This window comes from Misgurnus anguillicaudatus, chromosome 21 (assembly GCF_027580225.2).
Source record: "Misgurnus anguillicaudatus chromosome 21, ASM2758022v2, whole genome shotgun sequence".
In the NCBI taxonomy this organism is placed as follows: Eukaryota; Metazoa; Chordata; class Actinopteri; order Cypriniformes; family Cobitidae; genus Misgurnus; species Misgurnus anguillicaudatus.
This window is the reverse complement of record NC_073357.2, coordinates 30,177,933-30,754,648: the sequence shown is the minus strand read 5'-3', so window position 1 is coordinate 30,754,648 and position 576,716 is coordinate 30,177,933. Positions and strand designations below refer to the sequence as shown.

General features: G+C 38.6%; 11 protein-coding genes and 6 long non-coding RNA genes across 29 annotated transcripts in view; 13 read left to right on the top strand and 4 right to left on the bottom strand.

Annotated features, from left to right (window-relative positions):
- The window catches only part of slc7a6 (solute carrier family 7 member 6), a 13,265-nt gene extending 6,842 nt beyond the window's left edge, over positions 1-6,423 (top strand). The window contains exons 7-10 of the mRNA XM_073858874.1: positions 4,183-4,279; positions 4,613-4,767; positions 5,058-5,236; positions 5,314-6,423. Coding sequence (XP_073714975.1) covers positions 4,183-4,279; positions 4,613-4,767; positions 5,058-5,236; positions 5,314-5,381 — 499 coding nt within the window. The 3' untranslated portion in view covers positions 5,382-6,423. The remainder of the gene's footprint in view (positions 1-4,182; positions 4,280-4,612; positions 4,768-5,057; positions 5,237-5,313) is intronic.
- A 28-nt stretch (positions 6,424-6,451) lies between these two features.
- On the bottom strand, positions 6,452-17,893 carry slc7a6os (solute carrier family 7 member 6 opposite strand). Its single transcript, XM_055201967.2, has 5 exons — positions 17,552-17,893; positions 13,827-14,138; positions 13,265-13,471; positions 13,038-13,170; positions 6,452-6,926 (listed from the first exon to the last, which is right to left on the bottom strand). The coding sequence occupies exons 1-5, from the start codon at positions 17,747-17,749 to the stop codon at positions 6,805-6,807; spliced, it is 972 nt and encodes a 323-aa protein (XP_055057942.1). The 5' UTR covers positions 17,750-17,893; the 3' UTR covers positions 6,452-6,804.
- Positions 17,894-19,045: 1,152 nt separating this feature from the next.
- scube2 (signal peptide, CUB domain, EGF-like 2) lies at positions 19,046-44,738 on the top strand. 4 transcript variants are annotated; one of them, XM_055201942.2, is made up of 23 exons: positions 19,046-19,362; positions 19,766-19,888; positions 20,044-20,169; positions 20,315-20,449; positions 23,286-23,408; positions 23,513-23,629; positions 24,811-24,900; positions 25,458-25,574; positions 27,623-27,745; positions 28,124-28,240; positions 28,330-28,452; positions 28,761-28,877; positions 28,968-29,057; positions 30,796-30,900; positions 33,506-33,667; positions 33,883-34,089; positions 39,023-39,193; positions 41,090-41,257; positions 42,567-42,728; positions 42,915-43,112; positions 43,296-43,448; positions 43,540-43,619; positions 43,810-44,738. In XM_055201942.2, the coding sequence occupies exons 1-23, from the start codon at positions 19,275-19,277 to the stop codon at positions 43,954-43,956; spliced, it is 3,042 nt and encodes a 1,013-aa protein (XP_055057917.1). In that variant the 5' UTR covers positions 19,046-19,274; the 3' UTR covers positions 43,957-44,738. The 4 variants fall into 4 exon arrangements, with proteins under 4 accessions (XP_055057917.1, XP_055057909.1, XP_055057905.1 ...); XM_055201934.2 differs by having other exon boundaries at positions 23,283-23,408; positions 33,886-34,089; XM_055201930.2 differs by having other exon boundaries at positions 19,047-19,362; positions 23,283-23,408.
- A 620-nt stretch (positions 44,739-45,358) lies between these two features.
- On the top strand, positions 45,359-50,579 carry tmem9b (TMEM9 domain family, member B). The gene is made up of 5 exons (XM_055201918.2): positions 45,359-45,682; positions 46,025-46,116; positions 46,208-46,316; positions 49,302-49,436; positions 49,589-50,579. Exons 1-5 carry the CDS (start codon positions 45,587-45,589, stop codon positions 49,742-49,744), a joined length of 588 nt encoding a protein of 195 aa, XP_055057893.1. The 5' UTR covers positions 45,359-45,586; the 3' UTR covers positions 49,745-50,579.
- Positions 50,580-50,721: 142 nt separating this feature from the next.
- dennd2b (DENN domain containing 2B) lies at positions 50,722-119,175 on the top strand. The gene is made up of 20 exons (XM_055201878.2): positions 50,722-51,064; positions 72,552-72,647; positions 76,083-77,330; positions 82,016-82,170; positions 89,816-89,955; positions 90,152-90,367; positions 93,618-93,714; positions 93,811-93,855; positions 95,350-95,534; positions 97,695-97,804; positions 98,280-98,349; positions 100,791-100,868; positions 101,338-101,478; positions 103,213-103,361; positions 114,256-114,433; positions 115,301-115,342; positions 115,542-115,653; positions 118,011-118,253; positions 118,520-118,606; positions 118,703-119,175. Exons 2-20 carry the CDS (start codon positions 72,574-72,576, stop codon positions 118,729-118,731), a joined length of 3,399 nt encoding a protein of 1,132 aa, XP_055057853.2. The 5' UTR covers positions 50,722-51,064; positions 72,552-72,573; the 3' UTR covers positions 118,732-119,175.
- Positions 72,670-74,272, top strand: LOC141352854 (uncharacterized). Its single transcript, XR_012359930.1, has 2 exons — positions 72,670-73,374; positions 73,536-74,272. It is a non-coding gene; the product is annotated as an uncharacterized lncRNA (long non-coding RNA).
- Positions 119,176-120,289: 1,114 nt separating the features above from the next.
- Positions 120,290-146,511, top strand: trim66 (tripartite motif containing 66). Of its 4 annotated transcripts, XM_055201838.2 has the most exons (19): positions 120,291-120,703; positions 123,570-123,717; positions 123,827-124,131; positions 124,500-124,680; positions 127,236-127,365; positions 127,603-127,719; positions 127,987-128,101; positions 128,325-128,471; positions 129,739-129,856; positions 131,811-132,412; positions 136,191-136,382; positions 137,459-137,564; positions 137,650-137,725; positions 137,872-138,046; positions 141,526-142,196; positions 142,277-142,397; positions 142,563-142,637; positions 144,040-144,192; positions 145,743-146,511. In XM_055201838.2, exons 3-19 carry the CDS (start codon positions 124,123-124,125, stop codon positions 145,992-145,994), a joined length of 3,240 nt encoding a protein of 1,079 aa, XP_055057813.2. In that variant the 5' UTR covers positions 120,291-120,703; positions 123,570-123,717; positions 123,827-124,122; the 3' UTR covers positions 145,995-146,511. The 4 variants fall into 4 exon arrangements, with proteins under 4 accessions (XP_055057821.2, XP_055057813.2, XP_055057803.2 ...); XM_055201846.2 differs by lacking the exon at positions 123,570-123,717 and having other exon boundaries at positions 120,290-120,703; positions 137,462-137,564; XM_055201828.2 differs by lacking the exon at positions 123,570-123,717.
- Positions 146,512-154,743: 8,232 nt separating this feature from the next.
- rerglb (RERG/RAS-like b) lies at positions 154,744-162,935 on the top strand. Its single transcript, XM_055201815.2, has 5 exons — positions 154,744-154,938; positions 155,880-155,936; positions 158,684-158,757; positions 159,283-159,431; positions 161,806-162,935. The coding sequence occupies exons 1-5, from the start codon at positions 154,887-154,889 to the stop codon at positions 162,083-162,085; spliced, it is 612 nt and encodes a 203-aa protein (XP_055057790.1). The 5' UTR covers positions 154,744-154,886; the 3' UTR covers positions 162,086-162,935.
- A 2,313-nt stretch (positions 162,936-165,248) lies between these two features.
- Positions 165,249-192,811, top strand: stk33 (serine/threonine kinase 33). 3 transcript variants are annotated; one of them, XM_073858873.1, is made up of 13 exons: positions 165,249-165,404; positions 169,623-169,744; positions 176,001-176,108; positions 179,698-179,811; positions 179,927-180,031; positions 180,194-180,332; positions 183,461-183,546; positions 184,967-185,054; positions 188,070-188,145; positions 188,329-188,441; positions 190,537-190,622; positions 190,739-190,972; positions 191,320-191,476. In XM_073858873.1, the coding sequence occupies exons 2-13, from the start codon at positions 169,736-169,738 to the stop codon at positions 191,419-191,421; spliced, it is 1,260 nt and encodes a 419-aa protein (XP_073714974.1). In that variant the 5' UTR covers positions 165,249-165,404; positions 169,623-169,735; the 3' UTR covers positions 191,422-191,476. The 3 variants fall into 3 exon arrangements, with proteins under 3 accessions (XP_073714974.1, XP_073714973.1, XP_055057779.2); XM_073858872.1 differs by lacking the exon at positions 165,249-165,404 and adding an exon at positions 165,459-165,604; XM_055201804.2 differs by lacking the exons at positions 165,249-165,404; positions 169,623-169,744 and adding an exon at positions 191,670-192,811 and having other exon boundaries at positions 175,992-176,108; positions 191,320-191,399.
- An 89,191-nt stretch (positions 192,812-282,002) lies between these two features.
- Positions 282,003-282,941, top strand: LOC129442018 (uncharacterized). Its single transcript, XR_008643752.2, has 2 exons — positions 282,003-282,557; positions 282,631-282,941. It is a non-coding gene; the product is annotated as an uncharacterized lncRNA (long non-coding RNA).
- Positions 282,549-438,697, bottom strand: LOC129442012 (uncharacterized). 2 transcript variants are annotated; one of them, XR_012359928.1, is made up of 6 exons: positions 438,547-438,697; positions 383,241-383,328; positions 322,964-323,272; positions 322,800-322,879; positions 284,284-284,483; positions 282,549-282,877 (listed from the first exon to the last, which is right to left on the bottom strand). It is a non-coding gene; the product is annotated as an uncharacterized lncRNA (long non-coding RNA). The 2 variants fall into 2 exon arrangements; XR_012359929.1 differs by lacking the exon at positions 383,241-383,328 and having other exon boundaries at positions 438,547-438,695.
- On the top strand, positions 318,264-319,399 carry LOC141352852 (uncharacterized). Its single transcript, XR_012359927.1, has 2 exons — positions 318,264-318,628; positions 319,223-319,399. It is a non-coding gene; the product is annotated as an uncharacterized lncRNA (long non-coding RNA).
- Positions 318,630-320,322, bottom strand: LOC141352851 (uncharacterized). The gene is made up of 2 exons (XR_012359926.1): positions 319,679-320,322; positions 318,630-319,530 (listed from the first exon to the last, which is right to left on the bottom strand). It is a non-coding gene; the product is annotated as an uncharacterized lncRNA (long non-coding RNA).
- On the top strand, positions 358,445-360,658 carry LOC129448065 (uncharacterized). The gene is made up of 8 exons (XR_012360235.1): positions 358,445-358,578; positions 358,751-358,835; positions 358,954-358,992; positions 359,173-359,263; positions 359,380-359,415; positions 359,600-359,688; positions 359,827-359,950; positions 360,078-360,658. It is a non-coding gene; the product is annotated as an uncharacterized lncRNA (long non-coding RNA).
- lmo1 (LIM domain only 1) lies at positions 378,873-413,267 on the top strand. The gene is made up of 4 exons (XM_055201772.2): positions 378,873-379,499; positions 400,046-400,259; positions 409,743-409,868; positions 412,690-413,267. Exons 1-4 carry the CDS (start codon positions 379,478-379,480, stop codon positions 412,793-412,795), a joined length of 468 nt encoding a protein of 155 aa, XP_055057747.1. The 5' UTR covers positions 378,873-379,477; the 3' UTR covers positions 412,796-413,267.
- Positions 438,698-449,887: 11,190 nt separating the features above from the next.
- On the top strand, positions 449,888-454,994 carry ric3a (RIC3 acetylcholine receptor chaperone a). Its single transcript, XM_055201762.2, has 6 exons — positions 449,888-450,121; positions 450,817-451,010; positions 451,658-451,736; positions 452,372-452,450; positions 452,815-452,957; positions 454,030-454,994. The coding sequence occupies exons 1-6, from the start codon at positions 450,004-450,006 to the stop codon at positions 454,794-454,796; spliced, it is 1,380 nt and encodes a 459-aa protein (XP_055057737.2). The 5' UTR covers positions 449,888-450,003; the 3' UTR covers positions 454,797-454,994.
- A 4,752-nt stretch (positions 454,995-459,746) lies between these two features.
- Positions 459,747-573,094, bottom strand: tub (TUB bipartite transcription factor). 4 transcript variants are annotated; one of them, XM_055201733.2, is made up of 12 exons: positions 572,892-573,092; positions 499,786-499,837; positions 489,958-490,120; positions 486,643-486,777; positions 475,751-475,927; positions 475,172-475,305; positions 471,055-471,246; positions 466,617-466,729; positions 464,120-464,234; positions 463,761-463,859; positions 463,384-463,555; positions 459,747-460,559 (listed from the first exon to the last, which is right to left on the bottom strand). In XM_055201733.2, exons 1-12 carry the CDS (start codon positions 572,951-572,953, stop codon positions 460,426-460,428), a joined length of 1,548 nt encoding a protein of 515 aa, XP_055057708.2. In that variant the 5' UTR covers positions 572,954-573,092; the 3' UTR covers positions 459,747-460,425. The 4 variants fall into 4 exon arrangements, with proteins under 4 accessions (XP_055057708.2, XP_055057714.2, XP_055057713.2 ...); XM_055201736.2 differs by lacking the exon at positions 572,892-573,092 and adding an exon at positions 519,270-519,717 and having other exon boundaries at positions 459,748-460,559; XM_055201739.2 differs by lacking the exon at positions 475,751-475,927 and having other exon boundaries at positions 572,892-573,094.
- Between the last annotated feature and the right edge of the window lie 3,622 nt (positions 573,095-576,716).

The window sequence follows — 576,716 nt, the reverse complement described above, 5'->3', positions numbered from 1 at the left end:
CTTTGCTCTTTAAGTTTGTTCTAAATGACTGCTGTTAACCTTCTAAAGTAGGAATAAAGCTTCGTTCAGCTCTTGTGGTTTTTATGGGGAGCTACTCATTTGCCGAAACCATCTGGAGCAGCTTTAATGACTCCTGATGGGGGAGTCTGTTACTATTTCACACGCGGAATAATCAGATTCTTGGGAGTGTTGGGAAAAATATACGCAGTACATATAAGAATTCAGATTATTCAGATTATTTTTGGTTTCATAGATTGTGATAGGTTTAATTTTGAAGAAAAAGTATTTGATGAACATTTAAAGGAAAATATTTTCAATATTTTACTATGTTCTTACCTCAACTTAGACAAATGAATACATACCTGTCTGTTTTTCAATGCGTGGACTTAATCTTTGTACAGCGTGTTGTGAACGGGTTAGCATTTAGCCTAGCCCCATTCATTCCTTAGGATCCAAACAGGGATGAATTTAGAAGCCATCAAACACTTCCATGTTTTTCCTATTTAAAGACTTTTACATGAGTAGTTACACGAGTAAGTATGGTGGCACAAAATAAAAGGGGCCAATTTTTTTAAGCAGATAAAAAATGAGAACTATATTGTATGGTGGAAAAGCACTTAGTTTGCAGCACTTCGACCTTGGCGTGCACCGTGCAGTAACATCATCATAACTGACTACTCCCCCTCTCGCTCAAACTTCCTTCAGATAAGAATTCAGATTATTCAGATTATTTTTGGTTTTATAAATTGTGATAGGTTTAATTTTGTTTACCATGTAATGTACAGTGAGGGCAGGAAACACAGAATGGAGAGAGGTGAACAGGACAGGCAAAGGGACGAACTGAGACTCAAACTCGGGTCGCCGAAAGCACGTCTGCGCTCCAGCGGCTCCGACCTGTTTAGCAAAATCCATGCAACCATATTTTTTCGTCTAGATGAAATGGGTTCAAAAGATAGTTTGCTTGTTTTTTTGACATGGACATCAAACATTACACATTAAATTCCAAATCAAATTGTTCTTTTGAAACATTAAGCTGTTAAAAAAATAGCAGTCAATATTTTTTTCTGTAAACACTTAAAAATGAAGAATTTAACTTCACTTTGAACTATTGAATTATTAATATTAGTTGCATAACCATTGTTGTTGATAACTGCTGCACATCTGTATCTAATCTTCTGGCACCTAGAAACTTCTGGGTATTTCAGCCCATGATCCACAGTTCCTTTTCGATTTTTAGGTTTTGCTTCAGAAACTGCATTTTTAATGTCACCCCACAAGATTTCAATGGGGTAAAGATCAGGAGATTGAGATTAAATAGATTAAAATCACTTCAAGTATTCTGATATATTTAAATTGATCCATGTTCCCTTGTATTTGATAAATTGGCCCAACACGGTAATATGAAAAACATCCCAATACCATTATTTTTGCACCGCCATGTCTTTACAGTGTAATGTGGCTTGAATTCACGTACACAGGGGTCGCCTGACGTTCTGTGGATAACCAATAGACCCCAAAAGAACAATTTTACTCTTATCAGGCCACAAAAAACTACACTATTTTTCTTTGGGACAGTTGGTGTGATGTTTTTTTCAACAATGGTGCTTTACGAGGGCTTCTTGCAAGCAGCTATAGGCTTCAATCAGGTGTCTTTTGACTGTCACGGTACTTGCAGATCATTTTAGATCATCTTTGACCTTTCTAAAGGTGATGAAATGCTGAATCTTTGCATTCCTGACTACTCCTCAATCTATATTAACCGTAGTTGTGGCTTGTTTTCTTCCATGTGCTTTGGTTTTTTTGTTGCCATTTTAAAGCATTTGAGATCATTTTTGCTGAGCATCCTAAACTTTGCTGCATTTCTTCATTCTTTTTCCACTCTCAAATCAACTTTTTTTAATCAAATTGCGTTGTTCCTCTGAGTAATATTTGGAATGCCCCATTTTACACAGAATAAAGCAGCGGATATATTTTATAACAATGGATGAATCATTTGCTTCCCCTCTTTCTTAATAAAGGACAAAATGGACCTGTTTTTTCACAGAATGGACGAATTTTCTAATTAAACTTCACTGCTATTGTTTTGATTACGCCACTTTCAATAAACGAGTCTATACCTCAGAACAAGTAGTGTGGATATCATTACCAATTGGTGTATTTTTTTCTATTACACTACTGCATCTGTAAGTAAATTTGTCCAATGCAGAAATATTACACTGCCAAAAATGACTTGATGATAGTATTTAGGGGTCAAGCCCTGAAGGGGCGAAGACCCCTATTGTATCCGTTAGTTTTCTTTTTAATAATTATCATTCTTCTTCCTCCACCATTGGGGTCTATGGCAGCCCATAGAACCGTACGTAGGAAAGTTATGAAATTTGGCACACTGATAGAGGACAGTCGAAAGAATTTTCACAGCAAATTTGGTGTCTCTATCTCAAACCCGCTAGCGCCACCAACAGTCCAAATTTGCACTTACTTTTGCTTATAACTTCTGATCCGTAAGTCCTAGAAATGAAATTCAAGACGATTCGATCCTTTGACGTCATTTTCCGTCATGAAAATTTTTCCGTCATTTTGAATTATTCGTAAAACCTACTTTTGCGAACTCGTCCTAGAGCTTTTGCCTGATTGTTAAGAAAATCGGTATGTAGCATCTACAGACCATCGAGGCAAAAAGTTATGGAATTCATGTTGATTCGCCAATCTGTTTTCGTAAACCGCGTCAACAAATTTTACGTAGAGCGTTAAAAAACGGATTTGAGGCTGTATCTTCGCCAAACTTAAGCCTATTGACACGACACTTGGTACTTGTGATGCCAGTCACGAACTGAGAGTGCACGCCCAGTTTCATCGCAGCGCCACCTAGTGGTAAGACAAATGTTTTATACACTTATAACTTTGGCTGTGATCAACGTATTTTCATGGGACTTGTTTCCTTGGAATCTTGAATAGTTGCAGAGTCCAACGATACCAAACATGCCAGAATTCGCCTTACGGTTAACCCTGCGCAGCAAAATAGCGTTTAAAAAACACGTGCGAATATCTCCGTGAGCGTTATTCCGATCGACTCGAAAACACCATAGGAGGAACATTACATTACCTTCTGAACAAAAAGTTCTATTGGCATTATATAAAATTTTCCATCAGAAATGGCCGAAAATTAAAAAAAACTAAAAATTACCTTTTAAATTTTGTGTTTTTTACACATAAATGGTTATCACTCTGCAACAAAGAACATTCTGAGGCCACACAAAAAAAATGTATGCTTGCACCACTAGATGGCCTTATAATTGAACAAAACCTTTGATATCAAGCCAGCCCTATGGTCATACAACTGTTTAAACTAAACTAAAGTGTATTGTCATAAAACTAGCTAGATGTAACACAATCATGACCTGATGTTGCATGCACAATTTTGTCATTGCGCCATCTACTGGTTTTGGCTTGACCCCGGTATTGCTGCTTGCAGCTATATTTTTATCTTGTTTTCAGTGGAAATATCTAAAAGTTCTTAAATCGGGATGTATTTTCTTGATGAGCAAAATGACCTAAGAAAATAAGTTTTTAGAAAAAAAATATACAATTTAAGTAATTTTAGCTTAAAACATGCAAAAATTTCTGCCAGTGGGGTGAGAAAATTTAGCTTGAATTAAGTGTTTAAGAAAAAAGAAATCTTATTTTTTTCCTCATCCCATCGGCAGATATTTTTTCCTTGTTTTAAGCACAAATTCACTTAAATTGACATATTTTTTAGGTAATTTTACTCATCAAGAAAAAGCATCTTAATTTAAAAATGTTTAGATATTTCTACTGAAAACATTTTTTGCAGTGTTCTACTACTAATAACAGGGTTAACAGGTTATGGATGTTGCACTTCTATTTTTTGAATAGCACTGTATGTTTGGTTTTCGGCCACTGTTTATGTCCTATAATAAATGCATTTCCATTCATCATTTTGAATGAGTAGGTAGTGTGCATTATGTTTCTGACCTATTAATCAACTGAACTAAATAACAAATAGTATTTTAGGTGTATACAGCTTTTTGTCATAGGATCTTGATATTTTGTATCTGTTTGAAGATTTTTGTATACTTATGCATTTGGCCTTGCTCTTCAGTGCTTGTGGTTAATCCAGGATTGAGAAATATTAAACTAAACCGTTAATATCTGTTGCGGTAGGTTATTCTTCGTGGGAGCTCGAGAAGGTCATCTGCCTGATGCGTTGTCCATGATTCACATGGAGAGATTCACACCGGTTCCCGCACTCCTCTTTAATGTAAGTACATTTTAGTGTCCAAACAGTTAACTCCCAAATGCATCTCAACATTCTTTCATTATCAGAGGGACATCCTGACCATCTATACAAAAAGCACCTATTGTGCTTTGCAAAGCAACTTACTTATACTGTTTAAAAGGTTTAGTCAACTTGACTAAAATGTTTGTGTTTTTAAAACCTTTAGATCTGTATATATATACACAGGTTAATACCTCATTTGTGTATACTAAATCATCACAGAATTGCCTTGTTTTTTTTACACCCTAGTATATTTGGGTTTCCTGTCTCCATCTAGTGGACTAAGTAACTCGGGTTGTGTTTTTGTATTTGCAGTGTGCCATGGCTCTTTTGTACCTGACAGTGGAGGATGTGTTCCAGTTAATAAACTATTACAGCTTTAGTTACTGGTTTTTTGTTGGCCTGTCCATTGCCGGGCAGATCTACCTTCGCTGGAAAGAGCCAGACAGACATCGACCACTGAAGTTGAGGCAAACAGTAGAGATGGTATACAACTGAGTATTGCCTGATCGATGGCCTTGATTATAAACAATATTAATGTTTACATTTTAATGAAATTATTAATAATAACATGCAAATGCATATGGCTTGTCCTAGAAAGCACTAGAAATAACTTCTGAAATGTAAATGGAGTAATTCTCTTATTAAACATGTTCTTTAGATCCTCTTATTTTGAAGATGACCTCAGTTTTGTTTTGCTATTTTATGTAACATTTGTGTTTTTCTTCTCCCATTTTCTCTATGCATTTGAGCAGTTGAGTCTGGTGTATCCTATTATCTTCTGCATGTGCGTTGTGTTCCTGGTGGCTGTGCCTCTTTATTCTGACACACTCAACTCCCTTATCGGGATTGCCATTGCCCTCTCTGGGGTGCCCGTTTACTTCTTGGGTGTTTATCTTCCAGAGTCTAAGCGCCCACCCATCATCACTAAACTACTGCGTAAGTGCCACAGCTTTTAGCATTGATGTGTTTACTTCATTGACTCGCAGACTAAATGACTTTGTTTCTTCACACAGGTGCCATTACCCGCTTCACCCAGTTCACCTGCTTTTGTGTGCTCACTGAAATGGACACGAGTGAATAAATCACATTTAATTTATTGATCAGATACTCACACACCACCACTTTAATGACTTGAGGGGAGAAGAAACCAAGATCTGGAGATAAGGGACACATATCTTCTACACTATTTAGGTGTGTTGGATTTCGCTTTTCGTTATAATTAAAGGTCTCTGTTGAGGCTATGGTGGCAGGAATACTGCATCATGAACCACACGGCATGAAAAATGGTCCAGCTAAAGACTTCTGGTTCAGACTGGCATCAGAGCACACAAATGATGCAGTATTGATTCATAAAAGAAGCGGTTTTGAACAGGATTCAATGGTTGGGAATATGGACGAGAGCTCATTAAGTATTTGTCTTTTTTTAAACAAACATGGTTTTGTTTAGAATTAAGTGTTTAAGATATACTTTCATTTTTAAAGACATTTTGATATTTTTATTAGCCTCTTTATGGTTTCACACCCACAACCATTTCCTTAATGTTTTTTTTTGTCTTTGCATGAGGCCAAGGTCAATTTTGCCACATGCCTTAAATGGGTTTTAAAGGGAAGGTGATTTTATTCACTTGAACATTCAAACCTGCTGCTATGCAGACCTTGGCTTATATACGTTGCTGCTGTTGTATGTTTAAAAAAATCACTTGATCACTTTGAGAGGATAGATGAGTTTATCAGATGTGCTGGAAACATTTGTAGACTGTATATGGTTTAAGTACATTTGGTCCTCTTACTGTCTGCATTCGTTTCCTTTTATCCATTTTTGCATTAAAAAAATAAGTTTGTCAGAAGTGAGCAAAGGTTTGTCTGAAATGCCCTGAGAAGAGCTGCAAAAACGGTGCGATCCATGGATTGGAAAATACTTAAATGGCAGTCAAACTTGCAATAAACATCATTTGTTGATATTCCAGCAGAACTCAGGATGCCGGTCCAGACATTATCTGAACTATTTTACCTTTAAATTCCTACAATACACTGCACAGGACTTTTAAACTATTTTTGTTAATTGCTTTTAATGTATGTTATTTATTGTAAAGAATATCAATAAAACCATTTACTGCACAAAATAGCTGTTTTTATAAACAATTCAAGACATTCTGTTTAATTGAAGCATTTATTTTTTATACACATCTACATATTTACAGGTATTTTTTGTATTTCACCCCTTGGATATGGGGAACGTATAAACACTACACACACAACTGACAACACAATGCACCCCACACTTACACGAACTCAAAATATCACACCATTTTCTCTCCATACCATCTTCACATCAAACAACCGCATATAGTAAATCACTCGCCTCTTGAACGCGCAATTCAAAGCAACCCACACAAATATAGGTACATGGGCTACCACATACATTCACTTGACAAAAGAACATACAGCTTCACTTCACACGTCAGTAAAAATGGCCTCTCATGCTCATAACCATACAGAGGCTCTCAGTCAGAATCACGCTCTCGTTCCTCGTCTTCATCACTGTTGTTCTCCAACTCCTCCGTCATGTCCTGCTTATAGCGCTCCCAGCTCCGCCTGCTGTAGGAGTGCTCTTCGCTCCAGAAACCTGGAAAAAAAATGCATTTTATCAGCAAATGAAAATTTTAATGGGCAAGTAATAGGGATGCACCGATAGGATTTTTTTTGGGCAGATATCGATACCGATTTAAACAGACAACTTCTGGCCGATACCGATATTAAACACTTGTATACAATACTATACAGTTGGTCTGTTAGCTAGTTTATTTACTGCATCAAATAATTTTTACTGAACATGGATTGGATCTAATTAACATTCAACTGACCAACATAATAAGAGAGGCACAAATTAAGCTAAAACAAATAAGACAGCATGACAACCTTCAAAGGTGGTTTGAGCTATTCAGCATTTATTTTACTAACAACATTAACTAATTTTTTACATATAATGGATTTCTTTATGCAGTTAATTAATAAACAATCAGTATCAGCCTCTCTCGTGCTATTGCTGATGGTTTCAAATTCATCAAAAATCGGCCGATACATCGGTGCATCACTAGTAAGTAATATGGTTTATTAACATTAGAAATCTCAGGAAGGACCAGGTATTTTTAACATTCACACAGCACTATGGTTCCAGAAAATGTCTGTCAAATTTGCAGAAAGCCTTTTGTGTGAACACAAACACGTTCCATAAATGTTGTGAGACCGCTCCCTTAAAGACCAATGCTGCGTCCCAAACTGCCTACTTCCATACTATACAGTAGGCAAAGAGTACGAGAAGTAGTGCCTTTTGCCGACAATATGAATGGAAGTATGTGGTTTGGGACGCAGCGCAAGTAACATTGCCGTAACATTTACAGAAAGCATTCTGTGTGAACAAATGTCAGAAACAATGTCGTAAGGGGCATGCTGTAGTAGGGCTAGGCGATCAATCAATCAACTTTTATTTCTATAGCACATTTTGCCAACAAGAACAGTCTCCAAAGTGCTGTACAGTAGCAACAATAGACAATAGAAAGGCACACAAGTACAAAATCACAATCATTTAAAATAAATAAAAAAAAATAAAATAATAAAAGACACAGGACCACATAACTCACGCAGTGTTAAAAGCCAAGGAATAAAAGTGGGTCTTAAGACGAGACTTAAAACATTCCACTGTGGGGGCCGCACGGACCAGAGGAGGCAGAGCGTTCCACAGTCTGGGGCCAACTACAGAGAAGGCCCGGTCCCCCCTGGATTTGAGTCTGGACTTAGGAACCACGAGCAGGAACTGGCCATTTGACCTCAGTGAACGCGCCGGTGTATAAATTTGGATCAGGTCAGTGATGTATTGAGGGGCCAGTCCACTCAACGCTTTAAAAACAAACAATAAAATCTTAAAATCGATTCGGAATCGAACAGGAAGCCAGTGCAATGAGGCGAGGATGGGGGTGATGTGTTCGCGCTTTTTAGTTCCTGTTAAAAGTCTAGACGCAAAGTTCTGGACTAACTGCAGGCGCGAAAGTGCATTTTGGGATATTCCAGTATAAAGTGAATTGCAGTAGTCCAGACGTGAAGAAATAAAAGCATGCATGACTAGCTCAAAATGTTTCAACGTTAAAAAATATTTAATTTTAGATAAAAGCCGAAGATGGAAAAAACATGATTTAACGACTTTGTTAATTTGTTTATCCAGTTTAAAATCACCGTCTATAGTGACGCCAAGGTTGGTGGCTATGGGATGCACGTGATTATTGAGGGGGCCCAAATCAACCAGAGTCCTAATGGGACCAAACATTATCTCAGTCTTTCCCTCATTTAGAATTAAAGAATTCTGAGCTAATCAAGCCTTGACGTTACTTAAGCACTCAAGTAGGGGTGTCAGTGGAGCCTGATCATTTTTAGTCAATGGCAGGTATATTTGGCAATCGTCTGCATAAAAATGATAAGAGATACCATGTCTTTTAAAAATCACACTGAGAGGGAGAAGATATAAGGCAAAAAGAATGGGCCCAAGTATTGATCCCTGGGGGACTCCACAATTTAAAGGAGCAGTGGACGAAGTGGAGTCTAACAGTAAAACATCTCCCAGACAGGTACGACCTGAACCACTCTAGCGCTGTTCCCCTGACACCCACACAATTTTCCAAACGAGATAAAAGTATTGTGTGGTCAACTGTATCAAAAGCAGCCGTCAGGTCTAAAAGTACTAAAACAGCAGAATCACCCGTATCAGTTATTAAAAATAAATCATTAAAAACCTTTAAAAGTGCAGACTCAGTGCTATGGAAGGTTCTGTAACCTGACTGGAAAGTGTCAAAAATGCTATTTGCATCTAAAAAAGGCTGCAACTGTGCAAATACACTCTTCTCTAAAATCTCGATAATTTTACCGATACAATTTTCCGATAAAACTATAACGACAATTCGATAAGTGACCAATAATGTTTACGCACTGTGCGTAATGTTGCGCAAGCACTTCCGGATGCGGCACGCACACTTGGTTTACAATCACAGTGTCAGACTTGAAGGAGTGGAGTAGGATGAGGCAAGTTATTCATTTATTAGTGGAGCCCTACGATTTCTGCGATGCGGATAACGCGAACGGAATCACAGAATCCAAATGCACGGAAACATTTTCCTATTGTGTAATATTGGACACACAAACAGGGTTTGTCAAAGCCCGCAACACAGCAAACAAAACGGGTAATGTATACTATACTTTCTTTCAGCGTCCGCCTAGCGCACGCAAACGTCCGCACCGCTTTAAAAGTATATTTACAGGACATTAACAAATTCGGGAAACTGAGGAAAAACAGATGTATGAGTGTGCACTCCCACGGCAACGTGACATCCATTTATCAGCGTGTATAGCTCGTATAACACACGCGTGATCACTGAACTAAGTTTTCTTTTTTGTTTAAGTGAACATAAACAGCTAGATGTTTCTCAGTATGTTGAAACTTAAAGCAGTCTGTCTTGGGTCTTAAAGTGACAGTAGCCTGATGCTTTCTGTGTAAGAAATATATTTACATTTAAAACAGATGCCCGAACATTAAAACAAGATTTTAGAATTTGTATGTGTCATGTTCTGAATAAAAAGTAGTTTAAAACCATTATTAGCTGTCTGGTTTTTACAATTTTATTCAGGAGCAAAAAAAAAACTGCCTTTAAATTTGACAGGAATAAAGATTTGTTATTTATCATGATAATTATCGATATCGACTGATATGGACAACATTTTCTTGATCATTTTTTTTTTGGCCATATCACCCAGCCCTAAGCTGTAGTGAGGACACGCTTGTCAGCACAACAATAAGTTATCATTTAGCTCTTTGACACTGGAAAATTAAATGAAGATTAAGGATCACAACCAGAAATGTTTGCAAACTGGACTGAAACACAGATCCAGGAGTTTCTTACTGTCTGCGCTGAAGCTGAGATCATAACCAGCATAACTTGTAATTAGTGATGCACCGATGTATCGGCCGCCGATATTTATCGGCCGATTTTTGATGAATTTGAAACCATCTGCATATCGGCAATAGCACGAGAAAGGCTGATACCGATTGTTTATTAATTACCTCTATAAAGAAATCCATTATTTGTAAAAAATGAGTTAATGTTGTTAATAAAATAAATGCTGAATAGTAAAAACCACCTTTGAAGTTTGTCATGCTGTCTTATTATATTTGTTTTAGTTTAATTTGTGCCCCTCTTATTATGTTGGTCAGTTGAATGTTAATTAGATCCAATCCATGTTCAGTAAAAATTATTTGATGCAGAAATAAACTAGCTAATAGATCAACTGTATAGTATTGTATACAAGTGTTTAATATCGATATCGGCATTGGGCAGAAGATGTCTGTTTAAATTGGTATCGCTCCAAAAAAAATCGGTGCATCCCTACTTGTAATCCAATCATAAACGAAAATACACACGTGTGGTTTCACGAGAGAGAAATCACGGATAAGCAAACTTTAGACAGTGCGGAAAAACCTACCAAGTGCAGGACTTTAAAGGGACACTGCACTTTTTTGAAAATATGCTCATTTTTCAGCTCCCCCAGAGTTAAACATTTGATTTTAAACGTTTTGGAATCCATTCAGTTTATCTCCGGGTCTGGTGGTACCACTTTTAGCATAATCTATTAAATCTGATTAGACCATTAGCATCGCGCTCAAAAATAAAAAATAGTTTCGATATTTTTCCTAATTAAAACTTGACTCTTCTGTAGTTACATTGTGTACTAAGACAGAAAATTTAAAGTTGCGATTTTCTAGGCAGATAGTGCTAGGACTATACTCTCATTCTGGTGCAACAATCAAGGACCTTGCCGCTGCAACACGGCTGCAGGAGGCGCAACGATATTACGCAGTGCCCAAAAATAGTCCCCAGCTATTGAAAGTAACTAATGGGACTATTTTTAGGCAGTGCGTAATATCACTTCGCCTGCTGCAGCCATGTTACAGCAGCAAAGTCCTTGATTATTACACCAGAATGAGAGCACAGTTCCTTGACATCTATGCCAAAATAAATCGCAACTTCTAATTTTCTGTTGGTCCTAGTACATGATGTAACTACAGAAGAGTCAAGTTTTAAATAAGAAAAATATTAAAAGTCTTTTTCCCTATTTTTTAGCATGATGCTAATGTAGGGTGACCACCTGCTAATAAGCCCAAGGGGGGACAAGGGGTGTGTTTCTGAGGGACAATGTGGGACACTTCCTGGCCCAGCGGTGCACCCAACCCACTGGCCGACTTATTGATAGTGGTTTACCCATTTTTAGCACATACCACCTTACACAATGCACAAAAAATATTTTCTAGAAAAAAAATTCTTATTTTTACTGAAAACAAGACAAAAAATACTATCTAAAAATTCTTAAATTAAGATGCTTTTTCTTGATGAGCAAAACGACCCAAGAAAATAAGTCTAGTTTTTAGAACAAAAATATCAAATTTAAGTGATTTTGTGCACAAAACAAGCAAAAAAAACGATTTTTTCCTTTTCATGCACAAAATCACTTAAATGTGATGTTTTTGGTCTAAAAACTAGACTTATTTTCTTGGGTCGTTTTGCTCCTTAAGAAAAAGCATCTTAAATTTAAGAATTTAGATATTTTTACTGAAAACAAGACAAAAATACTAAGATTTTTTTCTTGAAAATCATTTTTTGCAGTGTATATGGCATATTAATAATGCCCTATTCCCCAAACATGTGTAATTGCTTATGTATGCTCATGAATAGGGCAACCAATGTGTATTTTTTTAAAATAAAGATTCATAATATTTTGAACATTCAATGAATTGACAGATGCACTTCCATTTACGATTTTCTTTGGCTATTTAATTTATTTTTCATTACAATTTATTCACTTTAAATAAATTATAACATAAAATTATAGAATTAACAGGAATTGAAGTTGCTCAACAACACAGAAACAGTTAAAAAAAGTCTTAACTCGGTTAAGGTTCACGGAACGAGAAGGGGGAGGAAGGATGGTGAACTTGCATGTTAGTAAAGGCAGGCGCAGGAAAAAAACTATTCAGTGTTCTGGAGACACCTTTAGGACTTTCAGCCACAAATATTTATTTTTCCAGTCTTTCTTGTACGCACAACTTCTCTTTTTAATTGATGATGGCGGTGCAGAGTCAGTCTCTTTCTCCATTTTTCGAATTGGAAAGTGCGCATCTAAAAGGTATGCACATGCGTGGCTGCGTGCGGACTGCGCTGTCATGACAACAACGAAAAGTTGACAACAACCAAGTCAGCAGTTCAACTGAGGGGCAACAGTAGCGTGCGAGTAGCGAGTGGCAAGCCAGCCTGAACTGTCTAGTAATGTTCGTTTGGCTGCCTGGGGCTCGAGGATATAGAGCGACCAACTTTTTTTTTTGAGCACGCGTTGATTATGTGTGACACAGTCTCAATTTGCGGGACGCATGAATTGGGCTTCAAATGCTGTGCGCACGCGCTACACGGGATGGGTGGTGACCATATGCTAATGGTCTAATCAGATTCAATAGGTTATGCTAAACTATGCTAAAAGTGGTACCGCCAGACCCAGAGATCAGCTTAATGGATTCCAAACGGCAAGAATCAAATCTTTAACTCTAGGGGAGCTGGAAAATGAGCATAGTTTCAAAAAAAAGTGGAGTGTCCCTTTAAATACATCATGTGTTTGAATGCATGCAACGATTCCAGAAAATCATCACCTCCATAACGCTCCTCAGCATCACTGTCACCCTCACTGCTCTCATCTGGGTAATCGTTTCTCCAGTTGCTTTCAGCATTCTCATCATCTTCATCCTCATACACCTCTTCCTCCCATGCCACTACATCAGGTACCTACACAGGAATGAAAATCACCCAATCAAACCACTTGTTGCACAAATCTACAAAAAAGACCACTATCAATGTGTGTTAGAGACTTTCTACTCACCAGCTCCCCCTCTTGTGTGTAGGGTCTGACAGACAGAATGTCTTGTATCCAGCCTGGTGTGGTTGTCTCCTGGTAGTACAAGTCATACACATAATCATCTTCTTTCTCTCGATGTTCGGTACCGAGCCGGTCTCCCGAAACACTTAGTTTCTCACGAATCATCTTCACAGAGTTACACAGGATTGTCTCTGGATCAGACACAACATTCTGGGGAAAGAAACATGAACAGTTAATGTGGGAAGTCGTTTAATTAGTTTATCATTCACAGTATATCATCTTTGTTAAACATTTCATATTATGTTTATAAGTTGCTATTCATACAGAATTATTAGGAGCCACCTAACTTATATATGGTGGTATATTATGACCATGGTTATTTGTGCTCCATACATGCAGATTGCAAAAAATAGTAAATGCATAATTTGCTACGCGTAAATGCATAGTTGCATTTCTTATTAATACATTGACTGTATAGTATACTCATAATAAGATAAAAAAATACATATGAAGGTATAATTTATAAAAACCTTCTTTCTGATCATCACATCTTATATAGCTTTACCTTGCCAGGCATCTTCACGTCATCATCCTCATGCAAAATATCAAACACTTGAACTTCTCCTAAAGGCAAGCCATCATGGTTCTCTGTTTGGCTGTCATCCTTCTCTTCTCCTCTGACAGGAGCAGGCTCTGCCGGCAGTCCTGCCCGTTGGCTGGAGAGGATCCGGTACCGTTCCTCTCGCCTGGTGCTCCATTTGACACTGCGCAGATCACCGATGATCCTTTGAGCGCTTCCCTGTGATGGACGCAATGCATGATGGGCCAGACGTGGGCGTGCCAGAGCCTCACGAACATGCGTTTGTACTGGAGCATCCTGTAATTGGCACATATATATATGAGATATGGCAGATTACAATGAAAGACGTGTTGTGACACAATCAACTTGACAGGGATAATGTTATTGTATCATAAATAAACTGTAAAGCATTACGACCTACCAAACTTTTTCAAAATGAGGCACACTTATCAATCTTTTTATTTATTTTTAACAATAATCTGGGCATCTCAAAGACCACTGCCGACATTTTCAGATTGTAATTCCAAACTTCTGCATCTGACACTTTTACTAGCAATGCTGACATCGCGGGCACGCGCGTCGAATTTCTGGGTTGAAGAATCTGTTTCAGCCCATGCAGTACTTTTAAATGTGTGTCATGCAATATCCACTTCTCGCTGCAAGGTTGTAGTATGTTTTTACTAAATTCGACAATAAATAGGTCAAGTCCGACCACTGGAAGCGTTTAATATTTTTAACTTTCAACTCGGAGGTGTTTTTAGTTCACAGCCACTGTTTAAAGGACAAGTTCGGTATATTACACTTAAAGCCCTGTTTTCAGATTGTTTATGATGAAATAGAACGGTTTTGACTGAAATTTGGACATATGATGCTGGCCCGAGAATTTTCGGGGGTTTGTTGTATCAGCTCCCACCTCTTCAGTGGCTGTATAGGTGCACTGGAACAATCCTTCCTAAAATGCATTAAACTTTCGTTTATAATGACGTGAAACTCAGCGAGTGGTCAGGGGTGTTCACTGATATGCTCACACAAAAATCACTGCAAAAGACGCATTCCAACAGGTTTTATCATAGTTTTTGCCAACTCCATTGACTTGTATTAGATGTGCTGTGAGCTACGGTATTACTCCGTGCCGGGAACGTTGTTTCTATTCTTGCAATTGGCAAAGGTGGATTATCGCCACCAACTGGGCTGGAGTTTCTATTATTCAAGCTCTCAACGGAAGAATGTACGTGTGTGAGGCGTTTGGAAAAATAGGTCCACAAGTTTACAACAAATGCTAAAACACCTGTTGGAACGCATCTTTTGCAGTGATTTTTGTGTGAGAATATCAGTGAACACTAGGGCTGTGTATCGCCAACAATTTCCCGATACGATACGTATCCCGATCCAAGGGCCCCGATACGATGCGCATCACGATACAAGATTTTGAATTACATTTTTGTTCAGAAGTAAGTAACATTATTACTATTATTGTTTAATGTACATTGAATAAGCAGTCTTGTCTTTTTGCCATTCATTTATTAGCTTTTGGGGTAACTCATAGAAACTCTTAAAATCTCAGAGTTAATACTTCACTTATGTTTTTTTAAAACAGTTTTACAAACAAAAGTGTCTTACTCTAGGCATTATATTTGTCTCTCATTTCATTATTCTATATCTATGAATATATGTGTAAACATGTAGTCAGACTTAATATTATTTAATAGAAATCAGATTATTACTGTGACAGCTATAGTTTGAAGTATCTCTGTATCTCTTCTCTAGATGTACACTTTTCACATGCAAATCTTTGTCGTGTTTCTTCTCTAATGCGTTAGTACTGTTTTATAAGAGAGCGACTAATAAGTATAGGCTGCGCTTTCATACTGAACTCATTGATTTTAAATACGCGTGAGAGAGAGAGAGAGAGAGAGAGAGAGAGAGAGGGAGAGGGAGAGGGAGAGGGAGAGAGAGAACGCGCCTCGCAGGCACGTGCGCCAGCGAGACAGACACGTAAAGTGAAAGGTACCCCGCTACCTTTAACTCTACGTACTCCGCGGGACACATGCGTCCTTTCCATATGGATCACGCATCAGCAGCGATTGGTCACGTTACTTTAAAAAGTGCATCCGAATCGATACGGAAGATACTGTATCGATGCGCGCATAGTCAGGCATCCATGACGATGTATCGTCGTATCGATATTTTGAACACAGCACTAGTGAACACCCCTGACCACTCGGTGAGTTTCACGTCTTTGTAAACGAAAGTTTAATGCATTTTAGGAAGGATTGTTCCAGTGCACCTATAGAGCCATTGTAGAGATGGGAGGTGATACAATAAACACCCGAAAACTCTCGGGCCAGCATCACATGTCCAAACCTCAGTCAAAACCGTTCCATTTCATCACAAACAGGGCTTTAAGTGTAAAATACCGAACTTGTCCTTTAAACATTTGTGTCGCTTTCAACCGGGCGGTGTGCTTCCACTAAGCTCTGGTCTCTAATGAAAGGTAGATGGACCAATATAAATATATTTTATCTTGGTCCTGAAACTTTGTACTCGTCTATGGAGGAGAGGGTATTTAAATACATCGCGGAAATTTGGTAGTCACGTATCTATTAATAGACTACAGTGAACGTTCTGTTAGAACATCAACTGCAGGTATCGTTCTAAAAACCATGGTTACCATGGGTCTGACGCCCATTCCAACTAAAACAGTAAATGTTTATAATTAACTTTGAAAGTACTAACAAAATTCTACCTTCTGTTAAAATTTCATGTAAATCTGATCAAATGAGAAAGTTACAAGTAAAAACATGTGAATAAGCAGCATTTCGGTCACACACATTCCATAGACATCCATATAAAGACCATTTCAAAAGATGTAAACAACACTGGTCCAGAAGCACTTCCTGTATCAGTTTTTTAACACTAGATAAACGTTGGGATAAAATAAACCAACAGAACATATAAACCTGAATTAACTGAAGTTAAACAAACATCTTAAAAGGTAATGATATATGTCAAATAAAAAAATACTGTCACAAACTGTAACAGGAAGCGTTTCTGGACCAGTGTTGTTTACATCATTTGAAATGGTCTATAACTTTTCCTCCGATTTCTAACATTAAAAAAAAATATCATAACTGTCTCAATACTCAACAGATTTTTACAATCCTGGTATCTTTGTAAATGGGAATGTCTAGTCATGTGATACATTTTGAGTTTTGGGTTTTTTGAAAATTTTGCCATCATACCTACTTTTATTAATAGTAGTCATTTGATGTCTTTATACAGTACAGTGATAATGATACATTAGGTATGATTCATCATTACGCAGTATAATCCTATAGTCCACATAAACACATCACTACAGTACATAAACTACAACACCCCAAGGAAACGATTAAAACACTTAAAAGATGCACATGCTCTATGGTACTATTTAGGCCTAGATTTTAATATTTAATGATTTTATCCATCTTCTTCAAGTAAACCTACATGTATGTAGATTTATACTGGGGTGTGGCCATGAATACATCTTTGTTAACTATTAATGTAATCAAGATTAATCGTGCCAGTGTACAGAAAAACTACATTTTCACACACTGTTGTCTTATATTTTGACGGCCACGTTGACTGCACTCACTAGCTGACGTCATTAGCCATTATCAGTCATCAACGCATACCGAAAACAATACAAAAACACTACAGCACATCGTTACCTGCGATGCCACAGTGGCCACCAGTTTAAACACAGAGTTCTCTATCTTCGGCTCCTGCGGTTCTGGTTCGCTCTCGTCGCTGGGCTGAGCCGCCACGGCGGCCTCCGGACGGATCCGCTTACAGGCCAGCAGCAGCGCGTCCGCCGGATCAGTGCCTCTTTTTCTCTTCACCCGTAAGATAGTCGTGCTTGGGTCCATTTTGCCAGAGAAACGACTGCTGTGTCGCCAGAGAGCGATTTCGGATAATAAACAAACAAATGCCGCAGCTAACCAATGACAACAACAACCTGCGTTGTCGCCTTTCTTCCTTTTGACTCGTTTTTTTCTCCTTTGGCGGTTTTCTATTCGATGGCGATGAAATGGAGAAGCAGTGGCGCCGCCCTTGTGGTGTGGAGTTTATTACAGCAAAAGGGCACCCACACGCGCGCACATACAAGTATAACTTTTTTCTCAACTGGGCAAAGATTAATCGCGATTATCTCATACAAAATAAAAGGGTTTTTTGTGAATAATATATGCTGTGTGTAATTATTATGTATATATAAATACACACTCATTCATGTATGTATTAAAGAAACATTTACATGTGTATATATATTTTTATTTATATTTGTATATATTCTATTTTTACATACATTTAAAAAATGATATATAAATAAAAAAAATCTGAAATTAATATATGTATGTGTGTGTGTGGTTAATAATTTTTTTCTGCATTAACATACAATTACAATAAGGCAAACATATATTGTTGTGTGGTTTATAATAATTACACACAGTACACAGACATATTATATTATGCAAAAAAAAAAAAACTTTTATTTTTATGTATGCGATTAAGCTTTAAATACATTTAAATGCCACAAAACATGAGGCAATTTAAAACAATTCCACACTTGTGTACATAACTTGGCTACAATCAACCTATTATTTAATAAACGACAATCTCTGTTTTGCATAAAGACACTAAATTTAAAAATCTGCTAAAAGAGGTAGGCATTAAGAGGTAAATTTAAAAATGTGTCAAAGAGGTAGGCATTGCTTTTTTATTATCCAAGTATTTATAGTTGCAGTCTGGCGCTATAGCCCCATGTTGTTGCAATTAACCACCTGCAGAGGTCGCGGTTTAATTGGGTTTAATTAAAGGTTGACGAAAAGAGGCCACCTGAAATCCCTCAGTCGGCTCCTGTTTTAAACATTATTTATATTATGGACGATTAAAAACCCACACGAATACGTAATAGCTGTACAATTTTTATGAACTAAACATATTATGTTATAAAATATGAAACAGGTATCACGCAATTAGTTTTAAAGAATTAAAAGCTATCACATAAAGGATTATGTTTTGACTAATATTACATATGCCACTATTTGCTAGTTTCATTTTATCGACATTAAAATCGTTTGTGTCCGAAGTACATGGGCTCTTGGAGATCAATAAAAGGAGTGGGTGTGAATGCGCCCACACCCCCATCCCCCGAAACACACACACACACACACAAACACACACACCAAATCATGGAGAGAGACAGAAAAGACTCTTTTCACACACACGGGCGCGCGTGCGCGCGCTCCCTCTCTTTCACACATCTTGCGTTGAAGCGCTCGCTCAGAAGCGCTGTTAAATCGACTGACAAACTGCGGATGAAAATGAGTGGGTCACTCGTGTTGGAGTAAACGCGTGTTTTCAAGCTCGACTCGAAACTCTGGACTGATCACCATGGGAGCTGTTTGGACTGCACGACTTCTCTGTTTGTTTTTGCTCTTGTTAAATACTCGCCAAAGTGCCGCACTTCCACACAACACTGGTAAGAGGCTCCACTTTGTTACAGCCGATGCTCTACACACGCAATTTCAAATCGCAGGTTTTTGCGGCTTGTTTACCTTTCCTTAGCCTACTTCATTTCTTTACATTTTCTTCACAGCTACTAAACCAGACATGGAATAAAAATCACTGAATGTGTGCCTTGTATACTGTAACTTAAATTGTATCATGTATTTTATCTTCTTTGATGTTGATTAAAACACTATACGTTCCCAACACGTATTACTATTATCAGTTACAGTATTCATAACAATTAGATACTGAATGTATTTACTAACAATTACACATCTTGTACTTCATTAGTAATATTACATTGTAATTTAAGCACCAGTGTTAAATGATAATATTTACTCTTATTTTCCTGCTTCTTTATTTAAAATGCCCAGATTCAGATCAGTGCGCAGAGGGAAGCGATGCCTGTCACATTGACGCTATTTGTCAAAACACAGCAACTTCATACAAGTGCACATGTAAAACAGGCTTTAAAGGGGACGGAAAACACTGTGAAGGTAACAGCTTCCTTGCACAAACTTTACAAACACTAAATCTGAAAGAACTTTTCTCTTATGTTCGTTTTTGTTTAATTCTGGAAGGGCGATGCTGTAAACATATAATGCAGAAGTTATAAACATTCATCAGCCTTGATTTCTTTTCCCTTCTCTAGACATTGACGAATGTGATTTGGAATACAATGGTGGCTGTGTACACGAATGTAACAACATACCTGGAAATTATCGTTGCACTTGCCTCGATGGCTTTCATTTGGCACATGATGGCCACAACTGTCTTGGTAAGAAACTCACGAGGAAGTCATTGTGCGAGGGGTAAAAGTTAATGATCACACGAGAGAAGCTATTTCTAACTCTAGTCCAGTGCATGCTACAAGTACTTTAAAACGTAATGTCACGGTCGCTGCTTTGACATTCTTTGTCTTGATGTAGATGAATGCGTTCTCAACAATGGTGGCTGTCAGCATATATGTGTCAACACCATGGGAAGCTATGAGTGCCGCTGCAAGGAGGGCTTTTTCCTGAGTGACAATCAGCACACATGCATCCATCGCTCTGTGGGTGAGCAGCTACCTGTCTTTATCATACCTATGCCTTAATCTACCATGATTTCCCAGTGTATGTATCTGGTTTCTACATACAGTTTATAGTTTAGCATGTGCATGCATATGAAAATCTCAGTCGCGATGGGTTTGGAACCTGGAGTGTGTACTTGCAGAAGTGTCAGGCAACCTAATTTATAAATGTTCTCACATGAGATGGTGATTGACAGCACAATGGAGAATGGCAGCATTTAAGTTGGGTTTCCCTCTACTGGGTTTTATCTTTAGCAGTTCAGTTCCAAAGGGCCCATGCTGTGGGAAAGAGAGCCCCATGTTCAGAGGAACAAAACAAGTTAATAACTGCAACACTCAGGGCTTTGTGGTCTGTGTCATAGATGAGAATAAAAAACCTTTTTATGTGTCTGTAGCTTCTCAGCCGCGAGTATTGTTTTCCCCTCGGTAAATTGAGCTAAGGTTTGCAAAGCTTTCCACCCCATTTGGTTTCTCTGAGTAAACTTGCTAAATCCTATCAGCACATCCACTGAGCCGCAGGGTGAATGGCAGGAAACCAGCCCTCTACACTGACCCAGAGACACGCTATTGATGTCAGGTCAGGCTGCGTGGCATTAAATGGCATTGAATTTGAAAGGAATTGTAACAACAGGCGTTTGGGGATTCCAACTTAGGTTTGTTTGTTTTCTTCCTCTCTTTACACCGGCTTTGATTTCATCATACCGGCTTCCTGTTAAATGTAGATTTTTAACTATTATTGTTTGTTTTCAAAACTCTCCAAAACCAAGCACCAAAGTACTTATCTGACGGCATGTGCTTGTACACTCCATCAAGATCTCTTAGATCTGGTCAATCTCAATTGCTTGCAACCCTAGATCTAAACTTAAGAATAAGGTTGATTGTGCCTTCGCCATGGTTGGACCTAGCATTTTGTTGTGCAGCACTTTGGTTAACTTTAGTTCCTTTTAAACGAGCTTTATAAATACATATTGATTGAATGATTAAAAGATTAAACTGTTGGTGTAATGATTTAGTTATTAAGTGTATTTAAAAAAAGTCCATATACTTACCACAGAAAAATGGAGAGCTGTTTTTGTATTAAATTCAACTGTGAACTTTGTGAGATCATGTTGGTTTCTTGGGTGCATGTAAATAATAATATTCCACATTGATTTAACAGGCTGCCTACAGTTTCAGTTAGTCTTGGCTCTTGATTTTTTGACTCATAGGATCTGCCTCCGATTTTGACATTATTTAACACTAACAGTAAGGTACTGCCTCTTGTTCACACCAAATAACATACATTTATACTGTATTGAGAAGATCTTTGTCATCCTGCATTATATTGTCAAAAAATGCTTAATATATAAAATAGTGTCAGAGGAAGAAAATTTCATTTCGTGCTGCAACCCATTCTCATTCATTTTTGAAAATCGTGCAATACATACGCCAAAGTCCAATTTTGCGCACATATAATACGCCACTCCTTCTCGTTCACTAAATACCACACATCTTTTCTTGTATTGTTTCTCAATGTTTTTCTATTTTTAAACCATTGTTGCTTGGGTAAGGATGTCATTTAAAGGGGACATTTCACAAGACTTTTTTATTTAAGATGCCAAATAAATTTTTGGTGTCCCCAGAGTACGTAATATGTGAAGTTCTAGCTCAAAATATTATATAGATAATTTATTATAGCATGTTAAAATTGCCACTTTGTAAGTGTGAGCAAAAATGTACAGTTTTTAGGTGTGTCCCTTTAAATGCAAATGAGCTGATCTCTGCACTAAATGGCAGTGCCGTGGTTGGATAGTGCAGGTTAAGGGGTGGTATTTTCCCCTTCTGACATCACAAGGGGAGCCAAATTTAAATGACCTATTTTTTCACATGCTTGCAGATAATGGTTCACCATAACTAAGGCCCTGTTTACACGTATAGTATATATGGTTATTTTGAAAAACTGAGACATTTCCCTTCGTTTGCACCCTTCGTTTAGAGCAAACGGAGAACTCGCCTCTTAATCCGATTCTTTCGAAAAACTCTGACCAGAGTGGAGATTTGGAAAATCTTCGGTTAAGCGGTTGCATGTAAACTGAGACAAAAGAATGTGTAGCCAGCCAACGTCACAATATGTGCCAGAGTTCGCACCTATGCCAAAAGTGCAACCTTGTTCAAAAGAGGAACAGGAAGTGATTTGTTGCTGTTTTCGGGATTGCTTTACGTGGGCTTGAGCTTCTCTTGACGGCATATATATACACGGGTACGTGTCAATGAACACTTTTCTGAAAACTGACATGTGTGCATAAAGTTATTTTCGAAACCGGAGAGGTTGAAATGTCTATGATGTTTATGAAAATAGCCGCCCACGTGTAAACGTAGTCTAAATTACTAGGTTGATCTTTTCACATTTTCTAGGTTGATACAAGCACCGGGGACCCAATTATAGAACTTAAACAAAAAGTCAGATTTTCGTTATGTGTCCCCTTTAATGTACAGGTTTCTCAGTTTTTATACCATGGTCGCTTGGAGTTGGGGTTAAAATTGGGGTTTAGGTTAGGATGTAATTTTATATAACAGAAAGTTGTTCTAACCCTTAGCAACAATGGTAAAAAAGACAGAAACCAATAATTTAAATGACAAAAAAAAAGATGCGTGGTATTAAGCGAACGGAAATGACTGGCGTATCCTATGCACCCAAAATTGGACTTTGGCGTATATATTGGACAACTTTTCAAAAAGTGTGCTATTTATACTCAATTCATGAGAATGGCCTGCGTAATCACATCCGCTTATGTTCTCTGGATTGTATCAGGTTGTCTGACTATATCTCTTCCTCACAGAAGGCCTGAGCTGCATGAATAAAGAACACGGCTGTGCTCATATCTGTAAAGAAACACCCAGAGGTGGCGTCGCCTGCGAGTGCCGGCCAGGCTTTGAACTGGCCAAAAACCAGCGCGGCTGCATCCGTACGTGTGAATCACATTTCTGACCCGCCGTTAAGGTTAGGGATATACTTCAGGACGCCTCGCTGGAGCTTTAGATGTGATGCTGTTTATGTTCTGTTGTATAGTGACCTGTAACCATGGCAACGGGGGCTGCCAGCACATCTGTGAGGACACAGAGCGCGGGCCTATCTGCAGGTGTCACGGCAGGTACGCGCTGCACGCTGATGGCAGAACCTGTGTAGGTAAGGCTACTTTACTAGTTTTCATGTTTCTGTCTTGTTGTTTCGGCACCTGGTTGCAATTCTGGGGCTAATGTTTGAAGTTGCAATATCCTGGCAAGTAATAGGGGCTACTTGAAGCTCATCTACAGTATATTTTATTCGCATATGTGCAAAGGCGATGATAGAGATCTCTCACTTAGACACAAACGCGCACATACACACACACAGTTTATCAGATACTGAGAAAGAACAGCTGGAGCCTGCAGGCTGTTTGTGTGAGGTCTGCGTTTATCACTTTCTCTCTATTCTGTGTGCATGCATTGCCTATTATCATTTTACTTCAGCTTTTCTAGATTGTCCTAAAGTTTAGAATGTGAAGATCTGTGTTTATTATAATAAGCACTACATCATCACAGTGATTAAGAGCTGGGCAGAAGGTCTTTCTGCATGGGATAGGTGATTTTTGGTTTATGAAAAGGTGAACTTATAAATGTGGTTAGATCAGACTAGATGATTGTGTGATGCCATCGGGTAAAACACTGCAGCACTATGTGATAAACAGTCTAAATGTTCCCTCATCGTTTTAAATGTGAAAGGAAAAATCAGTGCTCCGAAGGCAAATGTGTTATTTTATGGCTGTTGCGTGTCTTTCACACAGCAATACAAAGCATATTTAGCAATACTGTAATTAAACATGTAAGTGTAGATTGGTGGATTTTGTAGTTATTACAGAGAAAAAAAAAAACTGATCTATTGAGATCCTTTAAAGTGCATTAAATGCATGTAACCCTGTCTGTGAAATCCAGGCTTGTAACGTAATTATGAGATAAGGAGCATCAAAGTATGATAAATGTGATATTGATCATTGAAGTCAATATTAAAGATATCAAGGTTATATTTTAACAAAATGCCCTTTACATGGTTTTTGTAGAAAACAGTAAATCACTTTAGCTGGGTTTTCACAGGCAAGGTCACCTATATATAATTTTGTTGAATTATACCATACATGGTTACAACAAAATGACACACTGTGCCTTTCTTTCATACCTGAATTTTAATATAACTTATTATAAGTAACTTAAAATAATAGCTTGTGACTTGTTAAAATAGATTTCAACGTAATATACAACCTAAAGCATATTTCTTAGAATATGTATGATGAAGGTGGATGTTTTTCACATGCTGTTTTCTGTCTCTTTCAGAAAGGGACGAAACAGCACCCACCACCCCTGACCACAATGCCACAGCCCTGGCCGAGGTCGACAAACGAGTCAAGCGTCGACTGCTCATGGGTAAAACTCTACCACAAACAATTCATACATGATCCAAGTCTGCATAAAAGTATGCAAATCAATAGGTATTCAGTTGTGAAATAGAGTTAGATAAGTCGGTGCTTGTAAGGAAAACCAAGAAACGTTGTTTAAGCCTATAGCGCGTATATTTAGCGTACTAAAACTTGGCCTGGCTGGGCATTCCACAGTCTTTTTAGGTAAACTGTGAAATAACTGAGAACCCACAATTCACCACCCCTTGATTTGTCATATGTAAAATATGCTCTGGTGATGAAGTGGTAGATTTCACATGTGTTTCTGTCATGCAGAAGTTGTTCGGAGTGTTGTGTTTGTCTGTGTCAGCTTATATTTACATTATGCACTGCATATGGCCTCTCTGTCTTTGGACTTGTGTGGAATTTGAGCACTATTGTATAATATATAGACTTTAGCAAAGATTATTAATAATGCGATTTAAAGTTTGTGAAGAAAAAGCATCAGGCTGTAAATCATACATTTGTGACAGTGTATTTCTCTCTTTAACTTGATGCATCTGTGTGCTTCATGTGTTTTTTCAGAGACGTGTGCGGTGAATAACGGAGGCTGTGACAGCACCTGTAAGGACACATCTACAGGTGTTCGCTGCAGCTGTCCTGTAGGATTCACTCTTCAGCCTGATGGCAAGTCGTGCAAAGGTAAGAATCAACATTTTCACATTAAATTTCCATTACACACAGTTTTCTTTACACTTTAGCAAAAAATAATGTTCCATGAGGTTATCATGATGTTTATAATTACACATTAATTCATTTATTATTATATTTGAAATTATCTAGAAATGCAGAGTGCAACATGGGCCATTGATACGAAGTATTGTCTATTTTATACGCATACGCTGGGGTCCGTGTACAGTGTGCGTGTCTCAATTTTCATCATCAAAGGAGTGCGTACGTACAGTACACTCACCGCCAGATTTTTAAACCTTTGCGAGTATGTAGTATGTAGGCCATGAGAGGTATTGCAATTTGTCGCAATGCACGTTCGTCAAACGTCAGCGCACGTGTATGAGTCAAATGAACTATGCTTTACAAGGCTTGGCATTTGTCTCAAAAACAAACTATATTCAGGGCTTTAGGAGGCATCAACATAAGAAGTGCCACCATAAAATAAAGCTTAAAGTGCCAATAAAGATTTTTTTAAATATAAAATATTATTTATTTATAAGGACATTAACAGCATTGAGTCAAGTGTTTACAGTGTTGGCGGTTGATGTAAAGTTCTGAAGGTCATTTCAGTGAGAAAGAACAGAGATTTTGTGCCTCTTTGTGTATGTATCACAAGAAATCTTTCACTTACTCACTGCAAGACCTCTGGAATCAACATAAATTTGCAAAAGGGAATATAAATATTACCAGTGGCTGTTCTACACTATGACATACTGGGCCCTATCATACACCCGGCGCAATGCAGCACAAAGCACAACGCAAGTGTTTTTTGCTAGTTTCATCCCGGCGCAGTTGTCATTTTCAAGTTCAGCACCACGTAGTTTAAATAGCAAATACGTTTGCGCCCATTTGTGCTCCCATGGGCGTGCTGGTCCGAAAATGAGGTGTGTTCAGGCGCATTGTTGGCGCGTTGCTATTTTGAGGCAAGTAAAAGTGACTACGCCATTGACCAACTGGTCCAAAAGATATTGTTTTTGTTATTTAAAGAGTGTTAGTAATATGCGCCTATAGAGGACAGCAGCACACAAACATTTTTAAATATGAAAAAATGAAAGGATTAAAACGTAAAATATTATTATGGACATAAATGAGGTCCGATTACAAGATGTTAGAAGGCGTAAAGAGCTGCTTTACCTGTAGCCTGGTAAGTAATTGAATGTTTTGCTTTTGTTTAAAAAAAAATGCTACCCCATGGATTTATTGTATATGAAGACTTTGTACCTGTGGATATGATGAGAGATGAGGACTTTTTTAAGTTATGCTTTTCAAAACACTCACGGTGCTGTCCGAGTGCTGAATCGTTTCGAGTCCCTCTGCTGTCATTTAAACACGAGTGGGAGAAAGGACAGGTTTAAATTGTCACAAACTAATATTAGGTCACAGTTCGCTGTTTGTTTTGTTAGTAAACATCCTCAACGGTGTTTTGTATATGTATATGTAAGAGCTTTCTCTGATATTTTCAACTTTCACACGCTTGTCAAATGAGACAGACGCATTTTATTAATGAAAGCCTAAAGATTGCCCTGTAGACTGTGTGTATGCGCTAGACGTTAGAAACAACGTAAAACATTGTGCTTGGTACATCACATTCGATAAATAGGTGGAGAGTAGGCGGTCTTTTGTGGCTGCTCGAACACATTCGACCACACCTACACCACAAAAGCGATTTGGTCGAATGTGTACTACTTCTAAATGTGGTAGAAAGTGGACGAGCTCAAAACTTTTGAACACCGTTTACGCCTGTCTTTAGCGTCGTCCACTTGTGATCCGACTGACGAAACGCATCTTAATACCAGGTGTAAACAGTCCCTTAGAGGACTTTGCTGAAGAAAAAATTATTTTATTTAATGGCTATGATTTCAATCTTTGACATGGCCTTACAATAATAAAGATATCAAGGTTATATTTTCACAAAATGTTCTTAACATGATTTTATGTAGAAAGCAGTAAATTACAAAATAAAAGACTTGGTAGGGTAACATATGTGCAGCATGATTTTGTTCTTCTTTGTCCCTTAGACATTGATGAGTGTGAAGTCCACAACGGTGGCTGTGACCACTACTGCAGAAACACCATCGGCAGCTTTGAGTGTAGCTGTCAAAAGGGCTTCAAGCTGCTGACGGACGAGCGTTCGTGCCAGGGTAGGACAATCTGTTCTTCTGCTACAGGTCCCACGCAACACAGAGACACAGCGAGGGGGTTGCTGTTTGTACCTGTGTGTTTGGAGCTAGACTATAAGAGATAAGACAAAGTGGGAGTCTCCACAAGAGTGCCAGTATCGACTTGCAAGATTCCTTTGAAGATCCTTAACAAAGACGATAAGAATTATGCTCAGCTTTAAAAATACATTTCGCTTGAGCACACAGACAACCCCCTCTTTTTGACACAGATCTTCAAACGTAATGCGCTCCATTAATAAAACGACTTCTTTCATATCGAATCTAGGACCACATAAATGAGCGTGTTTGATGTAGACACACTATAATCTGCCGCTAAGGTTCATTTTGGTTTGATTCCAGATATTGACGAGTGCTTTTTTGAGAGGACGTGTGACCACACTTGTGTAAACTCACCTGGTAGCTTCCAGTGTGTGTGCAACAAGGGCTACACTCTCTATGGCCTCGCCCATTGCGGAGGTATGGATACAAACACCTAGAAGAAGTGAAGTGATATCACACAAAAGCTGCTTGATAGAAATCGGTTTTGTTGCTTCCTCCAAACTTAGATATAAACGAATGCAGTTTGAACAATGGAGGCTGTGAGCATACTTGCGAGAACACCATGGGAAGCTTTCAGTGCCACTGTCATGCTGGGTACAAGCTGCACTGGAACAAGAAAGACTGTGTTGGTAAGATGAACACGAGTGAACGTGAAGGCTGGGCTGATGATGTCAGCTTGGTTCTTCACCCCTAGGAGTTAAAAAAACAGGAGATACTTTGATTTTCCTTGTCTTTCTAACTAGTTTCTACGCTACCAATCAGGCATCAAGTGGTGTATAACCTTAACCACTTGTATGTATATTGTGTGTTGATTTATACATTCTTCCTTACTTATAACTTTAACATCTGGCATGGTTGATATTTCTCTATAAATCAGTCCTTCCACCTCTGTCAGCATGTGTACTGTACCTTTAAGTATTGTGATTTCCAAATTCAGAAGCAGAGGACTCGGCCGCAGTGCCATCACCTGCCAGGCCCACCCTTAACTGCAGTAAGCAGGGGGGAGGTGAGCACTGCTTCCTGACCTGCCAGTCTCAGGTTCATATCAGCAGTGGTGAGTTCACGGCATAAAGATTTCCTTGGATTTGTGTTTTTGTATGTTCGGGCCTTTATGTGGAACCTTTTTGACACCTCAACCCTGTAGGAGCTGAGGATTCGTACACTGTGACCTGTGGCATGCCTCTGCCCTGTCTTGCTGGAGGACAAAACAAGGAGAATGGGTCATACTGCCCAGGTAAGTGCATGTTGATGCACTGTATGCTAGATTTAATTCCCACCGTTCCAAAGGTATCATCTAAACAGCAATAAACAAATGAAGGAAGCATGACTCTATTCACATGATGTGGTAATCATTTTCTAAAAAACAATTAGAATATTTAGGACATAAAGTAAAAAAAAATGTTACATTACCTGCATGGATCTGCCCTTCAAAGGTTCACCAGAAGTAGTACACCATGCGGGTACTTTAAAGGGATAGTTCACCTAAAAATGAAAATTCTGTCATCATTTACTCACTCTCATGTTGTTACAAACCTGAAAAAAAAATGTATTTGTTCTGATGAACACAAAGGAAGATATTTTGAGAAATATTTGTAACCAAACCGTTTGTGGACCCCATTTACTTCCATAGTATAATTTTTTCCTACTATGGAATTAAATAGGGTCCATGAATGGTTTGATTACAAACATTTCTTAAAGGAACACGCCCAGATTTTGGGAATTTAGCTTATTCACCGTATCCCCCATAGTTAGATAAGTTCATACATACCTTTCTCATCTCTGTGCGTGCTGTAACTCTGTCTGACGCAGCCCCTGCTAGCTTAGCTTAGCACAAAGTCTGGAAGTGAATGGCTCCAGCTAGCAAACTGCTCCCAAAAATTGACAAAATAACGCGAACATTTTCCTATTTATGTGTTATGATTTGTATAGTCACACCGTGTACAAATAACAAGGTTATATGAGACACAGACATCTTTAAACCGTATACACACAGGGAACTATATTCTCAGAAGACGAAGCACTGCTACTTGGGCGGAGTTCCCAGTATGTATACTGTTAAAAGATCGCTGTGTCTCTCATCACCTTGTTATTTGTAAACTGTGTGACTATACAAATCACACATAAATAGGAAAATGTTGGCGTTATTTTTGTCACTTACTGGGAGCAGCTTGCTAGCTGGAGCCATTTACTTCCAGACTTTGTGCTAAGCTAAGCTAGCGGGGGCTGCGTCAGACAGTGTTACAGCACGCACGGAGATGAGAAAGGTATGTATGGACTTATCTAACTCTGGGGGATACGGTGAATAAGCTAAATTCCCAAAATCTGGGCGTGTTCCTTTAAAATATCTTCCTTCGTGTTCATCAGAAGAAATAAATTTATGCAGGTTTGTAACACCATAAGAGTAAATTACAGAATTTTCATTTTTTGGTGAACTATCCCTTTAAGGATATGTGTTTTTCAACATACTACACTTTGAGACATACTAATTCTAGACAGTATGTGAATTGTAAATAAATGTAAATGTACCAGACCATTGCTATGCAAAATTAAGATGATCGTGGTGTTTTGTGGAGTGAGAGTAATAGTAGATGGTAGATGAATATGTTAGGAAAACGTGATTTTCACGTTTGAAATCACCTAAAGTCTCTGAAAGTCTATTTGAAATCACTTAAACAAACACGCCGCTACCCCAATAGACCATCTGGACCTTCTTTTGATAGACCCGCCCCACACATACGCAACCCAGGCAACGATGTCAAATAGTAGACATGCCTCTTACTGCTGATTGGCTACAAATGTGTTTTGGTACTCGGCCCAACTCCCTTTTCCAAAGGGTTTTTCAAAATCGTGCACCCCGCCTTTAAATGTTTCCATTTGATAGAATCATTTTGTTATGTGATGTAGATACTCAAAATGGCTTATCTGCATTTAAAAGTATACATGCCTGAATGTAAAGCATAATTTTTTTGCAGGTTCAGGAATCAAAACCATTGCCACCTTTAAATCTGGACAGGGGAAGTGCAATCTGAAACGCAGTCAGGAAAATCTTGCACAGAGCTTCAAAACTGCCCTGTCAGGTACTTCATATTTGTAAGAATAATATATTTTTACCTAACCTTATATATTATAGTATATAATATAACAATTGAAGAGCTCAGATGCAAAACCCTCTAAGTGTGTCTGATTTTTTCTCGTAAATGAAAATTGATTTTGTCAACAAAGCAGTATTTCTGAATGGCCTGAGACTGGGATTAAGCAGATTTGAAGTGAAAGTATTGAATAAATATATGATACATGCTGAGAGCATTTGGTTAAAGGGATAGTTCACCCAAAAATGAAAATTCTCTAATCATTTACTCACCCTCATGTTGTTACAAACCTGTATCAATGTCTTTGTTTTAATGAACACGAAGGAAGATATTTCAAGGAATGTTTGTAACCAAACTGTTTGTGAGCCACATTCACTTACATAGGAAAAAAGAATACTATGGAAGTGAATGGGGCTCGTACAGGTTTGTAACCAGTTAGACAATGATGACAGAATTTTTGGGTGAACTATCCCTTTAATATCACTATCTCATTTTTGACAGAGGTGGGGTTTTATGGGTTTTGCATCTGAACTCCTAAATGACATATTTTACAAACCTTAAAGGGATAGTTCACCCCAACCTAAACCACCATTGTCTTCAGATCACATTTGTAGATATTTTTGATGAAAACCAGGAGGCTTCTGTCTGTCCCATTGACTTCAGTTAGTTTCAAAATTATTTTCCCAGAAATATAGTAATATTATGAAGCGACAAGAACACTTTGTGTGCAAAGAAAACAAAACAAACGATTTTATTCATCAATTTGTTTTCTCCAAGTCATTTAGTGTGTGTTCACGAGCAGACTACGACGCATGGTGTTGACGCCACTCGCTGACGTAGTTGCCAATGTTTTTTGTTTTTTATTTAAGTCATTATTGCAAACATTGTAAACAACACTTAAACAGCCTGTATAAATGCGCAAATACTTGCAAGTGTATTTTGTGTTTGTACGCTGGCAACTATGTCAGCAGGTGACATCAGCAGCATGCGCAGTAGTCTGCTCGTGAACGCGCACTGAACAACCAAGCAGGAGAGCAAATTGTTGAATAAAATAGTTCATTTTGATTTTTTTAGGCACAAAAGTGTTCTCGTCGCTTCATAACATTATTATTGAACAACTGATGGAACATGGACCTGTTTCTGCGTATCCTATGTTAATCTGGAGTGCCTATAGAGTAGTATTACATACTTCATATCTCCGAAGAGTCTTTAGTTTTATCAGATTTATAAAAGACAGATCAGCTTTAGCGATTCTTTCCGATAAAGTACAGAAGGAAATTCAGAAGGAGGAGTTACGAACTGCGGGAGGAGCGAGTCACGAGCCAAGCAACACTGTATACAACACTGGATAACTTATGGTTTACTACATGTTCGTGTCGTTTGTATAATATGCACTTACGCGCCTATTTCCAACATAACACAGAAGTCTTACCACATGCAACTCATGACCCGCGACTTTTCAACGAAATCCAGCGTTATACAAACACCCACACAAAACTTCACTGCTACCCCGGAAAAATAAACTATATCCATTGTTTCCATAATGCTGGCTTTCTTTTCCTTACATCTAAAAACACACTTCTTTCATGCCATTGTTGAGTTTTGATAAAAAAACAAAGCTGTCGCGTGAAGTGATGCCTGGGACTTCTAGCGTCCTCGGTTCTCGCTCCCCCGCTGATTGACGTGTGGGTGTGCTTTAAAATAATGGTCGTGCCCATAAAAATAATTATACGTATGGCTTACCCTGCTATGTCAGCTGGACCCTTATTCTGTAACACGTCCAACTGATTTTTTGACACTTTGCCTATGTTTAGCATGAGGAAACAACTCTTAAACAGTGTTAATAAGTCAGAATGCATAAATCAGTTGAACCCCCTTTAACCTCATCCCTCCCTTAAAACGACATCTCTTCACTTCCTATCATGAGGAATGGCGCAAGAGCGGCCCGATTAGCAATTAGCAACATGGCCTGACTTCCAACAACCCAATCACTTCTTGACGGATGAATTTAAGTCTCGCCCTACATTTTTTTTTCTCATTTCGAAAGCCGTTTCACTTGGATATACGTCATGATACGGAAAAAAAGACAATCGATATTTATGTTTAATGGTGACTTTAACTGAACTTTAGACATAGAAAAACTGACACAAGTCTGGCCAGAAACATAAAAGTTTGTTGCGTCCTGTCAAGGCCACGTAACAGACTTCTACTCTGAAATAACTTTAAAAACGTATTTTAAACAGAACTCGATAAACTGAGTCATATAGTGATTGGGGTCATTGTAATGTTGTGAATTAGGGGAAGTTCAAACCTTCAACGTTTTTCAAATGTCTTTCTAGTACTCACTGTCCAGCGGCGTTAAAAAGTGTTCAAATCAAATTAACCATGGCGTGCCTTTCAACAGAGCCCTACCCATACCATCAATCACGCTGAACTTTGGTCAGTCTCGGAAGCTAAAAAGGATCCCACATCCTTCAATGTCTAACTCTTGAAAAGAAACTAAACACATTTTATTTCCTCTTCAAGTCCAAAGAGTCTCAGTGTCATTCATTTTGAAATCCATTAAAATCTCTTTTAATATCTGTTCACTCAGATAAAAGAGCCACAGAGAATGTCCAGTTCAGCTTTGTTAGCCTGCACTGTGCCTCTTCAAGCAGACAGCTGCGCAGTCGCCACGGACGGAAGGCCGGTGAGGAGGAAGGCTCGTCCATTACTGCCCAGTTCGAGTTGGACGTGAACCTGGAGGAGGTAACAGGTTGGTTTCGCTGCGTTGCATGTGTATGCCTCTAACCGCACGCTTGCATCTCACCCCTTCCACGCTTTTGCTGCCACTACTAAAACAAGACAGCAGGTGAAAGTATCTCCTGATTTAAGTGGGTTCCACTAGAAATGTGAGCATGCAATCGAGTATCACTGTGAGCGTGGGTTATGTTGTAGTGAATTAGATGTGCTTTCTATTGTTTCCATCAGCAGAGGGGTGCGACCTGGCATGCGTTCGACGGCGCTCAGAAAAGCGACTTAGGAAAACTATCCGCACTCTTCGCAAGTCCATCAACCGGGAGCAGTTCCACCTGCACTTCGCTGGATCAGAGTACGAGCTGTCCAAGAAACTTGTCCGAACAGCTGACCCACCCGAGTACTGCGGCACGGGACAGGTTCTGCTCGACAAAAAATGTGGTGAGTGGACGTAAATATGTACTGAATATTTTAAGGACAGTGATGCTTACCTGTTGAAAATGCTTTTTGGTAACATGCTGTTCCATATGGATAACATAAATTGCATTGCCAAATGTCATTATCCCTTATTTATGTTGGTCAGGCTCCAATTCAGTGATTACGTCTTGTTGGAACGAATCTGTTATATCCAACTCAGTATTGCAACACTCAACTCAATGTTTAGACTGTTAAAGTGAAAAGTGGATTTGGCATCAATGCGCGCCAGATGACTGACCTATAAGGTGTTAAACAGTATATCATGAATGGTGAGAGAGAGCTTAAAAATGGGATATTTAAGGCTGAAATTGGCTACGCTGTGAAGTTGTGACGACATACTTGAGATCAGCTTGGTATATCTTACTCAGTCTCTAGAATAAACAACTCAGTGTCTTTGTCTGGGGGACTCATTGTCTTTAACATTATCTCATTGCCTTCATTGTCTTTAACATAAGGCACCAGAAACCTTTCAAATATGTCTTTTTAGGGTGACAGTGCTGCAAAGATTGTTTGTCCTCTTTTATGGTGGGAAAGTCCATTATCTATTGAAGGCTCAGTATCATCTGTATTGGATACAAAGCAAAGCTTTTTGGTAATAGGCTCTTAGGGTTTCCTCTGGTCTCTCAAGAGGTTTATTTGTTAATGCATTTACAACCCTAGGAAAGTGTTATTGCCCAGGAGACTTATGATCTGTTATGTTTTGTGTCAATGTATGCAATAATTGAAGAAATATAGATGGCATAGCTTATTGATAATTAGGAAATTCATGAAAATTGCTGTTAGCAGGGTTCCCATGGGTCCTTGAAAGTTTGTTAGTCTGGGGAAAAAAATTCAAGGCCCTGGGAAGTTTTTGAAAATATAAATACATAGATACAGGTCATTGAAAGTGCTTAAATCTATTTTATGCAGGAAGTTTTCTGGAAAAAAATCCATATTATTCCCTGTGTAGTGTAGGATAATATCATAAAAATTCTAGACTTTAAAAGCACACATGCTAAACTGTTCGCTTTAAATGCTTATATCTTCTGTATGCGAATGTTGATTCATATCAAAATGCTTTTTTGTATAGTCTCGGGTTACGTATGTAACTGTTGTTCCCTGAGAAGGGAATGAGATGCTGCGTCTCCCTTGCCATACTTCCTGCGTCCCTGTAATGCCGTCTTTGGTAATATTTCAGATAACTATATACTTCCTGGCTCCCGCATCACCCTGTCTTTGCCATTAAGCGTCACCGATGGTTTGTTCGGCAGTTTGACTATTTTGATATCGATGCTGACCCGAAATATTGTGCTGCCCAACTTTGAGCTACTAATATAAACAATATTTGAAGAGTTTGGTTCCAAAACGCGATAAACGCCATTTTTGAAAAAAATGAGTTACTGCCAAAATCAGCATTATATCAGGTCAGTAGTTAAAAGTAAATACTTAATTTTACGCAAAATCCAATATCCGCCGTGTTATTCTGTCATCTTTTCTCCCTTTTTTCCCAAAATGCGATAAACGCCACTCCCCCTTTTTTACAGAACACAATGAATCCCACAGCGCACCATTCACGCAATGTAAACAAACATGGCGGCGCGCTGAGTACACGGAGTCCTAGTTTTCCTCATCTACTTTGTACTTTGTGATCAACAAACAAAACAAAATAATACTTTAATTGCATCGCTAAACCTGTGATGGTTTTCTGTGATGGGAAAGAAACGTAAGCCATCAACATCTAGTAATTTCCCTGAGAGGCACTCGGGAGACGGGTGCTTGTTCTCCCGACAGCATCAAGCTTCTCATGCTAACACATTGACCCCAGAGGATCTTGTGAAAAACTTTCCATAATTTTACTCAAAGTCAACGAAAATCGAGCAGGACCAAAAGCATTTTACAGATGATCGCTGTGAAAGACGTTAAGCGAAGACGTCAAGTAACCGCAATGACAGGGTTCTTAATATGACAAAGTAAGTGTTTTGATTAATGCCATTAATGTTTATATTTTTAATTAGTGTGTACAACTAGTCAACTAAATGAATATAACATGGCAAAGATGAATGCACATTTATATAGGCTATTGATTCAATATTTATAGCATTTTGAATAAAAACTTGTCATGGATTTATTGCATTTTGTGGAAAAAATAATCAGTTTTTATAATAAATCTTTGAAAATCAAATTATGGATTTGAATTTTTTATGTTTTTATAACCTAAAGATGCTGTGTGAAAGTTTGTAACAGAAAATAGTTGTTTTCATCTTGTCACTTTCTTGGTATAGAAAACACGTTTTTACCAAAATTTGTCAAAATGGATTTATTGCGTTTTGGAACCAAAATCTTCATTTGTGCAAAGGTGTACTATTTAAAAGGTTGCCACCCCAACGACAGCTAGGGAGTATTTTTTTCTGAGAGTGTATCTTTGCACATTTGAGTACGGTTTGTGACATTGTCTAAATTTTTTCTTAAATGGGACATATCATGATAATCTGACTTTTTCCATGTTTTAGTGCTATAATTGGGTCCCCAGTGCTTCTATCAACCTAGAAAATGTGATAGAGATCAACCCAGTAACTTAGTTTTGATAAACCACTCTCTGCAAGCATGTGGAAAAAATAGGTCATTGAAATTTGGCTCCCCTTGTGATGTCAGAAGGGGATAATACCTCCCCTTAATCTGCACTATCCAACCACAGCACAGCACAACCAATGACACATTTTTTTCTCACACCTACAAAGTGGCAATTTTAACATGCTATAATAAATTATCTATATGGTATTTTTAAGATAACATTTCACATATGTACTCTGGGGACCCCAAATATTTATTTGGCATCTTAAAAAAGTCTTGTAAAATGTCCTCTTTAAGAAGAAAGAAGTGCAGTGGTTAACTGTCTCTTGCTGTCTATTTGTTCTTTTAACATTGTGGTGTTTTGAGTGTTTGATCCATTTAAACTGAAGTAGGTTAATTCTCCATTGGAGATTGAATATGGAGGGAAGTTAGAAAATTAGTGACCATTGACCAGCTCCCTCCTTATTGTTTTGCAAATCGCACGTCCCACAAGTACAACTCAAAGCAGTAAAGCTTTTTTTACCTTGTTTTACAGACCCAAGCTTTAAAGACACGTTTAAAAGCAATGCCAAGATACGTTGCATATGCTTGCCAATATGTAATTAATTGAATCCACACTGAATGTAGCATTGTAAGTTTTCACAAGACAAGCTACAGGCATCACTAAAGCAGGCGTACAATTAAGGTACACAGACGCGCAGTGTCCGCGTGCCAGCTAAAACCGAGCCTCGACTCGGGGCTCAAAAAGAAGTATATATATTTTTCCCCGGTCTGGCCTCCCCCACTGGCTCACTTCACTTAGTGCGATTTAGCCTTTTCAGTTTGCCTACTCCATTGTAAATCCCAGTGGGGCTCGTTCAAGCCACTGGAGTAAGTGGGAAAAATATCCACTTCAACACCTTTTCGCAGCTTCATGTGGACACGCGGCTTTCTTTTTAACCCTTTATGTGTCCCCAGATCCTTCGGATTATCACAAATCATTTCTATCAAATTAACGCTAATGGGATGTACAGTACACTTACTGTAAAAATTTGACATTTAGACAAAAACTGAATCCACATGAACACGCAGTCCATGTGTAGCATATTTATAGACGGAAAGACGCGTTGAGTTTATCCTCCGGAGTGCCGTTTGCACTCTTGTCCATAAACGTGCTAAGTTATTGTTTGGTTGTTTGTTTTTGTAGGGGAATGTTTTAGAGGGATGTTTATTTAAGCAAGCAGTTTAAGTGCCAAATTCCTCCTTAGGCAGGACCACTCTGCGTGACCCCAGCCAGCGAGCGGCTCGAGAGAATTGACTTCAGCGACACCATGGGAATCAATTAGCATCAGCTGTTTGGGCCCCTGCCTGATAGGCGCAAGGAGCGATTGGACCCCAGTGAATGGGGGGATTCACAATCCTGACCCCTTTTATTGGGTTCAGCTCCTTACCACTGTGATACCATAGTGTTTGCCTATGTCATCAAATAGGCAAAAGCCGGGGGACTTGAATAGAGGTGAAAGGTCCTTTAAACCTCTTTGGGGCCATCAATTCGAGGTTTCAAAAGAATCGTCGTTTTGCATTTGAAAGGCTTCAAGCTTTTTCTCTCTCTCCATCTCTCACTCTTTCCTCTCCTCTCTCTCTCTCTCTCGCTCTCTCGCTCTGTCAAAGAAAAGCCGCCCAGGACAATGTGACCGTGGCTCCTCATGGTCATTCAGGATTAACAAAAGAAGGGGAAAAAATGAACTGCTCTTGAGAGAATTACATTTTCTTCTTCTCTTGGAAAATCAGGCAATTTGCTGAGGCGCACATAATTGTCATGCTGTTAAGCCTTTGTGGAATTAGCCATTATTACCATAAACTGGAGTAAGAGCTTCGCCTAAATTCACCCGAACGCTGTTTGCACAGAGAGAGTGAGATGAAAGTAAAGTTTCTAAATTACCACGCTTGCTTGGTTAAAGGACCCGACAGTTTCGGCGCGTAGCTTTTTTTAGACAAAAGCGCATGTATGTGAGTGCAAAACACCTTTGAAATCATCACTATAAATCAGAGCGGTTTATAAAGTAAACATTAAAAGACCAAGCGTTCCACTCCCTTTAATCAGACTTCATAGGTTTATGTGAGGTAAGAGGCAAATAACCCTTTGAGCGTGTTCAGTATCTGCTTCAGTGAGGTGAGGGTGCTTATAATGAGATTGTGTATGCTTGTGCGGGCTGTTTGATGTGGGAGACCAGGCAGCTGTGCAAAGCCCCAGCTCTCGTATTTGTTTGAATTTTGTCATAGCAGCATCAGGTGGATTTTCAGCGCCCCTTTAGCAGCTTTGTGCAGGGCCAAGTCTGACCCAATTTCTTCTTTTTCTCTGTGCTAGTGAAATGCAGCGTTGGCACGTATTATGACGGAGAACAGGGGAGGTGCTTTCTGTGCCCCCCCGGGACATACCAAGATGAAGAGGGACAGGTGTCGTGCGATGTGTGCCCGGGACCCGAAGGCAGGGGATTCCCGAGAACCGCAGGAGCACGAAACGTCTCCGAATGTGGAGGTCAGAAGTTCACAGAGAGACAAACACGTCCGAGACATTTACATTACATTTACATTTATGCATTTGGCAGACGCTTTTATTCAATGCGTTACAAGGTATACAAAGTATTTTATTTGTTTTTGTGTTTTCTGGGTCCAAACCCTGTTGTTTCGGCACAAAAGGTGATTTTATTTTTAGGAATATCATGGTTGTTCTTTCACATTATTAAAGTTATCAAAGTTTGCCCTTTGAAGTGACCTTTAAAGGGACATTCCACTTTTTTTTTTTAATTTTCCAGCTCCCCTATAGTCAAACATTTGATTCTTACCGTTTTGGAATCCATTCAGCTGATCTCCGGGTCTGGCGCTACCACTTTTAGCATAGCTTAGCATAATCCATTGAATCTGATTAGACCATTAGCATTGTGCTAAAAAATAACCAAAGAGTTTCAATATTTTCCTATTTAAAACTTGACTCCTATGTAGTTACATCGTGTACTACAAGTCCAACTTTAAAATTAAAAGTTACGATTTTCTAGTTTAGGACTATACTCTCATTCTGGCGTAATAATCAGTGACTTTTCTGATGTAACATGGCTGCACAGGCGTAGTGATATTACGCACTGCCCGAAAATAGTCCCCTGCCATTGAAAGTAACCAAGGGGAAGGGCGTAATATCACTACGCCTGCTGCAGCCATGTTACATCAGCAAAGTCACTGATTATTACGCCAATTTGAGAGTATAGTTCCTAGCCATATCTGCCTAGAAAATCGCAGCTTTTAATTTTCTGTCAGTCTTAGTACACGATGTAACTACAGAAGAGTCAAGTTTTAAATAGGAAAAATTTAAAAACTCTTTGGTTATTTTTAGCGTGATATGGTCTAATCAGATTCAATAAATTGTGCTAAGCTATGCTAAAAGTGGTACCGCCAGACCCGGAGATCAGCTGAATGGATTCCAAAACGGTAAAAATCAAATGTTTACCGTTATGGAGCTGGAAAATCCCTTTAAATTGAAATGAAGCACTTTTTAGACAGAGTATGCCTGGTTTGACATAGTTTGCGTCAGTTTGGTTACGAGACCCAAAAACCAATAACATTTAATTGTCACAAATAGTCCTGCATGTCCAATGGGACTGTATTTCATATACGACTAAAATTTCACTTTACAATAAGTATCATGTGGCTTTATAGTGAATTGCAGTTCAAAAGAGCTCTTTTATAATACGTTTTACGGTTTTATTTCCACACAATTTCATTATGTGAAACGTTGTGGCCAGGACATTCCTTAAAAATTAATCTTTTGTGTTGCATGGTTGGTCATACAGGTTTGGATAGGCAAACCTGTAAGGGTAAGTAACTGATGACAGAATTTTTATTTTTTTGGTGAACTGTTCTTTAAAGGTCTTGACAAGAGATAGGATGAATCACATCCTGTTTTTTTGTTTATCCAGTCGGCAGGAAGCATACCTGTATTGATAAAATCTCCCAGGCACTTGGCTTGTTAGGCTTGACTTGCGTTTGTGTGATTGTGAGAGTGTTTTTGTGTATGATGGGAGTGGTCATTTCATGCAGTCCTTCAAATCCTCAATGTCGGATCCATTCACACCAACAATGAATTCCAGGTCTTGTGTTTAGAGAAAAAAGGCACCACCATGTTGCCGCTCTGCAAACACTGTTATCAAAGGCACCTTGCCACAAGGCACAGATGCTGTCTTTTGCTTTATGCTGACAGACACAACAGAAGGGGCTATTAGGGCCGGTCTCAGTGGCAGCCAATTGATTGTGGGCTGAGGGAAAGCCTGTACTTTCTTAGATAATGAACTTGCATGACATCACAGCAGTTTGCTTTCTTTGGAGGGAAGTAAAGTACTGTTAGAAGTCAACTGGTTTTGTTTAAAAGTTTTTTCTATCCTAGGTCAGTGCCGTCCTGGTCAGTTCTCCAATGATGGTTTTGTGCCTTGTCGGGCCTGCCCACAAGGTACCTATCAGCCTGAAGTTGGCCGCACTTCCTGTTTCACATGTGGAGGAAGCCTTACGACCAAATATGATGGTGCTGTGTCATTCCAAAACTGTGAGACTAAAGGTGAGAAAAAAACTTCTAGAATAAAAATATATTGTAAAAAAATGCAGCATGAAGTTAAACCAACTTGGTTTTGCAAGTTAATTCAACCTACTATTTTAAGTTTTGCCTTAGTTGACATCAGTTGACATAACAAATAGGTTGAAATTGTTTAACTTAAAGGCACACTTCACATTTTTTTGAAAATATGCTAGTTTTTCCTGCTCCCCTAGAGGTAAACATTTGATTTTTACCGTTTTGGAATCCATTCAGCTGATCTCCGGGTCTGGCGCTACCACTTTTAGCATAGCTTAGCATAATCCATTGAATCTGATTAGACCATTAGCATCGCTCTCAAAAATAAATGATATTACCCAGTGCCCAAAAATAGTCCTCTGCTATTGAAAGTTACCAAGGGGACTATTTTCAGGCACTGCGTAATATATATATATATATATATTATTTTTTTATTAATGGCGCTGCGTTATATCATTGCGCCTCCTGCAACCATGTTACAGCAGCAAAGTTCTTGTTACACCAGAATGAGAGTATAGTTCATAGCCATATATGTCTACAAAATCGCAACTTTTAATTTTCCGTCGATCTTAGTACACGATGTAACTACAGAAGAGTCAAGTTTTAAATAGGAAAAATATTGAAACTCTTTGGTTATTTTTGAGTGCGATGCCAATGGTCCAATCAGACTCAACGGATCATGGTAAGCTATACCAAAAGTGGCACCGCCAGACCTGGAGATAAGCTGAATGGATTCCAAAATGGTAAAAATCAAATGTTTAACTCTAGGTAGCTGGAAAAGGAGCCTATTTTCAAAAAATATTAAAGAGTGTCTCTTTAAATTAAAGTAACATTATGATTTGATATAATTTTTACTGTATATAAACATCCTTAAATCTAGATACTTACATGAAGCACAATTGTGTAAAGTAAAAATCATATATTAAATACTAAATAGTAAAAATCTATATATTTAAAAAGAAGTATTAGTGAAGTTTCATTTTTTTTCTTTTTTAAGTATACATATAACTAAAGAAAAAAGCAATTTGCCAATTTAATACCAAGTATTATATTTATTTTTAAACACCACATTTATATATTTTTTAATTCAAGTAACTTTTCATTTATGTAATTCAAGTGAAGTTTAATTAATGTATATTTTTTGTGAATGTTTATTCTTAATAAGAAGACAAAATCATGATTTTGTGGTTTAAAACTTGAGTAAAGCTATGGAGATCATATGAGTTGTGTAGAAAGAGTTATATAATATACATAATATATAACATTATTTAATATAGTTAGCATGTTTTCCCTAAAGTCCAGTGCTCTCCAGGACATTACTACAACACTAGCACCCATCGCTGTATCCGTTGTCCTGTTGGAACCTATCAGATGGAGTTTGGCCAAAACTATTGCATTGCCTGCCCTGGAAGCACTACCACTGATTTTGATGGATCAACGAACATTATGCAGTGCAAAAGTAAGCAAAGCATCAGATTTCTGTGAACGAGAAAAAGTTAATGTTTAAGTATTTTAACTTCAATAAGTAAGTTAAACAGATTTGTAACTTTGAGTAGCCACCACCTCATAAATATTTATCCTGTGAGTCAGTATACAAAAAATTTTTTTTATTTGTTTCTAATCTTTAAATAACTCCACTTTTCAGACAGACACTGTGGAGGAGAGCTTGGAGAATTCACCGGCTATATTGAATCTCCCAACTATCCCGGCAACTACCCAGCCAACATCGAGTGCACCTGGACGATCACCCCTCCTCCCAAGCGCAGAATCCTGGTTGTTGTACCTGAGATCTACCTTCCCATTGAGGATGAGTGTGGAGACTATTTGGTCATGCGAAAAAGCTGTGAGTTTTCCAAAGCTTTGCTGTGTTTTGGTGTGAATCTGTTAGCTCCTGAATGACCAGTTGGGTGATAGTGAATACACGTGTGAGGAAATGGGGGAGGAGTCACATGATGGGCTCATTAGGAATCTCCTTTATCTCCTGGTGCTCGAATAAGCAACTGAAAAGACTTTACTGTTCCCACAGCTCTGCCCAATTCAGTGACGACCTACGAGACATGCCAGACTTACGAACGGCCTATCGCCTTCACCTCCCGTTCCAAGAAACTATGGATTCAGTTCCGCTCCAATGAAGGAAACAGTGGGAAAGGCTTCCAAGTGCCTTATGTTACATATGATGGTAAGAGCTGAACTGTTAATGCTTCATTACCATGGATTGTATGTGTGAAAGGCATTTTATGTAAACTGTGTTATATGTTGGTTTCTTTTAGAGGACTACCAGGAGCTCATTGAAGACATTGTTAGAGATGGAAGATTATATGCTTCGGAGAATCATCAAGAAATTCTTAAGGTATAAAGTTAGTATGTATTTTAAAGCATCTATATGTATAACTTTTATATTGTTTTAAACCGGTTAAGGGACGGTTAGTTGTGTGCAGGTCCTGGTAGTGAAAATGGGACTGTAGTGCCACCATGTGGAAGAATATACACTGTGCTGGTTCATTGTAATTTGGTTAACATCCACTGAATTATCTTCACAGGACAAGAAGCTTATGAAGGCTCTATTTGATGTCCTTGCCCATCCACAAAATTTCTTCAACTACACTGCACAGGAGTCTAGAGAAATGTTCCCCAAATCGTTTATCAGATTCCTGCGCTCCAAAGTTTTACGATTTCTACGGCCCTAAATTTTGAGAAATAAACATTTGGTGGTCCACTCAAATTTTTAATGACTAATCTGGAACAAATGTCCCTTCTTGGCTATCTGCATACTCTGCGGGGATCAGGACTCTCTCTTGGACTTAATGAGATAAAAACTCATGAGAGATGAGAAATTCTTCAGAGAATCTTTCTCCAGAGGAAAACGAACTATTCGTGTATCGGGGAAAAAAAGGAAGAAAAGGTCCTGCCTCTTTCATTTTTTTTATAGCCCTGGGGCTACTATGTTGCCCAGATATGTTACATACTGCCTGAAAAATGGTTAAAAACAAAAATATAAAGCGTTTAAAAAGAGCTTGGTACATATTGTAGGTTGTAATCAACTGTTTTTTAAAATAATATGTTGGCCTTATTTTTGATACTTTAGAGCACTACTAAGAATGTAGTGAAAGTTAAAGCAGTTAAAGTCTTTTTGTGAGTCTGAATATGTTGTACATTATGTAAAAATAGCTCTCGCATATGCTCTCATGATACTGTATTGTATTCTTTTTTTGCATTGTAGCCTTTTTCATGCCTCTTTGTATTCTTCAGTTGTCCTTAGTAAGAAACTTTAGGTGTACAAAATATTTTCTAGAAATTATGATCACTTGGTTTATCAGTAATAATAACAACGATATCTAACTTTGATTCATTTTTCACACAAAAACTCGCCAAAGCTGAATCTTAGACTGCCAATTGATGACATGCAGAGTAAATTAAATGTTTATATTTTTATGTTTATACATCTAACATGTAAATAAACAAATACACTCAAAATGATTTCGTTGTGTCAATCAAGTTATACACAGGATTGTCATAAAATTACATACATGCTTTGCAATAATGCTTACAGTGATGACAGAGCCAATAGCTTTGCGTCGCAAGAACCGACGTCAAAGTACCGCGAGAGGGATTTGTAAAATCATACGGATGAGTCTGTTGACGCCTAGCTCTCGCAGTACTGTGATGTCACGCGACTGTCGGATCTTACGACGCCACATGAAGTAGAACACACCTATTATTGCAAAACTTAATGTACAACTAAAAGTCAGATGTTACGCCTTCATTGAACTTTGAAATAGGGTAATGACATCACCGGAGTCATGCAGGTATAACACCTGACTGAATGGTTATTGGTGTATGGAATATTTGTTTTTAATAATGTTGGTGTTTATTTTTTATTATTAGAGAACATATAAATGGTGTTAGAGATTTTATGGAAAGATGTATACAACACAACGTAAAAATGTGTTCGACTTCATGCATCGTTGCGCAGACTGATTGGCGTATGTCGTAGGTATCGCGAGAGCTCATGCGGTTCTTTGACGTCATGTGCCTACCGATCTGCGCAAAGCCGTGTGAAGTTCTTTGGTGAAGTCGAACACACCTCTAATCGTACGGAAGATGGTTCCTACTCACGTGTTTCCAGAGGGAAGAGCAAATGCGGGGACCAGCTGCTGATGGTCAGCTGATGTGTCAGACAGACCCAGTCAAGTGCGAGTTGTTTTGTTAACGTTTACCTGGACAAAGGAAGTTGCATGCGCTAGTAAATTCATATTTACTCTTTCTGAGACAACTGTCTTCAGTAATTGACAACATTGGTTGGGCCGTAACTGAAAAATGGCTACACTGACTTCAGCAGGCGCTGTCAATCCGCTGTCTTCCTTGTTAGTTTGTTTGCTTCTGATATTATCAGGACATCTCTCAGAGGCTAAGGTGAATTTTGATATTTGTCATTATATTACGAGACACGACGAACTATGGTTATGTGAGATTCATATGTTGTTCTGAAGGTACAGTTTTGTTGCGTTAGCTAGCAATGCTAACTAGCCGTTAGCATCTTTTTGTTGTTCTGCGAAATAAAAATGATAAATAATAATTATATTATACAATAAACTGATAAATATTGTATACATTGTTGATTGGGTTAAATGAATAACTAAACTGCCAACAACATGGATAAATGTGCCAACGGTCTTGATTGTTTTCATGTCAATCATTGGCCTTAATATAATGTGTAAATATATAAGGTTGTGCATTTGTGATCACTTTTCCCAGAATTCAGAAGACATCAGGTGTAAATGTATCTGTCCGCCCTACAAAGATATTGATGGACAGATCTACAATCAAAACGTTTCTCTGAAGGACTGGTAAATGATTCATTAGGCTTTACATGTGTGTGCAGTCACTTATTGCTCTCATCATTACTCTATAACTCATCAAATCATTTCCTTTTTACAGTAATTGCCTTCATGTGGTGGAGCCGATGCCTGTTGATGGAAAGGATGTGGAGGCATATTGTTTACGCTGTGAATGCAAATATGAAGAAAGAAGCTCTGGAACTATCAAAGTGAGTGCAGTCTATAGATCCCTGTCATTTTTGCTTTATAGTTTACTTTAATGAAAGTAAATCATGTGTATACCATTAAGAATGTGTGACTATGTTATTAGTTCACTATGGGAATAGTTTAGGCAAAATTTGAAAATTCTGTCATGATTTACTCACACACATGTTCTTATAAACCTGTATGACTTTCTGTCATATTACAAAAAATTGAATTTTTAAAGAACACCCCTTTCACAAAGATGACACCTTAGCTATAGCATAGTTGCGGATACCCCAACACAGAATTGTTATGTAGATTGCAGTAATATCTGTTTTACATTGGCCTATCATCAGAGCTTTTGAAGTATAACACAAGGGGGTAGTTTGCGCTGCACTTCATGAGAAAGCAATTAAAGTAAAAACCTGAAATGGAATTAGAAATAAAAAATGACAGTGAGACATTTCACACAGTGTGAATGATGATTTGCAATAAAATGTAGTTGAAATAAATCTAAAAAGTGGGTCACTGGAAGAGACTGTCACAGTTAATCATTAAGAGAACAGATGTTGTTCCAGGCACCTTACTTTTTGGGTGCAGATAATGAATGTTGAAATGTGTAGTGATTCATTTGCCTAATTCAGTCAAGTTTTGAAGGGAGGCTGGTGCAGATGCATACATAATTATGCAGAAACATGTTGCTTAAAATGTTAATGCCTGGAACTTTTAAAACAGGTCAGGTGGAAATCCAGTTAAAGTAGAATGCTCAGCAAAATGTGGCACACCCATATTTACCCTGCCTCTTGTACAAAAGATAAAGGATAAGGTACAGCTAGAAAACTGAAATATTCATACAGTGACAGACCTTACTGACAGATGCACGTATATAATGACCAGAGGGGGAGAGTACTTAAATATTTTATTTACATTTTCCAAGCATCTGTGCTTTATCAGAGTGTTTGTACTGGGAAAAAATTACTTCACTACTACATTCTAAAGCATATAATCATACTGTGTATTCCTTTATATCACATATGAAAAATGATTTAATACCTAATTACATTCAAGTTGTGTGGTTTATTTGAGTAAAATTACAATACAATTAGGTAAAAGTAAGAAAGTACTAGATGTTTAATGTACTTAAATATTATTTAACACATTTTTGTTTAATGTAAAACAAAAACTGATATTTATGAAATGTAGTGAAGTAAAAAATGATCATAATATTTTTCGGAATGTATGTTTAAAAAAAAACGAATAAAATACGAATAGTTAAAAAATACTTTTAAGTAGAAAGTAAAATAAATAAGTAGAGGAGAGCAGGGCACAACCTAATGCTTTTTGGTTTTGGCTCAATCATTAAAAAAATTAGAGTTTGATTAATTGTATTTTTGCACAAGCAACACACACGTCTCTGCTACAAAAGACCATTTGAAGTTTGTTTCTATTACTTACCATTCTTGGACAATTACACCAAACATGACAGAAGGCAAACGTTACAACTTACCCCATAGGTGGGGTTAATTGTAACAGCTAAAAACTAAGGTGGCAGACAAATATTACAATACTATTTTGTTTATATACATGAAGTGGATATTGTTTATATATCTGTCTATAACAGACAGGTGTCTACACTATTCATCCCTCATCTAACCATAGTTCAATTATAAATTTTGCAAATTTTGTATTTGTTAAAAATTAAAGTATGTATGGACAGGTGTCGAAAATTAGCACATGTGCTATAATACTTTAAACAATGCATCTGGTTTGTCCAATGTTATTGCTATGTCTATATTTAAAAAAAAAAATGGATATACATGTCTAAATATGTGAGGAAAAGCAGCACAATTATGACAAACATTTTTTTTTATATGTGACCCAGTCTGTAAAAACCATACTAAAGTCTCAAAATCTAATTCTTAGATAATGAAAATCAAAGTCTGTTATAGCCATTATAAACAAAAATCTATTTTGTTACCATTTTTGATAAGACAGGCACATTTATTTTCTTGGCAGCCAGCAATCATTATTTTGTAGCTTATTTAAACAAGAATTATGCTAACGTTAGCTGTTTTCATATCGTTAGTGCTGAGGGGTTAGTTGTAACACAGCTTTACAACTAACCCCACTGGGTGAAAATAGTTTTTTATTTATAATTTGGTTTTGGTATCTTACACATCCAACTCAGAAACCAAATAAAAAACATGATGAAAAAATGTACTTACATGCCACCAAAACACTCTTTCATCAAAAACTATATAGAAAAACATAAATATGCGGGAGACCGTCTTTTGGCAGCGTGAAAACAATACGGAAAAAACTAATCACTCAACTCTGTGCAACAATGTAAACAGTCCGTCTTACAACTAACCCCGCATTCGTTTTTGCCCCGCGCACCCCTACTGTTCACCTCTGATTGTGACAGTGCCAAAATAGAATGGTGGGGAGGAAATTAAACTATCTGCTATTTAAGAGATTCCTCTGCATACTGAACGTATAGACTCCGCTACCATAGGGATGGCATTTGGAAGATACTCCATTAGACTTGATCTTCTTGTGGCATTGCAAGTGCAACACTGAGACAACAGTCATCATGTGCAGAATGTGTCAGCCTGAATGAGTTAATCTTTGGTTCATAGTAAATAGCCAGCCAGCCACATAATATTGCTAAGCAGCAGCGTGACCCTTGAGTCAATAAATAACTTCACTGTCTTGTGATCAGTCATTGTATAACCTCTCCTTGACTGGTGTTGGTGAAGGAAGAAATACATGCTAATTTAGAAAACAAGTTTTACATTTATGCATTTGACAGATGCTTGTATCCAGATTGACCTACAGTGCATTTTATGCTATGCATTTTTATCAGTACATACATTGAAAATGAACTTATGACCCTGGGTGCCATGCTCTTCCACTTCATCTAAAAAAATAAGATAAATTGAAATGTTGCTTACAAGAAAAAAAGTTATTCGATAAGCACTATTGTCCTAAAATTCTTTCTCTTTTTTCAGGTCACCATTATTATTTATTTGTCTATTCTGGGACTTTTACTCTTGTATATGGTCTATCTGACACTGTTGGAACCTATGTTGAAGAGAAGGCTGTTTGGCCATTCACAGCTTATTCAGAGTGATGATGATGTTGGAGTAAGTGAATGTTAACGTTGTCCTGTGACTTGTCCATCTTTTAATATAGATGTAAATGTAGCTAGATCAATTTAACATTCATAAATGTATGCAGACCAATTTAATATCTAATTTAAACAGAAGTGTAATAATATTAAACTTTATTGTTTCAGGACCAGCAGCCCTTCGCCAATGCCCACGATGTGCTTTCTCGCTCTCGTTCTCGTTCCAACATGCTAAACAAAGTGGAACATGCTCAGCAGCGCTGGATGAGGCAGGTCCAGGAACAGCGCAAGTCTGTCTTCGACCGCCATGTGGTGCTCAGCTAAAAGCACTTTAGTTTCGACTGTTTTATATGGGTTTTGGTACTGTGCTAAAGGCTGAGCATCTGCAGCACCCTGTGCCCATATCTAACATTGTTTGTGTGTATTTTGATGTGTCTACGTTTCATGTCTTGAACAAAGAGTGAGTGAAAACCTTGTTTTTTTAGATGTTTATCTCTAATGACTTGTGATTCAGTTGCTTCAATTTGCATTAACACCACTGTTATCAAATTTTAAAGTTATGCACTAAGATACAAGCCAAAAAAAGTTTACTCCTAATGCAGTCCAGTCACACTGAAATTGATGTGGGGATAGAAGTGCCAATTTCCTCATACAATTAGGTGATCATTTGTTCTAGAAATTTTGTATATAAATTTCAAAAATGTTATTAATTCAAAACATTAATTCACAGTCCTGTATTTAATTGTACAGTGTAAAAATCCCTCTCTACCACTTTTTTTCATATTCTTCTCTTTCTTACCTTATGGTTTACTGTCAGCTATTATATGTATATAATAATAGTAATCTGTGGATGTGTTAAGTCTCATTCCCCAGATGATGTGTTATTTGATGACTAACCAATTTAGTTTTTTCTAGCTTTCTGTAGATTCAGGTTCAACCTTGTCATTAAATGTAGATTTTGTCTTTATTTTATTTTTATTTTTTGCTTGCAGTATTTGACAAGGAAAACCTTTGAAGATGTCACAATTACAAATCCTTTGTTAATAAGTTGTATATATAATAATTTAAGTGTTCAGGTATCTCCCAAATTGTACATGATGACAGCTGTTTTGATCTCATTTACATTGCAGTTATGTTAAATACATTGACATGAAAATAAGTGGTTTGTTGTCTCGGTATATATACATGTTGTTGCTCTCCCAACACTGAATCTGGACGATAATGATCATTTTGGACCACAGGAGGCGCTGTTTTACACATTTTTTCGTTACGTTAAAAAAAACTTTCCCACCAAGAGTAAGTCAGCAGATGTTTTACTGGAATAATAACAATGCGTGACTGAATACACCTACAAGTGAAATTGAAAATGAGCACTTAAACAGGAAAAACTCAGTGGATTTTTTTTCTCTAACACTAAGTATGTGCCGTAATAACGTGAACGTTTTAAACAGGCCGTGGATATCACATTTCTCAAATAACGATACTCATCATTTCCTGCATTCCCTCCTCCTACTCCCATCCAAAACTACTGAAACAGACTGATCGCAGTCAGAGCGCACTCCACTTAACACTCACTAACACAAACTCACTGAATGGATATGTGAAGGTTACCTTGGCAACAGACACGTCAATCATTCAGATAAGGTATGCATTTCATTGTCTGACTCTCTTCTGTATGTTTGATGCTCCCGGACTGCTTTGAGTTTCTTGCACGCAAACTGATGGAATGCTATTCACAATTGTTTTCAAATACCTAAATAGAGTAGCTATTAAGAAAAGTGTAATGGAAAAAAATATGTAAACAATGCATAAATAATTAAAAGGTTGCTTGTGTCTGCATGTGATAAATGTAACAATTAAAGCTTCCAGACGTATAGGAGGGATGACATTTATGTAATACCGCACCTGCTGATAGTAGCAGTGTGAATTGCTTTCATTAGGATGTTATTTATCATGTATCATTATGGCAGCATGTACAGTACTGGATCAGCTCTGTGTTTCTGTGAATCAGAAACAAGGAGGCGCTCAAACCTTTTAAACACACTGTGAGTAAAACCATCTATGTAACTGTTACCACAGTTATCATTATCGCAATGTAAAAAAGTTAAAAGTCTGTAACATTAATTTAAAATGTAATCTGAAAGAAATAAGCTAAAATAAAATACAAATTGGGAATTCACTCTGTGTGTTGGTTATTGGGGGAATTATATTGTAAATAAAATTTAATTTTAGAATTAATTTGACGTTATGTTTATACAATCCATCTTATCTCGGTGGTAAATAATACCTACCATTGTCTGTCCCCCAGGGCCACACAGTGTGGGAAATGATTAAGGTTTTGAGATTGTGCTACAAACCACAACTCTCTCTCTCTCTCTCTCTCTCTCTCTCTCTCTCTCTCTCTCTCTCTCTCTCTTTCTCTCTCTCTCTCTCTCCAAGGCTATCCATTATTTCCCCATGGCTTATCATGACACCTCAACAAATATGTCCTAAATGCTAAATGTTTCTTTTTAAAGGGGCCATGGCACAAGACTTTTTTTAAGATGTCAAATAAATATTTGGTGTCCCCAGAGCACATATGTGAAGTTTTATTTCAAAATACCATATAAATAATTTATTATAGCATGTTAAAATTGCCACTTTGTAGGTGTGTGCAAAAATGTGTCGATTTGGGTGTGTCCTTTAAAATGCAAATGAGCTGATGAAATTCAAACACTGATCACAATGATGGTGGTTTGTTGCAATTAAAACTCAATTGTGCTTTTCTCTGCACTAAATGGCAGTGGTGTGGTTGGATAGTACAGATTAAGGGGTGGTATATTTAAATAAGAGCTCCTTATGACATCATAAGGAGAGCCAAATTTCAACAACCTATTTTTTCATGTCCTTGCAGAGAATGGTTTACCAAAACTAAGTTACTGGGTTGATCTTTTTCACATTTTCTAGGTTGATAGAAGCACTGGGGACCCAATCATAGCACTTAAAGGACAAGTTCGCTATTTTACACTTAAAGCCCTGTTTTCAGATTGTTTATGATGAAATAGAACAGTTTTGACTGAAATTTGGACATATAATGCTGGCCCGAGAATTTTCGGGTGTTTCTTGTATCACCTCCCACCTTTATAATGGGTTTATAGGTGCACAGGAACAATCCTTATTAAAATGCATTAAACTTTCGTTTGCAGGGATGTGGGGCTCGCCGAGTGGTCATGGGTGTTCACTGATATGCTCACACAAAAATTGTTGCAAAAGATGCTTTCCAACAGGTTTTATCGTAGTTTTTTGCCAACTCCATTGACTTGTATTAGATGTGCTGTGAGGTACGGTATTACTCCGCGCTGGGAACCCGTTTGTATTCTTGCAATTGGCAAAGGCGGATTATCGCCACCACCTGGGCTGGAGTGTCTATTATTCAAGCTCTCAGCGGAAGAAATACGGGTGTGAGGCGTTTGGAAAATAGGTCCACAAGTTTTTACAACAAATTGTAAAACACCTGTTGGAAAGCATCTTTTGCAGCGATTTTTGTGTGAGCATATCAGTGAACACCCCTGACCACTTGGTGAGATTCACGTCTTTGTAAACAAAAGTTTAATGCATTTTAGGAAGGATTGTTCCAGTGCACCTATACAGCCATTATAGGGGTGGGAGGTGAAACAACAAACACCCGAAAATTCTCGGGGCGGCAGCCGCATATGTCCAAATTTCAGTCAAAACTGTTCTATTTCATTATAAACAATCTGAAAACAGGGCTTTAAGTGTAAAATACTGAACTTGTCCTTTAAACACGGAAAAAAGTCAGATTTTCATGCCATGGCCCCTTTACACACTTGTTGTGGTGTCGCCATATATCCATCACTTATGACATATACGGGAATTTGATTTAATCTGGACATTTCTGGAAAGTTAAGTCACACTTAAAATACATATACATTTTAATGTAAAGGAGAGCAAACCATTCTATTCTGTTTCAGTTATGTTCATCTCCAAACATTTCTCAGAACTTAGGCTTTGATCTTGATGTTTGCGTTTACTTTAACCAACTGGTCCCAAGGTGATTTTTAGTAGCAGATGAAGTCTGTTTCCTCTTAATCTAAACAAAGAATTCCTCTAATTTTAGATGGAAAACATTTGTCTCACATTCTGAATGTTACCATCATCTGGGCATAACTTTACGATACAATGTTCTGCTTTTTATCTTCAGATGCCTAAACAGAATGATTGTGTCAAGAAAATTATGTGGTAAGGGTGTGGTGAACAAAAAGGATATTGTTGTATTTTTGAGACTTTGTGGCTTTTGCTTAGCGTGATTGATGGACTCTTTACGAATGTGTTCAAGAAATGGGAAACAATTTAACAACTTTGGTATAATGTTTCTGCTGTGCCTAAATGACTTTAACATGTGTAAATCGTACTATTAACTCGTAAATGATTTAGGTGTACTTGGTGAAATTAATAATGCCTATAGACTAAATAGTTACATTACTTTATCCTGACAACTAGGTATGTACCATGTATATTGTCCGCCCTTGCAGAATTAATTCACTAACAATAAATTAGTAACAGCTGCACGAAACTCGCTCTTAATCACCATTAGTATTACCTTAGGTTAAATACTTCGATTTGTACTGGCTGGAGTTAATTAATACACTATCAACATATAACAGGCCTAGCATGAATCATATCCTAATGTCTTTTTCCGTCCAACTTCAATTGTTTTTGAGGAAGGGAAAGCCTCTTGGGGCCTTACGACACCAGAGGAGGCTTCAGATGTGCCCCATGCATGCATTTCACCAACCAGTAACTTCCTCTGAGAAAAGAGCAAAGGAGCACTGAGACTTCCGTATTTGCAATCAGATGGATGATGGGATGCCCCAGGGGGATGCGTGTCCAGCGTGTAACCCAGTCACAACATGGGTGGAAGCCCATAATGTCCTAAACAGCCAAATACAGCTATGTGTTGAACCCTGGCACACATGCTGTATGGAATGTGTGGGGTTGTTCTTAGTCCTCTCTTTAATGTGGTGCTGATAGATGAAAACAAAGCCCCTGATGAGGACTGGACAAAGAAACCGAATCAATTTCGGGGTTCCCACCGCTGGGTCGTGTTATGCTGACCATACTGAGAATGCATTATGTTTTGATTAGGTCAAAACTCAGCTGCATACTTTGGTGTCGTGATGGCTGTAACAGGCATCCTCCAGCATGAGAGATGTTTAGTCTGGGCCTCTGGTGTTCTTGACATGGGCTGCTGCTGCTACTTAAGATCAGGAATCAAGGTTAAAAATAGCGTGAGCTTGCATTAACTGAAGAGCGCAACATGATGTGCTGTTATTTGACCTTAGGAAAGATATATCAAGTCACAGCTATTTGCTCATCCGTCTACTTCAATATGATTTTGTGGTGGAAACAGTAGAGTTGGGTTCAGTAGGTTTATGTATTGTCCATACTGTTATGCTGCTAATCCTGTGTGTATTATAGTATTTCGCTCTCAGTATAACACCTGGAGTGAGTTAATGTTCTGAGAAAGCAATGAAGTGATGATCTGTGCCATAACAATCCCTGAGCTATTATATCAGTATTTAATACATGTTTGAGGAAAAAACTCCCATGTAATGTAACAACACCAGAAACCACAAAGCTACTAAGCTATTGCAGCAATTTGTAAGGGTTTCAGGGTAAGATTTAACGTGTTGCCGTCATACAACATTTGTTGATCACAGTGTCTTCTCAAGCAGGCTGCTTGCATTTGCAAATGTTTCAATTTATTGCTTTTAAAGTATTCTAACGTATTTTCAGCAAATGGTGCTGTAATGTGATATTACTTTATTACATATCGTAGCCAACAGTTTTGCTTTTAAATAATATTTTAGATAACATTTTTAGGTTTTAGGCAATCAAATGTTTCCTCCATTTAAGAGTTCGTCTGTAATGATAAAAAATCTGAACTATCACTTTTTAAGATGTCAAATAAATCCTTGGTGTCCCCAGAGTACGTATGTGAAGTTTTAGCTCAAAATATCATATAGATAATTTATTATAGCAAGTTAAAATTGCCACTTTGTGTGTGTGTCCTTTTAAATGCAAATAGATTAATGGGCGGTATTATCCCCTTCTGACATCACAAGGGGAGCCACATTTCAGTGACCTACTTTTTCACATACTTGCAGAGAATGGTTTACCAAAACTAAGTTACTGAGTTGATTTTTTTTCACATTTTCTAGGTTTATACAAGCACTTGGGACCCAATTATAGCACCTAAACATGAAAAAAGTCAGATTTTCATGATATGTCCCCTTTAAAGCTATAAAAACATCCATTAGTAGGATATGTGTTGTTGGTAACCTCTCTGTACTGAATCAGAATGTGTGTATACTTACAGGCAAGTAGGAGGATCCTGTTTAGCCTTCACTCCAATCTCATCCCTAAGTCTCAAAGGTTCTTTGTTTGTTCACGTACATGTATTTGCTCACCACAGTTTAGACAGCTGTTTGCAATGTGTTTTGCTTTTTAAATGCATATGGATAATGGTAAATTGCAGATGACTCAATGTGGCAGGCTGAGATATCTCTAGATTGTGAATAGGAAATATTATCGCATTTATGCATTTGGCAGGGAGTTTTATATAAAGAGACTCACAGTGCATTTAAGCTTTACATATCTGTATTGGTATGTTTGTGTATGTGTGGGAATCAAAGCAATGACATTTGCCTTGCTAACACAATTCTCTAAACTGAGCTTTATTATTTCACCCCTTAAATAATGTATTCTCCACCCAAACCAATTCAGACTTAATGAGTGTTTATATAAAGATTTTGATACACAATACGTCTGTTAAAGGACAAGTTCAGTATTTGACACTTAAAGCTCTGTTTTCAGATTGTTTATGATGAAATAGAACAATTTTGACTGAAATTTGGACATATGATGCTGGCCCGAGAATTTTCGGGTGTTTGTTCTATCACCTCCCACCTCTACAATGGGTGTATAGGTGCACGGGAACAATCCTTCCTAAAATGCATTAAACTTTCGTTTACAAAGACGTGAAACCCACCGAGCGGTCAGGGGTGTTCACTGATATGCCCACACAAAAATCGCTGCAAAAGATGCTTTCCAACAGGTGTTTTAGCATTCGTTGTAAACTTGTGGACCTATTTTTCCAAACGCCTCACACCCGTATATTCTTCCGCTGAGAGCTTGAATAATAAACACTCCAGCCCAGTTGGTGGCGATAATCCACCTTTGCCAATTGCAAGAATACAAACAACGTTCCCGGCACAGAGTAATACTGTACCTCACAGCACATCTAATACAAGTCAATGGAGTTGGACAAAAACTAAGATAAAACCTGTTGGAAAGCATCTTTTGCAGGGATTTTTGTGCGAGCATATCAGTGAACACCCCCGACCACTCTGTGAGGTTTACGTCTTTGTAAACGAAAGTTTAATGCATTTTAGGAAGGATTGTTCCAGTGCACCTATACAGCCATTGTAGACGTGGGAGGAAACAACAAACACCCGAAAATTCTCGGGCCAATATGTTCAAATTTCAGTCAAAACCGTTTTATTTCATCATAAACAATCCGAAAACAGGGCTTTAAGTGTAAAATACCAAACTTGTCCTTTAAGTTAGCTCTAAATTGGCAATCTATAAAAATGTAGACTCCATTAAAGAGATGGTTCACCCAAAAATAATAAGTCTTCTATTCAGAATGTCATTTAAAACTTGCATGAACACACATTGAATATACAATTATAAACAGGTATTTAAAAAAGTCAGGAAAAAAGGTCATACATCATACAACATGAGGGTAGTAAATGATGACAGAATTTACATTTTTGGGTGAACTATCCCTTTAAGGCATAAAGCCACACGAAAGCAAGATCCTTGAAAAAAATACACGGGTCACTATAAAAAAAAGTTTCTCCATGTTCAGATAAGGAACCTGCTTTGTTTGGGTTAGGATTAAGTCATCTTTAAATGTAGTTTTCTGTGAAATGTAATGGGAATGCGCACAGAGTTCAGATCATGTGGCAGTCATTCACAAGAGCGCGCTTGCTTTCGTGTGGGAGCGTCAGAACGTGGAGAGGCGAGTGGGGGGCAAAACAATCCGTGTCCATGGAAACTAGCTCAGCCTTCGCCCAGGCACTTCTCAAGCAGGGAGGGATTTATCCCGCTTGAAGGAACATGCCTGGAAGTTTAGGGAAAAGTTCCAGGTATTACCGGCAAATCGATGAGACTTACCACCGCTGTGTGTGTGTTTGTGAGAAACTGAACAAAATGGCACGGATAGCGGCATGTTTCGTTGAGGTAAACACTTTTATCTTCATTCTAACGGAACGTTTTACAATATATGAAAATGAGCACAGTCAATTGCAAACAAAGGCTGTGTGTCAAAACCCAGTGAGCTGCCTGCTTTGTAGCTACTTACACGGCATTTTAAGTATCATATGCGTAAAGATAATGTTGCGCGTGACGCCACGAAAGTGACAGAAAACACGACACCCCAAAATGTGATTAGGCAGCCCACTATGTTTTGAGACCCACCCGAAGTAAATAAATACATTTGTTATAGGATATAGACTTTTATAAGTTTTATGAGACTTATTTAAAAGTGTTACAGTTGTTTTTACATACTAAGGAAACCCTTGTTTACTTATCAGCCCTCCTTATTATAGGAATGTCCATAGGAAGTGTTTACTCAAACATCAAATAAGGTTACTTAAAAAAATGAACGAAATATTTTTTTTGGGAATAGTGTGGTGCCTCAAGTTCAAGTCGAATTGGCATATTTCAGTGATATGGAGAAAACTATACTTGGCTTCTTGGTTTAATATCTTAACGTTTGCACTTAATGAGAGCTTAATGTCATAAGAGACAGGTTCTTCCTTAATAGTACTTTTCAGTTGACTTATTTCTTTCCAGTACACTATACAGAGCGCACCCACAGGCATGTACACATGCAGGTTACTTGATCACTGCTGGCGTATGGACTGCCTCTGCTTTCGGCTTTAGCTGCTACTGCAGCTGCAAGCCTTTTTTCCTGAACCTTCTGAACAGACTGTCTTTTGTGTTTCTGGAACAATGACCCTTCCTTCTCATTGGTCTGGATTGTCAGCTTAATCATGGGAGCCACTCTGTTCTCTGTCCAGTGCTTGCGCAATATGGATTGGGGTGGGATGTCACCAACTCGGAACAAAACAGATAGCCGTGGTTTCATAAATAACATTGGTGTAGCTTTAGTTAGACTGTAGCTCTGCATTCAGCTTTGGATGTGATTTTGTGTACGCACTGTGCCAGCTGAATAAACAGTGATGCGAGGACCCTTGATCCTCTCTGCATTTCTTGTCTCACAGTATTGCTGTACACGCAGCTATTTCTTTTCAGTTTCTTTTCAGAGATAAACCTATTTCCTTACACACTTGCACTATTTTGATTTTACGTGCTTTAGTAGTTGAATGGATGACCTACAGACTGAACCATTGAATACTTCAAAGCATAATGTGTTTTGGCTTAATACTATACTACAGTACTATACAATACTGCCACCCATTCTCTAACAAATGATTTCCTTACAATATCAATCCAGTCTTTGGTGGTGGACTCACAAAAAGCAACTTATCTTCAGTAGTTGTGTGTGTCATTGGTATTAGTCAGAAACAGCACCTGTTGTCAATCTGTTATGCAATTGCATTAGATTTGAGTCAGAGTTATTCATATGGGTTAGGAGGTTGCTTTTGTCTTATCGTTGTGTAACGTCCTCCTCCAAATCTCTTAAGATTTCAGTAAACTACCCAACACAATAGAATGCGATAAATATGCTTAATGCTTGAACAAACGTCAGTTGCCGGTTCAGTTTGACAGGTTGTTTACCAGGAAGAGATTGTCTAAAAATAAAAATTCTTATTATAAATCCATATTTTTTACTCTTATGCCAATCCAAACCTGTCTGCTGTTCATTTTTCTGTGGAGTGCAAATGTAGATTTGCTGAAGAATATGTATACTATACAGTCCTTTTAGCTGACTGTCATTCTCAAGAAAGGACAAAAAAGAAACACTATTGACTATTCAGATCTTATTGTATTGTCAGCAAGATTGAGCACTCCTATTACTAAGGGACAATACAACACTCAATGTGGCTGCTCTGGTGATGGAAGTCCCGCTCTCCAGTTAAAAGACCAATCATAAATCGTTAAAGACTGACGATTCATTGTGGGAAGGCTTATATACAGAGTGGCATGAGGCGTTTGCCAAATTTGAGCTTAAAAAACAAAAGCTATACAGTTGTTGTCAGATTAAATTATTGGTAATTAAAGTGTGATTCTAGCACATGATTTTAGAGGGATCTTTCCCCGTTCAAGTAGATATGAAGAGTTTCGTTGCAAAACGAGATAAATCAATTTTTTAAAATTTTTGTCAAAACATGTTTATTATTATGTTATCATGTTATTATTTTGTTATATGGTGCTACTTAGCTGTATTTTTTAAGTTATGAAGGTTTAAATCAAAACAAACCAACTGCAGTTGAATTTAAATTAATTGGAATGCACAACCAAAAAACGAGATTTCTGAACAATTAAAAAAACGGTGGTTATCTCGTTTTGCAACGAAACTCTTCATATATACCGAGCCCCTAAGGTGACATTTGATTAAAAAAAAATCTAAAGTTTAGTTTCATGTGCTCACGCGAAACTTTCATGTGCTCACGCGAAACCTTCATGTGCAGATTTTTTTTTAGTTTAGTTTCACGTGCGCACGCGGTAGTTTCACGTGCGCACGCGGTAGTGTCATGTGCGCACGCGGTAGTTTCAGACTGACGATTCATTGTGGGAGGGCTTATATACAGAGTGGCGTGAGGCGTTTGCCAAATTTGAGCTTTAGAAACAAAAGCTATACAGTTGTTGTCAGGTTAAATTATTGGTCATTTAATTGTGATTCTAGCACATGATTTTAAAGATATCTTTCCCCATTCAAGTAGATATACCGAGCCGCTAAGGTCACGCAAAACTTTCATGTACTCACGGAAACTTTAATGTGCTCACGCGAAACTTTCATGTGCTCACGCGAAACTTTCATGTGCTCACGCGAAACTTTCTTGTGCTCACGCGAAACTTTCATGTGCTCACTCAAAATCTTCATGTGCACATTTTTTTTTTAAAGTTTAGTTTCACGTGCGCATGCGGTAGTATCACGTGCGCACACGGTAGGTTCACGTGCACACACGAAACTAAACTTTATTTAATTTTTGCTCCATTTTCCCTTTGGGGCTTCGTAGATATATGACTTTTGGTCTTGCATGAATAAAATAATAACTGCAAACATGGCCGTCTAGTGGTGCGACTTAAAGCGGTTTAGCTTATATCTCTGTTTTTCATTCATATATTATAGCTTCAGAACTATTGAAAAAAAACTTTATAGTTCAAAAGATGTTTTTTGTATGACAGTTTCATTATGAATCTTTTAAAAACCCTCTAAGTAGAGCATGAAAATGGAATGACATCAAAGTGAATCATAAAATCTTTTGAATGAGCTATTCTTTTAAAGTCGCAATAAAATTGAAATGAAAAACTATATATATATATTTTAATTTTGTGGTATTATTAACAAATGACTTATCTGTGAGCTTCATTATTTTTAAAAAATTTGTGTGTGCTCATAATCTTTAATCAAAAACGCGAATTTCCTCCCCTTCTCAAAACGATCTCTCTTTACTTCCAGTCATATGGTATGGCAGGTGGGCGGGGTCCGGGAGTAGATTGCAGCGATTAGCAATTAGCAACACGACCCAACTTCAAACGATCCAATCAGATCTCGATGGAAAAATTCAAATCAAGCCCTACCTTATTTCATTTCAGAAGCTGCTTCATTTGGATATACGTCACCACGGGGAAAATAAGGCAATCGCTACTTCCGTTTCATGGCGACTTTAAGATAATGTTTATTCCAAGTGAAATCAAGGATTTGTATTCATTTTGGGTCAGTGAGCCATCCTTAGTCATTAATGAAGAATCATTACCTTACAAACAGGATAAGGTAATCACAGTTCGCAAACTATTTGAAGAAATCCAACATCTAAGGAAAACTATGGAAACTAGTGCTGTGGCTTACAGCTGAGCAATAAAATAAAATGTGATCCATTTGACTTTTTAGATTCTCACGTCATCGTAAGCAGCATTCCACAATTTCCTCAATGTGCGAATTTTCCCTGTGCTAGCGAAGAAAAGAACCGTAAACAGCTGAAAGAGAAGACAGAGAATGAAAAAGGCTTAAAAAATTGGTTCCATCTGGCCTGTCCAGTCAGCACTATGGGAGCAAGGAATCGTGGGTATTGTGGGGAGTGTGCAGCTGCTGGGAGCTTTGACAGGCCAAGTTCCACAGTTCATGAAAGGCTCAGAAGGAAAGATATTTAGGCAGCTCGACAGGGTACAACAATCCCTCCAACCCACCCACAGCCCCCAACCCAGAGACAAACTCTGTGTCATTATTCAAAGACTTTTGGATTGAAACCAAGTCTAAAGGAAACAAAAGACATTCCCTTTGTATGCTCCGTGTTGGATGGATAAGCTTCTTCCCTTTATTATCAGACTTTTCAGGGAGATTTTAATTAGCAGCACCAGGGGGATTCGTCCAGGTGGGACAGTGTTTAAAAAACTTCTCATAATACTAGAGACACATTGATCATCTTTTTTTTTGGCCCAATCTAAACACAGCGTACTCGGATGATAACAGCAGCATAAACGTGCCATATGCAGTATATAAATCTCTGCGAGAGACCTGATGAAGACCATATGATGGAGCGAGCTAAGAGCCCGGAATGGGGTTCCTTTCTCCTGTGGTATTTATGCTGTAATCCAATCCCCATTCTCACACAGTCATGTCTGATTTGGTAATAACAACACAGATTTTACAGGGTACAAGAAGGAAGAGAAATTGTCTTTAGTTCAAAACGGTCTCTAGTGAATCCATAAGCCATTTCATTGCCTCATAGGGGTTATGAAGTTTAGCAGAAACTGAATATGCACAGTGGTTTGTGTTCTGCTGCTGTACCTCTTGTTTTAAAGAGATTTTAGAAGATTAGCCACTGATGAGCAGTTTATGAATCATTCTGCCGAAGAAGTGTTGGGGAAATTAGATAAATTCTCTTATACTTGGTAATGTGGGATTCAGAAGCTCTGGTCACAATGAAGTGCAAGAGTCAAATGTGCAAAATGTTGCTAGACTACCCCTCATTTACAATACTAGGATGGCACAGTGAACTCCGTGGATAGCACTGTTGCATCACAGCAAGAAGGTACCCGCTTGAGCTTTAGCTGTGTTTGGAGGACTTTCTGTGGATTTTCCATGTTAGAGTTTCTCTGTGTTTGGGTGGGTTTCTCTGGTTTCCTCCCACAGTCCAGAGGCATGCAGGTTGGGTAAATTAGAGATGCCAACTTCTGTAGATCAACTTGTGTGAAGATTAACCTGTGTTGAAGATTAACCTGTTCTCACTAAATAAAGCGGTAGATGCGGGAATGGCAAAAACCGATATGGCAAATACATATAAGCAAAAACAGTTAAATCCTGAGAATTGTCTAACTTGCACAGTTGCACAGTTTTTTTTAACTCAAAGAGCACCTATCGTCCGATTCACGATTTTACATTTCTTTTGGTGTGTATTAGTACATGTTAACGATATGCAAAAGGTACAAACCCCAAAGTAATTTCCAACATAAATCTCTTTTCTTGGACTACAACAAACACACGGATTGTCGGCAACAGTTTACTTCCTGGGATTGGTGATGTAGAAAAGACCGACATTATCATAATTCCCCCCACTTCAGATTCAGCCTGTAAATGAACTCCTGTTGGCATTGCATTGTGAGCGAATCATTCAAATATGGTAAGGAGCCTCACATTTCTGGCTGACATCAGAGGTATTCAGGCCAATCACAACGTACAGATAAGCTGGCCAATCAGGGACACAGCGCTTTTCAGATCGATGATTTTTTTTCAAAATCAGAGTGTTTGAGGAAGGCAGGGAAATCTGGAGCTACAAAAATGTACGGTATCCGGAAAATAATGTGATTTTTGAACTATAAACCACACAAACACATTGTATTGTACCAAATACACAAAATAACAGTGTTTTTTAGCAATAAAATAGGTGCTCTTTATCTTTGTAAGCTTTTTCCCATATAAATCAGTTGCAAAATCAGCAAATGTTCTAACCTAATTCTTGTGGCATTCATGCATGAGTAGCAAAACAATCTGTCAGCTCTGTTGTGATTTGGATATGCGTTAAATAAATCCCTCCCTGAATTAAAAGAATTCCCCTTGTTCAGAAAGTCCAAAGCATGGAATGTGAGGTTTGATGGACAAGGCAAATATTAGTGCATTCCTTTTAATGGAGAACCGCTCCGCTAGCCAGTTGACCTGTCGTCACTGACAAGGCCACGGCCCTGTGGTCTCATCTTGAACCCAGAACATTCTTCACTGTGTCATTCACCCGAAGAAGCTGGTCAGATAAAGTTTGTTTGAACCAACGATAAAGGAGCTTACTTTTTAACTAATCTCTGTTCAAGGACACTGAACAAAGATGTTCTCTCTTCTCTGTTATGTAAATATGAAGTAGTTTTGGATAGATGAGATTAGTTGGAGCTGTTCAAGGAAATCTTTTAGAAATCATTGACATATCGGGTGGAGCTTGGATGACAACCTTTCAAATGTTGGTGTATAACGTGCACACCAAAGTGTTTACGCCAGTGGCCGGTGTATGTTTGCAATTGTTTTCAATGGAAGCTCAGCGCATTTCCAAAAAGCCAGCAGTTGGCGAGTTTTGCCCTGGCACTCAGCGTTTTTTCAGAGTTGAAAAATGTTCAATTTTGGGTGAACGCTCAGCTCATCAATGTCACTTTTACTCAGCCGTCCAATCACAGTGGAGGAGGGGCTGGACAAATATCACAATAATCAACCAGCGCATCATTCAATGACTGATAAACAAAGCAAAAGTATTATAGCAACCAAAGCGCTCAGCTGAAAAAGCTGTTAAGTGTCACAGTCAGTGTCCGCCTGCTAATGCTGAGTTTACACCAACCGCGGTTCAGGCGTCTACCACGCCTAGTTTGCCGCTTGAACACTTTGAATGCATTCGCGCGTGTAGAGCGGAGTAGACGCGCGGAAAAAGCAAGCATTTGACGCGCGTCAGAGGCAAAATCCGCTTTTTGTGGGAGGGGCAAGTGCTATGTGGTTGTCTGTTTGCAAGATGACTGATGTTGATTGTGCATTTATCAAGAGAGTTACCAGTTTGTATTTGGTAACCTTACTATAGGGGGAAAATAAACGGCGCGGGTCAATAAACGTCACGGTTGGTGTAAACGCAGCATAAGAGTTCATCAGTCGTTGAACAATGCGGCGGTTGGTTGTTGTGATATTTGTCCCACCCCTTCTCCACTGTGATTGGACGGCCGAGTGGAAAGTGACATTGACGAGCTGAGCGTTTCATGCCGGTGCTCCGCCATTGGAAACAATTGAGCGCATACACCGGCGTAAACGCTTTGGTGTGCATGCTACCCTACTCAGTGATACTTGGCTGGGGAAACTATCGTGGAAGCTTTATTGTACAGTAGCTTGTCCTACTGATAATATATAAGTAGCTTTGGAAAAAATAGTCTGCCAAATGCAAAAATATAAATGTAAGCTTGTTGTTTTCCACTGAAGGGAGTGAGACAATCCTCATTGTCAGAATCTATTACCCACATCATAATGAGAAAATCCTAGATGATTTCAGGGCTTTCTTTGCATTTCTTCTTCCAGGTTTAATCACAAAGCATTTATTGATTTTTAATAACTCCTGAACCTCTTCTTACATTCAGTTCAGCATGATTATTGAGGTATTCTTTATTTGGCATTTTTTCCCAGAGAAATGGGTGCAGCTCTTGCTTTTCCTGTTGTAGATCAATATCTGAGTGAAAGAGTTGATTGTGCCATACTGCTAGGAGTCACTGTGGATATGAGAGGGTCACATGGACACTGGCCACATTAAATTAAATGTGGAAATTTGTGTAATGAATAATAAAGATGAATTTTTAATAATGCCCTTGAGTAGAAGAGCTTAAACGAATATGACTGCCATTTTCCCTGTGAAAGCAATATATGGTAAAGGTAAATTATACCCATGTCATGAGTTTATGGATTCAGTAATTACATTTTAATGTTTTTGTGATACATTGTTGGAAGTCATCCATGCAAAGCTCACTGTTGTGGAACAGCGTCTTAAATAAGCAGACTGTCAATCACATTTAGTAAATCTAAATGTCCTTCCAAATGATATATGCAGGTTATACCAGTTAACTGTACATTTGTAAGTCATAACTTGTTCTTAATATGAAGCAAGCCGTGTGATATTTGGGTAGGGTGATATTGCGATATTTCACTTTTCCTGTTGCGGTATGAGAATCATTTGGATGACTTCACTAGATGATGTCAGTACCTTTGTTTCAGAGGAATTAACTTTGCTTTTTTTGCAATTTGTGGGAAATAGTTGTGTGATGGTATTACATACCTCTTGTCAAGGGACCTAATCATGTTATTTGGAACCCTTATTAATTGGTACCATCAGTAGTGAACTGTGACTCTTGTAACACCCCCTCCAGACAACAGTCCATGTACCAAAACCAATCAGTGTGTTATGTAAGAGATAATGTATAGGCAGCTGGTTGTTATCACAAAGACAAGCCCAGACAGTGTGATCAGTCTTGTATCACACTGAAGGGGCTTAGGTAAGGAGTAATTGACGACGGGCAGTTGAATTATTTGAAAATAATGCCCATCAAGGTGGTAATGTGGCATGACGCGAAGCGTAGGGTGTGCATTATTTTCAAATAATTAAAAGGAATTATAACGCTTATACCCGGTTACCACATACAATTGCTAAAACATTGCTCTGTTGGTTATTTTAAGACATTTGACAGGTTAGGTGTGCGTTTTACGGAAAAATAATCAACACTCATGGAAAATTTCTTAACCAATCTGAATAAAGCAAAAGCATGCAACAACCCCGTCATATAGTTCATGATAACAACCGGCTGTCTGCCCTGCACATTATCCTCCATATTACATTATTACCTTATAAGTAAGCTAAGGGACATTAAAAAAATTATTAGAAATATTTTATTAGCTAATTTTTAACAAATGCAGACCTTCAAAGGTGTTCAACGCTATTTTGTTTAATCATTTGTAATTATAATGTCATATATGTTATTTAAAGACATGTTTATATAAAATTTTTAGTGTAGGGGTGAACGGGGCACAAACTAATGCGGGGTTAATTGTAACGGAGCTACTTTACATATTTATACAAGGCTGAGCAATCTGTGCTTTTGGTCTTTTTCTCTTACTATCAGAAGATGATCTCATGTATATTAGTGAAAAGTTTTGATGTGTTTTGGTTAAGATGTTGAACAAAAAGTGTTTTGGAGGCATAAAAGTACATTTCTTTATCTTATGTTTTTTTCGATTTCTGAGTTGGGTGTGTAAGTCACCAAATCCAACCTTATATTATTTTAATCACTGTCTTGTTACCTAAAACATAACACCATTTTGAAACATGTCAGCAACTTCTAGTAACTGATAGCTGGGATTGAAAAAATGTTTACACAGTGGGGTTAGTTGTCACACAGCGTTACAACTAAGCCTCCAGTATACAATGATAATGAAATGAAAACAATGTAAATACTATTCATTAAAGGAATATTCCATTTTCTTAAAAGAAAAATCCAGATAATTTACTCACCACCATGTCATCCAAAATGTTGATGTCTTTCTTTGTTCAGTCGAGAAGAAATTATGTTTTTTGAGGAAAACATTGCAGGATTTTTCTCATTTTAATGGACTTTAATAGAACCCAACATTTAATACTTAACTCAACACTTAACAGTTTTTTTCAACGGAGTTTCAAAGGACTATAAACGATCCCAAATGAGGCATTAGGGTCTTATCTAGCAAAACTATTGTCATTTTTGACAAGAAAAAAGTATATCCACTTTTGGACTACAACTTCTCGTCTAGATCCGGTCCAGCGCGACCTAACGTAAATGCGTAGTGACGTAGGGAGGTCACATGTTACATATATAAAACGCAAATTTGCGGACCATTGTAAACAATAAACTGACACAAAGACATTGATTAGTATCATTCGACATACAACAATGTAGGAACGGTCCTCTTTCAACACATTTGTAAACACTGGAGCGGAGTTTCGCGTTCGACCTCTTGACGTGACGACGTATTGCGTGGGGTCACGCTGGCGCATCACGACCGGATCTAGACAAGAAGTTGTGCTTTAAAGGTGGATATTTTTTATTTTTCTTGTCAAAAATGACAATCGTTTCGCTAGATAAGACCCTTATGCCTCGTTTGGGATCGTTTATAGTCCTTTGAAACTCTGTTGAAAAAAACTGTTAAGTGTTGAGTTAAGTATTAAATGTTGGGCTCTATTAAAGTCCATTAAAATGAGAAAAATCCTGCAATGTTTTCCTCAAAAAAACATAATTTCTTCTCGACTGAACAAAGAAAGACATCAACATTTTGTAAGACATGGTGGTGAGTAAATTATCTGGATTTTTCTTTTAAGAAAATGGAATATTCCTTCAAGATGAAAACTGTTTATACAAAATCAGGGGAAGTGACTCAAAATTATAATTTTTCGTCTTAATTGTGCTGCCCTTTCAAAAAAATATTTATATTCATTGATGCTTAATACAAGGATGGTTAGATAAAGGATCATGGATGGATATATATCCACACATTCATCTATTATAGGCAGATATATAAACAATATCCACCTTTAGTATATAGACGGAATTATATTGATTTATTTGTGCTTAAACCTAAATTTCTAGCATGTGTTACAACAAACCCTCTGTTACAATTAACCCCACCTATGGGGTAAGTTGTAACGTTTGCACTCCTGTCGCTTTCGGTGTAATTGTACAATAACGGTAGGTCCCATAAACAAACTTAAAGTGTTCATTTGTAGCAGAGATGTGTGTGTTGATTGTGTAAAAAAATGCTAAATCTCACTTTAATATTTTTTAAATGATAGAGCCAAAGTCAAAAAGCGTTAGGTTGTGCCCCGGTTACCGTGTGTTGTTGGTTTTGAGCGGTTGTTATCTGGGTTTGTTTCTCTTTGCTGTTTGAAACTGTACTTACATAAAGTCTTTTTTTTCAAAAGAAATGCGACTTTGCAATGTTGATGCTCAAGGGATATATTGTGCAACCTTATTTTTAACTTTAGCTTTGGTTTATAGATTCGGTCATGGTCAATTTGCCCTTGTAGTCTTGATGATAGTGATGCTTATAGACTAATACATTTCCATGTTCATGTTTCGTGTCCAGTGGACTTTATTTTTACAGCTGTTCACCTTTCAACAGCTCTGGCTAAAAAAAGTTCAGTTTGTGCCTCTCATGTCATAGAAAAAAGAAAATATTTACGTTTTATGCAGTCTTGTTTAGCCACAGTTTTATCTTTTTTTTGCAGCTAAATTTTTTCCCCTAATGATAACAACAATAATTTGGACATTTTCAGCTCGAAATATTTAGTTAATTTCTGCATACAAGCTCTTTTGTTTGCTTTTACCGAAAACAAAGCATTATAAGACAGAAATAGATCAATAACTAGAACAAGGACCTCTAAACATATTCATCTCTTTAGAGCTGTTGTGTTCTTTACAACGAAAGACAACATTGATGAATTCATTATGATCTAAAAATAAACCATAAGTTTAGAAGATAACAACTGTTACAAGGCCTTGGAGTTAGATTGGAAATGAAGATGCATGTTCTTTGCAGTCTTTTGAAACAGGAAATGGCTGACAGAAGGAATGCTGTCTCTTTCCTCATCTGTCTCTGTTGGGCTTTCAGCTCTGCTGCTGGTTGGTTGAGTACTGCATACAAAAACTTCCTGTAAACAAGCCCCCAGTGCACCCAGCCCTTCTCTGTCCTTAAAATCGAAGTGCTTATCAACTCACGACTAAATGAGTGAACGCATACCAAGATGGGAGGTTTTCCTTCTGAATGTGGATAACACGTTTTTAATACTTGTTCTGCCTGATGAAGGAGGAAGTTGCAAGTGCTTTGCACATGGTTCTGTGGTTATGAAGCTTGGCTGATTAAGATGTGTTGAAGCCAGTGTGGTGGTGTGAAGAGCTTGTGCTTGCGGTTAAGAGACGACCTTTGAGATCATCGTCATATTATGAGATTTAGACAATAAAGAGTAAAGTTTAGTTAAGACTTATAGTTAAACTGTGGATAAATTAAGGGAGTTGCTGTGAAAAAATAATCTGTTAAATGTAATTTATTACTCATCAAAGATTTTCAAGCCTTGTTAAGGCTTTAGACCGACAAAATGTAAGCAGTCATCTCTTTCTCAACAACCAACCTGAGCACATCTGTGCTCAAAACTCCCAAACCACAACTCCCTGACCAAGCTTGTAAAACTAATATCTGCCATTAAACAGGGGCTTTTTAAGTCCTCAGGTGCAAACGTGGGAAAAAGCAATCACTATTTAATGAACCAAGACTAGCTTAGCCGTGTTAATCTTGGCTATTCTATTTTAACAGACATTAATACAAACACACCCTCCAAACATTGCTTCTTGGACTAAAAACATTTGGCATGGCTCTCTGATTCTAAAAACAGATTTTTCAAATCCTTTGCTACATTGAAAGGCAATGTAAACCTGCTCTGTAATGTACGGTCTTGGTGCTGCCATTCTTTCGATTTAAGGATTGTAAAAAACTATTTTATAATAATGTGACTATTGTTTGTGGTGCTTGGCACACAGTTATACATAATAACTTTTAATACATACGGCATAATTATATGTAATTATTATTATTGTTTCAAGTAGGATTAAGGATTTGACTAAACTTTGGAGTATAATTTGTCATACAGTTTGCACAGTTTGTCCTGATAGCTTCCATCGTGTAGCTTTTTGAGGAGCGGTGTACTTTTACTTTGTCTTTTTCTAAGCAGTCAGATGTAGGAATTTCAGCTGGAGAATGATAAAGCCGTTCCAATAGATTTACATGAAACGAGGGATTAAAGTAAAATAGATATTTGGGGTTGGGAATGTTTCCCAATAATGATTTTCTGTACCTGATTGGAATATTATTCATTATTTTATTAATTATGTTTTATTTGTCAATTTATTGTAATGTTTTATAGCTTCATGTAAGAGGAGGGAGAGGATTGTGCTGAGTGCTGACTGAACAGGTGCCAGTGCTGCTGGGTGGGAGTTATTTAAGTGTAGGATTTAACTTATGTCACGGTTTATGTGAAAATAAACTGTGAGACCACCGATTTAATCATGGTCGGTGAGTATTGGCTGGTTTGGATTGTATTTTCCAACAACTCTGGCATAAGCAATCGACCACTTAAATGGACAAAAATCAACCATCACAACTATAACAAACACGTAGCAACACCGAAAAACTTGAAACATCTAAATTCTAGCCAGAGTAACAACTTGGCAAACACAATGTTATATTGGGATCTAGAATATACAAAACAGGCATTGTGGCAGGGACTTGCATGGGTTTAGCTACATTTTCTTCTGAAAATGAATGTCATCTGTTTCAAGCTGAGTGTATTTTTATATATTTTTTCTCTAAATGGGAACTGGAATATATTTTCCTTTTTTGTCTTACTGTATGTATATTCATTGCTACTGTAAGATTTACCTATCAATTAATTAATGTAATTAATCTTATTTATTTTATAGTCTGAATTACCACTAATGAAGCATAGTTTTTTTTATTTTTAATATTTTTTACATTGTATGTATGTATGCGTGTACGTATGTGTTTATAGTCCTGCCATTTATTGTGGACAGTAAAGTAAGAATTTCATTGCTCAGGGAAACCTGCTTCCCTAACTGGGTATATGACAATAAACGCTTTGAATTTTTGAATTGTCAAGGGATAGTTCACCCAAAAATGAAAAATTCTGTCATCATTTTGTAACTCTCAAACCTGTATAGATTTTCTTTGTTCTTTGATAAACACGAAGGAAGATATTTTGAGGAATGTTTGTAAACAAACCGATAGGAGGCCCTATTGACTTCCATAGTATTCTTTTTCCTACTATGGAAGTCAATGGGGATTTTGATCGGTTTGGTTACAAACATTATATGTTTTAGGGATGCACAATAATTTGCATGCGATATTATGTGCATCTCGTCAGTAAAGCCAGTTCCTTGATTAGTAGTAAATCGCCATCACCTGCTATTCAGATGGAGCAGCATTTACTACCTAAAGCCGTGGTACACTGACAAGCTGGGCCATATCGGATAAATATCGCAGGCGATACATCCGCGGTAATTAATGGAAAATTGCCCTCATTGTCAGTGGACTACTTTGTGTAGTAAATGCCGCTCCACCTGAAAGCAGCTGATGGCAATTTACTACTAATCAAGGAACCGGCTTTACTGACGAGATGCGCAATGACATCACATGCAAATTATCATGCATCCCTAATATGTTTGTTGTTTTAATTTTTAATTAAATATATATTTTCATCTATGGTAAAATCGCACACCAAAGCTCCAAATGTGTTAAAATGTATTTCATTAAAAGACTTTGTATGGCTTGTGATGTTTCAAGCTCACAGGCTCTTCATAAGAAAATATAACACTAGTGTGCCACCATCTATACCACTTGATCAAAAGATCACATGACATACTACAGCTACAATAATGATAATAATAATTCTAATTGAAATTAAAACTAATAAACCAAAAAGATGATGTACAAAAAATATGAAGTCATATGAAAATATAAAAAAAAACAAAAGTCTTATTTAAAATATACAATTTAAGAAAATTTTAAATAAATATTACCTGCAAGCAATAAATGCAAATAGAGAAAGCAAAACCTTTTAAAGAATAAATTAAATAAAAGGACGAATATCAAAATCTTTATTTAATCCTCTGAGTTTTTTTTTCTTTCGGTCGAGCACCCCTTTGAGTTTGATGTGCGTGCTTATTTTTGGCATCTACATTACTGTACCTTGTCTTGTTTACAGCGTTATACATTTGCATTTACCGGTATATTAATATCATTACACTTTCTTAACAAAGCAACATTTTTTAACAGGCGAGGGAGCTGTTAGAAGGAGATGACTGCCAACAAGAGCTCCAAAGCTACACAGAGAACAGAAGGGTCTAAAGGCCCTCAGGAAAACGTAGACAGGTGAGAACCATGACACTATCAGTCAAATAGTGTGATTGTTTAGGTATAATAATTACACAGAATGCATTTACCACTAGTGTAAGTTGCTTGTAGCCCTTGCGAAATTAAGGTAAATGGAAGTACAATACAACACTTATCATTCTACAATGCAGTGCTTAACAGCAAGAATAAACCAGTTTAAGTCTTGCATTTTGCGCGGTTTGCTCTTAAAGGGTCTATATAAATGAAAAATAGGCATTATTTTAGTAGTCCGATCAGTTTTGTTTCAAGAGTAGCCTGTATTTTGTATCATATTCATTTTCTTATGCAGGAGTTTGACAGCTTTGCTCCATTGTGTTATATTTTGTATGATGTAAATCATCTGAATCAGTGGTTTTCAAATGGTGCCTGGAGGCCTCAAATAGTCTTTGTTCTATTTGTGGCCAGGTTTCATTCTGTGAAGTTTTCCGGTAAGTATCTGATAGTTATTGGATGAGGAACAAGTGAAGAAAAACATTCCTTCAAGAGTGAGAGGAGCTGCTTTCGGTATTACCTACTGTATGCACACTCTCATGTCAGAGATATTTACAAAAGGAAACTGTGATTTGTGTGAATAAGAAAATGATGGCATAGTGGCTGCTAGACACTTACGAGCATTTCTTCCTAGACATGGACATTAGGGCTTCAGCTGTAAATCAAAGCCAAAGGAGAATGCTGAGAAGGCAGATTTATGTCAGAAGGAGTTGTGGTAGGTAGGCCTTACACTAAGATTTAGCTTTTTATAGCAAAGATAATGGTTAAGAAAATAACTCAATCACAGATGAAATATTCACATTTTTGTGGAGGAGGAACCCACTGACTCTGGGCTTGATATGTTGCTTTTTGATGTGTGTTCCTGGAACCTCATAGCTTCGCCATCCTGGCACGGCTTTCAAACAGGAAATGGCCTGTGGTTGACATTGCTCTCAAGACCCAGGAAGATCCAGACTCACACTGGCTTCCACTTGGTCCATGTGTGGCCAGACCAGCTGGCTTCCCCGGAGTTGTTTTTACTGGCCCTGTCCGGGCTCTTAGAGAACCTCCTTAGACCACAGACACAGACTCATAGTGGACTTGGTGAAGGAAATCTGAAGCTAATGTCTTACTTGTGTCAAGAATGTTGCATGAGCCTAATACTGCAGTTATAGAAAACAATAATTTATGTCTTGTGGACAGGTGGTTTAGATATTTTTAGACATGCAATGTTGTTCATAGGTTACATATAAATGTTTATATGGGAAATGTGCAGACTGTTCTATGAAGTAAAATCTGCTTAACACTGAATATATTAGCCAGACTCAAGCAGGTGATTCTCACGAAATCCAGATTTAGAAGGTGTCCAGCATCAGATTTTTTTTTAAAAAGCCCTTGAAGCCAATTTTTTTTGCACGTATAAGATTAAGGTCTACACTTACTGCTATTATTTGTAGAGGATTTAAAAAATATTTCCTCTAGAATTATTTAAATTCTTTAGATTATCATTATCAAAAATTATCATTACCGCAACATGATATTACATTAAATATATGCATTTACAAACTCATGTTTCGGTAATGAGAACTAAAAAGTTGTCTAGGTACTATGACAAACAAAATTTCAACTTTTAGTGTCACAGTCAATTATGTCTCTTCCAACATTTAAAAAAAAAAAGGCTTAAACATTGAGGGCTTAAACAATGATTGAAAATTGCTGCGGAGGATCATTTTTCTTGGACATTTATATTCCTTATTATTGTCTCTACATCTATCACCAAATACCACATGTTTCTTTACTGTAAATGTTTATAGTATAATATGCACTGAAGCTTTTTATTTTTTAGATTTTTTTAAATTATAAATATCTCCATGTCAAAGAACCCAAATCCAGTTATGGACACGTTGCGGTAATGAAAATTTTCCCCTTAAATGTGGAAAAATCAACAAAATTGGTTTGTATGATGTCGTTTGAAATCATGTGCAAAATAGTACGTGAAGAGATGTTTTTAACTGTATCTTATTTTGATACTCTTACTTTGCATTTACTTTTTCTATCAAAATGTTTCATGACACCTCATAAGTCTAATTTCGCGAGATTCACCCAAGCATGACATTTTTCAATGTTTAATTTAATGATAGAAGGACTTCAGTTTTTTTAGGAGGACATAATGTACTCAGTTTAATTACGTTAGTTCTGTCCTTGTCTGTACACCATTTTGTGACATTGTGACTGATCTGTCATGATGGAAGAGTTGCCACAATTATGGAAACCAGAATGCAATTGTAGTTAATTGTAAAGCGAGAAAAATACAGCTCATCTTTAGATATTTAAAAGCAAAATATTAACTTAAAGGGGTTAAAATGAATTTGCATTTCAGTTTGTAGATATAGAGCATAGTTGCCTATAAGTGTGTGTGCTTTAAATAAAAGATATCAACACTGGTGACCTTTAAAGCACAAAGTAAAGATTGTCTAAGTACAGACAACCACTGTGATGTGTCTGTAACTTGATGATATGTTTTGTGAATGTATCACACAAGGAGGTTGATTGTACAATCCTTCCAAAGCCAGATCTGCAAGGCTTTAGATGGCGTGGCGTTTCTCTACCATTTTTCAGGGCGTTATGATGAGGTTTTAGTTGATCTGTCCCAACCTGCACCATGGATCATTCTCTTGGCCTCCTCCCAGCTTGCATTTGTTATTCTAACCACTGCTGTGACATCAGATCTGCCTGCCTCAGTTTCACTGAGGTGTGGGCCAAGATGACTTGTAGTTCCTGGAAGCTCGTAAGCAGCGTTAGATTTTGAGGTGGATGAGAAAGTGTTTGTACGTCTGAAGAGACTGAAATGAGGTCAGCAGAGTCTTTAATCTTATTGCTCAGCAGTGAGCAGCGGCTGTTTGCAGAGTGAACAATGGGCCTGGGAATGATGAGGAGACAGAAGTTGACATATAGACAAAGAGAAACTGTTGCTACATACAGCTAAGAAAAATATAACGCTAAAGGTTGATGATTGAGTTGGTAAGTTCTTTTATTCTTCATTCATTACTTCTAATAGTTTCACAGGCTTTTGATTGGGAGGTCTATGTAAATGTTCCCCAGACTGTACTGTATCTCGACTATGCTTCTGTGTTTACGTTGGCTTGATGTTAGGGGATTTAGCGCTTCCAACATGATGTCGGATTGTTATTTTATCCAACATCAGACGTAACCTAACTAACGTTACTTTTATGGAGAATCCATCTTTTATAGTTCTCACACTTGGATTCACATTGCATGTCATGTTGCTCTCAAATGTTCTGATACATTTTTAACAACCAGTTTGTCTCAGTATCTGCTCGTTTAGTTTAAGAGAGAAGTATTTCTTTCTCAGGGCAACACAATTGTGCCAAGCATACATTTTGTATAGTTTTCATCACCCTCTGCTGGTTGCTCTTGTTTCAGGTGTCAATCTGTGTCTCCACCTCCGATTCTTTCTACTGCAGAGCAGCCAAGTTCCTCTCACCTCAGTGGCAGTGAGGACGCAAGTGAAAGGTTGGCAAAAGCTGACTCTAAACTCTGGAGCCAAAGGAACTGGAGCTGTAAGACTGCCAGTCTGAGAAGTGGTTCCTCACTCTCCACTGACTTTGAATGTCAAAGCAGGCTCACCAAATCTAAAAGCATTGGTTGTCTGGACAAGAGGCTCATAATCCATAAACCATCACGTATTGATAACCAGGAGCAGAAGGAGAACCAGCCACAACACGACCCCCCTGTGGGGGATGGACTGAATACTGGACCAATTAGCTGGAGTACCCTCTCCATAGGACCTGCCACCAACCTTGGGCACAAGCGCACACTTTCACTCAGCCGTACTGGGACCTCCACCTCATCCATCGCCATTCGCAGAAAGATCTTGGAATGGGAGGGTCGGAAAGCGGCTCTGCCTAGAATGAGCCTATGCTTGGAGAAGAGGCCTGGAGGCGGGAGTGAGGGTTGCCCAAGCCTGCTGTCTTCACCCTGCAGCGAGAAGACCTTTGACTTCAAAGGTGTGAGAAGAATGAGCACAGCATTTTCAGAGTGTTCCTACCCGGAAACTGAGGAAGATGAGCATGTATCCGATAGAGAAGCTCCTGTAAGATTCCAAAAGAGGCCTTCAAAGGCCGAGTCCTCTGGGATTTTTTTGCGTTCGCTTTCCGCACGCAAGGAGACCTCAGCTGTGCTCAGTAGGATACAAAAGATTGAACAAGTCTTAAAGGAAAGTCCCTCTCCATCACCACCAAAGTATCTTAGCAATTGTTACGGTCTTGACAAGTCCAGACAGAAGTCTTTCACTATTGGTGGGATTGAAGACTTAGACAGCACTTGTGGCAGCAAGCGGAGCAGCATCTGCTCCCTGGCCACTGAGCCTGAAACCTCTCCAGGCTCTAACAGACTTTCTAAGTTCAGGCAGAGGTTCAGCATCAGTTCTACGAGGTCTGAGAGCCCAGAGCTACCCTCTGTGCAGGACTCTTCTGGACCCACAGTGAACCCTTTGCCCAAACCCAAACGAACATTCGAGTATGACGCCAACCGAAACCACAAGGGCTCGTTGCCCAGCAATGGACTACCTCCCACCTCTGAATCTCCACCTCCACTTCCTTCAACCCCAGCACCTGCGATCATGAGAAATTCCAAGACGGATGAAAGCCTGCCTAAGAGGACTCAAGATAGGTGAGAAACATGATCCTTTTCAAATTATATGATTGACACGGCTGTCAATGCAGTCATATTTAGTCACTTATTTTATTGAAAGTAATTTACAACATTGAAATACAGTGTTTCTGGAGTACAGCTTTTTTCAAGTATTCAGTGGTGAAAACCCATGCTTTTTTAAGGGATCCCTGAACTTTAATGTCGCTTTTCCATTGCATAGTACCCCACGGTTTAGGTCGGATCAGGTCGGGTCAGCTCACCTCACTTTGGCTTAGTTAGCTTTTCCATTGAGTTTAGAAACACTTCGGAGTGGGAGGGATTGTAGGCGTGTCGTTGTATTTGCGCTGCCTACTGCTGTGACATCATACAACTGAGAGCGTTGTTGTACATTCCCATACATTCTTTTATTTCTCAGTCCGCCACAAAATTAAAATTGACCACCACAAATAGATGTTTGCACTTTATCACGTTTATCACTATCTCTGTCTCACATGACAGTTTCTGTACAAACACCTGTGGTGTCAGTCGACGCGCCCCCCCTAAGCATCATTTAAGTTGCTTTAAGCATATATCCGAACGTGTGTGTCGTGGATGTGCCGCCACAAACTGCAAGTCTGAAAATAAACGTATGGTGTTCCTGATTCTCAACTTGTGGAAGTCTTTCATCGCTAAAAGGGAGTTTGGAAATTTAAAGCAAAGCACAGATGACAACAGGTTTACTCTGGTAGTGATGATTCTCTCAGACCAGTCTGTGACCTACAGTGTTTTCATGTCACGTTTTGGTATCAGCTCAGGTCGCTTGGAAGCCCAACCGAGGTGGTACTAAAAAAAAGTATCGGGTACTACGTACTGCACCCAGTGGAAAGCCCCCAAAAGTAAGCTGACCCGACCCAAACCATGGGGTACTAAATGGTAAATAAAAGTTGCATCTTAATGGAAAAGCACCATAAGTTAATCTTTAAAGGGTTATTTACCTAAGAATAACATTCTGTCATTACTTTCACACCTTCAATTTGGTTCCATTCCTGTATCACATTTTTCATAGTATACAAAAGTTTTTCAGAAAGTTGACAAATCTATTTTCCATAAAATTATACATCCAATGAGATACTGTATAGGAAACATGAAGGGGGCATATTCAGTGATTACCGATTAAAGTTATATAGGTTAAAATGAAAGTGACGATATCACGTCATCAATGATATGACTTTTTGTGATCTGTGTTCTCCGTTATTGTAGTACATACTCCCTGTCTTTTCGTTTAATGAGCTCCCTTAAATAAATGAAAGACTAAAGTGATAGATTTGTGTTACAGAGAGCAAAAAACATCTGTGGCAAACTAACTGAGAGGCATTGAATTTGTGTACTTGCTCTCAGTCAGTTCCCCCACGAACAAGAGCTCATTTATTTTTCTTGGATAGTGAAGTATATAAAACTTGTCTGAGGAATGTTGAAAAGGATAATGACCACAGGCCAAGCATTTGTTTTGTTGATGTAGCACTGGACTTTGAATTATTGGCTTTTGTGTCTGACTACATATTCTCACACAGTCAATTGGCCTCTACGGTTTCACAGACTCTTATGTTACAAATCAAGTAAGCAAAATGAAATTTCCTGTCAGGCATTTGATTGCAAGCAGGGATCAAGATGGAGATGCTTGTTTTCTCTGGGTTTTATAAACTTACCATATTAGGTAAATTTGTCATCTTCATATCCAAAGCCTGTGTAGTGTGAACTGTTCCATTATTATACTCTGTTGTTATTTTTTGAACATCTATGTGTAGCAAAGTGTCATTTTTCTTTTTCCCTTCACATCGAAAAGAATTTAAACTGACATTGCGGAAAAGCCTGCAGGCTCTAATGAAACAAAGGGCAATGTTTCATCAATATTTAATATTTCAGATTTAGTTCCACGTCTGAAAATAGTATCAGCTATAGCTTTATCTCCATCATGAAACACTTTTTTGGACCATTTTTAGAAACCCCAACCTCAAAACAGTCTTACTGACTGTATCAATTTGTCACAGTGAGCTGGAACAATAGAGAAAATGAAATGTTTTGGAAGTTCAAAGAGTTTTGAGATTGCTTCATCTTCTCTCATTAAGTTTGATATAGGACTACTTCATCCTGCTGCTGCTTTGGTTTTTCACGAGGGCTCTCATTATGTTTATAGCTCGTATATATCCCTGAGCTGTAGGAATGATCTTTGGCACATGGATTGTTTAGCCCCGTTACTGGGTATGGAGAACTGCCAGGTTCTCATGATAGAGAACCTCATGGGCAGGAACGTTAACTGCTGTGCATCTGAGCTCATGTTTAACATTCCTGCGGCTGGTGCAAAGTCGACTGTTTGGAGACTGTATGCAGACAATGAGGTTGTGTCATGTCAGACCATTAATTTGAAGTTTTAACCTTTTAGAAACTTGGTAGATGTTCTTTAACCTTCTAAGACCTGGTGTGTCCACATACGTGGACAGTGTTGGTGAAAGTTACTTTTGAAAGTAATGCATTACAATATTAAGTTACTCCCCAAAAAAGTAACTAATTGCGTTAATTCGTTACTTCTCATGTAAAGTAATGCTTGTGTTACTTTTGCATTACTTTTTCTCACTTGGCTGAGGCTTGATCTCTTTTAGGCGTTGCAGGTGTTTTTTATGACAGAGAAGTTCTGCATTCAGAAACTGCATATTTCCGTCGCAAAAATGTCAAGCTCTGGCCTGTCTTTTCTGTTTCCGACTTAAACTGTTCCCACTCAGCCGTGACGCATAGAGTGCGTAATTCTATGTTAATTAGTAAGGAATAATTGACGACTGGCCGTTGAATTATAAAAAAATAATGCACACCCGCGGTGCTGGGTGTGCATCATTTTCTTATAATCCAACGGACCAGAGTCAATTATACACGGTTTCCACAAGCATCGCTCTGGTGCCTATTTTTAAGACATTTGACATGTTAGGTGTGCGGTTTACCGAAAAATAATCAACACCCATGGAACATTTCTCAGCCAATCAGAATAAAGCATTCAACAGGAACGTGGTATAAGTTCCGTTTAATTCAGTACATTATTTTTTAATCAAATTAATTAAACTTTTTAAAAAAGTAACTCAAATATTAATGTGTACTGTATTTATAAAGTAATGCGTTACTTTACTCGTTACTTTAGAAAAGCTATATTATTACGTAATGCAAGTTACTTGTACAGCCAATCAAATGCATTACGACCAACACTGTATGTGGACATCAAATTTTTTGTTGTGTGCACCATAATACTTAATTCTGTACACAAACATGGACACTTTTAAGTGTTGTTCACATTATAACGATAAAAAATTATAGTTTTGATAATCGTTTCATATTAAAGAGAATAGCGGAGTTCACACCACAACTATAACTAGGGATGCACCGATAGGATTTTTTTGGGCCGATACCGATTTAAACAGACAACTTCTGGCCGATACCGATGCCGATACCGATTTTAAACACTTTTTTTATTTTTATACAATACTATACAGTTGGTCTTTTAGCTAGTTTATTTCTGCATCAAATTATTTTACTGAACATGGATTGGATCTAATTAACATTCAACTGACCAACATAATAAGAGAGGCACAAATTAAGCTAAAACAAATATAATAAGACAGCATGACAACCTTAAAAGGTGGTTTTTGCTATTCAGCATAAATTTTATTAACAAACTTTAACTAATTTTTTTACATATAATGGATTTCTTTATGCAGTTAATAAACAATCGGTATCGGCTTTTCTCGTGCTATTGCCGATATGCCGATGGTTTCAAATTTATCAAAAATCGGCCGATAAATATCAGTGGCCGATATATCGGTGCATCACTAACTATAACCATAAAGATACAATGAACAATATCGTTGGGATCACTTTCTGAGCAATTTTTTCCCATAAACCATTGACAGCCAATCAAATCTATTTGAACTTCAAGTGCACTTGAAATTACAGAGGAGAAGTTCATTGCTGAGGTCCATAACATAAAATTACCTCACGTATCCAGCGCTGATGCAGTTAGTGTGAAATTCACTACGTAATGCTTTTTTCATCCCACACTGACTACGCCAAAAGGTAAGATATTAGATTACACAAACTGTAAATGCAACAAGCACAGCATATTTACATATTAAGTGACAACTGCAAAAGTTTTTATTTGTTAATGACATTAAAGGCAAGTGCTCTGCGCGAGTGCCACACGCATGAGCAAATTTGCATAAAGTTATCGTTATGATGTGGACGCTAATATATTTATCGTTATACTTAATGTTATCGTTTAATGTGAACGGCCCTTTACAGTGCTTCACGTTCAACGAAAAATATTTGGTTATTATATTTATTGGTTCTTCGTAACCCCAAATAGCTGGAAGAAATCTAAAATGCAAGCCAAACCAAAGCTTGGGTCTTAGGAGGTTACTGCAGTATCTACTATGTGACTTTTTTGGCAAACATGACTTAATGATTCATAAGATAAAGGTTGCCTTTTGTCAACTCTTTTAATTGCCATTTTCTCAAGAAACTGTTGAGTGATTGGACGTGTTTAAGGTCTGCATATGTGAAAGATGCTTTCATCTTCTCAGGTGGTCTAGCCTGATTGTCATCATCCAAATAAAAAGTTGTTAGCCTTAACTTTTTCGGCAACTAATCCAAAGCTGTGGTTTTTCGTTATCTCCGTCTGTTTCCAGAGAATCTTGTGAGTCAGAGGATGCGGTCAGCCTGCCGTCCTCGTACCCATCCTCACCAACAGAGAACGGCACAGCATCCACAGAGAACCACAGTCGGCCCAGCTCAAAAAGCACACTCGAGGAGAACGCCTATGAGGACATAGTGGGTAAGAATGGTTGGTGACAGTTTCTATTTATTTCTATTCGATTGTAGCCAAAAGCTAATAATGCACAAAAAAACAAATGTTTTGTATTCGATAGCATTTTAAATATAAATGGGGCGGTTTTCCGGACACGGCTTATCCTAGTCCCAGACTAAAAATGCATGTTTGAGCTGCCTTAATTTAAAAACACATTGTACTGACATATCTTAACATATATCAGTATCATTGTTTTGTCTCAAGATTCACACCAGTAATGTTTTTTGCAAGGTATGTTTGTAAAACTCCTTATGCCGAGTTCAGACTGCATGACTAGTCGGGTCACAGATGTTTTCACACTGCACGATTATCTGGGGTAGCGTTCAGTCGCTGCTGTTTCAGATTGCATGGTGAATTGATGACAGGGGTTTTCATACTGCATGACTTTACGGTATAGGAAGAATCGCCAACAACTTTGTCCCGGTCCGCAAACTACGTCTCACAGCGAAACGCACGCAAGAAGTGACGCGAAGGAAACAACGCGAGGTCAAGCATGCAAGACCAGAGTTCTTACGTGAGACTGGGATAGTGGGATTATTATTAAAAATGGTAGCTTGCAAGAAGCTAACCATACAAATTGCATGTGCGCTTATTTGTAGCAGAAAGAAGAAGAAATAAAGATTATGAAGGAGGAAATGTTTGAAGAGACTCATCCCCGAACTTCCAGCTGTCCTGTATGTCAGTGGTTCTCAAACTGGGGGCCACGAGATGGTGCCAGGGGGGCCCCAGTTTTATGACATTTTATAAAATACATGAATTTATCATGAATCCTGTTTAATTAAACCTAAAAAAGGCAATTAACCAACAGCACTACTTTGAATGATTTTATATGTTTTGTTTAATTAAAATGTTACATTTTAGAACAAATTTGTCATACATTTTCTTTGGGGGGGCCGCGAAGAAATGCACTGTACACAAGGAGGGCCGCACGCTGAAAAAGTTTAAAATATACATAGATAAATATAAGAGCATGAATAATTAATATAAGGGCGGCTTTTCAGACAGGATTTAGATTAGGACTAGACCTTAATTATATTAGGACAGTTAATGCTGAGTTCAGACTGCACAATTTAAGCCCTGATTTTGAGTCGCTGACATGTTTTAAAAAATCGCAGACAAATGCCCGAAATCACAGGCAAATCGATGCTCGTGTGACAATCACACAGTGTGAATTATCAAAGACGCGTTCTGAGAAAATCGCTGCTGAGTTGCCGACACCTGTGAGATATCTGGCATGCTAGATGAAAATAACATCGGCGATGACCTACATCCAATGAGAGAGAGCAACATACAGCAGTGCACTGTAAAAAATTGCAACATTTAATTCAAATCAACATTATTTAAGTTAAAGTAACATAAAAATATAAGTTAAACCATTTTAATTTGTTATGTCAACTTATCACAGGCCAAAACTTAAAATAGTAGATTGAATTGACTCGCAAAACTGAGTTATTTTAACTTCATGCTGCATTTGTTTTTACAATGTTGTGTAAATTGTATAATATTATGTTAACATAACTTAATATTACATAACCTCTTACACTTTCTGCCTGAATTTGACATACCCAAGTTTAAGTATACAGAATATTTTTGTGCTGGTCGTGTTTACATGGGAAAAGATTTGTGACCCTGCATTTGGAATCCAGGCTAAAGTCTCATAATCTAATTTTGAGAAAAGGAGCATGAAAGTTTGATTTCAATCATAGATTTTTACTTTAATTTTTGACATAACCTTATATGTCAAAAATATCAAGTTTAGATTTCCACAGAATGTTCTTTTATATCATGTAGGATAATTTTATGTAAAAAACAGTAAATCACTAAAAATAACTTCTGCTGGGATTTCACAGGCAGGGTTACATTTTATGTGCATTTTTCTCTGCCTAAACTTACACTAAATTTATTGGATTGTTACACCTGAAGCTATAGACAGACATTGCTCTGCTCAGACGTCCCCGTGCAAGAGTTTATGCCGCCTGCTGTTTTCACGAGCACTGGATTAATTCACTTTTAGTCTACTGAAGGTGATGAAGTACTGGCATGTGGTACTGGCTAATTTTATGTGCTAAATTCCTTCCTGGTAGGAAACAGCCTGTTCAGACCCTGAGGGGCTTGACATTGTTATAATGTTCTTAGGTCATGCACTGTGTCCACACTGTAAATCTCTGCGACTTGCTGTTGCTGATGAGGCAAAGGCATCAGATGCTGTAAAGAAGCCTGACTGAATTACTGCTTGTAAGGTTCTTTGCAGGTTCACTTCATAGCAGCTATATCGATATATCTGTTCTACATCGAAGATATGCAAACTCATGCCTTTGCTGAGTGTTGTTTTTGAGACGATGATGACCGGTGGGTTCAAGCGGTGCACAAGCCTGTAGCGGTTTGGAAGCGGGTGACTCTCAGCCTTTCACTCGACAAAGACTCCATTGTTTCTAAGAACACCTCGGGTGTGGGATCAAGCATTTTTATGAATGCTGATTAGTTCCAGACAAATATATGGGCCCCTGTGTGCCATCAGCAGTGCTTGGGACTGATGTAGCAGGATCTGAGAGAGTCATGTAAGAGCATTCAGAATAACCACGCTTTGGTTAGAAGACCAGATGATGTGGTTCCTCAGGCTGTTGTGGAAATGAAGGATAAGCCAAAGTATCAGTCGAAACCTCTTTGTTATGGAAATTCTTAAAAAAAGAGTAAAGAATAAAGACATTGTTTATTATGGCATGCATGCATATTCCAGCCTGAAACCATATCTCGGGTTCATTCTTGGGGCTTCGCATTGCATTTTGGCACAGTGCCAGTCTCGACCGGTGGCATTTATGACATATCCCCGTATGCATTGCACATTTGTTTAGCGATAATGGATCAGCCAAATATATCCAGATGGTAGGGTCATAATGCGTTTATCATGAGATAAATCATTTGTAGGAAACCTATACATGTCACGATGATATACAAGGTCTAAACGCAGCCATTTCCTTTCTTCCTAGACTCACAATTAGATTGTTATGTCCATCTTATATTTGGGTTTTATGGATTTTCTACCCTTTACACATCAAAAACCCATTTTGTTAGAGGAACATTCCACATCTCACACGACTGCATGCTGCTTTTGGGAAAATTGCAAACTGGCCATAAAACGGTTGTGTCTGCTGTATCGCTTTTATTGGAAATGCGATAGTCACATTGCGTACCGCTCACTGTGTCCTTTTCACTTTGTAAAAAAATAATCCCATCGTGTAAACAGCATGTGCGTGTTGTTTAGGTGTGCCCACTCTCTGCATTTGTGTGTTTTGTGGAGCCCCTGTAAGTAGAGAAGCTGATTAGTAACCTCCTGTATGTGATTGGTTAGAGAGGCGTACCATTTCTTCAGCATGCTGTCATTTTATTGCTTTCCTTGGGAGACTTACAGAGCATTCTGGGTAATTTCTGGCCTGTCATTGTGATGCTCAGCCTTAATGGCACCAGGGCAGATCACAGCAGTACACCTCATAAGGTCAGATAATTATTCTCTTGTGTTGTGGTTAACCCTTTGTGTGCTAAAAGCTTTTGTTTAGCTTTTCATTCGAATCCACTGTCTTCAAAGGAGCGGCAGTCATTATTATGATCATCAAGCTTACTTAGCAGCATTTTTTGACTATGCTGTCATGAGTTTTTGATGTGTCAATATGTACACATAACAAAAGTGTTGCACAATACGGATTTGTGCAAGAGGCGACAAGATGAAATGATCGTTTTCTCTTGTATAGCACCTGTTGTATATCTAGGGAAGTTAAAGAAAGACAAAGAAATCAACTCGATGTTATGCTAATATGTTTTATGTAAGCAAGAAACAACAAGAAAACTGAAGAAAATATGTGTTGCTCTTATGTTATCATTTATACTGGCAGCATTTATTTTGTTTTGTTTTGGGAAATGAGAAGAATACTTGAATTTAGGGATATATCTGATAAAAAATGATGCCATTTAGCAGATAGGCACACAGGTGGTTACTAAGTAGTTTAGTGATGTTCACCTGCACACAATTGTAGTCAAAACATAGTATGATGTAATGATTTAAGCCTATTGAACCTGTTAGGGGTTTTGTGTAAAGTAGATTAACCTTTTAGAATGGCATTTATTGTTAAACATATTAATCATTGTATTACATTTTAGCATTAACTGCCTAGTGTGATGTAATAAGTATTTGGGGCGGCTCAGTTGTTAACACTAAAAGGTCCCTGGTTCAAGCGCCGACTAGTTCAGGTGGCCTTTCTATGTGAAGTTTGCATGTTCTTGCTGGGTGCATCCCAATTCAGGGGCTGCAGCCTTTTAAGGCCGCGGACTTTGAAGGCAAGGCTCGATATTTGAAGGTGGCAGCCTCTAAAGGCCACAAAGCAAAATGAAATGAGACGGTCTAGCATACGGGGATAGTTTAATGATATTAATTCACATCACTAAAACATCATTTATAATTGTAAAACAGTCACAAGGACCTTTAATTTGCAAAATATACACTTTTATTTATCTTCAGTTTTGAATGTTTATTTTAAAATACCCAGACGTCATAGGCGCGCATTGCATCTTGGGATAGCCAAGGCTTGGTGCATCCCAATTCAGGGGCTGAAGGCAATGACGTCACTGGGCCGTGACAAAGGCTGTCCCAATTCGAAGGCTCCTTTACATACAAGCCTCCAAATGTGGCTCTTTTTCCCCCTGAAACTAAAGATCCATAGATGTATCCTTCACAACCTTGGCTTTCCCAAGATTCAATGCGTGCCCGTAATGTCTGACTCTTGGGTATTTTGAAATAGACATTAAAAACTGAAGTTAAATAAAAGTGTATATTATGCAAATTTAAGGTCCTTCTATTATTATAAATGATGTTTTTATGATGTGAATTAATATTATTGCTGCAGTATTGTGCGTGTTGCGGTTTGCTTTTGTATATTTTTAATGTTGGTGAATTTTACATACTGTTGGATAGTTTAATCTGCATCAATGTGTTATTTTTTCTAAAATAAAACAAAATAAAAATCTGCCTATTTCTAAAAGTCTGATAGGTCTCAGCTGTTGCGTCCCGCTGACAAGCGTAGTGGGAGGGAACAGCAAGTGACGCAAGTGACGCAACTCCCCCCGTAGGCTAGACCCTCTCATTTCAGTTCGCTTCTTTGCCTTCAAAGTAGGGATCGACCGATATGGATTTTTTAGTGCCAATACCGATTTTTGTTTCATCAGCCTTAGCCGATGACCGATACAGGCTGCCGATTTTCTTGAGCCGATATTTTCTGAGCCGATACTGCTTTTGCTCACTCAATTTACATTATAAAAATGACACGATGATGCCAAATGTTACAAGTGTCAATTTTAAAAAAGTAACATTTATTGAACTTAAAAAAACTGTATTTAACAAATAGTAAAAATAGGTGATGGTCCTAGTGAACCAGGAACTGCACTCTCCACAATACGCACAACCGGCGCAACGTCATAGAATATCTCTGAACAGGTTCACGCCCACTTTTGGGGGAAAACAAACCAGGCCTCCCACCGACTCCCACACAAAATAGCGGAACAAAGCAACGTTTGTACACAGCCGGCAGGCGTAAATAACTTAAGAAATCACTCAGATTAAACACGTTGAGTAATTATCTGTCCACTCTGCCTGCCATAGAGCACGAAAGATACATTAACACATTTAATTTGGTCAATATAAAAACATGTCTCTTTCATTCTCAGAGCGCCAAATTTGTGTAGCAACGCTCCCCATTGGCCAGAGGTGTCTTACTCGGACATTTACTCGTACCTCATCGAGTCAACAGGGAAGCCAGTGACTGATTTTACTTCGTATTTGAAAGTTACTTAGTATTTATATATTATGTCTTTATATTTAGAGTACTGAGTCCACTTTTCCGTCCAGCCATACAACTAACTAGCTTAGCGATCTTTACAGCAAATTTGACGCTGGGAGAATAAAGGGGACAGGTTTTTATATTGACCAAATTAAATGTGTTAATGTATCTTTCGCGCTCTATGGCAGGCAGGGTGGACAGATAATTACTCGAAATGTTTAATCTGATTGATTTTATAAGTTATTTACGCCTGCCGGCTGTGTACGAACATTGCTTTGTTCCGCTATTTTGTATGGAAGTCTAAGAGAAGTCTGGTTTGTTTCCCCCCAAAAAGGGGCAGTGACAAAATTTACAGTCAAGTTCCCGGATGTGCCGGTAGTCCGTATGACGAGGAACTATCAGCAAAGGATATTGATTTCTAGCACAAAAATATATATAGAGATGAGAAATAAAAACCCGCTTTATCCAGCTATGATCAGCTGTTAGGCCGAGTTTTCGATGTTGTCATGGAAAGGTTGGTTGTTTTTAGTCACATGACCTGCGATTGCTTGCTGTCTGTAAATAATGGCTGAAAAAAATCAGCAAACACAGCAGACACGTATCGACCGATACGATACACACAAAAATCGGCCGATATATCGGTCTATCACTACTTCAAAGTCTGCGGCCTTAAAAGGATCCAGACCCTGAATTGGGATGCACTCGCTGTGAGGGATACATACATGGATCCCCAGTTTCAGGGGGAAAAAGGCCAGTTGGAGGCCTGGATGTGAAGGAGCCCCCGAACCGGGACAGCCCCCGCCGCGGCCCAGCGACGTCACCCGCCCTCAAATAAGACCTTGGAAGGCTGTAGTCCCTGAATTGGGATGCACCCCTTGTGTCAGTTTGGGTTTCCTCCCACAGGCTAAAAACATGCAAGTTAGGTAAATTGAAGATACCAAATTGCCCCTCCCCCACCTGCGTATGGATTAACTTGTGTGGGTCAACTTGTATATGGATTAACTGGTTCTCGCCATGACTATAGCCATAGATGCTGGAATCGTGTGAAGAAAAAAGAAAGAAAGATGTAATAGGTATTTAGGTCATGGTATGAGCTCATGAGCTCAAGAAATTTAAACAGTCTTGCTTTTTTGACTTTCATGACCCATCAACTTCCTGGTAATTGCTCTTATAAGGAAAATATCATTTTATTGATATCCTCATTTCTGCAGTGATCCATTATTCGAAGTAAATCAAAAATAAATCACAATCACAGGTTAGATGCCCCTGATACTATGGTGATCCAGCACAATACTAAATGTAATATATTCAATAGGATGATAAATGTGATTTTAGATGCTTCTGGTTTCTGGTTAGTCTTCAGCGGTTTCAAATGCATGTAACAGTACTGAGGACTCATCTTGACTCCATTTTGAACTGTCTGCATATTCTTATCTTGACTCATCACTGGCCCTTATGTCTGGAGACAGATTGCTGTCCAAAGGCTCACGTCCAACAGAAACTGTTTTTGGAGACCATACACTTAAGTTTCAAGCAGGCTAGCAGTAAACCTCCATGAATAATCCTCTCCTAGGACTCAATAGCTGCCCCATCGGGTGCCTCCAGCTCCTTCTCATTATCATCTTTCACCCCCTTCCATGCCCTTGGCCCACCCTTTCCCTATCAGTGTGTCTCTGTCTCCCACTCACTCCTTAAGAAGACATGTTACCCTGCTACCTTTTAAGTCTGCTCCCATGCAGCTGGTGTTTGGTTGTAGTCTGAGTCGTGCTTTTTCTCCCCTGATCTTCTGCGAACCGAGAAAGAGAATCCATACGAGGATGTAGATCCAGTGAGGAGATGTCTGGCCCGAAATTCTCGCCTGTTACCCGAGAGGTCTAGGGACTCGCTCAACAGGATGTGGACCTCCCAGGACAGGAAGTCCATTACGCCTCCCCAGGTAGTTCTTTTAGCCCTGCAAGATAGCAGCTGCTTTTCAAAACGACATATTCATATTTATGTATCAGTCACCATATTGCTATGGAAAGTCTTTGCTTCACATTGAACTGTGTGTACAAATATTGAAATTATTGGGCATGTCTGCGCCTTGCACATGTGCGAAACAAATCATCTCTTATCAACTTTCCTCTCACCAGCTGCCTTCCAAACCGAGCAGTCAGTCTCTGCGGTTGGCAGGTCCTGCGGACAGGAAGAATCAGCGCCCATCCCGCCTGTGTAAGAGGCACAGCCATGATGACATGCTGCTGCTGCCCCAGCTGGGCATGGCTTCTTCCCCCTGTGGCCTATTAGATGACAGCCTTAGCACTACCACTGATACCTTGGCCTCCCACAGGCAAAAACGAGTCCCCAAGGTATGCTGGAACAAAACAGAGCTGAATGACTATATAGTAGTTGATCACTGTTGTTTAAAGAATATTTGTGTTAATGTCTTTTATTATCTTATGTTCATCATCATATATCATGGATTCACTAGCAAAAATGTAATTATTTGGATTTGAAGCTGCATTTGTAGCGTCTCCTCGGCACACAAATTTAAATGTTTGCCTCTGAAGATAACAAGTCAATAATAAACAATTATCTATTATATATTGTGATGACAATATTGGTAACGTTAAAGAAGTAGTTTACCCAAACATTTTAAAGGGATTGTTAACCTTAAAATTAAAATGTTGTCATCATTTACTCTCTCTCATGTATTTTTTAAATCTGTATGTTTTTTTTATTTTGATGAACACAAAATAAGATATTTTGATAAATGATGGTAAGCACACAGCTGCTGTAACCATTGTCTTCCATAGCAGTAAAACAAATATTATGAAAGTATTTTGATAAATGATGAAGCAGATAATTTTGATAAATGATGTAAGCACACAGTTAACGGTACCCATTGAATTCCATGGTATTTGTTTTTCCTACTATGGGTGTACTTACCATCATTTATTAAAATATCTTCATGCAGGTTTAGAACAACATGAGGATGAGACAGAATTCTGATTACAGAATTTTCATTTTTGGGTGAACTTTCCCATTAATTATGTCAAATAAAGTAGAAATGGCAAATAACTAACTTTTCACTGTTTTTCATGTTATTAAAATGAATGGGGACTGTTAAGCTCCAAAATGTTAATGTCAAAATCATCTTCTTAAAGGATTAGTTCATTTTCTTAAAAGAAAAATCCAGATAATTTACTCACCACCATGTCATCCAAAATGTTGATGTCTTTCTTTGTTCAGTCGAGAAGAATTTATGTTTTTTGAGGAAAACATTGCAGGATTTTTCTCATTTTAATGGACTTTAATAGAGCCCAAGATTTAATACTTAACTCAACACTAAACAGTTTTTTTTAGCTGAGTTTCAAAGGACTATAAACAATCCCAAACGATGCATAAGGGTCTTATCTAGCGAAACAATTGTCATTTTTGACAAGAAAAATAAAAAATATGTACTTTTAAACCACAACTTTTCGTCTAGGTCCGGTTCAGCGCGACCTAACGTAAATGCGTAGTGACGTAGGGAGGTCACGTGTTACATATATAAAACGCACATTTGTGGACCATCTTAAACAATAAACTACCACAAAGACATTAATTAATATCAGTTGACATACAACAATGTAGGAACAGTCCTCTTTCAAGACGCTTGTAAACACTGGGGCGGAGTTTCGCGTTCGTCCTCTGTGACCTTTTGACGTCATGACGTATTGAGTGGGGTCAGCTGGCGCATCACGACCGGATCTACATGACGAGAAGTGGTGCTTTAAAGGTGTATATTTGTTGTTTTTGTTGTCAAAAATTACAATCGTTTTGCTAGATAAGACCCTAATGCCTCGTTTGGGATTGTTTATAGTCCTTTGAAACTCTGTTGAAAAAAACTGTTAAGTGTTGAGTTAAGTATTAAATGTTGGGCTCTATTAAAGTCCATTAAAATTAGAAAAATCCTGCAATGTTTTCCTCAAAAAACATAATTTCTTCTGGACTGAACAAAGACAGACATCAACATTTTGGATGACATGGTGGTGAGTAAATTATCTGGATTTTTCTTTTAAGAAAATGGACTAATCCTTTAATTTAATAAATGTATTCCAGTTAACCTATGTGCTATAATCTTCTGAAGCCACAGTCAGTCTTCACAGAAACTCTGGTCTATTCTGAGTCTATTAAAAATTATTTGTTAACAATTTAATTAAAAAATAGCAATGAAAATAATTTTTGCTTTGACGTCGCAAAATATTGATGTTGAGAAATTTTTATGTAATACCAAAATGTCATACGTTAATGATGACAGAATATAAATTTTCGGGAACTGTTCCTTTAAGAGTTCACAGCTGGTTCTTGCAAACTAAGATAGCGTGCACACCAGTGGCGGCTGGTGACGGCTTATCCGAGGGGCGCAAATTCAAAATAAGTGTTCGGAGTGTCATGTGTGTGTTGCTCGTGTTTTCAAAATGTGTGTTTGTTTCGTCATGTGAACCATGAGCATCACATGTTTTGTCAAATAGGTGCCTGCTGCACATGCGTCAAAACCATTTATGATAAAAGAGACGCTCACGTTCACAAAATACACGCAAGATACTCCTTTAACAGTAAACTCTGATTATTCATTAGATTATGCGAGTATCTGGCAAACACAAGCGTGTCTTTTATCATAAACCCAGCAGACACTTATTTTGAAAAGACACATGATGCACATGAGTTCACTCGACGCGCGGAACACATATTTTGAAATTATGAACCACACACATGACAGGCTACATGTGGTTGTCAGAACTTCGCATCGAGCGCCAAAAAACACACACCAAAGCTTTTACTCTGGTGGCCATATGTTTTCAATTGCTTTCAATGGAAGCGCAGCGTTTTTCAAAAAAAATTCTGCATTGAAAGCCACGCTCTGCGGTTTTTCAGCGCTAAGCGCTGAGAGTTAAAAAATATTCAACTTTGGATGAAAAGCTCAGTTCGTCAATGTCAGCTCTAACACGGCTGTCCAATCACAGTGGAAGAGAGGCGGGACAAACATCACAACAACTAACCAGCGCATTGTACAAGGACTGATAATCAAAGCAGAAGTATCACAGCAACCAAAGCACTATGCTGAAGAAAGCTGGCAGTCGGCTGAAATGAAGCGGTCCGCCGGGCGTTTTTAAGCCGCGTAAAAAAGCTTTGGTGTGCACGGCCCCTAAGTGTAGCATAAAGCCTTCCAGCAACAACTTCTTTGCCCCTTAATGTTTTTGCTGTCTCCTCCTATCACACACAACAATTTAATGCCTATAACTGTTATGCCTGTTTGCTGCAGGGTTTGAAAGGGTAGCAGCGTAGAAGGGTAGAATGCATTTCTCAGGTTAACAGAACAGCCCTCAAAGACTGCCCTAAACGACTGAGAGATTTACTTTCAGTGTTTTCCCTTTTCCAGCCATTTCACAAGTTGCAGTAGAGTGGTCCCAATGGCTTTAAAGAGCTTTATAGCTCACTGATAGCTAAAATCAATACCTTTTCCATCTGGACACGGCAGAGCCTTAAAATGTGCAATTTGAAAATGTCCAGTCCGGGTTAAACCTACAAGTCATTATTATTGTCACTTATTTGATCTTTATCTTTTTCCAACAGGTGGTGCAAAGAATAAACTCTATCTACTGTACAAAAAGAGGCAAGAAGAGGCTAAAGAAGCTTTCACTTTCAAATATAGAAACCGCATCTCTAAGAGGTAACAGCTTTTACTGTACCAACCACCAGATTTTTGGTTCAACCATTTAAGTCAGTTGGACCTTTGACATCAAACAAACTTCTCTTCTGTTTGCAGATGAAAACAGTGAGAGCGAGAGCGACTCTGATGACAGGTTCAAAGGTGAGGGACCAGTACATATGGCTGAGTAACAGTCTTTGGGGGCAGAGTTGAGTGCTGTTCAAAGACTGTCCTCTGAGAAAACAGGCACACAAGACCTATGATTTGTTACAAGTAACTGTCGAGTCTAAGCAGTAAATGAGAATGAGTTGTGCACAACTATTACCAGGCTGCAGATATTCATGTTTTAAATGTACATCATATCATGCATGTTCAATTTACATGTATGCATTTGGCAGATAGAGTGTACGGTGTATTTAGACTACTAATTGAGGAGTTCAAATGCAAAACCGTCTTAAGTGCATCTGGCGTGTTTTCTTGTAAATAAACAGATTTTTTATACGTTTAGATTCAGTGATTTCACTTTAAAGCAACACTATGTAGTTTCCATGTAAAAATGACTTACAGCTCCCCCATGTGGTTGAAAAGCGCAACAGTGCCTGGTATCAGACACTCTTCTGCAGGCAGGGGGAGGGGCGGAGCTGTGTTTCCTACCTTCCACCGCCACTTTCAGAGTGTGCTTGTAGCAGCTAGGAGGCTGCTCGGGTTGCAGCAACAGTACAATTTGTCCAGTTAAAAGTTGTTCTATCACTGAAATAATTTTAGAGACATTTTTTAAAGGTAAAAAAACGACATAGCGTTGCTTTAATGGCAGTAAAATGTTATTAGTCAGTAATTGAATTGCATTATTTTCACACATGTCACTTTAGTCATTTCATTGTTATTTAACATATTTGTCTGTCTTTCGCTGCAAAAACCTCTAAGTGCATGTAAGCTTTTCTGACAAAACCTCCACTTATTTGGACAAAAGATAGTAAACAGTTGCAAAATCACTAAAGATGCAACTAGAAACACTGCAAATGGTGAAATTCAGAATGTAAAATTGAAGAAACTGAAGCAGTGGTTCTCAAACTTTTTCGGCACGTGGCCCCCCTTGTGTACGGTCCATATCTTCACGGGCCCCCCATAGAAAATGTATGACATAAAAAATTCTAAACCTTATAAATTTAATTAAACAAAACATATTCAATTATAAAACGTATTACTGTTGGTTAGTAGCTTTATTTTTCAGAGGTTTAATTACACAGAATTTACGATAAATTAATGTATTTTATAAAATGTCCTAAACTACCCCCCCCCCCCCCAGTTTGAGAACCACTGACTTATTGGACAAGTGCGCAAAGTCAACGTGGCGCTTAGTGGATTCTGCCAACAAAGTGGTATTTCTGAATGGCGTGAGGCTGGGATTAAGTGGATTTAAAGATAATTGATAAACACATAATACATCTCATTTTTGACAGAGGTGGCGTTTAGCGGCTTTTTCTGAGCTCCTAATTTATTTACTCAGAGTATACATTTGAGTATATGCATTGCCTGAGAACCGAACCCTTGACCTTGTGCTTGCACAATGCTGTATCATTGTGCTTGTGAGCTACCGAACAGATCATTAAGTCTCCTGCCGTGTATTGTCTAAAATATATTGTATTTCTAACGCAGCCCACACTCAAAGGCTACTGAAGCTGCAGTCAATGCTGTGCCGTGCACCCAGTTACAGGACGCTGGAGCTGCAGTTGATCGAGTGGCAGGAAAGGGAGCTCTTTGAGTACTTTGTGGTGGTCTCTTTGAAGAAGAAGCCCACCAAAAACTCTTATACTCCAGAAGTCACCTACCAGTTTCCAAAGGTGAATATCTTGAATGAAATCAGGGAAAATACAGTTTAATTCACATTTAAGGTTTCATCTGATGTCTGATGACACACTTTATCATTCGGCCTTCTATAAGGTCAGTGCTTTCAAACACAAAGATTACAACTTAATGTGTGACTTTTAATAATCCTGTTTTTCGAGTGTCTTCTATATAGGGGTGTAACGATTCATCGTGCAAATGCGCGTTTTCTCAATGAATGAATTTGAATGAATTACGGTGAAATCCCGGCACATCCGAACGCCAGAGGGCGCTCCCGTGCAGAAACTCCTTTTGTGCCACACAAGAAGTAGCATTACAAACGCTATTCCAGGAAATGTCTGCACATGAATATTTATACGCTGTTCTTCATATTTTTTCAGGTATTTTCATTATAATAAAGATTATTTTGAATGATTTTTTTTAACTAGTTTTACTTTTTTAATTTCACTTTATAAACGACTCCGACTCATAATGATTTTAGATTGATAAGGACTTCCAAATGGCGTAATACAGGCACAAGCTGTGCATGAAACGAAGAATCGCAGCCTTGCGATTCAGAATCGATTTCAGACAGGCATTTTTAATGAGGACCGCGATTGAATCGTGATTGAATCGTTACATCCCTACTTCTATATTAAGTGGCTTCAGATCCATCCTAATGTTTCATGATCTAAAGATTTGGAGTATCAATGTTTGATTTTACATTGCTTTGAATATTTAACCTGGACTTACCCATTCAATAATAAAGATATATATTAAAGGTTATAATTTTACAGAATGTTCTTTACATTATGTAGGATGATTTTGTGTAAAAAAAAACCTGTAAATCACCAAAAAGTGAGGTAACCCCCCCCACAAAACTAGTCTAAGCCTTGTTGGTAACATAGACAATTAAAGCAACACTAAAGAGTTTTTTTACCTTAAAATAAGGTTTCCAAAAAAGTTTCAGTCGTTCATCCACTCGAAACAGGGTGAACAGCACTTTCACATTCGCTTTGCAGCCCTCTATCGGCCAAAACCGCACTAAAGAAGTTTCCAACTGTCGGGCCGCAGTCCTGTAGTTCGAGTGAAAACTACAAAAACTTGCTTTACGGCAGACCTACAATCCAATCAGAGCCAGCTTTGCTGCAATAGGCTAAATTATGTACGACAGTGGTAATGGACAATTCCACTTCCAACCTGTAGGGGGAGCAAAGAGCAAAAACTCTTTAGTGTTGCTTTAATCGGTAGATTGAACACAAGTACTCTCTAGAAGTACATTTTTTTCATATAAATCATCCACATTCACAACTTTTCTAACATCATTGTTAAAGGCGGGGTGCATGATTTTTGAAAAACACTTTGGAAAAGGGAAACGGGCCGACTACCAAAGCACACTTGTAGCCAACCAGCAGTAAGCGGTGTGTCTATTAACCAACATCGTTGCCTGGGTTTTGCGTATGTGTGGGGCGGGTCTATCAAAAAAAGGTCCAGATTCTATTGGGGTAGGGGCGTGTTTGTTTAGGTGATTTCAATTGGCTTTCATAGATCATTCACCTCGCCTTTAAATGAGAAGAAAAGGACCATGAAGTTTATGGTGTGTTGGGAACATAGACAAACGCCTACATTTCAAGCTTTTTCCAGATGAAAATTCGTTTGTTTTCATAGTGGTGGTGCAGTTACCATCATAACTACGGGAAGATATTTCATAAGTTTCTCTTCTGATGCAATAAGGGCTCAGATTTATTTTTACGTTTACACAGTATTATTTATTTTTCAACAGAAATCAGGTCATGTGATTTTGGACCAGTGTCGTGTTTTGACCCAAACAGATTTAGATGCACTTAGAGCTGTTATTGTTTAGACATATTGACAGTAAGTGGCGTAAGCAGGAAACGGTTGCCATAGCGATCATGTTTAGTTAGAAAGATACTACTTTAATTAGCTTAGATCTGCTTCAGTGATTATGTCCCCTTGAGAGGCTGAAATATGTTGGCACGCTCCCAAACTGAGGGGCAGACTCTAGTGCTAAAATGGAACAGTTGGTGACACAGGGCGAGGGATTGACCTCATGTGGGGGGTATTTTGTACATAATTCACATAGTAATGAAGACCTAAAAGGAAAGATGTGCATATATAGTAGTTACTTACTGGTTCTTCTCATCTGACCCTCACAGTTAGAGAGACTCACCAAGCAGATGAGGGAGGCTGAGCAGAGACTCAAAGCTATCCCACAGTTCTGCTTTCCAGATGCCAAAGACTGGAGCCCGGTTTCTGAATTTAACAGGTAGAGCGGTTTCCTTGTCTGCCTGCATTATCAGTATCATGATTTTTAACATTTAAGGCCAGACTGGTTTAAAAGCACAAACACAGCATGTGTTTATGCTTTTCCCCTCCTTGGTGGAAGAAAATGTGTTGAAAAGTGGTTCGTTGAACCGGTATGTTCACCATTACACCCACATTGTTTGATTTGGATCATTTGGGAAACACAATCTCATAATCCATCATCTGTACTACTATAAGTATATACTACTAACACAAATATAAACTGTAAACTGATAAACGTTCATTAATTTCTGCAAGCTTTTTATTTTTGTGCATAAAGCCGGATCACAAAGTCTTCAAAGTCAAAATGTTGTCACGAGTTGTTACTCCTAAGGGCAAAGTCATCAAAAGCAATAGTTTTTAACACTTTATCTGCTTATCACCTGATCTACATGGTGGTTTGAGAACTAATGGTGTCTGTCTTTGATTTGCTGCAGCGAGACCTTCTCTTTCATGCTCACCGGAGAAGATGGCAGCAGACGCTTTGGGTATTGCAGGCGACTCCTGGTAAGTCTCGTTCGGTTCTCATAATAAGAACACTATGATTTGCTTCTAATGTTTTTGTTGGTGTAATCATATGTGTACTGTACTGTACATTGCGTCACACTGATGAGCATATGGAGTTTTAATGGTGATTGGTCAGCCACTAGAGTAAATGTTTGGTTTTTTTGTTTCGCTCAAAGAGAAGCAGTTTCTCGTAAACATTTCCCCTCCGGTTTAATGAGAGTTTCTCAGGAGAAGAGTGGAAACGCGAACCATCAAAAGTGTGTCATTGAAGCGTAAGCCTTGATCGCTTTGCGGTGAATTTCGTTTTGGATTGCGGTGATGAAGTGTATGTTTCGTGCAAGAAGGGCCGAAGTCTTTTATTTGTGATTGCGCAATTAAGAATTTGCAGCTTTCTTTTTGTTAGATGTATTGCATGTTTTGCATTGAAATGCATGTTACTAAAAGACTCTTAAAGCATTTCATACATTTGTTCAACGCTATAGAAGAGAATTGTGTAATTATGCATATTCAGAACTTGCTTTTCATATTCGCCTGTGTTGTTTAGTTTTCTGTTTGATTCATTGTTGATGGGTTTAAATTCTTTCTCAGCCTGCGTCTTTTTAAGTGTCTGAATGGCCCAGTTTAGAGTAATGTTGACTGTGTTCCACCATGCAGCGAGGAAGTCCAGGGGCTGGCATGAGGGCAGAATTCCTGAGGATTTGAATCCCGCTCAACATGCTTGAATTAATCACCCATTTGTAAAAAGTCAGCAGAGGAGAATTGCATACCTAATATGGACAAGAGGAATGGGGATTCTTTATGTCTGTATGTTTTCAGAGACACTAAACCTGGCCGGCCTGTCGATTGTTTAGTGGATTGTGTGTGACAACTCATTTATTTTGTGGAGCTGCACCTGTGCTGTGTTTACACTGGACATTCTGGATTCGTTTTAAAACGGTTTATTTTTAGATCGACACCATGTGCTATTGTGTATGTTTAACATTAGGATATGTCTAAGGAGATTTCTTCAATATACAATCGTTTATAAAATTAAGCATCGGTCGACAAGTTTAAAAGAGGTGATTCGTTAAATTATTTCACCCCCCCATTTTAAGGGCCCTATTTTAACGATCTAAGCGCATTGTCTAAAGCGCACAGTCTAAACGGGCGTGTCCAAACCCACTTTTGCTAATTCAAGGACGGGAAAAATGGTTTATGCGCCAAGCGCACATCCTAAAAGGGTTGTTCCTATTTTCGTAATGAGTAATAGGTGTGTTTTGGGCGTAACGTGCAATAAACCAATGAGAGTCTCAGCTCTGATCCCCTTTAAAAGCAAGTTGCGCCTGGCGGCATGTCTAATCCCTATTTAGAAAGCAGATTTTTTTTTGTATTGAAATTATTCTTATTTTAGGATTAAAACCTTTAAAAGCAGTTTTTTTCAGCAATTTTTTTTTATACATCATATACAATGAATCCATGGGGTAGCATTTAAAAAACATTTAAAAACCGATGCATTTGTTTAAAGGAAAGCATTTACTTACCAGGCTACAGGTGAAGCAGCTCTTTACGCTTTCTAACGTCTCATCATCGGTCCTCATTTATGTCAAAGATGCTCAATAATAATCTTTTACATTTGAATGCTTTAATTATTCATATTTAAAAGCTTTTTTGTGCTGCTGCTGCGCATCCATGTGTGTGATAAGCAAACCCGCGTTGTCGTCCCGTTTATAGGCGCATATTTCTAACGTGCTCATTAAATAACAAAAAACATATTGCGCCATTGACTTTAGACTTTAGACCAGGTTTTAGTTGGTCAATGGCGTAGTCTATTTTAGTTGCTTTAAAATAGCAACGCGCCAACAATGCGCCTGAACACACCTCATTTTCAGACCAGAACGCCCATGGGCGCAAAATTGGGCGCAAATGCATTTGCTATTTAAACACAGGCGCTAAACGTGAAAATGATTATTGTGCCGGGTTGAAACTAGCAAAAGACACTTGCGTCGCGCAATTGCGCCAGGTGTATGATAGGGCCCTAAAAAACCCTTCCATCCATTTAAACCGCATGAAGCTGTTGTTCGGTTTTTACATTTTCAAGCTACAATTTTTGCGAGTAACAACTGGTTAATATAGTTCTATGTTCTCTCTGTTTCTGTCTCCATTTGTATTGGTGCTAAGGCAACCATCAATAATCAAATATTCAAACTAATCCCTCAGAACATCCCAGCTACAACCCACAAATCCCCTGGAAAGCATCCACAACACAGTTCATGGCTGGAAACCGCCATATTTTCAGAAAATTTTAAAATCTGGTGTTTTCTCAGTTTCACATCTCATAGATTCAGTACCATACAGTGAATCTTGTAGAACTCTGTAGGATGTGTTAATGTTTTGTTATGTACCCCCCAGCAATGTCATGCGTGTGATTTAATTGCTTGTGTAATCTTTCTCCGCACCTGCAGCCAAGTGGGAAAGGGCCTCGCCTTCCTGAAGTGTATTGTGTCATCAGCCGGCTGGGCTGTTTCAACCTGTTTTCCAAGGTGAGCTCAGGCTTGCTCATACACACACACCTCCACCACGCAGCCACACTGTCTCTTTGGCTGTCAGACATGGCCACAGCTGGAGCATGGCTTGTGTTGGCATTGAGGAACATCCGCCTTAGTATAAACTCACTTTAATCCCTCTCTCTGTCTGCCCTGTTAAACATCTGCGCTTACTTCCTCCTTTTCCACCTTCCGCTCGTGTGAAAGTGAGGATAAAGTATGTAACCATAACTATCATAATATTTTATGGAAATCTACATTAAGAGCATGTTTTCAACACTTCTGCCAAATCTTGTAAACTTCATGCAGTAGACGAAAACCATGTCTTGGTAGTGACAGGTCGAAATTCCACCGACTTCCAGGCGCATATATGAAACAAAACAGAGCGTGTTATATTGATCTCTACCTGAATGATATAGCAGCCAGTAGCAGTGCCATGGTTCATTCATCATTCATTTCCTTGCAGATCCTGGATGAAGTGGAGAGGAGGAGAGGGGTGTCAGCTGCTTTGGTGTACCCTTTTATGAGGAGTGTGATGGAATCTCCTTTCCCAGCACCAGGCAAGACCATAAAAGTTAAAACCTTCCTGCCTGGAGCAGGAAATGAGGTTAGATTCTTCCTTCATACTGTATAAATACACTGCTCTGTTATCAGCTGTAAATTAGATTTATTCATCTGTCATCAATTCCTACAGACAACATAAAATCTACCTTCAGGTTACTTTTTATTTGACATGAATAAGCCAGAAAATATTAACCAATAATATTACAGCATTAGGCTGTGAGAGCATTCTAAGGGCTGTGTACACCTGGTACTAAGATGCGTTTTGGTCGTTCGGATTGCAGGTGGGTGTTCCTAACAGTTTTCCTGAATTCCTAAAACAAAAAACCCCAATCTGAACCAAATTCTTGGGGCCCTATTTTAACGATCTAAGCGCATTGTCTAAAGCACACAGCGCAACGTCTAAATGGGCGTGTCCGAATGCACTTTTGCTAATTTAACGACTGGAAAAATGGTTTGTGTCGAAAGGGGTTGGTCCTATTGTAATGGGAGTATTTTGGGCGTAACATGCAATAAACCAATGAGAGTCTCAGCTCTCATCCCCTTTAAAAGCCAGTTGCGCTGGCGCTATGTCTAATCCCTATTTAGGTGACGGACTTTGTAAACTGAAAAACTAAACGGAGGTAGAAGATCCCCAGTTTAAGATTAATGTTAAATAATTGTGTTGTTTTTCACTTGTATTGAAATTATTTTTTTTCATTAAAACCTTTAAAACCCGTTTTCTTTTAGTCATGGAAGTAAAAAAGCAGGCTTTTAATTGCTTTAAATGTATGGCTATCCAATATCATCAAAAAATAAGCGTCAGTTTTTTAAGCATTACTTAAAAATGTTTCTCATCTCACCATATCCACAGGTACAGTGTCATCATATACCATAAATCCGTGAGGTAGCATTTAAAAAAAAACATTTAAAAACAGATGCATTTGTTTAAAGCAAAGCATTTATTTACTTCCCAAAGTACTCCCAAAAGTGCTATTCCGCCATAAAATATAGTTCCTCTTTTAAATCCGCTTAGGAAAGTGCTACGTTTTATTTTGTACCACCAAACTTGCTCGTATAACTACTCGTCTTAAATAGGAAAAACGTTGATGTGTTTGGTCACTTCTAACTTTATCTCTAAATGGTACCATTGAATGAATGGGGCTAAGCTAAATGCTATCGAAGTGTCGCAGCGCGCTCCAGTGCTTACGTGCACGCACACAGATGATAGCGGGATGTATCAACAATTCTTAGTTAAGGTAATAACATAGTTTAATATTGAAAATGAGTAGACTATTTCTTTAAGCAAACCCGCGTTGTCGTCCCGTTTAGGCGCATATTACTAATGCGCTCTTTAAATAACAAAAAAACATATTTGCGCCATTGACTTTAGACTTTAGACCAGGTTTTTGTTGGTCAATTGCGTAGTCTATTTTAGTTGCCTCAAAATAGCAACGCGCCAACAATGCGCCTTAACACACCTCGTTTTCAGACCAGAACGCCCATGGACACAAAAGTGAGCGCAAATGCATTTGCTATTTAAACAACGCGGCGTTAAACGTGAAAATTATAATTGCGCAGGGTGGAAACAAGCAAAAGACACTTGCGTCGCGCATTGCGTCAGATTTTCATGATATGTCCCATTTAATATCGTAGTAGGGCTACATTTTTTTCTGTATCACTCGGAAATAAAGTGTTACAAAAGACAAATGTGTGAACAATCATGTCTTCAACACCTATCCTATTTTCACCACATTATTATTGCCCATTAGTTTAATACAGAGTGTTGTATTTTCCTCAGGTGATTGAATTAAGAAGACCCACAGACTCCAGACTAGAGCATGTGGACTTTGAAAGCCTGTTCTCCTGTCTAAGCGTACGACAGGTGGTACGTGTTTTTGCCTCGCTCTTGCTGGAACGCAGGGTCATCTTCGTGGCCGACAAGCTCAGGTAAGACACCTCGTGTGTTTGCTTGTTTATCCAGTCGTCAGTCAGCGTGTCTGAATGTTTCCCTGGCATCCCCCTTGTACTTTTGAGCAGATGAATTTGAACCGTGAAGCGCAAGCGGCATTTAATCTCGTATAACGCACTATTCATTCCCATGAGAAACTTTCTGCTTTTTCAGACCAAACATGGTCAAGCAGTCCTCCCAAACTGAGCTGTGTTTCTGAGACACGCTGACCACTGTGACAACAGCAGTCTGAGTGTGGGCTTACAGCAGATGTTCTCAATAACCTTTTCCTTCACTGATCTGCAATGTCACTTCCATTTTTCCATCTGCTCATTCCGAGCCCATAGAATAACATCTGCTCCAAATAAAAAAGATTTTTATCTTGTTGGGTCATATCTTTGTCCTAGTAATGGTGTTTTTGTTGTTGTAGTGTTTGGTTTTTAGACTTACTCTCTTTTTTGACAAAAGTTAAACTGAAGCTTAGCGGTCATCAAAGTATAGGAAAGCGGCCATCGGGATTCTGAATGGAATACCGTTCATATTATTGGTCTAAATGTTTCAGCCAACTATCTTAGCTTAGCGAGGCAGCAAATAGGCATTTTTCGAACCCAGTTCAGTTTAGTTTGTAAGTGCCCGACCGGCGCATCTGTTTAATAGCAGCCTTCCATTGTGGTTTTGGTCAACTGTGACCCGACGACTGCTCCGCTGCTAAATTAATCAGGGGAGGCATGTTTTGACCACACCCTCCCAACACTGGGCTAAACTCCCAGGAGTCCCTGCTGATCTAAATTCAGAAGTGGGTCAGGCCAAAGACAGTGCTTCATTACAGTAGATCCACTGGATGTTGTTTTGGAGCAGACGAGATAGGGTTTCGCGCCCCCCTCCGGACCTTCATGCTTGCTCACGGAAGCTTGTGGCCGGGCATTGGGGGTCATTAGGGAGTAGGTTATTTGTGAAAGCCTAATCTCCACAAATCATCAGGCAGTTTAAACAAACAGCAGCGGGGTATGTAGGGTGGGCAGTTACTGTGAAGAGAAGGAATGTGCTTCCTGTGTGAGTGACTGTGCGTGTATTCTTCTCTAATTGGTGACTTTGTTGTCACTGTGTCACAGATATTTGCAGTATCTATAATAATCAAAAGTTCAATAGTCACCTTTTTTAGCACAGCTCTGTTATTAGTACCTAGAGTGCTGACTGATTCGGTGCTATTAAAGGGGCCATGGCATGAAAATCTGACTTTTTCCATGTTTTAAGTGGTATGATTGGGTCCCCAGTGCTTCTATCAACCTAGAAAATGTGAAAAAGATCAACCCAGTAACTTAGTTTTGGTAAACCATTCTCTACAAGCACATGAAAAAATAGGTCGTTTAAATTTGGCTCTCCTTATGATGTCATAAAGAGCTCTTTTTATAATAATACCACCCCTTAATCTGCACTATCCAACCACCGCACTGCCATTTAGTGCAGAGAAAAGCACAATTGAGTTTTAATTGCAACAAACCACCATCATTGTGATCAGTGTTTGAATTTCATCAGCTCATTTGCATGTTAAAAGGACACACCCAAAACGGCACATTTTTGCACACACCTACAAAGTGGCAATTTTAACATGCTATAATAAATTGTCTATATAGTATTTTGAGCTAAAACTTCACATATGTGCTCTGGGGACACCAAAGATTTATTTGACATCTTAAAAAAGTCTTGTGCCATGGCCCCTTTAAAGGATATTGTGAATCATTTGTTTCTGGATTGTTAGAAAAAGTCAAAATATGTACCCCTATTGGAGCCGATGGGGTAGTGGGTAGTGCTCTGACATATGGACGCACTTTCTGCGTCCTTTTCCGATCCCATACCACTCTCTCCACCCTATACTACCATTCGGTACACGTATGTATACTTTGGATACCAGTATATACCTCTGAGGTACTAATATGAACTCTTTTGGTGCAAAGCTGTACTTTTTTAAAGCGTACACACAGACCCAATGACAGCTGGGGTACATCATTTTCTGCAAGTGTATTATTGTCCCTCCTTTATGTTTTAAATCTTTCTTTTATCATCTAGTTGTTCACAATCAGTGTTGGGGAAAGTTACTTTTAAAAGTAATGCATTACAATATTAAGTTACTTCCCAAAAAAGTAACTAATTGCGTTACTTAGTTACTTTTCATGGAAAGTAATGCTTATGTTACTTTTTTAAGTTACTTTTGCGTTATTTTTTCTTACTTGGCCGAGGCTTGATCTCTTTCAGGCCTTGCAGGTGTTTTTTATGATCGCAAAAATGTCAAGATCTGTCCTGCCAGCTCCGTGTCTGACTTAAACTGTTTCCGCTCATTCCCACTATGTTCAGTTTAATTCAGTACATTATTTTATTTTTAAATTGAATTAATTAAACTGAAAAGTAACATTACTTTTTTTAAAAATATTAATGTGTACATTAATAAAGTAATGCGTTACTTTACTTGTTTCTTCAGAAAAGTAATACTATTACGTAATGCGCATTACTTGTAATGCGTTACCCCCAACACTGTTCACAATTTGTAGGCCACAGGTTAATTTCTTATTTTTTTCAAGAATATTTGATTTAGAATAGCAATGCAAAGTTTTTTTCTTTGAATCAGCTGAACAAAAGTAGTACGTTTTCTTTTGTTACTTAAAGTACCCTTTTCAAAGCCTGTTCTTGCCAGTGGTTTTGAATAGACTTGCAGTATTGAACTCACACCCATTATCATAATAGATAAAGCTCTAGTTACAGCTAGAGCCCGACCGATATGCATTTTTTGGGGCCGATGCCGATACAGATATTAGAGAGTAAAAAAAGACCGATAACGATATATCGGCCGATATTCATTATGTGCATATTATAGTACAGTACACATATACTACAGTATATTATACTACTACAGTACTGTACATAGAATACACTATATACATTAACAGAATATACTATATATAAATACTTTTTTGCAATGATCACACCACAAATGTGGTGATCAAACACTTAAAATGATGTGACAAAGATATGTAATATAGGCAGGTGTGTTTTACAAGTTAACAATAAACTTTATTATCCAAAATGATTCTGATATAAGTGCACAAAACAGTAAATTTGACTTATTATAAATAACTTTAAAACACAAACAAAACAAAATACATATAACTTAAACCATTGTCAGTTTTAACGAGAATAATGTTATATTGGGCTTATTTTAAAAAATGGAAACTTATAAAGTCATTGTTATATTGGGCTTAGCTTTAGAGTAAGTTATAGACTTCACAAATTAATTAAAAACTTACCGTTAAGACGACAATGCTTGAATTACTGACAACATACTGATGTAGGCTAATGTTTAATGTACTGCACAACTTTTTTATAACACGAACCCACAGTGTTCTGCCGGGACTTTAAACTTTTATAAAACTAAAGCGTCTGCTCTCCGCCTCTTTTATTTAAGAAAGGGTGTAAAGTTGCGCGAGCTTATTTAATCAATTGCTTTGAAATGAGCGTGTAACAGCACAAGCAGCTGTACTCCCACAGACTGCGCGTCAGTTTAAGCGCGTCCTTTCTCCACCTCGCGTCATTTCTTCCGCTTGCGTTTGAAACAACTCGCAAGTGAACAAAAAAGACTGATTAAAACCACCAAATGTAAACAGGAATGTGTCTCTCTCGTCCGCTTATAATCCAATCGACCAAAGCGCGTCTTAATACCAGGTGTAAAATGTATTGAAGAAACCGCGTGACTGCCGCGCCCGCCACCTGAACTGAGAGACTGACTGAAGTGAAAGGGGTGGGGGATTGGCTGATGTCACTACAGTGAGTGACCTGAGTCGCCATTAGCAACCAATAGGGCGCACTCTGCTGGACAAACAAGTACTTACATCTTTCAAAAGCATTTTATGTGTTCTGTAAGGAACGTTCATATCGGCTTCATATCTGCGGCTTATACGCCGATACAGATATATCTGCGACATGCTCATATCGGCCGATAAAATCGGCAAAACGATAAATCGGTCGGGCTCTAGTTACAGCATAATATGCAGTAAAACAGAGTATTGACATTCCATGGGTTTGGCCCTGTTAAAAACAGGATAGGTGGATTGGCAGGATTTGATCCAGGCCTAGATGTTGCCCAGCAACGTAAGGTAGATAATCGGTAGCATTAGAATGAGGTAACAAACTCTCCTTTCGCCTACATACTGTAGCTGTTTTGGGAACGACCCCTGCAGTCTAATTCCAAACATCTTTGCCAACATTGTGTATGATGTATGCCTCTGTGGCTTGTAATGTATATCTGCTGCTTAGGATCTGACAGAAATAAAACTCACTCCATGTTAGGAAATGCTTTCCTTGAGATTTCACATGCTCTTGTTATTTAACCCTTTCCAAACTTTAGTGAAGCTTTAGATATCCCGTTTGTTGTTCCATGAGACTTTCTTGTATTTGTGAGCAGCAAACTTTTTTATTAGTTGTGTAATTGCACAGGGAACACATCTGATAGTCAATCAAGCTGCTGCTCGACTTCCCGGAGGAATTTAGCTTTGATTATTGATTAAATACATTCATCACCCAATCAGTTTAGTTGCATTAATAAATTGCTTTTAAGCACTTTGCTTTTTGATTGCTGCTAGATAAATTCCTGTATGATTACATTACAGTTATACTAGTCATTCAGTGAAAGGAAGGTATTACCTGGTTTTGATCTATTTTGGTCATGTCTAAAATGCTTCCCTTGTCTTGGATACAATGCGTGTGCAAATGTAGGTGTAGCTGCTGATGTCTGTTGTTGACACAAAGCTCAGAAAAGCAGGAGGAGAATAGAAGAATAGATAAGAAACAGGAAGTTCAAAAAACTGAACTGACAACAACTTTTTGTTTAAGTGAATCTGGCATAATGCACTAAATATACTCTGTATTCACTGGGCAAATGTTTTATGTCTTATTCAAATTCTTCTCTTTCATATTTCAAGCTTGTTAGTTGTGATTTTATAGCATAATAGTGGGAACAAACTACTTTAGCGTAAACTTTGCCATGTGCAGTGTGTGGAAAAACATGCAGAAGATAACTAACTTACTTTGAACAAGTCTCTTTGAACATTCTCATTGTTATTGACGCAACACTGCACATGAGAATGTATTCAATTCAGTTTGTAAAGTTAAATCAGACCATATGTCTTTTGGCTCCGAGCAGACTCCTGTATTTTCACCCTTGAGCTGCTTCTGTTGTAAATTATTCTTTTCAAACCATGAGTTATCTTAAAGAACCAAATCTTTCGATTCTTTTGAATCATTTTTTTCAGGGTGCCTCGCACAAACTCCAATAAACATTTAAAATATCCCAAAGTTGGCTGTGGGGTTTGGACTATTGGGAAACATAATAGTCATTGTCATTTAGTATGAACCAGCATTTTATAGAGCTACATCTACCATTGCTTTTTTGTTTTTTTGTAGAATCAGTAGGATTTAGGATCTTGTTTCTATTGTTGAAAAAAATGTGTAAAACGTAAAAAATATTTTTTGTGAGCATTTGTGTGTTGTGCAATTGTGAAACCTTTAAACAATCCACACAATCAAATCTTTCATTTGGTCCCTTAAATGGTCACGAAAACGTCACTGAACATGCTATTACTGAACCGTTATCATTAAAGGAATATTCAATTTTCTTAAAAGAAAAATCCAGATAATTTACTCACCACCATGTCATTCAAAATGTTGGTGTCTTTCTTTGTTCAGTCGTGAAGGAATTATGTTGTTTGAGGAAAACATTCCAGGATTTTTCTCATTTTAATGGACTTTAATGGACCTCAACACTTAACACTTAACTCAACACTTAACAGTTTTTTTAAATCAGAGTTTTAAAAGACTCTAAACGATCCCAAACGAGGCATAAGGGTCTTATAGCGAAACGATTGTCATTTTTGACAAAAAAAGCACTTTTAAACCACAACTTCTCGTCTATCTCCGGTCATGTGATGCCCCAGCGCAACGTCATCACGCCAAGAGGTCATGGATGACGTATTGAAATTACGACCCAGTGTTTACAAGTGTGGAAGAAGAGGAACCCTCCGACGTTGTTGTATGTAGAATGATACTAAATAATGTCTTTGTGTTATTGTTTAAAATGGTCCACAAATGTGCGTTTCATATATGTACCATGTGACCTTTCTACGTCACTATGCAATTACGTGAGGTCGCGCTGGCGCTTCACGGGACCGGAGATAGAAAAGAAGTTGTGGTTTAAAAGTGCATATTTTTTATTTTTCTTGCCAAAAATGACAATGGTTTCGCTAGATAAGACCCTTATGCCTCGTTTGAGATCATTTAAAGTCCTTTGAAACTCTGTTGAAAAAAACTGTTAAGTGTTAAGTGTTGGGTTCCATTAAAGTCCATTAAAATGAGAAAAATCCTGGAATGTTTTCCTCAAAAAACATAATTTGTCCTCAACTGAACAAAGAACGACATCAACATTTTGGATGACATGGTGGTGAGTAAATTATCTGGATTTTTTTAAAGAAAATGGACTTATCCTTTAAGACCCCTTTATACAAAATAGCTTCATACTAGTTCTGTCTGACCCAGTGGAGTGAGTCGCAGTAGCTAGCAGCAGTGTAATGTTGTTTGGTTTTTAGAGGATTCAGCAAGTGTAGAGGAGTGTTTGGACTGGTCTAATATAAAATGTTCTCCTTTTCCCAGGAGTTCATGCCTCTGAGGCCTTAGTTATGCTGACATTCCAGGTATCAGCTATCAGAATCTGCCTGTTTCGCCTATGGCTAGGTTTTTAAATCTATTTTTCTCTCATCCAGTGTGAACATGTCAGGATGCATGATGCAGACTCAGACACATAGAAACGCAGACATCTCCTGGAGTCTTTTAACTGCTGGCAATGAAATGTAATATTTTGATTTGATTACAAATGCAAGCGGCTAATTCTGCTAATTGCATTTGCTAAATGTGCACAAAAACAAGATTTTATAAGAATTTCCAAATCAAATTTGCTCAGCAAATGGTTTTGAGACCTGGCACAAGAGCTGGAGCTATTTCATTCTGTTAAAATAGATGAAATTACGTATTTTCTGACTATAAGTCACAGTTTTTTCATAGTTTGCCGGGTACTGGAAGTTAAAGTCAGGTACGACTTATATGTCAAAATTATTTCATATGAACCAAGAGAAACATTACCGTCTACAGCCGCGATTGTCCGCTCTGTGCTGCTCCTTTATTTATGTAATTCAATGGATTCAGTGATGTGGAATGACTTCGGGACCTTTTTGAACTTGATTTGGCTTATCGTGTTAATTTAGCCTATTCAGCCTCTCAGGTATGTTCTATATGCTATTGTTTATTATTGTGTAAATATGTTACTTTAACATGTACAGACATCTATTCAGCCTGCTGCTATGCTATTGTTTAGTTGAATATCTTGCCTTTCCAGATTAAATGTCTGTTCTTCGGCTTGGATTTTGTAAAATTATTTTCTAAATAAACGCGACGTATAGTCCAGTGCAACTTTATATATGTGTTTTCCTCTTCAAAACGCATTTTTGACTGATGTGACTTATACTCCGGAGGGATTTATAGTCCGGAAAATACGGTAGTATATTAGTAATTACAATAAAAGAAGGCAATTGCGCGGTCTCTGTTTGTTTAATGCCTGGCTAGTGGCTAAACTTAGGAACAAATACCTCGACGAAAATAACAAATGTTTTGTTTTCCTAACAACGAGGGGAGACGGCGATCATGGATCACCACTATGTGAAGAGAGGTTTTGGCAACCGATCTATACTGTAGTTAACATTGCATACATTATATAGTACACATTTTACCCAGTAAAGTTAGCTCAGTGTACTTTTTGATACACTTTAGGTATGATACATAAACTAAGGTAATCTACTTGTTGTTTATTTTAGAAACTACTCTAAAAAGACTTTTACTTTTTTATTGATTCTTTGGGGAGTTTACCTGAAGTTACGTTTGTTCCATGAAAGCCATTTCTTTATGTTGTTACTGTTGAAACCATCTATAAGAGCTACATTTATCTTTAGTTTACTGTTGGCATACCAAACTTTTTCATTGGTTTCAATGCTGAGCCTCTGTAATTCGTGCCTGGAGTCAGTGCAATTCTGACGGCTTATTTTCTCTGTCTCTGTATACAGTATGTGGGCCTGTGTGGTAGACAGGACAGATGGAGATGAAAGAGAGAGAGAAAGGAGGGTCAGCCACTATTAACAAACTGGGGACCGTGAGAAGGACAGTGTGCTGTTTGTGTGCTGAGCAATAGTTGTTAAATCTCATGGCTCTTGTAACATCACAGAGTAATTCAAGGCTCAGAAAAACATCCTCTGCAAATGTGTCGTTTAAGTAAGGAATTTTTGACGTTGGGCTGTTGAATTATTTGAAAATAATTCCTACCCATGTTGGTAATGTGGTATAACGCGAGTCAATTATTCCGCTTATACCACGGTTACCACAGACATTGCTCTGGTGGTTATTTTAAAGGGGACATTTCACAAGATTTTTTTTATATGTCAAATAAATCTTTGGTGTCCCAAGAGTGCGTCTGTGAAGTTTAAGCTTAAAATAACCCACAGATAATTTATTATAGCATGTTAAAATTGCCACTTTGTAGGTGTGAGCAAAAATGTACCGTTTTGGGTGTCCTTTAACATGCAAATGAGCTGATCCCCGCACTAAATGGCTTGGATAGTGCAGATCAAGGGGCGGTATCATCCTCTTCTGACATCACAAGGGGAGCCAAATTTTAATTACCTGTTTTTTCACATGCTTGCAGAGAATGGTTTACCAAAACTAAGTTACTGAGTTGTTATTTTTCACATTTTCTAGGTTGATAAAAGCACTGGGACACAATTATAGCAATGAAACATGGAAAAAGTCAGATTTTCATGATATGTCCCCTTTAAGACATTTGATCAGAAAAAGCATTCACAAGCCCCATGGAATAAATGAAAACACATGTGGCAGCTCCTCATTACATCATCATTTGCCTGAAGTGGTTTGAATACAAGCAATACAAAAACCTGACATGATGATTTTATTGTGGGAACATTTTTAACCTTTTGTGTCGGAATGTCATTATAGGAAATTTTTTGGCAATGTGAGGACAATTAGGGAAACACTGAACGATTTTCAAATCTTAACCAATTTTAAATCCATAATAACATAATTCTCGGAACCCACACACACAATTCGACCAGATAATGAGACCACACTCCTGATGACGTAGTAACGATTTCAAAGTGACGTAAGATCTCACAGAAACGTGAGATCAAACGTGACTTGAGAAACATTGTAAAAGCACTTATTATAAAAGTACCATTGCCATACCTGTACAAAATAATTGCAATGACACCACACACCTCAGTTTTTTTTTTTGACCAAAAAATGCTGTGGTAAAGCACTAATCGGTCCACGCCCTCCTTTCAAACGCAGAGGGTGCAAATCTGTCTTAAAATCTTCACGTGTGAGGCCAGCCTAAGGGAATGTTCATAATATACAGATTAAGGAAATACTTGGTGTTAAGTAAGGGATAATGTTCAGCCAGCTGGTTGGGATCCCGACAGGGTGATCAGGACCCTATCACAACTGACTGGCAGTGCATAATCCTGCTTATTACATGGCTACTTGCCATATATACGGACACAAAATATTGATTTAATATATGTTTTTAGCTTATATGTGAGAAAAGCAAACCTTTTGCGAGAAAAAAAAGTTTCATAGTGATTATAAGACAAAACACGCATTCAAGCTAATTCAAAGCTGAACATGCATTTGGTTTAAATAATGAATAAATCAAATCTCATTTATGTTAACAATTTGCATAATTATTTATATTGAATTTATTTGCAAATGTTAAACTGTACTTGTCAAGATTACTCACAGTAGCTGGATTAGGCTGTTATGCTTTAGTTAGTTGTTATCTTGGAATAACTAACCTTAGAATGTTGCGACTGTCCAATCAAAATCAAGCATTTCAGAAACAGAGCACCATGTACTAAATAGAAGGTCACAAATGTATTTTAAATTTCTGATTCAACTTACAGAAAACAGCAAAAGTTTGTCTGAAAATGGTAGGATTGGTCAGTTTTGTTTTAAGGCTATTAGTAATTGTTCAGTTCCTGTCAGTGTGTTTATGCACCTGAGGCTTAACCAATAGAAAGACTTGATTCATTTAGCATTTTTGTTTGGTGGCTCAGACATTACACACCTCACCAACTAAACCAAACATATTGTGTGGGATCTAGAGAGCATTAGTTTCATAACACTCCCATTCAGAAATGAAAATAATCATATCAGTGATCCTAGTACGTTCATTCTTCATATTGTGTCCTTCACAGTCCAAGCTATCATTATCTGCACAGGATTCAATGTATCCGATGCTCTGAATGCCACTGACATACCAGAAGATATCATTTAAATATCACTTCTGTGGCTATTTTACTTACTTTGCACTCCTATTCCTTTGTCCCCTCAGTAAAGCCAGAATAAACTGGAAATCCTGGGCTCAGTATACTTTTCCAGAGCTAAGTCTTTTAAATGGGGACATATCATGAAGATCTGACTTTTTCCATGTTTAAGTGCTACAATTCGGTCCCCAGTGCTTCTATCAACCTAGAGAATGTTAGGAAGATCAGCCCAGTAACTTAGTTTTAGTAAACCATTCTCTGCAAGCATGTAAAAAAATAGGTCATTGAAGTTTGGCTCCCCTTGTGGTGTCGGAGGGAGATGGTGCCGCCCCTTGGTCTGCACTGTCCAACCACGGCACTAAGATTTATTTGATCTTAAAAAAGTCTTGTGAAATGTCCCCTTTAAACAGGTGTGTGTTATACGGTGTGAAAGTGATGATTGACTCTGTTCTTTCTTTCTTTCTCTTTGCAGTACTCTTTCTAGCTGTGTTCACGCAGTGGTGGCTTTGCTCTACCCGTTCTCCTGGCAGCACACCTTCATCCCTGTGCTACCCACCTCCATGGTGGACATCGTCTGCTGTCCTACTCCGTTCCTAGTGGGTATTCTGTCCAGCTCGCTCCCCAAACTCAAGGAACTGCCTGTGGAGGAGGTATGGACATCAGCTATGCTTGCAAATCTCTCCCACATGTTGTCACAAACATTGCAACTCCCAGCTGGGCTGTTGTCACCTATCATGTTTGTTGTAATAGGACACTTTGTCAAGTGTGTACATGTGTGCTTGGCTGTGTACCAGCTTTAATGAGACTGGAATATCTGATTAACTGTCATCAGATCTGGGAAGGGAACTCAGTTTCATCGCCCCTGGATCTGTGCTAAAACTGTGTGTATATATAGTACTGTGTCAGAAAATACACACAGCCTTTGCGCAAATACATGCATATACTGTATCGCAAACAGATTTTGTCTTTAAAAAAGAAAATGTTATTCTATTCTGAACACTATTCTGTTTTCTCACAATGTTTTCCCAAATTGCTTAGTATATGTGAGAAGTGTATTAATAAGCCAACTTTTATGGATCCATAATGCGGTGTCAGCAACTAGCTCAGCGTTCCCATTCAGACTATTTTCTTTCTTTCTTCTTTATTTTGGTAAAGTGCTGCCCACAGGACACTGCCAGCTCGGTTCATCATTAGTCTTTGGCAGTTTGTACATTTTGCAGGAGTCACCGGCACTTTTTCCAAATTGCTCTTGAGATTTTTGTACTGGTCATAAAGGGTGACCCTCTGCGGTAAAAACATCTGGAGGCACACCAAGTTATGATGCTTGACATTTTTAACATTGGGTTTAATGGGTTGTCAGCCTCCATCTGTTGTGAATCAAATTCTGGACATGTTATGATGTGCACGGCTCCCACAACAACTGAATACAGAGTGATTAAACACTGAATGATGCTACTCAATGTTTAAAATGCTCAGTAAGGGAAAGTGGAAATATAATATTTCTATTTATGTTTCAGGCTTTGATGGTGGATTTAGGAGCGGATCGCTTCATCAGACAGGTTTGTCCATAAACACATCTCTCCACACAAAACCGATAAACTATCCCATGGCCACAGTGCCAGCTGCGATGTCTACACTTCGCAGCTGCATGCGTGTGGTCGCTACGATCTGAGAACAACCACAGAATGTTGAGTTACAACAAAAATGGCGAAACAAAAAATAAAAAGTCACACATTAATCTCAAAACTGTGTACACAGATGGATGACGAAGCCTCTCTGTTGCCACGCAAACTTCAGGCTGCGCTGGAACAAGCACTGGAACAGAGGAATGACATCATCAATCAAGACTCAGACAGCGAATCAGATGAAGGTAAAGTGAAATTAAAGTTATGCCAAATGTTGTATCATTACCATGATGTGAATGCTTGTATACACTCACCTAAAGGATTATTAGGAACACCTGTTCAATTTCTCATTAATGCAATTATCTAAACCAATCACATGGCAGTTGCTTCAATGCATTTAGAGGTCTGGTACTAGTCAAGACAATCTCCTGAACTCCAAACTGAATGTCGGAATGGGAAAGAAAGGTGATTTAAGCAATTTTGAGCGTGGCATGGTTGTTGGTGCCAGACAGGCCGGTCTGAGTATTTCACAATCTGCTCAGTTACTGGGATTTTCACGCACAACCATTTCTAGGGTTTACAAAGAATGGTGTGAAAAGGGAAAAACATCCAGTATGCGGCAGTCCTGTGGGCGAAAAATGCCTTGTTGATGCTAGAGGTTAGAGGAGAATGCGCTGACTGATTCAAGCTGATACAAGAGCAACTTGACTGAAATAACCACTCGTTACAACTGAGGTATGCAGCAAAGCATTTGTGAAGCCACAACACGCACAACCTTGAGGCGGATGGGATGCAACAGCAGAAGACCCCACCAGGTACCACTCATCTCCACTACAAATAGAAAAAAGAGGCTACAATTTTCACGAGCTCACCAAAATTGGACAGTTGAAGACTGGAAAAATGTTGCCTGGTCTGATGAGTCTCGATTTCTGTTGAGACATTCAGATGGTAGAGTCAGAATTTGGTGTGGGGGATGTTTTCTTGGCACACTTTAGGCCCCTTAGTGCCAATCGGGCATCGTTTAAATGCCACGGCCTACCTGGGCATTGTTTCTGACCATATCCATCCCTTTATGACCACCATGTACCCATCCTCTGATGGCTACTTCCAGCAGGATAATGCACCATGTCACAAAGCTCAAATCATTTCAAATTGGTTTCTTGAACATGACAATAAGTTCACTGTACTAAAATGGCCCCCACAGTCACCAGATCTCAACCCAATAGAGCATCTTTGGGATGTGGTGGAACGAGAGCTCCTTGCCCACAAATCTCCATCAACTGCAAGATGCTATCCTATCAATATGGGCAACATTTCTAAAGAATGCTTTCAGCACCTTGTTGAATCAATGCCATGTTGAATTAAGGCAGTTCTGAAGGCGAAAGGGAGTCAAACACAGTATTAGTATGGTGTTCCTAATAATCCTTTAGGTGAGTGTATGAGTAAAAAGGCTCCCTTTGTAACATTGGCTATGTTTACATACACAAAACTGTCAGTCCGACTGAATTTAATCCAATTGCGGGTTACATAAATACAGTTTACATGCACCCTAAACATTGCAATCTGATTAATATGTTTGTTTACATGTACATTCTTTATAAACCAATCCAAGTGTCTGCGCAGGCGCACATCCAGCGTTGCCAGATTTTTGTATTAAAACCATCCCAATGGACATTCAAAACTAGCATAAAAGCGATGACTATTCACAGCACAAATACCAATAACTAATCAATGAAATCCACAGGAAAAAATCAACTTGTCAAAACAGATTAAAAGTAGCCCAAATCTGAACTCAGCCAAAAAGCGTACAGCTTCTCTCGTCAAGTTCACACTTTATCTCTGGATGAATGTACAAAGTCAAAGTTGGAGGAAGTTGTTCTTAAGAAGTTTTCAGATATAGGCAAAGAAAACACATTTTTAAAGGCACAACGCTATTTTATTGCTTGATGTAATGTTATAAAAGTACACATGAACTCTGCAAAATGTATAGCGCGTGACCCCATTACCCTAATAATGCCTGTTGCCATTGCCTTGTAATTGCATGTTTCTGTGATGAGAATCATATCAGGCGTAAATAAGAAGTAAATATAAGACATACGTGAACTTAAGCACAATTTTTCTTTTCATGTGCACAACGTATTTTTGCCTTCGATTGAGAATATACTATGATGTACGTTTACATGCAACCAAATAATCTGTTTGTAATCGTATTGATGGCTTAATCGAATTGAAAAACCTTCATGTAAACACCTTAATCAATACAATTGAGGTTGATCAGATTTAAATTTTGATCGTACTGAAAAGGGTGTTGTATCTTCATCAGTAGAAAACTACATGTATGCATGTAAACGTTTGTAAACTTAAAAAGAACAATGGGATTTACTATTATGTGTTTCACAACATCTGACTTCTCTGTATTTCATTTCCTATTTACATAAAAAAAATTAACCACCATGAAAATAAACTAAATCAAACCTTATGCTGTGTAGATCTGTATTATGAAGTGTTTTATATTTTTCTCTTTATTCTTAATGGAAAAATAAATGGTCACAGTTTAGCTTGATTTACAATGAACCGATATCATTTTTCTCTCTCTTCACAGAGTCCACCACTAATCTAAACAGTGTGGTATCAGAGGCCTTCATTCGTTTCTTCCTGGAGACCATTGGACACTATTCCTTGTTTCTCACCCAGGGCGACAGAGGCGAACGCATCTTTCAACGCGCAGCCTTCCGCAAGTCTGTGGCTTCTAAGAGCATCCGACGATTTCTGGGTGTTTTCATGGAATCCCAGATGTTTGCTGGATTTATCCAGGATAAAGAGATGAGGAAATGCAGGGCCAAAGGTAAATTGTGCTTGACCTGTTAACTAAAAATGAGAAGCGACTTCCTGAACAGCTTCCCCCTAACCATGATATCCTATTAGGCTGAGGCCATTATGACTGTAATCTGAAACCCACACCCAGCATAATCATAAACTGTTTGTGTATGTCTTTTTGATGGGGGGCATCTCTTCTGTTTGAAGTCAGATCTTTACTGCCACCTTCTGGTCACCAGAAACAATGCTTTTGACAGGATGAGTTGTTTATTTCTGATTGTTTATCTCAAACAGGTCTGTTTGAGCAGAGAGTTGAACAGTATCTGGAAGAGCTGCCAGACACAGAGCAAAGTGGAGTCAACAAATTCCTGAAGGGTTTAGGTGAGTCCAACGCAGCAGTTGCATGTGTAAAATTATTTTAAAAATATATTTTTTTATGAAACATGTCTTGATATATCACTGTTTTATCTTTTTCAGGAAATAAACTAAAAAATGTTTTATCGTGAAACCAAATACTGTGGACATTTTCTACGATTCCTTCATCTGAAGACCTAACATGCCTAAGTCATGTTAGTTGACACGCCTTAACATGTTCATATTTTTTGTACATATTTATTAAAATTGTGCTTTTAATTTCACGTGTAGCTCTGTTGTTAGCTTTCCTGGTACCCTGTAAGTGACACTAGAGAAATAACAGGATGGTACTTGACAGTATAAATGGTTATGTTGCAATATAACTTCCACTTTAGAGATAACTGTATTGAGCTGGCTGAGATAGTATGAATGGAAACTTGAATGGAGAGGTGCATGTACAGTGGCTGTGTAGTATTTAACGCTAGAATTTCTCCATGAATTGTATTTTGTACATTTATTAACACATGAAGAGTATAATTACCTTATTTGCAGTGTTTTATAAAAAATTAAATAAACAATAAAGCATTTCTGTTAAATTTCTGTCTTATGATCAGCTTTGTTCAACAATCCCAATAAAAGCTGGTTGGTGTAGCTATCTGTTGAATATTAATGTCCTTTGGCCTTTTGGTGTTTAAAATAGCCACGATTCATACACTGGGAATTTTATAAACAAACTTGTATATGTGTATACATTATTAAACATGTCCTGAATATGTACTGCACAAGTATTAGTATTGTATAGTGTTGATGTGACCGTCGACAATAAAAAAGTACAAGGTTGGCCCCCTCAAAAATGATAATGTTTGTGTTGGCTGGTATTGGTTACTGTTTGTTTTAAGTGTGTATCGGCCTTCAGATATCACATAAGTGCTAGAAAATAATACACACATAATTTGAATATTTTCCTGTATTTTGAAGACAGAAATCTTTGGATAAGCAGTATATAATGAAAGCATTTTAATTGTATACTCTACTTTTGCCCCAAACACTTATAATAATATTATATTGAAGGGGACATATCATGAAAATCCGACTTTCCATGTTTAAATTCTATAATTGGGTCTCCAGTGCTTCTGTCAACCTAGAAAATGTGAAAAAATCAACCCGGTAACTTAGTTTTAATAAACCATTCTCTGCAAACATGTGAAAAATAGCTAATTGAAATTTGGCTCCCCTTGTGATGTCAGAAGGGTATAATACCGCCCATTAATCTGCACTAACCACCCACATCACTGCCATTTAGTACAGAGATCAGCTCATTTGCATTTTAAAGGACACACCCAAAATGGCAAATGTTTGTTCACACCTACAAATTGTCAAATTTAATATGCAATAATAAATTATCTATATGGCATTTTGAGCTTATACGTCACACACATACTCTTGGGACACCAAATATTTGTTTATCATTTTAAAAAGTTTTGTGAAATGTCCCCTTTAAGTGCAGTATTAATTTTTTTACATTTTGTTGATTATTATTATCAATATTCCATGTAATTTAAAATGAATCTGATTATAGTAGTACTGACAAATCAAATAACTGTAAAACAGAATATAAATGAGAGAAGCACGTTTTTCAAGTCTAGTTTTTCCATCACGTGTTATGAAAGAAAAGTGAAGCGAAGGCGACATCTGCTGGATTGGATGCTGATGATATTTAAAGGTGAAGAACTTTAGTGCGCAACGCGGGGCGCGCGTCACGACAAACACACGAGCTGGAGGACTGATAACGACATCGCTTCCCTTATAACTTTAATTACGTGCACGAATGTAATATTTTATGCATGTAGTAGATCTACTGAATACTGTAGATTGAAAGTTGTGCGTTTAGACTGTAGATGCATGCTCGATATTGCCTGTGACAGTTCCAGTAGGCAGTTGAGGTAAAAATCATAAGCGTATAAATGTGAATAACGTTACAGCTTTACGGGGTGGAAAGTCTTTTAACATTAAGGATATATAAGGACGTTTAGACAAGAAGGGCTGATGAAATCGCTATAGCCATCCTGCCGCCGAGGAGGAGGAGGAGGATTTTTGGATTTGTGCCTCTTCAAGAGAAGCAAGGTGCGGTTCAAACTGTGTATGCGTATATGCCTCAATGTCTCAATTTGTAATCGGCATTGTGATAATGTTAGGTATCGATCTGTATTGCGATATTCACCTCAGATGTTGCCACGTTATATGAGCGGTTTGCGTAGGATTTTGTGGAGTCCCATCCCATATGTGAGGTGTGCGATGATGATGCTCCCAAAAACGCAGATAGGTCTAACGTTAGTGCGCATTTTATGGATGTAAATACCATTTTATCAGGTCGGTATTTTAATTTAAACTTACTGTAAGTATTTCAGATAGGTAGGCATTGAATAGACTTCTAAGGTAAATAATAATACATAAATAAGACATCTTATAATAATAAAAAATCGAATCAAATCGTAAAATCGAATAATACAATAAATAGGTATTTATTAAAATAAAGCGATGAGCTAGATTTCATTGGGATCTCTACACAGTATGTGTAAGTTAGGATTCCTTGGCGTGTGAATATTTCTCCCTCAAGAGTTTTGAAATATAAAGGGAGGTAAGGTTTTCACCTTCAAATTATACGATTTAGAATAAAACATAAAGGTTAATTTGATATATATATATATATATATAATTTATATAATTTACTTTCACGCAAATACTTTCTAAAATGGCCACGCGGCAAATTTATTTGAATCCACGTGCATTTATATATGTCCAGCGAGACTGCTCTGTTTGCTCTGTGAAGCTGTGTCCTTATGGAAGCTTGTCTTAGTCACTTTAATGTTTATCTCTTCACAGCAATGTTCAACATAATGACTCTTATCACTGGATTTAGAGTAAATAGATTAGCACTGGATTTAAGTAAATGGCTTTATTCAATGTGCAATTCATTTTACCTTAATATTTCATTATTCCTCTGTAGAGGTCGACCGATATGGTTTTTTTTAATGCCCGATACCGATATTAAGAAAGCTGTATGGCCGATATAACACAAATGTTATCATAGTAAATAAGAGACAAACAGAAATTGGTAAAATTTAAAAACATTAGTTATTCATAACATTTATAAATTAAAATTTTTAAAGCACTTAAAACATATTTACAAGACATAATTAACGTGGATCTGACGTCTCAGTGTTTAAAGGGATAGTTCACTTTAAAATGAAAATTCTGTCATCATTTAGTTCCCCATGTTGTTTTAAACCTGTATGAATTTTTTTCAGATGAACAAAAATATATATATTTTGAGAAATTATGGTAAACACACAGCAGTAAGTGTCCATTGACTTCCATAGTAGGAAAAAATATTTTGGAAGTATTGTGATAAATGACTAAGAAAAATTTTGATAAATGATGGTAAGCACACAGTTGACGGTACCCATTAAATTCCATCATATTTTTTTATTCCTACTATGGAAGTATATGGTCACTTACTGCTGTGTAATAAGGGTGTTGAACTAGTGTGGTGTTTTGTTTGTGATACAACATAACGTCATGTTAAAAAGTGAATAATGACTGTTTATTTTACTGTCTGTCAGACTTTGGCTTTACATTGAGTGAAACTGAGTGTCTTTTTTAATAACAAAGATCAAATTTAGGTAATAGAGAAATTTACTGGCCTGTTGAAAAAAAGTTATCGGCCGATGTTGATAAAAAACAAAAACAAATATCGGCCGATATATCGGCATCTGCAATATTTTGTCATATCACTATTCCTCTGTAATTTTTAAAAGAAAATTACTTGTTTTGTGTATGGAAATGTAAATATATATATATATATAATTCTCTTATTATTACACCTGTGCCTATTTTGTGTTTCTATACAGAAGAAAACACCACACTTATGAAGTGTGTGTGCTTGAACAGCTTAGCAGTTTTTTTGTGTGTGCATGTTTTCACACTACATCATGTGAGAACAGTTTGCTTACTTGTAGCTTGTTTAATAGGAAGTGCATCATTGTGATTAACCACAATTGAATTCCTGTGTCTCAATAGACTAAAATGTCAAGTTGATTTACACAAATAAACTAATATAATCTCAGGGGCCCAACTGTAAGTTAATATTACTTATTAAAGTTAGTATTACTTATTAAAGATTGTCATTATTATAGATAAAATAAAATGAATAAATAAACATTGCATTTGCACATATATAATAATAATTGGCCAGTAGAAACATTCACTGGAGCACCAGTGATAAGGAGTTAATATTTCCTGTGAACAAATCTGCCAATCCCATGTCATGATCTCATAACCATGATCTTAATGGATGTTACTAAGGTGTTCTTCCAGGGGAGGAACCTCCTCTCAAGTTTCTATTAATGTACTTTCTCTGGAGATGCTTGTGCTTGCTCAGGCAGAAAGACGTTCGTGCTGAAGTCACTTAGTGGAGAAAAGGAGTCATCCCTGGCAGTGAGGAGAGAGATAGCATGAGCTTTCTGTTTTAAAAGCCGGGGTAAATGGATAGGCGTCAAAGGCAGTAGTGTGGGGATGCAGGCACGCCGGTCTGCCCAAAGAACAAGAGAAAGACTGGCTGCGAAGACTAATTGTGTTTTAAAGTGGGTCTGTGGGTACACAATAGGGAATCAGATGGTTTTAAGCTCCCCAGAGCGGCTCTAGAGGAAGAGAGAGTTGTCAGATTTGTAGGTCAGGCTGCAGGGGTTGTTGTCAGGCAGACTCACAGCGGTAGAGGTGCTTTCATTTGCATGATATGTGTCATATTTTAATTTGGGCAACATACGTTATCATTAGCGTTCATCCTTCCACTTCCTCAACCTGGCAAGCGAAGATTTCAAAGAACTCGTGCCTCCGTGTTCTTTTTAGACGGTGTGATAAGATCGTGATTGATTTCACACTTTACAGGGCATTGTGCAAGCGCATCTTTATTCCCATCTGACCTTTGCAGAAGGCTGACCCGGTTTCAGCGCGTTCGATCCGGAGGGACCTGTCCCTCGCTGATCTAAGGACGCGAGGAAGGAGGGCACGAAACGTGTCCCCTCATCCCCGATCCATCTCGCACCCTTTCGCTCCTCCGTGCGGTTCTCTTACACATTGTAGGTCATCCAGCACCTCTCCCCTTCCGTTTTTGGCTGCCGGGGATATTTTGTCCCAGAAAAAGAAAATAATTATCAGCCCTCCCTAACTCTCGATTATTATGAACAGGCTTATTTAAGAAGATGGATCATGGTGGCTCATGGTGGGATGCGTTTTGGATTCCTGTAGCGGCTGCAGGAAGTCGATCAGCTGGTCAAGGCTAAGGGCACACAAGGCAGCGAGCTCGGGAGTTTGCTCCGCTGGGGTTAAAGTGTGCAGTGTGCGCTACTTCCTGCCACAGGTAGAGCTGTCACAGTGAGCTGTGTCAGAGACTTGCTGTGTCCTTGCTTCACTGCTGCGAGAGCTGCTCGGCTGGATATCGCAATCTCGTGCGCACGCTGAGGAATTCGTATCCTGCCACCGCCATGGAGAAGGTAAGATAATCCTGTGCTGTTGTCAAATAATAGATAATGCTAAAGTTGTAAACGAGTCATTTTCGAGGTTGACAGTGAGGGATGCATCAAAACTGCAGGTTATTGTTTTGCAAACAATGCGTCTTGGAATATGAAAGTGACTATTTTTGGCATCCATTGAATGAGCAGCTTTGTTGTTCGAGTAAGTGCAGAATACAAAATGAATGCATCCGTTGCAGATAGAAATATTTTGATATGAAAGATGCTGCATCATACTCAGATCTGTTTGATCAGTTAATGTGGTAAGCTCGGATGGCACCCACTCAGCTGTGACTTACAGTCGTGTCAAGAGCTCGTATTGATCGCGAATGCGCCCGATTGTGTTTCAGTGTTGCTCCGACTGCACAGAGCCCAGGATGGCACAGAGCTTGTGCACCTTTTGCAACAAGTGGCTGTGTTTCCAATGCACAGACCTACATCAGCACGAGAGGACCTCGACTCAACCCTCTGACCTGCAGCAGCAGCATCAGCAGCAGCAGCAGAGAGACCCTCCGTCACCATCCGAAATAGGCAAGACTCTTTCTCTCTCTCTTTCTCCAATCTGTAATTACTTTCCTCTTTTAGCTTTGCTGTTTGCTTGCACGTTTCTGGACATTATCAGCTCTGCACCATATTTCTCTTACTTTGTTTTTTCATTTTCCTTGAACACAATGAATAATGCATTTTGTAATAAGCATGAATAATTATCCTCCGTGATGTAGTGTTGTATTTTTCATGTGACCTACTTTCTATTACTCTTCGAGCAGACGCGTTTCAAATTTGGCCGATCAGCCCAAACCCGCAGTACTGTAGTTTCTTTTCGTGCATTAGATGCTTCTGCAATATGGAACCCGCTAAACGTATGATAAGGACACCACAAATCCACACAGAAAACGAGAGAGCGAGTGATAAAAGTGACATAAAGAAAAGCAGAAAAAAGAGACAGAAGAGGTGATAAGAGAAAGAGAGAGAGATAGAGTGTGAGAGAAACAGAAGTGCGGGTGTGAAGCAGGATGTGGTCGGTCACCAGTTTGCATTGAGGCTGTGGGAGCTCTTGAGAGCTGGAGCCTGTGGTCTCATACTCTCTCTCTCTCTTTCTCTCTCTCTCTCTACCGTACACTGTCACAGCATCAGCCATCGCTTCTGATGGACGGACTGTGTATCTAGTGTGACAGATGTTATCAGTTGAGGTCCTTTATTTCTAAATGAGTTCTGCCTGAATTCTTTTTTCTCGTGCCTTTGCACAGAGACCGTTATAGTAAAATGATATTATGAAGAGTTTCTGTACGATGGACTGGAATCGAGAATGTTTGTTTGATTTATTTGTTTCTGCTATTGATCTCGGGGTTCGCATGGATGTCTTTTTTTTAGACAGACTGAGTCAGACTTCTGTGGTTGAGTTATTTTGGGTTTGTTTGTAATATTTGAAAGCGAATGAAATCAAATAAATTGCTCCCTAATTCCCGAGCAGGCTTTTTAAAGAAAAAAGATCATAGTGGCAAACAAAGGGATGCATTTTGGTTTGAAGCAGCTATGGGAAGCCAATTAGGAGCCACAATGCAATACAATGCATTGATTGTATCCAATTCATTTGAAAGGCATCGCAATGCCATGCATTTAAATACGGCATAGTTTAGATCCTGACAGGTTCAATGTGTCTGTGCAGGTGGATTTTACATTGAAAAACTAAGCATTCATTGTTGCATTCATGACTTTTAATTTACTGATCGAACAAAGATCTGATTTTCTTTTGCAGAAATATTTATATGCTTTTAACAGCAGGGTTCCCACGGGTCCTTAAAGGTGCAGTGTGTAATTTTTAGAAGTATCTCTTGACAGAAATGCAAAATAATATATACAACTATATTGTCAGGGGTGTATAAAGACCTTTCGTAATGAACCGTTATGTGTTTATTACCTTAGAATGAGACGTTTTTATCTACATACACGGGGGGTCCCCTTACATGGAAGCCGCCATTTTGTGCCGCCATGTTCATACAGAAGCCCTTAATGGACAAACTTTTTTACTAAGTTGTCTCCAAAGATGACATGTTTGTCCGGTGGTAGCTTTTCTATGTGTTTCAAAAGCGATAGATGAGCAGTGGACTTAGCTGTTGGTTGCAGTTCGCAACCTCACCACTAGATGCCACTAAAATTTACACACTGCACCTTTAAAGTCCTTGAAAGTTTGTGAAACTGGGGGAAATAAATAAGGAAGTTTTTGAAAATATACATACATAGATACAGGTCATTGAAAGTGCTTCTGGAAAAAGTGTAGGATAATATCATAAAAATTCTAGACTTTTTAAGCACACGTGCTAAACTGTTCGCTTTAAATGCTTCTGTATGCGAATGTTGATTCATACCAAAATGCTTTTTTGCATAGTGGTGTTCGACACATAAAAACGTCTCGGGTTACGTATGTAACTGTTGTTCCCTGAGAAGGGAACTAAACGCTGCGTCTCCCTTGTCATACTTTCTGCGTCCCTGTAACGCCGTCTTTGGCAATATTTCAGATAGCGATTTACTTCTTGGCTTTTACGTCACCCTTTCTTTGTTGTTAAGCCTCACCATTGGTTGAATTTGATATACACATTCAGAAGCACTTACCCCTGGAGGCGTCCCCAAAGTGTCACCACAGTGACGCAGTGCGAGTTCCCTCGAAAGAAAACTGTAACAATGTATCTTGAAAGGTAACAGGATGTAACTTTGCTCTCACTTGAAATGTTTCCCCACATTTAGTCCTTCAATTTTAGGGTATTGGACCTGGAAAGTCCTTGAAAGGTTCTTGAATTTAAAGTTAACTAAGGTGTGGGAACCTGGAACATGCTTGTGGTTTTCCACCCAAAATAAATTATGCCAAAATAGAAAGTGACTCACAAGTTACTCTGTATTGAGATATTTAAATCCTCATTAAACCTGTACATTCCTCACGCTTTCTTATATTAGCACACTTCTTTTTGTGTCAAATCCATTTGCGTCAATATTTTTTTTGATTCATGATTCTTGATTACAGATGATGTGGTTTTAATAGCCATCTGCTAATGAGCCTTATTTCCTCTCTTCTGTTTTGTTGCATGCTGTAGGAGCCGGTTGTTGCGGGCATGCTGTTGTCATGTGTCCTCTCCACAAACAGGAGCCTTTGGAGCTGCTCTGTGAAACGTGCGACCTCATGGCCTGCAGCATCTGTCACCTGTCCACCCACAAAGACCATCGGTATGCACGGAGGACACGCACCCACTGACACGCATGCCCGCGTTCACTAACATCTACACACTCTCTCGCAAACACTCGTACCCGCTGTGCTCAGACAGAACAGGTGGCCCAGTTATCAAATATCAACAAACATAGGCTGTCGGGCATGCCTAGGTGTCGAGCATGTTTTATTTCAACTTCTGCCAGAAGTCAAAGGTGTTTGGCTGGCTATACTATATGATTTTTTTTTTTCTTCAGGCTGGTGCACGTTGGAAAAGCTTTACAAGACCAGCGATGGCTCCTGCAGAACCTCATGGCACACGTGGAGGAGAAGAGGTCGGCCGTGGAGAGCACAGCCAAGCAGGTCCAGGGCAGGTACAGTACTGTAGGACTTCCTCATACATCCTCTCCTTTAAAACTATGCTAGTTAAGCCAAGGTTGTCCATTAGTCATCTGAAACGTGAACAGCTGGTATTTATATAGCAACAATCATAGTTTATGTGCCGCATAAAGAACCATTTTTTACAGATGTTTGAGCATCCAGATCCACAAACTATGTCATATCGGTATGTTTAAAATCCATTTGAAGACTCCATAATCCATAATCAACAAACGTCTTCATTTTTCCTTCCACTTGTCCAGGCTCCACGGTATAAAGATCACGCAGAGGAAGGCAGAGAACCAGATTAAAATGGCTAAGATGATTATGACGAACGAGCTTAACAAACGGGCCAACCTATTAATAGAACAACTGGAGGTAATTACTTTTTCTTCCTCCTTTCGTACTCTGTCTTTCTGTGCCGTGTTCATCTCCGAACGACCAGCTGATCGTGGATGTTCGGTTGATGGAGCATGCAGAACAGAATACGTCTGCGGACTGATTCGTGCAAAACACGCAGATAGTGCCAAGTCGAAACATATCCAGACAGATGGAGGAGAAGTGGTGAGATTTATGCTTTTATCATTGCCTTCCTGTGCAGAGTATCTCCAGCGATTTCAAGCAACGTCTGGAGGACCAGCTGCAGGGAGCCATAGAGCTGTGCAGTCAGCTGGAGCACGTGCAGAACTTCATTACCTGGGCCACAGCCCACCACAGGCGCAATCCACTGCTATTCAGCAAAGAGCTGGTAGGAGTTTTTGAAAGTGCACATGGGCTTATGAAAATGTTATATTACTTCTACACTATAGTTTTGGATCACTTACTCATTATTGACTAATGTTATATTTTAGCATCTTTAAAGGAAAACACCACTGTTTTTCAATATTTTACTATGTTCTTACCTCAACTTAGACTAATTAATAAATACCTGTCTTTTTTCAATGAGTGGACTTAATCTTTGTACAGCGTGTCGTGAATGCGTTAGCATTTAGCCTAGCCCCATTCATTTCTTAGGATCCAAACAGGGATTTATTTAGAAGCCACCAAACACTTCCATGCTTTCCCTATTTAAAGACTGTTACATGAGGAGTTACACAAGTAAGTATGGTGGCACAAAATAAAATGTGGCGATTTTTAAGCGGATAAAAAATGAGAACTATATTGTATGGTGGAAGAGCACTTAGTTTGCATCACTTCAACCTCTGGCGCAGTAACATCATCACACCTGACTACTCCACCTCTCGCTCAAACTTTCGTCAATATTACTGAACCCGAAGTGCTCATCCACCATACAATATAGTTCTCATTTTTATCGGCTTAAAAATCGCCACGTTTTATTTTGTGCCACCATACTTACTCATGTAACTACTCATGTAACAGTCTATAAATAGGGAAAACATGGAAGTGTTTGGTGGCTTCTAAATTCATCCCTGTTTGGATCCTAAAGAATGAATGGGGTTAGGCTAAATGCTAACACATTCAAGACATGCTGTACAAAGATTAAGTGCACGCATCGAATAAATATAGGTATGTATTAATTTGTCTAAATTGAGGTAAGAACATTAAAATATTGAAAAACTGTGGTGTTTTCCTTTAAAGTAGTCACCTAGCATTTACCTAGATGTACAAGTATATTTGCAGAAATGTATTCTTGGCAGCCACCCATTTATTTTGGGTTCTGATTGGGTGTTCCTCAAATTTTAGTCCAAGTAATCCACATTGTTGTTTTTTTGTGAGAGAAAATATATGTTGGCATAATTGCATTTTACCCCACTTTACTAATTCATAAATATGCATTCAAGCCTCAGAAAAGTCAACATTGGTGCTATAAGATTCTTAAACTGTAGTGTTCTCACCGGTTTTATGCTACTTATAGAAACCTTTATTTTATCTTCTCACCGTTTATACATAGAGAACAGTCATAAAAGAGTTTCGGTTTCACTCACAGAATTGTATGCAGTATTTATAACTCTGTGTCAGTAATCATGAGGTTTGATGTATCATTTATTTCTCAGATTGCTCTTCAGATGCAGCAGTTGTTGGAGCCATTGATGCTTTCAGACTCCTGGGCCCCTTTAAAAATTAAGTTCAACTGGGATGCCAGTTTCTGGACCAAGCAGATGTCCACCTTAGGTAAACGCATCTATTGAAAGATCATAGCTGATAGACAGTTTTGTTGAGCACTCAGTTTCCTTTAAGTGCTTACAAGGCAGTAGTGAATAGTGCTTCTGGTAAACTTTAGTTTTAGGCTTTTGGTTCTTTGTAGATGAAGTTTGGTTGCACTTTAAAATCAGCTAGAATAAATGAGTATGCAAATAAAATAAATTTATTAAATAAGAGTCCTCACAATTTAGCATGCATCACTCTTGGTTACATTCGGATTGAAGTCTTTAATTTTCTTAAATATAATTTAACATTTTAAAATGAAGGTTTGAAAATATATGTATACGTTATATAAAAGATAAAATAGACCTTTTGCGAGTCGACGTCACAGATACGTCACGCACGCAATGTGGTGACAGAAAAACAGTGGAAATAATGAGACACGAGTGAAACGAACAATAAAACTCACTAGAAAATGTCTTGTTGTGCTGTTGAGTGTCAGAATAGGAATGCCAAAATAGACGACCTTCATTTTTATAGTATACCGTCATCGAAGACACCTTTTGAAGATAAATGTAGGTGTTTATGGTTGCAATAAGCCCTCAACCGGACAGACTGAAGTGATGAAATCATCTGAAAATCTTTTAATAGTTTGAATAGAAAATAATTAGAGAAGATATCCGGTGTTCTGTCGAAGTCTGATCCCTCTATGTGTCTCCTATAGCGTTTTTATCACGTTACGTTTATAATTTATTTAGAGAGATAAAAGATTTGAATGAGTTCATAATATCAATAATATTACCATTTATTAAAGTTTTCATATTTTTTACGTTTTCTTTTACTTCTTTTTACCTTATATCTTAGCCTATGTCTTCTTCCTGTTTGTTTTAAATTATGGTGTTTACTAATAAATATATAAACATAGCACACACACACACACACACGATGTAAAGTGTTAATAATATATAAACAGGCCTATACAAATTAATTTGTATGTAAACATAATAGTTTTAGAACAAACACGTAGGCTATAAATATGGAAGAAATTGAAAACAGGACAATTATGAAATATTTAATAAATGATATTATACAGAATACATGATAGTATTGCTCTTATAAGTACTTCAGCGATTCATACTGTAAAAATTATTGATTTACCAATAAAGAACAATACATATACATTACATACATGCACACATATCAGTAGCCAAGCCATTTAAAATTTTAATTTATTTAAAAAGTAAATGTAACTTGGTGAAAACGTTATAAGAAACATTACACTTAAGACAAATATAGGGGAAACAGACTCCTTCAGAACACCGGATCCATAAAAATCACAGTTTAACACTAAAACACTTCACACCCCTATGCGGAGCTGTCACTTTCTGTCACCAGTTGGGCTCCGCCCACAAAAAATGTCATCTCTGTTTGCAAACACGCAAAAGGTCTATTGATCACACCCAAGTCTGAAATAATCTAAAAAAAAATGTTGAATTAAATTATATGTAGGATAAATGGGTACAGGCAGATGAACCAGTTTGGGGGAGGAATAAAAGGGAAACACCTTAAAATAAAATTGTATTTGTTTACATAGTTAGTTAATGCATTAGCATCACTATAAAAAAAACTTAAAAAAGTAGGTTACCTGGCTGCCTTTAAATCTTGAATTAATTCAACTTAAAATTATTAGTTATCTCAAAAATTGAGTAAAATATTGTGTCTAATATTTAATAGTTGAAATAACTCAAAATTTTAAGGCAGCCAGGTAACTTACTTTATTAAGTTGAACCACCATTTTTTTACATTTATTAATCTTACTTTGTATTAATTTTAGCATTCACTAATACATTTTAAAATCAAAGGTAATGTATCTTTTAATGCACAATGAACAAACATAAAAAAAGGTCATTTACTGACATCTGAAAAAAAATTGCAGTGTACAGTATTGGCTTGCAGATACAATAATACTTCAACTTTGCTGTAGGTCAGCTGGTTGTTGAGGGCGGAAGTCGTTCTTACACCGAGGTTGTCGGTCACCCCAGTATCTTGCGACCTCAGCCTGTACCTTGCATAGCCATGCCTCCTCTGTGCCACACGGTGCGTGAACCTGGCTGCGCCTACCAGACCTTTTGCCAGCCTCAACTCTGCTGCCTTCACTGCAGACCTACCCAGTCGGTTGCTTTGGACAAGTACCCCGTAACCCTGGACAAATACCCCGCCCAGTGTCCACAGGCCACCAGCCAGAGCTCCCCGCCATCACTCCGCGGCTGTTGGGAAGCTGATGCTTCTGTCCTTGTGAACCCAGGGCCTGACTCTGTCCAGCACGGAGCCAGCCGCCAACCTTCCGGATCCAACAGCGAGTCACTCCCTCCTAATTCGAATTCGACCATCATTGACGGGAGAATATCCGAACCAGACCGGATTTACGGCGGGAGAGGACAAACAGCTGCATCAGGAAGTGAGGCATCATCAAACAGTGATTTTCAGCAGGTCCAGGGTCAGGCTCAAGACCAGCCGACCACAGAATCCAGCGACCAAGCCATGGTTGAACTGCAGCCTATGTTTGCTTGTATAGATGACGGCAGGGTGAGTTTCAGTTTTGTGTTTATTCTTATTTTGCAAAGCAATACCTTTGCTCTCAGTGTACTGACCACAGCCCTCAGGCCTGTCTTTCATCAGTGTCGCAAAGGTTGCATATAAACCACACTCTTAACTGGTCTACACCGCAGGGCTTAGCAGATGCACAGACTATCAAACATTAGTGCAAATGTTTTGAGCCATGGGCCATCAGTATGTGTTTCTTACAGTATTTATATATTCAATTGGAATTCATATTAACAATTAAATGAAAAGTAAATTTTTTACAGTATGCACTATGTAGTTGCTTATGCTCATTCACCTTGATGTTTTGATGCAGTTCACTAAAACAGTGCTGCAGTGTATGGCAAATTATTTTTTGTAATACTTTGCTCGAGGTTATAAGTGAACTGTGTGTGTGGTGTGAACGAGTTTAATTTGAAAGGTTATAAACCTGTATAATTTTTATGTTCTGATGAACATGAAGGAAGCTATTTTAAAGGAAAACACCACTGTTTTTCAATATTTTACTATGTTCTTACCTCAACTTAGACGAATTAATACATACCCATCTTTTTCAATTCATGCACTTAATCTTGGTAAAGCGCGTCATGAATGTGTTAGCATTTAGCCTAGCCCCATTCATTCCTTAGGATCCAAACAGGGATGAATTTAGAAGCCATCAAACACTTCCATGTTTTTCCTATTTAAAGACTGTTACATGAGTAGTTACACAAGTAAGTATGATGGCACAAAATAAAAAAAAATTTTTTTTCGACCTCGGCGCGCAGTTACATCATTGCTCCTGACTACTCCGACTCTCGCTCAAACTTTCATCAACATTACTGCACCAGAGGTCGAAGTGCTGCAAACTAAGTGCTCTTCTGCCATACAATATAGTTCACATTTTTTATCCGCTTAAAAAAATCTCCACGTTTTATTTTGTGCCATCATACTTACTCGTGTAGCAATGCATACAGTCTTTAAATAGGGAAAACATGGAAGTGTTCAGGGTTTCCCGTAGAAAATTTGTTAGTTAAGGTGGTAGGGTTGAGCGGGTGGGAGGGGCCAAGGGCGTGGCAATCAAAGGGGCGGGGCATATGCATCATGATGAAAATTAAAATATTTTAATAAAATAAATAAATAAAATATTTATTTTTAAAACACTCAAATAAAACTCGATTTTGAAGAAACTATGACAAAAAATGAACACATACTAGATTAGTAATGAATTTAAATGTTTTTAGATACCTCTAATGGGAATAGCTGAAACTAAAGGGTTAATAAACACAAACTGAAGCAGATGTTGTAGAACGTCTGGCGTACGATAATAGATGGTGCAAAAATTGTAAAAACTGATTATTTCCCACTATTAATTACATTATCTTAAAGGAGTGTAACTGCAGCATGTAAATAATGCACATGCATAAAGTGAGCAAGAGCGCTCAACAATTATATCTAATCAACATGCACGTGAAACCATAGCAGGTTGCTCAAACAACAAAATCACCAGCTAACTTAAAATTAGAAGAACTGAAGAGTTTCGTTGCAAAACGAGATAAATCAATTTTTTAACATTTTTGTCAAAACATGTTTATTATTATGTTATCATGTTATTATTTTGTTTTATGGTGCTACTTAGCTGTATTTTTTAAGTTATGAAGGTTTAAATCAAAACAAACCAACTGCAGTTCAATTGATATTAATTGGAATGCACAACCAAAAAACGAGATTTCTGAACAATTAAAAAAAAACGGATTTATCTCATTTTGCAACGAAACTCTTCAACTATAGACTAATACAATAACAGGCTTAAATAAACCCAAAACATAAGTCCACTTACTGTACAGTTCTCACGGACACACGTTTTATCAACTGGCTATCCTCCAGATATGACGGACCACGTATTATCTCATTTCAGTCGTGTGGTGCGCGTGCACGCTCGCGGTGTGAAGCGTGTCTGCGCTATACTGCGAGATGTTTTATCAACTGGCTAGTTATCCTCCAGACAGTGACGGTCCGGACCACATCTTTCTCATTTCGGCCGTGTGGCGCGCGTCCCCGCATGCGGTGTGATGTGCGTACGCGCTATTCTCCGAGATGCACTTGACGGCCTTTTGTGCAGCAATTTTTGTTGTTGTTTTTTTTGGACGAGCTAGATAAGGCAGTAGGGTTTCCAAGCTTAGGCGGGCCGCCTTAGCTGGTGTTTGGTGGCTTCTAAATTCATTCTTGTTTGGATCCTAAGGAATGAATGGGGCTAGGCTAAATGCTAACACATTCACGATGCACTGTACAAAGATTAAGTGCAGGTAATTATTGTAAAAACATAGTAAAATATTAAAAAACGGTGGTGTTTTCCTTTAAGGAATTTTTCTAACCAAACCGATCAGAAGCCCTATTTACTTCTATAGTAGCAAAAATAATACTATGAGTGAATGGGGCTTCTGATTGATTACAAACATTACTCAAAAAATCTTCCTTTGTATTAATCACAACAGAGAAATGTATACAGGTTTGTAACAACATGAGAGTGAGTAAATGAAGCAGGCAATTTCACTTTTGGGTAAACTATCCCTTTAAGGTTTAGCGTGCTGCTTAGGTTCTGGTAAGTTAGACTAAGTGCATTTCAAGTGGACGAACAGGCCTCAAAACAGACTCCCGCCTCAATATTCATTTAGATAAAAAAAACGAATCTGTCTAGGCACTCACTATCTGTATTTTCTGTGGGTGTGATGCATTTCATCTTGAAAGCTGTTGACAGCACGTTTGCAGATTGTGAGACATAAGTGAGGACAACTGTAGCGTCAACTGAAAAACTATTAAGACCACACTGTACCACACACACAATATCTCACCCACACATGCACCCTCATCTACTTTACCTGCATACAGACTCGGCACAGAATTGGACGTGAACCAATAGAAGTTATATTTAGATCTCTTGATGTCAGTATTTTGATGCATTTTATTAGACAAACACCAGTCAGGTTTATGATGTGGTACTCCAGAGGCAAATTAGTGTAATATTTATTTTTTATGTATCATCTTCAGCCCATAACTGCAACATGATTAAACGAAAGGAAAAAAGTGCCTGGGTGCAGCCGCATATTTACTTAACCTAGTATTAATGAGAAGCTAGGGGAATTGAAAGAACTCGCACTTGGATTTTTCGTCTTGCTGTCGAGCCCACACGATTACCTCTCAAGTCTTGAGACCTCCTACCATCTCTTTGCACCCACACACGCACTTACGACACACACTCTCCACAGCTTGATTCATTCCACCCTCTCCTCGTGAGTGTCTATCAGGTGAGTGCTTTTAATCCGGAGATAATAACCAGCCAGATAAAGGGGTAAGAGAGACACAGAGAAGTTGGGGGAGGAGCTACGTCATCGTGACATTTGTCTTGTTAGTGAAGGGTGCAGTCGCTTGGGCTTTTCTTGAAACTTCTCGCATTACTGAAATCATGACAAGAGTAGATGAGAGTCACGGAGGGGAGGACGTCTAATCTCTAAAGTGTTAATGCTACTTATTCAAAGAAGTCTTTGGTGGCCCAGATTTACATGATAATTTATGCTGTAACTAAGTCGTATATTATCAAGAGAATTACTTTAGTGTTTTCTCTCACTGTGTGATAGATGCGGGCTTGTTATTGTTTTGCTCCGGACTGTGTAGAATTAACCAACCACAGTGTGTTGTTGTTCATTACCTCCTTGTCCTCTGTTGTCACAGTTGCTATGGTTCAAGTGTGGCGCATACACTAACATAACTTTCTTCTCTTCCGTAGAGATCATCGGCGTCTGAGATGTACGCACCGGCTCAAGGCCGGGGAGATGATAGCCGGAGCCGTTCCGGTTCAGAGACGAGGTCCAGGTCTCGGAGCAGCCCGGTAGGACCCGGAGGAGCTCCTAAGAGGCTCTCTAAAGATGCTCAAAGCCTGGCAACAGTGACTGGAGACCAGGGATGCGTAACACAGCAGGTACTGTGAACCTTCTGTATATGGTATGTGTGCTAAGAATAGCAAGAGATGTAATGTTGGGATTGTTTCAGAACTTAGTGTTGCGAAATGCTACGAAAAATATACTTTAGTACAAAAGCCTGTTTGGGCCGAATACACACAGTTATTTTTGTAATATTCAGCCCTGAAAATAAATAAGAAGTCTCTCTTATGAGGATATGATGTAACTTATTATTTGTCATACATTTAAAGGACAACACCACAGTTTTTCAATATTTTACTATGTTCTTACCTGAGCTTAGACGAATTAACACATACCTATCTTTATTTAATGCGTGCACTTAATCTTTGTACAGCGCGTCGTGAATGTGTTAGCATTTAGCCTAGCCCCATTCATTCCTTAGGATCCAAACAGGGATGAATTTAGAAGCCACCAAACACTTCCATGTTTTCCCTATTTAAAGACTGTTACATGAGTAGTTACACGAGTAAGTATGGTGGCACAAAATAAAACTTTTGTTTGGATCCTAAGGAATGAATGGGGCTTGAATGCTGACACATTTACGAGGTGCTGTGCAAGGTTTAAAAGTGCACGCATTGAAAAAACAGATGGGTATGTATTAATTCGTCTAAGTTGAGGTGATAACATAGTAAAATGTTGAAAAACTGTGGTGTTTACCTTTAAAGAGCTTTGGGGTCCATGCTTGATTTTGTCACTATAACCTAATCAATAAGATTCAAAATAGTTGATTAAAGATGCTTTTCAACCAATGCCACACAGCCCAAAACACCTTGATTTTAATGGGCTCTGCTCTATTACTTTCCTTTTAGGGAGAAACCTGATGATGTACATCAAAAGCGATAACTGTTGTCTTGGAAACAGATCATTTAACCTCTTTCTCTTTTGAGAACAAATTAGATGCAGCAGCCCACATAACTGATTGAATTCAGTTTAATAATTTAACTCACATTGACTGATATATTCTGCGTGCTGTTGTTGTAATATTACTGCATTATTTTGCATCATTGCACATTATTACCTCTCTGCATGTAATATATGATAACTTCGACCTTATAGTTTGATTTCTGTATCTTAGCAGGTATGTCCACGGCTCACAGAGACAGAGGATGATGCCGATATCATCCGAGGACCTCAGCGGAATGTTCGCCGTGGATCCTCTCTGACCACCAAGTCCGAGCCAGGTACTTAATTATTTTATAGTATATAGCATATATTATAATGCAATCTGTAGTGATATTTTCATTGATCTATTTTTTCTGTATTTAGAAAATGTATATGCATATGCCTACGAAAAGAAAACCAGAAAGAAAAGAAGAGTTTCGAGAGGAGATACAGACACAAGGTAGAATCTTTTGATTCACGTTAATGGAAAACTAACATGACAGCCAGTTTATTCACACACATTAAGATGAACAGATTTTACACTGTCTCAAAGAAAGAAAGAAGTGCATATTTTGTTTGTTTATTTACATCTTGTTACATGTACAGTGACAAAGAAGCATCTGACGGTTCCAAGGTTGCAGTTGTGTGCCTTGAGAGACTTAAGATCTTGGTGTCACGGCATCCACCACAGAGCCAACAAAACACAGACCTCCCATCTGAAACTTCTGAGTCTGGACTGAAACCTGAAAGAAGAGTGCCGGAAAGAGAAGCACCTTCTGAGGTAACTGCCTATCAAGATTGCTTATATAGGGGAGAGCAGGGCACAAAGTTAGATGAATCAGTTTTTTACACAATCAACATACACATCTCTGCTACAAATGAACACTTAAAGGCGGAGTCCACGATGTTTGAAAACCTAATGTTGATATTTGAAATCACCTAAACAAACACGCCCCTACCCCAATAGAATCTGGACCTTCTGTTGATAGACCCGCCCCACACATACCCAACCCGGCAAAGATGTCGGTTAGTAGACACGCTCCTTATTGCTGATTGGCTATAAGTGTGTTTTGGTAGTCGGCCCGTCTCCTTTTCCAAAGCGTTTTTCAAACATCGTGGACTCCGCTTTTAAAGGAAAACACCAGCGTTTTTCAATATTTTACTATGTTCTTACCTCTAGTGATGGTCGTTTTCGAAGCACTGCTTCATGAGACATTTACGAATCTTTTGTTTCGAATCAGTGGTTCGGAGCTTGCTTCAAACTGGCCGAAGTCACGTGATTTTAGCAAACGAGGCTTCATTACATCATAACTGTTTCGAAACGTTTCGAAAATCCGAGGGTTCACCACTAGGGGGAGTTGATCACAAGTAACCAGTGTCGAATATGTTTAGGTGAACTCGGGTCAGTTTTATTATGCAAGTTCATAAAACATTTATCCTTCTGACTAATAACACTACCATCTACTTTTTGTTTATAGACAGATTTAATGACAAAAATTTGCATAAATAAAAGGGTAGTTAGTTTTAATGATTTGTTTGCCCTGAATTAAACTAAAAACACATAATACACTTCTAATTATGTCTAAATTAAGTTAAATTATTTTTTTAAACATATTTTAATAAAAATCTTGCTATTGTGTCAAAAAAGATGTTTGGACATATCTGCTTTTACACTATTTTGACCAGCAGGGGTCGCCAGCGTGTGTGGTGTTTCGAATTGCTTCGAAAAACCGAATCAATTTGCGAAGCAATTGGTTCAATTGATTTGAAGTTTCGAAAAGCTTCGTTTTTCCCATAACTATTGACCTCAACTTAGATTAATTAATACATACCTATCTGTTTTCAATGCGTGCACTTTTTATCTTTTTACAGCGCTTTGTGAATGTGAATTTAGCCTAGCCCCATTCATTCCTATGGCTCCAAACAAAAGTTTTTAAATAGGGAAAACATGGAAGTGTTTGGTGGCTTCTAAATTCATCCCTGTTTGGAGCCATAGGAATGAATGAGGCTAGTAAAATATTCACGAGGCATAGTAAAATATAAAAAACGGTGGTGTTTTCCTTTAAAGTTTATTTATGGGACTTACCGTTATCGTATAATTACACTGAAAGTGACAGGAGTACAAACGTTACAACTTATCCCATAGGTGGGGTTAATTTTAACAAACAGAGGGTTTGTTGTAACAGCTGCTAGAAAATTTAGTTTAAACACAAACAAGTCAATAAAATTCTGTTTACTGAAGGTGGATATTGTTTATATATCTATCCGTCTATAATAGATAATATTCACACACTCATCCATCCATGATCCTTCATCTAACCATTTTTGTATTATGCATCAATGCATATAAAAAGATCACAATTAAAATCATAAAATCATTTATTTAATTAAAATCATAAAATTATTTATTCAATTAAATCAATTAAAATAATAATTGTCAGTTATTTCCCCTGATATTGTATTAACAATTATCATTTTAATTTATAGTATTTACATTGTTTTTATTTTATTATCATTGTATACCTGAGGCTTAGTTGTACAACTGTGTTACTAACCCCGCTGTGTTAAAATGTTTTCAGTCCCAGCTATCAGTTATTAGGAGTTTCTGAAATGTTTCAAAATGGTGTTATGTTTTAGGTAACAAGACAGTGATTAAAATAATATACTGTAAGGTTGGATTTGGACACTTAAGCTGGGTACACACCACAAGATAATCGGGCTGAATTTGGGCCAATTCTAGGTAAAGTCCTGAACGTTTTCGTTGTTGAACCAATTATTCACTGCAAAAAATGACTTTCTTACTTAGTATTTTTGTTTTGTTTTCAGTAGAAATATTAAAAAATTCTTAAATTAAGATGCTTTTTCTTGATGAGCAAGTAAATAAGTCTAGTTTTAAGACAAATAATGTGCAATTTGAGTGAAATTGTCCTTGAAAGAAGCTAGGTTATCTGCCAATGGGGTGAGAAAAAAAATTGTGAAATAAGATTAATTCAAGTAAAATTTTCTCACTCCATTGGCAGATGTTTTTGCTTGTTTTAAGCACAAATTCACTTAAATTGTATATTTATTGTCTAAAAACTAGTATTTTTTTTTAGGTCATTTTGCTCATCAAGAAGATACATCTTGATTTAAGAATTTTTAGATATTTCTACTGAAAGCAGGACAAGGATACTAAGTAAGAAAGTCATTTTTTGCAGTGTTTTATCAGATTATCCTGTGGTGCGCGGTGTGTAAAGAGCGTCTGAATCTGCTCTGAGGCACGTCGGGGTCGCTCCGATCGCAAATCGTAAATATTCAACATATTGATCAGAAATCTTGTTGTGTGGGGGAAACCCTGAGGACAAACGCACACACATGCTGTAGATTGTCACGTGAAACTAAGCGATACCCAATCAGAAAGCGAGCTGATGAAAGACAAACCATAACAACTACATGGCGCAGCAGGCACAGTCCAAAGTGAGATGGACATCAGAGATTAAAAAGCAGTCCATTGTATTAATGTCATTTCTTTATGCTGTTTTGACGCTAGCATGGCGAGATCTCCGCGAGATTTCCTGTGTTCTTAGCTGAGATTCGCCGCGTTGTTTGTGAAGTTGATCTGATGGTGCAGTCAGTGGTGTGCTGTCATGACCACATAGTGGCACTTCACACACTATAGAAATAAACATGTTAAATCTTCAATATTTTTTTTTGTCTGTGGTCTCTCACATTTTTAAAATCTGATAAGGTTTAAAAAATCTTTTGGTGTGGTCTTATCTTTACAACTAGCTTTAATTTACTTCCATGTCTCCGAAACGCTCTTAGTTCAATATCTTAATAAAAACACATCAAAACTTTTCACAAATTCACAGGAGACTTTTGACATTAACCTCCTAAGAGCTTTTGGCTTGCATTTTAGATTTATTCCAGCTATTTGGGGTTACAAAGAACCAATAAATATAATAAGCAAATATTTTTCTTTGAATATGAAGCAGTGTAAATCGTACACGTTTGTGTACAACAGGTTCCAGCTACATAGAATTAAGTATTATGGTGTAAACAACAAAAAATGTTTCCACGTATATAGACCCACCAGGTCTTAGGAGGTTAAGAGAAAAAAAACGAAAACACAGATTGCGCGGCCCTGTATAAATATGTAAAGTAGCTGCGTTACAATTAACCCCATGTTAGTTTCTGCCCCGCTCACCCCTACTCCTAAAAAACTACTATTTGAGTCTGTTCATGTCACTTTCCTTAATAATTATTATGATGTTTTTTAAGGGAACATTGAGTGAGGAGTCAGGTCAGACAGGGGACAGCTTGCTGCCCACAGAGCAGCCGTCATCAGAGCATTTGCATTACGGTGGATCATCCAGCCCCCCTGAGGTATCTCAGCCTGCTGTGCATGAATTAAGCAACACAAACCAAGAATCTGGGCTTCTAGGCATATCCAGCGATACCGTTCCTGCCCTGCAACCAGACACGGAAGAGATTCACTCTGATCATGATCCTCCATCTGAACCCAGATCAGTGCCAGCTTCTGATTTTCAAGCATACTCCACAGGAGAGCCTGAACTGGTCTCAGATGCAGATATTCCGGAATCGCAAGCAGAATCGGAATCGGATATGGCATCCGAGCAGCCTCCCGAATCCGTGCTCTCGACTTCCGAACAGGAATTCGAATCTGATCCGGATTCCACAGCTGAAGTGAGACTGAATCTCGAACCGGAGTCTGAATGGGAGGCGGAGCGGACCGTTCTCCCACCTGACACCAGCTCGGAGACGACATCAGATGCTGCCGTTGAACCCGAGGCCACTGTGGAGAGACCTGAGATAGAAAACGAGGACTTCTGTGCAGTCTGTCTCATTGGTGGAGACCTTCTGTGCTGTGACCGCTGCCCTAAAGTCTTTCACCTGTCGTGCCATGTGCCACCACTGCGGAGTTTCCCAACGTAAGCCATTCTCTATTTATCAGCCAAGTTTTTACTCACTGCTGCCTGAAACTAACCTTTATCATCTCGGACCTCTGCAGAGGCGACTGGATTTGTACCCTGTGCCGGGATGTGGAGCAGCCAGAGGTGGAAAATGAATGTGAGAATGTGCAGATGTCCACCGGCACGGTGCCATATGGACTGTCGGCGTGTGACCAGAGGGTAAGTGAAGGGGATGCTGTGCCTGTGACCTCAGAGATCTGGGAGTCAAAATCCAGAAAGCAAGTTCAAGCCCCAAGAGAAATCTGAATTATCTTCTTTCAACAGATGGGAACTACATGTGAAAATGTTTTTAATAGGATGATTTGTCTTGATGTTTGTTTACAGAAATGTGAGAAGTTGACACTGCTGATCCTCAGCAACATTCTTAGCGCTCCGTTTCATGAGCCTGTCAGCCCTCTGGTAATTTTACATTTTATATCTCAAGAATCTAGATTTGGAAATAAGCATGAAATGCATTTCTTTGTCGATTAAAATTGTGTTGCTTGAAATTTGCAACTTTATTTCTCAGAAGACTTGGAGTTTTAGCTTACGTGTCATATTAGGATCAGCTTTGTCTTAAGATGTTTCTTCAGATGTTTCCTTTGGAAAAAATGAGGCAAGACTTGGAAAGTCAGAGCTTATGTATCATTTTTAAGCTTTCGGTAACATTTGAGAACACTTTCTCAAAGAAATCTGAGAAACAGGAATCTAAAGCAAACTTCTAAAGCAGGGGTCTCCAATGTGGTACCACATCCAGATAATTTACTCAACACCATGTCATCCAAAATGTTAATGTCTTTCTTTGTTCAGTCGATAAGAAATCATGTTTTTTTGAGGAAAACATTCCAGGATTTTTCTCATTTTAATGGATTTAATTGACCCCAACACGTAACAGATTTAATGCAGTTTAAACATGCAGGTTCAATGGAGTTTCAAAGGACTCTAAACAATCCCAAACGATGCATAAGGGTCTTATCTAGCGAAACGATTGTCATTTTTGACAAGAAAAATAAAAAATATGCACTTTTAAACCACAACTTCTCGTCTATCTCTGGTAATACGTCATTACGTCAAGTGGTCATCATGGATGACGAATGCGAAACTACGCCCCAGTGTTTACAAGTGTGGAGAAAGAGGACCGTTCTGACGTTTTATATGTTGAATGATAATAATTTATGTATTTGTGTCAGTTTATTATTTAAAATTACGCGAGGTCGCGCTGGTGCGTCACAGGACCGGAGGAAGACGAGAAGTTGTGGTTTAAAAGTGCATATTTTTTATTTTTCTTGTTTTTTTATTTTTGACTCGTTTGAGATCGTTTAGAGTCCTTTGGAACTCCGTTGAAACTGCATTAAATCTGTTACGTGTTGGGGTCCATTAAAATGAGAAACATTCTGAAATGTTTTCCTCAAAAAACATAATTTATTCTCGACTGAACAAAGAAAGACATCAACATTTTGGATGACATGGTGTTGAGTAAATTATCTGGATTTTTTTAAGAAAATTGACTAATCCTTTATTAGTCTTAATTGTAATATTTATTTAATACATATTTTTTATTTTAGCTTGGCTTGGTTTACGCATGTTAACATTTTGAACAATACTAAAACATATAAACAAGTAAAATAAAATAAAATCAAATGAAAAGTAAAACAAAAAAAGTTTTTAGTAAACTATATCAAAAAGTAGCCCTCCAGATTGTTGCATGCATTGTGGTAGACCCCTGTTCTAAAGTAATCTCTTTTCTGTCTCAGAGATCACACTTTTGATTTTTTCTTCTTATTGATTGATCAAATATGTATATATTTTAATCTATTTTTAGGCTCGTCATTATTATCAGATCATCAAGAAGCCCATGGATTTGTCTGTCATCAAGAACAGACTCAACAGAAACAGCCACACACACTATCAATCTCCTCAGCAGTTTGTGTCTGACGTCCTGCTGATGTTCAAAAACTGTGCCAAGTTCAACTATGTGAGTGAAATGCATTATTTTGCCAATCCACGTCATTCTAGTTATTAGCTGTTAATAATTAATGTCATAGCTGATTTATAATCATGCCGCGTACTGATGTTCTGATTATGCATTGCTTTTTAATATCCTGTTTAATTTATCCTTAATTTAATTTTTAATAGATTAGCCTAAAAAAAAGCACGGCACTCATTTGTTCATTTATGAAATTCTAAATGGAGTTTGCTTTTTTAGGCTGTCAATCAAACAACTGAATATATAGTGCCTGCTTACCTCGCTCTTGTCTGTCAGCATCTCCTTATCACCCAAATCTCAACCTTTGTAACTAATATTTCATTGAATTCATCATTCAATCAACTATTTTCTATCAGTTATGTAGTAAAGTGTGTCATTCACAAGTCCCTCCTTTACAGACAGAAAACAAATCACTTTATTTTGATGCAATATGTCAACACTAGCTTGCAGAAGTCGGTTAGTTATTTGGTTGGGTTTTTAGTTCAATTTTGAGTCAAGTGGGAGGAAGACGGCTGTATTCAAAGAGCATTAAAGGGGACATTTCACAAGACTTTTTTAAATTGTCAAATAAATATTTGGTGTCTCCAGAGTACGTATGTAAGTTTAGCTAAAAATATAATTTATAAAACGTCCCGTTCTGGTTCTTCATTCTGATTGGTTGAAACGCGTTCTAAGCCGTGATAAAATACCCCGGTAACCCCACGGTTCAGATCGCATTACATAAGTATCACTGCGCCACTGTTGCTACATACTGATTTATGAAAATAAACACCACAGTCTTTAATCATATTTTCATTGTGTCTTTGCTGCGTCTGTGTTTCTTGGGAACTGCGCTCTGTTGCAGCCACACTTGATTCTGAGGAACTACTTTGTTTGGCGGAAGAGTAGTATTTGTACTAATACTAACTTATTAGTGTTTTATTTTATAAAATCCTGCTATGCATATGAAGTAACCGTTTTATAAAAGCAATAAGCCCCGCAAAGCAGTGCTGTTACAGTGCATTTTATAACAGCTAAGGGGGTTTTAGGCACTCTGCTTTGCGTCGTCTCTTACAACGCCGCTTAGCTGTTATAAAATGCACTGTAACAGCACTGCTTTGCGGGGCTTATTGCTTTAATAGATAATTTATTATAGCATGTTAAAATTGCCACTTTGTAGGTGTAAGCGAAAATGTGCCATTTTTGGGTGAGTCCCTTTAAATGCAAATGAGCTGATATCTGCACTAAATGGCAGTGCTGTGGTTGCATAGTGCAGATTAAGGGGCGGTATTATCCCCTTCTGACACCACAAGGGGAGCCAAATTTCAATTAGCTATTTTTTAACATGCTTCCAGAGAATGGTTTACCAAAACTAAGTCACTGGGTTGATCTTTTTCGCATTTTCTAGGTTGATAGGAGCACTGGGGACCCAATTATAACACTTAAACATGGAAAATGTCAGATTTTCATGATATGTCCCCTTTAATATACACAGTAATACATACAGTATAAGCGTGTTTTCTGTAGATAGATATTGACTGGGCTTGTTTTCTTTACAGGCGGACTCAGAGGTGGCTCAGGCCGGACACAGTCTGAAGTCATTCTTCCTTTCTAAACTAAGGGAGGTCTTCCCACATCTGAGGTGCCCTGTGCAGGAGGATGAGGAGGAAGAGGAGGAATCAGACAGTGAAGATTATGAGGACCTGGAGAGAGCTGCGGTGACCGGATTCCCCTGGCCGGAGAGAAAGGAGCAGAGCCACAGAAAGAGGAAGAGGAGGCACTCCCTCAACTGGAGGAGAAATCACTACTAGTTGTGCCTCGTATATATACATGTACAGTTAATGAAGTTAAATCCATCCTGCGTGACTTACAGTTTTTTTTAAGATTTAGGTATTTTTCTTTTTTAATGACTAAATCAATTCCTATCACATTATAACCAGTTCAGATTTATGTGTTTTGCTGTCGCTGTGGGTAGGTGTTCACTTTAAGCCTTTTCCTAAGGTCTTGCACAAGTACATGTGTATTACAATGCTTTCGCTTACATTAAATCATACATTTCGTTCGAAAGCTGACTGGTTGCTGTCAACTAGCAAATATAGACAGTCAATGTTAATTATTAATATTATATATTTGTTGAATATAGCTTCTGTTTCATCTTCTTATCTAAAAATCCTACGTATCTAGGGGTACTGTTGCCAGCTACTGTTTTACTGTGATGATTTTATTGACCTGTAGAGGGAGTACTTCACATAGCCTGATGCAGTGCTTCCCAGTCTTGGTCCTCGAGTACCCCCTCCCAAAATGTTTTAGATGTCTGCTTATTTAAAACACCTGATTCAACTCATCAGCCTCCCTTAAGAATGGTTAACATGTCTCCCTAACAAGCTGAAGAGTTAAATCAGGTGTGTTAAATAAAGAGACATTTTGGGAGGGGGTCTTGGGGACAGGAATTGGGGAACACTGGCCTGATGCAAAACATTAGTTCATATTGGACTTTAATAAGAAAGATGTAACCCATGACCCCTTACTAGAAGACAAGAATATCTAATTGTTTTTACCGAAATACTTTTGAATCACTTTTTTCTTCTTTTACGTGGTTCAATAACAGGTTTGATATGTCTTCTTAAAATTGATCTTTATTGCTAAAATTGCCATGCAGAACATGTTAAGTCCTTCTCTTATGATGTTTCATATCTTTAACTAAATTGTATTTAGTCATATATATACTGATGTAAATATGGAAAAGTTTTTTTCTTGTACATAAACTAGATCACTTTTTTTTCTTTTCTGATGGCTTTAAAACCCCCATAAAATTGTTAAAAAGCTGTTTTGCATATGTTTGTAATGTAAGAATTTTTGTGTATCGTTGTCTATAAATGCATTATCAATGCATTATTGCATGAGATCATCATGCAAGTAATTAATTTGCAAAATATCTTTAAACGCCTTGCCAGGCTCTTATTAAACACACGTTTGTACTCATATTAATATGATGTTAATGGTTTATTGACCTAATGATATTTTCTAACCGTAGCGCTAAATCTAGTAAATAGTCCCAGATTTTATCATCATTCAATCCGAAGGTAATTTTCAGATTAAAAGTAATTTCTGATGCTTATATGGCACAGCATGGAAAGTAAAAACTAGTCCTCATTTAAAAAACATGTTTTTTCTAATTTAATTATTTGGGCAAAAAAGAGAACTGATTAAACCATCATGTTAACTCTTAAAGCGTTATTTGCTTTTGACACATGAGAGGTACAGAACAGGAGTGTTGGTATTGGCCAAAGTGGCTGCGTAGCTTATTACTTGAACACGATTTTCCCTCTAGAGCTGAAATTCCTAAAGATTCCTGAGTCTGTATTGTGCGTGTGGACTTCTGACAGATTAATAAAGTCTGGCCATCCACCAGCACTGAGGCCATACGCCAAAATGAAGGCCCTGGATAATTTCATTACAAGTAAAAAACATTTGGTTGACATCTCAGCTGGCTGAGGTTTTTCCACTTTGTTTGATTTGTTAAAACAAACCCTTTGACTCTGTAAATGTCTTCTGAATTAAGGTAACAAGACGTAATTTTTCTTTGATTTTTGCAAGGGGAAGATGCTACAATCAAGACGGTTTGACATGAAACATCAGTTTGATTTATGACTTTTCATTACTTTCTTTAAAGATAGATCTCTCTGTCTTAATCCAATTTCTTATTATTTTGTTAAGTGATATCTTCACATAGCATCACATATACAAAATATTGTTTTAGATGTTCAAAAGCAAAAAACAGCTAATAAATGCGAAAATTGCACGTAAGCCAGTTAACAATGTGTACTGAACGCATGACGCAGCATAGCCTACTGTAATTTGTTCCTCACTGAAATCTCCCAGGCTTGTATATTGGATATTTTTCATCTATCACTTCAGTTAGAAAGATATTAGGTTTTGATGCTATCTAAAAGGGTGATCGTCTTTGAGATATCTCTTTCCTTGACAAATTGAGTTTCGCTGCTAAGGTACTGTACATCTGAACCCCAGCGGACACATCCTGGCTCATCTTAACTGACAGCTTCCTGATGACACTTAAATCAGATCAGTGCCTGGCCCGAGTCACAGAGAATTTACCCGAAACCTGCAGGATTACACCCCTGATTGCTTTCTTAAAGATGGGGGATAAGAGTAGAGCCCCCACAAGGCCGCACTAAACGCAGACATGATGCAATAACTCTGCTGCCAGCTTTTAAATCCATTTTCCCTCTTCTTCTCATGAGATACAGTTGGCCTCATTTTTACCCCCTTTAGCTTTGACTACTTATTTATAATGTCTCTTAAAAGGGGTCATATATTCTTGCATTTTAATGGACAATTTTGCCTATTCTCATGTAAGTACCTACCTACAGTATATAAAAAAAATTAAACAGGGGTCTGGAAAATAATTACTAAAGGCCGAACACTAAATAGAGTATCTTTATAATCTCTTTTATTGTTTGGTATGTTTAAGTTATACAAAATTTACAGAAATGTGCTCCGATTAGGCTCAGGCCCTTAAACTTTGCTCATTATAACTTGATTACTGCACACTTGGGTGGTACTCTCAAAGGTTCCTTTTTGTACCTTTATGGGTATATAAAACAGTGAACTTTTGACTAAGTACCTTTAAGAACCTTTTGTGTACCAGTTAAATGTTAGGGGTACAAAACGTTTAACTGTACCTTTAAAGGTACACATTAGGTCCTTAAAGGAGCATTTCACCCGTAGAAACATTAATCTTCATTGAAAGTGCCTCATATTTGTAGTCGAAATGTAACATACATTTTGAATTTGGTGCCTATTTGACAGAGAAAATGGGTGTTTGTAGTCTCACCCCCTCAACAAAGATACTGGACTTCCTGCTTTCAATGATGCAAAATGATGATTTTTACATCATTGAAAGAAGGAAGTGCAACACTGAAATCTGTATTTCTCCTGTCTCCGCGGAAACTGAGGAAATGATGCACGACCATTCAAAAACATGACTGGGGTTCTAACTATACAAAGCTTAAAGGATTAGTCCATTTTCTAAAAAACAATCCAGATAATTTACTCGCCACCATGTCATCCAAAAGGTTAATGTCTTTGTTCAGTCGAGAAGAAGTTATGTTTTTTGAGGGGAACATTGCAGGATTTTTCTCATTTTGGTGGACTTTAGTAGAGCTCAACACTTAACAGGTTTTTTCAACGGAGTTTCGGGGGACTGTGGGCGATCCCGGGCGAGGCGGGGGGGTCTTGTCTAGCGAAACGATTGTCATTTTTGACAAGAAAAATAAAAAATATGCACTTTTAAACCACAACTTCTCGTCCTGTGGTTCGCCAGCGCGACCTCACGTAAATGCGTAGTGACGTAGAGAGGTCACGTGTTACATATATGAAACGCACATTTGCGGACCATTTTAAACAATAAACTGACAACACAAAGACATTAATTAGTATCATTCCACATACAACAACGTAAGAACGGTCCTCTTTCACAACACTTGTAAACACTGGGGTGGAGTTTCGCGTTCGTCTTCTGTGACCTCTTGACATCATGACATATTGCGTGAGGTCACGCTGGCGTAACACAGGACCGGGGAAGACGAAAAGTTGTGGTTTAAAAGTGCTTTTTTTTTCTTGTCAAAAATGACAATCGTTTCGCTAGATAAGACCCTTATGCCTCGTTTGTGATCGTTTATAGTCCTTTGAAACTCCGTTAGAAAAAACTGTTAAGTGTTGTGTTAAGTATTAAGATTTGGGCTCTATTAAAGTCCAATAAAATCCTGCAATGTTTTCCTCAAAAAACATAATTTTTTCTCAACTGAACAAAGAAAGACATCAACATTTTGGATGACATGGTGGTGAGTAAATTATCTGGATTTTTCTTTAAAGAAAATTGACTATTCCTTTAATGCAAATGGGTGAAGTGTCCCTTTAAGGTACAGTAGTGTTCTGGCGCAGTGGCAAAAACTTTAATGGGATGCAACATCAACAAAACATTTTTAACCCTCATAAGCCCTGATTTTCTTGTATACGTTATAGTTCCACGGGGTAAAAATGACTCCAGAACTTAAAAGAGTGATTACAAAAAAATATATACATTTTTAATGATACAAATAATATAGCATTTTTTTGTTTACTTCCCATCTATACATTAATTTTGGGAGGTATGAAGTACTTTTATACCTGTTTACCACAAAATTCCTCAACTGCACCAGCTTACCTGTAAAATATAATTTTTTTATGAAAAAAATCACATAAATGTTGATCTAAATTTGATTTAAATTGTTTTTAGATATTGATCAAGACGTAATGTGTTGAATTCGGCCATCTGATGTTTAGAAAAAAACATAAAGAATTACAGTTTAGGAAATAAATCATTTCGACCAGCAGAGGCCCATATTCATTTCACTGGATGTCGCCAACTGCTCACATCACTACTTTAGTGATACATTTTGTGAATTTATGTTTATATAAACATTAGAAAGGACATTAAAAATAAATATTATTTCAAATAGTATTTTTTGTAGTTTTTGATGCATTTTGAAATGTTTGTTTTTACAAAATGGCACAGAAATTCGACTGAATGTAATGTGTGTGTGTGTGTGTGTGTGTGTGTGTGTGTGTGTGTGTGTGTGTGTGTGTGTGTGTGTGTGTGTGTGTGTGTGTGTGCACGCACCTGTGTGAGCATAAGAGCCAAATTCTATAAAAATGCTCTCAGTGGCAGTCATACCTTTGTGTGTGTGTGTGATTGAGCATGTCTTTTCTATATTGCATTTGTGCTCTGTACCAGGCCTACTTTTCTTTGTTGAAATTTTCAGATTTATTCTGAATCCATTGATTTTTTTTTGACAAATAAAAAGAAAAAAATATTTTTTGCATTTCCCATTCATTTTCATTTGGGGTCATTTTTACACCTATTCAGAATGACCGAATCAAGCCCAGTTTTTTATATGAATGACAGATAGTCCGGAAAGGTCACAAAATCTTATTCCACCGAGATGAAGGGAACCATGTTTTTTTTTTATTAAAGAAAAGTGGCTTGGCGAGTAAGATTGACTCCAGGGGACTTAAAATGAGACAAACGAACTTATGCCAAAAACATTACAGAATTACATTGCTTGTTATTGATGTTTAGGCTAAGTAACAATAAGGTCACTTCCTTTAGGATTATGTTATTAAAGAACTGGCTAATAACAAAATAACAATATAACATATTATGTCCAAAATGCATAACATCTTAACTAAAATATAAATGAAGAAAAATTGAAAGTTCACATGTTTAGAGTTGCATTAATCATATACACTAGCCATGGCACAAATGGCAACATTCAGCAAATTCAAAAGCATAAATTCATTTAAACTTGATTCCGTCTTTACACAATTGTGATACTGTGATATATTAACTAATATGACTACATCCAACAATAAAATGAGTTTCAAATTGTATCCAATATAAATAAATGCATATTTATAAATAGTTTTGTCCTATACAGTACAGTATAGCTCTAACGAATGCATGTGAAATTCCTTTCAGAAAAAAGATAACAGAAAATCTTGTGTGATCTGAGATGGAGCTTTGTAATGTCAAGTCTTTCCTGCCCTTCATCAGCCTTCAGGTCGGCTGGTTTTACATCTGCGTGCTGTTTAGCCAGTCTAGTTTCTTTGAAATGCAATAGTATGCAGTGATATATAGTGTTTAGATGAAAATCCACTTCATTCTTCTCTTTCACAAGCATGTTTTTCTTGTCTGTGATTGCATGTTGATAAGGTCTTTGTAAGTTTATGCTGAACTCCAGTAACTATATTCTATGTGCGTAAGCCTGACTGAATCCAGGATCTGTTTATAGCTTCAGTATACTTTAATGAAATTCCACTCTGTCCAAAGCAATATACTTAACAGTGAGACGGACTAAGCCTGATACGTGCCACATATTTTTTGGTGCCGGGTACATTTTGAGCTTTTGTACTGCTAAAGTGTCTGTGAGTCCTCAGCCAACAAAAATCAAATGAAACATAACAGAATAATAATAGGACACTGTAGAGAACTCAGCTGAAGAATGAAAAGAGCGAAGCAGAAAAAAGCCTCCCTGACCAGTGTAGCAGCCCATGAAATTGAAGTCCGGGTGGCTGAACGTCTTTCAATTTTTTGGAACTGTTCTGGAAAAGAAGGAAAATTGATTGCTGCTCTCTACTCTGTAAGGAATTGATCCCGGCAATCAAAATATGGCTGACATTCTTGGCCGAATCGTAGGCTGGCACTGCAAAAGCTGCTCTTGGGGCTAATATGTTCACCCTAATTACTGGGAGATACCCACAGCATCAAGTGCATTTGATGTTAGAAAGCTTTGCCAACCACTTCGGTATCCAAATGCACATACCTGACCAAAAATTAAATTTCAGTTAAAGAGCACCTATTGTCCGATTCATGTTTTTACATTTCCTTTGGTGTGTAAGTGTGTATTAGTACATGTTAACGATATTCAAAGTAGTGATGGGGACGAGACCGCCTATGCCGAGTCCGAGTCAAGACAGACTGTTTGAAGGGTCGAGACTGAGTCGAGTTTTCAAATACAGTCGAGACCGAGTCTTTGAGGAAGCAAGTCTGAGTCGAGACTGAGTCCTTTAGGAGTTGAGACCGAGTCGAGAACAAGACCATAAAAACATATCAGTTTTCATATTCATGATTTAATATCACCCAAGTTAATAATCAACAGTCGTACAGACTAAGCTAGATTGGGAATTATTTAGAGGAGAAGTCTTAACATCTTAATATAGACTATGCTTTTACAATCATTAAAAAATCCCTACCACATGCATCATCTTCTGCCTTTTTTTGAGAGATAAATAAACGGCTCTGATGGCAGTATCTTTGCATTGCATCATGGGATGTCATTTTCAAATAATGCCCGTCAACATTGCATTTTATTATTATTGTTATGTGGTTTTTTTATATGAACATAAAAAATGCGATGGTCTCGAGGACTCTGAAATTACGAGTCCTTCTCCTCTCACTGTGGTCTGAGACCGAGTCGAGACCGAGTCAAGACAGAGTCTTCGAAGGAACAAGTCCGAGATGAGTCTGAGAAAGCAGAAATCGGTCTCGATTCTGAGACCAGACTCAAGTACTACATCACTATTCAAAAGGTACAAACCCCAAAGTAAACATTGATGTGAGTTATGGTCTCTAACGTAAATCTCTTTTCTTGGACTACAACGAACACACAGATTGTAGGCAACAGTTTACTTGCTGGGATTGGTGATGTAGACAAGACCGACATTATCATAATTCCTCCCGCTTTGACTCACAGCCTCAACTCCTGTAAGAAACTGAATCTTTTAAACATAGTAAGGAGCCTCACATATTCTGCTGACGTCAGAGGTATTCAGGCCAATTACAATATACAGATTAGCTGACCAATCAAGGGACACAGAGCTTTTCAAATCCGTGCGTTTCAGGAAGAGAGTGAAATCTGGAGAAAATAATGTGTTTTTTTAACCATAAACCACGCAAACACATGAAAGCCAATTTGATAAAAATCCAATATTTAAGACAGCCAAAAACATTTTAAAGTAAGTTAAAATTTAGTTTTTTACAGTGTTTGTGTAAAGAATATCTAAGGTCCTTAAAGAGCACCTATTTCATTGCTAAAAACGAAGTTATTTTGTGTATTTGGTATAATACAACACTGAAAAGAATGATTCATTGAATTTAATCAATTTTTTAAGGTAAGTGGTTGCAATCAATTTATTTAAGCTACATTTAAACAAAAGTTTTATATTTTACTTTGCTTTACTAATCTTTTTTGTTTAAATGTAGCTTAAATAAATTGATTGCAACCACTTACCTTAAAAAAATTGATTAAATTCAATGAATCATTTTTTTCAATGTGGGGGGCAGTTTCTGAAATTGTATAAAACAAATTAATTTATCATAACTTCTGTGTAATTAAACCATTGTATCATTTAATATATGTTTTGTTTAATTCAAATTGTTAGTTTCAGATTGTTTTAAGAATTTTCTTTGGAGGGCCGCAACACGTGGGGGGGGGGTGCATGCCGAAAATGCTTCCTTTTTTTCTAATTTGATCAAATTGTGTAGATAAAATTTAAAATAGTAAGCTAAAATGACTTTTGACGTTTACACTGAAAAAAACGAGTCATTGAATTTAATAATTTTTTTTAAGGTAAGTGGTTGCAATCAATTTATTTAAGCTACATTTAAACAAAAAAGATTAGTAACGTAAAGTAAAATATAAAACTTTTGTTTAAATGTAGCTTAAATAAATTGATTGCAACCACTTACCTTAAAAAAATTGATTAAATTCATTGAATCATTTTTTTCAGCGCAAGACAATTTAAGGTATAGGTAAAAAGTCGAATCTAAAGCAAAGGTGGCAACATGGTTCACAAGATCACACAGCAGTTTGGTTTAATTCACTGTGGCAAAGTTCTGCACTTAGCCACGCAACTTTAACTATCAAAGGGAAATCCGTCTGTGTTCGGTGGAGAAATGACCTTATGGCAGCTCTGTGTAGTGGGAGGGGAGACAGAGGAGCATTGCGTCTGTGAGAGTAACAGAAAGAAAGTAAGAGACAGAAGAGATTGTGGCGCCACTTTGAGAGCTGTATAAATAGTAAAGAGTACTGCCCGGGACCGTACCCAAAGAAACAACAGGACGGGGGCTGCAATCCACAGCAATGAATGACATCAAACTGGCCCTGTTGGGCAGTGAGGGAGCAGGCAAATCTGGTGAGTTTCTTTATAGTCAACATACTGTTTATCTTACACATACTTGTAGCATGTAAATTTGACTTGTTTAGCAAATATGCGTACTTTAAACTAACTGAGTATTTTAGGCTTGATTCCAATTCTGTCACAGCAATGTGCCGGTCCTCGGTTGAGCTGGAAGTCATCCATGTTTGTACTGTTGCAGTGTGGCTGTACAATAAATAATGTGTGCGAGCTGTACATGACCAGTAAGGCATTATGCCTGCACTTTAAAAACCTTGTGAAAGTACTTTGGAACAGATCGCAGGGGTGAGGTCATCTTTATACAAATCATCCGAGGGGAAATTAAAATGGATGGTTGTAAGATGCAAATAATTGGTGAAATTGTTTAGAGATTATTTGTGTTCCACTCTGCAGAATAAGAACGTTCGGACCCTTCGGCGTGCATACATGTACTAATGCCTATTAAGTATTAGGGAAACAATGATTCCATATGTTCCTCTGAACAAAAACAGTGGAGGTAGTGAAGGGGGCCGGGGGGTCCGAGGGACCGGAAAGTAAACAGAGCAGAGCATCAAGCAATGTCTTGTTTCAGATTTGAAGGTTTGTGAGGAAAACACTTGAATCATGACTGCTTGATGGTTCTTAGGATGCAACTTTTGTGAGGCTGCCACAGTGTGTGTGTATTTTGAAGCCCCGACTTCAAAAACTAAATAAAGTAACATAGTTTCATGGCTGAAATATTTAATATAGACCAGGTAGTGTGCTCATAAAAAAGAAGAAAGCATATAACGTTTTTTTCTGTGCCAGATATGTACCAGCACTTACTGCCAAGTCTTTGATGAGGGGTTTGACCTCTTGCCCTATTTTCCTATTTCAAGCTTTATCCTGGTCATTTACTGTACATCACAGCACGGTCTCAATAACCCAAAACTCAATCATCTCCCCTCTTTTGTCCTCAGCGGTGCTGGTGAGATTCTTGACCAAACGATTCATAGGAGAATATGCCTCAAATTCCAGTAAGTAATCTCACGTGCATGTTTAAGAAGTTATGGTGCAGCCAGAATGTTGCGCATGTGATCGTAGGTTTTATCCATATCAGCATACAGTAATGGCCGACATAATATCAAATACAACTCAAAGCACAAAGCTGTATTGTTCCTACAGTTCATGAAGATAACTGAGAATAACCAAAAGGTAAACTTTTGATTTTTTTACAAAAAAAGAAATGAAGGCACACTGTAAAAACTTTTCTCAATTTAAGTTAAAACTTTAAGGTAAAAAACTTCAGCAACTCAGCAATGGCAAAAAAAATGACCTTTTTCAATCAACGTATTAAGTTTAATACCAGACAAACCTTTCTTTGTGGTTTTTTTTATTTTAAATGAAATTCTTACTTGCAAAAAGTCTTTAAATTTTTTACTCTTCTCTAAATGTTTATAAAACTGCACTGTAAAAAGTAAAAATTGAATCAACTTAAAAAATACTTCAATTGGTAACACATAAAATGTAAACATTTTCAATGTAAAAGTTTCACTAAAGTGAAATAAAATTTTTAGGTGTTACCAATTGAAGACATTTTTTTTAAAAGTTGATCCAACTTTTACTTTTTACAGTGCAGTTTTATAAAAATTTTGAGTAGAGAAAAAGTTTAAAGTCTTTTTGCAAGTAAGAATTTAATTTAAAGTGCACCTATTTCATTGCTAAAAACAATACTATTTTGTGTATTAGGTATAATACAATGTGTTCGTATAATTCATTATTTTCCACATACCGTACATTTTTGTAGCTCCAGATTTCACTCTCTTCCTGAAACTCACGGATTTGAAAAGCTCTGTGTCCCTGATTGGCCAGCTAACCTGTACGTTTTGATTGGTCTGAATACCTCTGACATCAGCAGGAAATGTGACGCTCCTTACCATGTTTGAAAGATTTGGATGCTAACAGGAGTTAACTTACAGACTGTGAGTCCAAGCGGGAGGAATTATGATAATGTCAGTCTTGTCTACATCACCAATCCCAGGAAGTAAGCTGTTGCCTACAATCTGTGTGTTTGTTGGAGTCCAAGAAAAGAGATTTACGTTAGATACGATAACTTGCGTCATCATTTACTTTGAGGTTTGTACCTTTTGCATATCGTTAGCATGTACTAATACACAGTGTTGGGGGTAACGCATTACAAGTATATTACTTTTCTAAAGTAACGAGTAAAGTAACATTACTTTTTAAATGTACACATTAATATTTGGGTAACAAAAGTAATGCAAATTTTTGTGATGAAAATATGCAATTTCTGAATGCAGAACTTCTCAGTCATAAAAACACCCGCAAGGCCTAAAAGAGATCAAGCCTCAGCCAAGTAAGAAAAAGTAACACAAAGGTAACTTAAAGGAATATTCCATTTTCTTGAAAGAGGGATCCGGATGTTTGCTCACCGCCGTGTCGTCCGGAATGTTGATGTCTTTCTTTGTTCGGTCGAGAGGAAGTTGTGATTTTTGAGGAAAACATTGCAGGATTTTTCTAATTTTAATGGACTTTAATAGAGCCCAACATTTAATACTTAACTCAACACTTAACAGTTTTTTTCAACGGAGTTTCAAAGGACTATAAACGATCCCAAACGAGGCATAAGGGTCTTATCTAGCAAAACGATTGTCATTTTTGACAAGAAAAATAAAAAATATCCACTTTTAAACCACAACTTCTCGTCTAGATCCGGTTGTGATGCGCCAGGTGATCCCACGCAATACGTTATGACGTCAAGAGGTCACAGAGGACGAACGCGAAACTCCGCCCCAGTGTTGAGAAAGAGGACCGTTCCGACATTGTTGTATGTCAACTGATACTAATGAATGTCTTTGTGTCAGTTTATTGTTTACAATGGTCCGCAAATGTGCGTTTTATATATGTAACACGTGACCTTCCTATGTCACTACGCATTTGCGTTAGGTTGCGCTGGACCGGACCTAGGGACCTTGTGGTTTAAAAGAGCATATTTTTTGTTTTTCTTGTCAGAAGTGAGGATCGTTTCGCTGGATGGGACCCTTGTCCTCGTTTGGGATCGTTTATGGTCCTTTGGAACTCCGTTGAAAGAAACTGTTATGTGTTGAGCCAAGTATCAAATGTTGGGCTCTATTAAAGTCCATTAAAATGAAAAAAATCCTGCAATGCTTTCCTCAAAAAACATAATTTCTTCTCGACTGAACAAAGAAAGACGTCAACATTCTGGATGACATGGTGGCGAGTAAACTATCTGGATTTTTCTTTTAAGAAAATGGAATATTCCTTTAAAGTAACGCAATTAGTTACTTTTTTGGGGAAGTAACTTAATATTGTTATGCATTACTTTTAAAAGTAACTTTTCCGAACACTGCTAATACACACTTTCACACCAAAGGAAATTAAAAACATGAATTGGACAATAGGTGCTCTTTAAAATAAAGAGAGAAACCATAAAGAAAAGTTTGTCTGGTATTAAACGTTTTACTTTGATTGTAAAATGTCTGTTTTTTGTGCAATTGCTGATCTGTTGAATGATTTCCCATTGTCTAATTTGTAAAAGTTTAACCCCTTTGCTTTGGCTTATGTGATCATGCCAAAAATTCCTGAAGCGCACAGTAATTGCACGGCCGATACAACTACATAATGTATCACATCAATTCCTGCTTTAATGCCCTTGAATTTTATATAAATGTCTAACAATCCCCTTTTATTTCAGCAGTCAGGTTTTTTATCACAGTATTTCATCCAGTGTTATTTATTGCAGACTCTTTATACCATAAAAGGCTCTCAATTGATGGAAGACAGTTAAACTTGGAAGTCTTTGATCCGTGCTCGCAGGTTTGTGTTTCTTCTTTCATACGGGACACTTTTATACAAGCACTGCCACAGGGCAACAGAGTCAGATATACCTGCTTCATATGGGAAGTGCATGTTGTGCCCCAGTGAGATTTATGTGTGCTGCCTTTGAAAACAGAGCCTCACGGCTTTTAGCCGCATCTGGGACCTTTTACTTCAGCAGTTGTTGTTTTACTTTAATTTCAAAAACTTGAGCTGTGAGATGAGCACCCTCGTATCCTGTACAAGGCAGTCAATATTGGCAGTCAGTCTTTGCGTTAAAACAAAGACTTCTGGTAGAGGACCGGTTGTTTGAAGTACATTAACAGCTTGCTTTGAGCTTTAGAGAATAACAGAGCTTTGTGCTATGTTCCCTTTGCTTTCTGATACTACGCTGACCCTTTGTAGGAGGGGGTCAAGATTAATTACTCTAGAACCCGGTTGCTCATTTGATGTCCGGCTTTCCAGCTGGTCAGTGAGCATGTTGTTTTTTTTACTGGAAAACACACTGTGTCCAACCCCTGGCAGAGTGGAGAAAGCAGATGTATCTTGGAGGAACCAGTAGACTGGGCTGATGGCTTTGTGGTGGTCTACAACATCAGCGACCGTACGTCCTTCCTAAATGCCAAAAACATCTTGGCGCAGATCAAAGAGAGTCGTCGGGAGACCTGTAAAGGGTGAGTCAGATTCTTCCCTGCAACCTTCTGACCTTTTCCTGATGCTGGCTGGAACAAAAGGATGGAGATTTAATAAATGAATGTGGACCATTTGCAGAATAGAGCGCAGGGGCTCCCTGCTAGACTGTGCACATCTGTAAAGGGCAAACTGGCTGATATTATAATTATTGTGCAGATGATTAGTACACACAAAGAGAAGTTCTGTCCATGATTATAAGATTTCAATGGTTTTAATATTTCAACAAGATGACTGGTCTTAGTATCTATTTCACTCTAGCAAATTTATTGAGGGATTTAAGTCTGGATGGTTTAAACTTTCAATGGTTATTTGTCATTTGAAATTCTTTTGAAACAATAGTAAGTGAGAGCGTGAGACTGGGCATCTGGATCTCATTAGATCTCTGAAACAAGGCAATGAGATCATTGATGAGAGGTCAGAATCCAGCATGTTCTTTAAAAATTGGCTTTGACACTTCACAAAAATGGCAACACGGTGTACTTAAAGCAAAGTTTCAGATTTGTCTTCCAACACAAGCTCTTTATAAATTCCAATCCTCAGTTTTAATATTAGAGGGGTTATTTTTGCTATGGTGTTATAGAAGAAAATGTACAATTTCTGGTGTTTACCATCTACTGTAGGGTTGCCAACTTTCTCACTTTGAAATACGGGACAAAAGATGGCCTGCCGCAGCAGTGTGGAAATGATTTTATGTATACAGTGTATTTAAGCCAATTGTCAAACCAAGTGAAGCAAATGCCACCAAGTGAAGTCGAACAAGGCTGTTGTATCAGTCACTGGTTAGATCAGCATAGCATTTAAAAAACGTGATGCAAGACATTCCAGACAAATAAATTTGGCATAAAATACGGGACATCCCAGCTAATACAGGACAGTTGGCCCTATTACCATCACCATACTCTAAATAAAGATTTGTTGGTTCAACCTAAAAAAAGTGTTTCTGCTTTCTTAAAATGGTGAAATAATTCTGCAATTTTTTTCACAAACTTTGTAAAAATGTTGAGTCAACTAATATTTTAAACTAAATTTATTCAAACTTTTAAGGCAGCATGAACACTTACTTTTTTAAGTTGAACCAACCAGTGGCAGTCAATGACTTCTTCCGTCTTCCGAGTGTCGCAAATTTTAAAAAAAAATTCGGAGTGTCGTGTGTGGCTTGTCATGTTAAAATACAGCGTGGAAAATAAGTATTTCACACAACAGCACTTTTATCAGTAAGGGGATTTCTAAGTGAGCTATTGACACAAAAATTCCACCAGTTGTGCCATCAAGCCAAATATTGAATTCATACAAAGAAATCAAAACATTTAAGTATACAACTTGAATCATAATAAATAAAGTGAAATGACACAGGGAATAAGTATTGAACACATAAAGAGAACAAGGTGCAAAATGGCACAGAAAGCCAGGAGATCACCTGAAATCTGTCAGTATTGAGAGAGAAACCCTGCCCCCTACTGCCCCCTATCAGTACTAATTGATATCAGCTGCTTTAGTCCTAATTGATGGCCTATAAAGGCTTTTCATTATATAAATATAAATAAAAAATATACCTAAATAACATTTTTCTTAAATTTATACATGTATGTGTAAATTTATATATATGTCTACACACACATATATTATGCAAACACAATTTTTTGTGTTTTATTTTTTATGTGTTTAATCGCGATTAATCTTTTGACAAGCCACACACATGGGCTAAATACATGTTTTGACGAGCTTCGCATCATCTGCCCTCAAAAAGATTTTTTTTACAGTGCATCGTTCCATATAGGATACTGTAAAAAATCTATTCAATGGTTCAGGCTCACTGTTATTGTACTGTAGCATTATTAGTGTGAAATAAGTATCATTATACCATGGGTCTGTTGAATGCTGTATTCTGATTGGTTGAGAAATGTTCCATGGGTATGCATTATTTTTTGACAACCGCACACCTATCTTTTCAAATGTCTTAAAAATAGGCCCCAGAGCAATATTTGTGGTAACCGTGATATAAGCAGAATAATTGACTCCAGTCCTTTGAATTATTTGAAAATAATGCACACCTGGGTACATCACTTCGCGCCCCCCAAAGAAAATTTGTGACATAAAACATTCCAAAACTTACAATTTGAATTAAACAAAATATATAAATGACACAATGTTGCGCTGTTGATAAGCAGCCTTATTTTTCTGAGGTTTATCTACACAGTATTTATAATAATTTAAACATTTTAGAAAATGACATAAAACTGGGGCATCCCTGGCACCATCTCACGGCACCCAGTTTGAGAACCACTGCCGTAGTACAGTTGATGGATTACTTCATACAGTCATGTTCTCATCATAAACATTTTTTGGTGTAAATAGGGAGGTCCCTGTCTGCCTGGTGGGTAACAAGCAAGACCTATGTCACAGCCGTCAAGTGAGTGAGGAGGAAGGCCGTTTCCTGGCCCACGAAAACAAATGCCTCTTCCAGGAGGTGTCAGCGGCTGAGAACTACCTGGAGATTGCCAACCTCTTCACGAAACTCATCCGCCATGTAATGGAACAGCTGAAGCACAGAGGCGACCGCAGGCGATACAGTGGCTCCAAGTCCATGGCCAAACTCATTAACAATGTTTTTGGCAAGAGGAGAAAGTCGGTTTGAGTGCAGAACAACATACAAGAAAGAGCCCAGAAATGAACTTGAGTCTGTCTCCATTTTATCAGTAATGGAGTTATGTCCTTGTTAAACCTACAAGTAATCTTCTAGGAACGGCCTTACAAACTGCATTTCAAATGGGCACTGATAAGACATCCCATGTAGAAGAGAACCTCATAACCTACAAAATATTATTAGTGAGGGTAAAGGGTTTGAAAGTTATATGCATGAGCTATAAATAGTGTTAGAGTTAACAAGACAAATAAATGCATGCGTTTATACAACCACATTGGGTTTAGTGTATTAGCGCAATAAAGTAGCTATCACAGTGCCTCATGACATATTTTGCACCATCATTCTTTGCATTTAATACTCATGAACTCTAAATAGGTTTTTATTTAGTCGAGAGATAAATCCTTATCTCATTATTTACACATACTGATGATATTTCTTGTATAATTGTCAGACAAGTAGAAGAGACAAAGCAATTTACCCTGAAATATATTGAATTTTTCTTTGTCACATGCAGATGTTTTGGTGATATTTTGAATAACATTGAGAATGATAGTGAATGCTTTCAAACACTTTCTTCAAAGGGTAACACGCATTCTTTCCCTCCCTGAAATTCCAAAGTTGTTTTAATGGCGTGAGACCGAGTTTGCATTAAGGAATGCACAACAAAGTCTGAGGGAATTTAATTTATCTAGATGCTGTGATGAGGTGTAAATTGGCAGTAAATTACTTTTCTAACAAAAGCCATGGCAAAGGACCTAAAACAAAACTCTTGCAATCCTTCTATGGCATTGTCATGCTTTACTTTTGTATTTAATTGCATTTAAAATGGACTGCAGGATTACTTAGATTTCTGTGTCAATTATTCAAAGAATGCAGGCTCCTCTTAAGCCAGTTAACAATAACAGACAAAACACAACCTACTGTATAAATCACATTGTTTAAAGGTCTTATTTCCGTACACCAAACACGATATCAAAAATATAGACTTTTGTTTTATATTCCTGTCTTCCATTGCTTGCCAAACAGATCCCATTTTACATTTGTTAAACTGGTCGCAATGTTCACAATGTTTCCACATTGTTTACACATATTGTTTACATACCAATATCTTTCATTTGATTGTGCACATAAGGCTGTGATACACAACAATATTTCAACATCAGAAAAATGGCACGCATGAAAAAATATTTGAGCTAGCTTTACTCCTAAGGCTAATTGGATGAGTTAAGATTGGCTTGAGGTGTGTTACCTTAGAAAGGATTAGACATTTTGGTTACCAAGATTGACTACCAAGAAGGAACTGTTCATGCGAGCCATGCCCTGAGAACAAGAAATGTCTAAGGACATTGACATTGTAGAAATGGAACAGACGGCAAGTGTTGGAGAGTTCATATATCCACAGATAGAAAGAAAACTGCAGTACTGGTGCTAATCTTCTTAAAAATGGGTGTCCTGCACACACTGTTTCAGCTATGAAGCATTTATGTTAAAGCAGGAGAATGTATTATTGCCTTTAATCACCAAAAGCTGAATAGATGCTGGTTGACTGTGTAAACTGTAACTAAAATGAGGTGCAAAGACAGCATACACTTGCAGAAACTAAGGGAAAATAATTTGTGCGGCATCTTTAAAAAGTACAAATTTGGACCTAAAGAGCATATACTGTATTAGAACTTCAAATGTACATACTATAGTAACTCAAGAGTACAGTTCATGTATACCTAAATTATATATATTATACCTTATATACCATATAGGCCTCCCTGCTGAAAAAAAAACAGCTAAAAACAGCAAAAAACATGGAATGCTGGGGCTGATGCTGGAAAGCTGATGACCATCAGCCAACCAGCACCAAACCAGCATGGGAATTATGCTGGTCTATGCTGGTGGTCACTAGCAAACCAGCACCAAATCACAATATATGCTGATCTTGCTGGTATGCTGTTTTTTCAACAAGGCTACCATCCCAGTGGCAGCGTTTGTTCCTTATTTTCTGATTGTACCTTAGGAAAGGTGGTGATTATGTAACAAATAACAGATATATTAACTGAGATTTCTGCAGGGAGGAACGGTAAAAATATTGCTATTTTTCCTAACGTAGTTTGTAGTAAATGCTGGATTTGCGGGAGCTGCCATTTTTAAAAACTCTGAAACTGTTTTTTTCAACATTATGTGTTGTTTGCAAAGTGTATATTTATCAAATTTTCAGTACATTTGCATGTTTCGTGTAGATAATGTGTAAATGGAAATTAACCAAGTAATTATTCCTTATTCGCTCATTAATGTCATAATAAAAAGAGGTAGACAACATGTCCAACTGTCAAATTAAAGGGATAGTTCACCCAAAAATTAAAATTCTGTCATCATTTTGTCATCCTCATGTTGTTCTAAATCTGTATGATTTTCTTTTCTCTGCTGAGCACAAAAGATATTTTTAAAAAATTATGGTAAGCACACAGCTCATAACTATTGACTTCCATAGTAGGAAAAACATATACAATGGAATTCAATGGTTACCGTTAACTGTGTGCTTACCATTATTTATTAAAATATTTTCTTCATCATTTATCACAGTAGTTTAGCTACTAACATAATAATAGTTTTTCTACAATGGAAGTCAATGGTTACAATAAGTGTGCTTACCATCATTTATCAAAATATCTTATTTTGTTTTCATCAGAAAAATAAATGCATACAGGTTTAGAACAACATGATGGTGAGTAAATGGTAACAGAATTTTAATTTTTCGGTGAACTATCCCTTTAAATTATCGTGATTCTAACATAATCACATAATCCACTAGATGGAGACAAATACCAGTTAAATTATTTACAAATCATACTAATAAGAAAGTATCAGAAAGCTAACCAAAAATAAAAATATATATAGCAAGAAACAGATTTTTTTGACTAATGAATACACGTGCGTTCACCATTAGCAATATACAGTACAGTAGCATAATATTCGCAAATGGCTAATAATTAATCCGATCTGTATAAATTGGTTTTGGGAGATGCCTTTATACAAAGTAACTTTAAGTGCCTTCAAGTTATACATTTTATCAGTATGTTTGCTTAAAGTAGGTCAGTAACTTTAGTGTAGTTGGCACTTTGGCTGCAGGTGTCTCGAGGCAGGAATGTCCCTCACACGATACCGTAGTGTCCAAACCCTCCCTCCCTCTTTCCATTCATCTCGAGGGAGGAAAGTTTGTGTTATACAGTATGTGAAATTTTCCTGCATTAAGAATTTCGATAAGCAGTAAGGGGTACAACAGAGGAAAACATCTTCGCAAACATAAGTCCACTGAAAGGTGAGTGTACGTTCATAAAACGCGCGTGCTGTTAATGTCTCGTGAGTGGTGAGCTTTAAAGAAGGAAACGAGCTGGCCAAGCGCTGGCTGTTACCATGGCAACGTGCACTGGCGCTGGAGTGTAATTTACATCTGAGTAATGTAGCTACATCTAAATACAATTTCCTGCTGAAAATAAAACGACGTGAAGGACTCATATTGTAAGTAGACTAATAAGTAGAGTTTATCTTTGTTAATTTAATGCTATTTTGTACCGCCCAACAAGTAAGGAGAATTTTACTTTGCTAGCTGCCCACAAGACGTAAGAAGAATTTCACTAACGTACATCAACACAAGAAATAACGTGAATTTCTCTGTTGATGGAAAATACGCAGTTGTCTGTTTTAAAATCTGTTGTTGTATTTATTTGAAGAAAATGAAGTAATCAAACGGTAGAACTTAATTTTAGTACACTCAGGATAGTTACCTAGCCACTTCATACCCAAGCCACAGTGTGTGTTTTGAAACATGAGGGAGTAATAAAACAGTTATTATTATGCAGGTTCTATGCCAGATAATTATATTTAGCTGGAACAGGTCATGGGGAGTTAATTGCTACTTGCACGAGATTTAAATAATTATTGGCTTTAAGCTAATGAAAATTGGTTGCCATTGCTGTGCCAGGTTTCTTCTTGTTGTCCTAAAAACGTTTTGTGCTGTAAGTCTATGTGTTTTAGACAGACATCAAGAAGGCATAAGTTATCTGAACTAAAGTTTAACTCAGTATGATTTTATTAGAAATGCACTGTTGCAAAATGTTACTGTACAATATAGCAAAACGTAAAATAAAAAGAAAGTCTAAGAAACAGAAAGGGCCAGACAAATTTCTGTTCATAACTTTTTCCTACTTACATGTAAAATATTAGCATTAAAAAGTAATTTCTTTCGCATGCTGCTTTCTGGAGATTAAACAGTAATTCATCCTACGCACTTCTGGTTTCACATTATGCCGTTAAACTGTTGCATAACCTAAAGAAAGTCTGTTTGATATGTACTTTTTGGCTTGGTGATTTTTTTTCATAATGGCAGGCGTAACCTGAGTGCCCAGTGGTAGACACTGCTTGAGTCTGTTGTGTAAGGGGAGACACGTCTTTCTCAGACGGATTTAGTTGCCGATTTTCCTCCCGAGCAATAAAACAGTGGACTGCTTTTTACATGATGTCCATTTCACTTTGGACTGCGCCCGCTGCGCGATGACTGCGGTTGTTATGGTTTTGTCTTTCATCAGCTTGCTTTCTGATTGAATATCGTTTTGTTTCACATGACAAACTACAGCGTGCATGTGCGTTTGTCCTCGAGGTTCCCCCCACACAGCAGGATAACTAATCATAAATATTAAACGTTGAATATTTCTGATAAGCAATCGGAGCGCCTCCGATGTGCTTCCGAGCAGATTCAGATGCTCTTAACACACCGCACACCACAGGAAAATCTGATAAGATTATCGGTTGAAACATGAAGACTTGTCGTAAGGGGGAAAATTGGCTCAAATTCAGCCTGATTTTCTGTTTGTGTGTGCCGGGCTTTACTTAAAAAAGTAAATCTACACTGTTTAGTCTAATTCAAGTTATCTAATAGATCTGCAAGTGATGCATACACAGTACGTCCTAGTACTGCGTGATATTGTTTTTTAAGACTTCCCCCATATAGGAGTATTCTACATACTGTATCACAGGGATCTCAATGAAGACCCTCTGTCTTTTCTGTGACCACTACAATTTAAAAAAATAAAGCTAAATAAAGAGAATAGAGTTGGAAAACTGATAATTTTTGAAGAAAAGGTTCAAAGCGAGTATAGGGTTTAAGAAGGATATCATTCTTTGGATGACTATCCTTTAAATGGCTTACTTCAAAGTCCCTTTAAGGCAAGCCATTTATACCATACTAACTCTTGGTTATATCTTGGTTATGCTCCTATGAATCTAGCTTCCTTAGCTCAGAGCTGCTTTAAAAATCTGTATTTTTTAGGCTGGCCCAGTTTATGGACATACAGTACTGTGCAAAAGTCTCAGGCCACCATGCCAGAATTAGATTTTGTTGTTTTTGCAATGTTATAGTAATTATATATAATTGTTTCTCAGTCTCTTTAATATAATACATCCAGAAAATACAGGAAATGTGTATGTAGTATTAAAAACTGTATAAAAATGTAAACTGATGTGTCAAGTTTTAAGGGTAAACGCCCCTTCCACTTGAGCAATAGGAGGAAATTGCAGGATCTCTTAAACCTAAATAAAATTAAATCCTAAATTAAATCCTTAAAAAAAATAGTGTTTTACTTTATTTAGCTCAAAAACGCGTTAGTGTTAGTGCCAAGAGAGGTCACACTAAACACTGACAAAAACATTTAGCCCTGAAAATAATTTTTATTTTTTTTATTTTTTGTACTTTCCTTTGTTTTGCCTAAAAATACACACAAGTAATGTTTTTAGTAAGGCATTTTGTTAAAACTAGTTATATATTTTTAATTATACTAAGACTGTATCGGCGGTTCCCGGACAGAGATTAGCTTTAGCCAGGACTAGGCCTTAGTTTAATTAGGAAATATAACTAGTTTTAACAAACATCCCTTACTAAAACATTACCTGTGTGCACTTTGAGGCAAAACAAAAGGCAATATATTTTAAGATATGTCAGTGCAATTTGTTTAGTTTGGCCAGGTCTTACATTTATTTTAGTCTAGAACTAGTTTAATCCCTGTCCGGGAATCCGCCCCTAAATGTTCTAAAATAAACAAAGCCTATAAAAAGGCAACTGGGTCTTTTAACTCTTTCTTCACCAGTGTTTTAAAAAAAAGTTACCAGCCAGCGCCAGCATTTTTTATGATTTTCACAAAAGTTAAATGCCTTTAATTTCATATACAATAAATCAAATGAAAGAACATACCCTTTGCTTTAAAAAAAAAAACTACCTTCATTTGAAGAGTTTCGTTGCAAAACGAGATAACTACCGGTTTTTTAATTGTTCAGAAATCTCGTTTTTTGGTTGTGCATTCCAATTAATTTCAATGCAACTGCAGTTGGTTTGTTTTGTTTTACCTTCATAACTTAAAAAATACAGCTAAGTAGCACCATAAAACAAAATAATAACATGATAACATAATAATAAACATGTTTTGACAAAAATGTGAAAAAATGGATTTATCTCGTTTTGCAACAAAACTCTTCATTTGTTCTCTTTTTATCACCTCTCAAATATGGGTAGGTTTCCTAAAAAATACAAAATTTTGAGCAATAAGCTGAGATAATAAAAATTTTCAGAGCGATCCTCAAAACATACACAGAGTACTTGGAATACTTCCAATTTTTATAAGTTGGGTAAGAATGCCACCTGGTGGATAATAGCGGTATTACGGATTGCCGGAAAAACTCGTCATTGGCAGAAAAGCGTTTTCTCTTAATTGACGAGTTAGCTTGTCAATGGCAGGGAACGAGTTAATTGACATGTAACTGTACGTCCACACCGCTGCAGACTTGAGCTTCCAAAGAAGCTCAGGCCGCTCGGACGCTTGTCAAAAAGTATGAGGAAGCTTGTTGACGCTTTGGCCCCTCTGAAATTTGTTTTCTCTGAACTAATGTTTGGTATGAAAGTTTACATCGTCTGTTTCTCCAGAATCAGCCAGCAAAGAACGTCTACGCTATATTCCGATTGGTTGCTGGCGTTTTGCCACTGAACCACGTCATTGCTCATTACTATAAAGTTGAGCTTCTTTCAACTTTTTGATTGACGCTCTGGTCCCTCAAAACGCCCAAAACGCCACGCCGATGGATTTGACGGTTTGGAAGCTCAAGTCTGCGGCAGTGTGAACGTACAGTAAGAATTCATAGACATAAAGTCTGCAATATATGCAAGCCAATAATCGGGATTCTCTCATTCACTTTTTTACAAATCTCATTTACATGATGACATTTAGCAGACGCTTTTATCGGTAAGTGACTTACAAAAGGCAACAATAATAGTAGTCAATCCATATTCTAGTACCTGTACAAAGTTTCAACATTTGTTAAAGACATACAGTACAGTACCTTCTCCTCATGATTGTACTGTCCCCGCTCGTAGCTGTGCTACACATTTGTTTTTTTGTATACAGGACAGTGATGCATGCCAACCATCAGCACACTTTCCACTATGCCATTGTATGAGTTCACTTGTGTGTGTTTGCATATTTCACTCCCTCAGGCTCTGAGGAAAAGATAGCTGTGGATAGCTGATTTCAGCATGGAGCGTTTGTTGTCCAGGTGAGCTCCTCAGAAATGTGCAGCCTGAAGTATCATCGTTAATGATTGCAACAGATGACTCATCTATGCAGTTTCAGGGTGTGGGTTGTCTTTTGTTTTCTAAAATTCACAATACTTTCCTCTAGTTGGTATTCACGGCTTGATTGTTCTTCAAACACCAGTGGAGAGGATACTCTCTCTGTATGTGAATTCATCATTATCACTGATTAACAGAAATTTGATGATGCTGCTCCACAGTGTAGCCATGCAGTGAATGGTTGAAAAACGAGTATAATTAGGGCTGAAGCGAAAGCCCTGTGGAATGCAGGTGTTAATTATTTTTATGGATGAGGCGATGTTTCCCAACTTGACCATCTGGGTACTGCCTGTTAAGAAAACCCAGAATGATTTACACGTAAACATACGTTTAAAGCATCCTAAGAGAATCCGTGAACTATTGAAAATGACTAATGCCAAACAAACTTGCAAGACTGGGAATCAGGAGACATTTCCTGCACCAGCTTGGTCATCATCATCCAACTGAATGCAGCATACACTGTAACACAGATGGTTATCTTAGCATTGTGTCTGGGGCCTACTCCTCTTAATATTTTACTTTCCCTTAATGAAATTGTCTACAACCTGGACACTAATCAAACATGACGCAAGTCCTAAGAGGTTACCTTCTCACTCACTGTACATACAGTATATACACTACAAATGAATATCTTGGTTCACAGTGGGGAAGTCACACAGACACAATAATGGTTATGGTTTCTTTCATTAGGTTTTCAAGACAACCCATGTTTTATATAAAGATCATTTATAGGTTTATAGATAGAGTCAGCTCACCTTCCGTATAGCACTTTCATAATAGTTAGATTATATCAAATGGCAGTCCATTACAGACCTACACTTCATGTTAAACAGGAAAACATTATGCCGTATGGTGAGGTGAAGCACTCAGGTAAATTATCATTATGAGGTTAAATGACTCCAATAGTGTAAGCAGTCTAGACATGCTAGGCACTCTATCACTTATGTAATGTAATTCCAAGCTTCATTAAGACTTTGACGTTTATCATTTTTCATCAAAGGCAGCTGTCAATGAATAATTAAGCTGCATATATAAAAAATCAAATCTTTATTAAGAGCAAAGCAGGGGCCTGCTGCTTCCTCTGAGGTTTCAGAGAAACTTTGTGTTTTATTGATTAGTCCATTTAAACAAACAATCAATACATTTTGTTAATAACAACCAGCACACATGCAATAAAACTATATTGTCTTTCTGCGTTATTGTTTAACAGTATCTTAATGTATTTTTTAATATACAGTACAGCTGCCTGGTATGGGACTTTATTGATAAGTCAAGTCCGTATGACCACAATTCAGATGGAAACATTAGAAATAGAGTAAAAAGAGAGAGAGAGTAGATTGGAGGAGGGAACTCTTTCCAGGCCCTGTATTATCTCTGTGTGTTCAGGCATCATACCAATGTCACATTTAATTGGGGCTCAAGCCAGAGACACAGCATCTCCTGTGCTCAGAGAAAACAATACACATTTTGTCCATAAACAATCAGTAAACAAGCACTAATGGGTTTTTACAGTTATGAAAATGAAAAATGCAAGAGGATCGATTGCTGACATTCAATCTGCTGTAATTACTTTACAGTGAGTGCTTCCAGAAAACCGAAGCTTGTGGTCGTGGATTGGTTTTTAGCTGGTGGCGTATTCTGTGAGGCAGATGAAATGTGTCTCTGGCTTACATGCTTGCCTGTTTGTGTTTGTTTGGCTAGTTTGTTGTTGTTTTTCCACTAATGTAATTGTAAGATTTAATTCTTTTGAAAATGTATGCAAAAGCTGAATTGTAAACAACACTTTCTTATGATGTCAAATAAATCTTTAGTGTCCCCAGAGTACATATGTGACGTTTTAGCTCAAAATACCTTACAGGTCATTTATTATAGCATGTTAAAATTGCCACTTTGTAGGTGTGTGCAAAAATGTGCTGTTTTGGGTGTGTCCTTTAACATGCAAATAAGCTGATCTCTGCACTAAATGGCAGTGCCGTGGTTGGATAGAGTGCAGATTAAGGGGCAGTATTATCCCCTTCTGACATCACCAGGGGAGCCAAATTTCAATGACCTGTTTTTTTTTCACATGCTTGTGATATGGTTTACCAAACTGGGTTGATTTTATTCACATTTTTTAGGTTGATAAAAGCACTGGGGACCCAATCATAGCACGTAAGTGTGGAAAAAGTAAAATTGTCATGGTACAGGGTTTCCCGCAGAAAATGTATTGGTTAAAGTGGTGCGGGTGGGCAGGGGCGTGGCAATCAAAGGGGCGGGGCGTACGTGTCATGATAAAAATGAAAATATTTTTATTAAAAACACTGAAATAAAACTTAATTTTGAAGTTGACAAAAAATGATCACATTCTAGATTATTAATGAATTAAATGTTTTTAACAGATACCTCTAATGGGAAAAGCTGCGTGATGAAGTAAAACTAAAGGGTTAATAAACACAAACTAAAGAACATCTGGCGAACTGTGATAGATAGCACGAAGATTGTAAACATTTATTATTTCCCACTATTAATTACATTATCTTAAAGGAGTGTAACTACTGTAGCATGTAAATGCACATAAATAACGTGACCAAGAGCGCTCAACAATTATATCTAATCAACAGGCAATGCAACCTAGCTAGCAGGTTGCTCAAACAACAAAATCACCAGCTAACTAACTTTGAATTATTATTTTTTTGGATAACCTAGTTAAGGTGGTAGGATTTCCCAGCTTAGGCGGGCCACCTGAACTGCAAAGTGCTATGGGAAACCCTATGGTATGTCCCCTTTAAGAAATGCCAAAAAAATAGATATTTGGTTTAGAAGATGGGGCATGTTTTTGTGATTTTTTTTAAACAAATATAAGGCAGCAGCCAAAAATGAATTATAAAATATTATATAAAAAGATGCAACTATGAGTATGTTGAGCATACTAAGCATAAAGTGCTGTTAGTATACTGTATTGTTCAACCCGGCATTATTTTAACGATCATAATATGTGTTTTTCTTGGTTCTGGCTCATTCAATTGTTAAAGGGATAGTGAATCCCCCAAAATTAAGATTCTGTCATCATTTACTCAAGTTGTACCAAACCTGTATAAATTTTTTTGTTTTGTTGAAGGCAAAGGAAGATATTTGTTATCAAGCAGGAAGCAAGAGCAACATCGACTTCCATAGTAGGAAATATAAATACAATCATTGCTCAAAATATCTTCCTTTTCAGCAGAACAAAGAAATGTATACAGATTTGGAAAACTACAGGATGAGGAAAGGGTGACAGAATTTACTTTGTGGGTTAGCATAAATGTAGTATAATTCTGTTGTACCTTTTTGTCAATGACCGTCAGTTTCTTCAGTTTACAAGCTCACGCTTTGCTGTCATCTTATCTACTTATCTACTGTCCCTCAAACCTAATCTCCAGAAGCCATTGGTTTAAAGGGACACTCCACTTTTTAAAAAAATATGCAAATTTTCCAGCTCCCCTAGAGTTAAACATATGATTTTTATCGTTTTGGAATCCATTCAGCCGATCTCCGGGTCTGGCGGTACCACTTTTAGCATAGCTTAGCATAATCCATTGAATCTGATTAGACCATTAGCATTGCGCTAAAAAAACCCAGAGTTTCAATATTTTTCCTATTTAAAACTGGATTCTTCTGCAGTAACATCGTGTACTAAGATACTCTCATTCGGGCATAAAAATCAAGGACTTTGCTGCCTTAACATGGCTGCAGCAGGCGCAATGATATTACGCAGCATCCGAAAATAGTCCCCTTAATTAGGGATGCACCGAAATTTCAGTCGCCGAAAATTTGAATGTCAACCGCGCCCCTCCCATCTGTGGGCTAGCGCTTGGGTTTCACTCACGGTGATCAGTCGTCTCCCACCCCTCCCCTTCGTGCTCAATAGTGCTGCAACGACGCGTTGACGTCATCGATTACGTCCACTACACGACGCGTCACGCTGTTTACATTAATCTCGCGTAATGGCGGCTTCTGCTCCTGGCAGTGTTATCCATACATTTATCTGTTTGTGTGCGCCACAAAATCAACAATGGTCGCAACATTTAAATTTTTATTTTCATTTAAAACGGCTTCATTTATTGTTGTGAGCATTCGGTGGTGCCTCTCTTGTGCACGCTCTCTCTCTCTCTCTCTCTCTCTCTCTCTCTCTGTGCGTGAAGCCCCTAGACAGCGCCTCTCATACGACACTGAGTGAAAGAATTAAAAGTTGGATGTGTTTTCCATGCGGATTCCTCTGTGTACTTGCATTTTCACGTAAACGTCAGATGTTACTGACAGAGAAGACGACTGATTCGAGTTTATCATGAAAGGTTACCAGTGTTTTCCCACACACACTGGTTCTCTATGTGCTTGTGCGCGAGCTCTCTCTCTCCTATGCCCGCACATGTCTTCTGTAGTAACTCTGTGTAATGGCAATTTTGTAATTTGCACCGAATTGTCTGCGATGTCTCGTTTATAAATCAATATTTTAGTAACTTAGTAGTTAAAGTAACAGCTGGTTGGATTAAACACAAGGTTATTGGGTCATGTTTAGTCACTATTTTAATAGTCTTTGGGGTGGTTTCCTGGACAGAGATTAGCTTAAGCCAGAACTAGACCTTAATTAGGAAATATAATTAGTTTAAACAAACATGCCTTACTAAAAACATTACTTGTGTGCATTTTGAGGACAAACTAAAGGCACTGATGTATTTAAAGATATGTCAGTGCAAGATGTTTTCAGTTTGGACAGCTGTTATATTTATTTTAGTCTAGGACTAGTCTAATCCCTGTCTGGGAAAACGCCACTATATGTCTGACAACAGAACAGATAATATGTGAAAATAGTATTCAGTTGTGTTAAAATGCTAATTTCAGACCTTATTAATGTACAACATTGTTCTTTTTTATAAATGTTTGCAATTTCTTTATTGTTTATTAGATTTTTCCCACCTTTTTGCTGATCCGAAAAATAATCTGATCTGTGCCTCAAAAACTGTAATGTGATCCGAACTGTGAGTTTTTTTTATTCGTCACACACCCCTAGTAAAGTTAGTACACAGTGATAGCCATAAATGCAATTGTACTAATTATTGGCATAATAATTTATTTCGGCGTTTCGGTTTCGGTTTTTCGGCGTTGGTTTCCTTTTTTCGGTTTCGGCCAAGAATTTTCATTTCGGTGCATCCCTACCCTTAATATCTGGGGACTTTTTTCAGGCACTACGTAATATCATAGTAGTGACAGTATCATGACCTGAACACCGAACACAACCCCACTATTCCCTAGGCCTGTTAATAAGGAAACCCTGATGTGCCACACTCTGATCTATATGACTCTTATCACGTAACTCTGATTGAGCTATTAGGGGGTTTGTTTAGCAGATAGATGGTCAGTAATAGGACATGCAGTGCTGTTATGAGAGGATCTGTCAGTGGGACTTGATAATTCCACAGAGAGTGGAGAGGTTAAAGACACTGCTTCCTTATTAATATTTAATCACTGTCTGTGTGGCGGATCCACTTCGCCGCTTCCACTTATCACACCGTAATTGCTTTACATTTAATTTGGCTCTGGAGAACGTTTTTAAGCTGAGTAAATTGTGCTTAATGTTAGTGTGGAGACTTTAGACATTTGGTTTCATTTAAAGTGAGTGAATTGGAGAGCGGCAGGTGAAGCCTAGCTAATTCAAGGTTAGAGATGAGAAGTAGTTTACTCAAATATGAAAATTCTCACATAATTATCATAATTCTCACATAATGATATATCACATAAATCATCCAGATGTTCATGATTATCTTTAGTTAAACACAAAATCATTTTTGGATTAAAATGGAGTCATGTTATCTTATGTGGGAGCCAACATACAGTGACAAAGCTCCAAAAGCATGCATCCATCATTTAAAGTAATCCAAATGCCTCTAATGGGACAATACTGTAAGTCTTCTGAAGCTATTTATATTTAGAGCTTATTTAGTGGCAGGTATGGAAACATACAGTTTAGTGCAGTTAGTGGTGCACATCGTAACATCAAATCTCAATGGTTCTTGTTTAAAACACACATAATGGTAACTAGTCCCCCATGAGAAGCAATAGGATGCATGTACTGTATGTAACGAGGGATACTTAGTCCTGTTTAGATGTATTATTATATAATATATGTTTTGAAAACTATGATCTTTTGGATTTTCATGTTTGAAATTGATGTTGTTTTATATATGAAAATTGCTTACATTAGATTTTTCTCAATCTTAGATGACTCATACAAATGTTCCTGGAGCAGAAAACATAATGGCTTCCCAGTGGACTCGTGCAAACAGTGCAGAGAAGGTGGTTCCCCACACCCGGATTGAGGATGAATCCTGCATACAGGTAGAATGCTTTTGCAGTACGCCATTACTGTTTCGAAACGTTTAAAAACTCTGATGGCTGTCACTAGCCGGTGTTGATCCCAAAGTGAACCCACAAACCAGTGTCTACTATGACAGGGGTCCTCAACATTTTGCAAGTTACAGCACACTAAGGTTTGTTTAAAAACATTCTGAGGACCACCTTTCTAAATATAATAGTATAAACGGAGAATAACAGAAAATAGAAAATGTACAAAGGCATCAAAAAACAAAGCATTACATTCCTTGCGTGTCATTATGAAGACGCTAAAGGTCTAGGAATGCCATTGCTTCCAATGTGAAACCAGCTCCCCTAGAGTTAAACATTTGATTCTTACTGTTTTGAAATCCATTCAGCTGATCTCTGGGTCTGGCGGTACCACTTTTAGCATAGCTTAGCACAATCCATTGAATCTGATTAGACTATTAGCATAGCGTTAAAAAATAACCAAAGATTTTCAATATTTTTCCTATTTAAAGCAACACTAAAGAGTTTTTTCTTACCTTAAAATAACTTTTCCAAAAAAGTTTCAGTTGTTCATCCACTCGAAACAGGGTGAATGGCACTTTCACATTCGCTTTGCAGCCCTCTATCAGCCAAAACTGCACTAAAGAAGTTTCCAACCATCGGGTTGCGGTCCTGTAGTTCGAGTGAAAACTACAAAAACTTGCTTTACGGCAGACCTATAATCCAATCAGAGCCAGCTATGCTGCAGTAGGCTAAATTCTTTACGACAGTGGTAATGGACAATTCCGCTTCTAACCTGTAGAAGAGCAAAAACTCTTTAGTGTTGCTTTAAAACTTGACTCTTCTGTAGTTAAATTGTGTACTAAGAAGACGGATGCTGCGTTTACACCAGTCGCGGTAGAGGCAGCAAGGGCGGGTGATTTACATGTTAATTCTATGCAAAGACACAATTAGGCATCCTGCGGCGCGGTACGTTTTTGAGCATTGTCGCGGGAAATGCGGGCTTTGAAAAATCTGAACTTCAGCGGATTTCCGTGCCGCGTTAACCAATCAGGACCTTGCTGTAGTAGTAACGTGATTACAGGAAGCAAGCGGAGTCTCAGCAGTCTCGCAGAAGCCCCTCCCATGACGCGAATTTCCGCGTAAATGTCTCGAATGACTAGAATTTCATGCGTGGCTTTAACGCGGGAATGAAGCAAGTAAACTCAAATGTTCAAGCATCCAACTACGTGCGAATAGTGTGTTTTTGCCGCCTCTACCGTGGCTGGTGTAAACGCAGCATGACAGAAAATTTAAAGTTGCGATTTTCTAGGCAGATATGGCTAAGAACTATACTCTCATTCTGGCGTAATAATCAAGGACTTTGCTGATGTAACATGGCTGGAGGGGGCGTAGTCATATTACGCACTGCCTAAAAATAGTCCCCTGCAATTGAAAGTAACCAAGGGGACTATTTTCAGCTGCTGCGTAATATACGCCTGCTGCAGCTAGGTTACATCAGCAAAGTCATTTAATTATTACACCAGTTTGAGAGTATAGTTCCTAGCCATATCTGCATAAAAAATCGCAACTTTTAATTTTCAGTCGGTCTTAAGGCCAATTTATACTTTTGCGTTAGGTGTGCGCTATAGGTACGCCGTAACATACGCATAGACGCGAACCCTGTCGCCGTAGCCTTCGCAGTACCAGACGTGCACCTCCTCAAAAATGTAACTACACGTCGAAACGACGCGGACCACAAGATCTGTGATTGGTCGGCGTGAATGCATTGTGTTTCCTCCTACGCATTTCGGGGGTGTAACTGCAGAGCAACACAAACGCAGAAGTATAAATGCTCATGACGGCGTTGCCTACGTGCGTAGCGTCTGGCGTACCCTACAGCGTAACCCCGACGCAAAAGTATAAATTGGCTTTTAGTACACGATGTAACTACAGAAGAGAATAACTCTTTGGTTATTTTTTGTGCGATGCGAATGACCTAATCAGATTCAATGGATTGTGCTAAGCTATGCTAAAAGTGCTAGCGCCAGACCCGGAGATCAGCTGAATGGATTCCAAAACGGTAAAAATCAAATGTTTAACTCTAGGGGAGCTGGGAAAGGAGTGTTTTGAGTGAGAATGTTTTTAAAAAAGTGGAATGTCCCTTTAAAAAGGACCTATTTAGTTGCCAAAAAACTGTTATTTTGTGTATTTGGTATAATACAATGTGTTTGGGTGGTTTATGGTCAAAAAACACATTATTTTCCACATACCGTCCATTTTTTACAGATAATGGGCTTATGCATGACTGAGCATTTTGATTCATATAAATTCTTAAGAACAATTTGATGGGAAAATAACAAGATTTGTTTATTGAAAAATAAATAAAAATTATTTGGCAGTAGAATACAACTGCCTACGCGGCCCACTGGTTGAGAATCACTGTACTATGGCGAGCAAGCCAAGGCCAGATGTTGTGGGTTATTGAGTTGGCGGAAATAGAGGACAATTTGGCATTTGAAGTTTATTGTAAATGAGTGAAAAAAGACCATGGTAGATTGTTTGGGAACTATATGAGAATTGAAAAACAATGCAATTTGATCAATACCTGACATACCACAACACTATTATTTGTAAAGTAATTTAAAAACATTACACTTTTGTGACGACACTTGTCTTAAGGGAGGTTTAGATTAATCCAGGACTAGGCCTTAGTTATGATATGAAGTATTTTTTTTATAAACAAACCTAACAAAAAACATTGTTGGTGTGCATCTTGAGATAAAACAATGACACTGATATATGCTAAGATATGTGAGTGCAAGATGTTTTTCAATTTAGCCAACTCAAACATGCATTTTAGTCCGGGACTAGGATAAGCCATGTCCGGAAAACCACCCCATTAAGTTTGCCTAAATCTTGTTGCTTTTACACTATTGACCAGCAGATGTCACCAGCACGTGTGATGAACGCTTCGAACCAGCAAATCATTTTGCGAAAAAAGCTTTAATTTCTCCCATGACTAGCTGGAATTTTGTCCGTATTAAAAATATCTGACTGGTTGATTGCTGAAAAGTTAATTTTGTCCCTTTTCCCAACGTATGGTTTCAGATCAGTGGCAAAAGATTAATTTTAGTTTACACTAGAGCCGAGGCCTTGTGCTCTGCCACCTGACCTCCCACCAATATGCTAGCGCCCTCATCAGGTCTGGAGGGAAATTACACCTCTTTATGCTGTTGATTGCCCTCCCCCTCTCTGGAGGTTTCTGACTGCTGTCTTTGCCAAATCCGCAGCAGGCAGTGCTCAGCCTTGCATGCGCAGAGATAATGATCAAGTTAATTAGACCTGAGATTGAATGAACTGCGGCAGCAACTTAATCATTTGTAACTTGATTAGAAATGCTATATTCCCCCAAACTCCAGAGACTGGGAAACTTGAAAATTAAGTTCCACTTTAAGGATTCAGGTCTCAACTTAATAGAGTATAGAGAAGCTGAAAAACAAACCCACCCTCATTCTGTCCCCATTAGTCAGAGTGAAAGCGTTGTTTACTGTCACTGTAGGAGAAGGAGGGGTTTGTAATGCTTCACCTCAAGTAATGCTGCTTTCTTTGCTCGAATCCTCAGAAAATCTATTCCTTTGGGAAGAAATTAGGTCAAGGCAACTTTGGCTTCGTCTGCGAAGCCACTCACATTGAGACACAGAAGAAGTGGGCAATTAAGAAGGTGAACAAAGAGAAAGTAAGTGTACGGTCATCATGTTTCACCTGTTGACAAAGCTGATGGATGGAGAGCCATTCTCGTGGTTGCCAAGGATGGGTTAAATGCTCTTACTCGATCCTTTGTATCCCTGCAGGCAGGCACTTCTGGTGTGAAACATCTGGAAAGGGAAGTTAGCATAATGAAACAAGTGAAACATGAACATATTATACATCTGGAGGAAGTGTTCGAGACACCAAAGGTAAGAATAATAACAGAAAACGGTGATTAGAATGGGGTTTAAAACATGGACGGAATTGTACTATTGTTGTGTAGTGTATATATTTTGGGGTTTTATGAAGTTTGACAACATTGACCACGGTATTGGTCTTTTTTTCTCTGCCTGTATGTGTGTTTTATACAGAGGATGTACCTTGTGACTGAACTTTGTGAAGAAGGTGATCTAAAACATCTCCTGCAAAAGAACAAGAGCTTCACGGAGGAGCAGACTAGACAAATCATCAAAAACATATCTGAAGCTATTGTTTATCTGCACAAAAAAGGTGAAGCACCCAGCACACTTTCCCGACATGCATTTGCAGATCTTCCTAATGAGCGTTTAACTCGGCGGTAAATGCCTTTAAAGTTATCTAAACTTGTTGATGCTTACCAAGGGGCAACCTTCCAATCTCTATCGTGAAGCCAACACAACAAGTTATTTTTTCGCTATTCATCGACTGACCGCTAGAGACTGGCTCTTCGTGACAACTGTGAGGGGGGTGAATTTTTTTGTAACTCTTCCTTTAAAGGCATGGTGCGTGATCTCTGAAAGCCAATGTTGACATTTGAAATCACCTAAACCAGTGGTTCTCAACTCCAGTCCTCGGGACCCACTGCTCTGCATACTGTGCATGTCTCCCTTATTTAACACACCTGATTCAGATCATCAGCTCGTTAGGATAGATTCCATGAACTGAACTGAGTGTGTCAGATATGAGAGACATCCAAAACGTGCAGAGCAGTGGGTCCCGAGGACTGGAGCCGAGAACCACTGACCTAAACAAACACGCCCCTACCCCAAAAGAATCTGAACCTTCATTTTATAGACCCGCCCCACACATGCAACCCAGGCAACGATGTCGGTTAGTAGACACGCACCTTTCTGCTGATTGGCTACAAGTTTGTTTTGGTAGTAGGCCCGACATCCTTTTTCCAAAGTGTTTTTCAAAAATCATGCACCCCACCTTTAAATTATTTTACGCCTTTAAGGTTTGCATAATTAAGGGTGTGACCATTTCAGTGACAGCTAAAGTGCTGCTGTGGTCACTACTGTGAGTAAGGTGGGCGGGGTTTTACCAGGCACCTCAGGTCCACCCACTCCTCGCCTCTTTGCCCATTTTCAGTTATCCGCGAATGTTGTGCTGCCAAGTGGATAAATACCCGAACCGGGACCCCACGGTACCCGACGGGGCGTGCTCAGATAGATATTTAGAAATTATGTTTGGGTTCGGGTCGGGCTCGGCGCAATAAGGCATTGAACATTTGAAATGTATAATATGTTGGTAGCCAATGAGCCTGTTTAAAGCCATAGTTCATCTTAAAAATGAAACACGCGCATTCACATCACCTTCTTATTCATCTAATGTTTAATAGCGGGTTGCGAAACAACTTCATATGTGCATACCGCCACCTACTGTATCGGGTGCACAGCATGAGGGCGTATATACACTAAACGGGGCTCCCGTTTCTCTGGGGATAGTGTTGTATTAGAGGTAAAAAATGATATAAATACTGTTCGGTTTCTCGCACAAACCGTTCGTTTCGTGTCTTAGGACATGGACGTGTCGTCACGAGCCGCAGGGTTTAATTTGGATTTGTCGGATTTTGTTACCATCCACTTCCATTATACAACTGACAGACTGAAACAGTTGGAGTTAAAAATCTACATTTGTGTTCTACTGAAGAAACAAAGTCACCTACATCTCGGATGGCCTGGGGGTAAGCTGATAAACATAAAAGTGTCATTTTAAGAAGAACTATCGCCATCCATCTTCATGTGTGCGGAATGCGATTTTTATCTGTCGGGCTCGAACATAAATATCTGAATGCCTGTCGGGTTACGGTCGGGTTCGGTTACTGCCCTGTCGGACGCAGGCTGGACTTGGACAGAAAAATGCGGCCCGATCCGCACTTAACTGCCAATATGGGGACGGCAGCCTCCGCCAACTTTAAAAATGCTCTTTACAAACCTACATGTAATGTCATAGACATCCGTATTTTCACATCCTTCATATTCATAAACACATCTTGACATGTTGAACACACTAAGGCCCTGTCCCAGATGGCACACTCCGGACTTGTGGACCTCCTCAGAGTCAACACATTGATGACATCATGTAGTGCAGACCTTAGGGACCCTTGACGCGTGTCGAAGAGGGCGCACCGGAGTTGTTTTTTGGGACAGACTCGAGCGTGATGCCGGAAAGTCCTCCCTTCCGTCATCTGATTGGTCTGATTGCTCTTTCGCAAGGACTTCTGGGTTGGTAAAGTGCACGAAGCCTGCAGCCGTGTAGGCTTTGCCGAAGATCGCATCAAGGGTGCAAAGAGGGCGCTGATGAGCACACTTCAGAGCGTAAAAATGACAGATGGGACACCCTACGGACTCGTAAACTAAGCAAGCACATGCAATTTAAGGCCACGAGACCGAAAGTCCACATGAAGTGCGCCATTTGGGACAGGGCCATAAATGTTGGCTAGTACAGGCATAAATCTATAATATTAAATAGACAGACCTAAAGTAAAATAGGCATTTACAACCTATCAAACCTATCAAATGCAGACCTATACTGCAGTTTGGTTTGATTATTTATTAATTGCCTTTACAGAAATACATGTCGTAATGTGAAAATTAATTGGACAAATTGCTCCCATTTTAGCTTAGTCATATGCAGTGGATTGCTTTGTTCCCAGCTATATCCAATAATCGCCCGGATGATTGCATCCACATTAAGCTCTTCTGCCATTGTGTCTGGCTTGTTTTAATAATGGGATAATAATGAACAACCGTCAAGACAAAATATCAGCTCATTTTAATCGAGTCTGAGGGGTTTATTTGAAGATGCTTTGCTTTTTTCGCTTTCACTCTCCTTCTTGTGAAATCTGCAGTTAGAGGTAATTTAGGACGTTGCTTGGCAATGAGACGCCATTACATGGGGCTAATGAGTCATTAACAACGAGCAAGGGAGGAATACTGATTAATAGGTGTGTTTTTCAACAGTCTCCGAGTGCTGCTGTGTCTCGCGTCTAGTGAAGCTAATGATGCCACTTGCAATGTGTATACAGGACTAGAGAGTGTTTTATGAGCATGTATGAGTATGTTGGCCTTACACACTGATTATAATTAGATTATTTCCACATTTCCGTTTAAGTAGAGGCAGTCTAATAAACGTGTGAAGCAATAATAAAGAAATGTGGAGGGTTAATATGCATTTTATTATTTATAAACTTAATTGCGTGATAATATTAATAACACGAAGTGACCTTTTGAGTTCTATTAGTCTTTGGTGTAAAAATATTTCATTACAATTGGTCATTAAAGCATAAATAAAAAATTTACATTGCTTATTTAGGATTTATGAGAAATACCCATCTCATCTTCCTCTCTCTCTCTCTCTCTCGCTTTCTTTCTCAGACATTGTTCACCGTGACCTCAAACTGGAAAACATTCTTGTCAAGAGTTGTCACCGAGGCAACGATAATGATGTGGTCAATATCAAGGTGAGAGAGATGGTAAAAACTTCTGCGCAGGCATGTGGTATGGCATTCAAACGCTGCAGGACCTCTGGATGGTCTCCTCTGTTGTTTAGTTCTCCCATCGTCTCTCTTCCCAAACCTTTTAACCGCTTTTTAAATACTGTCTCATTACACCAGACCTCCTGCTTAACTCCTTTCATATCACATTCTCAAAGAAAATGAATCACAAGTGGCTTTTCTGAGACAAATTACCAGCCGGGCCACAGCGTGGAGCAGAATCGAGCGTTGACGGGATCCGACTGAAGATGCTACCCGGAGCGTAGGGTTGAATCAGGGCAGCGCTGTGTTATAAATCAGTGTAGAGCGAGGCCCAAAGACAGCGCTGTCCTGGCACTGTATTAAAAGCTTTTATCTGGCAGAAGGTGGTCATCTCTTCTTGATATTAATCCTGCCTGCACTAATGAAACCGTATACACTTGCCGTATATATTATTCACGTGGCCCAGGAGCACGTAGTCTTTGTGTGATTGTGGGTGCTGGATGCACCTTAGAAGTCTGTTAGGAGATCTGGAGGTAAATTAGAGAAATACCGTGATAAAGTGAAGGATGTCTGCGATCTGTGGTGTCTGTGGCAAATTTTAGTATGATTGATAAAAAGAAAATATATATGAATTGAAAAAGTATATGAAGAGCTCAGATGAATTAGTCACTAAACGCCAAAATGAGATAATGATATTGACCGATATGAAAAAATCATAAGATCATGATAATGATCTCAGGACATCACATACATTCATGAATAATTTTGCACTAAATCCACTTATTTCCAGCCTCGAAAGCCATTCAGAATTTGTGACATTTGTAAAAAATAAGGCATTCGGTTACTAACTAATAAACTTTTCATTGCCATTAAAGTGAAATTACTCAACCTAAACATAAAAGCCTGATAAAAATGCTCACTTACAAGAAAACATGTCAGACGCACTTAAGATGGTTTTGCATCTGAACTCTTCATATATTAGACTACATTATAATGCTTGATAAAGTGCTTACCATTCATTGTATATCTACGAGAGGATAATAATGTTAAGAGAGAGAAAATGGATGGCATTTGTTATGTTGAAACATAACCATGCTAGCAAAACAAAGAAGGAACAGCAGGGCAAGTTAACAGTCAACAAAAAATGAATGTGACAATTAACTTTAAAAGGGTTGCAATATTTAGAGAAATAATATATATCTAATTATGAGTCTATTCAAGTAGTCTTATAACATTTTTTAATTCAAACTTTATCCAAAATTACATGATGATAACCCCCGTCTTCCACAAGATCAAAATCTAATTATAAAAATCACTAAGAGCAATGATTAAAGAAGATAACTCTTTAAGTATTGAATGTTTGTATTTCAGTAATGTTACAGACGCAACTTTTCTTTAAACTCAGGTCACAGATTTTGGACTCTCTGTGCAGAAGGGTGGCGTGGGCAGTGAGAACATGCTGCAGGCCGCCTGCGGGACGCCCATCTACATGGGTAATCCATATACACAGACACACTCACACAATCACATACATTTTACTGTGAATAATCCAAAAATATTGCCACCCTTGGTAAATATAGGCAAAAAACTGTTAAATTGAATCTACAGTGTTTCTCCGTTTGAGCTTTAATAAAAAATCACATTGAAGTAAAACAATTGAAGGTGAGGAGGGAAATTACATTATTGGATTGATCTTACATTATTTCTCCATCTAAAAATTTCTCCAGACCCTTAAAATGTTGGTGCTCTCTCATCTTCAGTTCACTCAAGTCATTTGTATCTGCATGGTTAATTTTCTGCATGTTTTCCTTTGTCTTTAGAGAGTTTAAATATGTCTGTGCATATATATAAGATCTGTAAAGTTGCAAATATTAAAATTTCAAACCCAAAGAGATCTTCTTTTAAATGTTAATTTTAAGCAGTGTAGAGTAGCGTGTGTTTTTTGTCGTTTCTACGATCACAAATGCAGACATGGTTTTATGTTTTAGTATCCTATACCGATCTTTTAAGCCTTGTATTGATAAAGTATTAAAGATGATATTATCTCCTGGCTTTCACTGATCTTTCAAACATGGTAAGGAGCGTCATGTTTCCGTTTACGCACTCGAGGAGTTCGGCCAATCACAACGCACTGGATAGCTGGCAAATCGACGCATTTTAGAAAGAAGGGACATAGAGGAGGTACAATAATGTATGGTATGTGAAAAATAATGCGTATTGCATTACACCAAATACACAGAGTAATGTGCTTTTTAGCAACTGAATATTGGCCCTTTAAACTGTGTCCCAAACAACTTGTAGTGATGGAGGTGTTGTTTTTCTTTATTTATTTTTAAAGCTTTCTGTCCCCATGAATTTCTGATTTCTGAAGTTCTCCATCTGTGATCCTCGGAGAGTCTTTGGCCATTCAAATTATTCTCCTTGCTGAGCATTAAGATGATATGAAACGACTTGCAACATCTCTAGTCGATTAAATCATCTTCATTATTTTTATGGCTTTAACTATTTCCTTAAAGGGCAAGTTCGGTATTTTAGCCCTGTTTTCAGATTGTTTATGATGAAATAAAACAGTTTTGACTGAAATTTGGACATATGATGCTGGCCCGAGAATTTTTTCGGTTTCTGTTGTATCACTGCAAAATCGCTGCAAAAGATATTTCCAACACGTGTTTTAGCATTCGTTGTAAACTTGTGGACCTATTTTTCCAAACACCCCACACCCGTACATTCTTCCGTTGAGAGCTTGAATAATAAACACTCCAGCCCAGTTGGTGGCAATAATCCACCTTTGCCAAGTGCAAGAATACAAACAAGGTTCCCGGTGCAGAGTAATACCGTACCTCACAGCACATCTAATACAAGTCAATGGAGTTGGACAAAAACTAAGATAAAACCTGTTGGAGAGCATCTTTTGCAGCGATTTTTGTGTGAGCATATCAGTGAACACCCCTGACCACTCGGTGAGTTTCACGTCTTTGTAAACGAAAGTTTAATGCATTTTAGGAAGGATTGTTCCAGTGCACCTATACAACCATTGTAGAGGTGGGAGGTGATACAACAAACACCCAAAAATTCTCGGGCCAACATCATATGTCCAAATTTCAGTCAAAACTGTTCTATTTCATCATAAACGATCTGAAAACAGGGCTTTAAGTGTAAAATACTGAATTTGTCTTTTAAAGCTTAACAGTCTTTTGCTGCACACCAGAAATATAATCTTTGGTTTTATGCACTGTGATGACTGATTAAAGGGACACTCCACTTTTGTTGAAAATATGCTCATTTTCCAGCGCCCCTAGAGTTATACATTTGATTTTTATCTGTTTGTAATCCAGTCAGCTAATCTCCGGGTCTGGCTGTACCACTTTTAGGATAGCTTAGAATAATTCATTGAATCTGATTAGACCATTACCATTGCCCTAAGAAATAACCAAAGAGTTTTCTTATTTTTCTTATTTAAAACTTGACTCTTCTGTAGTAAGGAGGATGAAAAAAATAAAAGTTGTGATTTTCTAGGCAGATATGGCTAGGAACTATACTCTCATTCTGGCGTAATAATCAGTGACTTTGCTGATGTAACATGGCTGCAGAAGGCGCAATGATTTTACTCAGTTACGGCAGCAAAGTCCTTGATTATTACACCAGAATGAGAGTATAGTTCTTATCCATATCTGCCTAGAAATTCACAACTTTTAATTTTTTGTCAGTCTTTGTACACAACGTAACTACAGAAGAGTCAAGTTTTAAATAGGAAAAATATTGAAACTCTTTGGTTATTTTTGAGCGCGATGCTAATGGGCTTGTCGGGTTCAATGGATTGTGCTGGGCTGTGCTGGAAGGGGTGGCGCCGGGCCCGGGGATCGGCTGAATGGATTCCAAAACGGTAAAAATCAGGTGTTTAACTCTAGGGGAGCTGGAAAATTGGCATATTTTCAACAAAAGTGGAGTGTCCCTTTAAGGGGACTTGGGGTTTGTGTTATTTCATATTTATTCTCCCGTGAAACAGGAAGCCATGACTGGACAACATTATGTTTTTTAGTCAATATGGTGTGCTAAATAGGAATATACTTCAGAGATTTGTTACTCATAAATATTTCTGGGGGTGTCTAATAATTGTGTCCAGTGTGTGTTTCATAATGTCATTTCCCCCCTCACTTTCAAATGTTTTACTTTTTTGTGATTTTGTTTTAATTAAAGCTTTAAAGAAGAAACATTGCATATTAATTTTCACAGCTTGCTTTGCTCATATTTACCAAGGGTGTCAATTTTTTTGGCCACCACTGTATGTCCCATTTATGTGATTAAATACGATGGGGGGTGTTAAAGTGAATGAAGAGCTGATTAAAATGAACAGTAGAGAGGAGATGACCTCATTTAAGTGATATCAGTGAAGCTGATAACATTTAAGAAGGAGGCTGAAAGCTGTCAGTGGCATCACGCTTTAGGTATCTAGCATTTCACAAGCCTCCCACATCTTTCATTATTGACACCTGCACTTGCCCTTCCAGCCCCTGAGGTGATTAATGCTCAACAATACAGCCAGCAGTGTGATGTGTGGAGCATCGGAGTCATCATGTACATGCTGTAAGAAGATCTCACCTCTTTTCATTCTCATACTTGCACACGCAAGGATTAACGTGCAATCAGACACTTAAAGCTCTTCTGTTTCCACTGACGCACACTTTGCACGGTTCACACACACACACACACACAAATAGCCGCTCTGTTGGTTGTCCACTGGTTAACAGTAGTGTTTCTTTTCGGCAGGCTGTGTGGAGAGCCTCCTTTTATAGCCAGCTCTGAGGAGAAACTTTCCGAGATGATTGTAAAGGGAGAGCTCACTTTCTCTAACCCTGTGTGGGGCACCATTAGTGATGCAGGTTAGAGTTGTCTCTGATATCTGTTTATATTTTCCTAAACCCCTGATGATAATGTCTAGACATCAAAAAAAATATCAGCCTATACATGTTTGAGGGAAATATACACTCACCTAAAGGATTATTAGGAACACCATACTAATACTGTGTTTGACTCCCTTTCGCCTTCAGAACTGCCTTAATTCTACACGGCATTATTTCAACAAGGTGCTGAAAGCATTCTTTAGAAATGTTGGTCCATGTTGATAGGATAGCATCTTGCAGTTGATGGAGATTTGTGGGATTCACATCCAGGGCACGAAGCTCCAGTTCCACCACATCCCAAAGATGCTCTATTGGGTTAAGATCTGGTGACTGTGGGGGGGCATTTTAGTACAGTAAACTCATTGTCATGTCCAAGAAACCAATTTGAAATGATCCGAGCTTTGTGACATGATGCATTATCCTGCTGGAAGTAGCCATCAGAGGATGGGGACATGGTGGTCATAAAGGGATGGACATGGTCAGAAATAATGCTTAGGTAGGTTGTGGCATTTAAACGATGCCCAATTAGCATTAAGAGGCCTAAAGTGTCCCAAGAAAACATCCCCCACACCATTACACCACCACCACAGTGCACAGTGGTAACAAGGCATGATGGATCCATGTTCTCATTCTGTTTACGGCAAATTCTGACTCTACCATCTGAATGTCTCAACAGAAATCGAGACTCATCAGACCAGGCAACATTTTTCCAGTCTTCAACTGTGCAATTTTGGTGAGCTTGTGCAAATTGTAGCCTTTTTTTCCTATTTGTAGTGGAGATGAGTGGTACCCTCTGGGGTCTTCTGCTGTTGTAGCCCATCCGCCCCGCAAGGTTGTGCGTGATGTGGCTTCACAAATGCCTTGCTGCATACTTCAGTTGTAACGAGTGGTTATTTCAGTCAAAGTTGCTCTTCTATCAGCTTAAATCAGTCGGCCCATTCTCCTCTGACCTCTAGCATCAACAAGGCATTTTCGCCCACAGGACTGCCGCATACTGGATGTTTTTCCCTTTTCACCCCATTCTTTGTAAACTCTAGAAATGGTTGTGCGTGAAAATCCCAGTAACTGAGCAGATTGTGAAATACTCCAATACACCAACAACCATGCCACACTCAAAATAGCTTAAATCACCTTTCTTTCCAATTCTGACATTCAGTTTGGAGTTCAGGAGATTGTCTTGACCAGGAACACACCCCTAAATGCATTGAAGCAACTGCCATGTGATTGGTTGATTAGATAATTGCATTAATGAGAAACAGGTGCTCCTAATAATCCTTTAGGTGAGTGTAAATACGCTATGGATGTGACAAAAAAGTTACTAGTTTTTGGGAGAAAGCATACTATGTAGGAATTGAAAAAATGCAGACCAGAGGCATATATATACTTCAGAGGCTATAAGGATATAATCAAGCACATGAAAAACAAAAACAAAAATGAGATATTTACACTTATTTATGGCAGCCATATTGGTATGTTGGGAAATGCAAGTGAATACTGTCACATTTAAAGGCTTCTTGTAGGCATGATGCATGCCTACAATACTGTACAAGCTCTTTAAAAGACCCAAATTAATTAAAAAAAGCAATCATTTATATTTACGATTAATTCATTAGGTTACCAATTAATTATTTTAATTAATTAATTACTTTCTTATAGTTGATATGTTAAAAACTTTTGAGAATTTGATGATCATCACTTTTTTTAGCTAAAGTGTCCATCGTGATATGTGGTTTATTACCTTCTTGTTCAGGGCAGAGGGCTCACTCCTGTCTGTTACGTCCTCCACGGGATTTGTTTGCACACATGAAAAAAAAAATATATATATATTTTTCATGTGTGCATTTTTGAAGAAACAACATTATGAAATTGAAATATCTCCGTTATGGGTGTAAGAATAAAATAAAATAAAAACTGCTTACCTAACTATGAAATATTGCTTAAAGATTTTTAAGAGACCTTGCATGGGTATTTACACCACCAAATATTGACATCTGAGATATCCAAGTAAACATTTTTTTCTAAGGCTGAAATTTGCATGGAACTGCCCATAACGTTTTTGTGTTCTGTCTCATAGCTAAAACTGTATTGCGGTGTTTGTTAAAAGTTGACCCGGCTCACCGCATCACAGCCAGAGAGCTGCTGGATAACCCTTGGATTTCGGTAAGAGGACTCAATCACTCTCTTCCCCTGCGAAAATTGAATTCTATACTGTAGAAACTTTAGAAAAAAATTCTCTTCAGTTTGGAGAATGACAAAAAATTGTCACTGTTTTAAAGGGGGATACGTCCACCACCACACGCACTAACGTGCTGGAATTGATGCGTATGTTTCGGGACTCACCAGAGGATGAAGAAAGTGTAGAGATTAGTCATAGACTGCACGGCCTTTCTGTTAAATCCACTCAGGAAGGAGGATCAGGGCCTAGAACCTCACAGGAGCTCATAGGTACCCAAACAAATCCCGTGGAGGACGTAACGGACAGGAGTGAGCCCTCTGCCCTGAACAAGAAGGTAAAAAAACCACATATCACGATGGACACTTTAGCTAAAAAAAGTGATGATCATCAAATACTCAAAAGTTTTTAACATATCAACTATAAGAAAGTAATTAATTAATTAATTAATTAAAATAATTAATTGTAACCTAATGAATTAATCGTAAATATCAATGATAGCTTTTTTAATTAATTTGGGTCTTTTAAAGAGCTTGTACAGTATTGTAGGCATGCATCATGCCTACAAGAAGCCTTTAAATGTGACAGTATTCACTTGCATTTCCCAACATACCAATATGGCTGCCATAAATAAGTGTAAATATCTCATTTTTGTTTTTCATGTGCTTGATTATATCCTTATAGCCTCTGAAGAAAAAAGTATCAGTGCCATCCTCTAAGAAGAGCACAACGCTCGCAAAGGCCTGCAGTTCTCCAAATGCAAAGTCATTCACCCAGTCTCATTAAAATTGAACACCTGCTGCTTTGCATTTGATTGCAAAATAAATATTTATCAAAGAAATATTTTGTCCTTTATAAAGTATGTGAAAATTCATGGTTGGAATTCTTGACAAGCAATCTGCATGCTCTTTAAACTGCCACTAGATGGTGCCAAGATAATCCTGCTCCAACAGCTGTCACACACCACATAGCACCGTCCAGCACAGTGCACTGTGTCGTGTTTTACGCTTTTGTGAGATGAATAAGCGTGTCTTATCTTCGCAGTCCCACACAGGTAACAAACCCCCTGCGCAGTCGAGCACAAAGAACTACACCAAGGCCTCCAACTCGGGCTCCTGCGTCAAACCATCATCGCCAGCGAATGCAGTAGCCGTAGCATCCAACTCAAGCAAGCACGAAAGTACGTCCCCACGCCCCTCCACCGCTTCTATCCCCTATTCAACCAATCCAGGCTTTGGCCTCCGGGCTCAAAAACGCAGCTAGACCTCATCAGAGACTGGTTGGATGGTCATATTGAGTGCCAAAGGTGAGGAATGCTTTTCCAGGGAACCACTGGGCTGTGTTGGGCCTGTAGGAGTGACTTTTAAGCCAGAATACAACAAATCAAAAGTAGAAAACTATACAAATCAGAACTTTAGCTTCTTTACTCATACGAAACTGTGACCGTGTTCTGACAGAAATTTTAAACAAATTCTTGAAGTATAAAATTGTTCTCACACATGAAAAAAGTCACTTTCATCATACAGAAAAATACATCATAAACATTCCCTAAAAATTTTCTTTTGTGTTATGCGGATAAAAGTAAAGTCATACAGGTTTAAAACAAATTATTTTTAAAGCCTTTTGGGTAAACAACTCAATTGTATATTGCTCTTCTTATGAATTGGACTTCTTTTGAGGATGATCTATTATTTTTTTATCAGTCTGCCCTCAGACTCGCAGAATTTAGCTGAAACGGAGGTGAAAGTAAACCGACATGCTGCTTTAGTTTAATGGATGTGGAACAGATGAACTCATCACTGTAAAAGCCCTGCATGGCATGATATCGATTTGCCTGCTCATGACATGTTAGGAAAGGCTCACAAGTCATCTTGAAGCACATTGAACTGCAAAAAGAGAATAAAAAGAAGTTTATATTTTTCTTTGAATGTATTGGTTGCAACAGGGTTTAATAGCTGTAGCTCTCCGTTTTGCAATGAAGCCAAATAGAAATCTCCAATCAAAACATCATATATCTAGCTCATTTAAATGAATGCTTATGCCACATCAGTACAGTACATCCAACAGCTATCCTGACCTCAGATGTTCCTTAAATGTGTATTTGTTGGTCTCTTTATCACCATACCGGTCATTTTTTGCCAAATAATAAGTACCTGTACTTGTACCTGTTCCTAGTTATTTTCGTTGTCTATTACAAATAAACCATCCAAATGATTTCACATTCAGTTGACTCATATTTATGTCACTGATATTTGTGACCCATTTAACTACGTAGAGACGTTCCTACAGGTGCAACACAAATAAATAAAAGTGAGATGACTTTAATGTTAGCTTTATGGTACAGTATGACTGTGAGCGCTGAGTGCTTGGACACCATGAAGAGAGCAGGATTGGGAGTCAAAGTGCAGGGTCTCTAATCTTGTTGAGAGCAGCAGGGGATACAGTGAGTACTGCACCACTCAAGCACTAGTCTCTCTAGTGAAGAGAAAATAATCCCCAAGATGGGTACAATATTAAAATAGTCAAGCAGAACTCGGAGACTATTGTAATCCTGCCATTTGCATCGAGGGAGTGTGAGTGCATGTGTGTACGTGGGAATTTTTTGATGAAGACTGAAGGCCGAAACCCTTTCAAAACACTTTACAGTGAGGTTGGATGTATTTGTTAACATTAGTAAATGCATTAGTTAACATGAACTAAAAATGAACAATACTTAATTTATTAATCATTGTTCATGTTATTTTCAGCCTTTACTTATATATTATTCAAATTTGTAAATTTAAAAGTTGTAACTGTAAATTAGTTAATGTAACACGAACTAAAATGACTGTATTAGCTTTAACATTAATAAAGATTAGTAAATACTGGAAAAACTAAAGTGATTGTTAGTTCGTGTTAGCTAATACTGTGTCTTAACTAGATCCAGCGCAATATGATTCCAGCGATGAGCAATTTGTTTGTCTATACTGAACGCGATAAAGGGTTGAAGCGCAATTACAAAACAAGGCCAATCAAAACAGTTTGATCTGTTTTTTGCTCTCTCGCACTGCAGCTGATGAGCACACACACATACAGAGACTCATCCTTTCGCTTTTTATTGCTTTCCTTGTGCAACTTGATGGATTTGATATATTTCTGCTTTTAAACATCTATAATCAATCTCTCCTAGTTCAAGTTTGATGATTATTATTAATTTATACTTTCATTTGAATGAGGTCTCTGTATAGGCGGAGCTGTCAGCCGCGACGTCGCTTTTAAAAAATAAATCTTCATCGCTGGTGGTTAGGACAAAACTCTGATTAACATGGAAAAGATATCCTTTATCGCATGTCGTGGCATCGCATTGCTTCTAGTTAGGACTGGGTCGTTTCTAGGCATAGGCAAACTAGGCAGTCGCCTATGGCGCCACCTTCTGCAGGGGACACCAAAGAGTGCATATACATTTTGACTGCTGTTTCACACACTTGAATGAGTAAAAAATTAGCACTGTAACAAAATTAAAGATAAACTGTAAATGCTGTGTATTTAACACAAAATGGACAGCAAAATTATTATTGATTAACTCTTTCCCCGCCAGCGTTTTTTAAAAAGTCAGCGCCATTTTGCCTTCCAGAAATTGTTCTTCTTTAAATATATAAACATTCAATATATCAAATGAAAGAACAGACCCTCTGCTTTCAAAAAGCAAAACAAAACTTTCAACCAAACTTCATTAGTTCTCTTTTATCGCCTCTCAAATATGGGTAGGTTTCTTTAAAAACACAAAATTTTGAGATAATTTCATTTTTGTGAAGGACATTTAATGAAATCAAATGCAGAGCGATCCTCAAAACTTACACAGACATACAGCTATTTGCCCTAGGGCGATACTTCTGGGTTTTATAAGTTGCGGAAAGCCAGAAATACTCGTCACTGGCAGATAAACTTTTTTTTTGTTAATTGAAGAGTTAACTCGTCAAAGGCGGGGAAAGAGTTAAACTATAGTAAAATTTGCTATGTTCTCATCATAATAACAATGGTATTTTCGTAGTAAAACTATGGTTATACAAATGGTAATTAATCGGCTAAAATCATGGTTACTACAAAAATAAAGCCACAATCTTAGAAAGGATGTGATAATTTTTTACACATCTTTGTGCATTAAGCTTTTTACATATTATGTGTAATTTTAACACATTATGTGTCATTTTGTGTTAAAATATGACACAAGTTTTGTTAAAAGTAACACAAAATGTGTTGTTTCAATAATAACACAGAGATGGGTGGATTCTGGGACAACGCATTTAGTGTCAACACTAGTATGAAATGAGAGTTGCGTCTACGCCAAATATATTTCGTTGATTGTGATGTTTACTTTAACACACTGTTAATATGATATGCACAAGAGCAGTCGTACAGTTTTTCCCAAAATATGAAATTGCAGGGTAAAGATAAATGTCAAAGGTTTAACTTTAGTACATTAATAATTGAGTGTTGATTTGTAATAAATAAAGCTTAATTCGTCTTGGCTCTTCAAATGTTTTTCAAAACCTGATGTGGCCCTTAAGTAAAAAATATTGTCCTACTCTTGGTCCAACAGGTAGCACAACCTGGGCACCCTATTAGTTTCCCTATAGCACCATGAGGCTGGAGTACTGTCATCTGATTTTTTATATGCCCTCGAATCAGAGAGCTTTCAAATCATTAATTACAGTACATTTTGGGGTGGTTTCCCAGACAGGGATTATCTTAAACCAGATTATCTTAAACCAGGCCTAGGCCTTAGTTTAATTAAGAAATATAACTAGTTTTAACAACCATGATTTACTTAAAACATTACTTGTGTGCATTTTGAAGCAAAACAAAGGGCACTGATGTATTTTCAGATATGTCAGTTCAAGTTGTTTTCAGTTTGGACAGCTCTTACATGTATTTTAGTCTAGGACTAGTCTAATCCCTGTCCAGGAAACTGCCCCGTAAAGTTTGCATTTTCAGCACTCAACACCACCATTAGATCAAACGGTTCAAAGGTCAATAAAAAAACTAGTTCAGTAAAAAACACACAAATATTTTTTTCTCTTATAAAACTTTAATAGACAATGAAATAATTTGTAATTTTAATAAATTCCAGTGTACCGTGGAAGGGACACTGCATTATTTGACAAAAAACTTCATGAAATACAACAACTCAAAAATTAAAAGCTAAACATGTCACATATCTTTGGAAAGCTGAAATTCTTGTGATTAGAATGATGGAAACCGTTTTAAGGTAAAATCAACACAGCAGGCACAGTTTGTGTCCTTTTAAGGCATTTCTTTAGCCTTTTTTAGGAATGCTAAGTTAACTGCTTTGCTAATTTATTGCATTTAAGATTTGAGAGTTACATGATCACATGATTTTTACATAATTGGTGTTTTTTTGTATGTGAAATTGCATGTATGATCTTGAATAAGAAGGGCTGCCAATAGAGGTTTCGCCTAGGGTTTTAAAATGGCTAGAAACTAGGAATGCACGATATATCGGCCGACATATCGTTATCGGCCGATAACTGCTTATTTTTAATATTATCGGTTATCGGTCTGATATCAAAATTAGGCCGATAAATGAAAGCCTGATGGATTATTTTGGTTTGTTGAACCACTTCACTTGCTCATTGCTGGCCATGTGGAGTTTTGATTGGTGCTTTCTGTGACATAGCACGAAGATGACACGTGTTGCAGGCTTAAGAAGAGTATGCGAGTCTAGCGCAAAGACAAGATGTCCGCGGTCTGGGAGTTTTTCATTGTAAATAATATGAATATTTATCGGCCTATATATATATATATATCGGTTATCGCCCCCCAAATATAAAGAGTTATCGGTTATCGGTATCGGCCAAAATTTCCATATCGATGCATCCCTACTAGAAATTACCTTGAGTAAGGCATTTACTGTTAACAAATAAAAACTTATTGTAAATTTTTCCTATTACATTTCATCTGTGCTCTTTTATTAAAAAAGTATGATAGATTGCATTTCTTCATTTCATCAATTTACAATATGCAGAATAGCAAAATCTATTTAATGTATAATAATTAGGTGTAAGATAGTACACGGATAACAAATTAAGCACAATAGAAGTTAATTATTAAGGTAATTACTAAGAAGTTAACATTAAATATTCAAGTATTATCACACAAACAAGAGTGGTACTGTAATGAATATCAAAGTAGCTGTGGTAATCCCAAACACTAAATACAACGAAACAACCTTGCTCCGAAACAAAAGTAGTAGAAACCGAAGAAAAAATGAAAAGTTGAATTTGATATAGTGAACACAAGCCATGTAATTAAAACTGTAAAATGTTTCAGTGCAGTTATACAAAATATCATACACTTATCAAAAATAGTTGCAATAGGATTGTACTTTGTTTAGTCTCAAGTCGAATAATTATGAGCTAAAAGAAAATGCTGAATGGATCTGAAACGCCAAACACTTGTCATGTTTAGAACGGACAACATAGCCTGCTCACAATAGCCCCATATTCGGTTTCCTGTACGTCTGGCCATTGTCACGTTTGATGGATTGAGCCATTAAATAATTATAGTGTATGACAGTGTTTATTACCCATACACAATGAATCACAACCACAACCTGATCTGAGAGATTGTACTACAACAAGACGAACTTGCAACTTCCACAGGTCCAACTGATCCATTGTTGGCCAAAAGGGCTTGGGAGATAGCGAAGATTTATTTGCTCTGAAAAAAATCTCACCCCCCCTTCAAAGCTGGGGAGTTAATTTGCATAAGTTCTGTTTGGAGAACCTCCTCTACAGCTAATGCCGTGTCAGTAGCAGGGATGGGATTTCAACATATGGCCCTCATTTTCTTGTGCCAGACTTTTAATTCATTATATCAGTGAGGGAGAGAGAAATCTTCAAATTGAATTGTGCTGGTGGAATGTGACCTGCAGTAAATTACAGGAGTGCATCTGTAGGCCTCGGGGAGAGAGTGAAAAAGAGAGGAGAAATTTAGTAGATTAAAAAAAAGGAGAGAAAAACTTGGTTGGAGAAATGAGCGGATGGGCCTGATATCTTCACATTCCTCTTTGCCGGCACATCCGCACTTTAGTCTGTTGTAAAATTGATTTTTTTAAGATCTCTATCCAGGCAAACTTTTCATCCGAAATGGGAGTGTGCGCGCGACAAGCAGGCTAGCATGGCGGCTGAAAAAGGGGCGTTTGTTTGGGACAAGCTGTGGAGACTCAGGAAATTAGAAAGGCGGCCAGTTGGAACAAGGTGTTTGCCTTCCTCCTCTGCAGTGGTGCAGCCTGACAGATGGGCACAGGGGAGGAGATAGAGGAGAGGAGGAATTAAAAATCGCTCGCCTCTTTTAGATCCCCGTGTTGGGGGCATGGAGTGATGCGGCCCGCTGCGCGACTCCAGGAGTTTGCAGGTGTGCAGGAGGCGCTAATGTCACTTGAGGGTGAGGAATAGAGAAGAAGGATTGTAAGTACCCCCCTCTGGTCTCCCACCCATGTCATCTCTCTCAATAACCTTAATGGAGCTCCTCCTAATTAATCAGCTCATCTGCAGAGACCCGATACCTGCGGTTGAGTCCCCCCCTCCTCGTAATGCGCAGCATCCTCACCGTGCTATCCGTGACATTGTGTAGTAATGAGCTAATGCGGCTACAATGTCACGCCAACGTTGCGGGGACGTTATCTGCGGGAGCTCATCTCACATGCTGATGTCCCCGATCCCCTTCAACGTGAATCCGAGCCGCTGTAGCGGGGCAGGTGCTGACATACAACAGTGGCGCATTTCTTACGCGGTAAATGCAAGCTCCAAACAGATGGCATTTTCTTCATCAATCTTTGTTGACACTATCCCTCTTTTCTCAGACTACTCTTATTCAGGATACTGTATTTGCAATTATAATGCATAAGCTCATTTGAATATCAAATTAATTAGCGAACACACTAGAGTAAATGCTTTTTTTATAAGTCCTTGTTAAAAGTGAAAAGTTCTCAACTACGGTCGGATGGCGTGTTAATTTACAGTGATATCTAATCCCACGTTGCCAGACATAAAAGGCATTACTATACATATTTTAATGGGGAGGTGGTTGTTTTCCAAGCAATTTTCTGCTACAGTACATTCTTAATTTATTCATATTTAATTTATTGGTCTCTGCATACCCACTCAGCAAAACTAATCAACAGCATGTAACATGCCTCCTAAAGATACAGCACTGTTTGGCAGGCTACATAAAGAGAGAGACCCTCATTTTTGAGAAACCCGTTCTGAACACCGAGGACAGTGCCGAGAAACACGCATGAACTCCCCCAAGGAGACTGTTTGATTCCCACAGACAACCTTTTGATAATTGAAAGAGAGTGAGAGAGAGAGAGAGAGAGGAAAAAGAAGTGAGAAATGTGGCCGGCCTTGAATCACCTGAAATATTTCAATTTTGCGGGTGCTGACCATCAGCCCCTGCTGCCAGAATGTCATCCACAGAGGACTGCTTGTCTCTCTCTCTCTCTCTCTCTCTCTCTCCACACAAACTCTTCTGCCCTTGAATCTGATTCTTTTTTCTCACTGGCTGCTTTGGCAATCATTTAACACAGTGTGACTTGAGTTCTTATCACCTGTGTGCACTGTATGCTCCAAATACATATCGACCCATTGACACAGTGCAAGAAGGGACTTTGGCAACCTTACACATGGAAATTATTTCAATTAATTACCATTTCCCCGGAGAAGGTAGAACGGTGAGAGGAAGAGGGAGTGAGACAAAAGGTCCGAACAACGGGAGCATGCTCTCGGCGTGATGCGCGCGACGTGTAATGAGCACTGTAAAGGTCGTGTGACGCATTTCTGTTGCAATGAATCAATTTATTTTCGAGCACTTAATTCTTGTTGTGCAGACGTTGTGTGGAGAGGGAGCGTTGACCAGAGTGGGGGTCAGTTTCAGCACAATAGCCGAGGGCACTCACAGGGTTACTGAAGAGGATGGAAAGCACCGCTCTAATGAAACCGAGTGGGCGAGATCTAGTAAGACCTTCTATCATAGGAAAATCACTACTCTTGCCCTTACAGTAATTGGGGTGTTTAATGGAGGCCTGGGATACATTTGGCCCTATTAAAAGGACTACTTCAGAGAAAAGCTCGGTGGAGAAGTGTCTTGAGAGACCATCCTTGTATCAAGCTGTATTTGAGTACGAGCCAGTAAAATGTTATGAGACAAAACAATTATGAAGATTTCTAACTGTAAAACTGTAAAGCTGTGAGCACACAGCGAGCGACTTTGTCGCTGTGTCACCCATCTTGTTCAATGAGGTCGTTAGAAGGCGATCCTAATTCTGGTTGTCCTAGTAACAGTTCTAAACATCAGAAAATCAAAGGACACACCCACTTCATTTCACACATGCATAGAGACAGAGCGCAGTTATGCTAATTTGAAAACCACGCCCACCTGGGGGAAACCAATCCAACCGTCTCCATTGACTTTGCATTGCGAGAGGCCGCCTCCTTGTCATTTCTGGCTTCTAACAAAAACCGGAATAATGCCTAAAAGCTGCTGTGTGACAAGGTGTACAGCTAACAAGCCAAAGAACACAGAAATAAGTTTTTATAAGCTTTCGAGCCGTAAAACCCAGCCTTCAAGGAGAAAAAAGTGGATTGCCGACTATGTTTCCCTCTAGTGGGCGCAGTTCTGCTAATAGTAGTATTACGAAAAGTTGCCTGTTTTCCACTTTTGTGTCTATAAACGCTATTTTTTTTGGGGTCGACAGCTTATAAAAACTTATTTCTGGGCTTTTTGGCTTGTTAGCTGTACATCCTGTCACACAGCAGCTTTTAGGCATTATTCTGTTTTTTTGTTATAAGCCAGAAATGACAAGGAGGCAGCATCTCGCAATACAAAGTCAATGGACGCATGGATTGTTTTCCCCCCGGTGTGCGTGGTTTTCAGGTTAAGATGCGTTGCGCTCTCTATGGATATACATAATGCACAGATGAACATTTGATCTAAAACCTTAGGTAACATGGATGTGCTATAGTATAAGATGACCATTGGACATTAACAGTAAGTCACAGTAAGGGGGTGTGTACACCAAAGCGTTTAAACGCGTCTGAAAACGCCAGCCCATCTGTGGGCTAAGCTTTTTGGTTGCTATGATACTTCTGTTTTGTTTATCAGTCGTTGTACGATGTACTGGTTGGTTGTTGTGGTATTTGTCCTTCACTGTGATTGGACTGCTGAGTGAAAAGTGGCATTGACGAGCTGAGCGGTTCACACAAAGTTGAACAACATAAAAGGCTTTCGTGGAACAAAATAACTTCCGGTAAACTTTGCAAAGAATCAATAACAAATAGGGGAGAGCAGGGGCGAAAAAAACATAATTTTAAAAGATAGTGTTGTAGACAGAGATATATTTTTAGTGTGGTCAATAACCCACAAGTGTTGTCGATCAATATCAATTTTGGTGGAATTTTGAACGAACGTAAAATTACGTATAATTTCACTTTGAACATAAGTAGCACACAAAAATTCTGTAGAAATTACAGTGTTACTTGCAGCTGGTTGCCGGTAACTTACTGTAGATTTAAATTTATGTTATTTACTGGCAAAAAAAATTTCAAAGTTAAATGAACATTAAACATTTACAAGTCCTTGTCTTTACAGAGTAAAACTAAAATAACAGCATCAAGCAAAACATTCTGGGAAACAAAATCTGAAGCAAAAAACAGAAAAAGGTTGATGATGATTTCTGGTTCCCAGAATGCTTTGCATGAGGCTTTTATTGTATAGTTTTATTCTGTAAAGATAAAGACTTTAATATTTAATATTTATTTAACTTTGAACAAACTCTTGCCATGAAATAAAATAAATTTAAATCTACAGTAAGTTACCGGCAACCAGCTGCAAGTAACACTGTAATTTCTAAAGAATTTTTTTTACAGTGCAAAAGTAACCAACAGAACAAGATAGATTTTTGTGTTACACTTGTTTTTAGTAAATATACATAACTATGACCTTGTTAATATGTAACTGCAAACATATTTTGTCAATTATCTTTGCAAAAAATATTTTAAGTTTATTAAAGTTTCAAAAGCAACCCGACAATACAAACTTGAATTTTGGAATAAAAAAATGTCAACAGTATGAACAGTATAAAAATGTAATTAAATCAAATTAGAGTAATATAAATTTTCAACATACTGCAACAGTATTAGCAGTGGGACAAAAGTAACTTTCATCCTGACAGGATCTCCTGAGATTTAAACCCAATTTACTTTTATTTAAAAAAAACTCAGAGAAGTCAAACTTCAGGATGTTTTAGAGCACTAAATCACCCGTAGATCGATTAGTTCTGTAACACATGAAACAAGAAACACAATGAGTCATAAGAAAAAATGAACGCTTTAGAAATGTACTTATCATGGTCTTAAACAGCTTTCTGACCTAGGCGCGAAACGATGACGAAATAACGCGATATTTGTCAGCTCTGTCAAGGGTTGGGTGCTAAAGATGCTGTCATAGTTTAGAATGCAAATGTATCAGGGCTTGGAGAAAATCGCTTTTGTTACTTTTGCCCCGGTTCTCCTTTAATTTATTTCTGATAACAAACAAAAGTGGATTACCTTAATTCAAATCAAAATCAAAAGCATTTTAAAAACTACACTGAGCTAACATTACTGTGTAAAGTATGTACTATATAATGTATACAATGTTAACTATGGATCAGCTGCCAAACCTCCCTTCACACTTTGTTCTTTGGTTTTTGTTCCAGAGTTCAGTTTAGCTTCTAGTCGGACCATTAAACAAACAGGAACCGGAAGTTAAGTTTCTCCCTACAAAGCATGTGCACGTCCGATGAAACCGTCTATACACGCCTTATAAGCTGTCACATAGCTTTAATTTCGATTGCCTAGAGAGCTGATCTGTAGAACAGACCCCACATTCACTGACAGACCCACTTTTCAATCATAAAATCAAAAAATGCACCTTATGATAGTAGGATTCCCACTGGAGGAGGTTTCATGATGAGCACTGCTGTTATGATCGTGATTGGATCTCACTTCAGGATTGTGGGTAGTAGTGTAGATCTTTACCTGTGTTTTCGCAATTAAAATTCTTTTTGGTTGTAAAGATCAAATAACAGTCTCACAGTTCTCACCCACCCTCGAGCTATTATTGCAGAAGTAATATGATTTATAATGTTATCTGTGAATAAATTAAAAATGTTCTTACAGTTCCACTGCGAACACCATTGTAGCGCAGTCACAGTGAATTGCATTAATAAGCGCACCTTTTTGAATATAGCCACTTAAACTAATTATACTGCACGGCGACAAAAGAAAAAAAATTAGCACTGTTTTCTGAGAATTTTATTTAATATTTAATCTGTATTAAAACAGGTTCATAGTTGGGTAACTCGTGTGCTATCACACCATTTAAAAGTCTGTTCGTTATGGCCGTGGACGGATTGTTCCAGTAAAAATGGAGGAATGTTTTGTGTTGATACTGTATTAGTTTGTTTAAGTAGATCTGTTGCTTACAGCTGAACTGTAAAGATTACATTGTTGGTAGGCCAAGAAATAACCAAAAATGACAAACAAATTACATAACTGGTATACGTTGTATGTTAGCAGGGTATAGCATACACTGTAAAAAATGTCTGTAGAAATTAGTATTACTTGCCAGTAAGTTATTGTAGATTTGCATTTATGTTACCCACTGGCAACAGTTTGTTCAAAGTTAAATGAACATTAATCATTAACAAGTCATTGTCTTTACAGACTAAAACTATAAAATAACAGCCTCATGCAAAGCATTCTGGGAACCAAAATCTGAAGGAAAAAAACATAAAAAGGTTGATGAGGATTTCTGGTTCTCACAATGCTTCGCTTGAGCTTTTATTTTAGTTTTCTTCTGTAATAAAGACAAAGACTTTTTCATGTTTAATGTTCATTTAACTTTAAACAAACGGTTGCCAGTAAATAACATAAATTTAAATCTAAAGTAAGTTACTGGCAAACAGCTGCATAGCATTTTTTTTATATTAGTATGCACTATTTAGGGTGCAAACCTTCGTTTAATGGAATGAAAGCGACATGGTGTCATGTTATATGTAGTTGTGAAAATGTAGTTACTTACAATTAGTCAAATGTCTAAAGTGAACTATCGAAATTAAGTGACATGAAACACATATTTTTGTGTCTGGGGGGATTAAGTACTATAAAAATAACTTGATACATTTATTTAGTTTAAATACATTTTCACTTTTTTTTTAATAATAAATACTTCTTTTTGTTTTGGCATCTCAAACTTGTAGGGATAGCTGTCCATACAGTTGAGCAGTTTATGGGTGTTTTTAGACCTAAGCCTTTGTTTTGGAACCTGGTGCGTTTTCTTTCTTGTTTCAGTTCATTAGGCATATGTGAACAGGGCAATATAAGTGTAAAAGCAATCCGACCCAAGGGATCAATGAACAGGCTATCTTATTGCTTTATTAACCATGAACATACCTGTTTGGTGACGAATTCTGGTAAGTACATCAACAAAGCGCACCTGTTCCTTATAAAATGTCTTCTAATTGCTCTTGATTCCTGCTCAAAATAATGAAGTAATATAATAAAAAAAGCTGCTGTTTGTCAATCCTGACAGAAAACTTTGAGCGGAATCACAGAAAATATACAGATGCACTCTGACCAATTAAAAGAGAGTTTACTTGCATGTGTCTTGTATTAACAAAGTGTGGTCCATTTGGAAATATTGCCTTGTGAATACGAACCAAACCAAGATGAAAATGCAACACTTTAGTGCCTTAAAACCTAATTTCGTAACAAAGCAATAGATCTAAATTGCTAAAAAAACACCCTAAGACAACTTAAAAAGGTGTTTATAAGTAGTTATTAGGATGTTAGGATCATTGAAAAACTTTTGTCCAACGATTTGGATGTTCTCAAATATCAAGGTAGTACAACCGCAATCATGGGCTTTTATTAAGAAGTATAAACAGTAAACATGATATCACATCATGCAATGAAACCCAGGTGGTCTTTATCGCTGAATAAAAACTTTGGAGATTTCTCTCAAATACTGAAAAATAGCCACTTTAATGTAATGGGTAGGCTGGTATACTTTCTGTGTCAGATGGTCAGTGTTGGGGAAAGTTACTTTTAAAGTTTAGTTACTTGCATGGAAAGTAATACTTACGTTACTTTTGCGTTTCTTTTTCTTATTTGTACAATTTTTTTTAAATCAAATTAATTAAACTAAAAAGTTTTTTAAAAAGTAACTCAAATATTAACTCTTTTGCCGCCAGCGGTTTTTAAAAAGTTGCCAGCCAGCGCCAGCGTTTTTCATGATTTTCACAAAAGTTTAATGCCTTTCAGAAAATGTTCTTCTTTAAATATATAACCATACAATATACCAAATGAAAGAACAGACCCTCTGCTTTCAAACAAAAAAAAATGTTTCATCCTATCTTGAGTAGTTCTTTTGTAATCAGCTTTTGAATATGGGTAGGTTTCTGCAAAAACACCAAATTTTGAGCAAAAAGCAGAGATAATTCCATTTTTGTGACAGACTTTTCATAGAGATCCCATTCAGAGCGATCTTTAAAACAGACACAGACATGCAGCCGCTTGGGCAATACTTCTGGGTTTAAAAAGTTGCGGCAAGCCGGAACTACTTGTCATTGGCAGGGAAGCGCTTTCTCTTGATTGACGAGATATCTCATCAATGGCGGCGAAAGAGTTAATGAGTACATTTATAAAGTAATGCGCTACTTTACTTGTTACTTCAGAAAAGTAAAATTATCAAGTAATGCACTTTACTTGTAATGGGTTACCCCCAACACTGCAGATGGTACAACCAATGTAAAACTAAAAAAATATGCTACTGTATCACATTTAAAAAGTATATTTATGAAGTTGATATCACAGGCAAAAGCTTAGACCAACATCCAAGTGGAAGTCAAATCTAAATTAATTGTAGAGGTCAGGTGGTGCAACCAGAAAGCCAAAGGGTACAACTGCTATGAATGCTCCTAAGAAATAAAAAACATTAGGCTAAAAAATGTTGTTCAATAAATAAAACAGTTTAAACACATTGTTTCTGACTCAAAAACATGCATTACATCCATTTTAAAAATAAAAAATATATGTTTTAGTAGCTTGTTTTGTCTTTGACCTAACTGCCACATTGGTCAAAGAATCATAAAAAGTTACTGAGTGCACCTTTAACATTGCAGTTAAATCACACAAACAGCCACTGTTAAGGGCTCATTATAGTTGTGTGTAGGTCCTAAGGCGTAGCCTCAACGCGTTGTTAAAATTTTGTCGAGGTGCGCGTCAGGTTACGCAGAGCTACGCACAGCCTACGCATAACCTACGGCGTAGAACCTACGCACAGCTATAAATTAAACGTTAAGACAGATGGTAAAAAAAATAAAATACATTATCTATTAATGTCAATGGATCTGTGCAAGGGAAAATATATTTGTTCTTTCATTGTTGTTTCTCCTCATTAGGGTAACACTCAAGAGCAATGTGCAGGCATCTTATAACAACTGACATGACCTCTCTTTAAAATAAGAAAGTTGAAGCAGTGAGAGTGTATTTGTATACATTGCATGATCTGTTACCAGGTTTCCCCAAATTAACTGATGCTGTTTGTGATCAGCTGCAGTATTGTAGGTTCTTTGTTGGTTTCGATTTTTTAAACACTCTAGAGTGAAATGTATCATAGTAAATTGTGAAGAAAAATGTCACGATTCAAGTGAGGAACATTGTAAATGTTTAGGTTTAATAAACAGAGATTATATTCCTTTGGCTGTTTTAAACTTCACAGAACAAAAGAAGTTGACATTTAAGGCTCCAGCGTTCTTTGAATAAAACTGAAGTTATAAGACCATACAGTATACTTATCATGATTTCCCTTAACACCCTCACAACAAATCCACCAGTTTGCACTACCACTAAACCAATCTTTTATCTCTTTATCTTCAAGTTGGGTGTGGGCAAGGCCAAACACAGGATTTTATAAATACAGAGGTCCAAATTTGTATTTTTTTAGGGCATGCACTCCAGGAAAAAATTATAATATCCCTGCTCTACAAATATGAATTTGAATACATCAGATAACCAAAGAATTAAATAACTAAAGATTTCAAACCATGTCAGAAGGCGTGTTTGTTATTAGGAATACATTGTAATAGTTATTTTACCATCCTGGGCACACCAGGCTGTGTCAGTAAAGTAAACATAGGATAACTGAATAGGATAATTTTAGTGATTTAACAGAAGGCTACCAAGAATAAGTTTATTAAATTAATTCACAATATGCACACACTCATTATACACATAATATTCTGAAATACAACATCAGTAATGCAGTTGAAGAACTAGAATTTTATAAATGGGGTGGCCCGGGGGTCCATAGCCCATGAAGAAAATGACATGTAATTATTAAAAAAAGCATAAATAAATCTATAATTCCTGATTACTTTACATAACCCCACGTTTGATAAATATTCCTCTTGCCCTCCATGCATTACTGCATGCATTATACTAGATGTAAGATGTAAACATAATGCAAGGCTGATTTTTTAACTTCACACATCTGCTTTACTGTCTGCTAATGAAGCAAAAGGCCTAAAGTTGCTCAGGAAATCTAAATTCTATGATAAACGTTAAAATTAATTGTCTAAAGCGCACGATCTAAATGGGCGTGTCCGAATCCACTTTTAATAATTTAATGACAGGAAAATGGTTTGTGCGCCGAGCGCACGGTCGAAAAGGGTTGTTCCTATTCTCCAAATGAGTAAGGGGTGTGTTTTGGGCGTATCGTGCAATAAACCAATGAGAGTCTTATCTCTCATCCCCTTTAAAAGCCAGTTGCGCTGGCGCTTTGTCCAATCCCTATTTAGATGACGGACTTTGTAAACTGAACATTTTTAAATTGTGTTGTTTTCATTGCTATTAAAATTGTTATTGTTTTAGATTAAAACCTTTTAAAAGACGTTTTCTTTTAGTCATGGAAGTAAAAATAGCAGGCTTTTAATTGCTGTAAATGTATGGATATCCAACATCATCAAAAAATAATTTAGAAGTATGTAAGAAAAGGTTTGTACTGTAAAAATACTTTATTTGTAACAAACAGGAGATAAAGAATTTGCAAATGTGCGGAGAGCCGTTTCAGCACATGGACAGCGCCATGTTTTTTTCTTAAAGCATTACTTAAAAAATGTTTCTCATCTCAGCATACCCACAGGTACAAAGCCATCATATACAATAAATCCGAGGGTAGCATTAAAAAAAACATTTAAAAATAGATGCAATATTTGCATTTGTTTAAAGCAAAACATTTAATTACTTACCAGGCTACAGGAGGTGAAGCAGCTCTTTACGCCTTCTAACGTCTCGTAATCGGTCCTCATTTATGTTCGCATTGTCATCCGGTATTACGAACGCGTTCATTAAATAACAAAAACAACATTGCGGCATTGACTTTAGACTTTAGACCAGGTTTTAGTTGGTCAATGGCGTAGTCTATTTTGGTTGCCTCAAAATAGCAACGCTCCAACAATGCGCCTGAACACACCTAATTTTTTAGATCAGAATGCCCATTGGTGCAAAAATGGGCGCAAATGCATTTGCTACAGTATTTAAACAATATGGCGCTAAACGTGAAAATGATAATTGCGCCGGTTCGAAACTAGCAAAAGACACTTGCATTGGACAAGGTGTATGATAAACTAAATATTGATATATCTCTTTTAAGAAGTTACAGAAGTTAGTCAGGACCAGTGAGGGATTTTCTCCTTTTTTGTTATTTAATTAACTTTAAAGTAACTTCAACAGGTACTGTTTATTAGGTTTTAAGACAAATGCAAACACAAATTTGACATTTGGATAAGACAGCTAATAAAATATGTTATGTGAATTTGTCCGTTTAAGCCAAACGATGAACATGGGCTAATTTAAACTCCCGGATGGACTACCGGTGGATGAGCATTGTAGGGAGTCGACTCTAAATAGCTGAAACGAGTCATTATATGGATTGAATCTCCTGCCTGACTTTATCCACGCCTACCGTAGCTTCACTATGCATTTCGGAAAAGAAAGGGTGAGCTGTGGTAAGCCATTGGTTGCAATTCACAGTCTCGCCACTAGATGCAGCTAAAAGTCACACATTGCACCTTTAAGTATGGTGCCTTATTCACATTACCCATCTAAATACACAGATGTCTGTAAGCAACAGAACACTGATGCTCACACTGGTAATACAGTGGAATAAAATGTAAAATAAAAAAGATGCAATTTGTAAATGTATAAAGCTTGTTACTCCAACCAAAGATTTGGGATGTTCAGGATGCCACATTTGACTTAAAAAGACTTCCAAGAACCCCACAGTGTTGACTTAAATGCTTTGCTACTTCTCATATTCTCAATCCACACTTACATTTTATAGTCCAGATTCAATCCTTAATGTAGGCCTTATGAATCCGTTTCCAGAAAGATTCCTCATTTCTTGGAATAGGACTAACACCTGGGATATGGAGCCTAACACTCGAGCCCCTTTGGACCCGATGAGATTGGACTCTCTCCTCATTGCATTATTACCCATTATCACTCGACCAGTTCTGTATAGGGTGACCGATAGAGAGATAACAGAGAAGACCGGAGCAGCAATAACGCATTATTAGCTTTTTCACAGCTACCTGGGTTGGATTTAGACTGGATATCCACAGGTACTCTGAGGGCAGCCCATTGTCACAACAGCTGCTTTTTTCACCATCGCTGTAACATCCACCACACAACAGGCTGAGTGTTTATTAAGAGAATGCATTACTTGGCTTTTAGTCTGTGATTCAGACCACTGTAGAGTTAAAAGTAGTTTTTGTGTGCGGTAGTGCGCATTAAGCATTCCCTTGACTGATGATAACACATACAAGCACTCGGATAAATGCACATTTATACACAATCCATGTTCCTGTACCGCAATCTATTATGAAAGCGTTTGTAATTAGCATTATTTACGTTCTATCACAACACACCCTAGGCCTTTTTGTATGCCGGTCGGAAATTTCTCAAGGGACGATGCCTTTGCTGCATGTCTCAACAACAGTGACATTTTGCTTGCGTGCATATTGTCCCTTTTCAATCTTTTTATGTAAAACACTTTTATGCCACTCACCTATGGATGGATGAACTTTGCAGGAATCGATGATATAGATAAATGATAGATCATTCCAGTCAACAAGACTGACATAAAAATGAATTCTTTGTATAGGTGCAGTCAACAACCGAATGTAATCATAAAGAGGAAAAGTGAGTTATTCCTAATCAATATCACAATTATGCTAATAGACTGCTTTGTAAAGGCTGGGGTTAAATGAGCACTTCTGAATTATAGCTTGAGTGGTATTTTTCAATTTCTATTACACAGTCCACTTCATAAAGCTGGAGGTCATTATAGAAGCACATGGTGGTTCTCTGTGGGATGAAAAACATGTAAAACAAACTAATGTTGCTATAATTACTAATTTGTTTAAACTTTTTAGTTGGTCATCTAACATGCTTAATGTGGTAACATTCGAATTAGTGTTTTTATTAAAGTCATAAATATTAATGTCTTAGTCAAATGTAATAATTTGCTCCTTAAAGGTGCAGTGTGTAATTTTTAGAAGGATCTCTTGACAGAAATGCTAAATAATATACAAAACTATATTATCAGGGGTGTATAAAGACCTTTCATAATCAACCGTTATGTGTTTATTACCTTAGAATGAGACCTTTTTATCGGGGGTCCCCTTACATGGAAGCCGCCATTTTGTGCCACCATTTTTCTACAGACGCCCTTAATGGACAAACGTTTTTTCTCCGTCAAATACATGTTTTTTCAATGGCGGCTACTATAGCTTATGCGTTTTAAAACGATGGTAAGCAGTAGACTGAGCCGTTGGTTTCAATTTGACACCTCACCACTGGATGCCGCTAAAATTTACACACTGCACCTTTAAGATAACAACTTTTTTATAGTCTACAACAGTGGTTCTCAAACTGGGGTCCGGGGTCCCCAGGGGGGCCACGAGATGGTGCCAGGGAGGCCCCAGTTTTATGACATTTTATAAAATACATTAATTTATCATGAATTCTGTGAAATTAAACTTAAAAAACATAAGGCAGCACTACTTTGTATAATTTTATGTTTTGTTTAATTAAAATGTGAAGTTTTAGAACTGTTTTTTTTGTCATACATTTTCTTTGGGGGGGGGCGCAAAGAAATGCACCGTACACAAAGGGGGCCGCACGCTGAAAAAGTTTGAGAACCACTGGTCTACAATACCAAAGGTAAAAGTGTAGGGGGGTACCTCTGCTTCACAGTATTCTTGGAGTTGAACTATATTGAAAAAGGATTGTCTGTAGGAGAATAAAATATTTCTCCCAAAGCTGTGGAGACAATGGCATTTGACTGTGTCCTCTGTTCAACCCTGTGATATTGGCAGGATTGCTGAAGATTTTAGTTAAGAACTGGAAACACTACGGCATAGCTGAGTGACACCAAATCAAATGTAATTCATGGTTCATTGTTCATACTACAGCTATGACACTCATGATGTAATGGTGGGATTAAAAGATGAACTGATAGGCCTTAAAATAGAGATCTCAACCAAAGAAAATGTCAACTATTTTAAGACTTATGCTGTTATAGTTTTATGATGTTTTTATGATAATCCTTATCATCATTCTTTAATCTTATGTTTTGGACAGGTCCACATATTGTGCATGCCTGTGGTTGTGCACATTTTAAACAAAAGAGAAATCAGGTTAGCAGCTTGATTTATCCTTAAAAAAAAACAAAAGGTCTCATTCACTAAGCATGCATACGCACGTGCGCAATAATCATGAACAATGAAAATGAACCCTATAATATATATCTGTGTTAATTATTTTATATATTTTTTCTTGTTCATGATTATTGCGTACATGTGGTCTAAGTTGTTCTTATGTTTTTGTATACATTTAAAATAAAATTTAGTATGAAAGTTTTTGTTGAATGATATTTAAGTTATAAAACGTCCGTACGCACATTTTACAAACAAATTTGTGCTTACGCATGCTTAGTGAATGAGATCCATTGCTTTGGTCTTATATAATCACTAGACACTTTTTACATATAAAACCCACTGGTCTGATCTGCAAGCAACTGCATTTCCTTTATAGTAGAAGAGAAGAGGAGACATTTAAATTTAGGCATTTAGTGGATGCTTTCATTCAAAGTTTCTTATAAAGAAATAGGTAAACGTTGAAGTAACTTGTCTTAAGAAGGCAATCATTTGAGAAGTGCTATACATAAGGAACAATTGATGACGGGTCATTGAAATATCTGAAAATAATGCACACCCAAGGTGGTAATGCATTCATTTCAAATAAATAAAGGAACGGTGTGATTTTTTTCCCTTAAACCGTTACCACAGACATTAAAGGATAAGTCAATTTTCTTAGAAAAAAAAATCCAGATAATTTACTCACCACCATGTCATCCAAAATGTTGATGTCTTTTTTTGTTCAGTCGAGAAGAAATTATGTTTTTTGAGGAAAACATTCCAGGATTTTTCTCATTTTAATGGACTTTAATGGACCCCAACACTTAACAGCTTTAATGTAGTTTAAAATTGCAGTTTCAACGGAGTTACAAAGGACTCTAAATGATCCCAAACGAGGCATAAGGGTCTTATCTAGCGAAACTTTTAAAAATATGCACTTTTAAACTTCAACTTCTCGTCTTCATCCGGTCCTGTGACGCGCCAGCGCAACCTCACGTAATTGCGTAATGACATAGAAAGGTCACGTGTCACATATATGAAACGCACATTTGCAGACCATTTTAAACAATAAACTGAAACAAAGACATTAATTAATATCATTCCACATACAACAGGAACGGTCCTCTTTCTCCACAATTGTAAACACTGGGGCGTAGTTTCGCATACGTCCTCCGTGACCTCTTGACGTGATGACATATTGCGTGAGGTCGCGCTGGCGCGTCACATGACCGGAGACAAGAAGTTGAGGTTTATTTTTTGTGCATATTTTTTATTATTTTTTGTCAAAAATGAAATCGTTTCGCTAGATAAGACCCTTATGCCTCGTTTGGGATCATTTAGAGTCCTTTGAAACTCTGTTGAAACAGCAATCTTAAACTGCATTAAAACTCTTACATGTTGGGGTCCATTAAAGTCCATTAAAATGAGAAAAATCCTGGAATGTTTTCCTCAAAAACATAATTTCTTCTCGACTGAACAAAGAAAGACGTCAACATTTTAGATGACATGGTGGTAAATTATCTGGATTTTTTTTAAGAAAATTGACTAATCCTTTAAGACATTGCTCTGGTGGTTATATTAAGACAATTGACGGGTTAGTTGTGCATTTATTAAAAAATAATGCATACCAATGGAACATTTCTCAACCAATCAGAATAAAGCATTCAACCCCGTGGTATAAAAAGTTATAACGTCTCAACAACTGCCAAGAGATTGACAACAAGAGACCATGGGCCTCATTTATAAAGTGTGCATATACACAGATTTGATCGTAGAGTGTGCATACGCAAAAATCCATGACAGCGTTAATATTTATTAAAAAACAGTCTTTGATGTTGAAAAGTGCTTCGCACCACATCAGGATCTAAACAGATGTGCGCACAATTTCAAAATCATTTGCGATTTATATGTTTTAAATTTAAGAGAAGAGAAGCATGCATGTGTTTTTTGTGCGTATCACACATACGCACTTTAAAGAAATTATCGTAAGATCAAAAAAGAATGGTTTCTTCACAGCAATTTATAAATGGGGCCACTGATCTATTAGAAGAAGGTACTTTTTTTTAAAGGCATGTTCCTCAGAGTTCACAAAAGAGGTGTTTTAGCTGTTTTTGAATATTCTGATAGAGATCTGAACTTGATCGCCGTTCCTCAAACCAGGAACAGTATAATCGAAACAGAAGAGAGGAGAGGTGAGATAAGAGAGAAGAAAGGCGAGCAGAATTAAATCAATCTATCGGTTAAAAAATGGTTCAGTGTTTGAAAGTTAAATGGTTTACTTATTGTAGCTCTGTGTACTCTTTCAAGCACACAGCAAACAAGATCATCACTCTCATCTCTTTTTGGGGACATTTAGGTTAAACTCTCTTAGGTTTTTTCCGGCGTTGCTCTTTTATTTACCAGTATCGGTTTGTACTGCCTTGATCCTGAGCTTCAACTTCAAAAAAGTGCAAATATTTTATATAAAAGACTCGCATGACATCAGTGTTCAAAAGCTGAACCCTATGAAAGAATATTGAATAAGGCTCCAGTGCTGGAGAGAATCTACATGCATTGCTTAGTATTTTTGTAAAATAATAATTCTCTGCTCTGTAGCACTCTTATTCAATCTATTACATTTTGAAATCTTACAAATCCTTACAAAATGGCAGCTTGCTAGCTTGAATCTGTGCCATGGGTCTGGGTGTAAGACCTGTAGCTGCATTGAGTTGCCTTCATTTTGAAGCGTGCAACATTTATGACAAAGCCAGTAGTAACAATTACAGATAAATTAATTATATAAACCCAAATCTGTGCATATACCTTTGGATTCTTTCTATCAAGCTACTCATTCTATACATTCAGGATTTATGTCATCCATACAGAGAGCCCTGGCTGTCTTTAGTAATGATGTGCAGATTTACAGTCAGGCATTGTATGAGGGCAGCTCTGCCCTGTCCATCTCTAACAGACCTCTGCTCGTAAGTCATTCTTTCAGGGCATTTTTTTCTATTTCACCCCTGTCTGAATTGCTTTTGTTGATTACATGTAATTGTGGCAAATCTGAGAGTCAAGGCCAGCTTCTTCTAATCAGCGCAGGCCAGATGAAAAGGGTCCATCCAGCCGCCCAACGTAGGGGGTCAGCTCAAATCAGATCACAGGGCTTTTCTTGCGTCTGGCAGCCGACACTTTCAAATGTTAATGGACGGGGCGAACAAAGCTGAAATGGGTCTGAAAACGCTAATTGTCCCTAATTCATGTAAATAGGTTTTTTGATGGAGGAATTAGGCATTTCAAAAACGAAATAGAGGACAATCAGGCCTTTCATTTGGTGAGGTGGCACAGGTGTAGTGGATTGAAATTCATCTTTCACCGAAGGCGAGCTCATTTGTCGCTTGGCCGTAACTACTGACTGTCGCGTTGATGGAGATAGAGAGAATAGACCGAGCGGAGTGCCGCAGCCATACCTGACATATGAGAGCGTATGACTGCATTGAAACATGGAGAATATTCGACATTCACTTTAGGTTTATAGGTGTATCACTAGGCTATGCACTGTCAATCTCATACACAAAGGCGCAATGCAAGTGAGAGCCATTGAGCTGAGAATTCAATTGGCACCTTTCCTCACATCTGCAATACAAACAAATCTCACAAGTAGGAAAAGTGAGATATATTACACAGAGTACGAAGGACTTTCATTTTCTCTATGCATGTACGTATTTTTATATTATTCACCACTAAGGCGTTTAAAGGGACACTTTTTTGAAAATATAAAATATGATTTTTACCGTTTTGGAATCCATTCAGCTTATCTTCGGGTCGGGTGGTACCACTTTTAGCATAGCTTAGCATAATCCATTGAATCTGATTAGACCATTAGCATCAAGCTAAAAAATAACCAAAGAGTTTCGATATTTTTCCTATTTAAAACTTGACTCTTCTGTAGTTACATCGTATACTAAGACCGACGGTTGTGATTTTCTAGGCAGATATGGCTAGGAACTATACTCTTATTCTGGCGTAATAATTAAGGACTTTGCTGCCGTAACATGGCTGTAGCAGGCGCAATGATATTACACAGCGGCTGAAAATAGCTGCTATTGAAAGTAACCAAAGGGACTATTTTTAGAGAACTGCGTAAAATCATTGCGCCTCCTGAGACGTGGTCTGGGAACCACATGCTCATTTTCTCGTATTTGAGGCATGGTTTAGGAATGCCCAGAGCCGTTTATTAGGCGCTACGAGTGTCTATCAAATGCGTCTGTACGTAGCTCATAGCCAATCATTTCAATTATACCAGATGACGTATGTAAAGCGACATCAATTCAAGCATCTATAACTTTTATCGAGTAAGTGTGCATACAGCTGAAAGCTAGCAACTAAACCGGTAGCTTTATATTGATATTGAAAAGCAACACAACTTAGTGGCACTGTGACAACCAAATACCACTTACCATTTATAAGTTAAATGGACTTCGTCGACGACGATGCCTAGCAGGTTGATCCTATAAAACTCTGTGGCTATCATGTCTTGCCGTATCCAAACATCATTTTTGGATATGAAATTGTTTAACGCCAAAAGTTGCTCTATTTTTAAATTAACTTGCGTTCAAAACTACTTAGAACACTATCTAAGGCTGCATCGAAAAGTAACTTCGCGTCTGGATAAACAAAACTGCTTCGGTGTGTCGCATAGACGTCGTCATTATCTTGCTGCCCCCTCCCCGTTCTGTGATTGGTTCCCTATTTCAGGGGGGAAATTGGTCCATGGTTTCCATGTTAGACTTGCAGCGTGAATAAATTTGAATGCAAGGCAGCATGGGGAACCCAGACTACCTCCTTATGCTAATCTATGCTAAAAGTGCTACCGCCAGACCCAGAGATCGGCTGAATAGATTCCAAAACGGTAAAAATCAAATGTTTAACTCTAGGGGAGCTGGAAAATGAGTAGGAGTGGAGTGCCCCTTTAAAGGAACTAAATCAGAAAGGTCAAAATCTCAGTCATGTGAAGAGAGAGTGGAAATGAAGTATGAAGTATGAAGTCTTTACATCTACGTACAGACAAGAATGTTTAATTGTCTGTCGCTGCTTTATAACCTCAAGCTTTTATTAGATAGGATTTCATTAAAAGATAGAGGTGTGAAAAAGTTGCTGTAACTATTATAAGAAAAACTACATTCATATACATAATCCTCATATACTGACACTACCTTCATTTTCCCAATGGATTGACATGTCACAAAACAGGAGAATGGGCTCAGTCTCTAACTTATTGCCACGATCAACTCAAATAGAGGCAGAGCGCAAGGTCATGTTACATAGTGTTATAACAAGGCCAGACAGAGCGTTTTGCTGCATTGGATTCGTGCTGTTAAGGGTATGAATCAAGAGTTCAATGCTCCTCTGTGTGCTGTCATAGACTTATTAGACAATATGAGGTAGATATTGAGGCTTTCAGACTATAAAAAGCCAAGGTCCAAGCGAGAGAGCAGGAGAGGCGGCTTGTTAATGAAAGAGCAAAGTAAACACCTTGTTTGAAAGGACAAATCAGATCACGAGATTTCAAACGCTACTCACCAGGAATGATAATAATGAAAAAGGTAGGACGGGCCTGTTTGGCTGCCTCAGAGAGAATGGCATCGTCTAAATAGAAAAAACGAATGTTTTTCTCTTGGATGGGAATCAAAGAGCAGTTCATTTTCGCGCTGACCTTCAGAGCTCCTGGCGAAAAGACAAGGGCGCCAACAGATCGAGAATTAATTGGTGCATTTAACATTTTGTGATTATAAGGACCCCGGATCAATACGCTATGCAAATAGCAGTATTGATGTGGATGAAGAAACCCTGTTAATTGTGTTTGGCGACCAAACAGGGCCCCAGTGCTTCTATTCCATTATGGAACAGCAGGCACGGACGACACGGCTCAAAGCGCTGATCACGTGACCCACTCAGTTGAAGATAAGTTTGATGGTCGTCTTTTTGCGTTTCAGTCTGAAAAGGCCTGACGCACCATGCAGTTGATGCAGCTGCTGTGATCTTGCCTTACAGCCCCTATCCCCATCTCAGGTCATGGCACATCACACAAATGGCCCTCATCAGTGCCTTTATTATTTGCTCCAGGGAAGGGCTGTGGGGGTTGTAACAGGAGATCACCAGCGTTGCTGGCCTGAGCCACGGGTTGCACGGCGGAATCGAAAAACACTCCTCGCAGACAGCCATTCTAATGAATTAGTTTCAGCTTTATTGCGATGGACTGGATTTTCCACTCCCTGTTATTGCAATGCGTCAAAGATGCACTTTCATTTCAGATAAGTAGCAGTAATCCTGTTTGCAGAGCTGGGGATAGATGAAGTTAAATATAATTTAAGTGGAAAAGGAAACGGCTGGAACAATGCAATTATTGAAAGTGAGATTAAAGCGATGCTATTATTATTATCATCATTATGATTGTAATTAGTAGTGCTTGCTTATTAGGTGGGCAAAGAGATGAGGCTGGAGAATTATAACAGCGGCTCTTTGTACAAAATACATGCATGTTTTTATATCGTACCGCCTTACTAAAGATCAGTTGTGTTGAGAATAAGGGTTTTCAATGCAGTCTGTACAAGCTGTTAACTGTTGCGGTTATTTTGCGTTATAGTATCTAATTAAACACTCATTCTTTTTAAAGTTTTTTTTTTACACTTTATTGAAATCCTGTAAATCATTTTTGCACACAATGCTATGGGCATAAAGTTAATTTAATACATTTCTCAACAGCAATTTTTGAAGGGGACACAAGTTATGCAGCCAAAATATTTAGTGACCCTTCGCTAAGCCTGAAAACCGCCACAGGCCAATCGTGGTTTAGCAACCCTAACTATAGGCGTGGGAGGTCTGTCAAGCTTTCGAGGGAGGAAAACATGGCGAAGCATTGTGTGCATGGATTGTTTAAATTTAAAGGCCTCATTCACAACTACAGTAAATGTTGACAGGATAAACAAAAACACCTATGTTTGCTTAATGTTAGCTAATGTTGGCTAACTCAGCACATATTGCTTCGACATAATGACAGTTCTTTGTTTATAATGAATATATTTGAACATACAATAAGATGATAAAAGGCAAGACGGATGCAGACTGACATACAGTACTTTAAAAAATATTTTAGCATTTTGTTAAAGGAATAGTCTACTCATTTTCAATATTAAAATATGTTATTACCTTAACTAAGAATTGTTGATACATCCCTCTATCATCTGTGTGCATGCACGTAAGCGCTGGAGCGCGCTGCGACGCTTCGATAGCATTTAGCTTAGCCCCATTCATTCAATGGTACCATTTAGAGATAAAGTTAGAAGTGACCAAACACATCAACGTTTTTCCTATTTAAGACGAGTAGTTATACGTGCAAGTTTGGTGGTACAAAATAAAACGTAGCGCTTTTCTAAGCGGATTTAAAAGAGGAGCTACATTTTATGGAGTAATAGCACTTTTGGGAGTACTTCGACTCGGCGCAGTAACACCCTCCCTCTCCCATTATGAGAGTGAGAAGGGGAGCGGACTTTTCAGGCAAACTTAAGTACTCCCAAAAGTGCTATTACGCCATAAAATATAGTTCCTCTTTTAAATCCGCTTAGAAAAGCGCTACGTTTTATTTTGTACCACCAAACTTGCTCGTATAACTACTCGTCTTAAATAGGAAAAACGTTGATGTGTTTGGTCACTTCTGGCTTTGTCTCTGGATGGTGCCATTGAATGAATGGGGCTAAGCTGAATGCTATCGAAGTGTCGCAGCGCGCTCCAGCACTTACGTGCACGCACACAGATGATAGAGGGATGTATCAACAATTCTTAGTTAAGGTAATAACATATTTTAATATTGAAAATGAGTAGATTATTCCTTTAATGGATGGCCTACCCCTGAGTAGGGAATGCGGGAATGTCTGACACCGGTGCATACATACTATAATGGACTTACCAGGTGCGAAAGCTTGACAGACGTAGCAATAGTAACAAAGAGGGCGGGCTTAGCAAAGGGTCAATTGTATGTGTACACAGAAGAAACATACTTTTGTTCTTAAAAAAAATTATTTATTGCAATGTTTTTGAAGTTGTTTACAATCAAGCCAACAAAATATAATAAAATTTGAACTCAACTTTATCACTGTTAGCTAGGTAATGTTATTATCGCTGATGTAGCGGACTCATGAAAAATCGTTTTATCATCATTTTCTTAACATGACTAATTTATTAATGACGTATTTGCACCATTATACATGCCCATGCCACGCTTTTTTTCGGTGTCAGTTTCATGTATTGTTTACTCAATGGTTTTTCCTATTTTTAAACAATTGTCGCTTCGGTTTAGGGTTAGATTTGCTTTTGCTGATGTCACTTTAAGTATTGGTTTACACAATTTTTTTCGTATGCTTTTTAAACCATTATCGCCTGATGTTAGGGTTAGAGTTGGGTTTGGGTAAGGATGTCATTTTATGTAACAGAAAGTTGCAAGAAAATGGTTTAAAAAGCATACGAAAAACAGTTGAATAACCAATACGTTAAACTGACACAGAAAAGAAATGTGTGGCATGGGCACGTTAAATGGTGGAAATACATGACAATGCCACGAAAAACTGAGCAAAATGATGTCTGACTATTTCACGTATAGATCAGGCTAAAAAAATACTTGTTGCACTAATGATATTTAATTAACTTAAAAACTTTCATGACTAGTTGCTATAAAGTTGAATTAGCTTAAGTTATTTCAACTTTATACGTCTCATTAGTCAAAAAAAGTTGAAATAACTTGTAAATTGTTAATTTACAAGTTACAAAGTAATACATTGTAATTTTAAGTTGATTAAACTTAAAAATTTGAGTTTAACAAGGAATTTTTACAGTGTTTGCACAGTGCACATGCAGCTACAGTTTTTAAGTTTGCAGGTTAAACTACATCAGGTAATATGTGGGATATCAACAATAGAAAACATAACTTATTAAACTATATAGTTGCAGCTGCCAAACCACATCTATTTCCACATGAAATCTCTGAAAAATAAGAAAAGGATGTTTTTGTGTTAGTGGCATTACACTAATTGACAATGTAAATTTCAATCAGTTCTGTCTGTTTCACTTTCCCTACTGTGGTATAAAACGCATCAACTTGATACAGTATGCTATTTTTATCTATACATTCTTCGTGCCTTCAAAGAAATCTACCATAACACGCCATGACAGAACACACTATAGTGCTAATTACATGGGATTAATTAGCGAGACTGTTCCGTAGTGTCAGTGATGTACGCTGCACTGATTCAACTCTTTCACCAACATGCTAAGTTGTTTTAGCATTCACCTGGAAATCTTTGAACACAACTCAATTCCCCTGTGACAGTGTGGCAGAGCAGCGATAAAAATGTGCAAATATTAATCCTGTGAGCCTTTGATGCTACCCAGGCTTTTAACAAAGCAGAATTATTAATATTAAAAGTTTAACAAAGTCCTATTAAATAATTGATAGGCCACCCAACTACATTCATTACAGGGGAGAATGAGAGCTCCTGTCAAAAGTAGTAGTGCAGGTAAAGCCTTACAAACAGGGGAAAGGACATGCTATTAGCCATTTGTTAGCATGCTAATTGCTCTTAATTCCCTTTGGTTCTGGGCCGTGCTCATTTAAAGCATTAGCTCTAATCCCCTCGCGATGGAGAAGGGACTGGATGTGAAGATGGAGCGAGTGGACAGGACTTGTATTGAAAAAGCCTGAGCCATGTTTGTCAGACCATTAACCACAATATGCCTTGTGCTATATTAGCAGTGAGGGTGATTTAAACTGGAGACAGCTACAGAAGACACTCTGGTCTTCAGACAGTGCCAGATGGTTGCTAAGGTCACGAACAGCATCCTACAGCAGGATGCAAGGTGAAATTGAACGCCGCGAAGCATTCTTAAGAATTAGCATAGTGCTGTTGTGACATTCTTTATGCAACTCGTATATATTTAAACAATGTTCTGTCAAGACAGCAGAAGTGAAGCTTAAAGTAAAGTACAGGTTTATTTACTAAAGGTTTTACGAAGTCTCAAAACAATGAACGGGTGAAGGATATGATTTTTTTTTATAAAATAACATTCAGAGCAGTAATGATGATGATGATGACAAAATTGTTGATAACATGCACACATTGCTGACACATCAATCAACACAAAAAGGACACGGATTCAAGCACGAGATACTGTTGTGTAGGCATATATACATCAAGGACGTGCACAAAGAATGATGAAAAGAAAACAACAGCCATAGAAAGAGAAGCAATATGAACCGAATGGCTTTTTTATCATCTCTTAAAAAAAGACTTTGTCAAAACTGAAGTGTCTAGTTAATAGGACTCCTGAAATTTAAATCTATTTTGAGCTAAAAGCGCAAGTCCGTGAATTGAGGGCATTAGAGGAAAGAAACTGAAAGGTGAATGTCATTTCTATAGGTGGTGAGACATGAAGAGAAGAGAATAGCCAATCTGTACTGTGTAATGGATATGTCAAGAGTTGCTAAATCATTGCTGTTCAGAGCAGAGAGACACGAAAGCCAAACACAATGTCATACTGGAGAAAGAGGAAGAAAACAAGCGAGGAACGAGTGAAGGAGAGACTGAAATGAGAAAACAATAGAAACTATTAAATCGTAATGTGAGCATGAAAAGCGAGAACAATGCCACAACAAACACAATGAAGTAAATGGTTTCTTTTCTTCGGTCCTATCACTAAATTGCGACTTTTCTGGCATCTGAATTGTGTGCATTATGGAAATTAAGCAACGGTACTTTGCTTAACAATAACACGTTGACTTTGAATCCTCTTACTTAACGTTTGATTGCTTCTTGACGGTGGCTTTAAATGAATTGTGCTGAGGAGTGATAAAGAGCTTATTGTTGGAAGTAAAGCCCAGAGCAATGAAGAAAAGCTACACATGGAGTGTCCAGACGATACAGGCTATTACGGTGAGGGAATGGTGTCCTTGACTGCCAGGATGGCTTAGAATTTTATTTCATCTTGTTTTGCTGGCTGCGGACTATGATGCGTGACTCGAGCAATGAGGAGAGAGGGCAGAGCTTTTTAAGATCTCGTTTCAGTATTACTGTGAAAGTGTGTGTGCGAGCGGCCATGTTTGCGTCTGTGCTCATGCTTATGTGCGCGCGCAGTTTAATGCATTAAAGCTGACAAATTTGAGCCTGCTAGGAGGGGACATGTCCTGATTTGTCTGAAAACCCATTCACACAGCACATTGATCCTAGAAAAGTGTCATAAAATTGCCAGCGGGCTCTCTGTGTGAACGCTAACACGTCCTGTAATTGGGATAATTCCTGTAAAGGGGACCTAGTAACATTGCTATAACATTTACGGAACGCTTGTATCATCGCAAGAAGAAGTTAGGGTTTAACTGAAGCTGAGATCGATCGCTACAGTACCATAATAGATCTGTACGTCATGCACTTGCTTATCATTAAATCAGAAGCAAAAATGCACGCAAAGGAGAATTACAAAAAAACGTCAATTTTATCTTAAAGATGCAATTTGTATAATCCACGCCACTAGGGGGCACACAATCAAAACAATAACAATGAAGTAGATTAATGACGCTTTGTAGCAGCGTGGAATGATGGGATTTGTTGTCTTTAACCAACCTGATCTCACAAGGGATAGTCACAGAATTTTTTGCTCATTTTTTCATGGCATTCTCACGAATCTCCGCATTTTTCCGTAGCCCTGCCACGGACTGTCTTTTTCCATGGCATTCTCACGGATTTGTTACTCAACTGTTTTGTCATTTCTTACGATTGTCGCTTCGGTTTAGGGTTAGATTTACATGAAATGACATCCTTACCCAAACCCAACTATAACCCCAACGCCAGGTGACAATTGTTTAAAGTTTAGAAAATATAAAAGAATAAAGCAGAAAAAATAGTATTAACCATTACTTAAAGTGACATACTAACACAAACACAAAAATCTAACCCTAAACCGAAGCGACAATGGTTTGAAAATAGGAAAAAGCAGTTGAGTAACCAATCCGTGAGAATGCCACGGAAAAATTAGCAAAAAATTACGTCACTATCCCACGAAACATTATGAGATCATGTTGCTTTAACTCAACCGCTGATGGCCATCAATCAGACGAAATGAGAAATCATGTTAACGGATGAGCTAAAGTAATCAAGTTTTATAACAGTGTTATAAATTACATTGTTTTATTTAATTATGTAAGGTTTCATGTAATGTTCAAAACGCAATTGTTAGTCATAGATGTTACAGTATTAGTCAAATTCGATAGTGTGTTTTAGTCTTGGGCGATATGCCCCATTTTGAGATCGTCAGCCTGTGAGATCGCGATACACGATAGTTTCGGGGGGCAGGGCAGGAGTTTACTCCTTTATTTATTTGTTCATTTTTGACTCATTTATGACAAGTCACTTGATTGATGGCCAAAAAGCTGATTTACTGTAAGGGCAACACTGTCATGACTGCAACCTTCTTAAAGCCCAGGCGCTCTAAAATTTCCTGCGTGCCAGGCAGCGGGAACAACACAGTCGCTGGTTTGAACCCTCTGCACGCTTAAGGCCGGGTATACCTTTTTTCCGCGTCCACGTCCGGCTCGCGCGCGCACACGTCCGTGCAGCTTTCCAAGTATACTCCCCGTGGCTACACACGGATGGCCGCGTTCGACACTACACGCAATACAAATGATTTCTTATTCAAATTATTAGTCTAACAGGCCATCAGGGCAGCACTGATTTGGCGACATTTACAGTACATTAAAACATTAGGATAGGTGAAGAAAAGTAAATGATCCACCATTGCAAACAGAGTTTAGTACAAACAACAAGACAACAAAGAACAGGAATCAAACATTATGGTAACAAACATGCTCCACAGCTTTCTGTTCTTGGAAGAAGTAAAAGTTAAAGAAAAACGATAGTGTGTGTGCAAATGCTGTCTATTTCCTTTGTATAATTGTTTATAGTGGAGTGTCCTGTCTAAATATTTTCACGCGTATGCGCTGTTGTACGCGGACTGTACGCGCAGTGTCCGCGTGGTTTCAAATTTTGGGCTAGACGTGGACGGTCCGCACGGCCGGCCGCAGACCCACCTGATGACGAAAATGATGTCATGCGGACGGCGCGCATACGCGGACGTCCCCAGTAAACTTTCGGCTTAACAACCTCTTTAGTGCAAGGAAATGTCAGAGCCGCACGTATTACAAGCTCATGTGCAAGGAAGAGTTTGAGTCATGCGCATTACAAGTTCAGGTGCTAGAAGGAGTCCATGCCGGGCGCATTCAGATACAAGCAAGAGTCCAAGAAGTGCGCATTAAGTCCAGGTGCGTGCAAGAAGGAATCCACGTGTGTTACAAGCTCTCTTGCGCAAAGTGATGCCCACAAACCCTCTCATGCGAGAAAAAGAACGCAATGCTCATGTTAATGTGAAACTATGATGTTAATAAGCCCGACAAGACACTATTTCCTCCGCATTTGTTCACAACACTCTCGTCATGTAGTTCTACGTCAGTAAAGGCGGAAACAAAGGGTAATGTGGATATTAATGTCATTGAAAGGCGACTGCACTGTCCCATGTCACTGTTTAGAATGGCAATTTTCTCATAATTTACAAGTATTTGAAAACATAGATATTGTTAGTAATCAGCTGGAAAAATATATAACACTGGACTAGTGGTTTTTGGATATTGAACTGCAAATCTTACAAATTGTACTTTTAATGGGATAGTTCACCCAAAAAATGAAAATTGTGTCATAATTTACTCACCCTCATTTATATTAATGATGATATTTTGATAAATAATGGTAAGCACACAGTTGACGGTACCCATTGACTTTCATAGTATTTGTTTTTTTCTACTATGAAAGTCAATGGTACTGTCAACTGTGTGTTGCTTCTTTTGTGTTCAACAGAATAAAGAAAAGGTTTAGAAGAACATGAAGGTGAGTAAATGATGACAGAATTTTCATTTTTGGGTGAACTTTCCCATTAAGATGCTGCCACAAAGTGCATGATTGCAAATACAATGGATGTCATGTTACATTTTGTGTCTTTACGGAATCTTTATGGGATGTGGGTGAAAATGATTGTCAGTGTGGATAAATTATAATATTAAATGATCTCTGGACAAATCAAGGAGACATTTTCTATGTATTTCCCATGTGAAAAGCGGTTAAGTAAGGCACGTTCCTGTTTCAACCTTTGTTTGTGGTGACACAATAATCCTTTTCAGAAAATTAGGCCGTAAAACAACTGCTCACTGTAATAATAACCTACTTCAGAAATTAGAGGTAATGATAGTAATGGTTTATAATCCCCTATCCCAGCCATAAGCCTAACATTAACGCAAAAGCTAACCCCGTAATCTGATTGGCTCTCAGAAATGATGTTCCAGGACCAACAAGTATGCTGACCCAGAAGCATGCGAAACACAACAAAATCAGGTTAACCGAGCACAGAGCTTTTCGAGTTGTTGTTTAAGCTGCTGTTTACTGAGGGAACTTGAGTTATAAGGGCACTCCAGTGAGATATCAACAATCTAGAACGAACTGACCTTTCTCAAATATGGCAGCCTTCATGCCAATTCCCAATGTTAGTTTGCTTGGCAGCTTAATTTTGGTCGGCACAGTTCATTTAGAGGTTATCTTTGCTTTTGGTCAGTGACATGACTCTATATACAATATTCACAATCAGACAAGCTCAGCTTAGGAAGTGAATACATTTTTTAACCATTCCTTCATCAGTGTTGAACCTGAGTGTGGAGAACACAGCTTGATCCATCAGTTTAAACGATTACGCTGCACTAAACAAAGGCTGCTAATTGGTCTTTAAGGAACAAAACTACCTTCAGCTAAGGCAAACAGAGAGACAGAACATTACATGGTACAGCCTTGCAGTACGACTCAGGCGCTTTATTAAGGGCAACTTTCCAATGAATTTAAAATGAGTGTGCATGAGAAAAGGAGTTAGACAGCTCCTCTGAATCACAGATGCCAAGAGCCATTACTTTATATATAAAGTATATGTCTAATAATTATCTCATGTCTCATACAGTTTACTGTGCCTCTCCACGCACTGCGAAAATAATGATGCCGCACTGTGGGCTTACATCTGCGATCAGAAAAGAGAGATTATCAGTTACAGGACAAGTTTGGTATTTTACACTTAAAGCCCTGTTTTCAGATTGTTTATGATGAAACAGAACGGTTTTGACCGAAACTCGGACACACGATGCTGGCCCGAGAATTTTTGGTTTCTGTTGTATCACCCCACCACCTCTATAATGGCTGTATAGGTGCACTGGAACAATCCTTCCTAAAATGCATTAAACTTTCATTTACAAAAACGTGAAACTCATCGAGCGGTCAGGTGCGCACTGATATGCTCACACAAAAATCGCTTTTTGCTTTCTAACAGGTGTTTTAGCATTTGTTGTAAACTTGTGGATGTATTTTTCCAAACGCCCCACACCCATACATTCTTCCGCTTAGAGCTTGAATAATAGACACTCCAGCCCAGTTGGTGGCGATAATCCACCTTTGCCAATCGCAAGAATACAAACAACGTTCCCAGCGCGGAGTAATACCGTACCTCACAGCACATCTAATACAAGTCAATGGAGTTGGACAAAAACTAAGATAAAACCTGTTGGAAAGCATCTTTTGCAGCCATTTTTGTGTGAGCATATCAGTGAACACCCCTGACCACTCGGTGAGTTTCACGTCTTTGTAAACGAAAGTTTAATGCATTTTAGGAAGGATTGTTTCAGTGCACCTATGCAGCCATTGTAGAGGTGGTGGGGTGATATAACAAACACCCGAAAATTCTCGGGCCAACATCATATGTCCAAATTTCAGTCAAAACCATTCTATTTCATCATAAACAATCTGAAAACAGGGCTTTAAGTGTAAAATACCAAACTTGTCCTTTAAGTTCAGGAGACTAAGATCACAAAAACACTGCCTGAGTCGTTTTTCTTGTTGGGTAGATGGCAAAGACCTCCACTGCCCATCACCATCTGTGTTTAACAGGTTTAGGGTTGTGACGGTTGGAGCATAGGTGTCATAGGCAAGGCCAGGGACAGTGGAGAAAAAAAACACAAACATTGCGAACAAATGGGATTTAATACACAAGAGGCACTGATGGCCTATTAATTCCGCATTGGCCTGCTTCCAGACCGAGACAGTCTTCCTCCTAATTCATGGCTAATTTCTATCAGAGGTATCAGGAGACCTTTTTTCTCCCTCTTTCTTCCCAGGCAGGATGCATCCGCATAACTTTAATGGATTCATTTGAGGGCTTGGGCACGGAGACATTGATTGGCCTGCCTCGAAGGGTCCAGCCGCTAGTCGCTTGACATAGGCAGCAAATGAAATGTGACCTCGAGTAAACAGGGCTGAGCCATCAGGCCCCTGCGTAATCCATTAGCACAAAACCTTTTCCAATCTCATTTAATTAATGAAGTGATTTGAAAAAAGGGCTGCAATTACCAATGCTCGCGAACGGGAAAGAGAGAATATAGTGGCGAAAAATATCAAACGAGGCGCACCACGTGCCCCGTAACTGTATGTACTTTAATCAAGCATTGAATGCATTGCTGATTGCCCTAAAGTACAGTAATCAAACTTTTCAGAAGTGGTCGTCATATCTGCTTTGTTCTTTTGGGTTACCAGATCCTCAGGGGTTGAACTACTGTATATATGGCTATTTGTTGTCATCACAGTTAATGAATTAAAATGTTTAGGAAGATCATTTTTTATGCTTTGCCCGTCTGAACCCACAATCTTGTGTAAACAAAGCAACAAATAGCTTTTAAAATGGCTTTGCATGTTGATATCAGTTAATAACAGCTGTTGGACCATCATAAAGAAAACAACCTTGAACAACATTCGATTCACCAACTTCCCCCTTTCTGTGTTTCCTCAATGTCAACAAAAACACAATCAAAACAGCTCTGCAGGTGCATGTGTTCCACCACTTATTCCTCCAAATTGCATTCATTTATTTGTTTTCAATTAATAATTTATGATGCAACACACAGAGTTATGCAAATGAACACTTTAATTTTAATGAGTTTTTAATGACCAAACTAAGAATTAGCAGCCGTTGTGATGTGCATGTAATTTGCTCTGAGTGGAATTGAAGCACTTCGTCGCATTTTAAAATTCCACCGATAACTGCGGGCAGAGCCGCAGCCTTGGTCTCGCGAAGAGAAAATACAGCGACAAGGCCATCAAACGTCTTTTCAGTGCATGACAAGTAGCGCTACATACAGTAACCCAATAAACAGGCCCCTCCTGTGAAATGACTTTGCATATAAGCGCTCCAGACAATGCTAAACTCAAGACCTCGGTGTTGTACACGTTGTAACGATTGCCATTGCTCAAAGGAAAAGAGCATGAGAGAAAGAGAGAAAGAAAAGGGTCTTGATGCTGTTGGACCCAAATGGCATTTGATAATGGGTTTTTTCAGCAAACCCAAAAGACATTGTTAAGATTTACATTTTCAAATATATGCTGACCTTTTTTTCCCTCCTCTCCTCAGTTGGCTTGTCATCAGGCTGTAATTGAATCGATATATTTCCTGATCAGGCCTGAGATTGAATAAGGTCACAGGAAGCCATGTGTGGACATTAAAAATCATTATTCTACTCAAATTGAGCAGAGATGGCATAGACCATTCAGGGTTCAAAATGAAATTCTATTAGAGTCTATTACACTTTTACAATTATAGAGACATTCCTATATTACATTGGGAAATGAAGTCATAATAAAAAGCCCAGGGGTGTATTACAAAGAAATGACCATACTATTTTTCTACTCTGAATCCTTATTAAATTGATGAAGAGAACTTGGTGACTTTCCGGTCACTGATAAGTGACCTTGTTCATGAAAAATAGAGTAGTCCATTTCAACAGCTACCTTCTTTTTTCTCGGCAGAGCCGAATGCTTTTACTCGGCGAGCCCTGAATTGACAAACTTCTTTTCAAATGCAAGAAGGATGTCGGCATTTATATTGATTCTCCTTACAGGCACAATTTAGTTCTATTATTCGCCGCCAGAAACAATTATGTCTTCAATTACGTTTAATTATACATTTAATTTCGGTAAAGAAATGCCGGAGCCATACGGCTTCGTGGACTTCTGTTAGTTGCTTAAAGGCTAATTGAATAGGAAAAGCCCATTCTGTATAATGGAGGACAATGAAGAAATCGTGTTAGAGTGGAAGAAAATTAAATAAAGTATGGAAACTGCCAAGTGCTAACTTTTTACTCTATAGCTATCAAAGCAAAGGCATTTAGATAAAATTCCATTTTAATTAGTTAGCTTATTGAAATTAATCGTACTTTATCAGTAATCAACTTATCAGCCGTGCTTGAATTAAGTCAAGAGAAAAGGCAAGAAAATGAGCCGAGTGAAAAGGATTCTGCAGTGCTACATGTTTGTACGAAAAGAAATAATTGGTTTCTCATGCCTTGCGTTGAATGTAAAGCAGAAGCGTATAACTGCTCGAAGCCTGCAAATAGCAGAAAAAGCGAACGCTCTCTCTCCACCTCCCTTGTTTTCACAGTGGTGCGCCACTGTAAGTAATGTTCTTCTGGTCAATTAGTCGTAATGGTCACAAAGTCTGCAGTGTTCTCACGCTCCTTAAACCCAATTAAATGATGGAGAACAGAGAAACACAAGCCACGTCAAATGACATGGCTCTACAGTACGACCATTATCGCCACTGCAAATTGGGCTTTCATCTTTCATCAGAAAACAAGCATATAGAGAAGGTTTCGGTAGTCAGCCATTCCGGGTTTAACTCGGGAGAAAGCGCGAGAAGCTAATGAAAGAAACATTTACACCTTCCTCCTCCACCCACCGCTTCTCGAGGTTTCTCGACTTTCTTTTTATCTGGGAGCATAAAAACCTCAGACTGGAACGTTTATGAAATACATAATGACAATCTGAATCAGTGGGTGGCTCCAATCTACAAGGATTAGTGGTTTTGATGTATTTCAATACGGGAAGGCGTACTTGTCGCCTTATTAAGAGCTTCTGAAGTCATCCCTGAAGAAATGAGGGGAGGGCTTGGTTCACTCTTCCATGGCTCTCACCAAGCAAATTAGGCCCTGCGATAATCTATTCAGGATGAAAAAAGACAAGGAGACACTCACACTGTCGAGTCTTTTTGGCAAAGAAGAGGTCATGTATCCTTACTTGTTTCCTACCTCGAGGGCCTTGACTATCGTGTCCTGTCACATTCACTTGCATTTATCAAACAGCACTTGCGCTATAGGAAGAATGTGCGGACTGTGATTTGCTTGCATCGTAACTTTTGTCATAATGTTAAATTTATAGGGGACAGAGAATGAAAAACCATTTTTACCTTGTCTTTGTTGAATAATGGTAGTCTACCCACATTCACAAACATACAAAAGTGCTAAACATGCTAAACATCTCAGTCTCATAGAAATTCCTCTTTTAGAAATGTCAGCTAGAAAATGGCCCAATCTGAAAAACGGATGCTTATGACATCACAGGCATCTAACTGCCCCTCCACTTTAAAATAATTGTCTACATTTTTTTGTGGTAGCAAAGTCAGCCAATCAGTAATGAGATTGCAAGTTAAGCCAGTAGGGGGAGCCAAATAGGTGCAAAACCACAAGTTTAAAATCTCCCACACTAATAGAGCTATATGAGAGAGGTTTTTAGGAAGCTTCTAGGGCATTACAGACCCAAACAAAAAATTTTTTGTCTACATGTCACATCACAGAACAAGGATAAATACTCCGTTCAATCATTCTATGTCACCTTTAATGAATTTAATGAGTGACCATTAGTTCTTTAGTGTTTTATAGAACAAATCTTTGTGGCCATATATTAACTGTGCGCTATTAGCATGCTATCTGGCAGGCTACATTTCTTGTCCATTTTCTCTAAAACTGATAACTGTCATGCAGACTTTTTCATTTATTTTATTACTTTTTGGTCCTGTACTGTGAGTCCAGACTGAATTACATTAAAACAAACTATTTCAGTCAGTTACTTTAAAATAGCACATCAACAATCTTTTCTCGACTTGTCTTCTCTTCTCCTTTTTTTTGAAGCGCATGCGTGAGACTAAAGTCACGTGACTGCAGTGATATGGATGACGTATGACGCAGCTGACGTGTTATCTGGTGCGCCCCAGCTGTTTTTTATGTTGTTGTTGTTTTTGTGCCAGGGCTTCGTATAGAGTCTGCGGGAGTCACGCTGTAAGTTTGAAAAAAAAACTTTGCAAACATGTCTGACGATAACGCGGCATCCGCGTCACTGTAGTCATGTGACTTTAGGCTCATGCATGCACTTCACAACAAATGCAGAAGAAAAGACAATGCTGAATAAAGTCGTAATTTTTGTTCTTTTTGGACCAAAATGTATTTTCGATGCTTCAACACATTCTAACTGACCCACTGATGTCACATGGACTACTTTGATGATGTTTTATTACCTTTCTGGACGTGGACAGTATACCATACGAAGGGTCAACAAGCTCTCGGACTAAATCTAAAACATTTTAAACTGTGTTCCGAAGATGAATGGAGGTCTTGCGGGTTTGGGGCGACATGAGGGTGAGTCATTAATGACGTTATTTTCATTTTTGGGCGAACGATCCCTTTAAGAGAGTATCTGGCAAATTGTTTTATCATAAACCCATTCAAAGTATCTGCAGCAGACACGTATTTTGACATGAAGCGTGATGCACATAGGTTAACATGACGTTCCAAACATATATTTTGACATGACGAGCCACACACATGACGGGCTGGAACGTGAGAAATAGTGAGTCAGAGAGAATACACTACACTGTCACTGGGATGATAACATTTAAAAAGGCCCTAATTTGTACCATTTAGTAAAAGCTATTTATTCATTTGGTATCTACCGTAGAGGTCTTCTCGGGTCTAAAGAAATGTACCCGACCCAAAATGACCCGAATCACGTTTTTTTTTTTAAGAAAGACACGACCCAAAACACGACACGAGAAAATTATACCCGAGTCTGACCCGAACCAGTGTCGTTTTTTACCAGAATTTAAACAGCAGCGACATGTGTGCAGTCTGGAGCCCTTCTCGCACCAGTCAGTATAAAACTCTGGTGGCCTCGCAACCAATTTGGTGCTGCTCCATTTATTTTCATTTGTTATCTGATGACCACACCAAGGTAACCACTAAAATGTACATTTAAAATTGATTATCAGCATGATGTCACAAGCACACTTGGACAACAGAGGTGTTGGTAAAGGACATCTACGCAACCACACAAGATAGTTTGGGTCGTCTCGGGTCCGTTCGGCAAAACACATTAATTTTAAATTACCTGAGATCCAATGCCACTAATATTATACCCGACCTGTGTCCGAGGCACACTTGAAACTTTTAGACCCAACCCGCTCGGGTTGGACCTCGGATTTTCGGTTCTAAGTGGACCCGTGAAGACCTGTACTGTACCTTTGAGGTACTAAATATACAAAATAATTCAGGGGATCTGTTGCCACTATTTAATTTAATGCATTGGTGCAAGTTAAAAATTCAAATTGATTGATTGAAAGATTTAAAGTTGCAAACGTTGTCCAGACATAATAATGTTGATAATTACATCAAGTTAATATTTTGTGTAACTTCAACTTAATTATCTGTGTTAGTTTGTTTAAAACATTATTTAAGTTGTAGTAACTCAATGCATTAAGCTTGATAACTTCAGGTTCCCAGCATGCTTTGCATGGGACTTGATAGTGAGAGTAAATGTAGAAATATGGTGTTATTTTATGCATTTCTAATCGAATCATTTTAGTAGTTTTGTGTAAACCAGTGTCCACGATTGAATCAAATTTAAAATGCAAAAAAAAAACCAAGTTACTGTAAAACAACTTAATTTTTATGAGCATTCAACACAATTTTTTAAGTACATCCAACTTATTATAGTTTGTTGGCCGGAATTAATTTCAGAAGTAGTTGTCTTAACTCAAAATAATTGATGCAAACTGTTGCGCTAATTTTTTGTTGTTGAGTCCAAGCAATATTTTTTAGAGTGTATGCACTCTTTATGTAGAAACTTGTACTTTCTGAATAGGGACCGCCCCAGTGACAGCTTTTAATCTTTTATTTTCTGAGTGTAGAGATGAATTAGAGATGTACAATCAAACTCAGAGTGCATCGTGGGATAAAAAGAATGAACTAATGTAGTGAACAAAGTCATTCACTCAGCTTTCAAACACCACTACAAAATGGAAGTCACCCAGTATAGTGCACTGGATAGCATTTTCTTTAAGCATATTAATGGAGCAACCTTGAGAAGTTGCTTTTAGTGCAATTTGAGCTGAAGAAACACAATTTATAGTACAGATAATGTCAGGCTTAATAGTTGGTGAGACATATCTTGGGTTATTTTGACCTTAACAAGGGATTTTAAAGGTACCATTCAACTAGACAGGAGTTGGTTTTGTATAATGAAATAGCTGCCCGAATGCATTGCAAATATGGCCGCCTAATGGGATGACTTCCCTTAAAGGGACTTTTGGCTTGCCGAGTTCAGCTGGCAATGAATGTCTTTGTCATTTACGGAAGTTCTCCATTGTTGTAGCCACCCACTAGATGAAATGAGAAACAGATTAGCAATCACCAGGCAGTGCCAGGATGAGGTTTGGCTGGTGGCTGTTGAGTTATTGGGCCTTTTCACACCTAATGAAACAACATTTAGCACTACTACTTATTACATACAGGCCACACGCATACTGCAGCTAAACATGGTTTGTCACTTCACTTCGGAGTGCTTAATCGCTTTCACGGAGTTCGTTTATTTTTAGGAGTGACAACTCCAGCTGAAGTCTCTTTTGGGGAATTCAGGGAGTGACAGAATTTTCATTTCTTTAGCGTAATGTGCATAGACTTGAATTGAACAACCAGTTAAATACATCATTAAAACACATTTGACATGTGTGTCTATAAGTGTGGTGCAAACAAATCACAGTTTAGACACCGTATTGGCTCCTACAAGCACTGTGTTATGCCCGTACATTATGAGTGCATGTTTCACAAACAGTTTACAAATTTAATAGTGACTTCTATACTCCCCAGTATGCACATGGAATTAAATTTAGGGGCTTAAATGCAAAGTCGGGTAGGATCATGTCATAGATTAAACATGGAATGTGAAATCAATGATTGAAATCAAAATTAGATGCTCCTACTCTTATAATTAGATTATGAGACTTTAGCCAGGATTTGGTCACTTCTGACTGCAGACTTGGCAAATCTGAGCTCATGTGGCATTAATGAAATGTCTTCTGAAACTAATAGAGACATTTGTGAAATTTCTGAGTCTTTTTCTCAGGAGAATTATCTAAGATTTCTCAGCCTTTTGGCTAAAGTATAATTTGACTTTATTGCTGGGCTATAGTAATGAGTCAAGTAGTTATGTGTTATATCCTTTAAGGCACAGGAAAGTCAAAGCAGAGTAGAGAGAGACAGAGACCAAAGGCAGAAGAATAAAGAGCTGAATTATATTTACAAAGCGAACTCGTGATGTGTGTCAAACAAGGCAGTCATCGGAGCATGCAATTAAGACTACATCAATGTCTCGTTCATTATTTGATAATCAACTCTAATCGCTGTAACCTTCACTACATGGCTGCTATCACAGGACGCATCTCAGTTCTTTTGAAAATCATATTTAGTCAAGGCAAAGAATCATTTCCTCTCCCTGTGTTCAATTAAATTTCAAAGCAAAACATGTCCTTTCAGGTGTAGATGGTTTTGTGAGATGTTCCGTCATCCTTTGCTCTCTGGAAATGTGTTGCTTTAAGTAGAGGGATAATTGGGCGGGCGGCCCCTCGTACGAGCTCTCTCTTTATAATGATGTTTCCAGAAATCTATCTATTGCTCCTGAACTGTAATTAAACTTCCACAGAATCGCCTGCTTCAACAGTTTCTCCAAATCCGTGTCAAGTACTTATCACATCATTGATTTGTTTTGCACTGCCTCCCATACCTGGAAGCGCACGGCTCTCGATGGGGTTTATTAAACTTTGATAGGGTTCTGAACATGGGAAAACAAGAGAGAAACACTGCAGATGGTTTATTATGAATTTTAGTGATGCGATGTGACTTCATGTTTCAATTTACTGAAAGTTGACCTACACAATATGGGCTTTTCTCGCTGCAGGTTCAAGTTCTCACAGGCATACGCGCTGCTGTTCTCCTCTCTCTCGGTTGAGTTTGACCCCTACTTTCCAAACTTCCGAGTGGGCTTCATTAAATGTCTCTCTCTCTCGCTCCCATTCTTAGTGCTCTCTCACTTAGTGGAGAGAAACATTACAAAAGGGAAGGCTTCCAGTGAGCAATTCTCAGTGGAGAAGGTGACCCCAAGATCGGGGAGAGAAAGAACCTGAGAATAATAGCAAATGAAGCAAGGGACGCATTAACCGGGCAGACATTGGCGCCAAGTTCCAGAGGCTTGCTAATCTGACTGACATGTATATTAATACTCAGCACTTTTTGTTGAATCAGGGAGAGAAGAAGAGAGATGGAGAAATATGAATATTCATCCTCATTTATATTTCAAGGCATTTCCAGTCCTACGGGATGCCAGTGCTGGTTTTGACCAATTTCCATCCCCATTACGGAAATGACAGCTTTCACTCCTGGGTACTGACAGAGGTCTGGCCCGGTGCACTGGAGGTCCGTCGAGGAGGGAGCCTGCGCCTGTTCCCAGCTGTCCACAAACACTCATTAACAGAGGAAAATATCCAATGGAATCTCTGTGAGAATTTTTAATCACACAAAGGCCCTGCTAATTAGGCAGCTGATGGGGCATGGAGTGCACAAGGACAAATTCTTTAAACAAAGGACTGGAAACTTTAGGAGCTTTAATTACTCGGGCAAAGAGTTCATTCCTGAACTGGAGAGCACATCATTCCACTAATGAGACCAAGTGGCAGCACATATTAGTGGGAAGTAATGTGGAAAGTTCAATTATATTGTGCTTTTGGAGCCTCCCCCCCCCCCCTTGCCGTCACCCCATCCACCCTTTGCTTCTTCTGCACACACATGTTAAAGAAAGATCCAGCTGGGAAGGAGGTGGACACGTAATGGCTGGCACCAGGTCTCCATTCTTAACATGTAGTTTGGCAGGCTTGATCGTCTTAATTGCCCATTAGAATGTTCTCCTGTTTGAAAATGAATATCATTACAGTCCCTGGTTTGGTCTCCGTACGAGACAAAGACTTATTGCAATTTGTCATTCAATACTCGGCGTATGCGTGTGGAATTCTAAACACACAATGGATGACTAATTTGCAGTAACCGGGCCCCAGAAAGTTATGAAAGAGTAAGTGGGAGAGACACGGAGAGATAATTAAGCTGCCCTCATTATTGAAATATAAAGTGATCATTTTTAATGCCTCAGTGAGAGCAAATATCTATTATGAAACTAAATAAATATACATGGCTCTGTTTCCTAGATACAGCAAACACCGGAAAACAAATGGCTAGTTTCTACGCAAATGACTCCTTATAAAACAACGCTAATGAAACCTCAAAGCTACAACATACCGTGACTGTTACTACTGGGAAATGCGGCGTTGTGGGTTAATAACATGTGCGCGCTCTCTCACGTCCTATAAATACATTAAACTTGTAGTGTAATAAGGATGAGGAAACCGCAATTAGGACTACTACATAACCCATAAAAGTAATGCTGAACTTTTTCCATATAACTGCCTGGTAAGGTAATGGGAAAGGGAAGAGGTTTGACACTCACAAACAGCAACGCTTTAATATTGTTCTTACTTTAATAATAGAGGGAGCCGACTCGCAACTAATGTTATTAGTTACAATCTTTAACTTGAACCAAATCAAATGTTATTCGCACAATGTTTGGGGCAAGTAATGGAGAATTGCAGTCTAATAATGTGTAGCTTAAAGGGTAATTTATGCATCCTTCACCTGTGTAAAAGATCACCTTCCAAGTGTCTAATGCGCCCGTCACTTTAGGAAGGCCCTATATACCAATTATGGCATGCAGCAAGTAAATTCTCCGTGAAATAAATGGCTAATGGAAAATAGAGGGGAGCCAGCGTGTTTCTTATAGCAGACCGGGCTACAGCTAAAGCAGAGTTAGTGGGCTGTTAAGGCAGAGAAGACCGGCCTTGCCTGTGGGCTTAATGTTAGTCGTAGCGCAAACGAGGCTGTTTGACTAGCAGATATCTCCTCTCATTGTCATGTTTCTCTTCATTTTCCCGAGAGAAGTCTTTTGTGAGAGTAATTCCTTCACTTTCGATGTTAGACTGCTTCTCTTCTCTCACTGACCTCTTCTCTAATGATGTCATGTCCCTACGCTGGCAGGTCGGACTGTTAATGCCAACTGGCAAACTGCAGTCATTTTCAAGTTCTGTCTTGGGGTCAGAAGAACAGCGTCAAGATTTGGTCCAATTTTTGGTACTGGAAAGATGATAAAGAAGTATTTCATTATTTTAAAATCAGGCCGATTCCACAGTTTAGGGCTCACTTTGTGAGACATTAGCCTGCAAAAATCAATCTTCACGGAGAAAGCCATTGTTATCAGGTTAACATCCTAAGAAAACCTGGGATACGGCTGTGTGAAAGGCAGGATAAATCTGGCAATGGTAAACTAGTAAACTTTGATCAAATTTAAGTTGTATGCATGGAGACTCCCGTTTACGATACGATTTTAATGATGATTGACAGATGACTAAATGTTTAGGTTCCTTTTAAACCTACGTTAAAAGTGTACACGTTACTGCAGTATAACGCCCCATTCAGACAGCCAGCGACCGGCAGTAGCAGAGCGATGCGATCTCATTAATTTCAATGGAAACCGGGCGACATCCGGCGGCACGAGCGAAAGTGAAAATTGACAACTGTTTGGGCATGTCCAGCGACGCAAGAAAATTAAGAAAAGTTTAACTTTATGCAAATGTCGAGCGAATTTCGGGAGCGACTACCAGTGAGAACGAAGCAGTGAAGTTTACGCCATCCTTCTCTTGTCAGTTACTGGCATGGATGGTACTCATTTGTTTATGACAAGCAGATTTAGAAACGCCTCATTAAAAGAGATGGGTGACAGACAGCGATAACATCAATGCGGCTTAAAGGGGGTCGCACACCGGACGCGCAGCTCAGTGCCACACAGCGCCGCGCTGTTACAAAAAAATGTAACACATTGTTTTCTATGAGTATACTTTGATGTGCAGAATCTGTCAAAATGTATATAACCACCATGAATGCTCTTTCAAGATGAATCCTTTCTCATCACAATGATCCTAATTAATGTTTACTTAATCAAAGTTTAGCACGTTTGTGACATTTTAACGTTTGTAAACTTTTAGACAGAAACAACAAACTTAACCACATTTGTCGAAATCTGTGAAATCCTGTCAACTCTTCCTCCTACGCAGAGCATGCGTGACCTAGACAATCTTATATCTGACTTGGAGATTGAAATTCAGTGTCAGAATAAAATGTTCGAACGTTATGATTTTTTGACTGAAACTCTCTGCCCCTGTTTTATCCCGATTTATTAACAATGTATCATTAAGCAACGCATATCAGATTTTAACCCACACAATGTTTTTATCGTTTTGCTACTGATAGAATTACATGGAAAATGATATCTCTGTTTCCTTTAGATTCATAGTTTAAAGTTCGTAACTACTTTCAGTGTTAGTAGTAGTATTTTGTAGAAGACACACCAATATAAATGTTATGCACCAAAATTCACGATTTTATTAAAGGAAATGACTTAGGAAAAACCTATGCACTGAATGTCTCACCCTGCCACCCCCAATTTCTGGGGACGGAAATAAAATAAAGTCTCACTACATGATAATGCCAAAGCTTAGTGAGATAAAATTACTTATCTATATTGTTCACACCCCTTGAGGTCTGAAACTGTGGAATCGCCCATCAATAAATCTAATTTAAATATTAGCATTGCCATGTAATGTAGCAATATTTGGTTGAATGCTAATGCTTTCACCTGTTACTTTATTTAGAATATGACACGGTCTCATATGCAATAAAAAATGCAAACAAAAAAGTAAACAAAAACCAGTTTTCGAAAAAGTACATAAACAATAGGGGTGTATCTGTTCTCGGTAATGAATGGAATCGTCTCGTTATCCTCCCACGGTTCAGGACGCACGTGCACCACGGTGCCCTGTGTTTGATTCGACCACGCATTTCTAATAGTTTGGTGAAAAAACAATGCAAAAATTTGCTAATGTATGGTTCTGAATAACCTCTGTGTGTGTTTACGTGAGAGTACCTATCCAATCAACTCGTAGTATGCCAACCTCATAGTTCCTCCTCACGTATTGTTGTGTGTGTGTGTGGCGCGGCAGCGGACCGTTTAGCGTGGCAAGCCAAGGAGAAAAATGCTAATAGAGGCACCGCCATGCACATTTATGTCTACTGCAGCAGTGATGCTTAAGAAAACGTGGACAAAACTGTAAAATTCACGAGTGCCTTATGCTCAAGGCAATACATCTAATATGACGAATCGCTTGCGCCGTCATCACCAGGGTGTTGTTGATGGCACGCGATCGCGGGTGAGACCGAAACAGCACACACTGCCTTCTGTGTGTTAACAAACTGATCTTCTTGCGAAACTTGAAGATAGTGGCATAGAATATAAAAAGTAACCCAGTGTTCTAAGCCAGTGGTTTTCAAACTGGGGGCCCCGAGATGGTGCCAGGGGGGGCCCAGTTTTATGACATTTTATGAAATACATTAATTTATCATGAATTCTGTGTAATTAAACCTAAAAAAATAAGGCTACTAACCAAAAGTACTACTTTTTTGTATAATTTTAGAGTTTTAGAACAGTTTTTGTCACAAATTTTCTTTGGGGGGCCCGAAGGAATGCATCGTTTACAAGGGGGCCCGCACGCTAAAAAAAATGGGAACTACTGTTTTAAGCTATTTTATGTTCATTTTGAAGTGCACAGTAAAGGTGCACAGGAGGTTAAAAACGGCTTTAAAAAAACTTTTTTATTTTTGTAAAGAAGCCTGTTGTGACCAAAGTGTACCGAAACGTACAAAAACCGTGACCCTAAAACCGTGATACGCACCGAACCGTGAGTAATTTGAACCGTTACACCCTAATAAACAATCAGTGTGTTTGAAACTTACCTTATTAATCAAGCTCATAATAAAGATTAATATTTTGTGCTATCAGGTTGTATTCCACAGGAAATATAAGTTGTTTTTTGTAGGGAAAAGGGGTTTGTAGAACAGTTTGTTCGTTTAGGGTTGCTGTAGAAACATGATGCCGACTTCGATGTAAGGGACATGTGTAGTGTGGTAATAAAAACAATATAGTTTGTTATATAAAGTCTTAATACATCACTGATTATGTATATTATATTGTATTTCTGTCAAGAGGTCCTTTTAAAAGTTACACAATGCACCTCCGATTTTATGTTTCGAACAGAGGTGGCGATAGAGAGAAAAACTTTATTAAGACCACCCCCAGTAAGTTATTATTACAATGGGCGAAACTGCGTTTTTGCGCCATTGAAGGGCACTTCAGGAAGGGGAGGCTGCATAAACAGTCGCTCCAGATAAAATTATGTTTTCATTCGCCAAGTTTACACAATTGCAAAACTCCCTCTAGAGTTTACACATCAAGAGCTTTGATCTTTGAAGAGAATAGGGCATAGGGACGATCACTTCCGATTGGAATTCACCCAATGTTGCTTTAAACAAGCAAACTGATTATTATTCAATCAATGCAATCTGCTAAAAGATATAGACTCTTTAACAAAATCTTGCTATGTAACAAATGGATACTGTGAGTGACCAATCAACATCCAGTACCTGAACAATCCATTTTATGCAGGTTAACAGCATTCACATTTGTTCTCTTAAACTTTGTGTCAATGTAGAAATAAAACGGCACAGGCTCCAATGAGAATAGCCTGACCAGAGACGACCAAGTTAGGCAGCCATATTGATTTTCCTCCCAGAGGTTCTGTCTGCCTCATGTGTTTGTTTCTTTTCACCCCTTGCACTTGCTTTATCTACAAGGAGTCAGATCGATAGAGATGCTTCTTTACTCACTTGTTCCAGCTTTATAAAAACACATTTCTGTTTTAAACCCCCTTAGCGCACCAATGAGCAGCCTTCATCATTCCTCCAGTGCTTCAAATAATTTGGTTTTGAATGATTGACACATGTAACTGTGCACGTAGTTCCTGAAGAGTGGGGCAAATCTCGATGAGTACAGTATATTTTATGTGCGCTCTTACGGCTGTCAAAAACTAAAGGTAATACCTCAAAAATACCAGCCTTTACATCCCACTGTTTTAACAGAAGCAAATATTATGCTTTGAAACTATCATCTGCTCTCTTTTATAGCAAGCTACAAATGCGTGAAAAGTATTTTACACTTTATGAAGTTCTCGGCATAACACCCACCAACATGATTTATGTCTGCAATTTGGAATCATTACTTAATAATTAGAGAGCTTAAAGCCTTGTTAAATGTCAGCATGGCTGTATTTTATTAAATCTACCCACAGATGGTACAATTTACACATTCGCATCAGAATTCGTTTTTTATGCATGCAGTGAAATATGGTCTGGTTTAACAAGATCGTATTTTCATTGCACTGATCAATAAACCCGAGGTCTCATAGCTAAAGCCAAGGAAGCACAGTCAAAGTTTTATTAAAAGTCCTGAAAGTTTATTTTGTTTACAAAGCTTTTAGTCCCAACACTTTCCTTCTCCTCGGCTCCCCGCTGACTCGGTTTAGCTGTCTGCGCATCTCAGGCTTGGTGCTGATACACCCATTTTGTGACAGGGGTGCTCCACTTTGAATTAAAGGGCTCTGATTGATAAGGCAGTTGAAGGTAAATCTGCTCCTACTAATTGTCTTTCAAACGCCCTCATTAATCAAAGCCGAGCCTTGCGCAGTGACGGGCGGCCCTGTCAGCCGCTCGCCTGCCGCTCTTCGTCTGGAAGCTAACCTCCCAGCGTGATGCCTGCCTCCTCCCTTCTCTCCTCACGGATCCCAGCTCGGAAGAGGATCATGGGCCACTGGTCACGCACCTGCCTTCAGCAAAGACAGGTGCTGACCAGCCCTCTGCCATCACGCTGGCCCCTGAGACCAATTTAACAACCACTTAAAGATTCATGGCTTTGAGAGAGGGGGAAAATGGGGGCAGCATATGATAACAGGAATAATTAGCTCCTTATATACATTATTTATTTATCTACCTGTGCTCTGATAAATTCGTATACTGTTTGTGTTTCACAAAGGAGAGTGAGGAGCTTTTTTGCTATTCCCAGCATCTGTTGGGTTGCCTTTGTAGTACACTTTGGAGATTGCTCTCTCTCTCCCCTGATAACGGTTTGGGAGCCGGTTCGACACCTCCTTTCCTGTCGTCCTGGGACAAATGCGTCAAATGTGGGAAGGGGAGTCAGAAAGGGGTTTGGCAACTCAGCCCCAATGAAATGAGAGTAAAATGTATGCATTGTGCCAATGCTTTACATATCCTTGCGTTTGAATTTACCGACAAGTAGCGACTCCCCTGATTTTCTTTGAGAGAGGAGCATACATTTTTATGGGGTCGCTAATCAAAGTGAAGTAGCGGTAAAGGACGGGTGGCATACAGTTCTTCCAATCAAAAGGCAGATGCATATATCTGAAGCGGATGATGATACCCTTCTGCCATTATACATCCACTGCCGACACTCACCAGTACTTTACTACACAAGGAGGATGAGCTATATAACCTTAATTAAGCTTTTGTGAGCTGGTTAGAATCACCTAGTTCATGGGTTTGATTCCCAGATAACACACAAATTGTACTGTGCATACTCGTAATCGATTTAGAAAAGCATCTCCAAAATGCATTTAGATCAATGTAATGTAAATCCAAAACTATCAGGGACTTTGGGAAGGTCATAAGTCACATCCCAATGCCATAAAATTGGGACACGAACCAACCATCTAGATAAATGTATCCTCTTACAATGTCTCCTCACGGTCAATGATTCCTAATCCTAACCTTTTGCATGCATTCCTGAGTGTCCTTGGTGCTCTCAGTGTCGATAAACTGTTGTCTTGTCAAGAGCTGCTCTCCATTCCAGACTCTTGACCATGGAGGAATCAGTGGAAAGGTGAGAGTTTTTGCTAAGAGGGCTTGGAGCGACACATACACCCATGCACACAGACGAGCCCACTCCCCTTTGTAATCCCTGACTCCTAAAGACCTCCAGATGCCCTCCTCTCATAATGACATGGCTATCAAACCCAATTGCTGTGGCTCAGACTCAAGGCAGTGCATTAAATGCTTTAGTGTCTGATTGCTTCTTCAGAATCAAGTGTCTGTGTACTCACTGTCTTTTCAGTGGCCTGACAGGCAGCAGTTTTGGTACAGCCCAGTTTGGAGTACAAAGGAAAGCTGACCACTTTAACTCCTCCATCTATGTACATGGTAAACACCCCTTCATCCACTCGGCATCCCTACATTGCACAATAGTTTCTATGAGTCCTGCACAATTTTACATGATAATAAGTTTTGTGAAATATTTATACCACGGGCCTGTTGAATGCTTTATTCTATTTGTGGTAACCGTGGTATAAGCGGAATAATTGATCCTGCATTACCACTTTGGGTGTGCATTATTTTCAAATAATTCCTGTCGTCAATAATTTCCTACGAATCAACCACAAGACAGATACATAGTTAAATGGATAAAAAAGCAGGCAAGAGACAAAGTGATGTAAACATCATAAAGATGGTTTATTGAATAATCTTAGTTGCGCTTCAATGCTCAGTCTAGCTTCGGCGACAATTTTGCAGGTGGTATTACACCAAACACAGACAGTGAAAGTTTACATTCACAACATTCTCATGACTTTAATAAAAACCTTGCGATGGAGACTATCGCAGACTCATAATATTTGAGCAGTTTTAATAAGACAAAGCAGGAGGCATATCACAAATGTATTTACACTTCATTCACTAAACAAAATAAAATGTACAAATCCAGAAGATAATTGTTTGGAAATTGGTCTAAGCCGAGTTTGTATGGACGGACGCTTTATCAGCATTACCATCTGTAGAATATTGGTTTAACATATATTATAGATGTGAGTGTACTGTCTGTTTAAGAATCAATACGGGGCGGGGACTAGGAGAACGGAGTGTGCGGAAACCTAAGGAAGTACACATTAAACAAAGTTCATCACAAAGAGCTTACACGACTCCTCATTTTATTGTGCAGATTCACACCAACTAAAGACATTAAAGAGTTTTGTAGAGTACTAATCAAAAACTTTATTTTTATATGCTATAAGCCTTTGAATAAACTCTTAAAGGTCGCGTTCTTCCTGTGTTTTTGAAGCTTTGATTGTGTTTACAGTGCTCAATATAACATGTGTTCATACTTCACTTTTCACACAATTGACTTATCTGTATAGCGCTGTTTTCACTGTCCTAAAAACGGTCTGATGTCTTCATTGTTCTATGAAGTTCCTCCTTCAGAAATACGTATTGAGTTCTGATTGTGTAGCTTGTTTAGTGTGTTCTGATTCAATAGCAGCTTAGCTTGCCGTTAGCTTAACTGGCGACGGACGTATTCCTGTGGGCGGAGTTTAGTTAAAAATCAGTTTTACTGACATCATTAAAGCAGGAAGTAGAGGGCTGTAGTCCAAATCGGCCATTCGCTCTAGGCTTTGAAAGGTGAATTCTGTTAAAGCAACACTAAAGAGTTTTTTTTACCTTAAAATAACGTTTCCAAAAAAGTTTCATTCATCCACTCGAGACAGGGTGAACGGCACTTTTACATTCGATTTGCAGCCCTCTATCGGCCAAAACTGCACTAAAGAAGTTTCCAACCGTAGGGTCGTGGTCCTGTAGTTCGAGTGAAAACTACAAAAACTTGCTTTATGGCAGACCTACAATCCAATCTATGCTGCAGTATTTACGACAGTGGTAATGAACAACTTCTAACCTGTAGGTGGAGCAAAGAGCAAAAACTCTTTAGTGTTGCTTTAAAGAAAATATATCGCCTGGCAGTGAACTTTCATTTTACAAGTATTATTTATGATATTATAGCAACATTACACACTAACTAGGGTTTAAAAATGGGATCAGAAAGAATGTGACCTTTAAAACAGTAAAGATGCTTTAAGTACCAGCATACCAGAACATTGCACCAAAAGAGTAACCATTCACCACCACAAAGCTTTTCAAACTCGCTTTCTAAATCTCTGTTCTTTGTTAGTTCAGTATCTTTAAGTATCTGTGTGTGTGTGTGTGTGTGTGTGTGTGTGTGTGTGTGTGTGTGTGTGTGTGTGTGTGTGTGTGTGTGTGTGTGTAAGATGGACTGTGGTGTTATGCTTTGGGCAGGGGGTGAAAAACGGCCATACTTACAGTGTAATTATGAACTCTGTCAGGCTGGCCCACAGTGGACCAAGTGTGTGTGCGTGTGTGTGTGTGTGCGTGTGTGTGTGTGTGTGTGTGTGTGTGTGTGTGCGTGTGTGTAGGTAGGAGTTATGGAGATGAAGCAGGGCCGATGGGTATATCTCTCCACCTGGATATTTATTAACCGTGTTGCTGACAGTAATGAGCACTGAACAGGTGGGCTGGGACACACAGATCACAAAGTTGGGGCATCTACGAGGAGGGGCAGAGATGAGACAATGGCACATAGCGGAAAAAAGTTCGACCCCTTGCAGCTCATATGAGAAAGTGAGGCGAGAGTGAGCGTACACCCACATACTTCAGCATTCACGGTCAAACTTAGAAACACAGACGCGTACCGCTGCCTGTTTAGCTTTGTTCTGCTTGCGCCCATACACACGAACACCTGGTGTAATTAGGCAAAGGAGAACTGTGGAGGGGAATAATAACAGCGGTCGAGTATCCTAAAAAATAAAAATACAGTATATAAGGAGCTCAGGTGAAAAACCTGCTAAACCCCTTCTCCGTCAAAAATGAGATAATCATATTAACCGAATGATATTAGCATGTATTATGCATTCATCAAACAATTTTGCTTCAATCACAGCCTTAGGCCATTAAAGGAAAACACCACCATGTTTCAATATTTTACTGTGTTCTTACCCCAACTTTGAAAAAAGATAGGTATGTATTAATTTGTCTATATGCGCACTTAATCTTTGTACAGCGTGTCGTGAATGTGTTAGCATTTAGCCTAGCCCCATTCATTCCTTAGGATCCAAACAGGGATGAATATAAAAGCCACCAATCACTTTCATGTTTTCCCTATTTAAAGACCGTTACATGAGTAGTTACATGAGTATGGTGGCACAAAATAAAACGTGGCAATTTTTTAAGGGGATAAAAACGAGAACTATATTGTATGGTGGAAGAGCACTTAGTTTGCAGCACATCGCCCTCAGCACGCAGTAACATCATCACTCCTGACTACTCCCCCCTCGCTCAAACTTCCGTCAATATTACTTGTGTAACTACTCATGTAACAATAATGTCAAGTAATGTCTTTAAATGGGGAAAACATGGAAGTGTTTGGTTGCTTCTAAATTCATCCCTGTTTGGATCCTAAGGAATGAATGGGGCTAGGCTAAATGCTAACACATTCACAATGCACTGAACAAAGATTAAGTGTACGCATTGAAAAAAGATAGGTATGCATTAATTTGTCTAAGTTGAGGTAAGAACATAGTAAAATAATAAAAATTGTGGTGTTTTCCTTTAAGAGTTTGATATAAAATGCTAATTTACAGGAAAACATGTCAGACACACTTAAAGGGTTTTGCATTTGAGCTCTTCATATATATACACTGTTTATATTTATATGAGAATATGAACAAAATATTTAATTTATGTCCAACAATAATCACTTGAGCAGACAACCTCGTCTTCACTGATACCAATACAAGCACACATAACCTATTAAATTTGGAGGAACTGTGGATAGGAAATGCTTACGGTGTCTTGGCATATATTTCAAATAGACGGCAAGCTGTTCCTGGTGTGAGGCTTTTGTGTCAGTCTAGTCAGATCGTTCGAAAATCACACTGCGAGCGAAAAGCAAACAAACGTGTCTGATACACCTGGAGGGGATGATGCCATAAACGTCACTGTCTTGCACCCAATCGCTACATACAAATTTGCCGAAGCCAACGCAGACAGAAAAACAAACAATAACAACATTAAAACAAATACACTCTGCTACCCAGGTGACAAGCCTGCATAACGTTCATTCCTAGTAATGAGACATCCAGAGTTCGAAACCAGGACGAGGTATTAATCTGACTCAGGACTTTCGTGATGGGATGTGGCTTGGGGACAGCCCTGAGAGCACCGATTTCACATCGTGAGGAGCTGAGCTTGTCTTATTAAGACCTGAGTGAGGCTAATCATCTATGTCACTTAATGTTGAACAGATGTGCACTACAAAGGCAACCGAGCGGGCTTCCGCCAACTCAAGGTGCATCTGCGGGGGTGGAGAAGAGAGAACTGGAGAGAGAAAACTTCCAATGACTCTGATGTCTGATGAAGGCACTCTTAACAGAATCCTGACGTTCAGACCCAATGCGGGCTTAGAAGGTAAAGAGATGGAAGACCGCGGCCGACAGCTGCTGTCACAACACTCCCACAGATGAGTTAGATCTGGCTGTGAGTGATGGGCTGACACTGACAAGATTTTTTTCATGCCTTAGCTAAATGGCAGATGGAAGAATTTATCTAACAAATCAAAAATCCCTCATGTACAGAAACCCATCAGATTTTACAATGTTAAATAGCCATTAGTTGAAGTAGAACTTTGGGCTTGTGTGCACTTTTACAAGAAAGTTTCAGCTTGTTCATCTAATCTTGTCAATCGTAATGTGAGATGATTTAAACAGAAGAGCACCTATAACAAGTTATTTTGTGTATTTGGTGTAATACAATGTGTTTGCGTGGTTTATGGTTAAAACCAAATTTTTTTTACATACCGTACATTTTTGGCCCAGATTTCACTTTCTTCCTGAAACGCACGAATTTAAAAAGATCTGTGTCCTTGATTGGCCAGCTAATCTGTACGTTGTGATTGGCCTGAATACCTCTGACGTCAGCTGGAAACGTGACGCTCCCTACCATGTTTGAAAGATTCGGTTGCTAACAGGAGTTAACTTACAGGCTGTGAGTCAAAGCAAGAGGAATTATGATAATGTCGGTCTTTACTACATCAAATCAAATCAAACTTATTTATAAAGCACTTTAAAACAACCACAGTTGACCAAAGTGCTGTACAGAAGAAAATATCTAAATATAAAAACTCATGCAAGACATATAAAACTACGGAGCCCCTAAGAGGACAAGAAGCAAAAATTAAATAAAGTTTATTTTCATGTGCGCACATGAAACTATCGCGTTTGGTTTTGCGTGCGCACGTGAAACATCGCGTGCGCACGCGAAACTAAACTTTGAAAAAAATTCTGCACATGAAGGTTTTGCGTGAGCACGCAAGAGTTTCACGTGCGCACACGAAACTAAATGCGATAGTTTCGCGTGCGTACCTGAAACCAAACTTTTTTTAAAATTCTGCACAATGAAGGTTTTGTCGTGAGCATGCGAGAGTTTCACATGTGCACATGAAACTAAATGCGATAGTTTTGCGTGCGCACGTGAAACTAAACTTTTTTAAAAATTCTGCACATGAAGGTTTCGCATGAGCACGCGAGAGTTTCACGTGCGCACACGAAACTAAATGCAATAGTTTTGCGTGCGCACGTGAAATTAAACTTTTTTTTTAAATTCTGCACATGAAGGTTTTGCATGACCACGCGAAAGTTTCAAGTGAGCATGCGAAAGTTTCATGTGAGCACATGAAACTAAACTTTAGATTTTTTTTACTCCAATGTCACCAATGTCCAATGTCGCTCGGTATAAAACAAATAAAATTTAAATAAGTAAACTGTTGGCTACAATCCGTATGTTTGTTGTAGTCCAAGAAAAGAGATTTACGTTGGATATGTTATCTCGTGTCATCGTTTACTTTGGGGTACACTCTAAAAAAACAAACGATATAGCACCAAAACTGTTGATTTGAATCGTAACCATAGAAGAACCGTTTTTAGTGCCATATAGCACCGGTGAAGCACCTGTGTAGAACCATATAGGTGCCATATAGCACCACTGTAGCACCACATTTGGTTCTACATAGCACTATATGGTTTTACACAGGTGCTTCACCGGTGCTATATGGCACTAAAAACGGTTCTTCTATGGTTACGATTCAAATCAACAGTTTTGGTGCTATATAGCACCGTTTGTTTTTAGAGTACACTTACACACCAAAGGAAATGTAAAAACATGAATCGATCAATAGATACTCTTTAAAAGATGATGGGTTGTTTCAACTTGTTGTTGGGTAAATTATGAACAAACCCAATTGTTAGGTTAAATTAATCTACAAAAAATGTCCATACTGTATTTGACGCAACCATGATTTGAAACAACCCAGCATTTTGGTTTGAAACAACTCAACATAAGTTGTGTTTGTCCATATATTTTACCTATCATGGGTTGAATTAGAGACGATGCTTACTCAAAACCATCACAATTCTTCGGGCATCCCACCACCACCCTCCACCTTTATTTTTATTCATTTATTATTAACTTCATTATAAAGTAGTCAGGTTATTTACAGCTCGTGCCTTCTAACTTGTAAAGCAAGCCAGATCTGTTTACCTTTATTATATGAACAGATGAATACCCTCATCTGCTGCCGACCCACGGTATGAATCACAGGTTGAAAAGCGCTCTTAATGAGATATACACGACCTGCTTTAATTACCCATCACTCAAAGTTAAGATTGCAAAGGTGTCAGATATCCTCTCCCTGTCAGAATTTCTCCTCACTGTCTCCCATCTCTCTTACCTGTGTTACAAAAAATGTTGGTACAACATCAGTGCTGTGCCCTCTCTGCTAACTCACCTGTCTGCCTGTTAAAACAACTCGACGAGCTTCAGGCACAGGGCACCGCTCTCATAGCCAATGAAGCCAGACTTATTCCCCATCAAGCCTTCAATAATGGATGACCCTGAGCAGATAGGAAACTGCCAAGTCTGTCTAACTGTATTGTAGGCTCTGCCAGCGCCCTTAGGGGAAATCAGATACACCACACACATCCACACAAAACCCACATAATTTATCTAATGAGGGTGCACTTGGGTGTTTGGACACTAATCCTGGACAACACTTGCGGTCAGGATGATTACACGCAGTCTGCGTTAACAATACTTTGAAATTAACATGCATTACCATTTTTTTGCTTATAAAATACAGGCTGTACTTTGTGATTAGACTGCTGCTTAAGAAACTGTTGGCACATGATTACAATCCTCTTACTGTGATCATTTACGGTCAGTATATGTGTTGTAATATTTGGAGACAATCACTACGGCTGTGGAATAAGGAATGTGTCTTAACCGACGGATAAAGTCGTAGTTTTTAAATTATCAGGGTTAGCATTGTGTCTGGGTGAGGGTAAAATAACTCACAATATTGGAAGATTTAAGTTGGGCCGTCTTGAAATTACATGACCCTGTTTTGTCAAATGGCACCTATTATTAGAGATTTAGACTGCCACAGTGTGTTGTGGTACAAAACTACTCTTATAATCTTATCTCTGTGCCTTCACACAAGGATGGGAGATTTGCAATCTAAAGAAAACAGCAGCTAATATGAAAGCAAAGCTGACTTGCGTAATTGTGTAAACTCCAGGGAAAGCTCCTCCTCAGCACCACAGATGGGTGGTATTAAATGCCTGAGCCAGCATGGAATGAAGCTTTGAGCCTGGTTTATCTCTCAGATTAATTAGGTCTAAACTTTACATTCATCATAAATCTATATTAAAACATCCATTGTCATGTGTTTCTCAACCCGGCCACAGTACCAAAGACCCTGAAAAAGTCATCGAATCAACGGAGAAGCCAAGAAAGTGGTTAATGGTCCCTTAGTCCCTCCGCTGTGCTTCATAATGCATGATGGGCCCGTCCAGAGCACTTAAAAACATATAGTGATTTGACTGACAAAGATCTCATCTATTTTTCAGCCACACACACTTCAGCAAGCCAAGAGAGAGCTAGTAATCACTCAAGAGCCGAAGCGATAATTAGAAACGTGTTGCTGGCCAACACAGTTTTGGACCCCTTCACAAATTAGTCTCATTTTGAGCTTCTGTGTATTTGCAAGCAAGAAAGAGTGCGTGGGAGGGAGGGGGGTTGGAGAACACTCAGTTGTTTTAGGGAATTTTACATGATACACATTTTTGTAAAAGTTTAGCAGACCTAGCGAAAAATTTCATGTACACACAACAACGTTGTCAAAATGATACACGCTTACAGATCTGTGAAAAACAACTTAAATGCTGTAGTATGCATGCCAGGCCAGTAGTTGGCAATACATGCTTGTGCACATACACATTTGACTACAAGTGACCCTATTGAGAGTTTTGTAAACTCTGTTTTCAAAGCTTTAATGTGCTCAGTAGGCTGCCATTGTTGTTATGGTTGGTTTTACAGCTATTTCATGCTTATTAAGGGGCTGATCACACAAAACGCATTTATGGCAGTTGCAGGTGCCTTTTTTGAATGATTTTCTATGGGCAGTGAGAGTTATGCGTCCTGTTTATGCATGCCAAACGCCTTGCGTTTTTTGCCACCTGTCGCAACACGCACTTTTGAAGAAGCGCTGGGACCCCCGATGTCATTTGCGTCTTTTCTTTGTCCGATCGAATTAGGCGAGAGGTGAAGCCTTTCGTTGTGGTGACAGAAGTTTACAGTTGTTTGAAACAACCAGACTATTCTGAGTGTTTGTGCACCTCTCACTCTCGATCAGAGCAAGTGTCCTCTTTTTAAAGTGTATGCTAATATAACAGTTAAATACTGAGCCCCTAAGATGACATTAAAGTAAAAAAAATCTAAAGTTTAGTTTCATGTGCTCACGTGAAACTTTCATGTGCTCACGCAAAACCATGTGCAGAATTTTTTCAATTAATTTTTATTTTTTTGAAACTATCGCGTGCTCGCGTAAAACTATCGCGTGCTCGCGTGAAACTATCGTGCGTGCACGTGAAACTTTCGCTTTCATGTGTGCACGCGATAGTTTCACGTGCTTGCGCGATAGCTTTACGTGAGCACACGAAACCAAACTTCATTTAATCCTCGCTCCATGTCCCCTTAGGGGCTCCGTAGTTAAATGATTTTCTAAAAAATCCAGATAATTTACTCACCATGTCATCCAAAATGTTGATGGCTTTTTTGTTCAGTTGAAAAAAAATAATGTTTTTTAACTGCGTGAGAACATGGTGGGGCCTGAGAGCGGCATATCTTGTCGGAGTTGGACATAACAACAGTAAGGACGGATCTTTGCGAATGGTCAATTGACCTGATATATTCATGTTCATGAGTCATCTGCACATCTCACTTATGCTGTTTTCCAAAGAATCAAATACAGTTGGAAATGATGTAGACTATTAATAACATAGACTGTTATTACGTGACCTCTTTTTTATGTGATGACGTATTACGTGAGGTTGCGCTGGCGCGTCACAGGACCGGAGGAAGATGAGAAGTTGTGGTTTAAAAGTGCATTTTTTTCCTTTACAATCTTTTCACTAGATAAGACCCTTATGCCTTGTTTGAGATCATTTAAAACTGCAATTTTAAACTGGGGTACATTAAAATCCATTCAAATGAAAAAAATCCTGGAATGTTTTCCTCAAAAAACATAATTTCTTCTCGACTGAACAAAGAAAGACATTTTGGATGACATGGTGGTGAGTAAATTATCTGGATTTTTTTATGCTTCAATATTTGATTGACAAGAGAGCTGACTCTGTGGTTGCCTAGCAATATAAAAAGCCAAAACAAAAGAAGTGACCAAAACAAAGGCAGTGCGGCGCGCCTTGCATTTCCAAGCATTTAAAATGTGTTTGGTGTGATTGGCCCCTAAAACTGTTTAAAAAATTGGAAGTGTCAAAAAAGCATTTAGAGTATTTCTGTGCCGAATGCACTTCGCCAAGTTTTTTTGCAAACATAAAAAAATTATACTTAACAATCTTTATTTTATGAGCAATTTCAGTGCAGGAAGTACAGTGGAAGTCCTTATATGGGCACTTTAACCAGAATACCACACGCACACACCAACCAAGAGCTGACACGAAATCAACGTCACCAAAGATGTGTCTTGTTGTTTGTGAGGGAAATTTAAGTTTGTTCAGTTTCCCACTGAATCCCAGCATTATGGAAACAATGGATATAGTTTGTTTATCCCAAGCATGGCGCACAAGCCCTGAAAAGTGAAGCCAAAATGTCTCAATCGCCCCCCAGTGACTGGTCCCAGTATAGGTCATAAACCCCGCCTCCCTATGTTATTCAGTGGGACTTGACACCAACTAAATAATTTAATTACACTTCAATTATCTTTATTCCGAAGCTGGTTTCTGTCATTATACTGTAGTTTTTATCACGCTGATGTGAATTCAAGTGTTTGTTTTTAAAATAAGTTAGTTATTTAATGCTATAAGAACGGTGGTGTCACATCATGATTGACAGCTGTGATATGCGCATTCTGCGAGAGCGAGGGTGGGGCTTGCTTTCGCGGCTTTACTTCCTGCTCACTACTGCGCAGGACTGGTCCCGAAACTGACTCAAGACCTAAAATGTCACTTTTCACCAATGGAAGAGAGCGAACGGGCATCGTCCATCTTTTTTACAGTCTATGGTTTATCGTGGTATAGCAGCTATGAGAGTTGTGCGTGTGTGTTTGTTTAACACCGGATTTCATTGAAATGTGGCTGTCCCAAACGGGTCATGAGTCACAGGTGGTAAGTAAAACTGCATCAATTGTCTGTTTTGTTGGCAATCGGTGCGTAAGTGCATATAATGTAAAACACTTGGTTATAAGTTTTCCAGAAATAGTGGGATAATGTTTTGTGTGTGTTGCTTGCTTGTTACTCGCTCCACCCGTGGTACACCTCCCGGAGCTCGGGTTATTCGGAAAGAATCAGCTGATCTGTCTTTTATAAATCTGATAAAACGAAAGACTCTTCTGAGATATGAAGGATGGAATACTACTCTATAGGTACTCAAGATTAATATAAGATAAGCAGAAACAGCATGTGTTATGAGTGCTTTAGTACCTTTAGTACTGTACCTGTGCATGCGCATGGTATCACCGTTTTTACAGATTTGCATTTTTATTATTTACATAGAAATAATAACGCAGTCATTTTTTTAACCCAGTTTTAAAACCCTGAAATACTGTTGGCAAGTAATGCAAAATGGATAAAGTTTTTGATTGAAAATGACCCCTTAGTTGGGCAAAAATCTCACTGTATGCCAGTAGCCAATATCATATGATCTCATTGTCCCCTTTAAATCTGTATCTCATGCTTTCACGCAGGCCTTGCAATATACATGGCAAGAGGATTAAAAGAGATAAAAAACGAGACTTGGCTGAAGTCAGAGTAGAAAAATCGGTCTAATTCTTTTCTAAAGCTTTTTCACATTTAATAGTGACGAGAAGTTTCTGATCTAAGAAAATGACCTATTGTTACGAAGGATCTGAATCATTTCTCCAATTGTCCTGATGATAGTTCCGATCCTGAGGCTGTGATCAAACTGCAGCGGCTGCGCGCCAGTTCAGCTCGGTGCGATTTAAAGATGCATTATTAAAAATACTTTCATGCACTTTGCAGCATCTGCTGAAGCTTGCACCATATAATCCAGTCATGTTATGGAATCGTATTGAGCAACTGTCAGATGAATTTGCCTAATGCAGCCTCAAAATGTATTCTGTCACTAGTAATTGCCCACTTGCCAGCTGTTTGTCAACCTTCCTCTTTGTTGTGTCACGATGAGAGGGATTCAAGCTTTAAATTAGTGCTTTGCGTGCTGTTTGCCCATAAAATATTTTCTGACAGTGCAGCTCTTGAGTGATGCATCGTCTCTGCTCTTGAAAAAGCTGCGGTTGGACAAGTGTCTGATGCGGTCTTAAAAAAAAAACTTAACTTTTAAATCCCCAAACTGTTTGATTTCTTTTTCTTCAAAGGTCATTCCTGGTACATATTCAGAGATTTGTGCCAAAGAGCTATCCTGCTTTAAACAGAGCAGCTTCTCGCCTACACAAACACCCTCACCCCCTGTATTGATCTCTGTGGTCTTTTAATTTCCAACTTTCACTTACTATTGGCCCAGGCCCGAGAGAGGGGGCCATCTGCATATTCAGCTGTTAATGCAACAATCAGGTCCAATTAAAAATGTATAAGCTTCTTGACCGTTGCAGATAGCAGCGGTATTGGTCATTAGATAATAAGGATTGATAAAAGTTACAGGGCACAGTGTTAAAAATGGTCAGATCGATCCGAGAGCACCTTAATAATGAAAGTAGGGGCCTGAGGGACGAGAGCCATGGATCATTTTGACAAAGGGGCCTCCGATGGCGGATGAGACAGACCGGGGACAATTAATCCCTCCAAGCTTCCACGTGGCAAATAAAGTAGTTGCAGCTCATTACTGGCTGACCTTCCTAAACAGCCTTGAGAGCACAGGTGACCTTCAGGGAAGCTGACAAGTTTAAACCTCTGGCTGAAGGTTTGGAGAAAGTGCTGTTGAACTCAGAGGAGCCAATCAGAAAGAAGAAATAGCTGAACTTGTTATTAAACTAGACTGCAATGGAAAATACACTCAAACCCCAACAGGACACAGAGCTGCTGGTGTCGACAGACACTGAATTTAGTGTCTATTTAAACCATGTCGGAATTTGTACGATTTTAACAAAAATATCAAACTGTGATGATCTGCTGTTTTTAATGGAAAGCTTTTTTAAGAAGTAAATTTTGACTTATGTCCAATTACATAGGTTTTAGTTTAATTATGAACACACATTTTTTAAACTTATGCAAAATTGAAGAAAAAAGGCCAACACAATTAAAAAAAAATATTAAATTAAATGGAAATGTATTAATTAAAATTATTTTAAAACTATTATTATTACCATTATTATTATTAATATTGCAAAACTGTTTTTTGGTGTTTTTTTAAATGATGTCAGGCATTGAAATCTTTTTCTGATGGTTTTAGTAGTAAAATCAGTGTATTTAATAAAATATATATTTTTAAAGGGCACATATTATTCCCATTTTTACAAGATTTAATATAAGTCTCAGGTGTGCCTACAATGTGTGGTTTCACCTTAAAATATCCCACAAATTATTTGTTATAGCATGTACAAATGCCTCTATTTGGTTGGGAGCAAAAAAGCGCTGTTTACATGTGTGTCACTTTAAATGCAAATGAGCTACTGCTCCTAACTCCCTTACCAACAGACGGTGAGTGCTTTTGGTTAAATATAGATCAATTTTTTGTGAATACAGTCTGGGACAATAGTATATTTAGCCGCATAATGCTACAATGTGCTAACAAATACATTTTGAAAAGCTTTTGTGTAAAATTAACCAGTCAGTCAGTGAATGTGGGTGGGGCTTTGTTTTTGTGATGTCACATTAACAAGTGAATAAAAACAGCATGTCTAATGACACTTTTTTGGTTAAATGGGAATTAAAGAGCCCCAATGGTCTGATTCAAGATTTTTCATTTCCTTTGGTGTGTAAGTATGTATTAGTACATGTTAACGATATGCAAAAGGTACAAACCCCAAAGTAAACGACGATGCGAGTTATCGTCTCCAACGTAAATCTCTTTTCTTGGAATACAACAAATACACGGATTGTAGGCATTAGTTTACTTCCTGGGATTGGTGATGTAGACAAGACCGACATCATCATAATTCCTCCCGCTTGGACTCACAGCCTGTAAGTTAACTCCTGTTAGCATCCGAATCTTTCAAACATGGTAAGGAGCGTCACATTTCCAGCTGACGTCAGAGATATTCAGGCCAATCACAACGTACAGATTAGCGGGCTAATCAGAGGCACAGAGCTTTTCAAATCTGTGTGTTTCAGGAAGAGAGTGAAATTTGGGGCTACAAAAATGTACACATTGTAATTATGCCAAATACACAAAATAAATAAGTGCTCTTTAAAAAAACAAGTAGATGGTGTTTTTTTCATTGTAGGGTGGTTGTGTTCACAAACTGGCAACACACATTACTGTCCAAACACCTTGTAAAAGTGGATTTGGCATAATATGTGCTCTTTAATACTTCAATGTGGTTTAGACACTGTGCCATTGCTTCCTGTATAGCTGTTTCTTTCTCTATTGTGGTGTATTCGGGCAGCAGGTTAAGGTGTTGTATCAGGAGGATGCATCTGATTGTTCAGAGAAAGGGGGGTGGGAGATATATGATGTGGGTTTATGAAGGTAACAGGAGTCATTATGCTGCAACAAGGCCTGTCAGCATGTCTTCATTTACCAAAGCCATGATTGCCTCTCTCAAAAGCATCATCCGTACAAACTGCAGCCCGCGCACACAATCGCTGACGAGCGAGTGCATATGCCTATCTTCCCAATTAATCTGGGCACCGGGCTGTGTTGTGAAAAGAGAGTGGGTTACTATATCTCTCCTAGCAAAACTCCCCCAGGCGACAGTCTGGGGTGCAAACACGGCCAATATAACCGGTCCATATTTGGGTTTTATTATGAACGGCGACTCATTGCACAGATGTGGATCATACCAGATACGGGCTGAAGAAGCTAAAACACAAACACAGATGGGTTTGCTTCATTATATTAGAGCGAAGTTTATGGTTTTTCTATTAGGCTAATGATATTTTCAATCCTAACTGTCATTGATCATGTTTCATGCTGCAGTTAAAATAAAACATGAGTAAATTTGGAACTTTTACTGTATTAAAATAAAGTATAACCAAACCTGACACACTTCTTCAGTTCAGGTGTTAGTATGTCTTGGTGTAGCACAGAGCAGCACCACACAGTGGCTGCACAGATGCCGTTCAGATGAAAAGCCTATTATCTCCTACAGGAGCCTCACTTTATTACACCATTATTTGGTGATCGTCTCTTCATGCTACAATGACCAGAAACTTTAGACGCAATATAATGTGAAATCTGCAGATTTTATGGCTATTCTACAGGCACCAGGGCATATTATTCTCTATTTCATACAATTAGGTCTTTTGTGCTATGATATCATTGTGCTGTGTTTAAAACTACCTATAATGCAGCAGTGTTTAAAAAAACACTTAATCATTTGTATGCATGAACGCATCAGCAAAGAAAGAACGTGATATTTGTTCACTGCAATTAGCAAACTAATTCACAAAATAACAAGAAAAGATCTAGTCATAAATCCAAAAATGTTTTATATTAAATTAAAACTAAAGTTGCTTCAATGTGAAAAATGTGCTAATGAATTTTTCTGATTAGCATTAGTTTGAAGCCAGTAAAATGTTCTGACATGCTGAAGGTCAGCACGCTGTTCTGACATGGGTAGATGAAAATTATTTCCTTTTTTTGGGTGGGGGAAGAGATGTCACAATTTGAATTAAGATTGTCAGATTGGCTGTGAGCTTGAATCTGCGGGCACTGGAGTCTTGTGTGACCTTTTCAGGAAATTGTCATTTTCCGCCCCTGTGATGCCACCATGGCTCAGTGGCGGAGAGGGCCCGTTCCCCGTGCTGTGTAATTTGTCCTGGATGTTACCGTTCACACTGCACTAACTCTACCGATTCAGCCGCAAAGACCTCAATGTATCTCTTGAGCACCAGGCTGCGACTGCGGCATAACGAGAAAAGAACCGGCGCCGGAGATGCGCTCCATGCTCGGCGGGCGCGAGAGAGACTCTGCCAATGACTTTGGCTGCGTCTCTGTTTATTTCTGATGTGTAGGGCTGTACATTTCCACAGAGCCAGTGGTATGTATCGTGGTAGAAAAGTGATTTCAATGGTTTAATGATCTCAGAGGGTGCACACGGAGCGCTTTATGACAAGAGATGGTCACAGGATGTTGATCGTGGAAAACCTGAACAAAGCCAAAGTGCTGGAAAGAAGTGCTGGGAAAAGTAAAAGTATTTGAAGTTTGTTTGAAGTAAAACCTACACCGTAAAGGTGACATACCACACACAGTTTCTGCCAATCTTGGGTACCCAGAGAGTAGTAACGAATCCTTCATATCTTCAAAAAGTCTTTAGTTTTATCAGATTTATAAAAGACGGATATAGCTGTACCATTTCTTACGGAAAATAGCCGAGCTCCTGGAAACGCACCGCGGGTGGAGTGAGACATGAGCATGTAACACACACAATACATCATCCCATTAACCCTAGTTAACGTTAGATTTACTATGTTTGTGTTGTATGCACAGATATTTAAAGATAGACATTTGATGCAGTTTACAGTTTCGTCGCTGGGGCCGCTCCATTTTTCAGTTTTGAACGATTTGCAAATCCAGCATTGAACTGGGCCTTGTTTATAAAACATTTGTCACCGAAATGCTGGGCACAAACAAATACACTTGCACAAGTCTGTTGCTGCCCTGGAAAAACACACTGAATTCACTATTCCTTTATCGCTGGCTTTTTTGAAGTTCAACAAAGTTATATTTCCCTCACAAACCAAAAAACACTTAATCGGTGACATTGTTAATTTCGTGATCTGAAAACGAAAACTTCAAAAGCGAATAAAGCACGTTGGTCAGCGTGCTCTCGCTCTGCGCTGACTGATGTGTATGCGCGATATTAAAAGTGGCCATACAAGGAATTACACCCTGAATGACATCATACAGGGCCATATTTGAAAAAAACTACAAAACATCATGTCAGTCCTGATGGAGTGTATTCGGCAGTGACAGCTGATGATGCTCCTCCAAGGGCCGCGAATTCAAAATATGAGTGTCATGTGTTGCTCATGTTTTCAAAATATGTGTTGTTGCATAATGTCAACCATGTGCATCAAGTGTCTTGTCAAAATAAGTGCCTGCTGCACATGCATCGAAACAATTTATGATAAAAGAGATGCTAAAATTCACAAAATACTCGCAAGACACCCCCTTAACAGTAAACTCTGATAACACATGAGATTATACGAGTATCTGGCAAACGCGAGCGTCTCTTTTATCATAAACCCTTTAGACGCATCTAAGCGCATTGTCTAAAGCGCACAGCGCAACGTCTAAATGGGCGTGTCCGAATCCACTTTTGCTAATTTAACGACGGGAAAAATCGTTTTTGCGCCGAGCGCATGGTCGAAAAGTGTAGGTCCTATTGTAATGGGAGTATTTTGGGCGTAACATGCAATAAACCAATGAGAGACTCTCATCCCCTTTAAAAGCAAGTTGCGCTGGCGCTATGTCTAATCCCTATTTAGATGACGGACTTTGTAAACTGAAAAACTAAGCGGAGGTAGAAGATCCCCAGTTTAAGATTAATGTTAAATAATTGTGTTGTTTTTCCCTTATATTGAAATTGATATTTTTTTATTAAAACCTTTAAAACCCGTTTTCTTTTAGTCATGGAAGTAAAAAAGCAGGCTTGTAATTGCTTTAAATGTATGGCTATCCAATATCATCAAAAAATTATTTACAAGTATCTAAGATAAGGTTTGTACTCTAAAAATACTTTATTTGTAACAAACAGGAGATAAAGAAATTACAAACGGCTCTCCTCACGTTTCAGCACTTTGGACAGCGTTTTTTTTTAGCAAAGAGTTTTTTTAAGCATTACTTACAAATGTTTCTCATCTCGCCATATCCACAGGTACATCATATACAATAAATCCGTGAGGTAGCATTAAAAAAAACATTTAAAAACAGACGCATTTGTTTAAAGCAAAGCATTTATTTTTCATATCAGGCTGCAGGTAAAGCAGCTCTTTGCGCCTTCTAACGTCTCATAATCAGTCCCCATTTATAAATATGTCCAAGAGACTCAATAATAATATCTTAAATTCAATCCTTTAATCTTTCATATTTAAAAGCATTTTTGTGCTGCTGCGCATTTATGTACTTTGTGATAAGCAAACCCGCGTTGTCCTCCTGTTTATAGGCGCATATTACTAATGCGCTCTTTAAATAACATAAAACATATTGCGCCATTGACCTTATACCAGGTTTTTGTTGGTCAATGGCGCAGTCTATTTAAGTTGCCTCAAAATAGCAACGCGCCAACAATGCGCCTGAACACACCTCGTTTTTCAGACCAGAACGCCCATGAGCGCAAAGGGGGCGCAAATGCATTTGCTATTTAAACAACGCGGCGCTAAACGTGAAAATTAGGGTGGAAACTAGCGAAAGACACTTGCGTCGCGCATTGCGCTGCATTGCGCCGGGTGTAAGATAGAGCCCTTAGTCTTTTGGACGAAAATGCTTTTTAGTTTTAGTCACATTTTAGTCAATTATAAACTTGATAGCTTTAGTCAAGTTTTAGTCGATGAAAACACAGAAAAGTTTTAGTCAAGTTTAGTAAACAAATTAATTTAGGTTAAAAAGTATTGAAAAATGGGCTTAGGTTTGACAAATAGATGTAAAATGTAAAACCTTAAAGGCGGAGTCCACGATGTTTGAAAAACGGTTTGGAAAAGAAGACGGGCCGACTACCAAAACACACTAATAGCCAATCAAATCAAATCAAATGCCGGGTTGCGTATGTGTGGGGCGGGTCTATCAACAGAAGGTCCAGATTCTATTGGGGTAGGGGCGTGTTTGTTAAGGTGATTTCAAATATCAACATTGGCTTTCAAACATCATGGACTCCGCCTTTAAGCTTACCATGAACTGTGTCACAAGCCAATTGTCGAGTAAAATTGAATGTATATGGTATGTTAACAGCGTGACTGGTTAGTTACCTTTAAAAAATATATAAGCATGATGAGCCTTCAGGTGCCGATTGATGTTAGTGGTATTCTTCCCACGTAGTTTATGGCCACATTTACCATCATCTCCCAATATGCATTCCGTTTTTCTTTCTGATGGATTATACAAGTATGTCCATAAATAATCTCGTCGTTTCCGTTTATTGGCGTCACCGCCACGGTCCTTCGAACTCGCCACAGCCACAGGTATGTTGTTGTGTGTGTACCCAAAACAAGGATGGGAAGCGGCAGTATTGCTGATATTTTTTAGCTAAAAACAGACAGATTTCACGTGAAACAGGCAGAAATGACATGCATTGTGAACTTCAGACTTATAATAATTTTCGTTCCGTATCGTCGACTAAAACTCGAAAGCGTCTCGTCATGTTTTCGTCACCTTAGAGCCATTTTTAGCTAGTCATCGTCGCGTTATCGTCATAAAAAAAGGTGCATCAACGAAATAATTTCGTTATCGTCATCGTTGACAAGACACGTGATGGACCTTTCTTGACGCGCCAGACACATTTTGAAATTACAAACCACACACATAACGGACTACATACATGTTGTGATGAACTTCGCATTGTGCGCCCTCGAAAAAGAAGTCACAGGCCGCATACTGGTATTTGGCACAGAAATATTCGACTCATTACAGTTGCTGCTGAAAAGGATTCAGCACAGCATGCCATATATAAGAACTATTTCTGGAATCTTTAAATCAACATTTCTTAAAAGAAGCATCTTTTTCTTACCTTTTTATAGTGAACCTTTATCTATAAGGAACCTTATGGAACCATACAGCCTAAAAACCTTTAATGAACTGTAGTGTATTGCATTTGAATTGTAAGTCTGATACTTTATTCTTACTGTACTTACTCCTGTGGTAAATGTGTAATCGGCAACGAGAGCTAGATTATTAATTTTAAAGTTGGCCCATTTAAAACCCTACTGGCGTAAAACAAAACATTTATATAATGCGTCATGCTGAAAATGGGACCAAACCAAGTTTTTTCAAGCCAGTATGATTAACCAAATAGGGTTCTTTCTGTTGGCAAAGAGACTCGCCTTCCGTAGCCAGCATGTGTAATAGAGACAACACTTGCTTTGGGATAGAAATCAAGGGGTTGATTCATTTTATGCGAAATCACACTGATAATTGTTCCCCGCTTCTTATTAGAGGCCAAATTCATGTTTTCCCTAATAAAAGTCACGGCTCAGAAGTTGCTGCTCCAACCTCGTCTCAAATTCTCACATTTGCAGTAGCTGCCATATCAGCGAAGCTTCATCACGCCTCTAACACCTCTCCTGACCTTCATCTCTTCTCTGGGATTGGTTCCTCATCATGGCAAGTCAGGTCCTCTCTCTTGTTCTCACATTTAATGCAGTTAATTGTCTACAGTATCATGCTGGGACTAATTAATCTCTGTTTGCTTTGACAACCTCTTTTTTTCTGCGAGATGAATATTTGTAGAGGCTCTGTATGAAGTCCGCAAAGGGAAGGTATTTGTTTTTTGGTTTCTCCACATGGAAAGTGAAACCTAAAATTACAAGGAACCAGCCAACATTTTCCACAGGGAAAAAGTAAATAAACATACTTAAAGGGGTAGTTCACCCAAAAATGAAAATTCGGTCATCATTTACTCACTCTCATGTTGTTACAAACCTGTATTAATGTCTTTGTTCTGATAAACACAAAAGAAGATATTTTGAGAAATGGGTCATTCTACGGCCTTTACAGAAATATTACACTTGAAAAACACTTTAGGGTTACATTTTTTGTATATTTTAAAATAAAACAATATGTTATTTGAACAATTATACCACCTTGTGCCATCAGTGTAGCAATATTTGATTTTTATTAATTAATTAGAATTCCAAGCACCACAGAAGTGCTCGTCCCCACAGTCATGTACAGAAGCGAAATGCTTTATTTTGAGATCAAAAACATTGTTTTCTTCCATTTAAAATACAATAATGTGTCCATAACTATCAAATATATGATGAAAACTATTTTAAAAAACAAAATGCTAAATAAATATTATAAAATATATAATGAATGAAGTGGTCCACTGGAGATGTGTCACTGGTGTTACCGTTTAACAAAAAAGCTAACTGATGACACTGAAGTCACTGGTATGACCTCATTAACTGTTTGGGAATTGCAAAAAACTAAAATACTACTTAATTTAGTGAGTATACAATGATTGACAACATGTGGTTTGATACTTTGCAGCAGCAATTTTGTAAAATTTTGCAGTTTTAATAAAAATTGTCACTGGTGTTACCTTCCTTGTGGGTAACACCAGTAAAGATCAGTAACACCAGTGACTGGTGACTTCTTGTGTCACTGGTGTTACTGTTTTTTTCTTTGACATTAAATAAAATCTTTCACATGTGACATGATGATAATTTTAAATGCGTTGAATTCTGCTACACTTAAGAATAAGCTTTAAAGCTGAAAAAAATATAACATGGTGTATGCACACAAAAAATAAAAAATCATTAAGCTGTCATTTATGTGTACTCATATAGTCAAAGAGTAATCTAATAATGTGGTCTAAGTTTAAATGTTAGAAAAATAAATCGATTGACATACCAAAGTGGACGTTTCTGTAGAATGACCCAAATGTTTGTAACCAAACCGTTCATGGACCCCATATACTTCCATAGTATTCTTTTTTCCTACTATGGAAGTGAATGGGTTCCATGAATGGCTTGGTTATAAACATTTTTCAAAATGTCTTTCTTTGGATTTATCAGAATAAAGAAATGTATGCGGGTTTGTAACAACTTGAGAGTGAGTAAATGATGACATAATTTTCATTTTTGGGTGAACTATCCCTTTAAAAAAAGGTTTCTATGAGGGATCAGAGGATAGAAAATATCTTTAGCTCGATATATAAAGAACTAAATTTACACTGGATAGAAAAATAAATGATAAATGTGTGAGTTTTATGTGTGTCATTGTTTGGACTGTTAGTCATACGGAGTGCCACATCATTCGCATACATAATCATCAAGTACGTAATCATGTTGCACACCTTCTATCTTTGTGGCTTCATTTACTTTTCCATTGGCAGACATGAGAACGAAGCCGGACATTCTTGTGAGACTAGACTGTGCGCTTGTGTGTAATTAAAAGCTGTCATCCAGAACCACAGTCCTCCTCTCCATTAAAACAACCCCATCAGATGGCACTCGGATAAACTGCCAAGAGGATAGTGTGTGCGTGCATGTGCGTAGATTGAGAAAATGGGTGTGTGCTTGTCTGTTAAGAGCCATGAAACGACAGAATAAAGCTCGTATAGCAATATTTAATAGATACAATGGTGTAGAGGTGGTGAGAAAAGCCCCTTGACTTTATCAAGCAGAATGAAACCTCCAGACAGACTTCTTGTAAACAGCTAACCCTTCTACAATCACTAGTGGGTTAAAACACGCTAAATTAAATTCGCTCCTCAGAAACTGTCCTTGAGAAACATTTCTCATTATCCTCCTATCTGGCGATGTAGGTCACGAGCAGGTGGTGTGTGTGTGTGTGGAAAACCTAGAGAAGGATTTTCAGTAGTGTTGTAATTTCTTCTGCAGATGGAAGTAGTGATCCAAGTACGGTTGGCTCGGGACGCGATGACACTCTCTTTTTTTATTGTTGTTGAACATTTGCTCACGACACAAGAGCCGATATGTGCTTCTCCCGCCAACGGTCTTCCACAGAGGGAGAAATCTTTGGAAATTAATTAGAGGCAAATCCCTCTTTTCTGTTGAAGTGTGGCATTTAAAGGCATTGTCCTTGTAGCTTGTGTAATGCCACCTTTCAACAACGCGTCTCTCGTTCTCGTTTCGGTCCGTGTCTCTCGCTTTCTCACTCTCTCTCTGCATTGGTTGGATAATGCCCCCTAATCCGCCCTGGCAACTCCAGCCCCTGTTTTCGAGCAGAAGTCGGCTTCTAATTGCCTGGCATTATTAGGTACTTGTAAATTTGCAGAAGGGGAACATCACTCTTCTGCATCCAAGCAGTAAATTATCCAATTTCACTTCATTGCCGACAAATGTTCGTTTCAAATGTCCCCACGCCACCCTCCCAATCCATCCACACCCTCAAACTCCATTTAATTACCTTCCTCCCCCTTCCTCGCGAGCCGATTCGCGCATTAAAAATTTAAACCATATCTAGTTATTTATTTAAAAAAATAAAAGGAATCAATACAGACGGAGCTGATGGTAAATATTCTTTGACAACGAAGCATTGCGTTTAACCTCTCGATAGGGCAGTCTGACTACGAGAGGATATCAATAATGCAGAATCGTAGGATATATTACAACCAATGACCATTATTAGATTCGCTTTAAATATGAGGCAATGTCAGAACATAAAAAGTGGGAGTTTATGCTGCATTAACTGCGCAACAGAAAAAACATTAGCAAAGTCAAAACATAAAGAACACCCCTGAAATATTTATTGGATCTGAAGCATTTTGGCGAGCCTCTGAGTGCAGATCGGTCTTGTTTACTTCTTCATTCTGCAATGGAAACCTTTCAAATGTTTTCACTAACATGCGCGAAATCATCATCTAGGTCCTAAGTGACATAGATCATACTTAGCCCAATAATAACAACAATAGACATCTACCCTCGGAACTCAACTTGTATTCATCTCCCCCTCAGTATCATCGCGCACAATAAAGCCAACGTGCAGTGTGGCGTGTTGTTCGAGACCTCTGTCAGAGAGCCGTGAATCATGATGTTTCATCAGCCCGTTCCTCTGTACTCCCTTCGCGTTAGCTCACAGCTCTGCGTCTGAGAGATAAATGAAATGCAGATGATTGAAAAGTGATATGATACACAAAAGCAAGTGTCACACGGCTTTTGCATCCTCGCAGCTCGCTGCCGTTGTCCTGTGGCATGCCTTGGGCAGAATGAGTGGCCGACCCGGGCTACACAGACGCTTGTTAGCTTTACACGTGTATCGCTGACAGCAAGTGTCTGACTGACGAGAAGGAAAGGCAAGGGGGTCTTGTAACACGGTCTAACATGGAGATCTCATCCTGGGAGAAAAAAGGCAGTGTCTTGCTATCTTTGTGTTAGTTCGTGTGTGAAAGAGAGAAAGTGTGTGGGAGAGCGTGCAAGTGTGTGCCAAAGAAATGATCATCACGAACCACGGCATGTTTCACAAGCCCTTCTGCCAGTCCTACATGAGGTCACTGAGATGTGTAATGTTGTGTACGTTGACGGGATTCTCAAAAGAGATCAACAAGGGGGAGTTCTAGGGTAAGGTGACCAGGTTTTTAAAATGAAAAACAAAGACTTTACCTATTCAATGGTCAAAATTAGTGATGCACTGATGTATCGGCCGCCGATATTTATCGGCCGATTTTTGATGAATTTGAAACTAACGGCATATCGGCACGAGAAAGGCCGATACCGATTGTTTATTAATTAACTCTATATAATCCATTATATGTAAAAAATTAGTTAATGTTGTTAATAAAATAAATGCTGAATAGCAAAAACTACCTTTGCTGTCTTATTATATTTGTTTTAGCTTAATTTGTGCCTCTCTTATTATGTTGGTCAGTTTAAAGGTTAATTAGATCCAATCCATGTTTAGTAAAAATAATTTGATGCAGAAATAAACTAGCTAATAGACCAACTGTATAGTATTGTATACAAGTGTTTAATATCGGTATCGGCATCAGCCAGAAGTTGTCTGTTTAAATTGGTATCGGCCCAAAAAATCCTATCGGTGCATCCCTAGTCAAAATATCACTGAAATCTTTTAACCACATTTAGAGGTAGTCGAAACGCATTTGACCGGATTGCTGTTGTTGCCACAAAAGGCCGCCTACTCTCCTATTGATCTAATGTGTGATGTACCGAGCACAATGTTTTTACATCAGTCCTGACATCTAGCGTGAACCAACAGTCTTTGGCATGGTCTTTAGGGTATCATTGATAATACTAAGAGGCTGGTCTCCATCTCTTTTTCATTTATGTTTCATTTTGTGAGTGTGTGAAAGCCCTTACCAGTGTTGGGGAAAGTTACTTTTAAACGTAATGCATTACAATATTAAGTTACGTCCGAAAAAAGTAACTAATTGTGTTACTTATTACTTTTCATGGAAAGTAATGCTTACGTTACTTTTAAGTTACTTTTGCATTACTTTTCTTACTTGGCTGAGGCTTGATCTCTTTCAGGCCTTGCAGGTGTTTTTTATGATCGCAAAAATGTCAAGCTCTGGCCTGCCATCTCCGTTTCTGACTTAAACTGTTACCGCTCAGGCACACAAAGTGCGTAATTCTACGTTAATACGCTCAGTTTAATTCAGTACATTATTTTTAAATTGAATTAAGTAAACTAAAAAGTAACTCGCATTACTTTTAAAAAAGTAACTCAAATATAAATGTGTACATTAATAAAGTCATGCGTAACTGTACTTGTTACTTCAGAAAAGTAATATTATTACGTAATGCACATTACTTGTAATGCGTTACCCCCAACACTGGCACTTACATATACATGAACAACATTTCGTGCAGCATATTTACTAACAACACAAGCAACACAACTACTTCCATCACTTCTCACATATTTTAAAATGCATATCTACTGGACTACTTAAAGAGTTCTCAATTTAAAGTGCTTTCACTGGCACTGATGAATTAAATCAGTTATTATATGTTTATTATTTTATTATTATTTCTTATTATCTATAAATTCAAAAACGGAGACTAAATCTTAAAAAAAAAGTATTTTTCTTGGTGTGTATTTGTGTCGAACAGAACACCAAAAAATGGAAAATGGGGACATCTGGTCATCTTATTCTAGGGCACTTGGCTTAATGGATGCTAATTATTTGCTTTCACATAAAAAGTGTAGTTTGTTTTCTTTAAAGATGTAGCATAGAACACAGAACCAATCTTAAGTGTGGTCACTTACTTCCCAAATTTTCAGTAAAAGGTTTAGATTTTAATCATTTGGCAGTAGATTAAAGCGATGTTGTCGTCTTTTAGTGAAGAGATGATTCTCTGCATCTCTGGGTTGTTTCTTTATTGGAGCCGTACAACGGTTACGCACTTCTTCTGCTAAAGTGTTGTATTTAATCTGAAGAACTCTTCAGCAGACATCAAAACATCTCCCTTTCAAATTCAGAGAGAAAAGGAAAATTAATTCTTCTCAAGCCTCTCTTGTTATAAGGGGAACAAAATGTGACCCTGTCTGTACAAACCCAGCTAAAAGTAGTTTTTTTTATGATTCACCATTTTCTACAAAAAAATTATCTTGCATAATGTAAAGAACATTGTGTGACAATATACTGTAACCTTGATATCTTTATTACTGAATAAGACCATTTTAAAGACTTAAATTAATGAGTGAAATCAAATTTTAATGCTACTAATCTTATTAGGATTACGAGACTTTAGCCTGGATTTCACAGACAGGGTCACAAATATTTTATTCTAGGGATGGGCACGAGTAATCGATTGCTTGAGTACTCGAACGTGGCATCGATGATCGATCACGAAAACGATGATCGTGCGTTTCCTGCAACAACATAGTTACTGTAGTAAAACCATGGTTTTGGTGATCACCAAAAAAACATGTTTAATTTTCGTAAGGGTTACAGTGCCTGTGGTATTAAAGACTGGGTGCATGTTTGATGTCGACGTAAGCTGCGCAGACTGGCGTATGACCTCAGTACCATGCATGATTCAAAAGCAAACAGATAAGTCCGCTTCCTATGCTAACTCACGCCGATACACGCAACACACCTCACATCACTGAGGCACTATGGTTTAAAAGGATGCCGTGATTTTCGGAATCACTACGAAAAAGGACGAAAATACAGTCAGTCGGGTGCAAAATGTAAGTTACAGCGCTATCACAAGTTTCCTCATATCATTTCATATTTATAAATCAAATGTCAAGAGCCAACAGAGAGCAATACAAACATAACATCTTGACTGAGAACAGGTAAGGGCGGTTTCACATTTGGTGCGATTGCCTGGTCCGAACCAGAGTTCGATTGCTCCCCCCTCCCCATGCCCCACATGGACTGTGTTCACATATTATTTTTGCATCCGAACCGCGGTACGCTTGCATCATCAAGCTGCAGCCGACGCGTACTCATGTTGCTTGGCAACCGCTGTAAACGAGAAGACGACAGGCGTGATTGACGAACTGCAAGCAGAGAGATGATTTCTGAATGTCTCTGCAAAAATTGACGTCGGCGGACAGCCCGTTGTCATCGAAACGACTTAAGTATGTTTGCGGCAGACAGACGCAAGTGCGTTTCTGTATTATTTCTTTGAAAGCAAAACCAACGGTTTAAAAAAAATAAGAACAAAAGTCAAGCAAGCATTCTATGCATTTTGTTGTCAAGGTAAGTGCACGCACACAAACACACACGTCTGTTTTGCTGGGACATTCCGTATAATACGTAATTAACAGCGGTTCACTTCTGCGATTTAGTATGATTGCACTCACATCAGCAGCGAACCGATCTGGAGTTCACATGAACCGGACCCCAGACCACCTTTTTTAAGCGGACTCGAGTACGTTTCGCGGGTGCGCACCCGAGTTCAGAAGACAGCGTTCACATCATCCAAATGTACCAAACTCTGATGTCAATCGAACCCGGGTGCGCACCAAAAGTGCTAATGTGAAAACGCCCTAAGAGAGAGGACACCACGACACAGCTAATCGCTAAAATGATAGCAAAAGACTTAAATCTGCTTAATGTTATGAAGCTTGTGCTTTGACTGGATGTGCACAAAACGAGTTAAACTTTCTGTCCAGTACATAACTTAGTCTTAGTCTTGCATTTGGTGCAGATAGATGCACATTGTATAATACATTTATGTTGTATATAAGGCTTAATATTATGTAGAGTGCGTCATATAGAAAGCGCTTCAGTTTGTGTTTATTAACCCTTTAGTTTCACTTCATCACACAGCTTTTCCTGTTAGAGGTTTCTGTTAAAAAACTTTGAATTCATTAATAATCTAGCATGTGTTCATTTTTCTGTTATAGTTTCTTCAAAATTAAGTTTTATTTGAAATTTTTTAATACAAATATTTTATTTTCACCATGACTCATATGCCCCGCCCCTTTGATTGCCCCACCCCTAGTTAATTTCCCCACATTTTTCAGATGGCTTAATCGAAATAAAAAATGACATAAATGCACATCCCTACTTTATACATTCTCAGTTACTGTGAAACCTGGGCTATGCAGGGGTTTCATGTGACCTTTAACCTGGAAAGAATTAGGAGAAGCAGCAAATAAACACACAGGCAGCAACACAGCAGCAACATAATAAAAGAATAGGGACACGTAAAAGCTCTTTACACGAAGCGTTAGAAACGCTCTGGCAGAAAAATACTCCCCTATATACATAAATGAATAAATAAATAAAATGAAAAGTGGGCCCATTTCTTGTCCTTTATGCCGGTTTAGATGCAGACCGGCAGTAAGAGTATAAAAGCGAGTGGCAGAGAGCGTAAAAGCATAGCGGTGATGTGTTTGTATGAGGGTTCTGTTGAAATGTTTTCTCTAATGGAGGCAATAATGAGTGCATATAACCAGTGCTCAAGCTCCGATAGGGGGCTGCATGCTAGCAGGGCTTTAAAGGAAGCGCATGAAGCCTTGGGTACTGCTGTGTGACCCTTCTAGGGGCTGTTTATAACTGGTATTAAGATGCGTTTGGTCAATCGGATCACAAGTGGACGATGCTAAATACAGGTGTAAACGGGGTATAAAACTTTTGAGCTCATCCACATAGAGGTAGTCGAAAAATGCATGGATTGACCGGATTGCTGTTGCCACAAAAGGCCGCCTATAGGTACTCTCCTATTGATCTAATGTGTAATGTATGAGCACAAGTTTTTACATCAGTCCTGACTTCTAGCCACAGTGTTTGGCGTGGACTTTAGGGTATCATTGATAAATTTAAAGAGCTCTACGTCTCTTTCATTTATGTTTCATTTGCGAGCGTTTGAAAGCCCTTACATATGTACAACAACACAAGCAACACAACCACTTCCATCATTCTGCTGAATCTTCACAGTTTTACCATATAATGTCAAAAAACAAAACAAAAAAAATCTCGTACTAAATCATCAAGCATCTATTCTTTTGGCCTTTCCTGAAAAGCCTTTCTTCCATACTTTAAATGCATATCCAGTGGACTACTGACTATCCAAGGGTTTATTTAAATAGATAGTGTTCAATTTAAATCACGCAGAGACTGTCAGTGGCTTCTCGGATTGCCGGGCACTGATGAAATTGCACTTGCTTTCTTGCTGTTATTTAAAAGCAGTTGTAATCCATCTGAAAGGAGCTGCGATATAATCCATTTAATTTCTCCACCCTCACAGCAATAATACGAAGAAAATCTATTGCGGCTATGTAGCCTGGTGATTTAGCAATTATCTTTATTTTACCCCAGCGCATTTCGCCTCAGATTAATTGGACCCTTATCTGCTCCACGTGGCAGGTCACTTACCTCAACGCACACAATATGGTTTATCTTAATCATCACCATCCACTACCTGGAACCATGGCCCGCCTAAACCCGGAAAGATTATTTCGCATAATCACCAACACAAACAGTATGGTTATTACACTGCCTTTAATTGGTTCCCCAAGATAAAACTTTACGATGGGGTGATTGTGTAAAATTTGTGCACAAGGCATCAAGAAGACGTTTCTTACCATTTGCTTCCCTAATGCAGACAAGGCTGTTAAATGTGAAAGGAAACTGTAGAAATGGAAAATTACGTTTGAAAATGCCTTTTAGCAAGAGTATGCCAACACAAATATTAAACATTTCTGCAGTATGTCAAATATTATTGCCTTGTTTCAAAACCTTGTATAAGCAGCATTCAGGTGACACTGTAGGTGTGTTCCTGACATGAAAGATGTTACAAAAATGTATACGCAACTTTGATTATGTATGATTATAAATAAACATTTTATACAGAAAATATCGATTTCAAACTTTTTGGAGTATTGTGCATGCAATTTATTTCTGCCATTTTAATGATTGTTAGCAACATACTAACATGGAGCTTAGTCTCACATGCAAAGCCAAAGATAAACAACATAAACAAGCGGCTTTCGTGGTCAACACGTAACTTCTGGTAAACTCCGTTAAGGATAAATAACAACAAAGTACTTTAAACGTAGTTTATTTATATAACACGCAAAATAAACAACACATAGATTACCTAGGAAACCAAAACATTTGTTATTTTTGACGAGGTATTTGTTCAAGAGTTCAGGGGTGCTTTTCCCAAAAGCATCGTTAGCCAACTACTGTCGTAAGTTTCGTTGTTACTGACAAAGTTCAATGATTTGCCGTGTGTCTCAATTCGTTCCCTAGCTCCCGAGGTCGTGAATCAATATATCGTGTACACAGGTTCAGGCACTGGTAAGGACCCTAGCTCACTTCACATTGGGACAATGTTCACTTATTTTTCAGTCACGTGGCTGATTAAGCGCGTTGTAATCACTCACAGCTGTTACTCATCAACAACCGGCAAAACCAACATCTCTCTGACTTAATTTTAAAAACAGTACATTGTGAAAAATGCTGTCATTATTCTCTTACATATCTGTGCATAAAATTGGAGGCATATAATTACATTTAAAATGTAATAAATATATTTACAATTTTAAATAAATATTATTATTTTAAATATTGAGTAGATTGTGGTCCCTTACTGTGTAGCAATGTGTGTTAATATTTACAACTAAAACAAAGGTTTGTCTTTATAAAAGTTCTGTAACATTTCATAAAGTTTATTGAGTGATTACGTGATGTTCGGTTGGCAAGCTTCAGAAAGGTCACGTGATTTCCGGTTAGGGAACATAGGGACCATCGATGCTCACTGGTTTTTGCGTTGCATTGTGGGAATTTTTAGGGAACGAACGTTCCAGTGCACTGAACGGATTTTGCGATTGAGACAGCCCTTAAAATGGCCGACTCCCTGATCAGTGCCGTGACTACTGAACAAGGGAGCTGATTGAGACACACGGTTGGTGTTTCCCGAAACCATAGTTCAAACGAACATTTGCAAGGTCCATGGCAAAGTTGTGTGGTTGGAACGACAGCTCTTCACCTGTGGTTAGAAGCATAGTTCCTTGTTATTATAACATGCAGACTTATGTTGATCATGCTTTTGAATAAAATAAGCAAAAAACATGTAGTACATTCTATATCCATATAAAAAAATTATTTTAAGTCTTTAAGTTTGTAAACAGAATTAAAGAGCTGCATTTGGAAACTGCACATGTGCGCAGTCCTATGGGCTTTAAGACCCTGGGGAATCCCTGGGAGGAGTGACGTAAGAGGGAACTTACGCATGAATATCGTGACAATAAACAACAAATAAGTAAATCGCAATAAGAAAATCAGTTTTCCGATGCAATATGTGTTATTTAAAGCAATATTCTGACATTAAATCGATTTGCACATATAAATTAGTACTTAACCTCCCACATGACATCATCAACTATGTTGTTAAACCAACATGGTTCAAACGACGAATGTGCGACAAAGTTACTATGCTTTCGGCAAAACTGTTGTGACAAGGTAGTTAGTTTCTCCAACTATGCAACGTACTATGTTGGTTTAGCAGCGAGTTACGTCGTTGTTCGGGAAACGCACACCAGTTTAGTCAGACCATTAAAAAACTGAAACTGGAAGTAAAGCTCGGGCCAGATGCGTATCGCGTCACCACACGTGCATCCGTTGAAACCGTCTATACAACACATTTGCAATGTCCTAAAAGACCACAAAACTAATCAGGATATCTAACCTGCACGCACCCCAGAGTGAATAGCTATGATGCATTTTTGAATAAATCATGACTTGTTAAAGGGGACATTTCACAAGACTTTTTTAAGATGTAAAATAAATCCTTGGTGTCCCCAGAGTACATATGTGAAGTTTTAGCTTAAAATACCCCACAGATGTTTTTTAAAGAGCATGTTAAAATTTGCAACTTTGTAGGTGCGAGCAAAAATGGGCCATTTTGGGTGTGTCCTTTAAAATCCAAATGAGGTTTGTTAAAATTAAAACTCAATTTCTCTCTCTCTCTTTGCAGTAAATGGCAGTGCCGTGGTTGGACAGTGCAGATTAAAGGGGGTAGTAACCCCTTCTGACATCACAAGGGGAGCTATTTTTCACATGCTTACAGAAAATGGTTTACCAAAACTAAGTTACTGGGTTGATCTTTTTCACATTTTCTATGTTAATAGAAGCACTGGGGACACAATTATAACACTTAAACATGAAAAAAGTATGTCCCCTTTAATGGGTGACAGGTCAACAGCTTCACCCGCAGAGTAATACTACCACAGCCTCATAAGTCAGAGCATCAGACAGCTTGTTGTATCTGTGTACCTACACTATCTTCCATCTGACATAAGATTAATCACAAGCCCCGTAGTACAACACTAAGAAGGATGCAATCAGAGAAAAAGAGTCTTAAAATCTCACAAGCTTTTATCTACTCCAGTCACCCCCATGCTGTCACTCTGTTACAATAGAAGAGTCACACATTTCACACAGTACCTGACAGCTATGGTATCAAACTTAAAAAAGTTCTCATTATTGCCATGCTATTTGTTAAGTCTCTTTCATTCCAAACTGACTTCAAATCTTTCCCGCTGAATATTCTCTGGAGTGTGAACATTTGAAGTGTAGCTGTACTCATTATGGAGCTGATCTGTTGCCACTTAGAGGGAGTTCTTCTTGAAAGATTTAGAGTTGGACCTACAATTCATGTTGACTGCACTAACTTCAGGATCTCTAATGCTGCGTTCACCCCAGCCGCGGTAGAGACGTCAAGTGCAAGTGACTTCAATGTTAAGTCAATGTGAAGACGCGTTGACGTGTGGATGGAGGTCTTGCGGCGGGAATGAGGCGTTTAGTGCGGCGCGGTAGACGCGATTCCGCCTCATTTGGGCGTTTAGTTCACGCAAATGAAGCGAATTAAGCGTTGCTGCGGCAAACGCGCGAGTTTAAAATTTTGAAAACACGCCGTGTTAACCAAACAGGCGCTTGCTCTAGTAGTGACGTGATTACAGGAAGCGAGCGAGTCGCAGAAGCCCCTCCCATGATGCAAAATTCCCATGTGAATGTCTCGATGACTTTCACATGCAGCGTTCACGTGCGAATGAAGCGAGAAAATTCAAAATGTTAGGCGCGGTAGACGCGAATTTGACGTCTCAAAGTGGCTGGTGTGAACCCACAGTAAGGGGCGGATCACACAGAATGCATTTTTGGCGCCTTTTTTAAATGATTTTCTACGGGCAGTGAGTGTTATGCATGCTGTTTACGTGTGCCGAATGCCTCATGCGTTTTTGCAGGAGCACTATGAGCGCCTGAAGTTAAATAAAAGAGCCCGATGTCATTCACGTTTTTCCATTATCCAAATAAATGAGGGGAGAGGCGGGCCTTTCGTTGTGGTGACAGAAGTTTACAGTTGCTTGGAACAACCGCAAACCAAAGTTTTAAGAGTGTTCACGCTACAACATTTGATTGACAGGACAGCTGCCTAGGTGGTTACCTAGCAATATAAAAAGGCAGTGCGGCACGCCTCTAATTTTTATCTGCTAAAAACGCGTTTTGTGCGATTGTCCGCTGATGGCGCTTTCTATTGTATAGTACCCCACAAGTCAGGTCAGGTCAGGTCAGCTCACTTCACTTTGACTTATTAGCTTTTCCATCGAGTTTAGTAACACTTCAGAGTGGGAGGGATTATAGGCGTTTTGTTATATTTGTGCTGCCTACTGCTGTGACATCATACAAGTGAGAGCGTCATTGGAATGCTATACGTTCCCATACATTAATGGCTGGCTGCATGCTGGCGAAATCTCGCAACAAATGGGAGTGACGTATTCGGCTGCAAAAGTTTTATCCCCGCCAGCGGGACGCACCTATAGCCGACAGCTTGGGGCTGGCGGCATAAAGAAGCCATGCGGATATATTTTTTGCTATCTGGGTAACCCAGGTCTGACAGCGGACCGCCGGCGGCAGCTGCTTTTTAAAAGTTAAGCATAAATTAAGCAGTCGGTCAACAAATGGGAGTGACGTATTCGGCGGCAAAAGTTTCATCCCTGCCAACGGGACGCACCTATAGCCGACAGCTTGGGGCTGGCGGCATAAAGAAGCCATGTGGATATTTTTTGCTATCTGGGAAGTTGCAAAAATGCAGTAAATGCGGATCTGCTCGTCGCGAATGTGCTGCCACAAACTGCAAGTCTGTAAAACACTGGTATGTTTTTTTCTGATTCTCAACCTGTGGATGTTTTCATTGCTAAATGGGAGTTTGGGAACTTACAACAAAACACAGATGACAACAGGTTTGGTCGAGACAGCGCAAGCACGAAGGTAAAGCTAACTTGCATTTAGCATGACGCTCATCATGTTTCAATCAGTGATCTTTAGTGTTTTCATGTCACGTTTTAGTGTCAGCTCATCTCGCACCCCAACCGAGGTGGTACTAAAAAAGCCCAGTGGAAAAGCCCCCAAAAGTAAGCCGACCGACCCAAATCGCGGGGTACCATGCAATGGAAAAGTGCCATAACTGATGCCCTGACGCACCAATCCCGGACTAACAAAACCGTTTTATTAGTCATTGAGAGTCTAATGTAGGGATACTTGTGTGAGCCGGGGGACCTGGGGCGATCCGTCTCGCATCTTGAGGGGGAACAGAAATATGCATACTGCTTGGACCCAGAGGGTCGGGAGCCTGGTCCAGATAGGATCGAGCTACAGGGAGCGACGAGCGAGCACTGTACGTTTGTTCTGCGTTCTCTGCTCTCATGTAGCGTGGGCTGATTGGGAGGAAAAGCTGAAATTGCTTTCACCGGGGCCGCGGCCGTCCGCTCCTGCAGCAGGCAATGATAACTAACAATGCCCCCAGGACCTAGTTAAAGCTGCATCACACATGCTGCAAAAGCACTTTAATGTGGCAGCATTAAGAAGCTGTCAGGCAGTCTGGAGCGGAGGAAAAAGCCACTTAAATTCATAGCCGATCGCGAAAGCATTTGTTAGAGTCATGTGTAAGTGAAACGTGCACGTGCTAATCAAGAAGTTTTTGAGGCGGAGAAAAGAGCGAGAGTTCAGGTGGTGGCATTGAGATGTATTTTGCTGCCTTCATTGTGTCATGCGAGTGGAAATAACCTACATAATTTTGTGTGGGACTGTTGCAGTCCGCCAGCATGTCATCGGCAGATGTGCGACACAGAGACCTTGGGAGCCCCGAAATCTGAGATTTTTGTTGTGGCTACACATACATTATAAGTAACAAAGATTGTGGCTAATTGGACACTTGTAAGTACCCTACAAGCAATTCCATATTGCAGTAAATAATAGTTACAAAACTAGTCCCAGTTTTTTGATTTCCTATCAACCTGCTCTTTCTTTTTCCAGAACATAAGCCATCTGCTTTTGCTCTCTTCCTGCACTACAGTTTCACTACTATAGACTTATCCTGTCAATCATTTAAATTGACAAACTTCTTTAACAGATAACATTGAAAGGGACTTTCTGGACCGAAGGCAGAGAGCACAGGACCAAACCGGTTTATGTCTGTGTATAAGCACTCTTACATTTATGTATGCATCTAATTAGTTGTTTATTATGCTGAGGTCTTGTTTAATGGTTCTAATTTTGTAGCTTCAATTAAATATTTAATAGGAACCGAGAGTATCGTATTGCTGTAATAGACAATAAATAATGGCCACAGGATGATTCTTATAGAAATTGCAATTGCACAATCCCACGGTCCTTCTTTCCGAAATTAATAACACTGAGGCTTCCGTGACAGTTACTTCACCTGACCCTGTTGTGCAGAGAGCTGTGTTATCATCCGCCCATGTCCAGTTCAATTAACAGTATATTGAAAAGAGGTTACAACACTGACAATGAAGCAGTGGCAGCTCGTGACTGCTCTTCTGAGGGGCGCAAATTCAAAATATGTGTTCGGAGTGTCATGTGTATTGGTCGTGTTTTCAAAATATGTGTATGTTACGTCATGTGAACCATGTGCATCACGTGTTTTGTCAAAATAAGGGCCTGATGCACACGTGTCAAAACCGTTTACGATAAAAGAGATGCTCACGTTCACAAAATACACGCAAGGCACTCCCTTAACACTAAACTCTGATTACGCATGAGATTATGCGAGTATCTGGCAAACGCGGGCGTCTATTATCAAAAACCCTTTTAGACGCATCTGCGGCAGACACTTATTTTAACAAGACACGTGATGCACACAGGATCACTCGACGCGCAGAACACATATTTTGAAATTACAAACCACACACGACGGGCTACATACATGTTGTGACGAACTTCACATCGAGCGCCCTCGAAAAAAGTCGTCACCGGCCGCCACGGCAATGATGGCTAAACATTGTAATTCCTAAACATCTAAAGACAGATTACTAAAATTGCATATGATACATAAAAGTCTATTGCAGGGTAAATAAGTAAACAAAATTGACACAACTGTATTTTAGCTTGTTCAGAGCTAAACGTATCGGATGAAATAAAAGGAGAGACAGAAATAAAGTGAGTGAGAAAAATTGGACTACTCCCCCCAACCCTCCAGAGACAGCAGGCCACGTCCAACCCAAATGAGACACAACCTGCTGTTAAATGCCTTCTCCTTTAAGATGCTTTACTGAGAATCTGAAGTCCTTACACATTAAATACACATCCTGAGAGTATCCTGTCAGACACAGATTTGAATCAATACTATTCTAGAGTGGCTGGTTAAACTTAAATCAGCTTTGAAAGTGGTGCATGCCTGGCTCACAGCGGCTGTCATTAGCCAGTGGCCTGGACATTAGTGCTGAAATGTGTGTGTGTGTGTGTGTGTGTATACTGAAACATCATTCTGCTTTACCATCATGGAGTCTGTTGTATTATATCACATATACTAAAGAACTCACTATTGTTTACCAAACTTCTGTTGGCTATTTATAATATATGATGTATTTATGGAATATTGGTATGGCATAACTGTAACATTTAAAGGAATAGTTTACCCAAATATAAAAAATATTTCTGATTATTTATTCACACTCATGACATCTTAGATATAAATGACTCCCTTTCTTTTATTGAACACAAACAATTATTTTAATATTAAAATGTAATTCTTATAAAGTACTAAAAATGGTGAAGCTCCAAAAAGCACATGCATCCATCACTGAAGTAATTCAAATGCCAAAAATTGAATGTTTAAAGTCTAAATGTAATTTAAATGAAAAACAAATTTTTGGGGAATATTGTGATATTTTTATGTGAACTTCATTTTTAAAAATTCATAATCTTTAATCAAAAACGCAAATCTCTTCCCCTCTTCCAAACAATTTCTCTTTACTTACGGTCATATGGTATGGCAGGTGGGCGTAGTCCGGGAAAAGATTGCAGTGATTAGCAATTAGCAACACAATGAAACTTCAAACGCTCTAATCAATTCTCACTTAACTTGAACGAATTCAAGTCCCGCCCTACCTTTTATAATTTCAGAAGCCGTTTCATTCGGATATATGTAACCACAAGGAAAATAAGACAATCGCTACTTGCTTTTTATGGCGACTTTAAGTTTAAACAACATATAATTAACAACTCAATTTAATTTTCTTCACAAATGCGGAGTTTAAAGGGGACATATCATGAAACTCTGTCTTTTTCTATGTTTAAGTGCTATAATTGGGTCCCCAGTGCTTCTATCAACCTTGAAAATGTGAAAAAGATCAACCCAGTAACTTTGTTTTGGTAAACCATTTTCTGCAAGCATGTGGAAAAATAGGTAATTGAAATTTGGCTCCCCTTGTAATATCACCACCCCTTATTCTCGCTATCCAACCACAGCACTGCCATTTAGTGCAGAGATCAACTCATTTGCATTTAAAAGGACACACACAAAACGGCACATTTTTGCTCACACTTACAAAATGGCAATTTTAACATGCTATAATCAATTATCTATATGGTATTTTGAGCTAAAACTTCACATATGTACTCTGGAGACACCAAAGATCTATTTTACAGTCTTGTGAAATGTCCCCTTTAAAAAAAAAGGAGGGGGCTTAAGTTCAGTGGCTGCTCCTGACTGCTCGTTTAAGGGGCGCAAATTCAAAATATGTGTTCGGAGTTTCATGTGTGTTGCTTGTGTTTTCAAAATATGTGTTTGTTGCGTCATGTGAACCATGTGCATCACGTGTTTTGTCAAAATAAGTGCCTGCTGCACACGCGTCAAAACCGTTTATGATAAAAGAGATGCTCACGTTCACAAAATACACGCAAGACACTCCCTTAACAGTATACTCTGATTACACATGAGATTATGCGAGTATCTGGCAAATGTGAACGTCTCTTTTATCATAAACCCTTTAGACGCGTGTGCAGCAGGCACTTATTTTGACAAGACACATGATGCACATAGGATCCCTCAACGCACAGAACACATATTTTGAAATTACAAACCACACACATGAACTTTGCATTGAGGGCCCTCGAAAAAAGAAGTCACCGGCCGCCATTGCTTAAGTTATTACAACTTTATCTTTATAATTTATAGCAACTTCTAACTTGTAAAAAAAATTGTAAATGTCTTCAAGTTGTTTAAACATTTAAGTGCAACAAGGCATTTTTACAAAAGTTGGATAATAAGCAAAACCAGTGGATCTTTTGAAGCAAAACAGTCTGTTTGTGAGAGACAACAACTATATATTTTTAGCTAATTTATGTTATTTATTAAATCTCATGACATACAACAAACCATATGACAACTAGTCATGAGACACATGAGAACCAATGAGAGTCGTGCCGCCATAATTCGAGAAAGGAAATCATATACATCTGGGATGGCAAATGGGTAAGTAAATTATGAATTTTTATATTTTGGTGAACTATTCATTTAACACCAATGCTCTGCGGAAAATAGTTTAAAATTGTTGACTGACACATTAAAAAATGAATGCAGATGGGTAATGAGTTTAGATGGATATGTAATTCCAACTGACGACACCCAATTCAACTTTGTTGAACTGCAGCTCCTCATTTTGATTACAAATGAGGCAGCTTTTGAAGACATTACCTGCTGGGAATATTTTCAGCATCACTTGCGGTCAGCGATCTTTCATCACAACCCGAATAAATTGTCCATCCATCCTGTGTGTGTGTGTGTTGATAGCGGGCAGAGCAGCCGGCAGTATGAGGGTTAACGCTGACAAGAACAGTAATGAGAGAGCAGCCAGACGCGCAAGGTAATTAGTTAGTCCGCTCTCCAATATTTACCCAGTTAATTATTTGTGAGTTTTATTCTTGTCTTCCCCTCAGACTGCTGCTGCTGTTGTTTTTTCCACACCATTTGTCACATACAACTCTCCTGGGCTCAGTTTTTCTCTCTCCCTCACCAGGGAGTGGCATTCGGATGAACTCTTGTCAGTTAAGGTGTTACACCGCTGTCCCTGGATGTGTGAGGTCATACGATTACTTATTCATCTGCCAGTTCTCCTACTACTACTCTGCGATGTGAAAAAGTCTGACATTTGACCCATGAGCTCTGGGAAGGGTTGAAGGCAAACTGAGAGAAAAGGATAAAGCGAGAGATGTAATTTCAATAAAAATGTTATGTCAATGACACTGTATTTTTTGTCTCCATAAATTCTTTGGCAATACAAATGTTACTTCTGATGCCAAAAAAGCGCAACAAAAATGAGAGAGAGAGATGTATTTTGGCCTTGAGTCTTTAGATGCACAGCTATTCGTGCCAGGTTAGTTAGTCTTCCTCTTTCATTCACTTGTGCCAAGACTCCTGGTGCAGGAACAAGAGGTGAAGCACAAATCATTGCTTGCTGAAGGCAATGCATTTCCTGCTAGATAAAGTCAAAAAGGTGGCCACCATATCCATTTTCTGTGTCTGTATCTATTGGTTTTACTGGTGACCGAGGTAAGCAATTCTCAGGGAAATCCAGTGCAAAGATACGACTGAGTGGCAAGTAAGCCAAACATTTTCAATGGTCGCCTTTTCGTCCAAACCTCCAATATTGAACTTTGCATCACTGCTTAGTTCACCTCACAACTAGCCGTAAGGCACTGTACACTGTTTAACAATCTCTGCTCATTCGACAGAAATAATGTGGCCAATATGGACATTCACCACCAGCAGTCTTTAATTAACAGTGTTATACAAAAACACAAAGTAGTTTTGTTCCCTGTGTGAATGTGTGTGTGGGGGGTGTTCAGACGGGATTGGAGATGAGTGTTTGATCGCGCCTTTGCGAGCAAACCAGTAATTATTTCATTATGCCATGACAGCAATAATATTATAGTTGTGTGTGTGTGTGTGTGTGTGTGTGAAACGCTCTTATCTTGGGAACAAATGAGCCTTTATCCCAGGGGAGAGAGCTACACAGCAGGCCTGAGGTCGGCCTGCATTTCTCTTCCTTCCCTTTGCCTCCTTTTTAATATTCTTGCTCACGCCGTGTGCCGCAATTATTTTGAAAATAAATTTAGCACAGATAAAAATTGTGCCTCTTGGGTCAGGTAAATGACTTCCTTGTTTTTATTGAGAAGACAAGGTGTTTATTAGCAGCCTTGTTGGCTTCTTGCGGGGAGGTTTTCTGAGTTTGAGTAATTGTCCAATTAAATGTAATTTGGGAATGAGCGCTAACCCAGCTCAATGTATGTACAGTGGAAGTGAAACTATACGGCGGAGACGCACATTAATGAATCCCACCGAGACCTCAAAAATAATTAAAAATAAAACAGCAAAGAGATCATGTGTTTTGCTTCCCCCAAAAATTGAAGGGATTACCACTGGGATTTATGGAAAAAAGGTCTTCCCCTTTCTTTCGCATTTACTCTGCGGCCCTTCTCCTTATCTTATTTCTTTCTCCACCATCTCTGCTCGCCAACACAAAAATAATTCATCATTCATGTAATTTCAGCGTGCTGAGAAATTGCCTCTTATTCAAACAGAAAGGTTACCTTAATTGTTATGTAGCTCGGCTATTTATGCCCATGCATAAAAATGCACGGGTGCTGCTTTGGAGAAAGGTCACCCATTACACAGAAGTAACTGTTGTCCGCCATCCTTCTTTATGCCCCTGATGTACAGTACATGGCCTTTTTCCTGTGGTGTATGTTGGGCTATTTACACTGTGAGATGGGATGAAGTTTTTGTGTCTCTGTAGGGAAGAAAAATCACAAATGAAATCTCAATTGTTTCTCCCGGGCAACAAGATCGAATGGAGAGCAAACGGAGACTTTATCTTAAGTGTCCTGCACCAAATATTTTTCTCCTGAGGAAAAGGCTTCGAGTAATTTTACACGTATCTCCTCTAGAGTTTAGGAACCGATCTCAATGTCACAAACGTAGATTTAAGAGACACCAAAATCAGATAAATCAATAATCAATTTCTCATCAATGTATGACAAGGATAAATTACTTGAGGTATCCAAATTTATAGTATAGCTCTATATACAGGTGCTGGTCATATGATTAGAATAGGATCAAAAAGTGGATTTATTTCACTAATTCCATTCAAAAAGTGAAACGTGTATATTATATTCATATATTACACACAGACTGATACATTTGATATGTTCATTACTTTTAATTTTGATGATTATAACTGACAACTAAGGAAAATCCCAAATTCAGTATCTCAGAAAATTTGAATATTGTGAAAAGGTTTAATATTGAAGACCTGGTGCCACAATTAATCAGATCTAGTCTAGTCTGTAGGCTACACAATCATGGGGAAGACTGCTGACTTGACAGTTCCCAAAAGACGACCATTGACACCTGGCATAAGGAGGGCAAGACACAAAAGGTCATTGCAAAAGAGTCTGGCTGTTCACAGAGTTCTGTGTCCAAGCACATTAATAGAGAGGCAAAGGGAAGGAAAAGATGTGGTAGAATAAAGTGTACAAGCAATAGGGATAAGTGATGGTTTGGGGCGCTGGTGTTGGTCCACAGTGTTTTCTAAGGTCCAAGGTCAATGCAGCCGTATACCAGTTTCCGTATACCACTGTCTAATTTTGAGCTAGAGGCAAAAAAGAGTATAAATGTTGATTTTGATCGAAATTGAGGTTTTTATAAAAATAAGTAAAAAATATTTGTTTTGACAAGGATTCACGCAGACATAATCTGTTAGGTTTTAAGTGAATGTTTGATTAATTGTTGGGAAAAAAATATCTGATGTGTAAAATTATATTAGATCCGTGTATTACAGTACATCTTAAAGCTGTCTGTCTCAATGTCAAACAAACAATAAAAATTTTTTTTCATATAGTATTGTTTTTCAGTTTGTGTGTGCTAAATCTATTAGTTTTAACAGTGATTATAATGTATGGATGCGGTGATTTTGCATTTGAGCCCTCAAAAAAACGATTTTTCTCAAAACTGACTTTGCCGACTCCATCAACTTCAAACATGTGTAGCTCTGTCATTTTTTTGAAGTTATCATTTTGAAGTTTTTTTAATAGAAAATGTCAAAATATATATAACTAATTTTTGAAAATTTGCTCATTCTGACTCATTCTGCCAGCATGGGTCACATATAGGCAAATACTTGTTCCTGTCAAGTGTTCATGTAAAAGATGTCTTTTGAGTTCATACAGTCTTAAAGTACTGTAAAACACTTTTTCACTATTTCTTGCTGTGTTTTTCAAATATAATCTAGATTTGTACATAAAAGTCATTCCATACTCGTATAAGATTAGCCTGGTCTCACTGTTAATATGTAGTAATAATACGTAACTTTCAAAAACACAAAACATACTTTTTGTTCGTTTATATAGAGGCTGAAGCGTACAATATAGACTTATTTGCAACATTTAAACTTAGCATTACTACGTTTTTACAGCTACAAAAACTTAAAATATTTACAAATCTTTTATACCATAAAGATTGCTATAGAATTTTACTTTAACCATTTCATCAAGAATGTTAAAGTTATTAATTCATGACGAGAACGTTAATCCAGCTTCTCTCTATCAAAGCATGCATTTCAAAGTTCAGTCATTGTCGCAAATCTCCTGACGTAGCACACAAGAGTCAATGAGCATTTTATATCACTGCCGTAAAGCAATGTGTCGTAAAGCGTCTTAAGGCAAATTTAATTTCATAACGAATGCGAGATTTGACGTTGATGGACTCTGATGAGAACTGGAATCAAGATCGCTGAATTTAAATCTGTTCCTTGTAATCGTATGATTTTTTTAAGATGTGGATTACAGCGAATAAATAAAATTAAAATTTTTTGTGGATTTATGTTGTGTTTTGATGTAATTATTGTTGCATAAGAAAACACGTTTTGTGTGTCATGGCAAACAGACTAAATATTTCAAAAGGGTTTAAAAGGTTTTTTTTATTATCTTTATTTCGAATTTATGCAAAAAAAGAACATCAAACAAGTATACAAATCACACAAAACATAAAATCATAATAATTATCAAATTATTATATATTTTTTTACTATATTCAATGTCCTTTGCCTTTTCGAAAAGAAGTGAGAAGAAAACAAGTTAAACTTAAGGTTTTAAAGTGTAATCTTGTTTTATATTGTGTTATTTTCTGAAAGTCATGAACATTTTGTTAGGTAAATGAGTAAACTTTAAAAAACTAAACTAATGAGTAAACAAAAAAAAGTCAAAAAATATGATTGAAAACATGTCATTAATATGAATAAGAAACGCCAATGCACTCTATTCATTTTAATATTTATGAATATAAATACGTACAAACTGTACGTATGAAAAGCTGTTCGTAAATAATTAAAGTATTAGTCCCTTCAATATGTCAATATTATATGTTTTGGTGTGTATGAAAAGGTAAGTAAATGTACGTGTGGTACAACTACACTTTACGTATTCTCATGAGATCACGTTGCAGCAATTTAATTCTGTTTAAGTAATGGAAGAATATAGGCTCAAGTGTCCCAACTGTTCATCCGACCAGTTGTGCACCCCAAGGAAATTTTGTAGGGCATTACACATTTATCCACATATAAAAACCTCTACACTGATGCAACACCACAAGCAGTTGACTTGAGTTTAAACTAAACACAAGTTCAAGAAAGAGTTGAATCCAAACCCCCACACACTCCTTCTCACATCAGAAGACCACCACTGCTGCCCACAGCTCATCTTCACACCAAACTATGTCTCTCCTCGAGGCTTAAGTCTCTGTTTCCACCCAAAAAAAGCCATTCCAGGGGATTAATGAATCCGTAACCGGCATGTAAGCGCAACCATCACGGAACGAGGCACTGATAGGGAATGACATTTGAATAGAGAGGAAAACTCAAAACAAAATCAGGTTTACTTGATCCTGCTAAACAGCGCTGCTGCTGGAAGGCGCTTTGGCTGAGAATCCATATGACATGTTGACTGGAGAAACAGCTTCAAATTCCTAATGAATATGGATGGGAGTATTTACGCCTTTTGGAAAATAATCAAGCACGCTCAGCAGCTCAACATTTTGGGGGGTTTTACATAAATACAACCTGGATTGGGGTGTGCTCTCTCTTTGCGGTGGATACAATAATGTGTTTATTTCAGATGTATGGGCCCTAGACCTTCATTTTGAGTTTATACTGGATTATCTGCAGCACCTAGGTGTGATTTAAATATGAATAGGTGAGAATTTATTTTGTGGTGCTCAATTCCCCTTACAAATCAGCCCCCAGTCCCATAATCCAATTCCACTAGAACCCAGGTTTAAAAAAAAGATTAAATAAGTGAAATCTCATATCTTTCCTTTTATGTTAGCTTGTCATCTGAATTCAATATTTGATTGTTTACTTACTGGTCTAGGATGAATGAATATGTTAAGGGAGCACCTATGTGAATTTCATTATTATCTAAATATCAGAGAAAAGAAATTCATCTCGTGGACCTAATTTATGTGAAATACCCTGAACCATCTCTTGTCTTGTTTGTGACACATGAAACATTGAATTCTTCTGTGATTGAATATGTGTTGTATGGAATAGGATTGCATTGTGTGTTGCCGGTTAATAATTTCAGACAGCACAGAATGTCGCACAACATTACTGCAAGTGTTTCTTTTGTGTGAGGCAGCAACATAGACGGTAAAGTTTCTGCCACTGATGCTCGGCGCTGTATTAACACATTGCTAATCTTGAGAAAACACAAACACGATGAGAACTATTGTGTAAACAGAGTTTCATCAGTGTCTGAGTATTAAAACACAAAAAGGGCAGACTGTAATGTAATTGTACATTCTTGTTAAAACTATTTGGACAGGATTAGTTTATTGAATAACAAAATATCTGTGATTTCATGTAATTCGATGTTGGAATTTCTGAAATTTCTCACATTTTTATTAATAAAAATGGCACAAATAGAAAAAGAATAAATTGGAACTCCTTCCTCCTTTTTAAAAAAAAAACATACTGAGGTGAGACATCAAAAAGCTGCATAAAACATACCGAAAGCATATTTCTGCAAATGCAAGGCATGTGGTGGATACTTTTAAGATGCTTAAGATGTTTTGATTTATTTGGGAGTTTACATAATTCCCATATTTAGAATTGTGTTGTTTAATGAGTTTATATTTATTTTAAAATGTAAGAACAATGTATTTAAGTAATGAGTAAGTGACCCTAAACTAGGAATGGTAGTGGTTACATTTAATATATTTGTAATAACATTATGTACAATACTGTAAGGTGAGGATTGGCGCTACTTCAGTAGTCATTTTGAGCAATAAGTATTTAGATTCTTATTAATTTTCTTTTTACATTGGATTGGAGCCAACATTAAAATGTGTTGGTAGAGGGTTTAAAATCATTATGCAGGTGTAAAAATTTAAACTAGGGGTGCAGGGCCGGAGTGGGACTCATTTTCAGCCCTGGAGTTTCATGCCCAGCCCACTTGACTGACTATATTAAAATTATATCATAATATCCTCAGTAGCCTACATAAGTCTGCAACAGTGCACTGTTCTCTGCAGCCTTGCAATTCATTTTATTTTTCAAATATATAGTTTCAAATTCAGTGCAAATACTGTTGTAGCCTAAACAATTATAATTTTGCCATAATTGTGCAGCCCTACCATAAGGTATTTTAATATTATTCAATTAAAATGTGTTTGTGTTTTCCCCTATATTTCTATTTTTAAAAAAATGGTGGGTCTTAATATTACCTGATGGGTTGAAAAAGTTTAAAAACCCTTGATATACATTACACAAGCAAGATTTATCAAGTATACATGGGAAATAGATGGAAAAAAATCATTATCTTAATTATTTACTAGATCATGTACTGTATACTGTCAAATAATGCAAGTTATAGGCCTGTCTTGTGTAAAAAAAAATATTTAATGGACTTTATAAATTTTGTTTTACTTGAGAAAACATCATATTCATAAATTATGTTGCTTCAAATAGATTTTTGTTGACGATGAATAAAGACTAGGGCTGAACGATACATCGAATTTTCATCGTCATCGCGATATGAACTCACGCGATGAAAACATCGCAACAGACAGCCTTGACGCGATGAATGAAGGGAAAACGGTAAGCGCATGTAATAAATGTTTGACCTATCACGTTTAGTCCTGAAGACATGGTTTGCGCGTTCATGCTATTAGGCCAATCAGGGGAACCCCCAAGTCAGCTACGCTCAGATTGATTTGTGAGGTGTCAGTTGCGACACTGTGCCTGTTAGCAATAACGATGGCGGAGGAAGGAGAGAAGAGTGAGGAAAATGTGTTGTCAGACAAAGACTTTGTGGTGAAAAGGAACAGCACTTCAGCTATATCATGGAATAATTTTGGATTTAGGAGAGATGACGCCGCAAACACAGGTACTGTGGAAGCGGTGATTCACATATTGTGTCTATTGCGCGCTCAAGTTCATTATTTCAAATTTAGGCGCGCAGTATGTGCGCTCTGGAAGCGCCACAGTCGCGACTCGCATGCTGTGCGACGTGCTCGTTTTTTCCAGGCTGTTCAAAAACATTTTAACTTTTCAGAATGACACAAGTGCAGTGTGCAGGTCATGTGACAATAACCTAGGTGTCTAACGTTTTTCACACGTTTTTAGGCGCGACATGTGAATGGCCCCTAAAACATGAAAAAATATAAAATATTTATCGCAACTCACATCGTCATCGCAACATTAAACAATGTCACCGCACATCGCAACTTTTCCTCACACCGTGCAGCCCTAATAAAGACTATTCATAGATGACTCATTATAACATATGACTAAGATTTAAAAAAAATACGATTTGTAGATCTTTATCCTTTAAAGGCGCTCTAAGTGAATCTGTGCGACGTCACTTTTTGTTGATGTTTGAACTGTTTTCAAACAAATGGAGCATAGCTAACTCCTCCCCCTCCCTTCCGTGCTTTCATGAACACGCCCAACCCCCACCCCCAAATCCTTCTCGTCATTTATTGGCTGGAAAACTTTGTTATCGTTTCTGGTGGAAGGTTTGGCCACTTTGTTTTTATTGCAGTTTGTGGAGCCTGGGCTGTCTACAGAGATCGCTTTTTTTACAGTTTGATCAGCGGACAGGCAGCAAGCAGAAAGTGAGGAGATGTTTGCTGTATGTAACAAAAAAAATTATGGTCTAAAACGCGTGAATTCGCTTAGAGCACCTTTAAGAGGCCATTCGTATCAAATCACGCTAACGTTTATTTTAAATCTACACGCGCTGCAAGTGCACTTAAATATAAGCGCGTCTGAACCAAAACTCGTGTTCACAGGCGAGCGCTTTGAACAGCAGAAGAAAACAGCGCGTCCTGTGTTTTCCATGCATTTTAAATGTTATGGACCCTAATGCAAGAATTCTTCCAATAAGTGGTCGAGACTCGGGACACAATCAATTTGGGCATAAAGCGGCGGTGGCATATCTCACCCAAAAATTATGCAAGTGTGGCTGGATGAGTACTGGCAGCCTAGGGACAGCAACCTTAAACCCAGTGGCATGACAACAACGGTCCGCGTGCCAAAAAAACAGACCGGCCCACTAGGAATTGTCCTGGTCCTCCCTGTGCCCGATCTGGGCCTGTAGGGGTGTGACGAGACATGAGACTGGGTTCACAAGACGAGACGAGACGAGATTTTTATACTTTTTAAGAAATACTCAATGATAAAATATATGAATGGAAAACTGAAATCACATAATTGTGAAATGCTTTAACTAATCTAGGACTGTCCCTGAAATAATTTTGGACTAATTTTATATTTTTGGTAATAAAAATAGACCTAAGTTAGCAATAACCTTTAAAATTACATATAATAATGATGATGTCTGCACGCAACAACTTTGTTATATATATTAAGAATCAACAATGGCACAACAACAAAAGTAACAAAAAGTAGATTCCAAGTAATCCTGTCTTAAAGAGACAGTATACCCCAAAATGACAGTTTTATCAGAAATCACAGAAATCGTTCTAAAAAGTCCTCTGATTGTCTTTAGAACAAATTTTTAAATATTTTTGATGAAAACCGAGAGGTTTCTGTCTGTCCCATTGACTTCAGTTTGTTTCTTCAGTAAACTTTAACAAACATTATTGGAAATCCAAACAAAAAAGCACACACAATAAAAGACAGAATATAATGCAAGCACTGTAATAGCACTGTGTTTTACTACAAACTTGAGTAACTTACTGCTGATATCACAAGACAACCTTTCACCTTCATGAGAAATCTTGTGACATTTTAATCTGTCATTTTTTCTGATTTTATTCTCATATAAATATGCTTAAAACCCACAAAGATGTGATCAGATTGATACAAAACATGATTCTTTTGGATCAAAAAGAGCTATAATCCATCCTTACTGAATGCCGGGATGCGTGTTGATTCATGGCAATGAATGGCAGGACCCTGCAGTCAGGCACACATCAGCAGGTCAACAGTCAGCCCTTGGGGCATCATCACCGTCCTGTGTCTTCCACTCCCAAATTAACAAAGCCACTGTCACTCTCCCCCTACCAAAGAAAAATAATTGGGTTTCTTAAGGAACACATAGAAAAGCATAAAACTGCGATCGATGTTTCACAGCGTTCCATCAGCCTGCTTGATCCCATTATTTTTGATAACCATTCAAACTGATTGATCCGCCAGCCGACATGGTATCGATAAATAATTAAAAAACTTTCCATTTAATTTGGCTGTGAAGGAAAGAGGCGAGATATGGGACAGGAGGGAAAAGCAATTAGGCCTCTGTTTGGTGTAATGAGGCTGCAGAAGTGCTCGTGGAACCCTGTAATGTCTCGCTTTTCAACACCCCCCCAGCACAAACTCTCCCGGCGGACATCAGCGGCTGAATTAGTCCACCATATTCACAGGAATCACAGCGATCCGGCTTGAAAGAAAATCAATAAGAAATGTCCATTTATGCTTCCAAGTGAAGGAACAAGGCTAGAGGAGAACTGAACAAACACAAGATTTAATAAGACAATTTTTCCCATTCTACTTTGTTGTCTTTACAACAAATTGAAAGATTTGCTGTAGTTTTCCATCTTTCTTTCCTTTGTACAGTACCGTTCAAAAGTTTAGAAATACTTGACTGAAATGATTCTCATGATCTTTAAAATCGATTCATCTGAAAGTCTATATTTAAATGTACTTTTAAATTACTTTTATTGACAAAAATATTATTGTGCCAACATATCAATTTCTTTCATTAGAAAACAAAAATAATATTTTTTATGGATGACTTGGACCAAAAGATGAAGAAAAGCAGCAATTAAGACATAACAGATGGGAATATTTTTTAATACTGTTTAGAAAGCATTCCAGGTTGAGACCTCAAGACACTGCTTAATAAAAATGGCAGGAGTACGATTTTGCTAATTTTACTCAAAGGGTGACTAGATGGTAGTTTAAAAGTTTTTGATATTTTTTAGTTACAGATTAATTCCTATAGATACAGTACGATTTTACACTGTCAGAAAATAAAGGTACAAAACTGTACCTTTTCTGTCGCTGGGGTGATACCCTAAGGTTCTGTTTTGTACAGGTATACTAAACATAATACAATGTTGTATCTTTTTGGATACATCACTGTACCTTAAAGGGACACTCCACTTTTTTTTAAATATGCTCATTTTCCAGCTCCCCTAAAGTTAAACATTTCATTTTTACAGTTTTGGAATCCTTTCAGGTGATCTCTGGGTCTGGCGGTACCACTTTTAGCATAGCTTAGCATAAGCCATTAAATCTGATTAGACCATTATCATCGCGCTAAAATGTTTTCGATATTTTCCCTATTTTAAACTTGCCTCTTCTGTAGTTACATTGTGTACTAAGACCGACGGAAAATTAAAAGTTGCGATTTTTTAGGCAGATATGGCTAGGAACTATACTCTCATTTTGGCGTTATAATCAAGGACTTTGTTGCTGTAACATGGCTGCAGGAGGCGCAATGATATTACGCAGTGCCTGAAAATAGTCCCCTGCCATTGAAACTAACCAAGAGGACTATTTTCGGGCAGTCAAGTTTTAAATAGGAAAAATATCGAAACTCTTTGTTTATTTTTTTAGCGCGATGCTAATGGTCTAATCCGATTCAATGGATTATGCTAAGCTATGCTAAAAGTGGTACTGCCAGACCCGGAGATCAGCTGAATGGATTTCAAAACGGTAAAAATGTCTCTTTAAAAGCGGGATGCATGATCTCTGAAAGCCAATGTTGACATCACCTAAACAAACACGCCCCTACCGTAATAGAATCTGGACTTTCTTTTGATAGAAACCCAGGCAACAATGTTGGTTAGTAGACATGCCCCTTACTTGTGATTGGCTTCAAGTGTGTTTTGGTAGTAGGCCCGACATCCTTTTTCCAAAGTGTTTTTCAAAAATCATGCACCCCACCTTTAAGGATCTATTGTGTACCTTTAAAGGTACAGTTAACTGTTTTTTCCCCCTTAAATTTAACTGGAACAAAATTGTTCCTTAGGGTACACAATAGATCCTTAGGGTGTAATATTGTACCACAAAAGATACAACTTTTCAATGTGTTGGATACCCATAAAGGTACCAAAATGAACCTTTCAGAGTACAACCCCTGAGACAAAAAAGGTACAGTTTTGTACCTTTTTTTCCTCACAGTTTACTTTTTAAATAAATATGAAGTGTTCTTTACAATTTAATTTTTTAAAGATTTACTGTACAAGATAACAACCTAATTTAGGGCGAAAAACTTTGTTTTATTGTTTTCTACAATCTGTATCTTTTGAAAACAATTAAAAAAATACCTCTTCATAAATTTGTATATCATTACATTTGCAGTTAAAAAAATACAAGCAAAGTAAATTATCATTAATGTTACTTAATTGTTACTTTTAACAGCTACAGTTTTACTTTTCATATTGCGCTAATTAATCTGACAATTAATGTGACAATGTTTGTCATGAATTTGGATCTACCTTGTGTTTCACAGTGACATGTTTAAAAGCCCAGGAGATGCTTTTAGACAATGGCCTTTTTGTATATATATATCACCATGTGCTTGCTCGCTGGGTGATGGACCGTGTGTTCCTGGCAAAAAACTTTCAAAAGATATTTTGTACACCACCCACCCAAGTTGTTAACATGCACTTCTCTGCATCAACAACGACGCTTTCCCGGTGTAAAGTCACCTGCTTGACATGCTATCGCCGCCTGCGTGTCGAGTGTCAGCGCATTGGCTGCTGTAATGTCATTGAGCTCCGTACTGAAGGCGGCTGAGGTGTTGAGATGGAGGTTAATCAGCTCATGTGTCATGTAGCACAGAGACGACGTGTGGCACAGAGAGACCAACAAGACCTTAGCGAATCCCCCTGCCGCTCGGCCCAACCAGTTAACACCGCACATTCAGGTCAGGGACACGCGGCCCCAGATGTGTGATATGAGCGGGAGATGCAGGTGGTAAGATGCAGCCCACACACTATCTAATAATGTGCCGCGGCACTTTACGGACTCGCACCTTTCGTTGAAAGTTCCAAGGCGATGTGAGAAGCTCTGCTTGTCCTTGAGCCCCGTCAGCTGACGGCAAGTAAAGACGACATTTGGCCTGACGAAACAGAGGGAACGGGTAATAACTTTGAAATTTAATTTTGGGGCTGCTACAGTGTTGAATATTGTGCTGTGTCAAATTTCTTAATGTTGATATCCGTCTAATTGATGACTTGGTGTCACGTCAATCCATTATGCATAATTTATTTTGGATCAAGTCCCACATTATCATAATCACCCACTGGATATGCTGCTCATGTGACACTTCAGCAAGTCGCAAAGCTTTGACTCTCATGGGGGGGGGATGAAAGACGCACCCGGCGGCTGGTTCAAACATCTCCCTTAGCAGACTCCACTCTGATGTACTGGATGTTAAGACGTCAGCCCCTCATTCACTTAAAGCTGATAACCGCAGTCAGGAGTGTGACTACACTCATAGTGATTGTGTGTGTGCGTGTGCACACAAACCGGCATGGAACGGGTTACCCGCCTGTCTGCCTGCTCAAATGCTGCCGTTTGCAATCACTAAGCAGCTTTAGTGTCTCCTACCACAGTCCTGATTTAAAATTCATAAATGCTAATCCTTCATAATTTACAGTTTAAAAAGCAGCCCTGTGCGTGGGCCCTGTGGCCATGGCTCAGTCAGAGTAATTATCCCAAGGAGCAGGGAATGGACTACTCACTGAGACTTTTAACAGTCAAGGAAATCCCCTCCACTGGCACCCAACCCAATTACTCCAAATAAGTAAACAGATTAGCAAGTAATTTCCCCGTGCAGTCCGGACAAAGAGGCCAAATCGCAGCCTCACGTGGAGTCAGTTGGGTAAACAGTTGGGTCTTAAAGTTGGGCACGCATGCGTTTATTAGGTGCGTGATTTACCAAGTAAATGTATTGGCCATTCAGAGGAAGTGAGCGATGGTTGTGGTTCGTAAGGCGAATGCACTCGCTCGGCAGCATCAGAAAGTTTTTCACGGTTTATGTGCTCTGATGTGGATGACATCATCATAGTGTGTGGTAGTGAAGTGGTGGCTTTTTAAAGCTCGAGCTGAACTGTGTTTATGTTTCTGAGAACATTAGACAGTGGATTATATTATCTACTCTGAATGTTACTAATGGCGGTTGAAACATCCATTTGGAACTGACCTGGATTTTCAATTTTACTTTAATGGCTCCATTGGTTTCACAATGGGCTTTACTTTTAATGAGGCAATTTTCGCTGAATAAATAAATAAATAAATAAATAAACAAAAACAATTACTGCAGGAAGGCCAACGTATTAGAATTCACTATGAGAAAAATATCAAAGGCCAATAATAGAAATTGAGTTTGTCTATCAACATAGCAGCTGTTTCCTCCATATTCACTGCAAAACACTAGACGTTTGAACATCAAAGGCGAATGTGCTGAGTCCGCTAGCCATAACATGTATCAAAATTCATAGTATTAAATCTAAGTGCCAAGCTTTCCCAGCTCTTTTTGGCTTGCATTTACCAAAAAACCTGGAGTGGTCTTCTTGACTGCATCCTGAGAGCTTTATGGAGCATATGCCTGCTTTTAGAGGAGCTACTATTTGAATTTGACTTATGATAGAGTTTATTAAGGTAATGGATACATAAAACAAGATCTTTTCATAGATAGTTTGGTCAATTAAGATCAATGCTTCTAGCCAATAACTCAGCTCAGATAAAAAAGCGGCTAAACTGTGAAAAATAAGATAATATTATTAACCAAATGCTCCCAGCACGTATTATACGTTCATAACACACTTTCGCATTAAATCTGCTCACAGAAAGCTCTTACATATACATGTACAAAACTCTGTGCAGCATGTTTACTAACAATAGTAACAAAAAGCTGTGAACTCTAACATAATATTAATACGTGTCAATTCAAATCCATAATTTCTCTTGATCGCGTTTGAATGAAAGCAGAGGGACTCGCCTCCAGACCCCTTTAGAATTTTTTTTTTACCAAAACGCATCTTAACACCAGGTAAAAACATCCAAAGTTTATGGCTGCATCATTGTTGCATAATTTACAATGAACTAAAGCAGCATCATGAATGTTCATGAATATCAGCTGACGTCACTCACATCTCAAACTTGTCTTCCGCCAATTTGAGTACCTGAAGTTGCAAAAGAACTAGAAGCTATTTTGCTATTTTTACAACACTAAGGAGGCTCGACACAACATGATAGCTGTAAGTATCAGCTGTGTCTCTACACGTGAACTCGAGCATTGAGAACATTGTTGGTGTACACAGAGTTTACTGAAAAGGAGGTTTTAAACAACTGACTTTGGTTGTTTGGGTGTCTGCTCGCCGCCATCTTGCCAGCCAAGATGTATACATCTCCGATGCGACATAATGCTGCGTTTCCACCAACCCCGGTAGAGGCGTGAAGCGCAAGTGATTTCAATGTTAAGTCAATGTGAAGACGCCTTGATGTGCCTCTGGAGGTCTCGCGGTGCGAATGAGGCGTTTGGCGCGGCGCGGAAGATGCGTTTCTAGCTCACGCAAAAGGCGCGAATTGAGCGTTGTGCGCGCGAATGGTGCTTTTTGTGCATTTTACAGTTCACGCGAATTTGCGGCTGACGCCTGAGTTGAAAAATGTGAACTTTGGCGGATTTTCACGCCGCGTTAACCAATCAGGAGCCTGCTTGCTGCTGTGGAGGCAGCCCCGCCCAGAGTCACTCATTTAACCTAAAGGAACACTTGATATTGTCCGTGATCAGTCACCCGGAGCTATACGACACAAGTTCTTATTTCTATAGAGACACGAATAAAAAGGACCTCGCTTGGAAGAGTGTCAGTGAGGACATTGGGCAACCTGGTAAGTTGTAAATACACATTTCACTTTTGAGTCACGTGACGTTTATCGACCCCAAGCGTTTATTTTCCCCCTATAGTAAGGTTACCAAATACAAACCGGTAACTCTCTCGATAAATGCACAATCAACATCAGTTATCTTGCAAACAGACAACCGCATAGCACCTGCCCCTCCCACAAGAAACGGAGTTTGCCTCTGACGTGCGTCAAAGGCTTGCTTTTTCATATAAATGCACAGATAATTCGTTGTTTCGTCGCAAGTGAAAAACAATATTGACCTTCTAGTTGAAAAAGAAGCCTCATAGGATATACATTCATTCGCATTCAGAGATTGATTCTTTATGTCTGGCAAAGATGGTGAGCGGACACCACAACAGCCAAAGCCAGTTGTTCAAAATCTTTCTTTTTAGTAAACTCTGTGTACACAAACAATGGTCTCAATGGTCGCATTCATGTGTAGAGATCCAGGGATACTTCGAGCAAAGTTTCATGTTGTGTCATGCCTTCTTAGTGTTGTAAAAATAGTGGTAGTTCGGTAGCAGCGGACAGCGGCTGGAAGAACGCATCAGGGATCGGGTAGGCTTCACAACCTCATTTTTTTAAGTAACGTTTCTTTTCATGACAGTCGAGGTGCGAAATGTTATCTTTCATAGCCATTCCCCGTATCCGTAAGAAACATAGACAGTAAAAGATAAGAAATCCGTAAATCGTAGCAAGCTAGCCAATGCTTGTCAGTAGCCTACAGGTACTCTGTAGGTACTCAAGATGGCGGCAGGCAACTGGAATGAAGTAAAAGATCACATAACTGATATTCATCTATACAGAGTCAAGTTGGATAACAGCTGCAATGATTTAGTATGGTTTACCAGAACACTTTATAGTTACACAAGATTTCAAGCAAAGACAGTTCAGCCTCGATCACAGCTGTGAAAAGAAATCAGCTATATCAGTTGTCGAAATTGGAGAACTGAAGCCGAGGGAGACTCCCAAGTTGCAATACAAGCAACACCAATATCAGTACACAGCATCACCAGCGGCAAACCACAACACCTTGTAATCCTCTGCACTCAAAAGACATTGATGTATACCTTTGTACTGGTAAGAGTACCGTATCTGACAGCCATCAACCTGGTAGTGAGTCTACCGCTGTTTGTTTACTCTAGTCATTGAATAATCACCTGTCTTTCAGACTCCTATTTCCACAAGCGTCAGCCATCACACGTGACTCTAATGGATTCTGAAAGGCACCATGACTAAAATCAGTTCACTGCAAGATGATGAATCCATCAGTTCCACATTCATAAACACCATCTTTTGTTTCCTGTACATTCATTGGGAAGGATGACAGAATCAGTATGCAGGCACAGGGGAATCTGTGATGGAGTGCTATGAACCCATATAATGAGCAAGTAGTAAAGGTAGAGCAGGTTGGAGAATGCAAAAAACTGTACAGCAACCAAGATGCTGCATGATGATGACTGTTAAAAAAACTATGTTGAATAAAAAAAAAAATAATTTCTCTATATAGTGTATCATGGGGATTTCTTGCCATGTTATGGTATAATATTGGTATTTTTAGTTAAAGAGCACCTATTGTCCGATTTACGATTTTACATTTCCTTTGATGTTGTGTATTAGTACATGTTAACGATATGCAAAAGGTACAAACCCCAAAGTAAACGATGACGCAAATTATAGTCTCTAACGTAAATCTCTTTTCTTGAACTACAACAAACACACAAGATTGTAGGCAACAGTTTACTTCCTGGGATTGGTGATGTAGAAAAGACCGACATTATCATAATTCCTCTCGCTTTGGACTCCTGTTAGCATTGCATTGTGAACGAATCTTTCAAACATGGTAAGGAGTGCACATTTCCTGCTGATGTCAGAGGTATTCAGGCCAATCACAACGTACAGATTAGCTGGCCAATCAGGGACACAGCGCTTTTCAAATCGGCAATACATCTGGAGCTACAAAAATGTACGGTATGTGAATTTTTTTTTAATCATAAACCACTCAATCACATCGTATTATACCAAATACACAAAATAAAGTTGTTTATAGCAATTAAATAGGTGCCCTTAAATAAGAGTAGTTTAACATACTATGTGTTGAAAAGCTAACAGTCTTGTAACACTAAAAGAAAGTATTGATTTTTTTCAAATTTGACTTTATTGTGGTGATCAAATTGACTTATTTACTTATATAAATGAAACTGAAAAAAAATATGAACAAATATATAAGTCATATTATAACAAACCTAAGCATACTACAGACTCCCTCTCTCTCTCTCTGTATGTGTGTGTGTGTGTGTTATGGGTGTGTTAGTGTCTAATGTTGAACAATATTTGTGTAAGAACTTGAAAGTTGTTAAAATCCACCCTGATTGGAAATTAAACAAAACTTATATATTCCACAAATTCTGTTATTTAAAATCCTTTGACATTTATTTTTTATTCCTTTTGTGAATTATCGCATATCAAAAATCTATAAACCAGATGCGCCATTTTACTTTTGGACCACAAAAATGTTGGTACTGCAAATTATTTTTCATTACACAAAGACAGAACTATAGTCATATAATCATGACAGTAATGTCAATCCTCAATAGCTTATTTTTTATTAAAAAGTTAACGGTGTTATCACTCATAACACATTCCTATTTTTGTTGTGCTTGTTTGTATTACACTAAATAAGCTAGGAAGTCTTGCTGCATTCCCCTTGACTGAATGCAATACTCTCTTCCATGACTAGATTTCCTAAATCTGGGATCAAGATGCCCCTCACAAACACAGCCCTGGTTGAGAACACAAAATGTGATGCAATTAAAAGAAATAAAAATCCAAATTAAATCAATAACTTACACCCTGAGCATCCCCGTCAGACTGGTATTTCATTTTTAAGGATTCGTTATAAGTCACTTTCCAAGTCTGGCAATAGCCAAATTCATATCTAATCCTACCACTCAGCACTCTTTAAGGCCAAAGAGGCTGAGTGAGATTTACGACGTAGATGTGGGTATTATATCGTGAGCGTGTTGCCAGAGAAAACAGAGACAAAACCCCTGGCGCTTGAAAAGTTTCCAGCAAGGATCAGGTTACTGCCTGTTAATCTCAGCAGCCGGCATGAAAGCAGTCTTGAATCCGATGCATATAACTACAGCACGAGAGCGGTGTGGTCTCGATGCTGTCTGCACCCGCAAAAATATCCTAGCGTGGTGTTAACGTGTATATGTGTAAAAACAGTAGACGCTCACGCGGGGCATTTGGCTCTCCAGCTGTTCTTGTTTAAAAGCGCTCATAGGTTTCCTCAATATGTTTCGCTCTAGGCTTGATGTGCGACTGTGTGTGTTTGTTGCATGTGTAGAAGAACAAAGGGTGAGATCTATCCAGGCTCCATCATAACAGAGACATTATGGTGATATTTGGTTGGCTGGAAAGGGTGAGCAGCACTGGGGGATGCTGGGTAATGAAGACAGAGCGCAGACAGCTGTGTGCCACCGTCCCTCCCTCCCATTTATTGTGTCTTCCTGTGAATTCTTAATGGACCTCTCAGTATTAAAAAAGGGAAATTGAGATGTATTTCAATAAAAGTGATTGGTTCTTGTTGTGCAGGCCTGCCACATATGGTCTCTCTCTCTCTCTCTCTCTCTCTTTGCCACACACATTCACAAACACACACACACACACACACATTCTCTTTTAGCCTCTCAGATGAATGCAGTGCAATTACTGTGGCTGTGAGACCCACTCTATTTCTCCCCCTCTGTTATGATTATTCTTTTCTGTGAGTGCTATCTGGGAGGGACGCGTGTGTGCTCCGGCACGAGGTCTGGCTGACAACCGAAGCACTAATGAGCCAAACGGAGGCCTGCATGCTCGCATCGGCCTCGCAGAAATCTGGGCCACGGTGTAGCTTAAAGTGAGAGGAATTCTGGTTAACGCAGTATCGGGCTGTTAGCAGAAAAGAGACCATTGGGCGTGATTTATAGTGTGCGGTTTTATGGAGTCGGATTCAGGTCGCTTTAGTGTGGTCAAGAGCACGGTAAGTGCATTATATAGTGTGGATGGCTTTTACGCTGTTAGCTTATTACTAGATATACCTCCTCTCTGTGCTAAAGTGCAGCCTCTTTGAGGATGAGAGGGGGAGAGAAAGCACAGATAACAGGCAACAGCGGTCTGTTTGAGTCCAGCTCGCCGGAGCCGGTGGAGGTTTAATTGCTCGGCGGCACCCTGTTGAAGAACGCGCGTGCTTTTCCGTCAAAGCCGAGAAACGTTATGAAATGTTCCCACAACGCCTCCAGTTGATTCAATTAAATTATTCCGCTTCTTGGTGATGGAAATACTGACTCTTTTCCAATAAAAGTTTTAGCTTCCTGTCACTGCTCGCTCAGTCAAGAGATCAGCTAAATTAATAGTGGATGATTTTCGCCCCTCCATCTCCGGCCCTCTGTGTGGAGCAGTAAAAATCACTGTTTACTGACCAGAAGTTTGAGCAGGGGTCAGGTACTCTTGTTTAGCAGTTATGACTTTGCCTTAATGTGTTTTTCATGGCGGATGGGTTGTTGTTAGTCTCATTCTCAAACGGCACACCTCTGAACCGCCTACACGTATTGCGCACAAAAATGAGCTGTTGGCTGAAATCATCAGATCCAATCTTTACACAACTTTTGGTCAAGTCAATTATTTACAGCTGTGAGGTTGACACAATGAGTGCTTTGAGACAGCACTAATTAATATTCGGGTAGTCTCACATAGCCAGACCTTCAATACTGAAGGTCTGGTGTTTTTCGCTGCTTTTCTGAAAAAGGACGATCACAAGGCTTTGACCGACATGTCAACCAATCACAGTTTGTTTCGTCTAGCATCAAGTTTCGAACTCCCCACAATAACGAACCGGCTGGCAACAAGTCAGTTATTGAAATAACCAGCCGCAACCGAATAGCATCTAAATAAACAACATTACTCACCATAGAACAATGTTGTGCATTTCATCAACAACCACGCCATTGAGACGCTCCTGGTAAACATCTGTTTCAAGCATATCTCTCCACTTTTTAACACCTACAAGCAATTCAGGAGAACCAAACTTTTTGACTCCACATACTTCCTCAAGCAAAACTCTTGGACGTCTTTAAGAGAGTCTATGCGGCGAACTTTCTCTTCCTCAATGGAACGTCAGAGCTTTGTTTTCCAGGGACCGAAACTAATTGCGACACTCGCGACACTTCTAACTAAATCTGGTTTATTTTAACGAATCAAAAGACGACTTCGACATTCCCACAGGGTTTCCAGGAAAGTGTACGATAAACACCAGATGTTTAGCCAACATTCTGTGGGCGTGACGTCTGAGGCTGAGACTAATATTAGGGTATCCCATAGCTTTATATACCCACAACAAATCTCTGAAGGCTGAATGTTTGATTTCAGGCAAAGTGAATCAAAAAAGTGTGTTTATTAGAAAAAGTAATAATGATGCGCCACCCCTAACCCAGACCCAAACCCAACCTCACTTGGGCGAGAACAGGTCGCTCTAAACCGGACCATTAAGATCCATTCAAATTCATACTAATCAACCACCTCATAAAATCGTTACAAATTGCAGTGAGATTATTTTGGATTTCCATGAACAATGTATTTTTAAAGGGGGGTTCAAAGGTATTCCATGGATTTGACTTATTAACACAGTTTAATGGTTGGTTTTCTCATGCTAACAAATGCAAAGTGTCAAAAAAGCAGTTGGATGTGTTACAGAGTATTTTTGTGCCGAATGCACTTCGCCAGGGTTCGTAAAAGTTTCAGAAAGTTTTTTTTCTAATACCAGTCCAGCTGACGAATCAGGGGTTTTTATAGGCACTTTCCCCGGAAAAAGCACGCCTACACATCAATCAGCGGGAGAGTGAGAACCGAGGACGCTAAGTCGCAGGCATCATTTCACGCAACAAGTGTGTTTTTGGATGTAAGGAGAAGAAAGCCAGCATTATGGAAACAATGGATATAGTTTGTTTATCCGAGATAGCAGCATTGTTTTGCATGTGTGTTTGTTTAACGCTGGACTTTATTGAAAGGTTCCAATCGGGTCATGAGTTGCATGCGGTAAGTAAGACAGTTTTGTGTTATGCCGGAAATAGGCATGTAAGTGCATATTATATAAACGACACGAACATGTAGCGAATCATAAGTTAGCCAGTCAGTGTTGCATGACTCGTGACTTGCACCTCCTGCAGCTATTAACTCCTCCTTCCGAATTTTTCGTACGTTATCGGAAAGAATCGCTAGAGCTGATCTGTCTTTTATAAATCTGAATATAAAACTAAAAACTTTTCTGAGATATGAAGGATGTAATACTACTCTATATGTACTCCAGATTAACATCATACGCAGAAACAGCTTGTGTTATGGGAGCTTTAATTCATTTATTATTGTATCATTATTGTATTACTATATATATAGATTTATCATTAATGCCAGATACCCTCCTCCCTGCACTGTGTTTGGTCACGTTACATGTAAGTAATGTTTGAGTAGTTGGTTCTTGGCCAGAATCAGCTAAAATGAAGGGCCTTTCCAGGTTTAAAGGTATGACTATAGACTAAGTTGTCATTCATGTTGGGTGGCCATTGGCATAATATATGAAGAGTTTGGTTCCAAAACGCGATAAACGCCATTTTTGAAAAAAATGAGTTACTGCCAAAATCAGTATTATATCAGGTCAGTAGTTAAAAGTAAATTCTTAATTTTACGCAAAATCCAATATCCGCCGTGTTATTCTGTCATCTTTTCTCCCTTTTTTCCCAAAATGCGATAAACGCCACTGCTCCTTTTTTACAGAACGCAATAAATCCATTTCTGATATTACAGCCCACCAGTCACGCAATGTAAACAAACAATGGCGGACGCGCTGAGTCCACGGAGTCCTAGTTTTCCTCATCTACTTTGTACTTCGTGATCAACAAACAAAACAAAATAATACTTTAATTGCATCGCTAAACCTGTGATGGTTTTCTGTGATGGGAAAGAAACGTAAGCCATCAGCATCTAAAATTTTCCCTGAGAGGCACTCGGGAGACGGGTGCTTGTTCTCCCGACAGCAAGCTTCTCATGCTAACACATTGACCCCAGAGGATCTTATGAAAAACTTTACATTATTTTACTCAAAGTCAACGAAAATCGAGCAGGACCAAAAACATTTTACAGCTGATCTCTGTGAAAGACGTTAAGCGAGGACGTCAAGTAACCGCAATGACAGTGATCTTAATATGACAAAGTAAGTGTTTTGATTAATGACATTAATGTTTATATTTTTAATTAGTGTGTACAACTAGTCAACTAAATGAATATAACATGGCAAAGATGAATGCACATTTATATAGGCTATTGATTCAATAGATTTATAGCATTTTGAATAAAAACTTGTCATGGATTTATTGCATTTTGTGGAAAAAATTATCCGTTTTTATAATAAATCTTTGAAAATCAACTTATGGATTTGAATTTTTTATGTTTTTATAACCTAAAGATGCTGTGTGAAAGTTTGTAACAGAAAATAGTTGTTTTCATCTTGTCACTTTCTTGGTATAGAAAACACGTTTTTACCAAAATTTGTCAAAATGGATTTGTTGCGTTTTGGAACCAAACTCTTCATATATAAGTACATAATAACAGTTCTGACTAAAAAAGACAAAAAGGATTAACTATCATGTCCAGCACAAAGTTAAAACAGATAAAAGTACATCACAGGGCTTTAGATATATCTCTTTATGTGAGGCCCTAATAATTTGGGTGGTGGTGGAGGGGGGGCTTTCATTCCTTTAACTAATCATTTGTGGTTTCCCAATGCAGCAGGTCTGTGCCAAAGGCAGAACGAAATAAACTAGCAGGCAGTGTAGATTTATAAATGATTAATTAAGGAAAGTCCCAGGGGTGCTGCAGATGCTATATGCAAAAATATTAATTAGTTGAAATGAGAATTAAACTAACAGGAAAACACTCTGCCAAGGTTGAAGAGCACAAGAGGGAAACGACTCCTCGAGAAAGAACGATGTCACAGCAGAGCAAAGAGGGATGAAGTGAGTTACTATTAGCGATACAAAGTCATTCAGTAAAGATCTAACAGAATTGAGGACAGCAGGGAGAATCAAGGATGTTAAAAAAGAGGAACGGAGAGTCTGAGGAGAATGACCAACACAGATATTTGGTAGACGCTTTAATCCAAAGTGACTTATACAGTGCATTACAAGCGATACATTTTGTTCCCTGGGTTCGAACCCATTAACTTTTGCACTGCAAATGCAATGCTCTACCACTGAGCTATACATGAATACAGAAGGAAGTTTTTAAAACTATGCCACATAATATTTCTTTATCGCCTCCGTACATACGCTGAGCCTCCACACCTTCATCCGCCTGCTCTTTGCACGAATGTCAAGATGCCGAGTGGAATTCTTTACAGATTAAATGAGACGAGAGCAGAGCCAACTTAATCCAGTCAATTACCACTCAGTGTAGCCTACTGATTCTACATTATAACTACATACTTCATCAGTGGAATAATTATAGCACAGCCACACCAGCTGTCATCCGCTTTGTCTACTGTCTTGGGCTTTTTCTCTATAACTTATAAAATTAGACAGCATTGGAAAAGTGTTGTTTGGTCTTGACATTGTCAATGTCCTAATTCAAAACATCTTCCCATATGGAGCTTTCAACTGGTGAAACATTAACACAAAAGTCCTTTATTTGTGAGAGGAAAATTAATGAAGAGATCACTTTAATGAATAGTTTCTCGGTTGCTCAGTACTTAGGGCGAAAAACAAACTCAATACTGGGCAACAAGCGTGAAACACAATTACAGAAATATGAATTCATTTGAAAAGGTCATGCATCCTTTAGATAGCTCTTCTGATGCACGCCAACAGTCACTAGAAGCATATTAATGGTAACGCCAACTCAAATATTATTTCAGTCAGTGAAGAATTGGAGCAGGCAGGTAGAACAAAGTGAGGAAGCAGATTTATGAGAAAGGAGGCTATTTAGGTAGCAGCATATATTGTTCTTTTGAAGTCTTTGAAATTTGCAGGCAGCTCTGGTATGTATTTGATTGTAATTTAAACAAAATGCAAGCACTGGTGAAATATCACCAGTCTCAACCTTTCCGCCCCAGATAGCCTTTTTGCTTTGAACCTGCCTCTTCTACATGTATATCGCCTACGATTGATTAGCCACAAGAAATTAATCGCAAGTGCACATTGGATGAAAAGGATCGGAAGATGAAAAATTAGACCTAGGCTGAAGCTAAAACCAAAGGAGACCTGCCAACGTTTCTAAGCCTTCCTAATTGACTCACTGGAGGGCCAGGACTCCAGTGGCAGCGAGGTGCTTCAGAAGTCTATGTTCTCCGCAACTGCTGCTGAGGACAGAATGTATGTTTTTAGATATTGAAAATAAATATTTCATTTAACTGTCAGTTCTGTGGGCGAGTGCGGGGGTCTTTCATGTGATGGCAGTTTAGAGGGGGCCTGTCGACGTGCGCAGGGCCACTGCTAGTGAGCTGAAGGCATCTTTCTCATTTACAAAGTGAGAGGGAAGCGAGGACTCCTTTCATCAAAGGGACCAGGCGCCATAGGCCAGCCGGGATCATGCTTTGCTCAACAATTAGTGCAGTGCGTTTGAGTCATGATAGGCAGTTCACAAAGGAGAGTTCAGAACTAGAAAGGTATCTTTACTGATTCTGAACTCATCACTACACTCTACCAATCGTATGACCTTAAATTAGGGCTTTGGTAAAAATCATAATCATGATTACTCAGTGACTTTGATAACATGCATTTATTTAACCTTTTTATTAAGTAAGTTTTGCAATAGGCTACATGTTTCAAAGCGTGTGGTGCCTTTGAAGTGTCTTACAAACCAGCAGCACGTAATTTATATTTTAATTGCACAATAATTATTTTACCTCAATTCTCTTGTTTTTGAATCAAAAATTAAAAATCAAAAGCAATTAATTGCACAGATTTACCTCAAATATGAAGTTTAAATGAGTTTAAATTAGATATTGAATATCTGGAAATACCATAAGTGTATGATTAAGTAAGTGAATAATAGAGACGGTCAAATGCAAAAGCAGTTAAACGAAAATGATTATATTAATGAAATAATGATTAACCGAATGCTCTTGGCACAAATTATATGTTCATCAAATACCTTTGCTTCAAATCCACACAGCCTTAGGCCGTTCAAAAATACCAGGTTGTTTGCTAAAGTCACACTGATTTTTCAGCAAAGTGCGCAGAAGATGAAATGGATGAAATTGGATTACATTCAAGCTCGTGTCGTGGATCACATCGCCCCTTATGTGTGGTTCAAGTTTGTATATGTTTAGAGATTTTGTAATTGTTTACTATGTCGTGACCAAAGAAGTGGAGGTTCTTGCCCCAAAAAACTTGCATGCACTTAGAGGGTTTTGCAGCGAAAATATGTTAAATACCAATGAATTTACTTTTGGGAAAATAAGGCATTTCAATTTCTGATAAATAACTTTATCATTGCCATCAAAGTGAAATTATAGAATCTAAACATAAGAATATGATAATTTACAAAAAAAAAAAACACGTCAGACGCACTTGCATATGAAGTTCTCAATTACAAATCATTTTTTAAATATTAAATTAGTTGTTACTATTGTAAAACCAACATTTAAACCTTTAAAGGTCCCGGTCTTTCACTGTTTTTGAAGCTTTGATTGTGTTTACTGTGCGCAATTTAACATGTGGTCATGTTTTCACGTGTAAAAGAACGCGGTATTTTTTACACAATTTACTTATCTCTATAGCTCTGTTTTCACTGTCCTAAAAAGGGGGTTGATGTCTTCCTTGTTCTATGAAGTCCTTTCTTCAAAAATACGTAACAAGTTCTGATTGTGTAGTTTGTTTAGTGTGTTTTGATTCGATAGCAGCTTAGCTTGCCGTTAGCTTAGCTGGCGACTGACGTATTCCTGTTGGTGGAGTTTAGTCTAAAAACTGTTCTAGTGACATCATTAAAGCAGGAAGTAGAGGGCTGTAGTCCAAATCAACCGTTCGCTGTAGGCTTTGAAAGGTGAATTTTGTTAAAGAAAATATATCGCCTGGCAGTGAACTTTGAACTTTATGATTTTACCAGGGCTGGGAATCGATTCAAATGTTCCAGATCGATCAACCCAGTCTCACCCCATGGCGTCAATATTTGACGACACTTGACCATGCGTCAATATGTTGACGCGGAGGGTATACCTTTCGCGTCATTTTTTGACGAACTGGGGACTTCAATACTATTAAGTCCGCTGCATTCTCTTTCCTATTTTCTTACCATTTTCTACCATTTTCTCGTCGGTTTAGGGTTAGATTTACATAATGACATCCCTACCCAAACCTAACCCTAACCCCAATGCCAGGCGACAACTGTTTAATTTCGCGTACCTAATAGTATTGAAGTCCCCAGTTCGTCAAAAAATGACGCGAAAAGGTATACCCTCCGCGTCAACATATTGACGCATGGTCAAGTGTCGTCAAATATTGACGCCATGGGTGTGAGACCGTGTTAGAGCGATTCGATTTCGATTCACAAGCTATCAATTCGATTCGATTCCGATTCTCGATTCAATTTTCGATTCTGGTTCTCGGTAGGTTTTTATACTCGTTTACAAGTGGGTAATTAATAAAAAAAATTAAAAGCCACAACACTAACGTTGAAGAAGACTAGTAATTAGATTAAAGTTAATCTTACGTTCAATGTTTGTGGAAATAAATATGAAAGAAAAAAAATAGATTCTGCTCTTTTAGAATCGATTTTTATTAGACCACGTTTTAAAAAACGATTAATCGGAAAATCGATTTTTTTCCCCCACCCCTACATTTTACCAGTATTATTTATGCTATTATAGCAACATTACACACTAACTAGGTTTTAAAAAATGGGGTCAGGAAGAACGTGACCTTTAAAATTTATTTTGTTGAATTCTGTCACCTTTCTTTTAGACATGAAGCACATATGTGGCCCTGCCTGCAAAATCCAGGCTAAAGTCTCATAATCTGAGATTAGGAACATCCAAATTTGATTTCAACCATTAATTTCAGTCTTTGACATGACCTTCCTCAGTCCATAATAATGATATCAAGTTTATATTTTTACATAATGTTCGTTACATTATGTAGGATGATTTTATGTAAAACAGTGAATCACCAAATTTGACTTTAGCTGGGTTTTCACAGACAGGGTCACATTTTTAGGTTACCTGTTTTTGGTTATCAAGGTTTTGTTATACTACTTGTACTGTCGGACTTTGTAGGAAATTGTTGGGGGAATAGTGTTATTCTCCTGCTCAGATATGCCTCAAAATTGGTCTACCTCTTTTATTCTAACTAGCAGGTCAAAATGAACCAAAATAGCATTGTGTTTCGCAGAGAAAACACGGCTTGCAATTATAATCCTATTAATCTGTCACAACATTGACACACTGTTGAGTTCTCATGGGACGTATAAGAAAAAACCTCATTGCTGGAACAATAGAAAGCTGATGAGACTTATGTTCTAATTACCTGTGTACATTTCCTCTACAGGCTTCTCATCCCATATGAAACATACAGGTCAACATAAAAACAGAACAGGGTCTTATTTTCTCATCTCCGAACGAAGAACTAACAAATAAACCGACAGGCCCGGGACAAGATGAATGTGTTTTGTCCTCTATTGACACCTACAAATTATCATATCAATATTTCGGCTGCATTGTGGCTTAGACTTCATAATATGGTCTGCTTTATTACTTCACATATTCGAAAAAGTGCAGATGGGTTAATATAATAAGCAAACAGATATATCTCGTATGATTTAGGGAAACCTTCAAAATTCTCAGCTTGAAACGCTGCAAATAATTAGACAAAGAGTCAGCTTCCCTACAACATATTGAACTCGGAGAGCGTAGTGCACTCTGTTAGTTAGTGCAGGTCTATGAATGCGCTGTCCTGTGTGGAGCTAAATTGGTCCCTTTGCTGATTCAGTAATAAGAGAATGGGTTAAATGCATTGCTTCAGCATTAATTGACCTCAGCGATCCCCACTTGAGTATTTCATTATCCAAATGTTGGAAACGGATGTACCAAGTAACAAACAATCAGAAGCCTTCACTAGGCAGAGAGCAAACTGTGCACTGATTATAAATTTCCTCTCCCGGCTCAATTGCAGGTAGGAGCAACAGCTTGAGGAGCTAAAAACAAACCTAGGCAATAATTGAAATGTAGCATGAAATTACCCCTGTAAATAACCAGCAGCCATTACAAGAACACATTCTTTCTCTTTTCCATTAACACCAGCCTGCATCCGCCTGCAAACAAGTATGCACATGACTGAACGTGCACACACACACATACACACACGGTAGGTGGGAGAAAGGTTTGGAGGGTTGCACAATTGCACATTTATCCTCAAAATTAAAAATGGTGATTGATCCGTGGAATATTAACGGTCAACAGTGTTTTTCATTACGTTGCGAATGGGAGCGGAGGTAGCCCTTGGAAATAAAAGGTATGAGGGAAAATAAAGAGGAAAAAAGGCCCACGCTGATCCCATATAGTGAATAACCCTGCGAGAAATGTAAATAACCGACTCCAATAACACGACAGCACACTAATCATATTTACAAACTATATTAAATCTGTCCATTGTGCTTGCCTGTGCTAAGGATTGGCTCTCCGTGTAATTGTCATTGTAACCAATGTTGGCTTATGGGGAGGGAGAATTTAACCGCAGTGATATAAGGTGACTGGTAGGCTTATTATTACTGTATTATTACCCCGTATATGTTTATTAAAACAATTTGTCATGCAGAACAGGACTGGGGGAATGGAAACATTAAATCCAGGCATAGTTCGGCCGCTGAAATGAGTTACAATAAAATTAATGGCGGTGAAGCCTGGGCTGACACCGCAGTGGCGCGTAATAACCCGCCGCTTCGTTTCATTTGCTGATCATTTCCTGTCGGGGCCCTTGCCATTAAACATACATGTTGAGGATTATTGAAATAGGCCCAAAAGAGAGAGAGAAAGAGAGAACAGAAGGCGAAAAGCAGCGTAGTTGTGCCTTTTTGGTGACCATTTAACAAAGACAATGCTTTTTTGTGTATCTGTAGATATTAGCTGTGTCACGTGCTAAACATAAAGAGTGAACTGATCTTTAAGATGTTTGACCTAAACTGGAATCGCTACGTATAGGATTAGTGAACATATGACTGATGCTTATATGGGGAATTGATCACGGGAAGATCATACAAACTACATGTTGATCTTTGCCCATAATAAAAAGTCATCCGACTTGAAAGAGAGAGTTACAGCTCTACAACAGGAAATGACAAAAAAAACGTGATGCGCCATGCACACAGATCAAATAAGGAGATAATTCACCCTCTGGGGATTAATAAACTATATTATATTGTATCATTTCCATGCGTGTGATTCATAGATCTTTCATAGTAATGATATTGGGTGCACGCAGAGGGAGTCGGTTGTACATGATCTTTTCGCAGGGTTATTTTCCACGAATCTCATATTAGGTTATCAACATCACCTCTAATGCCGACACCCTCCATCTACAGGCTCGTATCTGTGGTTTACACAGCTGATTTAGTGGCCTGCTTACATCCATCAGCACATCCACAAAAGTCCCGATCCTTCTGATCAATGCACAGAGTGAATTACAACTTCTCAACTGTTATTTCCATTTCTCAAATTGCACCATCACTGCGAAATATGTCTTTTAACTGTAAATTGATTCCGGGAAAGGAATACGGGCACTATGCAGTGTGTTTTTAAGCACAGACATAAGCCACATCCGCTGCTTTTGTTATTGTAGCTTTTAGTGAACGAATTGCAGGTTGGACCAAGGACCTCCATTTTGTAAATCCCTTCTTTTTTTCCTCTTTCTGGCTGGAATTTGCTGTTTTCGTTTATATTTAGTGAAGGCAGGAATTGGTCATGGTAAGCCCTAGGCACATGACGAGACCTGCCACAGATTTGTTTATCTATTTCAAAAGCATCAAACAAGAGGTATGGGAATGGGAGAATATTGTGTTGCATTTTTTGATGTCACTGGCCCTTGGGCCCTCGCTCTCTCCAGTTAATTTCCTGATTACACAGCAAACATAAATAAACGGATGCTTGCAGCTAATTCTGCCATAATTAAAAATTAAAGGACGGGGATTCATTGGAAATTACATCTAGTTGCTGTAACCCTGTGTTTCCTGGACTGTGTAGAAACACTCCTGCCAAAAACTCATAGGTCAGCAGATCAGAAAGCCATTGCTTTATCCACACTTTATGCTGAGAAACATCTGTTACTGAGAAAATTTTACATGAAAGGTGCCATGCAGTAATCACAGTTGATGTTTATGACCTATTAATGATCTGTATGAACCGGGAATACTTAAAGGCACACTCCACTTTATGTTAATTTTCCAGCTCAATATTTGATTTTTACAGTTTTGGAATCCATTCAGCCGATCTCCAGGTCTGGCGGTACCGCTTTTAGCATAGCTATAATCATTGAATCTGATTAGACCATTAGCATAATGCTAAAAAATAACCAAAGAGTTTCGATATTTTTCCTATTTAAAACTTGACTTCTGTAGTTACATCGTGTACTAAGACTGACAGAAAATTTACAATTTTAGTAACTAAAATTAGTAACTTTCAATAGCAGGGGACTATTTTCGGGCAGTGCGTAATATCACTATGCCTACTGCAGCCATGTTACAGCAGAAAAGTCCTTGATTATTATGCCAGAATGAGATAGTTCATAGCCATATCTGCCTAGAAAATCGCAACTTTTAATTTTCTGTCAGTCTTAGTACACGATGTAACTACAGAAGAGTCATGTTTTAAATAGGAAAAAATATTGAAACTCTTTGGTTACTTTTGAGTGCGATGCTAATGGTCTAATCAGATTCAATGGATTGTGCTAAGCTATGCTAAAAATGGTAGCGCCAGACCCGAAGATCAGCTGAATGGATTCCAAAATGGTAAAAATCTAATTTAAAAAAATCTAGGGGAGCTGGAAAATGAGCATATTTTCAAAAAAAGTGGAGCGTCCCTTTAATAACTATCATGTATTGTGTGAAGTACCTGCTAAGAGCCCTTAAAGACCCACCAAAGTGCCTTAAAATGCAGAGAAATGCATTAATGTTTTTTCACTAAAACAGGAAGTTAGGGGCGGGACATACTGGGTGACTCATTCTCTAAAGCTCCTTTCACACAGACATTACGGAAAATACACGGGAAATGCAACCGGGATTTGTCCGTTAGATTTTTGGTTCGTTCACACTGCCAGTGTTTTGCCGGAATCTTTGTTTTCCTTCACACAAATACCGTAAATATCCCGGAAAGACACGTGATGTAAAGTCCTGCACTCGATAGTTCTTTTTTCTCCGCAGCATCTAAGGTTTGCTTATTTTGCATTATTTCTCTCTCCAGAAACCACTCGTGTGCATTTTTATGTATGATAAGACTATAAAGGAGCGTGGACGCGTCGTTCTAGTATGCTGGTGAATGATTCAGCTTCAGAGTGGATATTTGACGAGCTCCTTTCAGTCCAGTTTGCAGACATTTCTCATTGTGAATGTAAGTGCGCATTCAGGGTTCCCACACCTTAGTTAACTTAAAATTCAATGACCTTTCAAGGACTTTCCAGGTCCAATACCCTCAAATTCAAGGACTAATTGTGGGGACACATTGCAAGTGAGAGCAAGGTTACATCGTGCTACCTTTTAAGATACATTGTTACAGTTCCCTTTCGAGGGAACTCGCGCTGCGTCACTGCGGTGACACTTTGGGGACGCCTCCAGGGGTAAGTGCGTCTGAATGTGTATATCAAATTCAACCAATGGTGAGGCTTAACAACAAAGACAGGGTGACACGGGAGCCAGGAAGTATATTGCTATCTGAAATATTGCCAAAGACGGCATTAGAGGGACGCAGGAATTGTGGCAAGGGAGACGCAGCGTCTCATTCCCTTCTCAGGAAACAACAGTTACATACGTAATCCGAGACGTTTTCATGTGTCGAACAAAACTATGCAAAAAGCATTTTGGTATGAATTAACATTCGCATACAGAAGAAATAAGCATTTAAAGGGAACAATTTAGCATGTGTGCTTAAAAAGTCTAGAGTTTTTATGATATTATTCTACATTACACAGGGATTAATATGGATTTTTTCTTGCGTAAAATAGATTCAAGCACTTTCATTTTTTCCACCAGATTCACAAACTTTCAAGGACCCGTGGGAACCCTTGCATTTTAAAAAAAACTGTTTTGAAGAGCTGATCAATATATCTTGATTGCGATGACGCGTGGGCATTTTTGTTTATTATAATGTAGTGTTGTTGGTTAGTAGCCTTATTTTTCAGTGATTTAATTACACAGAATTAATGATAAATTTATGTATTTTATAAAATGTCATAAAACTGGGCCCCCCTGGCACAATATTCCGCCCCCAGTTTAAGCACCACTGCCTTAAGGCTAATATATTCACAGGAAAAGCCAAAAACTATTTTAATTGCATGGGGACTTTGCAAATTTATACGGGCACAACAGCCATGCAGGCATGGGACAATTACTGGTTTTAAGGTATACCGAGGTTTTAAAGAGTCAAGGTTTCAAAACCACAACAATTTTCTATAATACTGTTTTGTAAGATTTGAGCCGTGTTTACAAAAAATTATAGTATTGTAATTAATTTGATGTTTGTTTATATTAAATATATATTACAAAAATAATTTTTTTAAGAACATTGGCATGCATGTTGTATGTTGCTTAAAAATAAAATGTATTGTGTCCAGTTGAAAAGTTGTTGTTTGTATACACATATCTAACAGTGCTTCAATGTGGCAGATTAAAGAATGGTGTAATATCACAGACCTGACAACAGCCTCAAAGTGGCTTCATTTCATTTTAACAACGGTCATACAGCCACGCTCCGCTTTACTGTTTAGTCTGTGAATGTCATGCCTGTAAAAATCTGATTATTATTAGAGGAGGCAATTAAACTTAAGTGAGGTCACTCTGAGTCACACCATCCCACCTCACGCCCATCGAAGTCTTTCCTGTACAGACCCTCTTAGCGCCACATTAATACAACTAATTACCATGTCAATCACAAGTAATGCTTATTAATTACCATTTACAAAAAACCCATAGTAGTCCCCCTTAAAAGCCTACTAAAAGACTGACTGCGGGGAAAGCTCACTGCGAAAGAGTAAGAACGAGCCATGTTTCGGGCCCACTTATGGCATTAGTCAATCTGCTGTCCAGATGTCTTACACAGGTGACAGCTGCAATAGCCTAACAAGCAAATTAATCATGGGGCTTTTGTGGCACTTCTTTTTCGGGAAACTCATTTCGCTTCATAAAAGGCTTCATCTCGTGTGAAAAGTGACAAATTGCGGGCGCTGCGTGAAAGGCCCGGGAGTGTGTATGTGTGTATTGCCTGAGAGGTACAGCCAGGCAGGCAGGATAACTCGGGCCAAGCCTGGCTCTGGCATAATGAAGTCCTACTGCTGCCACGCCAACCGGAACTACTGACGCTTCTCACAGGTGGTGCGCCCAGATTAAAAGCCACCCGTACCTCTGAAGCCGGCCACACGGCTCGTCCTTTGAAGCGTTTGAAAGGCATTCACTGTTGTGTGCTAATCACTCATTGTCTCTATACGTGGACACGAACATTTGGAGCGCTACCCAAAAACAGGCCCGTAGGAATCTGTTAAACTAGCCATTTGACTTTGACATCATGACCAAGGGGGCAAAATTCACATTTGACCTTTTGGATTTGAGACGCAGCTGTAAAGTTTCAATAGAACGAAGCGCGTGGTGAGGTACCTTGTGAAAAAAAAGTGTGCTTAAGTGTACTTTTATAAAGTGTACTTATTACATAAATAATACACTTTAAGTCTATACACTTAAGTGTGAATTAAATGCCATCTTTTCGGCGCACTGAATGCACATTAAGTGTAATTAATTTCACATATATCATATATTAAGTTGAAATAAAATGTAATAAGTTGCCATTAAGAGTGATTTTTTGGAACAACTTAATTGGTACTTTATTACAACTTTATATCTACTTTCATAATTGCTTCTAGTGTTTTTAAAATATACTTAAAGTGCACTACACAATATAATAACATACAATTAATATGATTTAAAATGCACTTTAATGTCTCTTTACAATACTCTTAAGTGTGAATTAAATGCAATCTTTTCAGCACACTGAATGCACATTAAATGCAATTAATTTCAAATACATGATATATTAAGTTGAAATAAAATGTAATAAGTTGCCATTAAGAGTGATTTTTTGGAACAACTTAATTGGTACTTTATTACAACTTTATATCTACTTTCATAATTGCTTCTAGTGTTTTTACAATATACTTAAAGTGCACTACACAATATAATAACATGCAATTAATGTGATTTAAAATGCACTTTAATGTCTGTTAACAATACTCTTAAGTGTGAATTAAATGCAATCTTTTCGGCGCACTGAATGCACATTAAGTGTAATTAATTTCACATATATCATATATTAAGTTGAAATAAAATGTAATAAGTTGCCATTAAAAGTGATTTTTTGGAACAACTTAATTGGTACTTTATTACAACTTTATATCTACTTTCATAATTACTTCTAGTGTTTTTATAATATACTTAAAGTGCACTGTTCAATCTACTGTCAAGCAATTAATGTGAAATTAAAAATAAGTTAATGTATATTAACAGTACATTTAATTACTCATTAAATGTAATGTTTCAAATACAAGTTTGCCAAATAAATTCAAATATACAAAATGAAATTCAATCAGTTGAGCTGTGATTTCAGTGCCGTGAAGTGATTTCAATGCATCTCTCTACAGTATGTACTTTAACTACTTCTATTGTATGTGAAATATGGTTATGTACTTCTCAAAATACTGAAAAACAAATCAAAACAAAAAGTTAATTAAATATGTATTCATTTCAGTTTAATGCATTGCAAACAAACAAAAACCACAATGCTTACACTGACAATAAAACAGTTTGGAAGTCAGATTTTTTGTTTTGCAAAAGTACATTTAATAAATTAATTATGAGTTGTATATGTCCAAACAAAAAAAACTCATTTTAATATTGTTAAATTGGAATCAAACCACTATCAATATTGAATAATTACATCCCTTAGAAAAAATAAACTCAAAGTTATTATTTTTTAACATTTTAACAGACAACTAAAAAAGAACTGCATGAACTTTAAATTAACAAGTCTTTGGTAGGTCACATCAGTCTAATGATCATTTATTAAATGCGTTTAGAAATATTGCCATGAAAGTGTACTTTCTTTATGTAGCGGGTATTAACTCACTTACTTATGGACCAGGCATAATAATAAGATCAGAAGGGTGCACGGTACGAAGGAGGAGGTAGCAGTGATAGTGAGCAACAAGCAGAGACAGAAGGTAAGTTGATTAATAAATTATTTTACTTTGAGTATTGAGAAACCTTTCTTTTTCTTTCCTTAATCACAAAAAATAGTAAACAACAATGAAAATACAATTAACTATATATACCAGGGTTCCTCAAATCCTACCCTGGAGGTCCAGAGCACCACAGAGCCCAGCTCCAACCCTAATCAAACCCACCCACCTGTGATTTCCTAGTGATCATGAAGACCTTGATTAGCTTGCTCAGGTGTGTTTGATCAGGGTTGGAGCCAAACCCTGCAGCGCTCCGGACCCCCAGGGCAAGACCCGAAGAAGGGGGATATATACTATGGGTGCACCCTCTAAATTACTTCTCATTTACAGAAATCACAGTCACAATCAATGTACAAAGATGGTACAAATTATATATGTAACACACTGAAATCCGTATTCAAGTTCAAAGTTCTTATCAATTGGAGTATTGATCAGTCTTAAATTATCAGATTTGTGCTTCTGAAATGTTTCAGTTCAATGAAGTAAACAAACAAAATAAGGAAACAGTTTCTGAAATGTATCCTCTTACTTGTCTGAAGAAAAATATTTAAAATAGAAATTTGTCCTTTCCTCTAGATTCGTGATCCAATCAGGTCGAAATGGGAGGCTCGCCATCAATTAGGAAAATCCAGCTCAAGGAATGTTCATACGAAAGGAAAAAACATTCAATATTGTGTATCAATAATGATGAACAATTGTACACAATACAGGAAACAAATAAAATACATACATAAGTGCCATCATCATAATAAATGACAATTTAGACAAATACCTGTCCATTCACGTGTTTCTCTCTCTTTTTGTCTTTCACAGGCACGTGCAACCAAAATGGCGTCAGCGAACAGCAGTGAACACAACGCACCATGTGGTTTTACATAATCACACTGCAATGAACAATCCAACCCATATAACATCACAATATAACACCATTTTGTCTCGTATGGATTAAGCAAATAAAATGATATGACATTTAAAAGTGTTGACATTCGTTTTTATGGCTAATTATAACATTGGTAATTATAACAAACTCACCAGGTCAAAATGAAAGCCCAAAAAGCGCCCAATCCACACAATCACGCTGTATCATTGAATATATGCAAGTTAAATTCTGATTTCTTCAGTTTATATGAACTTAGGAGTCATATTTAATCAAATTAAACACTCTCGCGTTAGATAGAGTGTCTCTGTCGCTCTGCATCTCTCCTCTGAACTGAGACGCGATCCGAAAGCAAAAAAGGGGCGGAGCTTACAATTAAACACTCCGATTGGTTTACTCATTTCAGATTTATAATTCAGATTGAATTATTCACATGTATTTCCTCATTTATAAAATAAATGTAGATGTATGAATAGTCTCTATTATTTTTAAGCACACTTTTAAAATAATAATATTTAATTATTTAACCAGGGTTACATTTAAGTAAAACTAAATTAGACAAAGTGCATTTTTAAAAAGTGTACTTAAGTATGTTAAGAAATATTGTGATGAAAGTGTACTTACTATAAGTTAAGCTTAATTAGACAGTATTAAAAAGTGCATTTTTAAAAGTGCACTTAAGTGTGTTTATAAATATTATGTTGAAAGTGTACTTTCTTTAAGTTAAGCTTAATTAGACATTAATACAAAGTGCATTTTTAAAAGTGCACTTAAGTGTGTTTATAAATATTATGATGAAAGTGTACTTACTATAATTAAAATTATTTAGATATTATTACAAAGTGCATTTTTAAAAAGTGTCCTTAAGTGTGTTAGTGAAATATTGTGATGAAAGTGTACTTACTATAAGTTCAAATTAATTAGATATTATTACAAAGTGCATTTTTAAAAAGTGTCCTTAAGTGTGTTAGTGAAATATTATGATGAAAGTGTACTTACTGTAAGTTCAAATTAATTAGATATTATTACAAAGTGCATTTTAAAAGTGCACTTAATTGTGTTTATAAATATTATAATGAAAGTGTACTTACTATAAGTTCAAATTAATTAGATATTATTAAAAAGTGCATTTTTAAAAAGTGTCCTTAAGTGTGTTAGTGAAATATTATGATGAAAGTGTACTTACTATAAGTTCAAATTAATTAGATATTATTATAAAGTGCATTTTTAAAAGTGCACTTAAGTGTGATTATAAATATTATGATGAAAGTGTACTTACTATAAGTTAAAATTAAATACATATTATTACAAAGTGCAGTTGTAAAAAGTGCACTTAAGTGTGTTAATAAATAGTGTAATTAAAGTGTACTCCATTTAAGTACGCTTAAGTGGTCTTTAATTTGTATTATATTATATTATCAGCAAGTGCACTTTTCGAAAATTATACTTTTATTATTTTAAGCACACAAAAAGTATGCTTTCAATACACTTAAGTACACTAATTTTTCACAAGGGGTAAAAGGCCTGTTTTACATTCGTAAATAGAGCAGATGTGTTTTTTTTGCGATTTCCAAGTTGCACTGAAAAGAAAAGTGCAAAAAGAACTTTGCAGCTCAGTCATAATAGAAAAGAGGAGGCTTCAAAGAACAATAAAGAAAGACCATAATGACTTTATATTTCAAAAAGGAAATATGGGCAATTGAAAACGAACAATGACAATAGAAGTAACAAAGCATAAAACTTTCGGATTTAGTGGAAGCGGGAAAGTTAATAATACGGAATACAAGAGATAAGTCCTTGAAAGTCGTCCAACACAAAACCGCAATTATCATTGTTACAATTAAAGAAGAAAGGGTTTTCAAAGCAAAGTGTTCTCTTAAAGAGGATTACACTACTTTATATGAGAGAAAGCATCCACTGTTCATTTCTCTTCATTTTTCCAGACGTTTTAAAGTGACAGATGTCAGAGCCGTCATTATTACGAGCCCAATTACTGGATTCCTTCTTATTAACAGATATAAAAACATTGTGCTTTATATTCCACATTTTAAATCCTTTCAGGAAACCGCCGGCATACATTCCGATTCCTTCTTTTATTACATTCAAGCTGTTCATCTGACACTCCGGTAATAGCCCCAGGCACGCTGCGCGCATAAAAGATAAACAGTAAAAACTGCCGGTTCACATGTTGCACCAAAACTACAGAATTTCTGAGGTAATTCAATACGTCAACACAGCACCTCTCGTTTTGTGTTCTCTTATCTGTGCAATGATAGATAGAGAGTCATCCTAGTGGCTGCTTTCTCTTGGTAAACACTTCAATCACAGCAATAGATTTTGTTTAATTTTCTGTGTAATTAATGTCAGGCACCGAGCGCCCAGACTCGCGCTGACTTCCACCGGCTCGGCACGGTTATGGGCGACAAACTTGAGTGATGACTTCATTTATAGATCGCGGGACCATCGGGCGGAAGGCAGACGTAGCCAGCGAGGCCTCTGCATCTCCTGTACCGCGACAGAGTCGACCTCTGACTCTCCCATACTGTCCCACTGCCAGATAGACCCTTATCGCGACAGCTCGCACAATACATCTTCCAGCGCTACTCCGCGAACGTCTCGAGTTGTGATGGGCAAGCCCCTTCTCCCGTCCAAACGTCTACTTTACATGTTTTAATGAATTACGGCTGGGTTGTTGAACAGCCTATTACCACAGCAGGCAGTTAGTGACAGGTATTTGCCCATGCATCACTGAAGATGGGCTGGCGCAGAGAGCCGCTGACATATGGCTTGAAGAGCGAGACTCCAGGTAGGCTGTTTGTCTTCCCTCGGCATTCTAGTGTGGAATGGGGTGGACAAGAGACTGGCAGGGAAAAGTAGGTCTGGGGTTCTAACATGGGTGTAGATACACAACCAATAAGCTGCTAAAGCAACATTGAGGGTGTTCAAATGGTAGAACACAGCAAAAGGTCAATTGGTCGATCACAGGGAACAGATATACTGATAAACATAGTGAATTTATACTTTAAATGGTCTATTTTGGATTAAATTGTTCTGTCAAATACTGATCATAGCCCTCCACATAAACAGTTCACCCATAGTTCACCAAAAAATGAAAATTATGTCATAATTTACTCATTTTTATGTCTCACTTTTGTTACCAGCTTGTATAAATTTCTTTGTTCTGATGAACACAAAAAAAGATATTTTGAGTAATGTTGCTCCTAAAACTTCAACTAAGGTGTGTGCGAGATCTCAATCAAACAAATTTAATGTGACCTCTACTCAATTGGTGTTACTTCTGGTTGGAGACATCGAAGTTATTCCGGGCCCATCGCCAGCGGTCAACATAATTGGTGCTACAGGAGAAACGAAAGAGCCAACAATCAGCGTCCCTCAATATACTACCATTTGGTCACTGACAAATCGCCTGTTTGACCCACCTTTGGGGGCTGTGGGCCCTGTGGAGTTCCCGTGTTTTGGGCTGTGGCTTGTGGGGCTTCCGCGTCTTGGGCTGTGGTGTGCCCGTGGCCCTGCCGGCACTTCTCCTTGGTTCAGCGCGGGCGTGTCGTTGGCTGGTGGTGTGGCATGTGGGGAGGTAGCCGGCATACGAGGGGCTGTTCTGACACGTGTGGAGCGCACTGCTGCCGTTGTTGGGCTGGGGATCTCCGTGGACTCGGCGGGGGTTGTCCCGGTGTCGGGGCGCTCACTGTAGGAGGGACGTGGGAGACTTCACTGGTGAGCGTGTGACTCTGCTAACACAAACAACTGTTTTTAACTTTTGCAATGTTATTCAACAGACTCTCTGAATAAAACATAGGAATCCAATCTTTAAACGGCATAGAAACAACAAAATATTTTGTAAATCAGGCAAGGGTAGTTTGGGATCCGTTGTCAAAAGTTAAAGAACAATTTGTTTTTGTGTGTATATATAGAAAGTCTACTGCAAAAAAGGAATTTAATGAACAACTTTAACTTCTCCTTAATCACCGTGATAAAACCAAGGAAATTATTTTAATGGGTGATTTTAATATTAACTGGAATGTAAAGAGGGAACGAATACCTCTTAAACAAATTACTGACTACTTTCATTTAACACAAATGATAAAAACACCATCTAAAATAACAAACCATTCGGAAACCCTAATAGATTTGTCATTTACAAACCATGCTAAAAGGATTGGTAAAGTATACAATCTCATTACAGGGCTTTCTGATCATAATATTGTTTTTGTTTCCTGAAAATTAAGCAAAAAGCGATTTAATTCATCTACATTTAATAACCATCATAATTTTATTCCAAAAAATCTACATCAAAATCTTGATATTATTCTAAGTGATGTGAACTGGTCTGGATTGTTTTCTGATAATGATATTGAAACTAATTCTCAGATATTTAACGCTAAAATTATAGATGTTATGGAACCTTTTATAAAAAGAGGAAAAGGTAAAAAAAAGGGAGAAATCATCTACCCTGGCTGAATAACCATTGTAAAACACTTATGAAAGAAAGAGAAATCTTACTCAAAGTGTTTTTAAAATCAGGTCTTACCATTGATAGGCAACGATTTACTTCCATGAGAAATAAAACAACTGAAACCTTACGCAAAGGCAAGGCAAATTTTTTGGATGTTGTTACAAGTGCAAACGGAAATGGCAAACTAATATGGCAAAATATTAATAAACTAATTGGAAAACTAAATAAAATGGACAATGGAAAATTGGAAATAAAAGTTAACAACGAGTTGATAAATAATCAAAAAGAATTGGCAATGGAATAAAATAACACAAATGTTTAGTCCAGTTAGAGATAACTCGCAGAGATGGGCATAAATACATGGAAATGTATTTCAAATACAAATACAAAATACTGTGTCGAAAAATGTATTTAAATACAAATACAAAATACTGTGAGGAAAAATGTATTTAAATACAAATAGAGTATTTTGTATTTTGAAAATACACAAAATACATGTAAAATTGGTGATTCAGTGCAAGTAGCAATATTAGGCTGAAATCTAACTGGGTCTATTTCTGAATGCCAAAAAGCATTTAGATGTGTGCAACTGCTTAGAAACTTTTATTTTATTTTACGTACCTCTTGCTTTCCCCTTCCCCTTGGAAATAAAAAACTAGAAAAAAAACTTTGTAACACTTTACTTGAAGGGGTGTGCATAAGACTGACATGACACCTTCATAACCATAACATGATGTGTCATGAACATGAAGAAGATTTTTTGCACATTTATGACAACTGCCATTAAGTGTCATTTACTCAATTATGTCATTTTTAATGCAAAGATGACATTGTTTGAGATATCTTTGTTATGACAACTTGACACATAAACCAGTACAACACAACTTGTTATAAATCATAAACAATAATTATCAAACTTAATAAACTACCTAGCTTTGTGGGTTTACATTACATTAAACTGTGATTTAAATGTCATTAAGTGTTAATACTATATCAAATATTATTAATACTCAGTCAAATAAACATTATGAACTGAAGGATATTCATGATGTTGTTATAAAACTATTTAACAAAGTATTAACACTTAATGACATTTTAATGACAAATTCAATTTGTATCACTGGTAAAAAGTGGTCAGCTATGTTGTCTTGGTTTATGTCAAGTTGTCACGAAAAGTTATGATGTATGGGTGTTAATGTCAAGTTGTCATAAAGACATCTCAAACCATGTCATCTTTGCAATAAAAATGACACAATTGAACAAATGACACCCAATGACAGCTGTCATAAACGTGAACAAAATCTCCTTCATATTCATGACACGTGTGATGCTATGAAGGTGTCATGTCAGCCTTATGAACAGCCATTTAAGTAAAGTGATGTTTTATAAAAACATCATAAAAACTTTTTCATGTGTCATCGACCCACAACCTAAACAGTTTATATGTGAAGAAATCCACGTATTTACGTTTGACAAATTATTCGGCAAACTACTTTCTCTAATCGCTGCTTTTTGATGGTTTTGAGAACAATTACTCACGAGTCGCCCTCTGTCATTTACAGAATTATACAACGGAGAGCACGTCAAGCATAAAAATCTTGTAGGTTTACTGAGGAGCCTGCAGGTTCACGCGGTAGAGTAGAAAAAGAAAGCTAAAAAGAAAGCAGAAACTGTGTGCTGATTCCACCACTTGCCGCGTCACGTGTGAAAGGGCCTTTAAAGAAAAACACCACAGTTTTTCAATATTTTTCTATGTTCTTACCTCAACTTAGATGAATGAATACATGCCTATCTTTTTTCAATATGTGCACTTCATCTTTGCACAGCGTGTCATGAATGTGTTAGCATTTAGCCTAGTCCCATTTATTCCTTAGGATCTAAACAGCGAAGAATTTAGAAGCCACCAAACACTTCCATGTTTTCCCCATTCAAAGACTGTTACATGGGTAGTTACACGAGTAAGTATGGTGGCACAAAATAAAACGTGATTTTTAAGTTAATAAAAAAAGAGATCTATATTGTATGGCGGAACAGCACTTAGTTTGCAGCACTTACCTCTGGCGCAGTAACATCATTACTCATGTGAAGGTGTTACTGCGCACTGAGGTCGAAATGCTGCAAACTAAGTGCTCTTCCTCCATGCATTGAAAATAGATAGTTATGTATTAATTTGAGGTAAGAACATAGTAAAATATTAAAAAATTGTGGTTTTCCTTGAAGTCAAAAGTGTTGACTTCAAGGCTTATTTGTCAGCGTTCCACACTCTGTCTCAGTCGTCCAACGTGCAACTGCCTGCCAACGTGCAAGTATGAATTTGAATTTCCTTTCGCGACAGTTATAATAACACAAATCACATCACACCCAATAATTCAATCTCCCTTGTTTTTTTTCCCACTCCAACATTTCAATTATTGCCCACTAAAAGCTGCACAGATATATTTGCTTACCTAAACTCTGGTGTCTGGTCTGAACTAGTTGATGCATGAAAACAGCACCCTGACTGGTTGACTGGCTCAAAGTATTTTGAGTATTTTAAAAATACAAAAATACTCATCTTAAATGTATTTAAATACAAATTACATTTCATTTTTTTCAAAGGCTTTAAAATACAAAATACAAAATACTATTTTGTATTTCAAATACGTATTTTAAATACATGTATTTGAAATACTGCCCATCCCTGATAACTCGTAAGTCTATTAATCCTGGATGTTTGTCAACAAGTCCAATTTCAAATATATGCTGATGATGCGGTCATTTTTACACCTGCTAAAAGCACACAGTAGGCCTCATCTATCCTTACATCAGCACTGGAGAATATACAGCATTGGCTGTCTAAATATTGAACAAAAAGAAAACTGTTGCTATGATTTTCACTATAAACCCTAAAAAACTGGAGCGGTCCAATGTGTTCCTGGGGGGAATGGAACTTTAACTTTAGAACCCATAAAAATGTTATTTAAAAAAATCTATAAAAATACTTAATCAAAAACCGTCATTGCATCAGTGTAATATTCTTGGAAAATAAATATGGTCAATTTTGAAAATTGTATTCAAGTTTTTCATGGTCTTGCTCCACCTTTACTTTCTACATAATATTAAACCAATAACTGACCAGAGCTTTACTTAGAGGAGATATAGAGATCCTGTAAAAACTACCTTTTTGGACAAACTGTACTGGCTATCAGAGGAGGTCAACTTTGGAACAGTATTCCATCAAACATTAGAAAATGTCCAATTTATTGTACATTTAAAAAGCACCATAAACAATTTCTTAAAAGTTCCCAGCTGTGTCATCATTTTAACTAACCTTATTGATGTAATGTAATCTGTCTAAATGTGTGTTATTGTGTTTCTTGCTTGATTGTCTGGGTTAGGTATGATATGTACAGTATATATATATATATATATATATATATATATATGTATATATATATATATATATATATATATATATATATATATATATATATATATATATATATATATATATATATATATATATATATATATATATATATAAAATAAATATATAAAATTAATTTAAAAAAAAAAATATATATATATATATATATATATATATATATTTATTTATTTATTTATTTTTTAAGTAACATTTGTTAGCTTAGCATCATAAAACTGTTTCAATAGTTTTTATTATTAGTGAGTCAGATCTTGAGCACAAAGTGCTGTCTGTGGAGAACCTACATCATCAGTCACTTTTCCATGATGATTAGACAGTGAAGGAGTTCACAAGGTTGTAGTGAGCAGAACTACAGACATCCAGCATATGCTGCAAGGCCTACAATATATAGAATGCATAACAGGTTAACATAAAGGAGTATCAGACATCCATCTTAACTAAGGCACAAGGATTGGATGTTTAACAAGTGCTTATATAATGTGGTTACTGTATGTTTTGAAATTAATTTTTACTTTAAATCTAATTTATCAAAGACACTGCACATATTGATATATACAGCAAGAAACCCTTAACAGGGCATTTTGAAAGTGGTTATGTATCAACACGTTGATATATCACTCAAGGACTCTGCTTAGTTTCCAATATTGGTGTTGGTAATGATACATAACAGAAATGTCAATGATTTGATGACGCTGCTCTCCGAGCTGCATTGTTCATTGACAAAATGTCATTAAAATCACATCACTGTCCGTCGCCCAAGGATCATGGCCAGAACAGATTTGTTTGAAAGTCATCTCAAAGCCTTTGGTAATGTCAGGCCCTCTGCCCAGGACCGTACTGTATGCATCATAGCTATATTATTACAGAGACTCTCTTACACTTTGAAGTCGGACTGTGATTAAGATCATATTTATCAGCTGTGGATAAGAAAAACTTCTCTGCTTTGCCGATGAGTGCGATGGTGTTTTGAAAATGGCTCGGGTTTCTATGGGCCTAAGTGTCTTACACCCCCAAGACAATATTGCCCAGGCGCCAGTGAGGCAATATTCAACCCATTCCATCACTCTAATCCGCTCCCTACGCATCCATATTTCATCCTACTTCGGCCTTAATGAAAGCTATGGCAACCCTTACCGCTACGTCTTCTAACAGAGCTGAAATGGAAAATTAATAAGTAAAAATATGTTGGCCCTCATACAAACTATGAGAAAAGTGTGCGTAAGGCCAGTCTCTAGTACACAATGAAGTGAGTCTAAAACAAAAAGAGAAAAGTGAGCTACAGATCCAAGGACAGAAAAAGTCCTCAGAAGCTCTGAGACGGAGGAGAAACCATATGCCTGGAAGATGCTGGCTATCGCTCTCCTCAGTTACCCCATCCGATCCCCGGTTCCCTAACCGCGAAAAAGACAAGCAGCTGTTTATTCCAATGCCCTTCAGCTGACATTAGTGCAGGTCTCATGTGCAGTGCACTTATCTTCCGCTCTCTTGAATATGTGACATTTTTTGAATAATGTTTGCCTGTGTTAAGCGTCTCTTTCCTCAAGACGTTTCCAGTAAAGGACTTCTGAGCCAGAGTTTATTTGGTCTGTGTGTGTGCATGTGTACGTTGGGGGTTTAGGCATTTGTTTCTGTGCTTGGTACTTGTACCTGTAAACATGTGCACAGTGGATCTCCCTGGGCTGCCTGCTTTGAAGGTAGGACGTGCAACATGTCCCTTCCCATGAGCCACTGCAGGATGTTGTGCAGGTTATTGAAAATCTGTGTACTTCAATTTCCCCATTTGTCCCACTGAAAGTGCAAAGCTCATAGGCTTGGCTTAAATAATAATGCTGTATGGGGCTTCCGATATTAAATTGTAACCTACTGGGATCCCGCCCTAATTTAAAGGAACTGAGGTTTTCTGGAGTGTCAGCTTGTTTATCTTACTCAACCTCTTACAAACACATCCAACCTAAACAGGGTTCAGAAATAACAGATTCAGTCTTAAATAAACTTCTATTGAAAACATATTTGCCAAATGCACTAATGCGGGGCACCATCCTTGTATTTAGCATCAATGCATAAAATAGTTGTTTTTTAAAGGACTGCACAATTAAGATTAAAAAAAATCGTAATTGTGAGTTATTTCCCCTGATATTGTATTAACAGTTATCATTTTGATGAATATTATTTACACTCACCTAAAGGATTATTAGGAACACAATACTAATACTGTGTTTGACCCTCTTTCGCCTTCAGGACTGCCTTAATTCTACGTGGCATTGATTCAACAAGGTGCTGAAAGCATTCCTTAGAAATGTTGGCCCATATTGATAGGATAGCATCTTGTAGTTGATGGAGATTTGTGGGATGCACATCCAGGGCACGAAGTGCCCGTTCCACCACATCCCAAAGATGCTCTATTGGGTTGAGATCTTGTGACTGTGGGGCCATTTTAGTACAGTGAACTCATTGTCATGTTCAAAAAACCAATTTAAAATGATTCAAGCTTTGTGACATGGTGCATTATCCTGCTAAAAGTAGCCATCAGAGGATGGGTACATGGTGGTCATAAAGGGATGGATAAGGTCAGAAACAATGCTCAGGTAGGCCGTGGCATTTAAATGATGCCCAATTGGCACTAAGGATCATGGAAGGGGCTTCTGCGCTCGCTTCCTGTAATCAAGTCACTACTTGATCAAGCTCCTGATTGGTTAACACTGCGTTTTTTCTGCCAAAGTTCAAAATTTTCAACTGAATTGCGCCGCGCTAAATGCCTCATTCGCGCCGTGAGACCTCCCGACGCATGTCTATAGCGTCTTCACATTGACTTAAAGTGACACCATGTAATTTTTCAACCTTCATAATAAATTTTCAAGACCCTTGTGATAGTACATCGACTTTAAATAGGTTGAATGACATGTCTACCATAGCCTGACGGGGTCTGTATCACTTTTACTCGTATTTTAAAACTTAGGGTTTCTGGTAGTAACCAGAGCACAAAAAAAACTACAAAATTCGACTGCTTTACGGCATACGTCACTTCCTCCACACAATTTGTTTTTAACGTGAATTTTGCTGGAGGCTACTTAAGGAGTGTAGAGAGCAGTTTCTATTATGTGACTCTGTGGCACAGTCTTTAGTGTCACGGACCTATGACACAGGCGACCCGGGTTCGATTCCCCTTTAAGGCAATTTTTTATATAAACTGTTGATTCATACATAAATGCGATGTTCTTTATAAATTACGGCGATTATATTGCATATAGTTTCCTGTATTCAGATGCTGTGTTCACGTATTTACCTTTTTTTTTACTGTGTCTATGATATTTACATTACAATCCATGATGCTATAGCACTCAAACTTGCTCACAGTGTAAAACCAAACCCTATTCATTCACCAATCAGATCTGAGCGTTTCTCTCTTCTCTCTTCCTCATTTGCTGCGTTCCGCTGTCACTCGCGTGACGTATTACAAAGCGGCAGACCCAAACGCATCGGTTTACTTGGATTTGGAGCGATGTTCACACAAAAAAGAGGAATAACGAGCGCCATTGCGGAAAATCCTGGTGGCGAGGGAGAGAGAGACGATGCAACAATATTTGTTTGGAAAAAGGCAAGGAAATACGTCTGGTCGTTTCTGAATTGGAAGGCTGCAGCCTCCGGAGGTCAAATATGCAGGCTGCACACGTCATCAAGCCTGGGTTATTAAGGTAAACTGAGCATTACATTCGCAAGTCATAAGCATACTGCAACAATTTACGATTAACTAAGTATAATAGTCAACTTTGTAATTGTTAATATTGTGAAATAAGACAGTCTTGATGACGTATACAGCTTAGAAATACGACATCCGGAGGCTGCAACCTTCAGATTGAGAAATGGCTTCTGCCACGACGAGTTCCTGATCAGAAAGTTGTAACATGACTGCGTTTCTCCCTGTTGTCTCAAAATGTTGATCGTTTAGCATTTTAAATGTTTAGTTTTTAGTTTAGTTTTAAGGTTGGCCAGTTCCTTTCCTTTGCGACAGTGCTGCGGCGCTTGTGGGCTCTAGGGGCGCTAGAAGTGAAAAATACGTGTCTAGCACCCCCTAGTGGCCAAAAGTTTCATGGTGTCCCTTTAACATTAAAATCACTTGTGCTTGACGCCTCTACCGCAGCTGGTGTGAACGCAGCATTACAACTAACCCCGCTGTGTAAAAATGATTTCAATCCCAGCTATCAGTTACTAGAAGTTGCTGACATGTTTCAAAATGGTGTTATGTTTTAATTAGGTAACAAGACAGTGATTAAAATAATATAAGGTTGGATTTGGTGACTTACACACCCAACTTAGAAATAAAAAAAAACATAAGATGAAGAAATGTACTTCCATGACTCTAAAACAGTCTTTGTTCAATATCTTAATAAAAAGACATCAAAACTTTTCACAAATTCACAAGAGATCATCTTCTGACAGTAAAAGAAAATGAACAAAAGCACAGATTGCTCGGCCCTGTATAAACATGTAAAGCGTTAGCATGTGCCCCACTCACCCCTACTATAATGTATGCAATCTTAAAGGAATATTCCATTTTCTTAAAAGAAAAATCCAGATAATTTACTCACCACCATGTCATCCAAAATATTGATGTCTTTCTTTGTTCAGTCCAGAAGAAATTGTGTTTTTTGAAGAAAACATTGCAGAAATTTTCTAATTTTAATGGACTTTAATAGAACCCAACATTTAATACTTAACTCAACACGTAACAGTTTTTTTCAACGGAGTTTCAAAGGAATATAAACAATCCCGAACGAGGCATAAGGGTCTTATCTAGCGAAACGATTGTCATTTTTGACAGGAAGGGTAACAAATATATACTTTTGAACCACAATTTTTCGTCAAGGTCCGGTCCAGCCCGATCTAACGTAAATGCGTAGTGACGTAGGGAGGTCACGTGTTACATATATAAAACGCACATTTGCGGACCATTTTAAACAATAAACTGCCACAAAGATATTAATTAGTATCAGTTGACATACAACAACGTAGGAACGGTCCTCTTTCTCAACACATGTAAACACTGGGGCGGAGTTTCGCGTTCATCCTCTGTGACCTCTTGATGTGATGACGTATTGCGGTGACGTAGTGGGGTCAGCTGGCGCATCACGACCGGATCTACACGACGAGAAGTTGTGCTTTAAAAGTGTATATTTGTTATTTTTATTGTCAAAAATGACAATCGTTTCGCTAGATAAGACCCTTATGCCTCGTTTGGGATTGTTTATAGCCCTTTGCAACTCCGTTGAAAAAAACTGTTAAGTGTTGAATTAAGTATTAAATGTTGGGTTCTATTAAAGTCCATTAAAATTAGAAAAATTCTGCAATGTTTTCTTCAAAAAACATAATTTCTTCTCGACTGAACAAAGAAAGACATCAACATTTTGGATGACATGGTGGTGAGTAAATTATCTGGATTTTTCTTTTAAGAAAATTGAATATTCCTTTAAACCTCCCATCAAATAGCTCTAATCCATGATCACCATTTTCTGATTGTCTTTAGGACACCAAAACATTTGTTATTTTCGACAAGGTATTTGTTTAAGAGTTCAGTTTAGCAACTAGTCACACCATTAAACAAACAGAGACCGGAAGTAAAGTAATCGCAACACAGCACATACATCTGTTGAAACAGTCTATAGGTTTTGGTACATAGCTGTTTTGTGTGGTTATTGTAATGCATAAACAATCCCAGCTATGTAACAAATTTAGCTTTAATGACCTTTTCACCGCAGTAAAACTTGTGAAAAAATGTGTCAATGGACTGAACCATAACATCAAGAATCAATCACTGGCCTCGCTCCTCCATCAAGGTCTGTGACCTGGTCTTTCATGAATAACTTTCTCTCTAGTTACATTCACCACATCCAGACCGGGCTTCGCTCTGATAAACAGCACCAGACAGCAGATTAATGTGAGCTCTAAATTATGCCATCATTAGTCCATTGATTATTTCAAAGTAATTACATCCAAACACGTGCAAGTAAGGTGGCACGCTGTCGTTGTAAATTCAGCATCTACCTACTCGGAAAAACAACAGAAAAATGCAGGGAGTCTGCTTGACGTGACTAAAAGATGTGGGGGCCGAAAAGATTAGTTGTTCTGTTTTTCACGATTCCATTTTGCAAAATGGGGGAATTGAAGAGAAGGCCAAGCAAAAACTGAGGAAAAGTGGTGAAAACATGCACGGCTTGTATTGCAGAGAGTGGTTCCCATTACAGTGCATAATGACTCTATTTGCACTCCATTAGGTTACACGAACTCTGGAGCTCATGACACACTGCGCTCGCGCCTGCTGCTCTGCCGAAATTGAATGCGTTACGCAACCATTACGCAGTCTAGCATCTGCGGGTTAACCATCTCCACTGGTGTTCTGTGAAACAAATGCATCAAAGAGGCTGAATAAATGGTCTAAGAGTGAAGGTAAACTAACCGGATTACTCCATTATCCTATTAAGTTCACTCAGATACACTGCGAGATAGCGAACAGGCAAAAGCCATCAGAGGACATTAAATGGGGTTTGGATCCTCTCATGACTGTTCACTAGCGTCTCTGAAATTGAGCAGAGCCCTTGCAGTGACGTGACTGAGGCGAGATTACGGTGCCGGGTTCAGATGAGGCCTAGCCGATGGCGGCGGCTTCGGCGAAGAATCAAATAAATAAACTGCTACCGAAGCGGCCTGTTTCATTGTGTACGCTCGGCTGAATGAAATATCAACAAAATGTCTCAAAGCAGGAACAAACGATTCTCTCGAAATTAAAAAGAAATATTTAGATCTGCGTTATTAAAGGTAAACATTAGCAAAGTATGACATTTGAAAAGGATTTCTGCCCTTCCGCCCGGCTTAATCGAAAGGTCTGGATACGGTTTGAGCAATTGGATTTTCTGGATTGACACCAGCATTCACAACTTCCCATGAAGTGTGTGTATATAAGCAAGCCACCAAAGATTACCGCCAATCCCCAAAACCAGACACCCCCACGCACAAGCGCGCCACCCGCCCGAGAGAGTTTGTGTGTCACACAAATGCACAAAACTCCGTGGGCCAACGTGCATCTCCGGAAAACACTGCGCTTTCACTCTGATTTATTCCACTTGGTTATGCCCTTGCTATTCACAAGCAAATTGTTTCTAAAAGCGATGTGAGGGAGGAAACGGCCACGGCGGATAGGTGAAGACTAACGCATGATGACACCGTGTTTAATGAATTCGAACTCTGAATGTGAGGCAGCGGATGAGGGTGTGTGGGGGGGGGACAAACTAACAGAAAAGAAAGAGCAAAGCCTGCAAATGGAAGGACGGAAAAGAACGAGAGACAAAATAGAAATCCAGCACGCAGTGCCCTTAAGCAGCCTTTTGAAAGAAGCAGTCTCAGCACAAGGTATTCCCACTGCAGATAAAGGACTTCCTCCCCGCTCGTAATCAACACATAATGCATTATTTTCTACAGATAACAAGAAAAGAATTAGTTCAAATTATTTTAAGTTTTCTTAATTGCTTTTGTTGCCCCAAGCTGTTCTCGGCTGCGGCTCAAGTCTCCGTGCTGTTAAACTTACTGCTGACTTTACACACTCTTACATTAGCGTTAGCCTAATTCATGCACTTATCATCCAATTGTAAAGTAATGGTTTATGAAGCATTCTGCTCTTTATCTATATATACACCTCCAATGCAATCATGGCCCTTAAATGCTATTTCCACTAATGCTCATCTCTAAAATGAAAAAAGCAGTGGGCGTGTGTTTCAGCGCACAAGCTAATATCTTCCATCCCAATGGGGCATTTACAGGTGGGTTTATAACTCTAATTATCATGCACAATTACAGTATATCAACTTTTAGTAGCCCATTGTACTCCTGTAATTTATCATCTAGACAGGTGCCTTGCTTAAGGAGTATTTGTCTTGCGATAGACAAGAAAAAACAAAAGTTCCCTTAGATGTAATGTCCTAACCGTGGGTGATAATGAGGAAGACTCATTGTGATTTTAATAACGTGGCATGAGGAGCATTAGAGCATGTCTATTGTAATACACTAAATCACAGTGAGGACAAAGACATAGATGTAAATGACACTGAAGGTTCTTGCAGTTCAAACATGATTAGGTGAGTAAGAGTATAGATGAATGCATAAAGAAAAATGGGAGAAAGCATATGCAGAACATTGAATGAGTAAGCTTCCTCACAAACAATCTAATTAAGTGAAGAATTGTTGAGCCTTATTTGAGTTCACAGTGAAAGGAACCTAGATCAACGGAAAACACGTCTGCCACTTAGAGCCAGTGATGGAACAAATTTGGTCAAATTGGTAAAGTGCCCAAAGGGAGGAGGGAGACGTTCCACAGAAAACCAATTCCAAGCCTGGGTGAGCCCAGCATTGTTTGGATACTCTCCAATCGGAGAGGCCCAGCATTGAGTGTAAGGCATAGACTGTTAAATAAGATCAAAACAACAGGCCATGGGAGAAACCCCCAACATTAGAGAGAAGGGAATTTGTCGTGATGCAGTGAAGTCACAGTCTCCTTGTGCACCTGTCGTTATAACATTATACAAATGTTTGTGCGCGTTCAAAAGCAGATCGCCGCTAAGTGGCCATTGGGTGATACAGATTTAGAGTTTGCTTTGTGGCCGCTGTTTGAAGAGCATCCGGTTTCCTGCTTTGATATATTCCTGGTAGCACCAATTAAGCTCAGCCAATTCCTACAGGAGATGATGAGAGGGGCTGATGGATCTGTCATGGGACTGCATGATCAAAGCACGCGGAGTGAAGAGAGAGGGGGAAACACATCACATGCAATTTCACATTTATTAGGGACTTTAAGAGGGTTGTTGTGCGTGGTGTAGCCGGTCTGAAAACAGTACTGTTTAAATCATAGAGAACACAGCATAATTGAGACCTAGGAAAACCGTGGCAAAGTGGATGGGTGCACTCTCCTAAAATGATGGCAGAGAGAAAGAGCCTTCAGATTGCCCGGGATGCCATACCTCATATATCCCGTGAAGTAGGGATGTCCCGATCAGGTTTTTTTGCCCTCGAGTCCGAGTCCGAGTCATTTGATTTTGAGTATCTGCCGATACCGAGTCCCGATCCGATACTTCTATAATACATAAAAAAAGAATAAATAAGAGCGAAAAAAACAGAACCAGGATGTTCCTTATGTCATGCCGCACGCATTGCTGTTTCTGTTTGGAGTCAAAAGAGTCTAACTCTGTGCCAGCACATAACTATAGATGTGTTAAAAAATAATGAGAATATATATAGTATATGTACAGGGGTTAAATTGGGATTTGTTTTGTGGGTATGCTCTGTTGGGATGGAGGGTTTGAGGGGTAACATGTTGACAGCAAAGCCACTGGTGTGTTTCAATGACATTTTGGACCTCTGATAGGATTTTATAAGTTTCAGTTTTAAAGCTGTGCCACATGTTGACCCAAACTTTAAAAACTGAACTTTAAATTATGCAAATCTATGAGTCTGACACCCTATATGCATTTGTTGCACATGTCATTATGCACAATTGATCAAACTTGGAAGGAAGTTATAAGAATCAACCTCCTTGACTAATTCTATGCATAAGATAGACTACCCAAAAAGACTCAATTAACAAGAAAAACAACATACTGATTCAGCAATACAGTATATCTTGTAAGATTCCCTAAGCTGGTCAGCAGTTAGTTATAAAATACCTATAGTTAGGTCGTAATTCATCTGTATAATCAAAATACATTATTTTATTAAACTATACAATCAGCATCCAGTTATCTAGTTAACATATTGTAATGAGATGAGTGACATGGCTATACATACTTTAATACTTTGTTTCTAGACTTCTATAGTTTTCTCGACGTGGGCACCATTCTTACCTCTCTCTCTATCTCTCATGTCATCTCTACAGTATCCTGCGCGAATGCGCGTTCTTGAGGTTCTGAGTGAGACGCGGAGCTGCGTCTGAACACATGGTGACAAAAACGATCAACGCGTCGTTTAAATGAGCGGTAAAAATCCGGTTTTGCCGTGGGTTCCTTGCACGCACGAGCGTGAAGCCTATGAATGAAAGCACGTCAATAGGCTGGTTCGACTTCATGCGGCGCCGCAACACGACAGCCGGGTGACGTCAAACTACCGCGAGAGTGATCCGCGAAATCATACGGAGGAGTTTGTTTTTAAATCTCTCGCGGAACTTTGACGTCATCCTGCTGCCGGTTCTTGTAGCGCTGCATGAAGTCGAACAAGCCTATTCTCTTCTCATCAGTTCACAAGCACAAGCGCAGCGCGTACACTGGCGTGGAGTAGAGAGAGACCTTAATGGATTTTAAACCCTGCATATGTATCCGAGTCCTGATCGGGAGGTAACGGCCGATTCCGATCGAGTCTGAAACCACGTGATCGGGGCCGATTTCCGATCACGTGATCGGATCGGGACATCCCTACCGTGAAGCAGCTTAATAAAATCATAAAATTGCAAAGTTGTGTCGTGAGCCTACTGCTGTTAAAGCATGTGTTTTAAGCAGTAAAATACATGTATTTATTTATTAGTAATAAATTCATAAATAATACATTTTTATTCATATATTAATAATAAATGTCTGTTATCAAAGGAAGTTTACTAAGTCAAAACAGACTAACGTGTAAAAATTATTGCTCAGATGACACTCATTTTGAAAACTTAATAACCATATTTATTATGTCATTGAAGTAGACAATTCGATTATTATCAGTTGTACGGTGTACATTTTAGGACATCCTCAGACCTCAGCGTCAGTACTCAGGCATCAGATTAAACGGCATCGCGCCTCAGACTTAAAAGCATAAGTTCTCAAAAAAACATGGTCTTGTACATCAGACATCGGGCAAAATGGCTTCAAACGAAACGGCATCAGATGAAACGGCATCAGGTCTTGCACAACAAGGCATCGAACAAAACGGCATCAGACGAAACTGCATCAGACGAAACGACATCAGGTCTCGCACAACAAGGCATCGAACAAAACGGCATCAGACGAAACAGCATCAGGTCTCGCACAACAAGTCACCGGACAAAACGGCATCAGACGAAACAGCATCAGTTCTCGCACAACAAGGCATCGAACAAAATGGCATCAGACAAAACGGCATCAGACGAAATGGCATCAGGTCTTGCACAACAAGGCATCGGACCAAACGGTATCAGACGAAATGGCATCAGGTCTCGCACAACAAGGTATCGAACAAAATGGCATCAGACAAAACGGCATCAGACGAAACAACATCAGGTCTTGCACAACAAGGCATCGAACAAAACAGCATCAGATGAAACGGCATCAGACAAAACGGCATCAGGTCTGGCACAACAAGGCATCGGACAAAACGGTATCAGATGACATGGCATCAGGTCTCGCACAACAAGACATTGAACAAAATGGCATCAGACGAAACGGCATCAGACGAAAGGCATCAGGTCTTGCACACCAAGGCATCGAACAAAACAGCATCAGACAAAATGGCATCAAGTCTCACACAACAAGTCATTGGACAAAACGGCATCAGACGAAACAGCATCAGGTCTTGCACAACAAGGCATCGGACAAAACGGTATCAGACGAAACGGCATCAGATGAAACGGCATCAGGTCTTGCACAACAAGGCATCGAACAAAACGGCATCAGACGAAACTGCATCAGGTCTCGCACAACAAGTCACCGGACAAAACGGCATCAGACGAAACAGCATCAGTTCTCGCACAACAAGGCATCGAACAAAATGGCATCAGACAAAATGGCATCAGACAAAATGGCATCAGGTCTTGCACAACAAGGCATTGGATCAAACGGTATCAGACGAAATGGCATCAGGTCTCGCACAACAAGGTATCGAACAAAATGGCATCAGACAAAACGGCATCAGACGAAACGACATCAGGTCTTGCACAACAAGACATCGAACAAAACAGCATCAGATGAAACAGCATCAGACAAAACGGCATCAGGTCTGGCACAACAAGGCATCGGACAAAACGGTATCAGATGACATGGCATCAGGTCTCGCACAACAAGGCATTGAACAAAATGGCATCAGACGAAACGGCATCAGACGAAACGGCATATAAGGTCTTGCACACCAAGGCATCGAACAAAACAGCATCAGACAAAACGGCATCAGGTCTCACACAACAAGTCATTGGACAAAACGGCATCATACGAAACGGCATCAGGTCTTGCACAACAAGGCATCGGACAAAACGGTATCAGACGAAACGGCATCAGGTCTCGCACAACAAGGCATCTAACAAAATGGCATCACACGAAACAGTATCAGACGAAACAGCATCAGGTCTCGCACAACAAGGCATCAAACAAAACGGCATCAGACGAAACAGCATCAGACGAAACGGCATCAGGTCTCGCACAACAAGAAATCGGACAAAACGGCATCAGACAAAATGGCATCAGGTCTCGCACAATAAGGCATCGGACAAAACGGCATCAGACGAAACGGCATCAGGTCTCACACAAGAAGACATCGGACAAAATGGCATCAGACAAAATGGCATCAGGTCTCGCACAATAAGGCATCGGACAAAATGGCATCAGACAAAATGGCATCAGGTCTCACACAACAAGGCATCGGTCAAAACGGCATCAGACAAAATGGCATCAAACGAAACGGCATCAGGTCTTGCACAACAAGGCATCGGACAAAACGGCATCAGATGATTTTACCCGTGGCTCTGCCCCTTCACATGACATCACTATCACAAACTTACCGGAGATCAATAAAAACTTATGAGGGCACTTTTGTTTCTTTAACTGTGTATTTAATTTTAGCCTTGACATAAATTGTTGTTGTTCCTTTTCACTCGCCTCTGTACAACGATTTATTCATTTAAACACGATTTTACACATGATCATGCCTTTTCGCGTGACTTCACTATAAAGATATTGATATCTTTTTTTATTGTCTTTATTAATCCCTGCAGTTCCTTAACTGTATAACGTGTTTCGTGATGATTCATTTATAACACTGAATTAAATGCTGTTAACATAGGCTAAATGTAAATGATGTTGTTTTTAACATCTCTTTCTCTTTCTTTCTTTCTCTCTCTCTCTCTCTCTCTCTCTCTCTCTCTCTCTCTCTCTCTCTCTCTCTCTCAATGTTCTACGTTATAGGGCTGCATTAAAACTGTATGGGGCCCTGCTTTTTGTGACTCAAGTTTTTCGGTCCCGGCTCGAAGTCCTTTGCCGGTCTCGTTTCCCTCTCCACCCAGTATACTTTCTTTTCTCTCCTCACTGAACAGTCAATTAAAGGCAAAAATGCCCCAAAAATAACTTCTGTAAAAGTTTATGTGTTGTCCATTTTATGTCATTTATATCTAGGAGAAGATATTGAGACCCAACAGCAACAGCTTTAAAGATCATTGGCTACTCAGTTTAGTCTACTTTCAGTAGTTTTCATTCTTTTGGCCCTATATCATACATACAAATTTTTTTATATTTTTATATTTTTATTAAAAACACTCAAATAAAACTTAATTTTCAGGTAAATATGACAGAACGATGAACACATACTAGATTATTAATGAATTAAATGTTTTTTAATCTCTAACAGGAATAGCTGCGTGATGCAGTGAAACGACAGGGTTAATAAACATATGACGCACTCTACATAATATTAAGCCTTATATACCACATAAATGTATTACATAACATGCACATATGTAGCTCTCCCGGCTAAGCCTGTTTTTTTCACGTTTCTCACTCCATGACCACTATCACCCTGTTGGCTTCCTTACTAGAAGACTGCTGCCATTTGCTTAATGACTGTCTTTAGTACATTATGTTAATACTCCATTCATTATTATGGTCTAGGAACAATTTTACAAATATCACTACTTCACTTAAAGGAATAGTCTACTCATTTTCAATATTAAAATATGTTATTACCTTAACTAAGAATTGTTGATACATCCCTCTATCATCTGTGTGCGTGCACGTAGGCGCGCTGCGACGCTTCGATAGCGTTTGGCTTGGCCCCATTCATTCGGTGGTGCCATTTGGAGATGGAGTTGGAAGTGGCCAGGCACATCGGCGTTTTTCCTGTTTGGGACGGGTGGTTGTACGAGCAGGTTTGGTGGTACAGGGTGGAGCGTGGCGCTTTTCTGGGCGGATTTAGAAGAGGAACTGTGTTTTGTGGCGTGGTGGCACTTTTGTGAGTACTTGGACTCGCCTGAAAAGTCCGCTCCCCTTCTCACTCTCATAATGGGAGAGGGAGGGTGTTACTGCGCCGAGTCGAAGTACTCACAGAAGTGCTATTGCGCCATACAATATAGTTCCTCTTTTGAATCTGCTTGGAGAAGCGCTACGTTTTGTTTTGTACCACCATGCTTGCTCGTATAACTACTCGTCTTAAATAGGAAAAACGTTGATGTGTTTGGTCACTTCTGACTTTGTCTCTAAATGGTACCATTGAATGAATGGGGCTAAGCTAAATGCTATCGAAGCGTCGCAGCGCGCTCCAGCTCTTACGTGCACGCACACAGATGATAGAGGGATGTATCAACAATTCTTAGTTAAGGTAATACCATATTTAAAATTGAAAATGAGTAGACTATTCCTTTAAGTATTATTATTTATACATCATTCTATTAGGAAATAATTTTGACTCAATTTCTGGATGAGATTCAAAGATATAGTTTGAAATTGGACTATTACTTATTGCAATATTGGAATACCTCCATGTACTTCATGTTCATTATAATAGTTTTAAATTATTTAAAAAAGAAATTAATTTAAATAACCATCCTAAATTTTAAAAACTGCATGTTTTTGTTGCTCTTTGCCTTTTCTTTGGAACACTGAACAATTGTGAAAGTCGCTATATAATCCATTTTTAGTACATCGTTGTTATAATCCATTATTTTTTATTATTATTTTAGTGCAATGAAAATGTTTTCACTTGCTTTTGGTTAAGGCTAATAAGACTGGTCCAGAGTGTTAGTCATGCACTCTGTTCTAGCCTGGCTGTCTGGGACAGATGTTATAGGTAAATCAAGGCAGCTAAGCGAAGTGCTCTGACGACAGTGCATTAAAGCCTTCTCTCAGTGAACTGTCACAACTGAATGTTGGGGGGGTTGATCATACGTGGCTGCTGTCCTGTCAGACATCCTTAAAAGCAAATGGGGCTTAAGTGCAGTTCAACTCTCGTGCTGTTAAGACGACAGCCACCCCCCCCCCCCCCACACTCCCTTCTTCATCCACATCTCCTCCTCTTCCTCCGTACATTACTCACGGAGGACAATGAGGTGAGAAGTGATGGCTGAACCATTGCTGTGCACTTTCACCCCGTGCCCATAAAAGCTTCTGACAAAGTGTCAGTCTTCAACATCATCATCATCCGCAGCCCCGTCATTAAGAGCCAGGAGAACTTTTATGCTGTCTTTGCAGGCCGTCAAACATCCAGGCCACTTTTAACTCCCACTCTCCAGCCAGTGCATTTTGGTGCCAACATTGGGAAATCTAATTGGGAAAAGGTACTATTTTATTCATCAATATGGTGGAGCTCCAGGGGCCTAGCTGTCAGAGATAAAGTCAGTGTGAGTGGTGCATTGTGGGGCACAGGCCAGCGTGAGAAAGACCCTGCTTGCTTACTCTACATGGATTTCTATGGACCACAGGAGGGATTTTGGGAGGTCTGATGACTCCAATTACATAATCTTATAACGCATATTAATAAATGTACTGTCAAATCCATTTTTATTTCAAAATGTGCCTGATATATTTTTGGTCCGTTGTACAATTTATTAATAGGCAATAATTATATCAGCGTTGTCAGTCAGATTCAAACCGCTGTCACCTACATAAGCATCACCTTAGCCCAGTGTAAGAGCCCTAATTTTTAGGCCACGGTTTCAGGTAAAGCAAACATTGCTACAACATGTCTAAAAATAGTCTAAAAAAGAGAAAAGGGACTTTTATATTGAGAATGTATGCTTTGCAACTGTAATGCAGTCACACCACCTGGAACTTCTTTATAGTAATGCAGTTATGTATAAAGGAAAAATTACAGTCAGCCAGTCTTTGATTTTTTTTAAACATGAGATGTAGAGTTTTTGAGATATGGAAATGAAATTTTTTGATTAGTGTAGTCTACGCTATGGAACGTAGTCCAGTACGACATTAGCCTACAGTATGTTGCAAAAAGCCACACTACAAAAAAATGTATTAAATTATATTAACCTGCAATCTGAGTTACTACTTCTAAAACCTACCTACTGTAGTCAACATAGGCTAACATGCCTTTGTTATGCAGGGACATCTAATCTATGAATACATTTAAAATATATTAATAATTAATGGCAAAGCCCCAAGAAGCCAATACTTTAATGAGCAATTCTACGCTTAAACTGGTTACGTATAGAGTTCATTATACAAAAAGACTCCTTATGAACCTAATACATAAATAAGTAATATGCGTAAACTAGTGGCTAAAGTTGATAATATATCCTAGTAGTTAAAATGCCATTTTTTTGCCATACACTGCTTTCCAGGACATCTCGGCTATGTAGATATCTCAACTATATATATATATATTCTAAACTAAGGCCTAGTCCACACTAGGCATGGGCCGGTTACTGGTTTCAAGGTATACCAAGGTTTTAAACAGTCAAGGTTTCAAAACCACTAAAATGTTCTGTGATACTGTTTCCAGGGTATGAGCTGTGTTTAAAGGGGGGGGTTTAATGGTATTTCAAGCATTCTGACTTATTAACACAGTTATAGAGTTGTTTCCTCATGTTAAACGTAGGTAAAGTGTCAAAAAAGCAGTTGGACATGTTACAGAGTATTTCTGTGCCGAATGCACTTCGCGAGGGTTCGTACAAGTTTCGGAAAGTTTTTTTCGATTATGGGTCCAACTGACGTTTCAGGGGTTTTCTATACGTATCACTTCTTTATATGGGCACTTACCCTGGAAAACCCCGCACACCCGTCAATCAGCGGATGTAAGGAGAAGACATCCAGCCTTATGAAAACAATGGATATAGTTTATTATCCAGGGTAGCAGCGGAGTTTTGCGTGTGTGTTTGATACGCTGTATTTTCCCAACCGAGTCATGACGAGTTGCATGCGGTAAGTAAGACTTCTGTCTTATGTTGAAAATAGTCGCGTGCATATTATATAAATGACACGAACATGTAGTGAATCATAAGTTAAAACAGTGTTGTATAGTGTTGCATGACTCGTACTCGCTCCTCACGCGGTGTAACTCCTCCTCCTTCATTTTTTCGTATGTTATCGGAAAGATTCGGTTAAGCTAATCTTTCTTTTATAAATCTGATTAAACTAAAGACTCTTCGGAGATATAAAGGATGTTATACTACTCTATAGGTACTCCAGATTAACATCAGAAATGAAGAAACAGCGTGTGTTACGTGAGCTTTAAACAAAATTCATTAAATCATTAAGTCATGTGATTGATTTGATGTTTACATTTAATATACATTACGAAAATATTACATATTTAAAGCATATTATAATTTAAAGGATTTATTTTTAGCTGGCATTTGAAAATAACACATTTTAGTGTTGCAATGGCAATACTGCAACACCGTGAAGGGGGTTGCACACCGGACGCGCAGCTCAGCGTCGCGCAGCGCCGTTCTAAAAAAGAAATCGAACACATTGTTTTCTATGAGTATACGCACACCTGCGCCTGTCCAGCTTTGACTCAGGAAGTTGGTCAAATCCCTGTCGTGCCACAGAGCGCCACTCACATAGTTTAACATTAAATAACATCATATTTGTCCCAAATCATTAACTATTTACATTGGCTGCTAACGTATATTTAGCATTTTGAAGTAGACGCTATCTGACTAAGCTTGCGCTATTTAATGTGCACTTCCGGTTTACGATACCTCCAAGTTGTCATAGACTCGACGCAGCGCTGAGCGTCTGGTTTGCGACCCCCTTCAAACCATTTTTGCTAAAGGTTATAATACCCCCATAATCTTATACCAACCCATCCCTAGTCCACACAGACATGGGTATTTTTATAACCAGAGTTTTTCGTCCAAAAAAATCCCAGTTCACATGAAATAGCAAAAACACGCTATCAAGCACTGTCAAGAGCATGCCACAGCAGCAGGCAGCGATATAAGCCAAATCGTAAAGCCATCTTGGCCAATCAGAAGCCTAATAAACTCTGTTGTCGCAAGGCAAAAACCCCGGTTTTACTGTCTACACTGCAACCGGCGTTTCTTAAAATCCTCACCCTGGCAGGGGTTTTCAAAAAAAGCTTGGTTTCAGTTCCCCTTATACTGTGTTTTCGTGTGGACGAACGGCCGAACCGCGAAAAAAATGTGTCCGTGTGGACTAGGCCTAAAACTTCATATAAAATCAAGAATTTGTGCAGAAGGACAACAGTAGTATAAAAAATAGACTACCCACTCTTTCCCCTCCAGGGCTTTCAAAAGTCTTGGACTTATTAAAGTAATGACTCTATAAATTCCAGAGACCGCGACCAACATGAAGTCGTCCCAGGCCACCAAACTCCATAACTTCATAATTCTGCCTATTATAAACAAATCTTTTACACGAGAAAGCCGATGTACAAATGGTCCCTCCACTCCATCTTTAATGAGTGTCTAAGACCTCACACCAGCATGAGCGACGCGTTTACACCATGGCAGTCCTGCTTCTCTAAGTAGATTCATGGTGTTTTGTACTTCACTTTTCCATTTGGCCCAGTATTTGGATGACTGTGCCCACTGTTTAGCCTGACTCAGAGGTGCTCAGAGTTAGATGAGGCTGATTCCCCCATCTGGTTGAAATCCACTTTTCTTCTGTCCCTTGCGATCCTCTACCTTATCCTGGATGCAAAAAAGCACTCCTGTAAGTGCCTGCCACGGATAAAGGACACAGAAATATTCAAACATAGATTGAACTTTGTTGTTCTTCACCAATTTGTTTGGTGGGGGGTAGCGGGCAAATGGGTTGTTTTTCAAAGTGAGCATTTTATGCAATAAAAAATTTACTAGATGTATGTGTAACACTTGTACAGCGAGCATGGGATCATCATTAAGACATTAAAAATGCACACCATTCCAGGGGCCATTTAGCGTTCCGGTGAGCACATTTTTGTTTCTATTTGAAAATCCAGAGGCGATCAATGAAGAGTTCCTCTTCTAGATCAAGGAGATAACTGGTCAGAACTTTCATACAAAGTTGTGCTGTCACAGAAAAGTGTCAGACCTGTTGGTTATGAGGTACCTACTGTATAAAAGTTGCAAATGTGCACAATAACAAGAGGTTTTCATAATGTAACCCAGAGCCACAGCCACTTTTTGGTTTGCCGTATTTAAAGTCACAATGAAATGGAAATGCTGATTGTCTTACTTTCTCCGTCGTGACATATCCGAGTGAAATGGCTTTGGAAATTAAAAAAAGTAGGGTGGGACTTAAAGCGACACTACAATCAAATATCACAATTACCCCATGATTTACTCAACCTTAAGCCATTCGAGATACATCCTGTAATTTTCAAACAAACACATTTGGAGTAGGGCAAAAGTAAAATGGGACAAAAGTAACAAAGCGATTTTCTCAGAGCCCCGATACCCTTGACAGAGCTGACAAATATTGCGTTATTTACTCACCGTTTTCTGCGTGTAGATCCAGAAAGGTGTTTTCAACCACAATAAGTCAATTCCAAAAACGTTCATTTTTTTCTTATAACGCATTGTGTTTCTCGTTTCATGTGTTACAATACTGATCAATCTAGAGATTATTTAATGCTGTAATACATCCTGAAGTTTGACCTCTCTGAGTTTTTCAACATAAAAGTAAATCATGTTTAAATGTAAGGAGATCCTGTCAGGATGAAAGTAACACTTGTTACTTTTGTCCCGCTGCTAATAATGTTGTATATGTTGAAAATTGATATTATTCTAATTTGATTTAATTTCATTTTCATAGTGTTCAAACTGTTGAAATTTTTTTTATTCTCAACAATTTAAGTTTGTACTGTTGGTTGCTTTTGAAACATTTGATAAAACTGAAATTTAAAATAAAAATGTAATTTCATTATTTTTTACAAAGATAAATGACAAAATAAGTTTCCAATTACATATTAACAAGGTCATAGTCATGTTTATTTAATACAAACACGTGTAACACAAAAATCGCGTGAGTACAAGATGGCAGAGTCCAGATCCGACCCGTCACCCGTGATAATATAAAAATTAAATCCGCACCCGCCCGGACCCGTTAATATTTGCCCCATTACCCGACCCGTACCCGCACACGCATAAATCACACATGCTAAAATCATTCCAATGAATGTGCTTTATTTTTTATCTCGTACCTCTCCCAACATCACAAAAGTGTCATGAATAGACTAATGAAACAGGCTAAAGTGCGCTCTGTTTTGTGCCATTTAAGTAGCCTATCGGCACAAATGGAACCTGATAGTCACAAATAGACCTATTAATAAAAAAAGACCAAGAAAAAACAACCTACCTACACAACCCCTGCTGTGCTCCTAAGTCTCGTCTCGAAATGCTTTCTAAGTGAAGACGTTCAGCCTCCGGCTATCAACTTTATGCCAGAGACCTGCAACGCTCGCTCCAACTAGGCTACGAGAAGAATCAACAAAGGTCGCGTACTGTTGTAGTGGTGGTGACGTGATGGGTCAAATGTCATATGTTGCGTGTGTAATGGTAATTAGGGCGTGCACACCAAAGCTTTTACCCCTGCGGCCGTTTTTCAAATAAGCCGGCAGTCAGCGTTTTTTCCGCGCTCGGCGCTGAGCGTCGAGAGTTGAAAGAGATTCAAGTTTGGGTGAAATGCTCTGCTCGTCAATGTCAGTTCTCACACGGCCGTCCAATCACAGTGGAGAAGGGGCGGGACAAGTATCACAACAACCAACCAGCTCACAGTTTAAGTATCACAGCTAAAAAGCGCTTGAATGAAGGGTAATTTTGATATTTGGCTGGAGTATCCCTTTAAATTTGTAAATCGATAATTGGTTGGTTTGTTGGAAGCTGGGTCATATTGCTATTTGCTAACCACTGCAATCTTTTCCCGGGCCCCACCCTCGCACTGTTCCACGTAACTGGAAGTAAAGAGAGATCGTTTCGCGTAGGGGTGAAGATTATGTGGGCACATGCATTTTTTTTAAATAATGAGGCTCACAGATAAGTCATTTTTAAAAATATCACAATATTCCTCTCCAAAAAATCTTTTAATTTAAATTTCATTATGACTTTAATAATTCAAATAGGGCTTATTTAAAATAATGCATCATTCCGAGCTCCATCACCAAACAAAAGCCATCATTTCTGAAGTCTTTTTAGACACTTTGAGCTGATATGAAGCACTTTAACAGTATACCTGAGCTCTACAGCCATTAGGTAGAATCCAACAGGATGGATAAGTGCTTGACAGGTCCAATTTTAGTGAAAGATGTCATTATATGCTACATTGGCACTTTAAGGTTATAATGCCTTACGCTGAAGACTATATGCTCTTGATGTCATTTGTGATTTTATAGCTGCTTTTGACCAATTGTAAGTTATCATATTTCATACACTAATATTATGCGCATTTCATAAAAAAATGCTTTGAGATAATTACATAATTTCCCCCCCTCATCTCTGGTACTTTAGCACTGTACATGCTTGCCACAAATCAGCCATCTGAAGTCCTTATAAATAAGAATCAGTTTAGAAACACAGTTATAGTAGCATCAGGTCTAATCGTGAATCTCTTGAAGAAGTCCTGTCAAAACGAGAAGTCACATTTATCCCTGACTAAATAAGCCTGTTCACTCATTTTAGGGCCTTTCGCAAAGCAACAACTTGCATGTTTTCTTATTCTTTCGCTGTATCCCCCCAACTTCCACCCTCTCTCACTCTCTCTTCTCCCTTCTCTTTTTTCCAAAAGCCACCCAAGAAGAGATTAATCATGAAGGAAAAACTCAACTTCACCCTCTAGCTGCAGGTCACAGTTCTTATTTCGTGTGGAATTGGCTTTCGGAAAGCAGAAGGCCTGCCTGGGGGGCAGGGACCTGATATGAGAGGAATTTGAGAATGAGGCAGAGGGGATTGATTAGCCCACTTCATATCCCCATACTCACTAAGCACACTCCAGCTGCAATCTAACACACCGCTGAGCTGAATAGACAAGAGAAATTGGATTCCTTCCTAATATTTAACCTTCAAGTCAGCTCTAACAGCTGTTGATGGGTCGCTTTCCCAGGTAGTTACAGAACGGATTTTTTCATTCGGTGTTGTTGCACCGAAGAGAAAAGGATGAGCGGAGTATTTGCCGCAAGTTATTCAATTACAGCAGTGTATGGAGAGAGAGACAGAGAGAGAGAGAGAGATGCTCCGAGGTTAGGGGGCAGTTGTATTTCAGCAACTTATGATCTAATGTAATGATTCTTATTCACTCGCGCACACAAAAGATGTGACCTCTGCCGGACAGACACAATGGCGGTGATGACCCTGAAACACAGCTCAATTTGAGTTCTGGCTTCGGAAAAATATATCCAGTAACGCCGCATTCCGACCAATCATCAGATCTCTCTGACAGATGTCAGAACAAAGGCCATTAGCATCAATCCGCTCACTCCTCCATCTGAAGTACATCCACACAGGCATCGTTTTTCTTAGAAGACCTTTATGACTGCGACTTTACGCTGGAATCCAACTCAATTAGCCTGATCGTGGAACGCAATTAGAGATCATGTTGGTGTACGGTAAAATATAGAGCTCCATTCAGCGTGCTGGCAGGAACTTGCGTGTTCACTCAAAAGAGCCACTTTCTATTCATATGCCAATCACTGAGCTTTTAAAAGGTTGATGGTAGTGGCAGAGATCCACGTGCCCTCAAATACTTAGCAATAAAGAATGGAACAATGTATTTCCTAGCCGAATAGATTTCAGACACGTTTATGATAATATGACGCTTAGATTTGCAGAATATTAAGCGCGTCTCATTAGTGGATTCGCACGTTTTTATTTTATCACCATTTCAGCTCCAGGCTGAAAACACCCACACAACCTCTGGCTGTGGCCAACACCTGCGTAAACTCATATCCAAAGGCAGCAGCAATCTGTTCACACTTGAAACACAAGGAATTCTGACTTTATTTTTAAACACTTGAATGAGAAGCTAATAGATTTTTGCCAAATCCATATGCACATTAAGTTGGTATTTAACTAAGTATCTTTGAGCCACATTAATTCATGATGTTTTATCTTCATCATTGATTGATGTCCGAGTGGTGTTTCATGATTACATCATCATCACCCTCTGCTCTATTCCAGAATTCCAGCCAAAAATATCCTGGATGTGCCATCAAAGGGTGGAAGCAGCTTTATAAAATGTCCTGCAGCGTCTCTGTGATTTTCACTATAGCTAGAATGGAAACTTATAGCTGCTGATGACTTCATGCATTGGATGTGAAGCGTATTGCTACTGCAACAGCCATTGTTGAGATTCCACCTGAATCGGACATGACAAAAAAAGAGACTTTAAAATGTTCATAGCATCTACTGTACACTGTCAAAAATAAAGGTACAAAGCTGTACCCTTTAAAAAAGGTACTAATATGCACCATTTAGGTACAAATATGTATCTTTAAACTGCCAATATGTACGTTTGAAGTACTAATATGCATTCTTTGGGTACAAAGGTGTACCCAAGGCCCCTGGAAATCATTTTGAACAGGGGGTGTTGTGAATTTGTTTTTGTTTTTTTTACAAAAAACCTATGAGCTTATAGGTCTATTTAAAATACATTTTAAAAATAAATACATTGAGTTTGACTACTTTATTGTCATATACACTTCAGTGCACACAGCCAGGGCCTAAACACACATCATCAGTTCTCAGATAAATATATGCGCTATTAATCAGAAGCAGAAATACTTTTAATAATCCCAGGGGGATTTACTCTCATACATACAACATATAATAACAACATATAATATTAATTAAACTTCAAGTTTTTCAATGTCCATGCGACAAACATATTTTACTTTCGTTTTTTAAGTTAGGATCAGACTTCGATTAACAGTGGTAAAATATTCTCAAAGTAACATACCTAGTATATTTTTATATAGATCTTTTTTTGCTAAATGGTACTATTACTGTCTTTTTTAAACTTAAATAATAATAATTCATAAATAATAATAATAATAATAATAAATCATAAATAATAATAATAATAATAATAAATAATTCGTAAATTGAACAAAAATAATAATGGGTTTAGTTCTAATATTGTATACTTATATATAAAAAATGGTGTATAATTATATTTTTAGAATATATTAGGCTTAAAATATTTTATTTGTTACAAACAAAAGATAAAGAATTTACAAACTTGCGGAGAGTCGTTTCAGCACTCAGACAGCGCCATGTTTTTTTTTTAAAGCATTACTTAAAAATTTTTCTCATCTCACCATATCCACAGGTACAGTGTCATTATATACAATAAATCTGTGGGGTAGCATTTAAAAAAAACATTTAAAAATAGATGCATTTGTTTAAAGCAAAGCATGTATTTACTTAGCTAGAGATAAAGAAGCTCTTTACGCCTTCTAACGTTTCATTTTCGGTCATCATTTATGTCCAAGAGACTCAATAATAATCATTTACATTTCAATCATTTAATTTTTCATATTAAAAAGCCTTTTTGTGCTGCTGCGCATCCATGTATGTGATAAGCAAACCCGCGTTGTCCTCCCGTTAATACTGTATGCGCATATTATCAATTCGCTCTTTACTCTAGCAAAAGACACTCGCCTTGCGCATTGCGCCGGTTGTATAATAGAGTCTAAAGTCTCTCATGAGCTAGGGGATGAATGTCCAGGGAGTTCAGAATTTCTGCGTGGACATGCATCAGAGAAAGGTGTTTGAGTCTTTTCTGGGAAAGTGCGCTCGAATGAGGCCACGGAGATGGGTAGGCACAGACAGTAATGAAATTAAATTAAATTTCCTAAAATATTTATAAGTAATATATAAATATTTTTACTTAAAAAAATCTCCCTCTCGCCAATAGGGGGTGCTGCAGCACCCGCAGCACCCCCACTTCCCGCGGCCATGGGTGTACCTTTTTGAAAGGGTACTGTCCCAGTGACAACTTTTGTACCTTTATTTCTGAGAGTGTATAGGTCACAACACTGAAACATACTTTACTCTGCATTGCAATGCTGTAATGTAGTGCAGTCAAATAAATACACAAAGAGAGCTGGCAACAAAGAAACTACATCACAACGCCAATTAACAGGGAAAAAATTCTTTCATTCCCAAAAGATAGCCTTTCATCTTATAAATAGTGACATTTTTCTCTGCTTAAACAACATGGCTATGCTGATAATACCGTTCGTTTGAGCTGTTCTCTTGGGAATGACAACACAAAATGCGCCTGTGGTGCACATCACCTAGAAACCTTCCCAATTTGCATTCTTGGTTTGCATATACGATGCTCCACGCAGCACTCTGAAATTCAGCGGTGTCCAAAAGAAGCCACTCAGAAGAACACGTAATTTGTGTTCACCCTTTTGTCCCTACTTCCCCTCTTTTCCCTCATTTGTACGATAATTCTGTCATGCTATAGTTTAAATAAAAGAGAAACCCACATTACTTCCCTCTAATTACTACTGGTGTTTGTTTATTTCTAAGGCTAAAGGGAAAATCAGTGTCCTTTTAAACTTTTAGATTTGTGTACTAAACTGTGTTTGGGACAACAAAAAAGATTAAAGTTCAGATAACACACAGTGTTTCTGCTTATCACATGTTAATCTTGAGTACCTATGTAAGGAATAATTGATGACGGGCCGTTGAATTATTAGAAAATAATGCACACCCAAGGTGGCAATGTGGCACAACGCGAATCACAAGCCAGGGGCTGGCCGCTAAGGGTTAAGCCACGCCCCTTCTAACTTCCACCTCGAGGAGGTCCCCAAAACCAACCCAATGACCAGACAACAACGAGTACAAGTAAGTATAAAAATAGTCTTTATTGATTTAAATATTTAAAATATATGGGGACTCGGGGAAAGGGGATTTAAAACTAGGATCAGGATCTGTCCTCCGGGGGAGGGGGGGGAGATTTTACGTCGGGGAACGGGCTCCTGCCTCTGGTTCCCTCTGCCCGTGGCGCGCTCCTCTTCCTTCCTGGAGGCAGAATAAAATCACAATGAATATGGGCATGTACTGTTCCCTGTCCGTGTACCTGCGTGTAGTTCGCGGCACTCCGCCGTCTTCCCACGCAGCTCCTTAGTTGTCGACTCACTCTCCTTTCCTGTTTCTCTTCCTCTCTACAGGCTACCACTAGGGCACGAAGACACAGCGGATCGTCCTCACGAGGGTCTCCACCGACTACAGCTGCTGGGTAAGTATGAACCTTCCTCCTCAACTCGTCACTTTAGTACTCACACTGTTTCTCTCTCTCTTCCTCCACAGACGACAGCTGGGACACAAAGGCACAGTGAATCGTTCTCAGTTAGTTCTCTCACCTCGTTGCTGATTGCAGCTTCTGGTACGTATGGTTCTCTTCCACAACGGGTCTCCTTAGAGCTCACACTGTTTCTCTCTCTCTTCCTCCACAGACGACGGCTGGGACACAGAGGCACAGTGAATCGTTCTCAGTTAATTCTCTCACCTCGTCGCTGATTACAGCTTCTGGTACGTATAGTTCTCCTTCACAACGGGTCTCCTCGGAGCTCACTCTGTTTCTCTCTCTTTTCCTCCACAGACGACAGCTGGGACACAAAGGCACAGTGAATCGTTCTCAGTTAATTCTCTCACCTCGTCGCTGATTACAGCTTCTGGTACGTATAGTTCTCTTTCACAACGGGTCTCCTTGGAGCTCACTCTGTTTCTCTCTCTTTTCCTCCACAGACGACAGCTGGGGCACAAAGGCACAGTGAATCGTTCTCAGTTAATTCTCTCACCTCGTCGCTGATTACAGCTTCTGGTACGTATAGTTCTCCTTCACAACGGGTCTCCTTAGAGCTCACTCTGTTTCTCTCTCTTTTCTTCCACAGACGACAGCTGGGACACAAAGGCACAGTGAATCGTTCTCAGTTAATTCTCTCACCTCGTCGCTGATTACAGCTTCTGGTACGTATAGTTCTCTTTCACAACGGGTCTCCTTGGAGCTCACTCTGTTTCTCTCTCTAGGTAGCGGACTCACGATAACGGCCAGGCGGACTGCATCGACCGGCAGTGATTTCCAAGATAGCGCCGGGGACCAAACCCTCTCGGCTGACTCGTTGATTCAACAGAGGGGCGGAAGTGTCACGCCGTCACACCCGGGTCGAGCGCTGCCCTTTCCTCGACGCCTGTTGGCGATCGACAACCGGACCGGGGCGCCCCTTTGTAGAGACCTCGGGGCAGCGGATCTCCTTCGCCTCTGACTCTGTGAGGATAGACAACACACAGGTAAAGTAGCAATGCAACTGGTAATACTCACACCGCCAGCCGTACAGATCTTCACCGCCACTCCTAACACAAATCCGCCAAGCGTCCGGCTATGAAAATACTTCAGGAACTACTCCAAAATTCCAATGCTGAAACACACTCACAGCATAATCATACACAGGGTTATTCTAGGATCCGTCTTCCTCTTCAGCGCCCCTAGCGAGTGACTGGAGGCGGGGTACGTCTGACACGACACAGCAATCTCACTGCAATATACACAGCACCACTTCAAAGTGAAATTTCTACATCCAAGACTCACCCACCACGCTCAGTGCACACAATAGACGCCCGTCTTCCTTCGCCTCGCTCTGGGCAAGAATGTGGAGATGGTAACACGGCCTAGCAGTTGGTTTCCGTCGCTGTGGCTGTCTCACACAAAGATCCTGTGGCTCACCCACCACGCTGACTCAGGGGCAGGGCCACTCACTCTCGCTGGAAAGCACTTAAAAGATGTCCAGGTCAAATACATGCAAGGTATATTCAATGAACGAGTTCGTTTACTCACAGCTGCGGTGCTTCTGTTATCTCACGCTTCCTTAGGTTGACTTTTCCTACGAAAATTCCAGCTACACCGATGGGTACTCACGATAGCACGTTCCTTCTTCCTTCACTTCGTTTATACAAGGTCCGTCTCCACTTACTTTCCAACCTGTAAGGTCTTCAATATCTGCATCCGCTGAAATCCCACGATGCACAAAGAGAGAGAGAGAGAGTCCAATAATCCGACTGGCGTACCCGTGAGTTTAACTCAGCGCTACAGCACACACCAACACTGGTCATAACAACAACACAAACTGTGATTTAAGCTGCTCTTAAGTATTCGCCCGGGTGTTGCCTTCGTCCAATCACCCGGCGTTCTTGTTAATTACCCGCAGCTGTCCGTAGTTCGGCTGATTACAGCCCTCGCGGCGCTACCGGATGTCCGGTGTTTTCTCTTCCCGGTCCGGGCGGAAACATCCGGGCGGAACCAAACTTTCCCAACTTTTGGTTCCGCCCAAAAGATCGTCACTCCTGTGACATCTGCACACCCAAGCCTTTACACCGTGGGTGTGCATTATTTTCAAATAATTCAAAGGACCGGAATCAATTATTCCTCTTACACCACGGTTACCACAAACATTGCTCTGGTGCCTATTTTCAAGACAGTTAAAAGATTAGGTGTGCCGTTTACAGAAAAATAATCAACACCAATGGAACATTTCTCAGCCAATCAGAATAAAGCATTTAACAGACCCGTAGTATAAAGAGTAGTATTGCATCCTTCATATATCCAAAGAGTCTTTAGCTTTATCAGATTTATAAAAGACAGATCATCTGCAGTGCTTGAAGTGGGCCGGTACTCACCGGTATGCAGTACCGGCACTTCTCTATTTTTATCTTTAGCGTACCTGCACTTTTTCTTGTGTCCCGGCACTTCTCACATGTTGCCAGTACAGTGTGAATTATATGTTTTTTTTCTCTTCTCGAAAAATCACGCGAATTAAAGCAGTTTATCGGAAGCTTTCTTTCATAATTTCAATACCCAGTGATCTTCAGAAGGGGACCGTCACTACTCGAAGGATGTGACATCAACACCCGTCAACAAATGCCAGTAGATTTCAGTGGTGGCGGATAAGACAGCTTCTCCTTTTAGCCACTTTGGCGGGTTGAATATAATTTTTTAATTGTAGTTTTCTTAAAGTCGCAATGAAATTGAAATAAAAAACGATATATATATATATATATATATATATATATATATATATATATATATATATATATATATATATATATATATATATATATATATATATATATTTTTTTTTTTTTTTTAATATTGTGGTATTATTAACAAATGACTTATGTGAACAGTCGATTCAGGAATGTGCCGAAATGTGACTTCAGATTTGAATTTAAACACCTCCTCCAAACCCAAAAGGCAACAACCAAGCCCTGCCCATTGCTTTGCGTGACACACATGTGGGCCAGGGTCAAAGCAAACCATGCAGTGTCTCAACAATCAGTAAACATGTCTTTAAAGATTGCCAAATGTAACCAAAAAGACTTTTAAATACATTTCTCCTGAGAGAATTTTATTTTGACGCAATGATCTGTTATGAGTACCCATGGAAACCGAGTGTTCGGTTGTGGAAGAACCGTCTGGGAAGAACACAGACGCTGTATAACCTTAACTCGGAGGCTTGGAACAAAACATTAGGAATGCATGGTTAAAGTTTGTTTTTAAAGAAGTTCCAGTTCGCGTGGGGAGTGTTTGTTTACTTTGTGTACTGCATATTCATTTGTAAAGAAGCAAGTCGATGCTGGATTTGCAAAGAGACTCTGATTAAAAGCACCGCTAATATAGGATCTGACAAAAATGACACAGCAGTATACACAGTAAGTAAAACATTTTACTTTATTTAAGTTACTAAGTTTAATTTAGAGCACGCTTGATATGTTCTGTTGTAACATCCGTGTCTAAACACGTATATTTGACTGTTTTAATTTACTAAAAACATTAAAAGATTAATAAAGGTGCAACACTTAATAATACGACTGTGATATAACGATAGAAATATACAAAGTTAGAGATAAGAAAGGAATTAGAACGACGAAGGTGTTATCTACACTCTTAAGAAAAAAGGTTCTTCAAAGGTTCTGAAACTATGGTAAAGGTTCTATATAGAACCATAGCTTACTGAAGAACCATTTTTTGATGAAATGGTTCTTTGTCTTGGCAAAAGGGTTCTTTATTTCCCTCCTTTTTTGATTTTAAATTTAGTCAGTTATTAGTCCTGATTATTTTCACCTGTGAAAGCCCTGAATCATCAGTCCTGCTGAACTGCCTGCAGACTAGTCTCGCGTAGCCAGACCTTCAATACTGAAGGTCTGGTGTTTTTCGCTGCTTTTTCTGGACAAAGCCCGCCCACGAGCTGTTTGACCGACATGTCAAACAACCAATCACAGTTTGTTTCGTCTAGCGTCACGTTTCGGACTCTCCACAATAACGAGCCGGCTGGCAACAAGTCAGTTATTGAAATAACCAGCCGTAACCGATTAGCATCTAAATAAACAACATTACTCACCATAAAACAACGTTGTGCACTTCAATAACAGCCACACCAATGAGACATCTGTTTGAAGCATATCTCTCCACTTTCTAACACATACAAGCAATTCAGGAGAATCAAACTTTTTGACTCCACTAACTGCCTCAAGCAAAACTCTTGGACGTCTTTTAGAGCGTCTATGCTGCGAACTTTGCATATTTTTGAAAATCCAATGTTTAGCTGATCATGATAACTGCTCATTATTATCCACGTGAACACGACTGATTCTCTTCCTCAATGGAACGTCAGAGCTTTGTTTTCCAGGGACCGAAACTAATCGCGACACTCGCGTCTCCTGGAAATCCGGTTTATTTTAACCAATCAAACGATGACTTTAGACATTCCCACAGGGTTTCCAGAAAAGTGTACGAAAAACATCAGACGTTCAGCCAACAGTTTGTGGGCGTGACGTCTGAGGCTGAGACTACCTGCAGACTAACATCACAAACAGGTAAGAGAGGAAGATAATCATCATTTACTGTTAAAAACATTTTGAAAATTGAAGTTTTGTGTGTTCTTATTGTAATTTATTTATTTTATAACAGGTAAACTTTATACTGAAAGCTTCATTCCCTTTAAAGCAGGTGAGCTTCATTGTAAATTATATATTTAAGGGACTCTGCTTTAACAATGACTTTAGGATAATGATTTGTTAAAGTGTTCAAAAGCATATACATGTTTTACATTAAGTTTATTAAGCTAATTATCAAAAGAATGTGGTACAACATGTGTTTAGTTTTTTTATTGATATTTCAGAGTTTTTATATGTGAGGTAATCTTGCTGGGAGTGAAGGCAGTGCATGTGACCGCTTGATATGAGAGACACATACTGTATTTAAAGGTGATGTATGCATGTTACTTTCAATGCTGACATTAAAATAAGAGTTATTTACTGTTAAAAACATTATGAAAATTGAAGTTTTGTGTGTTCTTATTGTACTTTATATCATTTATAACAGGTCAACTTTATACTGTAAGCTTCATTCCATTTATAACAGGTAAGCTTCATGTTGTTTTAAATGATATATTTAGGGGACTCTGCTTTAACAATGACTTAGGATAATGATTTGTTAAAGTGTTATAAAGCATATACATGTATGTTTTACATTAAGTTTATTAAACTAATTATCAGAAGAATGTGGTATAACATGTGTTTAGTTTTTTTATTGATATTTCAGAGTTTTCATATGTGAGGGAATCTTGCTTATGCTGGAAGTGAAGGCAGTGCGTATGACCGCTTGATACAAGAGACACATTCTATTTTTAAAGGTGATGTATGCATGTTACTTTTAGTCCTGGCATTAAAATAATAATATTTACTGTTTAAACATTTTGTAAATTGAGGTTTTGTGTGTTTTTGATGTACTTTATTTCTTTTATAACAGGTCAACATACTGTAAGCTTCATTCACTTTAAAGCAGGTAATCTTCATATTGTTTTAAATTATATATTTTAGGGACTCTGCTTTAACAATGACTTAGGCTAATGATTTGTTATAGTGTTTGTTATAAAGCATATACATGTATAGTTTACACTAAGTTTATTAAACTAATTATGAAAAGAATGTGGTACAACATGTGTTTAGTTTTTTTATTGATATTTCAGAGGTTTCATATGTGAGGTAATCTTGCTTATGCTGGGAGTGAAGAGTGTGTATGACCACTTGATATGAAAGACACATCCTGTTTTTAAAGGTGATGTATGCATGTTACTTTCAATGCTGGCATTAAAATAAATAGTTATTTACTGTTTAAACATTTTGGAGATTGTGTGTGTGATCTTGTGGCACATTTACTTGTGATAACAGAATTATTTTTGTCTATCTGTTGTAGGTGGATCATGAGTGAAGCTCTGCAGGTCTGCCATTGGCTTGATAACAGTGGTTATGTGAATTGAGTGAATTCAATTTATAAATAAATCTTTCACCAAGCATTCACCTATTTACGGACAAAACAGGTATCTTGAGCAGAGTCATATTAAAACTTCTGTCAAATCATGTTTTACATACAGTATGTAAGCAAACTTCTGGCTAACATTAACTTGTTTTGTCTCCATGTCTTATCCTTTCTCCCATCTCCAACAGATCCAAATCTTGTTCAGCTTGATGCTCAACCTTGTATGATGATGACCACAGCCAGGTGATGGAGATCTGTTTTAATCACAGCCTGCATCTCAAGATCAACATGACAACAGCAGATCATTTCTTATCTTACTCTTATGATCCCGTAAAGAAAATAATATGGACTTTTTTGGTGAGATTCTACAAAGATTGACACAATCCTATTGACTTTTATTTTTACAGTTAATAATGCATTATAAACATCCCATTCATTTTTATTCTATGTCATCGATCTGTCTGTGCTAAAATGTATACATCTGAATGTAATGTCAATAATATGTTAATATTCAGGATTTATTATCATTAGCATGTTTTGATGTTGCATGTCATGATTTTATTGATTTTATGTAATTGTTGTCTATTTAAAATGATTTTAATTGCCAAATTTTATGGTTAATTTATTTAATATTGAAGCTGTTATTTAACACCCATATCTTATTTGAGTAGTAATTTGTTATATTTGCATAATGATAATTTATATATTTATTCTGATTGTGATTTTAATGCACATATTTATTATTGTATGACACCTCATGTAATGAAAAAGTGAAAATAAAAGTATGTTCTGATGTCTTGCAATTCTGTTTTTAAACTGTTAAACCTTATAAAGTGCTATAAATAAGAAAAAACAAATAAAAAATAATCCTCCTGACTGCTGATAAATGAAAGGGTTCTTTTTAGCACCACTGAGGTTCTATTTAGCACTTTTTCAAGGCAAGGTTCTATATAGAACCATCTAAAAAAGGGTTCTATATAGTACCAGAAAGGGTGCTGCTATTGTTACAAGCTGAAGAACCCTTATTTGGTACTATATAGAACAATTTTCCTAAGAGTGTAGTGTTGTTTGTAAGGGTTACTGTGTTGTTTGCCTGTTGTATTTATTGTCTATTCATTGTGTATGTGTTTTAGAAATCCACCTGTGGAGCCAAAGACACATTTCCACTTTTTGTTGACAATAAACTTGAAATTGAATTGAATTGAATTACCAGCCGCCGTTTAGATTTTGATGCCCGCTTACTGTGTTGTATACGGTAATTTAGACAAGTTGCGTTTGAAAGGTCCAACACTCAACAAAGCTTTTTTTATCATATAATAACTGTGATATGTAACGTTACTTGTATGTAAGAACCTCGATCTTAAGAAAGACGATCGACGAATCAAAAAGAATATGGCTGAAGAACTTAAACTTAAAAACACTGTCAAACACTTGTTTGTGTGCTCGTTTCACTTCGTTGATAAGAAGCCAACACAGGTAACCCGTACCCAACCATCTTTTGCGGAGCGTACTGTTATTTCACCCTTTTATATTTTGTTGAGGTTGTGTCCCCACATCGTTAGACGTTAGCAAGTTTGGATCGCTATATATTTAGACTGTCAACTAATGCTATATCTTTAGACTGTCAACTAATGAATGAAGAGTGTCCAGTTCCGCTATGCATCCCGCTTGTTTACTTCGAATGAGACGTGACACGTCTCATAAACATGAAGGAGATTTTATGCACATTTATGACAATGGTCAATAAGTGTCATTTGTTTAAGGTGACATTGTTTGAATTGTCTTTGTTATGACAACTTGACATAAACCAATACGTCATAAATCTGTCATAAACATGGCATAGCAGAATAATTATCAAACTCAAGAAACTACCTAGCTTTATGGGTTAACAATGCATTAAACTGATATTTAAATATCATTAAGTGTTAATAGACTTAATTAATTTGACTAATAAAATTGAATCAAATAATTTTAAATACCTTAACAAAATGCAACAGACACGTCAAAATTATATGTACGTGCACAATACATAAAAAACTGACAACTAACAGAACTTGTTCTTCCTCACACAGAGGGTTCTGAAATTTTCTGACATAAAAGAAAAAACTAACAAAACATTTAATCCATTTAATTTAATTTAATTAACTTTGCAGCGATATGGACCCAACGCTGCAGGACTTAACCCATTATTGTACTGTTTTCATTTAATTTTAGGTGAATCGGTCTCCAAATACAATAAAATATAATTTGATCAATTTGAATTATTTTTATTTTTATTATTATTATAATTGAATGATTGATTTTATTTGTTAAACACATGGAGGAAACTTAAAAAAACATTATGAACTGAAGAATATTTATGACAAAGTATTAACACTAAATGACATTTAAATGACAAATTATATTTGTAGCACTGTAGTTGAGGTCAAGAAAAATATTCATAATGCTGTTATAAAACTATTTGACAGAGTATTAACACTTAATGACAAAATTAATTTGTATCACTGGTAAAAAGTGGTCAGTTATGTTGTCTTGGTAATGTAAAGTTGTCATGACAAGTTATAATGTATTGTTTATTGTCAAGTTATCATAACAAAGACATCTCAAACAATGTCATCTTTGCATTAAAAATGACGTAATTGAACGACTGACACTTAATGACAGTTGTCATAAATGTGCATAAAATCTCCTTCATGTTCATAGCACGTATCATGTGATGATTATGAATGTGTCATGTCAGTCTTATGAACACCCCTTCAAGTAAAGTGTTACCGAACTTTTTCCCCACACTTCAAGCACTGATCATCTCACCTGTACCAATTTTTTCAGAATAAGCTCAAGCTCCTGGAGGTGTACCGCAGGTGGAGGAAGTCACAAGCAAGCAACACACACAAAACATTATCCCACTATCGCTGGATAACTTATGATTCCCAACATGTTTGTGTCGTTTACATTATATGCACTTACGTGTCGACTGCCAACAAACACAGACATTTGATGGAGTTTTATTTACATGTGACTCATGACCGGGTTGTGACTGCCCAATTTCAACAAATCCACTGTTAAACAAACACACATACACAACTCCGCTGCTACCCGGATAAACAAACTATATCTATTGTTTCAATAAGGTTCTGGGTTCTTTAGGAAATTTGTCTCACAAACAACAACACAATTCTTTGGTGACCACCAGCTCTTGGTTGGTGTGTGCGTGCACTATTCAGGTTAAAGTGCCCATAAAAGGAATTCCACTGTACTTTAGGGCTGTGCAATTTATCATTTTTGATTTTCAATTTTCAATTCAAACAATTACAAAAACAAGATATTGACGTAAAACAATTATTGTGCAATTAAAATATGTGTTTCGAAGGCACCACATGTTTTAAAATGTGTAGCCTATTGCAACACTTAATAAAAAGTTTAAATAAATGCATGTTTTCAAAGTATTTTTACAAAAATAATCATGATTATGATTTTGCCCATAACCAAGCAGCCTACTGTACTTCCTGCACTGAAATTGCCCATAAAATAAATAAAGCTAGATGGTTACATATGAATCTTTCATGTTCGAAAAAACCTTTCTGTAACTTATATGAACCCTGGCGATGTGCATTCGGCACAGAAATACTCTGTCATACGTCCAACTGCTTTTTTGACACTTTGTATACGTTTAGCTTGATAAATCCAATTCTTAAACAGTGTTAATAAGTCAGAATGCATGAAATAGCTTTGGACCCCCTTTAAAGGGGGACATATCTTGAAAATCTTACTTTTTCTATGTTTAAGTGCTATAATTGGGTCCCCAGTGCTTGTATCATCCTAAAAATGTGAAAAAGATCAACCCAGTAACTTTGTTTTGGTAAACCATTCTCTGCAAGCATGTGAAAAAATAGGTCATTGAAATTTGGATCCCCTTGTGTTGTCAAAAGGGGATAATACCGCCCCTTAACCTGCACTATCCAACCACGGCACTGCCATTTAGTGCAGAGATCAGCTCATTTGCATTTAAAATACACACCCAAAAACGGCACATTTTTATTCACACCTACAAAGTGGCAATTTTAACATGCATAATAAATTATCTATATGGGATTTTGAGCTAGATCTTCACATGCGTACCATGGGGACACCAAAGATTTATTTGATATCTTAAAATGTCTTTTGAAATGTCCCCTTTAAATAAAACCACATAGACTGAGGCAATTTTTCTTCTGCTGCTAAATATGCTGCGGCAAGTGTATAAGTTTACAGTTTGGTCGTGTTTTGGGGGCTGCTCTGTAAAAGATTTGAAATGGGATTCATGGTGATCTTAGCGATTATTGCAAATGGTAGTTAATTTGCAATGTCCTGCCTCGGGAGGTCAGACAAGATATTATACACCTTGCATCCTTGAGAAGTGAGAACGTTTTCTAAATCACAGTTCTTGCTGGTGTTCCTATCCATGAGATGTCTCTGTCCATCTCTCTGTCTGTCTCTCAGACGAATGTCTCACTATCTCTCCTCCACCAATTCATTTTCCTCCTTGTTTAACCACCTATACCGATCACCACATTTTTTCCATTTCTAATTAAATATGTTTTCCGAGCCCTTTTAAAAATCCAGTCTCATCCAAGTACACAATCTAATTTTTCATTCCCTTTGTAGATGATATAAGACATCAACTCAATAATTTATTAAATTACTTTTCCCATTCATTTCCTTCTATCTATAATTGATCTTCTCAGTTGAAATTCCTGTTGTTCCCCTCACTCAGCGCAGTTCACAGAGGGGCTGGTTGACATCGCTGCACAGAGCTGAGCAACGGGTACAGATACCCTCTTCAAGAGCAGACCTTTCTTTCTCAGACACACTCACTGCAATCTGTCACACCCCTCCACCACAACCTGTGGGTACATGTGTGAATGAGGTCTTCAGATATGTCAGATAAACTGGCGTTTCGGAGACAGACAATGTGACAGTCCACCGTCTGCAACAGTGAGGTTTACAGTTTCTTTGCAATCGTGCACTATGGATGTGAAATTTTGGCTGGAGTGTTTATCAACAGTTACCATCATATCCAACATACGTAGAATTGTCAATGTAGATGTCAATTTAATCGTCACACATGAATAGGCGGGTGATTCTCACGAAACCATTGAAACACCACGGCACTAATGATTTTAGCTTTAAAATGTGTAATATAGTAACATTAAAAAGCATCAGAATTAACACAATACTGTGTTCTACCTTGCACAATGTGTGATTTCAACATAAGAATTTATAATTGTAAATTTTATCTCATTTTCTGCTGAAATTCTCATTACCGCAATGTGTCCGGCTGTGTTTGAACATGCGTTATGTTATAATTTAATCAAATTAACACAAAATATTAAGAAAAAAAATAAATGGATGTTTTGCGAGACTACTTTAGATGACAGAAAAAATATTTACTGAATATTCATGTATAATAATAATGAAGAAAAATTAGGAAAATTATGTGTCCATGCCTGATGTTCTCATCCTCCGCAACACTTTTTGAGAACAGTTTAAGCACACATACAGAATTTTAATAAAGTTTGATTTTGAGTGACCAAGCACATGGACCAGTTACATTTAAGATGGCTACCAGGTAAGTTCATTTTTTACAGTTAATTTGAAATATTGTCTTGTCAGAATGATTATACACGACATTTTGATTATCATTACCGCAACAGATGCTTATTAAATGTTAATTTAATTAATAAAAGCATAATACTTTGATTTTAAATGCATGTGCAGAATCTCCAAATTATGTTCTTTCAGGTTTGTCATGTCATTTTGAAAATATGTCAGTGTTGATGTTTTCTGACTGTTGCGGTAATGAGATTTTTTAGGACTAATTTTTTAAATTATGTTACAAAAAGTGTTAAATGATAAGTAAAAGTTTTTAAATTAATGTTCCCATTTACTCCAGACTTTGTTTTTCAATGTCTGGTGGGAAAAAAGTAAATTTAAGCAATTTTTACATTTTCATGCTTGACATTTTTAAAACCAAGTTTTCGTGAGAATCACCCAGGCGCAGTTTATGATGTTTAAATAACAGGGTTCCCACACCTTAGATAACTTTAAATTCAAAGACCTTTCAAGGACTTTCCAGGTCCAATACCCTCAAATTCAAGGACTAAATGTAGGGATTTTTGCTCATTTCAAGTAAGGGCAAGGTTACATCATGTTACCTTTTAATATACATTGTTACAGTTCCCTTTCGAGGGAACTTGCGCTGCGTCACTGAGGTGACACTTTGGGGACGCCTCCAGGGGTAAGTGTGTCTGAATGTGTATATCAAATTCAACCAATGGTGAGGCTTTACGACAAAGACAGGGTGACACGGGAGCCAGGAAGTATATCACTATCTAAAAAATATTGCCAAAGATGGCGTTACAGGGACGCAGGAAGTGTGGCAAGGGAGAGGCAGCGTCTGGTTCCCTTCTCATGGAACAACAGTTACATACGTAACCCGAGACGTTTTAATGTCAAACACAACTATGCAATCAAGCATTTTGGTATTCAATCAACATTCGCATACAGAAGATATAAGCATTTAATGTGAACAGTTTTGCATGTGTGCTTAAAAAGTCTAGAATTTTTATATTATCCTACACTACACAGGGAATAATATGGATTTTTTCCAAAAAAACTTCTTGCATAAAATAGATTCAAGCACTTTAATGACCTGTATCTAGTATGTATGTATATTTTCAAAAACATCCCAGAGCCTTGAATTTCCCCCCAGATTCACATACTTTCAAGGATTTCAAGGACCCGTGGGAACCCTGAAATAAGGACATTCCTTTTACTTGTTGTCTTATCAATAAAAGCCTCTCACACACTAAAAAATGCTGGGTTGTTCATTATCATAGGAAAACCATTTTTAGTGCTATATACCACCTATAAAGCACCTATGAAGAACCATACGGGGATGACATAGCTACCCAGTCTCACAATATTATGTACCTATAGTCACGTATTTTTTTTATTCTTTTTTGTGATACTTTCACGAATTTCTGCGCTTTTTTTGTGATCGTATCATGAATTTCTGTTTATGTGTCATTGTCACGTATTGGTTACTCAACTGCTTTTTCCTATTTTCAAACTATTTTCGCTACGGGTTAGATTTGGTGTTTGCATTAGGATGTCACTTTAAGTATTGGTTTATACTATTTTTTCTGATTTTTTAATATTTTCTAAATTTTAAACCATTGTCGCCTGGCGTTAGGGTTAGAGTTGGGTTTGGGTAAGGATGTCATTTTATGTAAATCTAAAACCTAAACCGATGCGAAAATGGTAAGAAAATAGGACAAAACAGTTGAAAAACCAATACGTGACAATGACACATAAACAGAAATTCATTATACGAACACGAAAAACGCGGAAATTCGTGACAGTATCACGTAAAATAATAAAAAATTTACCTGACTATAGACGATTCCAGCAGTAACAACATAAACACGCAGCTTTCGTGGTCATCACGTAACTTCCGGTAAATTCTGCGAAGAATAAGTAACAACAAAGTTTTTTTTAAAGTAGTTTATTTATATAACAAGCAAAATAAACAACACGTAGATTACATAGGAACCCAAAACATTTGTTATTTTCGACGAGGTATTCGTTTCAGCAACTAGTCAGACCATTAAACAAACAGAAACCGGAAGTAAAGTTTGGACCAGACACTTATCGCGTCACCGCACGTGTGCCCGATGAAACGGTCTATAGGTACGTAATTTCGTGTGACTGGGCTGGCTATAGTATAGCACCAGCACAATATGGTTCTACACAAGTGCTACACAGGTGCTATATGGCAGTGGTTTTCAAACTGGGGGCCCGCGAGATGGTGCCAGGGGGGCCCCAGTTTTATGACATTTTATGAAATACATAAATTTATCATGAATTATGTGTAATGAAACCTAAAAAAAATAAGGCTACTAACCAAAAGCACTACTTTTTTGTATAATTTAATGTTTTTTTTTATTATTAAAATGTTGAGTTTTAGAACAGTTTTTTGTCACAAATTTTCTTTGGGGGGCCGTGAAGGAATGCACCGTACACAAGGGGGGCCGCATGCTGAAAAAGTTATATGGCACTTAAAATGGTTCCCTTATGATTATGAGCCAGTAAACCACTTTTAGTGCTATTTAGCATCGTTTGTTTTTTAGAGTGTATGTTAATTTAAACCCAGCAGCTGGGTTCGTCCATATTTTAGCCAATCATAGGTTAGAACAACCCAGCATTAAAACATACACACTAAGCTTGGTATTAAGCCTGTTTCTCTTCAGTGCTTTAATAAAACGTAGACGATTTGTGTACATTTTGGATAACTTCATGTGATAAGAGCATAACAAAAACGTCAAAACAAAAAGAGCAATCTAAACATTAGAGGTTTGCGGATAAAACCTGCTCCCTTTGGCACTCAAGCACTGTTTGATGATGACAGAATGAAATATTTTACAAAATAATCACTCGCGTTATGAAGGAAAGCAGAGAGAATTAAGCTTTTCCCTGATCCTCTTTCCAGTAACTCACGCTGAGTGGTTGTGAAAAAGAGAGAAGAATACTAAGTCTACAGGAGAAATATGAACAAAAGAGGAAAAAACTAACAGTCTTGGCAAATTGAACCATAATTAAACGCTTACAAAATTCCATGCTTAGCTCATTTTAAAATCAGGTGCTTCTTTGAGGCAATTTCCTTTCTTTAATTACAATTTCCTGTGTGGTTTGACATTTACAATGCAATCTTCTAGGAGGACGCGGTTATGATTTATTATTCGTGCCTCTATCACAATGTCAGTCTGCAGAAATGAGTTTATAAAGCAAAAGCTCAAATGAGTCTGGCCTTTGACCAATAAAGCAGGATCATTATTGCAGGCCACAGAAAACATTAACATGTTTGACAACCAAATCGAGGAAGATTAGCAGGGGAGGAGAATGTTTCAATTTTGAAGAAATACAAAACCTATTTTTAAAGCACAGGTGAGCTATACTTTTCACAACCTGTGACTGATTTTTTTAGGCAACAGAAAGACGTATTCGTATAGTGTGTAATGGATATATAAAGCTTAGTAAAGGCTAAAGTATGGTCCATTTTTTATGCATAAGCGAGGGTCCACGACGCAATTATCATCATCAGAAGAGTGTGTACGTACTGTACACTGTAAAAACACCAATTAATGTAATGTTGGAAGGGCAAAAATAGACCCCTTCAAGGTTTGTAAACATTGAATGACTATCGGGTGCGCGCGCAGCACGGGGTCGAACTGTTAATACCATTTAGGCTTTATAATTTAATCTAACAGGGCTCAAAAACGATGACTTACCTCAAATGAGGTGAGCACTACAAACACTAGCCTCTTTGATATTTGCATTGTCCCAGTCTGCACGTTAATTGCTTGCAGACGCAGATGTTTTTTTTTTGGTATTTTTTTTGAGATTCTGCATGAATCGCGAAAACTTAACGGAAGACCTGGTGCGATTTTCACAGCCCACGACGTAAGTAGGCATTTTTGACGATACCGAATAATACGCACGCAACTCAATCTGCTGTAATGACTTTTCTGACCCCGACATGCGCAGTGGGAATAGCTTGTGACGTGAACCGTGAAGGGGTCTATAGAAGTTAAACCAATATTCTTGTTTAGGCTTCTTATTTTCGGTCTGCATACATCTGTTTTTAAAACATTAAAAGGGACATTTCACAAGACATTTTTAAGATGTCAAATAAATCTTTGGTGTCCCCAGAGTACGTATGTGAAGTTTTAGCTAAACATATATAATTTATTATAGCATGTTAAAATTGTCACTTTGTAGGTGTGCGCAAAAATGTGCCATTTTGTGTCCTTTAACATGCAAATAAGTTGATCTCTCTACTAAATGGCAGTGGATAGTGCAGATTAAGGGGCGGTATTATCCTCTTCTGACATCACCAGAGGAGCCAAATTTCAATGAGCTAATTTTTTACATGCTTCTGGAGAATGGTTTATTAAAACTAAGTTACTGGGTTGATCTTTATCACATTTTTTAGGTTGACAAAAGCATGGGGGACCCAATTAGATTAGAACAGAATGGCTAGAGTTTGGTCGATGTGGACTGATTACAGCTATGTTTCCCGACAGCAAAATGCTCATAATATTACTGTTATTTTGTCACAAAATGTAGTTGTCAGAGTGCTTAAAGGCGGGGTACATGATTTTTGAAAAACACTTTGGAGAAGGGAGTCGGGCCGCGTACCAAAACATACTTGTAGCCAATCAGCAGTAAGGGGCGTGTCTACTAACCAAAATCGTTGCCTGGGTTGCGTATGTGTGGGGCGGGTCTATCAAAAGAAGGTCCAGATTCAATTGGGGTATAGGGGTGTGTTTGTTTTTGTAATTTCAAATGTCAACATTGGCTTTCAGAGATCATGCACCCCGCCTTTAAAGTTTAAATATGCAGTCGTTTAATAAAGATCTATTATCGTCTATTTAAAAATTTGCTCGGACGCTTTCGGAAATGAGCTCCAGTGGATCACCGGGTGCTCAGCCCAACCAGCCTCGCCTCTGCAAGTCTTTCAGAAATCCACCGCTGGCTCTGATATCTATGTGGCGATTAAACATGGGATTTAACTTTAATTCCGGTTTATGTTTGTTTAATGGTCTGACTAGTTGCTAAACTGAGCTATTGAAAAATTCTTTGTCGAAAATAACAAATGTTTGGGTGTCCTAGATAATCTATGTGTTGTTTATTTTGCTTGCTATATAAATAAACCACTTTAAAAGGACTTTGTTGTCATTTATTTTTAGCGGAGTTTAACAGAAGTTACGTGTGTTCCACGAAAGCGGCTTGTTTATGTTGTTACTGCTGAAACCGTCTATAAATCAAAAGGATTATGTTTTATATCATTTTTAGGATTGCGCTTAATTGATATCGCAGTTTAGTGATGTAGTTACTCCGCTGTCTCATTTGTTATAACCAGACTGCGTCCTGCAGTGATATTATGCACTACCCGAAATTAGTCCCCTTAGTTACTTTCAATAGCAGGGGACTATTTTCGAGCAGTGCGTAATATCACTACGCCTGCTGCAGCCATGTTACATCAGCAAAGTCACTGATTATTACGACAGTTTGAGAGTATAGTTCCTTGCATATCTGCATAGAAGATCGCAACTTTTAATTTTCTGTCAGTCTTAGTACACAATGTAACTACAGAAGAATCAAGTTTTAAATAGGAAAAATATTAAAACTCTTTGGTTATTTTTTAGCGCGATGCTAATGGTCTAATCACATTCAATGGAATGTGCTGAATGGATTCAAAAACGGTAAGATTTAAATGTTATCTCTAGGGGAGCTGGAAATTAGCATATTTTCAAAAAAAAAGTGGAATGTCCCGACTCCCTTTAATCCTGTATGTTCAGTCTGTATAATAAGTGAATGTAATGAGTTAAAAGCTTTTGTTTTTATGTGACTAAAGTTAATAATTTTGTTAACAACACCAGCATAAAATTGTTTGGTAAATAAATTAAAAATGTGTAGTAAAAATTCCCAAATAATAATTGAAGTAAAATATAAAATGTGGAGTAAATACTTACATTTTAATTTACATAGTCTTTGCTATAAGTTTTAAAAGATTTAACTGATTAAAACATCTTAGTTGAATGACCTATAAGGCTAGTTGAACAACCACTTTTTTATATTTAAGTCAAGTTTGGGCTAATTAAAAAACAACAATGTAGGTAACACTTTGGAGACAGAAATTGAGTGAACATGAACTTTTTGTGGAACTACAGTAGTTACTAAAAAATAATTCATTGAGCCAACATAATTTTTTTACAGTGTACATGCACCACTGGATTGTATGCGTATGTAGTACATGAGCCTACAGGAGAAAGGAGGATGTAGCCCAGAAGATGCAATGCATTTTGTCGTACGGCTGTGAACACGTATGAGTCACTTTGCAAGGCAGTGCGTTTGACCGTGTGCGTACATTCACGTACACGTAAAAAACAGACTATACTCGGGGCTTTACAGAGATTTAATTTTTTTCTAATTCTCCCTAATAGCCATCTGACAAATGTTGACATTATTTTTGTTGACATAAGACATTATCTTATTAAATTCAATCAAATTATTCAACTTAAACTAATTACAAAGAAGATAAATAAAAAACAGCACGCAAGCCCAACTCCATCTATAGATTAAAGTCTCCGTTGCTGCATAAAAAACAAACATTTTCATCTCTCAGGCTCACGTCATTTCAAAAGCTTCCAGTAAATGGAGATGAGGGCTTCTGCCAGTTTTCTCCCATCCCTTTCCTAGTAAATGGATCATGTTTTAACACCTTTCCTGATCCATCACCATGCTAGAAGTCATATCAATACTTTCCCATTTGTGGAAGATGAGCAGATCAATTCATTTAAAGGTAGTCTGGGCCTGACATCTGTTTGGGAGATTAGAACTTATTGGCTGCTTGTCTGATGGAAGGCACAAGGTTCATTAAGTCAATGGAATCCTTAATCAATGGGAAAACTTCAAGTAGCTCTCTCGGATAGCAGAGATGCTATTAGAGATTCATCCCCTCCATGGAGCCACTTACAATACATGCAGTACAGATTTTACTGTACTGCTTTAAATGACTGTTCTCTGCAAATGTGGGAGTACTGCATAGCACAACAACAATGTACTCAATACATAGTTGTGGGTAAAAAACATGCAAAAGATGTTTTAATGCCTAAAAGAGATGTTATATTAAGGTCCATTACGTTTGGCAGTGAAGGCTATTAAACGAGCAGCATGTGAAGTATTTCTACTCGAGTAGAAGGTTTGTTTATGTGCTGTATTTAAATTGGTAGGGCAAACAACAGAACGCCTGCCAATCCCAAAGACAAGCTCTTCTCACCAAGTGCAGGAGGAAACGTACATGACCATTTGAAGGTCACGCTCTCAAACACCATTCAAAACAAAATATCAACTTTCAAATCTCCCCTATTATAAATAATGACCAAACATTCCCCAAACCGAATACGAATAACGCCGATCCTCCGAGTCCACTACAACCCTCCCTCACTCCGCACTCCAGCACTGATGGAGCCTCTCTGCCCGCTGATTCTTAAACACTCGGGTCCACCTGAATGGCTCTTCAGCTGAATGTGTGCGGCGTGTAGGACGGCCTCTGTATGCAGTTGGAAATAGGTCCGGACCTCGCTGATTGATCGTTAAGTGTTGTCCATGAGCCCATCATGCGAATCCCACTTAACAGCCTCCACCACAGAAAGCAATCAGTGGATGTTACTGAGAGTCCCGGTGGGAGCGGCTCAGCGGTGATTGATCTGCTGTAGACCTCCAGGAGGACGGCTGGGGGAACATGGACAAATCCTGCCTCTGCTATAACCTACGTGTCCCCACGTGATCCCCGGAAAGCAATGCGAGACGATGGACCGTCCTGAAAAAGTCTTTCGAGAACATTGGCCTCGTGACGTGCAGCACGCCGATCGGGACGGTGTCAGCGCAAGCAGATCAAGGACAGGAAGACAGAATGAAACTAAGCCATGCAGCACAGCACAAGCTGTGACCCCTTGAGACGAACCTCTATATGTGTAGAAAATGTCTTCACGGGACGATGATGATTGTGATAATCAAAATCTAATTTGGATAACAAAAGCGGCAATTCACTCGGATGTCACCAGCTGTTGTACGGTCTACATTGGCCTGCTCTTCAAGTAAAAAGAAGTAACCTAGATGAGAATTTTGTGCTTCGGTGGCTATTGAAAGATGAGGCAATAAACTGCTAAACTTCAGTAATCACACTCTCCCCGAGGAATGTCTCAAATGGGAATGGTCAAAAACCTTGAAATTTGAGCCCCTCATGCACGGCCCGGCCCGAAGCATTTGATGAGATTCATTATTGTAAGGGAGCTGAATACAAGTGTCTTCTGATTACAAGATCGCCTATTAAAAGTTCCCACCAGTGTGCGTTTCCACGCTGCAACGTCAGTGGCATTAAAATCTCAATTCAGCCACAGTCAATTCTCCAGTAACAAGATTTCATTAAATGCAGGCAGGGAGGCAAATGGACTCGAAAGCATCGAAACAGCTGGCGTATAAATTATAAAAATGCGCTTTCTGCTAACTGAACACACCTTCGGCTTGCAGACGCATTATTATTTAATGTTCGGAAAGCCTGATTTTATGTAAATTGGAGTCATCCTTTCTCTCTCTCTCACTAGGCCTCTTCTCAGTGCCAGGTACTCTGAAACCAGGCACGGGGAAAGATTATGCAAACCAATTAACATATGAAAATAACATATTAATATACTGTCTGTGAACTGTGTCCAATCAGTTCCTTTTCACTGGCGTGTGTACAAAACAATTAAAATTAAATTTATACCGCTTTTTCCTTAACGCATTCTGTCTCGCGAACAGAATCATTGAGCAAACGCTGACGGAAGTTTAACGGGCCCTGCGCTCTCCCTTAAAGGCACACGCTGACTTTTCAGGGATATTTACAAGAGCCCGCGCTAATAAATTCTCTCCTTTTGTTTGGCCCTAATGGTGTGTGCATCTAAAACAAAGCAGTGAAATCCATAGCAGTACCCGCACACTAATGAAGGGCGTACATTATGCTGGCCACTAATTACCGCCTTTCCATAAATAAAACAGAAGACAATCAATTAGCCAAGAACGTGTCTTTGTTAGTCACGGGCAGCAGGTTCCTCTGGGCAGAAAAAAAAGAGATCTGCGGCATGAGGGTCTCTTCAGGGTGCAATTTCGAAATGGGCAGGAAGAGGACAGATAAATCACATTTCGAATGTTGTTCCTAAAAGCACTTCAGGCAATCCACTTTGACTCACTGGGATTACAAGTAAATTAATACCTATGCAATTTTCCAACCGCCAGCACAGAAATATTAATGTGAAGAGCAGAAATGTCTTTCTCCACGGGCGAGTGCTAAGGCAAAAGAAACCGGCATGTTATTTTCTCAACCTTTTAGAGTAGCGTCGCTAAAAAGCTCCTCTCTTACTAATTCAGAAATGGTGACTCTCTTATGATGTCCCACACACCAGCTGACTGATGTGTCACATTGATGTTGACCAGACCGGGGCGAATCAGCGTGCATTAACAACAAACCTAAAAAGATTGTATCCAAATGATGGGAACATTATGCAGGCTATGGGCCAGGCATCACTGCCTACCATAATGCATAATTTGAGCATTAATGCAATTTACATTTTAACACAGGCCCCTGAGTAAACTGATTAGTAAGATGCTTATCTCGTAATGTGAAGGGGGTTGTCGTAATGGTGACATGTGAGGGAATAGGAAGGATTATGGACGGGCAGGTCTACTGTAGGCCCTACCAAATGCACAGCATTGACTTTAAAATTCATAATGGCTTCATGTTTTCTTGTCCTCATTTTCAACATCCTTTAAAAACACGAAATGACAAGAAACTCTTTGTATACAGTAATTCAAAAAATATCATAAAAAACTAACTCCTCTCTCTTTTTTTGCTTTGAAATGCATTTTTCGCTGTAAAATGAATCTGAAAATAAATTAAAGTTCGGAGAGCAATTATTCATCTGGCATTTGAACATTCAATCTGGCATTCAAATTGAATTTTTAGAGCATATTTTCCTCCATCAAACATGTTTTATCTGTATCCCAGCAGAGTTCTCTTTTTTGTGGGACAAATTAGCACTAGGAAAGATGACAGAAGCCCTTTAAAAAAAAGTGCAACAAAGTTGCACTCCCATGATGCAACGCTCCCAGTGGTAACATCTGCTCCACTCTTTCATCTCTCTCCATTGTTAGGTGGAAGCTGTCACATTAGGAGGAGAATTGGTGGCTCCTTCCCACCCCCAAGTCCTCCTTTTCCCCCATTCCAGTAGTTGGCAGGGTGGCAAACCCCGTACAAAGGAGAGTGTACCGGGAGCGTGGAGGGGAGTGCCATTAGAGGGAAAACAGTTTGGGAATTAAGGTCATTAATTTTCCACTTTCAAGGGCTGCCACACAGACGGAGATAAAGTCAGCATAAATATTCTGCAGAAGTTTCTCCTGTTTTTCTCCTCTCCCCTTTTCTCTCTCTCTCCCGCTCCCTTTCTTTTTTCATCGGCAGCCCATTTATCTCCATACTGTCAATTAGAGGCAAAAGCAAAGAACTAATTAGGAACTGTGCAATTTTAATTAGCTGTTTTGATAATTAAACTAATTGGTTCCCTTGTGTTTCTGCAATGTGCGCCGAGCACTTTTTTTGATATCTGGGCTGCAGATTTCCCATCCGTTGGTTAATTAGTCACTTTTGCATTAAAAAGAAGCCTTTCTTAATAGCCTTAATTTGCAGTTGAAAAGAGAATCTACCATCAATAATTTGTGTAATTGGTAACCGTTTGATTGTAATTTAGTGGCACGACTGGACAGCTCTGCATGTCTAATTGTTAATGACTGGGATTAAAGTTGGATTAAATGTTTGGGAAGAGGATTCTTTACCCCCAAATGACACCTAAGCTATTTTTGACTAGTCCCATTTGGAAAGAGTAGCTGTACTGTAAATTGCGGATTCGTGCAATCAAACGTAGTGGAGCATATTTAAGTGGTAAGTCTCTCTAAGGTCCAAAACTGTTTTTTTGGATTATGGGATATGTTCTTGTACTAGGAAATTGAGCTAAAACCTTCTTCTTAGTTTACTTTATAAGTGAACATGCATCACACATCCACTAGGAGGGGCTACATAAACTGTCAAAAGAGTAAACAAACAAGCATTGTCCATTGCTTAAAACCTAGTGCTGCAGAACACAGAAATATTGCTTATTAAATATAAAAAATTTCACAATGCGGGCTACAAAATTAATTTTATATATAAACAGACCTAAATTAAGCACAATACAGAGGATGTGTTTAATAAGTGCACAAAGTATCATGGAAAATAATTAAAAATATTATATCTTCAATGAATCCCACCCAAGTAAACATAACTCCTGCCCACCATTAGAGAACGAGGAAACTTTCATTTGTATTGGAATTCGTTTTAAACATAGCAAGCAGCGCTATCTATCATGTGCATTATTTATCAGATATCATCACAACAGGCCTCCTCAGGTCTTTCCTCCAAGCAGGACTTTCCATTGAACACAGTTAGAAAAAAGTACCACCATGTCTGATATTGGTTTATAATCAGCTTAACCATTATGAAATATAGGAGAGGCGCGTGTTCAACCTCTCCCTGACTCCACCATCCACTGATTGTTTGCCCCAGGATAAATGGGAACCCAACTCGGCTCTATGGTATCTGATTAGGTAGGGTTAATTACTGTGCTGTGTTTTTGAACCGGCTGTATGTGAGCCCCGGCAGTAAATAGATGGGCCTGCTTAATTCCCAATCAGAAATGAATTTTAATTAACTCTGCAACACGAGGGCCACACTCCAGGACGGTTTCCAATCACAACTGACCCTGTATCAATGTGGCAAAAGAGAGCTTCATCATTGACCGGCAACACACAACAGAGGGTGTTATGTGTCACTGGACTTTGTGAAAATAATTCTTAGAGCGTTTAATAAGAAGCCAGCAAAGTCATATGATGTATAACTCACATGTTAGTTATTAAAAACGCTTAAAATGTGAATCTTTAAAATGAAAAAGACTTAATTTTTTTTAAACACTTTGAAGGGCCTTTTGCAGCCCAGCATTCAACAACGGCCCTCAACATTTTCTTGTTCCCTCGGTTTGTTGTGATTGGATTAATTGGATGTCATTCACTTCGGTGAGAGGTCAGCACACATACATTCGTGGTCAAAAGTCATCCATCTATCAGACTGCAGAAATGAAAAGTCAGACGTGTCAGGCAATAGAGGCAAAGAGCAATGGTTCAAACTGTGGATTTTAGGAGATGTCAGCCACTAGAGGAAGTGGCTTTTAAGAGCACGATCTGGTACAGTGCCCTATATAGTTAGAATTAAACTACAAATGAATGTCTGGGGGCAAGGTAGATATGCACCCTTATGTCTTATATGAGCGGCTCTAAATTATGAAATTGTAATTTATGTCTATTCATCACCTTCAAGGAAATCCAGATCTGAAGGTAGAGCGACATTAAATGAGGCACATCATTTCTACCTTGACAGAAATCGCACGTATACAATACTGTTTAAAGACAAGAACATAATAAGTGGCTTTAATTCAAGTGTGAATCTCCCTTTTAAAGTAAAGGAGAAACTGAACAGCAAACCAACAGACCTCTTCTTCTCTCCAAATGGTTAATCTCAGGTGGATGTCTGCCTTTATTGGTTAAGAGTCTCCGCAGGGCAGGTGAAAGCCCACCAATTGCCCGCTATGAAACAGTAACACTTTTATCAGTGAAGTAACAGCTAACAATTATATTACTGGAGCCAAACGTGGCCTCCTATCTCACCACTAATCAAAATGCGGCCCATCTGTTGTGTTGTCGCTCTCAAACCGACTGTTTATCTGACTATGGAAAGTGGGTCTGGCTGTTTACGATCATACATATCCAGTGGAAAACTATAATGTCAATTAAATAGGAACGTGATTCGTGTCACACGGTAAGCCGTGCGAGTGAAGAGTGTCAAGAAATGAGATAATGAAAATTGCCTAAAATTGTCCTCAAAAGCACAAACACACCATTTAGAAACCTCTTTTCTCTATTTATAACACACAGCACAATCACACAAGTACGCACGTCCGTGTACAAGTACACACACGTCCCCCTGTGAGCAATCCACATAAACACACACATGCACGTACACTTTCCCTTAGCTCTGCTTTTGTGTTTTGTCAGAATTAATGAGAAAAGTTCCCTTGCCCTAGGGGTAATTAGTGTCCTTGGAGTTAAATAAGCTAATACTTAGACACCTCTGGCACAAGCAATTATGTTTGTGTATTGAATAATTGATTCAAAGAGGGGGGAAGGGCTGCTAATCAGATCTGAGCATAATGAATTGATTTAATTAACAGGGGAATCCGTGGCTCTCTGGGAAGTGCGCGCATTTATTCAGCAGCAGGAGCGCGCCGAGCGCATAAATTGGGTGAGAAAGGCAGCGGCGTGAGCGCGCTGTTAGTAGTTGTCAGCCTCAGATTTGGATTTGCTTGAATATAGTTACAGTTTGGGAGCAAATGAGAACTGGGAGGAACACGTTTGACTCCGAGAATATAGGCTCTTCAAAGCGGCTGTTTATAAAGCGATTTGGTTTGAGTTGGGTCCGCTCGTTTTCGTGGCTTCTTTCATTTTTGCATGGACTGCACCGCGGCGTTTCGGTTTAGTTTAGACCGCGTTAATTGTACGCGCAGTTTAGCTCGTGGACATTACACGCGCGCTGCGTAACCCGGGGACGTCGCTCTGTATTATCTCCGAGAATAAATTTAACAACAGACACGCATCTATTTCTTCTCTACATGGGTTTCCGTCTGTGAACAGCGGAAAACCAAACCAGACAGACGAGCCTGTGTAATTAAAGCGACGCGGACGATTATTACTGTACATTGTTGTTGTTGCGAACCGATTTCTTCTCAAAGAAGCGAGGGGCGAGCGCAGAAGTGTGCTGGAGCCGAGAGCGGATCGCCTGGAGCCGGACTCCTCGCTCCTCAGGACGATGGTCTTAGACAAGGAAGAGGGTAAGTCTGCCCGTTATTGTTCACGTATTACGATAAGTTCCTTCATCTGCGTGTTACGATTAACAAAAACAAGGACACAACAAAACGTTGCGATTAACGCACGTTTTCTGCAAAACGCTACTTTCATGCTCGAGTTCATTTGTCGTGGAAGACGGCCGCGTTCGTCGGTCCGGTTTCACGAGGATGGGGCGCGTACGCTTCACCGAGTGACTTGGAATGTAGTGTTTCTTTATTTTTAAACCACTAACTGTTTAATAACCCGCGTATTAAATACAACTGATTGCCTATTTGAAACATGTATAGAGAACTAAATCGCTGTTGACCGCAGCATCAGTGCGCGTCTGAAACTGTGAAAGTACGGAGACGTTTTGGCAGCAGGTGAAAGCATCTGGACCTTAACCCTTTACGATGGATCTAAATGAAAGCAGTCTTTCAAGAAAGATATCATGATTTGAGTCTGGTTTCATTCAACCGTAGAGGTCTCTGCATTTACACTACATGCTGGTTTCTATAGAAACTTTTTATTCTTCATGTCTGTGGTGTTAACAACTTTTGGTAGTTTTTATGCGTACACCTGCAACGCATAAATATTTGCTCTGAACCTCATTTACGTTAATGCATTTGACATACGCATTTATCCAAAGTGACGTTGCATACAGTCTATATATTTTTTTAATCAAGTATGTGTGAACATTGTATTTCTGTTTTTTATACGTTTGTTCAAAGCGTGTCCAGTGGGAAAATTCTTCCACAGCTTCTTTGACCTAAAAATGCCTTTCTTGTCATCTTTCAAAGAATATTGTCATCACATTCACATTTAGTTTTAGCCAGGGGGCTCTCAAAAGTAATGGCTTGCATTTCAGACGCATATTTATGTTTGAAAATGGATATTTCATATCTCTTTGAGCCAACCATCCTTTCACTAACCCATCTAAAAACCAATAAGGCGATTGCCGTAGAAACATAAATTGGTCTGTCTCTCTCAATCCATGTTGCGCTAATGTACCCAGATTAACTCAACTGTAAATTGTCTCCTTTGGATGTCTGTCTTGCTAAAAGTTCCCCATATGATTCATGATTCAGATTGCTTTTAACAGCTATTGGCTAAGCAATATGGTAAATGTACAAGGTGATGCAAATGGCATTAGTAGGAGAGGATGCACAGGAGCATGTAATGCAGTCAATACTACATTAACTACTGATGCCCAATTACAGAAGCAGGGAGAGTGGCTTTTAGGAGCATTAGGACTTACAGAAAAGCTTAGATCACCTGCTGCTCATTGCCTAAAAGCTTCACCCTTTGCTTGCTGGTGCCGACCAACAGCGCTGGCATTTTGGCAGGGATGGGGAGGGAGGCAGTTTGAAAACCGCTCTCTTTCTTCTTTAGCTCTCACGCTTATAGCTAAACACAGACACAAGCTTTCAATGCACAGATAAGTGTAAAATCTATATATATATATATATATATATATATATATATATATATATATATATATATTACACACTACTGTATATACTGTGTATATCGAGAGAAGAGAGAGTGGAAATAAATGCCTGCACAGCATGATCTCAACATCTCCATAAGAACAACCCTCATGTTTGCTCACATCACCCATACACGCCTCTGTAGAAGTGAACACAAAGGCCCTCGGCACTTGTGAACAACTTGCTGGTGTGTTGCGATATTGTACGTCAGGTGTAAAAATAAAACCTCTAAAGAAAATACACCATTTGTAATACGGTGAAGTGATTCTGAAAAAAAACAAGTGTCTGTGCTGCGGACTGTCCTTAAAGTGTACTGACACAAATGAAACAACATCAAGTCTTTCAATAGAAAAATAATTTTGTTACAATGATGTATGAAGCGTCGTTTGACAGTAGAGCGACACAAGTTGTTTGGTAAGCTTTTACACTGTGCAAAATGACTGCACCTCTAAATTATCAAACCCTTTTAGCATCACAGAGTTTGTCATCAGCGGTCCTTACGCCGTATTTCATCCTTCAAATAAAACGAGCAACACTTATTGCAACTTCAAGGGAGTTAAGGTGTTGTGCTGCTTTACCTAAAGTTCTTTTTTTTTAAATAAAAAAAGCTTTCGGGTGACTTTTAATTCTCCCTGGAGAAATGAGCTATTCAGCCATTTTCCATCTCCTTCAATGTATTTAAAACTCTCTGCATTGGTAAGAATAATTAGGTCCTCATTGTGGACTTGTTCAGGATTGATCATTCGCACCGCTGGGCTCCCTTAGAACCTGGAGAAGAAAAGAACAACCTTCTATTCTTCAACCTGATGATAAATTCTTGGTTACCTTTTGCCATTTAATTTATGAGCCTCACATGCCCACTGTCCAATGAGATCTGTCCATTCATATAGCATGTATTTGAAAAGCAATGTTTCAAATGAATACTAGACCCCTGATCTATCTGCCGCTGTAATAAAACTTTGTGCTTCAGGCACCAGTTTTTATTTTGAAATAATAAGAATTGCTTCATTCTTTACTCGAGTTACCATGGTAATTCTGTCTTGTAGCAATTTTATATCGATTTAGAGAGTGGACAGTAATATTTCTTTCTGTTATTCCCTTTTTCTGTGGGTTGATTTCTAATTTCCACTTGGAGATTACTTTTATACATTCCTTAAGTCTTTTCGCTTTTTTCTCCCAGCAAGGTAATTTTCTCTCTTGTATTTGCTATTTTCTCAGCTTATTGGCTTGTTCTTATTCTAAATTAAACTTGCCAATTTCAAATATTGAAATTACATCAATGTTTCCCTCGCCCTGGGTCTCTTGCAATATTGCACCTGGATTCAGGGCCTAATGCTTGTGTTCCTGCTTCTTATATTGCTTCAGCCTGAAGAAATTCCTACTTTATAAACATTTCCTCCTAATGCAATTACAGTCCAATATATCTGCAACTGATGTGTCCTCAACAGAGAGATCCGTCATCGCTGGGTGGTCTTAAATTGGCATGCTGTATTCTGATGATGGTTTGAACGCAGTGCCCTTGTAAAAATTGGATACTCGGTCCTTGATTTTACAATTTGACCATGCTTGTGTGTGTGTGTGTGTGTGTGTGTGTGTGCGCGCGCGTTTGTGTGTGTGTGAGAGGGAAACCAAAGCAAAAGAGAAGGATTCCAACAGATCTTCTGCAATCGACCAAACGTACAGTTCAACCCATCTCTATCCCAAGGCACTAGATCACTATCAAACTGGTGCTTTCTCACATCAGTGACTGCAGATGGATATCAGTTCCCATCATTTTACCATAACTCAAAGGGGGTGAAAAAAGCAAAGGCTGTGGAGAGCATAAGAATATGCACCTGTCCCTGATGCAAATGACTGCACTCATCCGAACGGCTCATCGACTCAATCGCTTTACATTTCCAAGTAACGCACAAGTACTTTTTTTTTAATCCACAGCCCACATATTAGTTGTGCACACCGCAAGTTTACATGTCTAAACACTCTGTCAAACATCAAGGGAGATGAGAAAGGCTCACATTGCATCCATATGGTCCGTCACAACAGCATGTTTCCATGAGAAAAAAATCCCCCCTTCTATCTATTTCCCAGTGTAAAGCTGTAGCTATTGGCAAGTTTTTGAATAATTCCAATAAACATGGGATTTTTGAAAGACTCCAAGGGCGCACGGTCCATCACGGAGGCATTGGGAACACAGAAAACCTTTTATAACATCCTCAGACATTCTGCCAGTGAGATGAATCGTCATTTTTAGACTACCTTTTAAAATGTCTCGAAGCAACCTTATCTTTCACCTTGAGTCCTGAGACGAATGCAGACAGGTGCAGCGTTCGGGGAACAAACGAATCTGGGAAAGAGAGAGGTGCAGAAAACAATATCTAAGTGTTGTGTGTATATATACGATTTACATCACAGCCAATCTCAGCTTAAGTTAAACCGAAACAAAGGCACTCGGTAAAATTGCACTTTTGTCACCATGTCTGACTTTTAAAATTGTGGGTACACAAGGGCTCGGCTCTGGAATTCTGCTTCCCCCACTGGACATGCTTCAAGTAATAGTACATATTCTCTGCTGAAAGCGGGATATACAGCTACATATTGATGATTTTACACTAGGTGGTTTTTAATTTACTTTCCTTTGGTCTTTAGACCACACGTTATTCCCGTGTCACCTTGTCGCGGCACCTCTCGCCGGCACATCTCGCTGCAAGGGTGAGTTGCTTCCTCTATTGCATTTGTGCACGATCACTTTCTCTTTCGCTAACACACACGCATGGCTTCTCTTGCGGCAGGTCGTCACACTCGGTTCTATTCCATCAGTCCCTCTTCCATTCCTCTATTTATTTATTTGTTTATTTTTCCCCTTCATCTTTAAGCTGGTTGTGCCGTACGGCGTCGGGAATGTTTCTTTACCGTGGACTGCGACCTATAGCGCTAGCTAAGGAAAAGCCTGATGACCTACAGCTCTCCACGTCCACGCAATTTCACATGCAAGACGTGCTTCTGTTCTTTTGAATGTTACTTTTTTCGTCATGACCTTCTTGTTTAAAAAGGTTCAGCCTTTAAAAAAGTACAGGTGGCCATGCTAATGAAATAAATGACTAGCATACTTTGTTTAAGGTCTTGTCCTCCCTGCCAGATCTTTCCCTCTGCCGGAGAGACTTTTATAAACTCCTCATTAACCTTATCACATACTGTAACTTGATAAAAGCTTTCCTAATGATACCTACACCGATATCCATATTTGGCTTTAATGAAGTTAGATAGTACAGCTCGGGGTATCATAGCCGTTCATTAGTGTTGCCTTTTTAAAATCAAGTCTTGAGTGTGATCTCTGCACACCTCCGTGAGCTGTCTTTATCCTGTAAATATCACCCGACTCGAACACGGAAAACAATGAAAAGACGCCAGAAATGAGCTGTGAAAGGTATTTAGACGCACAAAGGAAAAGGCTTGTTGCGTTTTGAATGTTTATGAGCAAGCGTTATGCAGTTATGAATGATTAATGCGGAAATACAATCTTGTGGCATAATTGTAACAGGGTCTGTTTATGCATGCGCGTTTCCATCTTGTTATACATTGATCTTCCATTAGGCCTATTAGTTGGAAAGGCTTTTTTAATCCCTCCTGAAATGCTCCCTAGATACATATTCACGAGTGTGTGTTTACTGGAGGACTGCAGGCCCGTGCTGATAACGGCTGCGCATTCGTGGTTGTTTACATTTTTTGGTGCACGGGCATGTGTGCACACCTGTGCGCATACATGTTTACCGCGTGCATGAGCGGGCATGTATAATCTATGTCCAGAAAGTTTGCTTGTGTGTTGGGTATATTTGCCGTGCATGTTTATTGCATGTTTGAATGCATGGAGCAAGTTACAGCCAGGCCTCATTATTGCTGACGTTTGTGTTTTTTGCAAAGAAGCACTGAAAGAGTAGTGCAGGCAGATGAATGATTATAAATTGCTACCGGGGTTCAAGATTTGTCACTGCTGGAGCGAAGACGGCAGTCAAACTAGTGTTTTAACGTTGCTACAGATTGGATACACAGTGATAAACACCACCCCTCACTCCCAAACCCATGTAAAAAATATGAATAAATCAGGTTATCTGGAATTAGAAATTAATGTGGAAGTGAAGTGTGTGTGTGTGTGTGTGTGTGTGTGTGTGTGTGTGTGTGTGTGTGTGTGTGTGTGTGTGTGTGTGTGTGTGTGTGTGTGAGAGAGAGAGAGACCAATTTCAGATTTATACCTACTCATCTTTTTCTTATTGCACTGCCAAAGCAGCTGGTATTAATGTGGTTTAAGGAGACACAGAATCATTTGTTATTGTTCTCATAATCTCTTATACTTTTTTTGTAATATACCGATTTTTATCAATATCTGTAATGCTGATTAGGGCACAGTTATAAATATAGGCAAGATTTAAGGCTAGGGAGGTTCCTTCTATTGAGAGAACATAATAAAAACTCTCACAAGGTCAATAAACTTTCTATACAATAAATATATAATATTAGTGCTTGGCGAGTGTTCATATATATGAAGAGTTTGGTTCCAAAACGCGATAAACGCCATTTTTGAAAAAAATGAGTTACTGCCAAAATCAGTATTACATCAGGTCAGTAGTTAAAAGTAAATAATTAATTTTACGCAAAATCCAATAACCGCCGTGATATTCTGTCATCTTTTCTCCCTTTTTTCCCAAAATGCGACAAACGCCACTTCTGCTTTTTTACAGAACGCAATAAATCCATTTCTGATATTACAGCGGACCATTAACGCAATGTAAACAAACATGGCGGCGCGCTGAGTACACGGGGTCCTAGTTTTCCTCATCTACTTTGTACTTCGTGATCAACAAACAAAACAAAATAATACTTTAATAGCATTGCCAAACCTGTGATGGTTTTCTGTGACGGGAAAGAAACGTAAGCCATCAACAGCTAATAATTTCCGCGAGAGGCACTCGGTTGCTTGTTCTCCAGACAGCATCAAGCTTCTCATGCTAAAACATTGTGTTTTTACAAAGTAAGTGTTTTGGTTAATGCCATTAATGTTTATTTTTTTAAACATTGTATACCACTAGTCAACTAAATAAATATAAAATGGTAAAGATGAATGCACATTTATACATTGATTTAATAGATTTATAGCATTTTGAAATAAAAAACTGTCATGGATTTATTGCATTTTGTGGAAAAAAGAATTAGTTTTTATAATAAATCTTTGAAAATCAAGTTATGGATTTGAATTTTTTATGTTTTTATAACCTAAAGATGCTATGTGAAAGTTTGTAACAGAAAATAGTGGTTTTCATCTTGTCACTTTCTTGGTATAGAAAACACGTTTTTACCGAAATTTGTCAAAATGGATTTATTGCGTTTTGGAACCAAACTCTTCATATATTCATATATTCATATATATATATTCATATATATATAAATTATTTATTTATTTATATTTATATTTACTTTATTTATAAAATTACAAATCACCACGCACTAGTATATGTAACCATGTCAATTGGCAGTTTGCGGTGACATTTTTATGAATTTTTATGATTGGCTCTAACGGATGTTGTCAACTTTATGCAGCACTGCACAGACCAATTTGTGATTTTTGACCTCAAGGTATAAAATCAAAAACAGTGCTTATGAGTCGCTCTTGAGGTACCTCAAAGCAGTGGCGGCCGGTGACTTTTTTTATTCGAGGGTGCTCGATGCGAAGTTCGTCACAATGTAGCCCGTCATGTGGGTGGTTCCTTTTTTTCAAAATATGTGTTCTGCGCCTCGAGAGATCCCGTGTGCATCACGCGTCCCGCCAAAACAAGTGCCTGCTGCAGATGCGTCTAAAGGGTTTATGATAAAAGAGACGCTCGCGTTTGCCAGATACTTGCATAATGTCATGCGGAATCAGAGTTTACTGTTAAGTGAGTGTCTTGCGTGTATTTTGTGAACGTGAGCGTCTCTTTTATCATAAACGGTTTTGACGCGTGTGCAGCTGGCACTTATTTTGACAAAACACGTGATGCACACACGGTTCTCATGACGCAACAAGAACATATGTATTTTGAAAATGCAAGCAACACGCGACAAGCCGAACACTTATTTTGAATAAGCGCCCCTCGGATGAGCAGTCACGAGCCGCCACTGCTTCAAAGTTACAATTCGGTTGCTCCGCACAGCACCGCGGGAAGTCGAACGCCACCAAAACAGAAACATGATGCGGAAACATTTCAAACTCACGACAGTGCTTGGCACTTGGCAATGACGATAAACTAGAGAGACTGGCTTGTATGTGAATACAGACATGTTAGGAGGATGACATAAAAAAGGAATGGGTGTGAAAAAAGACATATATAAACCTAGCTAGCATAAATTTACAATGAACAATATATTTTTACAGCATTTATTAGTCTTTGTTAATGTTAGATGACATAAGTTTTAGTTTATTATTGTCGGTTCAAGTTAGTTTGGGCATCAACTAATGTTTGGGCTGCAACATGGGGTTGTGCATTATTATGCTGCAACATGAGGTGACGGTTGTGGATGTTTGAAGTTAAATGATTAAAAAAAATTCTTAAAAAAAAAAATCCAGATAATTTACTCACCACCATGTCATCCAAAATGTTGATGTCTTTCTTTGTTCAGTCAAGAAGAAATTGTTTTTTGAGGAAAACATTCCAGGATTTTTCTCATTTTAATGGACTTTAATGGACCCCAACATAAACAGTTTCAATGCAGTTTAAAATTGCGATTTCAAAGGAATCTAAACGATTTCAAATGAGGCATAAGGGTCTTATCTAGTGAAACGATTGTCATTTTTGGCAAGAAAAATTAAAAATATGCACTTTTAAACCACAAACCTCATCTTCCTCCGGTCCTGTGATGCACCAGCGCGACCTCACGTAATTCGTCATCACGTTAAGAGGACACGGATGATGTGAGCGAAGTGTGGAGAAAGAGGACCGTTGTGACGTTGTTGTGATGTCAAATGATACTAATTAATGTCTTTGTGTCAGTTTATTGTTTAAAATGGCCCGCAAGTGTGTGTTTCATATATGTAACACATGACCTTTTGACGTCATTACGTAATTACGTGAGGTCGTGCTGGCTCATGACAGCCAGAGGAAGAAGAGAATTTGTGGTTTAAAAGTGCATATTTTTTATTTTTCTTGTCGAGGGTGGCAGTGGTTTCGCTAGATGGGACCCTTGTGCCTCGTTTGGGATCGTTTGGAGTCCTTTGAAGCTGCAATTTTGAACTGCATTAAAACTGTTAAGTGTTGGGGTCCATTAAAATGAGGAAAATCCTGGAATGTTTTCCTCAAAAACATAATTTCTTCTCGACTGAACAAAGAAAGACATCAACGTTTTGGATGACATGGTGGTGAGTAAATTATCTGGATAAGCATTTTTTAAGAAAATTAACTAATCCTTTAATCTTAAGGTTCATGTTAAGTGTTACTAAGATTATCAAATCCTATAGGAGTATTATTTATTGTCAGTTCAGGTTAATGTAGCTAACTAATGTTAATACATTGTACCTACTTTATTGCAATATGTTGAGTTAATGTAGATGTAGTTTGAAAAATTGTGTCATGGCCAGTAAAAAATATTTATGTCCAGTAAATTTACTAAAGTCACCGTGTGGCAAAAAGTTAGTTTTAGGCCCTGTACACCACACGCAGGCACACACAAACAATCCTCATGTAAAGCGCTTGGGAGAGAGAAATCCAATAATACATGGATATTAAAATCTATTCCTTTTTTTAATAAAAAAGCCACAACATATTTAAGAGAAGATGCTGTTAAAGGATGCTCTAGTGGGATGCTGGCAAATGGAAACTCTTATCCACTTAATAGGGTACTAACTTTCACAACTCATTGGCTGACCTTCAATAAATCAAATCTTGAATGGCTAATTAAAGGCAGTGATTGCCGGTTAGTTTGTATTGTTCCTTAAAAGGTAAGGACACATTATTGGCGAGGTTGATTTAATCAATGTTTGGTGGGAGACTTCTGATCCATTAGAATGACAGCTGTGGTCCAAGCGCTTGGCCACATGCTCTGCTTTAATTGAAATTGGAAACCGAGCACAGACCGAAAAATGCTGTATCCAGCCCTTTTCCGTACGTGCTGATTTTTACCCTTTCATGACACGCAGTCTCCTGTGAACGCTTGAAGCTTATAATGGAGTGGCCATTCCATTTAACTCTTGAGTTCTCCAGCAACGTCAATAACTTTAGATGGTCAGGCCATTCAATCATAACGCTCTTAGTGGTGCTGCTATAGGAAAGCCTTGTTTCAAATTTACACTACATTTTCATATAGAGTAATACAACTTATTTTATTTATACTTTTTGTACACCCCTCCAAAACGTGTATCAGATAAGTCATTCGGTTGCAGAATGTCACATGAGACAAGCACTAATGTTCACATACTCCCCCATAGGGAACTATAACATCACAATGGCTTATAAATTAACTTTTTAAAGCGACTGCTTGTACATCTCTCTTAACCATTAACGCCACCGAATGTGCACTTGATTAAGCCCTGTACAGTAAACATTGCCCCCCAATCTACTTAAGAAAAAAAATAACCGTTGCAATCCAAAGTCTGGTTCATTATTTACCCCATCAGAAGATGGGCATCCGAGAGAGTGGTTCAAATGACACGGAGGCCTCGCACACCAAACAAATACCCCCTGTGGTGGATTTGCATTATTCAGCTCTAAACGGAGTCCAAATGGAGTTGTGCCGCATGTCGTTTCCTCCATTTTCAACAGTGCAGCATGGCTCTGAATGGCACACCTGTCTCCTGGCATATCTTTTGAAACACTAAATGTGCAGTAATTGCCGGGGAGAGGGGCATTTCATACATCACTCCCTAACCTTGGGAGTGACGCAAACTTTAGAAGGCCTACATTTATGCCTAGCCAAATGCATTTTTAATGTTGGCTAAAAAGTGTTGGGCATTATTGTGCGACTTATGGCGGAAAGACGCTCTGACAGTGCTAATGGTTACATTCTTGCCAGGAGTCATGAAGTAGCAGATAAGATTGTCCCCCTTTTTTTTCTGGAAGTCTGAAAAGATCTGGAGGGAGAATAGATGGATTTATTCCTTTATTCAGATGCAAATGCAATCGGTGGGAAAAGAGGGAAAAAATGAATTGAGTTCATATATATGAAGAGTCATTCATCAGCGGGAGATATTGACGGTTCGTGCCTTCTGGTGGAGTAAATGGGAGCGGTCTCAAAAGTCTATCTAAAATAAAGACCTAAAACAAACGCTCGCTCCAGGCCTACCATAGAGAGCAACTGGCAGATGGGGGGTGATGCCAACTGACTGGACGTGGGGTCACGCACCTCGCTATTCTCTCTTTAATAAGCGACAAAACTGAGTTTCTAAACCCTGGATGTATTCATGTGGAGTTTTTTTTCTTTTCTCACAAGCTTTCCTGATTCTGGTCTGTCGACAGCTTTACCTTGCAGAGCTGTTTTCTCACTACGATAGCAAGCGAGAGCCAAAGTGTTGGAACAAGTTACCTCTTGCAGTAACACTGCCAGTTTTCGCACATCTCTGAAATAAGCAGTAATGATAGCTGTTGCATATCTTCCTGATACAGTTATTTTAATTAACCCCATGTGAATAAATTAAAACTAATAGGAGAAAGAAAAGCGTAGCGTGCGTGTGCGCGTTATTTATGAAGTTATCTGTTAATTGGAATCGCATCTGTTAGCCAAAGCTTTAGCAGGGCACCGGGAGCTAAACACATTTTTAGTAAGACTCTCAATCTAGAGAAAGGGAGGCTTGGATGCATCTCTTGGAGAAAAGAAACCCCCTGTTTTCAGGACCTGCTACCCCGAGCTTGAAGCCGAGCCAGTGTTATTGCAGGCCTAATGCCGGTGCCTCATTTGGGCCAGATCAGAAGTAATTATGCTCGGGAAAGTGGCTGCCGACCGCAGGGGTCAGGACACTTGTAACATGTGAAAAGAGCAATTATTGCTGGAGACAAAACCCTCCCTTATCCTGGGCAGTGCCAGGGTCACTGCAAGGGAGCAGCGATGCCGCGTTTCACTGGGGCTTATTAGCGGTAACAGACTGCTAAAGTTGCATTGCATTAATGAATGGCACCATCATTTCAACTACTCACGCTGACCCTGATCTCCTGTTTCTTTATCTCCTCTTCACTCAAATTTACTCATCAACTTTTCTAAGGTGTTGTCCGTTTGTCAGAGCCGGCAAAAACAAGTCTCATTTCAAAAACCAAACGAAAAGATGATGCATCTGTAATCTGCCCACAAGCTTTAGCCAGACACATGAATCAATACGTTTCAGACTGCTCTGGTCTGGGCTTATCAACTAGGATCTGCTAACATTATTACCAGATGTGTTTCGCTTTGGCAGTGAAGGAGAATGGGTGTCTACCGGCTCAATTACAGTAATGATGTGTACTGATTGAAAGAAACTGATTCATGCAGACAATGGCAGGACATCTGCTTCGGCTCCCCATTAACCTCTACGGCGGCCCGCTGACAAATTCTACTGGAGATTGCCATGGTCGCAGCATTTACACAGCTTGCAAACTGGCTCAACACAAAGCACTAGCTTACGATAAAGTTCAGCAGTTGTTTATAATTCTGTGTCTTTATACTGGCACTATGATTTGCTGATAATTAAAAGCATGTATGTAGATACATTTTAAAGATTTAAATGTTTTATTGTTGCGATAATTCATAGTGAGGAATAATTTAAAGGGGTCCTATTATCCTTTTTTTAACATTCTCTGCTTTATTTAGTGTTATGTTGTCTCGGATAAAATGTTCTACAAAATTACAAATGTTTTTCAGAAATGTACATACCGCTCATTTAAATATTTTCTGCCCAATGTATATGCAGAAGGGATAAGGCCTGAGATCCTTTAGTGGTGCGTTGTCTCCATGTTGAATAGACTGAGAAGCTGAAGCTCATGGTTATGGTAAGGGGCAGGACATTTCCAAAACTTGCTTTGAGCATTTGACCAGTCACGACAAACTGGGCCAGCTTGACCAATCAGAGTAGACTGCATTTTGGAAGAAGGGCCTAAAAGACAGGAGCTACAACAGAGTGCTTGAGACATGCTGGGAAGAAAAGCGCTGCAATAATGTGAAATATGTAAGAAACAATGTGTTCTGAACAATTAAACCTGAAACCCTATTAAAGCAGACTCCAAAAACAACATCAAGACCTTGTCAAGGGACATAGTAGGACCACTTTAATTACAAAAACAACTGCATTGTCAATGCATTTCAATTTTACACAGTGCTCTCTTAATAAAAATGAATTGATTCTGCTTAAATATGTTTATAACATCGGACATGGTACTATGCTCTGCAGTATAATTAGAATAATTGCAGAATTGGGCATGCCTTATTTTAAGAGTCATCTACCCACATAATAGCCTGACGTTGTCATACTCAATTCTAGTCAGAATTTGAGTCTGATACCGCTCCATTGGGCTATGATTATGAGGCGTGTCTTAACCGAAAAATGCCTTTGCACTCAATTGGATAGACCTACGACCAATCAGAGCAACGGAGTGTGTGACGTATGTTGAAATGCCGTCTTTTGCAGCTGACCGAACTGCTAGTTATTTCGCTACCATGACACTAACATTGTGATTATACTAAGTCTGAGTTAGCGAACGTACATCAACACCTACTATGTTTACAACATTTAATTTATATCACAACATTAAGTCATACAGTAAGACTATTTGTACATTAGTTGAACTTCATCCACGACGTTACCCATTACGTTTGCTTGAAAAATATCGGAGCCTATAGCATCTCCCTCCACTTTTCCGGGGTTCCGAAAAGAAGCTGGCAACGACCGCTAATTATATCCATCTCGTCGTGCATGCCGAGTTGCATCGCCGTGATACCCATTTCAGTTGCTTCTTTAACTTGGTCCTCCATAAGTGCGACCAATTTTTGCAGAATCCCGTATAAAGGACGGTAAAAACATCTTTCCGATCAACAAATGCCTTGATCGCGTTTCTCTGTTCCTCGTTTTAAAATCAATGCTCTGTCAATATCTTTTAGAACAGACTCAATGTCAGAATCCACACATCTGAATTCTACAGCGGGAGCCATTTTGTTGTAAATAGATTCAACACATGCGCTCTTTGGTGACGTGGTTGATTACGTTACTGTCCATTATCGTATAAACCCGCCCTGACAATTTGATTGGTTGACCAGCTTTGGGTCTCGCATAGTAGCTCCTCAACGAAGAAACCCCAGACCGGTCTTCCCGTCTTTTAAAATGTTGTGGGCGGGGCTAAGATCGGCTGGCACCCAGGCTACCCAAATCGTCATATTTTTTTTTTACTTGATGCAGTTTTGGACCCGTCAGTGGGTCCATATTAAAAGTGCAATGTTGGACTTTTAGTGGCATCTAGCAATGAGACTGAGACTGAAATGCAACCAACTGCTCAATCGACAGCTCATACCTTCTTTTTGAAAGGCGGCATAGTGAAGCTATGGTAGCCGCCACATCGTCTGAAACAACGTAGTAACAAAACGTGATCTACAGAACAGTTTAACCATTTAGGGCTACTGTAGAAACATGACAACACAAACTGGCAGCTCATACCTTCTTTTTGAAAGGCGGCATAGTGAAGCTATGGTAGCCGCCACATCGTCTGAAACAACGTAGTAACAAAACGTGATCTACAGAACAGTTTGTCCATTTAGGGCTACTGTAGAAACATGACAACACAAACTGGCAACTTCCAGTAAGGGGACCTGGGTGTTAAAAATAAAAACGGCTCATTCGAAGGTAATAAAAACAATACAGTTCAGTATGTAGGGTGTTTATACACCACTGACAATATAGTTATGTATATTATATTGCATTTCTGTCAAGAGATTTTTCTAAAAGTTCCACATTGCGCATTTAAAGCTTGTGTACTGGTTTTGAAAGTTCTACCTCAACACTCTTAAAGGGGAAACATGTTTGTTCCATGTTTAAGTGCTATAATTGGGTTCCCAGTGCTTAATCAACCTAGAAAATGTGAAAAAAATTAACCCAGTAACTTAGTTTGGGTAAACCATTCTCTGCAATCCAAAATAGGTCATTGAAATTTGTCTCCCCTTGTGACGTCAGAAGGGGAAAATAATGCCCCTTAATCTGCACTATCCAACCACGGCACTGTCATTTAGTGCAGAGATCAGCTCACTTGGATTTAAAAGGACACACCCAAAAACTCCCGTTTTTTGCTTACACCTACAAAGTGGCAAAATCAGTATTGTATCAGGTCAGTATTTAACTCTTTCGCCGCCAGCATTTTTCATGATTTTCACAAAAGTTTAATGCCTTCCAGAAAATGCTCCTTTTTAAATGTATAAACATACAATATATGAATTAAAAGAACAGACCCTCTGCTTTCAAACAAAAAAATCTGTTTCATCCTACCTTCATGTGTTCTGTTTTTATCACCTCTCAAATATGTGTAGGTTTTATCAAAAACACTTAATTTTGAGCAAAAAGCTGAGATAATTCCATTTTTGTGAAGGAATTTTGATAGAGATCAGATGCAGAGTGACCTTTAAAACATGCAAGGACATACAGCTGTTTGCCCTAGGGCAATACTTCCGGGTTTTATAAGTTGCGGAATAATAATAGCGGTTTTGCAGATTGACGAGATAACTCGTCAATGGCGGGGAAAGAGTTAAAAGTAAATTCTTAATTTTATGCAAAATACAAAATCTGCCATGTTATTCTGAATATATAAGGAAAATCGAGCAGGACCAAAACATTTTACAGCTGATTTCTGTGAAAAAAGTTTAGCAATGACGTCCCAAGTATAACCGCAGCAATGACGGTGTTCTTAATATGACAAAGTACGTGTTTTGATTAATGCCATTAATGTTTATTTTTTTATTCAGTGTATACCATTAGTCGAATAAATGAATATAACATGGCAAAGATGAATGCACATTTATATACTGATTCAATAGATTTATAGCTTTTTGAAAAAAAACGTCATGGATCTATTGCATTTTGTCGAAAAATAATGGATTTGAATTGTTTGTTTTTATAACCTAAAGATGCTATGTGAAAGTTTGTAACAGAAAATAGTTTTTTTCAAACACGTTTTTACAGAAATTAGTCCAAACGGATTTATTGCGTTTTGGAACCAAACTCTTCAAATTCTTCACATATGTACTCTAGGGACACCAAAGATTTTATTTGACATCTTAAAAAAAGTCTTGTGAAATGTCCCCATTGTGAAATGTAGAAATGGCAATCCTTAGGAAATACTCCTTGTTAGCCAAGGATTATTATGCATAGCATGGTTATCTGCATTGGTTGTTATTAGGTTCCATTTTAATTCCAAAAACATCCACTGAAATATCTACACATTTTCCATTTCAACAAGGAAATGTGTATTTCTGGACAGCATCTCAGAGTAAGTTGAAGGTCTACAGAGATCATCTTCATCACATGCCTTGGAGACATGCAGTTAATATCATCACAGACCTTTCCCATCCCTGTCACCACCAAGACTACCTTCTGGCAAATGGTTCAGTTCAATCAAAGACCACAACCTCCCATGGCTTGATCAGCTTTCATTTGTCACACTGTGGCTTTCTGGTCCAATCTGTCTCAACTACAATCATACGCTCATCTTTAGCAATGACTATACAACCTCTCTTTTGAATACTACCTTTAAACCAATGAGCTTCTCTCATCTTACATTGCTAATGGAATCAGGCTTATATTACATGCAGCTGTCAAATAAACCATTTTCTGTACAAACAGCTGCACACACGATTATTCCATCTTTTGTCTGCTTTGTATTATTTAGCTCTCCAAATATATAAAAAAATAGTGTTGTGTATGTTAAACTTACAAATTCTTAATGTGCGCAAACTCTTTATTTTTTCTATTTAAATGTATTTTGATAGTTCCCAGTTCTGCTCCATGCATACTTGCTGCTGCTGTCGTAACCAGAGTCTGTCATACATGAAAAATCATGCCAACAGCTTTGCGACAGATGACTGCCTATAATCCCTAATACATCTGTAGCCCACATCCCAGCACTTTGTGCCTTTTTAAATTGGTCCCTTTTCTGATGTTTTGAGGTCATGCACATGGTTTAGGCCGTTGAGGTTCATTTAAGGGCATTGTGTGATCCATATGCACACCCTTATAAAGTACAAAGCCATGTTGATGCTTTAGTAGCACGGCTTATGTCTGAAATCCATAGATATTGTAATTAGTGGCGTGTCTAAATTTGATGATGTGTCTAATATAGCCTGGCGATATGGGTGCCAAAAGCAAGGCCTAATTAGATTTAAATAGGAGAACAGGAAGAAAGACTAATATCGCAGCCCCCTTCACCTGGGCCTATGGAGAGGACTCACACTGAGGTACCCAGCTAACTGATCAAATCTATCCAATTACTGTAATCCTGCACCACAGTGACCTCTGCATCATCATTGGTTTCCGCTGTTTTCATTTAAAGATGGAAAAACAAAGCAATAGAAGCAAAACCTTAAGATATATAATTTCTTATTCAGTTTCTCGAAAGATCCACTAGTCTACCATGAAGACGAAATAATTGTGCTGTAATGCTTCGAAACGATTCCTTGACTTTTTCCCTTTTGCTCTAAACCTTAAATACATCAAAAGGACACCACATTGATTTGATTTTTTTGATATCTACAAAAATGGAACTTGAAATGAAGGCCATAGATCCGGATCCTATCTTTATAATGGAAAGTACATGGTCTGACAGTTTCAAATGCAAAAACCTATCTGTACATATTCCACAGAGATAAGGTCTTTAAAGGGTTGGATGGGCGGAAAAGACGACGACAGGGTGCACACCAATTATTAATAGCAAATGATTTTCTTACCCCCCCCAACCTTTTTTTATTTGTTTGGAAGAAATGTTTGACAAGCCTTAAAGGAAAAATGTGCCTACCGTTAAGATATGAATCAAGTGGCAGATAGCAGGATATGCTTTTTAGTGACATGGAATGACACGGGAAGGTCAGCAGCACTTGTATCTGTTAAATGGATTGGATTAAGTAGGAGCTGCCTCTTCAGTTTGCGTCCTCCGTCTACGTTTCCTTTTTTGTTCTGCAGGACCGAAATGGGGGAAGGGTCGACTACCAAGATTCCAAGCTTTGCAAAGAATGATGACAGGTTGCACTCTTCTGTATAAAACCCCAAAATACCAGTTTGCTGATGTCAGAGTCAACATTATGTACTTTCATTTAGTCATTTCCTCTGTCGTTTTAGATTTAAAATGTGCTGAGGCTATATAGGGCCTTCTAAAAGCATATCTCTGCTGGCTTTTTTGATAAACAACAAGAGGTTTCTCCGAGATGGCAGAAACGAGATGATTAGCTCAGACAGAATGCAGCTCTCCGCGCATCAGCTAACTCATTCCGGAGGTTGTTCTAGCTGCCGAGACACAAAGAGCATTAAATCTAGGTTAGGAGGCCTGTCGTGATGCGATGGTGTCATTCAGTTACCCACAAGGCCGAATTCATTCAGGTAATTACAGAAGAGAAAAGCACCAAGGTTACTCTTTATATGGGCCTTAAGTAGTTATCTACAGAAAGGGTTAAGCTCACCGTGGCTAACTTTTCAAATACTGTACGCGTTGTTAAAAGGTGGGTGGAAATGTGGTGGGGGCCTAAACCAATTACGTGTGGTTCTCCTGAGGTGGGGGGGAGAACGACCTTTGTGTATAATTAGTTCTCTTATTTAAAGCAAAGATTTTGAATAGAATAACTAATTAGCTGTCATAAAAGGCAAATTAAAGATTTTTGTGTCATCCCTTGGGGAACTAAAGGAACCCGATTCCCAAGCTCATTCTTTCTCATGCACACACACACACACACGCACACAAACACAGACACACTTTTTCTCACAGACGAGCTCTCTCTCCTCATTAAGACTGTTTCTAGTTCTGTAGAAGGCTGACAGGAGAGCACTGTTGGCATACCTGCAGAGTGCACCTCTAACAAGCCATGAAATGCAGGTAGAAAACGACCGCCCTCAGCTAGTGTGGCTTCAATTTAAAGGCTTTTTACCTTCATTTATACCCAACATTGGTATTTATAGCGAGTTTTGTGATCCTAATGCGGCGGCTTCAAGGGGGCCGTATTGGGGCCCGAGGGGGGGCGGGGGAGGAGGCCGGTAGAGGGAAGCACGCTTCTAATTGATGGATTCCGTGAGCCGTTCTAGACCAATTAGCTTTCCTTGTTTTTCAGTTCTGATGAAGAAATAAGATGGTTGAATACCACCAGAGCTCTTATTCATAAATTAAACTAACAAGCCCTCGCGTTTTTTTGCCCTCTTGCTCGCTCTTTCAGTCTTTCCAAGCTGCGTTCACGTTATTACAGAGGAAATGATAATTATATTCATAGCACAGCTGATGTGCGGATGTCCGGGACCACGTAACATGTCATGATCCGATAACCGAGAGAAAAAAGTGTGTGATAAATTCGATGTGAGAATTTTAAGGTTAGTCCAGTTAGGGTAGGATACAAAAAAAAAAACATTAATATGCTGATAGGTGCATGCAGGGTACTGGATAATGGAGCTCGTGCCCACTGGCATACATTTGTTGGTCATTACAGTAGAACCATTACCGGACATTAAAGCTGGAGCCAAATAAGAGCTGCTGCCCGTGACCTCTGCACCCAGCCATCAGCATACTCTTAACGGACATCTCCCCCATACAAATGCACTAACAATCAGCTAAGCACTAGCATTAGAGAAACATGGTAACATGAAAGAAAGAAATCAGATTATGGTCTCCAAATGCATCAATTTAATTCAGATATCTAAAACACAACAGGTTATTTTGGAATGCATTTACTTTAAAATGACAAAATTGTACAAATGGCTAATTCGTGTCCAGATGATTCTGGAGCTGAGGCTTTTAATGGTCCGACCACTTGGAACCGATACGTTAGCGATTGAGAGGTTGGGGAACGGTGGGGGGGTGGTGTTAAAGGGGGCATCACACCGAGCTTTCTGAAAGAAATGTGTTTTGAAAGCAGAGAGCAAAAGAGAGGTATAGAGAGAGGGAGAGTGCCGGTTTAGCTCTGTGTTCTATTAGACAGATCAATAGCTCAGTGTACAGAGAGTGTCTTAAGAGCTGTTGTCCTGCGCTTTCAGCTGTGGCAGACCTGTTAGTGCTGGCAGAGGGGTGCCGAGTGCCAGCGTTACCAGCTCTGGCCCGGGGGCGGCTTTTAGTGCAAACACAAATGTCAGACCACAGATAGACTATTAGTGTTTAGTGCAGTTATTAAATGGACTTTATTTGTCCTTTAGGAGGCTAAAAGGCACGCTTAAAGGGGGGAGCTTACATGACAGCAGGGCAATTTAGCTGGTTTGGTTACTCTTCACTGGTTGCAATGCAGGAACATGAGCATGAGTGGGAAAGGAGAGCTTGTGTGTGTGTGTGTGTGTGTGTGTGTGTGTGTGTGTGTGTGTGTGTGTGTGTGTGTGTGTGTGTGTGTGTGTGTGTGTGTGTGTGTGTGGAAGGCACTTAGGCCATAGCATATCTCACTGGAAGCTGAGAGCAGCCTTCTTGCGGTCAACAGTGCTCTAAAAGGTTAATGTTGATCTATACCAAACAAAGCCCATGGGAGGCTTTTAGCATGGCCAACAGTTCTTATACTGATGAAATAGGGCCATGGCTAATCTCCCAAACAACATAAATACCTCTGTCAGCTATCTAAATAGAGATGGTCCTGGGGCATCCCAACACACAGATGCATTCAAATCTCCAATAAACTGTGCATGTCAAAATGCCAAAAAGTGACATCTGTTCTTTTCAACGGGGGCAGGGATGGATAAATGTATGACCCACGCACCTATCTGTACTGTTAAAGCATCCAAAGCTAATGCATATGAAACAGCCACCACATGCGCCAAGGCTCGAGCTTCAAAGTTCCCGCCAACCTTATCGAAATACGGCGAAGGTGCAAAATTTGCAGGTTAAGCCCAGGCAGTAAATCACACGCTCTCTCTGTTTGTCTTCCTATTGCCACAGGTGTTCCGATGCTCTCCGTCCAGCCCAAAGGAAAACAGAAGGGATGCGCCGGCTGCAACCGCAAGATTAAAGACCGCTATCTGCTCAAGGCCCTGGACAAATACTGGCACGAAGACTGCCTGAAATGTGCCTGCTGCGACTGCCGCCTGGGGGAGGTGGGCTCCACCCTGTACACCAAAGCCAATCTCATCCTCTGTCGCAGGGACTACCTGAGGTAAGAACACGATCCAGTCAAAGTGCTGCCAAAGCAGAAAGGGCTTGTTACACCTCAGGCTGCATGACATTCAGAAACGTACACCCTCATCTAACAGGCAATGATTGCCACCCTTCTATTCTCATTCCTGGCCACATCTTCTCTCTCTCTCCTGTTGCGTTTATCGGCTAACTGCGGGGATAGATTTATTTAGCGTGTAAATGATGTTTTCTTTGAGGCTGTTGCAGAAGATTAAGTGCGTGTTCGTTCTTCATTGCAGCAAGCGACCTGGACTCTGTTTGTTCCAATTAAATCGCAGTTGTGTATGCGAGCAAACACCTCCGAGTGACATCTCGTACCGATTGTTTAGGTTTAGCCGGTTGAGGTTTCATGTTAACACGAATGTGACAATCTGCCCATTTTCGCAGTTAAGTTTGTGCATGTGTGTGCGGAATTTCAGCTCACCCCATGCAGCTGAGTGGCAGAACTGCAGTCTAAGGATCTGTTTTGCCTCCTATCTCTTCGCCATCTGCTTGCTAAATTAAACATGATTATATCCTGGGCGTTAAATCCCAATCCCTGGGGTCTCCCAACCAGATCCAGCATTTATCCCCAAGCTGCTCTCCCCAAGAGCCCCCACTGATGGAGCCTTATCCAGCACTACTGGGGTTTACCCAGTAAGACACACACAGTTCAGGTTTATCATCATTTATCACCTTCCACTACTAGTCAGTGTTGTGAAAATACTGTAGAAGTGAACTGCTAATGGCTCCAACTAAGTATACTAAATCTAAATTAAATGGTAAAAAATAAAGGTGCAATTTGTAACTTTTAGAAGAATCTCTTGACACCAATGCAATATAATATACATAACTATATTATCCGTGGTGTGTAAACACCTCACATAAACCTTTAAATGAGCCGTTTTTATCTACATACACTGCGGGTCTCCTTACATGGAAGTCACCGTCATGAACAAATTGTTCTACATAGCGCGTTGTGTCACTACGTTGTTCTATGTTGCAATCACACCAGCCGCGGTAGAGGCGGCAAAAACGTGCTAATCGTGCGTAGTTGGACGCTTTAACATTTGAGTTTACTCGCTTCATTCGCGCGTGAAAGCCGTGCGTGAAATTCTAGCCATTCGAGAAATTCACGCGGAAATTCGCGTCATGGAAGGGGCTTCTGCAACTCTGCTGAGACTCCGCTCGCTTCCTGTAATCACGTCACTACTACAGCAAGGTCTTGATTGCTTAACGCGGTGTACCGCTCCGCAGGATGCCTAATTGCGTCTTTGCATTGACTTAACATGTAATTCACTCGCGCTTGCCGCCTCTACCATGTCTGGTGTGAACCCTGCATTAGACAATTACATGTTTGTCCTGTGGCAGCTACCGTGGCTTCTCATTGCGTTTCGAAATTGATGTTGGTCGCAATTTCACCACTAGATGCCGCTAAAACATATATAATACCTTTATGTTGCCAATTAAATGTACATATTTAGACAAATATTTAAAATATCTAAATCACAAGAATTTAAATGTAAACAGTGCTGATATAAATGTTGACACTGACATTTGAGTCCTGTCATTTGATCACGAAAAGTGGACGGATATGTGAGAGAAGAAAGTTGTGTAAAACAACAAAAAAAACAAGCTTCCTGTTGCCGCTTGGCTCTGATACTAATGAAATCCAGCCCACTCATCTGCTCTTCAGCCTGTGACAAATGCGTGCTACTTAATGCCTGGAGATGCTGTATATGAATTCTATTAAGGAACAAATTAGGAAATATCCGTCTCCGTGCAGGCAGAGTGAGGCGGTTTCGCAGTGTTCGTTGTAAACACTGGTGATTGAGACTCCACGCGGGGCGTCCCACCTAAACGTCACCTCCAGCGCACTGATGAACAATCAGTCCGTTCGCCTTCAGTAATGAAGCTGAAATCTCACCCAGAATTAGCCTCTCCCATACAGGGAGGCACTTCATTAAAGACGGGCGGGTGGATCAAACGGGTTTCTTTTATTTTCGGCTGGGTTTTCTGGAGCCCTGCCATGCGCACATTAATTATGAGCTGCGCTCCTTCTGCGTTTGTCCTTCAGGAGTACTGTAGAGCTATAATGAACCCCCCACCCACAGCAAAACATGCACCCCTATCACTGCACAAACTAGCATTTGCTATTGCTTTGGACTGTTTCCTTACTGCATCAGTAAATGGTGGATTTATAAGCTCTAGACAATAGATATTTATCTGTTGGGGTCAAAAATCCTTCGCCTTCACAGCTAAAGTGTTTCTATGTTTGATTGCAATGACTCCCGAACCAAAAATTATTTTTAGATCTGAACCACTAGTTTATATTACAAAGGACCCATTTATGCAAGGAATAATTAATGATGAAAAAGGTTGTTATTCAGGCACACCCAAGGTGGCAATGCAGCACGATGTGTCAATTATTAGGCTTCTACCACGATTGCCACATAAATTGCTAAGACATTCCTCTTGTGGTTATTTTAAAGGGGACATTTCACAAGACTTTAAGACGTAATATAAATCTTTGGTGTCCCCAGAGTACGTATGTGAAGTTTTATCTCAAAATACCATATAGATAATTTATTATAGCATGTTAAAATTGACACTTTGTAGGTTTGAGCAAAAACGTGTTGTTTTTAAAAATATGCTCATTTTCCAGCTCCCCTAGAGTTAAACACTTGATTTTTACCGTTTTGGAATCCATTCAGCCGATCTCTGGGTCTGGCGCTACCACTTTAAGCATAGCTTAGCACAATCCATTGAATCTGATTAGATACTGATATTATGATATTACATAGTGCCCGAAAATAGTCCCCAGTCATTGAAAGTTACTAAGGGGACTATTTTCGGCTGCTGCGTAATATCACTGCGCCTCCCGCAGCCATGCCACAACAGCAAAGCTATTAACCATTACGCCAGAATGAGAGTATAGTTCCTAGCCACATCTGCCTAGAAAATCGCAACACTTAATTTTCTGTCGGTCTTAGTAGACGATGTAACTACAGAAGAGTCAAGTTATAAATAGGAAAAATATCTAAACTCTTTGGTTATTTTTAGCGTGATGCTAATGGTCTAATCAGATTCAATGGATTGTGCTAAAAGTCTTACCGCCAGACCCCGAAATCAGCTGAGTGGATTCCAAAGCGGTGAAAATCAGATGTTTAGCTCTAGAGGATCTGGAAAATGAGTATATTTTCAAAAAAAGTGGAGTGTCAAAAGGGAAGCCAAATTTGTCACAAGTGACATCACAACAGGAGCCAAATTCAATGACCTATTTTTTTACATGCTTGCAGAGAATGGTTTACCAAAACTTAGCTACTGGGTTCTTCTATTCAATATTTTCTAGGTTGATAGAAGCACTGGGGACCCAACTATTGCATATAAACATCAGAAAAAAATCAGATTTTCATGATTTGTCCCCATTTAAGACATTTGACAGGTCAGGTGTGCATTAATCAAAACATCATGCATGCCTGTGGCACATTTTTCAACCAGTCAGAATAAAGCATTCAACAGCCTCATGGTATAATATTTTCTAATCAAAGACCCTTTTAATTGAAATATTAAGTAGATGACACCTCTAGTGACAGCTCATCTTTTACTAGCCGACATGTTTGATTAAAGGGGCAAGAAAAACCTCTGCAATTTTTCAGTGTACATGTATATTGATTTTAAGATTAAGTCTGGAAAAAGTCATGTGAGTGGAAAAACATCCTAAAGGCTTTACTATACAAGCAAAGAATACACATAAAACAATGTCTTTAAATTTAACTGGGGTCCATAAGTGTGAGACTATAAACATTTATTAAAATTATAAAAATTATATTATTAATGGAAATAAATTATAAATTTGAGTGAAAAGTAAAACTCTGTTTAAATGATAGCATGTACTCGCACTACAGCAAAACCAAATGATTCATCGTATATCAAACATTGTATGCAGGGTAAAAAAATTATTCTGCACAAAATATGACATGGTCCATGTTGTAAATGTACTTGTTTTTTATTTTTATGTCCTAGCTTTTCTTTTATATACTTCAAAATATCAGATTTTAAGTAGTTTCAGACTTTTGGGCCCACTATTCAGTTGAACTTCACACGTACAGTCGTAAATTTCGGCGTCTTTGAATGCAATGCAAGTAAAGGAGCAGCTGAAGTCTAATCACAGAGAGACATTAAAGCAAAGGAAGCTGATGTCGGCTTCACAGGAGTTATGAAGAGAAACACCTGTCTACACAGAGCCACAGGGAATCATACAGAACAATGAGCAAAGGCTTTCAGCTTTAATACTAAAGTTTAGTTAAACACAAACAAGATTATGAAGGGAAAGGCTCTGTTCTTTTTTTCCTTTATTGTCTCGTTGGCTTTTTTCCTGTTCAGTGGATCTTGTGGGCAGGGGACTTTAAGATCTTCACTTGAGTTTTACGAGGCTGTGATAACATTAATGAGCTCTCAACTCGCCATAGCTTTACTTTCATGTTATCACCCGTATCTACTGTAGAAAAGAGTGCTTTGTTTTCAAGAAGATAATTAAAATGTTTGCTTGTAATGGCAAATATTCAGCACAATGGATGTTTCAGCCCTAAATGTCCTTCAACACATTTTAACACATTAAATGGCCTTGCTGATAAAATGATTGGCTTTACTTTATCTTGAATTATATTAGTTAATTGTTGTATTTCTGGTGACCTTCCAAATGAGTTTCTGTAACCCCCTAATCCACTTACATTAACCACCACCACTAAGTCTCCATTCTGAGTCAGGCCATCACAGTGCCATGAAACACTACAATTAAACAGAAACCTGGTAATTTTGTTATAGAGTCGTGTGTATGGAGTCTACTTTTAATCAAGAGTGTCCTCTGCTTTTAAACAAATTAAGGTTAATGAATTTTTCCATTAGTGAGACAGTTCTGACTAGAGGAGATACAGCTACGGCCAAATCTCACGAGATGTTGGGTTTAGGTTTGGGGGTAGGATTAGCATGAAAAAGCGCTCATTCAGCGAGATTTCGTGAGATTTTGGCCATAGCTGTATCCCTTTTAGCCACAAACCAATAACAGCCCTCTCAAACCCTCTCCTGTACTTCCCGTGACCTGATTTAGAAAAGAAGGGAAATGGGTTTTGTGATGTGATCTCTGCTGTGCAACATGATGGACGTGAGCCACAAGAAATTGTTGGGGGTCCCCAGGGACTCTCAGCACCTTTTCAGTAGCGAGTCGGGATAACACAACATTGAATTCCCAACTCCGGTTGCTTGCTCCAGCATTAAAGCATGACATTTGAAATGTGCTCGACCACAATCTGCACGCTGTTCCCTTTTAGAGAACACGGCTCTTCAGACAGACGCCTTAATCCTCCCTGCTGCCTCTGACCATGTGCGTGCGTGTCTGCAAACGTTAGGATTATGTGACCTGCTATCTGAGAACTTAGAATGCCGGTTAGATACATTTACACATTACTGTATAAAATTAAGCTTTTATCCAAAGTAACTTGCAGTGCATTAAAGGTATACACTTTATCTTGTTGTGTATCCCATTGGCACCAAACCCATGATCTAGCGTCGCTGAGCCACGCTCTACCAACTGAGCTGCACCAGTTTTTTTTTTTTTGTATATAAAAGTGTTTTTTAATGCCATACCACAATTGGGTGTCATCCTGTCAAATGCTGTGGCAAATGATTTGGCATGGTATTTACAAAAACTGTATTTACCTAGGCATAGATAACTACCGGTAGTAAGAGCTCTGTACATGGTAATGACATATCGTGAGCCTCAAACATGTTTGTTACCGCAAAAGACTGCACGCAAAAGACAGCTGGAAAGCAGGCCAATCTCAACATAACACCGACTGTGTCACAGTCGAGATGTACGCCCCCAACATTAAATTACACATTAATTACAAAGTTGTTAAAATGTTTACTAATGTGAGCTACAGGCATGAGCCTCAGAGCAGAGCGAGCAGAGCTCAACATTATTATTCATGACCCTTCCAAATAGGGCAAAAATAGACCAACTTCATTCAAAGGACAAATCCTAGGGTTGTAAATGGACATGTAAAAGCGTTTCTGGATATTTTTTGCACTTAAAGTTACATGCCTTTCTATGTAAATATCAAAGAACAATTTACTATACTATTTCAATGCATTTTTGGCACCTTTAAAAAATATTTTAATTGGTAACACCTCCCTTTAAGAGCACCCATCTTCCGATTCACTTTTTCCTTTGGTGTGTAAGTGTGTATTAGTACAACAGGTGCATACCCCAAAGTAAACGATGACGCAAGTTATCGTCTCCAACGTAAATCTCTTTTTCTGGACTACAACAAACACACAGATTGTAGGCAACAGTTTACTTCCTGGCATTGGTGATGAAGACAAGACCGACATTATCATAATTCCTCCCGCTTCTAAATCACAGCCTGTAAGTTAACTCCTGTCAGCATTGCATTGTGACCTAATCTTTCAAACATGGTAAGAAGAGTCACATTTCCTGCTTACGTCAGAGGTATTCAGGCCAATCACACATACAGATTAGCTGGCAAATCAGGGACACAGAGCTTTTTAGATCGATGAGTTTTGTACAAAATCAGTGCGTTTCAGGAAGACCGGAATATCAGGAGCTACAAAAATGTATGGTATATTCATAGACTGTAAAAAAAATAGAAGTAGTGCCCATGATGTCACCCATAGGTTTCTAAAGATCATTTTTTAAACTTAAAGTAGGTGCTGCCTGCCGTCGCCATCTTGGCCGCGCATCACTTGCAGATATCCGAAAATGGGTAAAGAGGTGGGACGTGGGTGGTTGCTGAAACCACTGCCCCCCATTTTCACTCTAGTGATAGCAGTGGCAGTTCAACCGTCACTCAAGTGGCCACGCCCTTAATTATGCAGAACGTTAATATAAATTAAACGAATGAGTTACAAAAAAATTCACCCCTCTCACAGTTGCCATAAAGGGCAAAATTAGCTATAAAGACCAAAAACAAGTTTTGTACCAGGCTATAAACATTTTCTACTGTAAACTTGGGCATTTTAACAGGGGGGGTCTATTTTAGAGGTCTTCTCGGAATGTACCCGACCCGAATCATGCATAAACATTTTTTTTAAAAGAAAGACCCGACCTGAGACAAACCTTAGTCCAACCCGAACTAGTGGCAATTTTTTTAACCCGACTGGGCCTGAATGTAAACAGCACGGACGTGTGCATTCTGCAGACCCACACGCAGCAGTCAGACAGAAAGAAACTTTGGTGGCCTCACAACCAATTTGGCGAGCTGCTCCATTTGTTTTACTTTGTTATTTGACGATGACACCAAGGTAACCGCTAAAATGCACATTTAAAATTGACTGACATGTCTGTCTTAACGAAAATTAACCTACCGCCAGCCACACAATGTCGCAAGCGCTCTTGGCAAACAGATGAGAGGTTTGAAAAGGACATTGATGCACACGTGAGAGAGTTCAGGTCTTCTCGGGTCCGTTCGGCAACAACACGTTCATTTTAAATTACCCGAGACTCGATGCCACTATTATTGTACCCTCGGGTTTTCGGATCTAAGTGGACCCGTGAAGACTTCTATGGAAATTGACTCCCTTTTGGAGCCAGCCTGTAGTGGCCAGTCGACGAATTGCAGTTCAAATCACTTTCGTGTTGCCTTTATAAGAGAGATCAGAATGTTGCCCCTTGGGTATATTATAATAATGTGTTTTTGAACCATAAACCACGCGAACACATTGTATTATACCAAATACACAAAGTGCACCAACTTCATTGCTAAAAAACATTATTTTAAGTTTAAAAAAAGTTGAAAAAGCTTATATTTTTAGGTGTTACGGATTTAAATCATTTTTTAAGGTTTTCACATTAAATTGTCTCACTTTAAGATAAAAAATTAAGTTACATCTTAAATTACTTCAATTGGTAAGATCAAAGTAGATCAAACTTTTTGTCTTTTTAGTCCCACTTTTTATTAGTCATCTACTTAATGATAAATGATACAGTAGGTAAGACTAATTTAATTGTACTTTTTTATTCCTACACTAATTTTTTGCTGCCTCATATTTTTAGGTACAAAGTAGTTTTAAAAGTCATTTCAACTTTTATTTTAATGAGTTGAAGTAATGTAAAAAAATTTAAAATATTAAGTTACATCAGCTTACCACTGGACAAGATTTAAAATAGTAAGTTGAAATCACTTTGAAACTATGAATAAAAATTAAAGGCAGCAAATTACTTTTTACAGTGTAGTGTAATTATATGTGCATGTTTTGTAACTCAAAACGTAACATATACAATATAACATGCATACATACGCACGTGCACACACACAGATTCTACACTGGCCCTGAAATAAAGCTGCAGTCTGATAAGCATTATTTTAATAAGCTTTTGTGAGGCAACACCTCGGCGAGGTTGCACGGCCTCCTCAGAGTGTCAGAGTTCCACATAAACACTTTTTACTGGAGCAGTAACCCGATCTAACAATGGCTCTTTTTAACACCTCGCCTATCTGATATAACAACATGCCCTCTCCCACCACAAGACTGCGCACCGCTCGGGTCTGCCGCTTTAATTAACAGCGAGGTCTGTTGGATAGATGCAGTCGAGAGAGACTAATTTGGACTCGTAGCAACTTTGTTCGGTTTTCCCCTCTTTCCATCCGAAAACTTGAGAAGAGTGTTTAGCATACAGTTATTCTTCCCCTTCCCTCTCTCGTTTCTTCTCCCTTTGTGCATTGCAGGTTTTAGAAGATTGTATATCTAGATCTCAGATTCCACATCTTAAACATGTTGTGTGTTGAAAATTCAAATCTGATGCAAAGGACAGCGATCTACCTTGATGCCTCTTGCTCTGTTAGCGACCTTGATGTTCTAATAAGCTTAAACAAACAGCTGAGAAATTTAACTGGTGTTTCACTTTTTTGCGAGCATCTACTTGCATACCTCAACAACAACATCCCCAACATCTTTCTCAGCTTATAGCAGGTCACAGAGGAAGAAGAGGCATAAAAGAGGAAAGGAAGATAGATGCAATATCCTTGCAGGGGGAATCTTTTGAACTGTTGACTATGTTATAATATTTAGCCTCTTGTGTAAAATCCAGCTGCCTTTGGTCTGAGCAAAGTCTCATTAGTTACTCCGGATTTAAAAGAGAAAGAGGGAAAAAAAACTTTGAGCAGCTCAATTGCTCGCCTCAGACCTGTTTTCTTCGCTTTTGCAATGTGCTAGGCGAAAGCTCTTTGAAGAAGGGGATTAGAACCATGTGATCATTTTAATTAGATCATTAGCTAAGAATTAACATCTAGGTTTGTACCCTCATTAACAAAAAATACCTAACGTGCGCCAAACTGGCTGTACGTATTGCATTAGATGACTTTTTTTATTCTACTTCGTTGCCTTTTTTGGTTAGTTGTGCGATCGCATAAATGCTTCGAACGGTACGAGTGAGTAAATCTGCTTTTTGTGTTTTCTCTCACAGGCTCTTTGGTACGACGGGGAACTGCGCAGCCTGCAGTAAACTGATCCCAGCCTTTGAAATGGTGATGAGGGCCAGAGATAATGTTTACCATTTGGACTGTTTTGCCTGTCAGCTTTGTAACCAGAGGTAAGGAGAGAAAGATCACAACAATGCTGGAAGATCGTCTTTCTTTCAAATCTATAAATGCAAAAGTTATTAGCTCACAGAAAGCGCCATCGCTCATGTAATGACCAGGAGCAAAAAATACTTGGATGATTCTTTCTCTCTTTTTGCCCCGTGTCACATAACTTTACATAATCTTTCACTGGTTTACTTTTTGAATTAGCACCCTGTTACTGTGCACTTTTCGGCCTCAACCTGTTGCACATTTTGTCCTGGTTTGTATTTGTGACTAGAAACAGAGTAAAATTAGACCAATACTAAACCCTATCAAACTGCGAATGCAGTTCAACACCGAAAGCAGCCAAAAAGCTCTTACTCAATATGTGGCCAAGCCGAGCATGTTATCACTATGTGTCTCACCGGGGGAATTAAGCAACCGGGCGAATGAACTTTTCAAGGATCCTCCTTCCAAACATTCCTAGTGAGCAAAGAAGTGTGACAGTGTCTTAAACGCTACTAGTAAAATAGCCTCTCTGCAACACTAAATAGCAAGCTGTAATAATTACAAACAGGTCAAACTTCATCATTTCAGGGCAAATACTTTTTCTTCAGAGCATATATCTGCCCAAATAGGTTCTACTTAATGCGGCAATGCTGCAATCAAAGAAATGAAGCATCTGTTAGGAGGGAGGGAGGAATAAATAGTCAGTGGCAGTCATTTGGTGAGCACCAGGTGTGTAATAAAGTTTGCTGAGCGAAGCCTTTCCGCTGTCGGATGGTGCAAGAGGAGCGCGGCTTTCCCATGATCCTCTCTGCTACGCTCTATTCCTCTGCCAGCACAACACGTCGGTGTGCCACCGATTGATAAGAAACAACATTATGGGCAGAGCTTTGTCGCGGCAGCTCTATTGTCCATACAACATGCATTGCTTTCATGTGCAAACTTGTTAAATCTAAAAATGCAGTGCACACATGGAATGTTGTTCTCTTTAATTGGCATGAAATTTAATGGGAAGTTTATAGAGGCTAACAATTTATATTTTGGCACCAAGCCCCAACATCGAGGCATAAAGCTCATTGGTGGCGTTTCCTTGGAAACTGGTGTGATGCTTTTTTCGTGAAAGAGAAGTGAGGGTGGGATGCTTTCATTGGATGCCAATCCTTTTCTGCTTTGAAATACGCAATTGCTTTTGTAAACGACTTTTTATTTACAGCTGCACGAAACCCGATCTCACGGGAATGCGGGTTGGCTAATTCATATGAATTTGTACAAAGTAAATCGTATAGAAGTGAAGGGGAGAGCGGGGCACAACCTAACGCTTTTGGGTTTTGGCTCAATCATTCAAAAAATATTTGAGTTTGATTTAATTATATTTTTACACAAGTAACACACACATCTCTGCTACAAATGAACATTTGAAGTTTGTTTCTAGTACTTACCATCCTTGGACAATTACACCAAACGTGACAGAAGTGCAAACGTTACAACTTACCTCATAGGTGGGGGTTATTGCAACAGGCAAGTTTTCAGGCAAATATTTCAATACTATATTGTCTATATACTTGAAGTGGATATTGTTTATATATCTATCTATACTAGATCTGTCTACACTGTATTCATTCATCCAGCCTTTTTCTAACCATAGTTCAATAATAAATGGATACAAATGTCTAAATATGTGAGAAAAAGCAGCACAATTATGACAATTTTTTATATGTGATCCAGTCTGTAATAATCATACTACAGTTTCAAAAATCTAATTCTGAGATAATTAAAGTCTGATTTTAGCCATTCATTTCATTATGATTTTAATATTTGACATGACCTTATTTAATCAATATTAAAGATATGAACAAAAATAAATTTGACACACAATTTTTTTATAAGACCGGCACATTTATTTTGTTGGCAGCCAGAAATCATTCGTGTGTAGGCTATTTAAAACAACGGCAAGAATTACGATAACGTTTGCTGTTTTCATATCGTAAGTGCTGAGGGGTTAGTTGTAACACAGTGTTACAATTAACCCCGCTGGGTCAAAATATTTTCAAGCCCACCAAAAAAGTTGCTGCAGACATATTTCAAAACAATGCTATGTTTTAATCAACAAGACACTGATTAATATGACATAACATTGGATTTGGTATCTTACACACCCAACTTAGAAACCGGAAAAAACGTATGATGAAAAAATGAACTTGCATGACACCAAAACACTCGTTCATCAATAACTCTCTGGAAAAACATTATACATTTCCAATAATTTGCGGGAGATCGTCTTTTGGCAGCGTAAAAAAATACCGGAAAACCAAAAAGCTCAACCTTGTGCAACAATGTAAACAGTCCATGTTACAACTAACCCTGCGTTAGTTTTTGCCCTGCGCACCCCTACAATTTTCTGAGTAAAAAACAATGATACCTCACCCCTACACCCAACGTCATGGGGGCAAAAATCATACAAAAACCACCTTGTAAAATACAACAAGTGCCATGAGATTGTGTTGGCTGCACTTTTTTGCCGCATCACAAAAGACAAAGGCCAGTTTTCATTTGCTTTGATGTAAATTAACAAATTAATATAAACTTGCTATATTTCAAACCAAACTGTCAATGGAAAATCTTCATCTTTCCTTGAATAAAAACCAATTTATGATCCAAATAATTAAAACGCCAAATTACCACAATACATTATTTAATGTGAGGAAATTATAACGATACATTTTGTTGTATTTGTTGCTGTTTTGGTTTCTCTTAAAATGTTGATGTGGTGTGAAAAAAGCCTTGACTTGCTCTACAAGTAAATCCATTTTTGTTTACCTGTGCTTTTGTTTGGTTTCCTTGCAGGTTTTGTGTGGGCGATAAGTTTTTCCTAAAGAACAACATGATTCTGTGTCAGATGGACTATGAGGAGGGTCAGCTCAACGGGAGCTTTGAGACACAAGTTCAATAGCCAATCAAAGAACGGCAGCGGCAGGTCTCGGTCCACACACGCATACACGCGCCCGTGTGCGACGGACGTTCTGCTGCACTCAGAAGATGAGCATCTGTCTGCTTGCCTGCAATACTTTTTACAGTAAAAGCCCTATTGGTCCCTGAGGACTCTATTGTAAATGTACTACTTTTTGGCCCTTTCCGTCCCCAACACTGAGCAGTTACACGTTTTGATGTACAGTTGTGCCTGCTTAGCTGAGCACTGTATTGCCTGTATGGTTTTTGTGACGTTTTTCTGTTTTGTTCTCTTACACTTCTTTCTTTCTCGCTCTCTCTCTCTTTCTCTCTCTCTCGCTCTCTATTGTTCTTTCTAATGCTTCTCTAAGGGTATGTACAGTCTGTTTTTCTGTATATATAAACTGGAACATTTATTTTATGAAACTGTAATGCAATTTTATTACCAGTGTGAATTAAAAAGATTCTTAAATGTTCATAGTTGTTTGTTTTCTGATCCCAGAACCAAAGTTTAAAGAGGCTGGCCCACGTACAGTATGTAATTATTGAACTCTCTTAAAATGACTAAAGCTTCAAAAACATTTATCAAACCACAACAAATGAATAAAAGGAATTTTATATAAAGAGTGGCAGCATATTTTAATTGCTGATGGACTAAGACAAGTTGTTTTCAGATGAATAAAGTACAATCTTATTTCGAATAAAGCAAATTGATTCAAAAACTTGGTTGTTGCTGTTGTTGTAATGTAATCAAGGTATTGAGCTCTACACCTGAAACCCTGTCATGCTAAATGTGTTGTGATTTCATCATAAATACTGAATGATTTGCTTGAACTTGCACTTAAACATACACATTAATTCTAATCGTTACCATCGGCGACTATGACTTTTTTCAGTATGAATCATATGACATAATTCAATATATCTCAAAATATGACTAGGCTTTTCTATACAAGGGCTCGTAATGAAAAATAACAGCATGGTATTTATACGACAAACATACAGAACAATTTGTCGTGCCACCCTGGGATTTTTTTGTCTGTCTGTGGCATAGAGGCATTGTGAGCGTAAAACTGCTTCGTCAAAAGCGTTGCTTTTCCGAATGGCTTTCAGGAACAAAAGAAGTGCAATTAAAGGATTGCGACTGAGGTGACACAATCTTCTGTCCCATTACTTTTGATTTTCATCTGTTGGTGGTAATTCTTGTTTCTATGAGCTCTGAACCACGGGAGAGCTGCTTCAAGGAGGATCTGCCATTTAAAGCAATTAGTTTCATTCAATGTGGAGAAGAAATGGGAAGGGAATCAGTTGGGGTCTTACAGCATATTGAAATTTCATTTACAGATGTCCAATACTTAAAGCAGGCTCTTCGCTATAGTTTTGCTAAATGGAGCCTTTTATGCTATTCATACAGAAAACTTCTCCCCATTTTCCAAAGTGCTTTGAAACTAAAGACTTAAAAGGGCACTAAGTAATTGAAAAGAACAAACAAACTTCAAATTGAAATGGGTTTTTTGTTTGTTATAAAGGCAGTCTAATGTATGATATGGAGCAAAAGAAAAGACCATTCTTTAGATCAGACTATTCTTTCAGTCAAGACTGTATAAGCCATAAAGCTAAGGTGACAAGACACAAGCAGTGTAACATTGTAATTTTTCAATTATTTTCAATGAAGCCCATACTTTTCATAAAAATTGAGTGAACATTTTCCCAGACAGAATTATGCATGGCATGCACAAATGTAAAAAGAAGGAATGATGTCTAATTACCTTAATCAGCACAAAAAGGATAAAACAGATTTTCACAGGTGCACACACGCACTATATGTACATGTGAACATAACAGGCTATTAAGTCAAGCAATAAAGGCCCAAACAATTGCCAAATCATCATAAATTTTTACCGTCTTTCCCCACCTGCATCAGCGAGAGGTTTACAACTACACATGGACGACATATGGATTTTGACCTTTAGGCCAGCCGCGCACGCATACAAATTTTCCATACGAATGTCGGGAATGTACCTGTACCGCAGACGAAGGGAGGCTTTCTGGAAACGCCGCTGCAGCAGGGAAGCAGACCGGCTACATCATTTGCTAACAAATAAATCAAGTGTACAATGTGCATTAATTAGAAATTCATTAAAAATTCAGACTCACCGGCAGGTGTGCAAATAAAGGATTAGCGAGACAGCAATTACACCACATAAGAGCACCTTTTAATTGCAGCTCCTGGATTGATTTACAGAGGGAGACAATCAGGCGCTGTGCAAGACTCCTGATTGCTTATTTTCCAGAAAAATAATGAGGAAAAGACCACATACACAACTGCGCATAGACACGCACACACAGATCATCCCCAGCTGCAAAATTACCTCGCACGCACATGCACGTGTACTTACTGGTGATTTAAAGGTGAAATGTGTGTAGTTAAAACTACAGGTGCCTTGTCAGTGCTATAGTGCATGTCTTTGTGTATAGCCACAAGTGCACAAATTCAGACCTTAAATGTAGAATTTAATGAACGCCGGGCATGAAGCATTCATGAAACACATTATCCGCACACATATGCTACCTGAATGAATATTCCCAGAATGGAAATGGATCCCTGAAAACAGGTGCTGAATATCTTACTGTTGTGGCTGTACAGACAGAGGTCACAGAGAACTTGGTTTGCTATTCATACTATGTTGTTTCCTCATCATACAAAATATAAATAAAATAAAGATACCCCCAAACTACAAATTAGTTCCTGATATGCCCAGTTAGGTTTTAAGTGAAGAATCAAACATCAAAGTTATTAAAAGTCAGTCGGACAGAGACTATGTACGTCGTTGTAGTTCGATAGCATCCGCTGTATAGCAAGCTGACCTGCTTGTGCACCCTTGGGTGAAATTATTCCTGTTACACACTTGCAAATGGACAGCAGGAGAGCCGAAATAAATGCAGAATGCATAAACTTGCCCTCACAGCATTTTGCTTATTCTATGATCTCATTCTTAAATTAAACCAATTTGCCTAGAAATTGGTTTTAGGGGCTACACAGAGTGTTTTGTACTCTAGCCACCGCACACACACACAAGAAATTTCAGTCACTTTCCTCCACCCCTTCCCTACTCTCCCCCACTGCAAATCATGTTTGACTTTGAAGTGCTAATTTTGGAAGTTTAGCCAATTTTTATTTGCTGCTTTGAAATGTATCCTCTAAGCTGCGACAGCAGCAATGAAATACACAGCCTCTGTACAATGACGGATAAGTGACCAAAAATGAGAAGCGCCTGTTTCTCTCCCAATCCATTATGTAACTGTGAATAATCTGCACGCCTTGCGCCGTATACTGGCTCAATTTAGTCCCTTTTTTCGTTCGTCTCCCCTTCGGGCTAAATGGGCACTACTTTAAATGCTGATGCACGCAGAATTGTTTCTTTCGAAGACCCAACATGTATTTAAAGTCAAGAGAAATAGACTAGTCAGTCTGATGAGGCTATACAGAGACAATACATTTCCAATCCTGCAGGACAAAGATCTGCTCATCCAGACGTCTCGAATCTAAATCCAATAATGAAAAGCTCATGAATAGCAGGGCCGTATCAGTGGACCCACTACACAAACAATACAATGAAATTATCATTTTTCTATTCCAGTAAATGAGCTCAACAGAATAATATGATACAGCTGTAACTGAGAGACAATTTGTCTCGAAGCACTGGGTAGGAACCTTTGTTCGGAGGGGGCAAGGGACAGGTGAGGCCTATTTATTTGAGGACACTGGCTATGTTTTCCAATCAGGAAAACATCGGGACTATTGTGGCTGGAAAATGTCATTAGTGCAATCAGCCTTGGGTTAGAGAGGAATTGTCTTGTATGGAAAGCAGCTCCGAACAATGAAAAAGGCCCGGTAATGGGGAGCTTTGAATTCCACTTCATTTACTGCTCTAATGGATGCGGGACTGACCCCAATCAGAAACCCGCTCTTTAATTTTTCATCAGAAGAAGACAGGATCGTATATAGACAAAGTTCAGCGGATCGCCCCCCCACCTCCGACGCGCCCGGCGCCGTATAAATAAATATACTCAAGCGCGTACGCGCGCACGCAGGCCTACGCGAATGCACAAACACAAGCACCTGGTCATCCCCCCTACCTCTACCAATAATAACACAGCAGGCAAAAGAGAGAAAAACAGCCCCCCCCCCGCCAACACATCACCGCTCTGCTATGGTTTTGGACTTGGCAATAAATTGCTTTGGTAATCAGCTTTTTGAAAAGCTTATTTACTGCTTGTTCTCTGTTTATTGTGCTCCTCAGAATGAAATATAAAATTGGATTTCATTAGATGTGCAATTTTCTCTTTCTCGTAAAGAAAGGAAGAGAGAGAGAAAATCACCTTGTTGGATATAGAGAAAGGATTCGGGGCGCAGTGTATATTACTGTTGATTAAGTTTCTCTCCGGGCTGACGTGGACCTCTATTGCTCTAAGTACCGATACAGCCGGAGTGCAATGTGAGCTCTGAAAGGGAGGGATATTTCTTTTTTCTAATCCAGTAAAAAGACTCCTCGCTTAACTGGCGTCGGCAAGCCACGATACATACATTGCGCGACCCAAATCAACAAAGTTTATCAACAAACCGTCATTTCTGAAAGCTCATCCCAGAAGAAATTTGTAAATTGTTTTTTAAAATTATTTCTCACTATCGGGTCACGGCTCCTGTTCTGAGAGGAGGTGAGCCGGGGTGTAATTGCATGTGTTGCCGCTGATTGACTGAGCTTTGATGCAACATTTATTTAAACTGCAGCTGCACTTTGCTAATGCACAAACAGTGTACTCAATCACTGCCATCCACCGGCTCCTTATTAACGCAAGCACTTCGGCTTTCCCGCCCTCCGGGGTCTTTAGTTTGTTGATGCTTTCGTCAATATCTGTTTCTATGCAAAAGAATAGCAGAAGCTCCCCTTGACGTTGAGGGTTCGCCACCGTGCTTTTAAACCACACAAACTAACGGCAGATTGGTTTGACTAACCGTATCATGCGCAGTGCTTAAAAAGGAGCCCTAACAGAGTGAGGAACCGCATTTCATTCAGCCATCCTTTTTAAAACAGCACCATCTGGAGGGTGCATGCTGCCTCTGGGCTCTATCTACCGTCTGGAGGGGAAATGCACTCTATAGATCACAGGAAGTGTCTACGAGGGATCAGCGACATTGAGGTTGTATATGTGTCATTTCCCCAGTTGAGCTCGCGCACCCCTTGGAATATAAATCTGCTTTATTGAGCTTTGGTGGAACTGTGCATATGAGGTACTGTATAAAGAAAGTTCATCACCGGTCTGAATCAAGAGTAATGGTGGTAAGTCTACATTGTTTATCTGTGTGGGTACTAAGGAAAAAAATTAAAATTTATAGGAGAGAAACATAGAAGTATTTGACTGTGTATGCGTACAGTATTGTTGTGGATGACAAGACCACACTGACAGCTACAGAAGTTTTGGGGCAACAGGTCCAAATTCAAGGGTCTTTTGGCCCACACAGCTGCTGTTTTACAACATATCCGTTTTCTTTCTCTCTGCTCCAGGCCCCATGTCCACATTCATTACACTCTTCTTTATAATCCTTTAAACATGCTTCATGGCGCTTTCATGGAAATTTAATTACTTTTACAAGGTGACAAGACTTTCCAAGCTAGCTTAATTACCTGGACGGCAATATACTGGAGATCCAGGATGGCCAAGATGTAATGTAAGCCAGCAACTATGCTCAGGTAATATAAACACTAGAAACAGTATCATCATATGATGGCCAAAAGTGAAAGGTCTACATACTTTAAAATGAAAATTCTGTCATCATTTACTCATCTCATGTTGTTCTAAACCTGTATGAATTTCTTTTTTGTGATGAACACAAAAGAAGATATTTTGAGAAATGATGGTAAACACGCAACAGATAGTGACCATTTCCATAGTAGGCAAAACAATATTTTGGAAGTATTGTGATAAATGATGAAGAAAATATTTTGATAAATGATGGTTATCACACAGTTGATGGTACCTATTAAATTCCATCATATTTTTATTCCTACTATGGAAGTCAATGGTCACTATCTGCTGTGTGTTTACCATCATTTCTCAAAATATCTTCTTTTGTGTTCATCTGAAAAAAAGAAAGGTTGAGATGAGGATGAGTAAATAATAACAATATTTTCATTTTAAAGTGTACTATCCCTTTAAGCTGCACACAACACTGCAACCATAAGCAAACAACATTCAGGTGGTTTTTACCATGGGAGTTAAAGCGAAGATTTATTTCTCGATCTGCCGGGAGTTCTCATTAGCGAGAACTCAACTGATATAAAAAGGTTAATACGGAGGGTTTGTGAGATCTTTAAAAGAGTTGACATTTCTTATTTTCTCTCAAAAATATGGTTCATCAAAAAGCACAACAAACTGGAAATGGAAAAGTCTGTTGACAGGCACTTTTGCATTGATATTTTCGCCGTCAGTGAATTTTACAGGCTAATTATAAAATAATTTTTGCTTTGAAGCAGATATGCCTTTCATTTCTTACAGAGACGCACACATAATATGCATATCTTCTGTGTTTATATCCCTCAGGTACACGACTAACGGGCCTAAAAGACTAAATTCGAGCCATACATCTAGAGTAAGCATCAGCAATGTTATTCAATGAGAGCCAAGTCAAATGAGAAGCTGTCAGTCAGAAGGGGAAACAAGGAGGTTCAAAGGCGCGCGGTGCCGCAACTTTTACATTACAGTTTACGAAGCACTAACTATGCTTGGCACTTTTCTCGAAATGAAAGAAAGTTTTTAACTGCAGGTCTTTTTCGTAGAGGTACACCGAGATCCAAATTAGATCTCGGTAGCATTGACATACTTTCCGCTCACAGGTACAGGATGCTTCATATATGATTAATTAATAGAGGCAGGCTGCCATCTGTGTTTTAACTGATTAAATAGCGCGCAAAGTGGGATGCACCTTTTGATGTGATCCTTTGGGGGACCTGTGCCGGCTTTGTATTTCTACCTTGATTAAGCACAATGCTCCTGCATCTTCCTCAGCCTCGCCGGTTCAAAGTCTCTTTAATTTGGGAAGAAAGGACACAGAGAGTGCTTTCAAATCCTGCCCATCTCCAGCGGCTCTGCTGGATTCCTTTTATGAGCAAGCATTTCTCACAAAGGAACGGCCTATTCTTTCACTCGTTCACTCGCTCGCTCAGCCGTTCATTCATTTCCATTTCGCGGAGGGCCGCCATCTGCCTAAGTATAAAAAATTGATTCCAGTAAATTCTCACCTGAGATCTGTAATGGGGAAAGGCTTTTAAAGGTCACACGTGTAATAAGTTCCGATGGTCTCACTCGCTCAGATAATGGCTCTTTAGTCCATCTTGCATTGCTGCTGCACTGAAATAATGGAGCAATCTGTGGACCATTCAGGAGAATAGTGCTAAAGTTGTAAGGCAGCCAGGCATACAGGAAGGCCGGTCGGTTGGCTCGCACTTGGGAAATTGTAACCTCAAGAGGAAGCAAAACTTTAGTCCAACACCTCGACTCCCTCTGTGTGGCCATGGTTCGGTGAGGTTTAGTGGCTTTGCGTGAGCCTCATTGAGTTCCAGTACTCCAAATTAGGATAAATGGAAAAAAAGCTTTCAGTACACTGCTAAATGATGACTTCCCTGATAATTGTCCTCACGGCAAATTAATTAGCTTTCGATTGGCGCTCACTATAGTCATAAACTACATTCATAATCAAATGGAAATTGCGTCCTGATTGCTTTAAAATAGAATCGCTGTGTGATGATGATATATTCAATTTTATGTTAATTATGAGAGATAAGCTACCATTCTCGATGAAGTCCGTAATTGAATGTTAGGCCTAAATCCAAGTGTGCTGCTTTTATTCTCAAGTGACACGGCCCTTACAAGGAAATGACAGAACACCAAGTGTGACGCAATTCCGACTAACGGTTTTATCATGCATTCCTACTTTATTTTTTAATATAACCGAATCACCTCCGAATCGCTGAAGTCCCCTGATTACATTTAACAGATAAGAGCTGATGAAGGGAAAAATCAAATTAATAAAATCCCTCAGAATTAATTTATTATAGCATGTTTGTTTATAATTAAAACCATCTTCATCCTAAAGGCTCTAATATTATAAAAGAAAGATCAGCTGTACTGCTACATTCCCGGAAAAACCTAAGCCCCTGGGGGTGTACCACGGGCGAAGCGAGTCGCAAGCAAAACACAAAACATTATCCCACTTTCTCTTATCTCTGGACAACTTATGATTCCCTGCATGTTCATGTCGTTTACATTATATGCACTTACAACAAATCACAGACATCTGATTAGAGGTCGACCGATATGAATTTTTCTGATATTTAGAAATCAGGGCAGCCGATGGCCGATATATGATGCCGATTTTTTGTACATAATAATCAAAATGTCCTTTCTTGCTCTTTGATCAGTTTTTTACCATGGCTTTTATTGCTTTGTAGGATAAAATCCCTCTTTGATAGACCTGATAAATAACTTAATCATACAGTTAACATAGTAAACTTCAGTGCCCGGTTGCATGAAAGTCCTTAAGCTAAGAAATCCCTTAAATATTAGGTTAAGGGTGCCCTTAATAGAAAATGGGTTGCAAGAAAAACCCTTAAGTGAACCTTAAGGCTGTAATGAGTATTTACCTTAAATGCTAAAGCATTACCTTAAGTTCTGCTATGCGTTGCAACAAAGTCCTTAAGTCCCATTTTCCCTTAAAAACTTAAGGGACTATAAGAGGTTCTACAACAACGCTTAGGTGCCCGCAGATGTGCCTACCTATTAATCGGCCCAATTTTGCAGCAAAATCAGCCAAAGCCGATTTTTTTAAATATGCCAAAAATCGGCCCGGCCGAAAAATTGGTCGACCTCTACATTTCATGCAATTTTACTTACCGCCTGCGACTCGTGACCTGATCGGGACTGCCCCAAAAAAACAGATGCATAACTCCGCTGCTACTGGATAAACAAACTATATCCAGCATTGTTTCCATAATGCTAATTTCATTGGGAAGCTGAACCAACTTAAAATTTTCCTCACAAACAAACGTTGATTTCGTGTCAGCTGTTGGTTTGTGTGTGAGCCATAGACTGTAAAAAAAGATGGACGTAGTGTCGGTGACGTCATCCATAGGTTTCTGAAGATCTTTTTTGAAGCTTAAAGTAGGCGGTGCCTGCAATTGCCACCTTGGCTGCTCGTCACCGCGCATCACTCGCGGATATCCAAAAATGGGTAAAAAGGCAGGACGTGGGTGAAGCTGAGGTGACTGGTTGCTGAAACCACGCCCACCTAGCTCGACTCTAGTGACAGCAGTGGCTTTTCAACCGTCACTCAAGTGGCCACGGCCTTAATTATGCAGAAATTTAAGGCTTAATATAATTTAAACTGATGAGTTACAAAAAAAATTCACCCCCCTCAAAGTTGTCATGAAGGGCAAACTTAGCTATACGGACCAAAAACAATTTTTGTACCAGGCTGTACATATTATTTTCTACTGTAAAGTAATTTTAACATTGAGGTCTATTGGAATTGACTTCCTTTTGGTGCCAGCCTCAAGCGGCCAGTCGATGCATTCAATCACTTCCGTGTTGGCTTCTTCATAGAGAATGGAAGGTTGTGAGCGTGCTATTCCGGTTAGAGTGCCCGCCCATATAAGGACTTCCACTGTACTTCCAGCACTGAAATAGCCCATGAACTAAATAAAGCAAGATTGTTACTTTCAAAAAAACTTTCCAAAATTGTATGAACCCTGGCGAAGTGCATTCGCCACAGAAATACTCTGATGTCATCATTTAAAGGTCTAAACCTGTATAAACTTCATTCTCTAATGAACACAAAAGAAAATCTGATGGGTACCATCAATGGGTACCATCAATTGTGTGCTTACCATAATTTATCAAAATATCTTCTTCATCACTTATCACAATGCTTCCATAATATTTGTTTTTCCTACTATGGAAGTCAATGGTGACAGCAGCTGTGTGCTTCCATAATTTATCAAAATATCTTCTTTTGTGCTCGTCAAAATACAAAACACATACAGGTTCGTAACAACATGATTGAATTTTCAATTTTGGGTGAACTATTCCTTTAATTGTTAATGCATGAAATAGCTTTAGACCTTCCTTTTAACCAAGTTTGTGGCTGGATTCTGTGGCATGTTAACTGGTCTTGCCAGTATGTGTGGCAAAACATTCCTCTGCTCATATTGCAAATTTGCGGTGAAAAGTTCCAATGTCAGCTGACCAGCACAGAATGCATGAAACTGCCTTATAAAGCTATATTTTTCTTCAGACTACAATCATGAGCCGAGTCAGACTATGGACTTTTCTTTGAGAGAACAGAGCTCCAGCCACAACAGACATCTTAAAAAAATCTGCATAATGGGACAAAAAACACGCTTTATCCTCATTTCCCCTACTGAGAGGGAGTGAAAACCGAATTATAATCACAACATTAAAGCCTAACTCCTCCACGTTTTAGCGTTCCTATGAATATTGTATGCTATCAAAGTAAAAGACAAAACATTTACTACTAGATAGTCCTCACAATACAGAATGTAAAAAAAGGGAAATGTTTTGTACTGATTCATTCTTCAAGAAGAAAGCATTGCTTTAGCATCACACATTCCTGCTGGCACACAACTCAGAAAACAACTATTTCACTTTGCATTTAACTTTAGACTAGATAAGGTATGGCTTTGGTCCCTGTACTTTCATATGTACATGCTAAAAACTCTTGTCACTCTGGCAATTACAGCCAAATCTTTCGACACCTCCTTCAAATGATTCGCCGTCAACAGCAGATGCACGTCACCGATCTTACCATCCGCTCAACACCGCCCAACACAAAGAATTATGACAAACTGTCAAAAACTAAGCAGCTTGCAACATGGAAATGAAGCAATTAAAATAATGCCACATTATGGTTTGCACAGAGGACCAGCATCTGTTTTTTGAGCTTAAATCCCCATGTTCAACTATTTAAAACAAGCGTAAAGATTAGCTTACATGAGCCAAGCAAATTGGTTTTTCGCTTTGATGTTTTTATGTTTAAGTAGGGCAGAAATATTACAAAAAACATACTTCATCCGGATATCGTTCACTGTGTTTTCAAAGTCAATAGCCGTTTCTCAATACCAAGTACGCCAAATTCGGACTTGTGTCCTTCCTAGTTCGGACTTGCAAGTTCAGACTCGGAAGAACGAACTTCTGACGCGAAATGCATTCTGGGAAACTTCGCTGTCATAAGTTCACACAAGTCTCCTCTGATGCATCCTCGATAAAATGGGCGGATCAAGAACACATCCGGGGATTTTATGTGAACTTGGGCTTGATGCGAACTTTGAATTGGAACAGTACTTGGGCCACGACTGATGACGTTTCACAAGTCCACAAGAACGCAAGTACAGACAAGAACGCATATTGAGAAACGGCTAATGAGTAGTTCCAACCCTAATCAAACACACCTGAATTTAATTTCCAAGTAATCCTGAAGATTTTAATTAGATTTTTCAGGTGTGTTTAATTAGGGTTAAAACTAAACTCTGCAGGACAGTGGCCCTCCAGGACCTAGGGTTCCCCACCCCTGTTCTAAACTGTACCAGTTTCCTTATTACGTAAGTACACAGCTGATGGTACCCACTGACTTCCATAGTATTTGTGTTTACTATGGAAGTCAATGGGTATCATCAACTGTGTGCTTATCATCATTTATCAAAAATTCTTCTTTTGTATTGAACAGAAAGGTTTAGAACAACATGATGGCAAGGAAATTATGACAGAATTATAGTTTTTTGGGCAAATTATCCCTTTAATTCTTATTTTAACTCGTTCCCCGCCTCTGACGAGTTATCTCGTCAATTAAAAGAAAACATTTGCATAAAAAATTGTGTTCCTGATGAATTTTTATGTTAATCTGCAATACCGCGATTCACTAGATTTTGGAGCACTTACCCAATTTATAAAAAAACTAAAGCCAAAACGTTATTTACTAATTTTAAACTCTGTGTATGTTTTGATAATAATTCTGAATCTGATATCTAACAAGTTTCCTTCAACAAAAATGCTATTATTTTAGCTTTTTGCTAAAAATTTGTATTTTTAAAGAAAAATACTATTTAAGAGTTTATAAGCGAAATATATAGATTTTTTTTCCGTTTTGTTTATTTGTTGTTTGTAACCGAACAAGCCAACTAGCATGAAGTTCGCAGACTCGTCATTCTGCATCACTGAATCTATTGGATTACTTAAATACAGGAGCAGCATATAGCGAACTCTCACGGCTGTAGACCTTAATGATGTCTCTTGCCCACTGATCTATATAAATGACTGGATTGCGCATAAAACGCTTAACGTAACAGCATGAGTCGAAGCCAGCGCAGACTTCGAGCGGCCATCTTGGTATACCCAACCGGCAGAGAGCGTCATTGACTTCCATTCAAAATCATGATCTAATTTCACTCAATTTACAGCGTACTAGTCACATAAGGTTAATCTTTAGGAAATGTGTACGTAAATTAATTGTTAAAGGAAAAGTCTATCCATTTTTCATATTAAACTATGTTATTACCTTAACTAAGAAGAGTTGATACATCCCTCTATCATCTGTGTGCGTGCACGTAAGCGCTGGGGCGTGCTGCGACACTTCGATAGCATTTAGCTTAGCCCCATTCATTCAATGGTACCAAACAGAGATAAAGTTAGAAGTGACCAAACACATCAACGTTTTTCCTATTTAAGACGAGTAGTTATACGAGCAAGCATGGTGGCACAAAATAAAATGTAGCGCTTTTCTAAGCGGATTTAAAAGGGTAACTATATTGTATGGGGGAATAGCACTTTTGTGAGTACTTCAACTCGGCGCAGTAACACCCTCCCTCTCCCATTATGAGAGGGAGAAGGGGAGCGGATTTTTCAGGCGAGTCGAAGTACTCCCAAAAGTGCTATTCCGCCATACAATATAGTCCCTCTTTTAAATCCGCTTAGAAAAGCGCTATGTTTTATTTTGTACCACCAAACTTGTTGTATAACTACTTGTCTTGAATGGGAAGACCGTTGATGTGTTTGGTCACTTCTAACATTATCTCTGTTTGGTACAATTGAATGAATGGGGCTAAGCTAAATGCTATCGAAGTGTCGCAGCGCGCCCCAGCGCTTACGTGCACCACCAAGATGATAGAGGTATGTATCAACTCTTCTTAGTTAAGGTAATAACATAGTTTAATATGGAAAATGGATAGAATATTCCTTTAATTCTGGTGTTATTTGCAATGTTTATGTTTTAATCGAGCAGGATTATGGACTTATAAAAAACTGTTAAGGTGAGTGTGTCTGCTGCATTCTGTTAATGAAACAGGTATAAATAAAGTTTTTTGACATTAAGCTGCACATTCTGCGTTATTTCTCGGAATAAGTCTAGGCAACTTGTAAAGATAACCTAATTGGAAAACCAGCAAATTATTAAATGCACATACGGTACAAAGCATGATTATTTATTTAGATTTCAGAATGAGCACGTTTGTCATTAATACTAAATATGCTGTGGCTGTCTGCTGATCTAATACTGTAATAAAGATGAATGTATAACAACTGTGTAAAAAGCAAAAATTTACAACTTTCAGTAAATAACTATGTACATGCTTAGGAAGTTTGCGTTGTAATATTATACAGGGAGACATCAGATATAAAAACAGACTAGAAATGTGATGTTTTATCATTCAAATCTGATAACGTCCATTGATTTAATTGGGTATACCAACATGGCGGCGCGGTGGCTTCACAGTTGTGACGTCATGCGCAATCCAGTCATTTATATAGATCAGTGCTCTTGCCTCATAAATGTCAAAATTAATTCATACTGACTTACAAGGCGTACCTGACTATAAGACGCAGCACCAGCCAAGAAACTTTTGTGAAAATTACAAAAAAAATCATGGCGGGCAACTTTTCAAAAAAAGGCTGGCGGGGAATGAGTTAATATTCCAAGCAAATTAGAAGAAAACAAAAGATTTAAAAAATAACAGCCGATAAGGAAGGCATGGATGCAAGTTAAATGCTAGAAACCCTAACGTCTGTGGAAATCTTTAACTATCAGGAGTGATTTTTAATTATCATCTATATGGTTCACACATTAGATTCTCCATTTTCCGAGGAGATGAGTTAATCCGCAAGGCCGGCTGCTGAAACTTCTCAACCTTTTTGGTGACAGGTTTTATGAGCCTAATGCAGTTTGTGATGTATAGCATAATAACCTCTCTGACTGTAGGGCCCTGCTCCTAATATCAGCTGGCTTGTGCATCAGGCAAAATTATTGTAATGAGACCCTATTTCCATATAACAGCGAAATGAGTTCATTATTCTAACTTATATTGGTGGAGTAGCTGAAAGAAATTGATGCTTTTATTTGGATGGAATTGGATTCTGGGCATAAATAGAATTAAGTAAAGTTGCAGATAGCAAAAAATGTAATAATAATTATAGTGTAGTTATCAAAAGGTCATCATCGACCCCCCGAATCTCCCCGGACATTTTTCAAATGGGGTGCTGCATTTGTCCCCCTATTCCGATCGCTAGGCCTGTACTTTTTTTTTTTAATTCTGTTGCATGTCAATTTCAGAAAAAGCTATTGTTTGTGTACGTCCTTGCGTCAAACAGCATTTCGAAAATCTCTTCAGCCCCACGAAACAATCGCACGAGTATGTCGTTCAACGCCACGAGCGAGATTCAGAGGATTCCGCAGAAGGCATGCTTTTCCCTTTATCGTCCCATTCACATCATTCACATTCCTAATTGCGTTTATTTCTTTCAAGGTAACCTTTACAGCAACCTGGTGTGTGGCTGCAGCGGCACTGTTGGAAAAGCCCATTGAGAGCATCGCTGCAGTGTATCCTCTTCATCAGCTGATTATGCTATCTATCAGCCACAGCTGTCAATGCTCATTTAAGAGCCCTGCCAGACCCTCCGAGTGATGCAGTCGAGTGTAACCCCACTGATTGCTGTTTTGTAATCCAACACCTCACCCTGTTCCTTCCCGGAACAAACACTGTTGCCCCTTTAAATATAAAATTCGCAGGACTAAGCTCCGCAGTACAAGATGGGCTAAGGGGGGATGGTAAGCCTAATTACAAACACATTTCCATCGAAGAAAACATATTGTTTGTTGTTGTTGTTGGGGAAAGGAACGAAAGGAGTGGAGGAGAAAAGAAAAAAGCACGGGCCCAAATTCTTTTCCGCACTGCCAAGGCACGCTTGGGATGCTGGCAGCTACAAAGATTCAATTATAGGAAGTGCAAAAAATAATTAGAAAAAAATAATAGCACTTAAAAAAAACAGGCCCCTCCAGAAATTGCGTAGAACAATAAATCTGTTAATTAGCTCATTAATATTCAATTGGGGTCAGTGGACTTAATGGAACCTTTTTCATGGGCCAAGGAAATGTTTAACACTCAGTTCTTCCTCTGCTGGCTTCTATTATCAACTATGCACAGGCGACTCTTATCAGCGCTCCAGATGGTGGAGAACAATGCCGACCCATTATCATCACGCCGCAGTGTGTGTGCCTTGTAACCGGTGTGTGGTTGAGACAGTGAAGTATAGATACCGAGGCATTTAGTGTAATTGATATGTGGTATATATCGTTTGTTTAGGCCCTGTTTGTTTGCTTCGCCGGGATTCTAGGCGAAAAGGGAAAGCGAAGATAGATTCCTTGCACCGCCGTTTCGGGGCCTCTCTCTACAGGTCACAGATAACTTGTCAACACTGAGGCTGGTGTAAAATGCATCAAAGCTAAAACTCCTGGGTACAGACGAGAGAGAGAAAGCGAAACGGAGAGTGAGAGAGGTTTTGTTTGCGCAAAGGAGAGAAGCCACCGTCGACCATTAGCGTGCGCTCAGGGCTGATGTTTTATTCAACAAGTGTGATGAGGAAAGTTGTCTAGGCACAGATTGAGCTTCTTAGCTTTGTTGAACTGTTTTAAAGGCTATTATGAGCTTATTGTCTGCTTTCCTTCTAGTCAATCAAATTGTACTCGAACACCGAAAGGTCAAAGGAAAAGTAATAATAGCGCAGAAGTGACGTGGTGCATTAGAACGTTTCTAAAAGTGATATTTTTCTTACTCTCTGCTTATGAAAGCTCTTCTGTTGTCTCCGGGATGGAGACAAACCTTTGAGAAAATTCAAGCTAAATTAATCAATAAAGGCCGAGGGCACATCCAGCTTAGCTGACGTGTATTAATAGCAACTGGTTATGTGATGTAGGAAGCGAGTCAAACTTTCACACAGCTCAATAAACAGCTAACGCTTTAACACGGTGTCCTGTTGATTGTTTTTGATGTGAGAATATGAGCTGGCTATTCTCCTATAAGCGGTGCAGGTCTGATTGGCTCTGTATTCGGTCAAGAGCCATTTCTATCACGGACTCTTCAATTTGACACTAAAGACAGAAGGCACAATCATCAAATCTTCTGTCTTGCCAGCAGATAGTACAGACACATAACTAGTCTTTGATGAGGTCACTCTCTGTGTCAGGTGTTCTGAACTTATGAAGAGCTTCACTTCACTTTCACTTATTAAGAAGTGACAGACTCGCATTGCTCGAGATAAGTTTGCAGACATACAGGTCCAGTTTAACCCTCTCGTCTCAGTTCACACTGAGCTGCTATTCTGTGCACGTAATGTATCAGTTCTATTATGTTTGATGACACATGTGAGAACCACACCTGTGCTTCTCCAAGACATTAACTTTACTAACTAAAACTAAGGAAGTTATTATTATAACTTATTACACGGCTCTCTGGAATTCTTGATTCTGATTGGTCAGTTGAGACATTTGCAGGTTCGTTCTTTTCAAATAATAACCGCTCCAAAGTAATAACGCATAGCCGGTACTACTTGTACGAGTAAAATCGCTCCGCGCCAACAAAGATCAATAAAGATTACTGTTTGGCGCCATCTTGTGACAAACACTGGACAACCACAATTAAGAATGGAAAATTTTGACATTAATTTTAACATGTACGGAAAAAAACAAAACATTTAAACAGTGAATAGAAGAACGAACAACGACAAGACACAGAGAGCTTACTGAGACTGAACTTGACAAAATAGAGCATGACAGCTACGAAGCCAACACACAAAAAAAATACAGAATGGGCATAAAAACTTCTCAAAGACTGGCTAAAAGAGAAAAAATGGAGACAGAGTATGAAGCAGAGGATCTTAATAAGGTATTACGATCATTTTATGCATCTGTGCAAAGTTTCGCGGAAGAAAATGTTAATTTAAAACAAATATGCCAATAAAATGTTTCAAATTCATATTCATGTCCGTTTTTTCTTTCTTATGTGACAAGTAGCCATGTAATAAGCGGGATAATGTAGAGGCAGCCGGTAGTTATTGGGAAATAAGCCCCGACAGTGTGATCAGGACCCGACGCGAAGCGGACTGATACACTAACAATTTAAGAGCACAATATGTCATTTAGAATGTCAGTCAGGTTAGCTTTGAATGAAACATTGCCCAGTTCTTGCACCTGCGAATACGAATAAAAATCCATATTTAAAATATTAACTTCCATTATTATTATTTACATGTCTGAATCTCGTGAACAGCGGAGCTGCTCAATATGAGTGGTTGAACTTGAGCAAGCCACGTGAAGAGAGAGAGCAGCGGACGGTTGATGTATGATACAGACGGGAGGGCGTCGAGCAGACAAACAAACAACGGTAAAGCTGTCGATGCTAGATAATTACTGTTAAAGTTTTTTTGCATTTATCTGTTAAGATATTGAGTTTTGTTTTAGAATGGATCCATTTATGAAGCCATTTTAGTATTATTATTATTTTAATCATTTACGGATTTATAATTAACGTTGCCTTTCCATGGGCTTTTTAATTTAATGTCTGTTCAAAAAAGTACTTCGGAGTTCATATGTTATATATGTGACTTGTATGTGAAGTTAAATCACTTAAAATTGAATGTAAGTACGTTCTTGTTAGTGTTCAATGTTTTATGCATGTGTACTGTGAGTTATATGTAGCTAATATAAAGTTGTATTTTTGCACTTAAGTTTTAAATGAAGTTGAAATGTTTGTTTGTATCGATATAGCATGCTAGTCTACTGAAGTAAATGAGATCAGTTTTTCTTCTCATATTATTGTCCTCTTTAATTTTCTAATGATAACGTGAAGAACAGTATTTAGGAATCTTGCTTTAATGGTTTTTTAGCATCTCATGAAGACTTTGTTTTATTTTTTTATGAAATTTTATGTTCAAGAAGGTTTATGTAAAACTATGATATGTTGTATTTCACTTGAAATGTATTGGGGTTATTTTGTATTTCCATTAATTAGTTTTAAATGTTTACAGAATGTTATTTGCTAAAGCAAGCAATTTATGCAATCTTGGGTATGACTATTTTCTTATTCAACCCTCTCTGAATAATAATTTAGTAGATCTGTTGCTTAATACCAATAGGGTTAATGATATTCATTTTTATAAGTAATTAGTTATGAAAAAAAATTTGGTAGACCTTACGTCATTTTTTTTGTTTATCATAGCAATTCAATTTAGGTACTCTTTACTCAAATCTATAGGATATAATTTACTCAAACAAAGTGAGTGCAAATTGTTACAACAATTTTATTGAGTAAATTCTATAGGTTGTTTTTTACAGTGTATGTGAAGTTTAACTCCAAATATGATATAGATAATTCATTACAGCATGTTAAAATTGTCACTTTGTAGGTGTGAGCAGGGATGTGCCGTTTTGGGTGTGTCCTTTAAAATGCAAATGAGTTGACCTCTGCGCTGGGTGGCAGTGCCGTGGTTGGATGGTGCAGATTAAGGGGGTGGTATTATCCCCTTCTGACATCACAAGGGAAGCCAAATTTCAATTAGCTATATTTTCACATGCTTGAAGAGAATGGTTTACCAAAACTAAGTTACTGGGTTGATCTTTTTCACATTTTCTAGGTTGATAGAAGCACTTGGGACCCAATTGTAGCACTTAAACATGGAAAAAGTCGATTTTCATGATATGTCCCCTTTAAGAATAGCATCCTTCACTTCCCTAAATTTGGAATTGTTGTTTTGGAAATGTATGTTTTACCTGGCAGTTTATACTGCTTATAAAATTTTTTCAGCATTTCTTTAAATGCTGTTTTTTCCACTGTATTTAATGGCTTTGCAATGTATCGTCAGTAATGGAACGGCATCTGATACTGTCTTGTTTATACAGGCGCTGCAGCTCCCCCTTGGGTTTTTAGAGAGAGTGCTATCATTGCGGTGATCTGAAATTATTGCGATGAGGTCAAACAATCGCGATGAGATGATTATTTTATTGTCATGACAGCCCTAGCTGTGATGCACGGTTGTGTCGATAGACTATACTATCTTGTATCGACAATAGACCAACATATGGCCGACAACGGGCTTTCATGACAATAGTTGGCATAAGTTATTATTATTATCATCATAGTTTCACATTAACATGCGCATTTCATCGCATGAGAGGGTTTGTGGGCTTCACTTTTCACAAGACAGCTTATAACATGCGGGGATTCCTTATCTAGGGCCCTATAATTTCCGCGATCGCGGAATTGGCTAATTAACACGGAATCTAGTATTAACGCGGAATTTTGCGGAATTTTACATATTTTGAATAAAATTATGTTTTTGTGTTCCGCTGGATTGATGTGTTTAAGGCACTTCTGAAGGCACTACTGCTTTGACACCTTGTTGTAGTCTCCTGCAACAACACTAAACAATGCCTTGAATTGAGTTGTGTGTGTGTGCGCGCGCGCGTGTGTATGCGTGTGTAAATGCATCTTTTATAGTCAATAAGTAATCCTGTTATCCAGTTTTTCCCCAAATCATTTACATTTTAATCATTAACATTAAAGGCACACTCTTTTTATGACTAAAATAAAAGTAAAGGGTAAAAAATATAATTGCCAAAAATTTTAACGGATAAAACGAAATTTGCAAAAATTAAAACGGAGAAAACTGAGTTTATAGGGCCCTACTTATCACACGCACCTGGACTTGTAATGCTCGCGTCTTGGACTCTTTCTCGGACCTGAACGCGACGGCATGTACTGTTTCTACCACCTGAACTTGTAATGCGCATGACTCTGACTCTTCCTCGCACATGAGCTTGTAATACACACAGCTCTGACATTTCCTTGCATAAGAGAGGTTGTTAAGTGTGCAGGGGTTTAAAACCAGCGAGTGTGTTGTTCCCGCTCCCTGGCACACAGAAAATTTTAGAGCGCATGGGCTTTAATGACGCGCATCAGTTGGCATCAGTTTTAGGAAGGTTGCGGATGTTCATGACAGTGTTGCCCTTAGAGTAAATCAGCTTCTTTTTTGTCCACCAATCAATGGGCATGTCATAAAGGAGTAAAAAATTTATTAATGAGTAAACTATTGCCCCGCCCCAATACTATTGTGTATCGTCGATCTCACAGGCTAATGAGAGGGCGATCTCACAATGAGGCATATCGCATGCAGTACTGTGAAGGAACGTGGAATGATGGAAGTTGTGGTCTTCACCTCCTCTGGGGATGTAAATCAATCCAGAGGGACTCACAAATCAGGCGTAAGACTTCAATGTGAGAGCAATTTGAAAGCAGTTCTAGCGTCAACTCTTAGGATATTATGATGTCATCATGATTTGCATGGTGCTGCATGCAGTAGTAGTAGTTGTAGCGTATAGCATGCCACTCTATTGATTTTATCAAGCCAGTCTGTTGGTTTACATTATAATGTAAAATTATAAAACTTTATTGCATTATGTCATCCATGATTTGTGAATCCCATTAAATCTGCAGACTGGTTTGTGCTAACACAATGCTCTACCAATGCGCTACAGGGGCAACCTTAAAATATGTATCAAGTAAAAATTAAATGAATTAAAAATGATTGCAGCTTTTTTCCACTAATTACCAAAAAACATCAAAGACTATTAAAATGATAAGTTCACAATCGCATGCCTCATCCTGTCAAGCGATCACAGTCGTCCTGCCGAGTAAATAAACCGTTTTGCTCTGTAAGATTAGCCCAACGTTTATTCTCGATTAACTTTTCCTTTCCTCCATTCCTCACACGCGCAAGATAAATGTCAGCCATGAGAAGGCATGCCTCTCAAATCCCGAATGTGGTCTCACTTTTGAGGAGAACAAGGTGGAACATAAAAGCAACAACCACTTTACCCCCGCCTCAGCTTGAAGTAAAGGCTTTATGGATTTTTCACCAAGATAAAAGCAGGAGCATTTTGTTCTAAGCATGCTTGTTTATTGACACCGTTCAGCATGCACAGTAAGATTATTTCAAACTGTATTATCTTTTTAGTCGCTTGTAAAGTTTCAATTTGACTTTGCTTTATCTCTGTGGAGAATATCTATGAGGGCTACACAGAGGGTGAAGGACTTAGTGAAGATTTCGCTCACCCTTTTGCCCAGGCAGCTTAGTGAAATGAAATACAAAAACAACAACGGGGAGTCAGTGGGCATGCCAGTGACCAGCAATGCAGAGGAAGATTGAAGTGGCCTGCCGTTGCTTTATAACTAAGATATGAGTGGGAGACATCTCTCTCACACACAATGTGTTCAATTTAGTGTTAGTATCGGAAAAAAAAAACATCTATTTACTGGGTCTGGTGGATTTCAAATTGGAAAAGTGTTTCACTAGGAGGTGTATCAGATGTCAATGTGGTATTCTGAACAACTTAACTACAATCAAATGTATGCCCCGTACACATTACAAGCGACTTTGTTGCGGTGTGTCGCTTGTCTCTTTTAATGAGGTCATTATGAGGCGTTTCTAAATCTGGTTGTCATAAACAAATGAGTACCATCCACTCCAGTAACTGCCGTGAGACGAATGACGTGAACTCTACTGCTTTGCTGTCATTGATAGTCCCTCCCCAGTCGCTCATCATTTGCATAAAGTTTTCTCAACTTTGTTGCGTTGCTGGACACACCCCATTCGGCCACCAAAGGTCACTTTCACTTCCACTAAAATGAATGAGATCATGTTGCTCTGCTACTGGTAGTCGCTGATTGTCTGAACGACCTGTCAGATCGTATGCATGCACAAACAATTGGCAGGGACTGCCGCAAAGAACAGGCAAGTCTGTACAGAGCCCCTCCAACAGAGGATGTCATTCTTTAACAGTTGGCAATTTCCTCTTTTTACTGGAAGCCGGGGCTTCTTTTGCTAGAGCGGCCATATTGACCTTTGCAATCTCCCCAATTCAAGGCAATAGCAGTGAAGCATCTTGGGTAAAATATTTTTGCTACAATATCTGCAAATATGTGGAATATTGAAGGAGACCTCTCTCATCCAATTAGGATTTTCGATTAATTGACGATAATAATTAAATCTATCAAACTTAAAGCGACACTTCACCCATTTGCATTAAGTTTTTTATGGTTAGAAACCCAGTCATGTTTTTGAATAGTCATGCATCATTCCCTCAGTTTCCCCTGAGACGGGAGAAATACAGATTTCAGTGATGCACTTCCCTCTTTCAATGATGTAAAAATTGTAATGTTGGGTCATTGAAAGAAAGAAGTGCTATATATTTGTTATTGAGGGTGTAAGATTACAAACACACATTCCTCATTTTTCAAGGGGGGAGGGCTATGGGTGGGAGCCACATACGCTACAGACCTATTACAGATCAGTGGGTGGGACTTACGAAAATACACAAAAAGAAATACAGCCCCCATCGTTTTAGAAGCTAAGCTAACAGACGCTGTGGAGCGAGCCAGGCTTCATGTTAAAATAATAGCGGAAGGTTAACAATATGATATGGAAGAGGGTGATTTCACAAGCATGATGCTCTAAACTGCTGTTCGTGGCTATCTTTATGAACCACAATACAGCGAAGAGCTGAGGCAGATGGAGGAACAGGAGGCAGCTGTAGCGAGAAGCCCAGGGAGGAGGCCACAGCCGCGGCCTCTGCTGCATAGAAGAGCCCGGACTGGCTCGAGCTTGGACGGACTAATAGTGCCTTTACTCTCGCTGTGTGCCTTCTGGACGAAATTTCTGCATCAGATCAGGATATGGATGTTTGTGGGGTGAATAGTCCTGGGGAAGAGAGGTACTTTGCGTACGGGCGTGTTTGTTGCACGGCGTGTATGTTTCACAGACGCGTTTCGGCTCATGAGCACAGGCACGTCTGTGATGTAAACATATTGTGTGGTGTACGCGTTTGTGTGCAGGGTGCGGCATTTTCTTCTTTGGGATAGAAACTGATTGAAGCCTGCTCCTACGACACTTTCAATAAAGAAAGTGGGTCATATCATCGGCTGCTTCGAGGTTATGGAATGCCCTCCCTGAACACCTGAGGGCACCACAAACTATTGATGTTTTTAAACAAAACTTAAAAACATATCTCTTCAAAAAAGCTTTTTACTGAATGTTATTTTATGATTGCTTTTCTTTTTTACAAACTATTTTATCTTGCATTTTTTTATATACTATTGTATGCTTTGTAGCACTTTGAGATTGCTGTAATGTAAAGTGCAATACAAATTAAATTTATTACTATTATTATTATTATTATTATTATTAAGATTAATGTTCCAATGGGTAAAGTTTCCCTTTAACAATGGTCGAAAGGTCATGCACGTGTGTGCGGCGCCTGCGCAAAACACATACAGCAATAAAAAATAAACTAAGCGATCGCGCAGAAGTTAAACTAGCCATGATCAAAATGATGCTCAATGCCAAACACACACCTGGGCATTTTAACATCATGCAAGACGAGGCTGGCTGCCAAAGCAACGAAATGACATCCGCAGTGGATCTGATAGGGTCTGATACAGAAAATGCAAATACGGTTAGCCTACTGAAAGCAAAGACCCTCTTTCTCCAGGGAAGCCTGCAGGTCTTAGCATAAAAATGCTGCTAGAGGCCGTTTTTAATGAACAGATAAAAATGTAATCTTAAATTCTGGCAAGAAACTGTAAATGTAAACTGTAACTGACTGTCGACAGATGTAACTGATCATTATTGACTGGCTGAGGCGCTACATGCTAGCTAAGTTGACTGTTGCGAGTTTTCTAATCGTAAAATACCGAAGGTTGCTATCTCCATAATATAAGTATCTTTGCTTAAAGTGCGCCATAGGTCAAAGCTGAAGGTGACGACGGGAAAAGTGCCCTTCGTATTCTTCTTATAATTATAGAATTACAACAAACAGTGTATCAACGATTCAGAAAGCGAGGTGAACAACTAGAAAAATAACACCTGATGTTCTGACATGCGCATGTGAGGCGGAGTTATACACGTGTCTATTAGTCATTATATTTTATTATGAGATAAGTTTAAATTGATGATTTTATCAAAACACCACAATGACTCATTTTACAGTCCCACGCATGTTATTTAGAAAATATTTAAATTTGCGTGAGGAAGCTGGTGTTTTACGCACTCTTTCATGTCATTGGCTATGTGCCACTGCTGTAAAGGCTTACAGTTAACGATTATTCGATTGATTAATCTGTAATTTTACAGATCATCAAATATGCGGAATTGCATATATTGACATCCCTACATCCTATTGTAGAGTATTTAGGTAACATTCCAGCCAGTTGCGTCCAAATGTCTTTTCATCTACGGTCGACTAAAAACCAAATCGAAAGTTGTACGTTTTTTAAAAATTGTACATCACAAATGCAAGCTAATCTAACTTATTTGTACAGGGTCCCAGACGGTTTAACCGAGTGTGCCTCATACATCTTGAAAAGTGAAGCCGCTGGCTCTTTGATCGCCCCCTGGTGGCTGGCTGCTGTACAAATCATAAACCCAGCCCTCTCCATTGTAAACGAATGAGACTTGGCTCTAAATAAAAACAAATATTTACACTTCCAATAAAATTTTCCCAAAGATGGTTTTGGTCTTTTAAGGTAGTTGTTATCACGCTAATAAATGTTCAATTGTTCAGCTAGTAACTTGATGCTATAGAAACGGGGCATGTTGTTATGATTGGCGTGGTTGAATTGGGTGAGCATTTGGGTGGAAGTTTGATACCCCGGCTCCGCGGACTGGCTTTTTTTTACAGTCTATGGTTTTAACCCGACCGTATATACAGTACAGTATCAAATAAAATGGATCCAATCATCAAACATCACTGTATGAGGTTATAACATATATAGGTATATTTTCAGCCTTCTTCTTCTTACATTAGCTCCCTTTCACCTCACTGACAGCAGATCCATTATCCAATCAATCCTCAAGTACTCCACATACTGTACACACACATTTAGGATCCAGGCACAAGAGCCACCTGAAGAGCAAAGCTCTTGGCAAAAAAGTACAACCCTTCCCGCAGAGTGCAATTCGGGATTTGAGAAAGTTACATACTTCACAAGCACAAATTCCAGCCTGGGCAGCAATGAGGAGATTCTTTTCTCCTCACAGCACACTGTGGCCCACAAGAGGTCATCTCTATCACCGGCACCACTGTCAAACTCGCACACATTCACAAACACCGTCTTCAACAAAGACTCTACCTTGCTTCCCTGCTGGTGTGGTGGTCCTGAGCCCTCAAACACTGCTGTCAACACTTTTATAGCTGCCCTTGACTTTCACAGGATTCTCAGATGCTGAACGAGTTGAAGGACAGAGACATCAAAATGGAAAGGTGATACAAAAAAAAACACATGAATGAATTGGCAGGAGGAATACCTGTGAATCCAGGGGATGCAATTTCTTCTAGGAAAACGACTGTATAATCAGAAGGTCCTGGTGCTTCTTACCTGCATGAAGCATTAACAAAAAGGTTAAACGCCATGTTAACTTTGCATGTCACAGTCACCTCCTCATTTTAACCACGAGGTTGAGCGTGAATGAGATGGAATAAAAGAAGTAATGGAGACCATGAACCAGAGAATTGCATTTTATAAAATAAAGTGAATACCCCACATGGGTTCAAAAAAGGAGATTAAAATCTTTGTCGCTAAAGGTCAGGCATGTGCAGCGGAAGATGCAGAAGAGGCCCACCTTTGATGTATAAAAGGTATATTGGAAATAAACATTATTTTACTCACATATTAATTTCTTCTGTGGAACAAAGAAAAGAGATGTTAGGCAGATTGCTTGAATGTCATGAAATATAAAAGGCATAATTTTTTCATCAATTTTCCTATGTTTCCCATGAAAAAAAGGCATACAGGTGTGGTGTCAACAGATAAATGTCAACAGAATTAAATTTTCAGAGTGAATTATCTATGAGAGATACAGTGAAAAACTTTAATTTCATGGTTCTGCAATCAGACACCTGACTGGTTCATTTAAAATGTTACAACCAAAAGCTGACAAGTCATTGAGGTTTTTAATATAACATATGAGGAGCTCAGATGCAAAACCCTCTAAGTGCATCTGACATGTTTTCCTGTAAATTAGCATATTTATCAGACTCAATAGATTCTGCGAACAACACTGTACTTCTGAATGGCCAACTGAGAGCATTAGAGTAAAATCATTATCTCGTTTTTCACGTATGTGGCGTTTAGTGGCTTTTGCATCTGAGCTCTATAAACCTGTTATTCAGGCTGTCACAATCACTTATCACTATAGTTGCGTTCAATTTATCTGAAAGCTTTACAGTCCTTAAAGGGACACTCCACTTTAAATATGCTAATTTTCCAGCCTCCCTAGAGTTAAACATTTGATTTTTACCGTTTTGGAATCCATTCAGTTGATCTCGGGGTCTGGCGGTACCACTTTTAGCATAGCTTAGCATAATCCATTGAATCTGATTAGACCATTAGCATCGCGCTCAAAAATAACCCAAGTTATTATAAGTATTGATATTTTGCTGTATGGCTGCAGGAGGGGCAATGATATTATGCAGTGCCCGAAAATTCTCCTGCTATTTGAAAGTTACCAAGGGGACTATTTTTGGGTACTGCGTAATATCATTGCGCCTGATTATCACGCCAGAGTATACTATAGTTCCTAGTCATTGTAGTGGAAGATTTTTATTATGCTTTTATTTTCATATTATTATATTTATTTTTCATTTTTTAATTACAATCATAAGCTCATAAATTGAGATCATTTTTTTCTGTTAACGCACATAATTATGCTTTTTCTGTCTTTTCAGCAAATACAATGTCCAAGGACTTAAACATCATGTACCAGCATGTACTGTCCTAAATGATAAGATATTTAACTGTTTATGTTCTTAATCAATGACAAACTGAAGGTTATCTTCTAAATGACGTAGAAACGGATGATTGTAGGTGTTTCAGCATCTTACTATAAATGTGTGTTCAACCTTGTAATCGGGGCTCTTGGGTTTAGACTTCTAGCACCAGGGAGTGAGAGCCTATTCTGCAGAATATATTAAATTCAGACAGAAAATTCTGTCGACAGTGTGTCTGTGTGATCCTTGACTTTCACTCTTAGTGAGTATTATTTGATGCGGCTAAAATTCCATGACATCATATCGGCCTAGAAAATCGCAAATTTAAATTTTCCGTCGGTCTTAGTGCACAATGTAACTACAAAAGAGTCAAGTTTTAAATAGGAAAAATATCGAAACTCTTTAGTTATTTTTGGCGCGATGCTAATGGTCTAATCAGATTCGATAGATTATGCTAAGCTATGCTAAAAGTGCTAGCGCCAGACACGGAGATCAGCTGAATGGATTCCAAAACTGTAAAAATCAACTGTTTAACTCTAGGGGAGCTGGAAAATTAGCATATTTTCAAAAAAAGTGTAGTATCCCTTTAACTGTATAGGATTATCTGTTGTTTAATAATATTTATTACTCCAATATAATTTACCCCTACACTATTCATTTGTAATTGATTTGTTTCACAGTATCAGTTTTTGAAGAAGATCAAAGGTACATTGTGATACAAAACAGGGTATTGTAGTACCAGGGCAAGTCCAAGAAATGTGTTTTTTGAAATTTGATCTAGTCTTGCTAGCATATGACTGTGTCGCTCCAGCAGTAAAATTTACACGGGAAGGGGGTTGCATTGCTAAAACAAAGAGAAGCGTGTTTACAAGTGCAAAAACAAGCACATTACAATCAAACAATGCCACATCGCCCCCGATCCTCCCGTCAAACTCACTCTTCCCAGCAAATGCCCAGGGGGATACCAGACCTTCCTTCATGTTCAAAGATTATCAGTTAATCCAAAGTGTGCCTAAAACACAGCAGCAAAAAAAGCATAAATGAGCCAGGAACGGGAGGGGGGGGCACATGTGGAGACAGGGTGCTTGGACTTTATTTATTTGTTGGCTTTCATATTAATCCATTGGAACGCCACACCATTTTTTCTTCTTTCTTGTTTTTGGAAGGGGTGGGGGTTGGATGGGGCATGTGTAAATGTTTTAGAACCATTAAACGGGAGATGAAAGTTTCAACGGATGGCATGCGAGAGTATTAATTGTAAAGGCCATTATTTGGTGTCCATGAGGCTGAATCAGCTTACCCACTCCATTCCCCCATTTGCATACAAAATGCTTTATTTTGGCAATCAATGAAAGTGCTCCACTGTATGTGTGGCTTATCACATGCTTGCAGGGAACGGATTCCTTCGCCATCTCGTTAAATTCTGTTGATGCAGAACAATTTGAAACATGGCACAGGCTGCAATGACATTTAAAGATGCCTCGGCTTAATTATATTTTGCAAACATTTGGGTTGTTTGTCCTCGGGGATAAAGTGTCTCCACTACAAAGTTAACTTGTTAATAATTCGGTAAAGAAGCCTTTCGCACTCTCTCTTTTATCCCTTTCTTTCATTCTCTCTTTTCATTATCATTATCACCTATTAGAACCAGTTAAGGACATTGAAGGTGCCTGCCTTACATAAGAGGGACACCAATTAAATGTTTTCTCTGCTACTTTAACACCAGAATCCTAAAAGGCAAAACATGTGTCAGATCTACTTGTTATTGCGCGTACAAAATATTTGAATAAAGAGTGATATAGTAGCCTATAAATAAATAAAAATGTTTCTAAAGAGTAAATATTTTTTTAGATTAGCATATTGTGTGAATTGCATTCATCTGACTCGTGCAGCAATTCACGTTTGATGTACATTGTAAAGTTTTTACGGCACAGTAATCATGTCCTACTCATTAATGAAACATCAAACTTTATGTATGCTGGCGAAGAGCTTTTATATCCTAAAGCCATAATTTCAGTGGCTTATATAAAACCATATAGTAAGGAAGTGACTCGCGGTCTTTATTTGATTTACACTCCACATGAAACTGTCTCCGCTTCTGGTAGCTCAAACAGATAATCACACCTATTCTCTCATTCAGTCAGCCCAACAAACACAAGTCAACTGTTTGGGATGTTGTGGCATCTGTATAGAAATGATAAACATTCGGATTTACAGTATGATGAAGAACTTTAACAATAAGGGTTATTATGACAGTACTGTGCATAAAGTAGCAAACAGTTAGCCTTTAAAACTAACATTATCAAGTTCATATAATGAACTCTAGAATTAAGGAGCTCAAACATGAAACTCTACTAAGGCGCTTAACTTACCTACTGTAAGTTAGGCAAGAGATTGTTGTTAAGTGTTGAGATCGGCTACTGTAGGCCTACATCTCAAACTTTTACATGGGCAAAAATAAGACATTTAAAGTTTCATAGTTATAGCAAAGAGTATAGAAGCGCAAGAGGGGAAACTCTCATTCGTTTTTGGCAACAGTCACTAGGTGGCGCTTCAGTAACGCGGCCGCCATTTTGGAATGAAAATTCTCACAGCCAATTAATTCTCAATTCATTCTCAGCGAATCTCACAGCCAAATCAGAAACGCAATAGTAAGTTTCTTAAATAAAAATTTTGTTCATTGCTACACCTACACGAAATGCTGTATTGTCTTGTATGTATGTGTTGGGTTGTTGTTCCCTACTGAAAAATCCAGCTAAGACCAGCATAAGCTGGTGAGCTGGTTTTAGCTGGTCCCCAGCTTGGTTTTAGCTGGTTTTGCTGGTGTAGCAAGCTGGTCTAGCTGTGTTTTGGTCACATTTTAAGCTGGTCTAGCTGGACTTAGCTGGTCATGCTGGAATACCAGCTGGCCCACCAGCATGACCAGCTTTGTCAGGCTGGGAGGACCAGTGTAAACCACCTTAAACCAGCTAAAACCAGCTACCAGCTTATGCTGGTTTTAGCTGGATTTTTCAGTAGGGTTGTTATCAGTTGTGAAATCCAATCATTAAATAGATACACATTTGAGGTAGTTTTTTCTTGCTTTATTATGTAATTCTATTTTATGCTACTTTACACATTTACTATTATTATTAGTTACCAACTCCACTAGGTATGACATATATTTTGTACATATTAATCCTCTGGATCCCGCTACAAACATTATCTTATAGAATATGATGCATTGTTCTGTCTGTTACCCTATAATTGTCACTTTTGGAAGTGGCTGTGGTTTTTTTTTACTTTATCTATTTCGAGCAATTCAGATGTATATGTGTGTCGGTGTGTTTGTATGTAAAATTAGCCTGTATAAAAGTGGAAGACTTGTCTAAATATCTGAAAATAAGTTGTAAAAAGGTATTAATAATCACTGGTCTGATTGTATGTTATTCTGTGTTATCATCATTCAGTTTGAATTTGATCTTTTAATGTACAAAGTAGCTGACATTGCCATCACTTCTAGTTGACTTCCGAGTCGCTTTCATTCCAAAATGGCGGATTTGTAGGGCTGCTGCTGGGCGCTGGTGTTGCAGTGGAACGTTCTATTGAGTTTCACTTCTTGTCAATATAAGTTCTTTAGTTATAGTGAGTCCCTGGAGTTTCTCAGAAAGTAGATTGACAGTAGTAAAGAGTATGACGTTAATGAGTATACTTACCGTCATATTCTTCTTCACTACTGTCAATCTACTTTCTGAGAAGCTCCAGCATCACTATGTAACGTTAGCTTTGTGACAAAAACATGGTTAAATGCTAAAACTAGCTGTTCAGAGCTTGAAAAAACTTTACAATGACACAAAGACCACGTCTATGGGTTCAAGAATAACAAAATACTGGCTGACTCGAAAATCATCACCTTATTTTGTCCCATTGTTTTCCATTTTGCAGGTGGTAAAACAACCCTTGCGCGTCGTTTTACACTTCTTTAAATATGCATTCAACTAAATGTATATTACATGTTTAAATGTTTTTACTCCGCACGTCGCATGAGGTAATCCGAAATTTCGTCGAGAGGAACCAAAACTGACAGCCATGACAGCCGAGATTATCACGTACCTACACTATACATATACGAGACCTCGTAACTGTATTTGAATGCAGTTGCTTCTGACAACAACTAACGCCTGCATCCTACACGTCCAAAATGATTGTACACGTATTTAAGATTGCTGATTATTTTATTTTTCTTACCTTTGGCGTTCAAATCACGCGCTCTTAATCTCTTATTACGTGAGTGCGTTGTGACTCTGTGGGCGGGGTTTTAGGAAGAAGATGAGTGTCTAATTGGCTAGCATCGCAGATTGAAAAGAGATTTTACCAATCAGTTTTATAGGCAGTTGATTGATCGCCTGAACACGCAATTTCGAAATGCGTCATTAAATTAATATTCATGATGCAGGTAAAAAATGGTAACATGATAAAAGGTGATACATCTGTAATAAATTTGTTTTCTCTAAATTTTTAGCACTACCTGTAGGACGATATCGTTAAAACAGCCTTTTGTAGACAGGATGTAAAATGATATCGAAAAACCATTTAATTAAAGGTGCCAAAGAATGCATTGAAATAATATGTTAAATTGTTCTTTGATATTTATATAGACGTTATGTAACTTTATTAAGTGCAAAAATTATCCAGAAGCGTTTTTACATTTTCATTTACAACCCTAGGATTTGTCCTTTGAATAAAAAAGTTTATTTTGCCTTATTTGGAAAAGTCATGAATAATATATTGAGCTCTGCTCTGACTGCTCTGCTCTGAGGCTCATGCCAGTACCTCACATTTGATCCGTTTTTTACATTTTTCAAATATCTCGTTTTTTGATTTTGCATTCCAATCAATCAAACTTAATTGTAATACTGTGTTGAAAGAAAGTAAACTAATATATGACTTACATTTTTTTTAATTGTGAGTTTTAGGATGTTATATGATGGGAAGATTAAATATGTAGTGCAATGTAGAAATGACTTGGACGTGACTGTCTCAGATTACACAGATAACTAATATCTTTGAAGTACTTTCAACTTTTTTTTCCCATATCTGTATTTTCCTTATTTTTCCTTTCTCAAAACTTTAAACATTCACTCCCACGTAAAAACAAACATGTATTTGAAGCATTTATATTTCTTTTGTGCGCTTGTTAGGCTGGTTTGCCTGTGGGTGGGTTTCAGCTAATATGCTTGTCTGTGTGTTTATGCACAAGTGAGTGTGTGTCCGGCATTTCAAGTATGTGCAACCGAACCTGCAATTTCACAGCGCATCTCTCGCTGAGCTACAGTGTGGCACCTTAAATAATGTCATTTCCCCCCTGCTGTTTGAGATCAAAGCTTCTATCAGCTGAACCTCTGCGCCTTCTCCACCCTCACAGTGGCCCTCACCGCCTGCCCACACTCTCTCCACCCCATACTGCGTCCACCACAAAGATGCAGGTCATTGCCAAACAACTCTAGATGTCAAACAAAGCCAATCAATTGCTTTTCCTGTGTCGAAACCCAATTGGCTATGGTTTACCTCAAAACGATAGGTCGAGCAATTACTTTGCTGTAGAAAATAGGCACCACTGTTATTCTGACATTTTTGTCCTATAGGTAGTTTTTTACACAAAGCAGTTAAAATGAATTATGTATATGTTGTATAATGTCTAGTGCATCAAAACCTTGACATTCCTCGGCTTCATAAAAAAATGTACTGTAAATGCAACCACAACACAAACTAAATAGCAGTTTTTTCTTTGAATATTTTTGTTTTGGATGCAATCGCATAAATAAATTAAGCAGGAGCAGTATAGGGTAGGTTGGGGCAATCTAACATAAAGTTAATGTTTTTGAAAGTCAGTTTCTGCATAGCCATAACGTTTAAACCATGAAGATTGTCCAGAAGAAAAAAAGAGACATTGAAATTTGTTAAATGTTGTAGCTCATGTAACTTCACATAATGTAAAAACTGTACACAATGTAATAAGTATTACATTATTGTTGTAATAAAATATTTATAGTTTAATAATATCAAAACGTAATAAAAATTACATTATGAGAAATGTATTAAATTATAAACTCCCCAAAAATATTGTCATAACTTTACTAATTTAAAACAAATTTTATTTATTATTAGTAGTGCTTGCATACACAGAGCATCACTATTTTTATACATCATAGAGACATGGGGGTGGGCTTGTTTCACTAAGCATAATTATTGGAACAAATTATCTCCCTAGCAACAGAGTAGCAACTGTTTAGCGAGACCTATATCTCTGTATCAGAAGAGACATGTAGGTGGTCTTGTTTCCATCGTGGCTTGAACTGTAATCATTGGTGGATGGCAGTTCATACCCTAGCAACCACCCCGGGTACCCTGGCAACCACATAGCAACACCCTAGCAACCGCATAGCAACAGCTTGGCAACCCCCGAGTACCATAGCAACAGAATGGCAACACCTAGCAACCACATAACAACATAACTAACAAACAATTGCAATTGCAACTGCATAGCAACACCCTAGCAACCACATAGCAACAGCTTGGCAACCCCTGAGTACCATAGCAACAGAATGGCAACACCTAGCAACCACATAACAACATAACTAACAAACACTTGCAATTGCAACTGCATAGCAACACCCTAGCAACCACTACAGTTACCCTAGCAACAGAATGGCAACACCTAGCAAGCACATAACAACATTACTAGCAAACACTTGAAATTGCAATTGCATAGCAACACCCTAGCAACCACTACAGGTACCCTAGCAACCAAACAGAATACCCTGGGAACCGTTTAGCACTGTTTATCTCTGAATCAGAACATGTGTGTGCACTTTGACTCATGATTAAACAAACGGAGCAAGTTTTGCCACGTAAGCATCACTTCACATATTTTCTTCAGAAAATGGTACATTACTTTTTCTATATAAATAAGCCAAAGACTAAATCTTTTATTTCCCGCATACCACTGTGAAAACAGGGATTAATAATAAATGACAAGGAAATAAACCTGCAAAATTAAAGGGTGAGACTTTGGATTTGGGAAAAACTATTGGTATTATTAAGTTTGTTGAACTTTGTGACCAACTGGCAAAACAGAACGCAAAGTCACGTATGGCTTTAAATGTATGGGCTTAAATGGCATAAAACCAACACCATGGTCCTGATGTAACATTTTATTATTTATATTGAAATATAATGATAACATCGTAAACATTGTTTTGAATTACTTGCTGGTTTTACCTTATAAACTGCGATTACATTATAAGTTGCCACGGTGTGCTCATAATGTCAAACATTTCTCATATAATAACCTATTACATTATATGAAAACTGTTTTGACATTGAAAAAATGTATTACATTATTAACTCAAAATTTTATTACATTTTAAGACAATTATTACATTATGAACATTTAATGTAATACTATTATATTATGTGCCGTTTAAACAGTATGTGCAGTTATTACATTATGAGTTGCTACTCATGTTTTAATGGCAATATGAGAACCAGTATTATTAAAAAGCCTGAAATATGGGAAACTTTAATTAAAAAAAGCACAAAAGATTTAATGAAATTATAACAATGTAAAAGGTAACCAGCAAATACCAAACATGTAATTATTAAAAATGTAGTGCGAAACTTTGGACTCAAAATCTCAAAAAAGTTATTGAGATATACAGCAGACGGGTGTAACAACTAGCCCTGGTCTCGCCTACAGTATGTACAATAAAGTTTAGCCTAAATCAGTGGAGCAGCACAGAGTAATGTGATGTCTTGAGTTTGGTGCTCTCTGGCTGTGGCCCAAGCTGCTCTCCAACCTGCATAACGCAGCTACAGATCAGATTACTATTTACACTGCTTTTCAACCTTAATCGGGATCCACATCTGCTGCCTCTCTTCACCGCGTAATACATCATCAACACATTCACAGCACTGCCCAGTTATGTGTCATTGTCACACATCTAACATCACTTCCTCTTACTTTAGTCAGAAAACAGGTTGAAGGTCTGGCAGGCATTTTAACTGAGATTATTAATCTACCATTGAGCTTCTTTCTGACAACATCTCAGTACCAGAAATGCTCAAGATTATTCAAAATCTCATACGTGCTGTCCTGCTCCGCTTATATAATAAATGGAGGATGACAATTGGGCAGTATCTCAAGGCCCGGCTTGCGTAGACAGGCTTCCTCAGGTCCCCATTAATCCAGCACATTCACTCAACATCACTGTCTCTCTTCCATGAATATAAAGGCCCCTGGATTTGTAACAGTACGTCCTTCACCACACTCAAAGCCGGCTTTATTCCCATCAATGTTAAATAAAAATTAAAGCCCACTCGATATATAGGAGTGCGCATTGATTTAATATTTCACCCCACCAGCGAAAGAAGCCCTTGCTCCTGCACTCAACTTGCAATTTGGAAATAAATTGACTGATTTAGACAGAGAGAGAGAGAGAGTTAGAGAGGACGAGAAAAGGGTTCGATGCAAACCTGCTCTGCCACCACTGAGTAAGGTGACATTGCACAACAAATCACTTGCATGAATATAGAGAAAGAAAACGATTGCTATTTCTAAAAAGCAATTTTGTTTGGTGAAGGTGTGTTGATTGCAATGTATGTGAATCTATCGCTCATATGACAAAAAGGGGCACACGCATTTCACTCAATGACATATTTTGCTGTTAGCATAAACAATATAAGGACTAAGACTTTAATACGAAAGAAGAGAACATGTTATTTTTCTTTTGAAATCATAAAAGCAGTGTTCTGCACAGGCCTTTTGATTCTGTGAGGTTTCAGACATGGTGTGAGTTTTGCATCAATGCGCCTGTTGTACTTAAATTGAGCCTAATGAAGAATAATTAGGTAGTTTAAATGTTGATAACAAAGCAGCTCAGTAAACAGATAAAAGATGAGCTTGCCTGGCGGTTTAGTTTGAGCACTACGCACACACACACATGCACGCGTGCCTTTACAGTGCTAAACTTAAGGGCCAATTCACTACCCCAATTTCCCTGCTTTGAAAATGGGCATGTTTTTTCTGTGTGATCATTAAAGCTGCATGGGGTGAATCTGAAGATTTGATATTGTCCTTTTGGATCATTATAAAATGCTCATTATGCTATTCTACCAACTCTCCACTAACAAGGTATTTCTAGGTAAATGTATCTATGCTTAGTTATTATTGTATAACATTACAATAATTAATATAAAATTAAAATGACTGTGGCCTGTTGTTTGCAATCACAACTAACTAGTTTGATATAAACAGTGGAGAAAGATCAGGAATTAAAATGCATAGTATATGCTACATTTGTAATGTAAAAAAAAAATAACCATTTAAAAAACATTTATGTTTAAAGTGCCAGATTCTATTACCCATATGTTTTAAATAGGGGGCAAATACTGGTGTTGCCTATGTTCTGATTATTTTTCACAAAGCATGTGGTGACAATCAAAACTTAGAATATAAATTTGAAACAAACCTGAATTTAATGTACATTTATTTATTCATTTAATTAATTATAAAGGAGAAACGGATTGTTGACAAACAATAGAAAAAATGAGTGCCATGAATTTGGGGCCTTAAACAGGTTTCAATGAATGCCATGATCACGAGAGCACTGCCATCTAGTGGAAAATCAGTGAATAATCAGTGAAGAACAACTGCGTAAACAAAAACGAACATAATTACGTATGATAATAATGGTGATGATAACATTAATATTATTAATAATAATAAACATGAAATATTTGTTTTAACTATGGTAATGAGAAAATAATAAAAAGCAAGAACAAAAAACTCCGACGATGAAGTAATAAATTAATATCTCATCATCTTAATCCCACCCGGATGAAGGATTAATGTTTTCAGTCATTTCCGCTCCATCAAATCAACAGGAAATATCGTAGTGATGTAATGTCGAAGCACATTTTGTTCTGTACATCATATTTTCTTTCTCCTAAAGATTATGGCTATTTCAACTTGTCAGAAAATAACCTTCGTCTCCTGCATCGTCCTCTGTATGTCTTTATTTCTACCTAAAATGTTTTTACCCAGAGAGAAGAAAGACAAAGTGCGTGCGGAGGGTAAGATCGTCAAAAAATCCCCATTCCTCATGTAATACCAAATGATTTTCATCATCCCACTTGTTACTGTTTCCCTGTTAACCTCTGTGCCTCTATAATCCCCAATATCCCCAATAAATAAATGTTCCCTTATTGTTTTTGGTTCCTAATGCTTTGTCTTATTTCTTATGAAACCTTGCCTTAGGCCTATTTATAATTTCCGGCTGAATATCTTTGTCACTATAGTTAATGTTTCTTTGTTGTACAGTAATGTTTATGTTTCTTTGTCTAAATTGCTTGTTTGTTATATTTCTACAGAAAGCAATTCTTCTACAGTAACAATAACCACGTAACCAAAATGTGTATAATGTGGTCATGTTTAAATACCGAAAAGTAAACATTTGTATATTTAAAAAACTTTTTTGAATAACTGAACTAACCTGAATGTACACTGTAAAAAAAATCTGTAGAAATTACAGTATTACTGGGTATTACTGCAACTAGCTGCCAGTAACTTACTGTAGATTTTACATTTCTGTTATTTACTGGCAACAGTTTGTTTAAAGTTAAATGAACATGAACCATTTTCAGTCTTTTCTTCTACAGTAAGTTACTGGCAACCAGCTGCATAATTACAGCATTTTTTTAGGATCCTATTAATTTTTTTCTTTATTTAATTATAACTTAATCTTTGTATGATTTTTTTTATATTGAAGTCGGGCCAGGGCATTACCCTCAATTACATGGTCATTCATTCTCTGAAGATCAAGTTAACTGGTACACAGAGTCTCATTACAACCCAGAGGCCATTGCCAGAACCAAGGGTGTTGGCAAGCCAAATCTTCTGGTTCAGGTCATTCCTGTGTATGGGTTTGGGATCTTCCTTTATATCATCTACCTGTTTTTTAAGGTATGGCTTACATTTGTTTAGCAACACTTACAATGCTGACATTGGATACAAATACACTGTCAAAAATAAAGGTACAAAGCTGTCACTGGGGCAGTACTCTTTAAAAAAGGTCCTAATATGTACCATGTAGGTACAAATATGTATCTTTGAACTACCAATTATGTACATTTGAAGTACAAATATGCACTATTTGGGTACAAAGGTGTACCATTTTGAAAGGGTACTGTCCCAGTGACAACTTTTGTACCTTTATTTCTGAGAGTGTATAACAGATGCTTTCTTCTGCTGTAGTAATGCTGTAGTGTTGAAATGATCACACTTACAGTGTGTCTTTTGGTCGGTTTCCTGCAGGGTTTAGATTAATCCAGGACTAGGCCCTGGTTATATTAGGACATTGAAGTAGTTTTTACAAACAAACCTCACAAAAAACAATACCGATGTGCATTTTGGGACAAAACAATGGCAGTGATATATGTTAAGATATGTCAGTGCAAGATGTTTTAAAATTAAGGCAGAAAACATGCATTTTAGTCTGGGACTAGGATATGCCCTGTCCGGAAAACCGCCCCTTTATCCTTAAGACTAGGTAAAACTACTAAAATGTACCTTTTCATCTTTTACCAAGTTTACCTTAAATCTTTCAACAGCTGACGTCTAAGGACAAACCCCAGCACAAAGGGTGCAAATTTCCCATATTGCAGGCAGAACACACATTGGAAGAAATGTGTAAGTTTTATATTTCCATTAACCTTAGTTGGAAAGCATAAACTACCTTGTAAAGAGGCTAGATAATCTTTATAGCAACCCACTATCAATAGCATACTTCATTCTTGTGGCGTGCACTCTTAGCATATCGGTAAACCACATGCAACCCCAGATCAAGATCTTGTGAGAAGATTTGTTTGCGTCTTCTCTGTTAGAACAGGATTAGCAATCCGAAGCTCCCAATACCAATTAACTGCATGTCTTTTGGATCAGTACTTGGAGATTTAGTTCTTGCATCAAATTGATAAGCAAACAAATGTGACCAGCAATTAGCACTGCACTCACTCTTTGTACTGTTTGTGTTATCAAATAATTCTTACAAACTAAATCAAATTCATTATTCTGTAAATCATGGCAGTGCTTTACTAGTTGGACATTGTTAAAGCCAAGATCAAAGATCTGAAACTATATTTGTAACATTAAAAAATCATATCAGGAACATGAGATAAAAAGGTGAGATTTATAGCATTCTAGGAAGTTTTAAACACATAAGAAGGTTTATTTTCTAGTTATAAACTTTACACTAATCTAGTTTGTTTGAGTAAATGATTTTATCCAAAAGTATTCTAAACAAATTTCCATTGTCTCCCCGACAGCTACTTGTCAGCCGCAGACCAAAACGAGTGAAAGAATGAAAGAAAAGAAAATATTTAAAGTTGTTCATCCATCTGCCAGGTCACGGTTCATATTCCATAATAAGCTCACACAATCCATATGTCTTCAATAAGGGAGAAATTAATTTAAGTAAAAGAAGGGCAAGTGATCAGCCTTATTTATGCTCTATGGATATATATTTCTGCCAATCTGTCATACCTTTCAAATTAAATTACATCCATGACCCTCAAGTTTTCAATATGTACAGTGATTGGTTGACAACGTTTAACCCAGCACAACTTCATGGGTTCTTTGCTTAATACATTTTTTACTGGGTCCGTTTTAATTTGTTTTGATGCTAGATTTAACTTGGCTGTGGATTAGTTTTATTTAGAAATAAACTGATTAGTTGTTTCTCACCACCTGCTCCGTTTTTGTGCTTCAGGTCACGCAGGGGCACACGGAGACGGGAGGAGAAGCTGAAGCAGTTGAAGGAGATCACTCAAATGATGCGGGAGAGACAGCTTCGAGAGGGAGTCACGCCAGAAGAGGAGGCTGAGGAAGCCCCCTACACCGCAGACTGGGAGGGTACCTAATGGTTCTGTATTAGGCCTTAAAGGGACACTCCACTTTTTTTTGAAAATATGCTTATTTTCCAGCTCCCCTAGAGTGAAACATTTTATTTTTAACGTTTTGGAATCCATTCAGCCGATCTCTGGGTCTGGCGGTACCTAGGGTGGCCATTCGTGCCAGTTCCGTCGGACACGTCCCGAACATGTTTTCGGGTGCGTTCTTCGGAAGTCGTGTTGCTCGACCGCATACGTCATCGAGGTTCTCACATTTCAGTTAAAATACATTAGAAAATTAAGATTTATTTATTTTAAGACATACAATCATTGTAGTTTCATTCTTATCTTGAAATGTATGGTTACTTTTCTGAAATTGAACCCAAAATATTAAATCTTGATGACGTATCCGGTCAAGCAACGCTACTTCAGGAGAACATGTTTGGGACATGTCCGGCGGAACTGGCACGAATGGCCACCCTAGCGGTACAACTTTTAGCGTAGCTTAGCATAGTACATTGAATCTGATTAGACCAGTAGCATCGTGCTAATGGAAAATAACCAACATTTTTCCTATTTTTTTTTAATTTTTCCTATTTAAAACTTGACTCTTCTGTAGTTACATCGTGTACTAATTCGCAACAGAAAATTAAAAGTTGCAATTTTATAGGCCGATATGGCTAGGAACTATACCCTCATTCTGGCGTAATAATCAAGGACTTTGCTGTTGTAACATGGCTGCAGGAGGCGCAATGATATTATGCAGCGCCTGAAATCGTCCCCTTGGTAACTTTCAATAGCTGGGGACTATTTTCGGGCACTGCGTAATATCATTGCTCCTGCTGTCGCCAAACTCTTTGTTTATTTTTGAACGTGATGCTAATGGTCTAATCAGATTCAATGAATTATGTGAAAAGTGGTACCGCCAGACCCGGAGATCAGCTGAATGTATTCCAAAATGGTAAAAATCAAATGTATAACTCTAGGGAGCTGAAAATGAGCATATTTTCCAAAAGAGTGGAGTGTTCCTTTAACAGTATTTCAGTTGCACAGTTAATGAGATATGTATTTAACGTTATTTATTGCATTTAAAGGCTATCCAGAGGAAACATTTCCAGAGTATGATGTGGCCTTTCGCAGATGTAGGTATCCGAGCGTTATACTGGAAGAACCGGGCCAAGTTATACCCACAGCTGAGGAGCTTGCAGAGAGAATGGAGAAAGAAGAGGAAGAAGAAGAAGAAGAACCTGCTGACAATGACTGTAGTAATGAGAATCAAGTAATGGAGGAGATTAAAGGTGAAGGTGAAGAAGAAAACGAGGATGAAGATAGTGAAGAAGACAGCGATGAGGAAGATGGGGAGGACGACCTTGGAGAGGAACAGCCATGTCTTCCTAAAAGCATTGATGAGGATGACGAGAGACATCCAGGTGAAGGAGAAGAGAGACAAAAACCAAGCGGAAGACGACAAATCACTTTTAGTGATCACAGACATGTCTTTCATTATCCAAAGGGTGGAGCTGTTGGCTGCAAGTATGAGGAAGAAGAGGAGGAGGAACTTAAAGAAGAAGAGGGGGATGAAGATGCTACTGAAGAAGACTTGGAAGATGAGAATAATGAGGAGGTGCGGAGTGAAACGGATGAGGAGAAGGAAGAGGACCCACTGATGGAGGCTGAGAGTCTGGGTTTTAATGATGACGATGTTGAGTGTGATCCTGAGGAACAGGAAGTAGATCTCATTGACTTCCTCCAGACATACCAACCCGAGGTAACCGTCATCTCCAGTCAGTCAGAGTCTCTTAAAGCTAAGGCATCTGGAACGCTTCGAATGCGAAACAAGAAACAAAAGATAAAGAAGTGACCTATCTCTCCAATAAAATTGGTCTTTCATTCTCTCCTGTAGAACTGTACTGTACCACTTAAACATACAGTACCTTATTGTGAATCTTTCTGATAACTCTGTTCAATGAGACACATAACCACTGTGATTTTATGATCATTATAAAGGGCCGTTCACATTATAACGATAACTATAAAAAATATAGTTTTAAAAAGCGTTTTAGCTTTATATTAAAGAGAATAGTGTTCACACCACAACTATAACGATAAAGATACAATGAACGATATCGTTCTGAGCGATTTTTTCCTCACCTGTTGAACGATAAACCATTGACACCCAATCAAATCTATTTGAACTTCAAGTGCACGTGCAATTTTAAATGACAGTGAAGCTCATTGCTGAGGTCTATAACATAAAATTACCTCAGGTATCCAGCACTGATGAAGTTGCTGTGAAATTGATTACGTAATGCTTTTTATTCTACTACATTAACTACACCAAAAAGTAAGAGATTACCCAAACTATTAGATTCACTGTTTAGATTTACACTGTAATATCATTGTAAATTGTATAAATATTCTTAATAATTACGTTGAAACTTTGAAGTAGGAGATAAAATATCCAGTCCATGTTTATCTGTCACAACACACATACACCGCTTTCTTTCACATTGAAATGGACTAGTCTGTAACGGTGCGTACTGCGCGGCGCGAAAGATATACACAGTGACAGGAGGACTGGGAAAGTACACAAACAGAGACAAATTAACAAATATAAACGCGAAAATGTACCGACCGAGCCCCTAAAGTGACATTGAAGTAAAAAAATCTAAAGTTTAGTTTCATGTGCTCACGCAAAACCTTCATGTGCAGAATTTTTTTAAGTTTAGTGTCGCATGCTCATGTGAAACTATCGCGCGCTCACGTGAAACTTTTGCTTTGCGATGGTTTCGCGTGCGCGTGCGATAGTTTCACGTGATAAGGCGATAGCTTCACGTGAGCGCGCGAAACTAAACTTAAAAAAAAAAAAATCTGCACATGAAGGTTTTGCGTGAGTGCATGAAAGTTTTGCGTTAGCACATGAAAGTTTCATGTGAGCACATGAAACTAAACTTTATTATATTTTTTGCTCCATGTCCCCTTAGGGGCTCCGTAAAAATGAAACGATCTAGCGGCTCAAATAAAAGAAAAAGCGATGATGGGGCTTTGGTGAGTCAACCGCCTAGCTCTGCTAGTAATAGCCCTAGCCCTACACTGATAAAAATGATTTTGTGGTGAAGTAAATAACGTTACTACAGGAAAAAACTAATGAATGTTATGTTGGGGATGTTTATGTCCACTATGGGGTGCTGTTGAGTCTTAATTTGGCCACAACTTTCTCAACTTTCTCTTTTTCAGCAAATGGAATGATTTTTGGTGACAAATTTTATTTTGACACATATTCTGAGAAAATGCTTTGAAAATTTTAAAAAGAAAAAAATCAACAATACACTGTGGGCAAATTCACAACCATTCCGTTATGTTTGTGATGAAAACATCCACAAAATTAAACTGCTGTAAAAATCAGATAAATATTTGGTTTCAAACTTTTTGTATACATCTGTTAATCAATCTCAGTCCTGATCAAAATTGTTTAAGAAAAATGTTTTTTAACTGCCATTTTTTTTTTTCAAAAACTCACTCAAAACTGATTTGTGGAAAAAACACCCACAATGACTTATTTTTAATATAAAAAGTGATTGTTGACTGTATTTTTTACCTTTTATCACAGTCTTGCATGTGAAAGATTAGTAGCAACATTGGCTTTGATTGTTTTTGTGCAGCATCAAATTAAAAAATGTTCTCCCTCATTTACTCTCCGTGGCTGTTTTTGCCCCATTGGGTTCCATTGTAACTATTAGTTTGTGTAGTGCTACACTTTGTGTGTTCTCTGCTTTCCATTTTCATTTTGGAGTAAAACTATTATTTCGTTCTCTTTTAAAGATCGGATGGGGGCCCCAGACATACCTTCGCCTTGGGCCCCCAGTTTGCTAAATACGCCACTGGTTACCCGCTGTGTAAATGCAAAACAAACAACATATTCAGTGACATGTAAACAATTGCAAAAGTTTTTATTACAAGAAATATGCAATATTTGCGAATAAGCATAAATGTATCGTTAGGTGATGTGGACGCTAATATAGTTATTGTTAACGTTATCGTTACAATCTGATCAGCCTTTAAAGGAATATTCAATTTTCTTAAAAGAAAAATCCAGATAATTTACTCACCACCATGTCATCCAAATAATTTACTCACCACCATGTAACATTGATGTCTTTCTTTGTTCAGTCGAGAAGAAATTATGTTTTTTGAGGAAAACATTGCAGGATTTTTCTCATTTTAATGGACTTTAATAGACACCAACAATTAACACTTAACTCAACATGTAACAGTTTTTTTCAACGAAGTTTCAAAGGACTATAAACGATCCCAAACGAGGCATAAGGGTCTAATCTATCGAAACGATTGTCATTTTTGACAAGAAAAATAAAAAATATGCTCTTTTTAAACCACAACTTTTCGTCTAGGTCCGGTCCAGCGCGACCTAACGTAAGTGCGTAGTGACGTAGGGAGGTCACGTGTTACATATATAAAACGCACATTTGCGGACCATTTTAAGCAATAAACTGACACAAAGACATTAATTAGTATCAGTTGACATACAACAACAAAAACTGTTACGTGTTGAGTTAAGTGTTAAGTGTTGGTGTCTATTAAAGTCCATTAAAATGAGAAAAATCCTGCAATGTTTTCCTCAAAAAACATAATTTCTTCTCGACTGAACAAAGAAAGACATCAACATTTTGGATGACATGGTGGTGAGTGGATTATCTGGATTTTTCTTTTAAGAAAATGGAATATTCCTTTAAGAGTTCAGTCATCTGTTTTAAAGAAAAGTAAAGTTGTTCGGATTATGCTCTGTACAAATAAGACCCCTCAATAAAAGTTTAATAAACACAAAAGGCTTTGTATGAACAATACCTCATCAATCCTGCAAGTATCATAACAAACTCATGCTAAATATCTGAGATGTGAAAAGTCACTTGAGTTCAGATTTATTTTTTCATATCTTGGGTACCGTATACAAACACTGTACTGTATATTGACCAATGTACACATTTTACAAAACAGTGAGACGCAACAGTTATACATTATCACTTTAACACAAGAGTGGTGAGAAATTTTCAGATAGATAAAAAAGAGCAGAAAATGCAAGTTTTCATCATTTTATCCATTTAAAGCAAACTTAAAATTGTTAGATCATTACATTGACAAAGCATAGAAACTGCTGGAATGATATCACAAGGCATTTAAAAATTACTTACAGTAAACACATATTTCTTTGCAGTTCAGCCAAATTTTTTATACATTTTTATATTGTTTCCTAAAATAGTAATATTAAAAATACTTTTCTGGGGATAAGCTATATTGTAAAGTGTGACGTCTAAGTGTGAATATTATGATTAGATAATAGTCAAATAAATCATACAAAATGCATTCAATTTGCAGCATAATAATTCATCTTTATTTTGAAAATAATTTGATGCTTTTTTTACTTAAAATTTGTCACACTAAGATATATATAGTTTTTATGACTAAACTAATTTGACTAATTTCTTAAAAACACATTCTCAACATGAATGTTGTTTTATAAAATAATTAAAGACTAGTCATATTGATCTTTAGCTGGAATAAGTAATATAAAAATCACCCGCATGGACATGCTTTTGCATAAATCTGTGTGGCCGTTTTAAATGAAGACTTCCAAAATACTTTTGGCAATTCAGTTTTTACATTGCTGCTAATACAATATCTCAGTCTTTTCCCTTTATTTTAATTATCAGCATTGTTTAGCAAAGAAACAAATAAAATGAAAGGTGTCTATGTGGGTTTTGACACTTTGTTCATTTAACATTTATCACACCTGTGTTCATTTTGGAATGTAAAAAAAAAATTGTATGCATGCAGCAACAAACACTGTGAACAAACTCTCTCATTGTGTCAAATAACCTCCTCTGTTCTGGAGAGCTACCGTACTGGCCAGTACACTGTAAACATATGGGCTGTTCATAAGAACAATAGACAAAAGCTTAGATATCTGCATGATAAATAAACACAGACAGAAGAAAACAATTTAGCAACTCACCAACTTCAAGCATCACAAGTGTCTTGTCCAAAGGCACAATATTTACAGCTTTCCACCTTTAAACCATTTAAAGTGCTCAATTCGGTACATTCCCCTACAATGGGTCAGAATAATTGAGATGATAATTACTTACCCTGATATTGACCCTCACATTAAATGACATACCACACGCTTTTGTCATCATTCAGATCCACACTGGAGCTAATGGTGTAGATCTGGATCCAGTGAGCCATTCGTTTTGATTCATTTTCTGAACTGAAGTGGCACTCGGGTACGCAGGGGTGGGATTTGCAGTAGTGAACTATTTCAAAGCACAGTTCATCACTGATGTATATTTTGTGGAACCAAAACACATTCATCGTCTGAATTTCATGATGCTCGAATGCGAACGAGGCCTTGACAAGGTACATGTATCGAGGGAATTTGGGGCGTGGGGTAAAACAAAAGCAGCAGATGGTATGGAAATCTATAAATACATAAATAATGGATAAATATGTCAGTCATACTTAAAGGGATAGTTCACCCAAAAATAAAAATTCTGTCATTATTCACTCACCCTTATGTTGTTACAAACCTGCATAATTTTTTTTATTCTGATGAAAACAAAAAAAAGATACCCTGAGAAATGTTTGGAACCAAACCGTCCGCGTACCCCACTAACTTCCATAGTAAAAAAAAGAATAATGGGGCTTACGAACAGTTTGGTTACAAACACTTCTCAACACATCTTCCCCTGTGTTCATCAAAACAAAAAATATACAGGTTTGCAACAACTTGAGAGAGTAAACGATGACAGAACTTTCCTTTTTGGGTGAACTATCCCTTCAAAACACTGGCTAACAATTTTGGAGCCCTCATAAAGCATGTATGTTACATATTTAAATGTGTAACTTTGCAAAAATATGTGTAATAACTAAACAAAATACTCAAACTGTTATAAATCACAGCTACATGTTACAATTCATGTTAAAAATAAGTTGTTAGTGAAGTTAAGTTTTATTGTTATAAAACTATGACCATGGCAAAATGAAGGCTTTTTTAGGGACAAATACTACTGAAAAAGATTCTTCATTCAACATTAACAAAATGTTAGTCTTACCTTGCAAAAACATAATAATGTCTGTTAAGTAAAGGCAGCAAAAAGCGACTTTTGTCTGCCATACACGTAAATGCACAATCTTCCAATATTCTCACTGATCAAAAGAAGAACCAGCGGTTTAGTCCTTGTGCTTTTCCCCCAGTGTGATGTCCTTTAAAAATGCCACTTTTCTTTCACACACTACTGTATCACAAAAAAGACAACACGCACACTCGATCTCCGGCCATACTTGCTCTTAATGCCTTCAAAGCGGGGGTCTTGAGAGAGGGGCCTTGCTGTATGGAGCTCACAGCAGTCCTTTACTCAATGATTGTGTATCAGTTTGTCTGGGTCCTGTTGTAGTTGTGGCTGGTGGATAGATGGCTACTCGCAGGCCAGCTTGCTGTCAAAGCTGGACAGGGCAATAGCAAATGCCTGAAGGGCGCACATGGGGTAGTTGTAGTCCATAGTAAAGACATCCTCTGCTACACGACCGAACTGCATCACAATGTAATCCGCTACATGAAAGAGAAAACACACCCAAATTAACCGTTATCTTTCTGGGTAACACTTTGACTGACATGACATCTTCATAAACATGACATGACACGAGTCATGAACATAAAAGAGATTTTATGCATGTTTATGACAACTGTCATTAAATGTCATTCATTTTTAATGCAAGTGTCATGTCATTTTTAATGCAAAGATGACATTGTTTGAGATGTCTTTGTTATGACAACTTGACATTACCAATACATAACTTGTCATAAATCTCTTCATCATTTAGGCGCTGCCACTAAAAATGAAAAAATCTTACAGTGGAACACCGAAAAGCATCCGATTGGACAACCTCAAGGATCTAGCCTGAGTATGAAAATCTGTAAGTGTTAATACTAATTGTTAATAAACAGATACATCAAAAGATTATATTAAACTTTATGTATGCACAATACATAAAAACTGAAAACTAACAGAACTGACAGAGAAGAAAAAGCTAACAAAAAATAATTATTAATTTAATTAACATTGAATTAATGATATGGACAAAACAAATTTTTCTAGCGATATGGACATAAAACGCTCCATGGCTTAACCCACCATTGTACTGTTTTCATTTCATTTTAGGTTAATTTGTCTCCAAATGCAATAAAATATAATTTTATTATTATTATTATTATTATTGGATGATTGATTTTATTTCTTTAACACCTGGAGGAAACTGAAAAAACCCATTATGAACTGAAGAATATTCATGATACTGTTATAAAACTATTTAAAGAGTATTAACACTTAATGACATTTTAATGACAAATTATATTTGTACCACTGGTAAAATGTGGTCAGACACAATTATAATAGCCATATGACAACCAATGTTAAAAACAACCACATGACAGTTTAATGTAATGTCAACCAATAAGATAGGTAGTTTCTTGATTTTGATAATTTATCTTCTATGTCATAAACAAAGTATTTGAACACTTTGCTATTTTGCAAGTTCTCCCACTTAGAAATCATGGAGGGGTCTGAAATTGTCATCGTAGGTGCATGTCCACTGTGAGAGACATGATCTAAAAAAATCCAGAAATCACAATATATGATTTTTTTTAACTATTTATTTGTATAATACAGCTGCAAATAAGTATTTGAACACCTCAGAAAGTCAATGTTAATATTTGGTACAGTAGCCTTTGTTTGCAATTACAGAGGTCAAACATTTCCTGTAGTTTATCACCAGAGTTGCCCACACTGCTGGAGGGATTTTGGCCCACTCCTCCACACAGATCTTCTCTAGATCAATCAGGTTTCTGGCCTGTTGCTGAGAAACACAGAGTTTGAGCTCCCTCCAAAGATTCTTTATTGGGTTTAGGTCTGGAGACTGGCTAGGCCACCCAGAACCTTGAAATGCTTCTTACAGAGCCACTACTTGGTTATCCTGGCTGTGTGCTTCGGGTCATTGTCATGTTGGAAGACCCAGCCTCGACCCATCTTCAATGCTCTAACTGAGGGAAGAAGGTCGTTCCCCAAAATCTCGCAATACATGGCCCCAGCCATCCTCTCCTTAATACAGTGCAGTCGCCCTGTCCCATGTACAGAAAAACAACCCCAAAGCATGATGCTACCACCTCCATGCTTCACAGTAGGGATGGTGTTCTTGGGATGGTACTCATCATTCTTCTTCCTCCAAACACTTTTAGTGGAATTATGACCAAAAAGTTCTATTTTGGTCTCATCTGACCACATGACTTTCTCCCATGGCCATGACTCTTCTGGATCATCCAAATGGTCATTGGCAAACTTAAGACGGGGCTGGACATGTACTGGTTTAAGCAGGGGAACCTTCCGTGCCATGCATGATTTCAAACCATGATGTCTTGGTGTATTATCAACAGTAACCTTGTAAACGGTGGTCCCAGCTCTTTCAGGTCATTTACCAGCTCCTCCCGTGTAGTTCTGGGCTAATTTTTCACCTTTCTTAGGATCATTGAGACCCCACGATGTGAGATCTTGCATGGAGCCCCAGTCCGAGGGAGATTGACAGTCATGTTTAGCTTCTTCCATTTCCTAATGATTGCTCCAACAGTGGACCTTTATTCACCAAGCTTCTTGGCAATTTCCCCGTAGCCCTTTTCAGCCTTGTGGAGGTTTACAATTTTGTCTCTAGTGTCTTTGGACAGCTCTTTGTTCTTGGCCATGTTAGTAGTTGGATTCTTACTGATTGTATGATGTGGACAGGTGTCTTTATGCAGCTAACAACCTCAAACAGGTGCATCTAATTTAGAATAATAAATGGAGTGGAGGTGGACATTTTAAAGGCAGACTAACAGGTCTTTGAGGGTCAGAATTGTAGCTGACAGACAGGTGTTCAAATACTTATTTGCAGCTGTATCATACAAATAAATAGTTAAAAAATCATACATTGTGATTTCTGGATTTTTTTTAGATTATGTCTCTCACAGTGGACATGCACCTACAATGACAATTTCAGACCCCTCCATGATTTCTAAGTGGGAGAACTTGCAAAATAGCAGGGTGTTCAAACTTATTTTCCTCACTGTAGGTTTACAGTATGTCAAGTTGTCATAACAAAGACATCTCAAACAATGTCATCTTTGCATTAAAAATGTGTTACCTTTTTCTGTTCACTCTCTATAATAATCTCTGAGGTATAAAGTACTGTAAAAAACATGTACATTTTTGAATTTAGCAAATGCTATTTTTCAAAGCACAATACACTATATGTACACTGTAAGAAAAATGGTTAAAATATGGTCCCAAGCTGTCACTTGGGCAGTAAAGGCCCTTATATGTAAAAAAATTATGATTATTTAAACTCACGGTCATTGTCATGAATGATCTGAAAGTTTTTGACGGACGCTTGGGTGACCCTGCCGTGAAAGTTGAGCACATATGATTGAGTATCATCGTTCCACACAGGTGTCTTGTTATGGAGCTCTATCACGCTCTCTGTGCTTTTGTTTTGCCATCGAGCCAGCAGAGACTCATGGTCCTGCAAAGCAACAGACAGATGTTTAGCAGGGGTTCGCATACACCATATAGCTGAATGGTCAAAAAGCCAACATTATTGATTTCCTCAAACTAATCCTCCATAATCTGACCAAACAACAAACAGATATACTTTATTAAGTATTTTGCCTGACAAAGTTCATACACAAAGTCTGCTTACATAGATGCTTGTACAACAATGTACTTACATTCTTAGGCCGGATGGAGACTCTTTCATGGTCCATGTTCATTCCAGGAATAATGACGCTCATCTTTCTAGGTCCCTTGAAGCCTAAAACATTAGTCTCCTTGCAGCATAAAAGACAAATAAACATTATCATTCATTCACATGTGAACTGGCCATGCACTTAAAAATCTACTGAAAAGGAGGAATTCTCAGAAATCATAAGTGTTTCTTGTGCTTTTCCAGACCATTATAAAACATTTTGCTATGCAAGAAACCACCACCAGGGGTCAGGCTTGGTTCATTTTTCATCCATTGTCAGGCTGATACTGGGTACTGGCTCTCTGCTGGTCACTGATTACAAGACAGTGCTTTTAAACTTACATAGCAGATAGCTGCAAGCTCCTGCCGGAGGTTTCCGGCTTCCAGGCTGGATGTAGTCTTAAATGGGTTCACACCATTGTCATATACTGTAAACTTGGTACCCATAAGATTTGATCTGTAGGGATAACAGACAGCAAAAAAAAAGGGAAATCTGTTGAGGATGGCCAGTAGCATGTGCTGGTCATATTTCAACAAAAAATCTAAGTAAAAAATACGTTTTTTAATACTGTTATCACAATATTACATTAAATTCTTATAGTAATGTTAAAAAGGGCAGTAATGTTTAATTACAATGGTCATTCCCAGTAGCGGAGTGGCCATCGGGAGAGTCGGGACATTTCCCGGTGGGCCGGTAGTGTTTTGAGGCTGCGAGGGCCGGTCTGATACATTGCAAGTTATATAGCAACCCCGTCTGGCGGCCTGATGTGCGGCCACTTCCCTCTGGTCAAACTGTGCAGCCTCTTTGCTCAACACAGTAAGCTATATAAAAGTGCTCAACCTGTTCGGCAGGTCCAACCATGTTTAGGATTTTGTTTAAATATAGGGGGATTATTGAACGGCCCCTCTCCAAAATTGCATAGCCTGTCGGCCTTTGATGTGAAAAGCCGCGTCGCCGAATGCCTGTTTATTTCAGGTCGAATTGATCCATCAAGCGGAGACTATTTGATAGAAAGTGTGGATTAAGGATGTTTAAAATCTCTAGCCTGGTGGTCAGTACTTGAATGGATAAAATCAGCACATTTGCAAAGGTTTATCTCCATATGGCTATATATAATAAATAAAATTTAGAAGGGTAACTTTGCAGTATCACATTTTATATTTCCTACTATTAGATTTCTATTAGATTTCCATATTAATAGACGAGAGTATTCAACTGAAATATATAAATATCCTCACAACATTATTATTTCTCAAAACTTTGACAAAAATTATTTTCAAATGAATCTGTATTCTAGATGCACACATTATTATGGATATGATTTGAATATTAGACGAGATAATATAACGGCAATGAACGTCTCATATGCCATTAAATCCACATATAAATTAACATTACAGCATAATGAAATGAATAAAAAGACAAGGAAGCAGGATTGGCATGTAAATTGTATTATTATTATTAGCGGGAAAAAAGCAATATTACTGAAATAATCGCTGCGGTAATGCGCCAAACACGTTAAAATAAATAAGCAAAAACCGGGGAAAAACAGTATTATCTCGCAAAACTGTATATGACAAAAATTATCTTGCAAGGAAATATTCTTACAGTGCTTCAAAGATGCACAAATTATTCCATATTACTCCCGTTTATGAGCACATTCATCTCTGCTCTCGCTCTGTTATGTAATAGCTGATTGACAGGTGCGCAACTCCCTCTTTCAAACAGGTATAATTTTGTATAGTTACTCATTTAGGAAAATTAGCCATGATTTTATTAATATTATGAAAATGTTTTTTTGTTGGGCAAATTGATTACGATTTGTATAACCCTAGTTTTACTACAAATAGGCTACGAGACATTTTTTTTACCACGGAGGGCCGATGGTATAAGAAATTTCCCGGTAGATTTTTTGGTCCCACTCCGCCCCTGGTCATTCCCATTATTGTGATGAGAAAAAACGAATATTGTTTTGGTGGTCTTTCAAACACTTGCCTACCTGATTTATATGAATCAATACACGTTATGCCAACAGAATAAATAAAACATTAAAAAATGACCTCATTTTAAGTTATAAAACATCAAGTTTGTCATTAATAATTAGGGATGCACCAATATGGAAATTTTGGCTGATACCGATAACCGATAACTCTTTATATTTGGGGGCCGATAACCGAAATATATATAGGCCGATAAATATTCATATTATTTTCACAATGAAAAACTCCCAGACCGCGGACATCTTGTGTTTGCGCTAGACTAGCCCGCAACACGTGTCATCTTCGTGCTATGTCACAGAAAGCACCAATCAAAACTTCACATGGCCAGCAATGAGCAAGTGAAGTGGTTCAACAAACCAAAATAATCCATAATTTATCGGCTTTCATTTATCGGCCTAATTTTGCTATCAGACCGATAAACGATAATATTAAAAATAAGCAATTATCGGCCGATAACGATATGTCGGCCGATATATCGTGCATCCCTATTAATAATCTCAACATCACTCCTATGTGATTCATTCTTATTCATTCTGATTCATACTATAATTGCAAAGTAAACGTATGTTTTTATATGTACCGAGCTTTAATTAGACCCACACGCTGAAATGCACATAGGTGCACGCTCTTCATATAAAAGAGGGCACTCTAGTGCGTACCAGTGATGAACCCAATTACCGTTTTAAATAGACTCATTGTATGAGCAAAGCACACATGCGGACACAAACTCATTAAAGGTCTCTCTCAAACGCTCTTATAAAGATTTACTGTAGGTTGCACTAGATTATTATGAATGAAGAAGTACAATGAATCATCATGAATCAATGTAGGCCTATACCTCAGTTTGCCGATGAAACTTTCGCCACCTCGAGACAGGTCAGTGGGGTCGATTGAGATGAGGTAATTGGATGTTTTGCTCTTCTTTCTCTTCCGACCAGCTAAAAGGAAAACCTATAAAACAGCAACATTTATTTTATCTAATTTATTTATCTAGATTGGAGACAAACATTTTAAAATGGAAAAGGACAATCGAATGTATACTAACGTGTTTTGTGCCATGACATCTCTGTGAACAACCTTTTGCCTTAATTTTAAAAGGTGTAGTTCAAATAATATCATATTCTTGCTACAGATGTTAACAATAAAAAACATTCATAAATGTAAATGAAGAGCTCAGATGCAAAAGCTGCTACATGTAACCCCGTCAAAAATGAGATAGTGATATTAACCAGATGCTTCGGCACATACAGTATTACCGGTATGTTCATCAAATACTCTTACTTCAAATCTGCTTAATCCCGGCCTCAGGTCATTTCTATATTTCTATCTATTAAATGCCACATTGGTCCCTTGTGAGTACTTGGACCTGGCTACAAACCAAATGTAGCAGCCCCCTAATAGTGTGGTTCAGCTTCATTTTAACCTTTTAAATTCTGACTTTATTATTTGCAATGTTTCTGGTTGCATATTTTTGCAACTGTTTACTAATTACATATTTTGAAAATAAGCCATTACTACCGAGCCCCTAAGGTGACATTGGAGTAAAAAAATCTAAAGTTTAGTTTCATTAATTCACGTGAAACTTTCATGTGCTCACGCGAAACCTTCATGTGCAGAATTTTTTTTTAAAGTTAATTTTGCGTGCGCATGTGAAACTTAACGCGATAGTTTCACATGCACACACGAAAATAAACTTTATTTAATTTTTTCTCCATGTGCCTTTAGGGGCTCCGTACATTTCAATTACTGACTAATAACCTTTTCAATGCCTTTCACAAGTTTGCCCTTACATCTAATCTGATTGCAAAAGTAAGCATATTTTGGTGTGCTGTCCTGGGGGAGGGCTCTGGATCCGGAGTGTTTAGGCTAATTACCTAATGAGTTGCACCTGTGCCGAATTTGTTCATTATCTGATGGTGCTCCTCCCGAACCTTGTAAGTAAAACATCATTTAAAGTGAAATGACTGAACCTAAACATACAGTGGCAAGAAAAGGTATGTGTACCTTTTGGAATTTCATAGTTTTCTGAAAAATTTGTCATAAAATGTGATCTGATCTTTATCCAACTCAAGGCTATTAACAAACATAATGTGTCTAAAAATAACACAAAAATTCTGATCTTTCATGCTTTTATTGAAAACAACCAAAAACCTTATAGTAATTGTGGAAAAGTATGTGAACCCTCGTAATGACCTCAAAAAAGCTAATTGGAGTTTGGTTTTAGTATACGTGGAGTCTGGTTAAGATATTAAGTTTGGAGGTGTAGACTACAGCTACTTTGACTGATAAAACCCCCTGGAACTTTGGGAGTTTGCTCTACACAAGATGAACACGCTTATTTGAGCCATACCTCGGCAAAAACAGCTTTCAGAGGAGCTACAATCAAAAAATTTTGCTTTACAGTACATAAAGCTGGAAAGGGTTAAAAAGTTATTTCAAAGACTTTAGAAATTCAACAGTCTACAGTTCTACAATCTACAAATGGAGACGCTTTGTGACTGCTAATACTCTACCAAGAAGTGGACGGCCAGTCAAAATGACACCAAGAGCACAAGGAGACTCATCATTGAGGTAAAGAAACAACACAGAATGACAGCCAAAGACTTGAAGGCATCATTGGAACTTGCTAACATCTGTGTTCAAGACTATACAATACATAAAAAAATCTCAAAGAGCAAGAAGGGTATCCACGGCAGGACACCACAAAGGAAGCCACTGCTTATTAAAAAAAACATCGCTGCACACCTGAAGTTTGCAAAAGAGTACATTGACACTCCACAGCGGTGTTGGCAAAATGTTTTGAGGACTGATGAAACTAAGATTGAACTATTTGGAAAAAACACACAGCACTACATCTGGCGTAAGAAGGGCACAACATATAATCATGAAAACATCATCCCTGCATCAGGGCCTGGCCAGCTTGCAATCACTGAGGTGAAGATGAATTCCCAAGTATATCAGACAATTCTTCAAGATAATGTGAGAATGTCTGTACGTCAGCTGAAACTGCGTAGAAGGTGGGTGCTGCAACAAGACAACGACCCAAAACACCAGAGCAAGTCCACAACAGAATGGCTTCAGAAAAACAAAATCCGCATTTTGCAGTGGCCAAGTCAGAGCCCAGACCTCAACCCAATAGAAATGCTATGGATTGACTTGAAAAGGGCCATTCATATACACTGTAAAAAATCCAACTTTAAAATGTTCATTCAACAAAGAACATTAAGTAACTTGAACAAAGATTTCTTTGTTGAATGGCGTCAATTGATTATTTTGTGTTTACTGAATGAAAAGAGCATAATCATTCAGCTAACAAATATTATTTTGTTGACTGGACTTAGATGTATAAGTTTTTGTCCAATTCGTTCACCCAACTTGCCAAACCGAGTAATCTGAACAAGCAATTTAAAAAAAAACAATGATCGGAATGGTTCCCAGCATGCATTGAGACATGTTCACTTCTTTGGTTAATACAGTATTTACTAAAAAAGATGACCGTTTTAATGTTGCTGGATTTATTTATGTTGTTATGTTATTAATGTTAGTTATATGTTGTATTTAGAGTAATTTTTAAAGAATTATGTTTGTTCATTGTTACCATGATTGAGAAGTGTGTGTTCAGTGTAGAGGGCAGCACAATGAATTAACGCGCATCATTGTTGCCTCACAGCAAAAAGGTCTCTGGTTTAAGTCAGACAAAGACTTTTTTTAAGAGATCTTTCTGTGTACACTCCCACAGTCCAAAACATGTAGATTAGTTAAATTTGGATATACTAAATTACTCTTTACCCAACTTAGCCACTAGTTGAGTAAACATAGAAATTTGCTTATTACCTATTCAGCTTAAGTTGGTTCAACTTTTGGTGTAAGTTGACATTACTCAGTAAATTGAGTTAGGTGAACTACATCATCCAAGAGTTGAGTAAACTCAAAAAAGCTGTGCAGCAAGTTGCCTTGAAAATTTAAGTTAAGTCAACTTTTTATTTTTTACAGTGTAAATATATGACATATAAATATAAGCCAGGAAGAATGGACTAAAATTCCTCTTCAACGATCTGCAGGTCTGATCCACAGCTACAGGAAGCGCCTGGTTGAGGTTATTGCTGCCAAGAAGTAGTCAACCAGTTATTATAAGGGTTCACTTTTTTTAAAAGGTTGAATGTGAGTGTTTAATAAAGACATGAAAGATCTTAAATGAAGATCAGATCACATTTTATAACAAATATATTCAGAAAACCATTAAATTCCAAAAGGTTCACATACTTTTTCTTGCCACTGAAAGAGCCTGATAAAAATGCTCATTTACAAGAAAACTTGTCAGACGCACTTAGAAGGTTTTGCATTTGAACTCTTCAAATATACTGTGTATACTGTGGTGTCATTAAAGGTCACGTTCTTCCTGATCCCTTTTTTCAAACTTTAGTTAGTGTGTAATGTTGCTGTTAAAGCATAAATAATGCCTGCAAAATGATAATGCTCAAAGTTCACTGCCAGGCGATATATTTTCTTTAACAGAAGTCTCCTTTCAAAGCCTACAGCGAACGGCTGGTTTTGACTACAGCCCTCTACTTCCTGGTTTAATGATGTCAATAAAGCAGTTTTTGACTAAACTCCGCCCACAGGAATACGCTGTCGTCAGCTAAGCTCAAACGGCTCTGCTAAGGTAAGCTGCTATTGAATCACAACACACTAAACAAACTAAACAATCAGAACTCGTTACGTATTTCTGAATGAGGGACTTCATTTAACAAGGAAGACATCAGCCTGTTTTTAGGACAGTGAAAACAGCGCTATACAGATAAGTCAATTGTGTGAAAAATACCACGTTTTGAAACATGAACAAATGTTATATTGCCCACTATAAACACAATAAAAGCTTCAGAAACACAGAAAGAACGGGACCTTTAAGTTAAAATATACACATAAAATGGGATCATTATCAGTGGCTATCATCTTTACCACTTGAGGTAGTGCTGGGATTGAGAAACAGCCAATTTACTCCATCTAGGGAATAAGATATGTTTATACCCTGTTTTCGTATTAATTTTAGTCGCATAGTAAAAAGCACATGACCTGTGCAACAATATTATTGCCAAATGACATTTGGTCAAGCATCTCTCTGGGTTAAATTTGCCCCTTTCATTGAGTCAATCATCCGAAGCTCTTCAGCAGATTGGAAAATGGAGCGTCACTGATTGGCTCTGATTGTTAGATCACAACAATAATGAATTCTGAATAACCCTTTACAAAAACAGGGAGCAATGAATCTGTCTGACCTTCTTTCCGTCCTCTCTCTCCAGATGGAGGTAGTAGGTGGGGTACATGCCCCTGTCCATGCCCTTCTTGTCCCGTGTGATCCGGCACTTTACAGTAATTCCTTGGGGGGCAGGTCTGAGAGTGAACTCCTCTAAATCATCCACCTCGATGGACGGCTCGTTGGCCAATGGGGTGGAAGCCGAGGTTGCCTCCTGTTACATCGGATCAGGCAGACAGAGATCGTTCACGCAATTTCAAACTGACATATTGAAAGAAAGGTGCACATAGTTTTACAAATAGATGTGTTTATGTTCTTTTTTAAACTATGCAGTTGGGTCCAGGCCAAATGAGTTTTAGGTAATACATAAATTAATAAATGAGTAATTCACCCCTGTGGTCTGAAATGTAAACAGTTGGGATTAAAAGTGAAATGTTAAAGTGCAGCAAAGCAACCCCGTGACGTTAGCACGGTCAGTCTCAGGAGACCAGGATGAGCCATTACACGACAATGACCAGTAAATGAGATCCAAAAAGATTTTATAGTTTTGGTTTACTGCAATATTAAAGTTTTAGTTATTTCAGATTTTAGGTTAAAAAGTGTAGTACAGTATAATGGCAAACATTTTTTGGTTGCTGTAAATTATCACCTTTCATTCAGATTTGTCATCGTTTACTTATATTTTAGTCTTTATTTATTGAAGCAGAAGTCACTGCTTGAAATTTTATAACAACCGCTGTCATTTCCTTTGCCTTATCTGCCAAGGATGCATGTATACATGTATCTGCATGCAAAAAAAGTAGAAATGTTATGTTTAACTATAATAAATAAGATTTTATCTCTATAGAACATGATGCAACAGATCCCCAGTGAGACATAGGCTGGGGCAGGGGCTTCAGAAAGGCATGGTTTTCATCACCAAGTTATTTTAAGAAAGTAATCATTTCACTGTTGCCATAGGAAACAACAGGACTATGACCCTCCATTTCCAGCACTGCAGGCTTTGTGCCTAAGCAGACACAGGAAAATACATCATAGCATGACAATACACAGTCGCTTCTGTCAGCACTAGATGTACAATACTGCTGGCCACTGAGGAGCTCACATTTTGAGCTAGACGCAGTCAACTGTCAATTGTTAAGCCACTTAGGATAGTCAGCAATGGCAGATTTCCATGCCAAATATATGTAAGGAATGATTGACAACGAGCCGTTGAATTATAAGCCAAGGTGGTTACACACAGCCAAGGTGGTTACACTATTGCACCAAGGTGGTGCATTATTTCCAAAATTCAAAGGACGGCTATTCCGCTTATACCACAGTTAACACAAACATTGCTCTGGTGCCTATTTTGAAAACATTTAACAAGTTAGGTGTGTGATTTACAGAAAAATAATCAACACCCATGGAATCAATCAGATATATAATAATTTACTCCAAGAAAATAATGCATACTCGTAATGTAAAGGCACTCCAGTTCACATCAACGGCCCATCGTGTATTATTCCTTACATATACAGTCGACAACATGTCATATACTTGGAGAATATTTAAGAGTAGGCAGGAAGCAGTAAATAAGTAAAAATTATCTTGTCACTGAACTGTTTATATTAACAGCAGTATTCACATGATCCTTTAAGCTTCTTTTTTCTAAATGGTTTGCAAAACATAAAGCAGTTCTGGATTTTTTTATTCAAGTGCATTGAACAAACTTTTTATAGTGCCTTTATCAAAAAAGCCAAATAACGGGTAACCATGGTAACCTCAGCAGGTTGTTCATGACACATTCTTGGCCAAGCGTAATTCAATCTGGTTGCTCAGAGAGTCTATTCCTCTTAAACAGAACTATGTCAGCATACAAAGGTTTAGGAGCCCCGAGCGATCTGAGCATCCTGCACTTTAAAAAAGATTTGTTAGTTTAACTTAAAAAAGTAAGTTACCTGGCTGCCTTAAAAAATTGAGTCAATTCAAGTTAAAGGGACACTCAAATTTTTTTTACTAAACTCTGCCCACAGGAATATGTCAGTATTTTAATATGCTAATTTTCCAGCTCACCTAGAGTTAAACATTTGATTTTTATTGTTTTGGAATCCATTCAGCTGATCTCCGGTTCTGGCGGTACCACTTTTATCATAGCTTAGCATAATCTATTGAATCTGATTAGACCATTAGCATCGTGGTAAAAAATAACCCCATGAGTTTTGATATTTTTCCTATTTAAAACTTGACTCTTCTGTAGTTACATCTTGTACTATTATAATATTATATTACACAGCGCTTGAAAACAGTCCCCTTGGTAACTTTCAATAGCAGGGGACTATTTTGGGGCACTACGTAATATCATTGCACCCAGTGCTTTAAGTGGCACAAAAGAGGTGCCGGTACTCAATTTTTTTTTTTTTTTTTGCTGACTCGACTCCTATATTGAAGGGGTTTTATATTCAGCAGTCAAAAGACGACCTTGTAAAAAATAATAAATCCTTTTATAAGTTTTTTTGGATTTGCTTGAGCTAGAAATAGCTACTGAACATAAATAAAATGTGCAAAAGGGTTTTGAAAAAATACCATTAGAAAGAGCTACTGTAGAAAGAGCTTTTTGAACATAAATAAAATGTGCAAAAGGTAGATATGTGAGTAAAATTTTCAGCATGGTTAAATGCTAAAACTAGTTGTTCAGATAGAAAGAGCTTGAAAAAAAAACTTTAAAATGACACCAAGACTATGTCTATGGGTTCAAGAATAACAAAATACTGGCATTTGAATCTCAAAAGTCATTTATTTTGTCCCATTGTTTTCCATTTTGCGGGTGGTCAAACTACTGTGCACGTCGTTCAAATTCATTGAAAATTCGTTCACTTGTAGTTTAGCAATTAAACTAAATGTATATTACAATTTCAAGAATGTTTTCTGCACATCGCCTGAGGAAATCCGAAGTTGCGTCGAGGGGAACCAAACTGACAGCCGCGACAGCGGAGATTATCACGTACCTACAAGGCTTGCGTCTGACCTGCAGCTATCATTCTGGCTTGGTGGGATGTCAGCCAGCGAGTCCTCTGATTCTGACCTTGTTCTTTTACTACTCAGAGTCTAAAACAAGGAGGGCATATTAAGTGTTCATTGTATTTTCATTTTAACCGAGCAGCTATGGTTGCGCGTTTCACACACAAACACACACCTCTCCAGAGCACGTTGACACTGACTGACCGACGCATGCGCTTTTAACTTGTACACGCAAGGGTGTATGGGTAATGTAGTCTCTGCTCTTGGTGGGACGAATTAGGAAGCGTACATTAAGGGCGCTCTGAAAAGCTGCAGCGCAGCCAAAGGATTAAATTAAACCTCTGATTTTTAAACAGATGTGCAAATGAGCGTTCCGGTACGCTAAAAGCACGTTCTGGGTGCACGGAGAGGTGGTGGTACGCTCAAGAGCTATTTTTGGAAGTGGCGGTACTGAGTACCGGCCCACTTAAAGCACTGATTGCACATCCTGCAGCCATGTTACAGCAGCAAAGTTCTTGAGTATTACGCCAGAAAGAAAGAATTGTCCTAGCCATATCTGCCTAGAAAATCGCAACTTTTAATTTTCCGTAGGTACAAGGTGTAACTACAGAAGAGTCAAGTTTTAAATAGGAAAAATATCTTTGTTTATTTTTTTTAGCGTGATGCTAATGGTCTAATCAGATTCAATGGATTATGCTAAGCTATGCTAAAAGTGGTACCGCCAGACCCAGAGATCAGCTGAATTGATTTCAAAACTGTAAAAATCAAATGTTTAACTCTAGGGGAACTGAATAAATAAGCATATTTTCAAAACAAGTGGAGTGTCCCTTTAAAAATGCAGATAAGTCAACTAATATTTTTAAGGCAGAAGGCTAATTTACTTTCAGTTGAACAAAAAAATTGGTTTTTGTGAACCACATCAATGTGAATAGCGTTAAGCTTGCATAAGGCAGAATGGATTTGAATCCGTTTATCTGGCTACTACTTTCATGTGGCCAAGTGTAAATGGAATGGTTGTACCCAACTGGATAGCTACGATATGCGATCTATCAAGATGTATAAAAATGTATAACGCAAGCATGAAGTGTTAAAAAAATGACCACAGCTTCTAAATCAGTTGAGAAATTTCTGCCATGTACCTTGGTGGACTTTTTGCTGGTGGCAGATCCAGGTCTTGTGTTGCTGTTAAGCTGAGATGAGCTTGAGCTGATCAAATCGTCTTGATCATCATCGTCCTCATCATCCTCATCAAAGTTCATGCTACTGGAGATTCCTTTGAGCAAGAGAGGACATTAAAGTGATGATCAGGCTGAACACGAGGAAAGAACAGAAGCAGGTAAAAAGCAAACGTAAGGCACGCAGTGGAAAAAACTGTGCTCTGATGCCAAAAGAGCATACTGAATCTCATAGTCTGTTCAACACATGAGCAGTAATGAGTAGAAAAAGACAAATGGCTGTCTGCCATTCAGACCGACATGAACCAGAGTTGCACTAAAAATATTCCAGACATTAAACATCTCACAGAAGGAAGAGAGAGAGGCAGAAGCTGACTATAAATGCTTGACAGTCAATCTTATAGTGTTAGTTGCCATATGATATTACAGAAACATGATGATGTTATTTCATGTTAGGTGATCCGTAATATATTGAGGACTGGTGAAAATACTATCTGTCTCTCTCTCCACTCTGGTTATAGTCGGAGGACTATCACTATGTACCTTTCTTTAGCATGGTGACCCGTAGGTCCCGTTTGCCCTGTGACTGTGTGCTGCCCACTGCCTCCCCCTGGCCCTCTGCCTCGCTCTCCTGTGCAGGTGAGTGGCCCACGGTTAGGATCTGAATCTGGTTGCCCAGCTCCTGACCCTCATCCTGGAAGGCAGCGGGCCCATCAATTCCTGTGGCACCACCACAACACAGTAACACCATTAACTCAACTATACCAACCATCTTCATCCACTATGGTGTTACACAATTTAATGGTGTTCTTTGAAAACATGAACAAATGGAGACAGACATTCACTCTTTATGCATGAAGAATGAATTTAATTCTTTAGACTTTCAGCACCGCTTTCTATTTCGACTGGCGTAATTACTTTTGAATCTCGTTATAACACATACTGTACAGTAGCTTAATGCATGTGTCCTTTGAGATGAACTTTATTTGAATTTTATGTGCTGATGCTTTTAAGTGCCTTTGGGTTTTCAAGAATTTGCTAATCATCTATTTATAGATGCTCTTGTGTCAGCCTGGGCTTTATATTTCATTTCAATTAGTGATCATCACTAGTGGAGAACATACTGTCCTTTGTGCCTTAAGCTGAAAGTATAGTTCATTTATTTACGCGTACACCAGCGTACAAGTTAAAAATAATCTTTGTACTCTTTCTTGGTATAAATGTGGGTACTTCCTGAGGTATTCGCACAATTTCTCATAAATGTGACTCTGGACCACAAAACCAGTAAAAAGTCACAAGGGTATTTTTGTAGAAAAAGCTACATTCCATGGGTTAAAATAATAGATTTTCCTTTTATGCCAAAAATCCTTACACTGTAAAAAATACTTTGCTGCCTCAAAATTTTTTGTTGAATCAACTCGGATTTACAAGTCATTTCAACTTACTATTATTTATCTTGACTAGAGATGAGTTGTTATAACTACAGGTGAGTTGTTATCAAATTAAGTTGACTTTTCTTAACAATATTTTATAAGTTGTGACAACTCATTGTTGACTTGTAAATCTGAGTTGATTTAACAAAAAAATTTAAGGCAGCAAAGTTTTTTTTACAGTGTATAGTATATTATGTAAAGATCATGTTCCATAAAGATATTTTGTAAATTAACTACCATAAAAATATAAAAACTTAATTTTTGTAAGTGGATGCAGCAAAAGTGAAATCAAAATTGGCCAGAAAATCGCATACAAACTTCGCTTTGCTACCCGTTCCTTAGGGATTTCCCATTCAAGTTTGGTTGTTGTAAAAGCTTACAGCTTCCCCCATTTAGCCAACAACAAGGTCATTACACCGGCCAAATATTATCCTATCCTAACAAACCATAAATGAATGGATATCTTATTTATTTAGCTTTCAGATCATTTATAAATCTCAATTTAAAAAAAATTGACTGTTTTTTGGTCCAGGGTCACATATTCATTGACATATCCATTGTCAAAGTAGCTTGCACACGTTCCGGTCCCATTGTGTTTATACATGGATTTCTCGGCGATGTCATCACTGCTTGAATTGCGCACGCAACCGATAGGCAGAAATAAGAGACGTGTCTCGTGTTGTAGGCTAGAAGCGTTGTCTGTAAGTCAAAATGCCAAGGAGTTGTTGCGTGGTTAATTATACCAACAGAGTCAGTGCTAGGTGCCTGATGTCTAACATACCAGTAGATGCGGCTATTACATTACTAGCCTAACATGTTAATTCATACATGCATCACAGTAACACTGCAAAAGTAAAGACAGAAAAACAGCTCCAACTAAAATCAAGTTTTATTTATATACAAACAATAAAGAACGCTTCAATACTTAAGGTTGTCGTAGTAGCGGAAAAGCTCACCAATCTGGCTTTCTGCCTCTAAGATGCGCACGCACCCTCTAATGTTTGTAAACAGGAAACCTGTGTATGCAGTTTTCCTCGACTACCTTGTGAATCGATGCTCCCAGGGCACCTTGTGGATAACCTAATTACTGCAAAAAAAATAAAGTTGCATATGCAACCTGTGTGACCGCCGGTTACAAAAATCTGGTGTGTACAATATGTATAGTATGGTGATGACAAATTTCCGTCACCCACACTGTACACGGATCCTTGCGTACGAATTAAAAAGTGATTAATACCTAGGCCTTTAACCAAGCAGTGCAACAGGCTGTACAACTGCCCATATTAGAGCCTTCATCCATCTGTCCCTTAAGCCATACCTCTATTTATCTGTAAATCCATGTATCCATCAAGACATACCTCTATTCATCCATCCATCCATCAATGCATACTTCCATCCATGTATCTATCCATCTGTCTATCAATTTGTCCATTAAGTCATACCATCATGCATCTTTATATTCATCCATCAATCCACGCATCTATCCATCGGTCCATCTATCATCCATCAAGCCATAGCTCCATTAATTTGTCTATTCATTCATCCATGAAACATACCTCCATCCATCCAATTGTTCATCCATCTGTCCATCCATCCATCCATGTATCTATCCATCCATCTGTCCATCAATTCTTACATTAAGTCATACCTCCATGCATCTTTTTATTCATCCATCCATACACGCATCTATCCATCGGTCCATCTCTCATCCATCAAGCTGTAGCTCCATAAATCTGACCATCCATTCATCCATGAAACCATACCTCCATCCATCCATTTGTTCATCCATCTGTCCATCTATTCATACCTCCATCTATTTATCCATCCATGTATCTATCCATCTGTCCATCAATCCATCCATTAAGTCATACCTACATGCATCTTTATATTCATCCATTCATACACGCATCTATCCATTGGTCCATCTATCATCTATCAAGCCATAGCTCCAAAAACTGTCCATCCATCTATCCATGCATCCATCCATCCATCAAGCTATAGCTCCATAAATCTGTCCATCCATGAAACCATACCTCCATCCATCCATTTGTTCATCTATCTATCCATGTATCCATCCATGTATCTATCCATCCATCTATCCTTTCATCCATCCATCAAGCTATAGCTCCATCCATCCATCCATCCATCCATCCATCCATAAAACCAAACCTCCATCCATCCATTTGTTCATCCATCCATCCATTTATCCATCCATGTATCTATCCATACATCCATCAAGCTATAGCTCTATAAATCTGTCCATCCATTCATCCATGAAACCATACCTCCATCCATCTATTTGTTCATCCATCTGTCCATCCATCCATTTATCCATCCATGTATTTATCTATACATCCATCAAGCTATAGCTCTATAAATCTGTCCATCCATTCATCCATGAAACCATACCTCCATCCATCCATTTGTTCATCCATCTGTCCATTCATTCATACCTCCATCTATTTATCCATCTATGTATCTATCCATCTGTCCACCAATCCATACATTAAGTCATACCTTCATGCATCTTTATATTCATCCATCCATACACGCATCTATCCATTGGTCCATCTATCATCCATCAAACCATAGCTCCAAAAACTGTCCATCCATCCATCCATCCATCCATCCATAAAACCATACCTCCATCCATCCATTTGTTCATCCATCCATCCATTTATCCATCCATGTATCTATCCATCCATCCATCAAGCTATAGCTCCATAAATCTGTGCATCCATTCATCCATTAAACCATACCTCCATCTATCCATTTGTTCATCCATCTGTCCATCCATCCATTTATCTATCCATGTATCCATCCATCCATCCATCCATCCATCCATCAAGCTATAGCTCTATAAATCTGTCCATCCATTCATTCATGAAACCATACCTCCATCCATCCATTTGTTCAACCATCTGTCCATCTATTCATACCTCCATCTATTTATCCATCCATGTATCTTTTCATCTGTCCATCAATCATACCTCCATGCATCTTTATATTCATCCATCCATACACGCATCTATCCATCAGTCCATCTATCATCCATCAAGCCATAGCTCCAAAAACTGTCCATCATCATCCATAAAACCATACCTCCATCCATCCATCCATCCATACCTCCATCCATTTATCCATCCATGTATCTATCAATCGGTCCGTCCATTAAGTCATACCTCCATCCATCTCTACATTTATCCGTCCATCCATCTATCCATGTATCTATCCACCTGTCTATCTATCATTCATCAAGACATACCTCTATCTATCCATCCATCAAGACATACATTTGTCCATCTCTTAATCCATCCCTCCATCCATCTATCTATCTATCGTCCTTCAAGCCATATCCTCATAAATCTGTCCATCTATCCATTCATCGATCAATCCATACCTTTATCAATCTATCCATCCATTCAACAAGTTATAGATCCATCCATCCATCATTACCCCCTAATGTTTCTACCCATCTGTCCATTAAGCAATACCTCCATCCATCTCTAGATTCATCCATTCATTCATTCATCCATCCATCCATCCATCCAAGTTTTTTGCAGTCTAAATCCTTTTGCAGTTTAAAATCAGATTAAAATCTTCAGTTTTGTCTTCAGGGCATTTTGGGATTTTAACATTGTACACAAAGTACAGTAATGTTAACATCTGTGTTCACTCACACAGCGTTGTATTCAATCTATCATGACGAGTTTCACGGCCGGCACTCTCAACCATGTTTCCCCCAATTGCTCCCAAGGTGCTGCAATGACAGCTGAACACTGCTCCATGTGTGTGCAGTGACTTGCAGTACATCACATTGCAAGTATAGACTACCATACTTGACAATCACTCTCATAAATGTCAGTGTTTTTGCTTTGAAATGAATGTAATGCAATTCTGAACCCCACAGAAGCATGCATGTGTTGTTTTTGAATGTGTTATGCTGGGTAAATATTGGACAGAACACATGTTGAGTTACAGTTTTTCTCCATTGGTTTGGCTCATTTCTTGAAACAGAAATTACATTCTCAAAACTCTAAGATCATTTGGCAAAACAGTCTTACAGTTCAGCTCAACACTATAGCTCACTTGCAAAAGCTCATATATTTCCCAAAACTGTTCATTCATGCTTCAAAAATAAATTCCTTTTTCATATAAAGCATCAGTGCCACAAAAATGGCAAATATCCTTATCCTTGCTTTGGCTCATTTCTTGAAACAGACCGGACGTTCTCAACACTCTTGGCGCTTTTGTCAAAATAACTTGGATGGTTCGGCACAACACCATGGTTCACCTGCAAAAGCTCATACCTCTCCCAAAACCGTTCACTCATGTGTCAAAACTAAATTTCCTTCTCATTTAAACAGTCAATGCCCCCAAAATGCTTTATCTCTTTGGCATTGTGTAAGCACTGCAAGTCAAAATGTTTAGATGTTTTGTCACTATGGCAGAGGACCATTGAAATATACCTTATGTCCACATTTCAGTCTTAGCCCAGTCCTTCATTGACAATGGTTACTGTACTGTTTTTTGTCTAGCTAACAGAATACAATTGTGTATAAAACTGAAAAAAAAAAAATAGGATTTTAGGGTAAGAGTAGCCTCCAAGGTTTGACACCACACATTGCACTCACACTGCCAAGGAAATTGTAACCACTTTTATTCACACACAAAGTAACTTCCATACACCAGACCAAAAAGAAAATATATAAAGCATAATATACTCTAATATAAACACAAAAAACAATGAAAATTATATGCAGCCTACAGTGCTGTAAATAATGCGGGAGTTTCAGAACTAACATTTCTTCACTGGTCGCTGTCCTCACCCTTCCTCTCCTGGCCACCATCCTCACCCTCCTGACCATCCACACGCTGCTGTCTGTCTGGCCACAGATTCTCATCCACATCACAGTGTATATTCTCCCTTGCAATGCAACGAGGGAACAAAACAGCTTGCATGTCGCAACCATCCCCTACACTGATCTCCTGTAATATCCTAACATGCAGCGTTCATCATGGAGCAGGGACCTTTGATTTTGAGCCCTATGCTCATATATCTCCACCTCCCAGAGGAGAAAAACTCAATAGGATTGAGGAAAGGAGAGTAAGGTGGTAGGAACACCATGACCATCCTTGGATGAGTAGTGAACCAGTCCCTGATTAGCAGGCCACGGTAGAAATTCACATTGTCCCATACAATGACATATTGTGGTAGGTGAGGCCCGACGAGACCTTTCTCATTTTGAGGGATCAAATCAAACTGAAGGCGGTCCAAGAAGATGAGGAGCATCTGTGTATAGTATGGGCCAAGACTGGGGATGTGAGTGGCCACACCATTCTCAGATATGGCATCAAACATAGTAATATTGCCCCCTCACTGGCCTCGGACATCCACCATGGCCCGGTGGGCAATAATTTTATGGCCACGTCTTCGGCCCTTGGCCAGGTTGAAGCCAGCTTCATCCACAAACACGAGGATGTGAGGGGCCTCGTTTCCTTCCAATGCCATTATTCTCTACAAAAGCGTAAACTCCTACTTTGTTAGTCAAGTTTTAGTTTTCCCTGACTGTCAATTGCTGTAATAAATTTATCAAATGTTCAAAGCATTCATATATGTTATTCATGGTATTATGTTCTTGACTCATTTTGCCAATTGAACAGACTATTGTGCATGTGATGACTTATACAATGAAATAACGCTGACACATTTTGGAGTAAACAACCATTAGACTGAGAATCAACCAATCAGTTTAGATCAACAAGATCTATTCACTTGGAAATTCTGCTAAATGTAGGCTAACTGTACTTAATCAGTTGCAAAGATGTACTGAGCTATTGAGACATGTACTTAGATATTTGCAATTTGATGAAATGAATGAGAAATTCAATTCTGTTGTGAACACTTGCCACGTGGTTTGGAGGTTTGTCCATGTTGTTTTGAGAATGTGGTTTCTGTTTCGGGAAATGAGCCAAACCAATGGAGAAAAACTGTAATACATAAACCTTTGCTGGGTTGTTTTCATGTATTTATTTATAATCCTACATGTTTTTTTCCAGTATTTACCCAGCATTGGGTTAAAAACAGGCCAGCAGAATTTAGCCTGAACGCAAAACAATAGAGTTTTAAAGGTATGAATATGACAGTATAAAACCAACCTTATTCTCTATGTCTAAAACCAGGGCCTTACAATGAACACTTGCCAAGTGCCAAACGCAATAAACCATGTCAATCGGCAGTTGGTTGGTGACATTTTTATAAATTCTAGGCACAGCGCTAACAGATGTTGTGAAACATCATGCAGTGCTGCACAGACCAATCAATGATTATGACATCAAGATTTAGGGAGAGCGAGTCAAGAACAGTGCTTATGAATCGCTCTCGTGGTACTTCAACATCATAATCAGGTGACTCCGCACAGCGGATGTGTGAGGTGTTTGCCAACCTGTATGTATTTGCAGTAGCTGAAACGACCCTAAAAAGGGTGCAATTTGAGCTCATATAGTTGATGTCAGGTTTAATTGTTGGTCAAAAATATGTGACTCTGGACCACAAAACCAGATTTGAAAATTTGAATAAATAAGCTTTCCATTGATGTATGGTTTGTTAGGATAGGACAATATTTGCCCGAGATACAACTATATGAAAGTCTGGAATCTGGGGGTGCAAAAAAATCTAAATATTAAGAAAATGACCTTTACAGTTGTCCTTAGTAATTACATCCACTCATAAAAATCAAGTTTTGATATTTTTAAATGTATATAACATCTTCATGGAACATGATCTTTACTTGGCATAAAAGAAAAATCAAATAATTTTGATCCATATATTTTTGGCTTCTGCTACAAATATACCCGTGCTACTTAAAACTTGCTTTGTGGTCCAGGGTCCCAAATGATGTTTCATTGTGATTTTAGCATGTGATTTTAGAGATATTTGTCTTCTCCACCAGCAGATAAGACTCTAGTCTTGCATGTTTAAAATCATTCCCCGGAGGCGTCCCAAATATGACTGCCTATTTCTGTGGATTCCCCAAAAAGAACTTTGATTTCGCTAAAAAAAATTCAGATAAACTACAACGCATACAGTAGCTGGGTTTCCATCCAAACATGAAGCAAATCTTTTCAAAATGTGCAAAAAACGAAAAACAATAAATGCTAATTAGGTGCGTTTTATTCAAGTTGTTTGAGCGAATGACCGTGGTATTGGTAACCAACCGTAAACAAAACAAAGCACGCTTGGAAAATGGAGACAGGCCTGTAGTCATGATGGGGCAAGTTAAAGAGCACCTATGGTCCGATTCACGAATTTACATTTTCTTTGTGTATAAGTGTATATTTATGTTAACGATATGCAAAAGGTGCAAACCCCAAAGTAAACGATGATGCGAGTTATCGTCTCCAAAGTAAATCTCTTTTCTTGGACTACAACAAACACACTGATTGTAGACAACAGTTTACTTCCTGGGATTGGTGATGTAGACACAACATTATCATAATTCCTCCCGCTTGGACTCACAGCCTGTAAGTTAACTGCTGTCAGCATTGCATTGTGACCAAATCTTTCAAACATGGTAAGTGCGTCACATTTCCGGCTGATGTCAGAGGTATTCAGGCCAATCACAACGTACAGGTTAGCAGGCGAATCAGGAAAAATGCGCATAAAATCATGGTGATGGAAACAAAGCTAGTGTCACCTATTTCAACTTCTCTTTATTCTTTTCATTGCACTGTTGTCTAGTTAATAACCATGTCCCGTGTTTGGTCAAATGCAAAAACCTCTTCTTCATTCTTAAGCATTACTATTAGCGCCATAGCTATTTGACTATTGAGCTCTACTCTGTTTCTACAGCAATAGCCAGGCCATTACAATGACAGAGAGGCAACATTTCTCTAATTTAAGAATGTTTATGTCTTGTTTGATGAAGGCTGCAATAGGTCATCTCAGCACAGCTCTTAGCAGGCTGACAGCAGCTGTTCCTATAAGCAGCATTAGAGGTTTTCTGTGTTCTTTGAGAAAGGATTGGCAGCGGTGCATCGTTTCTGTCTCTCTCTAGGGGTGTGTTCATTAAGGCCGTGCACCATGTTGTCGGTGGCTGAGGAAGTCTTGAAAATCCTCAACACGCTGACAGATCACAGAGAGAAGAGTTCAAAGGAGGGGAAGTGAAATACAAAAACGCAGTACGAAGAACATGAAGAGATTATGGATAGCCGCGGTATCTTAAACAAATACACCACACGAAAGATGGCAATTTGCAGTATTTGCTATTAAACTCTAATAATGAGCTTTAACTTCATAATGTTCATTTATTTATTTTTCAAATTTAAAAGCAAATTAACTCTAAGTGCTGTCCTGCTGATAATCTTTCACATAAAATTATTACCGTGCATGTCTGACCAAAGAAAATCATTTCATGCATTTTTATGTTCTGCCAGTAAAAAGTACTCAAAAATGTCACTCAATTGGAAGTACAAGTACTGGGTGTAAGACTATTTAAGACCGGCAGAAATTTCATAATAAATGTCCACAGACTTATGCTGGAAAAACATTTACTGTATGTTGTCAGTTTGCTGTATCCAATTGTGTTCAATTTTCAGTTCAAAACAATGTTTGATTTTGACGTCGAATCAACGTCAGATTTTGACGTCGGATCAACGGCGGATTTTGACATTGGATTTTGATGTCAGATGAACGTTAGATTTTGATGTCAGATCAACGTCGGACACTGACATTGGATCAACGTCAGATTTTGACGCGGATCAACTTTGGATTTTGACGTCAGATCACCGTTGGATTTTGATGTTGGATCAACGTTGGATTTTGACAACGGATCAACGTCGGATCCTGACGTCGGATCAATGTTGGATCTTGATGTCGGGTCAACGTCGGATCTTGACATCAGATCAACGTCGGATTTTGACATTGTATTTTGATGTTGGATCAACGTTGGATCCTGACGTCGGATCAGCGTCGAATTTTGACGTTGGATAAACATCGGATCCTGACGTCGGAGCAACGTAAAATTTTGACGTCGGATCAACGTCGGATTTTGATGTCGGATCAATGTTGGATTATGACGTCAGGCCAAAGTTTGGTTTTGACGTCAGGCCAAAGTTTGGTCTTGACGTAAGACCAAAGTTTGGTTTTGACGTCAAACCAACGTTGGGTCTTGACATCGGATCAATGTCTGATTTTGACGTTGGATTTTCACTTCAATACCCAATGTTGGGCAGATGTCAAGGTGAATTAAGTACAGTTATCAAGTAAAATTAGTCAAGTACTTTACACATCTGCATTCTGCCTCAAAACTGACATGCTCTACTTTGTCCATTGAAGTGGGTAGCATTTGCTCTATGTCACAGTAATGAATAATATCCTACTTGTCAGATTATTTTGGCAGAAGGGACGTTCTCATTGTAGAAAATATTTTATTGGATAAATGGGTTCAAAAGATTGTTAATTTTGTACATGTCCTCAAAACTATCACAGACCTGGAAGAAATTGTGACACTGCCTGTGAAATCCAGACTGAAGCCACATAATCTGATTAGAACACAATGTCACAATCTAAGACATAAAATAACTATTTAGCAACATTTAAAAAAAAAAGCTGACAGCATTGTGTTGTCACTGTACACATCGGCTGACAAAACCCACAATGCAAACTTTGATGAATATGTCAAAAAGACTGTGCTGACAGAAAAAGATGGACAGATATAGAAACAACCAAGTGAGAAAGAATAGAAAAGCAAAAAGAATTCATCCATTGCAGGAAAAAAAATAATATAAGCTGTGGGCACATCTGCCTGTCTGCATTGCCCCAAAACGTTTCCAGACTGTCATGAATGACACATGTGAATATCCCGTGAAAATGTTTTTATAAGTAATGCTGACAATACCACAAACCGAATCGCTGGATGACACAAACATCCCTCACACAGACACACAGACAGATTTTCGTGCACATGCTGAGCCTGGCTGTTAACGGGCTTCTCAGCTGACCTTTCTGCTTGGCCTTTTTCTCCTTCTTGGCGCTGCCAGTCTGAGGAGTGGAGGTAGGCGGCTTGGTTTTTTTTGCCGAGCGGGGGGCCTGAACCTCCGCTACAGCTTTAACCTCTTCCTGCTCCGCTTCTTGCACTAAATGAGGAGGTATGGGAGCCGACGGAGAACAGGTGCAGAGAAGACAGAGTGAGAGAATAAACAAAGGAAAGAGAGGACAATAAAGAGAAGGGTTAAAATGAATGAAGGAGAGGCAAGAAAGTTAGCAAAGATATGGCCTTCACAAAGCAGACGTTATTCGGTGTTCACACTTGAAATGGCCGCAAGCACAAAATGAAAACTACGACTCCAACACAGAATGCAATATTAATTGAAGGGTATACAGCAGCTGTCAGAGCAACTGTGAAATGAAAGCTTTAAGGCACATTCATTCCTTTTCACAGTCTGGTCTTTTCAAAGCAATGACTTACAACAAGACCTAAAAAACTGTCATCTTTTACTCATATCAAACCTGTATGCCATTATTTTTCTGTGGTGCACCAAATTATCATGACAGTTCTTTAAATATTCAAAAAAATGTCTGATAAAAGCAGTCCAGTGCTATATTCCTAGCCTTATGAAGCATAGCTACACGTGGACTGTTAAAGAACACACGTTTCCATAAAATTCTGTAAAATTCAACAGAAATTGTGTTTTGTGTGCATTATGCATCAGATGTTTAGCTAGTGGTCCATGGGAGTCTAGGCTACTATACTGTTGTTTGTATAAAAAGAGGTAGAATTTATGAAACAATTTTTGGTCCATAAGAAAAAACTCCATACAGGTTTGAAATGGCATAAACAGTGTCAATACCAACTGAATTGTTTGAGTAAAATATTCCCTTGTCAATGTTATTTTCAAGGAACTGTTGTGCTTTCTTTAGGAAACAAATGAAACAAATGCATAAAGCTTCACAGTGTACTCAGGAATGAATCTCATCCATGCTGCAGCTTAAAGATTTGAAAATAAATGCCTGTCAGATAAAATAAAGGACAAGTGATGAATGGTTTAGTCATGGAAAATATATTTATTTAACCACCCCATGGCACATAGGGGATTTATTACATAACTAATAAATCAATAATAGCTTATTCTAAAATGAAAATAATCTTGACAAACTATATATCATTGGAAAACTCTACGGGTGTAGTCTTCATATTTATCAAATTTTTGCAAAATGAATGATGTAGTGAGAGTCATTTTGTAAAATATCATGGGCCCACCTACATATTTATAACACTGATGTCGTACTCTAAAATAATCTTGACAAAATATTTATAGTTGGAAAGCATATCTTTTTGCACTAATAATAATGCAATGACAGTAATGTATCAATTTGTGACAAGAGTATGCAACAAACCAATGACACATAGTGGCCATTGTTGGTAAATCTACTAAAGATGTGATTTACTTTTGTGTGAAACATTTAAATTTTATAGATTTTTAATAAAAAATATAAAAAATGTTGTTTATTAAAATAAATGTACTGCTATAACTACAGTATTTTGTATTTAATATTAAAGGATTAGTCCAGATAATTTACTTACCACCATGTCATCCAAAATGTTGATATCCTTCCTTGTTCAGTTGAGAAGAAATTATGTTTTTTGAGGAAACATTCCAGGATTTGTCTCCTTTTAATGGACCGCAACACTTAACACTTAACTCAGTTTGCTAGCTGGAGCCATTCACTTCCAGAATTTGTGCTAAGCTAAGCTAGTGGGGGCTATAAAGGTTATAAAGATAAAGGTATGTATGGACTTACCTAACTCTAGGGGATACGGTGAATAAGCTAAATTCCCAAAATCTGGGCGTGTTTCTTTAAGTGCTGAGTTAAGTGTTAAGGCTTTGGGGTCCATTAAAGTCCATTAAAATGAGAAAAATCTTGGAATGTTTTTCTCAAAAAACAGAATTTCGTCTCGACTGAACAAAGAAAGACATCAACATTTTTGATGACATTGTGGTGGGTAAATGATCTGGATTTTTTTAAGAAAATGGACTAATACTTTAACACAACTCCAGACCAAGATTATGCTTATACTTATAATAATGAGTTATACTGATTTGACAGTGAATATTACCTTTTTGAGTGGAGGTGACAGTTAAGGGGTTAAAAGAACTGTTTAACGATTCAAGCGTTGAGACACCGAGAAAACATCAAATGGAACTGACAAACATGATGTACAGAGGATAAAGTAACATGCAGAAAATAATAGTCAATTGTAACTCAAAGACTGAAGCTCAGGGTGGACTAAAGCCAAGGATAATCCCTCTTTCCTGGGACTCTGAGGAAAACACTATAAATTATTCATTATACAATGTACTGCTAGTATCCACAGATATTCCACTCTTTCAACAACTGAATTTAGGGTCAAGAGGAATCTGGAATGTTGTAATCAGCACGAAATGCATAATACGATTACAGTATGAAGATTTACACATTTTGTAGGCTGTCACCTATAAGAAAAAGGAGTTTACGAATTCGTATACATTTTGTAACATTCTTACACTGGTTCTTACACTTCTTTCTGAAATACTCAATATTAGTAAAAGAAAACTGTATAATCCAAAACAATCATATAAAGATTTTTATATGATGATGAATTACACTATCATGCAAGCAGATGGGCACCAAAAAACAGAAGGAAAAGAAAGAAAGAAAAACCAAATATAGTTTTGTTATGAGCTCATGGTAGTGTACATGAAGATCAATCTGTTGTTAAACACATTAATATGGATCTACAAACCAACAATAATTCTTTATTGCCTGTGCTGTTTTACCATCATCTCTAATGGCAAACAGAAATACGTCATGATAATGTGACACAGAATAATATTTGCACAGATCATTTAAAACAAGTCAAGAGCTCTGACACCAGCAAATATCTTTATAAAGATGAGTGTGGCCTGCGCTAACACTGTAGGGAGGGTTTATCCAACAGTGAGCAGTTTGGGACAGAGATCAATAGAGTAACTCAAGCCAGTGCCGCTGGCAAACCTGAAGAATGGCAGCATTGTTTGCTGAACAATCAGCAAACAAGCATTTCCCTTTACAATCGCCAGGCTTTGTGAGCCAGAATATCGTTGCAACTCAGTTTTAGTATTTTATACAACAGTCGGTTCCTATTCTCTAATGTGATTGGCCGAGTGGCTTTGCTTTTTTTGTTCTGATATTCAGTACAATGTGTGATCAGCTTTAATGCTTTCACATTTGATCTTATGACATTATCAGGATCGCCTGATGTAGGATCATTATGAAGGCCGTGTGGCATTTTGTACCGTGATAGATGGTGCTGCTGTTGCCGCTAAGGTAGCTCTCCACGAGGGGAGCCTGCTCTTCTGACTGCCGGGTCCTGCGCACTCGGGATCGCCCATCTAGATTAGACTGCACCATCAGAGGCTCCTGACGTTTCTTCTTCTGTTTCTGTTCCAGAAGGGCTCGCTGCAAACACACAGATCTTTAGTACACAACAAATTATAATTTAATGCCAGATACTGCAGTACGTCAAAACAGACTGACACCCTGGTGCGTGATAGTTAGTGCAATACATCATCATGATCATAGATTACAGAAATGTTCCATTAACTAAGATGGAATAAATAATGGAATTTGAGAAACCCAAAAACTTATGTGAATGTAATGAAATAGAAACTCAAACCACATAATTAATGTAACTACATCTCTTATGACATATTTTTTTGATTATAACAGAGAAAATGTGACATTAAAGAAATGAAATGTGAGCACAAATAACTGGCACAAAAATGTATTTCAGAGAACTGTCACTAGTGGTTGCAGTCTAAATCAAGGCACTGACCGAATTCCTATTTTGTCCAACAAAAACTCCCCAAGGCAAACAACATGCACAAGGCGTGTTATCATTAGGGGCCTTTTATACACACACTATTGCTTCTGTGCTACTGCTACAATATAATTCATTATACAATATAGTGGCACAGGGTGAAGACCAACCCTTGTAACTCATGCTTTTGTTGTAATGTCTTCAGATAAATAATGTGTATTTTGATTGCATATTCATAGAAATAAACAATTGAATATCATAATCTCAACAATTTAACAGGAGGATACTTCTGTGTATGAATGGACATTAAATATTAAAGAGCAAGTATTATTCTATTCACGGTTTTACATTTCCTTTGGTGTGTAAGTGTGTATAAGTACGATATGCAAAAGGTACAAATCCCAAAGTAAAAGATGACGCGAGCTATCGTTATCAACTTAAATCAATTTTTGGATTACAACAAACACACATTGAGTAGGGGTGCGACAATACATTAATATGGGATGTACCGTTGTCTGTCTCTGGCGATACGAGAATTGATATCAATATTTTATATATCACAGGAAGGCAGTGGTGGACGAATTACACAAATCGTGTACTTGAGTAAAAGTAAAGATACCCAGGGTAAAATATTACTCAAGTAAAAGTAGAAGTACTTGCTTAAAATTTTTACTTGAGTAAAAGTACAAAAGTATCTGCCTCAAAATGTACTTAAGTACAAAAGTACTGTGATTTATTATGGCCGTATCATTTTTGTCACAAAACTCAAATTATGTGAAATAACTCTCTTGGCTAACCAGTCAATTAATAGAAGGACATTAATAAATCAGACACTGATGTCTATTAAAATTATCATAAGCCTAAAACCTTAAAAACAAAAAATTTCCTTTAGCATCAAATGAAATAATAGGATTTGAGAGCAGTAAGTCTCATTTCAAGATTTATTTGTTAAATAATTTAACAGTTTAAGTGTAATAAAAACTTGAATTAAGCACAGGTTCACAATAGTTTTCAAAACATTAAATACATAATGTTATCTAGAAATCAGTCTCCCTTTCTTTGACAGATAAAACAAGCCTTACAGAATATAATTTCTGAAACGTTTCATGTGGTTTAGCATGTCATATGTAATACATAATTAAATGTATTTATATATTTTGGAAGCAAAACTTTTGAAAATATTAATAACAATCTCAGTTAATAGGGAGCACTCCAATCCACCTGCCTGTTTAAGCATCATACACTGCATGGCTATAAAATGTCATTTATATTTTACAACAGTGTTGATAGTGATTAATTGTCATTTCAAAATAACAGAGCACTGAGCTTCAAATACAATGAACTTAAGTGAAACAGCTAACTATACGGCTAAAACTAGCTTCAGCCTGCATAGCTTAAAAGTTCATTCATGATAACGTCGTATATACTTTAGCAACACAATTAACAGTTTTCTGCAAGCTACTGTTAAGATTGCTCATTTAAAAATATAACCAGAATAAAAATGGCTACGCGTTTCCTTAGATTTGAAAGAGTATTCTTTTAAAACAAAATAGCACAGTTTTAAGGCAGGCAGAGAAGACACGAAGGACTCGTTCTTTTATTCAAGGACTTAAAAAAACGCGCGTAAATAAGGCCATTGTTGTTGTGACGGGTCAGTTATCTCCTCCGTTGTTTTTGAATGCAGTTTCATTCTCCAAACGATGCATTGGCTGGCTGCTGCACTCGCGTGACTCACGTAGCTTACGTGAAACAGCACGGCAACCAAAACAAGCGCATGCTGTACCCTGATTGGTGGTTTGACGCATCACGTGTGCATCTTAGTTTTTTTGTGCAGCTTTAGTTTGCCCAGTTACGTTTTTTATCCACTGATAAATAAAAAGGAACGAACGATTTTTTAAAATGTAGTGGAGTAAAAAGCAAGATATTTGACTTTAAAATGTAGTAAAGTAAAAGTAAAAGTCTCCCAAAATAAAAGTACTTGAGTAAAGTACAGATACGTGAAAAAACTACTTAAGTACAGTAACGAATTACATATACTTCGTTACTGTCCACCACTGCAGGAAGGGGAGGGGCAGCAAGACGCTGACGACGTCTATGCGACACACCAAAGCATTTTTGTTTATCCAACATGGCAGCAGATGCGAAATTACTTTTTGATGCAGCCTTAGATAGTGTTCTAAGTAGTTTTGAACGCAAAAAAAAAACTTTTGGTATTAAACAATTTCATATCCAAGAAGGATGTTTGGATATGGCAAGACATGATAGCCACAGAGTTTTATAGGACCAACCTGCTAGGCATCGTCGTCAACGAAGCCCATTTACTTATAAATGGTAAGTGGTATTTATTAATATCATATTGTCATTATGCCTGTACTGTGGTTGTCACAGTGCCACTAAGTTGTGTTGCTTTTCAATATCAATACGCAGCTACCGGTTTAATTGCATAGCTTTCAGCTGTGTGCACACGTACCGATAAAAGTTGTTGACGCTTGAATTGATGTCGCTGTAGATACGTCATCTGGTATAATTGAAATGATTGGCTTTGAGCTACGTACAGAGGCATTTGATAGACATTCGTAGCGCCCAATAAATGTATCTGGGCATTCGTAAACCACCCCTCAAATATGAGAAAATGAGCATGTGGTTCCCAGTCCACGTCTCATTCTCTCCGAGATTGGTCTAGTTTTAGTCAGGCTAAAGTAATGCAGTTATTATGGAGACAAAGTGATGTATCATCATAGGATTAGCAAGCAATACATCGATTACCAAAGAATCGTCACACCGTGATAACATTATTACTGTGAGCCATGTATTGTATCGTATTGTGAGGTACAGTTGAAAGAAAAAGTATGTGAACCCTTTGGGCTTACTTGGATTTCTTCATAAATTGGTCATAAAATGTGTTCTGATCTTCATCTAAGTCACAACAATAGAGAAACACAGTCTGCTTAAACTAATACCGCACAAACATTATACGTTTTCATGTTTTTATTGAACACAACAAGTAAACATTCATAGTGCAGGGTGGAAAAAGTATGTGAAATCCTAGGCTAATGACTTCTCCAAGAGCTAATTGGAGCCAGGAGTCAGCCAACCTGGGGTCCAATCAATGTGATGAGATTGGATGTGTTGATTAAAGCTGCCCTGTCCGATAAAAAACACACACCAGTTTTGAGTTTGCTGTTCTGAAGAAGCATTGTCTGATGTGAACCATGCCTCGCACAAAAGAGCTCTCAGAAGACCTACGATCAAGAATTGTTGACTTACATAAAGCTGGAAAGGGCTACAAAAGTATCTCTAAAAGCCTTGATGTCCATGTGTCCATGGTAAGACAGATTGTCTACAAATGGAGAAAGTTCAGCACTGTTGCTACACTCCCTAGACGTGGTCGTCCTGTAAAGATGACTGCAAGAGCACAGCGCAGAATGCTCAATGAGGTGAAGAAGAATCCTAGAGTGTCAGCTAAAGACTTACAGAAATCTCTGGCACATGCTAACATTTTTGTTGACAAATCTGCAATAAGTAAAACATTAAACAAGAATGAACTTCATGGGAGGACACCACGGAGGAAGCCACTGCTGTCCAAAAAAACATTGCAGCACGTTTGAAGTTTGAAAAAGAGCACCTGGATGTTCCACAGCACTACTGGCAAAACATTTTGAGCACAGATGAAACCAAAATTGAGTTGTTTGGAAAGAACACACAATGCTATGTGTGGAGAACAAAAGGCACAGCACACCAACATCAAAACCTCATCCCAACTGTGAAATATGGTGGAGGGGCCATCATGTTTGGGGCTGCTTTGCTGCCTCAGGCCCTGGACGGATTACTGTCATCGATGGAAAAATGAATTCCAAAGATTATCAAGACAGTTTGCAGGAAAACGTAAGACCATCTGTCCGCCAACTTAAGCTTAACAGAGGATGGACGATGCAACAGGACAACGACCCAAAGCATAGAAGTAAATCAACAACAGAATGGCTTCAACAGAAGAAAATACGCCTTCTGGAGTGGCCCAGTCAGAGTCCTGACCTCAACCCGATTGAGATGCTGAGGCATGACCTCAAGAGACCGATTCACACCAGACATCCCAAGAATATTGCTGAACTGAAACACTTTTGTAAAGAGGAATGGTCCAAAATTTCTCCTGACCGTTGTGCAGGTCTGATCTGCAACTATAGGAAACGTTTGGTTGAGGTTATTGCTGCCAAATGAGGGTCAACCAGTTATTAAACCCAAAGGTTCACATACTTTTTCCACCCTGCACTATGAATGTTTACATGTTGTGTTCAATAAAAACATAAAAAACGTATAATGTTTGTGCGGTATTAGTTTAAGCAGACTGTGTTTCTCTATTGTTGTGACTTAGATGAAGATCAGAACACATTTTATAACCAATTTATGAAGAAATCCAAGTAAGCCCAAAGGGTTAACGTACTCTTCCTTTCAACTGTATATTCCCACACCTTGCATTGATAGCATAGTAAAGACGAGTAGCTAATCTTCCAAACATGGTAAGTAGTGTCACATTTCCGGGTGACGACAAAGGTATTTAGGTCAATCACAATTTTCTGGTTAGCTCGCCAATCAGAGGACACTGCGCTTTCCAGAACATTGAGCTTTGTACGAAATCAACACGTTTCAGGGAGGCAGGGTATAGAGGAGAAACAATAATGTACGGTATGTGGAAAATAAACCACGCTAACACATTGTATTACATCAAATACCCAAAATAACCATGGAAGTGAATGGGGCTCATGAACGATTTGGTTACAAACAATCTTCAAAATATTTTCCATTGTGTTCATCAGAACAAAGAAATTTATACAGGTTTGTAACAACACGAGATTAGGTAAATGATGAAACAAAATGAAAATACTACATTATTATTCTAGCATGCATACAAATATCACAGATTATGCAAGCAAAAACATTTGCCATTGGTTCCTATAAAATTCTTTATTATGAAGGAACTGAAGACAAAAATAAACCCCATTTCATATTAATAGAGACATAAAATGAAACAAAATGGGTTAAAATCCATTCTCTTGATAACCACAATGTGTCAGTGTTGTTATTCTATCTTTTGAAATCATGACAGTGAATAATAATGCTTTATATTCCTATGATTGCATCTCACTAGGGGTTTCTATTTAAAGCGTGCTGTATTGCAGATACCGTGATGCTTGGGAAAACATGCTTTTGTGTAGGGCCTCTCCACATTGATGTTTTTGTAAAAAAAATTCAGAAACACGTTGCCTAAACACGCTCACAGTCTGTGCTTGTGTTCCTCTGTTCTCAGAGCTAATGCTCAACAGTGTTGCAATACAAGCCATAACATTTTCACGAACATTAAGACGCATAGCTCTAAAATAGATGCATGCCTACGTTGTGCCATAAAATTCATTAAAACTGAGTGGTCATAAAGAGTCCAGAGGCATAAAGAGTACAAAGAGTTTGGCTAAGCTGTTGCTCAACCATTTTCGGCTCGGCTCCTTAAAGGTTTTTTATGCAAAGCAGACAAGCAATAAACATGGTAATTTGGTCTTGAGGTTTTCCAAAGAGAGTAGGAGCTTCATTAAAGAGCACACGAGTGCTGTGGGCAAAGTCTATTGGCTTGAGTGAAAACGTGGAGCAAATGATGCTTGTCTTTCTATCCAGCTGCAATAATGACGGGTGTTTACAACACAGCAGCAGATAAGCAGATGCAAAGCACCCTCAGGCAGATCTCTTAAAAAACTACAGATGCATAGAAACATGAAGACTTGAGAATATATCTATGAAAACATAAAAAACACCCTAAGGCATTTTTGCAGAATCTAGTGGTACATGTCTGAGATTTGGCTCTTGCAAGTATAAAGTGTTTCAGTAAAGTTACATAATTATGTCAGATTGTAAAGTAAAATAGATTTTTATTAATTTGTTGTAAATTAAAGGGTTTGTTTTTAATAATACATACTACTCAGAATTGTGTCTTTATCCTTTACATATCACAGTGTATCTGGGAAAAAAACATTTTTAATGAAATTCGTCCTAAAAAAAAAATCTCCAAAAAATATCATTGTCACACAGAAAAACTAAGTCTTTCAAGTTTTTATATTTTGTTTTGTTTTTTAAGAAGAAGAATTGTGAATAACTAACATAAGCTGTCCAATAACTCGGAATGTTTCCAAATAACCAATCTGCCCCTCTTTGCAATCCCCTGTGATTAAAATCAATGAATTAAGCACATGGCCAATGCAAACCACAAGAATAATGAAGACCACAGAGAAACAAATTCGGCTAACTGGAAAATCATAGCTATCTGCATGAATCCCTTTAAAATAACACAAGACAAAGAAATAATGGGAACTCTATTAGTGATGCAGACCTTCGTAGTGAATGTTTCCTTTCGTGGGAACTCAACGCTGCGTCATGAAATGACACTATGGGGAAACGCGATCAGCGTACACACGCCTGAATAATGTACTTAACTATCTTGACGTTTTTAGCGCCGGAAGATGATGTCACCCATGCGAACCAGAAGGTATAAATAAGGTGGTCAAACAGCATACTAGCTTCTTTGATTTCAGTGAAGCGCTCTATGTTACATGTGCCTTGTCTGTGTCATACCAAGTTGTCCAAAAAGTGTTGTGCGTTAGCCTGGGAAAACCCAGACAACTTCTGGCTAATTTAGATTTGCTCTGCAAGTAGTGATTGGTTTTAGGTCTATCCGATTGGACACAGAGGAACTTGAGAGAAGTCCGTTGGTGACGCCCCTTTGGAAATGATTTGTCTATGAAGCTTTGCCAGACCATAACTCAGTTACTACTGAGGATGGTCTAGTTTTAACCAGGCTCGTTTTGTGTATTAACTTTAGGAGAATTTAGCACTAGTATGTTGAACAAAAAGTTTAGACGTTGTGTTGTTCTCTGTCTTCACTTTATCACAGACAGGGACACACGCGAGCTCTGTGTACAATGCTTGTGGGCGGAGCATGCCCAGGTAGCCCTTAAGGAGGGTGTCTGCATGCAATGTGAGCTTCTCTTTCTGAAAACACTCTGGGGCAACATTGTTTGACGAGTCAGGCAATGTTAGCGTTTCTTGTGGCTCTGGACCTGTGTTTGCTAAGGCAGCACGGCGTCTCCGATCATGGGGTTTGCAGACGGTATAGCTGAGGGACTTGAGACGGCTGGTTTATTCGCCGCTTTCGGCAAGGATTTAGAAGCCCACACTATGGCTTCTCCTTCCCCGACTGGGAGCCTAATGCAATATTGTTGTGAGTATTGATGCGGGAGATTTGGGAGAAATGCTATCTCTCTCCCCCGGTTATGAGGAGTTATTAAAGGGTTGTGACTCATGCAGTAGAGAGATTAAATACTGAATGGCCGGCTGAGAAACCGCAAATAAAAACAGCGAGCAAATTAGAGTTCAACCTCAGCGTCTGGGACTTCCTTTTATCCCTGATTTGCATGTTAAAGTGACAAAATCATAGAACAAACCATTTTCTGCATGTATAAACACAAGCATGGCCTGCTACATATGAGACCTCTTCAGTGGTGGCTAAAAAGCAAGGGGGAACCTATTCCGGATGATCATGGTTATGCGCAGATGACTTTGTTCCCTAACTATATGGAGAAAACCCTGGTTTCTCAACCAGGGTCTGACCCTGGGGGCGCTATGTCACAGGAAAATAGTTATGATGGATCCACCCCTTACAGGTTGGGGCGCGATAGTGGAAGGCCGCTCGCTAAGCCAGACCATCATGTTCTGGTAGGGACAGATAATACATTGGTGGTCTCGTACATAAATCACAAAGGAGGCCTGAGGTCTCGCCCTATATGCAGACAGGTACATCAGGTTCTCCTTTGGGCCTAAGGGAAATTATTATAGCTCAGAGTGATATACAGTATATTCCAGGAGCTCAGAAAGTGAGAGCAGACATTGTAACAAGACAGGGGCTGAGGCCAGGGCAATGGAGACTACACCCCAAGGTGGTGGAGCAAATATGGATCAGATACGGTCAAGCGGAAATCTACCTATTTGCTTCTCAAGAGATTACCAATTGTCCCCTATGGTTTTCTCTGACATATCTAGCTCCACTCGCTCTGGACGTCATGGTACAGGCGTAGCCACTGTGACGTCTGTACATGTTTACCCCTGTCGCTCTGCTTCTGGGAGTTCTAGAGTAGGTTTGACGAGAAGAGATATCTCTCCTACTGATTGATAGCCCTGTTTTGGCTGACCCGAATATGGTTTATGGACCTCCTAGCCCTACTGGCAGGTCAGACATGGGAGATTCCTCTGGGACCTTCTAACAAAGGCCCAGGGGGGTCTACCCTGCATACTTTTATGAGGTATTATAGTGTGGACCTCTTGTCCTCACATGGATCTCAGGTTCTCATGTCCTGTGCATAACACCGTCACACCTGGACGGACACAACATTTCATTCCCTGAGATGCAGCTGTGAGTTCCCTCCAAAAGGAACATCTTGGTTTCGTCTATAACCTCTGTTCCCTGAGATAGGGAATGAGCCACTGCATCTCATTAAAAACCGAGGAGAGGTGGTGATCTTGACTGTATTCTACTTAGATGCAAAGCATATTGGATACATACATTAAGAACTCTTGTTCCTTATGGTCTAAATGTTGACTTTGATCTGAGCTGTTTTTTATGAATGTACTTTGAGTTTCATATTTGGTGATGTTTGTATAATGTCATTGTTCTTGTATTTACTCTTATCATGTCTTTAAAAAAGATTCTGTGTTTTTTAGTTTGATCAACTGATTCTAATTGAGAGTAACTGTATGCACCTGTGTATGGCTGTATTTAAGCTCGCTTCACTCTGAGCGAAAACATACCTTGACGAAGACTATATGCCGAAACGTTGGGGACAAAAAATTATTTTGCAAGTGAGTGTGCAGTCACTATTTTATGTTATACCACTGCATCCCATTGCCATAACTCTTGATGTCTGTAGTGCTCGCTCTATGCTCGGTTTGACCTTCCATTTATACCTTTCTAGTTTCGCCGTCATGTGTGACGTCATCTCTCGGCGGTATAAAAGGCAAGATAGTTAAACACATTATTAAGGCATGTGCATACTAAATGTTTTTTAACATAATGTCATTTCATTACTTAGCGTCAGAAGTTATAGACGTTACAGAGATATCCAATATCCAATGAGAAAAAGAGATGATGGAAGATGGAAGCAGTCTTGGCGCATAACAAAGTGAAGTTGATGCAAAGTGAACTTGTACATACCAAACCGGTTTCTATTTCAGTCAATCATCTTTTTCCTCAGGTTTCTATTCAGCAACTCACCTGTCTGTCCAGCTTCTGTTGTCGCAGGTTAGTACCCTCATCATCCAGGGTGCTGCGGAAGGACAAAAACAAGATTAATGCGGAGTCCTCACGAAAAAAAATTGTCCTTCTGAATCCAAGTACCAACCAGCACCACCTGGCACTCAAGCTCGCGCTATTTAATGTGCACTTCCGGTTAACAATACCTCCGAGTTGTCCTAGACACGACTCGACGCGGCGCTGAGCTCCGTGGCCGGTGTGTGATCCCCTTAAGTCACCAACCTTACAGTTGTCATTATGGGCAAAATTAGCTATATAGACAAACTCTTTTTGCACCAGGTTGTAAACATATTTTTTCTTGGACATTTTAACATGAGGGTCTACGGGATTAAACCTGTCTCTAGTGACCAGTCAATGAATTTCAGTTGAAGTCACTGCTGTGTTGCATTCACGAAAGAGACCAGAAGGTTGCCGCTTGGTCCTATCATGCTATCAGTCTTTTAAATTGCTTTTGCGCGACTTTATTGAAATTTCTAAGGTTTGCTTTTGTTGGAATTCAACAGACACTAGACTGAAATAGTTATAATACATGTAGAAATTATGATTATAGGGAAACCTGTAGTGGCTGTACACCTGCAATAGCATGACAGTCCATTTTGAGAGAACTTATATATTTCGGTTAACTATTTCTTTACATAAAACACATATAAATCTCACAGCAAAATAACAAACACAAAAATCCGTCAATTAATCTTCCCTGATGTCGACAATGACTCCAGTACTAGAACATAATGAGATCTTCTATTCAACAGCCTCAAAGATAAGGGCAGAATCATATATAAATACAATGGGTAAATACCATATTATTTTCAAAGGAGAGAGAGAGAGATGCTGCTGCTGCTGTTTTAATCATGCAACTGACTCACTGACTTCCTTCAGGTCCTGTATCGGTGTGTGATTTGTCTGTCCATCCTTTCATTCCCTTTAATCAGCTATGACACATTCACTCCAGAGCCCCTTATGCATTTGTTCTGCTTGTTATTGGCAAGCCAAAAGCCGTGGTAATTAAATGGCAATGGAGGGCTTCCTCTGTGGATATAATGGGTCACGTGAGAGAGCAGAAGTGTGAAAGATCAGCGCTGGTGTGGAAAAGGGTTTGTACTCTGAGGGTTTTGTAATCTGTGAAGCGTAATAGCATATATAGCATGCAGTTTGCAGTCAGGTCCTTCACAATTTAGAAGAAAAGCTAACAAAAACATGAGGATAGAAAGATTATGATAGAAATGTTCTGATCAACTATCTCTGTCTAAACAAAACAAGGTGACATGCTGCGTAAAATCTTTCGAGACTACCTGAAATGTCTTCGCATCATCTCTCTTTTGTTTGTGATTCATTCATATTTTTAAAGTGACAGACCATTTTTTGTTATGCACTGTGCATAAAAACATGAAGGTCAAATGCAGGAAACATTTTCTTGCAGCTGTGAAAACATTTCTATCTGAGGCTTACTGTGCAAAGTGACACAGCAGTCAATAATCTGATTAACATGAACTATTTTCTGTAAATAACTAATAGACAGATCCTATGCTCATTCAGTCTTTGTATTTATTTCAAGCATTAAAAGGGCATTCTCCATTTCAACAGTCTCCACACGTCAACATCAAGTACAGCTTCTCTGCCCTGAATCAAAAGCTTGGGCTACCTAAAAATCACAAAAAGGGCAAGCAAGACTCTAAATTAAATGGCCAAAAAAGTAGTATTACAATGTATATTTGTGTTATAAGGTAACCATTGAATCACTGCTAAATTGAATCCCATTGTAAAAACATGATTGGTTAAACAACAGCAGGGCTTTGTTTTTGTGAGAGGTGTGATGTCTCAAGACATCTTTGCAATTCCCTGAAAGACAAGCTTACAAAACCAGTGAGAAAACATCTGACTAGCATGACTAAGCTGGTCCATTAGCTAGACTAGGACCAAACTAGTACTGCAGCTCAGATCGGCATTTAAGTCATGTTGATCTAAAAGCATCTTTTCTTTTTTCAGATCTGTTAAAGTACAGCTTCTCTTATTCTCCCTCAACAATGATTCGTGCACCCTTGTGCACAAAACTCTCCTGTCCTATTTAAACCTGAGATATTTTTCTCTCTATAGACTGCCCATAATATTGACACCCACTTTCATGACATGCGCATGAAAATACATGCTCACACACAAACATTCACAAATACAGACCTACAGTACTGAGTGCTTTTACACAATCTTAAACCCGAGGATACAGAGTCAAACTCATTCGCACACATTTATTAACCTTTGGTAGCTAAAACACACAAATGTTTATGCGCACGTCGTGTAGCGTTCCCAGTCAAGGGTGTCAGCTCTCATCATACTGGCAGATAATGACATAAACAGAGCTGTAATAATGTGGGTCAACAATCTCATTAAATTAGGGATGGGAGATAAATTGATATCTTCTGACAGTTGCCTGAATGTGCGCTCTAATATCTCTCTCTCATAGTCAAGCTTCACTGATGACAGTGACAATTCACTCTGAGTGTGTATGTGTGTGAAAGCATGTGGGTTTACTTTATAATGTCACCGTCACACTTGACTTATTCATGCACCGTTTGTACGCAGACCAATGTGTATATGGGCTGCAACCGGATATGATGCACTAAAGTGTTTATTCACACATCATGGATTCCAATGTGCTTGCACCGCTTGCACTTTTGTTGTTATTGGAGAAAATCCGATTGTGCTTTTTACTTCAACGTTTCCTTCACCCAAAAAGGTTACAGTTCGTACAGCATACGTATCAATCATCTACTTGTCACATTTTCACTTGACACAAATTTACAGGTTAGAGTTCATCACACTTTTTTTCACATAAGCTTGCATTTCCAGTCAGCAGCAAACTCATGCGTATCAATGGCAGTCAATGGAACAAAAAGTCTAGTGGGACCACAGCATGCGTGTTGGAAAACGTTGTTACTCATAGTCGAAACAAAACATAAATTTTTCATCAGGTACATCATTATTAACTGAAATTGAAGAGTTCAGATGCAATACCCTCTAGATGTGTCCGACATGTTTTCTTGAAAAAAAAATTATCAGGGTCTTAGGTTTATTAATTTCACTTTAATGGCAATAAAAGGGTTATTAGTCAGTAATTGAAATGTCTTATTTTCACAAACATCACTTTAGTCATTTCAATGGTATTTAACAAATTTGACCGTCTTTCGCTTCAAAACCCTTTAATGGCGTTTTTCCATTGCATAGTACCCCACAGTTTGGTTTGGGTCAGGTCGAGTCAGCGCACCTCACTTTGGCTTGGTAAGCTTTTCCATAGAGTTTAGTAACACTTCGGAGTGGGAGGGATTATAGGCGGGTCGTTATATTTGTGCTGCCTACTGCTGTGACATCATGTGAGAGCGTCGTTGTACATTCCCATACATTCATTTAATTCTCAGTCCGGCACAAAATTAAAATTGACCACCACAAATAGATGTTACAAACACCCGTGGCGTCGGTCGACGTGCTCAGCTGAGCCTCATTTAAGTTGCATTTACGCATATATGCGGACGTGCGCGTCTGGAAAAAACTATTATGGTGTTCCTGATTCACAACCTGAGGATGTTTTTCATCGCTAAAAGGGAGTTTGGGAACTTACAGCAAAGAACAGATGACAACATGTTTGCTCGAGACAGCGCAAGCTAGCATAAAGGTAAAGCTAATCTTTTATATTATAGCGATGATGCTGGTAGTGACGATTCTCTCAGACCAATCAGTGATCTACAGTGTTTTCGCATCACGTTTTGGTATCACTTGGAACCCTGACCAAGGTGGTACTAAAAAAGTATCGGGTACTACGTACTGCAACCAGTGGAAAAGCTCCCATAATTAAGCTGACCCAAACCAAACCGTGGGGTACTATGCAATGTAAAAGTGCCATAAATGCATGCAAGCTTTTTGGCAAAAACGTCTCGGTTACGGATGTAACCCTCGTTCCCTGAAGGAGGGAACGGAGACGTCACGTCGTGACCGACGAATTGGGAATTGGGAGCTCGCTTAGAGAGACCAATCTGCTTCGAATACTACTAAAACGCCAATGAACTTGGCATTGAGATATTTGCATAATGCTGGCGCCGCCCCGCCAGGTGCGTATATAAGGCGCACGTGCAAATAGGGAAATCAGCTTCTGTTCGCTGAGAAAGCCGGAAGGTGACCGGCCTAAACAGCAGGTGGCAGCACCTGTGGCGACGGGACGTGACGTCTCCGTTCCCTCCTTCAGGGAACGAGGGTTACATCCGTAACCGAGACGTTCCCTTTCAGTCGGTCACTACGACGTCACGTCGTGACCGACGAATTGGGAAACCCTACTAAAACGCCACTAGGGGCTGACCTCTTCCAGTGTCTGCATAAAGCCCTCCGGTTCCACTTAAGGATAGGAGAATTAGGTTTTAAGGCAGAAGGCCGGGCACTAGATGTTCCTTTAACCCACAGTAGTGCCAGCGACTGGGAAGCGCCCTATCTGAGCGGTATAGGGACGCTGCGGAAGCCACTGCCCCGTAAAGGGCTATTGGTGGGCGAAAGTCAACCGTAGTTGAGGTAAATGACAGCCGTGGCTGTGTAAGCAAAGCAGTGCTCTGCTAAGGGAAACGTGGGCTGGTAGGATTAACCCCACGGAATAATACTCACAAAGGAACCCGTTGGGACACAATGTGGGGCCCTGGCCAAACACGTAGGTTCGTAAGAATACAGCTAGTGAAAGGCTGACAGCCAATGCTCCGCAACAAAGGCTGTCAAGGCAGTGGAGAGAGCAAATCAAACCATTACGCATTTTTGCTCTGTTAGCCTTCCATACTGAAACTCAATTTGGAGCCTCAGTCGGAGGCTGCAAGCCGACTTGCGAGTCTGCTCTCCGTGTCCTCCCTGGTGAGGACAGAACACGAGAGGATACAGGCTCGATACGAACATTGTAGAATCTAATGAACGTATTAGGTGTCGCCCAACCAGCAGCTCTACAGATGTCTGTTAGCGAGGAACCACGAGCTAATGCCCAAGATGAGGCAACACTCCGAGTGGAGTGCGCTCTCAAATTAAAGGGGGCAAGGAATGCCCTGCAAATTGTAAGCCAGGGCGATAGTATCAACTATCCAATGAGACATCCTCTGCTTAGTGACAGCTTTCCCTTTCTGCTGGCCACCATAACAAACAAAGAGCTGGTCTGAGGTCCTGAAGCTTTGCGTGCGGACCACGTAGAATCGCAGTGCGCGTACGGGGCACAACAAAGCCTCGGTTGGGTTTGCCTGCTCCAAAGGCAACGCTTGCAAGCTCACCACCTTATCTCTGAAGGGAGTGGTGGGAACTTTGGGCACGTAGCCTGGTCTGGGTCTTCAGTGAGACAGCAGGACCAAACTAAAAGCACGAATCGTCAACAGAGAATGCATGTAAATCTCCTACTCTCTTCATGGAGGCCAATGCTAGCAGGGTCAGAGCTTTCATTGATAAAAACTTCAGACTCGCAAACTGCAAAGGCTAAATCGGAGACCTAAAGGCTTCAGCACCATGGACAGGTCTCAGGAAAAAAGAGGGAGGGCGCGAGGGTTTTAGCCTGCGAGCGCCTCTTTAAAATGTAATAATTAAATCATGCTGGCCAACTGATCTGCCGTAGATAAGTGAGTGATGAGCAGAAATAGCGGCGATATCAATTTTAATGGCGGAGGGACAGCCTACCATCTAACCCATGTTAAAGATATAAAGCATAATGTTAAAGGGCATTCTCTGGGTCCTCGCGTTGCGAAGAGCACCGGGTGACGAAAAGGTTTCATTAAGCGCGTAAGCCCGTCCTGTGGACGGTGCTCGAACCGCGTCGATGGTGTTAGATACCGCTTGCGATAAATCACCTAAACCTTGCGCGCGCTCAACGACCGTACATGGATATCCACAGGTCGGGGCGCGAGTGCCAAATGTGCCCCTTCCTAAGAAAGAAAGTCCTTCCTCAGGGGAATCGGCCAGGGAGGGCTGTCGCGAGGAGCATTAACTATGAAACCAATTCTTGGTCGTCCAGTACGGACGATTAATAAAAGGCTCTCCTCGTCCTGCCTGACTTTGCACAGTGTCTGCGCAATAAAGCTCACTGGAAGGAATGCGTATTTACGCACCCCCCGCGGTCAGCTGTGTGCCAACGCATCCACGCCGAGGCTGCCCTCGGTTAGTGAATAAAAAAGGCGACAGTGGGTATCGTCCGGCGACGCAAACAGATCTATCTACGCACAACCGAACTTCTTCCAAATTAGCTGGACCGTCTGGGGGTGGAGTCGCCATTCGCCGGGGGCGCAGCTCGGAAGCGCGTACCGCTGTATTGAGCGATCCCGGGATGTAAATGGCACGAAGGGACCTCAGATGCTTCTGACTCCAAAAGAGGAGATGACGAGCGAGATGCGACAGGTGACGAGAGCGCAAAACCGCCTTAACGGTAAATAACGCAACAGTCGCAAAGTTATCGGTGTCGACAAATACATCCTTCCCTCGCATCTCCATAGCGGAGCGTACAAGTCCCAGATATACAGCGCACCGCTCGCGGCAGTTGGGGTGCTATGCACACCCCAGACTGCAGGCCCGTCATACGTGGCTGAACATCCCGTGCTTAGGGCATCGCATGCTACAGAATGCCAGGAGACCCCTCAGAGGCATATCTTGTTCTATCAGAAATGCTGGGTCTACTACGGGGAAATTTAAATGACACGCAGGTGTAGTGTTTACACAATGTATGCCGGTGCGCCACGCTCTCCTCGAGACTCGATCGTAAAGCCAAACTGAAGCGGTCTCATATGACGCAGCTCGAACAGTGTCACGGCTGCAGCATGCTGTCATATGTCCAGGAGCTTCTGAAATTGTATCAGAGGGACCGCGTACTTCCCTCGAATTAAACCGAGGCAAGTCAGAACTGACTAGTTGCGCGCTCTTGTAAAACACGCCAATTAGTTGATCGAGTCTAATTCCATACTGAGAAAAAGGATCCTCTGCACGGGGCAAAGTTGCTCTTTCCCAGTCGACCTGATGACTTAAACGAGCGAGATGCCGAAGCATTAACTCTCTGTGTTCGCGCACGTCTGCCAAGAACGGGCTATTATAAGTCAACGTAAATAAAGCAGAATGCGAACAACGCTCTCTCTCTGATATTTTAATGCCGTGACTACCACTTTCATGGAGACACGGAGAGAGAGAGACAGCTCGAATGGTGTACTTAATATTAATATGCCCACCCCACGACGCAGAGCGAAAAAACGGTCTAAGGCGAGGGGAGATGGACACAAAAGTACACGTCTTACAGGTCTAAAGCTGCAACCGATCTGAATATTGAAATACGAGCCTCGGCGTTATCATCCAAAAAGACCACCTCCGTAGAGCCGGGCGTAAATCAAATCGATCGTAACCCACCGCGTTTTTCGGGTACTATGAGATAAAGGCTGGAAAAACCTATCATCATATCATCATCTCGGTAAGAGGGACCGGCTCGATAATCCTTCGCCAGCAGGACATCGACTTATGCACGCAGTACATGTGCATCGGATACTTTCACTATAGTGAAACGAAAGCCCGAGAATTTCGGGGTTGTGCCGGTAATTGTATTTCGTAACCGAGGCGGATCGTGCGTAAAACCCAACGAAACGGGCTGGGAACTGAAGCCAAGCACCCAGGCACCGTACGAGGAGAATTAACGACACTACCAAAGTACCCGCGGTGGGGCAGCGAAGCGAGACAGGTGAGACTGCCGGTGCGTCTGCCGTGACAGCATAAGCATCACAGTATGTGTGTGTGTGACACTGACCTGAGCCCGCTGAGGGAAACGGTCGTCCGGTCTCCTCAGCTGAGGACGCAGACACCGAAGGGGTTGCTGGTGGTCCGGTCTCCTGAGTGGAGGGCTCGGACTCCTCAGAACACCCGCTGGCGATAGAGGAGAGGTAGGGTGAGCTGGTGTGTGCCCGCTCACGGCTCTCTCGATCCTCTGGAGACCTGGAGAGGGAAGAGGAATGCACTCTGTGTGTGGTTAGTGGGCACCGGCTAAACAGCCGGTGGATCATATGCAAACCAAGAATTTTCCACCCGACCCTCTATCGGGGGAAGGAGCGAATCACCGTCTCCTGAAGAGTGATCCTCTGCCAATCCAGGTCGCCCGCTTACTGGCCACTTAAACTCCCGATCTCACGGGAAGCTGCTGACGACCGGTTCCCCCGCGCTGCCGAGATGGGGTCCGAAGAGGGGAACGGAGGTGGTCGCCGCAGGACGCCGACGGCGAGAGGCAGACTGAGGAACCGGCGTGGTGGTTTTTACCAAGGGCAGCTCTCCTTCGCCGGGGCATGACCACAGAGATCGCCTCAGTCTGCGCAGCGGAGCTGTACGACTCCACGGCCTCGCCGAAGAGGCCGGTCTGTGAGACAGGAGCATTCAAGAAGTTGTTCTCGCCTGCGTCCGTCAGCCAGACACAGCCAAAGGTGGCGATCTTGAACCACTGTCGTGAACATCACACGATTGAAGGTCGCGGCTTCCCTCGTAAATCCTTGGTGAACCCGTAGCAACGTTAATGCGTGCAGGGCTGAAGCCGCCTCTCCGCATGCCTGACGGACAGCGCCCGTAACCGGACGACTATCTACAAACACGGGAGGGAAGGGTTGGGTGGTCCCTCCAGGAACGCAGCTGCATCGCAACCCCCCGCTCCACTGGAGGGTCCCTGCCCTTAGCGGCTCCATTGGTGAGGGAGGTGAGGGGTGAAAGCTGAAGCTGAACGGCCGGATGGCCGCAAACCACGTCAGCTCTTCGTGCCGTCGGAAAGAAAGGCACAGGAGCAGAGGACCGAGAGGCCCGAGCAGCTCCGAAATACCAATCACGTGGGCGGTACGGTTCGGGCGGAGAGGGGTTAACCCCTCCAACTCTACCGTTACCGCCGCTCGAGCGGGCACGGCCGCCATCTCCGGAACGACTCCACTTCGGAGGAAAATTGGACACCCCTCTGATGCTGCAGAAGTGAACGGGACCAGAAGGAGGTCCAATGGATTCGGCAGACATCGTAGAACACGACTCTGCCGTCTCCACCGGAACCTCAACCGGCTGAGGATGAAAGGCCGGTAGGTGGAGGACGCACCCTCCGTCCTCCTCAGCGTAGTGATGCGAAGAGCGCCATGCGAGCGCTTGACAGCCGCACCATGGCGGTGTCAGCACTGCAAAGACGCGGACAGCATTCCCGTAGAAACGTCAGTCGTCTCCGCAATCCAAGAGGGTTATGCTCTCACAGAGAGAACAAAAACTCTCCACGAGCGCAGCCTCAGAGTGCTTGATGCCCAAGCATGAAGACAGCGCTCGTGACCGTAACTGGAACCCTTATACCTCTCACATCCAAGATCGCACGGACGAAAAGCAATCCTGAAAAGGACGCTGATCTCCGAATATACGAGAGAGTGGCTGTCTTTAAAAAGACACAGAGCTCTCACGTATCACTCTTTTAGGGAAATCACTCTTTAGGTGCTCAGCTGATGATGCGCACAGGGAAAGGCAACGCACACACTAAACTCAAAACAAAAAATATGCAGAGCAGTGGAATACTGCGAGCGTCCGCTGTGTTAGTACTGCTTGTCAATCAACTTCAGCAACCGTTCCCAGAAGAGCAGATAGTAGCTTCTCAGTCAGATAAAGCCGGCTTTCGAAGCGAAAAAAGCTGATTTCCCTATTTGCACGTGCGCCTTATATACGCACCTGGCGGGGCGGCGCCAGCATTATGCAAATATCTCAATGCCAAGTTCATTGGCGTTTTAGTAGTATTCGAAGCAGATTGGTCTCTCTAAGCGAGCTCCCAATTCCCAATTCGTCGGTCACGACGTGACGTCGTAGTGACCGACTGAAAGGGAACCTCCATTTCTAAAAAATGAAGAACCTAAACCACACTTTAGGGGGCACTGTGATGCATGTGGCTGCCACATTCGGGTTGTTTTCTATGGGTTAGGGCTATCATATTATACGTAACACAACCGAGCCGTGCCTGAGCGCAATTGTCCCCCCTCCCTACTCCCCAGAAGCACACACTTAGGGGCCAGTCACACCAAAAGCGCTTTAAACGCTTGCAAGCGCAAGGCGCGACGCACTGCCTTTTTTTTTTAAAAAGAGCAGTGCGACGCGGCTTTTCATATTGCTAATCAACCACCGAGTCAGCTGTCTTGTCAATCAAATATTGAAGTGTGAGCGCTCTTTTGCTGTTAACTGTCATATATTAGCTGAAACTTTAAAAAGAGGGCGCTTGCTCTGACCTTGTTTTAGTGTGAGAGGTGCACAAACACGCAGGAGAGAGTGAGCGAGTGGAGTCCGGTTCTTCAAAGCAACTGTAAACTTCACTCACCACAACGTAAGGCCCGCCTCTCCCCTCATTCGATTGGACAATGGAAAGACGCGAATGACGTCGGGCGCTTCTCCGCTCTCAGCGCTCCTTCAAAAACGCGTGCGCGGCAGGCGGCAAAAAACCGCAAGGCGCTCGGCGCACATAAACAGCGCGCAAACGCGCCCTGCCCATAGAATATCATTCAAAAAAGGCGCCTGCAACTGCCATAAACGCTTTTCTGTCTGAGCCCAAGTGCACCGTGCCTGAGCCAACCGCGCCCGAGCCCACCTCATCTAACCAAATCACACCCGGGCATGGTACAGAGCGATCACTCTAGTCAAACAAGAGAGGCTTTGTGGGTCAAACATACTCGGGTGCGGTTTGGTTGGGATAATGTGAGTGCACCCTTAATATGAAAACCTTAATATGATTGTAACCCAGCATCCTTTTCCAATCTAAAAAGTGAAAGTTGGATTAATAAAAAAATACTTAAATTGGTAAAAGTTTCACTTAAAGTAAGAAAAAAAAACGTTTTTTAAGTAATCAATCTATCATTTTTTACAGTGTATCTCTCTCATCTTCACTGACCTTTTCTGAAAAAAAGCTCATGATTCAACCAATTCATCTTCCAGGCACTTTCCAAGGACTTTACATTTAACGGATTCTGCCAACAATTTCTAAATGGCCTGAGGCGGCCAGGATTAAGCAGATTTGCATCTGAGCTCATCAATTCTTGTCTATGACAGCTAAAAAGTTAGTACGGAAAAAATTCTATCTTTTAGACATTTAAACGTGTCCGGCTTAATCTCTTCCTAAAGTTCTCTAGTGTCTCCTCTAAACTGAATTTAAATCTATTCTTCACCTGAAGTGGGTAATGTTAGTAAGTAAATGCTATTCTGTGTGACATTTAAAGGTTTCAGAAAATTGTTAAAGATAAAATAACGTCAATAACCAACCATTTCCACTGTATGGAACAGAACCATGAATAATCTGCTTAATATCTTCTCACTCTTGGAAAAAAGAATGGCATGAAGGTGTAAATTTATGGGTGATTTGTCTCTTTAAGAATGAATCAGGATGAAGCAGAACACGCTCTTAAGAACAGAAGTTCAAGGTCAAGCAAAGCGTTTATATATGAAATTATCTAAGTCTTCTTTTCTTAGAAGTACAACTTTTCTATTATTTTCATTTAATTTTGCCTGGATTAAAATATTATTTTGTATTAATATTTTAATTGTTTCTTTTTTTATGAAAACCCGGACCTATCTGCACAATTTACTGACTGATAAGATGTGCTTTACAAAAAACTAAAAATAAGAAAGAAAATCTGCTCTGTAAAATTGCATTGAATTGTTAATCGTCAGTGTATTCATTTTTTATTTTATTTATTTGACAGGAACAATGCAAACAAACATAGTGTCAAAGCAAGCTTGCTACTAAAATGCCGCATAAAAGGTTTATAGCAAATGCTAATTTTCAACTCCTGTCCCTGGTTGGGCTTTAGACAAAATCCAATTTACATACTTAAAGGTGTAGCGGAGGATTTTCTTGAATTTTAGAAAATAACAGCCTTCTCCACTATTTTAAAAAATGCAATTGGGCAACACTCCTGATTGACAACTAGGAGGACCAATATTCTTGCTGATCCACCCGGAAAAAGAAAATCCTCCGCAATACCTTTAATTGTTACAATTTAAAATGATATAACATGATATATTGTTGTCTCCTATCCCTGATTATACACAATAAAATTTGATACACATGAAATAAATCTGTAAAATGTACATACTACACATACATATATCAAACCACTCTTACCTACATACATTAATTAAAAATGAGTACACCTTTGGTTTATTTTTAACCAGTTTTTAACCTGAAAGTAAACACTTTTCAAAATTCAGTACAGTCTTAATGTCAGATGGTGAGTTCCAGAGTTTGGCGCTTTTCACAGAAAAGGTCGTCTGACCAAAACTGGTCCTGCAATATGGTATTTTACAGTCATGGTTTGTGAAACCCCAAGTGACTCAAATGCTGCTTTGACTCTCTAGTGGCTCAGGTGCTAAGTGATTAATGCACTTGTGAATTAATTTAAAAAAGCAAAAATTGCTAAAATTCTCAAAATTCATTAAATTATATTTCTTAAGAATGGTACAGTGATGGTGGCATATTGTTTTTTTATACATAATTTTTATTGCTCTGTTGTATACAGAGCCTATGCATTTGATTGCAGTAGAGTGGCTTGGGCCCATGCTGTCATGCAGTATGATATATGAGAAAAGATCATAGCATGCATGTACAGCAGGGCTGCCTGGTTCGGTATAAAGCTTCTAGTTAGTTTAAAACAGTTAAGGTTACTTGTGTTGTTTTTACAATTTTCTTTATATGCTTATCGAATTTTAGTTGAGGATCTAAAACCAATCCAATTCAAGGATGTCAAGACAAAATAAATCTTTTCACAATTAGGTTGTGAAACTAAAGTTGGCATTTTGTCATCTACAGCAGTGGTTCTTATTATTACTATATTAGCCTTATTTCTAGGTTTAATTACACAGAATTCATGAAAAATAATGTATTTTATCAAATGTCATGAAACTGGGCCCCCCCTGGTACCATCTCGCGGCCCCAGCCCCCAGTTTGAAAACCACTGATCTACAGTACAGTAAAGATTATGTAAGCAATAAGATACTCGAGGCAAGTGCTGTATTGTGAATAAGTAACGGCTGAAGCCATTCAGCCATTACTTATTCACAAATCAGCACTTGTCTCGAGTATCTTATTGCTTTTATAAAACGATTACCACACAATATTAAAGTAAAAAAAAATTGTGCAACTTTGATAAAGTTAAATCAATAAAAGCATTCCTTCCGCTAGAAAAAATAGTCCCTGACCGTGAACAACAACGTTCCAATGTGTAATATGCATGAAAGCTCAAATAAAAACAACAAATTCTCAGACTGATATCTGTGGTTGCCAAGCGTGTTGCTAAGGGTGCAGTGATAAACATAGATATGTGTAAAGGCTAGATGTCTGGTCTGCGCTGCTGGCCAATTGAGTGGAACGTCCGCATTTGGCAGCCATCTTACCACAGGCAGCTCGCTCACTCGTAGCATTGAGTTTTATTGGTGCAGGTACTTTTAAATGACCATAACTTGCTTAATTTTCTACCGATTTTCAAACAGTTTGGTTCGTTATAAATGTCAAAGATGTACCTATGACAATGGATCTTTATACAAAAAACATCATGAAACATATTAAAGCATCCAGAATTATTGCCACGTTAATAAGAAACCAAACCGTTAAACCGAAAATCGGTAGAAAATTGAGCAAGTTATGGTCATTTAAAAGTATCTGCACCATTAAAGGCGCTCTAAGCGAATTCACGCGTTTTAGACCATAAAACATTTTTCGTTACATATAGCAAACATCACTGTCTGCTTGCTGCCTGTCCGCTGATCAAACTGTAAAAAACGCGATCTCTGTAGACAGCCCAGGCTCCACAAACTGCAATAAAAACAAAGTGGCCAAACCTAGCACCACGAAACATAACAAAGTGTTCCAGCCAATAAACGACAAGAAGGATTTGGGGGTGGGGGTTGGACGCATTCATGAAAGCACAGAAGGGAGGGGGAGGAGTTAAGCCCGATGCGTAAGTTCTACGCCGTAGCTACGGCGTAGGCTATCCGTAGCCTGTGCGTAGCTCTGCGTAGCCTGACGTGCACCTCGCCAAAAATTTGAACAGCGCGTCAGTTCTACACGGACCGCAAGCACTGTGATTGGTCCACCAGAACCGCTCCCGTCAGGTAAAAAAACTGGTATTTCTGTTTGCAATGGTGAAAACAAAGATGAGGAGTGATTTAACTCAAACTGCAACAAAAGTCACTGTTTATTTACTTCCATCATTGCTGCTGTTCTCAAATCATACACAACAAGTTGCTGTTTCTTCTTCGTTTGTGGATTAACTTCCCAAGCTTCTTCTTCTCTGACGGTCGCGCTGCTGCTGTGGTTACACGCGTGGATACTGCTTACCAGCGGTTTGCTTGTGTGTTTGCACGTCGACGCGGAGCACGACGCAAAAGTATAAATGAAAACCGACGCGGAACCTACGCCGTCGCGGCAACAACTATACCGAGCCCTTTAGCTACCCTCCGTTTGTTTGAAAACAGTTCAAACATCAACAAAAATTTACGTCACACAGATTCGCTTAGAGCGCCTTTAAAACTCAATGCTACGAGTGAGCAAGCTGCCTGTGGTAAGATGGCCGCCAGGTGAAGATGTTAGAGACTCCGTAACACATCTAGCCTTTATACATATGAATAGAACCTTTGGGTGAAGCGGTCATAGCCGTGTTTTATCGTGAATAAAGCACAGCTATTGACCAATCAGAATCAAGGATTGGAACTAACCGTTTTATAATATCTTTTAAAGCTTTCTGTTTGTTGGAACTCAGTACATCCTTCATCTTGGTTGGCCAGAACGTTACGAAGGCAAGTTATGTAAAAGTGGTTTTATTGAAGGAGTCCAAAGATGAACCAAATATTGTATAACAAACATGAACTTGACCGAACACGAGGAAACATTAAAGTAAGACAAGAGCCAATGGGAACATGAGGGTTATATATACAGATAATGGGAACACAACACATCAAACAAGAGAACTAATTAAAACATAAACACAAAGGACAGGGAAACAAATAAGTGCAGGACACATCAGGAAATGAGACAAACAAGTAAAACAATAAAATCTAAAATTAAAGACACTAAAAAAACACAGCAAAATCCTATGATTGTGTAATAAATCATATATTTTCCCTAGGTACAGTATGTGGATGAAAGTGCTCATGTTTTTTATTTAACTAATGATACTTCTTTGATCTGCCTTTTAATGTTTGATGACAAAATGGTCCTTAACCTCTAGTGGGCTATGGTTGAGTGTGTGTGTGTGTGTGTGTGTGTGTGTGTGTGTACTGCCTATTGCCTACCAGAGCACAGCGTCTCTTTAATAAACTGGCCATGGCTCAGAGAATTAATGTTTGAGATGCAGAAGGTCTAACTAAAGCTGCCCTGCCAGAATGATCGCTTAGCTCTATAACCATAAATTTTTCATAACAGGCCTCATCTGCAGGGGAGGAGATGTTCATCACACCAGGAAGCCAAGCATGAAAGGCCATAAGAGAAAGATGGACACATCTGCTGACTGAGATGGACTCACTGTGGCCAATAAATGTAAAGATGGCTAACACATGGATCTGGGCTGCTATCATAAATGCTGAGATACAGATCTTGCTATTTCATCATTCTGCTTGTAAGCAAAACATTGAATCCCAGGTTGAACAGGTGTTGCTCCTCTGACTGTCGACCTATTTTTATCCTTAGGCAGAACACACTGTCCAAAATTCATATAAGTAAATCAACCCTTACTTACGCAGTGCGTACAGTATTTAACACTATGATTACCCGTGCACACTGTACAAGAGCAAATATTTGATTCATATAGTCATTTTATCTGTAATTATTAAAATTAAGTATAAGTGAAATATCTTTCAGCAAACTTTTCCATCTGTACATTTTGTTACCTTTTTTCTGCAGAGTTTGCTCTTTAATAGTTCATGAGACTTTGTTTAGACGATTATCCAAAAATATCTGAGAAGAAATAGGAAAAAATGGCACTGTTGATTTAGAGAAACAATATAGAGCGATAAAATGGATATTAATAACCACAATATCCGTTCTCTGACTTTACTAAACACAGTTTGTGACATAAATGCGGCATAAAGTTTTCAAGAGACTTAATAAAAGTCTCAAACAGCACTCCTTTAAATCTCGTTGTCTCTATGAAAGAAAAGTTCATTACATTTTCTCCATGGGTTCAGATACAGTAAAACAAATATGCATTTGGCAACTTTTAATTCGATTTCATTCAGCTTCTCCAGCGCCTGCACATTTTTAAAACCCATTCACAGTTACAATCGCAGACCACACGCAGGAAACTGGGGGTGTGGGAGAGGGCAGATCCTCACAAACAAAGCACGCTCCAGAGAGACAGACTTAAAACCTCATGGGTAGGTCCAGCATTACCTTCAGCTCTGTGTAACAAGGAGGCAAGTGCGGATGCAGCCTTTCAATAAGTGAAGGCAAGTGGGCTTGTTACTTATAGCAACCAAGAGCCAATAAGAGAGCGGAGGAGACAATGCAGCCATTGCAATAAGGCTTAAAGATAGAGTATTCTGTTAAGCACAAAAGAAGATATTTGATAATAGGAAAAACAATGGAGGTCAACAGGTACTGCAAACTGTGTGCTTCCAATAATTTATAAAAAATATCATAATAAAGAAACAGATAAATGTTATCAAGCAGGAAACAGAGGCACCATTGACTTCCATAAATACTATGGGGCCTATTTTAACGATCTAAGCGCATTGTCTAAAGCGCAACGTCTAAATGGGCGTGTCCAAATCCACTTTTGCGAATTTAACATTGGGAAAAATGGTTTGTGCGCCGAGCGCATGGTCGAAAAGGGTATAGGTCCTATTTTTTAAATGAGTAATGGGAGTATTTTGGGCGTAACGTGCAATAAACCAATGAGAGTCAGTTGCGCTGGCGCTATGTCTAATCCCTATTTAAATGATGGATTTTGTAAACTGAAAAACTAAGCAGAGGAAGAAGATCCCCAGTTTAAGATTAATGTTAAATAATTGTGTTGTTTTTCACTTGTATTGAAATTGTTATTTTTTCATTAAAAGCTTTAAAACCCATTTTCTTTTGGTCATGGAAGTAAAAGAGCAGGCTTTTAATTGCTTTAAATGTATGGCCATCCAATATCATCAAAAAATAATTTACAAGTATGTAAGAAAAGGTTTGTACTCTAAAAATACTTTATTTGTAACAAACAGGAGATAAATAATTTACAAATGGCTCTCCGCACGTTACAGCACTTGGACAGCGTCACAAGTTTTTTAAGCATTACTTAAAAATGTTTCTCATCTCACCATATCCACAGGTACAGAGTCATCATATACAATAAATCTGTGAGGTAGCATTTAAAAACATTTAAAAATAGATGCATTTGTTTAAAGCAAAGCATTTATTTACTTACCAGGCTGCAGGTAAAGCAGCTCTTTGCGCCTTCTAATATCTCATAATCGGTCCTCATTTATGTCCAAGAGAATCAATAATAATCTTTTACATTCAATCCTTTAATCTTTCATATTTAAAAGCGTTTTTGTGCTGCTGCGCATTCATGTGTGTGATAAGCAAACTCGCGTTGTCGTCCCGTTTAGGCGCATATTACTAATGCGCTCTTTAAATAACAAAAAATACATATTGCGCCATTGACTTTAGAGCAGGTTTTGGTTGGTCAATGGCGTAGTCTACTTTAGTTGCCTCAAAATAGCAACGCGCCAACAATGCGCCTGAACACACCTCGTGCAAATGCATTTGCTATTTAAACAACGTGGCGCTAAACGTTAAAATTATAATTGCGCAGGGTGGAAACTAGCAAAAGACACTTGCGTCGCGCATTGCGCTACATTGCGCCGGGTGTAAGATAGAGCCCTGTACTTAAAACAGTTTGGTTACAAAAAAATTTCTCCTTTGTGTTGAACAAAACACATAAGTTTATGCAGGTTTGTAAAAACTTTGGGGGGTAAGTAAATTATGACATAATTTTCATTTTTGGTTGAACTATACCTTTAAGTGAGAAGCAGCAGCAGAACTGTCTGTCTAAAGATAATGGGAAATTCCGACCTCATGTTGTGTCAATCATGTTTACACACTGCCTTCGAAACGTTTATTGGTCATAAAAAAATACAGACCTGGTTCAATTTTCTGCATTTATTGAATCCGAGAAAAATGTTTTGACATTCAGAGCCAACGTACAAGCGGCAATCCAAAATAGCGTCTGACAATTTGATCCACTTCACCTCGCAACACACAGCACTTTATGACGAACAAAGTGCAAAATAAAAAGAGATGAAATATAAAGACTGATTGAAAGTGACATCATTGTCAAGTGTGGTAGCATATACTCGAAAAGCAATGTCTGCATTCAACCCATACCAGTGAGTAGTGAACACACGCACACCTGCAGCAGTGGACAGCTATTGATGCAGCGCCTGGGGAGCAATTGGGAATAAAGAGCCTTGCTCAGGGCCATCCTGCTGGCCATGAGACTAAAACCGTTGACCTTCGGTTTCCAAAAATTATACAGGTAGTTTGAATAGTGCTAATGTTTTTTACCGTTTGGGATTTTTTGCAACGGAATAAATTATTAGGCAAGGTTTCTGTAGGTGATGAATTTGTAGGATGACAAAAATGCAATTTCGGACTACAGTGTGAAAAGACGGTAAAACTTCCGAAACTGTACTCAAGATTTGCCAATCAGAAATGTTTTAAATGCTTAACATAAAATTCCTTCAAGATTCAGTTATCTGATCTGCATGTTTTTCTTGTAAATTGTATCGCTCTGTACTGTGTCTGCACATCTACAGCAACACATCTCATTTGTTTTCTGTTTGCATTTCATCTCATGAATGTTAGAAAAAAGTCAATTGATAATTTACACTACTTAAACCTGATTATAAAAATATGAAGCAAAATATAACTAAAAACAGTATACTCCACCAGCATATGTTTTATTTTAGTTTATGGTACCCATCATGAGATGCTGGTTTGGTTTACCCAATGTTTCTTAACTTGCTTAGCCAGACTTTAATTTCAATGTTTGACCTTACCTTACTCTGTCAATATTAAAAATATCGCAGTTATATTTTCACAAAATGTTCTTTGCATTATGTAGTATGATTTTATCTAAAAAACAGTAAATGACTTCCCCGTCATGGTCACATGCTGACAGTTACATCCTCAAATGTATCGGACTGCAATACATTTCAAAACCAAATAAAACAGCCTCACCAACCCAACCAGACATCCATATAGTAGAGCTATGAGTGCTAAACCGCCATCACTAATAGCAGGAGAACTCCAAAAGTCAACCAGATTAATAACAAGGTCAATAAGTTCACCTCTGCCACCTTTTCAACCCTACCAAGAGTTGAATATCATCCGTGCACCTGTATCACAATCTCACTCTCTCAACCTCCAACTCTCTGCTTACATAAGGAACGGGCTGCCGTACCTGTAGGGGATCCAGTCGGATGAGTGTTTGGAGCTCATATCTGTGCGTGTTGAGCGGCTTCAGAGAGCAGGGGGAGGGTGGAGGTAGCGCAGTAGGACAGCAGAAACGATGCCAACGAGTCCATGCAGCCGAACCATCTCTTGCACGCACACACTTGTCCCTATGCTATCTACAAACCCCCTGTCTCTTCCATTCACACGGCACCCTGCATGCAGTCCACAACCGATCCTCTTCACTCAGGCATCGTGAGCCTCGGATTGGCTGCAGTTCTGCTGTTTGCTTGTTTCCAATCCACTCTATGCAATCCTCTGTTTAATTCTTTGCAGTGAACATCTGTCTCTCGTCATCATCTGTGGTTTGTTCAGTCTCACGCGTTGCTCTGTGTAGTGTGGGTCTCGCTGTGTCTCAGCTGAACCTCGTGCAGACTGACTGCCTGCCTTCCTCTCTCTCTCTCTCTTGCTCTCTCTCTCGCTCTCTGTTAGATCGCTGTCATTATAACCTTACAGCCCCAAGAAGGGGACAACATATAAGAGTGAATCTCTTTTGTCTAGATTCTTTGATGTTTGTTGGTCCATCAACGCACAAATACACGGAAAGCTATGACAGCAGTAAAATGTGTTTTCTGAGCCATGATTTATTCATCCCTTCATTGAATCCCGGGCTCATTAACATGGGACAGAGCAGCTCAGTTGTAATTGTCTTTGATTTAACATGCTGAATCCAAACTCAGAGCACCATTTTGGTTTTGTTTGGTTCTCTCGATACTTCAGTCTGCAAATGAGGACCTGACTTCATATACATATTTGAATATCAGCATGATCTGACTCACGCCTTTATTATCTGGCACCGAGCACAAAGGCAAATATAATCATCAGGAGCATTGTCTTTTAATGGTAAACATCATCATTATTATCATATAAACAAGATATGCATTATTCAAGACGGCCTTCTGCAAATCAAATATTATGAATGCAGTTTTTTTTAAGGAATAGCTTGCCCAAATATGAAAATGCTTACTTAAGCATAGGGCAGACGCTTTTATCCAAAGCCACCTACAGTGCTGCAACACATCTGCTCCTGTGTAAATTCTCTCATGCTAAATGAAATAATTTAACATTAAAATGCCATCATGTTACTTTCGTAGATGGGGATCAACAGGATCCAACAAGTACATACACTCTTAAAAATAAAGGTGCTTAAAAGGTTCCCCACAGCAGAGCCATAGTAGAAACCTTTTTTGGTTCCTTAAAGAACTATGTTATTTAAAGAACCATTTCTTTATACATTTTATCATCTTTTTTCACCTTAAAGAACATTTTGTGAAAGGTTCTTCAGATGTTAAAGGTGCTTTAAAGAACCATTTAGACAGAAAGGGATCTTCTATGGCATTGTGAAGCACTTTCATTTTTAAGAGGGTACAAGTAACCAAATAAAGCAGAACGATACGTTTGTGAAAAGAATATTAATAATTTAACATTATTTACGTTAAATCTCATTGGTTCTTGACACAACGTGCATATGACTAGTCATGAGACTGCGAAACCAATCATATTCGATGTTATCAATGTGTTAGCATATTTGAACGTACCACTCTGATCTGTATGTTTCCAAGGATACGCAATAAAAATGATGCTCTGCATCGATTCCCTGTGATGAAAATAACTCATGCCTGCACAAGCCCAACACAGTGACATTTAGATCTTAAAAGATAAAAAAAAACATTTAAAACAATTCTTGAGTCACTGTTTTAAGGGAGAAGTTATTGGAACATGAGACCATGTTTCATTTACCATTATATTTAAAAATATATACAATTTTCTCTCACGCAAACGTATGGATTTGCAACCAGGGGGTCGGGCACATAGGGGGGGCTCAGCACATTTCCAAGGGGGCCTCAAGATAACTTAAAATTATTAAAAACAAGCATTAAAATAAGCTAAAACAAGCAAAAATCAAGATGTTTCTTATTTTATTGGCCATTTTAGTAGCAAATATACATCTGTCTGGTCATTTCAAGTTTTATTTAATTTTATGTGTAAAAAATTGAGTAAGTGGGGGCCTTCAATATATTGTTGTGGGGAACTAGGGGGCCTTGAAGTGAAGTTTGGTAACCACTGCTTTAGAAGACATACAGTGCCCTCCATAACACGGTAATGAGTGAAAAAAAAATACTTAAATCGGTAACACATACAAATTTAAAATTTTCTCAACTTAAATTTTTCACTAAAAAGTATATTTCACTTAAACGTTCTGAAAAAAGCGTGATATTTGAAGTTGATCCAACTTTTTACAGTGATGGATTGGGACAGTAAAGACAAAACAGCTTAACATGTGAAAAATAAAATGTGACATTCTGGATTTTTGTCTTTTTGACTTTTAATGTTTATTTCTTCTATTATTTTTCTAATATGGAGAAAACTGTATATTTATTAACTGACTGGAGTCATTTGGACTACTTTAATGATGGATGTATATAGTCCCTTTCACACATAGAGTCTTTACTGATAATTTACTGGTAAATTGCAGTAAAGAGGTCATGTGTAAACAGAACCTTTCCGGTAAATCAGTGCTGCCAATTTACCAATAAGAGAGGTTGTAAGATTACCAGCAATTTACCGGTAAGCGCTATGTGTGAACGAAAAATATAGGATTAACGGCATTTAGAACGGACGACGTCAGACCGCGCTGACAGCTTCGGTCCAACCATAACGTTTTAATACAGGTGACGCGTTAACCCCAGCACTGTTGCGGACACCTGAAGTTAACATCCACATTTCTTCACAGAAGTTGTTTAAAATAGCTTACCATCTATTTGCCGAATTGTCGACGTCCCTAGTACATTCTCTGTGAAACCTAATGTGCAAACTCAGGTTCCGTTTGGCGTCGCCTGACGCAATGTTGTTTGGTCACGAGCAACTGTGCGACCGTCAGCGTTTGCCACAGATGTGAAAACGACTAAACACGGAAAGTTGATAACCTTCCATTGTTTACATACAACACTGAGCTCGCCGGCCGCGCGCAACAGGTAACTTCCGCTTTCTCTCCGAGTTTACCGGTATTTTGATACTGATGTGTGAATGATGTCTTACTGGTAAAAAGACGGAATGGCACTGCGTGTGTGAACAGCACATTTTTGTATTTACTGGTAAATTCATGGTAATTTACCAGAATTACTGTGTGAAAGAGGCTTAAGCCTCTTAAGTCGCAAAGGGGCTGCGTGAGCTGCCGACCATCTGCTGATGCGTAAATATCGGATCCGTTTTGAGCGTTGGGGTCATGAAACTTCAGGTCTTTCAACTTCAGATCCCCTAACCCAGGGACCGGGAGTGATCAGTTCCCAGCCTGTGTCCAAACAGTGTTCGCCCACTGTTTGTCCCTCCTGATCCACAGCCATCGTGAGGCCTTCTCTGCAGCCTCTGAAGCTGCATTGATGGCTCTTCTCTTCCGTGCCCCTGTGATTTCCAGGAGGCTGTATGCACTGCATAGTGATTTTCCTGCAAAGTCCTTTCCCCCAACCTCAATGGGCAATCACTGTGCACGCCACCCCCGACTCCGACACTCCTCCACCAGCTCCGCATATTTCTCCCTCTTCCTTTCACTGGCTTCCTCCATCCTCTCCTCCCAGGGCACTGTTAACTCCAACAGGGTGATCTGCTTAGATGTTGCTGAGAGTAGAACCATGTCGGGTCTAAAACTGGTCTCCACAATATCTAGGGGGAATTTAAGTTGCTTCCCCAGGTCCACCATTAACTGCCAGTCATTCGCTGTCCCCAGCAGGCCTGTCTGGATTTTTAGTCGGGAGGGCGGATGTTCTCCTGCTCTTAAGAACAGAATTTTGCGCCTTGGTGGTTGTACACCCTTGCTCTGGTTGATGGCAGTAGTGATAGACTCAGCAACAGCCTTCAGCACTTGGTCGTGGCGCCAGCGATAGCGACCATCCCCAAGAGCTTTAGGACAGCTGCTGAGGATGTGCTCCAGGGTTCCTCTTCCCCGGCACAAGGTGCATGCTGGAGTCTCAACCTTGCCCCAACAAAAGAGGTTAGATGGGCTGGGCAGGGTGTCATAGACCGACTGAATGAGAAATTGGATGCGATAGGGCTCAGCCCTCCACAGCTCCGCCCATGTGATCTTTCTCTCCATGGCGTCTTCCCATCTGGTCCATGCGCCCTGTTGCCTCAACCCCACCATCTGGCTTGCACACTGCTCCTCAACACCAGCCCTCACATCTTTTTGGACTAGGTCATGCCTTTCCTTGCCCTTCAGTTTATTATACTGGATTGTTGGAGTACTTCCCAGTCCTGATAGCTCCGAACCCACCATTTCCTTATGGCGCAGCCGTGATTCAGCCTGTTCCACTGCCTCATGTGCCCTCCACTTTCTGCCAGTCCTGACCTCAACACCAGCTTGAGATATTCTTGGGTCCTTGGATTCCCTGTACTGAAGCACCTCCCTTGCTCTGGTAACCTTGAACTCCTCGATCAGGCTGTTGATCGGTAGCGTTAGCTTATTAGTGTTCCTGTAGAGGGCGAAACTGCTCAGACTTCTTGGCAAGCCCAACCACTGTCGCAGGTATTTACTCAAATCCTTCCACGGTGGAACATGGAAACAGTGCATCCGGTGATGATCCCCTTCTCCAGCCAATGCCACTCAGATGTAACTTGGCCGGAATTAAACCTCAGCTTAAAGTTGTTATAATAATCCATGATGAGGGTCTTGATGCTGCTTGGAACATGATGTCTCTCTAATGCCTCCTCAACTAGCTTATGAGGTATGGAGCCATACGCATTGGCTAAGTCCAGCCATAGTACAGCCAGGTCTCCCTTCCCCTCACGAGCCTCTCTGATCAGTTGTGTAACCACTCCACTGTGTTCAAGGCACCCAGGAACCCCTGGGATCCCTCCCTTCTGCACATAGGGGTCGATGTACTGGTTCTTTAGGAAGTAATCTGACAGCCGTTTGGAAAGGACACTAAAGAATATCTTCCCCTCAACGTTTAGCAGTGAGATGGACCTAAACTGCTCAATGGTCATTGATTTCTCTTCCTTCGGAACCCACACCCCTTCTGCAGATCTCCATTGTTGGGCAACTTTCCCCCTCCTCCAGATGACCCTCAGGATCTTCCACAGTTGCTGCAAGAGCTTGGACCACCTCTTGTATACCAGATATAGCACACCATTCGGCCCTGGTGCTGAGCTGGTTTTGGCAGCCTTGACAACAGTTTGGATTTCTTTCCAACTGGGTACTTTGGTATTGAAGTCAGTGGTTGGTTCGGGCAGGTTGATAAGGTGTCTGCATTCGCCAAGATCCTCTTCCCGGGCTGCATCGCTATAGGTGTCATGCAGATAGGCGTCTATTTCTTCTTTTGAGCAAGTGAGGTGACCACTTCGTTTCTGACCTAGCAGCTTTTTGGTAAACCCGAAGGGGTTTTCTAGGAAGCCAGCTCGTCTTTTGGCTCTCTCCTTAGCCCGCTTCCTGTGCTCGGCGGAGGGTCAGCAGCTTCTTTCTGAGGATGCCCCGTAGTTCTGCCAGTCCTGGCTTGATATCCTCGGTTGCCCCCTTAAACTGCCTCTTTAAGAGTCAAAGTTCCTGCCTCAGCTGTGGATTCTTCTCTGCCCTGCGGTTCTTGGAGTACTGGTTTGTAGATCCGCGCTTATCCATTGTGCCAAACCTTTCAGTGGCAAAGCTGATGATCATGGTTGTCATTGTTTGTAGTTTCCTGTCTGCCGCTCCCTTCATCGTAGCTTCCAGGATACCATCCACATCATCATAGAATTTCTGCCACTCACTGCCTTTGCTGGCTGGAGGCCACTTAACCCGCTGTTGATGTTGAGGGATACCTGGTGCTTGGGCTTCCGGAACATGGAGGTTCTGAGCGCTGTGGGGTGACTCCGGGCTCTGCTCCTCCGGCGTCTCACCAGGGTCCTCTGGAGTGTGGAGGTACTGGGCTCTTTGGGGTGTTTCCTGGCTTTGTTCCTCCTGCATCACAATGAGGCAGTTCCCTGCGCGCTGCTCTGGCTGCACTTTCACCAAACATCCCATCTTGGTCTGGTGGATCTTCAGACCCCGTGGGTTTTTACAGCTCTTCCCGCATACACAAATGGTGTTCGTCGTCAAATGTCCTTTTGCTTGGTTCGTAACCTGGTTGACCATCCGTTCGGGGTGCTCATCCCCCCCCCCTCTCGGGCTCCCCTGTGGGTATTCTCTTCTGGAACTTTTCATAGCTGCATTTGGGTTCTTCCTCACAGAAGATGCGGGTCAGGTTGCTAGCCCTTCCCGCCCCGGTTGCCGTCTCTCCGTGCTGCCTGCTGTCTCTCCAGCTGTCGCCACTCTGTTCGTGGTCGTCATCCAGCCTATTCCTGGTAGTCATTGGCCTAACCAGACTAACATGGTTAATACATACATCTTGTGATGCACTTTGGACACATCATCAGTGATAGTACCTGGGGTCATGGGGGGTTTCAGGTCTTTCAACTTCAGACCCCCTCACCCAGGCGACCCGACCGGGAGTGATCAGTTCCTGGCCTGTGTCCAAACAGCGTTCGCCCTCTGTTTGTCCCTCCTGATCCACAGCCATCGTGAGGCTTTCTCTGCAGCCTCTGAAGCTGCATTGATGGCTCTTCTCTTCATAAACTAAGTGTGAGGTGAAAATTATTCATCCTTTTTGTTTAACTTTATTAGTAACACTTGAACCCTTAAAAAAACTTTTTGATTACTGATAATAAATACATTATAGATTTAATTTGTGTATGTTATTATTTTAATCTTGTCTTCATATGTTCTCTCCAAAAAATATTGGCAATCTTTGTCATATATGTAAAGCTATTTATTGTTTCATTCATTTGCGTTCATTTATTTATTCCACCTGGAATGAGCTTCTCTCCCATATACGAATAAACTGAAACTTCAATTACGACTGCCACTAGTGGGAGAACTCCGACTGTCGTTTCCGTATGTCGTGTGCAGTGGAAATGTTTTCTAGAGCTTCACCATGTTGGCTCCCATATAAGAAGATAAGCAAACAATTCTTTCTTTGTGTTCATTTAAAAGCAGGGTCCATGATCTCTAAAAGCCAATGTTGAAATTTGAAATCACCTAAACAAACACGCCCCTATCCCAATAGAATCTGGACCTTCTTTTGATAGACCCGCCCCACACATACGCAACCCAGGCAACGATGTCGGTTAGTAGACAAGCCCCTTACTGCTGATGGGCTACAAGTGTGTTGTGGTAGCCGGCCCGAATCACTTTTCCAAAGCCTTTTTTTAAATATCGTGCATTCTGCCTTTAAAGAAAGAAAGAAAGTCATACACACCTGGGACGGTATAAAGGTGAGTAAATTATGTAAATAATGGTTATACACACACACACACACACACACACAAAGTGGAGTGAGGCGCATGGCAAAAAGTTTGAGAAAAACTGCTTTAATCAAACATAATGCAGTGTTTTATCAATCAAGGTTAAAAACCCTTTCCTGCTTTTGAATTATTTGTCCTTCTGTTTTTGCTCACTTTTCTGTGTAATATCATTATTAGCCTGAAGCATATTTAGTTTTACTGTATATCAGCTTTCTCATCTCTACTCTGGACTGCCTCATCTTTCTTAGTGTCACAGTTGGTCTAGTTGATTTAGAGCACGGCTCAGGCACACACACTTATCCATGACCATTAAATGCTCTCAGCGGTTTTAACCTTTGTGTGCTGTGGAGGTAAGAGTGACGTTAATTCTGTTTATATGAACCATAACATAAATAATAGCAAAACAGAAAAGGAAATTCAGGAAGGAAACTTATATTAAAAAGCACCTATTTCACTGCTAATAAACAATGTTATTTTGTGTGGTTTATGGTTAAAAAACACATTATTTTTCACATACCGTACATTTTAGTAGCTCCAGATATCCCTGTATTCCTGAAAAGCACTGATTTTGTACAAAACTCATTGATCTGAAAAGCTCTGTGTCCCTGATTGGCCAGCTAATCTGTACGTTGAAATTGGCCTTAATACCTCTGACGTCAGCAGGAAATGTGACGCTCCTTACTATGTTTAAAAGATTCGCTCACAATGCAATGCTTACAGGAGTTAATTTACAGGCTGTAAGCGGGAGGAATTATGATAATGTCAGTCTTGTCTACTGTATGTCAACAAGCCCAAGAAGTAAACTGTTGCCTACAATCTGTGTTTGTCGTAGTCCAAGATTTACGCTGGAGACGATAACTCGCGTCATCGTTTACTTTGGGGTGTGTACCTTTTGCATATCATTAACATGTACTAACACCAAAGGAAATGTAAAATCATGAATCGGAGGATAGGTTAGGCTGACCATCTGTGCCATTCTTCCCGGACGCGTGCGTCTTCTGGAAGTCATATTTGTCGACCGCATATGTCATAGAGGATTATTATTATTATTACAGAAAAGCAACCGTTACATTTTAAGGTAAGAATGAAACTACGATTGTATTTTTAACCGAATGGTTTATGCGGTCAACAAATACGACTTCCGGAAGATGCACCGAAATCCTGGCCAGGACGCGTCCGGGAAGAATGGCATGTATGGTCACCCTAGGATAGGTGCTCTTTAAAGACGCTAACACGGTTCGATTTTCAACTACACTACTGCAAAGAAAGAGACGCTTAAGCCCGGAGTATTAGTGTAATAATTGTACGTGTACTAGAATATACAGTTGAACGCACAGCCTGGCAAAGCATAGTTTATTTGACTCATACGTGTACACAGAAGCATGCATATTGCGACAAAAGTTATGCATCTCCTGTGCTTCATACTTCATTCTTGTGCATCTCGTGTACGTGCATGCAGTTACAAAAGTAAGTGTGTACTACTCTGATCACGAAATGTGCATCATGCGCACTGAACGCGGACCCTCGTGTATGCGTAAAAATGGGAGTATACTTCTAGCTTAAGAGACCATTGTAACCAGAGATGAAGTGAGAGACCAGCAGCACATCAATGTCACAGGTATTCAAAATAAAATAACCCTCAAAAGTGAACTCAGCTTAACACTGATCATGTATGTATGATGATAACACTAAATCTGATGCTCTCAGCTTCCTGCTTTATATAAATGTTTCTTTGCAAGAAACGATTGACAGGCAGACAGCTCCTCAAAGCAGTTTGGTTGTCTAAACACATAACCCAAATGTGGTCCACAGCCGCATTTTTGTTCAGCAAAAATAAAATGATTTTAATGATAAGTTGCCACAAACAAGATAAGCTGGACGAACACAAACAGAGTGAATAGAACAAATACAGTGTCCTTAAACTGCTTTTCAGAAAAGAAAAATGTTTGTAATTTCAAGCTCCCCGTGCTAAACAATACAATAAAGGAAAACAATATGAAAGTGCAAACCTTGTGGGGTAAGGCTACTTTGAAATATAAAATATGAACATTATTATAAACAAATTATTACAAGGTTAGCATTACATTAACTCACTCCTGCTGCAAACAAGAATGTAGGAGACCACTGAAACCAATAAAATGGATTAGATCTCCAGTGTTTCAGTTTTATTAATTCTTTTTTTATTGGTTCATAACAAACCACATTATATCACTCTCAACCTTGCTTTCAAACAAAAGAAAAACACTTGGATGAACTGAACTGAAGATGCAGATCATAGTGACACCTAAGTAAACTGATACTATCATGTTCACTCCAGTGATCAAATCTATTAGCAGGAGCCAGTGCACCTTCCCCGCAGGGGGACAGAGGTCAACATTCGTCCTAGCAGCGGTCAAAAACAGGTGAACTTGGTAGGATATTGCCAGATCATACAGACTCTGCTATGCTTCAACAGAGGGAGAGCAGGTGGAAAGCAGCATGGCTGGTAAATATTTAATGGTGCTGCGAGTTGTTTGAAGTCACACCAAGTTTATTGCCTGGACAGATCTCTTAGTGAAACCAGCATTTACTGCCAGAAACGACGTATCCGTCTATCAAGCTGTGTTAACGGCGTACACTAACCCGACTGGCTGATTCCCAAAAAAGTCAATAAAGTGTGACCGCATGCAGAAATGCTAAGTAGATATTGGTTGTTTTCATTGAGGGTATGCACTGCGGGGTTTCAGTGCTGAGAAGAGCTGTGACAGGGGGTCTCTGTGTAGAGCGGCGCTGGCTAGCGTTGCCAAGGCCAGCGTGCGGGCAGCTGCAGAGTCGGAGTATGAAGAGCTTTGTTAATAATGCAGAGACTCCATCAGCCATGCAGGACACGAGGTGCCAACGGTTTCTGATGAATGAACATGAAATCCACACGGCTCTGTGTGTGACCAAGTATGTGCGCGTGCAAGCTCTTCTTCATTATTCTGATCCAATGGCACTGTCACTATGAGACGAGTTGTGTTTGTAAGGACACACTGTTCTGATCAAACATCAAATTGTACCGTTATTGTGAGGCAAGTGTGCACGCGTGTTTGCAATGTAATTTGCAATCGACCTATAAGGCGATGATCCATAACGTGAATCTTATTAAAGAAAAGACGGTCACTGTGGAGAAGGACAGAAGTAATAAAGACAGTCGTCTTTTTCTTTCTCTCTATCATCTCGAGTGATGTTGGAGTGACTTCACACCGAGCTGCTGACAACACAAGCTTTCCAGTCTCTTTGATTGCATTATATATTCCTGCCTTTGCCTCTTATCTATAACCAATCCCCAGATTTTCCATTTTAATTGGACATCAATTGATGTTCCTGTCCCAAATGTTCCAGAGATTTTTAATGAGCGCAGGGACGTAGGGTCCCAAAACTACATTAAATCAAATTAAAACAATACAAGGAAAGCCTAAAACTCGGATACAAGGAAATGCCCTTCAAAGCTTTTTGTCTCCTGAATGTCAGTAACTCAGAAACGGGATTATAGAAAGACAACAACCTCTCGTTTCAAACCAGTCAAACAGCAGGGGTGCAGCACTAAACGACAAACAGATCTTTTGGTAAGGACACAGTTGTGAGAATAAATATTTACTGACATCTAACTGAGATTGCATTAGCAGTGGCTGGAAATCCCAAATGGGCAGCTGGGCAGTTCGTCGAGGAGGGTCCATGCAAACAGAGGAGTCTTTATTTCAAACGGAGGAGTAAATCTTTATGGAAGAGAGAGAGTGAAAGGGAGGAAAGAGGAAGTATGGGAGTGTGGATTGAAATGTTGGCTGATGCTCCGCATCGATTCCCTGTGATGGAAATAACTCATGCCTGCACAGGCCCAACTACAGCGTGACATTTAGATCTTATTCTCAGATTACTTGGTAAGTGAAAGATAGTCTCATGTTCAAAAAACTTAAACCAGTGACTCAAGAAGAAAATCTCTTTTATCCCATTAAAATAGCCAACATTTCTGCTTTTGTGTTTATTAGAGATTGGTAAATTGCAGTTAACAGGTCATGTGTGGACAGAACCTTTCCGGTAAATCAGTGCTCCCAATTTACCAGTAAGACAGGTTGTAAGATTACCAGTAATTTACCGGTAAATGGTATGTGTGAATGAAAAATATAGGGATTAGCGGCATTTAGAACGGACGACGTCAGACCGCACTGAAAGCTTCAGGCCAATCAAAACGTTTTTATATAGATGATGATATAGATCACAAAAAAAAACACAGAAATTCGTAACAGTATCATGAAAAAGAATCAAAAAATTGCGTGACTACACTCTAAAAAAACAAACGGTGCTATATAGCACCAAAACTGTTGATTTGAATCGTAACCATAGAAGAACCGTTTTTAGTGCCATATAGCACCGGAGAAGCACTGGTGAAGCACCTGTGTAGAACCATATAGGTGCCATATAGCACCACTATAGCACCACATTTGGTTCTACATAGCACTATATGGTTCTACACAGGTGCTTCACTTGTGCTTCACCGGTGCTATATGGCACTAAAAACGGTTCTTCTATGATTACGAGCAAAGAACCACTTTTGGTGCTATATAGCACCGTTTGTTTTTAGAGTGTATAGGTACATAATTTTGTGAGACTGGGTAGGACATAAGCTGCTGCCTAATAGTATTTGCATTTTTATTAGCATTTAGCATTTTAAGTAGCCTTTAAAATACATTACAGACTGAAGTGTGATGAAAAACTGAACGTGTAAAATGTGAAGATATATCTATGACTGCAGCACATGGGGGTAAGGTGCCCTGCCCAAAGGCACCTCAGTTGTTGCCTGTCCATTTTGGGAATCAAACAGACAACCTTCAGATTACAAGGTCAACTCTCTAACCACCACTATGCCGTGATTGATTATTGGTGTCACAAAAATTACTGATTCATATAGGCAGAAGTGTTAGATTTGAATGCTTGGATCTTCTAAAGGGAAAATGTTGTGAAGCACACTAATGATATGGGTCATTGACGTGACGTTAATAATTTTGTGTCTGTATGGTTCAATTAAATGTAAAAGGGTTAAAATTTCAAAATAAATTTGCAGATTACCTGCATACATTCTCTTTTTTTGCGAACCAAGTTTAAAATTTCTGTTTTTATTTCATTTTGAAAGAATTTTTGGGGAGAATTGAAAAAATGTCAATGTGGTGTAACCAGTCTGTGTCAATTGGTGTAACTAGTATTTTTTAAATGAAAATATAAATATTTTTATTTAAAAAAATGTGGAATAAAATATAATCATCTAGTTTTGTGTAATATGATTTTATACATTTTTACATAATTTGTCAAAGATTATTTAGAAAACAGAGCTGCTTTCAGCATATGTCAGGACAAATATTACAAAAATGCATTATAATTTACAAAATTATATTTATACATGATTATGCTTACATGCCTTCAAGGTGGATAAAATATTTAATATTTCTCATTCTTTGGCGCAATTGGCGGTTACACCATTTGACATATTCGGGTCCATTCAGTCTTAACTTTCATAAAAATGGTGTAAATGTAATTTTATATAGCATAAAATTAACATAAATACACTATGTGCATTAAAATAAACCTGATGCATGCTTTTAAAACGAGAGTTACGTATGTAACTACGGTTCTATGAATCCCGGATGACCGCCAGAGGCGGTGCTTAAGCACTGAATGATCCATCTCGCGCATGCGCAGGTCGAGTGTTTATACCAACAAAGTCACCCGTGACCCCTGATGCCTACGGAGAGTCTATAACTTCCGGTGACATCAGAGGATCTGTTCCTACAGAATCTTCTCGCGAGTACACGGGAATTCTGAGTGACAGAACGCTCTGGCGGTCATCCGGGATTCATAGAACCGTAGTTACATACGTAACTCTCGTTCTATTTCATCCCTACTGACCGCCAGAGGCGGTGCTTAAGCACTGGATGACACATACCAGAAAAGTCACGAGGAATTTAGCACGTACCTTATTGAGAGGACAGCGCAGAGTCTGGCAACAGGACCACCTCCAGTGGATGGGGGGTGGCGACATTCACCCGGTAGAACCTGGAGAAGGTACTCGGGGATGCCCATGATGCCGCCTCACAGATGCGCTCCAGGGGCACGCCGCGCAGGGCCGCCCATGAAGTTGAGACTGCCCTGGTAGAGTGGCACCTCACCCCGGATGGCAGGGGGTGACCACCTCGTTTATATGCCTGGGTGATTACATCCACCACCCAATGAGACAACCGCTGTTTGGAGAGAGCACAGCCCCTCCTAGGACCACCATAGCAGAGGAAGAGCTGGTCTGACTGCCTTATACTTGCAGTCGCGACAACGTAGGCTCTGAGAGCCCGTACGGGACACAGCAGCCGTAATCTGTCCTCCCCTTCTGGGGGAGTAAATTGTGCCAGGTGGATAGGCTGGTTAAAGTTGGTTGATGACAAAACCTTCGGAAGAAAAGCTGAATTCGGCCACAGGGTAACCCCCGAGCCATCGGAGTTCCACCTCAAACATGAGTCACTCACAGAGAGCGCATGAAGTTCCCCAACACGTTTCGCTGATGTGATAGCAAGGAGAAAGGCAGTCTTAATAGAGACCCACTTCAGCTCTGCCTGAGCCAGGGGTTCAAAGGGAGGTGAACATAGGGAATCGAGCACCAGGTGTAGATCCCAGGCTGGAGCGCGTTGTGCTCGTGGGGGGCGTAACCGCCATGCACCCTTCAGAAAAAGGGACACCAATCTGTGACACCCCACCGTGTCGTTGTCCACCCGAGCATGTCGAGAGGAAATGGCTGCCACATATACCCTCAAGGTAGCCGGGGACCGGCCGCCATCCAAGAGTGACTGGAGAAACTCTAGAATCTTTGGAACTGAACAGTGCACAGGGTCCACATTCCTGTCTGAGCACCATGTAGTAAACAGCCGCCACCTGTTCTCATACTGCGCCCGGGTAGAAGGCGCCCTTGCATTCAATATGGTATTGCAGACGCCATCTGAACACTCAGTCAGCAGCGGGTCGGGCCCTGCAGCGACCAGACCCACAGCTGCAGGCGGTGAGGATCGGGATGCCAGATTTGGCCCCGTAACTGAGACAGGAGATCCCTCCTGTCTGGGAGGCGCCACGGTGAACCGTTGCAGAGACTGTACAACAGTGGAAACCATGTTCTTCCCGGCCAGAAGGGGGCTACCAACAGTAGCCTGTGACCGTGTTGGAGGACTCACTGCAGTGTTGGAAGAATCAGAGGGATTGGTGGAAAAGCATAGAGGAGAACCTCTGGCCAATCGTGTGCGAGAGCATCCTTGCCCAGAGGTCTGCTCTTCTCCGTACAGGAGAACCAAAGTGGGAAATTGGTCGATTCCTCTGAGGCAAAGAGATCCACCCCTGCCCTGCCGAAGATGTCCCAGATGCTGAGGACCACATCCGGATGAAGCCGCCACTCCCCCGGCGGAGGCCTGCAACGGGAGAGTAAGTCTGCCGCCTGATTCTGCTCCCCAGGCAAATACATCGCCCTCAGGCTGGCCAGGTGTGGCCCTGCCCACAGCAGGAGATCCTGGGATGCCTGCAGCAGTGGTGCAGACTTGGTGCCTCCTTGGTGGTTTATGTGAGACACAGTCGAGACATTGTCTGATCGCACAAGCACATGCCGGCCTCCCAGGAAGGGAAGGAAAACCTGCAATGCCTTGTGCACAGCCCGCAGTTCCAGGACATTGATGTGCTGTGAGCGCTCCTGCACAGACCACAGCCCCTGAGCTGTTCGATTCTGCCACACAGCACCCCATCCCGAGAGGGAAGCATCTGTTGTGAGGATTTCCCGACGAGATGCGATGGAACCCAAGGGCATGCCCTGCAGGAGAAATGACCTTACTCTCCATGGGGCCAGAGCAAGAAGGCAACGACGTGACACCTTGAGTTTCCTGTGCCGGTGCCACTTGACATCTAGGTGAAAGCTGTGCAACCACCTCTGGAGGGGACGCAGCGACAGCAGTCCTAGAGGAATCACGGTAGCGGCAGCTGTGAGTTTCCCTAGGAGGCGCAAAAACTCCACATAGCATAACTGCCTGCCCCCCCGAAACAGGAGGAGGCGGCGGAGGATGTCGTCCACCCGCTGTGGTGATGGGCGAGCCTTCATGGTGATTGCATCGAGAGTCATCCCGAGAAAAAGCGTGCCCTGCGATGGAACCAGGCAACTCTTTGTAAAATTCACCCGGAGGCCCAGGCGGGCCACATGAGAGAGAAGACACGACGTGTCCAGTGCCACCTGAAACTGGGATGGCGCACAGATGAGCCAGTCGTCCAGATATGGGAGAATCTTCATGCCCCGCGACTGCAAGTGCGAGAGGGCTGCCGTCACACACCTGGTGAACACCCGAGGGGAAAGGGAGAGACCGAATGGGAGCACTCGGAACTGGAAATGACGCCCTTGAAAGGCAAACCGCAGAAACTGCCGATGGTGTGGAGCTATAGGGATGTGGAAGTAGGCATCCTTCAGGTCTACTGACGTAAACCACTCTCCTTTGGCAATTGTACGTAGAACCTCTGCAGTGGTCAGCATGTGGAACCTCAGAACCTTCAGGAACCTGTTGAGACCCCTTAGGTCGAGGATAGGACGGAGTCCGCCATCTTTCTTTGCTACCAGAAAGTAAGTTGAGTAGAACCCCCCGGGGTGCAATAGGGGATCTACTGGCTCGATGGCGCCCTTGTCCAGGAGGGCGGACAACTCCTGGGTGAGGGCTTGGGCTTTTGCCGGGTCGCTTATGATGGTCATCTTGACCCGGCCATGGGCTGGGGGCCGGCGTCGGAACTGAAGTTTGTACCCGTGGGTTAAGGTTGAGAGCACCCATGGGTCCCTGATGGAAGCAGCCCAATAGCTGAGCTGCTGCTGGGAAAAACAGCCGACGGCCGACCCCCGGGCTTCAGCGCCGGGGTCCCCGGCCTCTAAAGGTTCCAGAGGCACGACGGGTTGGAAAGGACTGAGGTTGTCCTGAGGGCAGCCGGTCAGGCACCCGAAAGGTCGAGGCCTGCTGCTGAGCAGGCTGTGGACGTGGGCGCAGAGACCTTAGGTAGCCCCTAGGGTGAGCCTGTGGACGAGAGCTGCGCTGTGGGGCAGCTGGAGGACCTCTAGGCCTGCTAGGAGGCGGAACGCTTCTTTGAAGCCCGGACAGCTGCTGTCGAGTCCGTCCGGCTTGGACCGTGCGCTCAAGCGCTTCCAGAGCTGCGGAACCAAACAGCTCCCCTGGTTCCACCGGAACACTGCGGAGGGTTCTCCTACAGGCCTCAGTGAGAGGAGATTGTGCCAACCATACCTGGCGGCGAGCCTGCACAAGAGTAGACATCAACCGCCCCAATTCCCTAGACATTAATGCAAATGCCTGTAGTGAAGCATCGCTAAAATTGTGGACAGAGGCATCCAACTCAGTCTCCTGCAGGGAAGTTGACAAAGCGAGCATCAGGTGGGACATGGAGTTACCGATGCGTCCCATGCGGGCCGCTGCATCATAGGCCTTACAGAGCAGGTCATCTGTAACCCGGCACTGGGGACGAGGGCACCTAGCATCCGGCCTCAAAGCCTCATCAGGTGAGATGATAAGAGCCGCTATTGTCGGCTCAACTGCTGGCATGCGGTCCAATCCGAACTTCTGGGCGTCCTGCATGGCTGCCAGGGTCCGGCCATCGGACGTTGCATGAGAGAGGGCCCTAGAATCCCTCCAACATGCCCGCAACTCCCTCAAATACTCCTCCGATGGGGGCGCAGTAAAGCTGACGGAGGCTGGGACACGCCTGAAAAAAGCACTGGCCGGAGCCGGCTGAGTTTGCGGGACGTCCAACTGGAGACGAGCAAGAGCCATACGAATGATGGCTCCCATAGAGCAGTCCTCAACACCACCAGTAGAGCTATGGGTTGAAGAACGGGAGCAGGCCCCAGAAGGTTGGGAGGCTTCCATCTGTGGAAGTACCTCTGGCTCATATTCATTAAACTGGCCAGCTGACGCTGCCATGGAAAGCACATCGTCCTCCGACTCCAAGGAGGTTGCCGAGGGGACAAAATCATCTGGCGGCTCTGCTCCAGTACCGGACTGGAAAGCCAGGAAGAGGGACTTCATAGTATTGAGCTCCGCTGTTAGTTGGTCCACTTTAGAGGCAAGCCGGGGTCCCTTAGCCTTTTTTTCAGGAGTGGGGCCTGCAGCCTCAGCAGCCCGACGTTTAGACTGCCCAGACTGATCTGGAACCAGTCGCTGGGCTGGGGTCAAATGTCCAATCGACAAAGTAGAGCCCAACAGTTGCTCCACCTCAGCCAGTCTAGCTGCCCTCACTGCCCGAGGCATGATACCGCAGTTCATGCAGGGGTCGTCAGAAAGACCCTCCTTTAAATGTTCGAAGCCAAGACATGAGGGACATAAATCATGGCCATCCTCAAGCTGCAGAGGAGCCATACAGGCCGAGCAGGAGTGGTTGCCAACCATGCTGGCAACTGAGAAAAAAGGTAGCCTCGGCGGAAACGCTGCCACCAATTAGTCACAGGGGCACACCTATGCTGGGAGCGGGAGCGAAAACACTACCTTCACCAGCTAAGGGTAAACTATCCCAACGAAAAAATAGACACAGAATGCAGTACAGATGCCGGTAGAGGGAGCGAAAGCACAACCTTCACCAACAAATGTAGCAAAAAAGAAAAAAGATTAGCTTCAGCGGGAACACTGCCACCAATCTAGTCACTGAGGTACAAATATGCTGGTAACGGGAGCGAAAGCACTGCCTTCACCAGCTTAGGGTAACGAGAAAATAAGACACTAAACGCAGTACCGGTGCCGGGAGCGAAAGCACAACCGTTACCGCAAACGTTGTGAAGCCAGTTAAGGGTAAGCGCTATTAACAAAAACCGGCACAACCGAGTTGGCACGAATACACAATGCGCCGTTAAGCGCTGAAACGATTAACAAAAAACTGGCACAACCGAGTTGTTGCAAAATACACAAAGCGCAGTTAAGCGCCGAACGATTAACAAAAAGCTGGCACAACCGAGTTGGCACGAATACACAAGCGCAGTTAAGCGCCGAACTTTTAACAAAAATCGACACAACCGAGTTGGTACTAAATACAAAAAGCGCAGTTAAAGCGCAAAAAGACGTTTAACAAAATAAACCGGCACAACCGAGTTGGCACAAAGTAACTACACGAGCGCAGTTGAACAATCAACCAAAAAACTCGTCCGTGTTACAACAATAAATCGCAGATGAATCAATAATATAAAGGTAACTGTTAACGTTAGATTACAAATGTCGGGAGAGGGAGCGAAAACACAGCCGTCACCAACAAATGCACCAAACGAGCAGTTATATAAAAAGTTTGTAACTCACCTGTCGGTAGATTTCGTTGCGGCCTTTGGAGGGCGAGCAACTCGCTGCTCCGACAATAAAATGTCACAAGGCCACCAGCAACGAATGAAACACAATATCCTGTAGTCTTTTGCTAGCGCGGAAAAAACAACCTGCGAAGCGAGAAGATGAAAAGGAACAGATCCTCTGATGTCACCGGAAGTTATAGACTCTCCGTAGGCATCAGGGGTCACGGGTGACTTTGTTGGTATAAACACTCGACCTGCGCATGCGCGAGATGGATCATTCAGTGCTTAAGCACCGCCTCTGGCGGTCAGTAGGGATGAAATAGAACATGTTTTTTAAAAAGATTTTTGCATTTCTCATCTTGCCAAACCGTTTTTGTCACTGACCCATATCTTTTAAGCTGACAAATTCATATTAAGCCACAAATGTTCAATTTTGATATCATTGGGACTTGTACTTGTCTGGTTTTTCACTAAATTTTAGACATTATAACTCCCTACCCCTCACACCATAACTCAAGAGTAAATCTTAAAATATCTAACATAAATATAACATAAATATCGACATATAATTATTTATACCACAGGGCTGTTAAATGCTTTATTCGGATTGGTTGAGAAATGTTCCACGGGCAATGCATTATTTTTCGAAAAATGAAACACTCAAAAAATGTCTGGGTTATTTTTAAACCATAATGGGTAAATATTGGACAGAACACACTGCTGGGTTAAAATTGACCCAATGCTGGGTTGTTTTAACCCAACTTCTGGGTTTATTAAACCCCATGGTTGCATAACAACAACCCAACATTGGGTTATTTTTAGCCCAGCATGGGATAATGTTTAACCCAGCAGTGTGTTCTGTCCAATATTTACCCATTATGGTTTAAAAATAACCCAGACATTTTTAGAGTGAATGCACACCTAACCTGTCAAATGTCTTAAAATAACCACCAGGCCCGGGGTGGGTAATCGGGAGAACCGGGAGAATTCCCGGTGGGCCGCTTCACTGTTGGGCCGGTCGAGTTTTTTTTTTTTTTTACATTTGTCACGCTAGTGAGTCTATCTCTTAAATGACACTTCACACGTTTCGCATTGACAGTGCCCAGCCTCTGCATGGGTTGTACCATGTGAGGGAGTTTTCCCCTCCCATAGAGTTGGTTCGGTCCATAGCACGTCCCAGAAAACTTTTCTCCGGTAGGCTGGGCCAGCCCTACCGTAACAATACGCGTCTGAGAGGAGGAGGGCGTAAAAACAGGTTGAAGAAAAAATCTATTGGAGGAGGATGCTGCCAAATGTGCCAAACTTACAGATTTATTTTCAAGAGGACAAACAAAAGTGACAACAACAGGTAACTTAAAGAGAAATACGCCTAGTAATGGTTAGCATTAGCAACGTAATTATTCGGCTAATACCGTTGTCAAACTATTTAACGTTACAAGCCAACATTTTTTTTGGTTAAAATATTAGCCTTTTGTGTATACATGGCGATTCATAGACTTTGCAAATATTATGCAAGCAGCTTCTGAGCAGTAGATAAGCCAGTTCCCCGCTGAAAATGAGAATGCCATCAGTAAACAATATGAATTAAAGTTATTTAACCCTCAGGTTGTGTTCAGAACCCTATAACAGCTTTTGTGTTCCCAGTCAAAAATGACCAGCCGAAAAAAGCTTATAAATCACTTGTTATGCTATATATTTACCCAATATTGGATTCAATATTTTTGTCAAATTGTTTTCTTTTTTAATTAGGACTGGGTTTTATATTTCTATTTGCATCTGATTAATCATAGGCCTCATAGCATTAGCAATGCTAATAATTTATCAACCTTTTCTTGTGGAATAGACTCCAAAAAGGGCTGGATTATTCCTGAACCAAAATGGGTAAACATTGGACAGAACACGCTGCCGGGTCAAAACTGACCCAATGCTGGGTTGCTCTAACCCAACTGTTGGGTTATTATAATCCACGGTTGCATAACAACAACCCAACATGGGTCATCCTCAACCCAGCACGTGTTCCGTCCAACATCCACCCATCATGGGTCAAAAACAACACAGCCCTTCCTAGAGTGTAGAGGAATATTTTTGTTAACTTCTCATCTTAAGTGAAATATAATTTAACTTTTACCTTATTTGTTTAACCATGATATTAATAAAAACTATAGTAAGAGCTGAACTGTTGCTTTATTTGTCCAATTTGAAAAAAGTGCTAATTTGGAATAACACAATGGAAAATGTGGGCCGGTCTTGGGCCTGAAACTCCCGGGCTGAAAAGTGGCCCCACTCCGGCCCTGATAACCACCAGAGCAATGTCTTATGCTACGTACACACCAAACACGTGGCATCGCGTTACTCGCTCTAGATTACTTGCGGGACTTAACTTCGTGTCATGTTATTTTCGCTCGAGTTGAATATTTAACTTGGGCGAAGACGTGTTTGAGGCGAATAGCGCGTTTTCGCGGCAAACACGCTGCCCATATTGCGTCATTCGTGTTGCCCCATGCGAGGACCCGTCTGATCGCATCTTTGCATTGACTTTGTATGTAATCTACTCACGCAAATCGTTGAACTCGCATCTGGTGTGAACCCACAGTTCGAGATATCTGTGGTAACCATGGTATAAGCGGAATAGGGTCCTTTGGATTTTTTGAATATAATGCACACTCCGCTTCGTGTCATGCCGCATTACCACCTTGGGTGTGCATTATTTTCGAATAATTCAATGGCTCGTCATCAATTATCTGATGTCAAACCTGAAGATTTTTTTTCTGACCATGGTACCAATTTAATGGGGGTGACAATCAGTTTGAAGCAATCAAAGCTCCGAATAATTTCTAATTATAGCCAAATAAATACACTAAGAAATTTCTGAGAAAATGAAAGTTTGCACCCAAACAAAAGCAAATACCTCTGAAAATATTTCAAATAATCTCTAATATAACCTTTTTACTTCTGCAGCTTGTTCTTTTGCAGCATCCAAGAATGAGTGAGTTGTTAGACTGAATATTCACCCAGTAGTCAAAGCACCTCCAGGCAACTGAGCTTTGATCTGTATAAGATGCAGATCAATACGCCGACGACACAAGCCACCGGTGCCTACATTAGCTCTCTTAATGAGGGCAAGGTTTTATCCCAAATCACAAGCTCCCTCTTTCAATCCATTTAGTGGAACAGCGCTTCAGGTTAATATGCTCAAATTAGAAATGTGTTTCGGCTCTGGAGAGTGCTGTTACATGGCTATTATGCCAGAGATGATGACAATGACAATTGCACTACATCACTTAAAAGAATAGAAAACACAGAAATGAAAATCCTGTCATAATGTATTTATCTGCCTTTTATACCAAACCAAAACCTTTTGTTCTCCCTGTGGGATGAGACTCATGTACATTTCAAACTAGTGATATTGGTAATTCTTCATTCACACCTTATGCAAGATCAAATGGTTTGTAATGACTAAAGCTCTCAAGCTTCAAAAAACTCTATAGAAGAAACAGTCTGACTTGTGTCCTATATATTTGGAGTCACCTGAGGACATATTCTAGTATATATGAATTCCTCACAAAATTGGTTTCAATAGACTTGAAATATACCATCCTAAAAAATATATTGCCCATGTGCAGGAAATAACTGTCCAAACTGTCCTTTTGATGCTTGACAGACACGGTCACATAGTCACGTTTAATAGCAGCTTTGTGAGTTCAGTTCTCTACTATCTGACAGAAAAAACGAAAGGCGTATGGGTTTTAAACATCATTTTATAATTTTCATTTTGTGGTTGAAAAATCTCTTTACAAGAGCTCTAACATCTATTAACACATGCTCGCTTTCCCTCTCTGATCTCGCTTTATAGCTGCATTGCACTGTTCCCTACGGGCACAAGGCTTTGAATGTTGGGTCATTGATGCCATTAGTAGCGAGCTGACTGAACCTTTGTGAAGGTCACAGAGATTTCAGGTGATGGATGTGCAGCTTGCAGGCAAATTAAAATGGACATATGCCATGCGGAAGCAAGTAGCATGAACATTCACAAACACGCAGGCGGGTGGACACATGGACACCTCAGGCTTAATGACGGTGCACTAGCAGTTGCCCTAGATATGCAACATAACTTACATAATATGTATGACAGAGGAGTTGTAATGCTGTGGTCAGATGAGGAGTGATTCAGAAATGGGGTTGTGCTGCACAATTTTCTGACTCTAAGTATGTGATAGCTGGATATATAACATGACTGGCAATGTTTTCAGCACCCAATGTTTCCCACCCAGACACATTACTACATATAAATGTCACAAATTCGATTACTTTAAAAAATCTGTTTTCCTTCTAGACCACATGATTAAAAGACTTTCTTTATGCTTTGGATAAAAGCATCTGTGCATAACTGTAAATAAAAAAATAATAGTCTTGTTTGCTTTTTCAATGTCCTATTTCAATTTGCGTTCATCACACCAGCTGTCCTATTAAGTAGCTTAAAAAAAATCACATAGTTAACCAAAATGGTAAGAGCACCTTCTTCTTCTCTGTAGTGTACAGAAGTCTCCGCATTTGAAATGAAAGTTAATTTTCATTTCATCAAAGCACACACGGCAGCTGCGACAGTCGTGTTGAGCACAGGTGCATGATCCAGAAGGCACAGTGTAATCTTGCCTCCTGTGCAACACTTTTAAACATTACGTCCTCACTGGCAGTCCACAAACCCCTAGCTTCTCTCTGCCAGAATCACACCAAAATATGTGCATGCATTAAAAAAGTGGGGTTGAAAATGTTAGCTCGGTCAACCCACTGGTGCAGTAAACCTGGAGAGATCCCATCTGTCAGTCTGACAACCGCAGCTACAACTGAATAAATAGATGGGATGCAACCTATACTGAAAACGAATATAAAAATACTTGTAAAGCACTTCTTTAATGCATATCATGTACAGGTTTTACATATATAAAATGTCACATACTATATGCAGAATACTTAAAAAAATGGCTATTTTCATGTCTATGTATGTAACATGTCATAGTATATTCATTTTCATCAGTAGCATATACTTCTATGAACTGTAACACGTACCAGTACTTCTATAAAGATAGTATATGTTACAAGACACATGTTAGATTCATTCTATATACAGTACGTCCTCCGCTTCATGTTGGTACATTGGTACATACACTTACCTAAAGGATTATTAAGAACACCTGTTTAATTTCTCATTAATGCAATTATCTAATCAACCAATCACATGGCAGTTGCTTCAATGCATTTAGGGGTGTGGTCCTGGTCAAGACAATCTCCTAAACTTCAAACTGAATGTCAGAATGGGAAAGAAAGGTGATTTAAGCAATTTTGAGCGTGGCATGGTTGTTGGTGCCAGACGGGCCGGTCTGAGTATTTCACAATCTGCTCAGTTACTGGAATTTTCACGCACAACCATTTCTAGGGTTTACAAAGAATAGTGTGAAAAGGAAAAAACATCCAGTATGCGGCCGTCCTGTGAGCGAAAATGCCTTGTTGGTGCTAGAGATCAGAGGAGAATGGGCCGACTGATTCAAGCTGATAGAAGAGCAACTTTGACTGAAATAACCACTTGTTACAACTGAGGTATGCAGCAAAGCATTTGTGAAGTCACAACACGCACAACCTTGAGGCGGATGGGCTACAACAGCAGAAGAGCCCACCGCATACCACTCATCTCTACTACAAATAGGAAAAAGAGGCTACAATTTGCACAAGCTCACCAAAATTGGACAGTTGAAGACTGGAAAAATGTTGCGTGGTCTGATGAGTCTCGATTTCTGTTGAGACATTCAGATGGTAGAGTCAGAATTTGGCGTAAACAGAATGAGAACATGGATCCATCATGCCTTGTTACCACTGTGCACTGTGGTGGTGTAATGGTGTGGGGGATGTTTTCTTGGCACACTTTAGGCCCCTTAGTGCCAATTGGGCATTGTTTAAATGCCACGGCCTACCTGAGCAGTCATTCTGACCTTATCCATCCCTTTATGACCACCATGTACCCATCCTCTGATGGCTATTTTCAGCAGGGTAATGCACCATGTCACAAAGCTTGAATCATTTCAAATTGGTTTCTTGAACATGACAATGAGTTCACTGTACTTAAATGGCCCCCACAGTCACCAGATCTCAACCCATCTTTGGGATGTGGTGGAACGTGAGCTTCGTGCCCTGGATGTGCATCCCACAAATCTCCATCAACAGCAAGATGCTATCCTATCAATATGGGCCAACATTTCTAAAGAATGCTTTCAACACCTTGTTGAATCAATTCCACGTAGAATTAAGGCAGTTCTGAAGGCGAAAGGGGGTCAAACACAGTATTAGTATGGTGTTCCTAATAATCCTTTAGGTAAGTGTATACTACATGTCTTGAACAAACAGTGGATGCTGGGGTTTGAAATTCATATTCACACTGTGACACTGTGTTTGTTCAATGACAAACTGTGCTTTGTTCTATACATAACTTTTTTCTTTATACTATGATTATTGTCTGCAAACTCCTACAAAGAGCTGCTGATCTGTCGTGTACAATACAGGTGCAAAAATGCATTGCACTGCTAAAATCAGCTTCATTTTTCATTGCCAGTCTAATGCACAGACTATGAACTGCAGTGGGACTTTGTAGGTCTTTTTACAGAACATATTAAACCTAGCAATGAAAGACTCATTGCAATGTGTGATCTGGTGATGTGAAAAATACTGACCTAAACAACTTGATTCAAATGAGAAATAGTGATTGTTGAGCACAAATTAAAACAGCATTTAATACAAGAACACATTGTGTTATTAAAATGCTAATCAATTGAGCTGTCGTACTGATACATACAGTACTGTGCAAGAGTAAGGCCACCACCACCAGACTTGTTGTTTTAGAAGTTTTAATGTCCATCCATATTTATTTTTCAATCTATTTTATTAAGATACATACAGAAAATACAGGAAATAAATTTTCAGGACTAAATGTCTTCTTTAGGCATCGTCGGTGTTTAGCGCACTTGGCACTAAACACAAGTGTTTATGAGCAGAATGAAGTAAACAGTTTAATTTCTTTAAAATCAGAAATTAGGATTTAATTTTATTTCGGTTTAAGAGATCCTGCAGTTTCCTGCTATTGCTCAAGTGGAAGGGGAGTTTAACCTAAAACTTCACATCAGTTTACATTTTTATACAGATTTTAATACTATATACACATTTCCTGTATTTTCTGGATGTAAAAACAATTATATATGATCACTATAACATTGCAAAAACAACTAATGTAATTCTGGCATGGTGGCCTAAGACTTTTGCACAGTACTGTTTTTTCCCATTAAATCTGAAGAAAATTAGTTTTTACTTAGTATTTTTATGAATCTCTTCAGTATATGATTTATTTTCTTTACCTCGCTGTACCTAATCTTTTTTTGAGTTGCAAGCACAAAGAAGAACCACTCCAAGGTGCAGCTAATTTTAGTTACCATGGTAACATCTACGGGTCATGGTTGTCAAGGTAATGTCATTGCATCAAATAAAGTAGGAGAAGACGAACAAAAATAACTTAATCATAATAATAATAATAATAATAATAAACAGACTCCTTTACTAAAACAATAAGTGGAACAGTCATGTGGATATTGTTATCATTTTCATTATCAAGCAGATAAGTGTAGTTAGCCATTAAATATCCATAACACATCATATCATCTCATATCATCTTTGATCATGACAGTGTCATCTACGGATGATTATATTAACCCAGACTAATTTAAAATAAATGTCTCATTTTCATGTAACATAATTGCATCCCGTGAATCTCCTCAGGGGCTTTTTTAATATATTTCTGGCACCCCATAGTGGTGAACAAAATCTGTCACAGGTAATCAATACAAAAATTAGAAAACGAATAGACCTTACAATCTGAAAACTTTCTGTTAGTCCTCTTTAATCTTGTGTGAAGATTATGTCTAGGGTTTGAAGGGATAGTTTATCTAAAAATGAACATTTTGTCATTATTTACTCACCCTTATGTTGTTACAAACCTGTATAAATATCTTTGTTCTGCTGAACACATATACATTTTTTTCTAATACAGCAGGAAACAGAAGCACCATTGACTAAAAAATACTACTATGAAAGTCAATGTTGCTCAAAAACATTGCTCAAAATATCTTAATTTGTGTTCAGCAGAACAAAGAAATGAATACAGGTTTGTAACAACATGAGGGTGAGTAAATCAGAATTTTCATTTTTTATGTGATCTATCCCTTTAAGAGAATAGTTAAGGGATAGAAAATATCATTAGCTTGTATGAAAACAATGGAAGCCTAGACATGTCCACACTAATTTAATGAAACCTGTGCACATCAGCGCCTGTGTGTTATACACTCTTGCAAACTGCTACTAATGAGATGACGTCTTTGTTGCGTCTAACTGTCTCATCTGACACTAGCGCCACCACACTCTCACACCCAACCATGGCAACAGGAGACTAATCACTGCAAGAGAGAAAGACATAGAAGAGCACTGCACACAGTGTCACCCTTAAACAAGCACATCATGTGCAGCCATCGGCCCTCTGCTATTGTAGCTGTATTCACATGGTCAGATGAGCTATGAAAAGAGATGCCTTATCGCATGACTGCAGAGAGGCAAAACCAGATCACAGAGAAATGCAGAGTTTGCTATTCGTACAAAATGACATTTGGGTACCTACATTTATAGTTGATACACTTCAATAGAATAGATTACTGATATATGTAAGAAATCTGTTTATTGTTAAAGAGCATCCAGTCTGTATATTCAATGCAAGCCATATCTTATGGATTTTAAAGAAAAGCTATACACTGACATCTAGTGGTCCTATATATAACAATTAGCTTATGCAATGTCAGTTTTTTATGTATTTTGAAAAAAAAACATTGTAGCTTTGTATTCTGGCTATCAGTCAGTCAATATACCACAAAACCAGTCATAAGGTTGTAAATTGAGATTTATACATCATCAAGTTTATTAAATAAGCTTCCCATTGATGAATGTGGTTTGTCAAGACAACATTTGGCTGAGATACAACTATTTGAAATCTAGAATGTGAGGGTGCAAAAAAAAAAATCCTTAAAGGAATAGTTCACTTTAAAATGAAAATGATGTCATCAATTACCCATCCTTATGTTGTTCTTAACCTGTATGCATTTCTTTTTTCTGATGAATACAAAAGAAGATATTTTGAGAAATGATGGTAAACACACAGCAGTAAGTGACCATTGACTTCCATAATATGATGGAATTTAATGGGTACCGTAACTGTGTGCTTACCATCATTTGTCGAAATATTTTCTTAATCATTTATCACAATACTTCCAAAATATTTGTTTCCTACTATGGAAGTCAATGGTCACTATCTGCTGGGTGTTTACCATCATAATATCTTCTTTTGTGTTCATCAGAAAAAATAAATTCATACAGGTTTAGAACTACTTGAGGATGAGTAAATGCTCACAGAACTTTCATTTTAAATTTAAGAAACTGCATCCAAAGTTTTTATATATTTACAGTAGGAAATTTACAAAATATCTTCATGGAAAATTATCTTTATACACTCTTAAAATGTTTGTTAGTTAAGGACAACACATTCTACTGTAAAATAACCTTTCAGTGGGTGTCAACCTTTTTGACTATAGGGGACCCCAGCAATATTTAAAGACCCCCATTCACAATTTCTTCCCAGTGAAATATTCTAGACCTTAGTATTATTAGAAAGATGGATTTTAATTATAAAATAATCAAATATTATTAAATATTAGTGCTGGGCAAAGATTAATCGTATACAAAATAAAAGAGATTTTTGCATAATATTTGAATGTAATTATTATGTATTATTCATAAGTATTAAAGAAACATTTACATGTGTGTATATTTATTTATTTCGATTTTTATATGTTCTATATTATATATAAATGTAAAAAATTATATATAAATAAAACATTTCTAAAATGTATATGTATGTGTGTGTGTTTAAATATACATTATAATTACACACAGCACGCACGCACACACACGCACACACACACACACACACACACACACACACACACACACACACACACACACACACATATTATGCATACATTTATTTATTTTTGTTTGCGATTAATCACATAATTTCCTTTGCAAAGCCATCCATATCTTGATATAATTTGTTTGAGCTTATTTCAATGTTTTTGTTCTAAATTGCTGGTGGAACAGTGACATTTAGCAGAAAATAAATGTTTTGAGGCACACTCTCTTCATAAATGAATCAATTAATCTCCCTACATAATTTATTTAAAAAAAAAACAGTTGAAATGTCTATTTTGGAGGCTTAGACCTTTCCAACGATATATAGTTTGTAGTTATAGATTAAAATTTACATCAACAATATTAATGCAAACTTAGGTGTCCCGTATTCGGGACGGCGACGCTTAACAGTTTAAAAAGTCCTTTTTATTTATCTTAAATTGTATGTCTTTATGTGATTGAATTAATTGGTTTTAATTAAATCCATCTTTCACTTTTTATATGTATTTTAAATAAGTTTAAGTCATCTTAAGGCTTTGTTGAAGCCAATAGTTTGCCTCGGTCCTGGTTGAGAAATACTGATTTAGACATACAAATATATAAGGGGCTCATTTATAAAGCGTGCATACGCACAAAATAGGGCTGGAAATGTGCGTCTGCAAAGGTTGTGATCTATACAAAAAAAATGATTGGAGAATGGATTTGAAGGGTGTGATCTGAGGATGATTCATGTACGCACACAGGTGATCTGTTATTTATAAAGGGAACATTGCTTTGTTTTAGAAGTCTTAATATTTTTTGGCGCATGCAATTTTTGGCTTTTGTGCGTACATAGACTCTAGTAGGGATCCTATGCACAGTTTTATAAATTATACCCCAGGTTTTATGAAACCACATATTTATACCTATGTGTTTATATCATGTATCCACAAGATGGAGCACTAGTCGTAAAAGATAAACAGCGTTGCAGTTTTTCTGTTCCCCACACTGTGGCACACATGAAAACATATCTGACACACTTCCTTCAATCTTGACATCCTGAGATGCAGACATACAGCTTGTGTATTACAGAACAATAACTTTACATGTGTATTAAACATTAAATACAGATGAGGAATAAGGACTATCCCTTCAACACCGGCACAAAACAAACTGAACATTATTCCTAATGCCAAAACATTTCAACAGAAAGAGAATATGGTATGAAGGCATTTTAGTTTATCAGCAGGCCCACTGACCCACTTGCATACTACCAACAGCTTAACTCAATCAGCATGCACTAATTCCTCTATGCCTTGGCACATATGCAAGCAGGAAGCCTTCTTACACCATACAGCACCTGTGTATCTTCTTCATTTATATTCATGGGGATGTGTGGCAGTATATAAGCTGCTCTCTCTCTCTCTCTGTATGTAGTACAGAATGTACAAGTAGGACCATTGCTATCGACTCTTTCCATTTCCTATGGATATAAACACGCTCAGATTCTTTGTTGCAAAACTACTCTATAAAATCTCTCAGATGAGTATGTATTGCTAAATAAGGGCACTTCCAATAGGGGTGAGAAGTACGGCAACACCCGAAAATAGTCCCCTTGGTAACTTTCAATAGCAGGGGACTATTTTTAGGCACTGCGTAATATCATTGCACCTCCAGCCATGTTATTATTATGTTGGAACGAGAGTATAGTTCCTAGCCATATCTGCTTAGAAAATCATTTAAATTTTCCGTCGGTCTTAGTACACAATGTAACTACAAAAGAGTCAAGTTTTAAATAGGAAAAATATTAAACTCTTTGGTTATTTTTTAGTGCGATGCTAATGGTCTAATCAGATTCAATGGATTGTGCTAAGCTATGCTAAAAGTGGTACCGCCAGACCCGGAGATCAGCTGAATGAATTCCAAAAATAAAAAAAGCCTATTTAAAAAAAATAGTGTCCCTTTAAACAAAAGTGTTGTTATTTTTTACACACTCTAAAAAATGTAGCATGAAGTTAAAACAACTTGGTTTTGCAAGTCAATTCAACCTAGTATTTAAGGTTGATATAACTTAAAAAAATTATTTTAAACAATTTCAAGTTAAAGTAATATAAAATATATGTTGATTTGACAAAAATGCTGCATTTTTTACAGTGTTAAACCTTTAAATCTATGGCCTTGTACACACTGCAACTTTCAGGAGTGACAATGTGGGAGTAAATCCCCTAAATGTCCGTTACATGTCTGTACGGAACAAGACTCACTCCCGAATGTGATGATTGACACAGAGATAACCATAGCAACGTTCTGTCGTCTCGCATGCTTTACTCACAGCTTTGACCAAAATAATTTATAAAACCTATAAAAAATGTATAAACCTTCGTCTTGGTGTTGTGCATTGTACACATTTTTGAGGCTGCTCCACAGCGCGCTGTCTTGCAGTGTTGCTAGGTCCTTGTCTTTTTTGTACGTACATATTGTTTTGGCGCATAACCGCTAAGGCTTTTGGCTCATGAACCGATCAAGATATTGGTGTTATTAAAGTGTAAAGGTGCCAGTCCCAATGTTTTGATCTTTGAGGTAAAGCATTTGGATTTATTTCAATTTATTATTGGATTTTTCTTGTTTGCTGTTTTTTCATGCAAGATCTGGCAACACGCGTCAGCAAACGCTTGTGCCACTGTCATTTTCTGCACCGCGCATACAGAAGACTTTTTCCCCTTCTAGGCATTTATTTTTTGCAGAAGAGAGACCTGTCATGTCCATGATGCAAGTTTAAACACTTTATTAACTACTAGTTGTTTTTTCCTGCATTTTGCGGGTGTTAATTCAGTTGTAGAATGCGGTTGTCAATCCCGTAAATAACTGAACTGTGTGTGTACAGAACCAGATTAAGCATTAAAAGGTGAACTGACAACCGAATTAATATGCAGTGTGTAAGGGACCTATTTGAATTATAATAAAAAAAGAAAATAATCCAACCAACAAGAAGGTTTAACATTCTTTCTGTGAAAAGAAAGTATCACCGTCTCTCTCTGCTATCTGCATTGACCTAAAACTTTACCAATAGCCTATACTGCAAACTACTGTAATATGCATAATGTAATATACGCATTTGCGATAATTTAACAACTTCTCCATATCTTGCATCCCAGAATATGTGGCTTCGGTAAGTAAAATTATGCCATGAATAATCAGTTCCAATGGTATAATCTGTTTCAATAATCAGTTCCAATACTGGTCTCTATTAAAGTCATTTCTCCCATTGATCCGAACCACACACACACAAAGCAGTCACAATCTGCCCCCTACAAACCATGAATGAGTGGATTTCAGCAATTACGAAGCAGTATTATTGCCCACAGCATCCTCCTGTCAACTCCTATCTCCACTATGGTTGTTCACCATAGCAACAAGCCACATGGTTTCCTCACGTGGGCCAGTGCTGGTGAGACCAAAGAACGCAGTTGCCTTTAACCATTTCAACTGGCTTCAACAGCTTCAGACCTTTCTGATTCATCATCAGTGAAGGCAGATGTAACAGCATTACCACCTACACCCCTCATTTCAAGGTACCTGTCAAGAAGCAGAGAGCACAGACACTGTCCACTATAGGGGCTGCAACTGCGGAGGTTTCACAGACAAAAGACATTTAATCAGTCCCTATGGAGTCACATCGGCCAGGAAAATTGACCTTTGAAACAAGAGCTTTAGCGTTTAATTAGACCGACCCTTCATGTACAGTCAAGCTACGTGCCGGTGCTACGCACTTACTGAAAACCCAAATGTCAGAAGCGTTTTGTGTTTTGCCAAACACACTAGATGCATTTTCTTCGTGTAATTTTAGAGGAGAGGCGAATCAGCCGATGCAATTTAATATTCCTTGCGAGATCCGTTTCATTGTTCCCTTGCACACGAATGCATTATCGTGTTTTTGAGGAACAGATTGGAGGAGGTACAAAATAATGAGGCAGAAAGATGCCCATCAGAAAGATAAGGCGTGACCTTTACTCCAAAGACGGGTCTTCAAATAGCAACTAACATTTTCAGACAAATGTCACAATTACAGCACATTGAAGGTTTGAGATATCACCTCCTACTTACAGGACGTCCTTAAACATTAGTGTACTTGAGGGGGTGCAGAATCTCAGAGGTGCTCATTATCTACAATCTTCAATTGCCTAAGCTTTTGTGTTTACTGTAGGGCAGAACTAATCATGATTTGTGATGAATGGTGTATGACGCAGAACATGAATGGGCTCAGTGGAGATTATTGGGGACAGAGCGCACTTTAAAAAACACCTCGCTACAAAAGTTCGTCACGATGTATTAAATTAATTTATTTTAAAATTTAAATCTTTTTCTTAGGATTTGTGCGTGCACGCATCAGTGCGACTGTGGCGTCGCTTTTACAATCAGACAGCTGCTTAAAAGTGTATCAGTACCCCCAATTTGAGTACATGAGGTAAATCTCCAAGGCAATATTAAATAACATCTTATCCTCTAGAACAAATGAGATTACACTTAAGAAATGACTATGAATATTTAATAACAATGCTTATTACGCGGATATCTGAAATGCTTGATTCTAATGGGGAAACTGAGGGAATGATGCACGACCATTCAAAAACATGACTGGGGTTCTAACAATACAAAGCTTAATGCAAATCGATGAAGTGTCCCTTTAAAATGACACAAAAAATAAATATAAATATGTCTTTTCATAACATGACATCATAAATACAAATGATTTCACCAAATAGCATGTTTGTGACATTTAAACGTCTTGTCTTATCTTAAAACGGAAAGTTAACAGGGTTTTTTTCTTGTGGAAGGTCTGCTTTAATTAATAATGAGCAAATAAAATATTAAAATCAATATTTAAAGGGGTGGTTCAATGGTATTTCATGCATTTTTACTTATTAACACAGTTATAGATATTGTTTCCTCATGCTAAACGTAGGCAAAGTGTCAAAAAAGCAGTTGGACGTGTTACAGAGTATTTCTGTGCCGAATGCACTTCGCCAGGGTTCGTACAAGTTTCAGAAAGTTTTTTTCGATTACGGGTCCAGCTGATGTTTCAGGGTTTGCTATACGTATCACTTCTTTATATGGGCACTTCCCCCGGAAAACCCCGCCCCCCCGTCAATCAGCGGGAGACGTTTGAACTTGCAAACATCACATCACGCGACACATCTTTGTTTAATTTCAAAACTCAACAATGGCACGAAAGAAGAAGTGTGTTTTGGATGTAAGGAAAAGAAAGACAGTCTTTGGATATAGTTTATTATCAGGGGAGCAGCAGAGTTTTGCGTGTGTGTTTGATGCACTGGATGCAAAGTCTCAACCGGGTCATGAGTTGCATGCGGTAAGTAAGACTTCTGTCTTATGTTGGAAATAGGTGCGTGCATATTATATAAATGACACGAACATGTAGTGAATCATAAGTTAAACAGTGTTGTATAGTGTTGCATGACTCGTACTCGCTCCTCCCGCAGTAGTAACTCCTCCTTCTTAATTATAAAAAACAGGATAATGCAGGCAGCCGGTTGTTATCACAAAAATGAGCCCTGACAGTGTGATCAGACAGACCTGACACAAAATGGAATATATAAGGAATATACATTTTCCTTTATATAACAACTGCCTGAAACTAAAAAAACACATATCCCAGAACATAATGGACATTTCATAAAATAAATATGCATAGACAGTAGACATCAAGCTCTAATGGGGCACATGCCCCACATTTTTTTCTGACTTTTGTCTTCAAAGCCTCCTGCGTGCAAGAAGTGTGCATCACTTCTATACAAATTTCCTTTGCAGAACCCACTATTCCTACACTGCAACAAGTACTGGGTAAAATAAACAAGTATCATCTTCATCATACTTGACCAGAGCTGCCAACTCTAACTCTTTTACCATGTGATACATGCCAAACATCCAATTACTCACGCAAAAAAAATCTGATCTTGGGCTCAGACTCATTCGTCCTTTTCAAACTCCCTGATGGTACAGTACAAGAAGAGATACCCCGCGAAAGACGACGAGATAAGTCTGATGATGAGAATTTGAGCCGAGACTAGAAAGAACTAATTTGCGCTGCTCTTAGTAGATTGTGTTGGTCATTATGGAAATGAAAACTGTTTTGTCTGTGTTATTTAATTTGTGCATTTTTAGTAAATAACCTGCAGATATTACCACTCCCTTTTACCACTCGCTTTTTTGGAATTGCGCTCTCGTGCTAATTTGCCCCATTTAGTAAATCTGGCACTAAGTATGTAACAACGAAATGTCGTCCAAAGTACTTGAAGAAATTATTTGTTTGTTTGTGTGTCTGTGAACATTTAGTGTGGTGAATGTAAACTCAGCTGACCTACCATTCTAATAAAAAATCAATCAACCTAGGTCAAATCTTAAACAGTGGTCTATAAATAAGGCTTTATTGTGGTACATAGGCAGTCATTTAGGCACAACAATAGTTTTCTGATTGAATGTTCAGCTCAAGTCTAGAAGGCCCAACAATTCATGATGCCAAACATGAATCGGAATAAGTTCAGGAATTGGACATCTTTAGCAGACCACCCAAAAATCCAGGAAATCAGATCTACTTAATCCAAAATTTCTTTGGGGTGGACCTTCAGCTATTTCTGCCTCACAGAATGTAACCAATATTGTCCATCTCCAGTAGGATGCCCCTATCAACGGCTTTGGGGCTCCCCACAAACCACCAAAATGCAGGGTACAACATCAAATTAAAGAAATTGCTCTAAACCTTGATAAATCTAGGATGATATTACGCACTGCCCGGAAATAGTCCCCTTGGTAATTTTCAATACCTGGGGACTATCTATCATTGCACTTGCTGCCATGTTAAGGCAGCAAAGTCCTTGATTATTATGCCAGAATGAGAGTATAGTTCCTACACTGTAAAAAATACTTTGCTGCCTTAAAACTTTTTTTTGAATCAACTCAGAAGTCATTTTAACTTACTATTATTTATCTTGACTAGAGATGAGTTGTTATAACTACAGGTGAGTTGTTATAACTTATAAAATTAAGTTGACTTTTCTCAACTATATTTTATAAGTTGTGACAACTCATCTCTGTTGACATGACTTGTAAATCTGAGTTGATTTAACAAAAAATTTTAAGGCAGCAAAGTATTTTTTACAGTGTAGCCATATCTGCCTAGAAAATTGCTACTTTTCACAAAAATTTAAAATGGGAAAAATATTGAAACTCTTTGGTTATTTTTGAGCGCAATCCTAATGGTCTAATCAGATTCAATGGATTGTGCTAAGCTATGATAAAAGTGGTACCGCCAGACCCGGAGATCAGCTGAATGGATTCTAAAACGGTAAAACTCAAATGTTTAACTCTAGGGGAGCTGGAAAATTGCAGCATATTTTCAAAAAAAAAGGGGGGTGTACCTTTAATACAAAGAGAAACTGAATGACTCAGCACAAGAATTGTGGTCCAATAATTCTTAGGGATAAAGTCCACTTTACTGTCTGAATTATTTTCACATCAAAGAAAAAGCCAAATCACACTGTAACAGCAGGCTGGCCACCTACCCTGCAATGATCGCTAATGACATGGCCAAAATCACACGTTTGTCATTGTGTTGTAGTTTTACTATGCACAAGTATTCTAGGAAACATATTGGAGCCAATTTACTTTTTATGTTGACCTATACTACACTTATTTATTATTGTGCCCAAATTCAATAGGCTTTACGTTGTGTAATCATTGTGGCCTTGAAGTGTTTACATTGGGTTAAATTTTGCTTTACTTATTCATCTATCCTCAATCTTAGCGTGTCTTCTTTATGGTCTTCTTTATGAAATGGGAATTCAATTATTAATAAAATAAAAGCATAAAAAAGAAATACCTTTTCTTTGTTCACCAACAGCACAGTCAAGCCAACAAAAAAAGAAGAAAAAAGAAAAGAAAAAGAAAGAGTGAGCCAGCAGTTAGTTTAATACACAATCACTGGGCTTTAAATTGTTCAGTTCTCCACAGCCCTTGAGACTTCTGGCAGTCAACTGCTTCTGACTGCCAGCTGGCACCTGACTGTGAGCTGAAATCAACCTTTACAAATATGAGTGAATGCATTTGATTTGTCAAGCAACACATTACTTCAGAACACGAGAACAAAGCGGAACAATTCTTGAAAAAAGTCCTCTTGTACCACAAATGACATTGTAATTCTTAAACTGTTTCCAAGGCTGGACCTCTTGCATTCTTTTTCTACTTTAAATTCATAGACATGATTTCTTATTAGTTCATCTTGAATAGGCAAATTGGTGCTCAGCAGCATACTTCATACAATTTTATCGGCTAATGGTGAATCACAAAATGATCAACATGTCTGTCAAAAGCACTGGCACTTTGGGGATGATTTCTTAAACCCCTGATTAAAACTTATTGGGAAAAACAAGTTTATGAATTGTAAGAAGTCACAGAGAGTGATATAAAAGCTAACTCATTTAACAAAGATTCATCAAATAACCCAAAAACTATTGAAACTTACTCTGCATGTTTATCCGAGGCATCCCAGGTGAAAAGAAAGTACACTTCTGTACTTAAAGCGCTCTATTTTCACACACTAATTTTGTACTTAATCTACTAAGAATTCTTCTTTATTACTTCTTAAAATAATCTTAAGAATGTTTTTTAAGCACACTATCTCTAATGTATTTAGTTACCACTTGTAGTAAACTTGAATGCATCTTTCATACGAAGATGGGTTCAAATTTACTACAAGTGGTTCCTAAACACATTTTTAAATACATTTTAGCACATTTTTGTTCATATTCATGATGTCTTACAATAGCACAGATACTGTAAGTGCACTTGGAGGTTCTGAAGTTTATCTTAAAAAGTACTAAAGAAAATGTCACAGTGACTAATGAAAATGAGCATGCATTCAACACAAACTGTTTAAGCAGTTACTTGACCAATGTTTTGGTCTCTCAAAGTCGCCATGAAATCAAAATATTTTTGTTCTTTTAGAATAAATACGTTAAGGATCATATAAACTGGTATTGTCCTAAACACTGAAAAAAGTCCAACCCTACCTCAAGGCATTTCCTTGTATAGTCACAATTTTTTATTTATTTATTCGAGTTCATGGACAAAATTTTCCTTTTTTTCTGTTTCGTGTCATTGAGCACGAATGTTTTTTTCCCTTTAGCTTTAGTTTTTTGTGTTCCCGAACATGACTTTCTTTTTTGTGTAGCTAATTTTATGTATTGCTTCATCAATTTATTTCCTATTTTTAAACCATTGTCGGGGTTGAGATTAGAATTGGGGTTTGGGTTAGGATGTCTGAAATGTAACAGAAAGTCATTCTAACACCAACCCCAAGTGACAATGGTAAAAAATAAAAAAATTGAGAAATATACATAGAGTTATACAATACATAAAAGTATACGAAAAATACATTCATGCTCAATCAGACGGAAAAAAAAGAGGAAAATCGTGTCCATGAATAAATCAAATATTTTGTGACTGACTATACCACAAACTGCATTGAGATCTATTGGTAACGACAGAACTTGTGACCATAGTTTATTTCGGGAAACGCACCCCTGGACTGTGCCATAAACCAAAGGCTAAAAATCAGGGAACGCATTATTCCTCAAGATATGACTCCTAAAATATACCGAAATGAGAAAAATACTTCTTAGGCTATTTTTTATTAACATTTTAAGAACATATGAATTGTATAGAAAATAGCACATGTGACCTAAACAACCGTTCATTTACACTTGGCCAATAATGCATCTGTATCATAGCTATACGAAACGCATAAGGTTGCCAAATGTACAGTAACTGCACATAAATCTAGAACCATAATTATTCCTGAGAGATGACTGCCAGTCTTAACCATGTTTAACAGCTGCTGACATTGTGGGTTGAAGGCATAATTTGTACTTCCTGCCTGGATGTAAAAAAGGAAGATTGAACAATTACTTAAACTATATTACATTTCCCTATTTCATAGTCCTGCCCTTATCGAATACAACCAGTTTCCTACTGTAACTTTTAAAGTTAGCAATGTACAGCTAATGTTGCGAGTTGTAGAATTGATCATGTGGTTATTTATAAAGGGAGTATTCACCAGCTCTGTTTTCTAATGCAGTTTGTATTTACCTATTTACAAATAAAATACAACCAGCTATCATGCGTGACTATATTTACCATATGGTACAGACTTGAGTGGCTTGTTGGTTTGATGAAAAGGATGCCACATATCAAAATTATATACCACTTATTAACTAATGTAAGTATTACTTGCAATTAAAGTAATCTTGGTAATTAAGTGATTGAATGTAAACAAAATAACTAAAGGCTGCTTTGAAACAAAAATAGCACCATCATACAAATACCCCCATGAAGAGGTGTGCTTTATAGTAAATCAGCATCCAGGACTGGATCTCTCATTATTATGGGGGCTGACACAGTACCTGTGTTTTTGCAACCATGATCCAACCACTACATTATTAGTAGATACATCGATATGGACCAGAACATCGATTCAATTTCTAACAATACGAATGGATGCATCGATGCCACACATAAAATATCGATATGAGGTACCTTTATTTTGACACTCTCTGCTAGGGCTGGGTCGATAACACTTTTTCATATCTGATACCGATGTTGATACCACAACCTTGAGTATCTGTCGATACCGATACTGATCCAATACCATCTCTATCACCCTTTTAATCAATTTAGCTACCAATAACACATTTGTTAGCCGTACAAAAAGCTTCAACAGAGCTACAGAACTCAAACATTTTACTGTGCAACAAATGACTGTGCAAATTCAAGACTCAATGATACATTGTGCAATCCTGCCGCTTCATATTTATTTAAATGTTTCAAACAGACTAGTAGCAACAGTTTTAGTAAGTCAGCACAAAAATTCAAAATGAAATTTAAGGTGCAACTTTGGACAATTCAAAGTGCAAAACTTTGTGCAAATTCATGTTTTTTATATTATAAAAAATAAAATAAATAAATTTGTTTGATCAATGTACTGATCTTTATAACTAACTCAGTGACTGACCTTTGACTGTTGCCATCATAAGCTTGATTTTATGTGATTTTTTCCTTCTATTATTTATTTTTCTTTGTTAATTTGTTGATGTAAATGTTCCAATTGGGACAGACATTGTGCAATTTTCAAATAATTAAATGTTCATACATATTTTGGTTGCATGTGTAAGTTATTTAAAATGTAACTCACTGAAATAATTCATTCAATTTACAATTTTTTTTAAGATAAGTGGTTGCAATCAATTTATTTAAGCTACATATAAACAAAAATTTTGTTTTTCACATTTTTTTTGTTTAAATGTAGCTTAAACAAATTGATTACGACCACTTACCTTAAAAAATTGAGTAAATTGAATGAATATTTTTTTCCGTGCTGCTTGACTAAGCACCTAATATAAAAACATCTATAAATTAATCGAATCGTAATTGCATCTAAAAAGTGTTTGATGTATCGGCAAATATTGCACAGCTGTCAGAGAAAATCGATATTGCATCATAATGAACTATTCGATTTACACCCCTAATTATTAAAAGGGTCCCACACCAGATGCGCAGCGCCACGTCGTTCTAAAAAAACTCGAACACATTGTTTTCTATGAGTATACGCACACCGGCACCAAGTTACGACTCAGGAAGTTGCTCTAATCCCTGTCGCGCCATAGAGCGACACTCACATATAGTTAACATTAAATAACATCATATTTGTCCTAAATTGTTAGCGATTAACATTGGCTGCTAACGTATATTTAGCATTTTAAAGCTATCTGAATAAGCTTGCGCTAGTTAATGTGCACTTCCGGTGTACAATACCTCCAAATTGTCCTAGACGCGATGCGGCGCTGAGCTGCACGTCCGTGTGTGACCCCCTATTGGCCTCTTTTTGATTTCATAGATGTTTAAACACTAGCAGAACATACTAGCAGCATGTGTCACCTTTAAAAAGGTAATTTAGCTTTATGTGACTTACTATCGTAAAAGTAAAAGTAGCTTTCATCCATTGCAACTTACACTTAAGAAAACAAAAAAGCGATTTGTCTATTGTTTTTCTCACCCTGTTAACAGCAGATTGACTGCATATGACTACAGACATTTGATGTGCTTTTTAAACCTGCTGCCTGCCCTGAGGCACAGAGATTTCTATTGACTTATAAGCATGAGGTTGCAGTACAGCCGTTGAAGATATTACATTGAAGTGTGTAAAAACCGTTCATCAGTCTGACTCTGCCTGGGAGTTACAGCATTTCCCCAGACAATGATATTTGGTGACGGATGCTTATTGTGATACACGTACCAATATAAAGAACAAACCGAATGAAGGAGAACACAAGTCATTGTGAATGACGTCAAACTGTACAATAATGTGCACAGACGTTTTTAACAAAATATAAATAAATAAATAAATGCCTTGCCATGAATTACACATCCACCACTGATGACCCTTCAATTTTTAAGGGTGACACATCATCATGAGAACAGAATGTACAGAAAGACTCGAAAAAAACAAAACACAAAAACAACAAAAATGGTATGCGGCATTAAAGCAATAAACAACAAGACAGCTAATTGGAAAATGTAATAAAGCATGTTGAGATTCTGCAAAAAATTCTCAAAACTCATGTTATGGCATTGGGTGAATCTTGCGAAATTAGACTTATGAGGTGTCATGAAACATTTTGATAAAAAAAGCAAATGCAAAGTAAGATTGCAATAACATTTACAAACATCTCTTCACGTACTATTTTGCACCTGATTTCAAACGATTTCAAATTTCCACATTTAAGGGGAAAGTTTTCATTACCGCAACGTGTCCATGACTGGATTTAGGTTCTTTGACATGAAAATATTTATAATAAAAAAATCTAAACAATAAAAATCTTCAGTGCATGTTATACTATAAACATTTACAGTAAAGAAACATGTGGTATTTGGTGATCATTGGTAAATGTAGAGACAATAATAAGGAATATAAATGTGTCCAAGAAAAGTTTTCTCATCCTCCGCAACAATTTTCAATCATTGTTTAAGCCCTCAATAAACTTACATTTTAAAAAAAATTAGTTGGAAGGGACATAATTGACTGTGATACTCAAGATGGCTACCAGGTAAGCAGTTCTTATTTTTTCTCTCCAGATAAAAGTTGAAATTTTGTCATAGTACCTAGACAACTTTTTAGTTCTCATTACCGAAACATGAGTTTGTAAAGCATATATTTAATTTAATAACATGTTGCGGTAATGATCATTTTTTATAATGATAATCTAAAAAATGTACAAAAAATCTCTTTAGGAAATATTTTTTAAATCCTCTAAAACTAATTGTTATAGTAAGTTCAGACCTTAATCTTATATGTGCAAAAAAATTGGCTTCAAGGGCTTTTAAAAAAAATCTGATGCTGGACACCCTCTAAGTCTGGATTTAGTAAGAATCACCCATATGTGTTATCTTTAAGGGAATCTATATGCCTACTGTAAAGGGCACACAGATTTTTGTCCAATCAAATGTTTTTTACAATTAAAACTAAAAACCTGGCAACTGTTTTCCAGTAACTTACGGTAAATTTAAATTGATGTTATTTACTGGCAACAATTTGTTCAAAGTTAAATGAACATTAAACATGAACAAGTCTTTGTCTTTACAGAATAAAACTATAAAATAACAGCCTCAGTTCCCAGAATGCTTTGCATGAGGCTGTTATTTTAGTTTTATTCTATAAAGACTTGTTAATGTTTAATGTTCATTGCCAGTAAATAACATACATTTAAATCTACAGTAAGTTACTGCAAACATCTGCCAGTAATTTCCACTGACATTTTTAACAGTGTATTGGCTATACTTTATGGCTGTTAGGAACCGATAGGAAGTTTCAACAAGAAAAACATGAACACAAGAAAAGGACATCACTTCTTATACAAATAACTGAGCGTTTAATTAAGATTCTGATTACTGACCATCAGCAGTGACTCGATGAAAATTAAATCGGATTTACTTTAAGTACAAGTTTAATGAACCCAATGCAGATCACAGATGTACAGAGCTGTTTTTAAATGTAATAGACTCGAAGAGAGCCTTCTCTAAACCAGCGTGTCGTTTCCTCAAGACGAGTTAAGAAATAATTGTGAACAAAGAATTACTGTATGACTGTATGCAACTTCAGTATAATTTGGTAAATAAATGCAAATTAGGCTACTAAATCATAATCCTTGAAAAAGCTGACAAGAGTTTACAAATTGCAAAACAACCACACACAAACATGGACAAGTTTAAAATGTGAGAGAGTAAGAGAAAGAGAGAGAGAGAGAGAGAAAGAGAGAGAGAGAGAGAGAGAGAGAGAGAGAGAGAGAGAAACAAAACATCGGTCTCTTCTCAAGTTTACTATTTTAGATGAGGGAGACACGCCTCATAGATGTGACAAAAAAGGAAGCAGGAGACAGCATACTTTATGGAAATTTAGTAAATTAAAATGCACAAACCAGAAGCAATAATACTCAACAAATGGAGATTCAAATAACTTTAAAATACAGTTTTTAGTTTATCATTAGCATCTATACTTTGTCTTTTGAGGACCAAGCCATAAGAAGCACATGGGCCAATAATGACAGAGCATAAGGCTCATATCTGTGCAGTACCAGCTTCATGCACTTAAACCTGCAAATCGCAGCCCAGATTATCATTAAGGCTGATTGGAACTACTTTTAAAAAATGTGCATCGGTGTCCAACTGTCCATGTATCTTTTATTCATGTTTTTATATTTTACAAGCAACATCACTAGTGCCAACTCTCACTGTAAAAATTACTACTTGTCAGATGAACTGTAAAATTTCTACTGGCAGCCGAAAGATTAAATATACAAAGCTCATAAATATGCAATAATGTCAATAACCACTTGGATAATGTAGAATGTTGCTGAATTAAAAATGTAAAGTTATTGTATCACTATTATTAAAAGAAACAAAAGCTTTTATTTTGTTCATCTTTCCTTCCCTGCTGCTGCATAATGACTCAGCTAACATCAAGCGAAGGAAAAACATTGGGCAATATAAGCTATTTAAATGCAGCTCTTGTTTGGCTCAAAATTTATCTTGGGTCTAAAAGAAAATTAAGTCCTCAAAATGAATGCAGCCTTACAAATGAAACCAAAAGCAGCTTCAGTGTGTTCAAGGTTGGTTTACAATTGGCTAAACTGACTCTGTCATGTTGATTTTCATACGCTCAACATAATCTTTTTATGACTGTACTATATTCATATCTATAGTGAAACCGAGTGGCCAAAACTTTAAATAGATTTAAATATTTGACATGGCCTTCCTCAGTCAATATGTAAGATATGAATGTTATGTTTTGAATGTTCTGTACATTATGTAGCCAATTTTATGTAGAAAGTTAAAACAAAACGGCTTTATCTGTATATTCACAGACAGGGTCACATTTGAAACAGCAGAAGCTTGGTTGAACTTAGCTTGAGTTCCCACTGGCTTTAAGTCATTTTCTGGCCCTGTTTCCCTCTTCTTCCCAATTACTCCTAAAGAATGGTGCAAATGACTTAACACAATACAATATGGTTAATATGTATCACTGTAAGCTGTTTACAGTTACTAAGCAACCATTGCCCTTGATGGAGCCCAATGCACTGCAGCAGTGTCCCAAATGCTGGTATTTATTTGAATTCTGTATTAATAGTGCAAAGGAAACTTATCACGGTTGATTTATTTGCGACACTGTAATAAGCAAATGCATAGCACACACAAATGTTGGATTAAGTGTTAAGTCCCATTCATTTTAACTGTATTTTGTCATTTTATATAGAGCAATTCCGGCGTTATGGTCGAAATATGTACCACAGCTGTTAACTCATTCCCCGCCATTGATGAGTTATCTTGTCAATTAAGAGAAAACATTTGCATGAAAAAACTTGTTCCTGATGAGTTTTTATTGTAATCTGTAATACCGCCATAATTCACTACATACCCAATTTATAAAAAAACTGAAGGAATTTTTTTTATTAATTTTACACTCCGTGTATGTTTTGATAATAGTTCTGAATCTGATCTCTAAAAAAATACCTTCACAAAAATGCAACTATTTCAGTTTTTGCTAAAAAAAGTTTTTTGAAGAAAAATACCCATTATTTAAGAGTTTATAAACATCAGAAAAAATCAACATGAAAGTTTTTCCCGTTTTGTTTGTTTGTTTATTGTTTCACGAGTTCGCATTAACACATAATCGATAGGGAATGAGATAAAGCATATTTGCCGTCCGAGGAGAGGGCTTTGAGCTCGGAAATTTAGCCCGAACCCAGAGTCCCCCCCCTCTTTAACTGGGATAAATCTAGATGAGACTGAGGTGATGGGGTGGTTAGGTGAGGAACTGCAATTTATAGGCACCTCTTTGCACTGATTGGTTGGATCACATGACCATGCTCCTCCTGAACTTAAGGGTCTGTTTACACTTGGTATTAAGATGTGTTTTCATCGATCGGATCAAAAGTGGACGAGAGAGACACATTACGTTTACGCCTGGTATTTAAATCTTTCTCTTTTGTCCACTTTCGACCGCTTCTGTGCTGAATACTGTGAGGGGGTGGTCTGTGAGACGGTGGGCGAGTCTCTCTGCTGTCATTCAAACGCGAGCGGGAGTAATGATAAGTTTATATGGACGCAAACTAATATTATGTCGGAGTGCACTGCTTGTTTAGCAAGTAAACATGCTGCACAGAGTTTTGTATGTTTGTTTGTAAGAGCTTTCTCTGAATTTTCACCGCAATTGATGAAATAGGATCGCGCAATTTTCACACGCTTTCAAAACGAAACTACGGAGATCAGCCTCTTTAGTTTTATCAATGAAAGGCTAAAAATAGCGCTGTTCACCGTCTGTTCACGCCAGAAGTCAGAAAAGACGTAAAACTTGTGTTTAATACCTCAGATTAGATAAATGGGCGGATAGAAGGCGGTTGCGTGTGGCTGTTCAAAAACATTCAACCACATATGCGTTCCGCAACTCCAAAGCGATCCGATCGAAAGGAGTTTCGACTACCTCTGGAAGTGGTTGAAAGTGGATGAGCTCAAAACGTTTTGAACACCGTTTACACCTGGCATTAACGTTGTCCACTTGTGATACGATCGACGAAAACGCATGTTAATGTCAAGTGTAAACAGCCTCCAAGTTAAATAAACTTCATTTGTTTGAAAGGGTCTTTTCTTTTATTTGATACATTTGTATGTTTATATATTTTTAGAAGAAAAGTTTCCTGGAAGGCATTTTGTGAAACTTTTGGGGAAATCACAAAAAATGCTGGTGGGCAACTTAATAAAAAAAGGCTGGCGGGGAATGAGTTTAAATGATGCAGCACTAGGTACAGATATGTATACCAATGTGTTACCAATATGTACCTCTGAGATACTAATTAACATGTGCACGTCCAACCCTTTCTCACTTCCCAAGGCGTCAAAATCTGAAGCATGTTAAAACGCCCTCAGCGTCAGCACGAAGACGCGAAGGGTACCCCCATGCGTCACCACATCGACGAAACGGGAACTCCGCCGCCTCCACGCCAATCCCCCAGCGTCGGACACAGACGAAAGGGAATCCCCGAAGGTGATGCCGTTACGTTATGCGACGATCGGCAGGATCATGCCGCTTCTGGACGGTAACTACTCAATTTTTGTTCTAAATTTTTTACCATTGTCGCTTGGGGTTGGGGTTAGAATGACTTTCTGTTACATAAAATTACATCCTAACCCAAACCCAACTCTAACCCTAACCCCAAGCGATAATGGTTTAAAAATCAGAAGACAAAAAGTATAAACCAATACAGACATCCTAACCCAAACCCGAACTCTAACCCCAAGCAACGGTGGCTTAAAAATCAGAAGACAAAAAGTATAAACAAACTGACATCCAAACCCCAAGTCTAACCCCAAGCGACAATGGTTTAAAAATTGGGAAAAAACTGAGTAGTTAACGTCAAGAAGCGGCATGATCCTGCCGATCGTCGCATAACGTGACGGCATCACTCTCCGGGATTCCCTTTCATCTATATCCGACACTAAGGGATTAGCATGAAAGTAACGGAGTTCCCATTTCGTCGATATAGTGACGCATAGGGGCACCCTTCGCGTCTTCATACTGACCCTGAAGGCGTTGGAACATGCTTCAGATTTTGACGCCTTGGGAAGTGAGAATGTGTTGGCACGTCTGTGGTACTAATAGGAACTCTTTAAGTACAAAGGTGTACTTTTTAAAAGGGTGCAGCCCCATACAGTTAGGGTATTAGTTATTTGTGTATAGTAATATAAAAGATAATAGATAGTATAAGATAAGTTTTTGATTTTTTAAACTCATACTTTATGCAAGAATAACACAAGTTGCATGATCAGCACTGAAAAAAATAAAGGCTGGATTTACTTAAAAATATAGTGCATCATTTTTGCATTTTTTTAAAGTAAATATTACATGGAATTTTAAGCAATTTATGCAATTATTTAATTAAAATAATTCATGCAACTTAAAAAAGTAGATGCAAAAATGATGCACTATATTTTTAAGTAAATCCAGCGTATTATGTTTTACAGTGAGTCCAGTGATAATGACAAATGTCTCAAATTAAGACTAATGAATAAGGGATGAAAAAAATCTTATTACAGATTGTTTTGACCTGATGCCTTGGGTTATTTTTAACAGCTCCTTCCCTCGTGTGTTTACAGTTATCATTTACTCCCACACAATTAACTTTCTATCATCAGTGAAAATTAATAAGGGCTTCAGATTGTGAGGTGAACAATCAACACTGCTCAACATATTTTTAGCCTGTATTACAGTAGCTATTTTTCCCTGCCTTGAAGTGCACGAGTGGATGAGCATCTAGGCGTAATTAAATCAAGACCACAGCATTTATAATTAAGTGGCATTACAGACGAATTTACACAATTTAAACAGAGTACAGCCTCATAATGTATGTGTCAGGGATACTGGAGATATCTTATACTGTATCTCTCTGTGCTACTATAACACAATTCTGTTTTAACACATTGCACCAGCAATTGCATTTCCCTCGGTTAACTTCACATCTCTGAGAAGAGTAATTAGAGCAATGCAGCAATATGCCTCTCAGCATCCTTTAGGGAGACAAAGCTTAATGTATGCTCACACCATACAGCAAGGAACTGAGACGATGATAAAAAAAACAGCATTAATACATTAGTTTCCCTAATGTATGTTTCACTTGCAACACTGAGCAATGGCTTAAAGTAAAACTAAAGATACCAGACATAAATGGGCTTGATAAGGGATTGTATGTATCCAAACAACTGCAGATTCACAGTATAAGAGATGCTCTTGCATGAAAGGGCATTGCACCTACAAAATAAAAATTGTACTTTACAAAAAGTGCAATGGTCAAAACTAAATGCAAGTATTAAAAAGATGGCAGTGAATGATTATGAATCCCATTGAGACAAGTGCTCATCATATCTGTACAAACAACAATCTCACAATGCTTAGTCACATACACTCAACTACTTCAGTATAAACCTTGTGCTGTTGTTATTATAACAACAACAATATCTACTAAACGTCTCTCTAAACTGCAAATTTCGCCCTCATACTCTTTCAGCTTCATAGATTTAGCCAGTGATGACTGGTTACCACAGAAACAGGTACTAAATAATTCAAATGGGTCTAAGTCAGGGGTCACAACTCAAGGGGACATACCTGAAGGACCTGAAGATGAGAAAACGAATACGCATACAAAAACGCATACAGCCGTGTACTGCCCTTGCTTCGGATCAGTGGTGCATTGCGAGCAGAATCAACAAAAGCCTTATAAACCCGCTCCCGTGCGCTGCACTAAGGTCTCTAAGCTCCAAGATTTCAATAGGAGGCGCATACTCTTGTTTACTTAGTCTTAAATAAATTGCTCGGCTAAGACGTCTGTCTGCCGAGGTTAGCTGCTGACTGACACAGACATTCTGTAATTAATATAATCAAATTAATTAAAAACTTGGTCTTGTATTATAACATGGCTTTTAGTCAATTTTCTACTAATGGGAACCATTTGTCATGTTGTTGGCTGGCAGTGACAGTCAATGTCAATCAGCAAGATGGATTTTTTATTTGATTATTTCCTCAGTAAATCATTGTGATCTCAGTGTCATCAGAAGAGAGACTATCTGATGATTAAGAGCCCTGCGCTACTAATCCACTGAGTCACAACCTCCATTCTAACAGGGAAAAAACACATTCATTTGACAAGAAAATTGATATGTCATCCATTGGAGACCTCTTTCAACCAAGCAACCTCAAATACCACATTGACCTACGCTACACTGAACAGAAATACAGAATAAATCCAACAAATCAAGCACCTCTATTTGTGAGTAGATGTCTTTATATAAAAAGTGCACAATGGTTTCTCTTATCCAACAGAAGAACACAGCAGATATTCTGTGTAATTGACTGAGCTGTTCAACATCTATCAGAATTTATTTCCGGAGTTGCAGTGAATAACATAAAAATGTGCATCTCCTGGCTGGAAAGTAGCACAGCATATCAATCATTATTTTTTTACAACCTTACAGTATGTGCATGTTTTATGTTACTGGTGACCTATATATGAGATGTTCAAATGCAAAACCCACTAAGTGCGTCTGATGGGTTTTTGTGCAGAGCTTTTTTATCAGGCTCTTATGTTTAGATTCAGTAATTTTACTTTAAAGAAAATAAAAAGGTTTATTAACGGTATATTAAAGGTTTATTAGTCAGTAATTGAAAGGCCTTTTTTCACAAATGTTACTTTAGTCATTATATTGGTATTTAACAAATTTGGCTGTATTTCCCTGCAAAACCTAGCCTGACGTTGCCACACTCAATTCTAGTCAGAATTTGAGTCTGATACCGCTCCATTGAGCTATAATTATGAGGCGTGTCTCAATCGAAAAATGCCTCTGCACTCAATTGGATAGACCTACGACCAATCAGAGCAACGGAGTGTGTGACGTATGTTGAAATTACATCTTTGCAGCCTGACCGAACTGCTAGTTATTTCGCTACAATGACACTAACATTGTGATTATACTGAGTTAGCGAATGTACATCAACACCTATTATGTTTACAACATTTCGTTTATATCACAACATGAAGTATTTAAGTCATAGAGTAAGACTATCTCTTACCATTTGTACGTTAGGTGAACTTCATCCACGACGATACCCATTACGTTGGCTTGAAAATATTAGAGCCTAGCATGTCCCTCCATTTATTCAGCAACCACGATTCCGGGCTTCCGAAAAGAAGCTGGCAACGACCGCTAATTATATCCATCTCGTCGTGCACGCTGAGTTGCATCGCCGTTAGCCATTTCAGTTGCGACCAACTTTTGACGAATAGGAAGGACGGGAAAAACATCAACAAATGCCCTGCTCGCGTTTCTTTGTTCCTCTTTTAAAATCAATGCTCTGTCGATATCTTTTAGAACAGACTCATTGTCAGAATCCACACATCTGAACTCTACAGCGGCAGCCATTCAACACACGCGCTCTTTTGTGACGTGGTTCATTACGTTACTGTTGATTATCTGTCCATCATCGTATAAAGCCCGCCCTGACAATTTGATTGGTTCGACCAGCGTTTGTCCTAGCATAGTAGCTCCTCAACGCAGAAACCCCAGACCGATCTTCCCGTTTTCAAAATCTTGTGGGCGGGGCTAAGATCGGCTGGCACCCAGGCTATGCAAAACCCTATAAGTGCATTCAAGATTTTTTACAAAAACCTTCATTTCTAAAAAAAAAAACTAAAATCTAAAATAACTTTTTGGACAAGACATAGTAAACAGTTGCAAGATCACTTAAGATGCTACTAGAAACATTGCAAATTATGAAAGTGAGAACGAAAGAATTAAGAAACTGAACCACAAATTAGGAGGCGCTGTGATATACACTGTAAAAAAATGTCTGTAGAAATTACAGTATTAATGGGTATTACTGGCAACTAGCTGCCAGTAACTTACTGTAGATTTTACATTTATGTTATTTACTGGCAACATTTTGTTCAAAGTTAAAAGAACAGGAAACATTTTCAGACTTTTTCTTCTACAGTAAGTTACTGGCAACCAGCTGCAAAATTACAGCAAATTTTTTTACAGTGTACACATGGCTACCACATTCGGGTTATATTCAGGTCCAAGTACTCACAATGGACCCAAGTTTGAATGTGATCCACTGTCATTTCACATTCGTCTTCTGTGCAGTTTGAGAAAAATATTTAATATATAACTAATATTTTAAGTTGAATTAAAGGAAAACACCGTTTTTAATATTTTACTATGTTCTTACCTCAACTTAGATAAATGAATACTGTACATACCTATCTTTTTTCAATGAGTGCACTTCATCTTTGTACAGTGCGTCGTGGATGGGTTAGCATTTAGCCTAGCCCCATTCATTCCTTAGGATCCAAACAGGGATGAATTTAGAAGCCACTAAACACTTCCATGTTTTCCTTATTTAAAGACTGTTACATGAGTAGTTACAGGAGTAAGTATGGTGGAACAAAATAAAACGTGGCGTTTTTTAAGTGGATAAAAAATGAGAATTATATTGTATGGCGGAAGAGCACTTAGTTTGCTCATCCCTGTTTGGAGCCATAGGAATGAATGAGGCTAGGCTAAATGCTAACACATTCATGAAGCACTGTGCAAAGATGAAGTGCACAAATTGAAAAAAGATAGGTATGTATTAATTCGTCTAAGTTGAGAACATCATAAAATATTGAAAAACGGTGGTGTTTTCCTTTAATTCAACTTAAAATATTCGTTAAATTAGTAAAAATGTTGAATCAACTAATATTTTAAAGTTAATTTAACTTTGCTGCCTTAAAATAAGTCATTTCAACTTACTATTATTTATCTTGATTAGAGATGAGTTGTTATAACTACAGGTAATTTGTTATAACTTATAAAATTAAGTTGACTTTTCTCAACTATATTTTATAAGTTGTGACAACTCATCTATGTTGACATGACTTGTAAATCTGAGTTGATTTAACAAAAAATTTTAAGGCAGCAAAGTACAGTGTAGGCTTTTATGGATTGATTGTATGTTTGGAAAGTTATTAATTATATGCAAGTCTGTGAACGGATCTTAACAGGACCACTTGAGTATTGTTTTAAAGGGGACATATCATGAAAATCTGATTTTTTCAACGTTTAAGTGCTATAATTGGGGTCTCCAGTGCTTTTATCAACCTAGAAAATGTGAAAAAGATCAACCAAGTAACTTATTTTTGGTAAACTATTCACCACAAGCATGAAAAAATAGGTAATTAAAATGTGGCTCCCCTGGTGATGTCAGAAGGGGATAATACCGCCCTTTAATCAGTCCTATCCAACCACAGCACTGCCATTTAGTGCAGAGATCAGCTCATTTGCATTTTAAAGGACACACCCAAAAACAGCACATTTTTGCTCACACCTACAAAATGGCAATTGTAACATGCTATAATTAATGAACTATATGGTGTTTTGAACTAAAACTTCACAAACGTACTCTGGGGACACCAAAGATTTATTTGACATCTTAAAAAAGTTTTGTGAAATGTCCCCTTTAATATTTGAAGCAGATCCCCACTCTGATAGATCTGTGAAAATGTTTGACACTTACCGAAGTGCCAGATTGTTGATATGACCAAGTGAGAGCAGCTCTAAACAGTACCTGATGAAAACAGCTGTCAATTTGAATGCCTGCATGCACTGTGCACAGTGTATGAATCTGCTACCACCTCCAGTTCAATTAAATCCTGAGGGCTGAGGGCATTATTCTGGGTGAATTAAATACAAAACGAAAAACTTGTGACCTGAAAACACAGTACGATTCCTTACTAAAGTTTCAGTTCAAAGTGATTAGAATCGCTTTAATGAAAAGTTCTATTTATCTCCATCACAGCATGGGCCTGATATCATACTGAAGCACTGTATGATCTAATGTACTGTCAGAGCTTATGTTATCCTCTCTTTTATCCATTCATCAGAGCCACTGCTCAGCAATGGACAGTATTCCCTTTGTTTGGAGGACAGGCACCAGCTGTTCTCCGAACCACTGCTTTTACCACTTTCTCCATTTACCTTCATGCCCTATCACCCCGCGACATCCACCAACACTGAGCTAACCCAAGGGTCTCAGAGGAGAGATGGGAGAATAAACTGGTGCTATCCCTGCTCATTTGTAACATGGCCCACGGAGAAATACGTAGTCTCTTCGGGGAGCCGTGAGGATGCAGTCTCGGAATATAAATCACTTTCAAGATTTTGACTGAATCCTTAAACATGTCACCCACTGCAGACATGATGATGAACTCCAGCATCACATCCACTGGTTTATAAGCAGTGGTACTGAGGCAGATACAATGATGCATATATAGGGAACAGGGATGCTGACAGTGGAAATGAGAGGATGCTGAAGGCAGGTTAATAAATACACGAGAGACGCACGTGTTTAAATGAAAATTAACTGATTCGATTACAGAACAAACCGACAGTAATAACAAGATATTGTTATGTCGTGTTAATAAGATGTTTGACTGAAAACCTGCTTTCAACTGTCATATAAAAACATATAAAACCAATTTATTAAGCGAAAACCGATTCAATTCTCTCTAAAACAATGTAAACACGGCGTTTCTTGTTGTATGCCTCACACGAATCGTGAACTTTGTGCGTAACTTAAGTCATCAAATCAGTTCTTTAGCGTTATGACGTTTATTGTCGCGATTATATTTACCATATCCACACATATATCACTACACTTTGTTTACAAAATCACGGCGTACTCACCTGTCATAACTCCATCGACTGTATGACATGCTCTTATTGTTGCTCAGTCCGTCCATGGCCATCCGTAAACGCGCGATCGTACAGCGATCACCAGCCGCGCGATATCGTTGGTTTCTTGTGTTAAATCCTCTTCGTTCACAGTAAACGCGCTCAGACCTTTCTACTGGAGATCTGCGAGGTCTTGGTAAATGGTTTGGTTGAGGGCTTTAAAATAGGTGGACTGAACCACTATGTGATGTGAGAGGGGAAAAGATTTCTTTCAGTCAACACACAATGTATTTGGATTAAGATTGCTTTGCTGTCATCTTTTAGTTGCCAAGGTTGAAATGAGAAGCTCTATGTTTTCAGTTTATTCCTATTACTAATATACAGTAGTAAATATAGCATAAGGAATTTTCTTTATTGAAGGCTATAAAATTTATAGTACATATATTAATTGCTTGTAATTAATGTTTCAATAAGGCTATAAATGCCTTAACCTCCTAAGACCCGAGGTTTGTATTTTTTTCCCAGATTTCTACCAGCTATTTTGGGGTTAGGAAGAACAAATAAATATAATAACCAAATATTTTTCTAAGAACATGAAGTAGTGTATTTGTTCATTTTTGTGTACAACAGGTTCCAGTTACACAGAATTGAGTATTATGATGCAAACATAAAAAAATTCATATGTGGACATCCAGGTCTTAGGAGGTTAATTAATGATAAATAAATTTTTTGGAAGTTAAATGCTGATTGAGGGTAAAAAAAAACAATAAAACATTTTAAACATCTCTTCGAAGATAGATCAAGCAATAACTGGGATGCATATTTGAGCAGATAAGCACGTCTTTTTTGGAGCACAGTCTATACAGATTCTTGATCAGACCCCATAGCACAGATCCACTGAGAAAAACACTGGGGAATATAGAGGCACAAGTTTTGGAGAGTCCAGCTGTCACTCAGTAAACAAAGGAACTGAATCTGTGGCCAAATTCACTGACCAAAAATGTACTTGAGAGAATTCAAGCTACTCAGACAACAACTGGCATTGTCCATTGAATGGATAAAATATGAAACCCTGTCTGTAAAAACCCAAGTAGGTCCTACATAAAGTCATCATATAATGTAATAAACAACATATAACCTTCACTGTAAAATCTAAAAGTTAACTTAACTCAAACCATTTAAGTAAACCGGTTGAACCACAGTACATACATTTAAGTACTGTGAACTTGAGTCATGTGCAATTATAGTGCATAACTGCATATGACTCAATTTGTTTAAGTTCACAGTACTCAAATGTATGTGTTTTAAAACTAATGCAACCGGTTTACTTAAATGGTTTGAGTTGAGTTAACTTTTAGGTTTTACAGTGTTGATATCTTTAATAATGACTGAGTAAGACCATGGCAAATATTAAAATTAATGTAAAATGAAACTTTGATGCTCCTAATCTCACAATTAGATCATATGACTTTAGCCTGGATTTCACATAAACATTATCTGGTGATACGGATTCTTCTCCAAGGAAAACATAATAAAACAAAATAAAAAACACACAACTTGTAAAGAAGTTAAATATGAGCAGGTTTGTTTTTTATGATTTAACATAGTCTAGTTGTAATATTAGTGTTTTATATAGTTGTGTCAATTATTATTACAGATAATAACATTGATGAAGCGGTCACAGTATGCTATAGAAGTGTAAGCATCATTGTTGCTATTGGCAATCTTTAAAAAAATAATGTTGCTTCTTGCAATGCAATTTATTGATCCAAAGACACATAAATCAGTTCTGTTTAAAACGCAAGAACTCGTAAGAACAGGACATAGACATTGTTTTGATCAAAAAGACACTCAATTATAATCTAGCAGTGCTTTTACATCAAAATAATTTAGTCATCTATGAGACTAAATTTGACTTGACATGGTTTAAGATATCCCACAGGCATGTTGTGTGAAGATACTGTACACTTTAAAAAATATTGCATGGTGGACTCAACAAAAAATAAATAAAAAAATGAACGCAACAGTTTGCATACATTTTTTTTTAGTTAAGACAACTACTACTGAAATTAAGTTCAGCCAACAAACTATATTGAATTGGATGTACTTAAAAAATTGCGGGGTGCACAATCTCTGAAAGCCAATGTTGACATTTGAAATCACCGAAACAAACACGCCCCTACCCCAATAAAATCTGGACCTTCTTTTGATAGACCCGCCCACACATACGCAGCCCAGGCACCGATGTCGGTAGTAGACACGTCCCTTACTGCTGATTGGCTACAAGTGTGTTATGGTACTTGGCCCGACTCCCTTTTCCAAAGCGTTTCTCAAAAATCGTGTTATCATAAAATAACACCATATTTCTACATTTACTCTCACTATCAAGTCCAACCTAAAACTTGAACTTGAAAAAAATAAGTTATCAAGATAAATGCATTACGTTACTACAACTTAAATAATGTTTTCAACAAACTAACACAGATAATTAAGTTGATGTGACACACAATATTAATAAGTTGATGTAATTGTCTGGACAACTCAATAAAAAAAATTTGCAACTTAAAATGTTTCAAGAATTTTTTTTTTTCAATTTCATTTTGAACTTGCACCAATGCAATAAATTGTGGTGGCAACAGATCCCCTGAATTATTTTTTAGAAGTGAAGGGGAGAATACTCACCCTTGGTGTAACATTCTTGTCTCTTGGCAGGAGCGCTATGAGGGCCAGATAAATTCATGGACCACTATCACCATTATGAAGGACAAAGTGCTTAACAAACAACACATCCACAACCAAATGTCAACGCATTTTTAAAAATACAAGCTGATTTCATGACTGATAAAACATAGAACCTTCACACATTTAATCATAAGTACAGAGTGGTGAAGCCAATGCATATATAGCATAAAGAGATTAACCAACAGTGGACATTTCTGCATTATTGACTTTTTGATTTCCTGCAGTAAGCTTGGTCTTCAACTTTTTTTTTACTCAACACCTTATAAAGTCTTAAGCTTTACTCCCCCCATTCACATTTAAGTTCTTGAACAACGTTTAGGATCACCATTACATTTTGTACTTATATAATTAATTAGTGGCATACTGTCCTACATTATACAGCCAAAAGTATGTGAACACATAAACACCACTTCCATGTGGGCAACTGAACTGGTCCTCCTTAACAGCTTTTGAGAATTGGAGATTTGTGAGGGCCAGTTAGTTTGTTTCACAACACATAGATTTATTTTGTTATATTAGGGGTGGGCCGAGCCAATATTCAGTATCAATATTAGCCCGATATTGGCGCAATTGGCCGGATTGAATATTGTAGAAGTCGAGAAGTACAATCCGATCCGATACCAACACAGACCTTGTCATGGCAACTTGATGTAAAGTGTGACTTGCTAAGCAACATGAATTTGCACAGAGTTGCACTTTAATTGTCCAGTGAATTTTTGTGCTGACTAACTAAAAATGTTGCTACTAATCTGTTTGAAACATTTAAATAAATATGAAGCAGCAGTATTGCACAATGTTTCATTGAGTCTTGAATTTGCACAGTCATTTGTTACACAGTAAAATGTTTGAGTTCTGTAGCTCTGTTTAAGCTTTTTGTACGGCTAACAAATGTGTTATTTGCAGCTTAATTGATAAAAGGCCAATAGGGATGGTATTGGATCGGTATCGACAGATACTCAAGGTTGTGGTATTGACATCGGTATCAGACATGAAAAAGTGGTATCGGACGGTGGCCTTTCCAAACTGTTGCTACAGAATTCCCTATAATGCTGGAATTAAGGGGTACAGCCAAACCTATTAAAAAAGTCATGTTTA

Coding starts and splice junctions, on each gene's coding strand:
- slc7a6os (XM_055201967.2), bottom strand. CDS start 17,749: ATGGACCCAAGCACGACTATCTTACGGGTGAAGAGAAAAAGAGGCACT. Junction 13,472..13,826: donor ACGTGAAGATGCCTGGCAAG/GTAAAGCTATAT, acceptor TTCTTTCCCCAG/AATGTTGTGTCTGATCCAGA. Junction 6,927..13,037: donor TGCTGAGGAGCGTTATGGAG/GTGATGATTTTC, acceptor TTTTTTTTCCAG/GTTTCTGGAGCGAAGAGCAC.
- scube2 (XM_055201930.2), top strand. CDS start 19,275: ATGGGAGCTGTTTGGACTGCACGACTTCTCTGTTTGTTTTTGCTCTTG. Junction 19,363..19,765: donor CGCACTTCCACACAACACTG/GTAAGAGGCTCC, acceptor TAAAATGCCCAG/ATTCAGATCAGTGCGCAGAG. Junction 28,241..28,329: donor TGGCCTCGCCCATTGCGGAG/GTATGGATACAA, acceptor CTCCAAACTTAG/ATATAAACGAATGCAGTTTG.
- tmem9b (XM_055201918.2), top strand. CDS start 45,587: ATGGCTACACTGACTTCAGCAGGCGCTGTCAATCCGCTGTCTTCCTTG. Junction 46,117..46,207: donor AACGTTTCTCTGAAGGACTG/GTAAATGATTCA, acceptor TCCTTTTTACAG/TAATTGCCTTCATGTGGTGG. Junction 46,317..49,301: donor GAAGCTCTGGAACTATCAAA/GTGAGTGCAGTC, acceptor CTCTTTTTTCAG/GTCACCATTATTATTTATTT.
- dennd2b (XM_055201878.2), top strand. CDS start 72,574: ATGACTGCCAACAAGAGCTCCAAAGCTACACAGAGAACAGAAGGGTCT. Junction 72,648..76,082: donor CCTCAGGAAAACGTAGACAG/GTGAGAACCATG, acceptor CTCTTGTTTCAG/GTGTCAATCTGTGTCTCCAC. Junction 103,362..114,255: donor TTCGTGGCCGACAAGCTCAG/GTAAGACACCTC, acceptor TTCTCTTTGCAG/TACTCTTTCTAGCTGTGTTC.
- trim66 (XM_055201828.2), top strand. Junction 136,383..137,458: donor AGGGATGCGTAACACAGCAG/GTACTGTGAACC, acceptor TCTGTATCTTAG/CAGGTATGTCCACGGCTCAC. Junction 142,638..144,039: donor ATGAGCCTGTCAGCCCTCTG/GTAATTTTACAT, acceptor ATCTATTTTTAG/GCTCGTCATTATTATCAGAT.
- rerglb (XM_055201815.2), top strand. CDS start 154,887: ATGAATGACATCAAACTGGCCCTGTTGGGCAGTGAGGGAGCAGGCAAA. Junction 155,937..158,683: donor AGAATATGCCTCAAATTCCA/GTAAGTAATCTC, acceptor TATTTATTGCAG/ACTCTTTATACCATAAAAGG. Junction 159,432..161,805: donor CGTCGGGAGACCTGTAAAGG/GTGAGTCAGATT, acceptor TGGTGTAAATAG/GGAGGTCCCTGTCTGCCTGG.
- stk33 (XM_055201804.2), top strand. CDS start 175,992: ATGACTCATACAAATGTTCCTGGAGCAGAAAACATAATGGCTTCCCAG. Junction 176,109..179,697: donor AGGATGAATCCTGCATACAG/GTAGAATGCTTT, acceptor TCGAATCCTCAG/AAAATCTATTCCTTTGGGAA. Junction 190,973..191,319: donor CCTCTGCCCTGAACAAGAAG/GTAAAAAAACCA, acceptor ATATCCTTATAG/CCTCTGAAGAAAAAAGTATC.
- lmo1 (XM_055201772.2), top strand. CDS start 379,478: ATGGTCTTAGACAAGGAAGAGG. Junction 400,260..409,742: donor TGTCGCAGGGACTACCTGAG/GTAAGAACACGA, acceptor TTTCTCTCACAG/GCTCTTTGGTACGACGGGGA. Junction 409,869..412,689: donor TGTCAGCTTTGTAACCAGAG/GTAAGGAGAGAA, acceptor GTTTCCTTGCAG/GTTTTGTGTGGGCGATAAGT.
- ric3a (XM_055201762.2), top strand. CDS start 450,004: ATGGCTATTTCAACTTGTCAGAAAATAACCTTCGTCTCCTGCATCGTC. Junction 451,737..452,371: donor ACACACATTGGAAGAAATGT/GTAAGTTTTATA, acceptor TCTCCCCGACAG/CTACTTGTCAGCCGCAGACC. Junction 452,451..452,814: donor GTTGTTCATCCATCTGCCAG/GTCACGGTTCAT, acceptor TTTGTGCTTCAG/GTCACGCAGGGGCACACGGA.
- tub (XM_055201733.2), bottom strand. CDS start 572,953: ATGGCCATGGACGGACTGAGCAACAATAAGAGCATGTCATACAGTCGA. Junction 499,838..572,891: donor AGTCGATGGAGTTATGACAG/GTGAGTACGCCG, acceptor GTCCTTCCGCAG/CACCCTGGATGATGAGGGTA. Junction 475,928..486,642: donor GAAAAAGGCCAAGCAGAAAG/GTCAGCTGAGAA, acceptor GTGGTGCCACAG/GAATTGATGGGCCCGCTGCC.